Source organism: Bos taurus, chromosome 23, assembly GCF_002263795.3.
Source record: "Bos taurus isolate L1 Dominette 01449 registration number 42190680 breed Hereford chromosome 23, ARS-UCD2.0, whole genome shotgun sequence".
Classification (NCBI taxonomy): Eukaryota; Metazoa; Chordata; class Mammalia; order Artiodactyla; family Bovidae; genus Bos; species Bos taurus.
Window position 1 is genome coordinate 24,063,221 of NC_037350.1, and position 576,716 is coordinate 24,639,936.

General features: G+C 40.8%; 2 protein-coding genes, 2 long non-coding RNA genes, 2 other non-coding genes and 1 pseudogene across 7 annotated transcripts; 5 read left to right on the forward strand and 2 right to left on the reverse strand.

Moving 5' to 3' along the window:
• Window positions 1–8,062: 8,062 nt before the first annotated feature.
• PKHD1 (PKHD1 ciliary IPT domain containing fibrocystin/polyductin) lies at window positions 8,063–449,737 on the reverse strand. Its single transcript, XM_002697311.6, is given in 69 exon segments — window positions 8,063–12,304; window positions 24,753–24,875; window positions 29,085–29,243; window positions 35,387–35,494; window positions 40,471–40,558; window positions 41,744–41,879; window positions 52,684–53,692; window positions 122,692–122,849; window positions 124,434–124,602; window positions 125,972–126,850; window positions 132,306–132,458; window positions 133,970–134,124; window positions 153,096–153,183; window positions 155,551–155,664; window positions 169,998–170,135; window positions 200,903–201,031; window positions 207,523–207,588; window positions 219,905–220,100; window positions 221,960–222,137; window positions 236,917–237,163; window positions 240,726–240,861; window positions 248,418–248,552; window positions 250,660–250,765; window positions 252,212–252,324; window positions 261,940–262,070; window positions 262,311–262,367; window positions 265,739–265,864; window positions 269,635–269,826; window positions 273,250–273,407; window positions 273,820–274,030; window positions 297,087–297,255; window positions 297,257–297,300; window positions 317,979–318,135; window positions 363,618–363,768; window positions 371,078–371,297; window positions 377,653–377,796; window positions 380,467–382,062; window positions 384,508–384,575; window positions 385,271–385,442; window positions 385,445–385,465; window positions 389,680–389,815; window positions 392,444–392,574; window positions 395,055–395,327; window positions 397,561–397,666; window positions 398,731–398,853; window positions 399,749–399,933; window positions 402,700–402,827; window positions 405,028–405,166; window positions 407,863–408,038; window positions 408,795–408,919; window positions 413,075–413,217; window positions 414,189–414,279; window positions 414,373–414,462; window positions 414,928–415,206; window positions 416,179–416,293; window positions 418,388–418,529; window positions 423,006–423,101; window positions 424,122–424,223; window positions 425,707–425,777; window positions 426,691–426,730; window positions 427,240–427,304; window positions 428,305–428,379; window positions 430,301–430,379; window positions 434,251–434,308; window positions 437,967–438,075; window positions 442,352–442,496; window positions 443,120–443,197; window positions 446,034–446,176; window positions 449,549–449,737. Coding segments are annotated over 68 exon segments (12,207 nt in total). The 5' UTR covers window positions 446,086–446,176; window positions 449,549–449,737; the 3' UTR covers window positions 8,063–11,849.
• Window positions 126,760–134,556, forward strand: LOC132343628 (uncharacterized). 2 transcript variants are annotated; one of them, XR_009492551.1, is made up of 3 exons: window positions 126,760–126,875; window positions 127,869–128,005; window positions 134,192–134,556. It is a non-coding gene; the product is annotated as an uncharacterized lncRNA (long non-coding RNA). The 2 variants fall into 2 exon arrangements; XR_009492552.1 differs by lacking the exon at window positions 134,192–134,556 and adding an exon at window positions 132,832–133,162.
• Window positions 449,738–454,118: 4,381 nt separating the features above from the next.
• LOC112443833 (histone H4-like) lies at window positions 454,119–454,494 on the reverse strand (annotated as a pseudogene).
• A 41,570-nt stretch (window positions 454,495–496,064) lies between these two features.
• On the forward strand, window positions 496,065–510,113 carry LOC132343629 (uncharacterized). The gene is made up of 2 exons (XR_009492553.1): window positions 496,065–496,766; window positions 508,008–510,113. It is a non-coding gene; the product is annotated as an uncharacterized lncRNA (long non-coding RNA).
• On the forward strand, window positions 503,984–504,069 carry MIR206 (microRNA mir-206). The gene has a single exon (NR_030936.1). It is a non-coding gene; the product is annotated as a microRNA mir-206 (primary transcript).
• MIR133B (microRNA mir-133b) lies at window positions 508,084–508,167 on the forward strand. Its single transcript, NR_030866.1, has one exon. It is a non-coding gene; the product is annotated as a microRNA mir-133b (primary transcript).
• A 32,628-nt stretch (window positions 510,114–542,741) lies between the features above and the next one.
• IL17A (interleukin 17A) lies at window positions 542,742–546,263 on the forward strand. The gene is given in 3 exon segments (NM_001008412.2): window positions 542,742–542,825; window positions 543,984–544,180; window positions 545,527–546,263. Coding segments are annotated over 3 exon segments (462 nt in total). The 5' UTR covers window positions 542,742–542,798; the 3' UTR covers window positions 545,765–546,263.
• The last annotated feature ends 30,453 nt before the right edge of the window (window positions 546,264–576,716 follow it).

Below are 576,716 nucleotides of genomic sequence, written 5' to 3' on the forward strand. Positions count from 1 at the left end.
AGTTTGAAGGAACAATGCAGAAACGATAGGTCCAGAGCTTGAAATACATCTGGGATGAGCTGATTTGAAAACAAAAGTGTTGGAGACTAAGACTGGAAGAAATAAAATAAGACAAAGATCTAGGCAAACCCAAAATATACATGTTAATGACCTTACAAATTTGCCTTATGTTAGTGCTACCTTTATGTTCTTCACATGTATCATTCATACCCATTTTTAAAGCAAAGTACCCTATTTTAGTTATTTTGTACACAAAAATATCAAAAAGGAAGAATAGTTAAGAAATCAAATATATTTAATTAAGCAATCAAGGATTGTGGATTCCAGTACAGTAATTCAAGTTAAAAATTTTACATTTCCATATAAACTCTCTTCTTGTGCAGAAAATAGTGTGGCATTATTTTTAAATTCTAAATATAGTGCCCTCAGGGCCTCAGATCTCAGGGCCCAACTTTTGCTAGGTAAGAAATGTTACAGTTCTTTTGGAAAATGAATGCACTATTTAGCCCAATACTTGACTTAATTTTCAGATATTAAATGCAAAACTGTATCTAAACTGGGTTCTATCTTTTAATTCAAAGCATTTGTTTATGCGACATCAGTTGTGTTCTGCTGCTGCTGCTGCTAAGTCGCTTCAGTCGTGTCCAACTCTGTGTGACCCCATAGAAGGCAGCCACCAGGCTCCCCTGTCCCTGGGACTCTCCAGGCAAGAACACTGGAGTGGGTTGCCATTTCCTTCTCCAATGCATGAAAGTGAAAAGTGAAAGTGAAGTCACTCAGTTGTGTCCGACTCTTAGCCACCCCATGGACCGCAGACTACCAGGCTCCCCCGTCCATGGGATTTTCCAAGCAAAGTACTGGAGTGGGGTGCCATTGCCTTCTCCAAGTTATGGTCTAGCACATTCCTAAGCAATACTCACACTCCTTTTTTTTTTTTTAATACATTTTTATTGGCGTTTAGTTGCTTTACAATGTTGTGTTAGCTTCTACTGTGCAGCAAACTGAATCAGCAGTACATATACGTATACCCCCTCTCTCTTGGCCTTTCTTCCCATTCAGGTCACCACAGCGCATCAAGTAGAGCTCTTTGTGCTATGCAGTTTGTTCTCATTGGTTATCTATTTTATATGTAACATCAGTAGTGTATATGTGTTAATCCAAATCTCCCTATTCCTCCACGCCCCCTCCCCCGCTTTTGTTTATATTGATTACTTGTAGCTGTACTAGGAAGAAAGTCTTTAAAGCTTCACCACAAGAAAAGAAAAGATAAGAATGCCATTTTCTCAGCTAACAAGTATAATGCTTGAGTTGTTCTCACTTATTTTGGAAGCCTGAATGCTATCTGCCATGCTTGACTAAGTCAAGGAGACCATTTCCAGATACACCTGTAAGTTTATTTTGCTCAAAACCATTTCCCCAAAATAAAGTCTACAATGTTAATAATTTATTAGAGTGTGTGTGTGTGTGTGTGTGTGTGTGTGTGTGTGTGCACTAAGTCACTTCAGTCATTTCCAACTCTTTGCAACCCTATGGACCATAGGAATTCTCCAGGCAAGAATACTTGAGTGGGGTGCCATGCCATCTTGCGGGGGATCTTCCTGATCCAGGGATCAAACCCATGTCTTTTATGTCTCCTGCCTTGGGAGGTGTGTTCTTTACCACTGGCGCCACCTGGGAAGCATTATCAGAGTATAAGACATGACTATTTTATATGATTTATGATAGTAATATATTAGGGTGACCAACTCATCATTGTATGTGTGGAACTTTCTGGGGTTTTCTGGTTTTTGTGCTGAAAGTGTTATATCCTGGAAACCCCCCAATCTCAGGCAAATCAGAACAGGTGATCTAAATAAAGGTCTGTTCCTGAAAAAAACGTCATTTCAAAAATAGTCTATCCACTTAATTTGAAGAAATTAAAAGAAAATAAATTCAATAAATTACTTTCTTTCTTTAAAAAATAAAGCAGAAACCAGTATTTACATTTTTCATTCAAATTTGTCAAGTGAAATTTGGATAGTGTGTGTGCATTTAAAATAGCTATGGTATTTTCTGTATTCATTTTTGGCTCAAATTTTGGGTTATTTTTTCTACAATAAATATGCAATCAAAACTGGTTTCAACTTTTAAGATCCCCAAATCAAGATTTTTCTCTACACACAGTCAGACACCACTGGGCAAAACCCCAGACAAGCCTGTAATTGTGCACATACACCCAGAATGAAGCATCTATATTTATAATGCAATTTCAAGACAGTGTATCAGATTTAAGATCTTTATTATCTCTGAGACAGGACAGCATGTAGATAAATGTCCTCATGGTCCAAGCTTTCAAAGAATGTCACCATTTATTCTGTGGATACGCATCCCTGCGCAGCCATGAGTCGGGACTGTGCATGACACAGCTAAATACTGTTTCCCCAGTCCCCGACTTCTCCTTTGCCCCTGAATCTTCCCTTGTCTCTTCTCTGCTCCCTCCTTCAGATGTTCATTTTGAAGATATGCTTTTCGCTGGGATTAATACAAGGTTTGCATTTACAATTTTCATTTACCAAACAGAAAAATATTTTACTAGAAAGGAATGGTATTAAGGAGAAATGATTTTCCATGTGCCCCGAGGCTGGGCATAGGCAGGATTTGATTTGCTATGTTCAGCTGGAATCTGCATTGATACGTGGAGATGAGAGGGGGTGTTTAATAAAATTTACATTTCATTTTCTCACTTGACATCAGTCTCCTGTCACTCATGGAACTGATGGGAATCCTGCAAATAACTTTGATCAGAATCTAGTTGGGGAGACACTGGGAAATGAGAAGACAGAAGGGAGAGAGGAAGACAAGGACAGTCTGGCTTGTTTTCATCTCCTGGTTCTGGGATGGGAACAAATCTATGGTGTCTGGAAATCCTAAGAACCAGCATCCTCCACCCTGAAGAAGCGAGTGCCAGTGGGACACCTGGGGAGACCCCAGGACTGATGCCATCCAGCTGCCCACAGGGGAACCTGCAGATTGAGTGAGGGCTTTAAGCTTCTAGGGGCTAGAAGTGATTCATGTCTGCTGAAAATTAGAACAGGAGACACCCAAGAGACAGGAGCAAATACAAGAGTACTGATCTTCCCCTTTGTTCATGGAAACCATAGCGTCTCTATAGTTGTGTAACGAATCACCACAACTTACTGACTTAAAACAATATGCAGTTCTCTATAACACTCAGTCAGAGAGAAGAGGGAAATCCTGCCATCAGCAACAACACGGGTGGAACCTGAAGAACATTCTCTAAGTGAAAGAAGCCAGCATAGATCAAATAATGTATGGGCACTTCATTTAATCATGTGGTGGCTGATAAAGCAGGTGGCATCTTAAACTCTGCCTGTCATATTGTCCTATGTATGACCAAAGGTGCCTGCCCAGGAGAGACAGAATGCACGTTGCTGAGGTCAGCTGGTGCCTTCCTAGAAGTGTGAAGATCAAGAAGATAAAAAGCAAGGCATGGGATGGGGTCCTCCTTAGGGAGGCATCTGAGAATCAGGAGGGTATGTAGGGTTACCGTGAATCCCCAAAAAAAGTCCCATATGGGTCTGTTTCGTTGAGTGTCAGAAATAACCAGGGCAATTTGGCAAAGGCACTAAGCTCTTATTCAGCAGGTGAGGACCCTGTGAGCCAGAAGATACTTGAGTTACATGTTGATGAATGTCTTAACACATGTCCTTCATAAGAATAAAATGAGACATAGAAGTCATGATTACTTTCCATCCATCAGGAAAGTACTATTCAACAATAGTTTGGCATATTTCTCAATACCATCTGAGTCAAAGTGGTTCTTCCTTACTTGATATGACAAGCAAAGAAGGACTCTAGAGAAACAGCCTCTGCAAGCCCTGGTGGATGATTCAGGGTTGTTTGGGCAGAAAATTCCAACGTGGGCACTGGGGGTGGGCATGGTGTGTGGGTGGGCACATGCTCCTGGCTTCATGGTCGGACTGCCTACATGGAAGAGTGAATGGGGGTGGAGTCCTCTAGAGCAAGGGCCTGGAGTGGAAACCATTATCTGAGTCTAAAAGCAGTATTGGCTAGAGTGCCAAATATTTTTGATCCAAACTTTCTTTGGTATATGAAGAAATTAGATCTCATTTATCCCATGATCCTTCATTAGCTAAATTAGACAAGAGAAATAGCATTTAACTAGGCCTGTAAAACCTTAACAAAGTAGGACGCTGAAATAAATGTAATATTTACTGACAATTTTCCCCAAGAAGTAAGAATTTTTTCCCAAGACACTGGGAAAAATTATTTAGTTACAGTGGGTATTCTTTCATCTGGCCTACTTTAAGTTGAAATCACTTCTACCATCTTTTTATTATCATTTCACATGCTACAAAGTTATGAATTATTCATCTAGCCATTTATTTCCTATATTCGACACCATTAATTCATTTTCTTAAAGGATCCATGATCTGGGGTTGAGTGACTTTTATGTATTTTTCTTCTACCTGAAACATCACTTTTTAAATCTATTTAAATCCTCTCTCTTCTCCTATGAATCACTAATGTTTTCCTTCCCTATTTGAGTTTTCTCTCCTTATTACAAATAGCATTTTCCTCTCTTTGCAATTTTTGTCTAGTATACAAAAAGACTCATCTATGGAGAGAATTATCAAAATGTTTAAAATAGTCTAGAAAAAAGATCCTGTGATCTTTAATGATTCCTAGACAGGAACAAAACTTAGACTGGTTTCTGACATCTCTTCTGAAACACTACAGTCAGAAAGTATTGGGTTGATGTTTCTAGAATTTTGCAGAGTAAAGATTGGGATTCCAGTATATTATACTCAGGTTGTTTTTCACTATGAAATCTGCTATTTTCTATGACAAAGGGGTTCAGAAAAGATACATCCCACTGGTTCAATATTAGCTCTCAGATCTAAGCCTGGGCAGGCTCAATGAGGTATTTTTCTTGGGGCTCTCATGAGGTTTTGGATCAAGAATCAAAGTTTGGGGCTTCCTTGGTGGTCCAGTGGTTACGAATCTGCCTTGCAATGCAGAGGACACTGGTTCATCCACGGTTCATCACATGCCACAGGGCAACGAAGCCTATGGACCACAACTACTAAACCCACATCCGGGGCCTGGAAGCCAGAACTACTGAGCCCATGTGCTGCAACTGTGAAGCCTGCGTGCCCTAGAGCTGGTGCTCGGCAACAAGAGAAGCCACCGTAATACAAAACCTGCACAGCGCAACTCGAGAGTCGCCTCTGCTCACCGCCACTGCAACTAGAGAAAGCCCCTGCACAGCAACAAAGCCCAGTGCAGCCAAAAATGAATACATATTTTTTTTTTTTAAAAAGTACCAAAGTTGAGCCTTCAGTCTATGGCTTATTATGTTCAGTGACATAAGAGTGAATCAAGGAGAGAAGGTATCACAAAGGTCAAGAGAGGAAACTGTTTCAAGAATGGGGAAAAGAAAGGATGGGGTTAACATACAGGATGAAGACAGGCTCATTCTTTAGAATTGGCAATATGGAGGTTGCTGGTAATTGCCATAAGAGCAGCCTCTTCTGCAGAGGAGACAGAAGTGCATTGGAATGCCTGGAAGAATAAATGAAAATGGAAGAAGTAATTTAACCTGTGAACAAAAGTCTCAAACAGTGTTAATGGAATGGGTTAAGAAAATGGGAAGAGATATGAAGGGGTCTATAGAATCAAAGAATGTCTGATTTTTTTTTCAAGTGGGAGCTACTCAACCATGTTGGACAGTCATGGGGACACCCCAGTGGATGGGGAGAGATTTATGATGTTGATAAGAGAGGTGAGAACTGAGTCAGTGGCATCCCTGAGAATAGAATAAAGATAGGTAGAAAAAATTCCAATGAGAAAAAAATGGTTGGTATTACTAGATGTATAGCCCAAATTACAGCACTTCTACAGTTTTCAGAATTGTAGATAAGCACACAGGATTATTTATTTATTCCCAAATTAAAAAAAAATTAAGATTTTTTTTTTATGTGGACCACTTTGAAAGCCTTTATTGAATTTATTACCATATTGCTTCTGTTTTATGTTTTGTTTTTTTTGGCTGCGAAGTATGTGTGATCTTAGTTCCCTGAACAGGTATCAAACCAGCACCCCCTGCATTGGAAAGGGAAGTCTTAAAAACCAGACTGCCAGTGAAGTCCCTAAGAAACTTTGGAGCATATTATTTCTTACACCATACCCTTTGAAGCCCATGGCCCTTTGACTTAAGCCTCTATCTCTCAAAAGTCTGAGTCTCTGGAGCCTACTTAATAAGTGCTTTGTGACAGCTGCTACCAAGAGGCAGCTTTTGTGTTTAGGGTTATAGCACCACTTGGTCTAGGTTTAGAATAAGTCCTAGCAGACCAGGGCTGGAAGAAGTGCAGGCTGTGGCACTGATCTGGTGAGAGGCGTGTTATCCAGCAGGAATTCTCAGCTCTGAGTGTCATATTGGGTCCATTCATGACTTAGGGTTAGCAACCGCTTCCCCATTGTTTCCTCAATATGAATAATGGAAAAGCCAGAATATTTGAATCTTACTAAGAGATGTTGAGCCCATAGACATACGCACCTGTACCCTAAGGCCCTTCACACAGAGGGGCCCATGGTGACATGCCTTGTATGATATTCCAGGGACACTGTGATGAGAAAGTAGACTTGTTAGCACTTTAATCATTGCCCACTATGGAACATTCTTTTCCTCATTCAGAGATGTTCTCTACTCTTCCTTTTATTCCTTCCTGGACTCTCTTCCCAGTCCATTAATCTCTCTGTCCACTCTTTACTTCTCCCACAGATACTCATCTCCTCTCTCTTTGTAAAAGTTTTTTCCTACAAGCAATTTCTAGGCCTGGGTATTGCTAACCTTTGGACAACCAAAACATGGAGAAAATACTAAATTTTATTTTTATTAGTAGTATATTTTAAGAAGATATTGAAATTCAAAAAGATATAAAATATGAAGTACAAATCTCCTCATATTCCCTACTCCATTATCTAAAGGTAGCTCATTTTAAAATATGTATTGGCTATCTCTCCATAATTTTTCTGTACATAAATCAACTATAGGTAAAAGCACACTATACCCATTTTTTGCAACTTGCTTTATGTATTTGTAGCCTAATGGTATATCTTGAATAATTTTCTACATTAGTCATTCTTCTGGATAGATGTACCACTAAATTAAGGAAATTTTTAAAAGAAGCAGATACATTTTTCCCCAATTTTGCCCTGCACCTTTGTAAGGATTCAGTAACTGTTTATTATAAAGTAGAGAGAAGAATGATATTTCTCACATTTTTGAAAGGAGATTGATTTTCTTTCCTCTTGTTATGGCTACTCATTTTAAAATAAAAGATATAGTGATAATAATAAATGAGTCATCATTTCTGAGACTGAAATAAGGAATGATATGGAGAAATCAGCTTCCCAGGTGGCTCAGTGGTAAAGAATATGCCTGCAATGTAAAAGTTGCAAGTTTGATCTCTGGGTGGGGAGGATTCCCTAGAGAAGGAAATAGCAACCTGCTCTAGTATTCTTACCTGGGAAATCCCATGGACAGAGGAGATTGGCAGGCTACAGTCCATGGAGTGGCAGAGTCAGACATGACTTAGCAACTGAGGACACATGCACAGAGACATCAACTCACACTCCAGTAAGTTCTAGGAAGTCCTACAAATGTGTTAAACAAAACTTCTGTCTCAAAACAGAACAGATTGATGGGCAGAATCTATTCTTTTTCTGAATTGTTCCAAGCAAATAAATCTCCAGTCTGTTTTGAGGTAGGAGAAATGTTTGTAAACAACCAAATCTATGAATTTGACTGTTTAAACCTCATTTAACTTCATAAAAAGATGTTTTGTCCCTTTAAAAAAATTACATTCTGGAAATATAGTTTGTCTTTCAAATATGTCTGTTAATTGCTCATAGTGACATAGTGTAAGCTGAAATCAATTGTTCTACATTCAGTACAGTAATTCCTTCTGCTTATAGTTCTTTCAATATTGACACTGAATACAAGTTCTGGAAACAAAATATGGAATAAATACATGAATTTTAAATGACAGAATTAATTAAAATCCTTTACTTTTATTGACATGTACATGACATTTTATAGAAGCTTGGTTGAATAATATTTGCATGTGATCTATATTCAGTTTCATCATATTCATTTTGCATATAGTTTGCATACATTTCAATGTAAAGTAATTTTATACATTCAGAGTTAGATTGCTAAAAGGAAGGGAATCACTCAACTGAATAATCTATGAAAGGGGAGGGTTCTGAAGGACTAAAGCCTCTTGGTACTCAGCAGCCTCTTTGGGCGATGAGATGGGCAAGTCTGCTTCAGAATACAACCTTGGTTAGATTGGCCAAGGCTTTCTCTCTGAGAGACACATGAAGCTCTGTCAGAGACTGGTACCTTCCCTGTACACATCCCCCAAACTCAAGAGATAATGAAAACTACTCCAGCTTCCATCATCCCTCTCAGCTTTAACATCCATAAATATTTACAAATATTGAACGGTCTAGAATTTTAGTTTGTTCAATATCTTGGGGGAAAGGAGTCCTTCAAACATAGAAAATCAGAAATGGGAGACAAGAAGTTCTTTGAAATTACACAGGAACAAGACATTTTAAATTACTTATTTGAAGAAAGGGTAAGTTTTGATACTGCTGGGAAACATTTACTGGGTCCCCTATGTTAATGGTCTGAGTAAGTTTGGGGTTGGCTTTATCTAATCAGCTCATCTTCAGACATAAATGAACCAAGAACTGCTCTCTTTGCCTCTAGAATTTACCCAATTCTCCCATTTTTGGAGGAGGAAAAAAAAGACTGCCTTAACTATGGGTTGGGGATTCTGGCCAGACTCTGAAATCCCAAGACACATCCAAGAGCCCTCCATGTTACTCTGGATAATCTGGTTGCTATTCAGGTCCAAAGAGTCCATTCTGGACTTGGGGATCCTAGATTTTGGTGGCATAGAGTTAATAGGTCAACTCTGGCTGTTCCCAAACAAGCATAGGATCAAACTTGCCTTCCAGAAAGATCAGGGTTTAGCACATAGGGGATGGAAAAGAAGATAGTAGAAATTGAGAGAAGTGTAAAGAAGGTGCAGAAATGACAGCTGGTAGCTGACTTTGGTGGAGAAGGCAATGGCAACCCACTCCAGTACTCTTGCCTGGAAAATCCCATGGATGGAGGAGCCTGGTGGGCTGCTGTCTATGGGGTTGTGCAGAGTCGGACACGACTGAAGTGACTTAGCAGAAGCAGCACCAGCTGACTTTGGGGAAGGGTTAGATAGAAAAAGTCAAGTCGTGGGTGATTTCTAGATTTCTGGCGTGAATGAGGTCATGCCATTGTGTGAGGGCAATGTAATACTGGAAGACAGAAGACATACTTTCTCACTAATGCCTTCAAATGATGACTTTCTGCCATCATCTGAAGGATAAATCTAGTGGAAGCTCTCAGTAGGCAATTCGATAAACAGTATAGAGTTCAGGAAAGATACCTGGGTTGGAATTGGAGGTGGTGAAAGGGAGAGTGTATAGACAGACCCTTAGTAAGCAGTTTTTATATTTCTCAAAAGCCTCAACTACAAATGCTTTTGTACTAAATAATCATAGCTCTCTGAGGACCCAGAGAAGCTAGCATAATGTCCTGGGGAAGGCTGCCTACCTCCTTTCAGAGGCAGCTTTAAGGTCTGAGATGTCAGTAAGACATCTAAAGAATGGACACAGAAATTGAGAACTTTCCCACCAGCTTGTGTAGAGTGAGACATACTTTCTCACTGATGCTCTCAGACAATGACTTTCTGCCAGTAGTATCTCCTCTGGGGCTAATTCCAGGACGTTATTGTTTAAAATTCTGCCATAGAAGAGTGTTTTTCCTTCCTCTGTTCTATCACAAATGTAAGACATCCCTTTCATTTTTCAGAGACTGGAAAATCCTGGTTTAGATAAAAGCTGAGAGCAAGTTCTTATTAGATATTTTCTTTACCTTAGCTGTCTTGGCTTCACTCATTGATACAAAAGATCTTCCAGACACACAGTTGGGCTTGCTTAAAGTATCATTTAGTTTGTACATAAATGGGCCCTCTGCAAATGTGTGAATTGGGTGAAGCTTCCTTTCATATCCTTACTCAACTTATCAACATGGTTAACCCTCTGCTCTGGTTTCCATCTGAACCCTCAGCAACAAAGCCTAGAGAGGCTGCACATGGTATGATCTCTCCCACGCATTATCTTCCCCAAAATGCAGTTCCCTAATAATTCTCTAATAATTAAGTCAGCTGATAATCCACTTGGCCACTTGGTCATCTCTGTTCTCCCAATATAGTTTCCTTCCACTTTTTTATGTGGCTCAGTTATTAAAAGAAAGAAAGAACTGTTGAAAAAATTACTGGGCCCATGGACCATTTCCTTACCCAGACTTGCTATTCTTATATTCTTGTCCTTAACTAAAATATCAGCAAAGCCCAGGAGAACATAATTTCCATGTGTCAGTACTCACGAGGAGCAAAAATGATGTGTTTGCTCAACTATGGACTCCTAATAATGACTGAATTTAAGTTGCGAAATAAAATCAGTTTGTGAAAAATCAGGCAAGTGCCTTATGGTTGGGAGGTAAGCTCTGATAGACCAGAGAGGGGGTCTTCTCTTGTCCTTCAAATATTCCCATAGGATAAAGAAATGTTTGATGCTGGGAGGGATTGGGGGCGGAGGAGAAGGGGACAACAGAGGATGAGATGGCTGGATGGCATCACCAACTCGATGGACGTGAGTTTGAGTGAATTCTGGGGGTTAGTGATGGACAGGGAGGCCTGGCGTGCTGCAACTCATGGGGTCACAAAGAGTCAGACATGACTGAGCGACTGAACTGAACTGAACTGAATACTGCAGAAACAGCTGTAGCCATCCAGATTTTGTCATGATCCCTTCAATAAGAGAAGCCCAAAGAACTGTGGGTAATCATTCTAGAACAGAGGTCCCCAAACCTTTTGGTACTGGGGACCAATTTCATGGAAGAGCATTACATTTATTATGCACTTTATTTCTAATCTAATGCTGCCATTGGTCTTACAGGAGGTTGGAAACCCCTGTGGCCTGGAGGTTGGGGACCTTGTCCTAGAAGAAGCTTAATGCCACTCCCTACTGTAATAAATCAGTCTGTAGTGGGAAGCCTATCCTTTCTCCAGTGGATCTTCCCAACCTAGGAATCGAATCGGGGTCTCCTGTGTTGCAGGCAGATTCTTTACCAACTGAGCTGTCAGGGAAGCCCTTGAATAAATCAGCATTATACCTTTATTAAAATTGCAAAATCAATAAGATAACCAGCTTAAGATAAAAACAAGTAAAAAAATCAGTATTTGGGAACTTATTACTTGCCTAGTATTGGACTAAGATTCATGATTAATAAAAAAGATATGTCAGATATTGTTTCAACCTACATCATTTATATGACTATCTTCCATGTTAAAGTTGAAAAGAAAGAATTCAGAATCCATATTATCCCTTCTGGGCTTCCAAGATAGCACAGTGGTAAAGAATCTGCCTTTACTCAATGCAAGAGACACAGGTTCGGTCCCTGGCTTGGGAAGAGCCCTTGGAGAAGGAAATGGCAAACCACTCCAGTATTCTGGCCTAGAAAATTTCATGGACAGAGAAGCCTAGTGGGTTATAGTCCACAGGGTCACAAATAGTTGGACATGACTGAGCACACACGCGCATATTCTCCCTTCTTAGTCCAAACTGGTCAGGCCTCATCTTCCCTGCTCATATGATCCAGATATATTTTGAACACTATAACTTGCAGCCCAAATGTCCTCACCACTCCTCAATCACAGCTGTTCCTGAACAGCCTCTGGATGTACTGAATGGAGGCAGAATGCCTCGGTGGCACCACAGGAGCCTGGCTTCTTCTGAGAAAGCCCTAGACTGATGTGCCCCTTGCCAAGCTGACTCTGGCCCTGCAAACGCTGCCTCTCTCGTCTGAGGTCTGGGCAGAGCAGCAGCAGCTGATCTTGGCCTGCCAGCTGGTATCTCAGCACCTGCTCCTGGGCCCCCTTCCAGCCCCCACTCTCCTGCAGGTACACCTGCTGAGCAGGAGAGCCTGGAGTACAGGTGTTCCTGGGCGACGTGACACTGGTAATACTGGGAGCAGGCACAGCGGCCTCTTCTCGGCTGCCACCTTCCTCTCGGACCACACGGTGGCTCACCTTCCTTCTGGACACGCCATTCAGGGACTGATGGGGGAGCTGGTTCAGCTTGGCGAGCATGACCTTCATCCTCAAATCTGTGACAGACAAGAAGGAGAAAAAGAAACAGACTTAGTTCTCAATCAGCTGACTGCATGTTTTGCATATTTAACATTCCTGAAAAGATATCACCAAATAATTAAAGACTGAGTTATATCAACTTACCAATTTCTAAATATCGTTGGGAGTACACACTTTTTCAAAAACCCATGTCCCCCACACCCATCAATTAATTAATTGATAATTAATACAAATTGTCTAATACAAATTTGATAATATAGCTTCCCAGAAAAAACTTTTACAATGTTCATAATAAGTCAATCAGGATTTTTCATTGTAAGCATGGCAGCTTAAATACGAAAATTAGGCTAGAATCAGACCTTACTATGTGGATTAACTCACACCTGTATTAATAAATGTAAAACCAGTCTTATTAATACTTTTGACTTTTATGCCAAATTCACAATTTGAATATATTTTATTTTATAAAAACAAACATATGCAGAGATAAATATATAAATAAACAAGTATCTATAAGAGTGTATATATATAATTATTCACCTATAAGAATTATCTTAAACACACCCTCGGCCTGAAATATTTTTTCCACCCTGTCTTTCAAAACCCTCTGCCTTCTTTTACTCACCTCCCCAAATTTCTCTCTTTCTTCAGAAAGTATTTCCTAATTCATGAATGTCTAATTCTCATAATTCATTGGGTATTGAGGGATGTATCAAGCTAGTTTTATAAACAATAAAGTGCTATAGTTCAACTTTAAAATAACTTTATTAAATTATTATTTTTAATCAAATTAAAGGTAATTCAAGATTGTTAATGCCACTCATACATTTACATTCCAGGATGCATTCCTTGAAGAAAGGCTAATAATCATTTAAAGTAACACTATTATAGCAATTATATGCTGGGCACCAGGTTTTATATATATATGTAAATATATATATACATAATTTAATCCTTACAACAACCCTCTGAAGTAAGTGTTATTACCATCTCCCTTTTAGAAGGGAGGCCATTGAGATACAGGCATTAAGTAACTTCTCAAGACCACAGATAACATAATAGCACATCTTACCGTACAGAAGTCAAGATCTATGACTCCAGAGTTGTAGTGAGAGAACCAAACAATGCTGTGTACAAGCAAAGCTAGCAAAGGGGAGTTAAGAAGAATGCTTGGGAAAAAAAAAAAAAAGAAGAATGCTTGGCTAAATACATGCATCAGAGTGTGGCACACGTGGGAATGTCCTCTTCCATGTGCCTTAGAGTAAAATGAAAGGTCAAGAACCACCCTACACCCCTGAGAGGTATGTGGCAGTACTGTCACTGACATTTCCCATCCCTGATTTTCTAATTTCTCATCATCAAATGCATTAACATGAATTTTTATACATACATACTTTTATATACAAGGTCAATGCTAATTGATAAACCTGTGTATTATACCTCTCTCTCAGTTTACTGAGCCTGTCTTGGCTTATGTTAGGAGAGAATCATCAAGTCTGTGTCATAGTGTAAGAGACAATATTATAGCAGAAATATAAATAACATAATATAAATACAAATAACATCATAATATAAATGTGTTTAACCTATATATATCTATATATATATATATATAAACAAGGGCTTCCCTGTTGGCTCAGATGGTAAAGAATTTTCCTGCAAGGCAGGAGACCTGGATTCGATCCCTGAGATGGGAAGACCCCCTGGAGAGGGAAACATAATATACTGCTGGTTTGGAACAGTAAAACAAGATAATCATGTTGTTTATATTGTTTTGATGATGTGTCAGTAATATCCTGTGAAACTCATGTTATCCACATCTTGTCTCCTCCTCCACAGTCATTTCTCCTAGCTTGTAACTGTTATGGTCCCCCTCCCCTAATTATGGGATAATTCTCTTGCTTAGAGCTTCCAGGTTATCCTAGTCTCCCTATGGGACTTCAAATCCTTCCAGAACTGTTCCTTGACAGCTCAAAGGCATTGATTTATGCCTCAGTACTTGTTGACTGGAGTTTCTCATTTGACTTGTGCAACTGTTTCTATTATTGGTCACCTTTCCTTGTATGACAGTCTCATCATTCTCTTAGGACTTTGAGTTCCTTCAGGGAAGGAACTTATTTTGCCATCAACCTTGTCCCTCTATTAAGCCCAGCCCTATGCTGAGTCCTGAGTTTGGTGTCATCTCTATAATTACCACTCCCACCAGGAGGAAAAGACATAGTTTATCAAGATCAGCAAATAACCAAAGAATAGGAATAATAAATTGTCAGGTAGAAGCAAACTTAAAAAAGGAAAATGGGCTTTGAATTCTTATCCCTTGGTAAAACCAATACCACTTCATGTAAGGGGAATCAAACACTGCAAGTCACCTGTTTTCAATCCATTGAAGATATTGTTATCCTATTTTTGAGAGACCGTCTTTGGAAATCTATTCCCCCTTGTTCTTCAAGTCTGCATCTATTCATGAAAGACTAACACGAGCGTAGCTTTCCTTTGCAAGCCCCAAAACATTTAAAAATCTCCCATGAATTATTTACATGGCAGCTCCAATCAGCAACATACCTGACAGACTCCCCAGCCGAAATGAAAGTGCGCTGTGTAAAGGTGTCGAGGGAGGCTGGCCGCCTCCCACTGTGAGGTTATAGACAGAACTAAGTCAGCACACATTATATGTCAGCGCCAACATCAGAAAGAATCCGATCCTTTGATCTTGGACCTCCACAGGAAGCTTAGATCTCAGACAAATTAGATAAAAAATGAATTTATAGCAGATATGTGTCCTAAGGCATTCAGCTGAATGTTTGGGTCTTAGGGAAGGAAGAATAGTGAGTATCAAAACATATGCAACAGCAAGCCTCCTTTCCTCCTCCACCTTGTTGGTGAATCCCCATTAAAATGGAAAGATAGGATTTCACATAGCCCCTCTATGTCTCTTAGAGTCCTGTTGGTGGGTTTGATCAAATTTCAGGGAGACTATGGGCACATATATCTTTACTCTATGAAAAAGAGAAAGGCTTGGTGGTTTGGGGTCCATGCAGGTTCATCCACAGTTGGCTGTAATTTTTCTTAGGTATCCTTAACCTCTTTTGGCTTCTAGAACTTTCTTGGACAACCAATATCCTGAGTCTATGATTTTAAAGATTTGTGTGGATAGTAGTTTTTAGCTGCTTCTTCTTCTTTTTTTTCTTGCTTGCTTTTTGAGCATTCACCAGTTTGCTAAATTTTTTAAGATTCCACATATAAGTGATATCCAACAGTATTTGTCTGACTTACTTCACTCACTCACTGGTTCCTTTGCAATAGGAAAATTAACAATGAATATTCCCCTCCCTCCACACCACTCCCTCTCTATTTTTATAGCCTAGTCTCCATGTGCTGCATTTACTGTAGGATGACTTGGATTCAGTATGAAAGACCCAATATAAGCTCCTCTATCTTGAAGCCTAAATAGGATCTAAAGCAGAATGACAGACAGTGGATCAACCAACATAAAGAATAGACTCCACTTTGGTGGAGAATAAGGGGAACAATAAGGGGAACAGTCCTGCCCACATATTGAAGAAGATATACAAAATAATTAATAAATAACATTAAATTATTAATTGGAAAGAATTACTATTAATGACAAATATAAGTACTGGGCTTCCCTGGTGGCTCAGCAGTAAAGAATTCACCTACCAATGCAGGGTTCAATTCCTGGGTCGGGACGATCCCCTGGAGAAGGAAATGACAACCCACTCCAGTATTCTTATCTGGGAAATTCCATATATGGAGGAACCTGTTGGGCTATAGTCCACTGGGTCACAAGGAATCAGACACAACTTAATGACTGAGCATGCATGCATTATAAATACTATCATCTATAATTTTTCTACATTATTTGTTCTTTTAAATGAAAAATTATTATCTATTTTTAATAAGAAATGCATGATGAATCAAGAAGTATGGACATTTTTAAAAGGTAAAGAAAAAGCACTCTTCATTCCACATTATACCATAAGTGACTCCACTTTATTATTTCTGTAATACTCTAGCAATGCTTATGTTTTAGTAAACCTAATTTAACTCATTAATCTATTCAAAGTTTACTCTGGCAATTTTTTGAAGTATGAATCTAGATTACTAAATGTTCTAAGAAGTCAAGTTTATAGCCCCATTAATAGACGAATGCTTCTGTTTTTCTTTATTTTTATTATCTTCATCATACCTTACATTTCTATACCTAATATCTATATCTATACCTAATTGAGACTATTTCTCCTAATGCTCATATATTCTTGTATCAGTATCACATTGTCTGAAGAATAGTGACGTTAAGTATTGTGTCTCTGGTTGAGCTACCTTTGCCCATTGCCAAAAATTCCATTTCCTGTAAAAAAGTAGTGTTCTGGCATTGATCTATAGTTTCTGAAGAATTTTAGAATCATCTTATACTGCTAGAAAATAATTGAAATGGTGTTAAACACTGAGCCACCAGGGTTTCCTAAATCAAAGTTAATTTAGAAATAAATATGGTCTTTGCAATATTAATTAATCTAATTAGAAACACGCTGTAATTCCCTATGTATTTGTTCTTAAACTCGTCAATGAAATACAGTTTATTTTTTATGTAAGTCCCATATATCTCTTGTTTTTCCCAAAGACAGCATATTCTTTGGTCACTATTGTATATTTATCTTGCTTAACTGTATATCCCTGGCTTATACAATATGATTTTTGCTTAGACTGACATTATATTGACTAATTTACTCAAGCTACTAATAAATATAATAGTTAATGGTTGAATCTTTATCATTAAACAATCTTCTGTAAATCAACATGTATTTTCTCCAAAATTGTCCTCTAAATTTTGCTTTAAATTTGACTGTTTCTTCCCATTCCAAATATATATGTTATAAAATTTTGGCAAGAATGAGTTCTGTACTTTATCATCACTTAAGTAGAAATTCTTCTAATATTCCATTGTTAAAGATGATACTGGGTCTTGGTTGCAAATAGCATTGGAACTCCCCATCTTATTTACCAGGCAGGCTTTTATTCCTGGTAATTTTTTCTTTAAGTTTTCTTTAAGGAATAAGTGATAGATTTTATTTATGTTTTTTCAATTAAGAAAAGATATGTTTTTCATATCTTTTTATTTATGATATGGACATACTATTTATTAATAACTTCCAAATATAGTTTGACTTTCTTGGAAACTTAGGGCAATTTCTGGTCCTGTTTTGCTCTTCTCTGCTTCCAGATGTCTTGAGGTCAGCCCCCTCCTCTCCTCTCCCTGCCATTTCTAGAGATTTGTATTTACAAAAGGTAAATTGATAGTCTTTATTTTACATTCACAAAACACACCATATATAGTCAGTAAGATTTAAATGTGGTAGAGATAAGAAATCCATGAAGTTAATGTTTACAGTTGCACTTGTATGGTATGGAGCTCCTTTTCACCTGTCAGTTTTCCATCAACACTGAGGACATGGATTTCACATACACAAGCACACAAGTGATTAGAGGCCACAGATCAGAGTACTATTTGGAGAAGGCAGCACTGAGGTCTCCAGCAATAACTACCACAAAGACAGAGGGAGTCATCAGGAACACAGGGAGAGGGAACTCGGGTGGCCGGCAGACAGCATCACCTAGAAGGAAGGCATCACATTTTGCTCACTGCTAAGACCCCAAATTCAGACTGAAATTGAAGAAAGTAGGGAAAACCACTAGACCATTCAGGTATGACCTAAATCAAATCCCTTATGATTATACAGTAGAAGTGAGAAATAGATTTAAGGGCCTAGATCTGATAGATAGAGTGCCTGATGAACTATGGAATGAGGTTCGTGACATTGTACAGGAGACAGGGATCAAGACCATCCCCATGGAAAAGAAATGCAAAAAAGCAAAATGGCTGTCTGGGGAGGCCTTACAAATAGCTGTGAAAAGAAGAGAAGCGAAAAGCAAAGGAGAAAAGGAAAGATATAAGCATCTGAATGCAGAGTTCCAAAGAATAGCAAGAAGAGATAAGAAAGCCTTCCTCAGCGATCAATGCAAAGAAATAGAGGAAAACAACAGAATGGGAAAGACTAAAGATCTCTTCAAGAAAATTAGAGATACCAAGGGAACATTTCATGCAAAGATGGGCTCAATAAAGGACAGAAATGGTATGGACCTAACAGAAGCAGAAGATATTAAGAAGAGGTGGCAAGAATACACAGCAGAACTGTACAAAAAAGATCTTCATGACCCAGATAACCATGATGGTGTGATCACTGACCTAGAGCCAGACATCCTGGAATGTGAAGTCCAGTGGGCCTTAGAAAGCATCACTACGAACAAAGCTAGTGGAGGTGATGGAATTCCAGTTGAGCTATTCCAAATCCTGAAAGATAATGCTGTGAAAGTGCTGCACTCAATATGCCAGTAAATTTGGAACACTCAGCAGTGACCACAGGACTGGAAAAGGTCAGTTTTCATTCCAATCACAAAGAAAAGCAATGCCGAAGAATGCTCAAACTACCACACAATTGCACTCATCTCACATGCTAGTAAAGTAATGCTCAAAATTCTCCAAGCCAAGCTTCAGCAATATGTGAACCGTGAACTTCCTGATGTTCAAGCTGGTTTTAGAAAAGGCAGAAGAACCAGAGACCAAATTGCCAACATCCACTGGATCACAGAAAAAGCAAGAGAGTTCTAGAAAAACATCTATTTCTGCTTTATTGACTATGCCAAAGCTTTTGACTGTGTGGATCACAATAAACTGTGGAAAATTTTGAAAGAAATGGGAATACCAGACCACCTGACCTGCCTCTTGAGAAATCTGTATGCAGGTTAAGAAACACCAGTTAGAACTGGACATGGAACAACAGACTGGTTCCAAATTGGGAAAGGAGTATGTCAAGGCTGTATATTGTCACCCTGCTTATTTAACTTATATGCAGAGTACATTATGCGAAATGCCAGGCTGGATGAAGCACAAACTGGAATCAAGACTGCTGGGAGAAATAACTTCAGATATGCAGATAACACCATCCTTATGGCAGAAAGCGACAAAGAACTAAAGAGCCTCTTGATGAAAGTGAAAGAAGAGAGTGAAAAAGTTGGCTTAAAACTCAACATTTAGAAAACTAAGATAACGGCATCTGGTCCCATTACTTCATGACAAATAGATGGGGAAACATTGGAAACAGTGAGAGATTTTTTTTAGGGGGCTCCAAAATCACTACAGATGGTGACTGCATCCATGAAATTAAAAGATGCTTACTCCTTGGGAGAAAAGCTGTGACCAATCTAGACAGCTTATTAAAAAGCAGAGACATTACTTTGCCATCAAAGTTCCATCTAGTCAAAGCTATGGTTTTTCCAGTAGTCACGTATGGATGTGAGAGTTGGACTATAAAGGAAGTTGAGCGCCAAAGAATTAATGCTTTTGAACTGTGGTGTTGGAGAAGACTCTTGAGAGTCCCTTGGACTGCAAGGAGATCAAACCAGTTATTTCTTAAGGAAATCAGTCCTGAATATTCATTGGAAGGACTGATGCTGAAGCTGAAACTCCAATACTTTGGCCACCTGATATGAAGAACTGACTCTTTTGAAAAGGCCCTGATGCTGGGAAAGATTGAAGGCGGGAGGAGAAGAAGATGCAGAGGTTCAGTTGGTTGGATGGCATCACCAACTCAATGGGCATGGGTTTGAGTAAGCTCCAGGAGTTAGTGATGGACAGGGAAGTCTGGCATGCTGCAGTCCATGGGGTCACAAAGAGTTGGACATGACTGAGCAACTGAACTGAACTAAACTGAAGACCCCAAAAGATGTGCAGCCATTATCCTGTTGTTAATCTTATGAACCAGAATAAAATTTCTCCATCTCTTTTAGAGGAGACGAAGGGCCTTATTTTTTTCAGCTGTTGTAGGAATTGCTGGAATCCAGGGGTCTCTGAAAAGGGGAGGGGGGATGGAGATGGACCCATTCTCTCTCTGCCTCACCATTCAGTCAACAGTTCAGTTCAGTTTATTCACTCAACAATGGTCATCAATGGTCTCCTGTTATAATGCCCCCTGGCATTAGAAAAGATGCAGACCTAATATGGAGGCATCTGGACAAGATGAACACAAATAATTATATTACATATAAAAGGTGTTAAGTGAATAAAAGAGAAGTGTCACAAAAGTTGAGAAAAGGGGACTATTCCTTCTAGATAGCTGAATTTTATTTTATTTTATTTTACTTTACAATATTGTAGTGGTTTTGCCATACATTGACGTGAATCGGCCACAGGTGTACACGTGTTCCCAATCCTGAACCCCCCTCCCCCTCTCCTTCCCCATACCATCCCTCTGGGTCATCCCAGTGCACCAGCCCCAAGCACCCTGTCTCATGCATCGAACCTGGACTGGTGATTTGTTTCACATATGATAATATACATGTTTCAATGCTATTCTCCCAAATCATCCCACCCTAGCCCTCTCCCACAGAGTCCAAAAGACTGTTCTATACATCTGTGTCTCTTTTGCCATCTCGCATATAGGGTTATCGTTACCATCTTTCTAAATTCCATATATATGTGTTAGTATACTGTATTGGTGTTTTTCTTTCTGGCTTACTTCACTCTGTATAATAGGCTCCAGTTTCATCCACCTCATTAGAACTGATTCAAATGTATTCTTTTTAATGGCTGAGTAATATTCCATTGTGTATATGTACCACTGCTTTCTTATCCATTCATCTGCTAATGGACATCTAGGTTGCTTCCATGTCCTGGCTATTATAAACAGTGCTGCGATGAACATTGGGGTACACGTGTCTCTTTGAATTCTGGTTTTCTCGGTGTGTATGCCCAGCAGTGGGATTGCTGGGTCATAAGGCAGTTCTATTTCCAGTTTTTTAAGGAATCTCCACACTGTTCTCCATAGTGGCTGTACTAGTTTGCATTCCCACCAACAGTGTAAGAGGGTTCCCTTTTCCTCACACCCTCTCCAGCATTTATTGCTTGTAGACTTTTGGATCGCAGCCATTCTGAGTGGCGTGAAATGGTACCTCATTGTGGTTTTGATTTGCATTTCTCTGATAATGAGTGATGTTGAGCATCTTTTCATGTGTTTGTTAGCCATCTGTATGTCTTCTTTGGATAATGTCTGTTTAGTTCTTTGGCCCATTTTTTGATTGGGTCATTTATTTTTCTGGAATTGAGCTGCAGGAGTTGCTTGTGTATTTTTGAGATTATGGTTATGTGAGAGAAGTGTGTCTTGAAACCAAGATTCTTAAGTTATGTACAGAGAACAGTGTCCTAGAGGGAAAAGAGAGGGAATAGATGATGGGCATCTGTAAGGAGTTTGTTAACTGAGACTGAACTGAAGATGCAGCTGGCAAATGGAGTAGGTAGAGGGAACGGGGTGTAAACCAAGACACTGCAGAGGTGGAATCGATAAAACTAGCAAGCCACAAGGCAAGGGCGTAATGGAAGGCCAAGGGTTAAGGATAACTCTGAGGTGTCTAGCCTGGGAGGTTTTGGGGGCTATTCGCCAAACTAGGGGAACAAGGAAACAATTGCAGAAGAATGGTACAAAACTGAGTTTCCACAGAGCATAGCAGGACTCCTTCTCGGTTCTTCTGTGGACCCCGAGTGTGTGCAAACCCTACAATTAAGCCTTTAGCAAATGGGATTTGAAGCAGTGTGATATGATTTAGGAACTAGAGAGACTAAACATGTAACTTAGGATAATGAAAGTCTTTCTCTCCTTTAGCAGTATGCTGATTGCTTTACACTTTTTTGTTTATCACCTGGAGTTTTTCATTTTCCCCAAAATATTATTCTCATGTCCCCATCATATTAGAAAGCCATAAAGAATTGGTGGCCAAGTATCATTTCTTTGTAACTTTGCAGAGAGAGGACCTTAAAAGGTATAAAAAAATCAGGAAATAAATACATACTTATTTCATCTGTATTGGAAGATGAAATTTAAGCTCATTCATTTTTAACAGGTGATGACAAGCAATCCTATTGGAAGAAACGGTGCAGGTGAGTGTGTGTGAAGGTGTTAGACCAGTCCCAGGAATTGCTGGTGGAGGTTAGTGTGAGTAGGGGCAAGCGGGTGGAATCCAGAGTAAGACTAGACAGACAAGGTAGAGTCAGGTCTTGGAGAGCTGAGTCCTAATAACAAGACCAATAATAAATAACACACACAGCATACACACTGTGCCAGACATCTCTCCATGCTTATAGTGACAGTCACTCAATCAGCATCACAACATCTGAGTATGGGTGATATTGTTAGGACAATTCTCATGATGAGGAAATCAAAGTGCACAGAGAGGACAGTTGACCCTCTTGAGGCCATGAAGTAAAGTCAACAAGGGAATCAGATTAAACTCAGTCGTGCCTATGCCCAGTTTTATGCTTTTAATTGTCAACTTCTCCTGCCTCTCCAACTGAGGTTGGTAATTCATTAAATCTTGTGAATAGCAGAATGACAAAAGCTGATGTGAATTTTAAAAACTGGCTCAGATGCTCCCTATGTCAAAGGCCCTGGTAAAAGTAAAATTCAAGGGATAGATACATGCTTTACTCCCTTCCCTGCTGCGTACATACAATTTTTGGTAAAAGCCGTAACATGATAAATTTACAGTCTGTATCTACTATACAGCAGAAATGCTCGATTCTATCAGCTAAATATTTGATGGTGATGCTTGGCGTTTGCAAAATGCTTATGAGAGAGACAGGCCAATCACTTGATCAGCAAATGCCACCAGTTTAAAAACACAGAAGGAAGAGGAAATTAGAGTGTCATGGTAATAATAAAAGAAAACCAAATTTATTTAAACCTAGCAGTAATTAGGTATTTATAGCTGGTAATAGTTTCCAAAGAAAGGCAGGAGATGTCTCATTATTTCCTTTGGAAACAATGTTCTTATGATGTGGACAAAGCTTAGAAGATAAGAAAACAAATCCACTTTGATCCCCAGGGGAGCATTTGGAACACACATCTTTCTGTCTTGAACTTGGATGTCCTAATAAAATGGCCTCTTTCGTTCTCCCATCTATCTCTTCAATCTAAACTCATCCACAGGAGCCCTATCCCTTGTTTCATTCCTGATAATTTATTAATAAGCCACCACATAAAAAATGTCCCTTAATAAAACATCCAAGCATTGTGGACTGCGTAATGTAGTTAATTTAAAGCTGGGAAACTGAGATTCATGTAGATGGTCATATTAGATTAGGGGAAAGATTAGCATCACTCCTGCTGTTTGCTGGAGAACACAGCTGAATATGCCGTTCTTCACAGAGCTGCATTCTGAGGACCATTTTCATGTCCTGAATTTGCATGCCATGTTATGGACAAGCTTCTGGAAACCAAAATCAAAGTAGTCTTAGATGGAATCTAGAAAAGAGTTTCTGCCCCCCTCTCTCAAACTCCATTCTTCACACTCCCACCCACTCATATTTCCTACTACTTTCTGATGCAGGTCAGGAGCTGGATGGAAAATGGATGGCTAATTTCATAGGAAACTTAAAAAAAAAAACCCTCATTTCCTCTGTGGGAAAAAAATGCAAACGGGCAAGCAAACCGATATAGAGATACACACACAGTCACCAGAGTTCATTAAACTCGTTAGAAGCAGAATGACGTCAGACTGCTATGGTTTGGTTAAACATCCACTCAGAACCAGTAAGATTTGGATTCTGTTTCAAGCAGAAAATATCATGATAATTAGTTATTACTTAGAAAACAAGCAATATTTTTCTCTTTAGAGCATAGGTTTCAAAATTCAGATCTATGGAAGTTATTTAGTATTTTTCATACACCATATTCATACTTGGCAAATCTATCTTGTGTTCTGCCCATTGTCTTTGTAATTTCTGTGTCCTCAAAAACACAGAACATTGGTCCGAAACAAATGCTTATCTTTTCTCTGCTTGGCAGCAATTCTAATGGCCATTTAACAACATAACAAGCAAAAATCATCTGGCATCATGCACAATGTAGTCAAATAATACCTTTCACAAAAAGTACGACTATGCAGCAAAGCAGAGCTTAACAAAGCTGACATTTCTTGAGGGTTCTATATTCCATCTAATTTGCATAGTTGGTATTGGGCAACTCCAGGCCCTTCCTTCCAGATTCAATTATGTTGCCAAACTGGCAGCTTTGCAATAGCTGAGGGAAAGATTATATGCCTATACTCTGGTTTTCCTTTTCTTCATGTAATGAATTCAAATGTTAAACCAATAATCTTCTAGTAAGAAAAAACGTATATGAATGTCAACTCGAATCATTGGTTAATAGCTGAGTGAATCAGCTGGACTTGTGTATTCTTTTGCTGGGGTATAATTTCCTTGAGAAGAAATAACAAAGGCTAAAGAAGGGTCTATAAACTAAATTGATTCAGAAACTGAGAGCCAGCAGGAGGCTACAGTTCATACACCATGGGTCTGTTTCTCTTTGTGGGAATTATCCTATTGTTTAAGCTTACCTTCTGCCATCATGGTGACTTCTTTTTCAGTCTCTACTTGTGACCCCTGGTGTTTGGGTGAGACATGGCTGTGATTCCTTTGATCACTAGTCTGAGTTTCAGAAATCTCTTCGTTTTTAATTTCTAAATTAATGAAAAAAATAAGTGTTTTTTTTTAAGAATAAAATGACATATTTATTGCAAATGAGCCTTAAGTATTAGGATATTTCTTTTGTCCACTCCCCCCAAACCATTGTGATAAATGTGCAGCAAAATGCACACAATATCCCAGAGCTTAAGGAATACTAAAATAAAATCCCATATACTGACCACTACATGGAGGATTAAAACTACTGTCCAATATGGTGGCCACTACATGTGGTGACTGAATATGTGAAATGTGTCTGTAAACATAAAATACACACTTGATTTTTCAAAAATGCATGACACCTAATATTTTTATATTCATTACATGTTGAAATATTATCTTGGTATTTTAGGTTTGTTGTTCACTAGCATTGCTAAGGCATGTCCGACTCTTTGAGAACCCATGGACTGCAGCATGTCAGGCTTCCCTGTCCTTCACCATCTCTCAGAGTTTGCTCATACTCATGTCCATTGAGTCCATGATGCCATCCAACCATCTGTCGCCCCCTTCTCCTGCCTTTAATCTTTCCCAGCATCAGGGTCTTTTCCAATGAGTCGGCTCTTCACATCAGGTGGCCAAAGTATTGGAGCTTCAGCTCCAGCTAATTTTAGGTTAAATGGCTACTAGAAAATGACACTACCTGCCTCGTCATATAACCATGAACATGGTTTATGTTATCTTTCTGTTGACCAGAGTGGCTATAGAATGTTCCTAGTACAGTAAGTGCCCTACACTTGAACCTTCAAGTTGCAGACTTTCAAAGATTCGAACATGTGTTTGAGTGTCCAATCACAGAAGTTAGGTCACGTGTCTGGCATACTTTGTCACATTATTGCATTCTCTGCAAGTGCTTGTGCTCTTGTGTGCTTTCCTGCCCAGTACTGTATAGAGTACAGTAGTACAGTATCTTTGTTTCAAGCCAGATCTTTAAGCGGACGACTTCAATGAACTTTTTGCTATGCAACACAAGGAGCTTACTAATGAAGACCTGATGGAGTCGGAGCCCCAGAGAAAGGACGAAAGGAGACAAGAGGAATAAGTAACTGAAGAACCAAAGAGATTCATGATGCAGGAAATGGCCAGGGGATTTTCTTTATTTGAGGAGGCACTGTTAGCATTTGAGGCACAGGACCTGAACATACAACAGTACACGAAGGTTGCAGAAGCTGTTCAGAATGCAATCCAGTGGGCTAGTGTCATCTATGATGAGAAAAAAAGAGCTACTATCCAGATATCACTGGATCCTTTTTCCAAGAGGGTAGATAGAGTTGAACCCACCAAGGAACCAGAAGCTGTGCCATCAACATCAGGGTTTCATGAAATTGCAGCTTACCCTCTAACTCCTAATGCTAAAGATCCTTTAGCTCTACCACCTCCCACCTCCTCTCTCTCCTTCAGTCAGTAACTCTTCTTGCCAGTTTACTCAATGCCAGCCCCTGTATGCCAGCCGTTGTACTACTGTATTTTTCAAGGTACTATAAGATTTTAAATGCTTTATTTTTTGTGTTTGCGTTCTATGTATTTTGTGTGAAAATTATTAGAAACCTATTACAGTAAACTGCAGTACTATATAGCCAATTGTGTTAGCTGGGTATCTAGGCTAACTTGGTTGGACTTACAAATTTGACTTACGAAAGTGCTCTTGGAAGAACTCATCCATATGTGGGGACTTACTGTATTTTTTTCAGGTTTTATTTAGAAATAATTATAGATTCACAGAAAGTGTCAAAGAAACATACAGGGATGACCTATGTACTTCCACTTAGCCTTCTCTTCACATCAACAACTTACATTAACTGTAGTATGACATCAAAACTAGGAAACTGGCATCAGTTTATATCTTCAGTCAGCTCTTGACTGAGTGATGCTTTAATTCATTCATTCACTAAATATATTAATAAAAATACATTTACATTCTTCATGCCAGACACTGTTCTAGGCACTAGAAAGTCAATTGTAAGTATGAAAGATCAGGTCCCTGCCCTTCCCTGATGGCTCAGATGGTAAAGCGTCTGCCTGCAGTGCAGGAGACCTGGGTTCGATCCCTGGGTTGGGAAGATCCCCTGGAGAAGGAAATGTCAACCCACTCCAGTACTCTTGCCTGGAAAATTCCATGGACTGAGGAGCCTTGTAGGCTACAGCCCATAGGGTCGCAAAGAGTTGGACACGACTAAGTGACTTCACTTTCACTTTGGATGGCAGATGATAAGCAAATAAATTATAATATAACATCAGATAATGCCATGCCAAGAGACATGATGATTGTTTCAAGAAAAAGCACTTTTGTGATTGATTTGAGCAAAACTGATTGATTTTTTTTTTCATGAAACACCATTTTCACATTGAAAGCACTTGAAAGAAAAACTGAAAGATAAATTATGGTTATTCAAAATTGGATATTCGAGAGATTTCTTTTATAAGTAAATGAAGTAAGCCTGTAACTTTAAAGAAATAATTGATAGAATTTGTCATCAGTGATAGAAATCAAGCTCACATTGGAAATTTTAGAAGTTTAGAAAACATTGTTATAAACTACCATGAGCTTTACAGAATTTCTAATTCTATTGATATTAACATGTAATTTTTTTTAAATTGTAGAATGAAATATATTAATATCAACATTTGGTATATCTATATAACTCAGTGAAACAACATTTACCAAATGGCCAAAACATAATTTTTCAAAATCACCTGTGGGCAAAATTCAAAGTACAAGGTAGACTTGTGCATTTTCATGTAACAGAATAAAAAAGTATATTGAGATGTACCTTTAAGTAACTATCTCTGGTCTAGTTTGGGTGCAGCAACAAATAAGAATGTCTGCTGTATATGTAAAAGTTATTAAAATATTCTTCCTTTTCCTATGAGGTATCTATTTGAGGCTAGAATTTTCTTCAGATACTTCAGTCAAAACAATGCATTGCAACAAACCAAATGCAGAAGCTCCTAAGAGAATCCAGCTGACTTTTCTTAAATCAGACATTAAAGAAGTTTGTAAAAAATACCATTCTTTTCACTATACACATTCTACAGCACAATTTTTAAGCTAAAAATATGAAGCTTGGCTCAAAATAAAGAGCATCTAGTAGAATTTCCTTCTCCAGCTTCTCTCAGAAATCCAATCACAGTGAACAGTCTGGTGGTGGCACCCTACTTTCTGCTATTTCCTTTCTTAATTTTTCACTTTCTCTCTTTGCCTCTCCTCATTCTGCCTTTTTATACTCACTCTTCCTTATCACTTTGTTTTCCTAGTATCTCCTAATACCACAAGGGTTTTATCCATGTCTATATCCCATCTCACCACCCCAAAAAAGAAAAAAAAAAGATCAGATCCTGGGAAAATGCCCAAGGACACAGTTTCTATGCTCCTAGGGAAAAAGAGGCGAACAAACAAAAAACCCAAGCACTCTCTTCCTTCTTCTGAAAAAGAAAACTATTTCCCCTTGATTGTAGAATCTGCCTTTTGGAAGGTCACCTGGGCTGTACCACACAGTGCTTCAGAGACTGGGCTCCAGCGAGAGCCTAACCACCTGGTTTGATCCTGTGGTGAGACCTTGGGAAAGTCACTTTGCTTTTTTGTGCTTCATGTGCCATGTCTGAAACACAGACAGAGTACTCGGTACCTATTTGACAGAGCTGTTCTGAAGACTGAATGAATTCAAGTCTCTAAAGTACTTAGAACGCAGTCCATAATGAGTATTCAAAAAATAAGAGCTGTCGCTATTATTATTGTTATTATATATTATTAATATTGTTGCTGTTATTTGGGATTAGGCAATCCTTGTCTCTATAAATTGAGCAATTTGGCTGCACCCTGTTTCATATGTTGTTACTGCTGCTAAGTCGCTTCAGTCGTGTCCGACTCTGTGCGCCCATAGACGGCAGCCCACCAGGCTCCCCCGTCCCTGGGATTCTCCAAGCAAGAACACTGGAGTGGGTTGCCATTTCCTTCTCCAATGCATGAAAGTGAAAAGTCAAAGTGAAGTTGCTCAGTTGTGTCCGACTCTTAGCAACCCCATGGACTGCAGCCCACCAGACTCCTCCATCCATGGGATTTTCCAGACAAGAGTACTGGAGTGGGGTGCCATTGCCTCCTCCAGAGGCTCATAAAATATGTTTCTTTGCAGGAAGAAAAGGAATAGTTAGTATATTATACATAATGGTATATTTTTTCAGATATTTTTATTCAAAAACAATCTACATACTTCTGGTTTTGCTTTTCTTGAACCAACAGCATACGAGGCAGCACAGAGCCAGCCACGAGACCCCTGAGCACAAGGAGGCAGCCATGATAATGGTGGATCTCTCGGACGGAGTCGCAGGTAAGACAGCAAACGACCTGGAGCGAGCTGTAAAATTGACCCCTGTTCAGAAAAACAAATAAATACAAAATAATAATAAGATGCTAATATAATAAAATATTGTGGAAGAGATATGGTTAAAACAGTACCTGGCACATAGTTGGTTCAATAAATATTTATTGAATTAGATGATTAAATATATGAATCAATAATAAATGCAAGACTCCTATTTCTGATGAACTGAAAGATTCCAACAATATCATATGACTGTTATTTCCAGTTCTGTTCATTACAATGGGAGAATTCTTCCAATGCTCTCGTATTTTCAGACCTACTTCCTCCACCAGTGCAAAACTGAAGATTCACTCTTTCAATTCAGTTCAGTCGCTCAGTCGTGTCCGACTCTTTTCGACCCCATGAATTGCAGCACGCCAGGCCTCCCTGTCCATCACCAACTCCCAGAGTTCACCCAGACTCACGTCCATCGAGTCAGTGATGCCATCCAGCCATCTTATCCTCTGTCATCCCCTTTTCCTCCTGCCCCCCAATCCCTCCCAGCATCACAGTCTTTTCCAATGAGTCAACTCTTCGCATGAGGTGGCCAAAGTACTTTATGCTCCACTAATTAGAACAGAGAGGAAGGAAGGGAGGGAGGAAGGAAGGAAACTGTAACTGAGATAAAACATCCAAAGCATTATGCTGAGTGAGTGAAGTCCATTTCCAAAGGGTACTTATGATGTGTGTTAAGTGTTAGTTGCTCAGTTGTGTCCGAATCTTTGCAACCCCATGGGCTGGGAGCCCACCAAGCAAGAAAACTGGAATGGGTTTCCAGTTTTCTGGAATTCCAGTGGGATTCCAGTTTTCTGGAAACTTCTCCAGGGGATCTTGCCGACCAGGGATCGAACCTGGGTCTCCCGCATTGCAGCAGATTCTTTTACTATCTGACCCACAAAGGAAGCCCTGTATATAGGATATGATTCCATTTATATGATATTTTAGAAAAGACAATTATAGAGATAGAAATCAGATCGGAAGTTGCAGGGATTAGTGGGAGGATGAGAGGACAGAGGAAAAACATAAAGGAGACCTTTGGGAAATGTTCTGTATCCTGATTGTGGTAGTGATTATATGAATCTCTCTCTCTCTCTTTCTCTTTCTCTCTCTCTCTCTCTCTCTCTCTCTCTCTATATATATATATATATATTTGAATTTATAAAATAACCTACCAAAAAGATCATTTTTACTGTATGTTATTTCAAAAATAGAAAGTTTAAGACTTTGCCTATAATTTTGGGAATGATAGATAGGTTCATTATCTTAACTGTGGGGATGGTTTCATGGACATATAGATTCATCAAAGCTTATTTAATAGTACACTTTAAATATGTATAGCTTATCATACGTCAACTATATCTCCAGACAAAAGTTAAAGAAAAACACTTGCTTGTGAACATATATTAGTTAATAACCGGTGTTTTTGAGTAGCTCATTCAAAACAAACAAACCCCCAAATCTCTGCTTTCATCTGAATAATTCAGGCAAAAACAGAGCTTTTATTTCATCGACTGAAGGAAACACTGTTTTCTTTGCTGCGCTTTCCTTGGGCTGAACCTGACACTGGATTGGAAGTCACAGTTAGATCCCTAGTCTCTTGACTCCTGGCTGACTTGGTCCCAAAACTACTATAACAAAATTATCTAGAAATGCTTCTCTTGTGTGTACATCTTATACTTGAGCCATAGTTGGCTTGTTTGTTATCAATTAGTTGCTTTTTATGGACAACTGAATAAGCTAATTCTAGCCCAGAGACAGAGGGATGGATTTTACTAGGGATTCACAGAAGTAAAAAAACAAAATTCTTTATTCTTTTATCCATTTTCCAATAACTGCTCAGTGATTGTTTACTTCAGCAAGTAGACAAGTTACTGTTCTCATTCTTAAGATATTTACAAGCTAATAAATGAAATAGGAAACACATACAAATGTAATACAAATTAGAACGTGACTCATGCCACCAGAATGATGCAAGTCATTTGCTTTGGAAGTTTATTTTCCATTGATATGCTTGGGGAAAGCATTTCATAGGAAGGAATATCTAGGTGGGGATGTGAAAGTTGAATAAATAAAGACAGAAAAGAGAAAAAACGATCTATACTGAAAAAAATTACTGCCAAGAAATACCAGGAATTAATGAAGGAAAAATGTGAGGCAAATTTGGGTGGGCATTACATGTCAAAAGCCAAAAGACCTGTGACAACATTCTGAAGTCAATGTCATAAATGGAAAAATTCTGAGTGAAGAAGTGGCTTGAGCCACCTGAGATATAGAAGAATAGGCCATGGCAGTGTTTAGAACACAGATAATGACACAGAGGCTGAAATCAGGCCTAAGGTTTGTAAGGCTAGAGCAGTAACCTGGGTCTAAGGGTGGAGACTACCAGTTTTTAAATATTTTCAACAAATGCAATCTTAGATAGAATCTCGGTATACTCAGCTATTCATAAACAAATATTTATTTGTGCCTATGATGTGCCGGGGATGTAATGCTGAGCTAGGCAGCTTCCTGTCCTTTTTGGAATTTAGGTTCTAAGGCAGAATAGAGCAGGCAGGCAATAGACAGACAAGCAAATACTCAGATACTCTTGACACCAGGAAGTGAGGAATTCCCAGCTGAAGACCGAGAATGGCTGGAGATGGGAGGAACAAGATTGGGATGGTGGTGTAGACAGAGTGAGGCAGAAAAGAGCGCTCTGAGGAGATGACATTTGAGGAGAACCCTGGGTGAACTGGTGAGTAAGACATGTGAATTTAGGGAGGAGGAATATTCTAGACTCAGAAATAGCAACTGCAGTTGGGTCAGGTGGCAGAATGCATTCCATCTCCGCCCGGCAGCCCTGGAGAGCCCTCTAATAGTCCCAGGGCCCCAGGAAATGGTTAAAGAAACCACAGCCTAGACAACAGTAACGACAATGCGTGTGGAAAGGCTGGGCGGGAAGTCAGTAGAACAAACCTACAGACACCTTGCCCTCTGGGGAATGTCTCAGGAAGTTCAGAAATGGATAAATGAGCTGGATTAGTCCACATGTTAGAAAGACTTATGAGGATTCCATACATACTTGCAGTTTCTCAGTTCCTCAATTTTCAGAAATGGATAAATGAGCTGGATTAGTCCACATGTTAGAAAGACTTATGAGGATTCCATACGTACTATGCAGTTTCTCAGTTCCTCAATTTTCATATTTCCAAAATAGCATAGTGATTATAGTCAATGATACCGAATAATAAACTTCAAAGTCACTAAGTGAGTAGGTCTTAACTGTTCTCAGAACAACAACAAAAAGAATGACAATTATGTAATGTGATATAGATGTTAGCTAACACTACAGGGGTAATCATATGGCAATGCATAAATATATTAAACCAACATACTGTTCACCTTAAACTTCTACAGTGTTATGTCAATGGTACCTCAATAGAAAATAAATATATACATGTATATTAAAAGAACTAAGTCCTTAATTATATCTTTGATGCATCTACAGAGCTGAAGAAATGTATGTCTTTGTATGCAACAATTAATGAAACATTGATTAAAGTGACATCTATTTCCATTAAAAAAAATAAAGACATGGACAATCTTGGAAACTTTAGAAAGACAGTTGGTCAATCGCCATGATCTAAAATCAGGAATCACATTTGCCATTATCTGCTATCTCTGGACATTAGTAGATATTGAATTTTGTCCCTTTTCTTCATTTTAAGAAAAATAAATAAATATGAGACAAAACATAATAAAATAGGAATAAAGATGAGTTCCTCTCTCTAAGGGATAAGAGGGAAAATAATGAAAATGATTGCAATCCTCTGTTTGATTCAAAAATGAAACAACAATAACAGATCCATGAATAAATGCTTGTCACAGCTCTTCTATTAGAGCTTGTCACTGATTGGTCTATCCATGTAAGGACAGGCCAGGATAAGCTGCTTTCCCAAATAATTCCAGCCCTAGACATTGATACACCTGGAAACAAGCAGTCACTCTCAGGAGCTATACTGTTAATGAACATGAGGTTATGGGGTCACCAGAAGGGCAGGCCTTCTGATGTTTTCTATTTCTTCTTCATCTCTTCTGTCCTCATTTAAACAGAGCCTCGCCTCACCTTGTAGAATGTCTTGAAAATGACTAAGAATAATTTAAGGAAAATGATAAAAAAATGCAAGACAATTCCTCAGTTAGGGGACTTTGCAAGCTGTAGGTAGAAATTAAAGGAAGCAGTAGGCCAGTAAATGTGAATACCAAGGCCAGCTCAAAATCACAGAGTCACCAGGAAGCTTCTGTCTATGCTACAGTTTACATTTGGTTTTATAACATATGCCTTCAAATAACCTTGATGAAGTATTTAGTCTTAGTTAACTACTGAGAAAACTGTAGGGTAATGGCCTTTTAAATATCCAACAAGCTGGGACCAAAATATCCAGCTCTGAATGTGTTACCCTTCAAAATATATCTTTGGGAATCCCACAGTCAAGGCACTGAACACTGTCCATGAATCTGTCCTTTCATTAGGACAACATCACAGATATCAAAAGAATAGCTGTCTTACAAAATTAACAATACTACCCGATCCCAAATGATAGTCTCTTTGGGAAGAAAACGGTTTAAAACTTGGAACGAGAGGGGGAAAAAAAAGATTACAGATCTTATCAATGTCATAAAAAAGGATCAAATTCTCTGGAACACCCTTTTTTGAACTTAATGTTTAACATTTAGGGGCCAGTCTTGTGAATTTGTAGAACACTGGGTAAATTTAAAATGATTTTCATCCAGTAAGAATCTAAGTGATATTCGTAGACACACAACTCAGAAAAGATTAGAGTTTGGTTGCCCTGTATCCAATATAGCAAACTGATTTCAGAAATCTTTTCTTTCCAGGCTACATGAACTATATACCTTGCTATCCTCCTGCTTCCCACATTAAAAAGTTAAATAACTTGTTGACAAGTGTTCATAATACATTTTCATGAGAGCCATATTTTTAACTTTTTGAAAGTATACCATGGTTTGAATTTAAGTTTCATGAAGGAGAACTCATATCTGGCCTTATTAAATATTTGTTGCTGGGGTTCAGACAGCTCACATGAAAACATTTCATTTCCTCTGCCATTTCCAATATCTAAGAGGTTTAAATCCACTCATGATTGTTCTGGTGTATTTTTTAAAAGCCTTGCATTACCACAGCTGATGCATTAACTACTTTCCACAGTTGCCTGTCTTAAGTATCAGACTAATTTCCCTGACTCAAATTAATACTTGATTATAAACATCAACTTTTCAGTTCAAACGTAATGCTAAAATTTTTAGGATTTTTCTGATGCTCCCTTAGGTGAGGAAGGTTTTTCCTGGTAAATTACAATATTGGATGCAATATCTAAATCATTTTAAAGTGGTAATTGTGTCTCTATCAGAGTTTAGTCCTTTATAAAAAGGATGCCCAAAATTGAACTTCATTCCTCTGTAGGGTGGAGACTGGACTCTATTCATCATGGAAATGGGAGAGTAATATTTTTCATAAACTCATCTCCCTTGGAAGTTTAAGTAGCATTTATTCACTACAAAGTGATTGAATAGTAGTACCCTCTAACAAAGTGAAATTTGTCAAGAATGCCTCAGAAGGGAGATTTCTTTTGAACGTTTTCTCAGAAAGAACTGGTTGTATAAACAGTTGACACACACCTTCTACCTACAGTTCTAAAGTACCAGGATTTTGAATGTGTATAGTCATCATTTCCAAGGTGGGGGTGGGGCAGTGGAGGAGGCAGGCAGGACTAAAAGATAAGGTTTCATAAAACTCAATACTCCATGACTCTCTTCCTTATAAATTAAAAATGTTAAATTAATATTCAACCAAATTCCATCAAATGTCATTGGAAAAAAAGTAGAACATTCAAAGTAAATTTTAACAACTAGAAGAAAATGTACATTTGGATTCTTGCTTACCAGGAAGCAATACTTGCTCTTCAGGCTTAATTTCGACATGTGTTCTTGCTTCTCACACTATAATGATAAAACCAGGGGAATTTTTTCTCTAAGCTACAGTGACTCTTATTCATGAGAGGAGCTAGTCCCATTATAAAGGAGAAGGAGCTATATTTAAAAAAGAAAGAAAGAAAGAAACAGGTAATAAAAACACACTGTGTTGAAATTACCTGGAGGGGAAGTGACAGTAAAAATAAAGTGCCAATTTGACCCAGAGATCAAAACTGCCAAGTTGGAGAAGCTCACATAACCATCTTGAGTTTCTGCGTGAGTACATCCTACAAACAAACACAAAACCAAACAGTGAATGTTAGTCACCTACGCTAGAGCAGTTTCTTCAAGTAATCTCTGTAGAGAGGCAATTGGACAATAAAGAAAAAATTAATGAAAAAGGTTACTAAATCCATCAGGCTTCTCTTAGGCAAATCTTGAAACCAAGTAAGTCAAGACAGAATAATAGTGAGTGCAAGTCACTCAGTTGTGGCCGACTCTTTGTGACCCCATGGACTGTAGCCTACCAAGCTCTTCTGTCCATGGAATTTTCCAGGCAAGAATATAGGAGTGGGTTGCCATTCCCTTCTCCAGGGCATCTTCCTAACCCAGGGATCGAACCCAGGTCTTCCGCATTTTCAGGTGGATTCTTTACCATCTGAGCCACCAGGGAAGCCCAGAATAATAGTAACAACAGCTAACATATATCAAAGTTCACTCTGCCAAACATTGGGCATTCTATTCCTCATTATATACAAACTACACAACACCACAAAATATACTATTATCTACAGTCTAAAGATTAGGAAACAGGCTCAGGAAACATTAAATTACTTGGTGAGAAGGTTATAGGTCAAATCTTCCTGATTTAATAAAGTTTGTATTCTTAGCCACTATTGGGTAAGAATACACCACTTCCCAGGTGGTGTTAGTGGTAAAGAACATGCCTGCCAATACAGGTTAGACATACGAGACGTGGGTTCAATCCCCGGATGAGGAAGATTCCATGGAGGAAGAAATGGCAACCTACTCCAGCATTCTTGCCTGGAGAATTCCATGGACAGAGGAGCCTGGCAGACTGCAGTCCATAGGGTCACACAGAGTCAGACACGACTGAAGCGACTCAGCATGCACGCATGCGTTTTATTATTAAATGTCTCTCAAGAAAGAAAGTCTACTATCTTTCTTGGTGGTCAGTTTCTAGGCTCTGCCTCTCTTCTAGTCAAGGGATCTGTAGTTTATGTGGTGGCAGAATGAGGCCAATAGATTAGGAGCACAGCTATGCGTCAGATCAGGACTGATAAAGACTACCCTGTTCAGCAACTTGGATTGTCTGCACTTTGGTTTCTCTGAATAAAATGCAAAAAGGAAAGCTTACATTTTCTAACAATAGGCCATCCATTTACAAACCGAAAGAAGGAAACTGAGCTCCAGACCCCATTCACAATGCCATGAATTAGTCTTCTGCCTCCACTATCCTCAAATGACTTTGCTAAATAACAGCTGCTCCATTTCAGTTTGGAAATGTCACTGTGATTATTGGTACGATGGACAATGAGACAGGAGAGTGCTCCTAATGTTTAAAAACTGGTTTTGAGATCTTTAAGGCTGAAAGGTATCATAAAGATAGAATACGCACAGTGTTACATTTTTCAATTCAATTGCTCAATCCTTTTTGGGAAAACATTGTCTTTCCTCATCAATTTTGCAGAGCTAACTAAAACTTCCCTTTTCAGAAACATCTTTTCCTTCATCTCTTCAGAGTCCCAAAATAAATAAAAATGCCCAGAAAAATGGAAATAAATAAGCCAAGACTCAGATAAATGATAGGCGCCCAAGATAAATGCCGTTCATACTCTTTAAAACCTATATGCATCAAAATTATGGTCAATAAACTCTTGCAAACAATGAACTGCAGAGTACAGATGTTCAACATGAAATCGTTTGCTGCAGTTTTTCCTTTGACAAACGTCCTTATTGTTCCCATCTTTGGAGGAATACAAAGCAGCATTTAATCGAAATGTGTCCGGCGAGCACAGAGAGTCTGCCTCATAGAACAGCCGCCAAACTGCCTAATGGAAAGTACTTTAGCTCCAAATGGGCTTGCTTTTGTGTTAAATACCAGCTTGCCTCAGAGATCTCTACAAAGATTCCCATATATATCTATGATATTCTCAGATTTGAAGCATATGTGCCCAAAAGCGTAGGCAGTTTCTGCCAAGTACAGTACATTACTCTGGGGCTCACCATATCTCTGGAATGATAATTGTAAAACAGACAAATGTCATTGACAGGCTCCCTGATCAAGCTGGGACTGGCTAAGGGAACCTGGGAGAAGATGAGGTGTTGGACTTGAAGCAAGATTGAAGTTGATTATATGATTTATCAGGGAAGGCTACTTGAATGTGATTCTATAAGGAATAGGGTTTTAAAATACCTTTTTAGTCCAAATTCCACCCCCACCCATTCCCACAACTATCCATCTTACCCCTAGCTATCTACACTAACAAACTATTACATCATTAATGTTGATATTTTTAAAATGTTAACGACATATTTTTCTACAACGAGGATCTATAGTTAAATATCAAAGGATCTGAAGGACCTAAAATAATTATCTTTGAGTATATAAATCCACAGGGCTTCCCAGGTGGCATAGTGGTAAAGAACCCACCTGCCAATGCAGGAGATGTAAGAGATGTGGGTTTGATCCTTGGGTGGGGAAGATCCCCTGGAGGAAGAAATGGTAACCCACTCCAGTGTTCCTGCCTGGAAAATTTCATGGACAGTTGAGCCTGACTGGCTACAGTCCACAGAGTTGCAAAGAGTTGGACATGACTGAGCACACACACAGCACACGTGTATAAACCCACTGTTTGGTTAACAGCTAATCTTTTTTTTTAACTGAAAAGGATTGACTGAGGTCAAAGCACATGAAGTTAAATTGCAGAACAAAAGGTTTAGGTTAAACATATAGATATGATTTTGTTGTTAATTTATTTTTCTGCAGGAAATACTTGAGTCAGGTGGTCTATGCCAAATAGTTTTGGTTCCATTTTCTCTGAAGTTAAGGAGAAATAATTCATGATGGTGTTGAGAGATACTCTCAATAATTGAAATAAACTGGTCATGTGGGTATTTCTATAAATAATTTTTTTCCTATTTCATGACATTCACACACACATAAAATGTATGCATATTAGACACCCAGATCATTCCTCATATGTTCACATTGAATCTCCAAACAAGGACAATGTTGACAATACTGATCCAGGGGAGTCCGCTCACTTGAGCATGACTTGGTGTTAATACAAGAAAATAACAAGTGGTTTAATGCCTTATTCATTTTGCATGATCCAGTATGATTCTAAACAAGTCGGTGAGGATATCCTTGGGATAACTGAAAGAAAAGTAATGAAGAGTCTGGGATAGTATGAGTCAGGAATGGGGCACAGTAGAGAACAGAGGCTGAGTAAGGTACAGTGGATGAGTAGGTATGAGGTAGGGGTAAGGCATGGAGGGTAAGGTACTGGGTACAGACAGGTAAAGTATGAAGGATGGCAAGGTACATATTTTATAGGAGGTGTGAGGATGAGCTTAGACTCAAAGCCAGGGTAGAGCAAGAAGTAACTGTAAAATCGGAGTCATTCTTGGAAACCAGCAATGTTGCAGATAGGCAAATGTTTAAATTGGTAAATGAGTCGTTTATAAGTTTGTAAAAGCATTACAGAACACTCAAACTAATATAAATGTCCTAACCTATATGGTGTCTAACTGCATTCTTCTGTGTGTGGATATCCAGTTTCCCCCAATACCATTTGCTGAAGAGACAGTTCTTTCTCCACTGTATATCCTTAATTCCTGTGCTGAATATCAGTTGGCCATATGTGAGTGGCTTTACTTCTCAGCTCTCTAGTCTGTTCCATTCGTTTATATGCCTGTCTTGAAGCCAGTATCATACTGTTTACTATAGTTTTGTAATATGCTTTAAATTAGGAAGTGGTGACTCTCATTTTGTTCTTATTTTTCAAGATCATTTTGGTTGTTTAAGATCTTCTGCAGCTCCATAAAAATTCTAGAATTGCTTTTTTCTATTTCTATAAGAAATATTATTGAGATTTTGATAGAGATTAAATTGAATCTGTAGCTCTCTTTGGGTAGTATGGACACTTTAAGCAAAATTAGACAAGTGGGATTACTTCAAATTTAAAAGCTTCTGCATAGTTAACAGAATGAAAAGGCAACTTATAGCATGGGAGAAAATGTTTGCAAGTCATTTATCTGATAAGGTGTTAGTTTGCAAAATATATAAGAAATTCTTAAACCTCAGTAGCTTAAAAACTAATAACCCAATTAAAAAATAGGCTAAGACCTTGAACACATTTCTCCAAAGAAGATCTGTAAATATGCAATATGCATATGCAAATATGCAATATGCAAAGATGCTCAACATCACTAGTCATCAGGGAAAAACATATCAAAACCACAATGAGATGTCACCTCACACCTAATAGGACAACTATTTTCAAAAAGGCCAAAAGACAGCAAATTTTGGTTTCTAGCAAGTTCTAGGAGAAATTAGAATTCTCAAGCACTTTTAATGATAATGCAAAATGGTGTAGCCTTTATGGAAAAGAGTACCAAGGCGCCTCACAAAATTAAAACTAAAAATACCACATGATCCAGCAGGCACAGTTCTGGGTATTTATCCAAAATAATAATAATAAAAAAAAGCAGGATCTTAAAGAGGTATCCCCATATTTGTTTCAGTGCTATTTATATTAGCCAAGATGTGGAACACACACACACATACATAGGCTTCCCTGGTGGCTCAGATGGTAAAGAGTCTGCTTGCAATGCAGGAGACCCAAGTTTGATCCCTGGGTTGGGAAGACCCCCTGGAGAAGGGAATTCCATGGACAGAGGAGCCTGAAGAGCTGCACTCTATGTGGTTGAAAAGAGTCAGACATGACTGAGTGACTAACACTTTCACACACACACACACCACACACACACACATATATGCTACAGGTATGACAAAAATGCTCACCATACTTGCGGGGCAGATGGCTCCTTAAACATTTCCTGTCAACCTTTTGCACTTTTTAGAAGACACTGGCATTGTACACTGGTGGTGGAATTTTTTTTCTCCAAATTACCAAAGATACTGAGTATTAGTGACTTTGTTATGAATCCCCAGTGGTTGCAAACATTTTTGGGCAGATGCATTTACAGCGGGTCTCCAAATGTCACAAGTACCTACCTCTCAGCACAGAATCTAATGTCCCTTCCAGGGAAACCGAAATGACCCATGGCTCTGACGGGGGCCCCAAGGACTCTACTCTCCGATTCTGGGGGAAAAAAAGAAAGGAAAAATAGGACTCAGAAGAGAATTTTGTGAAGTTAACCGAAAAAGAAGAGGATTCAGACAGAATCTTTCATATAGCACACATTCATGAGAATAAGCAAAGGAAAAATAATAAAATAAATAAAATAATAAATATCCTTTGTCATGTTAACAAGAATATATCAAATAATTTTATCATAAGAAGAGAGATTATTTCAAGAAAATTTGGGGCAAGGCAGTGAAGAGGACAAAGGAAAGCTAAGTTTACAGAAAAGGAGCCTGACACTGTTTGCTGAAGGTTAATAAGATAGGAAAGGGACTTCCCTGGCTGTCCAGTGGTTATGCAGTTCCACTTCAGGGGGCATGGGTTCCATGCCTGGTTGGGGAACTAAGATCTCACATGCCTCACAGTTGGGTCAAAAAATAATAAAATTTATTTTTAAAAAGTGTCAGTGGATCTTGTGGCTGGTAAGGTGCTTTAAAAAAAAAAAAAAAAAAAAACCTTAAGGAAGGAAACATTAGGAGAACAAAGCAGGAGAGCTGGGTAAGTGCCTGACCAGAGCAAAAGTGTGGACCTCAGTCCCATGGGCTTTGTCCCTCTACAAGCATGTCATGGGACGCATTTTTTTTAAATTAAAGAGTGGAAAGTTGATTTAACTGTCATATTTCACTTCTTCCACCCATGACATTAGTAAATATAGAAAAGATAAAATCCAAGGACTTGGACACTGAAATTAGAATGAAGCATGCAGAAGCCTCTTATTGATACTGTACTTAACCACATACAGGAGAAATCACTTAAAATAACATAGAACTATAATGTAATGGCATAAATGCCTTCACCAGCATATGAAATGACTTCTTCAGATATAGATCCAGCACTTTGGGAAGGATAGATTTCTGAGAAGACACCTGAGACCTACTGTAAGAATTTGTTTGGAGTGAAAAAGTATTAGAATTCTACTCCTATCCATAATCATATTCTGGACTTTTTACAGAAAGTAGAAGGAAAGCAGGCTGTGCAATGGAAGGAAAATAATGAAAGTAGTTTGATGTTCTAAGTGCACCAACTGTCCCAGGGTGGGTGCTCTGTACACGTGTATTATGATGATGACGGAGTCTGAAACATGCTCCGAATACAATATGGTACCCGGCTCCAAGTAAAGACTGTGACCTGTGCACAGAGTACCTGCTTATCCAGAAACACGAGCTGTGGTTGGACTGTGAGTTCTTTTCCCACTTCTCCATCTGAAGGCTGGACGAAGACTGAAAGACCATAAGGCCGAACATATATCAAGTTCCCAGTTTTGAAACTGCTTGTGTTTCTGCCACATGTTAAAAAAGAGAAGAGAATCCATGCCTCAGATTTTAGATATCATACCACTGTAGTAGCTGTTTTCCATGATACACCATTACTAGTGAAAAAGTTTGCCTTTGTTTCTAGAAACTAAATAATACACTGTATAGCAAACATGAACTTACAACCAAAGAATAATTATATATGTACTTTATATGTTCGCTTCACCATAGGAAATGATGAAATAGGTGTGTGAGGGGTGGGGTGGGAGAACATATATTATGAACTTAGATTTAATCACAATTTATTAACTCCAAAAAATCTTAGTGAGGCATCATATCAGACTAAAACACTTAGAAGGTGGGGATATTTTATAAGTATGCTAATAAACCAGATTTCCCCAAAAAGGATCAGATTTTAGTGCTTTTCCACTTTCCACGGTATAAATACATTCATCCTGGCTGATTCTGTGGGTACCGAGATGATATCACCACAAAGAATTGGGAAGAGATGCCTGGGAACAGCCTCCCCACACAACTGCTTCACAAAGACTCAGTTCAGTTCAGTCGCTCAGTTGTGTCTGACTCTTTGCAATCCCATGGACTGCAGCACACCAGGCTTTTCTGTCCATCACCAACTCCCAAGAGCTTGCTCAGACTCATGCCCATCAAGTTGGTGATGCCATCCAACCATCTCATCCTCTGTCGTCCCCTTCTCCTCCCGCCTCCAATCTTTCCCAGCATCAGGGTCTTTTCAAATGAGTCAGCTCTTCGCATCAGGTGGCCAAAGTATTGGAGCTTCAGCTTCACCAGCAGTCCTTCCAATGAATATTCAGGACTGATTTCCTTAAGGATTGACCTGTTTGGTCTCCTTGCAGTCCAAGGGACTCTCAAGTCTTCTCCAACACCACAATTCAAAAGCGTCAATTCTTTGGCGCTCAGCTTTATTTATGGTCTAACTCTCACATCCATATACAACTACTGGAAAATCCGTAGCTTTGACTAGATGGGCCTTTGTTGGCAAAGTAATGTCTCTGCTTTTTAATATGCTGTCTAGGTTGGTCATAGCCTTTCTTCCAAGGAGCAAGGACTATCTCATTTAATCTCACAACAACCCTTTTGTATGCATAGTCTTCACAAGATGCTTGCACTAAATAGAATCAGTAACTGTAGAATTCATTGATTAATTGATTTCAATTGAATGAAGCCCTCAGGGAGAAAAACACTTATTTATAATTCATACATGCTGAGCACTTACCCGTACAGGTATTATTCTATGCATTCCACCTATAAACTCATTGTATCTTTAAAATGACACAATGACAGACACTTTTATTTACACATGAAGAAACTAAGGTCCAAAAAGACTTAAGTAGTTTGCCAAAGGTTTTTAAACTTTGGTTTGACCAAAGTTTAGAGCTATATTGTTTTTCAACTCTTTTGAGCACATTAATTGCTGATGTGACTTAGCAATAAAATGGAATAATTATAAATAAAATAGTTACATAATTCATGATATATCAAAGCATCTTTTTCCCAGAGCTTTGGAATGTTTGAAGACCAAGGTAGCTTTATTAAATGAACATTATATGTCCCATTAAACCTATTGTGTATTACACATCAGAGGCATGCAATAGAGTTTTAACATTTAAATGGCGATATATAGACATCATTTATCACATATATTACTCTAGTATAGGATAATAGATGACTCTCAAAATATCCTAACTCAGGTCTAACAAGACTTTGATTAAAAAAAAAAAAAAGGTAGTCTACCCATTTCAATTAAATGCTTGTGAGCCAACTACTTTATTTCCTAATCTATTCTTTTTTCTTATGTGGGGAGATAAAATATTCATTTTACATGGAAGATATATGTGAGGTAAAGGTGACAATTAGTCCTCAGAAGAGGAACAGCGGAAGAACAAATACAGAAGATCAAAAACTATTTAGTTTCCCTAGGGAACCATTTCCCTCTCCCTGGAGCATCCTGGAGAATGGGGGGTAGGGCGTGTGTGGTCCTACAAAGCCCTTTGTTCACCTACCAGCCGAGACCATGACCATCACTCACTAGGAATTCAATATGCGCTAGTCTGGTCATCATTTATAACTTTGCTTAGCCACAATGGGTAAGGATCTTTAAAAAAATTAAATCAGATTTTTTAAATCCACCTATTCATTCCATGGTCCCAGGTTATCGGAAAATTTTACACTATTCCCAAATTCTATTTCTTCCCTTGTCTTTCTTAAATGCTTTCTGATGCAGGACAGGATGCAGGCAGGCTGTGTGGGTTAAAAAAGCCAAAAGACTCCATCCAACAAAGATCCTGACATAAGTACACTGATGTCTAGAGACAGAGGGAGGGGAACCAACTGCCTGAACACTTGCTAAAAGGCCTGTCCCTGACACATTTTTAAGTTTATTGTGAGCAAACATCTCTGATTAAATGTAAACAGCATCCCACTGGAGGTCAGAGACTTGCCGCTACAGCATATCCCAAGGTAATACCACTTTAAGCTTCACATAAACTCTTAAGCAGTTTCTAACCTAAAACCTGACCGTAGGTGGTACAGTTTTTTACGATATGTTATAATAGTGCAATAAATCTGTTAGCTTAAAATCGAATCTCCGTGGCCTTTTAGAGAAATCATCATTAAATGCAGGGTCTTGTTAATGATGCCATCGAAGTGAAATTGTTTAATCTGCTAGGGGGGTGAAAGGTCACCAAATGAATTTTTTATAATACATCAACTTGACACGCAATAGGGAAAACTGTAATAGATAAAAGCAAAGGAAAAGGGCACTGTCTTCTTCTGATAGGTCAATAGCAGCCAAGAGAGTCACTCATCCACTTTCCTTTCACGATGGGGCTCCTTTTGCATTTAATATGGACACCCAATTAATACCCCAGCACCACAGACAACCTCATTTTAGGTGACTTATAGCAATTTCTCCCCCTTCCCTGAAATGAAAGTGATCACAATACATCATAGCATTGTGCGAATTAACGTTAATTGATTCAAGTTACCAAGCAATGATGGGCCACTTATATAATCTAGGCGTTATTGGGTGCTAGAAGGGATGGAGGGAAGATTAGATTCCAGTGTCCGTTGCTGTGACGACGGGAGTCACCTGACGCCTTGTTAGACAGTTGTAAGGTTCTATTGCTGGCCCCAGTGGGGTCGTCAGTAAACTGGAGTGATGTCCAAACATCATTATACGCTGCTCCGATATTAAAGCAAAGGGATTAGCAACTTATTGCAAGCAACCTGGATTTGTCATTGTGCTGTCGTTATCCAATTTCCAACCACTAATGTGACTGTAGCCTGCAGGCAGAAGGACCTACAGCCAAACTTTAAAAAATGGGGGAGGAAAGTTCCCTCCAATCCACCCAGTTTTAACCACTATTTAACAGCTTCCAATACCAGTCAGGTATGTGGAAGAATTTTTTTCCCTTCAATTCTTTGGTGCAAGCTAAAAGAGAAAAACCAGGAAAACACAGAAATGCTCCAGTTCAGAGATTACCACTATTCACTTCAACTCTTGGTTTTTAATCTGCCAGATCTGAAACGCGTACCCTACAGAAGAGAGGACAGTCTCTATGTGCATGGTAAGCCGAGCAGACAAATAAATAAATCCTATTGGTGCAGGTTGGCTCTGGGAGGTGAGGGAGGTGAGGGCATTGGAAGTACTTCCTCACTTCCTCTTCAACCTCTGTCCCCTCAAAGTTACTGAGTCAGGTTCCTCTAGAAGAGTTCCAAGTTTTGATTAAATGTTTAAGGATGTCCTGAGCATTTTTAATCATTCTTACTTTAAATGGGCTACATAGGGGCAGAATCTATAATATATGCTGTGAGGGAACTTCAATTACGAAGGAATTTGTGAAATTCTGTACTCTGTAAGAAGAAAGCATGTCCACTCAATTCAGTGGACAAACATGTCCCTTCCACTACGTACAAATATTGTTCTAAGCACTGAGATATGCAGAGATAAATACACCATCACCTTGGTCCCTCAGGAGCATCCTTCCAAAGAGTCTGTAAGGCAAGGATGAGTTTCCTGGCGTCTTCAGAGCTGACACATACCATTTTATTTATATTTCATAGTCCGTATGCTCCCTATTAAACCTAGCTAAATGCCCTTAGCTGTCATCCACTCCTAAGAGGGAAAAAATTGTCTTATGATCTCATGTTTTCTTTCTGGTACTACGACGTAGTGATTCAAAACTCAGCACATTGTAAGCATCCAATACATGTTATCATAGTAACACTACGACCTGTCGGTACCCACCCTGCACTTCCTCTGCTCTTAGGCCATTAAATGCCTGTGGAGACCACCCCCTATCTTGGACTGGCCAATCTCCAGTTCTGATGCACCCTTGAACATTTACCAAGTCCAAGCTCACTCTAGGATGATAGGCCAATGAATCAAGAGACAAGGTGTTGAGGCAAGGAAGAGACTTTAATCAGGGAGCTGGCAGACTGAGATGGCAGGCTAGTGCCTCAAAATAACCATCTTTTGGGGGTCTGGATGTCAGGTTCTTTTATAGATTAGAGATGAGGGGAGGTGAGAAAGCAAAATAAAAAGGCCATTAATCTTGCAAACATTTCCTAGAATGGCAAGCCTCAGGCAGGGGATGTGTTACTTTTTCCTTCCTGCCATCCACAGGTGGACAGGGTTCTGAATAAAGGCGCTTTAGTTTAAGTCAGGCAGAGGGGCAGGATTCTCTGAGGCAAACCATTCTGTATGATTAAATTAACTAAAGCAACAAAAAGCAACTCAAAGAAACAGTTCCAACATGGAGTCAGAATTGGCTTCCTCCCTGCAACATAACTGGTACACTTACTGCTATGCTCTAACACTTAGTATTAAATTCTTATGGATCTGTGGAATTTTTCATTTCAAAATGAGATTTGAGTAACCCTAGGCATACATTGCTTTGTGCCAGGCGTATACAAAATAAACATGGCACATCTTTCAACAAGATGAATCAGGGGTCAAAATCTAAGCATTTTAGTTGGAAAATCATTTAAAATGGTATTTTTTTAAATAAATCTAACATGACTATCTTATTTGAAATAGTGGAAATTCTGAATACATATTTTAAGATTATACACAAATATTCAAAATTTACTATTTGTAATAGGGTGCTGTAGCAGTCATAGTCTAAAGAGGAAAACAAACCACTTAACCTAAGCAGTACACTTCTTAGGTACTTGGGAACATGAAGAATAGTTAAGTTGAAGCCTTGACTAGCTAATGAATACTATAAAGACAAAGTATACTAATTTTATGAAAACTAATGGTTAAGCAGGTCCATACTGAATCAATGATTTCCTTGTAATAGATATAGAATAATGAGATTTTAATACACATACTCTTATTAGTAGTTATATAAATATTTATTTTCCCTATCTATTAATTTTAAAACATCTAGATTTCTTATAAGCCATATAATTTTCTGGACATAATAACTGTTCAATTAATGTTTGGGAAGTTAAAAACCATTCAAATGTAAGTTTTCATGAGTCTTTACTATATTTAGCTACAACTTTACCATCTGCACACATCTTAAATTACTTTATTGTAAGTTAGTACAGTTCAATTTGGGGATTAGAACTACATGTACATATGGGTGGAAAACTACTGGATGCAGATAAGTCAACAGAAATAATGGATTAAAATTAACCTCCTGTTTATAAGGAAGATAGCAGAAAAAATATAAACTGCAGAAGTAGAATCAAAGATTTAGTGGTCTGGGGCTATTTAGTATAAGAACAAGGGTCCCTAAGGGCACCACTGCAGAAACAGGGCTGTGAAATAAATGACAGCCTTAATGATGACCATGAATCATCAATAAAAATGTGATAGGTCTACATTATTTTCCATTTAATAAGACTGGATAATATATGTATTCTTTTTTGTTCAAGAGATGAAGTCTTTTTAAAAATGTAGTGATAAAAAACAATTTTTAATTGAATGAAAAGTTTACTTATGCAGAGCATCTCATTTCCCCACAAAGCCACATATATAAAATACCATTATGATAATTTTGCCACCCACCTCACTCAACAAAGCAGTGAATTTGTATTGCAGTAAAGAGAAGAAATGGTGCAGAAACACCCCTTAATGGCAAAGCTGTGGTTTTGCCAGGAGGAGGGAAAGAGACAGACTGGCAGAGCGGGTATCCTTTCCAGGATGCGCATTCTGCCAGTCTTGAGAAGAACACCCTCCTATAATGACAGGAAGATTCTGTCCTTGCATACTCCAAACAGCTGTTTCCCAGAAAGCAGGGGCCCAGGGGGCACGGAGAGGCTGCACAAAAGAAGACGCTAAATGAGCCTGGGTGTCACCAATAGACTCGTGTCACCAACTGCCTCTCCTAATTTCCTTGTCTATTCTAGTCAGTTTGATAAAGGACTTCTTTTACAGAATGAGAAAACTTAAAAAGCTACTAATGTGATGGATACAAAAACACACAGATACACACAGCCACAGAACCATGTTCACCATCCCTGTAGCTGATTTTAGGGCCCAAGGTTCATGGCAATATCATAAACAGAGAGCTTTATGTGAGATAGCATATTAGTTTTCTATGGCTGTGGAACATAACTCCACAAATTTTCGTGGTTTTTAAAATGTCACAAATTTATGATCTTCAAGTTGTGGGTCAAGAGTTCAGACAGGCTTGGCTCTGATCTCTGCCTAAGAATCCACTTCCAAACTCATTCTGATTGTTCACAGAATTCATTTCCTTGTAGCCATGGAATAGAGGTCCCTGTTTCCTTGCCGGCCATCGGCCAAGGTCCACTTTCTACTTATAAAGTCGGTCTGATTTTTTTTTCTTGTGTGGTGCTTTCCATCCTAAAAGCAGTGACACTTAAATTCCTTCTCACACTTCAAATCTTTTTGCTTTCCTCTTCTGCTTTATTCTGCTACAGCAGGAGAAAACTCTCCTCCCTTCAGGGCTCCTGTGTTAAAACGGGCCCACCTTGATAATCCTGGGTATTCTATCTTAAGGCCAACTGTGCCACATAACATACTGTGTTCATGGAAATGCTATGTGATCATATCCGTAGGTTCCCAGGACTAGGACTGTAATTTCAGAAATTCTGCCAACCACAAATAGCTTTAGCATTTCAATAGCTAAACTTCCAGACAAGATACAGATATGTATGTCATATGACAAAACACATTACTTAGAGGTTGTTTTTTTTTGTTGTGGTTGTTAATGAAGCAGGAGAAAGGTGGGGAAAAGAAAAGACAAGAGGGAAAGAAATTTAAGACAGCAAAAATCAACTTTCTACCGCCAGTATTCCAGACAAAAGGTAGAATATAAAAATAAGACACCAGTGGGAAACCCCAAGTTTAAAAAGGGCAGGTTGAATATACGTTTATCTCTGTTTCCTCTACTCCACTGAAATTACTTAAAAGAACAAAAGTGAATAAAAATGGTGTAAATCCACAAGGATGAAGAAGGCAGGAGAGGAGAAAGCAACCAACAATAAAGGGTAACAAAGTTTTGGAAGACGGAAAACAGGCTCATGGAACTGACTTAGCCATGTGGAAGACACTTAAATCTAGATGCCTCTAGAGGAGGATAAAGATCAGGAGAGGCCAATTCACTGTGTATTATTTAATTAAAAAATAGCACTCCATTTCTCCCCACAAGGCAGAAGTTGATAGCTTTTTGAAAGCAGGTAGGACTCCTCTTGGTAAGTAAATGTCTGATATGCCCTCAATTTGTTGAAATACATGCAACCCCATTAAATTAACAAGAGTGAATCTTTCACGAACATCCTAAATATTTCCACTATTTAGGAAAGGTCTATGTCCTCAGACTAATTTCTGCAATCTCAAGGTCAAGTCACTAGCTTGTCAATGACTTTCCAGTGAGTTCAGTGGAAGTCCCAGTTGACACTGATCAAAGCTGAAAGAAACAGGGCTGGCCCTGGGACCTGCACAAGGCTTCAGGGTTGTTTACCATACTGTGCAATTCTTAGAACCATGGGAAAACTTGCTAGTTCTCATTAGATCCCTTAGGACGTGGCATTTCTTATTCTGCAGCAATTTATTCAGATATACTTCAGAAGCAGTCTTTCCTTAGCTTCAGAACATTTTTATTTTGCCTTATGTCTTGGAAACATCTCTTAAAACACTAAAGAAACTGAAAGAGATGGGGAATAGAATGCAACCAACAGAAAACTGATGTTATAAAATACATGTTCAGTAGTTTCTTATTAAATCAGGAATATCTGAGTCAAATGTGAAAGCATGATGTCTCTAATGGATGCTGGGCAATAAAAGTAATCTTTTCTCTGAAGCTTGTGATGCGATGATGTTCCCTCACACATATGTACCCATACCTGCACTTGGGCTGGGTCCATACCCTTTCCTGGGTTTCCTCTGCTTTACCTCTATTGTTTCTACTCTTTGACTTTACTCTCTTTTTAGTTAAAAGCTAAATATTTACCGAGTCTTTTTTATATAATATACAAATCAGTCATTTTGGAAGGATGACCTATTGAAAGCTCAGTACCATAAAATCTAAATAAAATTTAGCAGTGACCTGGTCCTAGAACTTCTTAGTCACCCATCCATAGAATATGATCATAAGAACTCAGTGGGATCTAAATGAAATTGGGCTAAAGAAGATATATTTAAACATAAGCCAAGATACAGTAGCATCACTTTTTTCAGATTCCTGATTTTTATATCATCATGCACAATATGATTATGTCAACAACAAGATGAAGGGTTGGTGACTGATAAAATATCCAAGATTTAATAGATTTTGAGCAATTATGCAATTAGGAGTACTTTTTAATTCTAAGCTAGCAATTTCCAAAGCCCTTCAAATCAACCAGAATCAAAAAAAAAAAAAAAATTGCTTGAGTTTTCTTGTCATTTCTTCCATATAAGAAAGAGGAACACCAAATACAGGTAAAATATGATACAAAAACACTAGCTAATTTTTCATTCGTTTATATTGCTTTGTGTATAAAAAGGCAGTCAATGTATTTCTTGAATACTCCTTAAAATGTAAAGGTGCATCTTTTTGTTTTCCTTTTTATTTTATAAAGAATCCCACATGTACTAAAGACAGCTGTACAAAAGCAATTAATATCCATTAAATACTAATTATTTATTTATTGTAACTACCACAAATGTAGTGAAAAAGCAGCAACAAAAAATCTTTTAATAAAAGAATATGAATGCTCTAAAATTTCATTGAGTTATATTGTTCAGAATAATTGTATCTATTTCAGGGACCCAATATCAACTGTATCAACTCAACATGTGCATGAGTTTCAGCTTATTTTTTCAGTGGTGGTAGCAAACTGGCAGGGAATCTATATGCTTGACTCTCTTGAGTACTCTCTAACCTCACAGCATGCATGTGTGAGATGGTTAGTTTATATATATTTCCCAAGCATTATGACAATTTCATATTGTCTCTCAGTCTGCGGTATCATCTCTGGTTCTTTTGTATCTGCTAAAAATGGAGCTTGGGACTGTAATAGTCTTGACCTCGTGACAGATGTCTTAGGTAAACTTGGACTGGACAATTCATCTCTTGGGTATCATAACATATAAATTTGAGAGCAATTTATATCTACCTTCCCTTATTATATACTTCATATAATTCTTCATTTACTAGGCTCAGGGAGATATTCAGGTAGATTTACTTCTGAAATATGTAGTAAACATCGATCTGGTAAAGAATTTCAAAATACAAGCTTATAGAGTCAGAATAACATAGCAAAAAGGATATTACAGATCTTACACAGATCTGTGCCATAAACATAGTTGGCAGCAATTATGATCTTCCCTCACACAATTTGACATCTTTGCAGGGATTTATAATCCTGTGAACTGAAAATCACTCCGTCGTGTCCAACTCTTTGTGACCCCATGGACTGTACAGTCCATGGAATTCTCCAGGCCAAAATACTGGAGTGGGTAGCCTTTCCCTTCTCCAGCAGATCTTCCTAACCCAGGAATTGAAACCAGGCCTCCCACACTGCAGGAAGATTTTTTACCAGCTGAGCCACAAGGAAAGCCCAAATAAGTGAAAGCAGCTCAGTCGTGTCCAACTCTTTGTGACTCCACGGACTGTACAGTCCATGGAACTCTCTAGGCCAGAATACTGGAGTGGGTAGCCTTTCCCTTCTCCAGGGGATCTTCCTAACCCAGGGATTGAACCCAGGTCTCCCACTTTGCAGGTGGATTCTTTACCAGCTAAGCCACAAGGGAAGCCCTTTATAATCCTAGGTTGAATAAAACCCAAACAGAATCACTGTTTTAAATTAGTAAACTCCTAGTCATCTTTCCAAAATGTTCCTAGATATAAGGCCATTCCTCAGTCCCTACAGGCAGGATTTTTATCAGCCCCATGGGTATTCATGGGTTTTAACTCACGGCTGTATGAAATTGTGATAGTGTTTTTGTCCCATAAGGCAAAGATCATATCTGTTTCACTTTAGCAACCCCAGAATCTAGCCACTGCTAAAATGCATCACATGATAAATGAATGAATAAACAAGTTGAAAACAAGTTGCCTTAGAAAAATCTGTCTACGCTTAAGATTTAAAGTACAAAAATATTAATATAACATCCCCACTTACCTAGGAAATAGAATAACCACAAAGACTCTAGATTTAATCATAAATTTTAAAATTGAGAATTTAAGTCTATAAATAGCTCTTGGCATTTTTATTCTTATCTTAAAAAGCAGACAGTTTATGTAATTCAGTGTAAATAGACTGACATTTGCAATATGTATCAAAGAAATCAGCTCATATTTAGATGTTATTATAATTAGTACTTACCCATAGCCGATGATTCCCTTTGATTGAGTCACAAGTAAGGCCCCAATAGTCATATTCAGGACACTTTCTAGTAATCCAGTCTGTTGAGCAATGATAACCTGGTGAGCCAAATTCTGTAATTTGTTACTTGATAAAGATGGAATCAGTCCAGCGTTCCTTACTGTTGGCAGATCACCAATTTCAATGACCATCACTTTTGAGATCATTTCCATGGTGGGTAGGTCTCTATATGAGCTCATTTCTACCATGAGAGGTCTACGCTGACCTACTCGGTCATGACTGGTACAAGTCACAGTTGGGCAATTGCGCTTTCTCTTTGCTCTACTATCAGCCATGGCCTTTAAGGTTGCTTCATTTCCAGGCATCTGATGAATAAATCTGATTTGATCTTGGTTAATCTGCAAGAAGACAGTTAGTCTTTCAAGGATCACGATTTCCCAGCCTTTTTCTAGAACTGAAAACATCACATTGAGGGCCAAATGAATGGAAACACTTGACCGTATTTCAATGGGCTTCTCTCCTTGTAGGACAACATACAAGAGGTTATCTGTGATGCTGAAATAGTTGGAGCCAATAGACTCATTCAACAGTGAGGAAGTTGAATGAACTTGAGTAGGTGGAATGAATCTGTCTCCTGAGAAAACATATGGGCTCTGGAGTTCATGGTAGAATACAGCCAGGAGGAGCTTAGAGGTATTTTTGTTCCCCAATAGAAAAAAATGCAAAACATCAGGAGTCTGATCCACAAAGCAGACCTTGGTGATTCTCCTGGTGGGCACAATGGAATAGAAAGCAGATACAGACCTTGAAATGGAGCAGGGAGCACTGGCATTTATGCTACTAAAGGTGTCAACAAAACCGCTAGTCACAGATACAACTGGATACAACTTCTGCATTGCCCAAGTGGTATCAGCACTGTCGAGAATTAAGATCACTGGGTCAGTCTGTTTGCAGATATAGCCATTTATCAGGGGTCGGTAGGTGCATTTCTGCTCTTCTCTAAATGTACCTATAAAATAAAGGGGGAAAAAAAGTGACTTAAGAACTACAGTCTCCCAAAGATGATTTCCAATCCATCACGCTCACCATCACCTGTAACCTCAGGAAACATTTACTGAATATTCAAGTGTACTAGATACTGAGAATGCAACAAAGTCTTGGGAAAAACATGGAAAGATACATATATTAAATAACAGGTCCTAGGGCTTAGTGGGTAAAGAATCCTCCTGCAGTGCAGGAGACAGAGGAGATGCAGGTTCAAAACCTGGGTCGGGAAGATTCCCTGGAGGAGGAAATGGCAACCCACTTCAGTATTCTTGCCCGGAAAATCCCATGGATAGAGGAGTCTGGCAGGCTATACAGTGCATGGGGCCGCAAAGAGTTGGACATGACTGAGCAAGCGGCATGCAGTATAATTTAAATGCATATGTTACATAAAATGTTATTTAAAGTTAATAATGTATATAATAGCTAAATGGTAAAAGTAAAGCAAAGTAATTAAGAAAAAGGAATAATCACTAAGGCCTCCAAAAATGGAAAAACAATAGATGAGAAGGAGGTAATAATATTTGAGTCAATGGGAAAGAGGTAGATAGATTGAGGTGGTTGGGACAGAAATTTTATGGGAAGTATATTAAAATTGCAAAGGTATATTGTGACCAGATTGTGAAAGAGTTTGGATGTCAGACTATATCATTTTATCAAACTTTTTTTTATCGCTAACATGAAGAAAAAAGAAATACAGAAGGAGGAAAAGAAGAAAGTAGTAATTTGGGAGAGTTGACATTAAATAGAGCTCAACTCCCTGGTGGCTCAGAGGGTAAAGAATCTACCTGCAATGCGGGAGACCTGGCTTCAATCCCTGGGTTGGAAAGATCCCCTGGAGGAGGGTATGGCAACCCATTCCAGTATTCTTTCCTGGAGAATTCCATGCACAGTGGAGCCTGGTGGGCTACAGTCCATAGGGTCACAGAGAGTCAGACACAACTGAGCGACTTAGCAGAGCATAACTTGAGTATGATTGCACGTGATGAAAGCATTTGAAGAGACAGCATTATTCACTATTCCCACCACTCCTAATATTTCTATGAGCCTAGAGTTTTTGTTCTGAATTCAAAAGTATATTTTATCTTCTAACAAAGAGTTCCTCTGACTTCAACTTAATAGTCACAAAAATGTATTGTTTCCTACATGTTTTAACTTGCCCTAGTGCATATTCATCTAAATAGCCTAAAGATTAAAACCAAAAAAAAACCCCCCAAATTATTACTAATGCAGGATGTACAGGGAACCTGTATAGCAAAGATTTACTGTAATAACATATAATGGAAAACAATTTCAAAAAATATATGTGTATATGTATAACTGAATCACCTTGCTGTGCACATGAAACATTGTAAGTCAACTATACTTCAATAAAATATATATATATAAAGAAAAGTAAGTATAACAGCAAAATTCAATGAAACCAACAACAAACAAACAAAAAACTTGGGTGAAATAAGCCTAATTCTTGAAAACTGACACGAAACTGAAAATTCTAATTGTTTCATCTCTTAAACAAATTGAATTTGCTAAATTAAATGTCAAATTATTAATTTATGTATAGATTTAATTGTAAAAATTTTTAAATGGTCACCATTACATAGAGTGTGTTTGACTTATCTTCAGAAACATGGAAAAAGTATTAAGAAAACTAACTAATTGCATGACCTTAATAATCATGGAAGTTCTTCTTTGAGACTATGATACACCGATCTCTACTACTGTTATCCCCTTTTCAAATGAGACAGTTAGGTAGCCTTCCCTCATGGAAGATCTTTGAATCACTCCAGTTCCTCTTTTCTAAACCTACTGCTTACTTTCCTTCTTTTTAAACATTTTTTTCAGCCATGCTGATGCCATTGATGAATTGTTTACATTCTACCGAGCTTCGTGGATCTCTGACTTTTTTCTTTCTGCTTCTCATCCAGCAGTTACAAGGTATTTAAAAGTGACCTCTGTATATTGCTAAATTCTTGGAATTGTCCCTGAACAAAATACTTAGTCTCTTAGTTGATATGATTTTCAATCATTCTCTGCTACTAATTATATGTACTTTGATAAATTACATAAACACTAGGAACCAATGTTCTTAAGGGGTCATTTCTCAAGGCCTAAGACTGTATCTCATATTTCAGTTATCATAGGGCTTACTTAACATCCTGCGTCAAACACAGTAGAAACTCATTAACGTGTATTAGTTGATTGATACATAATGTCCTTTTCAAAACTCCTACTCTTCAAATAATTTATCTAGTTATAAGGTTATTATTCTGTAACTTGAATACAGTTTAAACCAACTCATCACAATAACGGAGTATACCACAAAAGTGTATTGAGAGAATTGTCCCTTGAATTAATGTTAATATTTGATAGCTCAATATCATGAGAGATCCAATTATTTCACATGAAACCTTAAGAGTGGAATTACAGTCGATGATAAGAATCTTCTCTTTTTGAATCAGGTAACTGATTTGTCCACAAAATAATTTCTGTTATGACAAAGCATTTTTTCTCAGCTTGTTCACTAATTCATTAAACAAGTGGAGGAAGGGCGTAAAGGCTTGGATAAGCCTATAAATGAAATCAGGGAAGACATGTTCTGGAGACATCTCCAGAAGGTACCAGTAGGTAGTATGTAGTGGTAGACCTGGGATAATGTCTGGGGCAAGCAGGAATCTTAAGGAAAACACATTGCATCTTTATACTCTGGCATGGAATATATACAGTGGCACGGAAACTATCAGAGGGGTCCTGAAGGTTTGCATACAATTTTGTCAACGGGAGACTCTGCTTAGTTGATTCAACAGGTTTTAGATGGTGGTTTTTCCATGGTTGTTGCAAATAATCTATAATGTTTCCTTGGGAGAGTTTCAGATAAAGAAATATCTGACAGGAAGTCCATAGACTCATAAGAGTGGTACCTGGAAGTGGGACAGAATCAAACAGGGACTAGAATGCCAAATGGTAGAAATGGCCCCACTTCAAAGATACCTCTAAGCTATAAGGCTGGTGATTCTTCCTTCTTTCTTTCCTCCCTCCATCCCTTATTTTCTTCCCTTCTTCTTTTCCTAACCACCTTTACCTAAAACTTATTGGCAAGTTTAATTATTCATAGTTTATAGACAGTAAAACTAACTCACAGAAATTATGATTCACACAATTACTTAGTAACAGTCGTGAGAAGAAGAACATCTTTAAACTTCTACCTATGCTTTTGGCAAAATAGAATGGAATCCAAATCATTCATTTGGGGATTGTATTTAGATGTGGTGTCAGCTGGGATGATTAACCCTTTAGGAGGCATATCGGGTGGCCAGGAGTTCTCTTTACACCGTCTATTGACAGAAAGGTTTTTGGTTCTCTTTACACAGCCTGTTGACAGAGAGATTTTTGGTTATTTGTCAAATCATGCATTTGTTGAGATTGCATTTGCTTTTTTCATATTACCGCTTGACCTGTAAAAAATTTTAGCATCCCTCAAGTATGAACATAGAGCCACAAATTTAACAAAGGCAACAGCCTAAAGATTATTGGCAAGTAAGTTTTAGTTTTATAGCCAAACTTGGAATCTTGGTGTTCATAAATGAGAAATTTCATTTTTATTTCTCCAAAACTTACCAATGACTAAAAGATGGTGGTTTATCAGTAGTTCACCACCCATTTTCCTATCTCATCTTCAGAATTAATCAATTCCAGTATTTTATTTTTGAGATGAGGCAAAAAATCAAGCACAGGAAAGCACCAGGGTTCCAAAGCTGCTAAGTGGATGTAGGTCTTTTTATTAAAATGGAATATAATATAATTTCTTTACAGTGTTGTATTTGTTTCTGCTATATAATGAAGAGTGAATTGGCTGTAAGTATACATAATTCCCCTCCCTCCTGCACCTCCCTTCCATCTCTCCCGTCCCACCCGTCTAAGTTATCACAGAGCACCAAGCTGCGCTCCCTGTGCTGTAGAGCACATTCCCACTAACTTCATTGTGGGACAGAACTGACATGAACCCCTTAGAGAAGAGCATGCATACAGCCAGATGCAGTCACATCCCCTCCAGCACTCACAGGGACAGTCCAGCTCCCTTTCTAAATAGCATTCCATCTTTTCTTTCCCTGGGTTTCTCTCTCCTGCCTCTTTCCATTAGTGAAGGATTTCATTTTGAGTGATGATTCTCTTTCTCACTTGTTTTTGTCTGTTCTTTTCCCACTTCTCCAAATGGCCTTATCTGCCAGTCACAATTTTTGTGGTCTGCAATTCTGATCACTTTTAAATGAAACCCATGCTGGCTTTGGTAATCATAATGTCATTTACAATTTACCACTAAACACGTTTATTCGGTTAGTAGCACGCTGGAGAAAGAGAACTCCATATGAACTCACCGTGAAAGGCCTAATCTGATTATTTCCTCATGAAAATCCAGGCAGGGGTGCTTGTAAGAAAGGCTAAGAGAAGAAGGGTGAAAAAAAAAAAAAAAAAAACCAAGGTCTGTCCACAGCTGACTTTCATAATCAATGTGAATAGATAAAGTGACCCAGTCTGTCAGGGGCAGCCAAACAGTCACCCCAGGGCATTCCTCTCCAGAAGGCAAGAATGGACAGGACTTAATAAATGCCGAGTGACCAGTGAGTGTCAGCTCAGCATCTGCTATTGCATTCAAGATGGACAAGACCGGTGATCAAGTCCAGAAGCTCCCCTCTAAGTGGAAAAAATTAGAATGAAGCAGGTTGTACATGTGTGTGCAGGTGTGCACACAAGCACTTGTTTTGTGTGTACTCTAACATCCTAAAACACACTACATACAACATACTCTGTCCACCTTTCCCTAGATTGGAAACCATAGACGGGAAAACCTAGAAAGGAAGGGTATTAGGTATGCCAGGCAGAGGAAGAGGCAGAGGAGAAAGTGGGTGAGTATGTATGTGAGTGTGTGTGTATGTGTGTGTGTGCACGCACAAGCGCATGTGCACACACACACACTCAGGTTGCTCCCAGGGTTCTAACAAATATTAACTTTGTGTCAATATTTGTCCTTCCTGTCGTGAAATGAGGATTTTCCACCTCATTTCACGTTTGAAAAGAAAATATGCCAAAGGGGTAGTCTTTGCTAGGAAAAAAAAAAAATTAAAAGAAAAGGAAAAAAAAAAAGAAACAACTCTATCCTTTATTTAGAAAAATGGATCAGAAGGAAAGAAAAAAGTATGTTTAAAATAAATGTTTTGACTCAAAGGCACATAGAATCTTTCCATCTTCCCCTTTTCAACAAAAGAGAGAAATTTATATGTTTGAAATTGAATGAAATACATCAACATTAATGATTTTTTTCCTCGAGGTTAACACCACCATTTCCCTCGATAATTTTTTAGCCATTTTGTGATAGATTTCACAATTCATGGTACACTAACGTATAGCAGATTTTGACAAAAACAAAATATATAATAATTCTCTTATTTTCAAGAAATGAAAAGAAATCATTTACAATTCTTTTCTGTCAAACACCATTTACACCTCATTATTTCTAATTTAACAAATATAAATGGCCACAGATCAAAAAAAGCGAAGACAGGTTGAATTTATCCCCATTTATAAACCCTCAGGCTATGAGGAGTAAAATTTCAAAATATCAAAGCCGTGTTCCTAAATATACAAAGGGAGTAACTGAAATCTTGCAAAGAAATATTAAAGAAGATACACAAATTGATTGCTTTAGAAATAATAGAGAAAAGCTGTCTATGTTTTTGAAATGGGGAATTCAAAATTAATAAATTATTTTTTTAAACCTCAAAAATAATGGGCATATGTTGCACTTGTAAAGTGAAGAGAAATTAAAAGTGATGTTCTTGTGAATAATGGATTCAATACAGATGACCAAAACACAACCTAGCTAATTTGGAATCTAGAATTATCAGTCTTAGAGTCTATTGTGTGATCACAATATGGTATATACTTGCACACATACCCACATAGATAGTTAAGATTACTATAAGAAAATGTAATTTGGGAAACTTAAATTTTAATGAACTGGAACATTCAATGTATTCCAAATTTAGGTCCTGAAGCTTCAAAATTAAGGCATTTGCAGGTTGCTTTGCATAAATTGCTAAGTGGTAGCATTTGGGAGCTGAGTCTCCTCTGGCATCATTTTCAGTGAGGAAGACAATCTAATAGCTCGTGGTTGGCATGGCAAAGTAACTCTGTATGCTCAGGAGTCAAGAGAGGGTAGAATAGAGATGCCCAAGTGTAAAGACAGCTCTGAAGGACTGAAGATATCGCACAGGCAGTATCTGTGGCAAGCTCTCAATGAAGCATAAACATCCATGGGGCTAACGGGCTAACAGACTTCAGGAGCTATGGATTCTATGATCTGTACCCATTATATGAGCAATCTCACCAAAGTTCTTGAACTTGGGTCTGTTTTCCATGGGAATAGATTTCCAAACTAATGTAAGAAAAATGGAAAACCACACAAGACCAACCGTTATATGAATGAAGCAAAGATGCTTGGAAGGCCTTCTGTGAAAGGTCTTTCTGTCTTTACTGAGTTTTCTTGGTGAGTATTTTGAAATATTTGTTCCCTTTGTAGAAAAAAGTGTTACTCTGATCAGGAGATAAAAGTAAGTGATGAAGTGGTGATGAGATGAGGGAGAGGATTAGGTAGTATCAAATAGCCCTTTCTTCTGAATCAACCATTTTTAAATAGAAAAGAAACCTCTTATTTTTGGTGATGAAAGTCCATTCAAACTCATTCTAGAGGACTATGTTATATGATTTCACTATGTGGAAATGTTTTTTTCTATATTTTCCTTGAAATAAGTGGCATAGAAAATATTTTTGCATTATTATTATTATGCTGATTCACTAAATACTGCACTGAAAACAGCCAAGGTAAATGCAAATTCAGGAAGTTCAGTCTTGGGGGCAAGAGATCGGGTTTTCCAGTTAGAGAAATCTGCATTGTGTCCTGGTTCTGCCACCTTCTAGCTGCAAAACAACAGGCAAATTACATAAGTATCCTCTCTCTGACTCAGTTCACTTCTCTGTAAATGTGATTGAGAATGGTTTCCAATCCATAGGCTGATGGACAGGGTCAAATGTAATGATGTATGTGCAGAGCCAGGAATGCAAGCATACATCTTAGTCGCTCAGTCATGTCTGATTCTTTGCAATCCCATGGCCTGTAGCCCAGTAGGCTCCTCTGTCCTTGGGGATTCTCCAGACAAGAATACTGAAGTGGGTTGCCATGCCCTCCTCCAGGGGATCTTCCCACCCCAGGGATGAACCCAGGGCTCCCACACTGCAGGTGGATTCTTTACCATCTGAGTCATCAGGAAAGCCCATGAATACTGGAGTGGTAACCCTTCTTCAGGGATCTTCCTGACCCAGGAATCGAACCACGGTATCCTGCATTGCAGGTAGATTCTTTGCCAGCTGAGAGTCAGGTATGAACACGTGCTAACAATTCATTCATCATAATTTTAAAAGGAGTATTATTTAAAAATACTTTGCACTCTCCTTTTGCCTTTTTTGACACTATCCTCATCTCCAACTAATAGCATGTGCGTCATAGGAGTCTAAAACAGCCCTGTAAGTGTTGCAAGCATTCACAATAAAAGATGTTGAAAGAGATGAGTTAAAGGTGAAGAAAACACTAAAATGTGGACATGATTGTTCATTTTTAGAAAATATGGACCAGAAAAAAATATGCGTATACACACATTCATATGTGTGTGGATACACGCACACACACACGTGTGTCTCTAAGCAAGACACTTATTTTTTCCCACTAATCAAAAAATAAAACCTGCAAAATTCCAGCTGGTTTCCATTTCATCTTATCTTTACTGTTCCCTTCATCCCTTTTGTAATACTCTCCACCTCTATCCCACCTATTATCACTACCTCCTATTTCTTTTCGTTAGCAAACCTTGCCTGCCAGCTTTGAACAAAGTGATGTCCATGTGTCAAAAAGGTAGGGACAGTCAACAGCCCTCTTTACAAATACAATTCGGGTACACTCCCTCCCCAGAATGATAAACTTATCACCTCTCCAGTCCTTGGTGTGGAGCTGAAGCAGTAATTCTGTCGAATGCCAAAACTGAAATGGATGCAGCCGTGCCATGCCCAGCGCTGAGCTGTGGGTGTAATGAGATTTGAATGGGAAACCCCGGACACAATAAATCTGCACCATATGTGACCGTTTCCTGTGTCAGTTCCTTTCTCATAACCAGTGGAGACTTTTTTCCCTCTCATGACCCCACACCACGACTCTGAAATCTTTCATGGCTGCTTATGGGCCGCAGGCTTTTTCCAGCAGTTGTATAAATAAATGAATTTGACAGCAAACATCATAACAGTTAGCAGTAATGTGTGTTCGCCACAAGTGCCTATACTGCTCAGTGGAGAAATGGCAGAGGAAACAGCTTGTTTTGTTACCTAAACAAAACTAGTTTCATTTGACAAGTGCTGAAAGAATTAGTCAAATAAACCTGAAATCCACTGGGACTATTTTTGCCAATTCCTCCTGCCAGTGAAATGTTCCCAGCATCTCAATGCCTATGATTCATGAGAGATAAATTGCACCCCGCCTCTTATTCTGAGATAAAGATCTGGGCTGGGAATACCAAACCTTTGGCAGATATTTTGTATTAATCTTTTTTGCAAGGTCAGACTGTCACGTGTGGGAACTCAAGTATGGCAGAGGGTTTTCAAGGAAGCTTGTGGGAGACAAACCAAGGACAGTTAAGGTCAGAGGGAAGAGACAAACAATGATGACCCAGTTCACTGAGTACCCATTGACTGACAGCAAAGAGTGCTTCCTTTTCTTTCACATTCCCTTCATTCTAGAAAGAAAAATATCTACAAAGAGACCATTACTGAAATAAATGGGGTTAACATGTCCCTTATCTCCACAGTCCCAATAAAGTGAAGTGGTCTCTCTTCAGTGAATCTGTGGTCAATTTAGATAAGCTCAAAAAGAGCACAGATTTTCCTCTATAAAATGGGTTAGTTGTTTATAAGTCCTTAAATTTTGCTGCTTCTCCACTGGCATCCCAGTGCTAATCCCCATGCTCCAGATGTGAAAGATGTTAGAGCAGAGTGAGTATTCTTACAAATGCTGGTTATTTATATGGATTCTGGTGCAAACTGCAGTGGTTCAAATTCTGACTCTGCTACTTATTCCTTGCGTGATATTAGGCAAGTAACAACTTCATCGTGCCTTAGTTTCCTCCTTTGCAAAGTGGGAAGAAAAATGGAATAGTTTCAAGCTCAAAAGGCAGATGTGACAATCTAATGCATTTTAAAAGGCTCAGAACAATGCTTGGGACATAATAAGTGGTATTATCATCATTATTATTATTTTTCCAAACAAAGAGACTTAGAAAGTAGTCTCTTTAGAAACACTAAAGCCTTTCTCCGTGACAACTTGACATTGACATTTAATCTGAGAAATGAAATTTTGAAACATAGCACACCTTGAAGTCAATGACAATTAATTTCAAGGTATAGTACCACACCACTTTACATAAAAATATCATCTGGACCTTGGACATAGTTCTTTTAGATGTAGGCTACTCTTTTTAAGTGGTCCTCTTTGTCATGGTCAAGTAATCTTTGCTTTTAGGATCTTCTCATATTCAACATAAATATCACTGAATAGGAGGATGAAATTTTAGGACTATCACCAGCTCATGGATCCTGGTTCAAGCGCCTGCTTTGCTGTTTTGTTTTTTTGGTTTTTTTTTTAATCTTTTTGAAATGTAATTATTAACATGGATTACAAAGTGTTCTGCTGTCTGATAATGTGCAAAAATGCCCTAAAATTATAGAAGTTATGGATTATAATCAACATGAGCAGATATTGTCATGTGCAGAGAGTTAGCTACCTATATAATAGATTCCCAGTATCTCTGTTTTAACTGACAGATCTGCCTGAGTATACATTTCTCTATATCTAGTCAAACACTTCCTATGGAGAAAAGTCAGATATATCAATGAGTTGAATTGTGTAAAAATAAATGGACTCATTACATTTTGCTCTTAGAGCAGTAAGTACCAATAAAACTTGAAAGAGGTGAGTCGACTGAAGGCATGGAACCATTCAACTTTATAAAATAATGGTGAAACAGGAGAGGCAAAGTGGGGTTGTCTTGTGATTTAGGAAAGGAGGTGGGTATGCTAGAAACAAATACATAAAGTGACATCATCTTGTGGTCCAATGGGTTTGAGTGAGGCTCCATCTACAGTAGAATGAACTGAAAACCTTTCTGTCACTGTTCGCTATGACCAGACTGCGCTGAGACAGCTGGAGACTTCTCAAAAACTGATCTGCAAGACAATGACTTGTCCCCTAGGCAACTTCACCACTGAAAAATGCCATCTAAAATGCCTCTTGCTCCTCCCAAATTCCTTCCCAAGATGTTTCAGGGTACATAAGCTGATTCACTTTAGGATCCCCACAGGTGAATGTACATGGCCCCAAGGCTGCATAAACAGAGCTGAGCAGCATCCTTTTTGATTGACTGGCCACTTCCACCTCCTCTTAAAGAGAAAATGAACATGGCACCGTGTAAAGTCTGATTTTCTGATTTAAGGATAAAACTGAGGGGACAGAGAAACTTTCAAAGAACTGTAGGTGGGACTTCCTGGTGGACCAGTGGCTAGGACTCGGTGCTCCCAACGCAGGGGTCTCAGATTTAATCCCTGATCAGGGAACTAGATTCCCACATGCTGCAACCAAGACCCAGAATAGTCAAATAAATAAATTTTTTTTTAAAGATTTTCATTTAAAACAGTAAATAATTAAAGACCTGTAGGTTTAATCAAGCAAGTCTGTGGAACTATGAAAATAATCACTCAACTAATTCTTCATCATTTTCCACGTATATGTGTGAACATATGTAAAGTCTAGGCTTATTTCAGGAGGCAACAGGCTTGTACTTCCCTATGCTCTCTTGGTCAAGTAGAATCATTAGTCATTAGTCATTGGGCAGGGGCCTCTCCCATGGCTCAGCAGTAAAGAAACTGCCTGCAGTGCAGGAGATCCAGGTTAGATACCCCGGTCGGGAAAATCCCCTGGAGAAGGGAATGGAACCCACTTAGTATTCTCCCCAGGGAAATCCCATGGACAGAGAAGCCTGGTGGGCTACAGTCCACGGGGTCTCAAAAGAGTCAGACGTGACTTAGTGACTCAACAAAAACAATCATTTCGCAGAGGTACCAAGTGTCCCTTTGGAGCTATACAACTTAATTAAAAGAATTGGCAAACTACAGGCCATAGGCCAAATCTAGCCCACTGGCTATTGTTGTAAATAAAGTTTTATTGGAACACAGCCCATGCTCATTTGTTTATGCATTGTAAACTATTGTAAACTCTGATTGTGCACTGTAATAACAGACTTGAGTCATTGTAACAAGAAACTCTATGACCTGCGAAGTTGAAAATATTTACTATCAGGCCCTTTACAGAATATGTTTGCCAACCCCTGCTCTAAGAGTTCCAAGTTTGTCTCTAAGATTGACCAGCAAAGTACAAGAATAAAGCTGATTTCTCAGACTGGGTCTCTGCCAACCAAAGATATATAAGAAGTGTCAGCAAAAAATAAACCTTTGTGTTTTTTGAGGTACTAAGATTTGCAGGGTGTATCCACCCTACTCTGATGGATACAGCATCTTTGCTATTCTCATACATATCCTTTTCTCTGAGAATACATAATATATCCAGCTTTAGGGAAGGGAACAAAGAACATGAAGAGAAGCTTTTTGTTTGTTCGTTTGGTCTTCAGGAGATAGGATGAGGACATGAAATGTTCGAATTCTCAGTTAACATTTGGACTAGAACTTTTCCCTCTAAATAAAAAGATTCTCCAGATAATTAATCATAATTTTTGCTTCTATTAATAACACATCAGAATCAATCGTCTCTGCTAACACTCCTTGAAAAAGTAGTCCCATGAATCTCTGCAAATTTGCTTTCTTTGCCATAAAATTTCCTCAATATACTGCACACAGAAGGTTATTAATGTCATTAGGGGGAAAGATGTCCATAAGTCCACAAGTGAAATGCTCAAGTCTTTCAGAATGAGTTCTTGCATTTGGGCTTTGGCAGTTTTAATATGGGTGAAAAATGTATACAGCTGGCCCAACTTGCACACTTCGCTGTGCCTAGTTCTTCTATTTTGGAAGAAAAAAAAAAAAGGTCCACTTGTGGGACAGGAAACAACATGGTCTTTTCAGCTTCACAGAAGGACGAGTGGAGTGGACAGCCTGCTGCTGCCACTCTTTGGAAGCAGAAAGTGATGAATTCAACTTGAAAGTATCATGTTCCTTGTGTCAGATGTTGAAAGGAAAGCCAAGGGGAATCTTGCCAGCACTGTGACTGGATGGATAGAGATACCGGGGTGAAATGTCAATGGCATTGACATTTTCTTCCTATTCCCTGTGACCTTTGACAATAGACAGAGCAGACCACCGTGAACCTCAGTTTCCCTCTTATGCATGCAAAAGAACATACATGAATATTGCTCACCAGGGAGATGGCATAATCAATGAGTGCACTAACATCCAGGAAACACGCCAGGGAAAGTTGTCTGAGGAAGGAGGCAGCTACTCAAGCAACCTGCCCACTGAGGGCAATAAACAGGGACAGGAGGGAGAGCGGGTGGGAAGCATGATCAGGTTAACCAGACATTTCCCAGTCACCCGAACAAATAATTTGTTAGGATTCTTAAAAATAAGATACCTCCAAGTCATCTTTTCCTTCTGAAAACTGGTACAACACAGGTCAGCAAGGTGAAGGGGTTTTAAGAACATTTTTGAATTCAATTTTGACTAATAAAACACATCTAGACTATTGGGATGCTCAATTGGCAGCAAAATTCAGACAGAAAAAAATAGTAAAAGACATTTTTTTACTACCGATATATAATAGTAGATACACACTGCTATATGAAATAGACAACAACACAGATTTACTGTAGAGCATAGGAAATTATGGGCTTCCCTTGTGGCTCAGTTGGTAAATATATTTGATATCTTACAATAACCAATAATAGAAAATAATCAGAAAAAATATAGATATACACATACATAGATGTATAATCAAATCACTTTGCTATACATCTGAAACAGAATATCTTTAACACAATATTGTAAATCAACTTTACTTCAATTAAAAAAAAAAACTGAAATTTTAATGTCCTCCCTTTAAATTCTATCCTTCCGCTTGCGTGCCCTATCTTGGAAAAAAAATCAGACAGAGTGGCTTATTTATAGCAAACACTTTATACAAAATGAGAGACAAAAAAAGCAGCTTTTAAAGCTATAAAAACAAGTACCGCAAAAAAGATTGACAGGACTTTCCTAGTGGTACAGAGGGTATGAACCCACCTGATAATGCAGGGGACACAGGTTTAATCCCTGGTATGGGAAGATCCCACATGCCTCGGAGCAACAAAACCTATGTGCCACAAATAATGAGCCTGTGCTCTAGAACACGGGAGCCATAACTACTGAAGCCCACATGTCCAGATCCTGTGCTCAGAGGAAAGGGAAGGCACTGCAATGAGAAGCTCAGGCACCAAAAATAAAATAAATAAATAAATCACATAAAAAGATCTATAAATGCCAACGGACACTGTATACAAGCTTAACATGAAAAGGGTAACAGATTAAGCAAAATTTTAATTACACACCATCATATACCATCATATATAAGATTTCAAAATTACAAGCAGTTGCTACTATGGTTTGCACGTAAGGATTTGGACAAAGTCTAAAAAAGTGTAGAATCAGGAACTTGACAGCCATCCTGGGCATTATCTTATCATCTTGGGTTTTTATAAAGTCTGGGGGCACTTTGGTGACAGGAAGGGAAAACAGAAAAAAGAGTTTCATTTTCTAGTTCTTTTGTTATATAGTTCTGATATTTAAGCACTGATTTAACCCTAGCTTTTGTCATTATCCTGATAGGATTTAGACTTTGGGAACATCACAGCTAACAAAAAAGGGAGAGACACAGTGCTCGCCTTCAGAGGACTGAAGTAGTCAAGTTTCAGGTCTTCCTCTTTAGATGCAGTGAGCTCTTTTAGAGCTTGTGAGCAGCGTGAATACAGGTATCAGCCCCACTTCCTCTTGGTGTGACTCCCTCCCTCCCCATACACACTCATGCCTGACACCCACAGAAGGAAGAATCAGCAAAACTTCCTGAGCATGTACTGCCTGCCAGGTCCTGAGAGTCATTCTCGCGTGCTAAGTCGCTTCAGTCGTGTCAGACTTATTGCGACCCTATGGACTCTAGCCCTCCAGGCTCCTCTGTCCCTGGGATTCTCCAGGCAAGAATACTGGAGTGGGCTGCCATGCCCTCCTCCAGGGCATCTTTCTGACCCAAGGATCAAACCTGCGTCTCTTATGTCTCCTGAATTGGTAGGCAGGTTCTCTATCACTAGCACCACCTGGGAAGCCCGTGAGAGTCATTCAACATGTCGTATTTTATTTAATCGTCACAACAAATGTAGAGGTATGTTTTTATTGCTTACATTTTCCAAATAAGGAAATTGGACCTGAAGGACTATGAAACGGCAAAGTCAGACTTTAGAAGCGGCCCAGATCCCTGAGTCACTACCAGGAGCCACCCACTCTTCTCAGGCCGATATTTGAATGGACAAAAAGTTTTCCTTTTGTTAAAACATTGAGATTGGGGGGTTTTCTGTTAACTGGAGTTAATCACTCTGCCCTACCAAATGTTCATGCTTTACCTTAGTAAATGAAGTCAATTTTAAAAGTGAATCAAGATGCAGAGGCAAAGAACAAACAAGGTTAAGATCCCAGTTGGTTTAGAAGCAATAGTAAAAGGAAACGCCGAAGGCCTTGACTCTCTGACCGAGACTGTATCTATCATTTAAGGAGGCTCCATATAATAACAGTTTAATAATAATAAATAATATTTATATTTAATAATAATAGCATGGCTCTCCTGCTCTTGCAAGTTCACAGAGACTGGCTATAGATGACTTCTGCTCTCCTAGGTGATTTCCACTTGGTAACTGGCTCAAAACTAACACGGGGGCACTTAAAGATAGCTAAGGATTCAGAAGCTTCACTACCATCTGGAATACAAGAGTTCCAGCAGCATCCTACAGCCAAGAAAGAAAGTCAGAAGCTACAAGCAGCTAGTGTGAACTTTGAAGAAAGTTTGGCAAAAGGGCAAGAGCATATTTTTAATTCCTAAAGGATAGTTCATGTGCTTTCCATTGGACCTGCTCTGTGTCAAAGGCCAATTTCCACTCATTATGATACACTCAGTTAGTTATATGAATATTATGATTAGACACATTCACACACTGGGTCGAAAGCAAAAGTAGACCGTATCCATCACTGGGGAGTTTATCATTACACCAACTACAAAATTCTTTTTGTTTGGATTCAAGGCTGATTTCCCCTGAAATACAGGATTTTCCAGATAAAACTAGCCACTGGTCTTTCAGGAATGGTTTTCCAGGTTAATAAGAGCTGCCTCCTGGGAAAATATTACACCCCATAATGCACCTGGTCCACCCTTTGGTGCCATTCAAATTGTTAGGGGTAAGAGTGGGAGAATTCCTTCCTGTCCTCTGAGACGATCATTTTATGCCCCAAAGCTTCAACCTCGTTATTCTTATCTTAAGGCATAATTTCAATGTTATTATTGGTCATAAAATTAACCAGATTTTCTTCTCTTTACTTTTCCTCTTCAGCATTTGACTCCCTGACCTTCCTCAACCCCAAAGCCTATGGACTTATTATGCACTAAGTGTAGAAGTATTTCCTTTTATTTGCTTTAAATTTTCCCACTGTTCATTTCATTGAGAGCATGCTTGTTTTCATATTAGGAAATGGGGTAAAGAAAAAGAAAAAGAATTCCTACTACTCCTTTGAAATGTGGAAATGTTTGCTCTTGTCTCCAATGATTCTAAAACTTTCACTTTTCCTCACCATCCAGAGCTTCTACTCTGCAACCTGTAGGCACATGGTTAACCTGATAAAGCAAGATTCTTTGCCAGTTACCCCACTGTACTCTGTGCAAACTTCACCTCATTATTTTCCAAACCAATTTCTTCGTTCTAACTAACTGACACTGGCAAAAAGATTTCCCTCCAAAGGCTGGCATCCATCTGTAGCAGTGGCTGCCAAAATATTATCTTAGGAAAGACAATGAGATGATAAAAGGTGTCATTAGAAAAGGTGTTGCGATAGATCAGTAGTCTCCTGGGGTAAGGGGTGAAGCTACAGTATTTCCTCAACAAAATTTATCCTCAGTACAAATACCACTCCACCTGCTATGCAAACACCTTACATTTACCTGAGCTTCCACGTTCACAGAGCCAGAGTTTCATCCATATTCCACGCACTATCCAGAATTCTATTCAAATTCCATTATGCCAATCCACATCTTTTTAAGCTTCTAAAACTATTTCCTTAATACTCTTTTGTGCTGATCACTGGCTGGCAAAATGTCTTCCATCATTTACTCTAAAGTTGAAAACCACTGACTGACAAGAATCATCAGAGACTGGCTCTAAGATTGTGTTGTTCCAGAGGGATGGTCACTTTGGCTGTTACCACTTAAATCCTACTTTCCTGAATTCAGAAAGGCAGTAGAGACTTAGGGTGAAAAACCCTTTGAACAACTGATCCATGCTCCTCTTGTCAAGACGTATGACTGTCCCTCTACTTTATATGGGAAGAGAATTAGACTTTGGAATCTTTCAAACCACACCAAAAGCTGGACTTCTTTGCAGAAATAAAAAAACAAGGTGCCTTATGTCTGACCTCATCTTCTGATCATCTTCCTCTCTGTCTCTCTGCTCAGACCATCCACCCTCTTCAGGTCCTCCGACAAGGCAATCTCTCAGCTCCTCTCCCAGACTAGTCATGTGACCCATTTCTATACCTTTTTTTTTTACTTTGCTCACATTTCCCCCTCCATGAAGCCCACCTTGATCATGCTATCCTCACACATGCTCTCGTTGCCTCTTATGATGTTCTGCATTTTAACATTTTGTCTGTGGCATTTCTCACTTCCTAACTTAGTAGATAATTCACATATCCTTTACAGGGATCATTTAGTATCTTGTCTATGGAAAGTAAGCTCCATAAAGGCAAGAATCTTACTCTCATTTTACACTTATGTAACTCGACTGGGGCTTCCTAGGTGGCTTAGTGGTAAAGAATCCACCTGCCAATGCAGGAGATGTGGGTTCAATCCCTGGGTTGGGAAGATCCCCTTAAGGAGGAAATGGCAATCCATTCCAGTATTCTTGCCTGGGAAATCCCATGGACAGAGTAGCCTGGTGGGCTATAGTCCATAGGGTCACAAAGAGTCAGACACAACTTAGCAACTAAACAAGAAACCCAACTAACATCTCAGTCCAAAGATCTTGCTAGAACCTGATGTTATTTGTGTTATCTGTAAAACAAGTAGTGGGTGAGCTTATGAATGAATAAATCAGTCAAGGCTCAATTTGGTAATATCCAAAGTGACCCTGAAATTATTTTAATATTTTCAAACTATGTGAATTAATACCCAAAACAGTTTAAATCAGAACGCAGAGGGTAACGAAACTCTCAGTCTGAGTTCTACAAATATGGCCTTGAGGGCCATCCACTTGAATTAATCAAAAAGTGCCACTAATTAGCTAGACTTAAGTGAGGGCTGGTGTAAGGCAATGTAACTTTTTTATGTCACATGTCACCTGGATTACATCTTCTTTCTGACCTACCAGCCATTGGTCAGGATTTGACACCATGGATTTATCTGATGAAGTGTGCAGAAAACATTGATTTGTTCATTTCTAAGCACAATCGAGAGTCATTTTATAAGAGTGTTTCCATTTTTACTGAGGAAATCAATACTTCAGTGTTTCAAATATGTAACAGTGTGGTTTACTAAACCTAGCTCCATTTTGAGAACAAGGAGGCCTGGGTTCCTTGTTTTGCTAAAATCCACCATTCTTAAACATTCTCTCAGAACTTCAAATTTACCTTCTTAAAAATTAGATTATTTTTCACTTAAACATCAAGGAATACACTTCAGAACACGTGAGAGACAAAGATTTGGTCCACTAAAAGAATCCGCTTGATAACTAAACACTTTAGACCATGAAGCTAATATACATTACATACACCTTATAACAAATGCTACTTTCTTCTGTTAAAATAAGCCAACATGACACTGGAAAAGAAAAGACTAGTTCTGCTATAGTGCCTAAAGTATCACAATATCATACTTTGCGGAAAAAATCTTATCTTCTCCTTAAGTAGTTATCATGCCATACAGATTTTTAAATGTTAAAGCAACTTTTCATCTTCTGGGTTCTACTTTTTAAACCTTCCATCTTCTATAATTATCAACTCCATGTGCCAGGCCTCTCGAAATTAGTATGTTAAACTGAACCAACTTAATAGGAGTCACTACGCATACATAGGACTTGTTTTCCAAAGAAAAGAATTGTTTAAAGGAGGAAAATTATAAGCTTATCCAGGTATGTTGTAAAGAAGTTTGAAAAGTAACTGAGAGCAAGTTTTGTTAATGGAAATGTACTGCTCCTCAGGTCACAATCTGCTTTAAAAGTTGCAGTAAATACAGATGACTCAAAAAGAAAAAAGTGAGATTAGGTTAAATAAAGATCCCTTTCAATGTTCACATCAAAAATGATTTTATCACTCAGACATCATGCTAGGACCCCCTCGAATGGCTATACTCTGGCATCTTAGAAAGGAAACTAGTCTCTCCAGCCAAACCTCCAGCCTCAGAAAAACAACCAAACAAGCAAACTCTTGTGTCTGTATTCCTGCCGCAATTAATCCTTTACCTCAGTGAAAGTTTGGTCTTGGTTCTTCACCTTCTCCTCACTTCCTTCCATTCTTTACCTAACGTTTCCTCCATCCCCATCTGCTCTTTGACCCTATCATCAATATTTTCAGTCCTCCCAACATCTCCTCACTCACTCTTCTCCCCTGTCCACATATAAAATCTCCATCCACAACAAAGCTATGTATCAACGCCCACCACTTTGGCTCTTATGGACTCTGTTGCAGAGGGAGAGGGTGGGAAGATTCGGGAGAATGGCATTGAAACATGTATACTATCATGTATGAAATGAATTGCCAGTCCAGGTTCGATGCACGATACTGGATGCTTGGGGCTAGTGCACTGGGACGACCCAGAGGGATGGTATGGGGAGGGAGGAGGGAGGAGGGTTCAGGATGGGGAACACATGTATACCTGTGGCAGATTCATTTTGATATTTGGCAAAACTAATACATTTTGTAAAGTTTAAAAATAAAAATAAAGAATTCTATAGAAAAGCATATGATTAAAAAAAAGAAAAAGTTCCAGTTGCAAAATAAACGAGTCATGAAATGTACCATGTAGGGGATACAGTCAATTTAAGTGACATCTTTGTGGTAACATATTGTAACTAGACTTATTGAGGTGATGATTTTTTAAATGTATAGGGAAAAAGTCACTATGTTGTATAACAGGAACTAACATAGTGTAGCAAGCCAATTATACTTCAAAAATAAATACTCATAGAAAAAGAGATTTGGTTTGTGGTTACCAGGGGCAAGGGATGGAAGGAGGGGGACTGGCTGAAGGCTGTCAAAAAGTACAAACTTCCAGTTATATGATAAATAAGTACTAGACATCTAATGTACTACTTGGCAAATACAATTAACACTTCTGTACATTATATGTGCAAATTTCTAAGAGAATAAATACTAAGATTTCTCATTACAAGATAAAAGATTTTTCTGCTTCTTGAATTTTGTATCTATATGAGATGACGGATATTCCTTAACTTACTGTAATAATCATTTCATGAAATATGTAAGTCAAATCATTACGCTGTACATCTTAAAGTTAAAAACAGTGCTGTTTTTTTAAAAAAGTTAAAAACAATTCTATTTCAATAAAACTGGAAGAAAAAATAAAAATATATACTAAAAGCATAAAAAATGAATAAAAGCTTTTATAAGAGAACTGTATCATTTGGTGCTGTCACAAGTATTTTATCTCTAGCCTCAACTGAGCCTGTAGTATCAACAAATCCCTTTTCCCTTTTCCACTCACCTCTAGTTAAAGTTCTCTTCCAGTGAAGGCTTTAACTGTCCCCATCCTCCACCTTCATGACCAAGTCACTGACTTCACAAATAAATCTCTCCCACATTTACCCATAACATTTGAAAACAATCACTCTTCTCTCTCTCCTTTGCATCCGACTCAAAAAAAATAAAGGAGGTATCTTCCCTCCTTCCCAAGCTAATGTCTACACTGGCGACCTCAGCCCTGGCTCCTCCTTGGAAGTCACAAATTAGCCTCATCAACTGCTGCTTGTCTCTTGGATCTTCGAACATCTTCCCTTCACCTGGAAGCACGTGTAAGTATCCCACCTTCTTATCTTTCCATTTACTCTCAAATTAATTGGAAAGATAATTTTAAGATATTATTTTTATTTTGTTTTATGTTACTTATTAATTTTTCTCATCTTTTTGATGGGTCTCAAATCCACCACAATCTACATTTTGCCCCATTCACTCTATTGATACTGTTCTCAGGGATGTTCAGTTCAGTTCAGTTACTCAGTCGTGTCCGACTCTTTGCGACCCCATGAATCACAGCACACCAGGCCTCCCTGTCCGTCACCAACTCCCAGAGTTCACTCAAACTTACGTCCATTGAGTCGGTGATGCCATCCAGCCATCTCATGCTCTGTCATCCCCTTCTCCTCCTGCCCCCAATCCCTCCCAGCATCAGAGTCTTTTCCAATGAGTCAACTCTTCGCATGAGGTGGCCAAAGTTCTGGAATTTCAGCTTTAGCATCATTTCTTCCAAAGAACACCCAGGACTGATCTCCTTCAGAATGGACTGATTGGATCTCCTTGCAGTACAAGAGACTCTTAAGAGTCTTCTCTAACACCACAGTTCAAAAGCATCAATTTTTTGGCACTCAGCTTTCTTCACAGTCCAACTCTCACATCCATACATGACTACTGGAAAAACCATAGCCTTGACTAGACGACCTTTGTTGGCAAAGTAATGTCTCTGTTTTTGAATATGCTATCTAGGTTGGTCATAACTTTCCTTCCAAGAAGTAAGCGTCTTTTAATTTCATGGCTGCAATCACCATCTGTAGTGATTCTGGAGCCCCCAAAAATAAAGTCTGACACTTTCCACTGTTTCCCCATCTATTTCCCATGAAGTGATGGGACTAGATGCCATGATCTAGGTTTTCTGAATGTTGAGCTTTAAGCCAACTTTTTCACTCTCCTCTTTCACTTTCATCAAGAGGCTTTTTAGTTCCTCTTCATTTTCTGCCATAAGGGTGGTGTTATCTGCATATCTGAGGTGATTGATATTTCTCCTGGCAATCTTGATTCCAGCTTGTGCTTCCTCCAGCCCAGCGTTTCTCATGATACACTCTGCATTTAAATAAAATAAGCAGGGTGACAGTATACAGCCTTGATGTACTCCTTTTCCTAATTGGAACCAGTCTGTTGTTCCATGTCCGGTTCTAACTGTTGCTTCCTGACCTGCATATAGGTTTCTCAAGAGGCAGGTCAGGTGGTCTGGTATTCCCATCTCTTTCAGAATTTCCCACAGTTTATTGTAATCCACACAGTCAAAGGCTTTCAGGGATGTTAGGAGAAGCCTAAGCCTCAGTTCCAGTTCTAAGATCCAGTTGCTTTTTTTCTGATTTAATCACAGTTGGCTTCATATAGCATTTATTATTGTCTTTCTTGAAATACTCTTTTGCCCTAATTCCTAGGATATCATTATGTCCTACTCTTCTTATCCCTGTTTCTCCTCAACTGCTGCTGCTTGTGGGGAGGGGGATGGGGGAGGCTCCTTTATCCAATGCTTTAAGTGAAGGTGTTCTTCAGGGTTCAGTTCTTGATCTTCATCTCATAACACATATGTCCCTTGGACAAGGTCACATATAAACAGAACATGAGAGAGAGAAAGGGAAAGAGAGGCTGATTCATGTGCTAATGGACCCCAAACTCATCATCTTTATAACAGAACTGAGTCAATTACCCTCTCTTTCAAAGCATTATGCACACATCAAACACTCCCACTTTTCTATAGCCACTCTATGCCTCAGTATGAACCACATACTCATTACCTTCTACTAAGAATAATTAGAGCTAAGAAACCCAGAAAGTCCATAGCCTACTTATCCCACAACACATATGTAAGTCCACAAGGAGAGGTTCCTATAGAACAACTTCTACGTTATTCTATAGGTTGAAGCCTTGACCATATGCCCAAGACTGTAGGGAATGGTTTTACAAGGATTGTAGCAAGTCTAATCATAATAATAAACCTAAAAGGTCTATACTATTTTCATCTTTATCTAAACATATGGAGACTAAAGAAAAGTCCAGAAATTTGCTGAACAAATACATGATAGAGACAGGACTCCCATCCAGCCAACCTGGCTGCAGAGCTGCTCAGTGTGTGATGCTGCCTTCAAAAGACTCGTGTGCAGCTTCATTTAAGGCACTTCATGACAGTGTACAGCCATCCCCTCCTTTGTTTGTTGAAAATATTTGCAATAATAATAATGGCAGACTACACGCACTGAGTGCTTACAGCGTAATCCATAGCACCTTAAGCGCTTTATAAGCGTTAACATTTAAATTCCACAATGACTCTGTGGCATAGGTACTACTATTACTCCCACTTTACAGATGAGGGAAATGAGGCAAATATGGTCTAAGCATCTTTTCCATCTTTAAATAGCTTAAGGAAAGTGAACACAGGACAGTCTGTTCCAAAGCCCAAGTCCTTGACCTCTCCAGCTATTTAAGCATTTTATTGGGTTTCTTAAAGTAATATTGAGTGCTGGTTCCTATGCATCCTTTCCCCCACTAACACCATCACCGAAACACTTGGCTTTGTCCTAATAATCATAGCCCTGCTGCTACGATGCTTACTTTTATCTTTTCTCCCTCTCTCTGTTTTGGCTTGTCATTTTACAGCAATGTCTGGAAATATTTTCTTTCTCAGTTTCCACAAAACTCTTCTACATTCTGTTTATTACTGGATCATCTCATTTTATTGATTTTTTTTTTCATAAACCACACACTCCCACTACCATCAAAAAATAAAACACTTGATCCAATTATCATTTTCTCCATATAGCCTTTTAAGTTGATGGTAACCATATCCTTTATTGTTTAAACCAAGACACTTTTGAGAGTGGATGTATTACGTTTACACTGGGACAGCAAGTATGAACTTAGGTTGTTTGGGGCAAACCAGGAGATGTGGTCCCATCATTCTGATGCACAGAGGACAATTCAGCTGTACAGCCACATTGTGACTAAAGAGACGTCCTAGCTACCAGCTTCCCCACGAACTGGCAGTATCATGTCTTCTTCCAACAGCCCTGGCCACAGAAGAATCAGGACTCAGCTGGGGCCTTTGGATAACAACAAGCGCAAGGAAAACAATCTTGCCAAAATTTTAAAACAAAAAATGAAGAATAAAAGAATAAGCTTTTAAGGTTCTAAGTCTATTATAACCAATAACAAGCAGACAGAACTGAATAAAAATAGACTTAAAAGTATTTAGTAATATTTCTTTAAATCAGCAGGGTATAAAGAACAGAGACCTCACTTCTTAAAGTCTTTCTAATAAAATCCTCAGTTTAATCTTACTGAAAACACTCATTTCTTGTTAAATAAACATTATCTAATGAACAAAGGATTTTCACAAAATCCTTTCATATCTTGTTATTCTCAAGTATAAATTAAAGCTTTTAACTTGTCTTTATAATGCAACCTCAATGTCAACCCTCTAACCTTTCTCCATAGCATTTAATACTGTTATTTCTGAAACATAAAGAATGGCCAGCTTGCCAAAAAAATTAAAAGCAGAAGAAAAAAAAAAGGAGACAAAATATATAAAATGAAATCCTGATTTCATAATCTATTAAATTGGTAGTGATTAAGAAATAAGCTTGACCTGTCTGACCTATTTTCAGGGCTCATTTCTATAATCCTTCAGATTGAAATGATGTTGAAGCTACCTGTTTCAGAAATTGATTTGGGGAACATTTTTTTCATAGATTGTAAAAATGATAACTAATAGCTATTTGATATCATTGCTTCAAAATAACAACATGAGTTTATATGACTATCTCTGAAAAATATGTTAGTTATAAATTTATGTTTTATAGAGACTTTAATGTGTATGGGATTTTATTAGATAACAGTTAATTCTAGAACAAAAATCTTAATCCTTTCTCTTCCCTGCTCCACTATCTGTTGTACATCTGGATAAGAAAAGTAGAAGAAAAATGGCACAAATTCAAAGTGAAATTTCGAAGGAAGAAAAATTTTGCCTTTGATGGTATTTCTGGTTCTTAAAGCAAAAAAAAAAAAACTCTACCACCTTTGGGCTCCCTAAACTATTCACTATTCTTACAGAAGAAGAAAAAAAAATTGACTATTCTTATTTGAATTTTGGTGAAAATTTGTTCTAACAAGTTGGCACTCATAGTTCGTATTTACAAGTTGAACTTTTAAACTCGTTAGTGGATTTGAACGTCTATCTTCACGTAAAAGAATTACAAGCAACAAGCTCCAAGCAGTGCTGCGATTTTTAGACAGGGGTCTTCCCCAGTCTGCAAACTCATAGCACTCTGAAGTGAACCTGAATTCAGTCCTGCTTTAGGGATCTGGCGGTGGCAGACAGACACCGAGTTAGCCAAGGATGCTTGTTGGTCTGTAGCTCACGGACCTATTACTGATCCCCACGGAAGGGGGAAATGGGACTGAAGATTTTAGAAGGCGAGTTCTCAGGAGCAACACTGAAGGCCATCACAAGTGCCAGTCAACAAAGCAAAAAGTTTTTGGACAAAAATCACCCAAGCCAAGGACTGAGATATCCAATCCTGTCCCGTGTACACTTTCCCTGGACAACCCACGCTATACAACCATCTCTTAGGACAGATACCCTACTATTTACTACCACGTTGCAAAAGGTTTATTTTCAAGATCTAGAATAAAGAGAGAGACCAATCAACAGAATTTTTCTGCTCTAAAACCTCTCAACTTTGAGATCAAACAGCTAAAGAGAGGATTAGCAAACCAGAAGTTAGAGGTAAAGCAAAGAACTGTCAGGGCAGGCAACAGAACCCCAGCTGGTGGGACATGTGCCCCTCAAATTGTGTGCCACTGATCATGGGAGACGAGGAAAAACTGATGACCAGTCCTTGAACACTATAACGGAGAAGAGAGGAAAACAATGTTTAGTCTCATGGTTAAAACGAAAATGGTATTAGTAATAATCCTCTTAATAAACTGCTTTGCATGTGTGCCTAATCAAACATGCTATGAAATAACTATAAAGTGTATCATGAAATTTGTGGTCGATTAACACTGCTTATTATAGTAACAAATATCCTCCCTTTGTGCCTGGAGCCTGATTAGAGGGTCCGTTGTGAAAATCCCTCAATATATCCTCTGCATCTACCATGTTCAAGGCGCTGTGCTTGATCCTAAAAACACAACTTCTGCTCTTTATAGAGTCAGTTCAGTTCAGTCACTCAGTCGTGTCTGACTCTTTGCGACCCCATGAATCACAGCATGCCAGGCCTCCCTGTCCATCACCAACTCCTGGAGTTCACTCAAACTCACATCCATCGAGTTGGTGATGTCATCCAGCCATCTCATCCTCTGTCGTCCACTTCTCCTCCTGCCCCCAATCCCTCCCAGCATCAGGGTCTTTTCCAATGAGTCAACTCTTCGCATGAGGTGGCCAAAGTATTGGAGTTTCAGCTTCAGCATCAGTCCTTCCAAAGAACACCCAGGACTGATCTCCTTTAGAATGGACTGGTTGGATCTCCTTGCAGTCCAAGGGACTCTCAAGAGTCTTCTCCAACACCACAGTTCAAAAGCATCAATTCTTCAGTACTCAGCTTTCTTCACAGGCCAACTGTCATATCCATACATGACCACTGGAAAAACCATAGCCTTGACTAGATGGACCTTTGTCGGAAAAGTAATGTCTCTGCTTTTGAATATGCTATCTAGGTTGGTCATAACTTTCCTTCCAAGGAGTAAGCGTCTTTTAATTTCATGGCTGCAATCACCATCTGCAGTGATTTTGGAGTCCCCAAAAATAAAGTCTGACACTGTTTCCATTGTTTCCCCATCTATTTCCCATGAAGTGATGGGACCGGATGCCATGATCTTCGTTTTCTGAATGTTGAACTTTAAGCCAACTTTTTCACTCTCCACTTTCACTTTCATCAAGAGGCTTTTGAGTTCCTCTTCACTTTCTGCCATAAGCATGGTGTCATATGCATATCTGAGGTTACTGATATTTTTCCTGGCAATCTTGATTCCAGCTTGTGCTTCCTCCGGCCCAGCATTTCTCATGATGTACTCTGCATAGAAGTTAAATAAGCAGGGTGACAATATACAGCCTTGACGTACTCCTTTTCCTAATTGGAACCAGTCTGTTGTTCCATATCCGGTTCTAACTGTTGCTTCCTGACCTGCATATAGGTTTCTCAAGAGGCAGGTCAGGTGGTCTGGTATTCCCATCTCTTTCAGAATTTTCCACAGTTTATTGTGATCCCCACAGTCAAAGCCTTTGACATAATCGATAAAGCAGAAATAGATGTTTTCCTGGAACTCTCTTGCTTTTTCCATGATCCAGCAGATGTTGTCAATTTGATCTCTGGTTCCTCTGCCTTTTCTAAAACCAGCTTGAACATCTGGAAGTTCACAGTTCACATATTGCTGAAGCCTGGCTTGGAGAATTTTGAGCATTACTTTACTAGCATGTGAGATGAGTGCAATTGTGTGGTAGTTTGAGCATTCTTTGGCATTGCCTTTCTTTGGGATTGGAATGAAAACTGACCTTTTCCAGTTCTGTGGCCACTGCTGAGTTTTCCAAATTTGCTGGCATATTGAGTGTAGCACTTTCACAGCATCATCTTTCAGGATTTGAAATAGCTCAACTGGAGTCCAATCATCTCCACTAGCTTTGTTTGTAGTAATGCTTTCTAAAGCCCACTTGACTTCACATTCCAAGATGTCTGGCTGTAGGTGAGTGATCACACATCATGATTGTCTGGGTCATGAAGATCTTTTTTGTACAGTTCTTCTGTGTATTCTTGCCACCTCTTCTTAATATCTTCTGCTTCTATTAGGTCCATACCATTTTTGTCCTTTACTGAGCCCATCTTTGCAGATCCCCTTGGTATGTCTAATGTTCTTGAAGAGATCTCTAGTCTTTCCCATTCTGTTGTTTTCCTCTATTTCTTTGCATTGATCACTGAGGAAGGCTTTCTTGTCTCTCCTTGCTGTTCTTTGTAACTCTGCATTCAAATGGGTGTATCTTTCCTTTTCTCCTTTGCTTTTCCCTTCTCTTCTTTTCACATCTATTTGTAAGCCCTCCTCAGACAGCCATTTTGCTTTTTTGTATTTCTTTTCCACAGGGATGGTCTTGATCCGTGTCTCCTGTACAATGTCACAAACCTCGTTCATAGTTCATCAGGCACTCTGTCTATCAGATCTAGTCCCTTAAATCTATTTCTCACTTCTACTGTATAATCATAAGGGATTTGATTTAGGTCATACCTGAATGGTCTAGTGGTTTTCCGTACTTTCTTCAATTTAAGTCTGAATTTGGCAATAAGGAGTTCAAGATCTGAGCCACAGTCAGCTCCCAGTCTTGTTTTTGCTGACTGTAGGGGTTCTCAATCTAGGCATGATTAACATACTGGACTAGACAGTTATTTGGCGTTGAGAGTCTCCTGGACATTGTAGTATATTTAGCAGCATCCCTGGCCTCTACCTACTAAATGCTGGTAAGTACACCTCCAATCCTCTAGTTGTAACAACCAAAGGTCTCCAGATATTGCCAAAAGGACCCTGGGGGTTGAGCATCCTGGTTGAGAAATCACTGCTGTAGAAGGATTCTCTACATACCATATCCTTAGGTTACTTACTACTCACATGGGGTAGCTGCCTCCTTAGCAAGCAAACAAATCAGTTACAACTCTGCTTATAAACAACAGCAATAGCATATATTCTTATTGAGCAGGAAGCCTAAATTCCAACTCCTGGGTGTTTGTAAAGGATGAGTTTCTCACCTGACATTTATTTTTTAAAAGTCTTTATTAAGAAGATGTAAATCCTAAATAAATTGATCTTGATACTAAATATTGCCTATGCATTTAATGTCTATCTATGAGATAGGATGGCAGAAAAGGGTCACATTATATCAGTCAATTAAATTGTTTCATTCTTAAGGAATCAAAGCAATGTATTAGAAAGAAAATGGTAAAAAGTAACTGTCTAAAGAGCTGTTAGTTATCAATTATTGGGGAATAATTAGCTCTGAGACCATAGCACATAAAGTTCTGAACAGTCATCTTACAAACATGGAGAGGATAAATCACATTTTATCTTACAAAATATAAGACTTCTAGTAATATAAAACACGTTATATTATATGGGGTTTTTATCTAGTCATTCTTGTAGCCTCAGGGTGGAATAGAAAACTAAAATCTTTGAGAATTAGAGCAAGTATATCACAGCATTTCTTATCATTTGGGATCTAACCAGTACCATCAAAATGGCCAAAATAAAATTTGATTTTGAAAATGAACTTAACTGTACTAAAAGAAACTTCAGTGCAAGTTTCTCATCCACATCTCAACAGTGAGAATCAACACAATGTGAAACAATGGTCAAGTGCTTTATAAGAAAGATTTAAATGTCCCTCAAAAGCATCAGATAATTACCTAAGCCAGAAGCAAGATGTTAGACTAGGCAGACTAATGATCTGATCTCAGATGGTAATTCCCATGGTTCCTGCGGAGCACAAACATCAATCATTTAATAAATATGTGGTTTCCACTGGACTCCAGACTGGGTTAAAAAAAAACTCAGTGGTGAGAAAACCGTCTAAGTTTTCCTGGCATATCAATATGCATGTCCCTTAAAGCAAGGCTAGTTCTAACACAACACATTTCTAATCTTTCTTTCAGGTTCTGTTATATTAATTAATGCCAGAATAAGCACCAGAGGGAAAAATCTACATAACTGGACAATAAAGTGATGGCTTCAAACAAGATCTCACAGCTCTGCTTTTTGAATAAGTATAGAAGAGTTTCCTTTTGGGTAATACTACTTTATTTCTTTTGCAAAAAATATACTATCTTGGACTCTTCTGCCTTTCCATCATTCAGACAATTAGATCATGGCATTCAAACCCAGGGTCTCCATTTGAGATGTGCCTGTGAAGATATCACTTGTATGTAAGTAAGTAAGAAGATACCACTTGATAGTAAGTAAGCCTCTGTCAGTTGCTTACACAATTGCTTAAATATTATTGAGTTTCTTTATGTTCTTTTTAAAGTTATCATACAGTAATTCTTTTTCTTTTGGTGCAGGAGTCTATGGAATTCAACAATGTACGGATTTGTGTAACTCCCTTCACAATTCGGAGAAGGCAATGGCACTCCACTCCAGTACTCTTGCCTGGAAAATCCCATGGACGGAGGAGCCTGGAAGGCTGCAGTCCATGGGGTCACTGAGGGTCAGACATGACTGAGCAACTTCCCTTTCACTTTTCACTTTCATGCATTGGAGAAGGAAATGGCAACCCACTCCAGTGTTCTTGCCTGGAGAATCCCAGGAAAGGGGGAGCCTGGTGGGCTGCCATCTATGGGGTCGCAGAGAGTCAGATACGACTGAAGTGACTTAGCAGCTTCACAATTAGGATACAAAACAACTCAATGATGCTCTAAAATTCCCTGTGCTACCCCATTATAATACCATTCTCACCACACCCAGACCTCTGGCAATCACTGACTTTTTCATTGCCTTTACAGTTTTTCCCTTTCCAAAATATCACATAGTTGAAATCATAGAGTAAGTAGCCTTTTCGTACTGATTTCTTTCACTCCACATGTCTTTGAGAATCATCCACCTTGCCTGTATCAATAGAAGCCCTGGCATGCTGCGATTGATGGGGTCACAAAGAGTCAGACACGACTGAGTGACTGAACTGAACTGAACTGAGAAAGCAGCACTGACACTAAAGCTAACAATGGTAGCACAAAATGATAAAAGAAACTCACTTTTAATAAAGTTAAAATTCTTTAATAAAGTTGTAGAAAATAAAAGAAAAAAAGAAATATGTACCAACAGTTCGTGCCTTTTTATCTGAGTAGTATTCTACTTTCCGGGTGGCACCAATAGTAAAAAAAAATCTGCCAGCCAATGCAGGAACGCAAGAGGTGTGGGAAGAGACCTGGGTCAGGGAGATTCCCTGGAGCAGGAAATGGAGACCCACTCCAATATTCTTGCCTGGAAAATTTCATAGACAGAGGAGCCTGGCAGGCTGCAGTCCATGGATCACAAAGAGTCAGGAGGACCTTAGGGATTGAACAACAACAGTGTTCTACTGCATGGATATACCAGAGCTTATTTATCCAGGCCCCTCATGAAGGATACTGGGTTGTTTCCAGCTTCTGACTATTACCAATAAAGCTGCTCTGAACATTTTTCAATAGGAAAGAAAACATCTGACTCCATTTTAGATCTATTCTATTGCCTGTGCTTAGTCATGCTGACTCGCTTCCTTTGTGAAAGAATGTTGCCCGGGGCCTGAAATACACAGGATAGCCCATTCTGAAGGTTCTGACCTATAGGAGTCCATTCATATAAAGATAAAAGGTTGCAGAACAGAGAATAGTTGATGTATTGGAGATTTACAGGAACATTGTGACTTGTCCTATGTGGACAGCTGCTAGAGCAAGTGATCCAATCCTAAGAAGTTTACAGCAACTAACCATGCCCCCAGGCTTCCCTGATGGCTCAGATGGTAAAGAATCAACCTGCAATGCAGGAGTCCTGAGTTCAATCCCTGGGTTGGGAAGACCCCCTGGAGAAGGAATGGCAACCCACTCCAGTATTGTTGCCTGGAGAATCCCATGGACAGAAGAATCTGGCAGGCTACAGTCTATAGGGTCTCAAAAAGCCGGACATGACTGAGCTACTAAACACAGCACGCAGCCATGCCCCTTCCTCACCCTGCCTTTAAAAGTGCTTTGCTGAAACCGTTTGAGGAGTTTGGGGCTTTTTCCATATGAGCTACCCATTCTTCTACCCCTTCTGTACTCCCCGCAATAAACCTTTCTCTGATTCTGACACTTCAGTTTGTTTGACCTCATTGTGTGTTGGGCACAGGAACTTGCATTTGGTAACAATATGTCTCCAAGTTTTAGAGTGAACATAAAACACATGTTTTAGAGAAGACATAGAGCTTTCATTTCTCTAGAGTAAATAACCATAAACAGGATTTCTGGAGCACGTTTTGAGTATACGGGCTTCCCAGGTGGTGCTACTGGTAAAGAACCTGCCTGCCAATGCAGGAGACATAGGAGACATGGGTTTGATCCCTGGGCCAGGAGGATCCCTTGAAAGAGGGCATGGAAACCCACTCTAGTATTCTTACCTGGAGAATCCCATGAACAGAGGAGACTGGCATGCTACAGTTCTTAGGGTCGCAAAGAGTTGGACATGACTGAAGTGACATAGCATGCACACACGCACATGTTAAGTACATATATACAATTTTGTAAGAAACTTCCAAGCTATTTTCAGAGTATCTATATAATTTTGTACTCCTACAAGCAATGTATGAGAGTTCCAGTTGCTCCTCATTCTAACACTTGATATCATTGGTTGACAGTTTTAAGAATTCTAGTGACTTCCTTTAAAAATATCTTTATCAACTGTTATAATACATTTTAGCACTCCAATTGAGAAATAGCATTATTTTCCAATAAAGTGTTTTGTACAAAGTATTCAGATATCAAACATTTGAAACCATAATACAATGTTTTATTCAATACTATAAGAGCCTCCAAAATTGTATTGTAACATTGGTCAGGGGAGCTGCAATAGCTCTGAGCTACTTATTTAATTCTTTTTGTATCTACAACAACTATAAAAATGTGCACTATGCTGTTACAAGAATCAGAACCACACTCATTAGATCAACAAACAAATATTCAGTGAGAATTATTATCCTAGGAGTAGTCATGAATAGAACAGATTGGGCTTCTGTACTCATGAGGTGTTTATGTATACATACACACAAAATTAGTAATCAATTGCCTGAGTAATTATTCAATTTAAAGATATGCATAGGGTGTATTAGCTGGGGATGTTTTATAAATTGACCTTAGCTTGATCACTGCCAGGTACTCACTCATAGGAAGCACAAATAGAAAATGTCAAATATGCTTTAATTTTCATTTCATAACAAATAAAATCCCCAAGGGTTCTGACATAGTACAAACTAGAACCTAAAATATAAAACGAATTGTGATGACTGAACAAAGACCTCCAGTTTCAAGTTTCTGGAAAAAGCAGATCTAGAATGCAAACAAAAAACAATGCATGGCACTTTAAAATATCAAGCCTCTTTTGATAAATGGAGGGAGCATCTGGGTGTCATCAATAGCTAAAACTCAATTCTCCTCTCTAGCTGAAGGATGTCTCCAGGCCCCATATCCTTCCTTCTTTCTCTGAATTCTGTCTTGTCCAGATTCCCAGTTTTCATGTCATTAATAAGGATCATATTCTTATTCTCTAAGTCCTTATTCTCTAATTCTCTATTCTAATTCTCTAAATTCTTATTCTCTAAGCCCTCTGAATCACTGACTCTGGATTATATCTGGAGTTTTTCAGGGGAAGACAGTAGCCCACGAAGGACTCCTATATCGCTGCACATCCCACCTCCTTAGCTGGGTTGTCCAGAGAAGAAATCAGACATGAAGAGCTCATTTGTGATTCACTAAGGAAAGAATAATATGCCAGAACCATTCTTTCCATGTGCACTTGACATCACTCCCTTCGGTAAAATGCAGCCCATTACCTGAAAGCCCTGTGAAATTTGCAGGGAATTGAAAACCTCATGCTTATACAAAAGGCTGAGTCATTTTCTCAGAGTTGAGCAAGTCACAAAGAGAGTTCAACTGCTAACAAGATTCCTCAGACATGAAGCCAAGAGAACATAATCAGTTCACCCTAATTGAGGGCATACAGTTTTACTACATAACTGATGGTTTTAAACCCCTAGCCAATTAGTTTGTCAAACAGAGGTTAAATTCTTGACTGGTTTATTTCAACTACATTTAGGCAGGATTTACAATGTAACCCGCCTCATCAAGGCAGCTGAAAATGTACCCTTTTAATAAGTGAAATTAGGAAGGACTTCCCAGTAACCAAAAGAGAAAAAGAAAATTTTCACTAAAATACTTAACTAACCAAGACATTAACTGTGGATTTTAATTTCACTCTATATAATTCCTTTTTTGTGTGGTTACCTACTTTTGAGATCTTTTAAAATATTTTTATGGTTGGTGTCACTGCAGTTCGAAATAATGCTGCAGTTTGAAAATATTAAATTATAATTAACAATCAGCCTATTGGCCTGATATATTAATTTGGAGCCATCTCTTAAGCTGTGTGAATTATGACCTCAAGTTCTTGACAGATTTCCCCAGCTTCTAGCTAATGTATAGCAGAGAGTTAAGTCTGTCTGAAGAGTCTAGCATTTATTTCTGATCATACACCTAAATCAATTAACCACTTTTTACTAAAAATCCATTCTGCATTCAGCCCTATGCCCAGTCAAGTAAGGTACACAAGAAGGTCAGGCATAGCTATAGGTGAGAATTAGAACTCACAATTTTAATATTCAGGCTAGTGTTAAAAAGTTGCATTAGAGAAATTTTTATAAACTAATGATTCCTTAAACTTATATAAAGTATTTTATAGAACAGTGGGCAGCAAACCTTTTTTGTAAGAGACTTGACATTTTTGGCAAAGTTGAAGATATTATATACATACCTGTTTAATAAGAGAAAAAATAAATGTCCACAAACTTATGGATGAAATTCAAAACTTGTATCCGATTTACCTTACCTTGGACAATGTAATTAACAAAAGATATTGCCATAAATTTTATCTTCTAAGACCTCAATAAATGACAGGGAATGTACCAAACTTTCTCTGGGACTTGGAATTCTCAGAAATCCACTTTTCGTTTGGAGTTGCCTTCAATTAAATATTATTTACTAAAATTCTCCTGAGTTTTTGGTAGGTGATGAGGATGTAAAGAAAAATGGTCTCCTGCCCTCAAAGCACTAAAATTAAAGAGCAGAAAGACAAATGGACAAAGTACAATAATGGCATGTATCATGCCTGCAATAAATGTGTATATATATATATATATATACACACACACACATATAATAGTGCTACATAAACATTTGTTTAAAGTGCTACATAAACACAGAGGGAGGACTTAGGAAAATGCTGTTGAAAGTTTCTCTAAAAATGTATATTTCTCTTCTTGAAATATTAGCAAAAAGGATTTTTATAATATTTAATGAAGAATCCCTGTGTCCCTTCTGAATGACCATTCTGGTCTATTTTCACTGTATAGCTTTATAAACAGGCATTCCAGGTAATTTGCCTGGATTGAAAGGGACAATGAGGACACAATCAAGTATTTTATTTATGTTTTTACTACATCTGTTACAAAAACTTTTTTTTTTATTCTGACACTTAAGGTTCTGTTTATTTGAAAGCTCCAGTTCATGGAGAATTGTTCCCTAGCCATCTCAAGAATTAAAATGAGAATTTACAACAAACAAGAAAACTCCAGATTATTCAATACAAATCCAAGGTAGAAGAAAGAAGGGAGAAAACGCTAATATTATTTTTTACCTTTCAAACTAATGCAACAGTAAACACCCAAACTATTCACATATTTTATAAATTCATAAGGAAACCAAATTCTTATTTCTCCTCTCTCCTGAGGAGGCTGGTGGTGAACCATGACCTAAAATGTGGCAACCTGGCTGGTGAATGAAGCACTAAAAGGTTCATAACTTTTTGTCTTCAGATATCAATTCGATGATGACTTTGGCATCTCCCTGCATTACACCAAAAGGTCCACTTTTGGTTTTAATTCCCTGAAAGCTTATCTGGCTATAAACACAAATGCAAAGGTTTAGAAGATGCTCTGCTGTTTCTGAGGGACACAGGCTATTCATATCTCTGCTGTAATGATCATAGCTTGAAAAGTTCCTAGCACATTTCCAAGAAGGTCTTTCTACCTCAGAAAGTTCTGTCAGTCCTGCTAATACTAATGAGAGGCAGTAGGAACCAGATAAGACATGATATATCTTCTGCCTTCTTTGTCCTTCCTTAACATTCACATCCATCAATCAATACCTGTAAAAAGGGAGTGTATCCACAGTCCCTTCATTTCACTGATGAAATTAAGAGACTTATTGAGAAGAACATACTGTCCAAAGGTACAGAGGGTTCAAGCAACATGGAATGTTTAATTATACTGTGGAGGGATGCAGTGGCCTAAAAGGAGGCCTGGCCTTGTAAGGGGAGGTCCTATCACAAAGCCTATCAGATACTGTGCTAATGAATTGAGATTTTATTTTATAAAATAAAGGAAGACCAGTTAAAAGCTTTATGCTGATGTTTATGTGATCAGATTTGCAGTTTAGAAGGAGCATGTCTTCCGTGAGTAGACTGCATTAATAGAATTATAGAGGTTTAGAGTAGAAAAAATGTAGGAGACACAGGTTCAATCCCTGAGTCAGGAAGATCCCCTGGAGAAGGAAATGGCAACGCAATCCAGTATTCTTGCCTGGAGAACCCCATGGATAGAAGAGCCTGGTGGGCTATAGTCCATGGGGTCGCAAAGACTCGGGAATGACTTAGGGACTGAACAACAATAACCAGGAGTAGGGAGAGAGAGAACAGTATTCACTGCTATAGCTCAGATAAAGGCTCACACCAAGGCAGTAGGGGTAAAATGGAAAAGAGGATGAATTTATCAACTTTAATGTATTTGGCAAGTCATTGTGACTGCATGAAAGAAGGGGCTGAGAGGGTGAAGCAGCAAGGGTGACGAGACTACTAATTTGGGAGACTTAAAAGAGATGGAGGGCTGAAGATAAGGCATTCTAACATAGGTAGAATGGAGATGTCTAACAGATAGTTGGGTATGCCAATGTGGAAGTTAGGGGTGAATCTGAAATAAGGGTCAAGATTTGGGACCTAAGAGTTGAAGGCCAGGGCATTAATAAGATAAAGAGAGGAAAAAAGAGGAAAAGAAGATGGTTAATGGCAAAACTTTAAAGATCACTAACTTTGGTGGAATGAGGAGAAGAGGACTCAGATGGAGATTATGAGAAGGAGGCAATGGCTGGGGCAGTGGAAATTCCAAACATTTTTTTTTTGAAAAGACTCAGACCAGCAGGAAGGTCAGAAAGGGGCTTGAATATTCATTACAAGAATTAAGGAAATACAGTTATGTGTATCCAAGAATGGGGATACTGCTGGACCTTACATTTACACCCTGGCCCCCGACCCCTTTCAGTACTCTGCTACTGAGAAGTTGGAGAACCAAGAAAGCACGTTGCCTTGGAAACCAAGGCATTGGATTCCTTGAAGAATCAGGGAGCAGACTCAGTCAAATTCTGCAGCGACTATATAGATAAGGAGAAAACCCCCAGTATCTTGCAATCACTGATGTTGGCCAGTGCAATTTAAGTGAAGTAAAGAGGAAACAAGCCATGGTGCAGTGGGAGAGACTGAATACAATGTAAGGAAGAGTCAGTCAGGGCACTTTTCCTTCAAGAAGTTTGACTATGAAGAGATGAAGCGGACACAGATGGAGCCACAGAGGGATACAGGGTCAAGGGCCTCAAGAACAGTTTGAAGACACAAGTAGAGACCTTGTCTCAGACTTGCTCCTCACAATCCAACATGACAGATGTGCAACACCCATTGCACAGATTGATGGCTACCCTTCTCCAGAAAATGTCTCTCTCATACTGCCCCATTTCCACCTAAAAGTCCACCAGGAAAGATTCATTTAGTTGGACCTTAAAGGCTTTTTACTAGCAGCAATTTTCTATTAAAGTGAAAATACCCAACTGGAAATAAGGCCAGGATAGATGCTTGAAGGAGAAACGGGAAGTGAGAAGGCAAACACCAATGAAAATCGGTGCCTACCTCACCGTTCTGCCTGAGTTGGCCCTGAATTCAATCAGCAGTAATAACTGAAAATTACATGTGCTGTGTAATGGGCAGAAAAACTGTTTAATCACTGGTGCTGTTGAGCTGAAATTATCCTTTGTGGTCTACATAGAGAGAAGCATCATACACAGCTTGTCAATTTCCAAGGATAAAATGTCAACTTATTAATCTTAATATAAATTTAGATAAAAATTAAATCTATTAGGTGATATGCATGGCACTTATAATGTTAAATGCCCACAGTCAAACACACAGAAATTCACTGTAATTTCCCCTAATTATAATCACAGAAGTAAAATAAGGATGTGGGTAAACCTAAGTTTTACAGTGGTTCTAGGTAACTTTTGAAGGGTAGCAGTATATGCCTTCCCCTTCCTCTCCCCCAAACCACCCCCACCAGTTTTCATATTGATTATTTTGAGCTGAAGACAATTTAGAAATAGCAGATACAGGAAAAGATCTCTGCCTTCTGTAATAGTGTCTCCCCTCCCTCTCTCTACCAGGAAGGACTGAAGTTAGTCATTTGAGACTCTAGACCTTATCAGCCTAGAGATGGTACCAGAAAAGTCCACACCACAAACATTACCACGTAACCCTGATCTATGATTAGTGTCTCCATAAATTTGAAAGTGAAAGTGAAGCCAGTCAGTTGTGTCCGACTCTTTGCGACCCCATGGACTGGGGTCCATGATCCCAGAGGATCCCAAGCTCCTCTGTCCATGGGATTCCCCAGGCAAGAATACTGGAGTGGGTTGCCATTTCCTTCCTTCCCGACCCAGGGATTGAACCCAGGTCTCCCACATTGCAGGCAGACACTGTAACCTCTGAGCCACCAGGGAAGCCCATATTGGCCTCCCCACAATTTAGCTCCTCTGGAAGTTCAAAGTCCCTTTCTTTTGTCTTGTCACTTTTCTTTGCAATTACTGTTCTTTGCTAAGATGTTCAAGGTCTAAGCTCAAGTTCTAACCACTCTTTTGAGTTACTCATCATCAAGTTATCCCATGTGTATGCACAATGTCCACATTAATGAACTTATGTTTGCTTTTCTCTTGTTAATCTGTCTTTTGTGGGTCTGTGTTGTAGGACTCCAGCCAATGAACCTCAGATGGGTAAACGGTTTTCCTCCCCTACACATTCCTCTCTTGTGTTTCTTCAACAACTCAAACAACTAACTGATGTTTGTGTCTGTTGCACCTGCTGCTCTCCCGATGCCTAGCTCTTGTTTTCAGAATTGTAGATCCACAGAAACAATATTATTCTCTCATATACTGAAGGCAGGTTATCCGCAATGTATGTATGCCCAATCTATTCATGTTCTTATGTGCACTGAAACAACTGGAAAAAAAACACTTTTAATCTGTTACTGCAGTCCCAAGAAAGACCTACTTTTTTACTTTCAATGGAGTGTTCTTACCCATCCCTGTCAAGGACAACTTCAAACGCCATCTCATATATTTCAGTTGACTATGAACAACAACCATCCTATAATAATCAATTCTGTGTTGCATATTCGTGTTTACCACATCAAATTATGTCTTATTCCAGCCACTGATGTGAGTCTCATTTCCATGCAAAAGAAAACTGACTGTGTTTTACCTTCTGCTCTGGGCCTCTCTGATGCTGCCCATGAGATGAACCACTTAGCATTCATACACATGCAACCAGGAAGTGTTAGGATTAGGGTTTTGACCAATCGGAGACATGAACAGGTATCTTTTCCTTTTGTCCATGGGGAGAATGGAGAATGATTCAAAAGGGTCTTCACAAGTCCTTGAGGATCAAGCATCTCCTGTAATATCTTGAGTTGCTTTCCCTCCTTTGTTTCACTCTTTCTATCCCCTGCTTCTGTTCCTGGATCATTTCCCAAATAAATAACCTATGTGTGAACTTTGTCTCTGGTTCTGCTTTCATCAGCATCCAGGATAAGAGGAGGCCATTTCCCCCATCATTAGACCATCTTGCCTCTCTCCTCCAGAGCTTTATATCACTAATATGCAACAGCTAACATACTTTATCTGAAGAGGAAATCCTCTGTCTCTGATGGACCTGCCTTCTTCATTTCCTGTGAATAGCAGAGCTATCTGCATCTGCAGGGTCTCAGGACTGCACTGAGAATATTTGTCTACCTCTGCTGGAAGCCCTTCTGATTAGTCAGGCTCCTTGAGTTGGAAACATAAGGATTTATAATGAAAAAGAATCACACAGTAAAAACAGAAAGAATGAAAAGAAAACAAACCAATAAAGAACCTATCCTATCATAATATTTGAGGTTCTGGTATTTGCTGGCTTTGGAGGCAGTTCAAAATAAATGAAAGAAATGTGTATTTTATTAAATGCTAATATTTAGAAGATGTAGAAGGGGAAGGAAAGATAAATGCTTCCAATCATATTTGCAAATATGAGTTGTCTCCTAGCCCCTTCAAAACAGTTAGAGGTTTTCCTTGCATCTGAGCCACCTACACAGTTTTGGAAGTAACGCCTGAGACCAACAAGAAAATTGAGTGAGGGGTAGCGAAGCTGCATGTGTATCCAACCACAGACCTGGGCAACACACCGTGCTCTAAGTCTGGACTGTAATACAATCATGAGCCCTTTCTAGCCTTGCAGCTGCCCATCCAACTTCCTCCCCAGGAAGAGCCTATTGCTTCTGACCCCACATAGGTCTGCCTGTAATAAACTCTATCCTCCCCTCGCAACATCTGCTATTGTTAACATGATCTCTGTTTGTCTTGAAGTATAAATAGGCCCCAAATTTCAAGAGTTCAGAATACACTGAACCGTAACAGCATAGCTTTTTCTTTCTCTTCTTGGTAAGAGCCTTATCCCTCTCTTGGGTTTTGGAATTCATTTTAAGAACAACAATGAAATAAAGTGGAGAGGAAGAAGATTTGCGAGGATCAGGAGGACTCTAGGGGGTCAGAAATGAACAGTTGGCCCTGGCTCTTGTTTTTCCTATATTTGCTGGAATACAGGCTGACAGTTCATTTGAGCCATTTTCTGTATTCTTGTTTTTCTATGCTAAAGTTGACTGTTTGGGACAAGGGGAGGAACTAATTGTATTACTAATTAGTACCCAAAGTGTTTTACAATGTTCAAACTGACCAACTTTTAATTTTGCTTGAACAGGACAATTTCTTGCTCCTTATAATAGATGTACTCGTTTTTAAGAAGAGAAAATAGGTGAGCAGTAGTCCTGGCTTCAGATGTAGGGTAATGGTAAAAAGCAAGACACTGAGGCTTTACATCACTAGATTCTCAGCCTAGACCTGTCAGAAGGTAAATTGACTTCATTCCTCTGAACCTCAATTTACTTATGTATAAAATGGATGAAATGAGCAATTATTTCATAGTGCTGTTAAAGTAGTAAATGAAATAATGCATGTGAAATGCTTGTTAAGTGTGTTCAGTAACTATTAGGTGATAATGATTTTTCAGCATTTGTGATTTTATCTTCCAGTGAGACATAGAAAGTCTTACAATCCAGTTATCAGAGCTCCCTCTCCTAGGGAGGAATCAACTCCATAGGAATCTCCAGCTGAGGGGTTAAAACAGATAAAATGCTTAGAAGAGTACCTAGCAGGTTGCAAATACTTGATAAATGTTAGCTATTCATCACCATCATTATCAATGTATCATTAATAATGTACAATTATCCTTATGACTGTAATCTGTTTACCAAGTGAGCTGGACTCAGCAGGTGCAAGAGAGGAAATTTAGTCTTCCTAACCCATTCCCAGTTAAACTCATGCTGTCAAATAATTTTTTCTCAGATCCTGGAGGAAACTCCAGGTAGATGACATAGCTTTTCTGATTACTCTCATATATGAAACATTCCAGTCCAGTCCAATGCAATCTCAAATCCTTTTGAAACCTTTTTCCTTCCTTCAATTTGAGTCCGTTTCGAGCTGAGAAATCTATGTTGGAGAAGAATATGATTGGCTTCGCATTATTTTTCTGCTTTGATCCCCCTTCCTCCACTAACTATGAAGTCTCCAGTTTTCCAGGATTGAGCTTGGTGCCTGGAGTTGAGAGAGAGAGGAGCTATATAGAACAGAAGAGGTTTCTCAGAACTAAGAACATATGTTGTTGTTCAGTCTCTAAGTCGTGTCCAACTCTTTGTGAATCCATGAACCGCCAGGCTTCCCTGTCCTCTACTATCTCCCAGAGTTTGCTCAAACTCATGTCCATTGAGTCAGTGATGCCATCCAACCATCTTATCCTCTGTCATCCCCTTCTCCCCGTGCCTTCAATCTTTCCCAGCAGCAGAGTCTTCCAATGAGTCAGCTCTTTGCATCAGAGAGCCAAAGTATTGGAGCTTTAGCTTCAGCATCAGTCCTTCCAATGAATATTCAGGGTTTATTTTCTTTGGGATTGACTGGTTTGACCTCTTTGCTGTCCAAGGAAGTATCAAGAGTCTTCTCCAGCACCACAATTCGAAAGCGTCAATTCTTTGGCACTCAGCCTTCTTTATGGTCTAACTCTCACATCCATACATAACGACTGGAAAAACCACAGCTTTGATTATGGATGTTTGTCAGCAAAATGATGTCTCTGCTTTTTAATATGCTGTCTAGGTTTGTCAAAGCGTCTTAATTTTACAGCAGCCACAGTGATTTTGGAGCCTAAGAAAATAAAATCTGTCACTGTTTCCACTTTTTCCTCATCTGTTAGCCAGGAAGTGACAGGACCAGATGCCATGATCTTAGCTTTTTGAATGTTGAGTTTAACATTTATCATCTAGCTAACTTAGCAATGATACCCTCTGAGTATTGAAAATGTTTAAAACTGACTCATTTTTGAGTCAGGCTCTTCTGTGGGTCCCATAGAGATTTGCACTCAGGATCTGCAGTTGCCTGTCTGGCATGGAGATGCCTGCTTCTAAATGGCTACTTACAACTTTTCTGATAGCCCCTGATGCCCAGTGTTCACCCCTCACTTGAGGTCACCTCACACCTCTTGGGTGAGTCTCTGTTAAAATGGTACGTGATACGCTCCACTAATAAGCACACACTTGTAATACTGTGGGCCTGGGATCTTTGCTCAGCAAGCTGGGAAGTGAAACCTTCTTTAGTACAAGTCACTTAGCCCATCTCTCACCTACAGACTCTTTTTCAGGGTGTCTGATAGCAGACTCTGCCTGTAAATTTCTAGTGGTAGCTTAAAACCCAAGTCCCTCTGTGTTTTTGAGTCCTTATCTTATAAAGGTACATATTGAAATACATAACATTAAAATAATCTTGACGGGGTAGGAGTGAGTGGATAGTGAGACAAAACAAAGTTAAACATGAGTTGATAACTGAAGAAACTGAGTGATGGATACATAGAGGTTTTACTATCTTATCCTTATACTTTCTCATATATTTGAAAATTTTCAAAGTTTAAGCACAGAAAAGAAGCAATAAAAGAATACTAATTGAGGTGGGGAGAAGTAGAAACAAAACAAATATTTTTTTCTGAAAAAAACACTCCTTTGAGAGGATAAGAAGGTAAGCAGTATGCTCTGCCCCTGTGAGCAGAGATGGACAGTTCACAGAATATTGAAAGTTAATTACAGTATAATCCTACAAAAAGTGCCCTTTCTCCTCTTCCCTTATACCTGAAGGCATAGAGAGAGGTTACCCTAGGTTCTAGCCACTTCCTTTATAACAACATAGATTGTCTAAGCCTGCACTGTCCATCACAGTATCCACTCACCACATGTAGCTATGTACGTTTAGATTTTAATTAATCACAATAAAATAAAGTAAAATTCAGTTTCTTTCACTGAATGGAAAGCTCACTAGTCACTTTCAAGTGCTCAGTACACACATGTGCTAGTAGAGACCATGTTGGATAGCACAGATACAGAAACTTTTTGTCACTGACACCAATGGAACTCTGGAGCCTCACTTCAGAAGGTGAAGTAAAAGTGTTAGTCATTGAATTTGTGACGCCAAGAACTATAGCCTGCCAGGCTCCTTTGTCCATGGAATCCTCCAAGCAAGAATACTGGAGAGGGTTGCCATTCCCTTCTCCAGGGGTTCTTTCCAACCCAGGGATTGAATCTGGGTCTCCTACATTGCAGGCAGATTCTCTATCATCTGACCCACCAGGGAAGCGTCTTAGAAGGTGAAGGTTTTCTCAACTCTTGTTTTGTTCTCAGGCCTTGGAACTTCTCTTGAAGCCATGGATCAAGAGAAGATTCATATTTACCAGTTTTTTATATGATCAGTAAGTAGATAGATTTTGACAACTGTGTTCAGGACTAGGGATACATTAAGGCAAATGAAAACAAGACCATTTTTCATGATGCTAAAATCTTAGATAAAATAGAAATAACTAACTAGGGTTTTCATGTTTGAGCTTCAAGTCTAAATACTGTCTACTCAGGCAGAATAAGCATCTCTGTCATTTTCCCCCCATGATGAGACACAAAATTATTTCCCTTTATATTCATGGTGTTTTATAGTTTACAAGCAGCATGAGTTATCTCATCTCTTTCTAAAAGGAACTCTGAAAATTAGGCAGAACAGGTATTGCTGTACATATATTACAGATGAGGAAATAGGCTAAGGGAACATCAGTGACCTCTCCAAGGTCACAGAGCTAGTAAGTGAGAAGGCCAAGTGTACACGAGCTCCTTCCACTTGCTTTTTCCTGAAAGGCGAGAAAAATTCTAAAACCAATTCTTACTAGCATATAGAGAAAGCAGGAATTTGGAACTAAACCACTTTCACAGACCTTCACAATTTTGATTTACCCATCATGGAGTTCTCCCAGATACCCAGGACACTGAGAGCTACAATTGAAGGCTATTCTATTAGCAGAATTTTGAGAAACACCTGCTCTGGTGAAGAAAAGGACAGACAGCAATGGCACCCCACTCCAGTACTCTTGCCTGGAAAATCCCATGGATGGAGGAGCCTGGTAGGCTGCAGTCCATGAGGTCACTAAGAGTCGGACACGACTGAGCGACTTCACTTTCACTTTTCACTTTCATGCATTGGAGAAGGAAATGGCAACCCACTCCAGTGTTCTTGCCTGGAGAGTCCCAGGGATGGCAGAGCCTGGTGGGCTGCCATCTATGGGGTCGCACAGAGTCGGACACAACTGAAGCGACTTAGCAGCAGCAGCAGAGGTGTCCCATCTCCCTCAAGAAAATGGGAACTTGGCTGTGTTTTCTTCGAACACATCCTCACTCTGCATTTTGCATCTTCTTGTCATTTTCTCAACAATACTAATACAGTGGATTCCAATCCCTTGGCAGGACAGGAGGAGAAATGCATCGCCTAAGGCAGAGAGACATCTGAACAAAGAACAAGTGATGAATGTCACTGAAGCTGGTATACCCCTATGCGGGTAAAAGTTTACTTATTCATTTTTCCAACCAAATTAATAAAGAAAGAATATGAAGAAGTACACAGGTATGAGAAACACCAAATTCAAGATAGTTTCTCCAAGAGGAGGAAGGGAAAGGAATGCAACTGGAGTCAGGGAGGGGCCCAAAGGGGTCACACATGCCACACAATGTCTTGCATGTAAGAGGCACCCAGTAAAGGGAAACTATTGTAATAGTAGTAACTGTTATTAAATTGTCATGGAAAATCAGTACATATTGGTTAAACTAAACTAAAAATAGCATAATAAATCTGTCCTTCCCTTCGGAAAGTTATGATCAAATCAGAGAAAGAAGTCACTACCACATGCTAATACAGTTAATCATGCTAAGCAAAATGTAACTTGAAGAACAACATTCTAGTAAATTCCAAGGCAGTCTGAGGAAGAAGACTTCACTTCCTCCTGGAGTGAAGAGCGCATCCCGTTGAAGGACACGTAGGACCTCAGTAAACTCTTGAAAGATGCAGAAGCCATAGGAATAAGTCTACTCTGAACAATAAAGGGTTACCCTCTATTATTTTTTTCTTTAAAAAAAATGAAGTTTATTTTAAATGAGCCATGAATCACTTATTTACTTCACTAATTGCTGATTTATTTTGTAATTAACTTTTTATTAAAAGGAATTGTAATACAGGGGACAAAATACTGGCTTGAAAAGGAATGAGAGTTTGGTCTGATAGGCTATATGATTGTAGTCACTTTGTTCCTGGGAGCTCTGTAATTTTAGCTGTAAACAGTAAAATGCCAGATATGTTTTCCAGGAAAGAATGAGGTGATGAGCTCCATTGTCCAGCAGATTCAAGAGTGAGTTCACTGAACTTATGATTGCTGGAGGGAAGAGTGGGGGGAAGGGATAGTTAGGGAGTTTGGGACGGACATGTAGACACTGCTATATTTAAAATGAATGACCAACAAGGACCTACTGTATAGCACAAGGAACTCTGCTCAATGTTGTGTGGCAGCCTGAACAGGAGGGGAGTTTGGGGGAGAATGGATACATGTATACACATGGCTGAGTCCCTTCCATGTTCACCTGAAACTATCAGAATAGCATTAATCAGCTATATCCCACTACAAAATAAAAAGTTTAATAAATTAATTTAAAAAAGTGAGTTCACAACATGGATGGACCTAGAGATTATCTTATTAAGTGAAGAAAGGTAAACAAAGGCATATATCACATGATATCACTTATACGTGGAATAAAAAAAGATACAAATAAGCTTATTTACAAAACAGAAACAGATTCACAGACATCAGGAACAAACTTAGAGTTTCCAAAGGCATAAAATACATACAAAAGTGAAAGGTGTTAGTCGCTTAGTCATGTCTGACTCTTTGCGACCCCGTGGACTATAGCCCACCAGGCTCCTCTGACCGTGGAATTCTCCAGGCAAGAGTACTAGAGTGCATTACCATTTCCTCCTTCAGGGGATCTTCCCAACCCAGGGATTGAACCTGAGTCTCCTGCATTGCAAGCAGATACTTCACTGTCTGAGTCACCAAGGAAGCCTCCAAAATATATATATGTATGTATATAACTGAATCATTTTGCGATACACCTGAAGCTAACACATTACAAATCAACTATACTTCAATTAAAAAAAAAGTGAATTCATAGGGAAGGTCTAAATAGTGTGGCCAAAAATAATGAACTAATCAATTAAAAAATAAAAATTTAAATAAGTAAATAGCCTTTCTCTTTGTCCTATAGGGAGACAATCTTTGTTTGTGCCCAGTCTCCTACACTATTAATTCCCAGCACACATGACCCTGTGTGGAGGGGGAAATATGAGGAATATACTAGCCTTTCTAATTACCAAGTGTGTATGTGCATGCTAAGTCGTTTCAGTCGTGTCTGACTCTTTGGAACCTCATGCACTATAGCCTGCCAGGCTCCTCTGTCCATGGGATTCTCCAGGCCAGAATACTGGAGTGGGTTGCCAGGCCCTCCTCCAGGGGATCTTCTGAACCCAGGGATCGAACCTGAGTCTCATGTCTCCTACCTACCTCTCATGTCAGGTGGGTTCTTTACCATTAGCGCCACACGGAAAGTCCAATTACCAGGTAGTATCATACAAACGACCGAGCGACTGATCTGATCTGATCTGATCATACAAACCAGTGCCAGAGTTGCTACTTATAAAACAATGGACTCTTCAAGAACAATTCATGTACAAGTGGAACCACTTTAAGACAGGTAGAAAAACCAACTGTTAAGAATTTCAAATGATAAACATACCTCCAAAATCAGAACTGAAAAGTAGAAAGGATATAAAAAATTGATAGGTGTTAATTTGATTTTGTTTTGAGTGTGTGCGTGTGATCAAGAGTGATTTAGGTGATTCAGAATATCTTTCCCCTTTTTTTCCCTTCCTCTCAAGAGGAGAAGGGGGAAACAAAATACCTTAATTGCCAAATCTGGACTTTCTGGATTGAAATATATATATCTTGTATCTGTCTGATGGACTCTGTTGGGGATGGGGAAATTTCCCTCGACTTCTCTTGAATTCTTTTAGCCAGACTAATAAAAAAATTGATACAAATCATATTAACAGCTGAAAAAGGAACAAAATTTAATCTATGAGCACAGAGGTCTCATAGAAATGGGGCCTAAGAAGTGGCCAAAGCAGACGTTTTTATACATTTTAGACGTGAAAACAATAAATTTGGGAGGAATTGACAGAGCAAAGGAACTTAGGTTTGGATGCTCAATTCCTAAGAAATTTAAGCAAAGTTTGGGCAATAAATTAGGAAAGAAGTAACAAGGTTTATTTATACAAGCTTCTTGGCCCTGAATTCCCTGCCCCTAGTGATAATGGTGTCCCTTCTACCCCCAGATGCAAGAAAAGCAACTTTCACATGAGAGATTTATTTTCTCCTTTCAAAGAGACCAAGAGGAGGGTCAGAGTGTCCCTCTAGATTCAACTGGTACTTGAATAAATTTTAATTTGAAATAATCAATATGTCATTAAGGCATATTTTGAGGTAGTCTACACTTCTCCCATGGAGAAGGCAATGGCACCCCACTCCAGTACTCCTGCTTGGAAAAACCCATAGACAGAGGAGCCTGGTAGGCTGTAGTCCATGGGGTCACTGAGGGTCAGACACAACTGAACGACTTCACTTTCACTTTTCACTTTCATGAATTGGAGAAGGAAATGGCAACCCATTCCAGTGTTCTTGCCTGGAGAATCCCAGGGACGGGGGAGCCTGGTGGGCTGCCGTCCATGGGGTCACACAGAGTTGGACATGACTGCAGTGACTTAGCAGCAGCAGCAGCAGCACACTTCTCCCATCCTGGAATGTGAAGTCAAGTGGGCCTTAGAAAGCATCACTACAAACAAAGCTAGTGGAGGTGATTGAATTCCAGTTGAGCTATTTCAAATCCTGAAAGATGATGCTGTGAAAGTGCTGCACTCAATATGTAAGCTCATTTGGAACACTCAGCAGTGGCCACAGGACTGGAAAAGGTCAGTTTTCATTCCAATCCCAAAGAAAGGCAATGCCAAAGAATGCTCAAACTACCACACAATTGCACTCATCTCACATGCTAGTAAAGTAATGCTCAAAATTTTCCAAGCCAGGCTTCAGCAATATGTGAACCATGAACTTCCAGATGTTCAAGCTGGTTTTAGAAAATGCAGAGGAACCAAAGATCAAATTGCCAACATCCTCTGGATCATCGAAAAAAGAAGAGAGTTCCAGGAAAACATCTATTTCTGCTTTATTGATTATGCCAAAGCCTTTGACTGTGTGGATCATAATAAACTGTGGAAAATTCTGAAAGAGATGGGAATACCCGACCACCTGACCTACCTCTTGAGAAACCTATATGCAGGTCAGGAAGCAACAGTTAGAACTGGACATGGAGCAACAGACTGGTTCCAAATAAGAAAAGGAATACGTCAAGGCTGTATATTGTCACCTTGCTTATTTAACTTAAATGCAGAGTACATCATGAGAAATGCTGGGCTGGAAGAAGCACAAGCTGGAATCAAGATTGCCGGGAGAAATATCAATAACCTCAGATATGCAGATGACACCACCCTTATGGCAGAAAGTGAAGAGGAACTAAAAAGCCTCTTGAGGAAAGTGAAAGTGGAGAGTGAAAAAGTTGGCTTAAAGCTCAACATTCAGAAACGAAGATCATGGCATCCGGTCCCACCACTTCATGGGAAATAGATGGGGAAACAGTGGAAACAGTGAGTGTCAGACTTTATTTTTGGGGGCTCCAAAATCATTGCAGATGGTGACTGCAGCCATGAAATTAAAAGACGCTTACTCCTTGGAAGGAAAGTTATGACCAACCTAGATGGCATATTCAAAAGCAGAGACATTACTTTGCCAACAAAGGTCCGTCTAGTCAAGGCTATGGTTTTTCCAGTGGTCATGTATGGATATGAGAGTTGGACTGTGAAGAAGGCTGAGCACCAAAGAATTGATGCTTTTGAACTGTGGTATTGGAGAAGACTCTTGAGAGTCCCTTGGACTGCAAGGAGATCCAACCAGTACATCCTAAATGAGATCAGTCCTGGGTGTGCACTGGAAGGACTCATGCTAAAGCTGAAACTCCAGTACTTTGGCCACCTCATGCAAAGAGTTGACTCACTGGAAAAGACTGATGCTGGGAGGGATTGGGGGCAGGAGGAGAAGGGGACAACAGAGGATGAGATGGCTGGATGGCATCACCGACTCGATGGATGTTGAGTTTGAGTAAACTTCGGGAGTTGGTGATGGACAGGGAGGCCTGGCGCGCTGCGATTCATGGGCTTGCAAAGAGTTGGACACAACTGAGCGACTGAACTGAACTGATTGTTTCTTGACTGCTTTTCCTCTGTTTCTGCATTCCCTCATTTCCCTAATTAGTAACTGCTTGAGTCTGCTCTTTGGAACTCCAGAAAAGTCTAGGAGACTACAGTCTTCTTCATACAAACAACAAATGAGAGACACAGAGGGGCCTTACTTGGTTTCAGTAAAATGCAAAATGAATAGCAAAGCATTCCACAGTGTCAGTGAAAAAAATTAAGACGGGTGCCAGTATAAGGACAAAAGAGTCAGGGAGAAGAAATGCTCCAGAAGCAGCTATCATGCCACGTGGCTTAGTGCTTCCAGGCTGGGGCCTTTGTTACAGGGGAGTTAGAATTGGTCCCAGGATAAGGGAAAGCAGCTCAAAACTATTCAGGTTCCTGGAACAGAGAGGGGCTTCCTGTGTCTCCTGATGTGGGAAGGACAAGTCCTTCCCTGATGTGGGAAGGACCCCTCCTGAGGCCAGAGAAAGTGTATCACCCATCCACATGGTTGGCTTACCTGTAGGCAGTTCCTTGGCAACCAGTGTGGGAAGACGAACACCTATCCATCTGGAACAGGCATCTGGATCTTTTTTTAAACAAGACTAAACAACTGCTCCTTGTTTTTCAAAACTCTTCTGTTTCTGTAGCTATTTTCACGTCCAAGGCAAACACAGAGCCAGGTGGAGGTTTGGCAACTGAAACCTTGCCCCTGTTCTGGGAGGAGATGTAACTCCTTTGGAAGAATTTCCCACCATGGACTCCAGGATGTCCATATTCCATTTGGAGAAATGGAGGGAAAGAGGAAGAAAAGGGGAAATACGAAGTAAAAGAAGAAAAATAAAACTGGAGCACAGGAGCAGGAATGTCCAAGAAAGAGAGACCATCCTGCACTTGTGCGTGACTCTCTTTCATATGGAATTAATGGTGGTTTAATGGGGTATGAAGGGCTGTTTTACTGGAAACAATGAGGAACAATTGTCTAGCTCACGTTTCATTTCACAGGTCATTATTGCATTAAGAAGTAAATCGACCAAGTCCGGTAAATAACAGTCTGCGTATTGCCGAGAGCTTCAAACCAACAATTTTAGCCATCGCCAACTAATATCTCTGTCATTTTAACCCTTGCAGGGGAGTGCTAGGGGGCTAAACAATTACAGACTTCACCCAGCTCTAGCAGGTGAGCATAATTCATTGCCCCTCCAGTCCCTCCTTTTGCAAAACCCAGGAGGCCATATTCTAGCATTTTTTGTTGATGAACCAGCCTGAGCCCACTGCAGCTCTGGTGGCCTTGAAAAACAGCCCCCATTTTAGTGAGTGCTGCAGGCATCTTTAAACAGACTGCTTCCTCTGCAAAATTAATTGCTGCAAAATGCAGTGCTCCCTCATCTAAGCTTTTGCAGGTTCATACTCAGCTATTTGGGTGGGCTATCGATGTGTCTGAGAGAGCAAGGGAAAACTAGCTGTTTTCCTTTACTGCAGAAGTTTACATTTGTGTCACCAAGCATCACCAAGCACTGGACAGTCAGGAGTTCCTAATGCCTACATTCTGTTCCCTTAACTCAGGGGTAATTTGGTGACTGAGGCTGTATTTCGAAGTGCTATCATGGTAAATAATCAACGACAGTTCAGTTCAATTGCTCAGTCATTTCCAACTCTTAGCGACCCCCATGGACTGCAGCACACCAGACTTCCCTGTCCATCACCAACTCCTGGGGCTTGCTCAAACTCATGTCCATTGAGTCAGTGATGCCATCCAACCATCTTATCCTCTGTCGTCCCCTTCTCCTCCTGCCTTCAGTCTTCCCAGCATCAGGGTCTTTTCCTTGAATCAGTTCTTCACATCAGGTGGCCAAAGTACTGGAGTTTCAGCTTCAGCACCAGTCCTTCCAATGAATATTCAGGAGTGATTTCTTTCAGGATTGACTGGTTTGATCTCCTTGCAGTCCAAGGGACTCTCAAGAGTCTTCTCCAACACCACAGTTCAAAAGGATCAATCAATGACAGTTTATAATAAAGTCGTAGTTAAAACACATGTAACAAATGTATGGTTGGTTACCAAGGGGGAAAGGAGGTGATGAACTGGGAGACTGGGATGGACATATGTGTATATATGTGTGTGTATACACACACACACACACACACACTATTGATACTATGTATGAAATAGATAACTATTGAGAACCTACTGCATAGCACAGGGAACTCTACTCAGTGCTCCATGGTGACCTAAATGAGGAGGAAATCCAAAAAGGAGGGGATATATATATACATATAGCTGATTCACTTTGTTGTGCAGTAGAAACTAACAGAATATTGTAAAGCAACTTTACTTTGATAAAATTAATGTTTAAAAATACATATTCAAATGCATATCAAGACACAAGCACACCTCATTTTGTTACACTCTGCAAATACTGAGATTTTTACAAATTGAAGCCGTGTGGCAACCCTGCATGAAGTAGATCTGTCAGCGCCATTTTCCCAACAGCATTTGCTCACTTTGTGTCTCTGTGTCATATAAGGGTTATTATCACAATAGTTCAATCTCTCTACCAGCGAAAAGATGACAAATCACTGAAGGTTCAGAAGCTGTTCAGCATTTTTTAGCAATAAGTATTTTTTAATGAAGGGAATTGTCTTATTGCTTTTTTTTAGATAAATGTTATTGCACATTTAAGAGACTACAGCATAATGTAAGCATAACTCTTATATGTACTGGGAAACCAAAACATTCATATGACCTGCTTTTTGTGATATTCACTTTATTGGGCAATCCAGAACCAAAGCTGCAGTATCTCTGAGGTATGCCTGTAAAATATTTTTTGCTTCAAATTTTAACAAAGGTGAGACAAAAATAAGCTTAAGAACCATAATGTTACACAATCATATCAAATAAATACAGTTATACTGATAATTTTTCCATCAAAACCTGATGTTCTTTCTGGAGAAAGGACACGGAGTCCTCCATATTTCTATAATACCTCTGAAATCAGATAAACCAGGTCTTCCTTCTTTTCTGAGAAAAAAGAAATCTTCCAGAGGTAGCATCAGTATTCCAGCTTACTAGCTCTTGCTCTTCCACCTTCTAAAACAACAACTATGGCTTTGCAAAGAACTATGGCAAGCTGGGTAAAAACCTCCCACACATGTCCATGCCCTCTTCTTGAACATGTGAATATGGCAAAAGGACTTTGGTTGTGTGATAAAGTCTGTGGATCTTGAAATGGGAAGTTTATCTGTGTGGGCTCAATTGAGCCCTATAAATTCTTAAAAGCAAAGAACTTTCACTGGCTAGAATCAGAGAGATGCTGCAGAAGAGAAGGCAAGAGAAATTCAAAGCACGAGACGGACACAAGCCACCGATGCTGGCTTTGCAGGTGAAGTGGGTCACAGTCAGGGAGAGAGGATAGCCCTAAACTTTAAGCAGGAGCCCCACCTACCCCCTTCCCAGCCTACAACCAGCAAGGGAATAGAAATCTTTGTCCTATAGTCACAGGGAACTGAATCGGGCCAAGAACCTGAGTCAGATTGGAAGTGGATTCATCCAGAAAGACTCAAGAAAGAAATGCAGTACTGTCAATAGCTAAATTTCAGCCTTGAGAGGCTCTAAGCAGAGAAACCAGCCAAGTATCTAGACTTCTGACTTGTAAAACTATGAGACAATCATGGGTGTTCTTTTAAGCCACTACATTTAGTGGGCTTCCCTGGTGGCTCAGACGGTAAAGAACCTGCCTGCAATGCAGCAGACCCGGGTTTGATTCCTGGGTCAGGAAGATCCCCTGGAAGAGGGAAAGGCAACCTACTTCAGTATCTTTCATGGAGAAATCCATGGACCAAGGAGCCTGGAGGGCTACAGTCCATGAGGTTGCAAAGAGTCGGACATGACTGAGCGACTTTCACTCACTCCAGTACATTTATACAATCTCCCATGGCAGCAGAAAACTGGTAAAAGAACCAGTTAAGCTGGATGCTCAAATGTTCAAGTCATCAGCCCAGTCAGAGGCAGAATAAATGGGACAAAAAAACAGTGGTCACTAGTACTTACTTAGTGTCCATCCCAAGCCAGGTGAGCAGCTGAGTAGCTTATAGGCATTGTGAGTTTTATAACTCCAGGATCTGCTCCTTTGCCTCTAAAGTGCTCAAACAAGAAGACAGAATATGGCCTAGATGCAGGGATGGGTCCTCATGGGCTGTACCTAAGGAAAGTTGCATCTCACCAACATCACCCAAAAGGGAAGACATTATCCACAGCCACAGGAAAAAAAAAAGTCAGCTTCATCTCCCTTTCTCCATGGCAATTACTTTCAGGAACTTATATTCAATTTCATTAATATTTTTCCTGTGAGGGAGTTAAGCAAATTGGAATTGGGTCCTACAGGGAGTCCGTAATTCTGTAGTAGAGAGATTGGCTTCTAGGTCTAGGAAAATTTCTTTTCTTCTGTGTCCTTTTTCCTGACATGCTTTACATAATAACCAACTCATATTTCAGGATTCCCATTTGTTATATAAATGAGTTTTACTGTCATTATTCTTATTAAAATAATAAGTAATACATATACATGATTTTTAAAAACGGCAACTTCCCTCTAAGGGGCAGCACTGAAGATCAGGATTGCTGAGGGTAAAGACAGAGAGTCTTTTCTTTTTCATTGTATATGTTTTACTGTCTTTTTTATTCATTTCACAAAAAAATTTAGGATAATTTCCTAAAAATGGAGTTGTGGAAGTCAAAGTATAGACCTTCAGTTGCCAACATGACTGTGAAAATAAACATATTAATAGTTAATACAGTGGCAATGGTCATCACTGTCTTAGTAGTAGTGGTGGATACTTTTGTTGAGTTGCTCTCCTGTAATCCTTAAAATAATCATCTCAGTGAGTGTGTGCTCAGTCGCTTCAGTCATGTCCAACTGTTTGCGACCCTATGGACTGTAGCCCACCAGTTTCTCTGTCCATGGAATTCTCCAGACAAGAATACTGGAGTGGGTTGCATGCCCTCCTCCAGGGGATCTTCCCAACCCAGGGATCGAACATGCGTCTCCTGGGTCTCCTGCATTGCAGGTGGATTCTTTACCACTGAGACACTAGAGAAGCCCAAACATGTAGGTATATACTATTAATGTTTCTACTTCCTAAATGAGGAAACTGAGGCTCAGAGAAACTAGAAGCTTTCTTGGAGTTGCCCATCTAGCAAGTAGACACAGTCCAGGCAGCTCAACTCATGTAAAACCTCCTAACCCATGCTCTGATTAAGAAAGAACTCATCTTTCTCATTTTCTGTGTTTTGTGTGGCTTTCTGTATGTTTTTGGCATTTGTATTTATTTATCTGTGAAATGAAGTTCAAAATTATTTGAATACATTTTGAATAGTTTTTTCTTAAATATTAGTAAGAATATTTTTCTATATTAAGATTAGCCCTTTTCTATATGAGTTGTAATTTTTTTCTAATTTTTAAGTGTAGTTTTTAATATCCTTTGCAGAACTTTTAAATTCATACAAGACAAATTTATCAGACATTTACATATGTGTACTACATTTTTATTTCATGCTAAGAAAAATCTCTATAACTAAGAATATATATAATCTCACCAATATTTCCTGGTGATTCCATATATTTTTTCCCCCTGAATCCATATGAAATTTATTTTTATAAAGGGAAAAATGTGAATTCCTAATTTTTTTCCCTGAGTGATTAACCAAATGCCTCAACATCAACAACTTCTATTTTCCCATGATTTAAAATGTCATCTTAGTTATAAACTAAGTTTTTAAATGCATTTGGTATCTATTTTTGACCTTTTAAAAAATTTTGTTCCATCCATATGTTTCTAGGATATTTTAATTACTGTGTTTTAATTACTGTTTGTCACAAAATATTATTGATTTTACATCTAGTAAGTGTGCAAATACATGGAGAAAAAACTTAAACTAAATCAAAGAATATTTCAGATTAATAATATCGATATCAGAAGGTCTCAGTCGTGAACTTATTTAGTACACATTGGCAAGGCAAAATCACTTTATTTTTTGGTGGGACTGTCTAATGGAAGTATTTCCTTCCATTAAAATGCGCACACACACAAAATAAAATCACTAACAACATCTGTCTTAGGCATAAAATCAGCTAAACTCTGAGCGTCTGCCTTCCAAAGCTTTCAATAATTTTTGTACCACAGGAATAAAAGCAGTACTGAAGGATTCCTCCATTATTAAAATTTTAAGAATAAGACCACAGTTTACTATTCCATGAATTCCTGGCAGAGGTATAATCCAAGGCAGAAATAATCCAAGCCAGAGAGCAGGGGAGGAAGGGTGAAATAAAGAAAAGACAAGAAAATGAAAAAGAGAAAGGAGAGAGCCAGTATCTTATCATGGCAAAAACAAGAAATTTCACTTCGTTGCACTCAAAAATAGCCCCTCTTGTGGAGCACTGATGTTACTGCTTCTCATATAACAGAGCATTGTTGTTTAGTCACTAAATCGAGTCTGACCCCTTGTGACCCTATGTACCATAGCCCACCAGGCTGCTCTGTCCATAGGATTTCCCAGGCAACAATACTGGATTGGGCTTCCTTTTTCTTCTTCAGGGGATCTTCCCAACCCTGGGATCAAACCCACATCTCTTGCATTGGCAGGCTGATTGTTTACCTCTGAACCATCAAGGAAGCCCATGACAGAGCATAGAAATGTGAATGGTGGTCGTGGTGGTTTAGTCACTAAATCATGTCCAACTCTTGTGACCCCGTGGACTATAGCCCACCAGGCTCCTCTGTCCATGGGTTTTCCCAGGCAAGAATACTGGAGTGGGTTGCCATTTCCTTCTGCAGAAATGTGAATAGATTGCTCAATAAAGGATTGGGAAATAGTAAAATTCTGAATAGTAAAATTCCCACTCTCAAAAAACCTTGATGATTTGTTTAGAAGACTGGATATTTTATACAGTAGGTTCTACTAATGACAGATTATCCCCATAAGTCAAGTTTATCTCTTCTACTGATTTGAGCTACATGCTCAGAACCAATTAGGTGGTCTCTAATTCTGTGGTTAGTTTCTAATCCTCGAGTCCAAATATGTATCTGATGAAACATCAGATGTATCTGATAAAAATGACTTACAAAAATGAAATTTAACAAAGTCTAGAACAAAGGTTTAAAATACCAATTTTCTTTAATACTTGTCCCTCCAGAGCAAAGGAAGAAATACTCATCTACATACATTTAGCCCTTGTAATATGACTAGTGCAAGTGAAGAACTAAATTTTAAATTGTATATAATTTTAATTAAATATAATTTAAAAGTGTAAAACTGATAATTTAGTTATGAAAATGTTTAGGTATATTTGGAACAACTTGAACATGCATCTACTTTTGAGTTGTGAAGTTTATGAAATCTAGATACAGATCCAGAGAAGGCAATGGCACCCCACTCAAGTACTCTTGCCTGGAAAATCCCATGGATGGAAGAGCCTGGTAGGCTGTAGTCCATGGGGTCGCTAAGAGTCAGACACGACTGAACGACTTCCTTTTCACTTTTCACTTTCATGCATTGGAGAAGGAAATGGCAACCCACTCCAGTGTTCTTGCCTGGAGAATCCCAGGGGCGGGGGAGCCTGGTGGGCTTCCGTCTATGGGGTCGCACAGAGTCGGACACGACTGAAGAGACTTAGCAGCAGCAGCAGATACAGATCAAATATTCCTGATGAAAATGTAGTTTCTGAATTGAGATGTGTTATAACTGCAAAATGCATGTGAAATTTCACAGACAGTATGAAAAAAGAAATGCAAATATGTCTATAATTTTACACTGATTATACCTCAAAATAATACCTGAATTTATTGGATTAAATAAAATATATTATTAAATTAAATTTCACCTGTTTCTTTTTCCTTTTTTTATTTTAACCTGGACCCTAGAAAATTTAAATTACTCTTGCCGTTTTCATTATTATTTCTATTGGACAATGCTATTCTGGATAGGCAATGGTGAGTCCTGGTTTCTACATTTTGAAAAATCATCAACAAGTTAAGGAACATCAAAACAAGCCAGTTTAGAAAGCAAAATTCTGAAACAGTCTGTCATATGTTGACTAACAGAAAAATTTAGAATTTCTTTGCTTGAAAGAGGTATATTTGTTTATTATAAGATCACTGTTTAACTGCCTTTGAATATATAAAAAGCTGCAATATGGAAAGAACTACTTATACTCTGTAACCAGAAAGCAAACTAGATCGGTGGGTAGGAATCATAGCAGGAAGACCCTAACAACTAAAATTATTCAGAATATAGTTGGCAGTCTTGTAAGAGAATGAATTCCCACTTTCTGAGAAAGCTACCAATAGAGGCCATCTTTGCATTGAATGGGAAGTAGAAAGTAGAATTGATTGACCTTCCAGAAACCATCAAAATACAAAATACTGTAATCTTATCATTTCTTTTCAACTGGCATGTTATTTCTGCAGGCAAATGGATTAATATGAGATAATATTCCCCAAAATGCATTCTGACATACACTGATTTCAAGGAGAAATGTTGGACAGGATGAAGCACAAGCTAGAATCTAGCACAAGCTAGAATCAAGATTGCTGGGAGAAATAACAATAACCTCAGATATGCAGGTGACACCACCCTTGTGGCAGAAAGTGAAGAACTATAGAGCCTCTTGATGAAAGTGAAAGAGGAGAGTGAAAAAGTTGTCTTAAAACTCAACATTCAGGAAACCAAGATCATGGCATCTGGTCCCATCACTTCACGGCAAATAGATGGGGAAACAGTGGAAACAATGACAGATTTTATTTTGGGGGGGCTCCAAAATCACTGCAGATGGTGATGGAAACTATGAAATTAAAATACGCTTGCTCCTTGGAAGAAAAGTTATGACCAATCTAGACAGCCTATTAAAAAGCAGAGACATTACTTTGCCAACAAAGGTTCATCTAGTCAAAACTATGGTTTTTCCAGTAGTCATGTATGGATGTGAGAGTTGGACTATAAAGAAAGTGGAGCACCAAAGAAATGACGCTTTTGAACTGTGGTGTTGGAGAAGACTCTAAAGTCCCTTGGCCTGCAAGGAGATCCAACCAGTCCCTCCTAAAGGAAATCAGTCCTGAATATTCATTGGAAGGACTGATGTTGAAGCTGAAACTCCAACTTTGGTCATCTGATGCAAAGAGCTAACTTGTTGAAAAAGACCCTGATTCTATTATATTCTTCTTTATGGAATTATTCTTACAGCCCTAAAAGTTCTCTCTGACCCACCTATTCACCCCTTTCCCTCCCCAAACTCCTGGCACTCACCAATCTACTAATCAATTTTCTTTGTTTTAACTTTGCTAGAATGCCATACAGTGGGAATCACACAGTATGTAACCTCTTCAGACTGGCTTCTTGCACTTAGGAATATGCATTTAAGGCTCATCCTTGCCTTTCTGTGGCTTGATAGCTCATTTCTTTTTCCTGCTGCATAAGAGTCCATTGTCTGGATGGACCCCAGTTTATTTCCTTATTCACCCACTGAAGGACATCTTTGCTGCTTCCTCGTTTTGGCAGTTTTGAATAAAGCTCCTATAAATATCCAAAAAAAAAAAAAAGAAAAAGACCCTGATGCTGGGAAAGATTGAAGGCGGGAGGAGAAGGGGACAACAGAGGATGAGATGGTTGGATGGCATCACCGACTCAACGGACATGAGTTTGAGTAAACTCCAGGAGTTGGTGATGGACAGGGAGGCCTGGCATGCTGCAGTCCATGGGGTCGCAAAGAGTCAGACACAACTGAGTGACTGAACTGAACTGAATTTCAAGAAGTACTCATGTGTAGTGTAAAAACATAGTCTGTATCCAAAAAGTTTAATAAATATTGGATAACACAAAGTTAAGCCGTATTTTTTTTTTAATTTCAAGACTATCAGAACCTCTAATATTTTAATGCACATGATGAATCTTCAAAATGGGAATGGTCAGAGGTTTCAACGTTTATCTGGTGAAGCATCACATTTTCACAGTCTCCTGAGATAAGAGAAAGGGAAGCACTCTTTAAAAATACAAAAACAAATCATATATGGCAAAAACCACCACAATATTGTAAAGTAATTAGCCTCAAATTATAACCAATAAATTAATTTTTAAAAAATCATACATTGATTAAATTTACAAAACATATTTTGCAAAACAGTTGCCTAGCAAACTTCAACTCTTGAATTTTAAACTCACTTAGTCACCTATATATTCATTTATTCCTTTACTCAGCAAAGATTTGCTGGGCACCTATTATGTTCCAAAGATTGTACTAAAATTTCAAAGATGTTTGCCTTCAAGGTACTCAGTCTGGAGAGAAGGCAGGCTTGTAAATTGATGACCATAGAGCATGAGATAAGCTGTAATGGAATTGAGTGTTAGATGAAGCAAAGACATAAAGAGATGGAGTCCCAGCTGTATGTGGGAGCAGAAAGCATCCCACAAGGGAGCTGTTACATTGCAACACACAGGAAGCCCTGTGTCTGTTGCTTCTAAATACAACTCTTGATTTCTCTCTTTCATATATGACTTCCATTCTTCTCTACCTTGATGTCTCTTCTAGGCTACTCCAACAGTTCACAGTGCTTTGTTATCACTGAGTACTCAGTAAACATTTATCTAAGTTGGAAAAAAGCTCTACATTAATTAATTGGAGGAAACGGAAAAGCTACAGAAAAATTACAATAATATTCTTTTGGTCTCATGACCAAAGCTTTTTTTCCATACAAGGCTATTTCTGTCACACAACATCCAGTGGTTAACGCTGCAAAATGCTTTTCTTGGATGTGACAGAATCCATTTAGTCTGTTCACGGAAAATGGCTATATACATATATATATACACACACACACACACACACACACACACATATATATATAGGGTTTCTGTATGGTTGCTATTACATTGTCTTTCCAAAATGTTATAGTAATTGACAGTTTTTTAAAAAATCTAAACATCTATTTCCTACCATGTAAAGTAGAAATAAGTGAATTATTCAGTTAAATATATCTTTGTACAGCGTACCACCAGATGATTCAGACCACACGATGACAATTATCTAGAAATGTTTACAAGCCCAGACTTTGGAGTGAGACACATACAGATATAAATCTTGGTTCTACACATTCTAGCTGCGGGACCATGAAAAATTAGTTAACTTTTCTAAACCCCTATTCCTTCCAGTGCTGAAAGGGATAATAATCCCTACATGTTAAGGCTGTTGTAGGGATAAATGGGTATGTTTATAAGCCACTTAGCATAATGTGTGGCACATGGAATATGCCAGATAAATGGTAACTATTATTATTGTTAGTTGGGGTGGATAATTGCTGGAATAATTACACAGTTTCAGTTTGCTTTGTTCTGCGTAGACAGAGCTTTGTGTGTGAGAAAAGTTGACAGAACTCAGAGAGCTTACCCTGGACAATCTAGAGGAAGAATCAAGAAAACATTGAAGGAGGGTACTACGTACAGTACTATATAGTGTTAAAGACATGGGTGCAGCCGTGAATCTTCTATTAAGTAGTCATACAACTTGGACAAGGTGCCTATGTCTCTACATCAGCTTCCACATGGAAAAAATGGAGTGAACAAAAATATCTCTTAGGGTAGATCCTGTCCATTCTACCCTAATAATGAGATCATTCATCCAAAACTCTTAGCAGAGAGTCAGAAATATACTCAACAAGTATTAGTTGTTAATGGTAGGGCTGAGATACAAGAGCATCACAGGAATAAGATGTTTAGATTGAAGAAAGGAAAGGGAAATTGTTTCCATAGATCATAATGCCTCTCTACAATACTTCACCCTTTACAAATCACGCAGGAAAATCCTTCCGATTCACAGTGTGGATTATGTCAAAATGCAATCAAATCTTGTGATACCATTCACTGCCCAGACAAGTCATGAGGAAGGAAAGAGTAAGGTGGAAGAAAGGGGCTCTTTGGATCTTACAAAGTGTCCCTGGAAGCTTCATCCTCCTCTGCTCAGGATAAAAATCCCTGCCATCACATATCCCAAAGATTCTAATATTTTCTGAGACTCCACTGTGCCTTTATATTTTAATACCCTGACATCTGGAATCCTAAAAGTCTAATGTTTAACCATAAATATCTGCTGAGATTAAAGAGCTATATACCAAGTTTCAATCTTTGGGGCCTATAATTGCTTGGGAAAAGAGAATGGTATTTCCCCCTCTAGCTAGAAGAAAAAGACCTCGACAAGCACAGATACTGGCAGACAAATTTTCTAACAACCGTTTCCTCTCTCCGTTCTGTCCCCTCATTTTCTCCCTCCCTCTCCTTCTCCCATTTTATAATACCATCTTGCTGTCATTCCCAGGACAAATGGGAAAAAAAGAGAAGCCTGGAAAGCTTAAAGAAAAGATATGTTTCAAGATCTAGCAACAAAGAGGTGAAAAAATGCTGGCTGCTCTCTGGCTGTTAGGCAGCTGAGCACACGTCTTCATACTGAAACTTGAGTTTCCCCATTATTCAGTTAGAAACCACTTCATCACTCTATGAGCTGACAGTCAAATGCCAGCTTTATTTTCTTTTTTATCAACCTCATCTTTTATTTTTGATTTGAGGCTAGTCACTTTTAAGGTCTCCACAATGGTTTATAACTTTCTCTCTCAAAAAGTGTCCAAGAAGTAACACGAGTTGAAAAATGTCTTTTACCCTTTCCTGGTAAAGAATGGGAAACTCTCACCTGGTGGATTTGGTCAGAAGTCCTGTTCAGATCACAGTACTTTGCTGGGAATGATGTCAAGGAAAGTGTGGGAAAAGCTTATCATGAGTTTAGACTTTTAATATAATGATTCAATATAGAGTTTAAAAAATAAACTTAGCATTGAACCCATTTTTATCCAGTGATATATTGTGGAAGTGATACAACAATGAGGTCATTTAACTCACTTCAAAATAGGAAAAATAATATAATTTTTTTTAAAAAGATTGAATATATTCTTATTACACAAAGACTTAATTTAGACTGTAAATACTTCTCTGTCTTCTTAGATAATGTTCTTTTCCCTTTCAGAAGTATATCCAGTGTGTAAATAAGCAAGTATGTTTATGTCTGCTGGTATTTGGCACAGAAAGCTAATTCTTGATTCTTCATGAGAAACTGAAACTGCCTGCTTTTTAAATTAAAAATATTGTGTTCTTAACATCCTGTCTATTTACTTCAAAGGGGGTATACAATTCTACAGTAGTGATTCTCAAACCTTAGCACAGCAGAATTACCTGGGGAGGGTGTCTCTGTGTGTGCATGCATGTGTGTGTAGATGTGTATGTAGATGTGTATAAATGTGTGTTTTTGTGTATTTATGTACATGTGTGTGTTAAACATAAAGGCCCAATGGGGCTTCACATCCCTATCAATTCAAAATCCTCCCACATTCAAATGAATGTTTACTGTCCTGGATGATTCTGATTTTAAGTCAACTTCAGGAGCCACTATGCTAAGCATGTCAACTTTACCTCCTAAATAGGAGGTAGGAGGACAAGGAGGACAAGAGCAAGAAGAACGGGGTGGGTTTTGTTTGTTTCAAAATTTCCAGTCTATTGGGAACCAATACATTAAAATATAATGCAAATTATCAGACAAATTAGCACACACAATGAAAGCTCTAATTTTTGCTCATTAGATCCAACAGACATACAATTACTGTCAAGTAGCTCTGTCTATGTGTGACATTTCTGTCATCACCTCACTGTGGACCCACACAGTCTGTGGGCAGCACGGGATGGTGGACCAACCATGGAGTCCTGCATCTGTGGAGCCCTAACCCCCAGCTTTCTAACTCCACCACCTGCTCCCAACCTCGCTCCCACCATGATCCATTCACTCCATAGCAGCTTGCATGATCTTTTCAGAGAGATCTGCTATATATATATATAGAGAGAGAGAGAGAGGCAAGGCCCATTTTGTTATCAAAGCCCCTGCTCTGGCTGGTCCTTCTCCTTGGAAAGCTCCTCCCTCTGCTCAAAGCAGTGATTCCTTGCTCCTCATTCTGGCCTCACTGGAATCATAACGCTGATAGCAGCTCCCTTACACAAACACAACACATGCCACACACACACCTGAAACTACCTCTCTAGCCCCAAATTCTGTTTTATTTTCTTCATACCTCTCATCACTATTAGAATATTTTTATTTATTTGTTTATAGATACAGATGTATAAAAAAGCAGAGGTATATAGATATATCTCCACTGGAACATAAGTTTGATGAAAGCAGGAATGTTATCTTATTCACAACTACAGTTCCCATCCTTAGAACGGCACTGGTAGACTACAGATGCTCAAATGCACTTGCTGAATAAATGAAAATGGCAACTTCAGCACTCTGCATGCAAAAGGTGCTCAAGGAATGCTAGCTACCATTACAGCCCCTTTCTACTTTCTACATCATGGCTGAGAAACTGTAAAATACCCTTGGAACCAAATTTCTAACTTCTTTCAGCCCACTCCTAATAACATCAGTAGCCCATATGTACGAATTAGGCCGAGAGGTTTGTATACTGGGAAAGACAGGAAATGAGACAGAAGCCAGGGTAAAAAGTTCTAGTACCTGTCTAGTTCTACCTAAAGAAGTTATTCATTTCAAGCCTCTGTTTTTATAAATAATTTTACACTTTCAGATGATCAAATGCCTCCATGTTCAAAAGAAATTCTTTCCAGAATAAAATGCAAATGGTTTTTAGAGGCTCTCCTGCTTGGGATTAACTGTCTTACACTCTGTTGCCATGTGTGTTTCAACACTGGCTGCACATGCAAACTTACAGATAAGTACAAAACAAAATGAACAGCTCACTTTTCCCCTGGCTACACACCCTGCATTACACAGATAGCAAAACCCACTGGCACAGTATTGCTCACAGCTGATCCACATGGATAATTTTTTGCTCCCAACACCAGAGCATAAGACAGTATGTCGGGACCTGTGGATATCTGTCTGAATTTTTCATGCGAACTTCTATGTGCAAATGAAATCTGTATTTTTCAAATTAAAAATAAACCTCAAAGGCAATGGACTCCAAAGTGTTTGTTAATAAAATGGAAAAACGTCAAAAGGGTGTGTTCAGCTCAATGCCATTTGGAATAAATAGAAGAGCTGGTTCCAGCAGCCTCCATTTTAATCTTTTTGGACTGTTTCCACTGTTTTATAGACGATCACAGATTCTTGTCATGAAGAGGAAAATACAAAATACATTTTACTCTCTTAAAATTAAATTTGTCCTTCTATCCTCCACCAGATTGTGGACAAGAATTGGAAAGTAGCAAAAAAGAATGGTTTAAAAAATGAAAAGGGACTTGAATTAGAGAAGAAGGGATCTATTCCTATTTTGGAAGTCACAGAAAAACACTCCAATCCTGTTGATACCCAGAAGGCACCATTTACTGTGTGCTGTCTCCCTCATGGCAAGAAGATGCAGATTGTACTTATAGCATGGTAAACAGCAGATACTATTATAGGAATCCTGCAGTTGGAACCTATAGCATCTTCATTTAAAATGTTATAAAGCTGAGTAATACTCCACTGTGTATATGTACCACAGCTTTCCTATCCATTCATCTGTAGATGTACATCTAGGTTGCTACCATGTCCTGGCTATTATAAACAGTGCTGCGATGAACATTGGGGTACACGTGTCTCTTTCAATTCTGGTTTCCTCAGTGTGTATACCCAGCAGTGGGATTGCTGGGTCATAAGGCAGTTCTATTTCCAGTTTTTTAAGGAATCTCCACACTGTTCTCCATAGTGGCTGTACTAGTTTGCATTCCCACCAACAGTGTAAGAGGGTTTCCTTTTCTCCACACCCTCCCCAGCATTTATTGCTTGTAGACTTTTGGATCGCAGCCATTCTGACTGGCATGAAATGGTACCTTATAGTGGTTTTGATTTGCATTTCTCTGATAATGAGTGATGTTGAGCATCTTTTCATGTGTTTGTTAGCCATCTGTATGTCTTCTTTGGAGAAATTTCTATTTAGTTCTTTGGCCCATTTTTTGATTGGGTCATTTATTTTTCTGGAATTGAGCTGTAGGGGTTGCTTGTATATTTTTGAGATTAGTTGTTTGTCAGTTGCTTCATTTGCTATTATTTTCTCCCATTCTGAAGGCTGTCTTTTCACCTTGCTAATAGTTTCCTTTGTTGTGCAGAAGCTTTTAAGTTTAATTAGGTCCTATTTGTTTATTTTTGCTTTTATTTCCAATATTCTGGGAGGTGGGTCATAGAGGATCCTGCTATGATGTATGTCAGAGAGTATTTTGCCTATGTTCTCCTCTAAGAGTTTTATAGTTTCTGGCCTTACATTTAGATCTTTAATCCATTTTGAGTTTATTTTTGTGTATGGTGTTAGAAAGTGTTCTAGTTTCATTCTTTTACAAGTGGTTGACCAGTTTTCCCAGCACTTGTTAAAGAGATTGTCTTTAATCCATTGTACATTCTTGCCTCCTTTGTCAAAGATAAGGTGTCCATATGTGCGTGGATTTATCTCTGGGCTTTCTATTTTGTTCCATTGATCTATATTTCTGTCTTTGTGCCAGTACCATACTGTCTTGATGACTGTGGCTTTGTAGTAGAGCCTGAAGTTAGGCAGGTTGATTCCTCAAGTTCCATTCTTCTTTCTCAAGATTGCTTTAGCTATTCGAGGTTTTTTGTATTTCCATACAAATTGTGAAATTATTTGTTCTAGCTCTGTGAAGAATACCATTGGTAGCTTGATAGGGATTGCATTGAATCTATAAATTGCTTTGGGTAGTATACTCATTTTCACTATATTGATTCTTCCAATCCATGAATATGGTATATTTCTCCATCTATTAGTGTCCTCTTTGATTTCTTTCACCAGTGTTTTATAGTTTTCTATATATGTAGAAAATATAATATATAAACTAATATATATATGTTTCTTTAGGTAGATATATTCCTTAGTATTTTATTCTTTTCATTGCAATGGTGAATGGAATTGTTTCCTTAATTTCTCTATTTTCTCATTATTAGTGTATAGGAATTTAAGGGATTTCTGTGTGTTGATTTTATATCCTGCAACTTTACTATAGTCATTGATTAGTTCTAGTAATTTTCTGGTGGAGTCTTTAGGGTTTTCTATGTAGAGGATCATGTCATCTGCAAACAGTGAGAGTTTTACTTCTTCTTTTCCAATTTTGATTCCTTTTAATTCTTTTTCTGCTCTGATTGCTGTGGCCAAAACTTCCGAAACTATGTTGAATAGTAATGGTGAAAGTGAGCACCCTTGTCTTGTTCCTGACTTTAGGGGAAATGCTTTCAATTTTTCACCATTGAGGATAATGTTTGCTGTGGGTTTGTCATATATAGCTTTTATTATGTTGAGGTATGTTCATTCTATTCCTGCTTTCTGGAGAGTTTTTATCATAAATGGATGTTGAATTTTGTCAAAGGCTTTCTCTGCATCAGTTCTAATGAGGTGGATGAAACTGGAGCCTATTATATAGAGTGAAGTAAGCCAGAAAGAAAAACACCAATACAGTATACTAACGCATATATATGGAATTTAGAAAGATGGTAACAAGATATAACCCTGTATATGAGACAGCAAAAGAGACACTGATGCATAGAACAGTCTTTTGGACTCTGTGGGATAGGGAGAGGGTGGGATGATTTGGGACAATGGCATTGAAACATGTATAATATCATATATGAAATGAGTCACCAGTCCAGGTTCGATGCATGATACTGGATGCTTGGGGCTGGTGCACTGGGACAACCCAGAGCGATGGTACGGGGAGGGGGGAGGGTTCAGGATGGGGAACATGTGTATACCTGTGGCGGATTCATGTTGATATATGGCAAAACCAATACAATATTGTAAAGTTAAAAAATAAAATAAAATTAAAATAAATAAATTGTTAAACAGGAAAAAAATAAAATAAAATGTTATAAAGCTTTAAAACATCAGGCGTTTAAGGTAGTCCATCCTACACACCTCCAATATACCTTCAGCCACTCACACACATGCTCAAACTTGTCCACACACTGATGGTAAGTAACATGTAATAATATCTATTGGAGTATAATGTAATAATACCTATTGGAGTATCACCACTGAATCACGTTTCACAACCAAGACAAAGAGTAGTGAAAAAATAAAATACACAGCTTTTCAACCCCACATGGTAGGCAACCACCTAAGGATTTATTGAAAGAATGATGGTATTAATGATTGAGGTAGGGTCAACTAGACAAGAAACAAGCTGTGGATGGGGACAGAGTTCAAGAATTCCATTTGGGGCCATGTTGAATCTGACATGCTAATTATACTTCCCAGATGTCATTTGGATATTACATACCACAGTTCATGGAGGAGTTTGGGATGGAGATATAAATTGGAGGTCATCAACATTAAATGGTACTTTCAACTCTGGACTTGGGGGCATGATAGGAAAAGAAGAGGTCTGAAGATGTCTTGAAATATTCAGAACTTCAAAAGAGTAAGCAAAAGTGAAAGTGTTAGTTGCTCAGTCATGTCCAACTTTTTGCAACCCCACAGATGAGGCTCCTCCGTCCATGGGATTCTCCAGGCAAGAATACTGCAGTGGGTTGCCATTCCCTTCTCCAGGGTATCTTCCCCACCCAGAGATCGAACCTGGGTGTCCTGCATTGCAGGTGGATCCTTTACCATCTGAGCCACCAAGGAAGCCCCAAAAGAGGAAGGGAGCCTAGAAAAGAAGTCTGAAAAGAATCAACCAGTGAAATGGGAAGAAATCTGGGGAAGTTTTTTGGATTTATTTGCTGTAGTTTTCACCTTAATGAAAATGTAAACTCAAAGTCGCAATGTTTGTGGAAGTAGAGAGATGATGATCTCTTCAGGGGTCCAGCAATCAAAACTGATAGCCGAATGGGCTTAAGTTGTAAAAGCAAGAAGAAGAAGGGATTTGATCACAGTCCCCCAAGGATAATTAGAAGATAGAGAAAGGGAAGGCAAAAAAGAAAACATGCCATCTACTCTACCACCCTTTCCAGAATGAAAGCATTTAGTTCTGATGGAAGAGAAAGATGGATTCAGCAGAGGACTGGCTTCCAAGGCAGACACTGTGAAATACTGCAGGCCCAGGTGACCAAGCTAGTGAGAGGACCGTTCCTTTCACCAGTACACAGCGGGGTGTCAGGAATCGTACCTTTGACACGGACCACAGGCAATCTCATGGAGGGCAAAACAGTGGTGTGGTGACAGCTGTTGAGCTATTAAGTGACAGCTGTAAAGCACCCAATATTCCTGGGCTTCCCTTGTGATTCAGCTGGTAAAGAATCCACCTGCAATGCGGGAGACCTGGGTTCCATCCCTGGGCTGGGAAGATCCCCTGGAGAAGGGAAAGGCTTCCTTCTCCAGTATTTTGGCCTGGAGAATTTCATGGACTGTATAGTCCATGGGGTCACAAAAAGTCAGACATGATTGAGTGACCTTCACTTCACTTCATTTCCGAGATAGACGTGAGTTGGGCAGCTCATTGGCACAGACTCCAACTCTACAGCTCAGTTCTTTTCCAGTATATTTTGTTCCCCTGGACCACACAACCAAACCACCTCAGTTCTGTTCGTGCTCCCCCTGCTAGAGTTGTCAAGTTCACATAGAACGCACTGACCTGTGTTGAAGAAGGATCCAGTCCATTCTCCTTCAGTTTTAGGAAATACAGAAACTGGCGGAGGCAGACCCAGGGCTCTCCCATCCAGATCCTTAAAGAGATACTTTCCAGGGCTTTCACAATCTGATTCAGAGCAGACCAGTGTTTCTAAATCTTTCCTGTGAATATCGATAGAAAGCAACTGTCTCATTTCCATGATACGCAGCAAAAAGAAAACATACATTGGTAATGCTGACACTGTGAAAAATAAATTCAACAAAATTTTATAATAATGTGTACATAGATAAGAAATAAAATGATAGGAAAAGATATTGCACAGTTATTTGGTCAAGAAGAAAGACATTAATCAAATATTCTGGATATCAAGTTATATAATCTTAACACAGATCACTAGTTTTCTAAAATGAAAGATACAATAAATTTGTTTCTAATATTTACTAAACATAAGGTAATCATTGCTTTATGGAACTTTGGGGACTTGCAGTATTTTAAGATTATCATTATAAATATCAGTTATACTTGTACTATATATAATGTAGAAAAAAAAGATGTTTACATTCAACAAATATCTACTGAAAACCTAATACTTGTACAGTGGGGAATACAATGGTGATAAAGATAGGCACCAGAATTTAGAGTCAAGCAGGGCATATAAACAAGTTATTGGCAATTATAACACTGAATTACAGAGAATCAATGCAATTTCCTCTGGGGCTAGTATTTTTAGGTACCATTAGTAATAATATTAATTATTTATTGCATGTATACCATGTGTCAGGTATTAATAGAACAAAGAATCAAATACTAGTATCATTTAGCTTTAAAACTATTTCATCCCATAGGTAAGACATGAACATAAGGAAGACTGGACAATAGAAAAAAAATGACAGAATAACACAAGTTGTATACCTAATAATGTTGAGGTTCTAAAAATGGTTCAGGGGAGAGCATCAAAAAGAGACTGGTCCTGGACCAAATATACAAACTTTCTAATTAAGGTGGGATTTCCTGATTCTTTTATTACAACTAAAATTTCCCCAGTGTTACAGGAGAGATGAAGCAATCCATTCTCCCTCCTTCAGACTTTCCCACTCCCTCTCATGGCAAAGAGAAAAAACAATTCCTTGTCTAGTTTTCAGACAAGGAAAAAATCAAGAGATTTTTTAATGCAACTCTAAGATCATTTGTTCATGAACAGTAGTAGTTAGGCCCGGTCTGAGTATAAATATGAGTCATATCATTCATTTTAGGGATTCCTGACAGCAGCCATGGTCTCCTTCCCCACCAGTCCCTGCACAAGGGCTCCCAAATCTCCTTCTGAAGACTGGTGATGCTGTACTCCACAGAAGATTCAAGAATTAGGGTCAATTTTTACCATTGATTCTGAAAACATCCCAGAGAAGTATCTCTAACAAAGATAAAAGAAAATTAATATCAATAAAACTTGCAATTCAGTACTTCTGCCTCTTGTGTCTGCCAGAGGACATAGCAGGGCATATCCCCGATTCAAGGGTGTGAGAAACAGTCTCTGTTTAGTGACAGAGACTGCAAAAATCATACCTCAAAGGCATGGATATAGGAGGGGAAAGAATTGGGGCTAATCAATCTGGTGTATCTTTCTAGAAAGGCTTATCTCTAATCTCATTGATGATTTTATCCTTGTTTAAAAAACATATTCAGGTACTTGGAGAATTACCAACTCCTCCATAAATTTGGCTTACTATAAATACCAAAACTGGTACCTGGTTTGCAAAGGAGGAAAGTGGAACTTGTTTTTATCTTTGATCTTTAGCATACTGGTCCTCTCTGCCATTATTGGAGGCACGATTCCAGTGTTCTCTGCATTGGGCAGAATGCAAACATCTAGATCATCACTATAGCAACTCTTCACAAAACTAGAAAAGGTCACATCTGAAAAAAAATGTTTACAAAGTATTAATATTATAACATTATATCATGTAAACAACCAGCCGCAAATACAGACTACATAACTAAATATTCATAGACTAACGTCCAGGAGTAAGTTTCAGTTACTGCCCAGCATAGTTCCAGGAGTTTACATAAATCTTGACTTAAAATATCCTTAATTCTTTAAGGCTTGGACATTGTATGCAAAATAGAAGAGCATTCCAACACACTGACATCTTACAAGCAATACTTTCCATAAAAGTTTTGGTCAAAATTGAATGGGGAGTGAATACAACAGTAGAAAAGAGATCTGAGAGAGATTTTCTGCATAGGTTGCAGTATAACTCAATTTAATCCTGGCTGCCCCACCAGATTCTTAACAACCTCACTGAGGCACAACCTCCCTGTATCAATTTCCTCCTCTGTGTGATAGGAAAAACAACACCAGGCATATAATCAAATTAAATATTTCCCTGTGAAAGCTCTTCAATGTGTATAGAGCAGTGACTTTTTTTCTATTTTTTATTATTGGAATATAATTGCTTTACAATTTTGTGTTAGTCTCTGCTGTACAGTAAAGTGAATCAGCAAAGTGTGTGTGTGTGTGTGTGTGTATATTCCCAATCTTGGGCTTCCCTTGTAGCTCAGTTGGTAAAGAGTCTGCCTGCAATGCAGGAGCCCCAGGTTCAATCTCTAGGTCAGAAAGATCCCCAGGCGAAGGAAATGGCAACCCACTCCAGTATTCTTGCCTGGAGAATCCCATGGACAGAGAAGCCTGGCAGGCTACAGTCTATGGGGTCACAAGAGTAGGACACGACTTAGCAACTAAGCCAACTCCACATATATACCATCCTTCTTGAATCTCACACACCCATCCCATCCTTCCAGGTCAACACAGAGCATTGAGTTGAGCTCTCTGTTCCCACTATCTGTTTTACACACAGCAGTGTATTTATGTCAAACCTAATCTCCCACCCTCCCTTCTCCGACCCTGTGTTCACAGGTCCATGCTGTATATCTGCATCTCTATTCCTGCCCTGGAACTAGGTTCATCTGTACCATTTTTCTAGATTCCACATACATTTATTACTATACAATATTTTTCTCTTTTTTATTTACTTCACCCTGTACGGCAGGCTTGAGGTTCATCTCTACTAATGACCCAATTTTGTTCCTCAATGAACCACTCACTGTCATTATATTAATAAACCACCCCTGTGGTTATCAATGCCCAGTAGCTGATCAACTGGACAGCAAGCACCAAACTATACTGTACCCTTTGGTGATACACTTTCAAGATGCTATTAAAGGTTCTATGGGTTTTATGCACAGATGTATTAGACTACATTGCTTGGAAACCCAAAATTCTTACCTTGAAGTTTCATGATGCCTGAAATCAAATGACTGTTCCTCACTTTGTGCCATGGCTCCTGAGGCCACCGATTTGGTTCTGAGGTGAATACCGGCCACAGAATACCAACTCGACCCCCTCTGGGATTGGAAGGAGCTCGATCAGGTGATGTCAAGTGGGCAGAATGTGGTTTGACTCTGTCTTGAATGCAGTCAAAAGATGAGCTAGTGGCCACAATGACTGAATTCCTAAGCACAATCTGTAGACTTCTGATATAATACCGTGGAGCAGAAGACACATAAACTGCTGTGAAAAGGCCAACAGTATTGTCTACCAGCGTGAGGTTCTCTATTTCCATGCTGTTCTCTACTTGGAGCATAGCACCATAGTCAAAGTTCTTGAAAGCCAAGAAGCCAGAGATACCAGTGCAGCTGTCAAGTCCACTCCCCTTATAGAGATGAAGGCCATGAAGACTTGAGTGGGCCACGTTGTCAGACCAAAGAGATTCAGGAGCGGAACACCTGTGGCCTTGGATGTGAAAACCAAGTCTCTCGGAGCCTGCCACAACGTTGCCATGGAGACGGGTGTTCTTTGCCTCATTCACTTTGATTCCTGCCACCCAAACAGGAGACCATGCTGACTGTGTCATCAGAACTACAAGGTTTTTAGAGAGAGAATAGTCCTGACCCTCCAGATCAATGCCATGGCCAGCAGTGCTAAACACGACATTGTCATTTAAAATGATCCCCTGACTGGCAGCTGCATGGATGCCCCCACCGCAACTTTGGTGCAGACTAGAAGATATTACCCAGGATCCTGTGGACACATCAGTGAGTTCAATGGATGAATACAGCGGTGACCCAAAGTTCTGAATTTCCACATTGTAAAGTTGAAGGATACCTGCAAGCAAAGTGCACATTAGCAGGTACTGTTTTGTCCCCTCAAGAGTCAGAAGGATGGTCCATTCAGTGGCATCAGGACATGCAGATTTTTCATTAAATATCATAGTTTAGTTTTAACACCAGCACTATATTTTATGTCATCGAGTCTCACTAACAAAACCTGAATCATTAAAAAATATCACAGTACTTCCTGAAAAGTTCCCTGTACATTCTTAAGAGTCTGGTCATAGGATGGAGAGGAAAATGATAGGAAGACAGGGGAAGGAGAGAGGCTTTGGGGATGGGCACAGCTAGTTTAAAGATTCTGGGTACCCGTCTTCAGGATTGGGTCAAGGAACCAACTAAGAATGAAGGGAATATGGCTTCCTGGCCACTCACCCCAAAGTCATGTCCCTTTTTGGTAACCCCATGTGAAGGGTCACAGCTTTACCCACAGAAATATTATATGAAAGAAAATAATGCCTAACTATATACAACATCTTAATCATTTTTAAAGAAGAGTATAAGTACAAAACTTCTGCTCAATAGATGTCCAGAAACATAACATTCTTCTTTATGAAGACATGATAAAGGCCAATAATATATTTTAAGTGACCTTAAAGACTGAATTTTCTTTTCCTGTATTGTTATCCTAGCCACATTATATTTCCTGTTTCCTTTTCACAATAAGAGGACTTTCTACATTTTTGTAATGTCAGGGGAGGACAATGAATTATTTAGTCTTATTGGGGATTTTATTGGTTCTGTTTTAAGCAGATATTGTTAAAATACAGTATAAAATATAACCACTAGACTGATTTAAAAATATAATGAACACTAATTAGTCAGTGTATAGACTCATGATAAAATAGATAATAACATGAATATGGGGGGAAATGAGGTGAATTAATAAACATAACATCTAACTTTAATATAGCACTAATTATATACCAGGCATAAATGTATATGTGTGTGATATATATACTCTTAATTTTTGTAAAAATCCTATGATAGATGTGGTTATCTCCATTTTACAGATAAGAAATTGAGGCAGAGACGGGTTAAGCAGCACACTCGGACTTGGGCCCAGGCATACGGATGCAGAGGCTGCACTGTTAACCCCAATGGAGGCTCAGCGGAGAGTGTGTGTGACATGGTAGAATACAACAAACAGGTTTGCACTGAGATTCCCATGACTGGAGCACAGCCCTGTGCTACGAGAAGAGACATCATGTGTCCTTAGCTAGGAAGACCACAACTTTGACCCTCACTTCTTTTCTTTATTCTTCTTTTTTAAAGTTACTGTCCAAGGTAAACTATAAGGTTATTTCCCTCACTAAAAAGGAAGGGAGTTGTGGTGTTTCAGTATTTAAAGCACAAAGATAGTCCAGTTTTAATCCCCCACCTTCCCCACCCCCTTTTCACAGATGAGAAACCTGAACCCTTGCAAATCAATCTATTGAAAAACCAAACTACTGTGAGGGCAAATGAAGTCTGTGTGTCTTTCTGAAGGGTCAAGCAGAATTCCACTATACCTAGATTTCTCAGAGGATGCTGGTTAGAGACACTAGCTGATGGTATGGAAATAGTCACAGAATGAGAAAACATTACAAATTATTTGTCGGGTGATACCACTTTTCAATGTAATTTAAAGCAACCCTTGCTAGCAGCACATAGCTAAAACAGTCATGGAACCTGCCTCTGAGAACTTTGGCACAAAGCATACCAATGCCAGTGTGTGTCCACATGTAAAAGCTTACAGACTGGAAAACAGTTCTAGAATCTCATTCAAGGCAATGTACCATTACTGTTTTACTTAGTGTGTTTTTTCTTGTCATCCTTGCACGGTTTTAATTCATGGTTTTAAATTGTATAAGATCTTTTTACCTGTGTGCATACTAATCAACAATTGAAAACTCATCAATAGTAAATACTTAAAATATCTGAGCATTCAGATGGAGAATTAAGCAACGATTTTGTTCACAACTGCTTTCCTATTTTTTCTTTATGTTTATCCTAATTCTGAGCATAACTTGTTGGGTATTACTGGTCAGAAGGAAGGGAATGACAGAAGAACCTGATTTAAAAGTGGGGATTGTTAGGCGCTGGTCTGCTTTTCTGCCCTGTAACCACTGAACACTGTAGCTGGCATCCTTGACACCACATCTGTAGGTCTTACATCATCCAGGCTCTGGAATATGTTACAGAAAAGTGCAAGGGTTCTAAATACAATGTGGGGATCTGTACTGGATTTTGAAACAGAAAAAGGACCACAGTGGAAAAACATGTGGAATCTGGAATAATATCTTAAGTTCAGTAAACACTAGTGCAATAAGGTTAATTTACTGGCTGTCACAAATGTACCAGAGTTATATTAGATTTTCATGTTAGGGAAAACAGAATGAAAGGTATACAGGAACTCTTCATACCATCTTTGCAACTTTTTTTACCAAGGAGTATGTCAAGGCTGTATATTGTCAGCCTGCTTATTTAACTTATATGCAGAGTACATCATGAGAAACGCTGGACTGGAAGAAGCACAAGCTGGAATCAAGATTGCCGGGAGAAATATCAATCACCTCAGATATGCAGATGACACCACCCTTATGGCAGAAAGTGAAGAGGAACTCAAAAGCCTCTTGATGCAAGTGAAAGAGGAGAGTGAAAAAGTTGGCTTAAAGCTCAACATTCAGAAAACGAAGATCATGGCATCTGGTCCCATCACTTCATGGGAAATCGATGGGGAAACAGTGGAAACAGTGGCTGACTTTATTTTTTGGGCTCCAAATCACTGCAGATGGTGATTGCAGCCATGAAATTAAAAGACGCTTACTCCTTGGAAGGAAAGTTATGAACCAACCTAGATAGCATATTCAAAAGCAGAGATACTACCTTGCCAACAAAGGTCCGTCTAGTCAAGACTATGGTTTTTCCAGTGGTCATGTATGGATGTGAGAGTTGGACTATGAAGAAAGCTGAGCACCAAAGAATTGATGCTTTTGAACTGTGGTGTTGGAGAAGACTCTTGAGAGTCCCTTGGACTGCAAGGAGATCCAACCAGTCCATTCTGAAGGCAATCAGCCCTGGGTGTTCTCTGGAAGGACTGATGCTAAAGCTGAAACTCCAGTACTTTGGCCACCTCATGCGAAGAGTTGACTCATTGGAAAAGACACTGATGCTGGGAGGGATTGGTGGCAGGAGGAGAAGGGACGACAGAGGATGAGATGGCTGGATGGCATCACCGACTCAATGGACATGAGTTTGAGTGAACTCCGGGAGTTGGTGATGGACAGGGAGGCCTGGCATGCTGTGATTCATGGGGTCGCAAAGAATCTGACATGACTGAGAGACTGGACTGAACTGAAAGTGATTACAAAATTAAAAGCTTATCAACGGCTTCCGAATCAGGCTTGAATTTGAATGTTACCCTGTAAGCTGGATGACTTTTCTTACTGTTCATTTAACTCACATTTATTGAGGACCTAATACAGAGCAGTTATAATACCAAACTAAGAAAATAGGGCTGAAAACCTCAGTCTTACCCTCAAGAAGTTCTATAGCTCCTAATGGAGTTTTATGAATTAGTAGGCAATTTTATTATAGACTCTGTTTCCTCATCTATAAAACCAAGGATAAAATGTCTCTCTCACAGGGATATTAGGATTCAATGAGATAAAACAGGCATGAAAACCAGCGTAGTTCCTAGTCTATAAGAAGCATTGGATTAAGATTCTCTGTCCCTTTTCTGGGGATGTTTTAGGAGCCCCAACCAGCAAGCCAGAGGCTCAGAACCGAGCCAGCATTGCGGGTGGTGAGGGTCCAGCTTTGGTGCTCAGCTATAAAAGCCAGCCTCTTGGTCCTGCTCTCGTGATCAGGTTCTAGCCTGGCCTGCAGGTACTGTGTAAAGGGGCCCGTCTTGCACTCCCTTCCTAATTCTCTGTCTTCACAAACTGCAGGGTAGATTTGTTTTTACATGACCACCACCATGACCAGGACTCAGCCTTTGTCTAGCCTTCCAGAGCAGGGTTACTCCACCTCAACATAACTGACATTTTGGTCCAGGTTATCCTTTCTTGAGGGAGACTGTCTCACACATTGTAGGCTGTTGAGCACCCACTACTAATGCAGAAGCCCCACCAAAGTTGTGACAAGCAATATGTCTCCAAATACTGCCAAATGTCCTCTAGCCAAGAAGGGAGATCTAGATCACTTCTGTTAAAAAGTGATGAAGGGGACTTCCCTTGCAGTCCAGTGGTTAAGACTCCATGCTTCCAATGCGGAGGCGAGAAGGGGAACAAAGGTTCAATCCCTGGTCAGGAAACTAAGATCTTGCATACAGAGGAGCCTGGTGGGCTACAGTCCATTGAGTCACAAGGAGTCGGACATGACTGAGAGCAACTAACACTTTCACTTTATACCTTACCATGTGGCCAAAAAAGAAAGGAAGAAACTGATGGAGCTAGTGTTTATGGAGAGAGAGCTTGTTCTATGGACCAGAAATCCTGAACTTTTGACTTAAGGTCCAAACACCATCCTTTACCATACTGGCCACCTGATGTGAAGAACTGACACATTGGAAAAGAGCCTGATACTGGGAAGGATTGAAGGCAGGAGGAGAAGGGGATGACAGAGGATGAGATGGACATCACCAACTCGATGGACATGAGTTTGAGCAAGCTCTGGTAGTTGGTGATGGAGAGGGAAGTCTGGTATGCTGCAGTCTGTGGGGTTGCAGAGTCGGACACAACTGAGTGACTGAACTGAACTGAAAACAGATGTGCCCACAAAAATTGTTCCATGCTCAATATATGTGGGAAGTGCTTAGACCCTTTACTCTAAGCCTTCTCAGAACCTTTATTATATTCATGTAGACAGTGACTTTCTAAGATGGAGCTTTATTTGACTAGGAAACAACACTGAAATCATTTTTAAGGAACCCAAGTTTCAGAAATAAGGTACCAATAAAATTATTTCACAATACCCCGGAAGAGCTAAAGCTTGAAGGAAATGAGAGAAATTGAACTGATCCCTAAAGCAGTCTAGAATATGGAAATCTTCTTACTTAAATTTACACTATTAATTTATAGCATGAGATGAGGTCTGCCATCAGATAAAGCATGCTACTGGGAAAGAGTAATAGAAATTCAGGAAAGAGATAAAATTCAAGTGGTCATTAAATCATCTACAGTTTCAAAGCAGAGGAAATTTCACATCTGCTGAAGATGGCTTTTCTTTATATATATATTTTTTCTTTCTGAGGTAAAAATATGCCTATGTGCTGATAGCTAGAATATTATTTTAACATCACATGATAATTAAGCACAGATTAGGACTGAAAATTCATAGCTTCTCAGAGCATAAATGAGCATCTATTCCAAACAGTTTGTTTTATAAATGAAAATTCCACTATTGTAATTTCGGAGGGTCCCATAGCATCCAATTCATAGTGCTTAGTAACTTAAAATTTCATTTACCTGAAAATTCTTCCACACTGGACTTCCTGAAGGACCCCACAAGTAGACCCCCTCTGCATGATGTATCACCCTGGATTTGTATGTTTCGGGTCAAAAGACCAACCTCAGCAGCCAAACGAATGTGTCGGCCACCCTCCATGACGTGGGCACTTCCTGGGGCAACAGGAAAGAAAAATTTTAAAAAACCTATTTCGGAGATCGCCAGTTAGGGACTCAGCGAACCTGACAAATGAAAACACTCGTTTCCCCGCGGAAGTCCTCCCAACATTAAGGTTTGCTTTTCCTCGGGCGGTCTCCACAAATGTCTGCTGAGAAATGAAAAAGCCCATTCACTAGTCTCTCCTTGGGATAAGAGTGAGAGTATCTGAGCAAGAATTCATTTCTCCTCAGTCACGATGGGTACTGGGACAGGGATGTCAGGGCAGACCGGTCCAATTAGTGGGGTCCCCAAACCCTTCCCTTTAACTCGTCAGTGTGAGATTTCCGCGTTTAGTAGTGCACTGTTCCTGAACCTCTTTCTTCACAGTGAGGAATCCCAGATCCACTGAGGCAGCGACAGGACCAAAACAGCAGCGGCAGCGCCCTCTCCTGGCAGGTCTGAAGCTCATCTCTCTCAGAAGGAGCCTCCCCAGTCTCGCATGTTTGTTGCATAGCCCCCCTCCCCCTGTATTTGTATTGCACATGTTTGCATATTACAGGCAGGGATTGATGACGAGTTTTCTTTTCCCTGCCACTGTTTAGAAATAAAATCATCCTTAAAACTATGACTTAGAAAGCTTTAGACATGACCCTTCTGAAAACATGTATTTCCCTCTCAAATATCAGAAACTAAAAAGATAACCCCTTATCCCTTTATTACCCTGTTATATTACTTATTAGCTATATTTCATGGGTTAAATGCATTTATTAGACTGAACCAGGAAAGATGGTTATTTATTATTTATATGCAATGTATTTTAAGTGTATATAGTGTATTAAAATATTCAATACTTTTTTAAAAAAAGAAAGAGGTATTTGACTTTATTTATCTATAATTTCGGAGAAGGCAATGGCAACCCACTCCAGTGTTCTTGCCTGGAGAATCCCAGACGGGGGAGCCTGGCGGGCTGCTGTCTACGGGGTCGCACAGAATCGGACACAACTGAAGCGACTTAGCAGCAGCAGCAGCAGCAGCATTTATAATTTGGGGCAGTAGCAGTAGTCAATACATAAAATGAACTTCATGTCAGAAAGGACACATTCCTAAGTATGGAAAAAGTAAGGAGTCATTATTTACAATAACTACCACATTCTAAGTGGTTGCGTGATTCAATGTGCCAGGAAATGAACTGGAAACTCATCTCCCATGAGGTTTATTCTGGCTTAGCCATGAAAATGCCCGGTGACCTTGAACAAGTTTCTTAACCCTTCTGCTTGCTTCTAGGCTTGCCATTATAAATAAAAAGTTAAAAAAATACCCTCACATCAAAGTATTTTTTTTAAAAAATTAGGCAATAAAATTAATGAAGGGATGGAGATAAAGCCTTCTAGGATGAGCCTAGGGCAGCAGTAAAGTATTATCCATCCCCTCTGAACGCCGGTTGGATCCAAGGTCCCCAGGCAGGTTGCTGAACACGTTTTTCTTGGCTCATTCACTTCCCTTAACTAACAAACCGAAGCCTTACCGATGTGTCGGTGTCTGAGCCGTTCATGGATCCTAATATGGTGACCCCTGACTTCTTTCACAGTGAGGACCTCTGCTTCATGAGGCTCATATGAAGATGAGCTGAGGACGATCTTGTCATGGGGTCGCCAATCCACTGCGTCCTCTACTATAATTCTGTAACAGCATAAAGATCATATCAAGTAACTGACAGTGCAACTCAGATATGATCTACTCATTCCAGGGAGAAGAGGAAATCCGCTGCAACCAGCAATTCCCACCAGGGAGAGGAAAGTAGAAACATCAAGTCAAGACGGAGAAAAAAGACTTCTGCAAAACATGAATGCTAATGGAGTTCATCTCCTGGCTTACATGTATGCAATACAGGGATGGCCAAGGTATTCTGTGGCCATGAAGCACCAGACAAAAGAATAAGAAAGGGTAAAATTTTGAGAGTTTAGTAATGCCCTCTCCATATGGTTTCCTAAAATGGAAGTCTGCTTCCTTGATTGGGAAACAGTTCAAATAATAAAGGTATTTCAGAAGGGATCTTTTCTCACATTTTCTGAAGACTTCTAATACTATTTTCAGACAATTTCTCATCACACATTTAAGGCTCATATCTTCATGGCCAAGCAGATACAGTGTGAATCCTAGAGGTTCCACTTAGTAGCTATGGGACGTTGAGAGGTCACGTCACTCTTCTGAGCTTCATATCTTCATTTGAAAAGTGACACGATTTGGAGTTTTTCTCTCCTATCCCCCTGTTATTGCAGGGACAAAGGTATGCATTTCTTGAAGGTGCTATGTTCCAAGAATTGTGTTTTCATCACAATATGCAATGAGAGTTTTGTTCATTTTTGTTTTTTCTTAACTACCATTTAATAAGGTTTTTGTTCAGTCATTTGCTGCTGCCTATCTTTCCCTAGTAAATATGTCTGCTTTATCCTCCAGTTACAGTCATTACCAACTTCAACAGCATAAGTTTATATTAATCGCCTGGCTCTTTTGCTAATGTTCACACTTAAGCAAGCATTGACAATAGTGTTTCCTCTACCAGTAAAGTTTCATCCTGGCAACAGGTCCATGTGAAGGCCTTTTAATCAAGAAACACACATTGTCTGAGCAACAGTACATGCCACACACTGTAGTGCTAGAGACATATGGATGAATGAAACAGATGACATTTACATTTAAAAATGACAACTTAGATTGTGACTAGAAGACACTTTTTGTTTAGTAAACATCCTTTACTAGTAGATTTTGACTAGCAGACACTAGTCTACTGTATGAGTGGAGAATTCACAGATGATTCATATATAACATTCAGTTCAGTTCAGTTCAGTCGCTCAGTCGTGTCCGACTCTGCGACCCCATGAATTGCAGCATGCCAGGCCTCCCTGTCCATCACCAATTCCTGGAGTTCACCCAAACTCATGTCCATCGAGTTGGTGGTGCCATCCAGCCATCTCATCCTCTGTCGTCCCCTTCTCCTCCTGCCCCCAATCTCTCCCAGCATCAGTCTTTTCCAGTGAGTCAACTCTTCGCATGAGGTGGCCAAAGTACTGGAGTTTCAGCTTTAGCATCAGTCCTTCCAAAGAACACCCAGGGCTGATCGCCTTCAGAATGGACTGGTTGGATCTCCTTGCAGTGCAAGGGACTCTCAAGAGTTTTCTCCAACACCACAGTTCAAAAGCATCAATTCTTCAGTGCTCAGCTTTCTTCACAGTCCAACTCTCACATCCATACATGACTACTGGAAAAACCACAGCCTTGACTAGATGGACCTTTGTTGGCAAAGTAGTATCTCTGCTTTTGAATGTGCTATCTAGGTTGGTCATAACTTTCCTTCCAAGGAGTAAGCGTCTTTTAATTTCATGGCTGCAATCACCAAATGCAGTGATTTTGGAGCCCAAAAAAATAAAGTCTGACACTGTTTCCACTGTTTCCCCATCTATTTGCCATGAAGTGATGGGACCAGATGCCATGATCTTCGTTTTCTGAATGTTGAGCTTTAAGCCAACTTTTTCACTCTCCTCTTTCACTTTCATCAAGAGGCTCTTTAATTCCTCCTCACTTTCTGCCATAAGGGTGGTGTCATCTGCATATCTGAGGTTATTGATATTTCTCCCAGCAATCTTGATTCCAGCTTGTGCTTCTTCCAGCCCAGAATTCCTCATGATGCACTCTGCATGTAAGTTAAATAAGCAGGGTGACAATATACAGCCTTGACGTACTCCTTTCCCTATTTGGAACCAGTCTGTTGTTCCATGTCCAGTTCTAACTGTTGCTTCCTAACCTGCATATAAGTTTCTCAAGAGGTAGGTCAGGTGGTCTGGTATTCCCATCTCTTTCCAAAAAAAAAAAGTTATAGGGGGTCATTTGTGGGCCAATGGTGTAAATTTTTTATTAACCAAAGATTGTAATTAATTTAAATCTATGTGATGTGCCTGAGGTTAAAGAGAAGAGAGACTGGAAAAGACAGAGAAAAGACTACTATCAGTTATACAATTTTAATTAAAGAATTTAGACATGCTTTGCTGATTTGCTATGACATCCTAGAAAACTCACAGTTACAAAATAATAAAACAACCCTTAGCTTTTAAAGGCAAGGAAATCAAGATTCAGAAAGAATAAATAACAAAACTCAAGATTAGATAACTAAATGAAGTCAGAGGTTGAGTTAAGCCTAAGTCTCCTGATCAAATTCAAGTTCTTTCCATTAAATGACATCATCCTATCTGTTTGATTCTTAGCTCTTCACGTATAATAAAAAGCGAAACTCCTACATTTCATAATGACTATATTATGAATTTATATAATCTCATAAACCACGAAATTTATGAGATCTGTAACTCAAACAGTAGATTATTGTGTGTGTGCGTGATCAGTCATGTCCAACTCTTTGCGACCCCATGGACTGTAGCTGGTCAGGCTCCTCTGTCCGTGGAATTATCGTGGCAAGAACACTGGAAATGGGTTGCCATTTCCTTCTCCAGGGGATCTTTCCAACACAGGGATCGAACTCCAGTTTCCTGCATCACCTGAATTGGCAGGTGGATTCTTTACTGAGCCACCTGAGAAGCCCACAGTGCATTATTATATAGTCATTAAAAAGCACACTATAGCAGAACACTTAATTACAGTGTTCATTTTTTTCATTGTCTGAAAAAAAGGATATAAAATAACATGCCCATTTATTTTTAATAAAAGTAATGCATGCACAGAAAAAAGAAAATAGGAAAGATGTACAGTAAAAAATGTCACCTCGCCAATGGAAGGTGAGTTTATTAGTCATTTTCACTTAAATCTAAATTTTCTAACTTACCAAGTGTATATTGAAGAAAAAATTTACTTCTTAAAAAGAAAATCAGGTGATGGATATAAAGTCACACCAAAGCCATTAGGAGTATAACTGAAATCAATCCTTTCCTTCATGGCCAGTATTACTGGGATAATCTTTTTATTTTTTATTATATTGTTGAATAGAGCTTTTCAGACATAGGTCATGACAATGTTCAGGAAAGTTCCTTGTGAAAAATGAGAATTAAAACTCATTCCCTAGGGAGCACAGGAGATTTATAGGGCTGTAAATTCTTCTGTGTGATACTTTAAGGATGGATGCATGCCATTATACATTTGTTGAAGCCCACAGAGCAACGCAAAGTATGAACCATAATATAAACTAAGAAATAATTAGAGCCTTATCCCTCAACTCCCTTATATAAGTCCTCTGCTCCAACCTGATGAATCTGCTCACTCTGCCGAGAAATAGATAATGTGCTTCTCACCTATCAATTAAAATATCATCTCCTGTATTCAGCTTTTCAGTCTTAAAAATTTACTGAAGCTCCTTTGCCTTCAAGAAGTCATCCCATGGGAATCTTCTCCACTGAACACCCAGTCCCATTTCTGTTCATCATTTTGACAAAACAGATACCACTGCTTTGTAAATGATTTTGTACTGTCTTCTGTGGCTACTCAGCTTTGACATTGTTATGTGTGTACTAAGCCACTTCAGTCATGTCTGACTCTTTGCAACCCTATGGACTGTAGCCCACCAGCTCCTCTGTCCATGGGAATTCTGCAGGTGAGAATACTTGAGTGGGTTGCCATTTCCTACTCCAGGAGATCTTCCCGACCCAGCGATGGAACCCACATCACTTCTGTCTCCTGCACTGGCAGGCAGGTTCTTTATCACTAGCGCCACTTGATAGTTAATATTTAGTGAAAATAGGACTATCCAGCTATGTAAACCCCAGAGCTCCTCACAATTCTCTAGGCAAAGAGAAAAGGAGTTACTGAAATTATTATTCAAACTTTACAATAAAAATATAAATGAACTTAACTTTTGTCATGATGGTTTCCAAAACCTTTCAGATCTACGAACAGTTCTCTCTCCTGTACACTACTGAAATCTTGAGATTCTGTATCTCTTAAGAAAATATACAAACGGCAAGGGAGCATGGCTCCTTCTCTGTCTACACAGCAATAGTGGTAAATTCAGGGAAAATTTTGGTTCCAGTATTAAGAGCCTAGAAAGTTCTGCTAGTCAAGTATCAATATTCCTTAAATTCCTTCAATTCAAAGATTCCCTCTTCCTACTTGAAGGAAGACCCATCAACCATTTCAAGAAATCCTAGCTTAAGCCTTAAGGATTTGAATCCCAGCTCGATTTCATGTGTCTGATTAATACTAATAAGAATCTTATAGCTACAGGGGAGAGGGGAGACTTGCTCGTTTTTCTGAGCAAAACACACCAAAAATAATAAATAAACCAAAAAATAAAAAGAGTTGTTTGCATCATAATTGGCTCTAAATGAAAACCATATGAGAAGAGAGAGGAAACTGAATAATCACTGCAAAAGTCTCCTGAAAGATAACTTTTGAAAAGTATAAACAAAATATCAGCAGCTTCCTTTATTTTTGCATTAAAATTTACCTAGTTTAGAGAAAAATGCAATACTTTTGGTCAAAAGAACATAATTACAAAGAATGAAACAAATATACTTACAAATTTAAAACTTTTTCCCACCATGTAAAAAGCATTCATATAGAAATACCTATAACTTAAATGAATTTAATTAAACTTTAGGGAGATCTTAATGACGACAGATGCACTTGACCATAGGTTCAGAGTGTTGGATGTCAAAATGTTCTTCCCTGAGGAATTAGAGTAGCCATAGAATTCTGATCTTTAGTAATACTGAGGCTTTTTTTTTTTTTTTTAACTCCTGTTTAAACTTTCTTTTGTCAATTGCCATTGAAGTTGGCCAAGGACCCTCAGACTCCAATGAATTATGTGAGGTATTTAAAGAAACTGAATCCTGTAATGGTATTGATGGTGACAGTGATAATATGAATGGTCTTTGGGGTCAACTGTTTGTCTGCCATCCCATGCCATGCTTAGTCATGTCCAACTCTTTGAGGCCCTTTGGATTGTAGCCCATCAGGGTCTTCTGTCCATGGGATTTTTTAGGCAAGAATACTAGAGTGGGTTGCCATTTTCCTCCTCCAGTTGATCTTCCCAATCCAGGGACTGAGCCCACGTCTCCATCGGGAAAGCCCTCAACTGTTTGTCTACCTGATGTATTTTTTCCTTTGTTCCAGGAAATGCATCACATCTCTTCTGAGACCTGATCTCCTCATTCACCACACTAAGTGGTCCTAGTGAGAGCTGCACACCTTTTGCCAAAGGGTGGGCAAGGGATCCAACCTGCCTTCATTAGTTAAAATGCTTTCCCTTTTCCAGCTTTATGAGGTATAATCGAAAAATAAAGTTGTAGGGCTTCCCTTGTGGCTCAGCTGGTAAAGAATTTGCCTGCAATGAGGGAGACTTGGGTTTGATCCCTGGGTTGGGAAGATCCCCTGGAGAAGGGAATGGCTACCCACTCCAATACTGTGGCCTGGAGAATTCCATGGACTATATAGTCCATGGGGTCACAAAGAGTCAGGTATGACTGAGCAACTTTCATTCACTCACTCAAGATATTTAAAGCATATAATATGCTTATTTGATATGATATACACATTATGAAAAGATTTCCCCACTGAGCTAATTAATATGTCAGTCACCTCACACATTCACCCTTATTTTGCTATTGTTTGGTGAGAACACTCGAGTTCTACTCTCTTAGCAAGTTATACAATACAGTGCTAGCAACTGTAGTCTCCTGGACTTTTGAATTGCAACTAAGGAGAAAGAGAAATTTTCTCTCTAATGGTAAAGCTGGGAAAAGCCAATGGCTTCGGGGTTCAGTTGCACCCTACAGAATGTGGAAATCTCTTCAGTAGGAACAAGTGAGACTGAAATAGAGAAACAGGAGAGGTGGAGGGAGGGCCCGATGCAATTTCCCAAATGGATTAAGAAGGGTTGTTTTTACTTTTACTTTCCATTGAAAGAATCCTGGTTAGTGTAATAACTACCATGACGTGAGGCTGACTTGGTGCCAGAAACTGGCCTAAGTGCTTTATACACATTGATTCACTTAATCCTTATAACTACTCTATTAACCAAGTATTATTGTTTTCCTATTATAGAAAAAGAAACTGAGACTCAGAGAAAGTACTTTACCTGAAATACACTTTTAGTTAATTGCATAATTAAAAGTATTTTAATCTGCTGTCCTCAATGTTCCAGCTCATTTTCATTGTAGGAATCTATGTCCCTCCTCCCTTCCTAACTCATATGTCTTCTCCAAGCATGGAGACGATAGCCAGTTTGAGATTAGGACCCACCAGCTCATTGGACCAAAAGGAACAATCGTCTTTTGGACACTACAATGTGATCCTGAACTCCTGCTAATAAATGAATAAGGCCACCATCTCTATGTTCTAATATTTGAACTAAGTTGTTATAGTATAATCATGAGGTTTGATTAATGAGCACAAAAATAATTATAGTAATTTTCTAATTTAAATTCAATATTCTAATTTATTAGACAAGATGCCATTGAGTCAACAGGCTCCATAAGGTTTGGTTTCCAGAAAAGATCCATCAGTCCAGTGTAGCACACACTTCTTAGAACTCTTTTTTAATTTCTGTTGTGTGCTGGATGCTAAATAATACACCAAATTGATTTAAAAAAAAAAACAGTATTTTCCTCTCCTGTAGAACACTACTTGGAGGAACAGGACATGCATACCTGAAGCAGCTTAGTATCAATCACTAAGAAGCATATTTTTATTAAAATTATAAATCATAGAATCACATGTTATATTGATTCAAATGGTAGAAAATCAGTGTGTGCTGGAGGGGAGACTGAATGTCCTGTGGGAGGTGTGATGGAATCTTTAAAGATCCGTAGGAAGTGTAAAGGTAAAGAAGAGATGCAAGGGTACTTCTGACCCTCTAATCGGATTTGTCAAACATTTAGGAAGCCAGTACAGAAGCTGTTATAGAAAGGCACATGGAATGCCCAAGTGAGAGTGTAGCAGAAGGAGACACAATGAATACTCCAAACAAAGTGTACCCGCAGAGCGGCCACTGTGGCAAATAACGTAGCAGTTCCCTTAAAAACTAAAAACAGAGTTACCCTATGATCCAGCAATCCCACCCCCCCGCCACAGATCCGGAAAAGACAAAAGCTCTAACTTGGAAAGATACACGCACCCCAACATTCATAGCAGCACTATTTATAATAGTAAACAACCCAAGTGCCAAAGAACAGATGAAAAGATAGAGAAGACATGGTATGTATACACAACGGAATATTAATCAGCTATTAAAAAAAAAGAATGAAATAGTGCCATTTGCAGCAACATGGATGGACCCAGAAATTGTCATACTAAGTGCAATCAGTCAGACAGGGAAAGACAATATTTATGGTATCATTTGTATGTGTAACCCAAAATAATACAAATGAACTTATTTATGAAAGAGAAACAGACAGACGTGAAAAATAAAGTTATGGGTACCAAAGGGGATGGAGGTGTGGGATAAACTGGCAATATGGGATTAACAGATGCAGACTACCATATATAATATAAACAAGGGTTTACTGTATAGGACAGAGAACTACATTCAATATCTTATAATAAACTATAAAGAAAAGGAATATTAGAAAGACATATTAAATTGGCTTTTAATAGAAGACTCTTGAGAGTCCCTTGGACTGCAAGGAGATCCAACCAGTCCATTCTGAAGGAGATCAGCCCTGGGATTTCTTTGGAGGGAATGATGCTAAAGCTGAAACTCCAGTACTTTGGCTACCTCATGTGAAGAGTTGACTCATTGGAAAAGACTCTGATACTAGGAGGGATTGGGGGCAAGAGGAGAAGGGGATGACAGAGGATGAGATGGCTGCATGGCATCACTGACTCAATGGACGTGGGTCTCAGTGAACTCTGGGAGTTGGTGATGAACAGGGAGGCCTGGCGTGCTGCGATTCATGGGTTCGCAAAGAGTCAGACATGACTGAGTGACTGATCTGATCTGATCTGATCTGAATAGAAGGAAGATTGTAGATCAGTGTTTAAAGAAACAGGTTGATTGAGATCTGTAGTTCAGTTAATACTGTACTAATATCAACTTGTTGAATTGTATAGTCTGTGGTTATGTAAGATATCATCAAGGAAAGCTGAATCAAGGGTACATGGGAATTCTATTATTTTTGCAACTTCTTGTGAATCTTAAATTATTTCACATAAAAGGTTAAAAAAAGAAATCCATAAAATGAATGCACTATGATAACCATATATCATTATATATAAATGTATTAAAGTACGCCTCCTCAGGACTGATACTAAATAATTTTGTTTTTAATATGATTGTATTTTTAATATTTGTAGTATGTAGAACACAAAAAGTGGAATCAGACAAGCTATGGTAAAAATCCAACCTCAGAAACTATAGCTTTCTGACTTTGGAAATTTTACTTACCTTCTCCAGCCTCAGTTTTTATATCTATAAAGTGCAGATAGTAACATCTAACTTGTAGCACTGAGAAATTTAAGTTAGATAATGTATGTACGATGCTTGGTAGATGTCTGACACAGAATGAGCCTAGATGATAAGAACTCAGTAAGTGGCAGCTAGTTAATTACTATTGATAGTTTTAATTAATAAAATTGAGTTTCTTTCAGAATAGCCTATAACTTGATTCTGAATGAGGTTTTTAACACATTCTTATAAGAAAAATCCATTCATATGGCTCCTGCCAAATTCCAACTTGCTAACCTGATAACAATTAAAGATTCTTATTGATTCCTGTTAGAAATGCCTCCCTGACAAATTCTTCTGAGCATCAGAAAAGCACTTCAAACTCAACATGACCAAATCTGAACTCGTCTTTTCCAACAAATTTAGTCCTCCACTAGTGAATGGTGCTGCCACCCATTTACACAAACCAGAACCAGGAAAGCACCTCACGCCCAGTTCATCCTGAGATGGAGAGGATCCTACAGTCCTTGCCCACTCCCTCCCACCATATCCTCTGCCTGCCTTTTGTCTGGGAAAACTCTAGTCAAATAAGATCAATCAGAGAAGTAAAAAATGTGGAAACAAAGAAAAACAATAAGGAGACTAAATAATAATAATATAACCATTAATCATAGTCAAGGACCTTTTCATTCTTTCTCAAAGGCTTATAGATAATATTCTAAGCCATATCCTGTGTGCTGTCTTATAGATACTAAAACACTAGGTGGAAGAAGTTAACTACATGATGACCAGACTACCCAGAACATGAGCTGCCACAATTCTGAGAACTGGCCTCAAAGAAATGGGAACAAATGGAACTTAGTTTAACTAAAAAACCAACAGGAGATGGAACAACGGACTGGTTCCAAACTGGGAAAGGAGTATGTCGAGGCTGTATATTGTCACCCTGCTTATTTAACTTATATGCGGAGTACATCATGTGAAATGCCGGGCTGGATGGAGCACAAGCTGGAATCAAGATTGCCAGGAGAAATATCAATAACCTCAGACCTGCAGATGGCACCATCCTTATGGCAGAAAGTGAGGAGGAACTAAAGAGCCTCTTGATGAAAGTGAAAGAGGAGAGTGAAAAAGTTACCTTAAAACTCAACATTCAGAAAACTAAGATCATGGCATCTGGTCCCATCACTTCATGGCAAATTGATAGGGAAACAATGGAAACAGTGACAGACTTTATTTTCTTGAGTCCAAAATCACTGCAGATGGTGATGGAAGCCATGAAATTAAAAGACGCTTGTTCCTTGAAAGAAAAGCTATGACCAACCTAGACGGCATATTAAAAAGCAGACACATTACTTTGCCAACAAAATTCTATATAGTCAAAGCTATGGTTTTTCCAGTAGTCATGTATGGATGTGAGAGTTGGACTATGAAGAAAGCTGAGCACCAAAGAATTGATGCTTTTGAACTATGGTGTTGGAGAAGACTCTTGAGAGTCCCTTGGACTGCAAGGATATCAAACCAGTCAATCTTAAAGGAAATCAACCCTGAATATTCATTGAAAGGACTGATGCTGAAGCTGAAACTCCAATACTTTAGCCACTTGATGCAAAGAACTGACTCATTGGAAAAGACCCTGATGCTGGGAAATATTGAAGGCAGGAGGAGAAGGGGATGACAGAGGATGAGATGTTTGGATGGCATCATTGACTCAATAGACATGAGTTTGAGCAAGCTCTCGGAGTTGGTGATAGACAAGGAGGCCTGGCATGTTGCAGTCCATGGGGTCGCAAAGAGTTGTACACAACTGAGTAAATGAACTGAACTGAACTTAAAACAACCAAGATGATACTGGTGAGACCACTGATGACCAATTTGCAAATGACCGGTAGAGATGACTATGCTGTTTCTGCATGCAGCGCCTCCTCCCTCCTCACACACATACACTCTGCCTATAAAAGCTTTCACCCCCTGCTTGTAAGGGAGGAAGAGTCAACCTTTAGACAGATGTCCACCACCCTCCCCACACCCTGTTGCCAGCATCTGAAATAAAGGAAACCTTGCTTTCCATCAGCTTGGCCTGTTTATTGACTTTTGAGCAGCGAGCAGCTGGACCCCACACTCTTGTGGTAACAATCCTAGAGATTTTGTCTCCTGTCTATACATCTACACACTTCTCTCCACTAGAAGTTACACTGCCTCTCACTTGCACCTCCTAAGTAGCGTCCCTAGATCTGTTTTTGGCCCCTCCTGTTGTCTGTGTTGTACCTAGAATGATTTTTTTAGACATAAAAATGTGAGTATTGGTGCTACCTCCCACCCATACAATCCCCTTCAAAGCCCAAAATAGTTGCACGATGCTATTAGGAGGCTAAACACTGAAATTCTTGATAACATCAGTGAATATAGCCCTGCCTTGTAACTAACCCTTGAAGCCCTGTCATCATGGCTTGGTCTGTTCTCTCCTCATCAACCGTCCTGGCATTCAGGTCCCTCATGTTCTCCATTCTTCTTCCCAGCACAGACTCACCTCTTGGGTCTCTTTGCCTCAATCACCTGCACTAACTCCTCCTCTATCAACTTCTTAAAAATTAGACTGGCCTCAGTCTCATGTCCAGCCTCCAGTTTTCTCCTCTCCTGGTTGATACGCTTCTAGATCAGTGACACCATCTACTTCATCAACAGGATGCCTCACTGTCATGGTCTCACTGAGCCCTATGTTCTGTATTAAACTGCCTTCTTCACATCTCGACTTGGTGTCTCCAACTTAGCACATCCCTGCCATCGTCTGTCCTGACAAGTCTGTTCCTCTCCGAATCTCCCCATCTCAGTGCATTCTTCCACCACCCACCAGGTTGATCAATCAAAAAACCAGAAGGACTCCCCCATCTCAATATTCAATTCATCAGCAATCAGACAGCATCATTTCTTCTCTCCATCTCCGCTGCCTCCTCCCCAGTCCCAGCCACCATGTTTTTTACCTCAGCTGACCTCCAGATACCCCAGCTTCTGTTCTTGTCTTCATGATACATCAATTTCATAGCACCAGTTGTTGCTGTTTAGTAGTTAAGTAGTGCTAAGTAGTGCCTGACTCTTTTGCGACCCTATGGAATGTAGCCCACCAGGCTCCTCTGTCCATGGGATTATCCTGGCAAGAATACTGGAGTGGGTTGCCATTTCCTTCTCCAGGGGATCTTCCTGACCCAGGGATAGAACCCCGTGTCTCCTGCATTGCAGGCAGATTCTTTACCACTGAGCCACCAGGAAAGTCTAAGCAATTTCAAAACCTAAATCAGATTCCATCAATTCCTCTGTAGAAAACGCTCTGTAACTTTCCCTTTGATCTCTCACATGTAAACAAGGTACCATGTGACTTGGCTTCTGTCATTTCCCTTCTCTAGAAAGATCCTCCCTGTCCACTCAGTGTAAAAGGATACACCTCATATCCCCCAGCTATCTTGGATCATACCACCCAGTTTATTTCCTTACTAGCCTGGTAGGCTGCAGTCCATGGGGTCACTAAGAGTCGGACACGACTGAGAGACTTCCCTTTCACTTTTCACTTTCATGCATTGGAGAAGGAAATGGCAACCCACTTCACTGTCCTTGCCTGGAGAATCCCAGGGACAGGGGAGCCTGGTAGGCTCTATGGGGTCTATATGTCTATGTCTATGGGGTCGCACAGAGTCGGACATGACTGAAGCGACTTCGCAGCAGCAGCAGCACATTTTATAATCTATAACTATGTAACTATGTCCTTCATATTTTTTTATTTGCTTGTTTATTGTCTATCTCCCTCCACTAAGATGTAGACTCCCAGATGACAGCCATTTCTTCAAATTTGCCTCTAAATGTGCAGTGGTTATAGCCACACCTGGCACATAGTAAATGCTCATCAGCTCTTTATTGAATGACTAAGCGCTGTCTGCTCTGGCTACAGTACTCTTCACACACACCCTGCCCCACTTTGCTTAGTGAATGCCCACTCATCTTTCAGTCCCCACCTTTGAAATCACTCTTCAGGGAAGCCTTCTCTAACCTCAATCATTGCCTCAAGTTCTCATGTTTTCAGAATTCTATACCACCTTCCTTCATAGCCTCTATCACAGATGTAATTTTACATTACTCTTTATTTGTTTGATTAATGTCTGAGGGCAGAGATCATGTCAATTTTCACTGGTAATTGTATATTCAGGCCACTGTTCAATGTCTGACATATGGTAAGAATTCACAAAAATTGTATTGAAATATATAACAATGTTAGTATAACTACAAAAATAACAACTTTCTATTAAGATGTTCTGTACTTAGAGAAAAACACACCAAAGCAGCAGCTATCTATCAATTCATCAACAGTTTCCTTGCTGTGCTATATGTCTTTCAGACATTTCTTTATTTACATATATCCATACTTAAATATTATTTTTAGTTACAAAAGTAGGCTAATATGTAATTTTTCTCCCCCATCCCCACTGCTTGTATCTCTTCCTTTTTGTCACCTGGAATTCATTCTTTTTCACTTTTGCCAATGTGAAATTTTAAAACGGTATTTAATTTTCGTTTGCTTAATATTTATTTCAGTTCTAGTACAGAACATTTTTCCATATGTTTGTTAGTCATATGCATGTCTTCTTTTGTGATTCATGCAATTCATTCAACTGTTTAGCAATTGATCTTCTGGTATTCATATTGTTTTCTTTTTATTCTTAAGAGTGCTTTACATACAAAAATATTAACCCTCCATATGTACTATTGTATATTGCAAATATTTTCTCCTTTGTCAATTGCCATTTTATTTTGTAACTGACATGTAAAAATACTGGTCTTTTTAATGTTTTCAAATCTATTATTTCTTGCTGTTATGTTTGTTGTAATTCTTGTTATGATCCCACAAGTGTTTCCTAGTTCAAAATTATATAATATTTACTTAAATGTTCTTCAGATAATTTTATGGTTTTGCTTTATAACATTTAGTCATTTTAAATTCCTCTATAATTTACAGTACACTTGCTCCTTGGAAGGAAAGCTATGACAAACCTAGACAGCGTATTAAAAAGCAGAGACATTACTTTGCCAATAAAGTTCTGTATAGTCAAATCTATGGTTTTTCCAGTAGTCATGTATGGATGTGAGAGTTGGACTACAAAGAAAGCTGAGCACCAAAGAACTGATGTTTTTGAACTGTGTCCTTTGGATTGCAAGGAGATCAAACCAGTCAATCCTAAAGGAAATCTGTCCAGAATGATGCTGAAGCTGAAGCTTCAATACTTTGGCCATCTGATGCTAAGAACTGACTCATTGGAAAAGACCCTGATGGTGGGAAACATTGAAGTTAGGAGGAGAAGGGGATGACAGAGGATGAGATGGTTGAATGGCATCACTGCCTCGGTGGACATGAGTTTGAGCAAGCTCTGGGACTTGATGATGGACAAGGAAGCCTGGCATGCTGCAGTCCATGGGGTCACAAAGAGTTGGACATGACTGAGCAACTGAACTGAACTGAACTGATAATTTACAGTAAAGGATAAAGTGAGAATCTAATTTTATATTTTTCCAAAGCATTGACCAATTATTCCAGCACAAATTTTCAACTAAATGTGAAGCCCTTAAAATTGAAATGCTAATTTATTCCAATTCTAAATAATGATACATACCTGGGTCTATTGCTATGTAGTCTCTCCTGTTCTGGTGCCAATAACAATAATTATTCACATTAAAGGTGTGTGTGTGTGTATATATATATATATATATATACATATATACACATACATATATATATACATACATACATATATATACATATATTCACATTATATATGCTAATTTATTCTGATATATTCTAATATATGCTAATATATGCTAATTTTATATGATAATTTATATATAATATATTATTTATTATTTATTATAATATATATTATAATTATATATAATATATAATTGATATTATAATTATATATAATATATATTATATATAATATATAGCTAATATATATAGCTAATTTATATATGCTAATATATATATATATATATATACATATATATATATGCTAATTTATTCCAATTCTAAATAATGATACATACCTGGGTCTATTGCTATGTAGTCTCTCCTGTTCTGGTGCCAATAACAATAATTATTCACATTAAAGGTGTGTGTGTGTATATATATATATACATATATATACATACATATATATATACATACATACATATATACATACATACATATATATATACACACACACCTTTATACATATATATATATATATGAAAGATCCCTTCACCAAGGGATCCCAACCCAGGGATCAAACCAAGGTCTCCCACATTGCAGGTAGATTCTTTACCAGCTGAGCCACCAGGGAAGCTCAAGAATACTAGAGTGGGTAGCCTAGTCCTTCTCCAGCAGGTCTTCCTGGAATCAAAGCAAGGTCTCCTGCATTGCAGGAGGATTTTTTACCAAATGAGCTACCAGGAAAGCAATATACATATATATACATATGTGTGTATGTATTAAATAATTGATAATGTTTGGCTATCTTCAAGTATTTATTGTACCAAAAGACATAGATTTAATGAGTCAGATTCAAAATGCATTTATTTGGTTTGTGATTAAATTTGCATCAAACTGACATGTTTAAAACATTGAGTTTTTCCATTTATGTTATGCATCATCATTTATTCCAATCTCCTTTATGCCTTTGACTGGTGTTTTATAGATCTGCTTTTATGGCTCCTGTAATTTCACTTCTTTATTTATAGATATTTTCAATTGAAATTTTAAATAACACTGTACACTGTAATTTAAAATTTTATTGCTCACATATTAAAAGCTTATTGATTTGTGCTTTTACTGAATGCTCCTGTTGTTTTTTCAGATGATTCTCTACTTTTCTAGAACAAAAGTGTATATAATCAGCAAAAAAACCACGATAATTTGAATTCCTCTTGGTAGTTACAGCTGATTTTTTTAGTTACAGTATTTACTTGATTCAATATATTGGCTAAAAATTTGATAACTATTTTTAATGATAGCTGTAATATACAACGATTTTTAATGTCAGTTTTTCAATAGAAAAGAAAGTTGCTTGTATAAGAGAGATTTTTAATTATTTATTTTGTATTATTACTTAAAGCAGTGATTCTCAACTAATGACTAAACCACCCCATTAAGAAACATATCGGTATAGTCTTAATTTATCATTTATTCCAAGAATGCCAGCTGAATTTTACTAAATGCATTTCTGTTTTGTACCAAACTGAACAAATTCTTAGTCTTTATATTGTTTTATTTAGGTAAGTTATATTAATTAATTCATTTCAAACCATCCTGCTTCGCTTGAATTAATCACTCATTTTCCAATAAATTACTGGATTTCATTTGTTGCTGTTTTATTTAGGATACAACTTGGATGTTGCCTCAGTTTTCTCTTTTTGAGTTATCTTTAGCAGCTGTTTTAAAAATTATTTTATACATGCTTGCTAAAACAAATTGGCAATCTTCATATATTTTTCTATGCTATGGAATAGATTATACAACACAATAAGTATTTGATGACTGAATGAATGAGTAGAACATGCCATAAATTTATTTGAGCAAAATGTATTCTTGGAAATAAATATTTGATAACATTATGATTTTTGCTGTTGTTGGTTCTCTCAATTTTTAGTCTTCTTTAGACAATTATGATCATTTATGTTTCTATATATAACTTATTTTTTCTTAATTTCAGAATGATACTCTATAGATATACATATTTTTAGATTACAATTTTAATCTCTTCAATATCTACTATATTTAAATCTCCATTTCTGAATTATATTTTGTTTTGTGTGCTTAGTTATTAAAGATTTACCAGTACTTCTAAAAAAAAAAAATCAAGTCTACTAATTTCCTACTTTGTAAATTACCAATTTCTGTCTTTATCAGGTATGTATTGATTTCATTAGGCTTGTGGTTATTTTGTTTCTGGTTTCTAATACTAACGACCTGATTCATTTATTTTTATATTTTCTTATTCAACAATAAAAGCATTTAATGTGATGACATGTATGGCCATGTCTTATTCAATTATTCTTATTACTGTTATTTTCCAAGTATTCTATTTATAAAAGTTTGATCTCTTCGATACAAAAGTTATTTAGGAGAAGATATATCATTTTTTTTCTTACATCTTGCAAAAGATTAAGGTAGTTGGCTAAAATTTTGTGTTAATCTCTGTTTATTTTACTGTGATTATGTTGTATATAATTTATTAAAATTTATTAAACTTTTTAATTATAATTATATTGGGGTAAACAAATATATATTTTATATATACTAATTAAATTTTTACTAGTCATATTTCTTCATTTTTTCTTTATAATTTTAATCTAATTTAAAGGTTTAAACTGAAAGAGGTAAGCAAACTTCATTACTTTCATTATTATTTTTGTTTCTATTAATTTCCTTTCTTTTTTTAGAGATTTACTTTATATATTTCATATATAAGATATTACGCTATCTGATATAAAACTTTCCTTACTGTATCTATGCTCATATCTATACTTTCATTACTATTTCTGTTTCTGGTAATTTCCTTTCTTTTTTTAGAGATTTACTTTATATATTTCATATATAAGATATTACACTATCTGATATAAAACTTACCTTACTATATCTATACTCATATCTGTACTTTCATTACTATTTCTGTTACTGGTAATTTCCTATCATGTTTTTTAGAGATTTACATTTCTATATTATGTTATCTAGTGTAAAACTTTCCTTACTATGCCTATTCTTATTAACCTTTTTACAATTTCTGGATTTTATTTGCACTCTTAAATTTTAGATTCAGTTTAATCTCTTTATTAGAACACAGTTTTTAATTTTTTTCAGTTCTTGGAAAGTGGAAGGTATATTTTGCTTTCATATGCGAACAGCATTTTAGCAGGGTCTATGTTTATAAGCCAAACCTTTGCCTAGAATCATTTTCCCTACACATGTGTAGATTCTTGCACTACTATCTTCTGACATTTAATGGTGTAGAGAATTCTAATGTTATCAAGCTTTATGTCTTCTTTTGTTTTTCTCTTACTTTTTTCACTGTTTTTTCTTGTGCTGTGAGGATTTGGAGCAGTCATGATTCTCAATGTTGTTCAAATGAAATGGAACTAATTCCAACTCTTTTATGTGTTTTTAGTTAAGTTTTAATTATTCTTTGTGGTGTCATTATTCTGGACTCTTATTTAAAAGAGCTATTACCAAAATGTGCTTTTATTTTCTGTTCTCTAATACCTTCTCTTTTATTATTTTTATCTCTTTATCTTATCTTTTCATTTGTGTAGATTCCATCAGTTTCTTTTTTATGTTGCCTACTCATTTCATGGAAAAGGGTTTGGCAATCCACTCCAGTATTCTTGCCTGGAGAATCCCATGGACAGAGGAGCCTGGCCGGCTACAAGTCCATAGAGTCGCAAAGAGTCAGATACAACTGAAGCGACTTAGCATGCACAAACGCACTCACTTGGAGGCAGCGGTGATTTCATTCTTTATTGCCATCAAGGTATTATTAAATTCCATCATTGAATTTAAATTCCATAACATTCTTTATATACTTCATCTCACTCATTTTGTCTCATTATTTCAATTCAGATATTGTAGTTCCACCTCATATTTTATCTATTATCTCATAGAATTCATATTTTTTAAAGATTTACTGACAGCAGTAAACATGTATTATCTAAAATTTACTCCTTACTTCGAGAACGAACTTACGGTTGCCAGGGGCAAGGATGGGGGAAAGGGATAGTCAGGGAGTTTGGGATGAACGTGTACCCACTGCTATATTTAAAATAGATCAACAAGGACCTACTGTACAGCACATAGAACTCTGCAAATGTTATGTGGCAGCCTGGACAGGAGCGGAGTTTGGGGGAGAATGGATATATGCATATATATGGCTAAGAACCTCACCCAAAACTGTTGCAACATTGTTAATCAACTGTACCTCAATACAAAACAGAAAGTTAAAAAATAAACAATAAAAATAAATAAATAAAATTTACTCCTTAAATAAATTATATCCTCCCCCACCTTTTGCTTGGTTTGTTCTTCTATTATGTTACAGAGAATATTTTAAATCCCTGTAGCCTTTAATATTTCCCACTTATCTAACCTTGAATTATGATTCTTAATCTAAAATTTAATTTCCTATTGTAACAAAACCTCCAGCTGAAGCAAGTTAAACCAAAAAATATATCCCCCTAAATTACTCTCATTCCTTACCTCTCATTGCCTGAAGCTATGTCAGCCCCAAGACGTGTCCAGGATTTCTTAGGATAAGCACTATGAAGCTGAACTTTCCCAAACACTCCTGAAAATAAAAGGAGCAACAGTTTGATAGGAAACTCCTTCCAAGAAAATTAAGACCACACAAGTAAAATTCATTGGAGGGCTTATTGTGCAAGATACGTGATACAGAAACTATATGTTAAGATGTCCACCTTAGTATAAAAAGAACATTTAAGTGCTTTATTTTCAGCAAGTCACCTATATCTCACATGGCTATGAAACATTTTTCTCTTTAAAGCTATAGAGAAATGAATGCTACATCCCACCTAGAAATCCAAGAGCTGGAAAACAGACCACTCTACAAGCTAACTAGTTATATTTCCACCATTAAGTGTCTCCAAACTATTTGCAACTCTGTTGGAAGCTAACTGGTTTTGATATTTTGTGTTATACAGTAGATTTTCCAAAGAAAAGGGTAATTTTGTTTCCTGAAGAAAAAGATTTGGTGCTATGAGCTTTATTTTCAGTGGTTGGACTTCAGATTTTTTTTTTTTTTTTTTTTGCATTACAGATATCAAAGGATAGATCTCTAACTCCTTTGTTTCAAAATATAATTTATTTCAGACTCATAAATTAAAGTCTTACCAGGGACATGCTTGATGAAGTCCAGTTTTATTCCTTCAGGTCTTTCCTCTTACACATTTTATTGCCATTTAAAATCACAAGAGGCAAAATTCTCCATATTTTAGTCATCTAAATATGTTTTGAGCATGAAATCAAGCAGCACCAAAATTATGACTGTGCACCCTTAACATGTATATTTATTTGTTATTAGGTAAATAACCATAAATACAAATGAATATATTTATACATGTTTGAATAGAAGGTTCTAGTATTTTCCTCCTGCACCCAAATGGATTGATTGCCTTCATACCCCTGGATAAATGTACCCCTTGTACTGAAATCCAAAGATTTCACAATTTTTAGCAGCAAATGCATAAATAAAGGAAGTAAACACCAGTCAGGCATAAATAGTATGCTTTGGGCTTTCATCCAATGTGAACTAAAAAAGCTCAATTAATTAGAACTTAATCAACTATTTGTGTCAGCACCCACAATTTTACCATACTCTAATTCAGCAAAAAGTCAGAAGATAATAAAACTAAAATAAGGATTAGTGGAAATGAAAACAATATTCCCACTTTCAGGACATGTCGTGGAATCAGTCTTTCATAACAATAATATAATATCATCATTATCAAAAAATTAATCTTTTCCACTATTAGCTAAGAAATCTAGATAGGAGAGGGACATGGAGTAATTTAGAAGAATTTCTAACAACAAAGATTTTAACATAAACCATTTTATTTCCTTTAATTTACCAGAAAGATTTCCTGATCATTCCCAGTCACCAAAGGTTTACTGCAAAACGACACAATTTCTTAGTTGTTTCAAGGAGATTATAACACTTGAAGAGATTATTTTAAATTTTACTCATGCGGTGACAAACATTTCATTCCTTTTTCAATTTAGCATCAGAGAAATTTTCAAAAAACACTTTTTTGGCAATACAGCTGACATTGGGAATCAAGCCGCACACCCTCATATACTCCTAACACAAGTCCAGTTCACGTCTTTGGTGGCACTCCATGGAACATACTGGTTACCAGACCAAAAAAGTCTGTGTTCCTGTTATGATCCATCTAGTTTGTCAACTTGGAAAAAAGTAAAATATTCCTTAACCTCATGTTCATAAAAAGATAAATAGCACCTATGAAAAATCATTTGGAAGCAATAAAGCACTCTCAAAGTATTATATGGCAAGGGCTATACTTTATGAAACTAGGTTATCAAACTTCATACTATCCTACAATGATTATTTCCATTTTACTGAGTGACTGAGATCTTATAAAATTGGAATTGCCATACAGAGAAAATAAGAAAATACCAGAAATCTATAAAAAGTCTCCTATACTTTTCCCTTAAAACTACTTTATTGTGTGGCCCTTACGTTATACTTACACAAGCTCAGTCCCAGTTTCTTTGTTCTTCTGTAGATGAATTTTAAAATAGGACTTGGTACTATGGCAGTTTCAAATAAGAAACTGTCAACAGTAAATGTTTCTTAATAATCTTTAGATCTAGCAGTTAAAAATATTATGAATAACTACACAGACTGTCCAGCCTTTGGTGTCTGACCAGTCTGGATAAAAATCTAAGGTTCTAACAGCATAACACTCCATGGGTTTCAGCATATTGTTTATCATTTCTGAGTCTTAGTTTTGACATCTCTAGAATGGATACTCCTTACCAGAGAGCCATTAAATGAAATCATAAATATAAATTCTCTGGAAGAGTGCCTGGAATTTGGCAGGTGTTCTATGAATGATACTTCCCTATCAGAAATACATATATTTCATTTTTAATAAGAATGGCATTATACTCTTACCAATTGTTCCTGGATCAATATGAATTCCACTGAAACGGTCACAAAAGACTCCCTCTGAAGCTCTAAGGAGAATTAGAAGCTTTTTTTCTTTTTCTAAGGGATTTTCTGAAGTACCTGTTTAAAAAGAAAAATATATAATGTAAATTTATTTGAAGTTAAGGAGATAGAAGGAAGTTGTGATGTAATTTTGAGGGTGCAAAATAGATGCTATAAAATAGAGCAGGTGGAAAACAGCCAATGTTGCACAGATGAAATAAGAAAAGGTGGAGAAATAAGATGCAGCAAACTTGTCTGAGGGAGACTGGATTACTGCTCAGCAAATATTTACTCTTTTTAAGGCAGAGTGTACTTTCCTGACCTATTAACAGTGAGCCTGGTCACATGATTTGTTTCGGCCAATGAAATTTGGGTAGAAGTGACAGTAATGCCAGTTCTGAGTTGATGCTTTAAAATGCTGGACAAGTTTCATCTGATCTTTTATAATAACATTTCCTGCCATGCAAGGAGAATTCCTTAAATAGCCCCCAGGGTCTGGATGAAGAAACATATGCAGCAGACCCAAACAAAACCCCTTAGCTGGAACCAAGTCAAACCGAGTCTGGCATCAATATTTGTTGTTGAGAGCCACTGAAACTTGGGGATTCTTTGTTACCCAGCATTATTCCAGCAAAACCTGACATACACTGTCTATGGCTGGATCCCCACATTGCTTTGCATGTATTTTAACAATTAATCTTCACAACACACCAGAGAAGTAAGATTCTCATCTCAGTGTTAAATACTCATACAGAACGAGGAACAGGGGCTAAGGAATTCATCCAAATTTATCCAACTAGTAAGTAATGGTCTGAATTTGAACAATGATCTGTTTGTGCTGTGTTTTATGAAACAAATAATAGGTTATTATCTAAGCCTAAACTCTTTTAACAGCATAAGGACACAATCTTCAGGCTGTGATGTTCAATGAGCAGTTGTTGATGTAAACTGCAGAGTTTGGTCACTTTCACAGAAATAGAATTGTTTGGGGAAATTACTGAAACTGTGTTTCTGAGTATGAACCTATCAAAGATTATTTTCTTCAGGAATATATCTTCAGGAATATATCGCTCAGTCGTGTCTGACTCTTTGCGACCCCGTGGACTGTAGCCTACCAGGCTCCTCTGTCCATGGGATTTTGCAGGCAATAGTACTAGAGTGGATTGCCATTTCCTTCTCCAGGGGATCTTCCCAACCCAGAGATCGAACCCGGGTCTCCCGCATTGTAGACAGACGCTTTACCATCTGAGCCACCAGGGAAGTCCTGGAATATATCTTAGAGGATATGAAATATTACAAAGCCCAGGTAGCACTAGTGGTAAAGAGCCTGCCTACCAATGCCAGTGCACAAGTAAGAAATGCGGGTTTGATCCCTGGGTCTGGAAGATCCTCTGGAGAAGGAAATGGTATTCTTGCCTGGAAAATCCCATAGACAGAGGAGCCTGGCAGGCTACAGTCCATAAGGTCGCAAAGAGTCAGACATGACTAAAACAACTTAGTACACTTATTAGATTTTTAAAGAAGCAACTAATGAGAAGATTATCTCCAAACTGGATAAGAGAAGCAGACAAAACACATCTGCTATCAAACATGTCTTTCCACTTTGAAATGCCTGAAAACATAACCCAGAATGAGGCTGCCAAATATGATAAGAAGTAAATGGAAACTTAAAATTTCCTGGTTGTTCTTTTGGCTAAGTGGTCTTTCAGGGGCATAAAATCATGTTCCCCAGTTGGCACCCCATGTATACCTGGGTAGCCAAAAACTCAGTGTGAGTTGCGAGCTTGCTGCATACCTAGCTCTATAGTCCAGGCTTCATAGCCATCGGTCTACAAACGAGTGTTCAAAGTAAGACTCAGAGAGATAAGTAAATTTTCCTGGAGTCAAACAGTAGGCCAATGGGCATGCAAGAATTAGACCCCACAGCCTGTTTTCTCAATAAGATGGTACTTGGTGGCTCCACCTAGGTACTCAGCTGAGTGGCTAATATATCCTCTTAGCCAAAACAAAGACGTGCTAGAGCAGAAAGAAGGGATGCTGGGGAGGAGGAGAATGTTCAGAAAATGTGTGCGGTGTAGCTCTTATCTGGCGGTTTGAAGTCTGTCCAGTAAGCTGTTTTCCAACTGTGATTTCATTTATTTCACGGAGGGTAGTTTAGATTCTTGGGGGGAAAATGGCCTAGCACTAAACAGATACCAGAGAGAAAAAAAAAAAAAGTAGGACAGCTTTTGCCCTAGAGAAATGTATGCAGAGTCCCACGAAAAGAGTTCAACGTTCCTCTAAAATCAGAGATTAAATCAATTATGCAACCCAAAACAGCAGCACATGCGGAGCCTTCACAGAAAGTCTGGGCAAAATTAGTCAGCCTGCCGTGATCTTTGGGTATCTGAAATGGCCAGAGTTTGGATTCTTCACTGTGATGCGGGGGAAGGGAAATAAGGAGACCAAGGGACCAAGCAGAAAGAAGGCAAGGATGACCTAAGAGAAGGCAAGACATGCTATGTTAACATGAAAACAGTGTCTCTCGAATGTGTAGAAGCTGTTCAATGAGAAGCCTTAAAGTTCAAACTCCTCACTGAATGCTCAAATCCAGCAAAAGAAAGGTGAAGCGCCCTCACCAGCCTGGGCTTTGTCCCTAATTGAGAGGAACCATAGTTAAGAGAAGGATCTAGGAATCATACAATCCTCCGATTTTCCTCTCTAAAGCTGCTTAGAGATGCTCTAAACTGTAACAAAAGGCATTTTCAGGCTTGATGGATGCAGATACTCACAAAGGAGGGGAAATTGTTGTTGCCATGCTGCAGAGACAAGCCAGGTGTTTTTGCATACATGATTTCACTGAATTCTCACAACCCAGTGATGGATATCGCTAAGGTTCTCATGAGGAGATGGCAACAAAGAGAGGTTAAGGAGCATTTAAGAAATGACACAGCTAAAGAGCGGGGGAGCTGGGCTTAGGCTGAAAAGTCCCATCAGTGAACACGTGGCCACAGAGGAACAGGAAAGAAGTAAAGAGAAGTTGTCACAATTTAGGATGATGGTGGGCAATGGAGGGGAAACAGAATACGTTCCAGATGCTAAAATCACCTGGGGAGATGGAAGGAAAGTAAGTTCTGGTATATAAAAGATAACTGTTATTATAATGATTTGAGGAATATGGTACAAATGGATTCCATGAACTTCAAAGGTAAGAAAAAGGGAAAAGGGCCTTATATGATTTTATTAGCTCTTTGGTAGAATCAATTACAAACCTAGTTTACACGTAAAGTCCACCCTTTGAGCATGACTCTCCATACCTGGTAACTAAGCCAACATACACTGAACTACTTACTTTCTGCTCCCTCTACCCTCCTATGTGTCCGTGAGATTCCCCAGGCTTTTATATGCCTGCCTCATCCTGTCCTGTTCCTAATCACCCCTCAAAACTTGGCTTCACTGTAGTTTATTTCTAAAAGCATCCTATGACCTTGAACTAGATGTCCCCTTGTGTGCATAAAAAGGTCCGGGCCCCTTGCTGCAGTAAGTCTCCTTTGAGGAACTTGCCCTAAAGAAATAGTATGGAACACAGGCAAAGGTCAAGGCCCAAAGTTCTCCTCTGCAGTGTTATCTATTTATAATTGTGAACATTGGAAAATGCTTTGAAATAGCAAATGATTGGAAACAAATTTATGCCTTCAGAACTACTCCCTTCCCCTGCCTGTCAGTTTCCTTGCCACGCTAAAGAGCTGAGCCACCTTAACCAAGTCCCCAAACAAGACCAAACCAAGCTCAGAGGCAACCTTCTCTACGATCCTTCCTGTCAACTACATCTGTGTTAAGGGGCCTTCTGTGGGCTACCACACATCCCGTGTTTTCCCTCAATGTTTCAAAACTGTATTCTAAATGCCTTCTATTAGGCTTCCTACTCTTTACAGTACACTCCCGGAGAGAAAAGGCTGTGTCTTTCTAGCAGAGTTCACTTATAGTTTGTCCCCCAAACAGGGAACTAGGTAATTTTAACCAGTCCTCTTGCAGAAAACAATCAGATACTCCACAGTAAAAAAGACTGATTTCACCCATAAGAATACTATGTATGTGCCTAGCATCATAGCTTCAGAGTAAATAAAGCAAAAATTAAAGAAGTATAAGGAAAAGTAGATATACCTAAAATAACAGTGTCAAATTAAACACAACTGCTCATAAAATAAACAAGGAAATAATAAGGATGTAACAGTTTTGACTAATACAATTAACAAATAATAGGTGTAGATGGGAAATAGACTCATAAAGAAAACATATTCTTTTCAAGCTTGAATAAAACATTCACAAATATGGATCATATGATGACCCTAAAGCAAATTTAGCAAATTTAAAAGGATTAAAACCATACAGCATATGTTTGCTTACCATATTTCAGTGAAAATATACAGTTCATCTAGGGAAAGATCTATAAAATGAATTATATTAAAATAAAGGTTTTCCAGTTATCTAGAAACACCATTAGAAGACTGAAAAAGCAAGCCACAGATTAGGCAAAGGTATTTGCAACACATATAACTAACAAAAGGTACTTTCCAAAATATGTAAGTGACTTCAACAAATCAATATAAAAAAGATAATTCATCATTTAAAAGGGGGCAAGAGAGTAGCTACTTCAAAAAAAAAGATACCAAATAGACAAGAAAAATTTCAAAAGTGCTCAAATCACATTAGAGATACACAAATTAACACAATCATGAGATCCCATTACATTCCCACTAGCATGGAGAAGGCAATGGCACCCACTCCAGTCCTCTTGCCTGGAGAATCCCATGGATGGAGGAGCCTGGTAGGCTGCAGCCCATGGGGTCGCTAAGAGTTGGACACGACTGGGTGACTTCACTTTCAGTTTTCACTTTCATGCATTGGAGGAGGAAATGGCAACCCACTCCAGTGTTCTTGCCTGGAGAATCCCAGGGACGGTGGGGCCTGGTGGGCTGCCATCTATGGGGTCGCACAGAGTCGGACGCGACTGAAGTGACTTAGCAGCAGCAGCATGGATTCCTGTTTATGTGCTCTTTATTTTATGAACTTGTCTGTACATGTGTTATATTTTATACACATGTCATATTCTAAACACAGTAAGTGATTTTATTTCAAGGATACTCGTCAATAAGTACTTATTCATCAAAAGAATGAAAATTGGTCAAAATTACGTTTGTTTTTCTGCTTCTCTAAACCATTAAATGTTTTAAAGCTTTAATGAAGTATAACTGACATACAAAAAATGCATATTTTTAAGGTTTATTTACCAAAATGGTTACTGTTAAGTCAGTCTAGTAGAGACAAACCCAAGATAGATCGTGCTTTAAAACCTATACATTTAAGAAAAATGTGATGTTTGTCAGAGAACTAATATCCATCTGAAAATAGATAATTCTATTCTTGATCTGATATTGAAATATGTGCTATTTAACTGTGGGCTACCAATCTTCTTAGGACCTCACAGAAATGGAGTTTAGTGCTTGCTGAACCTATAAAGAACACAGCTTTTATGCTCTTGCCCTTGTAGTTAAATAAGTACAATATTTATAAGCCATATTATTTTGATTTCCTTTTTATTAACCAGTAGTTTGATTAGAGAACGATCAGTGTAGACAGAAACTGATTAGTTGGCTGATGATCTATATTAGTTAAGTTACAAACTATTTAACAGATATCTATGTACCCTTAAATTTACATATGAAATATATAGTTAATTTGTTATATTTTTAATCATAAACTTGAAAGAATATATTTTTTTTTGGCTTGGGTTTTTTATTTAATATATTATTTGTAAACAAACATCATCTGAGGATTCTCTCTGGCAACTCAAGAAGTCTGACTATTGGGTATTGTGGCTTTAAGCTGGAGGATATGTTTTAATCTACACTTTTCTCTGGTTTGTCTCCTTCTTATTACTTAATCATCCAATGAGCCTTACACAACTGTCAGTTTGGAAGGCAATAAACTGTGTATGGATTTTTCTTCTTCTTTAGGATTGAGACAGTCCCAATCATGGAAGCAATGAAACTTCCATACACGTAGTACTTCATTTCCTGACAATCAAAGTCATGTGCTAATGATGACCTTAGGCTCCTGGCTACAAATGTGAGACAGGGCTGACAAATACCCATCATGGGCTCTGCAAAACAATATGTGACAACTTTTAGGCTAAAAACCCAGTTCCTACCATAATTACTGAGTGACTAGGCAGTGCATCATGTGACCTGGCTCTGACAGGCCAGGTACAATGTTCTGCAGAGTCCTCAGGGACACTGAAATGTGGGGCATGTGTTGTTTACTTAGGGATCAAGGAGATTTCTGTGAAGTTTTAAAGACACACATATATTATTACTGATTATCCCTCTCTGAAATTCTCCTACAAACTATCACGAGAGAATTTTCCATTTGCAATTTTAAAAGTATGCATAAGATTAAAACACTTTCCATCGAGTTGCACATTTGGATCAATAACATGTTAACATCACTGATATCTAAGATAACAAAGCATACAAATTAAAGCATGGAAATGATGTCTCATCTGAAAAAGGACAGTGGTGTAAAGGATGCGTACAGACAGCTATTCCTGGGCAAAGAAATACAAACATTTAAAACACTCAACAAACCAATGTTTATTGAGCAGGCTTTGAGTCAGGCATTTTTATAAGTCTTCCTCTCCTAGACAGAGTAAGACTGAAAATACTTTAGATTTGTACAAGATCACCAATTTTTTCAATGTGTTTTTACCCCCGTTTATTTCTCCCATATGGGGGTGGGGAAACATAGTCGCTTATACATTAACACTACAAGTCCGTCCTCGCAGATGTTGAAATTTAAGTGTCAGGAGACTGGATGTATTGCAAGAAAAAGGTATTAAGCTGAAAGACAGACTTAGATGTGTTCATTCATTTATATATACACTAGTCAGTCATATGGCACATTATCAGAAGTGTACTATGTCCTAGGTACAAAGGTTACAAAAATACTGTAAAGTCTATCATCTAATACAGAGAAGACATTCATGAGAACATACCATTTCATAACATAAAAATGAGTGCAATAATGATGATATGAATGATAGAATGAGCCAGAAGAAAAGATACACTAAAACCTACTGAATGGAGACAGAAAATGTTCATAGTAAAGGTAATCCTTGGGCAAAGGCTTGAAGGACAAAGATTTGAAGTGACTAAAATAACTTCTAACTCTGGTCCTGCTCTTTACCAGCTATGAGACCTTGGAACCAATCAATAATCTCTGTGGGTCTCAGTTCCATCATCTACATGCTGATACAGATGATTCACACAATCTCTGAGGTCTAAGATATCATAGTTATAAGTCCACTATTGGGGAATTTTCCAGAAGTTGTGTAACAAGTTGCTAAACTAGATTTATGATCCAGATCTCTAGAATTCCCATATTCATGAAGGTCTTAAACTAATTTCTGTCTTGTTAAAGTCATACGCATAAGATTATAAAAAAGTAGCTATTTGGGGGAGGGGATGAGATGTATGGAGAGAGTAACATGGAAATTTACAATACCATATGTAAAATTAAACAGCCAATGGGAATTTGCTGTACTAAAAAGAAAAGAGCCTGGTTTAAAAATAAATACAGGAAAGCATTCACAGCAAAAAAATCTATTCATAAAAATCAGTTCAGTTGAGTCGCTCAGTCGTGTCTGACTCTTTGTGACCCCATGAATAGCAGCACGCCAGGCCTCCCTGTCCATCACCAACTCCCGGAGTTCACCCAGACTCACGTCCATTGAGTCGGTGACGCCATCCAGCCATCTCATCCTCTGTCGTCCCCTTCTCCTTCTGCCCTCAATCCCTCCCAGCATCAGAGTCTTTTCCAATGAGTCAACTCTTTGCATGAGGTAGCCAAAGTATTGGAGTTTCAGCTTCAGCATCAGTCCTTCCAATGAACACCCAGGACTGATCTCCTTTAGGATGGACTGGTTGGATCTACTTGCTGTCCAAGGGACTCTCAAGAGTCTTCTCCAACACCACAGTTCAAAAGCATCAATTCTTCAGTGCTCAGCTTTCTTCACAGTCCAACTCTCACATCCATACATGACCACAGGAAAAACCATAGCCTTGACTAGACGGACCTTTGTTGGCAAAGTAATGTCTCTGCTTTTGAATATGCTACCTAGGTTGGTCATAACTTTCCTTCCAAGGAGTAAGCATCTTTTAATTTCATGGCTGCAATCACCATCTGCAGTGATTTTGGAGCCCCCAAAATAAAGTCTGACACTGTTTCCACTGTTTCCCCATCTATTTCCCATGAAGTGATGGGACCACATGCCATGATCTTCGTTTTCTGAATGTTGAGCTTTAAGCCAACTTTTTCACTCTCCACTTTCACTTTCATCAAGAGGTTTTTTAGTTCCTCTTCACTTTCTGCCATAAGGGTGGTGTCATCTGCATATCTGAGGTTATTGATATTTCTCCCAGCAATCTTGATTCCAGCTTGTGCTTCTTCCAGCCCAGCGTTTCTCATGATGTACTCTGCATAGAAGTTAAATAAGCAGGGTGACAATATCACAGCCTTGATGTACTCCTTTTCCTATTTGCAACCAATCCGTTGTTCCATGTCCAGTTCTAACTGTTGCTTCCTGATCTGCATACAGGTTTCTCAAGAGGTAGGTCAGGTGGTCTGGTATTCCCATCTCTTTCAGAATTGTCCACAGTTTATTGTAATCCACACAGTCAAAGCTTTGGCATAGTCAATAAAGCAGAAATATATGTTTTTCTGGAACTCTCTTGCTTTTTCGATGATTCAGCAGATGTTGGCAATTTGATCTCTGGTTCCTCTGCCTTTTCTAAAACCAGCTTGAACATCTGGAAGTTCATGGTTCACGTATTGCGGAAGCCTGGCTTGGAGAATTTTGAGCATTACTTTACTTCACTATAAATATATAAACACTGTAAAAACTGATTTACACATTCACTCATTAGCCTCACTCTCGACTGTATGACTGTTAGTGTTAGAAAAAATAAATAAATGAATAATATAGTGGGAAAAAAGCAATTTTCTGCAGATTTTGGACTCACTTGTGTTCTTTATTGCTTTAGAAAACAACACAGCATAGCTCAAATTCCAGCCCACCCCGTGAAACTTATGCCGTCTCTTCACTGGTCTCCAGCTACAGTGACTGCTTTTCTGCCTCACAACCATGTAAAGCGCATGCCTAGCTCTGCCTCAGGACTTCTGCACCAGGTCTTCCTTCTGTCTGAAACTTTTTTGTTCAAATCTTTGCAAGTCCAGCTCTTTGTTGTCTCTATGGTCTCAAGTCACACCGACTCTTCAGAAATTTGTGCACTGACTACCTAATCTATAGTGCCAACACCTCTCTTCAGTTCACTTCTCTATTTAGTTTCCTTCAGAGCGTGCATTGCCATCTAAAATTATGTCCCCTTTTATTTTGCTATTTTATTGTCTATTTCCCCCAACAAAAGAGTACAAGGAGGAATCGTATCTGTCTGGCTCACTGCTGAATACTCAAGTCAGTGGAAGAATGCTTGTCACTGAGTTGGCATTCAGTGAAAGAGAAAGTGAGGGAAGGCTGGAGGAAGGGGATGGAAACAGGGGTAAATCTACTTTCTCCTTAAACCTACTGATTCATTCCATTTTATTGTCCAATAGAAAGCTTGCTACTCATGAAAGCATGTAAAAGTTTGATGACATCACTCAATAGAGACAACTGTTCATTTTCAAACATGAAATTGAATCTGTTCAATTGTACTTAAGACTGTGTATTTTAAGCCAGAACATGAAGTTGTTAAAGAATAGGTAAGTGGCATTAAACTTATTAGAAGTTACTCTCCTTCAGGAAATTTTTTTCTTTGTTCAACATGCAAAGTAACATTTTGTGTCAAAAGTATATTTGACAGCCATTGTAAAAAAAGTAAAGGACTTCCCTGGTGGCAGGTAAAGAATCTGCCTGCCAATGCGGGAGATGCAGGTTCAATCCCTGGGTTGTGCAGATCCCCTGGAGAAGGCAATGGCAATGCACCGCGGGTTTCTTGCCTGGGAAATCCCATGGAGCCTGGCAAGCTATAGTCTGAGGGCTTGCAAAAGAGTCAGACACAACTGAGTGACTGAACAACAACAAAAATAAAGACGTTAAAAGCTGGAATAAGATGGTCAATTTACTTTCCTGATTTTATTCTTTCTGCTGTATCTCCTACTACTAACCACTCCCTCTTTCTTGCAAATCCCTCCTTTTGTTTCAAGACATTATTTTTTCTTTTCATTGTCCATCTACCTTTATAGCTGTTTATTTTCCTTTCTCTTTCCTGAGCTCAGCTTCCTCCCTTACCCTTAAAAGCCGTCTCTATCTCACAGCTTTGATTTCATATGTTTGGCTGATGACCTTCAAATATATATATTTAGCACAGTCCTCTCTTCTGAGCTTTCTCATTAATCTATTTGTCCTCTATATATTACCACTTATACATCCCACTGAAACTTAAACTTAACATTTGTGTCTAAAGGTTTACTAGGTGCCTGACACTGTTCAAGCACTTCCACCAAAGAAGCCTTTAATAAATAAATATTGTCATTGCTGTTGTTCAGTTGCTAAGCCATGTCCGACTCTTTGTGATCCCATTAATTTACTCAGTTCCTATAAAACTCGATAAAATAAGCCTGATTATTATTGCTCCCATTTTAGAGATAAGAAAACTGAGGCAGAAATAGCTCATGTAATTTGGCCGAGTCACTCAACTAAAAGGGCTTCTCAGGTGGCACCAGTGGTAAAGAACCCACCTGCCAATGCGGGAGACATAAGAGACACAGGTTCTACCCCTGGGTCAGGAAGATCCCCTGGAAGAGGGCACAGCAACCCATAGCAGTATTCTTGCCTGGAAAATCCCATGGATAGAGGAGCCTGGTTGTCTACAATTCATAGGGTGGCAAAGAGTTGGACATGACTGAAGTGACTTGGCACACACACTCAACTAAAAAGTAGTGGGAAGGAGGTTTGTCCCAGCCTCGCCATGGACCCAGATCTCCCAACCTGAAACCTAGGAAGTATCATCTCCTCACCTCACATCAAAATTGCCACTTGATTCTAGGAATTTTTTACCTCCGCAGTACTTCCCTAATTCATTCTTCCTCTTTAGCTCCAGTGTCTTCACTCGATCTTTCACAGATTCTTTTCTGAAACACCTTATAGCCTTCTCACTTTTCACTGTGTCCCTTCCAGTACATCCGTTGCATTGCCAAAAGTGATGGCTCTAAGACCGGATCTAATAATGTCACTTCCCTGCTTAAAAATATCCAGTGCCAGGGCACTGCCTTCATGAGAAAACCCAAACTCTTTAACATAATGCATAAGGCCAAGAAGCTTCATTGGCTACCACCATTTTATAAATCCTACAATCCAGACATACCTGTTTTCTGCAATTTCCTGAAGGTATAATGCTTGTCCACAAATATGGTCTTTTCAGATCTCTTTTTTTATCTTTAATCCCTCTCCACATCGGAAGAGGTGACACTTTCAGTTATGATTTTATTTGTCTCTGCTGCTTTATTGAGACAGTTCTTGAAAGCCAGGTTCATGACTTCTACGCCTGTACATCCAACCTCTCTTGTGGAACTTGGCACATGGTAGGCAGTGAGCAAAATCAGGATGAATGATAGGATGGACAAACAAGTGAAATACTTTCAGCTTATCTTAAGTGTTTTATCAGACTAACAGGACAACCACTGAACAGAGAATGAAATTGAGTTTGGCATTTGTGATGCAGCTGTAGCCCTTGAAGCGGAGCTTTGATCTTAAACTTCCCGTCTAATGCTAACATTATGATTCCACCCTACTAAAAGTCAATTGGTACCTTTTGCCAGCACCAGTTGCCTTAAAAGCAGGACCACCAAGAAATATAATTCCACAGTGCCGGGACTGGGATCAAATGGCATCAGATAGCAGACAGTCTCTGGCAGTGCTCTGCGCCAATGCCCACATCTATTAGGTTTCTTTGCTAACTAGTCTTATTATCTATTTCATGTCGGGATTTCTTTAGGGTGTGGTAGGATGGGACAGATGGGTTGAAAGTCTCCCTTCAGGCATCATACACACAGGACTGGGCAGATGGGTTCCTTTTGGATAATCAACCTTTAGGCCTGGAACACATGGACAAGCAGAGAGAAAAAGAACATGCCATTGTCTAGTAACAGATGAAAGTGTAGTTGGGAATGGGCAAAACTAAAATAGGATTTGAAATGTGTAAGTCAAAACTGGAAAGTGCCACTGTGTCATTTCTCTTCTAAGGTACAAACTTCCAGGCAGCAAGTTTGAATTACAGTAATAAGTGACTTCAGAGACCTAAAAAAAACTTATGAAAAAAGACCTCTCTTAGCAACTGAGGATGTCAACGTAAAATAAGTTTTCCAGTAACGGGAACAAGGCTCAGTTTTATTTAATATTTCAATCAGTTAACTGGATGAGGATACAGAATATTAAACCAATGAGCAAGTGACATCAATCTGGGAGGAAAAGATCAGGAGCCAAAAGAATTTCCCCACTGTGGAAAGATGGATTGAAATAGAGATGAGTAAAAAATATTGCGCTTACGTCTCCTTAAAACCCAGGTGAAAACAAAGCAATGCTTATGCAAGTGTACAACACAGAGATCTGTATTTGAGGCAGCACATGTAAAAACAGTAGGAGTTAGAGGTGACAATGCGGTTGGCATAATGAAGCTGGAAAAAGCTGTGGCTGCTTTAACAGAAGAACCATTCTCCACCAGTGAATGTGATGGAGAGCTTTCAAACCTCACTCCCAAACACTGCCCTCCTCCTCTCACAGCCCTGGGATGCAGCTGACCCACACACAGGACATCAGTGAGCCTTGACTCGGAGTTCAGGCTGGGTTTGACTAAATGGTAGCATGAGCAGGAGACAGGGGAGGACAGAGCGTGAAATCTGGGTATTTATTCCCAGACGTCCTTCTCAGTACCAAGTGTGTCCCAGTCACACACAACTTAACACTGCTGTCTGACAACCAACTCCATGCAGCTTCCTGCATCTCTCATTCAAATAATGAACTCTTTCTTCTAGATTCTTTTCTCACCTAGGCCATTACAAAGTATTGAGCAAAATTCTCTGTGCTATACAGCAGTTTCTTTTAGTTATCTATTTTGTATATAGTAAAGTATATATGTCCATCCTTACACGTGAAATCTTGAAAAAAAAAAAAGTACAAATGAACTGATTTACAAAACAGGAGTCATGGATATAGAAAATAGACATGGTTACCAAGTGATAAGATGTGGGAATAAATTGGGAGATTGGGACTGATATATACATGCTGCTGCTAAGTCGCTTCAGTCGTGTCCGACTCTGTGCGACCCCATAGTCGGCAGCCCACCAGGCTCCCCCGTCCCTGGGATTCTCCAGGCAAGAACACTGGAGTGGGTTGCCATTTCCTTCTCCAATGCATGAAAGTGAAAACTGAAAGCGAAGTCGCTCAGTCATGTCCGACTCTTCGCAACCCCATGGACTGCAGCCCACCAGGCTCCTCGGTCCATGGGATTTTCCAGGCAAGAGTACTGGTGTGGGGCGCCATTGCCTTCTCCACATTACACTATATATAAAATAGACAACTCACATTTTTAAGTTGGCTATGCACTCCAGTATTCTTGCCTGGAGAATCCATGGGCAGAGGAGCCTGGCAGGCTCCAGTTCATGGGGTCGCAAAGAGTCAGACACGACTGAGTGTCTAACATTTTCACCCCTTCAATGTATCAGACTTGGTTAACTCATCACCCCAGATCCACTTCTCCTGCAACACCCCTCAATTCCCAGGGGGAGGACCCTCATCTCCTAGCCCCACTGCATCTGTGGCCCTTCCATCAGCTTCCTAGGGAGTCATAAAACATAACTAGATGGAAGAGTCAATGGGTTTGTGGGGCAGTGGGAGACAAGTGAGTTGCTTGCCTTCTCCCCAGCTTTCTCTCTTTACTGTCCCAGGCTGAGCACATCAGCTTCGCTCCCAGGTCGGTTCTCTGAAGGATCTGCACTACCACAGCAACTGAAATTCTCTTCTGGGTTGGTTGATCAAGGGCTAACCAACCCATCCTACGAGATCTTCTGGAAGGGTGAGCCACAGGTAAAGTCTCACTCAGAGAACTAAATGGAGAATTGATGTGTTGCCTGGTGGAAGCAAAAAGAGCCCTGCAATGAGCGTGAGGACCCTGGGGTCAGATGACTGCAGATAGCGGTGGACAGGAGTGACCAACAAATGTCACCTCTGTCTGTGTCCAAAGCTGGCTGGGGAGAAATTTTGATAGTAAACTTCCTCCTTGCCTCAGCCTTCTCCAGATCCCCTTAAGCAACCTGCTAGAGACACTATCCTCTCCCAAAGCCTCTCTCTGCTCCCAGTCCTGCTGCCCTTGACTCACCAACTCTCAGCTCCCCACCAGCAATGAGCATGCAGGCCACGCTTAGAACGTTGCTTCTGTCCACAGGGAATTCTAGAGTCCCCATCACATAGAGGCCTCTGAGGGGCGGAAGATCAGTATCCACAAGGACAGTCCTGTCTGCAGAAGGAAAAGAAATTGCTCAGACATGTAACCAAGACAAGAATTGCCTCCTCTCCTCCAGTGACTTATACTGGGTTCTCCAGGCAGCTCGGGAGCTGCTTGCATTGCAGCTTGGGCCAGGTCAGGGGCAGAAAGTGGAAAAACAAAGTGTTTGCAAAGGCTAGGCTTTCCTGAAGTGGCAGAGGAAAAGAGAAGAATGAATACATTCTTCCCCTGCTTTGCAAACCAAGGGGCATGGCCAAAGGCATTGCTTATGACCCTAACCCTGCCCCAAGTCTGCTTTAAAGCAAGTGTCCAGATAGGCTCCACACCCTTTGTCCCTGCCCCTCCCGAGGCTCTGGTGTTTGAAAGGTAGACAACCACACTTTACGACCTTGACCTCTAAAGTCAGACTATCTGGCTGTGAATAAGCTGCTACTGACTAGCTGCCTGGACCAACTATTTACTCCTCAGTGCCTCCATTTTCTAATCTATAAAATGAGAATGATAATAAAAATATCTCTTCATTCATAGGATGTTTATTAAGATTAAATGAATCAATAGATATAAAGTGCTGAAGAGGATTAGGAAGACACTCTCAATCCCCCATTCCCACCAAGAAAACCAAGTGCCTGTTACATGCTCAATAAACGCTTAATATATTCATTATTTGTATTGTTTTCAGTAGCTGGATGAACTCACAGAGTTCATGGGGCAACTTGAAACCATTATTATTCATCTCACCTTTCTAAAAGTAGCTTCCATATAACTTCAGGAGAAAAAAAAAACATTGGTTTTTGCTTGAAAGTGACAATAGAATAATGCATGAATAAAAATTCTCTTTTAAAACAATAAATGCTTCATGTGTGCCAAAGTAGTAAGTGTTACTTTCTGAAGTTCAGTAGTAATTCAACCCAAATTGAAGATATCAAATAAGCATTTCTGCTTACATCTTAATACCATAATCACACATGCAAAGATGTTGAAGGAATTTTCTGAAATTTATTTTAATGAGATATAGTTGATTTACAGTCTTGTGTTAGATTCTGGTATACAGCAAAGTAATTCAGTTAGGCATATATATCTGTGACTTTTCATATTCTTTTCCATTATAGGTTATTATAAGACATCGAATGTAGTCCCTTGTATTATACAACAGGGCCTTGTTGTTTATCCACTATATATATACAGCAGTTTGCATCTGCCAGTCCCAAACTCCCAATCTTTCCCTCCCCTGCCTCCTCTCTCCCGTGGTAACTACATGTCTATTCTCTATGGCTATGGGTCTGTTTCTGTTTCATATTTAAGGAATTTTTAAACATAAGCTCACATCTGATTCCAGAAAACAATGCAACCTGTTGTTGTTAAGGCCCTGCCCCACAAATTGACTTCTCAGGAGTTGTCTTCTCTCGTCCCTGCCTTCTGTCCAAGGGATAAGACCACCACACATTCCCATGGCAGACGCTGCAGGGTTGTAAACCAACCATTTCCCTTTTATTCCTGGGTTCATAGTTAGTCAACTTTTTCCACCCTCCTCTCCAATTAAATGAAGCCATGTGGCTCAGGGTAGCCAATAAAATGTAGGCAGAGTTGAAGTGTGACATCTCTAGACCTGATCCCTAAATTCTCCTAAATACACCTTTTCCCTCCCCTCGTGTCTCAGTCAAATAGCAGAACGCTGGCTCTCAGGATGTAAGGATGATCCAACAGCATCCTCACCACACACTCATCCATCTGAAGCAACAAAGTTTTAGATCTGCTATTAAGTCTCCGCATTGGATCCACCACTCCTCTATGGAAATCTCTTTCTTTTACTCTCTATTGATACCCTGGACCTTCTTATAACACACAGCATTAAAAAATTTTATGATAATTACACACATGATTATTGCTTATAAGGAAGGAGCTGTCACTGGGCTGATCCTCAATGTAATTATGTCTTTCCCTCCCAACTGTTATTCCTTAGGAGAAGACAACACCCCTTTTAAGAAATCCCTAGTGCCTCTTATGACATCAAAGATAAAGCTGTGCCATAAATGTTGCTCAGATATGCTGAGTTCCCTACACACCTTAAATTTCCAAAGTTTATCAGTGACTGATGTAAAATGAATAATCAGACTAAACAGATGAAAAAAGTATGTATTTCAATTTCACGTCTGCTCCTTTTCACACATTCAAACAAAAGAGTGAAATATCTAGAGAATGTTATAGGTTTCACATACATTTTGTAAGTTCATAACTTTAATGTGACTTCAAAAGCAAGACAGAAATTACTTCAAGCAAACACATTTAAATATAAGACTTCGATACAAATACCCTTTGTCTCTTCCAGTCTGTGGCCCATTCTACCAATGTTTGACTATTGAACCTGATTGTACAAAGTAACTTAACTTCTTCAATAAATGTGTTCTCTCATCCACAAAATACTGACAACACACACACACACACACACACACACACACAAGATGATATTAGGCTTCTTTTGAATATACCTTTCAGTTAAAATGTGACAATTATATGGAATTTAAAATCTTCCCTTTGGTCTTTATCACGTTTCCCCTTAGAAGACATTTTTCCTAATTGTCTTGCCTTCCAAATATACCAATAAATTGCCCACGAAGCACAGTTAGCCTAACTATTATATGCTCTATGACAACACAGACTATACCTGTCATGGTCACACTGAGTTGCTGAGCACATAGAACAATACCCAGACTTTGGTAGGTGCTCAAAAAATAACACCAAAGAGTGCACGCACGCGTGCACACACACACACACACACACATACACACACACACACACGTACATGTAAAATCCAACAGCCATTAGAAGCAAAGAATAAGATGAAGAAGAGTAGAAACACTATTCTTATTTCTTTCAGTGCCAACTGCACTTTGAAATTTCCTGGATCCATCTAGTCACACTTCTTTCTTGCTTCCTTTCCTTCCTCAATATGTGCCACATCTTGCCAGGTGGTGAGAACTCAAAGATGAGTCAGACATGTTTCCCATCATCAGATGAAGACAGATAAATAAACACAAGGCAATATACTTGAAACAACATATTTTTTTATTATATGGAGATTAACCTCATCTTCATTCTCAAAACTTCAAAATGGAAAGTCTATGTGCGTATTACAACAAAATTCTGCAAAGATGAAATAAACCTTTGACTTATAAAGATTTATATCAAGTAATTCTCTTTGCATTACAATAACAGACATGACAGTTGGCATTGAAATTGATGCAGACAAAAAAAAATCATCCTAAAGTAGGCTCCAGAGCAGATCAGGTCCAAAATGACTCTCAGCTATAATGACAGCTTCTAGAGGACCTCTCTCTGCTCCAGGTGTAGACAATTAGGATCAATATGCCACATTGTCTAGAAGTACCATGCTTTCCAGGAAATTACTCAAGATGTTTCAGAGAAAACATTCAGAAGCAGTTATGCATACAATGCACTTAGAAACATGAATGATGGATTATCTCTAATGTAACTGTGGCCCAATGCTTTTCACCTTGGCTTGACTTGGCCAGTGCTCCTGCATCCTGCTCTGTCAGTGACCAATCTATCCTACTTAAGAGAATGAGCACTGGCATATGGAGGGAACCATCTGGAATTTCTGTTGCTCAATGGGAGGCTGATGGGGGAACAGATCTGGAAAGAGACTCCAAAAAGAATTAATGAGTACCAGATGTAATTAAAGACTGCTTTTCCCCCAAAGGAGCTCAGGACCAGCCATGGGGTAGTGCCTTTTGGTTCCGAATTACACCCTCTTTCCACTCGTTCATCCATCAAACACTAACCATCCCGCCATCTTTATTCTAGTATTTTTTCCCCAAGCAGTGCTTGGGGTTTTTCACCCCTAAAAGTGTTGCATTTTGACAACAAGAAGGATAAACCTTTATAAATAATATCTTGAAAATTAGAACTAAGAAAGAATTACCCAACTTTCCCCATATATCAAAGGCAAGGCAACTACAAAAAAAAAAAAAGAAGCATTCATCTTCTGTAAATGCATAGCTACCCTTAAGACCAGAAAGCTTCAGCCAAATCAAAAGACAGATATCTCTAATGGCAAGTGAAGTCTTCTTTTGTATCAAAAATGACCTGACTACCATAGCATTGCATATAATTTCAACTCTAGATTTAAACTCAATTTTTCCCCCAGCAAAGTCAGAAAATCAAGGTCACTATTGGGTAGCATTTCAAGGGTCTGACATTCATCTAAATCCTGTAGAAAAAGACCAAGGGCAAAGGACACAGATCCTGAGAATAAAACGGGGCACAACTGGGGGCAGGCAGACCCACTGCTTGTGTGGGATTCATTGTATCAGGTCCATAACTTGGGTGGTGAAGACAGTTTCCACTACAAACCTGCTGTTGGCAGGAACACAGCCTACACCAACTTTGGACATGGCTCTGACATCAAGGGGAAAGTCATGGCACACAAGGGCAGAGTAGAACATACAAGGCTGTTTGCAGGCTTGCTATTTTCCTGCACCTTCCATAATTAACAAGCTTATTTCTATATTCAGTCTTAGCTCCAATACTTTCTCATAAATATGTGAACCAATGGAAAAATAAGTTTCAATACCATTTCAATCACTATTAAATGACCCAATCTTCCTTTTTGAAAAAGAAAAGAATGTTTCTGTCTCTAAAGTAACTATTTTAGATACTTAGATATACATATGTACACAATGATTGGTGATGTTTTATCTCCTTTATATTTGGTTAGCTTTTGGTGAATCTCACGATTTACCCAAATATCCTCTCACAATTAATGAAAACATCCAAGAAAAGTTTGTTTATGATGGAATGGAAATTGTTACACATAAGTAATTCATAGGAATGAAAGGTTAACATTAATGAAAATTAATGTCAAATAGACTTTATTAACGTCAAATAGAAAATTAATGTCAAATAATTTACAGAGATGCTGATATTTATTTATCAAGAATTCATGCTCTTGTAGAAAAAGCAGAACAAAGAAGTGCTAGAAGATAAGGATGCAGTTTTTCTATAACTATATTCTTTGCAAAGAGCTGCTAACTTTATAGCTTGACTTTTTCTTCAAATCCACACAGGTGGTTTCTTTATTCTGCTCTATCATTTTTTTTCAAACTGATCTTAAAAATAGGCAGTTTTCAAAGCACCCCGAGGCACATGATTCAAGACTGAAAGCCAGCTTCCTTACACCTGAAGAAGAGCCATCTGCCTGTCTGGTGTGTGTGTGTGGAATGGGGCGGGGGGCGGGGAGCGGGGGCAGTGGGAGGCTGCTCATCTCATTCTCACCTCATGGGAAGAGTCCAATTTCAACTTTGGACGATAAATTCCCATCCCACTCCCTACATACACCATCTCAGTGTCTTTCTCCATCACAGACAGACGTGCATAATTCCCACAGTAGAATCAACATTTTAAATTATGATATTTTAATTGATCAATAAAATGTTTAACATACAGTGTTTATCTCTTCCTCTAGTCTATACCATCTGTTCTTCAAAAATAGTTTGAATCTATTTAATAGGAAGGTCTTTAAGTAAAATTACCAACTGTATCAGATCAGTCCTCTAAAGCCCGAATTCTGAAAGGGAAATACCAGAAGGTGCTGCTGTTTTTATAGAAATAGAAAAGACTCCGTGCCTTTTCTCATTCCAGGCTTTCTTTGTTTTGTTATGTTTTGTTTTAATCTTGAGATGCTGTTATGCCTCCATTCTCTCCATTAGGCTTCAAAGAATTCAGAGCAGCCAACTTGGTATTGCCTTTTTAAAAGACAACTTAATATTTTAAAAAATGGATGTATAATTGACATTCAAAAGCTGTATATATTTCATGTATAAAACTTAGTGAGTTTAGAGATGCACATGTATTCATGTCCCTGGAGAAGGAAATGAAAACCCAATCCAGTATTGTTGCCTGGAGAATCCCATGGATGGAGAAGCCTGGCCCACTACAGTTCATGGAGTCACAAAGAGTTGGACATTAGTCATGCTTAGTCAGCTACTGAGCATGCACTTATGCGTATACCCATGTAACATCACTACAATCTAGGCCATAAACCTAACCATTCTCTCCAAAAGTTTAACTATTTAATTAATTAGGCCTTTTAATTAATTCTTAGTTTGAAATAAGAACACAAGATCTCCTCTCAGCAAATTTTAAGTATAGAACATAGTACTGCTTACTATAGGCATTTTGTCGTACAGCAGTTCTCTAGGATTTATTCATCGTGCATAACTGTACCTTGTACCCTTTGACGAGTATCTCTTCATTTTCCCATCTTTCTTGTCCATCCACCACTAAATTAAAAGATGGGCAAAGGAACTGAGTAGACATTTCACCCAAAGAAAAAAGACAATAGATATATGAAAATACACAGGGCTTTCCTGGTGGCTCAGTCATAAAGAATCTGCCTTCTAATGCAAGAGACACGGGTTCTATCCCTGGTCCAGGAAAATCCCACATGACACAAAGCAACCAAGCCCGTGCAGCACAGCTACTGAGCCTGTGCTCTAGAGCCCAGGAGCTGCACCTACTGAGCCCAGGCACCACTACTGAAGCCCGCATGCCCTAGAGTCCGTGCTCCACGAGAGAAGCTACCACGATGAGACGCTCGTGCACCACAGCTAGAGAAAAGCCCAGCAACAAAGACCCAGCATAGCCAACACTAAATAAACTGTTTAAATTATAAATTTACATTATAAATAAAAAGAAAATGTGCTCAACATCACTGATCATTAGGGAAATGTAAATCAGAACTACAAGATATTACCTCACAATGCTTAGCATGGCTTTTAACAAGAAAAAAAAAGATAAAAAACTGTTGGTAAGAAATTAGAGAAGGAAATGGCAACCCACTCCAGTATTCTTGCCTGGAGAATCCCATGGACAGAGGAGCCTGGCGGGCTATAGTCCATAGGGGTCGCAAGAGTCAGACACAACTTAGCAACTAAATCACCACCACCAAGAAATTGGAGAAGAGGGGACTCTAGTACACAGTCGGTGGGACTGTAAATTCGTATAGCCACTACGGGAAACAGTATGGCGGTTCCTCAAAACTTAAAACTAGACCCACCACATAATCCAACAATCTCACTTCTGGGTATTTATCCAAAAAAATGAAAACAGGATCTCAGGGATATCTGCATGCCCATGGTCACTGGTGTTACTATTTGAAACAAGGGGTCCAGGGGTTCTGATAGCTCAGAGGACTCAAGACTCAAAAAGACAAGCAAACGAGACAACAACAGCAAAAACCTAGACCTTGCAATCCCCAGAAGACCTAAAAGTGAAGAGTTTTTGATAAATGTGAGGTCAGGTATTAAACTAGAGTTTGGCTTTATACACATAACTCTATTGACCTCAATATATCATTAATGAATCTGTATTAACCTGAAGTTTTGTGATTAAATTCCTCTCCAACTCTTGTAGTGAATGATGCATTCATATGTGAAGAGGCATAAACTTGTAAATCTCAGGTAACTCAATTATTCAGTTTTTATTAATATATGCAGCAGTTAGTGTTAAAGCCAAATGAGGCACCAAATTTATTTTCCTATGTGAGCTTTGGTTTTGATTTGTTTCCCTAAGAAAAATAATGAAACCAACTTATAGTAATTAAATATGTTTTAATAATTTAATCCTGAAGAAAAAAAAAAAAAACATGACAATCTATGAAATAAGTGATTCACTCCTGAATGAGGCTGTTTAGGCATGTGGCAAACATTATATTCAATGAATTTATTTCCCCCATGAGCAAATAAATTCTCTCTTTTCGTCTCTGCTTTACACTAGAAAGAGCAATGCATCCAGAAAACTATGAGATTCTTTATTTTTCTTTAATATTATTGATTATTTTTTCTCAAGCTTTCAATTATTTCTTCTAACTGACAGGGGGAGGGGAACTCTCCAAAACATCACTAAATTCCTTAAAAATAAAATGCTTATACTCTATTTGTTTTTAAAACCATATGTATTATTTAATAAATACGTAACTGATGCTTAAAAGAAAACTTAGAATATAGTACTTGACTAATAAATATTAAGTAAACAATCTCTATTCTACATTTTAATGTGTTGTAACTGGAGGGGCGGTGGTGAGGAAGATACCCCTTGTCCAAAGTAAGGAGCAGAGGCTGCACTTTGCTGGAGCAGCTGTAAAGAGATACCCCATGTCCAAGGTAAGAGAAACCCAAGTAAGATGGTGGGTGTTGCGAGAGGGCATCAGAGGGCAGACACACTGAAACCATAATCACAAAAAAACTAGTCAATCTAATCAAACAGACCACAGCCTTGTCTAACTCAATGAAACTAAGCCATGCCATGTGGGGCCACCCAAGATGGGCGGGTCATGGTGGAAAGGTCTGACAGAATGTGGTCCACTGGAGAAGGGAATGGCAAACCACTTCAGTATTCTTGCCTTGAGAACCCCATGAACTAGTCCATTCTAAAGGAGATCAGTCCTGGGTGTTCTTTGGAAGGAATGATGCTAAAGCTGAAACTCCAGTACTTTGGCCACCTCATGCGAAGAGTTGACTCACTGGAAAAGACTCTGATGCTGGGAGGGATTGGGGGCAGGAGGAGAAGGGGACGACAGAGGATGAGATGGCTGGATGGCATCACCGACTCGATGGACGTGAGTTTGAGTGAATTCTGGGAGTTGGTGATGGACAGGGAGGCCTGGCGTGCTGCGATTCATGGGGTCGCAAAAAGTCGGACACGACTGAGCAACTGAACTGAACTGAACCGAATTTATAACTTCTGAGCAAACTAGTCTATATTTTCATTCCTAAATTCAGTGTTTATATTGTTGTTGTTGTTCAGTTGCTAAGTCATGTCCAACTCTTTGCAACCCTATGCACTGCAGCACATCAGGCTTCCCTGTCCTTCACTATCTCCCAGAGTCTTCTCAAACTCATGTCCACTGAATTGATGATGCCATCCAACCATCTCATCCTCTGTCGCCCCCTTCTCTTCCTGCCCCCAGTCTTTCCCAGGATCAGGGTCTTTTCCAATGAATCAGCTCTTTGCATCAGGTGGCCAAAGTACTGGAGCTTCAGTTTCAGCATCAGTCTTTCCAACAAATATTCAGGGTTGATTTCCTTTAGGATTGACTGGTTTGATCTCTTGCAGTCTAAGGGATTCTCAAAAATCTTCTCCAGCACCACAGTTCAAAAGCATCAGTTCTTCTGCACTCAACCTTCTTTAGAGGTGTTCATTGTTCTCAACATTTCCATATTTTCCATTGTAATATATTTTAAAAATTCCCAAAGCCTTTAAGAATTTCTTGGTAAATTCCAATAAATTATATCTATTTAATGCTTTGTGCTTCCAAAATAAGTCCCAATAAAGCCTCAATAAAGAACTAATGTAAGACAAGAACACTGTCTAATCCATCTATTACTATTAGTCCAAGAAGCTAACAGGTACAATGTAATGGTCACCTAATTAGTATTCAGAGACCTGAATTTGAATCTCAAATAAGCCATTCCTCAGGAAAATTGCTTAGATTTTGCTGATTTTCTGTTCCCCACATGCAAAATAAGAGAAATAGTACTTCATGGAGGCAACAGTAAGGGTTAGGTGGAATACTATCTAATTAGGTGGAATACCGTAAGAGTATTACTGTGCCTACACTTACCAGGCATGAAAGGTTTAGCTATCATTCGTTTTTTTACAACTGATATATATTTTTGAGTGCTCTATGCCTGTCACTTCATTATTTGGTCAGCCAAAGAGACAAAGGCCTTGATCTCATGCAACTTAAGTTTTTGTGGAGGAAATGGACATCTAAACATAATCACACAAATAACTACATAGGCACAAAATAGTGCTAAGTGCTAACAAAGAAAATTGCAAAATATCATGGGGATAGAGTGCTCTAGACAGAGAAAGTAATACCTATGAAAAGTATGAAGTGAGGGAAAGCTCCATACATTCAAAAGACTGAAAATCAGTGAGTGTGCCCGAGTGATTTCAAGGGTAGGTGGGCTATGGACTCCACTTTGGAAATCAACTAGCCCAGAGAAATTTGCCTATTCGTAAAATAAGGTATGAATAATTTTTATATAATATTGCTTGTAAAAATTGGTGGGAAAAACTTCAGTTCATCAGTAACACAGTAGTTCAATAAATCATGTTACATTTCTTCTCTGGAATAGTATGTAGTCATTTAAAAGGATGAAGTAGATTTTTTTTTACAGACATGTTATTTCCAAGGTATTATTAATTTTTTAAAGTCCATATGAATACTTAAGACATGTTTTCATGCTAATTGGCTCAAAATGGCAATCATTAGTATTTTATAACCATCTCAGTTGACCTCATGCATGCTAAAGGTTAAGAACCTCTGTCTCAATCTTGGTTTCCTTGTGCATAGAATGTGAAGTTCCAGTGAGATAAAATAATATTAACACAATAACTGGCTAACTGGCACATAAAAATACTGAACTCATTTTATTATCTTGTTATACAAATGAGGCTATTTTTACCAGTAGCACTACTATTAACACAATATTGTAATTACTGTTACTATTACCAAATGAAGGATCTAAATATCTTTGATGTGTTACGTGTTTCTATCCCCATATATTTACATAATGTATTCCTTTAGGGGCTCAAAAAATTAAATTTGAATATCTCTCCTATTTCCTGCATTATTTTTGCTGATGATATTTTATGACCTTCTGGTTTTAACCCAGCATCTCTGATTACTATTATTCAAGTAATCTGGGACCTAGTAAAGGTAGGGCCAGCACTTGGCACTGAGGTGCTGAGATGGTTCTTATTATGTCGTGTGATTTGGGTTTGCCTGTGATGGGCTATGGTGGAATTAGGATGGGAAAAGAAGAGAAAGTGAAATAGGAGAATTTCTAAAACCTGGCACTAAAGTTGTCCTCTCTGAATGTGGCTAATTCTCCAGGACAAAATACTGGGGTGGGTAGCCTTTCCCTTCTCCAGGGGATCTTCCCAACCCAGGGATCAAACCCAGGTCTTCCACATTGCAGGCAGATTCTTTACCAGTTGAACCACCAGGGAAGCCCAGGAATGCTGGAATGGGTAGCCCATCCCTTCCCCAGCAGCTCTTCCTAACTCAGGAATTGAACTGGGGTCCCCTGCATTGGGATTCTTTACCAACTGAGTTATCAGGGAAGCCCTGAGGTAAGCATGGTATGGCAAAACTCTATCAATAAAATCCTCTCTTTTCTGAGTGCTGAGCAGTCTGTCTCTCTTTTCTTTGTTACCTGGAAAACCTTGGCATGAAACTACATGCCTCTTTGGTCCTAGTTCTCCTTTGGTCCCTCGTTCCCTTGGGGAAAAAAGTCCACATTTCTCACACAGCTTTAGAGAAGAGACTCATAACCATACTTAATGTATAAAAGCTGTGATTTCCATGCAAACTGCTGCTTTCCCAGAAAAATGGAAAAGCCCTCGTTAACAGTTTAAAACCCTTTAACTGTTTCCTTCCCTTTCTACTTGAACTGCAGGGCCAGCTTGCTCTGCCGAAAGCCTCCTCTGAAGTGGCACTTCCAGATGAATGAGATAATTTAAGATGTGTGGGAAGCCTTTTTAATTCATTCAGACTCGTAAGATATCATTAAATACACACCAAGTATTACTACATACACCAGGATACAGAAAGACACTGGCTCTACTCCTACTCCTCTTTCCCCAGTTACAATGATTTCCTCACCAGCATTATGATAAAGGCCTACACTAATTGCCAAATGGCAAAACTTGGGCCCCTTTGCTGTAGCCAATGTCACAGCTATAAGCAAGTGTTGACATTTTCTTATATACCCTCTCCTTTTACAGTTTCACCAAAAAAAGAAAGGAAACAAAACCAGGTGCATTCACACTATGCAAATGAGAAAAGGTAACCTCTGAAATGATTTCCCAGCAAACAGAAGATGCTCAAGCTGCTCCCTAGCTGACACCACAGGAGGTGTGTCAACCGCCTAGATGCTAAGCCGCGGGAGGCCTGTGGGCTGGGGAGACAGTAAACCCCCAGAGAGCTCTGAGCTCCAGCTCGGCAAGCCACACCGGGCCCAGCAGGTCCTCAGGTGCTGATCCACGGGAGGCCCATCAGCAGCTCAGGTGGAAGGTGCGAGGAGGAGGCAAGCTGTGCAGAGGAGGAGCTTGAATGAAGGCCACCGGCTCCCCAGGGGAGAAGAGAAATGAGAGCACCCACTGGGAACACAAGAGTTCAGAGAACTCCATTAGCACAAGGAATGAGCCCGTGCTCTCCTGCACAGAGAATCTTCTTAGCTGTGGGAAGCAGGACTCACAGAGAGTAAGCTTCCAGCCCAAGGAACCTGAATAAATCCTGGCGCTGAAAGAGTCCCAGGCTGGGTACGGCGGCAGACCACCAGGGCTCCCAGACAAGGTCCACACCCACCGTCCAGTCAGTTGCTAAAGTTCTTGGCACCACCCTCCATTCCCCGTCATGTGCCCAGATTCTCAGACTGACATGACAGCTCTCCCTTCAGCTTCAAACCCCCTAGAAACTTCAGCAGAAACCGACTAGGCAGTACCTGCATCTCACTTCCTGTCATTCACTCTAGTGTTTATGGAGCATCGGCTCCACGCCATATCACGTGCTTCTCATCAGTACAAGTTGAGTAAGATATGGCTTCTGTCATCAAGGGAACATAAACATAAATAGTAAATCATCGAAGAAGGGTATATGATGAAAATAGGCCCAAGGTGTTGCAGGAGCACAGACGAAAGAGAATTACATCAAATGGGACTCAGGGACACTTTCTGGACATGGTAACACTCCGTGGAGTGTTCAAAGACAGAAAGGAACAATCGGTAGAGTCTTAGGGTGGGAAAGAGGGTGAGGAGGAGAAGTGGGATGGAGAGGTGGGGAAGTTCCAGGCAGCGAGAACAGGAAGTATAAATGAGCTAAGGGGAGAAAGAGCTGACTTCATCCAAGAACAGGAAGTAGATGCATATGATTGGGTGGCAGGACACACTGGGAGCAAGCAGGCAAGGAGGCCAAATCATAAAGGACCCTGTGATCCAAACTAACGACATGGAGATTTAATGTGAAGGCTTTGGGGAGCCCCTGGAATAATCTATACCTATGGCCAGGCCTTCAGAAAACTGAAAACTGTTGCTTTCGACGACTCGGTTTTTCAGTTTTTCATAAAGGCTAACCTACTTTCAAAATCAAATGGGTTCTGAAGTCAAAATTCTAATTTAATGTTTTGTCACTTAATTTCTAAAACATATAAAACAATATACTTATAGAGGGACAGTGACGTGTTCCATACACAGCACAGTACAAATAATGAGGACTCTTAGTATAGTCAGTAAACAATATGGTATTAAAATTCAAATAAATGCCAAGTAGTCCTTCTTTATATGAGCAAATTTTTAATTATGTATTCTCAATAATATTTATTTACTTATCAATTTATTGATTAATTATGTACAGGTAAAACTAATGTTTCCTATGCTTTTGCCTTTTCATGGGGTTCTCAAGGCAAGAATATTGAAGTGGTTTGCCATTCCCTTCTCCAGTGGACCACGTTTTGTCAGAACTCTCCACTATGACCCGTCTGTCTTGGGTGGCTCTACACAGCATGGCTCATAGTTTCATTGAGTTAGACAAGGCTGTGGTCCATGTGATCAGTTTGGTTAGTTTTCTGTGCGTGTAGTTTTCATTCTGTCTGCCCTCTGATGGAGAAGGATAAGAGGCTTATGGAAGCTTCCCGATGGGAGAGACTGACTGAGGGGGAAACTGAAACCCAGTTCTGATTGGCGGGGCCATGCTCTGTAAATCTTTAACCCAATTTTCTGTTGATGGGCTGGGCTGTGTTCCCTCCCTGTTGTTTGACCTGAGGCCAAACTGTGGTGGAGGTAATGAAGATAATGGCGACCTCCTTCAAAAGGTTTCTTGCACACACTGCCACACTCAGTGCCCCCTGACTCTGGTGCAAGCCACTGCCGACCCACACCTCTGCCAGATTTTGTATGTTAGTATTTTTTCCCACAGGAAACTGCTTTTCACATGGGCTTCCATCTTGAAAGGGGTGAGGAATTGTGGATGAAACATGCTTGAAAAGGACAAGGCTGGCATTGGTCATCTCCAGATTGTTGGCAGCCACGCATAAGAGAAGAGGAACTAAAGAGCCTCTTGATGAAAGTGAAAGAGGAGAGTGAAAAAGTTGACTTTAGAACTCAACATTCAGAAAACTAAGATCACGGCATCCGGTCCCATCACTTCACGGCAAATAGATGGGGAAACAATGAAAACAGTAAAGACTTTATTTTGGGGAGCTCCAAAATCACTGCAGATGGTGACTGCAGCCATGAAATTAAGACACTTGTTCCTTGGAAGAAAAGCTATGACTAACCTAGACAGCATATTAAAAAGTGCAAACATTACTTGGCCAACAAAGGTCCATCTAGTCAATGCTATGGTTTTTTCAGTAGTCATGTATAGATGTAAGAATTGGACTGTAAAGAAAGCTGAGCACCAAAGAATTGATGCTTTTGAACTGTGGTGTTGGAGAAGACTCTTGAGAGTCCCTTGGACTGAAAGGAGATCCAACCAGTCCATCCTAAAGGAAATCAGTCCTGAATATGCTGAATATGCTGAAGCTGAAACTCCAATACTTTGTCCACCTGATGCAAAGAATTGACTCTTTGGAAAAGACCCTGATGCTGGGAAAGATTGAAGGCAGGAGGAGAAGGGGATGACAGAGGATGAGATGGTTGGATGGTATCACCGACTCAATGGGCATGAGTTTGAGCAAGCGCTGGGATTGGTGATGGACAGGGAAACCTGGCATGCTGCAGCCCATGGGGTCGCAAAGAGTCGGACATGACTGAGCAACTGAACTGAACTGAATACTAGTAATAAATATTATCTACATAATAACACATACACAAAAAAACTTTCGAAGGATAGGATAAAAAATAGAATAAATGTTCTCATATGTTCTATGTGCTCTTTGATGGATACCTTTCATATCCCATTCAGAAGCCACGGCATCAGGCAGCTAACAAATACCTAGACCGACCTCCCAGAAACCCCCATGTGCATGCATGTAGATACATGTCAGTGCTATTCATTAAAGCAAACCAACTAAATGAAGAAAAAGACAAGAAGAAAATCAAGGATGGTGATTTATAGCACAATCAAGCCTAAGTAATTTCTGTGTAGCTGATAAAAGATTAAGGCAACAGATCATGACTTAATGATAGCAACTGACACCCTTCCCTCTGCAACTCGTGGTTATTATGAGCATTAAGGATAACACAAATGATGAAGCCAGTGCTTGGTCCCCCTCATTGTGCAATGAAAGCAACCTGGGCAATGTCAGAGGGCTACAGGCAGGATATTTCACATAAGGAGTGAGAGTGGTCCCGAGGCTACCAGGGAAGCCTCTACTCTCATATCCCCACAACACTGGGTTCTCAAAGACACGTCTGTACCTCTAGGAGCTAATTTTCTGGTTGTCCCCCAAAAGGATGTAAGAGTCAGCAATCTGAGAACCACTCTACATGCATGTATGTATTTCCTTGCCAGAGGTAGCTTTGCTAAGCGTAAATCCTATGTATAAGATGTGGAAGCAGCCTAAATGTCTATCAGCAGATGAATGGATAAAAAAATATGGTACATGTTTAAGCCATAAAAAAGAATGAAATAATGCCATTTGCAGCTACATGGATAGACCTATAGATTGTCATACTAAGTGAAGTAAGTCAGACAAAGACAAATATCATATGATATCACTTGTATGTGGAATCTAAAATGATACAAATGAACTTACTTTCAAACCAAAAATAGACTCACAGACATAGAATGCAAGCTTATGGTTACCAAAGGGGAAAGAGGGAGGGAGTAATAGGTACACACCACTACATACAAAATAGATGGACAACAAAGATCTACTTATAGCACTGGGAACTATATTCAATAACTTGTAATAATGTCTAATGGAAAAGAACCTGAAAAATAATATATATATATGGGTTTCCCAGGTAGCTCAGTGGTAAAAGAATCCGCCTGCCAATGCAGGACACAGGTTCAATCTCTGGGTCGGGAAGATCCCCTGAGTAGAAAATGGCAGCCCACTCCAATATTCTTACCTAGAAAATTCCATGGACAGAGGAGCTATAGTTCATGGAGTTGCAAAGATTCAGACAGGACAGAGCACCCATGCTGTATACAGGATGCAGGATATATATATATATATATATAACTGAATCATTGCTGTATACCTGAAACATTGTAAATCAACTATACAATAATAGGAAAAAAGAGTGGGGTGGGGGTGATTTTTAGTTAGAAAAACTCCCACAGTGCAGAGGGTTGGAATCCTAAATGCCAGAACATATGGGAGGAAACCCTACTCTAGACACATTCCCCTAGAGATCTCTCAAGAGCAAAGTATGTCCACACACCACCTCCCATCTTATGATGGGCAAAGAGGAGAGAAAGGGACCTGGCTTCAATGTCAAGGCTCCGATTCAGAGTTAGAGCCATGTCCACCGAGCAACCATCTCAAGGCATCTGTCTCACTTTGCCAACAAAAATCATTCCTACAAGTCTAGCAAGGATGCCATCATATGAATGGAAGAGAAAGTCCGGGATTCATCAGCATTCCATCCAGTTCACTGTTCATTCATTAACACATAAGCAGACAACATCTCCTCTGTTCCAGAGCTATCGTGGACCCAGGAACACAAAGATGAGAGGTTCCTGTTGGTACTCATCATGTGCTGGAAGACAACAGAGCCTCACCTGCCATCTGCACCCGTGCACACAGCCCAGCCAGGCCTGGCACAGTGCAGCAGGCTTGTCACCTCTGTGCAAACATTATTGCTGCCCGAGAAATGCAGGCAGGGGGTTAGCCCACTGTCCTTAAAGACAAAAACCCAGCTCAATCCAGGTAAGACCAGTGTTGTTTTATCCAAACACTAACTTGCCATCAGGTGATGTTATCATGTAAATAAAGAGAAGCAAACAGATGGCTTCAGATGGGATCCAGGGCTTACAGAGCATCACTGATGTGACAAACGCAGGAAAGAGAGGACAAGCCGTTAGACACAGTGCAGGTCCTGCAGCTCATGGCAGCCTGACAAACAGAATACTAATCTTAAAACATTACTGACTGGAGACATATTAATGATCTTTTGTTACCGGAATTTCACTGACCAGAGACATATCAATATGTTTTTAGAAACTGATACAGTTAGCATCACCCTGAAAAGTTGTTAGGGCTTAAAATTGATCAAGAGTTCATTCTACACCTTATGATTGTCTTTATCATTCATATTTTGCTCTGTTAGGATTTTGTTCCAACCTTGTGTATATTAAAAATGTAAAATTTTCAAAAATGACACATTGCAAAATTTTTAGGAAACAAGAATTTTTTGATGTATTTTATGTAGATAAAAGTCTCTGATTGTCCAAGCGATACATATTAGTGTCTCTGAAGATGATAGTTCTTCAGAATATAGTTCTGATTCAGACTATGTGAATATCAGACCAACAAAAAGACAAAAAAACCTTAATGATTGATTCTGATTCAGAAAGTGAAAATTCACATGGTGCTAGAGAATGCTTTGCCTCCTCAAAAGAGTGAAGTGAAGACAATATTTTATGAAAATTAGAAGACTTTACAGGTGTGTCCAGTGCAACTATTGAATGCAATAACCCTCAGAGTGTTAGTGAAATAACAGAATTAATTTTTGGTCAGCCAAAATAAAAATTGCCAGCCACAGGCATTAGTTTTCCCCAAAACCCCCTGGTCAATAATGCATTAATAACACACCCACAGCAAAGGACAGTCATATCCCACTTACGGGTTTTTGTTTATCTAGTGTTATTAATTTCCAAATATGAGGATATACCTCTAAGAAACAGATAGCCCTTCCTTTCTTTTATGGTGGTGTATCTGTTTATATCACCATGACCCTTTAGATCACAGCCTTTGAAATGCTCTATTTGGATCCCTTCTACATGTTTGTTTAAGTAGGGATTTTTGTAATGAACTAGAGAGACTCAAGGAGTCTGGAGGCCTATATTTGAATCTGTGCTCTCGCCATGGTCTCTGAACTCTTACTCGGGCATCCCTGTTGGAGTCCATTTTCCTCAGTTATAAAGTGAGAGATAATTGTGGCAGAGACAACCAGTTGTCTCCCAGTATCTCTTTTCTTTTCCATTAGTCATAAGAACTCCAGTTTTTAGCTGAATACATTGTCACCTAGCCAAAAAAAACTACATTTCGCAGTGTCCTTTTCAGTTAGTTATGACTATTCAGCCATGTGACTTAGAGGTGGAATCCTTCATACTGCCTGCTGCCTAGAATGTGGGTGCAATGGCTGGAGCTCCAGCTAACATCTTGGACCACAGAGTAACTTTGGGAATGGAAAAACAGCACATATTGGAGCAAAAAAATAAATGAAGTCCAAGTCCTTGATGCCACAGAATAGACAAAAGAGACATAAGAGAGAGAAAAACTCCTACTTTCGGGTCTTTGTTACTCACAGAAGACCTAGCTTTATCTAATACAACTGATGCCTAACCTCATAGGGTTGTTGGAAATGGCATGTTAAGTGTGAGAATACTTTGTACTCAGAGGGTTTCCCTAAACTCCTGGCATCGTGAGCTGTTCTGTGAATAAAAGAGTTACAGGGTTAAATATCTTTCAGAAACAGTACATGCTATATCCCCCCTTGAAATTACACAATCTATATTATCATATAAAGGGCTCTGAAAAAATCAGATGCAAGAAATAATTTTTCTGTGTTTAGTTCCAAATTTCCCCAAGTCATTTGATGTTGGTATCCTTCTTATGGGCTTCACTGGTGGCTCAGACAGTAAAGAATCTGCCTGTAACGTGGAAGACTTGGGTTTGATCCCTGGGTCGGGAAGATTCCCTGGAGTAGGAAATGGCAACCCACTCCAGTATTCTTGCCTGGAGAATTCCATGGACATTATGTGTGATGCTTATAAACTAATTTCATAGGAAACAATTTGAGAAATTCTGGGTAAACTTACCACTGCTACTGCTACTGCTAAGTCACTTCAGTCGTGTCTGACTCTGTGCGACCCCATAGACGGCAGCCCACCAGGCTCCCCCGTCCCTGGGATTCTCCAGGCAAGAACACTGGAGTGGGTTGCCATTTCCTTCTCCAATGCAGGAAAGTGAAAAGTGAAAGTGAAGTCGCTCAGTCGTGTCCGACCCTCAGCGACCCCATGGACTGCAGCCTTCCAGGCTCCTCCATCCATGGGATTTTCCAAGCAAGAGTACTGGAGTGGGGTGCCATTAAAAGGTAATATCTAATGATTGTATTAGCCTTACAATATGGTTAACCTAGGTAGAATCACATCATTCTGGTCCTAGTCTTGTTGGTATATGCTTTCATAACTTTCTGCATGTTTTCTATAGCAGTTGTTAATATTATTAGTTTATAATGGTCACTTTGAGGAGGAGTTTTAATCACTCTCACTCTCTTTGACAGCCTGAAGGCAGTGAACTCCTCAGGGCCTATGTGGACTCTTAATAAGTCAAACAGATGAATCTCCCTTCTAAGGGAACATTCCGGAATACAAAAAAATAAATTCTGAGAAATATTCACATAAGTGTAAAATAAGAGGTTTTTTAACGTGTTTTCAAATAAAGTTTTTAAAAAACCTCAGAGTTACCAGTAAGACCTTATTACTGGGCTCCAAGGAAGCCCTGGACATCCAAGAGAGATCACTTACATGGCTGGAAATCAATGCCAGCTACTAACAGAGCTCGTCCAAGCCTGCCAACCAGTGTTAAAAACCTGGCCTTCCCACAGGGTTCAAGTCCCATGGCCTGAGGACTCTGCCACAAAAGGGAGCATCTTGATAGCAAGACAGCCATCCAGGCAAAATGGTCTTCTTATGCAAAGGTTCTTGTGACCTGGGCCCTACTTCTTCCAGTGAGGAACAGAATACGTTTACAAGGAGAGAAGGAATCTATGGCAGCCCTTTTTGAAGGATATCTACAATGGCAACATCGGTATTATGGTAGTAATTAGCACAGAACTAGATAGCGTTATTTAATGTTCTAGTAAAGAAGCATATATATTATCACATCACAAATTCAATTTTTAGTATTTTGATAGCTGGATCGACATAACTGCTTTCTTTTATAAGCCTATTCTTTTTTATGTATTAAAAATATTATTTTGAGATTGGATCCAGGCTTCACGAGACTGATAAAGGAACCAAGGGCACACGAGTAGTTCAGAAACCCTGGGTTGCGTAAAAGCGTGGTGACCCCCAAGGGTCAACAGAGAACTGCTGCGCTAGTCCACCCCTTCTGGCTGGGCTGTACCTCTAATGGGCAAACTTCTTATCTTTAAAGCTCTGCATGTGAAGACACTCCGAAAGCTCCCTCCAGAAAGTATAATCAATTCAAGAAATGGCAACTATACCTAAACCAATAATTGGGAAATCATGAATTATTTAATTCGACATTCCAAGAATATCTGCATGGAAAACAGACCATAAAGTAAAGAGAAAAAGAAGTAATTCGATTAGAGCAAGTGAAAAAAGCCCTGCTCTAGATTAAGGGCCCCGTAGGCAGCTGCTCCTTCCTCGGCTCAACTTCCCCGGCCCCAACCAGGAGGTAAAATACATATGCAAGCACTCAGGTCCCCTTCTCTTGTAAGAAATGCCTGTGTCTCCTCAAAGAATATTAATTCCACGAGGCAAATTTCTTAGGGGAATAAAGCAAGGTAAAAATATAGGTTTCTGCATTGAAGTCAAGGAAAAATTTCATTAATCCTCAGCAAATTTGTGGCAGTGCAGATAACAGACTACGGGGTCGTTAAGAACTTGAAAGCTGATTTCTTAGTAAGGCGACCAGCTTGTTCGGGTTTGTCTTGGACTTTTCAGGTTTTATCGCTACAAGTCCTGTGTCCCAGAAAACTCCTCAGTTCTGGATAAACCAGAGTAGTCTGTCGCTCTAATTACTAATGACTCTAAAGAGATGAGTTCCTAAGATCAACACCCCAAAGTAAATACCAAAATCTCTGGATGCTGCTTTCACTGGTCTGAATTTGAACGGACTCCACCAATGTACTCTGATGGGCTACTATTGCCTGTTAAAAATATGACCATAAATTCTTACCTCCAGAACTAAACTCATTTTAACAATTATATACAGTCTAAATTTTTATTAAAAATTCATCTATTGTGTTGATTTATATTTTTGTAATACTGTATCCCTTTAGGAAATGATAATGTTACCTTAGAGAAAATAGCCTGTTCTATTTTCCCAGACTGACTGAGCTATACAAATTGACCAGTTCTGTTAGACTAAGCTTATTATATAACCTATTCATTTGGAACACTTGGCCATATTCTAGAAACAAAGTGTATATGGACAACTGGGCTGCCACACTAGAAGTGTTACTGTCTCATCAGGGAAGTTTTAACTAATTTTCTTTCTTTTAATTTCCTCCCTTGTGAAGAAAAGGCAACCCTCATACACTGCTGGTGGGAATGCAAACTGGTGACCCACTGTGGAAAACAGTATGGAGGTTTCTCAGAAAACTAAAAATAAAACTACCATATGACCCAGCAATTCTATTCCTTAGTATATATCTTTAAAAAAGCCACACAAAATACTAATTTGAAAATATACACACACCCAATGTTCATAGCCACATTTACAATTACCAAGATAGGGAGCAACCTAAGTGTTCATCAATTGATGAATGGATGAAGAATTAGAACCCAAAGGTCTAGAAGGGTCACACTTCTGGGAGACTGGAGTTGGGAGTTTGTAAACTTATAAAAGTAGTGATTCTGTGGGTGGGGTAAGTACCAAAATAAACCCTGAGTCTCCTACACACTTCATACTTGCTGATATTCCCCCTACCCAAATGATGATCTGAAGACCCTGCCCTCCTAAAAAAGTGCTATGATCCTAATACTAATGGACAGTGACAATGAGTGTGTTTCTTAGGTGAGTCAGGACAGAAAAGAGTTTGAAAACTGCTCAATTAAACTGAAACTCCAATTAGTTACAGCAAGTTAGCAAGCCATAAAGAGTGTCAGGGTCTACATGACTTGGGTCCCAAGAGAAGATTCTAAGTGAGTTCTAATTAGTCCAGAAACAAGCGCCATGACTGAGTCAAACAGACTGACAAATTGAGATTCAAGAAAGGATATCAACTTATTTTAATATATATTTATTATGTTCCTTTTCTCACTTGCAGGAAATTTAAAAATCTCTGCTGTTATTTTAATTGAAATTTAATTTTTATGGGGAAAAATATACAGCTGGAAAAATACTTAAAAAAAAATTCAACTCTTGGTTTTCCACCACTGACAAGGATGCCCTATCACAGGTCTGGGCTGGTAGTTAGGGCATCCCTGTTACTCATTTGTAAAAAGCCATTTGAATCACAGTCATCACAACTGAAAGGAACTCCCTAGACTTCAAGTATGTCTCTCAAAAGTAAACCTATTTGAAGGACACAAATTATCTAAAATATAGCAAATAAAGCAAGTTTCTTTCTTATAAATTTTAGCAGACAATTTGCAGCACTGGTTTGAAGACAAGGAAACTGAAATCCTATTCTTACCCTTGATACAAAAGTTCATATACGTTTGGATAATGATAATAATGTGGTTCATAGGATTTTACAATTTATAGACCACTTGCATTATTTTAGCTCATCTGAGTGTCACTAAGTTCCCTACCAGTTCAACAATTCTATTAACTTGTATCCATATTTTATATATATATTAATGTTTACTTAATACAATTAAATCCATAGAAAAATGCTTCAAATAAAACTAAATTGCTTGATAATCATTCAATTCACCCAAGGATACCATATTGCAAAGGATTTTGCACTTAGATTGCCTTAAATAGTAAGCTTCTGTGGTATATTCTTAAATAACTGAATATATGAAAAGTCAGGTTACATTAAGCCTTTCGTAACTATTTGAGGAGGTCAGTAGAAATACTTGCCCCAAGGAGTTTGGGATCCTGATATTTCCTTCTTGTGGGAAGGACATAGCCTCAACACCCTTCACCATAAGGCAAGGTTCCCAGAGGTCTGCGCTCCCCTCCAAGAAACTGCCTAAAAGAAGGAGATGAATACAGTATCTAAAGGTCCTTGGATCTCTGGTTTCAAATTTTCTTTTTACTTCTTTATTTTTATTTTCTAATAATGCTGATTAAAATTTCTGTGTCAAGTGTCTCTTGAAATCATATTTGTTCTTCCCCACACAATCTTAAAGAATTAGCTTTCACACTCACGTTCTAAATAAGGTAAAGGAAATGTTGACTGTTGTCCTTGCAGACATTTAATTTCTACCCTGAAAGAAGTAAAATGTTCAACATACTCATGCTCTACTTCTTCCCTCACGCCAAGGCACCCCTCTTGCCCAAGAAGAGGCTTCTGGTCATGCATGTACAGAATTGGACACAGGTTGCAGCCCAACACTGCCATCCTTCAGCCATCTCGGGGTGAGAAATCCCAGATCAGGGCTCTAATTATGTTCAAGGGTTGAAGAACCCCACTTTGGGGGCAGTGAAGAAGCAATAGCATAACACCCAGCATGGTAGGGAGTAGAGAATAAACTAAAATCCTTTGACCAGTCTGTCTCCTGGTGTTCTTCAATTTCTGACTCATAAGCCAACAGAATCTAAATAATGTCTGCCCAGAGAGGGAAGACAGCACAAATTGACAAGACCCTAAACACTCAAACCTTTTGAATTAAGTCAGGTACATCTGCTCTTAATTACATGCGTGCACATGCACTCACATACATAAACACATGCACAGTGGTAGATTAAAGACAGCTGCAACTTCTTTGCTATTCCTCTCAGTGAAAGGAGAGCCTAATTCTCCTCCTTTGTACCTGGGCAGGCTTTACATCACACATAGACAGTGTGATGGTCATGATGGTCATGATATTCTCAGTCTGCTAGTCTGGCTTGGAAGGTGTGTAGCTTTCTTCCTGGTCTTTTACCTGTTTAACATTCAAAAAAGTAAGATCATGGCACCCAGTCCCATCAATTCATGGCAAATAGATGGGAAACAATGGGAAACAATGGAAACAGTGACAGACTTTATTTTCTTGGGCTCCAAAATCACCATGGGCAGTGACTGCAGCCATGAAATTGAAAGACGCTTGTTCCTTGGAAGAAAAGCTATGACAAACCTCGACAACATGTTAAAAAGCAGAGACATCACTTTGTCGACAAAGGTCCATATAATCAAGGCTATGGCTTTTCCAGTAGTCATGTATGGATGTGAGAGTTGGACCATAAAGAAGGCTGAGCACCAAAGAATTGATGCTTTTGAACTGTGGTGCTAGAAAAGACTCTTGGCAGTCCCTTGGATTGCAAGGAGACCAAACCAGTCAATCCTAGAGGAAATCAACCCTGAATATTCATTGGAAGAACTGATGCTGAAGTTGAAGCTTCAATACTTTGGCCTGATATGAAGAGCCAACTCATGAAAAGATCCTGATGCTAGGAAAGATTGAGGGCAGGAAGAGAAGGGGTGACAGAGGAGGAGACACTTAGATGACATCACCAACTCAATGGACATGAGGTTGAGCCAACTGCAAGAGACAGTGAAGGACAGAGAAGCCTGACATGCTGCAGTCCATGGAATCACAAAGAATCAGACATGACTAAGCAACTGAACAGCTACAACTTAACTGCTCACTTGGAGAGAACTCCTTCTTAGGATGTTCCTTCTTGGAATCCAGCTACCATGCTATTAGAAAACCCAAGACCATATAGAAACCCATGTGGAGAGGAACTGAGTCCTCTTAGCTGACTGCCCTGGTCGAGCTCACAGCTAATAACAAGAGTCACCTGCCAGCTGCATGATGAGCTCTCTCGGGCCACCCAGACATGCTGGAACCTTAGATGAGCCCAACCATAATCTGACAGCAATTCATGAAAGACTCCAGCATGAAGATCCAAAGTCTAGCCCTTCCCCACAAAATTATGAACAAAATAAAAGGTATGTTTTAAGCTATTAAGTTTCTAGGTGGCTTTTTAAGTAATGACAGATTTCCAGAACACTCACACTCCTGTAGTCAGCATACTGAAGACGTGCACCCACCATACAAAGAACCCCAGTAACTCAAGTTTAAATTAACTCACCCTTCCCACTTGCTAGCAATCCAGAATATATGGGGGTGATTCTTTATGTGCCTTTCTGTTTGATCCAACTTAAAAAATACCAGAATTCTGAAACTATTTGAGACAACACTGGTATTTATAGTATTTGGTTTCTGATTGATGTTGCAGACCCAAATCTCTGTATTATGAACATCTTACCTTAAACTACTTTTCATTTCAGGTAATAAAAAAAAGTAAATCAAACTAATAATGCTCTACTTAGAACATTTTGTAAAAATTTCTTCCCCAGAAAAAATTATTTCCTGATTTGTGGTCATCTTAGCTCATATCTCCAACCTTAATGCCTTGCGGTTTAACAAGGAAATGCATTAAGCACTGTTGATTTTGAACATCACAGGACTTTGATGAGCCTCACTGCCATTTAAAGTACCCAAGTATTGAAAATCAGAACAAACAGAGGAACTATTATGAAAGAAAACCAGTACTTCTCCATTCATCTCTTCAAATAAAGACAGTTCAAAGTAATACGGGAAAATGGAACACAGTGAATTCTACCACACATACACGCAAAAATAAAATCATGCTGGAGGCTACATGATATCATATCTGTACCCTTCAAAACAGAATCCTACCCCTTAGAATTATAACACATTTTCCTTTCATTAAGCCTGCTCTGTGTCAACAGGGTGTCATCCTGTCGTGGATAAGACTCCTTCAGAGAAAGAACTGGAAGCATCAAATCCTCACAGGTCAGTTCAGGATAAAACCTGGAGTACACGCTAGTAGGATCATTTGTGAAGTTCTGAGATTTGCATGGCTTATTAGAACTCGTTTCCACTCTGTGAGATGTTGTGAACACATCTAGACCAATTCTCCTAGTAATTAAATGGCAAAGACAACCAGATATACTTGTTTGCGTGAAGCAAAGTCATCATAAACTAAACTACAAAAGCCAATTCTTCACGATGACTTCAGCTCACTCCATAACACCACCAAGAAGAATTTACAGCTTTTTCAAAATCCAACGTCTATAAAGACAGAATGCCTCGAAGGAAAATGGTACCATACTTAAAATAGTGATATCTTTTATTAGTACAGTAAAGTCCTATTTTTATGGAATAGGATGGGTCTGAGGTCATTCCATAAAATTGATTTCCCAGAAAATGGAAATAGGCAATTTACCCTAAGAATTTTATTGAAAAATTATGCTATTCTATTTGAATAATGATGGGAATGTTCTACACATTTCCTTTATTAATGAATTAAAATACACAAAACATCATAAAATTATATTAGAGGTTCAAAAGTATCACTTAAATCTTCTTTACCAGTCACTTTCATTTTGTAAAATCAGCAGTTCCATTAAAATCGTATTATGTAAAAATGGGTTTTTACTGTAATAATAGTTATTACCTATTTAGCTCCCAAGGATGTTGTGAAAATTAAATAATAAGCCATTGGAAAGCAAATACAAAGTGTGGCTAATACCAGAGGCCAAGAGGGGCAGCCAGATGGGAAAATGAAAGAAAAGAGCACCTGACACATTAAAAATCACAGCTTTCATCTCTGATTCCATTATCACCAACACTCCATACAGTGGTCATGTGTACTGACGTTATCTCATTTAATCCTTTCAACATGATGATGTGTTAATTATAGCCCTCATGTGGTCAGAAAGTGAACGTGGGAAGCATTTACACTTGTCCCATATCATGCAGTTTGTAAATGTCAGAATCTGAATGTGAACCCAGGTTTATCCTAGTCAAAAGCCCATCCTGCATCTCCTAAAGCACTGCTTCCTCCCCAGTTCACCCTCATAACTGGCCTTCAGTTTTTCACCCCGTCCATCAAGGTCCTCCTCAAATGCCTCTTGCTCTGCGGGGCCAGCTCTCTTCTCACCTGAGACACTTTGATTCTGAATACTTCTGTTCATTATTACAGCTGCATGTTGTATTATTACGCTTTAGTATGTGTTTTATCAACCCAGCTAATTTACCAGCTGCTTGAGATCACAGCTGATCAGAGGTCCCGGTTCAGTGCCTTGAACACAGTGAGTGTTCAGTTATTGTTGGTTAAACTGAATTGGAAAAGGAATGTTAACTTGAATTAGAACTACACTTGCTACCAGATGCAAAGCGGGTACTTCCCCCAATGGCTCATTGCATCAGATACCTCTTTGGGGAGTTTTTCCAGCTTCTCTGCGTGTATGCACCTAATGAGAATATAGTGAGATTGAATGCGTTCCTAGAGAATATCTGACAGATGCCAGGTACTCAATAAATAGTATTTTTTAATTCAAAGTGAAGGGAACAATGGAAACAGTAAGAAGAGAAGTATAAATTCAGTATAATATGGAGTCTGATCTGAGTGTATCAGAGCAAGTAGGAATGGTGAGTTTTTTAAAAATATATGTGGTAAAGAGGCAGGGCTCTGGAATCAAACTGTCTGCTTCCCTCTGCCAGCCTTTCTACTTGTTATCTGGCAGAAACTTGGGAAGTTACTTAACCTCTCTGAGTACCAAGTCCCTCAGTTATTAAAAAAAAAGAAGAAGAAGAAGATAACAACGTGATCCAACTCAAAGTAGCTGTGAGGAATAACTGAGAACATCCATGTAAAACACTTAGCACATACCCAGCACTCAAATTACAGTTGCTGGGACCATCATCATTATCATCAGGAAAATCTTAATTCTTAGGACTCTGTTCGAAGGAGAAAGCGTTATTTTCTATAGACCTGTATAATCCTGCAGTCACCCTGGGTCAATCCTATGAAACCCACAGATTCAGTTCTGGTGTTAAGTTACGGACGGCAGCCTGGAGACCGTGTGCTTCATTCAAGCAATACTTGGTGTCTCTTTTGTGCCAGACTTGAATGAACAAACTCTTGATTTCGAGGAAGCAAAGGAGGAAAGAAAACAGAGCAGCCAGGAAAAAGGTCAAGACGGTAAAACCATAAGCAGAAAGAGGGCAATTCAACCCTAGGGGCCATCAAAGGTCAAAATATCAGGGTTTGCCAAAAATCAAAAGGGAGAAGTAATCCAGCAGAGCTCCTGCATTAGACCCTCAACAGAACAGATTTCAAACATTGGCCACTTTCAGATCATTTTCTAGAATTATCAACAGACAGGGCTTTTTAGAGGAGAGAGGCAATAAGAAGTAAGGATTTCATTTATTATGTATTACAAATCTGTTCTCATTCACTTATTTTCCAATTGAAAACTAAATAATGAACAATAATGGCAGGTTTTAAAAATCTTAACTTTCATTTTTACAATAATACTGAAGGACCAACTGGGAGACACTTCAGATATCCCGTATTTGTGTCCCACCCCCGCCTTTTTCCAAAGCACTGATTTGTGCTCCTTAAGAGCAACTTTGTGAAGAATTTGAGTCCACCTTACAAGCTGACCATGAAGAAAGGAATGAAGGAAGATGGAGAATGCCAGGGACCCTGGAAACCAGGACACACAGTGGATACAGACAACAGCAATGCCAAGCAAGAAAGCAAAGACTGCTTGTCGCTCAGCATAAAGGTCCCAAAGGATACTAAAAGCTTGGCAACCTTCAAAAGCTTCTGGTGCTTCCTGCATGGGGTGGGGGAAACAGCTTGCTTAGTGGGGAAAACCATAGCCCAGGGCCAATCCACTGGCTACATTCATCAAAGAGATGGCTGAGACAGAACAGATTTTTCCTTTCCGTATAGGAATGACTCATGAGCTTGTTTATTCAAAAAGTTCCATCCTCCATGGAGAGAGGTGGGTGATAGGGGGTGGGATGATAATAAGCAGTTTAAGTTTGTATCGGTCAGCCCCCTCCTCCAGCCCTCATCTCTGTGTATCATATGCACCCCACCAATACGCAGAAGGTGGTCAGTATGTTTTGATCTTCCTGCCTTCTCGTCCCATCATGAATAAAGCAAAAGACACCACCGCTCTTGTTGTTTATCATAGGTCGTGAAGAGTCGGACACGACTGAGCGACCTCACTTTCACTTTTCCCTTTCATGCATTGGAGAAGGAAATGGCAACCCACTCCAGTGTTCTTGCCTGGAGAATCCCAGGGATGGCGGAGCCTGGTGGGCTGCCGTCTATGGGGTCGCACGGAGTCAGACACGACTGAAGCGACTTAGCAGCAGCAGCAGCAGTCCTTTTAGAAAGGGAATGTACTTGATTGGTTAAGAATAAGGACTTTGAGACAGACCGCCTGTGTCAAAATCCTGACTCTGCTGAATTGCAAACTGTGTGACCCTGGGCAAGTTCCCTAACCACCCTGGGCCCTGTTTCTATGTCAGTAAAAATGGGGATGATGATAATATTACTTGTATTGCAGAATTATTATGAAGATTAAATTAGTTAATATATGAAGAATGATTCCTGAATATTGTTAGTTGTCAACTTGTGTTTAATATTGTGTGTGTGTTAGTCACTAAGTCGTGTCTGACTCTTTGAGACCCCACAAACTAACCCTCCAGGCTTCTCTGTCTGTGGGAATTTCCAGGCAAGAATACTGGAGTGGGTTGCCATTCCCTTCTCCAGAGGATCTTCCTGACCCAGGGATTGAACCTGGGTCTCCTGCATTGCAGGCAGATTCTTTACCATTTGAGCTACAGGGAAGAACTTGTTTAATATTTTAGCATATTATTATTTCACAGATGACCAAATATTCTTCTTCAAGTACTGATCCTCTTTTATTCAGTATTATCTTTAGAAGTTCAAATTAAATCATAAATGGAAATAGGTCTTTTAGAGAAACTATATCTGTTCTATGAAGAATATTTTTCTCAGGCTAGGAAAATTTTCTGGGAGTTTCAAGAATTCTCTCTTAAGAAAGAAGAATTTTACAAGTATGATGTGTAAATCTGTATATCTGAGGAATCATCTTTCCCTTCTTATTTAAACAAAAAGAGAGTTCTAGGTAGAAGTGTGTTAGTCGCTCAGTCATGTCTGACTCTTTGTGAATCCATCGACTATAGCCCGCCAGGCTCCTCTGTCCATGGAATTCTCCAGACAAGTATACTGGAGTGGGTAGCCATTCCCTTCTCCAGGGGATCTTCCCAACCCAGGGATCGAACCCGGGTCTCCTGCTTTGCAGGCAGATTCTTTACCATCTGAAGCCGCCAGATGGACTGATGAAAAGATAGGTGAGAGATTGGAGAGATGATAGATTGGTAAAATGTTGCTTTTCTATTTGATTTATCTGTTCCTTTCCCATCATCTTTGAAAAACCATGGCAATAGAAGACCTTGTCATTTCTCAGTCCCATGTTTAAAAGATTCACAAATGCAGAAGAGCAGGAGGCATTTACGAACTGCTTCTTTCCATACTCTCCGTGTCTTTCAAATATAAGAACACTAAAATTTTCTATAAATCTGTTCTTGGACATATTAGAAAAATCATCCAGTTAGTGAATTAGTCTAATTCCTTTTGGCATGGGGCTATTTACCCCACCTTTAATGAAGGTAGGCGGAACTATCTTTTCCGGTTTTACTGGGTTATTAAATTCCTCTCTTGTAATAACCCAAAAGAGAAGGCTGTAGACATAATTGCCTATTTATTTTCACATTCTTTACCGTGTTGTTCAGAATATCTAAATGACAGATAATTCCCAGATTGGCCTGATTCAGTCTATCTGTGATTATTCACACCATGGATTGTTTCACTTACTGGATAAAATCAGGACGTCTTCCCCAGGGCCTGGACTGGCACCGCTGTGTCCTCCCCAGCCCTCAGCCACGCCTTCCCATGCTTCAGGGAGGGACCATTTTAAAACTGACTCTGGTACAGAGATAGAAGCTAGAAAACAAAAGGAAAATAACAAGGGTAACGATGAAAATCTGACTCACTATGACAACTTGCAAATTCTACCCTTATATTAAGATCCTGGTGACATTTTCACTTCCCACAAAAAGCTGCCTTCAGATATTTATATTAATGAAAACATTTACCATGTATAAAATAAGTAATTATTCAATCCTTGGATTACCTCCACTTGAAGGGAAAATTTGAAGGGAAAATGTATTCTACTTTTGCAATTAAACACTTGTGTTTTGCCTTTATTATGAATAGCACAGCATATGTTTAGCATGAGCCATTTGTAAAATGCAAATACAGAAAGAAAAAGAAAAATAATAATTGCCTACTATCTCACCACCTAGAGATAACTGCCATTAACCTTTTATTTGTGTTTCCTTCCAGAATCTCTCAGCATTTTTATGTAATTTAGATCATATAACTTGTAATTTTACATTCAGTTCTTATTTTACTTGGCAGATTTTCTGGGAGATTCATAAACTCACATAATGAGAGAAAGAATCTCCTCTAGTACTTGCTAACTTCATAAGCATAAATAATGAGTGCCTCCTCTATCAGAACTGTCCTAAAAAAACAGTGAAATAGTGCAAAAAGAAATAAAATGTCACCGATGTATAGATCAGTCTTATGGACTCTGTGGGAGAGGGAGAGGGTGGGGAGATTTGGGAGAATAGCATTGAAACATGTATAATATCATGTATGAAACGAGTCGCCAGTCCAGATTCGATACACGGTACTGGATGCTTGGGGCTGGTGCACTGGGACGACTCAGAGGGAGGGTAGGGGAGGGAGGAGGGAGCAGGGTTCAGGATGGGGAACGCGGGTATACCTGTGGCGGATTCATTTCGATATTTGGCAGAACTAATACAATATTGTAAAGTTTAAAAATAAAATACAATTTAAAAAAAAAAAAGGAAAGAAATAAAATGTCATGCTTGCCCCCCAGGAGGCACAAACATTGTGTAAGTATATAAGTAAATACTAGGGGGATAGAATTCTGAAGGGAATTATCTTTGATGGTACCTGACCAACGCAGGCAGTGAGACCTCACCAGGGGAGGCTTCCTGGAGTCGGAGCATCTGAGCTGCACTTAAAGGCTTAGGACCCAATTGAGGTGAAGGGGGTGAGGATATGAACTGAGAGTCTGCCCTCTAGAGGGATGAACACAATGGATGGCAAGAAATGAGAGATCATGTGGAAGGAATACAAGCAATCTGGTATTGCTGAGTCACACAGTCGCAAAGAGGCAGGTGATGGGGCCAGAAAAACAACCAGAGGTCAGAGCGGGAAGGGTAAGAAAAATGCCAAGGGTCAGCCGGGGGTTTCCAGCATAGCTGGTGCCTGGTGGAGATGCCCATTAAGACTGACATTTGATTAATTCAGTTTGGGCCATTTAAAGTTTGGGGTGTCTTTGAGGCCTCCAGGTAGAGATGCACGGCAAGCAGGGGATGGATGTGAATCTGAAGGATGGGAAAGAACTCTGAATCTGAGAGATGGATCTTGGCATCATTGGCCCAGAGGCCATATTTGAAAATCTGAGGATGGGTTGTGAGAGCTCCTTGGGACTACAGTGTGGAAAGACAAAATGCCTAAGGTCAGAACCATGGAGAACACCTGACTATTTTGTCTGTATGAACCCAACTCCCTGCTGGTTATGGTCTAATTAGGGCCCCAGGATAACTTAAAAATACATGGATTATGGTCAAGTAGAAATCCTAGACAATTTAATTAGCACAAAGTATATCCCACACCATGGAAACCAGGCGATGTCTTGGAACAAACTTTACTGTGAAAGAGGTTTTAGAAATATTTTATATTTATCTACTATTATATAATAAATCATAGTGGAAAAGCATAAGAAAATTATATATATATATGTTGCTGTACACCAGAAACTACAGATCAACTATAAATTTATAAATCAACTATACTTCATTTTTAAAAAAATAAAATTTAAAAAATAGAAATATTTTATAAATACCAATAATATAATACATTCTTACAAAGAAACTTTCTAAGTTTCTTTTCAATTTTGTTTTCTTTCCAGTACTATACTCTAAATACCCAGATGGTGATAGGGTGGGGATATTTGTTGAGGTGGCCACTAACAGACACCACAAAACAGAAAGAGATGTTCTCATTTCCAGTGATATTTTAAACAGGCAATGATCAGGTTCTTTAAAACCCTACTCCAAGCCTCAAAAACCCTTAGTTGTTTCAATTTTGTATCACATGTTAGAAACATTCTTCATTTTTGTCATCTTCACTCTTATCTATGGGAGGGTTAAACCTGTCTTTAACTGAACAAACTAAATCTTGAAATTGCTATTCTAAGAAATGTTATGATGAATGAATTTGATTCTTTTATACCATCTTGCCTTAAAATAAGAACACTTAATAGCGAAGGACATGTTTAGTCTCCTGCAGTTATGAGATGTCTATACAGTTAACATCAGGTTTCCAGGTGACTATTTTTAATACAGAAAGGAGAGGAGAGGAAAAGAAGCCTAAAGAGTTAAAGCTATCAGCTATATACATGGAGAACCAGAAGAGAGGAATGTCTTGGAAGACTAAGAAATAAAGAATGTCCAGAGAGTAGAAGTGATCTTGTTAATAGCAAAGTTCCAATAAGAGAAGGAATAAGAAGTGGCTGCTGAATGTGACAACCAGGGCATGGGTGATCAGGATGAAGACAGTGTCAATGGAGTGCTGGAGGTGGAAACCACTTGAATTATAGCAGACTTAGGAGTACACTAGAAGTGAGGAAGAAAAGACATTAGGTCTGATCATGCAAAACACTTATTGAGGAAATGATCCGAGATCCTGAGCCTTTGATCTGTCTTCCTACTTTTTAGATAAATTAGACTTATCTTAAAACTGGAGTCCATGAACACTGTTCAAGACCAACATTTCCCTCTCAAATTTGTCAGTCAACAACAGTCACCACTTGAAATGGTCTCCAATTCATTATGTGAGCCAAATATTGCCATCTAATCCTTCATTTACCCAGCTTCTTTTTTTTTCCTTTTTTTTAAATTAATTAATTTATTTTACTTTACAATATTGTATTGGTTTTGCCATACATTGACATGAATCAGCCATGGGTATACATGTGTTCTCCATTCTGAACCCCACTGCCATCTCTCTCCCCATCCCATCCCTCTGGGTCATCCCAGTGCACCAGCCCCGAGCCCCCTGTCTCATGCATCGAACCTAGACTGGTGATTCATTTCACATATGATATTTTACATGTTTCAATGCCATTCTCCCAAATCGTCCCACCCTCGCCCTCTCCCACAGAGTCCAAAAGACTGTTCAATATATCTGTGTCTCTTTTGCTGTCTCACATACAGGGTTTTCATTACCATCTTTCTAAATTCCCATATATATGCGTTAGTATACTATATTGGTGTTTTTCTTTCTGGCTTACGTCACTCTGTATAATAGGCTCCAGATTTATCCACCTCATTAGAACTGATTCTAATGTATTCTTTTTAATGGCTGAGTAATACTCCATTGTGTATATGTACCACAGCTTTCTTATCCATTCATCTGCTGATGGACATTTAGGTTGCTTCCATGTCCTGACTATTATAAACAGTGCTTTTTATGGCTCTGCATCAAGAGAAGGCTCATCTTTTGATAAGTCTGCAGAAGCAATGTCAACTTGTGGAAGAGTCAGTGTCTATGAATTTTGTTTTGATTTTTTTTTAATTGAGAGGTACTGAACAGAAGGAGCCAGGAATGATGGAGAGGTTAACTTCATTTGCTGATAAAATAAAGTTCAAAAGATGCTAGAAGGGATGGATTGACTTGAAATAGGAGAAAGGCTGACAGATGTCAAAGCCAGAAGAAAGGAAATAAACCCAATCTGTGGGGAAAGGGAGCACAAATTTAGGAAAAGAGGATCCAATCATCTGCTGCTGCTAAGTCACTTCAGTCGTGTCCAACTCTGTGCGACCCCACAGATGGCAGCCCACCAGGCTCCCCCATCCCTGGGATTCTCCAGGCAAGAACACTGGAGTGGGGTGCCGTTTCCTTCTCTGTCCAATCATCTGAATGTTTGTAAATACTGTCAACAATATTTGCAATTAGCCCCCACTGAAAAGACAACATGGCTGAGGTAAAAGCTCCTCAGAAATATTTTTACTTTCCCCTAATGTGAGTTGCTTCATCCTCTTCCTCTCCTTCATCTTTTATAAAGCGCCATGGACACCGAGAGAAAACCAGTGAAGTCACAGTGTCGGAGGAGCATTAAGACCTGTATGGGGTCTTCAGAAAACTGGGTACCATCCTGACCCAGACGAGCATACATCCTTACCCCAACCTGACTAAGCACCACACAACAGCTTTCATCAGCACCACTTTCTCTGCTTCTTCCCAACACTGCCCCATACATACTTTAATTTCTGCTTCCTTGGCGTTTCCAACGTCCCCACAATGACCAGCACAGTCTTATACACAGGTTAGGTCCTCAATTAAATAAAAGGCTAAAAGACTCTGTAGCAGAACACCTAAACCCAAAATATATTTTCTGCATTATATGTTCATTGAATCTCTTAATGGGAACATATAGATGGAACTCCATTGTGCATTCCATTCTTGTTTTGTCAAAGAATTTTTGATATTGCAAACATTTTACTGTTTTTCATAGACCTCTCCATTAAACAAAATACACGCCCATAGTATAATTTTGACATTAGTGCTTATATCCTACATGATAGAGATCAATCAATGCCTTGGAACCATATTAATAATAAATATTTGAATATAACAAATGGTAACATACCAGTTCCATGACTCCCTGGGTCTTAGGATAGTTTTGTGTCCCAATCTATATAAGCTACAAAAATTGGCTATATACAATAAATTTAATGTAACTCACAAATTAAAATATACCAAAAAAGGTAGCTTGAACACTTTAGGGTTTACATGGTATAACAGAAAGAACACTGGCCTGAGTTGGAAACTTGAGTCCTCATCCGGGCTCAACCACTGAATGTGACTAAGTAAACTGCTTAATCTTTAGGCTTCCATGTCCTTATTTGTAGAATGAGGCAGTTGGATAGGATACTTTATGGGGTTCCTTCTCTTACTAAAATTCTACAACTCTGTGAAGCACCAGCTTTCTATTCATCCAGCATGCTGCAATTGACAGGCCAAGTGAAGCATCTCCCAGTTAAACTGACCCCTGCTGAAAAGTCCCAGATACCAGCTACCCACAATGTCCTTCCAAAGAGTCCTTAGTACAGACTTCTTCACACTAAGTGCTGAGTGGCATGTTATGCTGATGAAAGCTGTCTGAACCAGGAATGGCCACCTACAGGTGGAGATGGTCCGGGATCCTCCCAGTGGACCTGGCATAAGAGCTCCCCCTACAGGTGGTTCTCTACAAAATAAGGCCTCACCCAACCAATCGCATCTCTTCTGGGGGAGTTTGAACATAAAAACAATCATGATACTTCTCTTTGGTAACAATTATTTTAAAAGGAACATATTCCTTGATTAATTAGTCATTTGATTGACACCTCCTAGTGACCATAAGACCTCATGAAGTCAAAGAGCACTCCATCTTGCTCAGCATTGTGGCCTCCTACACATCACATGGGAGATTCAACAGAGACTTGTGAGTCACCTAAAGGAAAAAAGTGAAAAAGGACCAGGAACATAAAGAGCAAAGGCGATGGCAGTTCACAGATATAAAAACAAAGAATCCCATTCTTCTCAGGCAAATAAGCATGGAATAGTCAAGGTCAGTTTATAGTTTTAGTGCAATACCTTAACCTCGTTAATTTATTAATTTAAATGGAGAACTTTAAAAAAATAAAATAAATGGAGGAATTAGATCATTTTCTGATTAGCCTGGCTTTTCTCTGACATAACACAAAAAAATGCCACTGGAAATCAAAGGAAAACTCGGCCTTTGAAAAGATTTATCCCGGCTGCAAATGTATAGTTAAACTGCCTCAGAATAAACAAAAACAAACAACGTAATACATTAGAAGGTGCTTATGAGTCATTTAGTCGTTGAGAGTTTAGCTTTTATGAGTTAGGAAGATTTCACAGAACCATCTGACTTTTGGGGAGGGTTTGTTTACCCTGGTTTCCTGAAATTACTGGGAACAATTAAAGTTTTGAGATACCCTGAATTTTTCTTTCCATTTGGTGGGGGCCTAATGGCCCATCTGCAGATCTGGACTCCTATGTGCACATATGGTCCATAATTTATGAAACGTGCTTATTTACATGTTGTAATTCTTACTTTCCAATGTTTTAAAATGCACCACTTATATCTTTCTTTGACATGCATCCGTATATTTTAGCTGTAGGGGTGACGCAGTGAGGACTTGTCAGACATAAATGCGTTAGGGCTGATCCCTTCCCTACAAAAAAATATGATGGGAGAAATTTATAAAATGATGGGAAGACATCTTTTTGCATCCGGCAGTTCTATTTGGTGGGTTAATACTCACCTGAAATAGTCGGGTCCACACCTTTCCTCACCTGGAGAACTACTTTAACTTGGCCCTCACCTGAAACTGAATACAAAAGAGAATCACAACTTGGATATGATACAAAGATTCTCTTAATACAAGAGATATTCACGTGTGAGAAAGACGACTTTATGTTAAATTCTCCCAATCTAATTACATTTTCAAAATTTTAAAAAAAAATTCAGTCCTTGTTAGTTAGTCTAACAATTGATTTCCAACATTTGATTTTGATTGTTTGCTTTCGATTAAACTTAATCACAGTAAGGTTTCCAAGAGAATCGGCACGTAAATAATTAGGGGGAAAAAAATCCTTTAACCATATGTTTTTTGGAGGCCAGTGTTGGTCAGCAGGACATCCCTCATATCCTATTTCCCTTCCATCAGTTTGAAGGCTCAGCTTTTGGAATTCATGTGTTCTTCACCAATAGAATTCAGATCACCCATGAAATGTATTTGCTTTACCTTTATCCAGGCAAATTGTCCTTTTAATGAAGTTGTTTCTCCAACCTCCCCCCCCTTCCACTTTCTCCTCCTATCTTCCAAACCAACTGAGCACATTTGAAAGGCCTGGGGTTCATTAATTTTAAGTGTTCAATAAATTAGTGAAAATAATCAAAAGGCCTGATTCCTTCTGATAATGACAATTTGATGTCAGTATAAACCAGTAGATTAAGCTGGGAACATATGCTCCTTTGCCAAGAGAGGCTGCTATAATTAAATAGTGAATGCATCTACAAGGTGCTCTCACGCCTGATTAATTAGTAATCAGGTGCACGAACCCCACTTTTCAGTAACACCTTGCCTCTCATTGGTTAATTACCTTTCTGCCTTATCAGATGCCATGAAGGCCAAAGTCTCCCACCACTGAAGAGCCCAATGATGCTGAAGGTTGCAGCCCTGGGGCCTTGGTCCCACTCATGCCCCCCATTTGCCTCTCCCTGGAGCACTAAACCCTTTCCTCTGTGGCAGGTTTGGAGTAGACCAAGGATCATTCTTTCTAATTACAAAGCATAAGCTTCAGAACATTAAGTCCGCAAAACACCCATGATGAGACCTCTCTGATTTTATTCTTTCTTTGTTGATTATTCCATTTTAAATTTTTCTATAATAACCTATAGTAGAATATCATCTTCAGGAATACAGAAATACAGAATCATGATGATACGTGAAACTAATATAATATTGAAAATCAGCTATACTTCAGTGAAAAATATTTTCCCTATTATAAAATGTGTGTGTCTGCGGCTTTCTCCTTACACTGTACACATTTTGAGACCAGGCACAATGGCCGACCTGTTCTTCATGTGTTCTCCTTCATCATTCCTTCCAAAGCTTTGCTTATATTGTTTTTTTATACAATTGCCCATTTCACCCACTTTTCTAACTTAATAATAATAATTAATAATAAAGACACCAGCTCAACATCTCTTTTTTTTTCCTATAATGTCCTAATATCCATTTCTACTCACACTGATCTATATGCATTTGCTAAAGTTGAAAAGCACTCCTAAAACCAAACTATGATACTTATAGCAAGGTCACTCTCAATGAGAAAATATTATTGTGCATCAACTGTGGTGAATTCAGGACTGCCTCTATCCTAAGGTCTGTCTCTAAATCTCTGAGAGAGGGATTTTTCTCCTGTACCTTAAGATCCTAGACATTGCTGGGCATGTATATCTTAACTTTCATGAACCAATCTAGATAAACTGCTCTACTCTGGATGCCAGGATGTATTAATAACTCACCATTTCAACAAATTAAACAATTGGAGGCAGGAAATAACCCTTTTAAAGGAACTCAAAGACAAAGTAGTAAAAAAATTCTATTCAATCAGAAAGAAAAGTCAAATTTATGACAAAATGACATCTAAAAACATGCATAAGTCTATAACAATAAAATACCCTTGCACAAGAGAAAGGAATAAAATATTGTAATAGAATCAAACTCTAGGAAAGGTAAATTTAAAAAAAAAATCCGAGAATCATTTGGAAAGGGAAGTTAGCTCATTTAAAGATGTTATAAAAATCATCCTTGTACTCACAGATATAGAAAACAAACAAAGATGGAGGAAGGACAAAGTAGGAGTTTGGGATTAGCAGATACACAACACTATACATAAATAAACACAAGGACCAACTTTATAGTACAGGGAATATTCAATATCTTGTAATAAGCCATAGTGGAAAAGAATATGAAAAAGAATATATGTGTGTGTAGGGGTGGGTATAACTGAATCACTTTGCTGTGCAGCAGAAACTAACAGAACATTGTAAATCAACTAGATTTCAATAAAAACTATTTCAATTATCCTTATTAATAATTTCCAGGCATTTGTAAATTTTAGTACATCTGTGCCTTCTTCCTTAAGACACAGCCCCTGAGGTTAAAGAAAGTGAAAAAAGTCACATGTAAAGAGTCTTTTTCAAAGCTACTCTAGCAATTTTATAATGATTTATTTAACCCAAAATATATAATATTTATACTTAGGGGAGAATAGAAACAGCATTTTCCCCACTACATAGAGGAGGGGATTTGAAGTAAAGGGAAAGTAATCCATGCATCCAGAATCCCCTGGGTGTAAAGGATCCCACCAGCAGTGCAGCGTCCGGCGCTGAAGTTAACACTGACTATACAGTCCTGATAGGCAGCAGTGATGATTACCCAGAAGACGGAAAAGGTGAACCCTGGACATCTCTGACTCTCATGATAGGCTGTCTCACTTTCCTTTGTCCACTAAAGCCCTCACCCAGGCCCTGTTGCTAGTAAACCAAGGATCCCTGGAGCAGCGAGCTATCACGCCTGCACCTCTGTACCAGTGGCTTCCAAGCTGGGCAGATTCTGGCTTTGTTCAGCCTCTACAGGTATACAGATGGCCCCAACCTTCAGAGCAACCTCTTCCTCAACGCAGGCATGAGAAGAGAAGCAGTTTCAGTAGCAGAGAAAATGCGGCACAGGCACCAAAAGTAGGAAAAACGAGAAAAGTCTGATTTCCTATACCACATGGCCCCTGCGGGCTGCCTCTGAGCACATGCGCTGATGCAGTAGGCTGCTTCTTCCCAAACACCCTTTCTAGGCTGAGAGAGACCACAGAGAGTAAACAGGAAGCTTGTGGGTGAAATTCAGCAGCCTGGATTTGAATCCTAGAACTTCCAGGTCCTCTACATGGGTAACTGACAAGTTCTGAGCCTCACTCACTTCTTCTAAAAATGGGAATCATCCTATTACCTACATCATAGGGTGATCAGGAAGAAAAGATGGGATAATCCAGGTAACACACTTAGCACAGGACTTGGTTTCAATGAACAATACATGTGAGTCATCATCAATACTGTTATTAAGACATGCTCATTTTTCTAGGAGCCAGTTAACAAAACCAAAAAAAAAAAAAAAAAGCTTTTACTCTTTTGACAGCTGCACCTAATCATGATGAGCCCTAGTATTCCAAGTTGTAAGCAACTTAACCAGATCCACTAAAGTTTGCTAAAGTGCTTTGACTCTATAAAAGACAGTATAAATGCAGTGTCATTTCCAATTTGGGTACATACAAAGAAGGATAAAAATCATCTGAGACTAAAGGTATTGACTCAGGGAGAGTTTAAGAGCCTAACACAAGCTGTGATACTGTACATATGTTTTCTCAGTGCTTATGATTTCTGATTTTGTGTTTGTAAGATGAGAACGGTTAATCTCCTTTGTTTATCAATGGAAACTCACTGCTGTTGATCCTTCCCAGATTGTAATATCTGGTTGGTCCTCAAAAAGAAAAGAAGTCTTTAGGTCAATTATGGCCAAATTATTCTGATGAGTGCTATATGATCTAAGCTTGCTATAAACACAGACATCCAGGAGAAAGAGAAAAACGTGTAAGAAAATGGCTCCCGGTGAGAGAGGAATTACTCAAGTAGATCTGATTCTAGTGCCTGCCAGAGTGATGTGTTGTGCTGGCAAATTCTGTCTTCATGAGGGCCCTAGGGAAGAGAAAAATTAATTGATTCTCTCCCAGAGCAGGTCCCATTTTCTCTTGGAATTTTGGAGGGGAAGAGTACCTGTCTATCTGAAAAGAAAAACCACCTGGCATCTTAGCAATAGATCCCTCGCCTGTTTTCTTCTTCATTCTATGCCCTGCTCACCTGGCCTCTGAGGATTGTACAGAAAGTCTACCCACATACAAACCTTCAAGCTGCAAACTCTCAAAGACGTGCAAGTGCATCTTGTTCCAGGAAGGAACCAGAGCCAGGGCCATCGGCGTCAGGTGTCACTGAAACTGCTCCTTGCCCTCTGTCTCCTCTTGCTGACCCTCCTTCAGCTCTACCGTCTCCCACCTCCTCCCCTCCTCCAGTCAGTAATTCTTCTTGCCTGCTCACTCGATGCCAGCCCCTGTGTGCCAGCTGTTGTACGGTACTACTGTACTTTTCAAGGTCCTATACTGCAAGTTTAAAAATGTTTTATTTGGGGGTCTGTTCAGTTTTTATGTATTGTGTGAAAAGTATTACAAACCCATTACAGTACACTACTATATAGCTGATTGTGTTAGTTGGGTACCTAGGTTAACTTTGCTGGACTTATGCACAAGTTACGCATAATTATGGAACTGAATTCGCTTGTATGTAGGCAACTTACTATGCACACACTGGGACTTCTCCCTCAGCCCACCTTTATCTAGGATGAGTCACCCTCTATCTGCATGTGGACAGAACAGAAAACAGCAACTACTTCTGTGTCTGTGAGTTCCATCCAGTCTTATCAACTCATGCCTGCTTTCCATCTCTGTGGGCCCTGGACCCACTTCCAGCACCATCTTCATGGGCCAGCTCTTGGGTTGATCCTCTCTTGGCATTTTCATCTTCACTTGCCCTGTTGGCCTCTACCACTTCTCACAACTCCTGTACCCTCCTGCTCTGCTTCTCCCTCCCTGTTCAATTCTTGCTCCCTAGAAATCACTTCTTTCACCCAGCCACAGAGAAGGCTTTTTTGTTAACTGGTTCTTGGGCAGCTAAAACTTGATTTGCAGGACCACACTCTTGTCTGGTTCCAGCCTCTCAGAGACAGCCACTGAGTCACCTCAGCCCTCATCACTCAGGATCTTTTCAAGACCTTCAAAGAAATAGGATATGAAAATCCTTCTAAGAGTCTCCTATTACTCCCAACATTCATTCTTTAAAGGGTGTAATTTTTTAAGAGCAAAAGAATTTGATCGAGATGTCGACAAATATATCTACATTAAACAGTCCTGAGAGTTAGCTCAATTATACCTTCTTAATTAACTCAGAGAACAATCACAATTGTTATTCTGACTCAGAGCAATGTTGGCTGCACTTCCGCAGCAGGTGTGTGATTCCTGGGCCCTGTGCAGATCTACAGAACCAGAGCCTCTGGCAGGGGACAGGGAACCTGGAAGCAAGCATTCCAGCTGTGTGCCCAGGAGGCACACTTAGAAAGCGCTTATGGAAGGGAGTTTACAACCTTTTTCGTACCCTACTCTCAAAACGCGATTTTTACTCAGAGGCAGGTGTTCTTAGCAAATGAGGAAAGGGACCCAGAATTTAAAAAAAAAAAAAAAAAGATCCTTACATTCACAATTCTTACTTTTCATCATTTATACCAAAAACTTGAAGGTCAAAGTCTACTCCCAAAATATAAAGTAAATGTGATGATGTTAGTAGGATAAAAGTTTTAATAGTTATGGATGTTAATATATTTTAGAGAAAGCAAGTAGGTCACTAAACCCATGATTTTATGGATATTATTGCTTAAAAAGAGATGGACTTTAAAAATAAAACAGTGTGGAAGTCGACTTAAGAAAATTATCAAGGAAGTAATAGTACAGGAGGTAGGATGTGACAAAGTACGAAGGTGGTACTCTAATGCTTAAAGTTTAAGAAGCATTGTTAATAAGTATAGGTTTTTCCTACAAATAGAAGAAAGAAGATTTGGTTTACAAGGGTAGGAACATAAGCTTGGATTAAAACAAAACAAAACACTAATATACTAGAAACAGTACTGAAACAGTCAGAAAATCCAAGTCACGATACTGGTTATACCACCTGTGACCTGCATGAACCAAAGCCAGCCACCAGCGTCACTGAGAATGAGCTCCTTAATCTTGAGTGATTCCTAGAAAAAGTATCTGATTCTGACTCCTGGGTTTTCCTTCCTTCCTTCTTTCTTTCCTTTTCTCCATTTCTTCCTTCTCCTTTTGGAGAAGTTGCTTGTAATTGGGAAGCAAAAATCACTTCTCACATCCACAGCTCCTGTTCCATTCTATTTTTGCCATAAAGGTTTGTCATGCAAGTCCCTGAAGTCAACTCTCTATATTACTGGTACAAAATCCTTGGGGATCTTTGGGGAATGAGTTTTCTATAAGAATGTAAATTAATTTATTAACTAGAATGCCATAGATTGCCTCAGAGGGCCTCAACATGGGAATGGGTACAGAGTTTCAAAGGATTATGATTCTGCCCTGCTCACAGAATCCTCCCCAAGAGCTCTGGGGAGCCAGCTGAGTCTTCCCTCCTTAGATTCTGGCAAGATTCCTCCTAGAGGAGTTGCATGGGGTTTCCTAGACCCACTGAGAAACAGAAGGGTCCAGATAGCAGTCAGCTCCATCCCAGGACCTTAGCGCTTTGAGGAGAGAGAAACCTGGGCAGTTGGGAAAACACTCCTTATTTTCAGGATCTCTCAAATTAAAGCATCTTTTCTGAGACTTCAGTGTGATGTGACTTAAGTTCTCTGGAGTAATAGGAACAGACAATAAAGTCCATTTGCCTTTCTATCCACAGCCCTCTTGCCCTCATGGACAAGAGCCCCAGATTCTTGCCAAAGAGCCTGTCTTTATCCTGGTGAGTGGGACATTTGGAAATAAGCAGTGGCCAGCCTGACTAGACGTGTCTGTTTTTCAGTCTGATGAGAAGAAGGTGGTACATGGGAGCCTCTGAGCCTAGCAGGCGGACTTTCTCAGCTGCCACCTCGCACAATATCCCAGCTCGGCTGCATCTCCCCTGCGCGAGTGGGGGCTGTGTGAACTCAGGAGGGCGAGTGTGAATAGCTCGGCATCTGATATGAATTTATCACCGGCTGCTGGTTGGGCGGGGGATAGAGCAAGGGGAAGGGGCTGTGAGTGTTTAATGCACCCTGCCACAACCCAACAGTTTGCCCTAAAGAGCCTCGTCCCTGTATAAAAAGGACAGGGTCAAAAGTAAGTTGACCTCAGACAGAATGCACGATTATTAGAAGAGGACGGTGCGGGAACAGCTGCTGGGACCCCACTGGTTCTGCATCAGGCTTCCAAGAGTCAGAATATGAATAATCAACTCAGGATTGTTTTCTCCACCCCCTCCACCCCCACCACTTCCCCCCAACCTTGTCCTCCTGTTTGGGGCAAGTCCTATTCTATTTCTACAGGAAGAAGCATAGCCCTCCCTAGCAGCTGCAATAATTGTGTTCCTATTGTGATGAAGACCTCCTCCTGGCCACCCCCCTACAAGTGGCCATTGTCAGCGTGGAGTCAGTGATTACACGCTCCGCCTGATGCTTTGGGGGGCCCAGCTGCCTAAGAGCTGACACACGAGCGTGTGCGGAAGGCCAGGGAGGGGGCCGGTGGAGGTGGAGGCAAGAAGTGGTGCCGGGGGAGGGAATCCCACGTCTGTGAGATGGGACTCTGACATACCAGACCTTTTGCATAAGTCAAGCCCAGAACAAATGAGGCTTTATCAGGCCCCAGTGACAAGGGGTCTCCTCTGCCTTTGAAGTGGAGCAGAGCATGGGGCCTAGCAGCTTTTCCTCCTTTGGACCAAGCAAACATCCTTCTTTGATACGCTACATGCTCATTATCTCTGCCCCATTTAATGATTTTTGATTGAAGGGTGGCGGCTGGGATGCTGAGAAGATCGTTAGAGAGGCTCCAGTCCAGCCAAGCCCCGCAAGAAAGGCTTTCCTTGTGCCCAGGCCTAAATTCGGAATTTCTTAACAGTGTGCGCTTGTTCTTAGAGGCAGATAAGGGCTGAGCGTGAAATTCTTAATTAAGCAATAAATAGAGAGTGGGGTGTCAGCAGATGTACCCAGTAGCCATGGCAACGGGAATCACATGGGCGAGAGTGCTGAGACTAGATGTAGGCCTCGGGCCTGGGCCTGACTGACAGCTGAAGAATCCTACAAAGCTTGTACACCAGATTAATTAGCTGACTAATTATTTCATAGCGTTAATGTAACTAAAAAATAAAAATAGTTCACCATGAACTGAAACATTCCTGGAGAAAAAAAAAAAAAAAACTGCAGGGACAGAGGCAGTGGGAATCTGACTGCATGCGTAAGGCAAAGATGGGAGTGCTGGTGAATCCAAGAGCAGAAACTGAAAAAGGGGTTCTCTGGATTTGACTCTGACTTTGAAAATATAAAGGAACTCTTGTTTTACAGTCAGACCTGTCACAAGCATGGCGCAGAAGTGACAGTTCGTGACTGCCATTCATAACAGTTTATTCTAGCAAATATTGCCCCTCCGGGACCCTCACACAAACTATAGCACGCAAGGACTTCACTCGTGGTCTGTGTTTAAGCGGTTCATTGGGCAGAAATCTCAGGGGCATTAGAAAGGCAACCTGAACCAATCTCCTTAAGAGAGATGTTTTTAAATGAGCGAGGTTATCTTAGTCTGTGGGTAACAATTGCTTAAGTGGTATTAAGTTTCAATCAGGGGACCCATTTATCATCCATGTCATGTTATCATGAATCTGTTATCTTACAAAAGCTAGTCAAGGAAAATAGAATGAGACTCTTGCAGACAAGTTATGACAGGTACGCTGAGTTCAAGGCACCTGAGGTTGTTCATCTTCAGGGTGGGGGCGGAGGTGGGGGAAGAAAGAACCGTTTTAGAGAAATCATCTACTGAGAAAGTGTATAGTGAAGTAACAACACATGCTAATCACACTTGAAGAGGTTGGGTGTTTTGTACCACAATTCCAATAGATAAGTAAGCTTAACCTCATTGTATGGATGTAGCCACAGAGGAAGAGAACATTTATAATTCCATGCCCCAGGTAAAATAACCAGCCAGCCACTGATTAAAGCCCGAAGCCCCAAACTCTGGCCGTGAGCTTTCCAAAGAAGCTGCTTTCTGTAAAGACGTTTGCCGAACAAAGGCAAAACTTGCCTTGGTAAAGAAGAAAAAAGGAAGGGTCAAAGAATATTGTATGTGCGGGATTTTTTTCTTTGTCACTGGGGATCAGTGAGAAGCGTTCTCCCGGAAACCTGCCGGGCACCCCCCAGCCTGGCTGGTCAGGGGTCCACGATTATTGAGTGGGCAGCACACCCTAGTGGAGAGGCACAGACAGGAGCCAGAATGCCTGGGTTCCACCCTCTGCCAATCTCGCTGGGTTGGAAAGGAGTCAGGCATCTTAAATCATACACCAAGGAGCCAAATGGAGGAAATGAAGATAATTGGGATTTTTTTAAAACTTCCTCTCCGAGGAGGATGTGGTAGGGTTATGAAGAAACAATACAAAAGAAGGGCCACTTAGAAGTGGTCAAGGAATGAGTGAAGGCCAGCCAAACATCAGTGGAGCAGGATTCCGAACTGAAGGCCGGCGGGTAAAAGAGCAATGTCTCCCCGACGCCCACCCCCCAGAGTCTGACAGGAAGCTCAGTGGACCTGGAGGAGGTCAAGCAGCTCCCTTACAATAAAATGAACTTTCTGTACACACAACGCTATGAGTTTTTTTTTTCTTTTTTTTTTAATTCCAGAAATATGTCTACTTTGACTGTGAAGTCTTCTCTTCTCTTCTTAGATTAAATGTACTTTATGTAAGTTACCCCGTCACAGACTTTTAAAGTCGCACAGCCCAAAAAACAATTAGGCGAAAGTAACAAGCTCATCAGGGCTTCCCTGGTGGTTCAGCTGGTAAAGAATCTGAGACCTGGGTTCCATCCCAGGGTTGGGAAGATCCCCTGGAGAAGGGAACAGCTACCCACTCCAGTATTCTGGCCTGGAGAATTCCATGGACTGTATCGTCCATAGGGTCGCAAAGAGTCGGACACGACTGAGTGACTTTCACAACAAGCTAATCAATATGTAACTGGAACTACTGCATTGAGCCTTTGTGAGGCGTCAGCTACAACTACGTCACTGCCATAGTGGGGTTGGTCTATGGAAAACATGGTCGCCTCCTCATCAACTTCACAGTGGTGGTGCACACTTTACACAGAGGGTATAAAAAGTCACAGCCCATCATACACAACCCAATATCGCTGCACGGGCCACCACCATGGGGGACCTGTTTGTGAACCTTGGTTCCTCCCGAACCCTCACGTCCTCACTGTGCCAGCCCGGGAATGGGAACAGGACTGGCTCTCGTCACCTATGTACTCCACGCACTCAAAGGCACAAATGACCAGGAAAGTCACGACCTGGAGTCCTGGAAATCCTCTCCAAGGAACAAGGGTCCCTAACTTTATTAAACATTCCATCAACCCCCTGTGACTTCCTGTTCCTTGACCAACTCACATTGTTCAAAAGTGGAGATACTAAAGGATTCTGATACAAAGACTCTTTAATTAATAAAAGCCATCTGCCTAATAAAAATGGTTTATATTCAAATATTCACCTATATCCTCTATATGTACATATAAATATACATATAAATACAGAGACACTTATACAGACATGCATTTAGAACATATGTATAAATACAGCACAATAGTATAACTTGCTATTAATTCAATAAATAATGCCATCAAAGAGGAAGAAAAATCTGTAACTGCATGACTTGATTTTTTTGTTCTGTATGCCACAAATGTTCCTTTATCATGCTTGCTTTTTTTGACTGTTCAAACTAGAGTGCAATTCATAAACAAAATCCCATCAATGAAGAAGACAGGCTCCTCAGAAACATGTTAAGTGATAAAACAAGAGCAATTTGAAATTAAAATTTTGTTTCAAAATATACATGAAATGAATAGCCACAGTTAAAGTTAACAGCAACTATTTGCTCTTACTTAATGGTTGTATTTGACTTTAGTGGTAAAATGGTGTCAGGCATCTCTGTCCATCTTGAAGTTTTATAGTTTGAGGTTACATTTATAGATGGATCAAATCCAAAATAAAATCTGGATGGTACATTTCAGTGCAAATGAAATATACAGCAATCCACTTGGCAAACACTTTTAAGAACCCAGGAAACACCCTCCTCTCTTCTCTCATGCTATGAACATGTAAGAGTACCAGGGCCCAAGTGTGATCCGACTCAGCCGACCTATGGCTAGGCACGAGTGATGGAGACGCGGAACTTGGGACACCTACCAGCCCTCTAAGCCTTTAGGGCCAAGTCTGGCTCATGGCAGAGGCTGGGTCTTCCCATGCTTGACATGGTCCTGAATTAGACCAAGATCTATGAAGACTAATTTGTAACAAAATTGTCATTCTAGAGACTCATTTTTTCAGATTCTCCTTCCTACAGACCACTGAGCTAAGGTTAGCATAAGTAGACATCATGGCACTCAGAGTGATCAGTGAAACAATATGGAAAGGCAATAAGAGATGAGCTCCAGGAAGTCAAAAGAAATCTATGGCCCTGAGTCAAATACGGGGCTTCCGTGAAACACGCACAATAAGAAAGTAAGGAAATCCTGCCGGCCCCTGTTACTGAGCAGTCACAGTAGGGTTTCTGGTTCCACGAAACAAGGCCCCTGGATCCTGCACCCCGATGCTGCATCTGACACAGGATGAGGCAGCCCATCCCCCTGTCCTCAGCACTCTGTACATCTCATCTTCCTGTCCTCAGATTGCCTTCCAAAGCTTCTCACCTTCCACACTGACTACATTCTTCATCCTGCCTCTCTGTCACCTTGCACTCTTTGCTGTCCCCTGTCCCTGTGATGGCAGCCAGCCACCCTGTCTTTACATGTGCAGTTGACCTTTCTACAAATACAATGCTTAACATGAAGGAAAAATGTGAATAGCGATCACAGGTTATTAAGCACTCACTCTGGATCAGACACTGTTTTAAAGAATTTTACATCTTATCCTTTACTTAATTTCCTGTTCTTCATGTAGGCCCTTTTATTATTCCATTTTACAGAGGAGGAGACTGAGGCTTAGAAAGAATACCTGCTCAGTGTCTCATAGCTAGCAGGTGCTGAAGCTGGGATTTAAACACAGGCAGTCTGATTTCGGAGCACAATCACCTAATCACAGCACACAGGTGTCCCTTTCAGTTCTTCATCACTTCGCAGCACCAATGAAATTCCAAAAGGAATAGTGGTTTCTGACTACATGCACTCCACATGCTCTCTCAATCATACTTACCCAGATAGGTGAGTTGTCGTTTCTGACTACATGCACTCCACATGCTCTCTCAATCATACTTACCCAGATAGGTGAGTTGTCTCAACTGACTGTCGAAGAACCAGTCACAGCCTTGGTCCTGGCCAGGCGATGGAAGAGATGAGAGGGACCGCCCCACATGACTCCCACACTTTATGAGGATGTCAGGGTAAACCCACACGTCTGTGTGCACCAGCAACAGGAAATTTCCAGGAGCAAAGTTGTCAAATGTTGCTGAGTACTTGAAGTGAGAGAAAAGTGCAAAAGTGCTCTTTTAGAAAGGAAAACTCTTGCCAATAAAAGAGTTACAAAGAACAGGATGGAGTAGTTTAGAAACAGGACCATTCACACCGGGTACTTTTCTTGTGGGAAATGGGTTTACTTAAATTTACTGCACAATAATCTCATAACTAGAGCTACAAAAATCATACAATGTGAGGACTGAAAGCTGTAAGGTTCTTGTGTGTGTGTGTTAATCATTCAATCTTTGTGACCAACTCTTTGTTGGTCATGGACTATAGCCCACCAGGCTCCTCTGTCCAAGGAATTCTCCAGGCAAGTTACTGGAGTGGGTTGCCATTCCTTTCTCCAGGGGATCTCCTAACCCAGATATTGACCCCAGGTCTCCTGCACTGCAGGCAGATTCTTTACCATCTTAAAAATTCCATGGACAGAGAAGCCTGGTGAGCTACAGTCCATGGGGTCGCAAACAGTCAGACATGACTGAGTGACTTCACTTTCACTTTCTTTACCATCTAAGCCACCAGAGAAGCCCTCTTCTTGTTTAACAATCTAGAGGAGAAAACCAAAGTTCAGATGAGCGAAGTAATTTGTCTCAGGTTAACCAGTGGGAAGAGACAGAGCCACGTCTAGAATTCCCACCCAGTTTTCCCCAAGATTCAAATAGCAGGCATTGGCAGGAGTGCCATTCATTTATAACAGTAACGGCTAACATGGCTGAGCATTCGCCACGTGCTCAGGTATCATTCATATCCAGGTATTCAATCCTTAAAGGCCCTGGGAACTGTTACTAGTGCTGTCCCCATTTTATAGAGGAGGACACTTGAGGCAGGTGGAGGTTCAGTAAATTTTCCCACATCATGACGTAGGCGAGTGCTGATCTGGGACAGAAACCCAGGTGTCCACCTCCAGAGTCACCATTCTACTGCCTTCACCTCTCCAGAATGTTCTCATGGGAACCTCAAGGGAAGGAGAGAGAGGTGGGCACCCTTCCTGAGAGCCCTGGTGAAGGTATCATAAAGATTCTACTTTGAAATATTGAGGGCAGGAGGAGAAGGGGGCAACAGAGGGTGAGATAGTTGAATGGCATTATTGACTCAATGCACATGAGTTTGAGCAAACTCTGGAAGATATTGAAGGACAGGGAAGCCTGGTGTGCTGCATTCGAAGGGGTCACAAAGAGTTGGACTTGACTGAGCAACTGAACAACAAATGGCACGCCTGCCTCCAGCTCCCTAAGAACTACTCTCATGACCGTTAGGAAGAATGTGTGTGTGATGAGACTGAAAGAAAGAAATGTGCTTAAAAGGAAGAAAAGGGAGCTTGAGGGAATCCAGTGGGCTATTTGGAAAATGCACCCATTTTCCACATGGTTATTCCTACCATCCCTCCCCTAACCATCTGACTCCTTCAACCTAACAACGGAAAGGACAGACCTTCATTGCAAGTTACTCTTTGACCACAAGGTGGCAGTGTGTAATGTAAAAATGCCTTGGGAAGATATTTCCTTTTGGCTATGAAACACTTCCCTGGGGTAGGTTGGTTCTTAACCTGTAACATAGGACTGCATATCTATAGGATGCTTAGAAGCTATTTGTCAGTGTATTAATAAAGCTAAATTTTCAGGCAGAATCATGCTGTGTTCAAAGTGAGGTTTAAATAGATTCTACAAGTTTCAAGTTTAAAATAAAAAAAACAATCATATCTCAAATTCAGGTTACATTCATCTGGCAAAAATTCTGCTGCAGTTTGCTTGATCAGCACCAGAAGAGGCTAATACCTGCAGACTATTATGTCACAGAAGGCAAGTTGGGAACCCCTGGGGAAAGGAATCTACCAGCGAGTGGATGTCAGGGTTACCTGCAGAGCGCTGCTAGTCCAAGGGCTCTCGAATCGCAGGGAGTAGGTCTCTTGATCCAAGAGCAGGGCCATCCAGCCATAAGGGTTAGACAGAGTGTCATGCACATAACTGACAGTGGTTGTCTTGTTTCTGCTGTCCGTTATGGTTAAATCTTGAGAAACTTTCAAGGCACTGGCTCTAGGGAGATTTAAAAGAAAAAAGTGGGTGGTAAGTTTTTGTCCATCCTGGATCTAAGGCACTCCTCTCCATCAGCTGTAAGCCATCTCCCATTTTCTCCATTATGTCTCCCCAGTGCTTATGGAGGTTTTAGAAGTCACACCATGGGTCAAAATGCCCAGTGGGAGAGTGCTGTTGGATCATGTGTGCTCCACTCAGATCTGCAGTGGCCTGTAACACTCAGATCTTAGGCCACTAATCAATGCCACTCTAATGAGTTCATACAGGCCAGGACTAGATACGATTATTTTAACAGAGAAATGTCCATGGTCAGAATATTGCCATGGCCCAGGTTTATCAGCAGCAGAACACACACTATATAGTTATTAGTTATCTCTCTGGGGAGTAGTGGCTGACGCCCAGAGCCTGATGTGCCTGGACTCACAGAGTCCACCTCCAACTGCCCAGCAGCAATGGCCTCAGTAGCTTCCCCAGAACAAAGAGGACCCTGAGACCTCTCTCGTGGCCTTACATGATCACTCAGTGCCAGAGGGATTTGCAGTTTTGCTTGTTAACAAAGACTGCGACATCCTGAAGTTAGAGACATTTCCTCTTTTCTGTATCCTGCCCCCTGGCATCGGACTCTGCACAAGATGGGTACCCAAACCATATTTGTTATACGAGCAAAAGCTTCCTTGGTGATTCAGTGGTAAAGAATCTGCCTGCAATGTAGAAGATGCGGGTTCAAACCCTGGGTTGGGAAGATTCCCTGGAGGAGGAAATGGTAACCCACTCCCATATTCTTGCCTGGGAAATCTCACGGACCGAGGAGTCTGGAGGGCTACAGTCCATGGGGTTGCAGAGTCAGACACAACTTAGCGACTAAACAATAAACAACAACAATACGAACAAAAACTGCATGGAGGAGCTCTCCCCAAAGCAGTTGGTGCCAACTTCCCAATTTACAGAAAAGTTTTCTAGAAGAATGGTATCTCACCATGAGGAAAATAGAGACAGAGGATGGCAAACGTACTATGTGAGCGTCACAGGTAGAAACAAAGTTTTGGGTTTCTACACCTTATTCCCCATCAGTTCAGTTCAGTTCAGTTCAGTCACTCAGTCATGTTCGACTGTTTGCGACCCCGTGAATTGCAGCACACCAGGCCTCCCTGTCCATCACCAACTCCCAGAGTTCACTCAAACTCACATCCATCGAGTCAGTGATGCCATCCAGCCATCTCATCCTCTGTCGTCCCCTTCTCCTCCTGCCCCCAATCCCTCCCAGCATCAGTCTTTTCCAATGAGTCAACTCTCCTAGAAAGTGATTTTTTAAGTCTTTACCAGATCATAAATACATTTTTTCCACCTGCTTAGACCCTAAAAGAAAGTCAAAGTGACAGAAAAATTAAAGCAAAAGTTAAAAAAAAAACACACACACATAATATGACTGTCCTTCCCCTTTGGTTTAGTTTTCATGAGAATCTTCAACTGTGGCATGTTGCTGCAGGCAGATAATTAAATTCTCACAGTAGAAGGAAATGAAATGACGGAGGATGTTGGGTTTTCAAAGTGAGGGGTGGCGTGAGCAAATCAAAAGTCAATTTACAGTTGAGTGGCACAGTATAAAGAGGAGACTGGTTTTCGTGTTAAACATTTGGGGACCATTGTTAACCGTGTGTAAATTGGAAGTCTATATCTGCATGAACTAAGTGTATGAATTCTGGGGACTCACTTACCCTCTGTAAGCTTTCGTTTCTTTTTTTCAAATGGAGACAACAGTATGTATCTCCTGTAGCAGCTGTGAAACAACGTGATAATCGATATATTCAATAACCATCTCAAGCCCAGTAAGTCTGCCTATAGCTCATGGAAGAAAGAACTTCAGATGTACCTGGTTTGCCACTCTGTCTAGTTATTTTATTGTCTCAAGGTTTATCCAGGATATTTGGTCATTTAAAAACACGCTCACATCCTCTCATGAGCTTTAGCCCTGGTGATATAGTATTTGATGTATATTTCTTGTAAGACTTCCCTGGTGGTTCAGATGGTAAAGCATATGACTACAATGTGAGAGACCCAGGTTTGATCCCTGAGTCGGGAAGAAACCCTGGAGAAGGAAATGGCAACCCACTCCAGTACTCCTGCCTAGAAAATCCCACGGACGGAGGAGCCTGGTAAACTATAGTCCGTGGGGTCGCAGAATCGGACACAAGTGAACGACTTCACTTTCTTTTCTTTCATTCTTTCTTGTAAGAAAATGTGTTTGTTTCATCTGTTAATAGATAAAAAGGGATAAAGAATACTCAGGGCATTTGGAATAAATGAACTACCGTTTCCCAGATGTCTCTACACAGCATTCACTGAACCTTTAGAAATCTTGGGGGGGGACTTCCCTGGTGGTCCAGTGGTTAAGACTGTGCGTCCACTGCAGAGGATGCAAGCTTGATCTCTGATGGGGGAACTAAGATCCTGTATGTGGTGTGGTCAAAAGAAAAAAAAAATCTTGAAATGGAGGGGCTTCTTCCTCTCTTTGGGTTTGGGGTATGAAGGACCTTTTTTTCCCTCATGTATACCAAGATTTAAATTAGGACTAATGGAAATCTGGGCTCATATTCCTACTCAGAGTGGATATGGGGATCATTTGTTCTAACATCCAACCCATTATGGGAATTTCCTCCAGATTTTATCTTGTTATTTCTTCCAGTTATGGGGAGTTCACATCCTCAAATTCCTTCTCCATTTATGAAATTTATTCCTAAATTTTCATTTCAGACAAGTTGGAGAAGGCTTAATTTTCTTCCTTGTATTGTCTGGCCATCCCCCCTCAATCATTACGAAGACATGAGTCCCAGCATCCCAGGATATCATCCAGCACAATTTGGCCCAACTAATATATTTAATAAATGAAGACAGGCTTCTGGGAAATAAATATAAAACAAATGTGATACGAAGAGATAAGTTGAAATCCCAAAGAGGCAAATGAGGTGGCCACCATGGGTACCAAGGTCAATATATCAGGTGGAATTTCCCCACAGTCCAGAAAATAATTCCGAGCATCTCAGGTTCTGAAAGTGCAGCCCTTCAGCTTTCACAGAGACACTGGCTCTGGAAAATGAATCACAAGACAAAATTCCAAGAAATACTCACTGATAAATCAGAATTTCCATTTTAAAATCTGCAATGAGAAATAAAACTGTCTTTCACATGGTGAGTGCTCAACAAATGTTTGTTGAATCAATAAATGAGTGTTAAGTAGATTAGAACACTTTGGCTGCTGGCTGTTTAGTGATGTTTTGTCCCAGGGAAGTCTACCCAGAAAACAACAAGAGTGTCAGAATACTTCTTGTAAATGTATTAATCAAAAGAGATAAGCATTTGATGATAAGTTATCAGTTCTTGATACAGTCAACCTCATTATCAATAAGATATTTGCCAAGAAGACTTGAACATTTATCTTTAGTGGTCAGAAAGAACACTCTTTCTGACTCTTTAATTCTTCTTTGCTTTCTGCCATAAGGGTAGTGTCATCTGAAAATCTGAGGTTATTGATATTTCTCCCAGCAATCTTGATTCCAACTTGTGCTTCATCCAGCCTGGCATTTCACATGATGTACTCTGCATATAAGTTAAATAAGCAGGGTGACAATTTACAACTTTGATGTATTCCTTTCCCAATTTGGAACCAGTCTGTTTTTCCATGTCCAGTTCTAACTGTTGCTTCTTGACCTGCATACAGATTTCTCAGGAGGCAGGTGAGGTGGTCTGGTAGTTCTATCTCCTTAAGAATTTTCCACAGTTTGTCATGATCCACACAGTCAAAGGCTTTGGCATAGTCAATAAAGCAGAAGTAGATGTTTTTCTTGAACTCTCTTGCTTTCTCAATGATCCAACGGATGTTGGCAATTTGATCTCTGGTTCCCCTGCATTTTCTCAATCCAGCTTGAACACCTGGAATTTCACAGTTCACATACTGTTGAAGCCTCACTTGGAGAATTTTGAGCATTACTTTGCTAGCATGTGAGATAAGTGCGGTTGTGCAGTAGTTTGAACATTCTTTGGCATTGTCTTTCTTTGGGAGAGTTGGACTATAAAGAAAGCTGAGCACCGAAGAATTGATGCTTTTGAACTCTGGTGTTGGAGAAGACTCTTGAGAGTCCCCTGGACTGAAAGGAGATCCAACCAGTCCATCCTAAAGGAAATCAGTCCTGAATAGTCATTGGAAGGACTGATGCTGAAGCTGAAACTCCAATACTTTGGCCACCTGATGCGAGGAACTGACTCATTGGAGAAGACCCTGATGCTGGGAAAGATTGAAGGCAGGAGGAGAAGGGGATGACAGAGGATTAGATGGTTGGATGGCATCAACTGCCTTGATGGACATGAGTTTGAGCAAGCTGCAAGAGTTATGATGGACAGGGAAGCCCAGCATGCTGCAGTCCATGGGGTAGCAAAGAGTCAGACATGACTGACCGACTGAACTGAACTGAGTGGTCAGAAAACCTCCTCTGCACACATGTAAGCAACTGCACTAACAATGGGCCTGGCTTAGGAAAATGCGAAGATTTCCTTATGAACTTAGATTTCTTCTATCCAAGTGGAGTGTTCTCAGTTAAACTATTTTTAGATTAGAGTCCTGGTTTTATTTTTAACTATAGAACAAAAGAATTCTATTTGTTCAAATGCATCCATCTGTTCCCATTTAATTCCTCTGGTCTATATTTTGTCACTGTCTTTGCCTTACCAACCCATATTTTGTCATTCTTCTCTTAAGACATCATGTTTATGTCCAGAAATACTTCATTCCAGCAGTGAGGCCTCAGGAATCCCCCTGGTCACTTTGATGAGACTTAATTATTTCTTAATTTTCTATCAGTATGACATTTACAAATCAGTTTTAGGATCTAATTTATCCAGATTCCATTACTACAGATCGTAGTAGCAATTACTGAAGGAGTCATTTTCAGGCCATACTCCCCAGTTTCTAAAGACCCCTATACACATGACCCTATTTTCAAATGCTAACATCAATTCAGTTCTACTTATCTTTAGGACTTCTGTAGTTTCTTTTTGATCCCCTTCTTCCAACCAGTATCCAAACTGATGCTAACTCCTTGATCAACTGGAGAACCAACCATAGCACATTGTGATCCTAAATCATTCTTTCCTCCTCCTTCTTCATACACTGCTCGGATTCTACCAAGCTGCCCCATCTATCTCAGCAGAGGTTCATATGGGACACAATTTCACAGGCATTTGTGGACAGCATGAGCTTTCTTTAGAGCGATACAAGTAGAGAAGGAGGTTATCAAATACTCCTTTGTCACAGTTGGTAGTGGAAAGGGTCTCGTGCGCATTCTGAAAACCAAACCCGAATGGCAAAGACCAGTCTTCGAGGAGGCAAAACGCCTTGTGTTGACTGTCACCCTGAGGGCCAAAAATTCGTAGTCAAATCAGCTCCCGTCCTTCTAGGCCAAATGCCAGCGGTGCCAGTGGTGGGCTCTTCTGAAAAGCACCCAAAGAACATTCAGAATAGAAGAATACCATGAAGAGAATTTACCAACCATAATTACGACAATTTTCTCTTGCCCTAAATAGCCACTAATTTCCCCGTGCCCTAAATAGCCACCAATCTCCCTCTCTTTACTGTTAATGAAGCAAAGGAGCACACTGAAGTATTTCTAATTTGGAGGAGCCAAGGGAGTCTGCATGGGCCATTAGCAGCAGAGAGTTTCATTACTAGGGGAAGAAGTCTCTCCCCGAACTTCGCGTGGCTTTATGTGCAAGAAATCAGGAGGCAACCAGTCCATTTGAAATGTTAACCCTTACCTTGGTGTCAACAACAGCTCCTGGATACAATCAAAAAGACAAGAAAACTACAAGCTTTTCCTTTTCTATGAGGGAGCATATATTTTTTTTTTAAATCACCAAGGCTGTTTTTAATTCAGGGACATCTTCCTTTAGAAATATAACAGTTTATCACTTGATAAATATCAAGTTTATCACTTGATAAACTCCCCAACCAAAGTCCCAAGTCACAATACTCGTTGCATCAACAGTTCTGTAATTTAGTGCCCAGATACTATGTGGAACTGTTGAGTGTATACTGCCCACAGAGGATTTGTTAGGTAATCAACAACACCAATGAGAACAAATATTAACTCCCCGGTTTGTGTTTACCATTGGCTTACACTTAATCTCTGTGTATTAAGACAAACACTTCACTGAGCTCTAAATGCCCTCTCTTTGGAACAATTGTGAAGTAAACCCTTTATAATTTTGCATCTCCTAAGCCAACACATCATAATAACTAGCCCCAAATGGTGCTGTCGGCATCGCCTGGATATTCATGCTTGCTGATGTTACTCTCATCTTTTACTGCACAAAGAAGACAAAATCAAAATGTTGAGCACAGCCAACAGATTTTTGTGGCTTTATTTTTCTCTGCTACTGCTAAATCACTTCAATCGTGTCCGACTCTGTGTGACCCCATAGACGGCAGCCCAACAGGCAGCCCACCAGCCCACCATGCGACCCTTTCCACTACTCTCCGTCCCTGGGATTCTCCAAGCAAGAACACTGGAGTGGGTTGCCATTTCCTCCTCCAATGCATGAAAGTGAAAAGTGAAAGGGAAGTCGTTCAGTCGTGTCCGACTCTTTGCGACCCCATGGACTGCAGCCTACCAGGCTCTTCTGTCCATGGGATTTTCCAGGTAATAGTACTGGAGTGGGGTGCCATTGCCTTCTCCTATTATTTTTCTCTAGCATCTTTAAAATACACTGGACTCCTAAGAAGTTCTTGTCAGAGGCTCTCCACGTTTTTTGTTTTGAAGAGTCTTATTTTTGCATAAGTAGACCATCTTACACAGATTGCTAACTAACTGTGCTATCCCCTTGCTTTTGTGGCTTATAAATAAACTGCCTCTCCCCATTGGTAAATAACAATAACAAACACATTTTTAACAAAAAGAAAAAAAGAAGCCTTTGTCAGAAGATGACTATTCTATCTACCTATCTGCCATCACCCAGTACTATCTGATGTGTATCAATAAGAAGTTTTCTGTATACACTCTTATTGACGGAGAAACAAATATTTCTCCTTCTGAGTAAGAAACCTAAAAAGAGAAAAGAAATCAACCCTCAGTCTTTGCCCCAAACTTGTAACAATCCTTAAATTCACATAAAAAATAGAACAAGTACAGGGATGCAAGCCATGCGATTTAATAATCTTGCATTTCTAGGGACCCATTCTACACTGTTAGGGTGGCTCAGATGGTAAAGAATTTGCCTGCACTGCAGGAGACCCGGGTTTGATCCCTTGGTTGGGAAGATCCCCTGGAGAAGGGAATGGCTACCCACTCCAGTATTCTTGCCTGGAGAATTCCATGGACAGAGGAGCCTGGCAGGTTACATTCCATAGGGTCACAAAGAGTCAGACAGGACTGAACAACTCACACTTTCACTTTCACTTCACCCACACACTGTTAGTGGGAATGTAAGCTGGTGCAGCTACTGTGTAAAACAGCTCGGAGGTTCCTTAGAAAACTAACAACAGAATTATCATATGATCCAGCAATCCCACTGCTGGGCATATGTCTGGACAAAACTATAATTCAAAAAGATACATGCACCCCTCTGTTCATAGCAGCACTGTTCACAATAGCCAAGACACGGAAGCAAACTGAATGTCCATTGACAGATGAGTGGATAAAAATGATTTTTATGGCCAGTGGAATATTACTTGGCCATAAAAAGGAATGAAATAATACCATTTGCAGCAACATGGATACAGCTAGAGACTATCATAGTAAGTAAACTAAGAAAGAGGAAGAAAAATACTGTATGATATCACTTAAATGTGGAATCTAAAATATGGCTCAAATGAAGGAAATGGCAACCCACTCCAGTGTTCTTGCCTGGAGAATCCCAGGGACGGGGGAGCCTGGTGGGCTGCTGTCTATGGGGTCGCACAGAGTCGGACACGACTGAAGTGACTTAGCATAGCATAGCATAAAACAGAAATAGATTCATAGATGTAGAGATCAGACGTGTGGTTGCCAAGGGAGTAGAAGGAAAACAGATGGACTGAAAGTGTGAAGTTGGTAGATGTAAGCTATTACATTTAAAACGGAATAAACAGCAAGGTCCTAATGTAGAGCACAGGGAAGTATATTCACTCTCCTGTGGTAAACCACAATGGAAAAGAATGTTTACAAAAAACATATATATGTATATAACTGAGTCACCTTGCTATACAGCAGAGACTGTCCCAATATTGTAAATCAACTACGCTTCAACAAAAAAATAATAATCCTTGCATTTCTGGTAGGTATATCCTGACATCATGGGTCCTCCATGATGGAGGATTCAAAGTCATTCTCCATGACTTTGCTGATGTATATTTCTGTTTATCTCTTCTCAGAGTCAGCTAAAGCAATAATGATTGTTAAGTCCCCAAATCAGCCTAGCATCTCCTCAGACATAGTATTTACAGTTTTTGCAACATACTTGACAAAAATTCTTGCCTGTTACACCTTCATCCTTGAAGAGAAGCAGTAGCTATCTATACTCTATCTACCCATACTTTAGATTCTATTGCATCTCTAGCTTAATCTGTGGGATGAAGTTGGTATGGCTACCTCAGAACATGAGAATACTACCCTTAGAGCTACACAACTGCAAGGTAGACAACTATTTGTCAGGAATATTGAAAAACAATTCCATGCAGGCAGGTAGTTACAAAGCCCACCCTCCCTTTTATCCCTATGCACACTTGGTATGGTAGGACTGACCGACACCTGCCCACAAGTTCATCACCAGCCCTTCTTCCCAACTCCATGTTCAGTGACATCATGATGTTAGCCTTAGCCCAGTCATGTGAGAGTATTTCCACCAAGGAATTAGGCAAACGCTACAAATCAGGCTTTTTATTCTAGTCGTAAAACAGGTACCAGCACACCCCTGGGCCCCTTTATTATTCATGAAATTTAATAACCGTGGAGTATTATTGATGCTATTCCTTGGTTTGGGCTCCATTTTTAGGTTTAGCTCTTCTTCTATTTTACTTCTGTAACCTCTGCTGCCTAGAGAGGATAAAACTTCTTGGAATTTCCCTGTCTCACATGTTTTTTATTTTTTTGAGAACTGAAAAGATACCATTAGTGATGCTATGCCTATTTATCCCTAGGAAGAGAGTTAGGCGATTGTTAGAGGAAAAGCTAGGCCACAATTTCCATTTGAACTCTTCTTTACTTTTACATTCAAGAGGCAGGGGGTGCCTCGTACTCTGAATACTGACACATTAAGAGCAGTTCCATAGGTAAACACTGAATGTAAGCTCTACAGGAGAGGATATTAAGCAAGATCTAAGAATCAAGGTGATCAACAACAACATTCACCTTTTCTAGGAGAAATAGGAAGGAAGAAACAGAAAGCATTGGGGGCATGAGTGAATCAAAAACTGTGTCCGGAAAGACTCCAGATTCCACGACTTTCTGGGAGGTTTCTGGATCAGTGCGATGTCTCGTGACTATTGGAAAGTGTTCCCTGTCTTTCAAGAATTGGATTAAGTTTCATTTGAACAAACTTAATTCCCTTGCCAGGCATTTGTTTCTCAGAAACATAATTATCTATATTTTATTCTATTAGTAGTAACTTTATATGTTGTTTTATCAATCATAAATGTAGAGGCTTTCGAAAGACAACATTTACTGAGCACTTACTTCGTGCCCGACAACGACCCTGTGAGTGAAGTAACATTTTGCTCTTTTTACTGTCTTGAGAACTGAAGCAGAAAGAAGTGAAGTAACTTGTCCAGGAACATACCTAGGAAGTGGCGGAGGGAGGGTGGTTTATGATTTATACCCACAAATGATTCTTAATTACTTCTTTATTCTTCAGCCTTTGAAAAATAATTTCAAACATATGCATATAGCCAGACTTTCTTTTATGTACTTCCTATTAAAACTCAGAACGACTGGTTGGCCAACCTACAACATCTTGTAAACTCTTTTAATTTCCCCCACATTCGGTTCAGTACGTAATTGGAAGACAGATCAAGGCTTGATTTACTGATATTTGAATAAATCTGTATCAACTGAAAGAGCTGTAGAGTGCTCTAAACCAAAAAAACAAATAATTCCCAGATGGTAATTGTGAAAGTTGGTTCTCATTCTCCCCATCACAATTCTGTGCATCTATACCACCAGGAAAAGAAAATGCTTGCAAATGTATGCAAACTGCTATTTCAGTAGGGGTGGGGTAGGGGCGGGGTTGAGAAGAAATCAGCTGTTAAAATAAATTGTCTGATCAACTGACAGCCCCAGGCAAGCAAAAGCCCAGAAGACATTATGAAAGGATATTCTTAAGTATTTGATGTTTCTAGGAATTTTAGAAATAACGACACGATAATATTTTAATCCTGGATCTTCTAAAGAAAAGTTAAGTGCTGTGGACTCCTCATAAATAGGTCCTAAGAGAGAAATGGACAATAAGAACATGAGAGGAAGATTTGGGGGAGTCCACAATTTCTTAAATGATATTTATGTATTCAATACTAATTTTATTGAGTCACTTTATGTTCAACGTGGTATTGGGTACCATAATAGAAGCAAACAAATCCCACTATCCTTGTCCTACTTACCATGAATGAGAAGGGAGGGGTGATTTACAAGCTATGTAGGAGCTGTGAGTATTGATTAGAGAAAGTACAGACAGCCAGCACACAGCAGGGATACAATGCTGTGCAGAAAGCTCGGGGAAGCTCACCAGAGTAAACTACCTTCATGCTGAGTTCATGGAAGCTGAACCTTTTGGATCAAAAAACACAAAGAAGTTGAGTGTGGCTGAAGCTTAAAATTTAGGGAAAGGAGGGCAGAGCATTGAGAAAGGATCCTAGAAGTATAGCACAAAAAGGAGTAGGTCATGAAGTGCCCTTGAGACGTTAAAAATGGTAGGCTTTCACTGGGAGGCACTGGGAAAGCCCTGATGAAGCCTCAGCAAGGGAATGTGTGGATGGCAGGACCAGATCTGATCTACAAAGACTCACAAGTTTAAGGACAGGATCCCAGCAAGGTGGCAAGCTAAGTGGCCGCTGCAGTTAAACAGGTGGCATCTGAGTGTCAATTTGGACTAGAGAAGTTGGGAAGGAGAGTAATAAAACTCAAAAGGGATTTTTTTTTAGGAGATGAAATGGACTGGACATGGTAGGTGATTTCTGTGAGCAGATGAGTCAAGGATAACTCCCATTTCTGGTTCAGGTAATTGCATCGTTTGTCTGAACACCCAGAGATTCTTAACACCCAATAGGTCCATGGAATAAAGACCTTAAGTTTGGTTTTGACAGGTTGTGTTTGAGATGGCTGCTGAATACTCTAACAGAAATATTGAAAGCACTACCACTTAATGGAAATACAATGCAAGCCATAAATGCAAGCCACAGATAGAACCTTAAATTTTATCATAGCCATATTAAAAAATGTAAAAGAAACAAATAAAATTAATTTAATAATATATTTAACCCAATATATTCAAAATCTTATCATTTCAAGATGATCAATATAAACAAATCATTGAGCTATTTTACATCCTTTTTTTCATACAAAGTCTTAGAGACAAGATGCATAATTTGCACTTCCAGCACATCTCCATTTGGATGAGCCACATTTCACGTGTTCAGTGGCCACCTGTGGTAAGTGACTACAATACTGGACAGGGCAGATCCTAAGGGCAGTTGGATAAATGGGTCTGGACTTCCATAAAGCACCATCAGTGAATGTTAACTGAAGCTATGGAACAGTCCAGATCATTTGGGAAGAGAATAACTTGAAAGCTTCTTGAAGAATCTTAAGGAACACTAGCATTGAAGGGTCAGGAAGAAAAGCTTACAAAGGAGGTCTAGAAGGAGCACACAGTACCCTACTGGTGACACAATCCTTGTCCCAGGTAAGCATCTCTACACAGAAGAAATTTAGGATTAATGAATCCAGGGACTATGTGAGCCATTTTGCCATGATGAGGCCTCTGGAGCAAATGGTGCTGACATTTTTTCTGAAATGAGGTCCTGACTTCTACTGGTAGAGCTACCACTTCCTGGTCTTATCAGGAAGGATGAGGTTGAGAGAAAGAGATTGGTAGAAACAGAAGTCAGGAAAGAAATGCTACCCTGAACACCAGTGGCCCCTTAAGAAAGCACATTTTAGAACTTGTAGTGAGAGAGAACTCACCCAGACTAAAATGTCATTATTTTTAACAAAACAGAACTTCGACTCTGCCTTGTAGAGGGTAGGAAACTTTTCTTCACCAAAATATTAATTATTATTGCCAACTTTAAACATTTCTATGCCTTGGTCAACACAACTGTGAGGATGAAGTCAGAGGAAGCTACGAAACCAGAAGTGCCCATCACTCTTGGAAAAGGTAGTGAGGGAAGAAGGTTGTCAATGTCAAACACAGAACCTATTGAACATGGGCCAGGAGGAGCCTCCGAGGAAGAGATCACGCCCCAAGTACTCAGTTGTTAGTTAGGGGGCAGGGGTGCCCCGTTTAGGCAGCTGTGCAGACCTCACGCCCTACCCTCTAGGCACCTGGGCTGAGGAGGCAGGAGGGGCTAAATGTTGAAAGGAAAGAGGGCAGGGACCATGTGCCACATCAGATCCCCATCAGCAAGCAACCCCAAAAGATGGGGACTGTGAGAGCTTTGCAAATCAACTCTTAGGGTGCACGCTCCAGGGAAAACAGCACAGCAAATTAGTCCTTTCTCCATGAAATGCCACAAAGTTTGTATCTACGTGGAATTCAAATTGCTCATTAGCTCTGACATGTTCCTAATGAGGTTATAATGCTCTGGGACAGAGATCAAGTCACTGAACACAAATAACTGGGGATAGAATCTGGAAAGATCAAGTTAGAAAGATCTTAAGGCAGTGCTTCTAAAACTTGAGTATAAATTCCCCAGGGGTCCTGACTCAGAACGTCTAGGCTGAGTTTGAGATTCTCTGCATCTAGTCCCAGGTCCCACTGATGCACTCTGACTAGCAAGGCCTTAGAGATCATCTAATCTAACCATGTCACCCCAGAGATGAGGACACAGGGCTAAGAGACGCATAACTGGGAGTGTGCTGAGTCTCTCTTGGGCTTGAAGTCATTGAGCATTTGTCCACAGATCTGTGAATCAACCTGAAAATGTTTAAATAGAAGCCTAGGGAGTAGGGTGACCAACCATCTTGGTTTTCTCAAGACTGAAGGGGTTTCTGGGACATGAGATTTTTTATTTTAAAACCAAGAAAATTCCAAACAAACCAAGGCAAGTGTTTCACCCTAGTAGGGATCTTCTGAATCTACTCAGAACACAGTATCAGGATTATTCTCCTTTAGACCTTGTCAGTCCTTGAGTGCTGGGACCATGACTTGCTGCCAGAGCAAGCACCTAGGTGTCCTGCCCTGAAGACCTCCAAGAACAGATGCTCAGAAGGATTACAACTGCAGAGGCTTCTAATGCCACACCGCTAAATGCCACCTTCAGAGACAGTCTCTCAGTAGGTTTTCAAGACATAGAAAAGGAATATCAAGAACCCAGAGAAATCAGTGTTATACAAGCACATAATGTTCTTTTTAACGACACAAATCTATTTTTTCATTAAAAAACATGCATATAAGAAATAAATGGTTCACTTTTGTAAACCTCAAAATGCCATTAAAAACATCTTTTTTAAAATCACAAAAATAATAAAAATCAGGATGCATCCCTAAGAATGAAAGGCATGCTCTGCATAATCAAAATGATTAGAAATGAAAACATATTGCTCCATACTGTTATTACTCACTGGAATTGGGTCCATTAACGTTAGATAGAATAATAAACAGCTTGAAAAGCAAAAGTGGAATGTTTTCAGACAATTCCATGCTAGCAGGGTATCACTAAGGTGTCTAAAGCAGAATGTCAAGATACGGATGGCATATGCATTCAGAATGCAGACTTAGTACAAACCTGACCATACTGACTCCCTCTCTGTGGAGTTTACCTGTTTAAATAAGATGCCAGCATGATCTGGCTGAAGCACCTGACTTAATATTCATGAAGTTAGGACACTTAAAACAAAGGAGAGAAAGGAATGTGGCTAATTATATACAATGCATTTGAAATAGGTAAATGGTAGAACCCTAGTCACTCAGCAATCATTACCTGGAAATTAAAGGGGGCAGAAGCAATCCTATTATGCATTATAAACAGCCAAGCTCCTGACTTAATAGTAGGCCAAGTAGCATAAACAAGGAGTTCTTGCTCCAATATTAAATAGGATATGTATTGTACAAATCCAATAGTTCACAAAATTAACAAGGAAAATGAACTGGTGTGAAGCAACTTCACAAGTAATAGGGAGCATCAGCAATGCTTCCCTGGAGCATAGCAAACACTTAAAAAGAGCTCAGGGAGAGGAGGTGCATATAAATGAGAATGGACAATATTGGAATTTATTAATACTCCTCTTAATTTAAATACATTTCAATTTTTTGTTGGTTGCAAGTCTTTTTGAGAGGAAATGATTAACTCAAAATGCCAATAAGTGGTCAAGGGCTATGAGATGTGGTCCACTGTTATTGAAAATAAGCTGTCATTTAAATCAGCCTAAAACTACTATAAACTTATGATCTGACAGCTGTCAAAATTATCCCATATCACTTCTGTAGAACTAAATACACCAAACAGAATCTGCAAAACAATTTCTCTTCTACAAATATCAACAACCTGAATGATATATACGTGTCCATTGACAAGCCAAAATGTAGAGTTAATTCAACTTACAAACCAATAGACATCCGATGAAAGAGAACATTTTCCTCACAGACACTGCCATGGACAAGCTGGCTGAAGCTAGCTTTGACCACACAAGTAGCTGGAAGTGTTTCCATAGAAGCAAGAATGTGACTTCTATTTTTTCCAGACAGAGACCCATCCAAGTCTTCCAAAATGGCTGCATGAGGAGATGGAAATGCTACCAAGTTCGGAGAGTTCATAAACTTCAACTGGTTGGTCTTCACAGTAAACCCACCTGTAAGTTGGGAGAAAGACTGTGACACAGAGGCACAAAAGAATGTGATCACAAATGGCAACTGAAGTCACTGAGTTATTCTCAGTATTTTAAAATTGCATATTTATACAGTTTAACAATTTGCTGACTTATTTGTCCAAGAAAAAATATATATCCTGAGTTGACTATGTGTCAGGCTCTGTGCTATGTGCTGCAGACAGAGTGAAATGAGAGTAGTAGGGGCATTGTCCTCATGCAGCCTGTATTCTCAGGCAGTGATTCCCAGCCAGGGGTGGTTTGCCCTGCAGGGGACATTTGGTACCATCTGCAAGCATTTTTGGCTGTCACAACTGAGTGGACAGCAGGGCATCTGGTGGGAAGAGGCAAGGATGCTACCCCGCATTCTACAAGGCACAGGGGAGCCCCCACAACAAACAATTATCCAGTCCCAAATGCCAAGGGTGAGAAATGGCGGTCTACTGGGAGTGACACCGAACATTACTAATTACCAAATGCTAAAGGTCCTGAGGGCTGGTCTTTCCATCTCTCTGCTCTAGTTCTTCTAAGGCAAATCTAACCCCACTTCTTATGAGATTTATACTTTAAACATTTGCCCTCAAAAGCCATATTCAATCAATCACATGGACAAATAGTAGCACATTTGATAGGTATCAGCTCTCGGGCTACATGTCTTAGCAGGGTTTCCCCCGCACCCGCTTCATATGATTCACTGGTTCTGCTATTAGTCAGTTGCCCAGGAAGAAACAATGGCAGTGGTCTTCTAATACTCACCCCACCCTGTCATTAAAATTTAAAAACTCAGGACACATCTCTTAGATATATGCTACCATATTGCTATATTATGTATCTTATAAAATACATAAAAAAAGGAAAAATGTAAAATAAGATATAAACAAAGAGAGGCCCTAAAGCTTTCATTCGCATCCCAGTAGAGTCTGTGCACTCAACTGTCATTCATTCAAGATGCTACAATTCCACCTCAGAAACTTCTGTGTGTGTCTGTGCTAGTCACTCAGTTGTGTCCAACTCTTTTGACCTCATGGACTGTAGTCCGCCAGGCTCCTCTGTCCTCTGTCATCTCAAGGAAGGAATACAGGATTAGGTAGCCATTCCCTTCTCCAGGGGATCTTCCCAACCCCGGGATCAAACCCAGGTCTCCTCCCTTGTAGGCAGATTCTTTACCATCTGAGCCACCAGGAAAGCAACTTGTTGCTTATCTAACACCACATGCAGTTCTATAAGTCAGCTATATTGTATTTCTTTGCAACTTCTTAATCATAACTTGCTCTTTGAATTTTTTTTGCATAGGCTATTCCTAATATGTAAAAACTTTTCTCTGCCTCTTCCTCTTGCAAACGTCTCTTCACCCTTCTAAATCCTGCTCAAGGCAATCTATGATAAAGTCTACCTGACCCCCTTCCTTCCTGTTCCCCTCATTGACCTTGCTCAATCCTCAAGTACTGGATTCATCATACTATTACATTCATTGGCTCAGACATTTATTCTTGTGCCTAGATGGAAAGCTCCTGGAAGACAAGAACTATGTGCTTTTCATCTCTGTACCACTCAGGTCCTTAAACAGAATCTGGACTACATAGTTTTTAAACAAATGAAAGAGATGGCTTAGCCAAGGACATCCAGGGAGAAGAAATCAGAGCTCATAAGGAGTATCTTGCTCCTTTTCAGTGTCTTATGAATGATATGAGACAGTGAAGCTTCTAACTGAGGAATTAATATTTGAAGTGATTGTCTTAAGGCATTTTTCATTCCTATTATTATTTCTACAATCTTAAACTCAGATGCCACCCAAATAAAAACAATTTTTGGCTCTGTCTATAGAGGGGGGGTAAAAAGCAAAGTGGAGACTTACTGATTATTCATTTAATTAAAAAAGCAAACAATTATCTAAATTGGCAATTCAAACCACAAGAGCATATTTACTTGAACCACTTGGTTTGTCTGTTTACAACGATCAAATCAACTAGATTGCTCTCTAGTTCTTTCGCCTTAGCCCATGAGTTCTCCAAGGTATTTCTCACCACCTCTGAGATGTGGTTAACAAGTGAACAAAAATTCTTATGGTCTCTCTGTGTGTACAAAAAGCCTTGGGCTGTTGAAACCATAAGGTTCCTGAACTCTAGCTCTTTCAGGAAAGCTTGTATGTGTATTCGTTCATATCCATATGTATATCCATCCAACTCCATTCATTGATTTAATCAGTGAACCTACTGGGCACCAGACTACTGGTTACTAAGGATAAAACTCTGAGCAAAAGAGGTGTGATCAGATATAGAGAATAAACTAGTGGCTACCAGTGGGGAGAGGGACATGGGTAGGGCACAGTAAGGGAGAGGCTTAAGGCGTACAAACTACTATGTACAAAGTAAATTAGCTACAAGGATATATTTACAGCACAGGGAAGATAGTCAATACTTTCAAGAACTTTAAATGGAGTGTAATCCATAAAAATATTGAATAACTATGTTGTACAGAAACTAATACAATATTGTAAATCAACTATACTTCAGTATGAGAGAGAGCTGTGGTCCCTGCATTTATGAAGCTCAGAATCCAGCAGAGACATGGAACTATCATAATAGAGTATGACAGGCACCAGGTAGGGAAAGGCCGGGGAGCTGCAAGAACCATATTGGGAGCACCTGGCCTCCTCTAGAATTTCTTTTAGGAGATTTGAGCAGTTCAGTCACTAAGTCATGTCCAACTCTGAGACCCCATGGACTGCAGCACACAAGGCTTCCCTGTCATTTACTATCTCCCAGAGTTTGCTCAAATTCATGTCCATTGATTCAGTGATGCTATTTAGCCATCTTGTCCTCTGCCGCCCCCTTCTCCTCTTGCCTTCAGCCTTTCCCAGCATCAGGGTCTTTTTCAATGAATCAGCTCTTCACATCAGGTGGCCAAAATATTGGAACTTCAGCATTAGTCCTTCCAGTGAATATTTAGGGTTGATTTCCTTTAGGATTGACTAGTTTGATCTCCCTGCTGTCCAAAGGACTCTCAAGAGTCTTCTCCAGCACCAGAAATTGAAAGCATCAATTCTTTGGTGCTCAGCCTTCTTTATGGTACAACTCTCATACTTGCACATGACTATTGGAAAAACCATAGCTTTGACTATACACACTTTTGTCAGCAAAGTGATGTTGATGTTTCTGCTTTTAAATATGCTGTCTAGGTTTGTCATAGCTTTCCTTCCAAGGAGCAAGCGTCTTTTAATTTCATGGCTGCAGTCACCATCCACAGTGATTTTGGAATCCAAGAAAATAAAACTCTGTCACTGCTTCCATTTTTTCCCCCTTCTTTTGCCATGAAGTAATGGTACCATATGCCACGATTTTAGTTTTTCAAATGTTGAATTTTAAACTAGTTTTTTCACTCTCCTCTTTCACCCTCATCAAGAAGATCTTTAGTTCCTCTTAAAGAAATCTCGTTAAGTAAAAGAAATAATGATTCCCAATGGCTTTGACACTATTTATCACACTTATGTGCGTACTGGACTCATTTACTAGTTTTATTATTTGTCTTATCTACTCAAACAACTTACCCTGTCCTTGGGAGCAGCCTGAACAGGTCCTGATGGCCACACAGTGAGTGAGATCAAAATTCACAAAGGTTGTGTTAGAAACTCTCAGTTCCCACCTTCTGGGAGATTTGATCCCAGCTGACATACACAGGTTTGCCTGTGATTTGGAAAGGGGATAAGGAAAGAAAAATAAGAGAACCGGCCAAATGAAATACAATTTTAATACATGAATAAAAGCAACTAAGTGAGTAAAAAGACAAGCTACAGACTAAGAGAAAATATTTGCAAAGCACATACATATCACAAAGGATCACAATGCAATATCCTACACACCTGTTAGAGGGTTAAATAAAAATTAGTGACAAAACAAACCCTGATGAAGAAAAAAAATAATTGAAATTTTCATACACTGCTGGTGGGAATGCAAAATGGCATAAACACTGTGGAAAATTGTTTGGCACTTTTTAACAAAGTTAACATAATCTTATTATTGACCTAAGGGCTTCCCAAGTGGTGCTAGTGGTAAAGATCCTGCCTGACAATGCAGGAGCCGTAAGAGACACAGGCTTTATCCCTGGGTCAGGAAGATCCCCTGGAGGAAGGCATGACAACCCATTCCAATACTCTTGCCTGGAGAATTTCATGGATAAAAGAGCCTGGCAGGCTACAGTCCATGGGGTCTCAAAGAGTCAGACAGGACTGAAGTGACTTGGCATGCATGCACACATCACTGACCTAACAATTCAACTCCTAAGCATTTACTTTAGAGAAATGAAAACTTGCTGCTGCTGCTGCTGCTAAGTCGCTCTAGTCGTGTCCAACTCTGTGTGACCCCATAGACAGCAGCCCACCAGGTTCCGCCGTCCCTGGGATTCTCCAGGCAAGAATACCAGAGTGGGTTGCCATTTCCTTCTCCAATGCATGAAAGTGAAGAGTGAAAGTGAAGTCGCTCGGTCGTGTCCGACTCTAGCGACCCCATGGACTGCAGCCTACCAGGCTCCTCCATCCACGGGATTTTCCAAGCAAAAGTACTGGAGTGGGGTGCTATTGCCTTCTCCAATGAAAACTTAGGTTCATACAAAAGCCTTAAACAGATGGGTGAGACAATTTTATTTGTAGTCAATCACCAAATCTGGAAACAGTTCAAATGTCCTTCCACAAATGAATAAACTGTGGTACATCCATATAGTGGAATACTGTCCCCCACAATAACAAGGAATAAAATACTGTTTCTTGCAGCAAGTTAGATAAATACCAAAGGTATCTGCCAGTGAAAGAAGCCAGTCTCAAAAGGTTACATACTATGTTATCCCATTCGTATGACTGTTGAAAAGAAAAAGCTGCAGTGACAGGGAATAGATTAGTGACCTCCACGGGGATGTGAAAAGAAGGTGTAGCTACAGAGATGGAGCCAAAGGGAGGGCTTTTTCAGGCTGATGCAACTGTTCCATATCTTAGTGGTAGTTACATAAATCTACTCATATGTTAAAAAAATGGACATCAAAAAGTCCATTTTACTGTATGTCGATATAAAAAAATAAATATTAAAAAGTCTAAAAAACAACAAAAACTGCTTCCAGGATTTCCTGTAAAACCTCTTCAACAAACACCATCTAATCAAGCTGTTACTGCCTCACTCTTCCACTGCCCGAAATAGATGTATGTTTGAGGATCACCAGAAACTGTCAAGAGTCTCCACCTGGAAGACAGCGAGAAAAAGAAACAAACAGGAGAAACAAAACCCAGTGGAGACAATGCCAGTATAGAAATCAGAAGGGAAACTTAATAACATCAGAGAAATAAGACTATCATGTTCATGAAAGAAGAAGCCTAAAAAGGAATTTTTCAGAAAAAAAATAATAGGAGAGTAGAATTAATACATTAAATAGAAAAAAACATCTAAGAAAGTAGGATAAAAAGGCAACGGGAAATCAGAGAGAAATTAAGAAGATTCGAAAAGTAATTCAGGAAAGCTAATATCAAAATAATAAGAGTTTAAATAAAACAGAAAATATAGAGGACATAATTATCAAAGAAATAAGTAAAGAAAATTTCCCAAAAGGAAAGGATATGACTTTGCAGACTGAAAAGTCCTGCCCACTGCCTAGCAGAGTGGTTAGAAGAAAAAGCCATAGCAAAGTTACATCATACTGAAATTACAAATACCAGGGACAAGGATGAGATCCCAAAAATCTCCAAAGAGGAAAAACTAATAGGTTACATATAAAAGACTTAGAATTAGAGTATCTATAAACTGGGTTTTTTGTGTGTTTTTTTTGCAAAGTCACTCAGCTATATACATTTGTGTTGTTTAGCCACTAAGTCATGTCTGACCGTTTTGCGATCCCATGGACTGTAGCCCACCAGGCTCCTCTCTCTATGGGATTTACCCAGCAAAAATATTGGAGTAGGTTTCCATTTCTTTCTCCAGGGGATCTTCCTGACCCAGGGGTCAAACCAAATCTCCTGCATTGCAGGCAGATTCTTTACCATTGAGCCACTGGGGAAGTCCTCCAGTTACATATACATCCCTTTTAAAATTACTTTCCATTATGGTTTATCACAGGATATTGAATACAGTTCCCTGTTTATCCATCCTATATATGGTTTCCATGAAGCATCTAAAAACCCTTTAACTTCAGGACTAGAAGATAGAAGACGATGAAGCATCAACTCCAAAGCATCAAGGCAAAGTGAACTCCAACCTAGTGGTCTATAGTAACAACCTTCCAAGAACGGGGTCTCCATTTTTAGGTCAAAATCTTTACCTTCCACAGACCATCAGTTTAAAAAGTTGCCATAGGCTAAAACAATGAGAGTTAAATCAGAAAAGAGTAAGATGGGGGAAATAGGAGCAAGAATACTACAGAGACATGAAGAAATTCTACAGAATGTTGGTCAAGAGAAATTCCAAGACCTAGCTCTGAAACACTTTTTGCAAACCGGTGGTACAAGTTAAACACTTGGGATTGTGTGGGGTTTGGCATCATCCACTAAAGCTAAAGGGCCAGCCTCTGAGCCAGCAGTTTTAAAATCAGGCACATACTCAACAGATATGCATATAGAAGATTGTTCATAACATCTTTCTCTGTAATAACCCTAAACTGGAAACAGGCAAATGTCCAGCAATAGCAACATGGCTTTAAAAACTATGATACAGTCCATAAAAGAACTGATGATTTCGAATTGTGGTGCTGGAGAAGACTCTTGAGAGTCCCTTGGACTTCAAGGAGATCAAACCAGTCAATCCTAAATGAAATCAATCCTGAATATTCACTGAAAGGACTGACATTGAAGCTGAAGCTCCAATACTTTGGCCACCTGATGTGATGAGACGACTTATTGGAAAAGACCCTGATTCTGGGAAAGATTGAAGACAGGAGGAGAAAGGGATGACAGATAACAAGATGGTTGGGTGGCATCACTGACTCAATGGACATGAGTTTGAGCAAACTCTGGGAGATGGTAAAGGACAGGGAAGCCTGGTGTGCTGCAGACCATGGGGTTGCAAACAGTTGGACATGACTTATTGACTGAACAACAATAATGACATAACAATTGGAAGAATAAATTATTGAAACAGATAAAACATGAATGAATCTCACAGACATAATAATATGCCAAAGAAGCCAGGCACATTAGAGTTGCACGATGTATGATTCCATTTACATAAAGTTCAAAAACAGATTGGAAATTAACCTATACTTGAGAAGTCTGAATAATGGTTCTCCTTTGGCTGGGGGGTAGGGGTTGGGGTTAACTGGGAGCAGACATTAGGGGTTTTAGAGGAACTGATGATGTTCTATTTCTAGATCTGGGTGGTGTGCATGTGATTTTGCTTTACAAAAATTCATAGAGCGCTTCACTTGTGATCTGTGCACTTTTCCCCATAAATGTCATATTTCCATGAAACATCTGTTTTAAAAAGTAGAACAAATACTAGAGAAAAGTAATGAATGAGACGAGAGGGTGAAGAAGTTAAAGAAGTTTAAGGTCCTTGCATGGCTCAGGTGAAGTTTAACAGTGCCAATGTAATTAAAACTTTGTGAAGATGAGCAGGCGTGTCACAAATTTAAGTCCAAGAACCTATATGATTTTAACAGAATGAATAACTTTCAAATGAGTGTATATTAAAAAAGATATTATTCAATGCAAGACAAATCAAGTTTGAAAAGTAGGGAAAAAAGCATAGATAATGAATTCCAAACTGAAAGCACAAGATAAAATGGTAGAAATAAATGCAAATATATGGGAGACATCAGCATGTGGATGGTAATTGAAACCACTAGAGAAAATGAGATTTCTCCCAGGGAGAGCAAGTATATGTAGAAAAGAAGGAGACCTAGGATGGAATTTAGAGAAACAAAAAGATGAAAGTTCTAAATTGAGGAAGACAGATCCACCAGTGAAAATGAAAAGTAACCCTGAGAGAAATAGAATGAAGCAACCTCAGCAGCATTTTCCCGAATAAGATTTTTTTTTAAGTAGTATCATTTGCTTGAATGAATTACAGTAACAGCAAAAAGGCAACCATCGTACAGATACTTCCAAAAGTGGGGTGATCATAATTTACATCCAAATCAGGACATCTTGGAGACTGTGGAAGGGGGTGCTAATTAAAAGCAAGGCTAGGACAGCAGAATAAACCAAGCTTGGATGTATAGTGATGGTTTGCACACCTCTTATCTTGCATAATAAAGCCATTCTCACTGAAAATTATTCTACTCATCTCAATACCAAGGTAATGTTGGGTATGAAAGTACCAACATAAACAAATATATCTAATGGGAAAAAATCCTTTCTAATAAACAATTCTTCCAGAAACTAGTGTTTGTTTTAAAACATGACTCACTGATCATTGTGTGTCACCAAAATAGGCAGGTGGAAGGTCTGAGAATGATTAAGCCAAAGTGTCTGAAATTTTTAATTCCTAAAGAAATGGCAGATTTGAAAGAAAGAGGCTAAACTCAGATTTCTACAACCAAAGAGAGGTTGGCATCCTTTTTTTAAAAAAAAACAACTAATACAATTTTATACAACAATAAAGCAGTTCCCAAATAAATCTGAGCAATAGTGTGCTAAATAAAGATTTATAGATTTTTCGTTAGTTTGTTTTTAACCCTAGAACTTTGCAAAGACTTTAATGGGTTAATACGCAATGTGAATTTCAGAGGATGGGAGGGATGGTAAACAGCATGTGTATGTGTGTGTATGCTCAGTCACTCAGTCTTTTCTGACTCTCTGGGACCTTGCAGACTGTAGCCTGCCAGGCTCCTCTATCACGGAATTTTCCAGGCAAGAATACTGGAGAGGGCTGCCATTTCCTACTCCAGGGGATCTTCCCAATCCTGGGATCGAACCTGCATCTCCTGTGTCTCCTACATTGGCAGGCAGACTTTTTACCACGGTGCCTAGCACATCCTATATGTAATTAACCTAAGAATCTTCCTTTTCTCAGACCCTTTCTTGGAACTAGCCTTCCATGGAAAACACTTCAGAGAATATTGGAGTAAGCACGAATAAATACTTTGTGCCAAGGCCATTTTCCCATATGTAATTAAATGAGTATTGGACCAGGCGTGATATCCAGGTGTCCAAGCTCCACAATACTGGGCATGATCTTGGGTTCTCATATGGCTTCTCAAAGCCTCCATTTCTGTACCTGTAAATTCAGGAGTTCTAACTAGATCTTCTCTTAGGTATTATCTATCTCTAATATTACATGACTTATTTATGTTTTATTAGGATATAGTTGCTTTACAATATTGTGTTAGTTTCTGCTGTACAATGAATTAAATCACTTATATGTATACATATATTCCTCCCTCTTGGATCTCCTTTCCACCCCCTCCCCAATCCACCCTTCTAGGTCGCCACAGAACACTGAGCTGAGCTCCCTGCATATACTAGTGATCTACTTTACACGTGATAGTGTATATATGGCAACCCCAATCTCCCAACCCATCCCACTCCCCCTTTACCTCTGTGCCCACACGTTCTCTACATCTGCATCTTTTTTCCTGCCCTGCAAATAGGTTCATCTGTACCACCCTTCTAGAGTCCACATTTATGCCTCAATTTATAACATTTTTCTCTTTCTGACTTATTTCATCCTCTATGACAACCTCTAGGTCCATCCATGTCCCTACAAATGGCCCAGTTTCATTTTTAATAGCTGACTAATATTCCATTGTATATATGTGATAATGTCATACATATACACAATAAATTGCATGGCTTTAAGATTCAGATGCCTAACTAAGACCTAGATCATGCCTATAAAAAATTGTTTAACATTTTCCATCCAAGGACTTTGGTCCTGCACTTACTTGTTAGGAGACTGAGAAGTTCTCAGCTGTATTGCATCGCTGGTGAATTATACCCCAGGGGTGAGATTATATTTGTTATGATAAGCACCCTTTTGTCATAATCTGAATCTTAATTTATGTCACTCTTCCACTAATTATGATGTCTATTTAGCATCAATTAAGATGTTGTGACATTAATTTGCCAGGACACTTGGTTCTTCAGCTTGATGGGCGTTTTGTTTTTAGCATCTTCTCTAAGGTTGTTTCTGAGAAATTTATGGGCCTTAGGTCAAACTGCATCACAGAATCTAAATCTGGATCTCATCTCTCTTGAAAACTAAGGAACTTGAACGGAAGAATCATCTCTCAAGGTGGTAATCTTTTCAGAGAAAAGGAAAAACTGGCAGGTATTTCCCTCCTAAAAACAAGGATTCGGAAGAGAAAGAAGGAAGGAAGCTGGAGAATTAAACGTAGGAAAATGTAGCTTAATAAGAAAGTGATTTTTTAAACTCGATATTGGTATCTGTAGTTATGAATCATCAAAGGAAGCAGCAAAGTAAAAACTTATCACTTAAATGTCAGTTGGTCAAAGCATTCAGGAATGAGCTAAAGAGAACACTCTTCCCTTGGTCCCCAGAAGTACTCTAGGTCCCCTCCATCTATGATTATTCTGAACTGCGACACTAAAACGCATGTAACTCCTTCAAGAAAAAGAACGAAGGGACTCATTATAGGTCGGAAACCAATGGCAGCCATGGACTTCCCTTGAGAACTAGTACTTCTTACCCAAGAAGTCCTCAGCTCAGCTACATTCTTGTCCGCTGGCCATGCAGTGGTGGGGAAGTCATCCATAGTTTGATGTTTATCACATAGATACACACACTGAGGTAAATATTAGGGGATCACTTAAGAAACCCTAGTAAACTACAGCAAACAACACAAATTTATATCACCATTTTTTTTATGGGAGGGGGCCCTAAATAGAGTAAGAACCCTATGAACAAAATGTTGATGTTGAAACTTGGCAAACCACAGTCCATAAAGACGAAATGGACTCACATTATTTCATAAACTTTGTGAGGTTAGAGTAAATGAACCTAAAATTATTAGACTTTTTAATTGGTGTGGATAAAAACCCTAAATCGCAACCAGATAAGAGTTCTGTGAGCCACTCAGGGCTTTTGTGATTTATATGAACACAACACACCGAAATCTTATGTGTGCTTGAATTTTATGATAAATATCACCACTGCTACAAATCAAAGAATCCTCTAACTTTGACCAACTAAACACAAGATTTGCTAAAGAATTCTATTAAAACTACATATCCTGAATCATCAAAGGACCCAGAACATATGATTCTGTTTTGATGAACAACTTAAAAGAATCACATGAAGGCACTTACCTTGTGGGCAAAATGACCCAGTAGTAAGCTGTCAGTAATTGATGTATTTGCATCACTTTCCAAGACATCAATTCCAAAATCTCTGCATGCATAAACCTGGAAGTTTTTCAGGTGAAGATTGCTACTTCTAAAAATCTATAAAAGCAACAATATACGTTATGTCAAAGGTCTGAGGCTCGGCTTTTCTTGCAGATTTCCTGTAGCTTCTTTAATTATTGATTAAGTACAAATGAGTGTGCTATATCATATTTAAGCTGCTTTTGTCCATCAATATCTGTGCAGGCAACCCAAAGTTGCCGTGAGGTCAGCATTAACTAGCCCCCTTTGTAACATCCCCTCTGCGCTTTTCATTTTTCTTCCTAACAACTGATGCATTATAAAGGTCAATGTGAATTCTTCATGTATTTAAAATAAGCTTGCAACTGTCAAATTACACAAAATTAATGGAGAAAAACAAAACATCCAGGAACTCCAGTACTTAATATTTACCTCAGTGTTATTAACTAAGATTGTCAAACACTTGCAAATATGAAATAAGTAATTCAGCATGACTATAGATTCAAAATACATTCTCTGTGTATACAGCTTAGGTTAGTGGCTCCAAACAAGGATCAAGGATTAACCAAACACGCTTGTTAGAGTTGAAAGAATTACACTAGCTTGGGGAACCCAGGCCTAAGTTTTTAACCTGGCACTGATATTAGCTAATTATGTGATCTTCAGCAAGACTTTTTACTTCTCCCAGCTCTCAGTTCAACCATTTTGAAAATCAGGGTGGAGGTCAGGACTGCCAGTTAAACTTATACAGTCACCCCTCTGTTTATTAAATAGGGCCATGTTTACATTTGTATCTTCAAGTGGGAGTCTCCTATTAAATAAGGCCAAGGTAAACTTTCATGCATTGGAGAAGGAAATGGCAACCCACTCCAGTGTTCTTGCCTGGAGAATCCCAGGGACAGGGGAGCCTGGTGGGCTGCCGTCTACGGGGTCGCACAGAGTCGGACACGACTGAAGCGACGCAGCAGCAGCAACCTTGATTTACCATAGGTTAGTGCTTTTACTTGTCAATCAGTTTTTGTGCTTGACTTTTCAAGAACTGAACAGCTTGCATTTCCCACTCTACATTACCTTTTATAGAATGATAGATCTTTGAAGACACAGAGGTCTGTGTAAACAATATAGCTATGATCTGAACAAATTTGACAACAGTTTTTACTTCATTACAGGCATCAGACCCTCTGGAAGGTACAAATTGTCTCTCTGCATAAGAGGGATTTGTCCCCACTATATTCACTGTGCTAATGAGAAACAAAGTACTTTATCAAATTTAATGAAAACAAAATATTTAGTACAACTGGGATTCTTCCTGTTAGCTACCCCAATTTTGTATCTTGTAACTTTCCCCCCATCTATAATCATTTTCCTTATGTTGAATATGTGAAATAAATACCTAACCTTCTTACTGTGACTTAATTATATGTTTTATTCTATTTTCTGCATGTCCTGTAGATGTATCTCTTCATCTTTGTATCTTAGGCTCCATATTTCTCCATGGCAGAGACCAAATGTATGTAATTTTCTCTGTATAACACCAAATAGAGACCCTGGATAATTTTTACATGGTATTGGTAATAGTGAGCATACAAAGCTTTCTTATAAGAAGTCACTGCAATAAAGAAAAGTAAATGAGTTAACATTAACATTTTCTTTCAAAGAAAATAAAATTTGGCCCATTGGTAAAGGGGAGAATGCCACTTTGACCCGGAATTTTTGTGTTTCATTGATGAACAGCACTTTTTCTTACGACTGAAAGCGGATGTTAGGTATCAAGCACACAACTTTTGCAGTCTGGACTCTGCACCTGATTTTGCTACTAACAAACGGTGTGACCCTTGGCAAATCCCTTTACTTTCTGAGCCTTAATCTTTTCCCCAAATAAGCATGTGAGGGGAAGAATACATGACCTCCTTTGATTCTTCTTGGTTGCAAATCTCTACGATTCTGTTGTTCCCTTAGAGCTTCTGAAAAGTCACCACAGAGGCAATGGACAAACCTTGGCTTTCTGATGAGGAATCTGTTCATTCAACAACTATTTGACACACACACCTATGATGCTGTTGGCTCCTTAAAGCTGCGATAATATAGCAATCCTCCCCCAGAAACCAATCATCGCCTTTTAAGTACAGATGCAGAATAAGAAAATGAATGACATTTCTAACTTTAAAAAATTAAAGAAACATACCTGGGCACCACCTGCACTTCCCCAAACTGTGAAATTCTGGAACAGGGTGGAGCCAGCACTATTATCCCAAGGTGGCTGAAACTTAGGGTATACAAAGAGACCAGACCTGGGGAGAAAGATAAAGAGTGAAATTTGGCTGATTTCTGCATTCCATATGTCTCACTCATTGGAAAATATAAAACTGAAGATACTGAATAAGGGAATAAGTGAGACTGAAGAGGAGGTCTTCTCTCTGATGGTCACTGCCCATCCCTCAGCCTTTCTTTCTGTGACCCTCTGTGACCTGCTCCTGGATCTCAACAAGGTGCAGGCTGCCGTGGTGCTATTCCATTCCATCAGCCCCTGTAAATTCTATCAGCTCCTTCCTAGGAACCTGGACACCCCTGACTAGCCCTACAGAGCCCCACTCTTCCATCAGCCTTCTTCTAGATCCACCCCTTTGCTGAGGAAGCCATATACCAGAGCCTATAACCCGTGCAACTTTTGTGCTTCTCCCTGAAATGGCCTAGCATTGTGGCATTTTTGGATACCTTCTCCCCTCATATCCCAGGGTTGCTGAAAGCTGCTAGATAAAAAAAAAAACTTCATTATCTTAATAATAATTTCATGACACATGTACTGATCCTACCTCAGCCAGCACTTCAACATGGCTGAACAATGGTGCTTAATCCTCATTCTAGTCTCCTTATAATTTCCCATCATTACAATATTGTCTCACTATTACTAATGTAACTATTATCAGAATCATTTATATTGAGGAATTCCCTGGAGGTCCAGTGGTTAGCATTCTGCACTTTCACTGCTGAGGTTGCAGATTCAATCCCTGGTCAGGGAAACAAGATCACACAAGCCACACAACACAGCCAAAAATAATATCAATACTAAATTGTTTAATAGAATTATTTCTATCAACTATTGAGTTCTTACCATATTCCAGATGTTCTCTTAGGTGTATAACATAAGTCATCTCTAATTTTCAAATCAAACTTTCAATAGAGATGTGGCCCTATTTTACAAATAAAGGTCTGACTCTTTAGAAAAAAGCAAGTTACTCAAAGTCCAGCTCTGAATCAAGTCCCGACTGACTCTGAAGCTCACATTTTCCTTACTTTTCTACCATGGTTCCCAGTCCTTGCTCTTAGCAGATGACTGCATCCTCTAAATAGCAAAGACCTTGAACTAGTCACTGTCATCTCACAGTGTGCAAGTCACAGGCAAAGAGCCTCTTCTCCAAACCTCGTCTCCCCACTCAGCTCCTGAGCTCAGGCATTCTGGCCTCCCAAGTGCCCCCAGTCTCTTGGGAGTTTAATTCATTTCTCTATGAAATTGTTCTCTGGCCACAAAAGGCGTCCTGTGTCCTGTGCCCCCTCAAATGACCTCTCTCTCTGTTCCCTTTCCCTTCACCACCAAACTTATGACCGAAGATGCTCACTCAGATATATCATCAAATCTTACATGGATGCCAAGCATTATTCAACCTTCTCTATGAGTCTTCTACAAAAAAAAAAAAAAAAGTTACACCCAAAATGTAGATGAACTTCCCCAAAGTTACCTTGTACAAGAATGTGCACTATTCCGTGTAAATGAGAGAAGTGGAGCTTGGGATGTTTGGTTGGTCACAAGATGAAAAAAGTAGCCATAACCAGCAGCAAACACCCTGTTTCCCTGCAGAAATTAAATATAGTTTAATCATAGTTAGTCCATTACAATAAGGCCACTGGAAAGACTTTTAAATGTGCTCATTCTTCTTTCTCACTTAATTCCTACCAAGTCATATTGATATACCTTGATCATACATTCATTCTGAAAAACAAGCTGTGGGGTGTGTGTGTAGGTTTGCGTATGTATAATGGAATATCACTCAGCCAGTAAAAAGAATGAAATCATGTCATTTGCAGCAACATAGATGAACCTAGAGATTATCATACTAAGCCAAGTAAGTCAGAGAGAAAGACAAACACCATACGGTCTCACTTACATGTGGAATCTCAAATACAACACCAGTGAGTATATCTTTGAAAGAGAAACAGATTCACAGACATAGAGAACAGACTTCTGGTTGCCAAGGGGGTAGAGGGGTGGGAGAGGATAGACTGGAAGTTTGGGATTAGCAGATGCAAACCATTATATGCAAGATGAATTAACAACAAGGTGCTACTGTATAGCACAGGGGACTGTATTCAATATCCTGTGCTAGATTGCAATGGAAAAGAATGTGAAAAAGAACATCAAGATGTATAACTGAGTCACTTTGCTGTAGAGAAGAGATTAAACAGAACACTGTAAATCAAAACAAATATATCCTCATTCCTCCTCCTCCAGGCAGTTCAACTGGACTTTAATTTCCCCACCTCAATAGCTGGAATCTCATGTTAACACATCCTTGTAAATTTCCACAGTGACGAGCTTACTTGTATCACCTAATCCAAGCTCTTCTCTTTGTTACGTGAAAAACACTTGGGGCCAAAGGCCTTCCTAAAGCCAAGTCTCCACAAAGAGTTCTCTCTGATCCTCTGAACAAATCACTGATTTGACTACGGGCTGAAGGCCAGTAATAGCACTATCCATGCCTTAGCTCTGAGACACAGCTGCTGCTGCTGCTGCTAAGTCGCTTCAGTTGTGTCCAACTCTGTGCGACCCCATAGATGGCAGCCCACCAGGCTCCCCCATCCCTGGGATTCTCCAGGCAAGAACACTGGAGTGGGTTGCCATTTCCTTCTCCAATGCAGGAAAGTGAAAAGTGAAAGTGAAGTCGCTCAGTTGTGTCCGACTCTTAGAGACCCCATGGACTGTAGCCTACCAGGCTCCTCCATCCATGGGATTTTCCAGGCAAGAGTACTGGAGTGGGTTGCCACTACCTTCTCTTCTCCACTGAGACACGGCAGCTGAGTTCAAATACAACTCAAATCCCCTCAAGGTACTCTTGTCACCATTCAATCATTTCAATCACCTATAATTCTTGATAAGATTTACCTTCTAAATAATTTAATGCCTTTTATATGCTCATGTACTCTTGCCTGGAGAATCCCATGGATGGAGGAGCCTGGTAGGCTACAGTCCACAGGGTCGCAAAGAGTCAGACACGACTGAGCGACTTCACTTCACTTCATGCTCATATAAAACCTAAATTCTCCAATTGATGATATGAGTTTGGGGCTGTAATTCTGAGCAAACAACACAATGAGCTTATTTTTATATAATTCAATTAAATACCTGCAAATATCCATCATTATATAGTATATTTTAAGACAGAGTAGAAAGCCAACTCCCTAAAGAGTGTAATACTGGACACAGAGGTACTTTGCTTGGTTATATCCAATGTTTACAAAAATGTGCATTTTATTGCACCATTTTAAAACCAGGAGACTTGAGATAAAAACTCAGACACTTTTTAAAAAAAATTCTGAGCCCAACTCCTGTGGGATAGCCATAGATTAGCTGGAGCTAAGAAAAGCCTGCTGTCTTGGACTATGGATGACTTTGCCATGCATGGTGCTAAGTCACTCAGTCACGCCCTACTCTTTAAAACCCTATGGGCTGTAGCTGGCCAGGCTCCTCTGTCCATGGGATTCTCTAGGCAAGAACACTGGAGTGGGTTGCCATGCCCTCCTCCAAGGGATCTTCCCAACCCAGGGATTGAACCCACGTCTCTTATGTCTCCTGCATTGGAAGGTGGATTCTTTACCACAAGAACACCTGGGAAGTCCCCACCTGGAAAGTCCCCACCTTTCCTGCTTCAGTTCTTTATGATATCAGGCTGATCCCTGTAGCCACTGACTTTATAACCTCTTAACCCCAGGCAATAGTCAATGCTATGTGGGCTATTCTGTTTTAGTGGGAGGAATGAACAGCCAACAGATCAGGATGCTAGATACATCCTATGTACTTGTGGGCATCTGTCCTGTCCCATGGGAACCCAGAGAAGGAAAGCCAGGGAATAAGCTGCCCAGTCTCAGCTCTACACCTTGTGTGACAGGGGTAAAGGGAGCCCTGAAATAGGATGTTTTAAAACCAACAATACTCAACTCCTGGTGTATGCGAAAGGAGAAACCAGTGCCCCAGCCCCTGGAGGTTGCTGGCTTCTGGAGAAGTGTGAGTGAAGGCCAGAATTGACCCTGAGATGGGAGGCCTGGCAGGGAGACAACACTGCTGGGACCTGGTAGGTGGGCCAGGGCTTACTGACATAATCATAGGTGCCGTTTCCTGAACATCAGCCTCTCATCCACTGGGGGCGCTGAAGGCTCGCTCACTCCGGGGATTTGGATCCCACCAGCCAGGACTTTTTCACTCTGCCACAGAACACCTTCTTTATCTGTGCACCAGAGGCCCATTCTCTACTGCACTTCATTCTTTTGGATTCTGAGCTCTTCTTCCACTTCCTGAAGCCACTTAAAATTCCAATCATATATCTTTCCACATGCCAAAAGTGACTTTTGGATATCATTGAATATGAAGCTGAATCACTATTAAAGATGCTAACGTGACTTCAGGGGACCTGGGCCATCTTTAAGACCCCAATTATCTTGGGGGGCTGGGCGAGTCTGGAGCTGTAGTTGTCAGCTGGGATGATATTGTTCCCCAGAGAGCATGTGGAAATCTCTGGAGACAGTTTCTGTTGTCACAACTCAGAAAGAGAGGGGTTTTACTAGCATTAATTTGACAGAAATCAGGAATGCTGGTTTATAGAGGACAGGCTCTCACAACCAAAGAATCTTATGGCCCCAAATGTTATGGCCCCAAATACTCTCTTGCTCAAAGTCACTCAGTTGCATCTGATTCTTCACAACCCCATGGACTATAGCCCGCCACGCTCCTCTGTCCATGGAGTTCTCCCAGTAAAGAATATTAGAGTGGGTAACCATTCTCTTCTCTAGGGGATCTTCCCAACCCAGGGATCAAACCTGGGTCTCCCGCATTGCAGGCAAATTCTTTGCCATCTGAGCTACCAGGGAAGCCCATGCTAGTATTAGCATGGTTAAAAAAAATAGTCTGTATGTGTTCTTGAAATGACCCATACCCATTTTCCAGTATCCTATCTCCAAATGTTGATGGAAAGACCAACCTAAATATAAAAACATGGTAATTATAACAAGAATACTTTGACAGTTTTTACTTGGAGGGTATTTATATCTTTTTAAACAATCAAATCTTCCATTAGACACTCCCCCAAAGAACACTTATTAGCAATTGAATCAGTTATCGCAATTCTTCGCTCAGCTAGCAAACAAGACATGCACTTATGATCCTCAGCTTTGAAAGAATCGCTGTTCCTAAGTTGACAGATCCAAGCGCCCAGGGGAAGCACTAAATAAAAGTGCCCTCAAAGAAACACAAGCAAGCAATGTGACTGTTGATTCCGTTATGGTTACACAACAGGAAGCTTCCTCAGAGAAGCACATATGAAGCTCCACCTTCCACACAGCCAGTGAAGAGTGGCTATGTCTCCACCGCCCTATGAGTCACTAGAAAGGCCACGAGTATATGAGAACTGAGAGTTAGATAACGGGAGCTTCTGAAACACCTGCCTCTTCTGCAAGTATACAAACCACAAGAAAGGTTCACAAGAGGTTAAAATGATCTTCTCAACTTGAATGTACACTTCTATTTCATTAGCGATGAGATGCTAATTCATTACCACGACTCTACCAGGAAGGGAAAGATTCAAGTATTTCCAGAATATATTCCAAAGACTTCATCCTTATTCATTGTCTTGGCTAGACAGGCATGTATTTTGAGAGAATGAATAATTTGTTAAATCATCTGCCCTGGTGTCATTAGTATTTTTGGAGCACCTGGGTGATCATAGGTAAATGCTTTCCAAGTGCATTTATAGTTGGGCAGGATATTTGCAACTTTGGTCTTCTGTTAGCCAATAAGGCTCACTTTTTTTCATAAAAGAAGCACTTAAACAGTCGGATGGCATTACTTTCCAGCCCTTTTTACTCTCCATTCCAATTGGGTATGCTACAAACGATTCATGAGAAGAAACCACATATGTATGCAGGTAGCCAGCGGCTTGTGGGGAAGGGTTTAAGGCAAGCAAGGAATTTTGTGTGGAAATCAATTCTTTGCGGAAGTCAATGTATTATGGACATTCAAGGAAGAGAAATTCCAGAAAGAAATTAACTGCCCAAGTATGCCAGCTCCTTGAGGTGTGCATCTGTAGTCACTAAAAAAAAAAAAAAGTGAGTCAACCCTTCAGGCAGCTCTTAAATATACATTAGCTATTGAGTGGAGAGAGCTAGAGAGCTGAAATCAGCCTTTAAACACAGAATTCCTTACAAAATTGATTCACAAACCAGAACAAATTCCCTACAAATCAAATGGATGCTTCCAAAGGACTGGTCTTTAGGGGTTTTCCATTGGCTATTCTAAATAGGGGTCTGGTCATGGGAAATGTTCAAAGCCCACATGCATATGGGAGGTTCTGGAGCACTCAGCATGTACGGTCTCTCGCTGATAGAGAGCAAAAACCTTCCAGCCTGAGGTCAAACTAGGTTCAGTCTATGAGAAAGATGAAGCGCCTGGGCAGGTAACAAGAAATGCCCATAAAGGAGTCAGAGAATCAGGACACTGATGAAGTGCTCCCAATGCTACAGGTTATGCATGGAAGAACCACCACCAATCTTTGCTGGAAAGCCTGGCAAAACCTATCTAAGGAGTATATAAAGGAACACCTCAAGTTCCTTGGACACTCAAACAGGACTACCACACTGAGCCCTCACTAGCAAGAACGACACAAAGCTAAGATTTTGCTTCTCACAGAAACTGCCCCAAATTTAGCTTACTGGCAGCCTGGGCAGTGAGGCAAGTGAACCACTCGCAGCTATGAAAACTAAAAAGGAATATCTCACTTGAAATATCCTTATACCAGGCAGAGTTGAAGGTGAGTGAACTGTAAAGATGGCTGCCTGACAGCCAAGGTGAATTCCATGCACTGGGCAGAACATTTGGTCCTAGTCTCTGGATCTAGGAACAATATACAACTACAAATCACTGCAGAAACTTAATTAAGGATCAACTCCATTTCTTCCTGCCTGCCAGGCTAGGCCAGAGATTTCAAGGTCAATGTCTATAATGTAGGCTTTCTGGATTGGTTGTCCAGCCACTGGGATTAGGTCACCTTCAAATATAAAGGCTTTTGTTTACATAATAACATAGTCCCAATACCGGTTTCCTGGTTGTGCCATTGCTCTATGGCAATGGTTATGGTTAGGTACCATTGGGGGAAGCTGGGGAAAAGGCACATAGGAACTCTCGGTTCTGTTTATGCAACTTCTAAGTCTAAAATTATTTCAGAATTAAAACTTTTTAAAAAAGAAAAATCCTATTGAATCATAGTAACGCATAGCTTAAAAAAAAATATTTTGCCAAACTGCACATACACACACCTCTCACAAACTGCACCTCACGCACCAGCCCATCACTGTTGTAGCCTTCTGATTATCACTTTGGAATAAAAATATATTTCTAAGACACATTTTTTCTGTGTATCATCCACTTAAAATACAATAAACACAAGCTTACTATTTGTCCAATGACTGAAATGACCTTCATAGGCACTAAGAGAAGTTCCTAATTTTTAGGTTCTGACACATATGCCCAGTTACACCTATGTCCCTTGGTTGTGGCACATTCTAGACAACAGAATACAAAAGAGACAGTACAGCAGGACCCCAGGGGCACAGCTGCAAAATTGGAGGGGACTGTGCAAAATTTAACACTCAGACATGAGTTCCACAAGATCTAAATGCTGACACAGATGAAAACACCTTATTTTTCAGTCATCAAAATGATTGAGGGATCTTGGGATCCATTCTTTAATTTCCTCTTTCTTCCCCCATTCTTTGATTATGGAATTATACCTACATCCATTCATTTATTATATTCAATTAATTTTTATTGAGCAACTATTACATATCAGACACTGTTAAGGACTAAAAGTTAACAAGCCAATTTAAGATCATTTTATAACAGAATTTTAACAACAGAATCTTAAGATCATTGAAGATGAAAATGTCAGGAATATACCCAATGAATGTACTTAATGAACTTATGTTACAACCTTAAACTAAAATTTCATTCTCCAAATGCATGCACTGTATTGTTTTTTAACTTTGTAAAGAGGAAGAAAGTAAATGAATGGAAAGGGAAGGCATCTAACAGGAATCAAAAAAACCTGTTTTGGGATCAATATATTCATTGCTGACTGTGCACTGTTACACAAATCAGTCTACAAAGTCTCAGGTGACCTATGAGCTTGCCTGTGGGCCTCTGGTTCTCTGCACCTATAGCCAGCTCATTTCTTTTGCTTCATGTTGTTTTGCTTGTTTGTTTTGTGTTAGTTTCAAGTATATAGAAAAGTGATTCAATTACAAACATATATATTCTTTTTCATACTCGTACCCATTACAGGTTATTACACGACACTGAATATAGTCGCCTGTGCTATATAGTAGGTCTTTGTTTACCTCTTTTATATATAGTAACATTTATCTGTTAATCCCAAACTCCTAATTTATTCCACTTCTCCCTTTCCCACTTGGTAACTATAAGCTTGTTTTCTATGTTTATAAGTCTATTTCTGTTTTGTAAATAAGTTCTTTTGTACCTTTTTTTTTTTTAGATTCCACAGATAGTGATATCAGGTGATATTTGTCATTCTTTATCTTACTTCACTTAGTATGATAATCTCTAATCCATGTTTTTATAGATAGCATTATTTCATTCTTTTATGGTTAAATAATTCTACTATATATATATATATATATATGCATATACACCACATCTTCCTTATCCATTCATCTGTCAGTGGACACTTAAATTGCTTCCATGCCTGCTGCTGCTGCTGCTAAGTCGCTTCAGTCGTGTCCAACTCTGTGCGACCCCATAGACGGCAGCCCATCAGGCTCCCCCATCCCTGGGATTCTCCAGGCAAGAACACTGGAGTGGGTTGCCGTTTCCTTCTCCAGTGCGTGAAAGTGAAAAGTGAAAGTGAAGTCGCTCAGTTGTATCCAACTCTTAGCAACCCCCTGGACTGGCAGCCCAGCAGGCTCCTCTGTCCATGGGATTTTCCAGGCAAGAGTGCTGGAGTGGGGTATACCATTGCCTTCTCCATGCCTGCTGCTGCTGCTGCTAAGTCACTTCAGTCGTGTCCGACTCTGTGCAACCCCATAGACGGCAGCCCACCAGGCTCCCCCGTCCCTGGGATTCTCCAGGCAAGAACTCTCCATGCCTAGGCTATCATAAATAGTGCTGCTATGAACACTGAGGTGAGTGTATCTTTTTGAATTAGAGTTTTCACTTTTTCCAAATAGTGCTGCTATGAACTTTGAGGTACATGTATCTTTTCGAATTAGAGTTTTAATTTTTTCCAGAAACATGCTCAGGAGTGGGACCACCAGATCATATTGTAACTCTATTTTCAGTTTTTTAATGAACATCCATACTGTTCCTCATAGTGGCTGCTAGTCAGCTCATTTCTTACTAGTCAACTAGTAGTCAGGACACTTGCCCCAGAGACAAGACTCTACCCAGTGAAGCAAAGCAGGCAGCACCCCTGACACTCAGTGTGGATTTAGATACATTCTAGTCTCTACTGCAGGCAGAGTACTCCAGTACTCTTGCCTGGAAAATCCCATGGACAGAGGAGCCTGGTAGGCTGCAGTCCATGGGGTCGCTAAGAGTCGGACACCACTGAGAGACTTCATTTTCACTTTTTACTTTCATGCATTGGAGAAGGAAATGGCAACCCACTCCAGTGTTCTTGCCTGGAGAATCCCAAGGACGGCGGAGCCTGGTGGGCTGTTGTCTATGGGGTTGCACAGAGTCGGACACGACTGAAGCGACTTAGCAGCAGCAGCAGCAGTCTCCTGCAAGAAGATGACCTGGGCATCTTGAGGGTGTCCTTTCTTCTAGGTATTTCAAAGTAGTCATGATTCTGCGAATCATGTATCATAGTATCCAAGAAACTATACAAAACATAGCTCTTAAGTCCCCAAAGCTTTCTGGGATGGCTATGCCACAAGCCCTGTGGTCACCAACAAGTTAAATGTTGCTCTCGTTGCTCTGTGTCTAGAGCTGGGTATTCTTCAATCATGCAGTTCTGCCTCCTTTCCTCATTGGCATATTAGCTGCCCCTATTAGGCACCTAAAATAGTGTGTAAGTGCTGTGCTTGGAATAAACATAATTAAGAGTCTAGCTGAGGGTTGAAGAGATAACCATGACTTTTATTAGGGGTTATTCAGCTGAAGGTAATTAAAAACAGATGATCAGAGAGAGAGAGAGAGATGTTCATTCTCTCCATTCCTCAGAAACTTGGCATAATTATCACAGTAGATACTCAGAGCCATGTCCTGAAGAGTGAGGCCCTTAACCCTTTCATAGTCCATGGGACAAAACCTTTGGAAAAGGGGAAACTAAATGGCCTTCCCACTACTCTGATGCCATTCCTCATTCACAGATTTGTGGTTAAACTACCAGAAAAAAATAATTCCTTAAACCGCTTAGATAGAAATTTACCAAGGAAAAGTAATGTTAAGTTGTAACAAATAACGGGATAAAAAAAAAAAAAAAACCAAGGCCAACAGAGTGTATAGCTGAGTTTTGAACGTTGCAGAGATTGCAGGTGTCAACCCTCTATGCAGTCAAAAATTCACATAAAATGTATAACCGGCCTTCCATATACATGATTCCTCAGGGTCCATGGTTCCACGCCTGCGGGTTCAACTAACTGTGGATAATATGAGAGTGTAGCATTTACTATGGAAAAAAAATCCGAGTATGAGTGGACTCATGCAGTTCAAACCCGTGTTGTTCAAGGGTCAACTGTACTCTGTTCATCCTGGAATCTGACATGCTGTCACTCACCACACAACTCTGCTGACCCTCAGTTCTGAACACTCTTAAAGGGCAATAGTATGACCACATTAATACAGTAGCATAACGAAGATTTTAATAATTATTATCAGAATCAAGACCAAATTCAGTGACCACCACATATAACTCAGGAAGATATTTTATGACCAGAAAGTAATCAATATCTACTTCATTTCACTTCATATAGATATTGCCTCAAAGAATGTTAATGGGAATTCTGAGGAAATGATTACATTTATCCTAAAGCTGTTTAATCCAAAATCATAAAGTAGTTTCCCATTATCAATGTGCAGCAAGTAAATGATTTATCCCACAACACTGATGCTGCCACTCAGGATAATTTTCAGAATGAACATTATGCCTCTCAGCTCTGATCTCCCTAGAGGATCTGAAGCTCTTACCTCTATAACATTGGTGGGATGGCGGATGTAGATACCAGAGGGTGTCATCACTTCAGGACTGGAGAGTCCCTCAGCACCAGAAACACGAATGATCACATTGTTTCTTATTATGTTTCCCTGTTCTGACCAGTCTAATTTAAGAAAAGGGGATTTGCCAACATAATTAAAATGTACTCGACCCAACATTCTTATTTCTACTAATATAGATTAGAGTTCTCATCATGTATATACATATATTATATAGACAGCTGTAAACATCTAGTGTGTTCAACAAATTTAAGACATCTAACATTCTGCCAGCAGCCCTGTCTATAAAATGTATGACAACTTAAATAGATGGTAATAAATTTAAAACCAATTTACATATTTACCCTTTCCTCCTCCAGAAGTAACCTCCCAAAGGATATACCTTATCTCAGGGGATGTACCTGAGAACAAAAGATGATGTTAGCTCAGCACATTTCGTGCCACCCAGGAAAATGAGAGCTCCTCTAATACTATTTCTTGTTTTGGTGTGGCTTGCTTCAATTTGTGTGTGTGATTTTATCTATGAATCAGACAGACACAGATTATGTGAACCTTTTAGTTCTAGAACTTCTTGAATCAGAGTGTGAGTGAAAGTCGCTCTGTTGTGTCCAACTCTTTACGATCCATGAACGGTAGTCCATGGAATTCTCCAGGCCAGAATACTGGAGTGGGTAGCCTTTCCCTTCTCCAGGGGATCATCGTGACCCAGGAATCAAAGCAGGATATTCTGCACTGCAGGCGGATTCTTTACCAACTGAGCTATCAGAGAAATCAGAAGCTCATTTTAAATAAAATAACAAAGAAATAGATCTATTGTTTTACTTCTTAAGAAGAATCTAAGTGACTGTCTCTGCAGTTAAATGGCACACACTCCGTGTTACATCCAGCCCTACCCTGAGCTCTTTGAATTGACCACCAACCATCTGCATGCCCCTCTCATACCCTGGAAGATCTGGAATGTCCTGGATAAACAGGCTAGACAGGATCTGAGGCACTCACACTCAGATCAGAGGTTTGAACTAGAACAGAATAAAAGAGCATGGCCCATGCTACAGAAAGGCTTCCCAGGTGGTACTAGTGGTAAAGAAACCGCCTGCCAATGCAAAAGACTAAGAGACACAGGTTCAATCCCTGGGTCGGGAAGATCCCCTGGAGAAGGAAATGGGAACCCACTCCAGCATTCCATCCCTTGGACAGAGGTGCCTGGCAGGCTACAGTCCATAGCGTCACAAACAGTCAGACACAACTGAAGCAACTTAGCATGCACACATGGATTCTACAGAGAGGTCAACCATGTAGCATCCATACAGAGCAGCCCCACAGATCCCCTTTCTTCTAGGTCTTCAGATATCTGGGTTTCCTATGTCATTTCATGTGTCTGAGTCTGCAAACTTATTTTGCATGGATTGAATATCTTATCTAAAATTCACTGACAGATATTCTAATTCCATCACCTACAATACAGTAGAGGTCAAAGAGCTTCCACTCACGATATCCAAGCACTTAAGGATAAATTCCTCCTGCAGGTTTCATTCCTTGCCTAGTTAATGCCAATTTCACAAAATTTCCCCCTAAAATAATATTGTTATGGTGCCTCCCTGAATTTCTGCACCAGGTTTCAACAAACTTTTCCCTTACAGCAATAAAGGTAAAAATAAGCAACGCCAACCTTCCATGTGTTAGTCTGACTGCCCTGTCCTTTTCCAATCAAAAGACTGTCTTGCACCTGATAACTTCTATTGTCCTTAGCCCTTAGCCTTTTAGAGCTGGTGTTAGTTTGTGCTGTGCCTAGTCACTCAGTCATGTCTGACTCTTGGGACCCCATGGATTGTAGCCCACCAGGCTCCTCTGTCCATGGGGAATCTCCAGGCAAGAATACTGGAGTGAGTTGCCATGTCTTCCTCCCCGTGATCTTCCCAACCCAGGGATCAAATCCAGGTCTCCCACATTGCAGGCGGATTCTTTACCGCCTAAGCCACCAGGGAAGCCTGTGAATCCTGGAGTGGGTAACCTGTCCTTTTCCAGGGGATCTTGCTGATCCAGGAATTGGACCCAGATCTCCCACATTACAGGCAGATTCTTTACCGTCTGAGCCACCAGAGAAGCCCATGAATACTGGAGTGGGTAGCCTACCCTTCTTCAGGGAATCTTCCTGACCCAGGAATTGAACTGGGGTCTTGCAGGCATATTCTTTACCAGCTGAGCTATCAGAGAAACCCTGGAGTTAGTTTACATGATCCATATTTTCTCACTAAACTATTTCCTTCCACAGTTAGAACCTTTCCAGCTTTTATCTTAACAGATCATTCCTAAATGAAACATGCAAATTTTCCCACTGATGATATCACAGAATTAATTTAAATAGAAAACACTAGCTAACAAGTACAATTATAGTTTTCCTTTCAGTGAAAACCTCTGATTTGGTTATTCTGATATAACCAAAGACCTTTTGTTCATTAATAGATTTATTTCAACAAATATATCTCCAAATGCACTATTTAAAATTCTGTTAAGTACTAAGGAGATGATGTTCTCATGAAATCTGGTATTAATAGAAAAACAGACATTGATCAGATGGTCAGAAACATGATGTATAATTTTAAATCAATAAGTAATGAATGGTGATAAAAGAGTTTAAACAGACAGACTTGATTTGGGAGTGTTGGGGAGGGCTATTATAGGAGGAGAATGAATGGTATGAACAGAAGGCAAGAGCTGTGCAAAGGTCCTGAGGCAGGAGAATGTGTGGCTTTTTGAAAGAATTAAAAGAGGTCAGTGTAGTGAGAGCACAGAGGGAGAGAAAAAGAGCAAGAGAGGTATACCAAGGTTAGTAGAAGCAGCCTCACTAAGGAAGGTTTTTAAGCCAGAGTAAGGATTCTGGATTATATTCTAAAAGAAATAAATTCTTAAAGGGCTTTAAGATGATGCAGTCTGATATTTTTAAGCATCACAAAGGGAATGGACTTTAGGAAACAAATGTCAATACAGATGACCATTTAGAAAATTCTTAAAACAGGCTTCTTCGACAAGCCACAGAAGTAGTGAAGAACAGGATTCAAAAATGTTTAATTCCTTGTTCAACATCCAGGTTTGATGCTTCATGAAGCTGCACAAAGACATATTTATGTGACTTTGAATTACTGTTGAAATTGCTGACAATAAATTTTATATTTATTGTATATTGATTAACATGAACTGAAATGTCTATCTTTAAAAATCAGTTTCCTGAGAGACAGACTCACAGATATGGAGAACAGACTTGTGGTTGCCAGGGGGGTAGTGGGGTAGGAGAGGGAAGGATTTGGAGTTGGGGATTAGCAGATGCAAACCATTATACAGAGGATGGATAAACAAGGTCCTAATACAGAGCACAGAGAACTATACTCAATATCTTGTGATAAACCACAATGGAAAAGAAAATGAAAAAAGAATATATACATATATATATATATATATGTGTGTGTGCATAACCGAACCATTTTGCTGTATAGCAGAAATTAACCCAGCATTATAAGCCAACTATACTTCCATAAAATTTTTAAAATAAATTTAAAGAAACAAAAAATAAAAATCAATTTCCTATGGGTAAAGCTTAGTAAGCTAATTAAAGACTGAATTTACAACTAGAATTTTTAACTACAGCCTATTTCTAAAGATCAGAGACTAAAGTTTTTACAAATTGGAAATTCAAATCTGGGAACAATAATTCTTTTTTAAAAAATAACGTGTCCTCCACCAGAATGTCGAAGTTAAACAAGCCGATTTCACTTACCCAGCAGCAGTGCATGGCCTGAAATATCATAGAACACATTACTGTCCACCTTCAGGCCTGAGGTCTGGGACATGCTGAGGCCTCTGCTGAAGGACCGCCGCACTGTGCAACCCTGCACGTAGGAACCTGAACGACAAAGAGGATGGTAAACAGTAGGGAATCTCAAAGGCTCCTCACATTCTGTTGATCATCCCCAAATGCTGCTAGAATATAACTACGAACATTCTTCCACACAATAATAAAATTCAAGAAATAAGGAGTTGGCAGCAGAAATTTAAAAACAGGCAGCTTAGACCAATGTATCTTAAAGACACCAAAGATCACCATAGTGGAATCCAAGGCCCACACGTCAGAAAAGAAAACCATCTGAGAAAGAGAGAGCATGGCCAAGCCACGAGGAACGCATGGCTCTCAAGATGTCCTGGTGGCCGCCATCTTTGGTATCTACTCTTTGGACTTCCCTGGTGGCTCAGACAGTAAAGCGTCTGCCTACAATGTGGGAGACCGGGGTTCAATCCCTGGGTCGGGAAGATCTCCTGGAGAAGGAAATGGCAACCCACTCCAGTATTCTTGCCTGGAAAATCCCATGGACAGAGGAGCCTGGTGGGCTACAGTCCATGGGGTCGCAAAGAGTCGGACACGACTGAGAGATTTCACTTCCACTTCTCATCACAGTGTAATGGACAGCAGCTCAAGAAACAAACAGCTAAGGCTTACAGACCAATTCTGACCTCTGAAAACTGCATCCAGCATGAGGAGAGGTAGTCGTTATATCTTGAGCTATGAAGTTATTCTTTTAATTGAAGTATAGTTGATTTACGATATTTCAGGTATACAGCAAAGTAATTCAGTTATACATACATATGTGTATATATGTATATATATATATGTGTATATATACACATTCCCTTTCATAAACTTTTCCATTATAGATTATTACAAAATATTGAACACAGTTCCTTGTGCTATACAATAAATAGGTCCTTGCTGTTTATCTATTTCACATATAGCAGTGTGGATCTGTTAATCCCAAATTCCTGATTTATCCAAATTGTAAGTAAAGCTACAGATCAGTCTGAGGACCAGAACTCTCACATTTGAATATGGTGGTTTGTGGAACTGGAGGGGAAATATCTTCTACTGTGCTAAGAGAAACTGACATTTAAGAAAATCATTACACTGGCTCCATGAACATATTTTATGACCTCCCAAATCGATACATGTGGACTGAATCAATTAATGAACAACTATTTACTGAGTATCAACTATATATTTCAGGAATTATGTCTTGTGCCAGAGGTGTAAGATGAATAAAACTAAGTAAATTCTGCATTTGTGTATCTTGAGTCTGATGAAGAAAACACATTAAAATAATTAAAATGTTTTATTTGGATAATAAAATTATAAATCCTGAAAAAGAAGCTTTGTATTATTTCCAGACAGGGAGAGAGATTATATCGATACCAAATGTTTGAAGTATTAGAAAAATGGCTTTGGTTTATGTAATAATTTGACCTTTGACCTTGGGACTATCTAGAAAAATCTCACGGAGAAGGCAATGGCACCCCACTCCAGTACTCCTGCCTGGAAAATCCCATGGACGGAGGAGCCTGGTAGGCTGCAGTCCATGGGGTCACTGAGGGTCGGACACGACTGAGCGACTTCACTTTCACTTTTCACTTTCATACATCGGAGAAGGAAATGGCAACACACTCCAGTGTTCTTGCCTGGAGAATCCCAGGGATGGGGGAGCCTGGTGGGCTGCAGTCTATGGGGTCGTACAGAGTTGGACACGACTGAAGTGACTTAGCAGCAGCAGCAGCAGCAGAAAAATCTCAACTACAGTGTCTCCATAGACACAAGGTCTATAGATTCGCCTTGATCCCAGCACCATATGCCTTCACATCACTCACTAATAAGTTAGCGCATCCACATCCACTCATGTAGGAAACACTGCCTGCTGCAGACTTTTCCTGACCAGGTCTCCACCACAACATCACTGCTTGCCCCTCAGAATACAATGGTACATCTGAACAACCAGTAAGGACTAATGTGTTAACAGAGCTATAGTGGATGAGTTCAGGAAACGGTAAACCTCTAAAGGAAACACCAAGCAAAGATTCCAACACCCTCTAACTCCCGTGACTGAGGACAAGCTGGCCACACAGGTTATGAGAGCCCGTAGGGCATGAAACAATAAAGGATTCTTTGGCAAGCATGCCAGAAGTTTCTAACCTCTGGGTTAATGGGTTTCCCCCTCCCAGGAAACACATTTGCATTTTAACAGAGACCTACAGGGGATAATGTATTAATTCAATGGATTTCAAACTTTGGTTAAGCACTGAAAAGTGAAAGTGAAAGTGTTAGCTGCTCAATCCTGTCCAACTTGCAACCCCATGGACCGTAGCCCCGCAGGCTCCTCTGTCCACAGAATTCTCAAGGCAAGAATACTGGAGTGGGTAGCCATTCCCTTCTGCAGGAGACCTTCCCAACCCAGGGATCAAACCAGGGTCTCTTGCATTACTGGCGGATTCTTTACCATCTGAGTCACCAGGGAAGTCCAAGCACTGAACCATTTTTCAAATAAAACCTAATAAATATATAAATAAATAAATGTGCAGGTACTCTAAAGCAGAGGTTGAGGAGGCAGACTGAGTACATTTTTGATGGGGAGCTGTTGATTATGTTCAATTGATAACTCCTATGTGACTGCTCCCCTCACTTCTACTGGAACTGACCCACATCAAATATTCCTCAGCATTATAAGCACCAGGAGACCGAAGAACCAGAAAGAAGGGTACAAAGATTCTGATCATCCTAATGTACTTGGGAAAGAACCATGTGAGGGACCCATCCCCCTAACGAGTGTAGAAATAAATAAGGTGGAAAAGATCTTAGAAAATTAGGAGAGGTATTCTTGGCAAGCAGATAATTTAAAGTGAGAAAAAAAGTGCTGCTAGCCAGGATCCTGCCTTCAGTGACCTCATGGATTACTTTGTCAATGCCTGCTGTAATTCTAGCACTTTTCAAGCCCCATTGAACCTCCCATATGCCCTGATGTGCTTTGTCAGGCATTGACTTCTGGAGCTTGGCTGTGTGGGTGTTGAGGTGCTGAGGGCAGGGGAGCGTAACTGCGACAGGGCTGCTGTCCTCATCGCTCAGCATCTGTACCCATCTCTCAACTCCATATATCAGACTCTGGCATTGGAATTTCACCCTAGATGCTCCTACACCCCTCCAACTTTGATTTCAGAGCCTTTATCAGTACATCTGGTCATGTTCTTCTTTTCTGATTCTGATCTTTTTATCTACTTGTCCCCACCTGCCTTGGATGTCTGCTGCTTCCCTCGTGTCTCTTCAGGTCTGGTCAAGGTCTGCATACTCTGTCTGCTTCCCCAGGAAGAGAGCCTGGTTCTCAGCCATTCTCCCCACTTTTCTCAGGCAGGGGATTCCTCTATGTTAGGACATCTTCCCAAAGTGCTTTCCACTAGCCTTGACTGATAATTTATACTATTTAATATCAATCTATCTGTAGTCACAAAGCCAGTACATTGTAGTGGCAGGATTCAAAACATGGATTTGTGTGGTTCCCTCCATATCTGCTGTACCTATAGTGACATTTCTCAAAAGGAAACATGGACTACTTGTTCCAGAATCAGAAGGTTAAAAATTCAGTTTTTCTAGGCTCACTTTGGATCACAATTTGTCTGAGACAGGGTCTCTACGTGCGAATTCTAATAAGCTCTCCAAGTGACTCTCTGAACCATAGATCTACAGTATAGTTATCCATCTCTGAATCCCCCATGTTCCCACATACCACCTACCAGGACCCCCTTGCAAAGAGAGCCTTGAATATAGAAGAAGAAAGATGAGACATCATGCCTGGGCCTCCTCACCTCTCATAGCTCCTACCAGCATCAGGGAGCTCACATGCTCATGGAAGGCTTGTCCCAAGTCCCGGAACTGCACTCCCTTCAACTGGACCCGACTGGGCTCCTCCGGAAAGGACTGAACGATGACTCTGGCCCCCAAATCCCTGGATCCCAGCATCTTCTCACTCTTGGAATACAAACAGTTCTGCAAATCACCTGAGACACAGAATGAAGTCAAGGGGCACAGAAGAAGGTACAGCATGATTCTAATCAAATCTCCCAGTACGAAAGGCACTGTGGCACAAAGGACAGACCCTGACTGTTTATTTAATAACCTTACTTCCCTTTTACTTCAATTCTCCCCTTTGGATTATTAATTAAAACATCTGATAACTAGAACATGATGTTGCCTTCACTCTATTATTTCCAGAAGCTCCCAAATCAATCACCTTAATATTAGCACAAAAAGGCTGACTAGAACCCATAAACCCAACCTAAATAGATGCTTATTACAATCCAAAAGATCCCCCTGAGGGAGTGTGCAATAAAATGACCCTCTGGTGGGTGGATAATTGAAGAGAAGACATGTGAGCGCTAAATGTAATCATATCTCTTTGCTGTCCAGTGGGGTTTTCCCAATATTTTGCTGCTTTATGGTTTGGGGACATAGCAATGATGCCATCAAAGAAATGGAAAAGAACTCCAGAGAAATGACTGAGCCACTCCCACACCAACGCCTCAGTCACAGCAGAGCCCTAGTGAGGACACATGGCATTTGGTAGGGTGAACTAACCTCAGGATAGAGAAGAAATCATCTCCTGAATTAACTCTTTATTATCCAGGTTAATAAACCAATGAAGAAGAGCCACTAATACAAAATTATGGATCATTCTAACAGTCATCTACTGTCAGTCTCAGAAAATGTATATCAGTTCAGTTCAGTGGCTCAATCACGTTCAACTCTTTGCAACCCCATGGACTGCAGCACATCAGGCTTCCTGTCCATCACCAATTCCCAGAGCTTACTCAAACTCATGTCCATCAAGTCGGCAATGCCATCCAACCATCTCATCCTCTGTCATCTCCTTCTCCTCCTGCCTTCAGTCTTTCCCAGCATCATGGTCTTTTCCAATGAGTCAGTTCTTTGCATCAGGTGGCCAAAGTATTGAAGCTTCAGCTTCAGTCCTTCCAGTGAATTTTCAGGACCGATTTCCTTTAGTATGGACTGGTTGGATCTCCTGGTAGTCCAAGGGACTCTCAAGAGTCTTCTCCAACACCACAGTTCAAAAGAATCAATTCTTTGGCACTGAGCTTTCTTTACAGTCTTACTCACATCCATACATGACTACTGGAAAAACCATAACTTTGACTAGATGGACCTTTGTTGGCAAAGTAATGTCTCTGCTTTTTAATATGCTGTCTATGTTGGTCATAGCTTTTCTTCCAAGGAGCAAGTGTCTTTTAATTTCATGGCTGCAGTCACCATCTGCAGTGATTTTGGAGCCCCCCAGAATAAAGTCTCTCACTGCTTCCATTGTCTCCCCATCTATTTGCCATAAAGTGATATCAGAGGTGAATAAAGAGGTGTTTGGTATTTGTACATTTTATCACCATTTAACCATTGTATGCCAGTGAGCCATATTTTCCAGCGTCTAGGCCTCTTGTTATGGTTTTTGGCTACGTTGTTTCCATATTCGAGCTCCATAAAAAGAAGAGGTGAATGATAAGTTATTTTTAAAACGAAGGTCTATGAATTTTATTTTATTTTTGGAATTTTTTAGTCATAAATAAGAATTGTGGTAGAACTAGGGATTATTTTTTTCATTAGGAGACAACAGATTTATAATAGCCCAAACCCAGAGGCATGATCTCCCTTGGAGCATGATTAAATGCCATGTTTTGCACAATACGATCTGAGAATACCTGTATGAGAATTACCAAGAGAGTCTGTAATTGACTGCAGATGCCAGTTTAGCAGAAATGTTAAATTTAGCAGTCACTGCATTCCAACCCACTGGATGAAAACTTTTTTTTTTTTTTTCAGAATGACACAATTGTGAACTAGATGACTAGGGGGTGGGGGGCAGGGTCAAAGTCCCTCTTACCCAACCATATACCAACATTATCCCCACAGGCCTCTATACATAGACGTGACTCAAATCTTTAACTCCGGACTTGACATTTCTTCCAGGCTCCAGACATCTCCAGTCACATGCTGGCCTGGCATCTCAACATGTACAAAATTAAACTCATGATCTCTACCCTCCCACCCCCCAAACCTGTTTCCCTTCCCATCTCAATAAATAGCCTCCTCATCCATCCAGAGTTCATGCCTGGGAGTCATCCTTGACACCCACACCATTCTGGACCAAAGTTGAAAAATGATGTCTTCCCAACGTGTGAAAGCCTCATAATCTACAGCCTGGGAAACCAAAACATAACCTACTAAACTAACCATCCCTGAAATAGATGTTTAATAGGTACATCAGTGTGATTCAGTGCCTGTTATTCTTCTCGAAGATAGATTGACTTTTTCAACCACTTACTTAAAGTATGTGGTAGTTTCACTCAGAAAACAAACTCCAAAAGTGGGAATGGTGGGGGGAGGGAAGAGCCTTCCAAGTCTAACTCATTAGAACGTGCTGCCTGTATCGCTGACTCTCGCATTAAGCACTTTTCCTGAGAATTGTAGAGAAGGATGGGAATCAATTTCATTATAACCTCTGACCTGAAAATTTGATTCAACTCTCCAGATTTTATTATATAATAGGAATATCTTTTCCTCAAAGAAATAATTAATTTCTCAAGCAGATACTGTTGCCTATCTCTTTCACAAGGGGGTTGAGGGCAGGAGAGGAAATGACGATTTATCAAGAGCATTCTGAAATCTACAGAACACAGCAGGTCCCCTACATTCACACCTTCAAGTTTCAAACTTTCAAAGATTTAAGCGTGCATTCTTGTCAATGTCAGGCATGAGTGAAACTGCAGCTTGCCCTCCGTCTCCTATTGCTAATGATCCTTCAACTCTACCATCTTCCAAGTCCTCTCTCTCCTCCAGTCAGTAGCTCTTGCCAGCCCCTATATGCTAGCTCTTTTACTGTGCTACTGCACTTTTCAAGGTACCTTACTGTGAGATTGAGAATGTTTTCTTTATTTTTTTGTGGTTGCTTGCTTTTTTTATGTATGACTTGTATGGAATGTATTATGAACCTATTACAGTACAGTACTATATAGCCGATTGTGTGAGCTGAGTGCCTAGGCCAGCTTGGTTGAACTTACAAATTGGACTTACGAACATGCTCTCAGAAGATAACATTTGTTTGCAGGGGACTTGGTGGCTCAGAAGGTAAAGCATCTGTCTACAGTGTGAGAGACCTGGGTTCGATCCCTGGGTTGGGAAGATTCCCTGGAATGGGAACCCACTCCAGTACTCTTGCCTTGAAAATCCTATGGACGGAGGAGCTTGGTGCAGGCTACTGTCCATGGGGTCACAAAGAGTCAGGCACGACTGAGCAACTTCACTTTCTTACTATATTAGGAACACACTAATTAAAAGAAGTCAACCATACCACATATCATTGAATAGTAAGAACATTGTTTTTCACCCATTAGACTTCCCAACAAATCGTTCTCTACCTTCTGAAGCACTGGCCCCCTGGCATGAAGCAAGGAACTGCACTCTCTCATCAGTGAGATTTCCCTGTATGGTAATACTCCTGCTGAGTAGAACCAGCATGACCTTTAAAACATGGTGCTCTCCAGCCACCCATTTCTCTGTGGAGTTGTGAGAATATCTGAAAAGAAAAAAAAAAAAAAAATCTGAAAATAACACTCCAAGTCTTATAATGAATAGTAAGCCATTAAATTAGCCTAATCCTCCATCTGGGACTTTATTTCTTTAGAAACTCAGACACAGAAGAGTAAAAAATAGCCACATGTATGTGAAAATTAGGAACTATGATGACTATTGCAGTGACCATCTACTAAAAGACAAAAGTTCTAGTCTTACAAGAGAAACTTATTTAAGAAGTCTAAATCTTCCAAATATTTCATATTTTGTAATTTTCTTGCCAAAATGTCTACTGTGATTTAATGTAAATGATATTATTGAAAGACAAACAAATGTCTTTTGACCAGCTGTGTTGGTCACCTACACAGTTAAGACCTCATCTTCCATCTAAATGGAGCCAAGCTGGCATGCAGTACCTCAAGGGTGACCTCAGCTGGAGGTCTGTACTATGCACAGTCTCCACGGTGACAATCTCTTCTTTAGGCTTGGCATCTTCAGCACCCATCCCACTGATGACAAGGACTTCATCTCCAGCATGCCAATCGACAGCATCTTCCAGAGCCAACACTGTGTCATGGGCATTGGCAGCTGCTCGAAGATGGGTGACCACTACTTCTGGGAGAGAACCTAAAGCAAGTCCAAGGGAAACTTGCCTTTAGACATTTTTAAAACTTAATATGAATGTGATGTTATTCAGCCAAAGACTTCAGTGAAAGAAGAATCTGGGAAATCAGGCTTCAGGTTCTATAAGCACTGGTGCTATCACCAAAGGTGATATCACTATATTACTTTTTGCGTATTAGTTTTCCTGTCTGTTGCATGGTGACAATAATTCAAGACAGAGAATGGTATGGGGTGAAAAACACAGGGTTGAAGTCATAATAAATTTATAGCTGAATCACAGTCTTGCCACATTCTAACTATGTTCCTTTGGATAATATACTTAGAGGTGGGTTTCACTTTCCTCAGTTACAAAGCAGAAGCAGCAAAGCTTTCCCTCCTAGGGATTTAAGACAATTTGATGAGATAATATCTATGAAACATGTAGTGTGGACTTTGCCACATAACAACCCCTCAATATATTTTAGTCTTCTCTCTTCCTTCCCTGCATCACACTGTTTTGAGAATAAAATTTATCACCTCGTTCTTCCAAATTAAAACCAATGACTATTAGGTGCTCCAAGATATAAGTTCACCACGAATTTCTAAACTTAAGACTTCAACTCACTGTACAAATGGTGATAGTAGAGCTAAAAATAAAAATTACCATGAGAATGATCCACCTAAGTCTTGGTGTGTAATCCCCTCTTACTCTAACATGGGGTGTATCTAGGGATAGGATGGCTAAGCAGAGCAGAAAAAAAGTGGAATGTGTGACCTTAAATAACTGGGTTTGTTTTAGGTTCCAGTGCAACTATCGGACCCTTCCCAAACCATAAGCTGCTCCTTAACCAGCAAAGATTCAAGAAGGTAGTCAGACTTGTAGTTTACTCTGGCCTTTTCCAACAAAGGTCAAGGCAGAGATTTTTTTTTTCCAGGCTTTATCTGGAGCAGTACCTCAGAAAACACAAGGCTTCCTCCCAACTCCTCTCCTTGGTACAGTTCCTCCTCCTTCGCAATTGACATAATTTACCTTTAGCTCACAGCAGCTTCCTGTCCTCCCTTGTTAAACTAAAGTAAGAATATTTGACTCTCTAACTACAGAGGTGGCCAACAATAAATCATTTTCAAATTATTTTAAACTTCCCTCCTTATTTATTTGTCTATGTTGGAGAGCAGTGCACTTGTACCAGCAATGTTGTTCTAGGCTTAGAAAGGTCTCCGGGTTAATGATATAATTTCTGAAGTTTACTCGGGCAATAATTTTATCTTAAAAAAAAATTCCCAGAGTTCAAAATTTCTAATTACAGAGCAGGTGAAAATTAACACATAAATCATGTCTAAAGAAAATAATTTTAATTTTATTGCTGTTTGTATGTTTTAACCTTTGGGAACAATAAATAAAATAAAGTCTATTTCAGTGTATATGCATATTTATATATGTGTGAATTTCTATGATCTGTTCTTCAAAGTCTACACAGAAACATCTCGACCATGCATCAAAAATGTCTGTCAACGACAAAATATGATGGCAAAATATGATTATACACTGTGATCAATAATAATTCATAATAATCAATAAGCAAAGAGCATCCTACTATGCACCTATCAACAAGCAGCTACATGTGTCAGAACCAAAATTTGACACGACAAAGATATTTTTCAACTAAGCATTCTTCTAAATAACAGTCAAGTCAAAATAAATGGAAAAATTCACAGGGAATTTTGAAGTGGATTTTTTAACTATTAACATAAACTTAAGGCCTTTCAAATGTTTACAGAGCCTCTAGAAAGCAGTAAAATTATCTCATAACGTATTCACTCTCATTGCAAAAATAGCACACTTCTATCTGTATAACTAAAAGATCAGTCTGGGTGTTTTATGAGTGCCAGCCTCATATTTGTAGCTATATAGCAGATATGAATATTTGGATGAATTACCATCATCTCAAACTTGAAAGTGAAAGTCTCTCAGTCATGTCTGACTCTTTGCAACTCCATGAACTATACAGTCCATGGAATCCTCCAGGCAAGAATACTGGAGTGGGTAGCCTTTCCCTTTTCCAGGGGATCTTCCCAACCCAGGGATCAAACCCAGGTCTTCTGCACTGTGGGCGGATTCTTTACCAGCTGAGCCACAAGGGAAGCTCAAGAATACTGGAGTGAATAGCCTATCCCTTCTCCAGCGGATCTTCCTGACCCAGGAATCTGACCAGGATCTCCTGCATTGCAGGTAGATTCTTTACCAACTGAGCTATCCCAGACAAATATTCTCAAACTTGAGAATGTCAAAATGAATGTAATAATCATCTGAGCTAGACCTTCCACAAACAATTTTTAATCCTATGACGATTGTGCATTGTTCTTTTTTAATTACATCCCTTGTTTGTTCATTAATCTGCAGTATCTGCCTACTAAGATACCTCAAGTGAAGAGAAGCTAAAGAGGATCTTGATGAGGATGAAAGAAGAGAGTGAAAAAGCTGGCTTAAAACTCAACATTCAAAAAACTAAGATCATAGCATCCAATCCCATTGCTTCATGACAAATAGAAGGGGAAAATGTGGAAGCAGTGATAGATTTTATTTTCTTGTGCTCCAAAATCACTGCTGATGGTGACTGTAGCCATGAAATTAAAAGACATTCGTTCATTGTAAAGAAAGCCATGACAAGCCTTCAGTTCAGTTCAGTCTCTGGGTCGTGTCCGACTCTTTGCAACCCTGTGAATCGCAGCACGCCAGGCCTCCCTGTCCATCACCAACTCCCGGAGTTCACTCAAACTCACGTCCATCGAGTCGGTGATGCCATCCAGCCATCTCATCCTCTGTCATCCCCTTTCCTCCTGCCCCCAATCTCTCCCAGCATCAGAGTCTTTTCCAATGAGTCAACTCTTCACATGAGGTGACCAAAGTTCTGGAGTTTCAGCTTTAGCATCATTCCTTCCAAAGAAATCTCAGGGCTGATCTCCTTGAGAATGGACTGGTTGGATCTCCTTGCAGTCCAAAGGACTCTCAAGAGTCTTCTCAAACACCACAGTTCAAAAGCATCAATCCTTCGGTGCTCAGCCAACTCTCACATCCATACATGACCACTGGAAAAACCATAGCCTTGACTAGACGGGCCTTTGTTGGCAAAGTAATGTCTCTGCTTTTCAATATGCTATCTAGGTTGGTCATAACTTTCCTTCCAAGGAGTAAGCGTCTTTTAATTTCATGGCTGCAGTCACCATCTGTAGTGATTTTGGAGACCCCCAAAATAAAATCTGACACTGTTTCCACTGTTTCCCCATCTATTTCCCATGAAGTGATGGGACCAGATGCCATGATTTTAGTTTTCTGAATGTTGAGCTTTAAGCCAACTTTTTCACTCTCCACTTTCACTTTCATGAAGAGGCTTTTGAGTTCCTCTTCACTTTCTGCCATAAGGGTGGTGTCATCTGCATATCTGAGGTTATTGATATTTCTCCCAGCAATCTTGATTCCAGCTTGTGCTTCTTCCAGCCCAGCATTTCTCATAATGTACTCTGCATATAAGTTAAATAAGCAGGGTGACAAGCCTAGATGACACATTAAAAAAGCAGAGACATTACTTTGCAACAAAGGCCTATATACTCAAAACTATGGTTTTCCCAGTAGTCATCTACGGATGTGAGAGCTGGACCATAAAGAAGGCTGAGTGCTGAAGAATTGATGCTTTAAAACTGTAGTGCTGGAGAAGACTCTTGAGAAACACTTGGACAGCAAGAAGATCAAACCAGTCAATCCTAAAGGAAATCAATCCTAAATATTCAATGGAAGGACTGATGCTGAAGCTCCAATACTTTGACCACCTGAGGCAAAGAGCCAACTCACTGGAAAAGGCCCTGATGCTGGGAAAGATTGAAGGCAAAAGGAGAAGAGCGTGGCTAGATAGAGGATGGGATAAGATGAAATGGCTAGATAGCATCACTGACTCAATGGACATGAGTTTGAGCAAGTTCCAGGAGATGGCATCATTGACTCAATGGACATGAATTTAAGCAAACTCCAGGAGATAGTGAAAGACTGAGGAGCCTGGCCTGCTGCAGTCCATGGGGTTGCAAAGAGTCAGACACAACTGAGTGACTGAGCAACAACAACAATGATCTGCCTACAGTACTCAGCAACAAATTCCCGAATTCCCTTCTGGACCTTCAAGAGTCTCCATAACCAAACTCCACTTTATCATCTCTGACTCCTTAATAAACTCTCCATTCCAGGAAGTCAAGTCTCTTCTCATTTAACAAGATCATCCCTGACAACCACTTACAAACTTCCATCAGAAATGTACCTCAATAAAAATATAATATCCGGTACGTAAAAAGCTGAAAAATAACACGAACATTATTGAGAACTTAGAATAATTCCAACCTGTGCTAATCAGTGTTACTCTAAAGTAAGAGCTGTTGCTTTTCTGGGTTTTGTTTTCTTTGTCCTTTTAACAGACTGTACTGATTAGGAAGTTAAAAAAATACTTTGAAGACAAAATCACACAGTAGGAGATGTCAGCACCAAATTCTGAAACCGGCTCCTCTGAATCCAGAACCAAAGAACTGGACACATAATGGAATTCTAGCCTCTGGAAATAACTGTATATTAACTGTACCCAATTAGCTTTGATATGCAAAATATTATATCCTTTATCTTATAAATATTATTTAAAAGTTGTACACTGACTGACTTCTCTGATGAAGGCAGCATTGTACACATTTCAAATGTGAGTCATTTCACCTTACAGAACTCTTTGTGATAGATTTTTTTACTACTTTAATTTTTATTGGAGTATTGTTGATTTAAAATGTTAGTTTCTGATGTACAGCAAAATGAATTAGTAATACATGGCTTCCCTAGGTGGCACCAGCGGTAAAGAACCCGCCTGCCGATGCAGAAAACACAGGAGATGCAGTTTCGATCCCTGGGTCAGGAAGATCCTCTGGAGAAGGGCATGGCAACCCATTCCAGTATTCTTGCCTGGAGAACCCCATGGACAGAGGAGCCTGGCAGGCTACAGTCCATAGGGTCACAAAGAGTCAGACACGACTGAGGCAATTTTGCACACATGCACACATACACATTTGTACTCTTTTTAGATTATTTTCCCATATAGGTCATTACAAAATTTTGAGAAGAGTCCTTCTTCAGAAACTCAGGTCAGGTGGCCCTCTTCCTTTCTTACCACAAATCAAAAAATATATAAAAATACAGTTTAAAAAGCTCAATAATTTTATGCATATGCTTACAGAAAAAAAGATTGTTCTCTTGACTCATAAGTTAATACAATGTTTAACCTATTTGGGTTTTCAACATTGACCTGTTAACCAACAAGTTATTCATTTATTCCCACTAATGACTTCTACTCAAAATTGTATTTCCTACAAATTATTGTTCAAGCACTTCAGCACATTCATCCATAATTACACCGGCCCAGACAAGCATCCTGCCAAACAGGCATGGAAAGAAAGAAAATCATCATTGTGGGTTAACACACTTTAAAATCACTAATTATCTTCTGTTTGTTTTGTAGGACTTCAATCTTTCAATTTATTCCAAGTGAATAACTGCCAAGACCTTTCCAAATCAGTAAGGGAATGGGTGAGGAGGGAGAGAGAGAGAGGAAAAAAAGAAAGGGAGGGAAAAGAGGAGGGAGGGAGGAAAGAATCATTTCATGAAAATCATGTTCACAACATAATAGAAACAGAAAGAAACTCACAAAAGGACTAGAAATGTTTTTCTCAAATATATGCAAATAATTTTCCCTATTTCTGTATGCAGCTTCACCATTATCCACAGCAAAACAATGAATGCTATTTTTTCTTTGGTGTAGATGAACATCTGTGAAGCACTGGGAAGAAAGACATAAAGGGAATAGAGTCACTGTCTTCCAGTGTCCGTAAACAGTACAGGAAATAGACAAAAAGTCATAAATGTACTCTGTTAAGTGCTAAGACAGAAGGACACTCGGGGTCCACCAATGAAGAGATATGGAGCACCTCACTCACACAGAGGAGGGGGTTGTTTCCAGGAATGCTTCCCAGAACACGTGATAACAGAGCTGGGTCTTGAAGGATAAGCCACAGTTGAGCAGAGAACAAAATGGGCAGAGCCCTCCAGGCAAAGGCAGCGAAGATGTATTCAGTGGTGAGGAGTAACATGACACATGCAAATAACCGCCATAGAAGAGGCAAGGCCAGAACGCAGGTGCATGGCAGGGAAGGGGACCTGAGGAGGTGCAGTGGGGATGCGCCTGGAAAGGTGAGCAGGACCCACCCAAGAGGGGTCATTAACCACAAGGTTTATCAGCACTTTTTAAAACTGGAGTAAAGTTGATTTACAATAGTGTGTTAGTTTCAGGTGTACAGCACAGTGACTCAGTTATACATATATACATATCCATATTCAGATTATTTTCTTTTAAAGGTTATTACAAAATAGTGAGTGGAGTTCCCTGTGCTATACAGTAGGTCCTTGTTGATTACCTATTTTACATATAGTAATGTGTATGTGTTAATCTCAACCAACTTTGAACAAATGCATTCCAAATTGCAAACAATCAACTTAGAAGAGAATTCTTTGAAATCAAACTATTTGTGAATTAGAGGAGATCCCTTTTATTTAGAAGACTGTGATATTAGCATTAAAACAAGACTATCTGGCAGACCAAAGAGATGGAATGAAGCATTTTGCAGATACATTTCTCCCTGCCCTTGAGAAACATTTGCTGTGATTTCTCTCTTGGATGAAGGCAAACCCTGGCAGGGGAATCCTGAGCAAGCCTGACTCTGTGTGTGCACTGAAAGCCTTCTGCAGCCTTGGTGTAATCTCCAGTGGTACTGGCTAAGGCATCCTGTATAGACGCAGACCAACAGGCTTCACCCACAGCTGGTCAGCAAACATTTCTGCACTGCAATGAACGAGACCTGGGACTACATCTGCCCCCAGTGCTAAGAATTCTGCCATTCATTTGGCAGAAAGGTTTAGATCAAGGCTAACCAAGGTTACCTGGATGGTGCCATGAGCCCTACTCTGATTGAAGGCCTTTTGTAGAGCTATGAAAGAAAGGCTAACTTTTGTTTTTAACCACTCTGAGCTTTACTGTTGGTGCTACGATTTAAAAGTGACTGAGAAGAATCAAAGGATAAAGTTCAAAATACCAAGGAAATCATATAATGTAAGATAAGCGGAAATATCTACAGCACTGTTCCCAGCTCCTGTGAGGATTTCAGGTCAGTTGAACAATGAGCCTCCTAGGCCCTACAGAATAGTGTGGAAAGTTCTATAGAAAGAGGACCAAGATCCATTGGTCAGAGCTAAAGGCTTCTGCACTTATTTTTAACACCCACTTCTATTCATGGTCAAATATATTATATATATAAAAACCCAGATATATTTCTAGACAATTGTTTTGATAATCATTACTACGGATTATGCTATGGAATGGAGTAACAGTGAAGAAAGAGCTAATTTTTAATGGCATTGTTTCTTTTAGAAAACCAATAAATGTATAATGTTTAACATAAAAATACAAAGAAGCAAGATGACAATAAAGGCATTCATCACCAATTATTACAACAGATTAATATATATCTTTTCTATCCTTTCCCTATATTTGTATGTTGACATTTCATATATGTATAAACAAAAATTCTATAATTCTGTACATATCATTTTGATAAATTTTCTCACTTAATAGAGTAGGAGCATCTTTCATCTGTATTATATACTGTGTAATATCATGATAATATCATAGTATATCACTTTTTAAATGTCTGTTTTAAATACTAATCCATTATTTTTTCATATTCAGTTTTTTCTCAATATTTCCCTTTTATAAACAGTGCAGATGTGACCATTCTTTAGCATAATTTTTAGGCATACTCATGATCATTTCACTACTTTAAATTCCTAAAAGTGACATTGCCATATCAAGGCAAATGCCTAGTTTTAGGCTGTTTGATTTTATTACCAAATTGTCTCACAGAAAGACTGTACATGCTCTACGCACACTAGCAGTATATATGAATGCCCATCCCTCAGACATTCTACTTCTTTTTAATATCGACCAAATTGATTGTTAAGGGAAAAAAAATCACTTTTACTTTATTTTGCATTTCTGTGATTACTAATGAGGTGAAGATTGGAGAAAACTCAAAAAAAATAAAGAATAATCTCTCTCCCCTGTGAACACAGCACTGTGAACACACCCAAGCACTCCCCACATAAATTCATGTTGGTCATTTGCATTAACTGCACTGATAAGTCTATTCACACCCAACACCAGAACTTAAATTTGTTGTTAAAAGCTCTTTATTTATAAAAGACAGTTATTTGTATCTCTATCAAATAAGAAATTAGCATATGATAAAGGAATGTATTAGTTTCCTAATGATTGAACACATTAACCACAAAATTAATGTCTTTAAAAAATGTAAATGTACTGTTTCATGATTCTAGATGTTAGAATTCTGAAACTGGATTCACTGAGTTAAAAATTCAAGCAGAGCTGTTTCCTTCTGGAGCTCTGAGAGGAAAATCTGTTTCCTTGTCTTTTTTGGCTTCCAGTGGCCACCTATATCCCTTGGCTTGTGGCCCCTCCTTCATCTTCAAACACTCACTCCTCTCTCTGCTTCTATCATTGCATCTCCTTCTCCTCTGACTCCTCCGGTATCCCTTTGATAAGGACCAGTGTGATTAACTTGGGCCCACTTGAATTATCCAGGATAATCTCCCCATTTTAAAATATTTTACTTAATCACACCTGCAAAGTTGCTGTTGCCAAACCTTCATGAGTTCTAGGAATTGGGGTATGAACATATTTGGAGGCATTTTTTCAGAATAGCATAATTGCATTGTTGAATTGATAGTGTTGAGAAAATGGACTAGCCATTTGAAAAGAAATTAGATAATGAACTTATCCATTATATCAAAATAAATTCTAGATGAACTAAAGAAGGGATTGGCAAACATTTTCTATTCAGAGCCAAACAACAGATTTTGGTCTGCAGGCCAGATTGCCTCTGTTGCAACTACTCACCTCTGTCACGGAATCAAGAAGTAGCCATAAACACACCTAAACACATGGGCATGGCTGAGCTTCAATAAAATTTTGTTGCAAAAATAGGGCCAGATTTAGCCCACAGGCCATTGTCTTCTGACTTTGGATTAAAGACACTAATGTGAAAAAAATAAAAACGTACCAGGAAACAAACAGATAAACTTTTATATAGTCTTTGGATAGGTGAGAATTTTCTAACCAGGAAATCAAAGGCAGAAACCACAAAAGAAGATATCTGTAATTTTGCCATTATAGAAATCAGAAAATTCCATAAAAATACTAAAGGCAAATAACAAACTGGGGAAGAAGCAGGTTCTTTGTCCCCCTATCAAAAATACTACAAAGGGAATCAAAAGTAACAAAGCCCCACATAGATAACCAGAGAAAATTAAAACTGAAGAAGAACATTCCAGAAACCTGGAAGGAGTATCTTGTGTTTGTCTTTCTGTCACAGGTAAACACCAGCTATGTGTATGTAAAATAGCAGAAAGCCCAGGTGCATCATAAGCCCTTGAAGAGGATGGAGTGAATATTAGTTACCTCCTCTTCCAGGCCCCAGTTTCATCATCTCTGAGATGAAAGTAACAATCCCAGTGGTTCTTACTTCACAGAGTTGTTGTGAGAGTTAAATGAGAGGGAAGAATGGAAAGTAGCTTTGAAAATTTTTAATATAAAGTGCCAGAATCTCAGTAAAAATCCAATTTTTAACAAATACTGAATATAATGCCCAACTTAATGATACTCTTTCTTCAGGACCAGGCTGAAAGCAGTAATATTAATAATACTGCTTTGATGATACATGGGGAAGAATTCTCTTTGAAGGAAAAATCACATGCTCCTGCCTATGGAGCATTCCATTTACTTAACAAAGCTGGATTTCTTTTGCTACTCAAAAACATAAAAAATGTAAAATCTAGAATACATTAACCATTTAATAAGCTAAAGGAAAGTTGTGCTTCAGTCACATCCAACTCTTTGGGACCCCACAGACTGTAGCCCACCAGGCCACTCTGTCCATGGGATTTTTCCAGCAAGAATACTAGAGTAGGTTTGCCATTTCCTCCTCCAGGGGATCTTCCCAACCAATGGATTGAACCCATGTCTCCTGTGTCTCCTGCATTGCAGGTGGATTCTTTACCACTGAGCCAACAGGGAATCCTGAAAGAAGGTTGCTGCTGCTACTTAGTCACTTCAGTCATGTTTGACTCTGTGCAACACTATGCACTGCAGCCTGCCAGGCTCCTCTGTCCATGGGATTCTCCAAGCAAGAGTACTAGAGTGGTTGTCATGCCCTCCTCCAGGGGATCTTCCCAACTCAGGGACAGAACCTGGGTCTCCTGCATTGCAGGCAGATTCTTTACCACTGAGCCACCAGGGAAGCCCCTGAAAGAAGGTTCAGATCAGTTCAGTCACAGTCATGTCTGACTCTTTGCGACCCCGTGGACTGCAGCACACCAGGCTTCCCTGTCCATCACCCAACTCCTGGAGCTTGCTCAAACTCATGTCCATCAAATTGGTGAAGCCATCCAAACATCTCAACCTCTGTCATCCCCTTCTCCCACCTTCAAATCTTTCCCAGCATCAGGGTCTTTTCCAATGAGTCAGTTCTTCGCATCAGGTGGCCAAAATTTTGGAGTTTCAGCTTCAGCAGCAGTTCTTCCAATGAATATTCAGGACTGATTTCCTTTAGGATGGACTGGTTTGATCTCCTTGCAGTCCAAGGGACTCTCAAGAGTCTTCTCCAACACCACAGTTCAAAAGCATAAATTCTTCAGCGCTCAGCTTTCTTTACAGTCCAACTCACGCATCCATACACGACTACTGGAAAAACCATAACTTTGACTAGATGGACCTTTGTTGGCAAAGTAACATCTCTGCTTTTTAATATGCTTCCTAGATTTGTCATAGCTTTTCTTCCAAGAAGCAAGTGTCTGCTAATTTCACAGCTGCAGTCACCATCTGCAGTGATTTTGGAGCCCAAGAAAATAAAGTCTGTCACTGTTTCCATTATTTTCCGATCTATTTGCCATGAAGTAATGGGACCAAATGACAGAGACAGGGAGGACAGAGAATGAGATGGTTCGATGGCATCACCGATTCAATGGACAAGTTTGAGTAGACTCCAGGAGTTGGTGATGGACAGCGAGGCCTGGCATGCTGCAGTCCATGAGGTTGCAAAGAGTTGGACATGACTGAGCAACTGAACTGAACTGACTGATGGGACCGGATGCCGTGATCTTAGTTTTTAAATGTTAAATTTTAAGCCAGCTTTTTCACTCTTCTCTTTCACTTTCAACAAGAGGCTCTTTAGTTCCACTTCACTTTTTGCCGTAAGAGTGGTGTCATCTGCCTACTTGGGTTATTGATATTTCTCCCGGCAATCTTGATTCCAGCTTGTACTTCATTCAGCCTGGCATTTCACATGATGCACTCTTCATATAAGTTAAAACGTACTCCTTTCCCTATCTGGAACCAGTCTGTTGTTCCATGTCTGTTTCTAACTGTTGCTTCTTGACCTGCATACAGATTTCTCAGGAGACAGGTAAGGTGGTCTGGTATTCCCATCTCTTTCAGAATTTCCCAGTTTGTTGTGATCCACACAGTCAAAGGCTTTGGTGTAGTCAATAAAGCAGAAGTAGAAGTTTTTCTAGGACTCTCTTTCTTTTTTGATGATCCAACGGATGTTGGCAATTTGATCTCTGGTTCCTCTGCCTTTTCTAAATCCCGCTTGAACATCTGGAAGTTCTCAGTTCATATACTGTTGAAGCCTCACTTGGAGAATTTTGAGCATTACTTTGCTAGCATGTGAGATGAGTGCAATTGTGCAGTAGTTTGAACATTCTTAGGCATTGCCTTTCTTAGGGATTGTAATGAAAACTGACCTTTTCCAGTCCTGTGGCCACTGCTGAGTTTTCCAAATTGCTGGCATATTGAGTGCAGCACTTTCACAGCATCATCTTTTAGGATTTGAAAAAGCTCAGCTGGAATTCTATCACCTCCACTAGCTTTGTTTATAGTGATGAAGGCCCACTTGACTTCAGACTCCAGGATATCTGGCTCTAGGTGAGTAATCACACCACCATGGTTATCTGGGTCATTAAGATCTTTTTTAGTCTTAAAAAATCATTAAGAAAGAAGGTTACTAAGACCAAAAAGCAGTGGGGGAGGAGAATGAGAGAGGGTTGGAAAACACACCAGGAAATTCAGGAACCTACATCAGAGAGGGTGCTATAAACAGGTTAGAAATTTTGGACTTTATCTTAGGGACAATGGAAAGCCACTGAAGAGTTTTGAGCAGTGGTGTAATGTGAACAGATCTGCATTTTTAAAAGATCACTCTGGCTCCAGGGTAAACAATGAATTGGAGAGGGGTGAAAATAGCAACTAAAAGATAAACTAGAAAGCTTAAACAAAAGTCTAGGCCCAAGTTGATGGCATCATAAACTAAGGTTGTAGTCATGGAAGTGGCAAGAAGCAAATGGACTTGTGAGTCTTTCAAGAATTAAAGTCAGAACCTGGTGATGGACATAATATGAAGAAGCCTGGACAAGAGGGCTATCAGGAATGTTTCCAGTTGACGGATTACTGGAAAGCAACAAACACCATCCCATCCCTCTCAGAATAACAAGGCAGCTTCATCAAATCAAAACAGTACGCACATGATAATAATAACAACAATATTTAATATTTACTGAGTAGATATGCAGGTATCACTCAATGCCTCTCCTGTGCTAAGTGCTGTACATGTTTTGTTTTTTTTTTTTTTTTTTTAAATTTTATTTTATTTTTAAACTTTACATAATTGTATTAGTTTTGCCAAATATCAAAATGAATCCACCACAGGTATACATGTGTTCCCCATCCTGAACCCTCCTCCCTCCTCCCTCCCCATACCATCCCTCTGGGTCGTCCCAGTGCACTAGCCCCAAGCATCCTTCATTTAATCACCTAACAGCATCATGAGAAATGTTTTAGAATCATCTTCAACTTGTGTATGGAAACTGAAACACTGAAAGTTGACTTTTTTCAAAGGTCAGTTGTCCTTCCTCTTCACAGCTTAGTCAAGAATTAGTCACACCATTGCTCACGAGAGGTTCCCTTGCTTGGGCTAAATCCTAATACTGGGGATTGATGCCTTAGATGGCCATTACCCAGTATGTATATATTTACACAAAAGAGCGGCCAGTCTAGATCAAGATCCATGCAGTCCTGGATTCCCTAAGTAAAAAATATCTTAGACTCAACCTCATTCTTTCAATAACACTGTCTAGATAAAGTGAAACACAGTTATCAGAAAATTTTTAATTCCAAATTTTCTATCACTAGTAAATTTTGTTTTACTTAGTGAATTAACTGACTGGAAGTTTTTCCCAGCCAAACTAAACAGGTTTGAAATATCCAGTTAACATTTATTGATTTTAATTTCAAATTAGCAAAAGTAGTAAAAATAACAGATTGTCAGATATTTTTAAAGTAGACTTTTAAAAAGATAAAAGCTATTGCTTTTATCTGCCCATTCCCCTATTCTGGTTAGATCACACACCTCTAATCTTAAGAAACCATCCTCTCTTGGTCACAGATTGTGTAGTCTTGGGGGTCTGGAAAGTTGGTCCCACTTCTTGTTCCATCCCAACCAATAAGACCACCACTTCCCTGGTCATAGCAGTAGCTTCAGTGATAGGCTTATGACTCAAACACAGTCAAAGCTAATCCTGAAGCTTCTGTTTAAGCTTTCCATTTCAATTATTCACACAACATATACTTGTTGAAAGCCTACTATGAGTCCAGGCACTATTGGAGGGAATGAGGATATTGTCAATTAAAAAAAAAAAAAAAGGCATGAAAATCTTTGCCCTTGGGATGTATACATTCTACTAGGGAAAACACTAGAATAAGCACAATATATGACAAATAAGCTATATATGATATGCTGCTGCTGCTGCTAAGTCACTTCAGTTGTGTCTGACTCTGTGTGACCCCATAGACGGCAGCCCACCAGGCTCCCTTGTCCCTGGGATTCTCCAGGCAAAAACACTGGAGTGGGTTGCCATTTCCTTCTCCAATGCATGAAAGTGAAAAGTGAAAGTGAAGTCGCTCAGTCGTGTCAGACTCTTAGCGACCCCATGGACTGCAGCCTACCAGGCTCCTCTGTCCATGGGGTTTTCCAGGCAAGAGTACTGCAGTGGAGTGCCATTGCCTTCTCCAATATGATATGCTAGAGAGTGTTAAAAGCTAAAGGGAAAACTCAGAGGGAGGGATGTGAAATTTTGATGAGGGGAATGTTGTAATTTACTCAGGGGTATAATAGTCATTGGAAAAGAGCCATTTTTTCATCTAGAGCCACAGGAACCTATTTCTGCCTTCAGGAGGCAGATTGGAAAATGAAGGCAACTCAAGAGAAAGCAGAACCGAGAGCTGCAGAGAAACAAAGTCCTAATGACTTCATTGAGGCACCTGGACTCAGCTGTGCCTCAAGTTTTTTCAGTTATATGAGGCAATAAACGCCCTGATTTGGGGGGTTCGAATGGAGTTTTCTGTCACTTGCAACCAAAAAAGACCTGACAAATGCCAACACTTTCAGGTATATATAGAAACTTAAAGTAGCTTATAATGTGTTTCTAAGTGGGGTTCCTGCTGTACTTGGATTATCGAATAGCTAGAACTCATTTCTAATTAGCAGGATACATTCAAAGTAAACACCTAAAATCCTAAGACCTTAAAAACAGCATGTTCACTTTAACATTTTTAAAGTTCCTTAAAGTGTGCTTTATACTCTTACTGGAAGGAACCCTTTCTTGTCCATTGTTCCAAGGTCACTCTTGCCCAGATCAAGCAATTACAAATTCTAAGTTATCTCAGCTAAGAATAAATTGAGATTTTACCAGATATGGGCATATAGAATAATTGTATTTTGACTTTTTTGAAGGCTTACAAGGCAACAGAGAATATTTGTCTTACTTTTGTTGATGGTGTTGGTCGTATTTTGAGAGACATATAGTTAGGGACCAACTCTCATGTGCTTTGAATAGAGAAGCAGTCATCAGTCACTGGCCATCCTGCACGCTGAGGGTTCTAAGTCCAGAACCACGCTGACCAACATTAACTTGACTGAGTAGTTACCCATCTGCCACAACATACTAGCTGATTAGAACCCCAGTGTTGGATTGAAGCGTCTATAAATTTAAGATTACAGAAAGCAGGTTTTTTATGTTTCTCATACATCTTCCTCTATTCTTCCTCTCACTTTGAGCTTACTTTCTCCACCCACCCCAAATCAAACAAAACACACACACACAAAACAGCTTCTCTCTCTTTTAACCCAAAATCCCTTTGGAGCACCCTTTCACATATGTAGCAAACTGCCAAGCAGAGACTTCTGCTCCCTCAACCCAACCAAGAGGACCCAAGCTAGGGACAAAAGATGATAAGCATCCATATTTGTACATGAGCCACGAACAGACAGGGAATTTCCTTGAGGCTTATTAAAAGAGGCTAATCTAATTCTACCATTGGAGCCATCATTGGATAGACCCCGCCTCAAGTTACATGAGACATCATCGGTTGACAAAGGTCCATCTAGTCAAAGCTATGGTTTTTCCAGTAGTCATGTACAAAAGTGAGAGTTGGACCATAAAGAATGCTGAGCGCCAAAGAGTTGATGTTTTTGAACTGTGGTGCTGTAGAAGACTCTGGGGAGTTCCCCTGGACAGCAAGGAGATCAAACCAGTCACTCCTAAAGGAAATCAGCTGAATATTCATTGGAAGGACTGATGCTGAAGTTGAAGCTCCAATTCTTTGGCCACATAATGCAAAGAGCCGACTCACTTGAAAACCATGATGCTGGGAAAGATTGAGGGCAGAAGGAGAAAGGGGCAACAGGATGAAATGGTTGAATGGCATCACCGACTGAACGGACATGAGTTTGAGCAAACTCCAGGAGATGGTGAAGGACAGGGAAGCCTGGCGTGCTTCAGTCTATGGGGTCACAAAGAGTCAGAAACAAGTGAGCAACTGAACAATGAAATGAACAGACGGTGCAGATTTTCCTTGGGGCTTATTAAAGGAGGCTAATCTAATTCTGCCATTGGAGCCCATTCCTGGATGGACCCCACCTCAAGCTATACTATCAACAAAGAGAGGAAATTCAAAGAAATTCTCAGTCATGGGGGTGAGTCATTAGCCCCGTGAGCAGCCTTTTCCTTGCCTTCCCACAGAGGGAGGTCTGAGGCTATTTCTCTCCACTTCATCAAAGAAAAGGGGCTTCAAAGATATCAGCCTTTGAGATGCCTGGGAGAAAAGGAGACTGGCTTCTTTTTTTGGAGAAAAGGAGACTGGCTTCCCAGATTGGATGTCTACATATACAGCAGCGTATGTGTGGGCTCTCCATGCTTATTTGAAAAGGGGAGAGGAGACTTAGAGCAAAGGGTTGTGAGTGGGACATCTGTGGTATGGAAAGATTTGTAAGTTTCCTCTGGATCAAGTAGATTCTGGGAAAGGTAGCTTAATCTGAGCCAAATTTCTGGTGGAAGCTAAGGGGACTGCAAACTCAGGTGGAGCTTCCACATTGGAAAAGAGTGGGAAGGTTTTCTGTAGGACTCCAATGATCAGAGAGAGAGAGAATCAACAATCAACCAGTATTATCCAGAGAGAATACAACTGCACAGTTCAATTAAAAGCTAGGTAACCTCCCTGCCTCATCTTCCTCAGCACCTGCCTCACTTCTTCTACCTGCCCCAGCACCAAGAGAATACAAAAGACAGATGGATCATATGGTAATTCTGTTTTTTTGTTTTCTGAGGCACTTTCATACTCTTTTCCATAGTTGTTGCACCAACTTACATTCCCACCAACAGGGTAGGAGGGATGTAAGCTATTATATATAGAATGGACAGACAACAAGCTCTTACCGTATAGAACCGCCTATGCACGCTGTCGCTTCAGTCGTGTCTGACTCTTTGTGACCCCATGGACTGTAGCCCACCAGGCTTCTCTGTCCATGGGATTTTCCCAGCAAGAATACTGGAGTGGATTGCCATTTCCCTCTCCAGGGGGTCTTCCCAACCCAGGGATCAAACCCACTTCTCCCATGTCTCCTGCATTGCAGATGAATTCTTTACTGCTGAGCCACTGGGGAAGCCTGCATAGCACACAGAAGTATATTCAATACCCTATGATAAACCATATTGGAAAAGAATATAAAAAAGAGTGTGTGTATATATATATATATATATGTGTGTGTGTAATTGAATCACTGTACAGCAGAAATTAACACAACATAGTAAATCAACAGTATTTCAATTAAAAAAAAGAAAAAGAAGAGATGAGCTACTTGAGTCATTTGTATCACTATTTTCACAGTAGAACTCTTTATTCCAAGTGAAATACTATTTTAACATAAATTTAAGCTAGAAGTAAAAACAATGAGGCAGTTGCTTGAGCAATTTAAACCTTTATAGCTTGATCCCCAAATAATTCATTGTTTGCAGAACCTCTGCAGTTCCCTCAAGAAATGTTCAGGTTTTGTGGAGTCTAGTAGGAAAACCACTGCCCTGGACATATGTGTCAACTCCATGCACACAACATCATGCTTCCAGACAGCCTGATACACTTTAGCTACACAGTAAGCATGCCCATAGACAGTACTCATAAAAAGCATGGAGTTTACCTACAGATGTTTGGTATTTTGAGAAGGGAAGTAAGCTGTATTTAAACCTGCTTGTTTAGACCCCTTTTTCCTATTTATTCCTATCACAGTCTCCTGTTCATAACGTTACACTGTTTCCTTCAACCATGTTCCCACAGTCTTACTTTCCCCACAAACTCCCATTTATATTTAATGACTGATCTTGTAATTTCTTGAAAAGGACAAAGACAGAAGTCCATTCAAGGCCAGAAGACGGCTTTTTCTGCTGAGAAACTGTCAGCCAAATTTCTCAGGGAGGAACTGGAAATGAAGTGAGAGACATTGATAAATTTCCCTTTTGAACAATCAATAAAAGCCCCACCATCCTGTTCAGCCTCCCACTGTGGAAGCAAGGGCCGTAATTACATTGTCAAAAATTCAAGTTGCCCAGGCTGACAGCAACCCCCTTGAAAAGTGACATGTGATTGGCACTTGGTCTGGGGTGGTGAACCTGGATTGGCAGACAGAGGGAGGGAGCAAAAGGTGAGGGTGAAATTTCCTCATTGACAATAGCCCCCCAAAACCCCAGACTGACACTCTGTAAGAATCTGCAAGCCTTTAGCCATATTAACATAGCAAAGCATACAGCCAACACAATTTACTGAGTCATCTGATCACCAGAGATTCAGAACCCAAGCTGTCCCATCTACTCTTAAACCCAGAGAAAGAGAAAGACATACTGGGCTGTGTGTGCGTGTGTGTGTGTATGAGTGTGTGTAAGGGGTAGGGGCAGGGCAGCTGAGTATAGGAGTATAAGAGAAATTTTCTACATTAAAAGCAAAACATGAAAAACATGCCTTCAGCTCCATCTTTCTTGGTGACAGCTGAACAACAAAGTCTGTTTGCTTAGCAACTTTAATCTATGATAAAAATCAACTAGAGCAGAAGGGTTACGAGGGGCAGCCATGATGAATGAGATGGAACAGAGAAGGTGGGAAAGCCTGCCACTGAAACGCAGACCCATTGGTGTGATCCTCTAGGAGTGAAATTTGTATCCATCAGTCAGGCCTCTTCCTATTGGATGTTGGGAATAAAACACTTGAAAAAGCCTCATTGGCAGGGCAGTGCTCTGCTTTTGCTTAGACTGGAACCCATGCAAATGGTTTCCAAGAAGCCTTCATTGTAATCATGCCCAGCAATGGTGTTTATCCACTGCTAGGAAGCAGCTGCACCACAGAGATTAAAATAAAACTGTGTTCACTGAGTTTTGGAAACAGAACAAAGGTGCCTGGAAGTGTTTTTCCTTCATGACCTCCAACGTTAAAACTTCTCTCTTGTTGTGATGAAATGTAGACAAGGAAGTGAATAAAGAGGGACTTCTCTGTTGGTCCAGTGGTTGAGTCTGCCTTGCAATTCAGGGGATGAGGGTTTGATCCCTGGTCAGGGAACTAAGATTCCACACGCCATGGGGCTACTAAGCCCATGCACAGCAACTACTGAGCCACAACGAAAGAGTCCATGTGCTACAACAATCTCACATGATGCAACAAAGATTCTGTGTGCCACAACTGAGACCAGATGCAGCCAAATAAATAAGTAATTTTTTTTAATATAATGAATAAGGAGAAAACTCTCCAAGCAGAGCTGGTTCCATGCCAAGTAGAAGTCCCCTCTTATCCTTGAAAGAAACTATGAGATCACTGGGGCTTCCCAGGCAGTGCAGTGGTAAAGAATTCACCTGCCAGTGCAGTGGTAAAGAATTCACCTGCCAGTGCAGAGACACAAGAGATGCAGTTCTACCCCTGGGTCAGGAAGATCCCTGGAGTGGGTAATGGCAACCCGCTTTAGTATTCTTGCCTGAGTGAAATGCCATTGACAGAGGAGACTGGTAAGCCACAGTTCTTGGGATCCCAAAGAGTCAGACGCGACTGAGAGACTGAGCACACACGCGCATGTGAACACACACACACACACACACACACATGAGATGATTGGTACGGGGGACTCGCTGCTTTGGGGGAAAATGTCATCAGAACAGCCATAACTAACAGTGCTGGAGTGTTACCATGTGCTGGATACTTTGGAGCAGTTCACAAGCAGTAATGTCTACAAGGTAGGAACTGTGTTTTTCTGGTTTTATAGAGATTGATTTGCCCAAGGTCATACTTGATAAGCGGCAGAACTGGGCTGATTTCTGATTCCCAAACTTACATGAACCACTAAAAACAGCCTTTCTCCATGAGCAGTCAGTGCGCTCCCTGAATCAAATCCCATGCCAAGCCCACAGACTCAGATTCTGGAAGAGAGGTCCAGAAACCTTGATTTTCAGAATCTTCCCGAGAAGCATCTTCCATGCACAAAGGTTGGTGGCTCCCCTCCCTATAGCATCCTGGAAAGCTGAGTGAAGTCGGGTCTTTAGGGACCTGCTGGGGGCAAAGCACTGAATCAAGTTGCTCACTTTTCTGCATACTTGACAGCAAAAGATAATTAGTTTTCCCCTAAAGCCCCAGTGTCACCAGGTCCACCTCTGGCCCTGGGAAAAGGCCAGTGAAATTACGTAATGATTTTAACCATGCTATGGCACCATGCTGCCAGAGGGGAGGTCTGTTTGAGACCTCAGGTGGTGAGGGAGAGAGAAGGGAGAGGGCTGACAGATCACAGGCTGTGACTGGGGATCCTTCCCACCCAGTGGCTCAGCTCTTTTCTACACACTTTTTCTTTCAAATGAATGAGACGCAGCAGCAGCAACTCAGTCAGGAAAACAGCTTGATTTTGCCTGTGTTCATGTTCAAGCTTTGCTTCATGAGAGAGATGATATTCATGCCTGTATCGGTAGGACTGTGGGGAAAGGGGTAAGACAGCTGTTGATGACACCCTAACCCTTGGAATATAGGAAAGAAGAGGAGGAGGAAAAGGAGGGAGGGGAAGAGGGTTGGGAAAGGAGAAGGAGGAAAATGAGAGGAGAAGATGGAAATGAGGGAAGCCGGGGAGAGGAGGTGTCTGAGCTTTCAGCATCCAATAACATCACCAGGATAAGGTCGCAACACTTTTGAAATTTCAGGATTCTTAAAACACATTAGAGGCATCTACTTTGCTTTAATTGCCCCGTATATTAATTATAAACAATGGTCCTAGGGATTTTCTTAACTTGACATCTATTAAAACACAGAGGTTAGAAGCACAGAGTACATTTACAATATAAGCACACAAAGGTATACTTGTAAAGTCTTTCTCTGACCCTTCATAATAGAACATGAGAAAGAAGGCACTGGAATGAAAGAATTCGAGTGAAAGAATTGGGAGAGTTTCGTCCTTCTTCAGGTGAATTTCCACTTCAGGCAAGAGTTACGCCATCTGCATCTCATAGGACAATGGCTCTCAAACCCACAGATACTTCTGAAGCTTTAGGATCTTTCAGGATCAGGCTGGTTGAAATACTGATCTGTGCCTTTTTCTCAAGGGTAAACAGCAGCACATTGGGTTGGTGGTCTAAGTGGCTGTTAGACTAGAACAACCATTGGAGATCATCACTGCTGTGTAAACAGACAGAAGCCCCTCCTGGATCTGGGCTATAAGATCAATATAACTGCTAGCTGATGAAAATGGGAAGAAAAAGGTACTGCTTAGAAGTAGAATACAAGAATCAATATTGTAGGTGTTTTGAATTTCTGTCTAGACAGTTGTGGGCTTTTCAACCTTACAAAAAGCACTCCCAGTGTGTATCTCTCTAGCTGGTCCCTGGTCAGCATTTAATAAATGCTTGATGATAAGATCCCCCTTCTACTCACAGTAAGTTGAAAAAAGGCAGAAGAGGGCTTTTAGGAGACAATGATTGAGGGCCACAATTTTTAATGGACAAACCGTTGATGTCGCAAACAAAGACTGACTCCTCAGCATAGCAACATGCCATGTCTAGAACAATTACCGAATGAGAGGTAGCAGGGTCCTGTTTTGTTATGCCAGCACAGATATTCCAGTGTAGAAGACACCACATTTTCTCTCCAGAAACCCAAATCGGGCCACTGTCTGGTGCCTGCACTTTTTATCTGCCTTTGGCTCGTGTCATGTAATAAAAAGTTTATCAGTACCCACTGAAAGACACTCCACGCACATCATGCTATACTTACATTTTCTAGTTGATGCTAAGGGTTATCCTGGCACACAAAGTAATTTCTTGAATCTTGAGGAAAATAAAAATGTCTATTTTGCAAAGTGCAATGAGGTCAGCAAAAGGCAAACAAAATTGTAGCAGAAACACACTATAACCTAATATCTGTTTTTTCCCCAGGAATCTATAAACACCAACTCACCTGTAACAGGATTCCAGGGAGAATTCCAACTGAACCCTGTTCCCAGGAGGGGAAAACAGCAACAGCAACAACAACAAGCTTGTCTGCTTGGTCTGTGATGCCACGAGTGTACACAGCCACCCGTGTAGGCTAAGTAACAGTAAGTAAGCCCACTGGTCAGTTTTCACTAGGTTAAGCCACAGTTACAAATACAAATCTCAGTCATTCATGACAACAAAAGTGTATTCCTCACTCAAACGCAGGGGAGCGGTGGGTCACATGCAGCTGTGCCCAAGCTTAAGGGACTACCCCTGTTCCTATAGGAGATGGTATATTCTCAAGCAGAAAGAAAACAGAAAAATGTTCAAAGTATTACACTGGTTCTTAAAACTTCGATTTGACCATGAAGTACATCATTTCTGCTCCCATTCCATTGACCAAAGCAAGTCCAAGGTGAAGCCCACTCTCACTGGGACAAGGAAATATGGTCTACCCACAGGGAGGAACTGAAAGTTACCTGACAGAGAGAAGAGGTGTATAATCCTCTTGCAGAAAGGCAAGTGAATAACTGAGAACCATAGTATATTCTGCGGTGAGTAGCATCACAATTAATATTCCTTATTTAATGGTATAGACGGACTTATTTGCAAAGCAGAACTAGAGGCACAGATGTAGAGAACAAACGTGGATATCAAGGGGGTGGATGGAGTGGGAGATTGGGAGTGACATTCACTCTTGATACTATGTATAAAATAGATAACTAGTGAGAACCAGCTGTACAGCACAGGGAACTCTACTTGGTCCTCTGTAGTGACCTAAATAGGAAGGAAATCAAAAAAAGAGGGCATATATGCATACATATAGCTGATTTACTTTCTATACAGCAGACACTAACATATCATTGTAAAGCAAATACTACAGTAAAAAATATTAATATTAAATACTCCTTATTTAAGGAAACAGTGCCCGTGTTTTAATTCACTTTGTTACCTCAGCAACTAACAGCCAAAGAGATGTGAGTAGTTTTAGCCATTTTCCCCATTGTCTGTACCTTGGTTAGACAAAGCTCTTCCTCAGTTCCTCTGGCCATTTGCCTCACTCACCATGAAGGGAAAGAGTTCCATTCCTCACAGCCAGGAACTTGACTCCATATGGGAAGAAGCGGGCAGAGTAGGAGCTCCCATAGAGTTTGATCCGAGCTTTGCCTTGGAAAGGCTTGTCCTCAGATCCAATCCGGAGTTCTCCACCATCAGAAACAAGGATGGAGTGTGTTCCTGAGTTCGATGGGTCCCAAGTCCAGGAAGATCAACTTCCCTCCTAAGAGCCACAGAGAAGACACTCAGTCTCTGGGAAGATGAGGCTCAGCTTCTTTTGACAGTTATAATGTCTGATGAAACCTTCTTCATTTATATGATTCTGCTGAAATTTAGATTTATCTCACCTTCTTTCCTAGAAGCACAGTTGAGTCATCTGACATCAAGGAGCAGAAGCACAGTATTACTAAGTCAGCTTAGGTTAGCTATCACAATTCACAGCAGCTTTATTTACAGTGTTTTTAGTCACAATAACCTAAATGCCTAGAAATTTAGGAGTGGTTAAATAAGAAATGAGAAGGTCACCGTTTCACCACGTAATAGCAGCTTAGAAAATTAAGTTTAAAAAAACAGGGAAACAGTAAACAGGAAATAGGAATAGAAGAAAATAATGCCACAATTATAAGACATGGTAAAAGGCAGTGTAATTAGGTGGCATTATGAAATTTTTTGCACTTTAGCTGACCAACATCCATTATCCTTTTCTTTGGATATGCTCAGTCTCTCAGACGTGTCGGACTCTTTCCAGCCCCATGGACTGTAGTCCGCCAGACACCTCTGCCCATGGAATTTTCCAGGCAAGAATACTGGGGTAGAGTGTCATTTCCTACTCTATTTCTTTGGGATAATAGACCCTAATTTCCACAAGGAATTATTTTGCTCCATTGAACAGAGCTGAGTAGAACTGTCAATCATGATGCCTTATCCTACCATCAACTCGGTCATTTCCTTGCTTCTCAAGGAAATCTGGAGCCAAAGGAAAGGGGAGGCTGGAACTATTTGATTCTTAGTAATTCCAGTGGTTGTATCTTAACAAGCCTGAGAAGAGTCCCTGTTTCTGAGACCCTCACCTGCCAAGCCCCTCCAAAAGGCCCACCTCTTTTCAACACCTCAGCCTCTGTTGTCCTGATGTCCCTTTTTCAAAAATGGCAAATTGATCACACTCTAAGGTGACGGACCCAAGAAGCAACTCTCCTTTGGTGACCTACAGGTTTGATGCTTGAATAGCACCACAATCCTTACCAGTTTTCCAAAGGGCCTGCTGGCAATTCTGATTTTAAAGTCTGACTTTAATTTTCCCTTCCATTGTCATGACAATGACAAGAATAATCATTAGAAATGCAGTAATGAGTCCCATGTCAAGGAATTGATGCTTTCAAACTGTGGTGCTGGCGAAGACTCTTGAGAGTCCCTTGGAGAGCAAGAGTCAAACCAGTCAATCCTAAAGGAAATCAACTCTGAATATTCATTGGAAGGACTGATGCTGAAGCTGAAACTCAAATTCTTTGGCCACCTGATGCAAAGATCAGACTCATTGGAAAAGACACTGATGCTGGGAAAGACTGAAGGCAGGAGGAGAAGAGGATAACAGGATGAGATGAGTTGAATGGCATCACTGACTCAATGGACATGAGTTTGAGCAAACTCCAGGAGATAGTGAAGGACAGGGAAGCCTAGCATGCTGAAGTCCACAGGGTTGCAAAGAGTTGGACACAACTGAATGACTGAACAACAATAAATGAATCCGGCTGTGAACAAGAGGGAAGAAATGCGACCTGTGGTACAGGCTACATTCTTGCATTCACTAGAACATTTTCATTCACAGCCATGTGTCATTAATGTCCCAAATCTTCAACTAGTGGAACATGGGTTGAACAATGGGTCCAACGATGGGTCACACCATATCTATAGTCAGGAAATCTGAACTGAGATGAACCATGATGGAGACGGAGTATTGAATCAGATACCTGTCCCCACTCTGGTGTTGGCCTCTGAATGACCCTCAATATGTCTCACAAAGTTGCTGGGCCTTAGACGTCTCGGTTTCCACATCTGTCCCACTCAGTGCCAAGGGATGGTCTGTTTGCTCCTCAGGGACGTGTGGAACAGAGTTATGCACCCACTGAGGCTCCTTCTGTCTCTGGAACACTTGACATCTACACCCACAAAGAACGCAGTCAAGTGTGCCTTTGACACTGATGGAGACATGGACCTCTTGTTCTCCAGACACCACCTACACTGCAGGGAGCTTTGAATGTCACTTGAGAAAGAGATTACCTGCACAGTGAGGAATTCAAATGAGATGATGGGGAAAACAAGGGAACTCACATGTATTAAGCACATATCCTATGCCATTATCTTTAGTGATGTTCTCTGAAACAACCTTTCCAAACCAGCCTAGGAGGTCAACATCACACTCCATATTTCAGAGCAGATAGTGGGCTGGGGGAAGCAGAGCGAGCACTAGAACCCAGGACCACCTGCCAGAGACACTCACGTTCTATCCACTTTGCAAACCCTACCAGGTAGCTTTTTCATTAATTAGGAAATACTTTTCATTAATTATTTCATTAATTTCATTATTTATGATAGTTACTTTTAAGAAAAAAGACATGCTACTTTTTTAGGTAAGTTTGCCTATTGCCAAACTTGCCTATTTAGGTAAGTTTGGCTTGTTTATATGAGGTTTATTTTAATTTTATTAATGTTGATACACCTCACCTCATTCTGAAAAGGATTTGAGGCAGATTACAAGGATTAGTGGGTAAATTTATAAATTGGGGATTTGTCCCTTGTACTATCAAGCAAAATATTAAATATACTGAGGAAAATTGGCAGAAATTTGAAAAAGTCATTTACTGATGGGACCTAATAATAACACTAATGAAGGGAGAAAAGCTCAGCCCCCCAAAAAATAATTTGCATTGGCAAGAGTACTATGCTATTGCTACTGCTAAGTAACTTCAGTCAGGTCTGACTCTGTGCGACCCCATAGATGGCAGCCCACCAGGCTCCCCCGTCCCTGGGATTCTCCAGGCAAGAATACTGGAGTGGGTTGCCATTTCCTTCTCCAATGCATGAAAGTGAAAAGTGAAAGGGAAGTTGCTCAGTCGTGTCCGACTCTTAGCGACCCCATGGATTGCAGCCCACCAGGCTCCTCCATCCATGGGATTTTCCAGGCAAGAGTACTGGAGTGGGGTGCCATCGCCTTCTCCGAAAGTAGGAGTAATTAGTTAATGTGATTACCTGCAGAAAAGCCTTCCTTCTTTACTTTATCAGTAGCAAGTATGTATAGGGAAATCTAGGTAAATATGGAAGAAAGTTTGTTATGAAATTTGGGACTTCCCAAGTGGTGTTAGTGGTAAAGAATCTGTCTGTCAGCACAGGAGACGCAAGAGACTGGGTTTGATCCCTGGGTCAGGTAGATCCCCTGGAGTAGGAAATGGCACTCCATGCCAGTATTCTTGCCTGGAAAATTCCATGGGCAGAGGAGCGTGGAGGACTAAGAGTCAGACACAATTGAACACACATTTGTTGTGGAATTCAGCTAATTTTGGTTGAAATAATTGTATGTGATAACCAAGGTAAAAGCTTGTTGGTGTGAAAGAACAGGAAGTTTATATTCAATCTACCTCTGTGCCAAGGCCCCAAGTGTTTCATTGCACACTTTATTAGCTTAAGACAAATACATACCGAGCTGACATAAAGAAGAGTTACTTGAATACGGGAGGGAAGTGGGAGGACTTTATTTCTCCACTTTATAGAGCTTGACCCCATTTCTGAAAGCTGAAATAAAGAGCGGGGCTGAAATCAGCCTTTGGCTCTGACCCTGACACTGCTTGTTACGATTGTTCATGAAAGCTGAGTACGTCCCACGAGTGACCTTGGGTAATTTTATAAAAATCAATCAACCATCATTATTGTTCCTTCCCCTCCAAAATAAACAAATGAACACAACTTTTTACATGTAATCATTTGTTTCCATTAAATGTCTCTTTTATTTCTTTTAAAGGGAAGTAAAAGAGACTTTTAGCAGCTAGTGAATGTTTGCAAAGTACATCAAAACCTACTTTGGGCTAACCCCACAATTAGCCATTTTCTGTAATAACCACAAAATGATTTGGTGTGCATGAGTGTGTTTTAAAGAAAAACAAATACACAGTTGTAGCTATTTTCCCCATTACAGAAAACACTTAGAGTATAAATATTATACCATACAAGAATATACTCATCAAGGGACTTCCTTGGCAGTCCAGTGGTTAAGACTCTTGAGATTTCACTGGATGGAGGTGCCTGTTCAATCCCTGGTTGGGGGACTAGGGGGCTTCCCTAGTGGCTCAAATGGTAAAGAATCTGCTTGCAACGCAGAAGACTCGAGTTCAATCCCTTGGTTAGGAAGATCCCCTGGAGAAGGGAATGGCTACCCACTCCAGTATTCTTGCCTGGAGAATGCCATGGACAGAGGAGCCTGGTGGGCTACAGCCAATGGCGTCACAAAGAGTCGGACATGACTGAGTGACTAACACGTGGGGAACTAGGATCCCACATGGTACCGGAAAAGAACTGGCTATATCTTCTATCCCAATTCTTTTCCTGTAGTCTCTGTGGAACCCTCCCCTGTAGGGCTTTGCTTGGCCATTCCACCAAAACTGGTCCTATCAAGGTCACAAGTGGCAATCACACTGCTGAATCCAAGGCTGAGTGCTCAGCGCTCATCTTTGCTGAGCACCCATGGCATCTGACATGCGTGCTCAGTCCTTGGTTGCTGCTGCATCCCCCGGCCACCCAGTTCTGTGCTCTCCTGGATCCCTCCCCACTCCCAGCCTCTCCTCCCGGCCTCCTCTGCCTGATTCCTCCTGACTGTCTCAACCACTGACACTTGGAATGTCACAAGACTCAGCCCCTTAATCACTTTTCCGATCATTCTATGAACATGGCCTTGCTTTTCTCACCTTGTCTTAAGGTTTCAAACTTCATCGTACAGTAATCACCGATGACTCCCAGATGACTCCCAAGGCCCATTTCTGCCCTCAGTTCAAGATTCGTAGACCCATCTGTTTCTTGGTATCTCTATATGGATGTCTCAAAGTTTTCTTGACTTAGAACATCCAAAAAGTGAGCTCCTTGTCTTGTCCCATTTCCTTAAATGGCAACTCCATCCCTCCCATTGCTCAGTTTGAAAGTCCTAGAGGCCACACTTACTCTCTCACACACCACAACGGAGGCTCCAAGAAATCTTGTGCATTCTTCCTCCCTAACATCCCTGTGATCCAGCCCCTTCTCACCACTTGCACGTCCATCACTGGGATCTAAGTCACATCTCATCTCCAAGTAACCATAGAGCCCTGTAACTCAGCTCTTTGCTCTGCCCCTGCCTCAACCCTAGGGTCTACTCTCAAAACAACAATGTGATTTTTAATGTAAACTTCATCGCATCACCTCTCTGCTGAGAATTCTCCAACAGCTTCCACCACACACAGAGTCAAAACCCACCAAACCCAGCAGGGCTGGCCCTCTCCGCCCCCCTCTCCCCCATCTCTTCCCCCCAGCTCACAGTCCTCTGCCACTCTGACCCTCGCTCCCCTGAAGCACAGCCTTTACCCTCACTGTGTGCAAATCCCCCAACCATCACAAACCACCGCCCAGCTCCTGATCCTTCTCCCCTGCTGCATCTAACACAAAATGCGATACGACTGTTTCCTTAGGAATATAAACTCCAAAAGAACAAGAATTTGGGTGTGTTTATTTATTTTATTTTTTTTTTGGCTTATGTAATACAACTTTATTCTCTTACAGTCCAGGTTTAATTTGCAGCTGCAGCCCCTGTTCCTAGAACAGCGCCTGTCATACGGGGAGCTTGGAAAGCAGTCACTAAATACTTGTGAGATAAATAGGAGTTGAAGTTATAGAAGAGAATGAGGTCTCCCTAGGCAGACATGTAGAGTGAGAGCAGAAGAGAGACAAGACTATCATCTAGTATTTACAGACTAGACTAAAGAGAAGAAGTAGAATGATTCTTTCGGGTCAGTCAGTGAAACAAGTAAACTGGACAGGAATCAAAAGGTTGGGATGGGTTCCTGGAAGAGCTTTAAGAACTAGGAAGGTGGCAGATGACAATGGCAAAGTTAGTGTCACTTTGAGGAGGATCTGAGGGCAAAGGGTGCAGAGAAAGAATACACTTGGTTAGGACACACGTGCCAGGTAATGAATGAACTTGGGGAGAATGACTCCCATTTTAAGCAGAAGGAAACCCAGAGATGTATGGAGGCAAGATGCAGGGAGAAAGGTGACAATCCCCAATTCATTAGATCAATCTGTGTCACCAAACTAGATTATTCATGTACTCAAAGCTTGAACTACCTAAATTTTCAGATGTAAATTATCCAGCTTGCTTATCCACATAGATGAGCTTCCATTCAGCTTTTTGTGTCAACTCTGAATAATTCCTTAAAAATTTTAGCATCCTGTATTGTGTTACCTTTCCAGTTATTCCACAGGGGGAGCCTATGGAATTCTCTTCCCCTGGAGAATTAGAGATGATCATACATTCAGGATGGATGGGTCCTGCTGTCCCTGGATAAGGAGTGTGGGCTGAGTGATGGAGCAGAGCTGGGGTGCTCTGCTTCACCCTACTGTGCCCTTCAGAACTCTGTTGCTATGCAGGTAGGTGTCAGGAGAAGGTGAGGAAGAAGAGAAGGCCAGCATTCAAGGAAGGTATCCACAGCTCAGAGCTTGCATTCTGATGGGGATGCACACAGCTTCCTTTGTTGGTGAGATCCGGATTAGGCTTGTGCCTGATCCACTGGAGCAGAGCCTGGAAGCCTTCGAGGTGGGCTTGTCCCCGGCCAGAGAGGCGGAAAATCAATTTGGCTGGCAAACGAGAGCCCCCGAGAGCTCAGTGCACGCTCCATAATCCTATCCACTAGCAGCTCAGGAAATAGATGCCGGAGCTCTCACATATTCATGGGGGAGGTGAGGCATAAATCAGGCTTTAAGGATTGGGGGCAAAGGCAATGGACTCTCTGGCTGGCTACTAATTAATCAAGCACAGAACACCTCAACCTAGCAACCTGGGAGTCTCACACACACACACACAGGCTGCTGCTGCTTTTCCAGAGTCTTTTTTTCATTTCAATTAAAATAGATATCGGAGGAAATTCTCCCCTTTAGCTGAGGCTGCTTATGCATCCCCCTGTTCTTCCTTTAATTAAAAAACATGCTTATTGCAATACTTGCCAGAATCACTTTAACGGTATTTTAATTGTAATGTCTCTGCCTGATTAAAAAAAGAAAATATGAACCAGAAAGTGTTTGCAAAAATGTTCTCAGGATGCAGAAAGAGAATCACACACCTCCTCGAATGGGTGCCACATACTAATTCCTTAATTAGCCTGGCAGTGCTAGTCAAAATGGGCAACGTGGAGGAGAAAACATATCGGAAATAAAATCACTGACACAGAGCCATGAAACAATAGCAGTTGGGAGAATCATTTTCATCAGCTCAGATTTCCCTGGTAGGAGAGACAAGTGTATCTAACTAAAATTCCACATTCAGGACAGGCACATTCAATGCAGCCAGCAAGATTTCCACTGCCCTTTGCAAAGGGTCGCATAGCCTTTGGGAAAAAAGTAGCTGGACCAGGTTAATTGGTTTCCAGTCCAGACAGTCCTCTATGGCTTCCTTTGTTGTTTTAGGCTTTATTTTATGCTTGCACTCAGTTGTGTCCAACTCTTTGCAACCCCATGGACTGTAGCCCGACAGGCCCCTCTGTCCAGGGGATTCTTTCTTTCCAAAAAGAATATTGGAATGTGTTGCCATTTCCTACTCCAGGGATCTTTCTGACCTAGAGATCAAACTCGAGTCTTGTGTCTCCTGCATCAGCAGGCATCAAGTTGTTTCAGGCTAGTAGTTCTCAAACTTGAAGTGAAGTTAAGTGAAAGTTGCTCAGTCGTGCCCAACTGTTTGCGACCCCATGGACTATACAGTCCATGGAATTCTCTAGGCCAGAATACTGGAGTGGGTAACCTTTCCTTTCTGCAGGGGATCTTCCCAACCCAGGGATCGAACCCAGGTCTCCCTCATTACAGGCAGATTCTTTAGCAGCTGAGCCACAAGGGAAGCCCAAGAACACTGCAGTGGGTGGCTTATCCCTTCTCCAGCGGATCTTCCTGACCCAGGGATCTAACTGGGGTCTCCTGCATTGCAGGGGGATTCTTTACCAACTGAGCTATCAGGGAGTGTACAGAATCACCCAGAGGTCTTAAAAGACAGATTGGAGGTGTCACCCCACCCCCAGAGTACATTTGCTACAGGGTCCCCAAATGTGCATCTCTAGCAAGTTCCCAGGTGATGTTCTTGCTGCTGACCAGGGAACACACTTGGAGAACCACTGTTCTAGGTTAATTAAGCTTGTTCCATGTGTCCGCTGTCTAAAACAGGTTGAGAAATACAAGACTGGAATTGCAGATTAATTCACTTTGTCATTCAACCAACATTTGTTGTTATTTCCTAGTCCTTCTTCTAGGTGCCATGATAAAAGTGTAAAAAATATAGTCAGTACTTCCAGAAGGTCACAGTGAAGTTTCATTGCTCCAAGTTTCATTGCTCCCTGGTTTTAGTGAACTGGTCAACTTCACAGATAACCTAAAAAGATGATGACTCAGCCTTTTACTGTTTCTATAAAACTTAAAAATCATGAAGTTATCTTTTTTCTTAATTAATTCTATACTAATTACAAAGGGTAAACATATAATGGAAGAGAAATATCTAAAGGAATTCAAAATATTCAGATGTAAATAAGTGCCTTTGTTTATATTGTAATCAATTACTGCTTAACTAAACCTTGATTTCCATTCCTCCTCCAGAAAATCAAAATTTTCTTTTACCAACAAAGTTTCTGATATTTAAACTCTGAAGGCCCTTAGCTGGGTTTCTAAAAGGTCACTTAAGACCTCAGAAAGAAAGGAGAAAACAGGGGGAGAAGAAATTGTCTTTTCCAGGCAGGCAAAAATCTCCGTCACTACCAAGTTACTCATTCATTGAAATAATCTCCTTCCTTCTCTGTATCAAAATTCAGTTAGCACTGACCCAATCACATTTTTTTTTTTAACCAGTCATGAAACCTCATACATTTCTCTCAGCAATCTGTTTATTTAAAAGGTTGGGGGCTGGGGAGGGAGGTTTCAGAAGGAGGGGACACATATAGTTATTTATGCCTGATTTTTTTTTTTGTTTGGCAGAAACCAACACAACATTGTAAAACAAATATTGTTCAATTAAAAAAATCATTATTTTTTTGTGTTTTTTTGTTTTTTTTAATTTAAGTTTATTTTTTAACTTTAAAAGGTTCCAAATATAATTATTCTCTGAATATTGTAAACAATGATTCGCCTACAATATGATAATTTTATAAGTGAATGATAACAGTTATTTCTCATAGTATTTATTTAAAAAATGAGAGTACATCCTGCCTTTGACCCCCAGGAATATTGCAGTACATGGGAAATGATAGTAATGAAAAGCTGCCTTTGGTATAATTTAACCTGCACAAACATTCTAGCTATTTAAGCATCCCTGATTTCCAACTTCACTCCCAGTATGGACAAAGAGGATGCAAGAATCATTAATCAGCAAATGAGGTAGAGAAGGTAAGGAGAGACCAAGTCCCGAAGGACTTTGCAAACCATACCAAGGAGTTCAAACCTGACGCAAAAGGCTAATAGAAAGTCCGTGAAGGGTCTTAAGGAACGACGATTGAAATATTTATCTTTTGTTACTGAAAATATTGTAGCTTCTGTGCTAGGAAGGGACTGGTCCCTTTCAATAGCATTTTTCATGTTACAATATCCAAGTTGTCAAGACACAAACTGTAAATTGTTTAATATCTATCTATCTGTCTGTCTGCCCATCTACTGAAAGCATGTCCTTTCTCACAGCAACAGCTTATCTTTCATTTAAGGCTAATCAAGTATGTCTGGGACTGTTCTCTGGAGGTAAATAAAGTAAGTCATGTCTGATTGGGAGAAATAAGGGGTTTCAGAGCCAAGTGTCCCCCACATGAAAAAGCCTTTGTCTCTGATCTCCTGATACACAAGTACTAAATGAAATTGGTCACTGTCTGGACTAACCCACTAACATTTGAGGATACCAGGAAGGACTCTGATTACAGAAAAATTCACAGCCAACATGAATCTGACTCTTCAGGTCAGAAACTCAGTCATTCAACAACCATTTGAGTACCTATTATGTACTAAGAGTCAGACACAACTGAGCAACTTCACTTTCAGTTTTCACTTTCATGTACTGGAGAAGGAAATGGCAACCCACTCCAGTGTTCTTGCCTGGAGAATCCCAGGGATGGGGGAGCCTGGTGGGCTGCCGTCTATTGAGTCGCACAGAGTCGGACACAACTGAAGTGACTTAGCAGCAGCAGCAGCATGCACATACTATATACTTGCTCCTTGGAAGAAAAGCTATGACAAACCTAGACAGCATATTAAAAAGCAGAGACATTACTTTGCCAACAAAAGTCCACATAGTAAAAGCTATCATTTTTTCCAGAAGTCATGTACAGATGTGAGAGTTGGACCATAAGAAGGCTGAGTGCTGAAGAACTGATGTTTTCAAACTGTGGTGTTGGAGAAGACTTTTGAGAGTCCCTCAGCATGCAAGGAGATCAAACCAGTCAATCCTCAAGGAAATCAACCCTGAATTGTCATTGGAAGGACTGATGCTGAAGCTGAAGCTCCAATACTTTGGCCACCTGATGCAAAGAACTGACTCATTGGAAAAAATCCTGATGCTGGGAAAGATTGAAGGCAGGAGGGGAAGGGGACGACAGAGGATGAGATGGTTGGACAGCATCACCAGCTCAGTGGACATGAGTTTGAGCAAACTCTGGAGATGGTGATGGAGAGAGAAGCCTTGCGTGCTACAGTTCGTGGGGTCGCAAAGTCAGACACAATTGAGTGACTGAACAACTACATACATGAAGATATAATAGTCCAGGCAATACTGAGCCAAAACGGACCTGGATCCTTTTTTTCTTAAGTTTACCTGCCTAGATTGCACCTTCTCAAAAGGTAAAGGGCAGTAACAACACACCCTAATATTAAGCTTTTAAATAATTTATATAAAACTAATTCATAAAAAATTTACATGATATATATATATATGAATGATACCATGTTCTCAGCCTATTAAAAATTCTATCACTGACCCACTTAGCTTTGGATACAAGCAAGGTCCCCTCATAAAATGAGTAATACCAACTTGTTGCCAGGAAAAGACTGACACATAGAAATGCACAAAATTAAGGGAGTTAAGGATGGATTCCCAGAATTTAGGTGAGTATTTTCCATTGCTGACTTCACCTGACTTCCCCTTTTAAGGTCACTGTGTAGCCCAGGCCCTTCTGAGGAGCATGCTTGAAACTATGGGGAAAAAGTTTTCTAACCCATTTACCACGCTTCCCACTCGGGGCTACGGATGAGAAAGTTCTCTAGGCATGTGTTATGCAATCAAACAGCTAACATATGCAGTCAGGGCAAAAAGGAACTTAAGACAATAAAAGTCAAGGCAATTTTTTGAGTATAATTAATTAAAGTACTTTCTTCATTTCATTATTAATTCAAAAAAATTAACAGCCAACAGATTTATACAAGCCACTCTCCTCCTGCAACGGGAGGGAATCATCATCATTTCCATTTTATGCACTAATCTGAGGCCCAGAACTTTACCCAAAGCCACAGGAGAGTCACGAGACTGCCTCACATTTGAACTCAGGCCCCTAGTTTGCTGAGCAAACCCCAGACAACCATGTTGTACCATCTGTACATAGTCATCCCGTTTCCTGCCTTGAAGGGTAGCTGCAGTTCAGCTGCAAGAAGTCAGTTCACTCAGTTCTCCTTTTGCAGCCAATTGCTACATGTTATTTTAAACATATCCATTTGAAACAAATTGTATCAGCCCACAAAGCCCTCCCATGTTGACGGAGACATTATAGAGTTAGGAAAAGAAAGAAAAAAACATTAATGCAGCTTATTTCATTTGTATCAAATGCCTTCGATGGATTTCCTTTGAATCCAAGCTGCTATGATGAAGTCTTAAAACTGCAGGTACAGGGTAAGGTGCCCAATGACTCCCACGGTCCTGATGCACAGAGACACCACACAGATATCGCAGGAAGCCCTGTTTCATAGCATTTCCAGATTGCTCCATTGTAAAGCATTTTGTGAAGCATGCATCTACTGAAACTGAGCCTAGTTTGGTTCTAATGAAAAGGAATCAAGTTAAAAACCCTGGGATAAAAAGGCTGTGCTGGCTACAGCTCTTAATACCTCGCTCTGAAATCTTCAAACCTTGATGAGGATGAAAAAACAGTAGGAGACATACAGAGAGTCAACAAGTACATGAAAAGATGCTCAATATTGGTATAAAACTGGAAATGCAAATGAAAACCACAATGAGATACCATATCACACCTGCTAGAATGGCTAGTCTCAAAAAGACAACAAATAACAAGGCTGGGCGGATTTGGAGAAAAGGAAACACTTGTGCCCTGCTGGTGGGTATGTAAGTTGATGCAGCCACTGTGGAAAACAATATGGAAGTTCCTTAAAAAATTAAAAATAGAACTACCATATAATCCAGCAATTCCACTTCTGGGTATGTAGCTGAAGAAAACAAAACACTACTTCAAAAAGATATATGCACCTCTATGTTCATTGCAGCATTATTTACAATAGCCAAGGTATGGAAACAACCTAAATGCCTATTAATATATGAATGGATAATTAAAATGTGATATTGCATATATAGAGAGAGAGAGAAAGAGAGAGACAATGAAATATTGTTTAGTGATAAAATGTAATAGAATGAAATATTTCCATTTGCAACAACATGAATGAAACTTGAGAGCGTAAAGCTAAGTGAAATAAGTCAGAGAAAGATAAATACCATATGACCTCACTTACAGAGGAAACTAAAAAACAAACAAACAAAAGCAGACAAATCTGAGCTCACAGATATCAAGACCACATTGATGTTAGCCTGAGGTGGCCAGTTGAGGGGTAGGTGAAATCGATGAAAGGGGACAAAAGGTATACACTTCAGTTATAAAATGAATAAGGCACGAGGATGTGGTGTACAGCATGGTGACTACAGTTAATAATCAGTCAGTCAGTTCAGTCGTTCAGTCGTGTCCAACTCTTTGCGACCCCATGGACTGCAGCATGCCAGGCCTCCCTGTCCATCACCAACTCCCAGAGTTTACCCAAACTCATGTCCATCGAGTCAGTGATGCCATCCAACCATCTCATCCTCTGTCGTCCCCTTCTCCTCCTGCCTTTAATTTTTCCCAGCATCGGGATCACCAATGTTGGCCATGGAAACTTCAGATGGAAAGAATGAACTACTATGCAAATACTGACATAGTTTATAAATTGTTCACATAAAGAAAGTTCTCTAGGCATGTGTTATGCAATCAAAAGGCTAATATATGCAGTCAGTGCAAAAAGGAACTTAAGACAATAAAAGTCGAGGCAATTTTTTGAATTTAATTAATTAAAGCACTCTCTTCATTTCATTATCAATTCAAAAAAAATTTTTTTAATCTTTTTTGGCTTTCATTAGTCACAAGTGTCTTTAACCAAAACTGAAGCACATCAGTTCAGTTCAGTTCAGTCAGTCGTATCCAACTCTTTGCAACCCCATGGACTGCAGCACACCTGGCTTCCCTGTCCATCACCAACTCCCAGAGCTTGCTCGAACTCATGTCCATCAAGTTGGTGATACCATCCAACCATCTCATCATCTGTCATCCCCTTCTCCTCCTGCCTTCAATCTTTCCCAGCATCAGGATTTTTTCCAGTGAGTCATTTCTTCTCATCAGGTGGCCAAAGTATTGGAGTTTCAGCTTAAGCATCACTCCTTCCAATGAATATTCAGGGTTAATTTCCTTTAAGATTGACTGGTTTGATATTCTTGCAGACCAAGGAACTCTCAAGAGTCTTCTCCAATACCACAGTTTGAAAGCATCAATTCTTTGGTGCTCAGTTTTCTTTATGGTCCAACTCTCACATCTGTACATGACTACTGGAAAAACCATGGTTTTGATTATACAAATCTTTGTCTGCAAAGTAATGTCTCTGCTTTTTTATATGCTAGGAATATTGTATTGCATATTTGAAAGTATAATAGCTAGGAGAATGGATCTTAAAAGTTTCCACCACACAAGAAAAATATTTGTACCTATCTGTGGTGACTATTGTAGTGATCATTTTGCAACATATACAAATATCAAATCATTATTCTGTACACCTGAAATTTACATTATGTCATCTATACCTCAATCAAATTGTTTTTAATCTTTTAAAAAAGAAACTCTACAATGAACCTGGCCAAGAGAAGATGCTTCATCTCAATAAACCAAGAATATGCATTGCTACACTATAGAAATCCCCAGTGTAACAGACTAAAATGATCTGCGTGTCCTCAAAACTGTGAAAGTGAAGTGAAAATGAAAATCTTACTCGCTCAGCCATGTCAGACACTTTGTGACCCCATGCACTGTAGCCCAGCAGACTACTCTGTCCATGGAATTCTCCAGGTAAGAATACTGAAGTGGGTTGCCATTTCCTTCTCCAGGGGATCTTCCCGACCCAGGGACTGAACCCAAGTCACCTGCATTGCTGGTAGAATCTTTACCGTCTGAGCCAGCAAGACCACATTCCCAACTGCACCAGAAAACCTTCTTCCACAAAGTCAAAATGCCAAGGAGAACAGAGGCAACCTAGTGAATAACTGCTGCTTCCACCTCTGTATCCTTCCCTCTCCTTGCTGTTAGAAAGAAAAAACACTTTAGTATGCTTTTTGAAGATAACGGAGGCAAAAGTCATCTGAGGTCTTCATTGCCCAGCTAATTCTTTCAGTAATTCAGTTTGCTTTGTATATAGAAGCAACCGCTAGCTGTAAATAAAATTGCAACCTAGGCCTGACATCCAGCCATCTCTTTGGTTATCCCCTGCAATCCAAAAGAAACAACTAACATGAATCAAATACTTACGCTGGCCCAGACCCTGTGCTTAGGGTTTTAGAAACATTCCCTCAATTAGTCCCCAAAACATCCACAGGAGTTGGGTGATCAGTGTAGTTTGGCGACACAACAGCAAGCAATAAATGTGAGCAATTTGCTATCACTACTGCTGTTACTAAAACAGGTCTTACTCTAAGAGCAGAAACTTCAGGCTCACAGAGTCTGTACAACTTGCCCAAGGTCACAGAAGCCAGTAAGAAGCACAGCCCAGATTCAGATTCAGTTCTCTCTGGCTCAAAATCCTGCCAAGCGTTTAACTGCTTTGTATACACCACTAGACCAAGAAATAGAAAATCATGTGAAAGGATGCCAGTGTACTATTAAACAACACAAGTTTCTGCTCCAGCCTTGTAAAGTGATGGCACTTTGAATAAGAAACTACAGAACATCTTCCTCTTGATAGCCCAACATCAAGGGACAAGAGGTTTCCAGAGTTCATCTTCCCCTAATTGACCCTTTATTAATCATTAAGCTCTAGGCCACTTGACATCAAGTGGCTTGACCACCAGGACACAGTCATCGCTTCATTCAGAAAATAAAGATGCTTTTCCAGCGACAGACCACAAGCCCCAAATCCTTGCCCAGAATGCATAATAGCGCAGACGAGAGGGTAACGTTCCGTCTTTGTTATTATGGCTCATCATAATTACTTGGAATAAAATAATAAATTTTAATTCAGCGATGCCTATGGCCGTTGGGCATCTTAACATAAAAGAACGAAAAATATAATTAACTAAATCAAGGCAATATGCCTATTTCCATCCCAGCTCATTAGTATTAATTGATTGGGTTAATTCTCTTTTGTGTTGAACAGTACCCCCTAAAAAATAGTTTTTAAAAAAAGAAAGAGGAATGGAGGGAAGAAATTGAAATGGTAAAAAGCAAAAGTTCTAGGTCCTTCACTAATTAACATGAAATATTAAGAGAGAGAGCTCAAGCTTTTATCATGGTCACAAAATAATGTGCCATTTTCCCAAAAAGTTCAGGAATCAGTATATACAGCAGCAAAAATAATGGTGAAAACTTAGTCATTGGGGGCCATTTTCCAACTGTCTCAAAGAAATTTATATAATCCTCCTTTCTACTATAAGCTATGCTTATAAGGAAAAAAAAAAGTTCTATTTTATACATGGAACCATACAGAAGGCACAGCTAAGTTCAGAATTCTCAAGGGCCATATGTATAAGTGTTAGTTTTCCTGACGGAGAAGCCTGGTCCCTGTATATATTAGGATTCTGGTTTCCGTGAGTGGAAAAGTAATATGGAGGGTGCCGTATCTACATTAAGTGGTTCCAAATGCAGTTCTCAGGTGATCTAGTTACACTTCAATTTAGCACTAATCTTTTCAAAGTGTGTACATACTTTATGTAGAACATTTTCTTCACAATACTGTAGAAATGGCTTACAAAGTACTTTCACTATAATATCTTGTTCGCTAAAATCTTTTGAAGTCATTATTTTTTTGGCTTGAAATCTTTCATGCTTTGTCTCATCCCACAGATGGTGTCCAAGAACAAAGAAAATGTCACAGAGCTATTTTTCTGGTCATGAACGGGTATGAAAAAGATAGTAACAGATACTCAGAGAGCGAACTGCTGTTGGATTTTTCTTATCCTTCAAGTACTTTCAGACCTGTTACGGACCAAGGGGTTTAGAACTATGCCATCTCAACCAGAGTTGAGAGCTGGAGCTCTTCCCCAGGGAAAGCATTCTTCATATGCCTTTTAGAAACAGAAAAATAACTTAGCAGTGGATTTTAACTCATGAAGATATACTTTTTTATGTAGATGTGTATATGTATATATATGTGTATGTATGTGACTATATGTAAATTTATGTACCTATCTCTGGTGACTATTTATGTATATACTAAATTTATGTCTATATATGTACATATGTATATAGATGGATTTCACATGTACAACTAAGGAGAGTAAAAGTAAATTACAGAAAATGAGAAAACTGATATTCAAGAGAGCAAGGATTTAAAATTTATCTGAGACTTCTTAAATTTCATCCAGGACCTGAACTCTGCACCATTTCATCGTCCATCCACTCAAAAATCAGTACATGTGTTTTGAGCCCTCATCATGGGTCAGGCACGGTCCTAAACACTGAAGGGACAGCAGTAAATAATTGATGGAAATCCTTTGCCTTTTTGAGCTTATCCTAGCAGAGGAAATAGACTGTATATCAACAAGTAAACTTATAGTATGTCATGTGGTGATGGTAAGTGTTATGAAGAAAAGTGAAGCAGAAGAAAAGGATAGAGTAATAGGATTATTATAATTTTAGAAAAGATTGCCAGGAAGTCCTCTGTAATAAGTTGACATTTTCTCAAACAGAGAATGAAATAAGTGAGCTAGTCACATGAACATCTGGAGGAAGAATATTCCAGGCAAAGGGCATTATGTGCAAAGGCCTGGAGGCAGGCGTGTTCCTGGTATATTCACAGAAGAGCTGGATCAGAGTGAATGAGGAAGACAAGGTCAATGAAGGGACTGGAAGTTTAATAATGGTGTGAAGCTTATTCCTAATGAGATGAGAAGCCATTGAGGTAGGAGTAGGTTGAAAAAAGAAGTGATAAGATCTGACATATTTTAAAGGATGTAGATAATAAGTTTTTGGGGGTTATTTTACTATACAGCATAAAAGTCAAATACCAATTACTTAAACACATGAAGGCATATTTTTCTATCACAAAAGTGACTTCAGAGGTAGGCAGCCCCAGGTGCCATGCTAGTATGCAACTCAAAAGTCATCATGGTCCCAATGTCTTCCATTCTTCTATTTCCCCATTCTAAGGTGTCAGTTCATAGTCCAAGAAGGCAGCTAAAAATGTAGCAATCATATTTACATTCCAGGAAGCAGAGACGAGAAAGCAGGAGGGACAAGCTGGACTCGCCTCCTACTAGGTCAGCCCTACTTTAGGACACGTGCTAGGTGTCCTGCGGCATGCTTCCCCTTACAGCTCACTGGCCAGCTTTTTGCCACAGGCTGTCTACTCACAGAGGAGAGGAGGAAATACAGCATTTTAGCTGGGTATACTGCTGCCCCAAATAAAAACTTGGGTCCTGCTACTAAAGAACACCAAAAAATTAGAAACATAGAAAGCAACAAAGAAGTTGTTTGAGATGGTCTCATCCAAAAAGTTATGTTGATTAGGACTAGGTTGGTACAATGGGACACATGTTGGAGATTCAGCCAACAAGAGTCACAGATGGATTGGTCATGGGATATGAGATAAAGAAAGATGTCTAGGATGCTGCCAAGATTTTTGGCCTGAGCCACTGGCTTCCCAAGTGGCTCAGTGGTAAACAATCCACTTGCCAATGTAGGAGCCGAAGGAGACATGGGTTCAATACCTGGGATGGGAAGATCCACTGGAGGAGGAAATGGCAACCCACTCCAGTATTTCTTGCCTGGAGAGTCCCATGGACAGAGAAGCCTGGTGGGCTACAGTCCATGGGGTCACAGAGAGTCAGACATGACTGAGTGACTGAACACGCATGCATTGGCTACCGAGTGAGATGGGGAAGTCCCTCCCACTTCGAGTCTTTGCATATATTGATATCTACACAATCAAAACTTGTCTGAGGGACAAAGACATGCTTTTCACCGCCTCTCCACTAACTCTAAGCTTACATCCTAGACACTCGGATTATTCCCATCCACATCCTACCTTACCTTCAGCAACATGTTTTATCTTATTTTCTTTTAAGATTTTTTATGTGAACCATTTTTAATGTCTTTATTGAATTTGTTACAATATTGTTTATGTTTTATGTTTTGGTTTTTTGACCATGAGGCATATGAAATTTTCCCTAGCCAGGGATCAAACCCATACCCCTGCTTTGGAAGGTGAGGTCTTAACCACTGGACCATCAGGGAAATCCTTACAACACATTTTATAACTAGACATTTGACTCTTCTATACTTGCTGCCTAACTACTTTTTCTTTAGTAGTAATGCACATTATTTGTATTAAGTGTTATACTTCACTGCTTCTTATGTCTCATACAGATTTCCTAGGCCACTTAGTAAGTAGTCACAAGTCATCTGTTGCACCAAATTTCATCTGTGTCCTTTCCCAGGTCTCATACTTTCCAGTTTGTACAGAAACTGGTGTCCACTGCTTACCTTCACAATCCTACCAATGGTCCTACTTCCCAAGAGAGAGGGGAGACCCTTCACACAACAGTCTTTCCCTCTCCACAGGATGAGGGTTTGTCCTTCTAAACCTAGTCACTTATACTAAATAACGAGAGCGAAGTGTTGAACCGGGAATACTTAGAAAAACCACTACTGAAAGGTGACAGGTTGGAGCAAGTATCTGGGATACTTGGATCTTGAAATCTCCAAGAGTGGAAGTCAGGTTATGCACCCACCTGCCTCACCCTTCCCCTTACTCTCTGCTTTCCCTCTGATGCCTCTTCTCCATCTTTAGTTTCTGGCCCTATGGACAAATACCATTCCTTGATGGAACATTTACCGGGGACTATTAGGAAATCCAGACCCTCAGATGGGCTGAGTTTGACGACTTTTAGCTTGGAAACTTCTCCCAAATGGTATCAAGGTTAGGAAAAGACCCTAGAGTGCCTGACGGGCATCCCATCCTCCAACAGAATTTGACTCCTGTGGTGAGAGTCCTGGTTAAAGGCTTGAAAAGAGCATCTTTTCCCTGAGCTGAGACTTGAAGTCTGTAATTTTCCTTTGTCATTGCCAGTCCTTAGGTAGCTGCTAGCTGTCAATAAGTCAGCACTCCCCATAGCCACTGGCTACACACACACACACACCACAAAGACAAGTCAGGAACCCAAGCTCAGACCCTTTTCCTAAAGGGTACTAATTAAGTGATTTGCCTGAAAACTTCTCCTTGCTGCCTGAGGGGGAAAAAAGCAGCTTCCAGAGTAAAGAATGTAAAATTCTTAATGAGTCCACCTTTAAGAGATGGGTAGTCACACTCCATCAGCTTATTCCCTGGAAAATATTTTATTCTCCCTCATATAGCCACCCTCTTACTTTAACAAGAACAAATGCTCCTATAAATGTTAAATATATTTATAGTAAAGAATGGTGCTTTGGTGCCGTTTTATAGATCTCCATAACTAATCACATTTCCCAAGTAATTTTCATTTGCCGATGAACAAGAGTCCCTTTGATAACCATTCCTTATTATCTACTACTGAAGTAGGCAATGATTTTTATTCTCATTTAACAGATAAGGAAACAAATGCATGAGGAGGTAGAAAAAACTGACATAGTCACTTGGTGGTGGGGTGGAGGAGTTAAAATGTAAATTCTCAATCTCTCCCAAATTCCCAGACCCTAGAGCTATGTGGCCGGTTTTGCAATAAGGAAGCCTATTTATATGACTTTCCACGGGACCAGGAAGTCAAAACCACAACAGGGTAAAAGCCTGAAGGCACTGCCTTCTCGGCAGGGAATTTCAAAGGCAGCAGCATTAACTGATTTCAGAGCCTTTTGCTATACTGTGGGTGCTGCCAGGGACAAGCATGCATACAAAGGGCTTGAATAAAGAAGCATATTCTTGGAGAACACTGTTCACCCTTTTGTACTTGAAAAACTAAAATAATCAAGCTCTGTGTTTTTAAGAGTCAAAAGAAAAGGCTTTCGTTTTGAACCCTCTGACCACTTCTTCCTTTCATAGTGAAATCTCAATTTGTTCTGAGAATAAATTGTCAACCAGGTGCTGGAACTTATCCAAAATGTCCCCCGGACCCCTGCCTCTAAAATAACAGGATCATATGTAATAATGCCACCCCCATATCCAAGCTCCACGAACCTTTCACGTGGAGGAAGTTGAGGATGCTGGTGTTGGTGTCCAACAGAAGCAGCTGGCCCTTCTCCACCGTGACGTTGTCGCCCTCTTGTGGCGGTCTCTGGGGAAACCAGCTGTGAGCCCTGGACCACCTCCCGCAGAATTGAAAGATAAAGTTGCCCTGGAAAACAGGTTTTGTTATTTTATTTTGCTTTATTTAAAAGCAGGATAGTCTGGGTGATCCATCAAAATAGAAACTCCTTAAACTCAAATTAATTTAAATTTAATTTTAAACCTCTCAATAAAATGAATCACCTTCCTACAACTAACTCCAAAAGAGGAAAATACGGAAGGGGCAAAGTTGTAACTGAAGGGCCTCTGTGTTCAGCCTCTGGAGTTCTCCAATGACATGCTGCTAATGTTTTCTTACCTTTTCCCCCAGCACAGCCCCCTTATACCTAACAGATGGGACTGGTTCCATTTTTTATTTGTAGAGACATGTATCGAGTCTTGGACAAAACGTCATAAATAGTCAGGAACAGAGAGAATTTAAATGGGTGGCATTTCACTTTATGTAATTGGTGCCATTTTTCACAGGCTCTACTGCAAGCATTTCTGTTTTGTAGGAAAACTCCTCTCTCCATGTGTTCAGACCCATCCTCCTACTTTGCCTCTTTTGATATTATTGCTGCCTTTCCCTCTGTGCTAAGTGCATCCCAGGCAGCAAAGCTCATGCATGGCAAGAACGCCAGCTGACTTCAGATGACAACCCAGAACCTTTGAGGGAGGAGCCAGAGCAGGACTGTGAGGAGCCCAGAGGAGGAAACACCCTTCACCCCACTCAATCTCCCTCTCAGAGCTCTTGGTTCCCTGTTAATTTATGGTCACAATGAAGTCACGTGCTTTTCCAACGAAGGATGTGAAAGTCACAGAAAGCAGTTTCTGGCTCATGAAAGAGGCAGTGAACAGGTCTACATGTCCTGTGCAGCCATGGAACTGTAATTCTATGAATATAGTGAAATCCTCTCGGAAAAGGTGATTAGCTCAAGGTCATACAGATGACAAGTGCATGCCTCTCTCCCCACAGTTCTTCCCACCCAGATTCCAACCTAATGAGAAGCCCCGGTTCCTATAAAATAGATGCCTAGAAGGCCCTCTGGTAAGGTGTTAAGAGGCAGATGAGAGAAGATGAGGGAAGGCGAGGCATGTTTATAATGCCAATAACTGCACCTCCACAGAGAACAGTGCCCTGGAGTGTTTCAGACACAGAAAATAGAGAAATGTGCTCCTAGAAGAGTCAATAGATTTTCCAGAGGGTATACTGACCCCCAGCTCTCTAGTCCCAGATTGTACTGAACCTCACCACCAACAAAGCTTGGGAATAAGGAAAAGTAGGATCTTTTCATTTTCTGCATCTATAAAGGAGATAAAAGTCAATGAGTCATCCCAATTTAAGAGATGGCAAGGCATTCAGCACAGTGATAAGTAGTCTCAGCAAGATGGAGAAAAAGGAAAGATGTGGTACCTGAGCATTGTTGTGAGCTGTATGAAACATGCCCACAGGATAAGCATCCACAGACTCAAAAAGTAGAAGGGAAATTTTGCACTCTACTGATCTCACACTGAAGCTAGGCACAGGGAGGTAAAAATACAGAAACATCTCCTTATAAGGCTAGACATTCTACATTCATGTAATACTTTAATTCACTCCTGTACAATCCACAAAGAGAAAGTGGGGAGGGGTGACAGGAGGAAATTGGAGTGGAATAAAGTGGTGAGAAGATGGGAAAGATTGAAAGATGGTAAAGACCACTCCAGAGACGGCAAACCAGGTTATCTGTAAATCAGTCCCGACTCACTATGACAAAATATATGAAAAGCAAAACACTTGGATTTCTAGAAGATCAATGACGGAAAGGACTCTAGAGAAATCCTATCCCTTTATTTAAAAAAGGATACTTCAGACTGAGTTTCTCAGCCTAGAGCTGTTTAAGGTGGAGCTTCCTTCCATGCCACCAGAACAGACCCAAAAGCTCAAGAGGGATAAATTAGGAGCTTGGAATTAAGAAACACACTATTATATCTAAAGCAGATAAACAACAAGCACCTACGGCATAGCGCAGGGAACTATACTCAATATCTTGTAATAGTCTAGACTGGTTCCAGATCAGGAAAGGACAACGTCAAGGCTGTATATTGTCACCCTGCTTATTTAACTTATATGAGAGTACATCATGAGAAACACTAGGCTGGATGAAGCACGAGCTGGAATCAAGATTGCCAGGAGAAATATCAATAACCTCAGATATGCAGATGACACCACCCTTATGGCAGAAAGTGAAGAAGAACTAAAGAGCCTCTTGATGAAAGTGAAAGAGGAAAGTGAAAAAGTTGGCTTAAAACTCAACATTCAGAAAACTAAGATCATGGCATCCGGCCCCATCATTTCATTGCAAATAAATGGGGCAACAATGGAAACAGTGACATACTTTATTTTGGGGGGCTCCAAAATCACTGCAGATGGTGACCACAGCCGTGAAATTAAAAGATACTTGCTCCTTGCAAGAAAAGTTATGACCAGCCTAGACAGCATATTAAAAAGCAAAGACATTACTTTGCCAGCAAAGGTCTGTTTAGTCAAGGCTATGGTTTTTCCAGTAGTCATGTATGGATGTGAGAGTTGGACTATAAAGAAAGCTGAGCACCGAAGAATTGATGCTTTTGAACTCTGGTGTTGGAGAAGATTCTTGAGAGTCCCTTGGACTGCAAGGAGATCCAAACAGTCCATCCCAGAGGAAATCAGTCCTGAATATTCATTGGAAGGACTGATGCTTAAGCTGAAACTCCAATACTTTGGCCACCTGATGCGAAGAGCTGACTCATTGGAAAAGACCCTGATGCTGGGAAAGACTGGGGAGGAGGAGGGGACAACAGAGAATGAGATGGTTGGATGGCATCACCAACTCAATGGACATGAGTTTGAGTAAACTCCAGGAGTTGGTGATGGACAGGGAAGCCTGGCGTGCTGCAGTCCATGGGGTTGCAAAGAGTCAGACACAACTGAGCGACTGAAATGAATAATCTAGAATGGAAAAGTATCTGTAAAAGAATATATATGTGTGAGTGTGTTTGTATATACAATGAGTATGAGTGAAGTCGCTCAGTCGTGTCCGACTCTGTGCGGCCCCATGGACTGTAGCCTACCAGGCTCCTCCCTCCATGGGATTCTCCAGGCAAGAGTACTGGAGTGGGTTACCATTTCCTTCTCCAGGGTATCTTCCCGATCCAGGAATCAAATCCAGGTCTCCCACATTCCAGGCAGACGCTTTAACCTCTGAGCCACCAGGGAAGCCTTATATATACAATGTATGTATATATGTGTGTATATGTATATGTATATATATATTTATATACACATATGTATTTATATACACATATATATTTATAAAATGTGCTATAGGTGCTAAGTCGCTTCAATCATGTCCAACTCTTTTCAACCCTATGGACTGCAGCCTACCAGGCATCTCTGTCCATGGGATTCTCCGGGCAAGAATACTGGAGTGGGTTGCCATGCCCCCTCCAGGGGATCTTCCCAACCCAGGAATCAAACATGTATCTTTCATGTCTCCTGCATTGGCAGGTGGGTGCCACCTGGGAAGCCCTTTATTCAGTGTAGTACATTTCAAATAGTTATCAATGCTAAGCATTAACTTTTAAAAGATCTAAGCTTCTCTCTGCCCAAAACTTTTCTTTACCATAATAAAGATATCTTGAAATTATATAAAATGTTATTGATAATTCATGCCTACTACAAAACAATGACTAAATACTAAAAGGCCTAAAACATTAATGGACCCTCACGTGTCTGATAGCACCTTGGGAAGTAGAAGAGTCAACTATCTCCACGATTTCAAGTTGTCAGGGAATCCATGGTAATATGTATGCCACTATAAGAATTTTAGCTCTATATTTTCATAGCAGACACAATGGTAGTATAATTCCATTCCACGGGCTTCCTAGGCAATAACTGCACGAGACAGAGGAGGTGGCCCACTTCCCAACATCTTTATCCTTCCATTCCTATCATTTTGATCCAATCAAGCAAAAAAGAATGCCAACAGTATCATTAAAAAGACTTCTTGTCCATACATTTGAAAAACTCTCAGTTGATACCAATGTAATGTTTTAGGTGCAAGCCAGGCTCTGTGGCACCAACTCAACTCCCAGGTCAATGCAAGTTTCACTTGCACCAAATTACACCTCTTTCTACCATAGTCCCCAAGGTGTTCAGCCTTTATTTCTGGTTTTCAACTTCGAGATAAACAAATCACTCATTCCCATTCTGCAGATGAAGAATATCTGCCTATGGGCATATGGGGGCATATGAGGGGGGATAAAAATAAAGATTTGGAAACTATTCAGAACACAACCTCATTTTTACCTCAGAACCTACAGCCCCAAATAAGCCAAAACAAAAACCCCAAACCAAATAAAACACAAGCAAAAACTTTCCTGGCTCAGCGAGAAGAGAACGCAATTTGTTTTTTCCTTTACAGCTTGTCAGCACTTCTCTGAACTTCAGGGAATGTGCAGTGTCTGCAAATCTTTGGTGTCACCTTAAATGTATTTGCAACACCACCAGAGTTACCTTGAGAGAAATCATTGATCAGCAAGTTGGAACACCAGGCAGAGCAAAGACCTGTTTGCGAGCATCTGTGTTAAGCAGGGATGGTGGAGCAGGCAGGGTGTGGGGATCTTTCTAGCAACAGTGTCTCCTGGATGACAAAGACAAGAAGGAACTAGTTGACACCTCCCCAGAATGCCTGCTTCAGCAAACTAATCCTGGAAATAGGAAAAGACAGGTCCCTATCACTGACACTCTCTCCCCACTTTACACAGCTCTGCTTTCTCCAAAGAACTTACTCACCATCACTGAAATATTGTGTATTGTTCACAGTTACTTAAGCCCCAGTTGACTATAAGCTTCAGGAGAACATCTTGGTTTTCTGCTGTGTTCCAGTTACTGTTGTTGTTTAGTTCCTAAGTCGTGACCAACTCTTTTCAACCCCTTGGACTGTGGCCCGCCAAGCTCCTCTGTCCATGGGATTTCCCAAGCAAAAAAACTCAAGTGGGTTGCATTTCCTTCTTCAGGGATCTTCCTAACCCAGGGATTAAACCCGGCTCTCCTGCATTGCTGGGCGTGTTTTTTTTACCTCTGAGCCACTAGGGAAGCCCTTGTATCGCAGTACCTACAACAGTACCTGGCACATAGTACTTACCGCCAAAATATGTTTGAATACTCAACTCTTTTGTGAGCTCATAATCGCTAACCCATAATTTAAAATATTGTTTTCATAACTAAGATAATCTGATATGAAGCTGCAGGTTTTTTCTACTTTTTTCAGTGATCTTTTACATAGAAATGTTTTAAATTTTTATCAAACCAAATGTACAGACCTTTTCTTTTGTAACATCCCCCATTCTTTTACACATAAGACTCCTTTCTTTCATTCTGACACAAACAGCACTTCTAATGTGTGTTCTTCTTGATTTGCAGGATTTTACATTTGTATGTTAATCCTGAACTAATTTAGAATTTATGTTGGTGGGAAGTTTTCCATTTATCCTTATTTTTTATCTTAGCTTTGTTTTTTCCCCAAATAGTGAAATGACTTCATACCATTTATTAAATAACACTTGCTCTCCCAATTAAGAATCTTGGCTATTTTAATAATTGCATTATAATATTGGGTGATATTTTGCATGGTGGCCAATTAAAATCCCAAACCTTTCCTGAATGAGCTAGTGTAAAGGTATTTCTTTTAGATACATGTGACCTCATCCTTGTTCTTAAGGTGCTTGTGTTATCATTGAAAAAAGATATATAGCTTGGTAATTAATATAAAGCATGATTAATTCAATAATTAAAAGTATAAGCAAGGTACTATGGGAGTTCAGAAAATTAGATGGTTAACTCTGGTAAAGACTGCCTACCAGGTGAAATCCAGTGTGTTAATTACCTTTCCTTTTTTCAACCTGGACACTATATATAAATTAACACAGCCTGAGATTATTTCAGCTGATTATGAAACCCAAAAAATGCTTATTGTAGGAAAAGCCAACCACTTACAAATCCAGGATTACAAATAGTGCCCCTGACCTCTAAACTAATAACTCCTTAGGGAACAAAAAGGAAATTAAATTAGTTTGGCATGATTTGTTCTTACTGGGCTCATGCTTGCTCTCAGTGATCACTTCTTTTCTCAGTGCTTATAAACCCTTCACGATGATGAGATAACATCAGAAAGTACCCCCCCCACACACACACACACACTGCCCAGCACATCGATGACTCAAAGAAATGTCAGTAACACCTTCTGCCAGCAACTGGGACCCAGTTCACACCTAACTTTGTCCCTGTTAGAAAACCGGGCAATTCACCAGCCTCTCTCTCCCTTCTGTGAACATCCTACATGCCATGATTTCTCTAACAATACTGATATTAGCTCGGTGCCTCATCCAGGTAAGTTATTTTAGCACTCTTGAGCTTAAGGAACTAGTACAGTCTGCAGACAGAACAAATTTGCAGAAACTTTCTTCATCTTCTCTTCCACTTGAATCTCCAAATCTCCCTAAGTAACGTCTCTTCTGAATTATAAGCCTGAAGACCATTCCATGACCAATGCCTCCTACGCCCCAGGCACATTGCTAGACATGTGACTTACAGTATCACTCACCTCACAACTGAAAAACCTACACATTACCCTCACTACTTTAAATTTCTGAAATATGAAATTTTAAAGATTATTCGTAATGGCTAATGTTTTTGTGTGCACTTAACCGTGGCATCACTGACTCGATGGACATGAGTTTGGGTAAACTCCGGGAGTTGGTGATGGACAAGGAGGCCTGACGTGCTGTGATTCATGGGGTCGCAAAGAGTCGGACACGACTGAGCGACTGAACTCAACTGAACAGTATAATACATATATACATTATACATATATATGTAAATACATATATATATTATCTATATATATAATAACTGAATCACTTTTCTGTATAGCAGAAATTAACACTGTAAATCAACTATCAGTTCAGTTCAGTCGCTCAGTCGTGTCTGACTCTTTGCCCCATGAATCGCAGCACGCCAGGCCTCCCTGTTCATCACCAACTCCCGGAGTTCACTCAGACTCAACGTCCATCGAGTCGGTGATGCCATCCAGCCATCTCATCCTCTGTCGTCCCCTTCTCCTCCTGCCCCCAATCCCTCCCAGCATCAGAGTCTTTTCCAATGAGTCAACTCTTCGCATGAGGTGGCCAAAGTACTAGAGTTTCAGCTTTAGCATCATTCCTTCCAAAGAACACCCAGGGCTGATCTCCATCAGAATGGGCTGGTTGGATCTCCTTGCAGTCCAAGGGACCCTCAAGAGTCTTCTCCAACACCACAGTTCAAAAGCATCGATTCTTCTGCGCTCAGCTTTCTTTACAGTCCAACTCTTGCATCCATACATGACCACTGGAAAAACCATAGCCTTGACTAGACGGACCTTTGTTGGCAAAGTAATGTCTCTGCTTTTCAATATGCTATCTAGGTTGGTCATAACTTTCCTTCCAAGGAGTAAGCGTCTTTTAATTTCATGGCTGCAGTCACCATCTGCAGTGATTTTGGAGTCCCCAAAAATAAAGTCTGATACTCTTTCCACTGTTTCCCCATCTATTTCCCATGAAGTGATGGGACCGGATGCCATGATCTTAGTTTTCTGAATGTTGAGTTTTAAGCCAACTTTTTCACTCTCTTCTTTCACTTTCATCAAGAGGCTTTTTAGTTCCTCTTCACTTTCTGCCATAAGGGTGGTGTCATCTGCATATCTGAGGTTATTGATATTTCTCCCGGCAATCTTGATTCCAGCTTGTGCTTCTTCCAGCCCAGCGTTTCTCATGATGTACTATAAGCAGGGTGACAATAGACAGCCTTGATGTACTCCTTTTCCTATTTGGAACCAGTCTGTGGTTCCATGTCCAGTTCTAACTGTTGCTTCCTGACCTGCATATAGGTTTCTCAAGAGGCAGGTCAGGTGGTCTGGTATTCCCATCTCTTTCAGAATTTTCCACAATCACAATCCACAGTCAAAGACTTTGGCATGGTCAATAAAGCAGAAATAGATGTTTTTCTGGAACTCTCTTGCTTTTTCAACTATACTTCAATACAATTTTTAAAAAACAAGTATTATCTCACTCAATCATCATAGACTCTATTCAACCTCCTTGCCTGCAGGAGCAGATGAATCTCTGGGTTCAACAAATATTTATTGACCACAAAATAAAACAAAACCCTGCTCTTGGGGAGCTTATATCTTAGGGAGGTAAAGATAAATAAATAAAACAAATCATGTGATCTGAAAAGCAAAAGCAAGGGGAAGTAGAACAGAAGCACCAGTGTGGGAGAATCTATTTCATATCGAGTGATCAGGGTCCAGCCTCTCAGATAAAAGATGGGAGCAGAGGTGGAGTATGAGCCAGAGGTGCTCTGAGAAAGGAGACGTGTGAAATGCTGCAAGCTCAGCAAGGAGCCCAGAGAGGGCGGCTGGGTCTGGAGGCAAGAAGTTTGCACAGCTCTGTTATCTTCTTGCTGAAGAAGGGCATTCAGTCATTTTTCCAACTGCATAAAGACCTCAAATTCTTCATGTCACAGAGAAAAGAATCAAGTAAAACATTCAGCAGTCTATAGCAGGGTTCACAAACTATAGCTGAAATAAAAATAAAGTTTTATTAGAACATCGGTTTGACCATTCACTTAAATACTGTTTTCTGGCTGTTTTCTGTTTGTGACAAAGACTCTATGGCCCACCAAAGCTAAAAGCTACCTAGCTCTTTATAGAAAAAAATTGCTTACTCCTGATATATTCTGATGTATATAATCAGTATAATAATAATAACTGGTATTGTCTAGGTACCTAAAATATGCTCAGAACACTACATCTATAGGATTCCTGGGTGACTCAGTGGTACAGAATCCACCAGCCACTGCAGGACAGTCAGATTCAATACCTGGGTGAGGAAGATCCCCTGGAGAAGAAAATGGCAACCGATTCCAGTATTTTTGCCTGGAAAAATCCCATGGACAGAAGAGCCCAGTGGGTTATAGTCCACACGGTCACAAAAGAGTCGGACACGATTAGTGACTAATCGACAACAGTATATCTATATTCCATCAGTACTGAAATATATTCAAAATAGAGCCTTCTACAATTAAAAATAAATAATTGTAATACAACTACCTAAGAATCTGGGAACTGGATAGCAAAAGACTATACACTGAAACACTGGAAACAGGTTCAATTCTCTTCATTTTCCAGTAAGCAATAAGCCAGGTCTCTGAAGGCTACATAAGGGCAAGTGGAAGTGAGTGTGTGTGTGTGTGTGTGTGTGTCATGGGCATGCACACATACACACATAAGGCCAAATCAGAAGACTGACAGATACACGCTAGCCTTTTCCACAGAGCTGACACGCTGCCATTTAACCAGCGAGCACAGAGCACGTGTTTCTGTTCCCAGTCACTAGTAAGAGACAAGGTTAACATTTTAAGTGATGGACTACAGCATGTTATTTCCCCATGCAATGGACCCGTGACTGCACCACCTTCGAAAACACTTAATTTCAGTGATTGAATACACGGGAGCTCACTTTCCCTGCTATGAACCTTTTGACAGCTCCTCAGTTTCATGTACCAGGGGAACCTTTTTCTTCCTCCTTTTCTTTTCCCCTCCCCTTTATACCTGAAGGGAAGCAAAATGAATATGTGGTGGCAGAAAGAAAAGGAGGAAGCCGAGAGAATGAAAACCAGTTTGTAAGCATCCCTGTATTTTACAATAGCCGTATTCACTGCCATCTGCTCTAATTACTTTTAATGTTTGGGCTACCATCTTCATACAATAGAAATAATGATCTCCTCAAGGGCAAAAAAAAAAATGTTTTTTACAGAAACAAACAAAAGTTGATTACACTTAGCTTCCAGGCTAAAGAAGCATCAAGCTACTTTGTAATGAACAATCAATTAAGAAAGTGGGTAGGTTTCTGATGAACAGAAACAAATTGAGTCTTCTCCATGGTTTCCCCCCTCTTTCCTCCTTGCCCCACCACTTTGGAGGAATCAAGCCCACAGATCACAGAGGGCAAGGACATGCCCAGGCACGTTTCTAGGTCTGAGGTGAAGTGAAGTGAAGTGAAGTCGCTCAGTCGTGTCTGACTCTTTGCAACCCCATGGACTGTAGCCCACCAGGATCCTTGGTCCGTAGGATTTTCCAGCATGAATACTGGAGTGGGTTGCTATTCCCTTCTCCAGGCGATCTTCCCGACCCAGGGATCAAACCCAGGTCTCCCACATTGTAAGCAGACACTTTACTGTCTGAGCTACAGGTGACATCACATCAATTCCTTACATTTGGATCAGAACCAAAGTCAAGTCTTCTTCCAGTGCTTGTGTGGGCATCAGGCATGGCCAGTTTTGAGAAACACTGAATATAGAGATAGGTAGTCTGCCAAGAGTAAAAATTCTCTCTCCTAAGTTCCCCAGAGACCACCTCAAACCTGAACACCTCACTGGAAGCCAGAACTAACAGCCTCAGTAAAGCCTTCAGGAATGGAGGAACTTCCCTGGTGGTCCAGCGGTTAAGGCTCTATACTTCCAATGCAGGGGACTCGGGTTCCAACCCTGGTCAAGGAACTAACATCCCACATGCTACATAATGAAACCAAAAAAAAAAAAAAAACAGTTTTTAAAAATACAATTTTAAAAAAGCCTCCAGGAATGGAAAAAGACCATGCTGCTGCTGCTAAGTCGCTTCAGTCGTGTCCGACTCTGTGCAACCCCAGAGACGGCAGCCCACCAGGCTCCCCCGTCCCTGGGATTCTCCAGGCAAGAACACTGGAGTGGGTTGCCATTTCCTTCTCCAGTGCATGAAAGTGAAAAGTGAAAGTGAAGTCGCTCAGTAGTGTCCAACTCTTAGCGACCCCATGGACTGCAGCCTACCAGGCTCCTCCATCCATGGGATTTCCAGTCAAGAGTACTGGAGTGGGGTGCCATTGCCTTCTCCGAAATAGACCATAATGGGTCCCTTCCCTGGCACTCCAGGAGAACTCAGGTTTCAGTGAAATGTGTGACCTTCAGAAAGACATGGAACAGACTGCAAGGCCAGCAGAACTTGACTTTCACAAAGGCCATGTCTAGAGACCTTCTCTAATCCCCAAATTTGAGCATACTATGTATATTAAGAATTCTGAGATATCCCCCAGGATTCTTGATCCCCCTTCATATACATGCCACAGATATTTCCCTCCCCTGAAGTAGGAACAGAGCTGATGAACAGGATGGGATCTCACTCCCATGACTAGGTTACATCATATGGCAATGGTGAAGGAATTTTGCAGGTATAATTAAGTTCAGAAATCAGCTGACTTTGGGTTAGTCAAAGGGGATAGACATATAAGTGAGCCCTTAAAAGAGAGAGCCCTCACTGACTTTGAAGCAGCAAACTGCCAGGTTATGGAGAGAACCAGGTGATTAGGACCTAAGAGCAGCCTCAAGGACCCAAACTGGTCCCTGGCCAACAGCCAACAAAAATTGAGGCCCTCATCCTGTAGATTGAAGAAACTGATTTCAGCCAACAACCTGAATGAGACTGAAGGAAGACCTTGAGCTCAGGGTAAGGATGTAACTAGGCTGACACCTTAACTTCAGCCTTATGAGATGTTGTATAGAGACCCCAGCTACTCTGCTCCCAGACATCTGACCTGCAGAAACTTGGAGATAACAAATGGGCCTTGTCTTAAGCTGCTAAGACAGTGGTGCTGGGCAGAAAGTCAGATGGTTCTCCCACTGCACAAGTGACTCCCAGCACACAGGACTGGCAATACAGTTTTTCGGATTGTATGTTTTTTTGTTGTTGTTGTTCATTTACAATGCCAAGAAGTTTAAGACCTGAGAACTCATTTGCTCAGGAAAAGTTAAGACAGCTGAAGAAAAACAGAAAATGTCATAGGGCTGCTGTGTCTTCACAACCTTTCTCTATTTTAGGCTGAAGAAACGCAAAACCTTCCTGATCCTAAACACAACCATAATGCATGTCCTTCGGGAGAGATGAAGAATTTTTGAAAGCCCAGATTTCGACTAGACTTCTGAAAATAGTATTTTGAATATAATTGGTTTTAATAGCATTACTTTTTTGCTTGCATTGCTCCCCAAGGAGAGAAGAGAATCTGGCTTTTTATTCCCTTACTTAAAAAAAAAAAAGGCAACGCAGAGGAAAACCAAGCTCTGAAACCAGAGAAATCCATTCTGTACCTGGACGTGCTATCTTCATCAATCTTGACTACATAACTCTTCCTGCATTCTTTAAGGATAGTGATTACCATACTTTTTAGGAAGACAAAGGAAATGTTAATTTAGGTTTTAAGATCCCCTGATATCAAAGTAGCATAATCTTTTATCATTAAGCATTCACGCATATATAGTCTGGCATTTGATGATGCAAAAGATGATTTTTCTTAATGCTAATACCACAAAATTATCCGTCCTACTTGGGAATGAGGAAGCCCAGAAAGATTAAATGATGGATTTCAAAGCTGGGATGCCATCTTAAGGATCTAGATTTTGGGGAACTTGCCTGTTCCCTGCAGTCCAGATGTTTTTCTTATATACACTGGTTGTGTTGATTAAATCATCACCATCAGCTTCATGAACGTTTACTGAGCACTCTCTATGGCGCAGGCATTATGGGACCCTTCTCTGGACCCACAAATGCATAACTGAATTTGTAAGCTCTTAGAGCCCAGCTTCAAGTGCATTGTTCCCTTCCCTCTAAACGCATCCGCCACACACTGTCCCTTTTCTGCCAAACCCTGTTTATTGGTTCCAGATGCAATGAATCATCTACTGACTTGAGCGACATTAGAGGTAAACACCAAGGTTAAAATGTAGAGATAATTGAATAATGCCAACTACCAGTAACAGCAGTCCAGGCAAAGGAGGAAATAGATCCAGAGATCTCAGATACAGCAGTCTGATGGAAACCCTCCACTCTCAGGATCAAAACCACATGCTATTTTGACATGATGGAAAAATGTCAATGTTTTATTTTTCCAAATTTTCATATGCCAGGTATCAGTATGGGTAGGTGTGGCAAGCCCAGTGGTAACATAATTTACATGTCCCTGTGATTAAAAATAAAGCTTCCAAAAATCAACTAAACTGCCATCTATTTATTATCTCAAAGAAAGGTGCTCTCAACTGTTTTTTAAATATATATGTGTAAGTTATTGCTTTGACTGATGATAAATAAAATGAATGAAATATATGCATTTTTCCAACAAACTCTTTTTTAGAGAAAACCCCATAAAGAAAAATTTTCCAAAACCCTTCCAAAAAATCATAAAGTTCCATAGACTTTCCAGATAGCAAAATGCACTTTAATCATTTGCTTTCCAGTCACCTGGCATTCATTGTATACAATGCACATAATGTATAAACAGGGGTATATGTATAACATATACACATAAGTTTATACAAACACTTGAAAAACTTTCTTTATTGTGTCTTTAAAGGCAGAAAACTCAGAACCCTCAGCACATACTAAACAATCCACAAGCATAGTTATCACCCAAGAAGTCTGGACGTTTAAAAGGCACAAAGACCCCCATGAATGAGCCTTAAAGCAGCAGTAATCAACCTTCTAGGGATCCGAGACTGGACTAATTCAATAAGCAGTATGGGATCCAAGATCGTAACATAACACATGCAAAGCACCTTTCCAGGAGTTCTCCCAATTTGGGGGCATTATCCCTCTGCTGAAAATCAGGACCTCAACTGGCTGAGGATTAATTATTCACATAGCTCTTTTTCGCCTGAATCAAATAGAAGCTTCTTCTTTCCCCGTTTTCCCAATGGGATGAAATAGAGTTCCCAATAGGCCCAGGTGGCACTAGTGGTAAAGAACACATCTGCCAATGGAGGAGATGTAAGAGACACAATTCTATCCCTGGGTAGGGAAGATCCCCTCGAGAAGGACACGGCAACCCACTCCTACTGGCAAGATTACTTCTTGCCTGAGGAATCCCACAGACAGAGGAGCCTGGTGGGCTATATAGTACAGAGAGTCGCAAAGAGTCAGACATGACGAAAGCAACTTAGCATGCATGCACAAGGAGCTCTTCTCAAAGTTTCCTGATGGGCCAATCAACATGCATTCAGAACTTCCATGGTGGTTCAGTGGTTAAGATTCTGCTGCCACTACAGGGGACACAGGTTTGACCCTTGCTTGTGGAGCTAAGATCCCCATAAGCTGCATGCGGCAGCCAAAAAATAATGCATTTTTGGTAGGTATGAGCCATATCAATGGATGCCATGAAAAAGTTGGCAAGCACATGGCACAGCTTTCCATATTCCCCATTTCCTACTTCTGGACAACTCCTTCAGGTGAAATTTCCTTTGCCTAGGATCTATCCAAAGGAATTTCTGTTGTTTCAGAAAATTGAGAAAAAATTCACTTCACCTCCTTATCAATCACGTAAAGAAGAAAGAAATAACATTTCCTTGTTACTCCTTCCTCTTTCTGGGGTAAAGGGCAACCCACTCTAGTATTCTTGCCTGGAAAATTCTATGGACAGAGAAACCTGAAGGGCCACAGTCCATGGGGTGGCAAAGAGTCGTACACAACTGTGCACACACACACAGCTGAGGTGGGAACGTAGCTTTTCCTCTGCCAGTCTTTAAGTTTTCACTTGAGCAACCCAAAGCAAACCTAAACCTTCGTTTAAAACATTTTTAAACCTTTGAATATGTTGAGAACATTTATAGACAATGTAATAATGGACATAGATCATTGAAACCTTGCCTAATTCCTCAAATAACTGAGAGGATAAGAAGTACCCAAAAGAATTGATGCTTTTGAACTGTGGTGTTGGAGAAGACTCTTGAGAGTCCCTTGGACTGCAGGAAGATCAAACCAATCAATCCTAAAGGAAATCAGTCCTGAATATTCATTGGAAGGATTGATGCTGAAGCTGAAACTCCAATACTTTGGCCACCTGATGTGAAGAACTGACTCACTGGAAAAGACCCTGATGCTGGGAAAGATTGAGGTCAGGAGGAGAAGGGGATGACAGAGGATGAAATGGTTGGATGGCATCACCAACTTAATGGACATGAGTTTGAGCAAGCTCTGGGAGTTGATGATGGACAGGGAAGCCTGGCATGCTGCAGTCCATGGGGTCGCAAAGAGTCAGACATGACTGAGCGACTGACCTTACTGAAAGGATGTTTAGAGGCAAGAGCAGAAGATAAATGAAGTTAATCTTCTTCAGACTAAGCTAGAGATTTGAATTTTAAAGACAGAACTTAGGTCAACATAATTTATATAAAAGATGCTTCTTTGTTGTTATATAGAGGAAATCTTCATGACGTTTGGATTTGGAAATGATTTCTTCACTGTGATACCAAAAGCACAACACCAATAACAAAACTAGATAAACTGGACTTCATCAAATTAAAAACTTTTGTATATCAAAGGACACTATCAACAGAGTGAAAAAGGCAACCAACCTGTGTAATAGAAGAATGGATTTGCAAATCATGTATCTGATAAAGGATTAATATCCAGAATGTATAAAGAAATTCTGAGTTGCAACAACAACAAAAAAACCCCCAAACAACCCTATTTAAAATTGATTGGGGCAGGGGCATGGGGGGGAACCTCCTCGGCAGCTCAAGGGCTAAGACCCTGTCTTCCAATGGAGGGGTACAAGTTCTATCCCTTGTTGGGGAACTCAGATCTCACATGCCACTCAGTGTGGTCAATAAATAATAATAAAACTCTTCAAAATAACAATAAAAATGGCCAATGGACTTAAGTAAACATTTCTCCAAAGATCTATAAATAGCTAATAAACATATGAAAAGATGTTCAACATGACTAATCATTAGGAAAATGCAAATCAAAACCACAATGAGATGTCACTTAACAGTCATTAGGGTGGCTATTAGTTAAAACAAAAACACAAACAAAATAACAAGTATTGTGCCTTGCTGGTAGGAATGTAAAATGGTGCAGCCACTTTGGAAGTGGTATGGCAGTTCCTTGCAACATTAAACATTGGTGTACCATATAATTTTGACCATTCCACTTCTGTTTTTATACCTGAAATAACTGAAAGCAGGGACTCAAACAGATATTTGTATATCCGTGGTCATAGCATCATTATTATAAGCCAAAAAGTAGAGGTAGACAAAGCATCCAACAGATGAATGAACAAAATGTGCAAATCCATACCATGGATGAACCCTGAAGACATTAAGAGGTTCAGGGATTCCCCGAAGCTGCTCAGAAGCTCATAAGAGAAGTAAGCCAGCTACAAAAGGATAAATATTATATGGTTCCACTTAGATGAGATACCTATGTTGCCACATGCAGAGACAGAACGTAGAATAATGGTGGTCAGGATCTGTGGGCAGGTAAAATGGGGAGGTAGTGTTTAATGGGTATGGAGTTTCAGTTTGGGAAGACAAAAATGTCCCAGAAACAGACAGTGGTGATGACTGCACAACAATGTGAATTATTTAATGCCACTGAACTGCACAATTAAATATGGCTAAAACAGTGAATTTTATATTATGCATATTTAACTACAATTTAAAAACTGATGGGGTGGGGGAGATGTTTCTTTGTGTTTAATGAGGAATTTTAGAGCCTCCTGTCTCCTTTTTTTTCAGATGATGGCACTAGAGCTCAGAAGGTTAGATGACTTTTTCAAGGTTCTAAAACCAGATAAAGGAACGCAAAACCAAAAATGAAAATAAGCCTCAGCATTGCCTTGCTGCTCTGTGGAGAGTGGGTTTGTCCCCTTGTTTTTGTGAGTGCATGTGCCTGAGTGTATCCATGAGTCTTCTGTGCTTTCTAGTCCCTGGTCACCTCCCCACTCCACTCACCTCCTCCCTGCATGATGGCGCACAGAAATCTCCTGCAGCTCCCCAGACATATTCTGCTACTTATCTCCAACCTCCAGTCCTGGAGGTGGACCTCTATAACTTTCGTCCAGAAGACCTTTCTACCCTATTCTAGCAGGGAAGCGCTTGCTCAGTCTTCAAAAGCCAGGTCATCCCCTTTTCTCTCTGAAGCTTTAGCTGGTGTCCCCTCACACTGAAATGAGCTGTCTCCTTTTTCTCCAGCCACTGGGCTGTGAATTTTTGCTTGAGTACTTATCTCCATGATGTTTGGTATCTTGTGGTATTTTCTGTCTCCAGTCCCTCCTCACCGAAGCCAAATGAGATGGGATTCAAGGGAACCAATGGAAGAGCTTAATAGAAGGGCTTCATACCCAAAGCCACACCATCTCCTAAGCACATCATGACCATGCTAATGCTAAGCCCCTCCTCTCCTGGGCAATACCATCATCTCAGTCTGGCTCCACTTTAAATGTCTCTGTGATGGCTTTCTTAGGCTCTTGAAAAACTACTCTTACAGGGGATTCCCACCAAGTCAATTAGACCAAATTTCATGAGTTAGACCAGTTATGTGAACAGGCAGGCAGTAAACAGGATTACAGTGACACCAAAAATCTTCCTCTTACAATGTCTTTGTCCTCTGTTAAAATGATTCAGTGTTTTTTTTTTTAAAAAAAGACTGCAGAATATATTCATCAAGGTACAACCCAAATTTCTGGGGCTGTGTCTGCTGGCAGTGCACCTCTAGACCTGCCTCAATAAATTGATAGCACTTATTTGTAATTTGCAGCTTCCATTTACATGCAAATAATTAATGTGCTAAAGTCCATAAAATTGATTTTTTTCTTAAGTTAAATATTCCACCTACAGTCTTGTTAGTGTATCAATTAATGAAGTTTTACTATATTCAGCCAATAAACATTTATTGAGCCAGGTACTGTGCTAAGCCCCGAGGATAAAATGATAAGTAACATAATTCCCTGCTCTCAGGAAGCTCACTGTCTAGAAGAAACCAACATAAAAGCCAATTCTTATAATATTGCATACGCTTGTTTCTTTTCTCAGAAGGGCAAAATCTGGATGTTTATGAGAGAAGATAGAAAAGATAAAAGCTAAAAGAGTATACTTAGAAATACTTCCCAGATCATGATCCTGCTTACAGAAAATGTAATTACTTGACTTTTAAAAAGAAATCATGCAAACTTTTAATACTCTGAACCAAATAGTCTACTCAACATGATCTCATGTTATTAAAGCCCTTACCTGGAAATCAAATATCATCAAAATCTATAAACAATAACTGGACACCCATCCATTTAATAATGAAACTGGGTTCTTATTTCAAGAAGATGGACTGTTCACAATTAATGATCTCTGTTCAGCATAACAACGTTTGTCCAAATCAGTAAGCGTTTTTAAAAATCTAAACAAACGTTTTAGGGGGGGAATTAAAATTCCTTTTATTTTAATGGAAAATGACACAGGGCTCATAAACTTCTGATTGGGACCCATGTTCACCCCAAGAGGCAATTGTCATAAATTTTCAGAAGAAATTCCTGATTCAACACCATCCCCTGATACACACTCACCCTAACATATTCATCCACCCATATTCTCCACCTCTACTCTGATTGGAGTCACACGAAAACCTCAGTGCAGTCCAAGCTCAAGTTCCTCAAGACAACGGTAGTCACAGGGTCCAATAAAAGAAACTTCGAGCCAGCCACACCTAGATCACCTCTGAGACATTTGCCCTGGGTAAGTCAGGCCTCCTGCACCAAAGCTGAAAATCAGGTGTTGCTTACATGACACCCAGGAAACCTCTGCAAGATTCAGGAAGAGAGCATAGTAAACCCTGCTGCTAGTAAAATCCAAGATCTATATAGGTGGCCAAGTTGATGTCAAATTTGTAACTGGTGACTTAATGAATTTGTTTTTCACAGAATTTAACTCAGCAAGCCACCCCACAATCACAACTGCACAAGTAAATTCAGGTTAGAAAAAATTTTTTTCCTGGTTTTCATTTGATTTGAAAGCTGAGTGGTCACCAGAGTGGTGACCAGAGTGGTGAGACCTGACCAGACCTCAAATAATGAGGATACAGCTTGTATTCCTATTTTAATTTGAAGCATCGTTATTGGTGTAAAAAGAATCTCCTTTGACATTTGTATTCAGACAAGGCTGGAAACAGCATCTGAACACATAATCATATCCCAGTGTGTTTCTGTCTCTCAAAAGCTGAACCGTCTGCTTTAACACTTTCACAGACTCCTCCAGGCCCGCTTCAAACAGACAAAACACTCCTCCTAAAACTCAAAGAAACATCGCGACACCTTTGTAATAGGCCTATTTCCCAAGGGGGGGATAAAAGGACAAGGCAAATTAAGGGAAATGCAGAATATAAACTTGAAACCTACTGTCAATAAAACCCAAAACAAACTCGAAGCGGAGGTGAAGAAAGCAGGGGGAGGAAAAGCAATGTTAAATGGTCATCTTTCTTCTCCTTTTATTTGAGGAAGTTAAGTTTGCACAGCTCCTTACAAGCTGTCTTTGGCTAAAATCACTATTAATGAGCTTTGACATTTGAAATTTAACTGAGCATGAGCTAACAGCTTCCAGCACTGCACCACCCATGACGCCAACTGGAAATATTTTGCTAGGGCCTAACGGTGTGTTTATTGAAAAGACACAGCTTTCAAGAGAAAGTGTTTATAGCAACCACTTTACCTGCTATCCCTGCCCTGTGATGTCTGTTTGGTTTCAGGATTTGGGGGGTCCCCTTGAACTCCTCCTAGTCACGGCTCTAATTGTTTTCAAGTCTAGCAGGAACACATTAATGAACCTCTTTGCTCTACAGTAACCTGGATTGTAAGGACGGGTCTGAGAATGTGGAGTTATGACAAAGGAGCGGGCCATGAGGGAAAAAAAAAGTCAGCCCTTTCAAAAGGCAAGACGAAAATACTTGTGTTGTTGGCAAGGCCATTAAACAAACCTTTTCCAAAGAGAGCACAGTGAACAAATTGATGAGATTGAGAAGATGGCCTGCATTCTTAGCTAAAATCATGGTTCATTGAATGAGAGTGAATCCATCATTAACCAAGTCAAGAAAGCTACTCTCCTCTCTTTACTCTTTGCCAAAGAAGGCTTTCGGAACACTGACTTGTTGAAGAAGGGAGAAAGAGGACGAAGAGTGAATGAGCCTGACATAAATGGATATTTACACATACCCCACTCCTGCACAGTCTGTCCACTGAGCCTCCAACTCCATGATGTATTCTAACAAAGCAGGTCTCTTCTGGATCTCCTGCCAAAGTCCTAAGAGCACTCTTCTATGTTCCGTGATCCTGTATGGATTCTTGACCTTAAGCATGCCCAGATGTCAATATCAGTACGAAATTCAGGACCTCCACCCTTTCCCTAAGGCTGTTGTTATGCTGGAGAACTTAGGGGTATTCTTTGCCTGAGGCATTCCCCGACCCAGCAAAAGTAGAAGCAAAATTTCTAATCTAATCTGGAATGCCTCTGAGGAATGCAGACAGAAGCTTAGTTACAAAGAAAAGGAAGTTCAGAATCTGTGACCTAGAAATCACACACAATGTAAAGTTTCATTTACCAAACCAAGTTGGGCCACCTCTACAACACCAAAAACAGAAAGGCTTGAGAAGGACTCCAAAGCATGACAGTAATTCAGAGGTTACCACCGGAGGAGGAGGAAGTGGGAAGGGTGGGCTCTTTGTCCAAAGATACTTTGTCATTACTAGATTCTATTTTCATAGCAAGAAAAAAACAAATATAATCAGACTCTAATTTTTTTTTAAGTACCAAATAGAATCTTTGTATGTTTCCTTATTCTCACATGTTACATGACTTTTAAAGTATTTCTCAAAGTTATACAATGGGCAGAATTTTTCTAATAATTTTTGTCAATCTTGAGTGCATCAGAATGTACTTTTGATAGCTATTATTTAACAAAAGGCACAGGTTGTATTATCAATTTATTTTTCATCTTAGCATATTTCCCATTATAAACGTGAGAGCGTGAAGTAAAAACTTAGTGATAAACAAGAATGATTCTTTCTGGGGAAACCTGTGTAACTATAGTTATCTGTGTCAAGTATGTAAAAGAAGAAGCAGCAGAAGTGTAAGTAACATATAGCACTTGGCTCTGGTCTTCTAAGATCACGAGATTAGGTCTCGATGGTAGAAGATGCATCCCTCAGTCATGAAGATGATTAATGAGAAATGGTGGAGGGGGGCGGGGCGGGGGGGAGCAAGTGTTAATTTCACAAGATTCACACACAAGCTCATGAACTTCTTCAAGAAGTATCTTTCAACGTTGCACTCAGAATTGCTTTACATTGGTTTTGCATATCTATCTGCCAAAATTGCGCAGTCAATGAAGAAGAGAACAGGACAGATCAGAAGGAAGTGGAGGCTGCTGACAGCGGCCCGGCCTGACAGACACCTGCAGTCTGAACAGCAAAGACAATAGGCCAGTGTGCTCGTGGCCGTTGGCACAGAGCACACACCTTCTGCTTTTTCAATACTACCTCTGGCGGAAGTGTTATTTCTAAAAAGTAAACTCACTGAGGTTTATGCTAATGACCCAGAAGCATCCAAGAAACTTCTGATTCTGCTCCCTAGAGTCAGTCAGGACTTCCCTGGTGGCTCAGACGGTAAAAGCATCTGCCTACAATGCAGGAGACCTGGGTTCAAACCCTGGGTTGGGAAGATCCCCTGGAGAAGGAAATGGCAACCCATTCCAGTATTCTTGCCTGGAAAATTCCATGGACGGAGGAGCCTGGCAGGCTACAGCCCATGGGGTCGCAAAGAGTCAGACACGACTGGGCGACTTCACTTCACTTCACTTCAGAGTCGCTCAAAAAGTCAGAGAAGCCTTTGCTCTGTTCTAGAAGATAGCATCCAAAATAAACATGGCTCAGTATTTTAAGGACAATGGTTTGGTTGTCCAGAAAATTAACTCCTACATTATCCCTCATCCCCCCACCAAGAAAAATAGACGAGAAGTCTGGTCCAGGAATGAAATCTGGAAATGCCATTTATTCAAAAGATAGTGGGGCAGCACCTACTAATGTCAGGTGTCAAGCTGGGTGCCCAAACTGCCTCCCAGGGCACATCATCTAGAAGAAAACGAGTATCAGAGCAAGTACCAGGCAGAGTGGTGGCTGCAGGGGGTGTCGGGGCATCACCAAAGAACTCCAGCCACAGGACCAAAAAGCACTCCAGGGATGAGGCAAGGCATGTGCCCAGCACAGTCCCTGACTCAGTGGTTTCCTTATTCTCTCAGATCCTCCCCATTTGGGGAGCACTCTCAACTGATCTGAATTTGAAAAACATCAAAATAAAAACCAAACCGATTGAAACTTCAGGGTAGAAGGCATGAGGCTGGAAGGAATGGAAAATACAACAACAATAATGGTAAATACCAGTTGAACACTATTCATCAGATGCTGGGCACTGCACTAAGACCTGCGCTGTCATAACCCTGGAAGAGCCTCTCAACCAGCATGTGAGGAGGCTATCTTATCAACCCATTTACACATGAGAAAACTGAGACGTGCAGAGAAGGCAGGGAGGATGCTCCAGGACAAAGCACGACGCAGGGCTGGGACCAGGGCTCACTGCTCTGTGTCCAGACGTGAGGCACCTATGCCTTAAAGAACAACCAAGGGCAGTACAAACAGTCTCAAGAATGGCACAGTTTTCAGAAATCCAAAGCGATGAGGAAAATATAACCCCAGAAACAGAGCTCCACCAATCAAAAGTTGCAACCAATCACTTTTCTCCCCTCATAGGGAAAAAGTTCTTTTTCTTTAGCTCTTTTTTCCTGAAAATGTAGACTTGCAATACCTCTGATTCTGTGGAAGACCCTTGGGTCCCCAAATCTTAAGAATCATTTCAACTTAACAGTTGAAGAAGGGAAAAAAAAAAGGCTTTGGAAGGCAGCAGCATGCATTCAAATCCCAACTTCACCATTTACTCACTGTGTGACCTTGGCAGTCACATAATTTCTTTGAAGTTCAGTCCCTCAACCATAAAATGAAGATTCTTCAGGGGCCATTATAATTATAAAGTATATAGTTAACTAATATATATGAAGACCAACTCAGTGTCTGACCTATACCAGGGATTTACTTCTTGCTTTTCTCATACTTTTCCTTAAATAAAAACAAGGAGAAGATAGATTTCAGTTGTTGCATCACTATTTGTGGCAAAAAAAAAGTGAAATCATCTTTTTGGGATGATGAAAATGCTCCATAACTTGATTTTGAGTGTGTGCTTCATGGTACATCCATGTCAATGAACAATACACTTAAGATCTGTACATTTGTCTATGTAATTTATATATCATACTATGTCAAGAGACAAATATTTGACAAATAAATATTACTTTTAAATTTAGTATATCAAATATATTAATTCTATAAGCAAGCAAAATTGTACAACATATATTTTATGGTGCCAAGCTAGAAACTACTAAAAACCAAAAAAAATAATGCATTACATATTTTTCTGCTAGCCCTAAAATTTCATTCCTCTACCTTGCTCCCACTTCAGTCAATCCCGTGGAAATTTACAGGAGCTATCATGTCACTGCTCTATTCTACAAGTAACATGTTACAGCCAACCACCAGTTCCATACAACAATGGAATCCACACTGATACAGGGGTTGTAACAATTGAGTAGCACTGTAGTACTTTCAGAGGGTTTTCACATTTGCAGACTCATTTAAATTTACAACCTTTGCAGAAAAATGCTGTGAAGCACTAGCGTCTTCATGTACATGAGGACAATGATGGCTCTGAGAAATCAAGCCTTGGGACTCTTAGTAAGATGGTCTTGGCAGAGACTAGAAACCACAATTTCCAACAACAATACTCATCTCTTAGCATTACTTAGATGCCTTTGACAGAGGAAAACATGGCAAAACAGGTCCTCCAACCTGTGCCAACTAAAGATGACCCTATCCAGCACTGGCTACTGAGAGCCAATGTCATAAGGCCAGGAAGTCAAGTTGTTAAACTGCTCTGGCCATCCAGAGGATGGATTCTGCCTACAGTACATGTCTCTGCTCTTTCCAGAGCTGCTTTTGAGGAACAATATTTTTATATCCAACATGATTCCTCTCAAAGGATAGTATTAATGTCATAGGTCCAACCCAGTCTTCAGGCTTCTGGCCCTGAAACCATTTTACCTTCTACAAACACTTGATGAGGGCAGAAAAAAAAAACTAGGTTTTTCCAGATCAAGTACAAAGCAAAAATTCATAATTAAAGCCATGATCTTTTAGGAAAAAAAACAAAACAAAACCTCAGTTCTCCTTTTCTTTTCCCTCTGAAACATGTCCTTCAAGACTAAATGAGCCAATTAAAGATTCTGTTATCACGAAGTAGAATTCAGTGCATGCAGCAATACTGAGTAAAAGCAATTATATTCCTGCCTCTCCAAAAAAAGTATATATAGGTGTTTGTGAAAAAACTATGCATGTGGGCACCCTTCAGGGTTGAGTGTGTCAGGGGGTGGGAGGCCAGACAGTTGTTACAGAATTGAATTCATATGTCCATCACAAAACAGTTAATAATATTATTAACCATATTATAATTATTATAATTATTATAATTATTAACCATATTATGATGACGTATTTCCTGTTATCTAGAGGAATCTCATGTTATTTTTTTGTACCTTTTACACTTGAATTGTCATTCTTTTACAGACAAAGTGGGAGGCTATTAAGGCCTTTAATTTCACCTCTCCTCGACATTTCTTTTTTTTTTTAAGACTTAACAATCCCAATCAGACCATTAGAAAAGTTCAAGGGAAAAAAACAAAATCTATGGCTACATGTAGGAAATTCTCTAGAACAGCTCAAGGCCTATGTTAATTTTTTTTTTAAAAGGGGAGATGTAAAGGAGAGAGAGAGAGTGAGGAGGAAAGAAAATAGAGGGAGAGAGAGGAAGAGAGCAAGAAAGGGAGGGAGGAGGAGACAGGGAGGAAGGAAGGAATATAAAGGAAGGGAAGCAAAGGGACCGCATCTCACTTATCCATCCAAGCACCTTGCAGCTGCTATTACTGTTATTTATTTATTTCCTCCCCTTTGGAGTCAGATCCTTTTTTCTCATTTAGTCCAACAGAGATTGTCCTCCTGGAGTGACCTTTTATTCTTTCCTTTTCCTTCACCCCTCCGGGCTATTGCCCTCATGCCAGTAACTAGATAACACACTCTATCAAAGATTTTTTTTTTAAAAAAAACTCATTGGGAAGGCAGTAGGACTGTTAGTGGCATCAATCGTGGGCTGACACAGGCCGGGGTCAACCATTTATCTTGGCGCGTCTGTAGCCCGTGGTTACTGGGCTGCCATCTTGACTTGCAGACGTCACCTCCCAGCCTGAGAACATCTGCTCCCGAGTCCTTTTCTTCCCTTGTTTGGCCTGTTTCTTTGTTCTATTCCAGTAGACATCTTTTCAGACAAAATCAAGGTGGGAATGAGTGAAGCCCCTCCCTTTTGTCAGAGCCTTTCCAAATTCCAGGGCCAGGGAAACAGTTATAGGCTAGGAAAAGAATCTTGCTTGGGGGAGGGGGGCAAAATTTTCAGAATAAAACTGAAACACTTTTTGTTCCTTAGGAAATCCAGCTATGCCCATAAAGTTAAACTAAACTCACAGAGTGTTGCTCTAATTCCACTAGACATGAGATTTTAATGAAACATTTCTTTTGATTAACTCATGCTACTCCATCCTTTTCCCATCCTGTCTTCTCTTCACCCCCCACATACCATTTGCAATCATTTTTAGTCACTTATTTAGCATGCAGCATCATGGTGAAGAGGAAGTTTCTCATCCCAGGACCAACATTTTAGCCATGGGGCCTTGGATAAGCCTCTCAACTTTCAGAAGCATCATTTCCTGACCTGCAAAATGGAGCTAATGTCTACTCAATGTGCTATGAAAATAACATGTACAGAATAGTCATATGCCATATGCCCATCACATATGACAGGTCCATATACTGAAGCTACTATTTTAAGTAGCTACTAAAACAAGCTACTATTGTTTTAAAGCTAATAAATGGTCATTTAGTTGGTCAGGCAATGGGATTTGGTGGGGTACCAAGCATGGTCCAACTCTTAAATAAAAATCATCACCGCCTATTTTTATGTCATTATAACCGTTGAGTCTCCAAGAATTCCATTATAAAATGCAAATATATAATACCTGGAGATTTTTGGATTTTATGAACTTAAATAGAAGTTGAATAAGAAAGTAAGACATAAACTGAAAAAAAAAAAGAGAGAGAGAGGGAAGCTCAAAGGACAACTTTATATAGAGACCATTTTTAATCTAAACCCCAGATGCCTCATGTTCCTATAAATTCAAATAGATGTGAAACATAGTCATCCTTTTCACAGCATTTATACCCTGTGTGAAATACTAAACTATGAGAGATTCCCAGGTTAAAAACTACCTTCATCCTTAAAAATCCCACCAGCAGATTCTGCTTTCAAAGGTAACCTGTATCAAATAATCTTCAAGTTTTGTTAAAAAACAAAAGTAAGTTGAGAGCCATTTAAGGCGCAAGATGGGTACATGGCATTTATTATGTTAGTCTCTCTACTTTAGTATATTTGAAATTGTGTATTTTAAAAGTTAAGGAAAAATAGGTCCCAATAAATATATTACCTTCAATAGGCCAATCGCACTGCTCTTCCAACTGTGTCTTCAAAGTGCATAACACAGTAAAGAGCTGGGTCAGTTTTCTGTGATGCTGATTTCTGAAAAGGATGATTTCTTAGGACAAAACAAAGTCTTAAATATTGTCTCAAATGATGTACTTTATGGATAGATATATAGTCATAAATATATCACCCCACACATTGCCAAAACTGAACTTACGACCCTTTCAAATTTATTCATTCAACATACAGAGAAAGCCTTTTAATTACTTCACGCAAGTACCATACTTGTACACTCAATACCTGCAGACACTGAAATCAGGAGTGGCCATCTCTCTCCAGCTTGAAGGTTATGAGGTGGAGGAGCCGGGAAAGCCTTCCTGGCTCATGACTTCACTGGCCAACATTCCTTTGGCCAGGATCGAAGCAACTGAATGCTGAAATTATAGAAGATCTTTTTTGTCTGTTTTATTATCTTGTTTTACATTGTCTACTCTAAGTATGTATCCTCTTTTCAATAAGATGAAAAGGTATTTTGTCTTGTTTTGGTTTGTATACTAAGCACTTAAATGGAGCAGCCAAAATAGTAGAAAGACAGAAATGGGAATTAGGTGCATTGTGATATTGGGAAGTGCCTAAAAATTATGACCCTCGTGTGTCCCCCACAATAGCACCCATCATCCCTAACTTAGCTTACAAGACACATTGTCTCGAGACTTCTCTGTTGGCCCGGTGGCTAAGACTCCATGCTCCCAATGTAGGGGACCCTGGTTCGATCCCTGGTCAGGAAACTAGACCCCCCATGCTGCAACTAACCGTTTGAGTGCCGTGACTAAAAGATCCCACATGCCACAGTGAAGATCAGAGATCCCAAGTCCCACAACTAAGACCCGGTGTAATGATAATAAAGAAAATAAAAAGAACTTGAAAAGATGTTTTTAAATAAAAGCAAAAAAAAGCCTCACTTCCCAGAAAATTAAAAAAAAGAAAATTAAGCTGAATGTTCTGGAACTACAGGTCTAGTCTCCAATTACTTCACTAAGATAATAAGCATGGCAAAGGAAATCACAATGTTCTCTCTGTACTGCAGAAATTAGTCATTTCTACTAAATATTGCCCACATTATCAAAACTTAATGAAACAGTTCAGAAAGATATCATGAAAATCACCTGTCAAGCAGATCTCTATTTCTTTCATTTATTTATTTATCTGTGGCTGCACTAGGTCTTCATTGCTGCACGTGGACTTTCTCTAGTTGTGGCAAGAAGGGGCTCTTCTCTAGTTGCAGTGCACAGGTTTCTCACGGCAATGGCTTTTCTTGTTGTACAGCATGGGCTCTAGGGCATGCTGGCTCAGTAACTGTGGCTCACAGGCTTAGTTGCTCCACAACACGTGGAATCTTCACAGAACAGAAATCGAACCCATGCCCCTGCATTGGCAGGCAGATTCCTAACCACTGCATCTCCAGAGAATTCCCAGATCTCTATTTCAGTAACCCTCAGGAAAACACAGTTGACAAATGGCGAAACTATTATTGTTTGGAAGGCCAAATGCCTTCCTCTGAACTTGGAAGGCCTTTCTGAGTAAATCACTCTTTGTATAATTTATGTCTTTGGTAAGAGCAGGAGGCTTCTGTGTTCCCCAATGTCTCCAGTCTCAATAACAGTTTCTGAAAGTTTCACAATGAAACTTTTGAGACCTGGTTTCTATCTGGTGGGCTTCCCTAATGGCTCAGCAGGGGAAGAATCTGCTTGCAATGCAGGAGACACAGAAGACGTGAGTTCGATCCCTGGGTTAGGAAGATTTCCTGGAGAAGCAAATGGCAACCCACTCCAGTATTCTTGCCTGAAAAATCCCATGGACAAAAGAGCCTGGTGGGCTACAGTCCATGGGGTTGCAAAGAGTCAGACACGACTGAGCAGCTAAGCACGCATAACATTCTATCTGGTGATCATCAGCTTTAGTGATGTTCACTCATGCATTCATTCAATAAACCTTTATTTCTATAGTAGTTATAAAATATAAATATCGAGCCCCCAGCAGCATAAACAAACACAAGCCCACATAAGAGCATGTCCAGTGAAATCACTGTCAGAGCAGGAGGGTAGAGGAAGCAGAAAATCTCACTAGAAGGATCTAGAACACTAGTGGTGAGTCAATGCCCACAAGAAGGCCGGGGTTGAAGGTGCCGTGGTGGGTGAGGGGCCAGAAGTAGACCCATGCTCCCAGCCAAGGTTGAAGCTTGAGAGTTACATTTTCATATACTAGTACTTTCTCCACTACCCAGAGATCCACAAATTTATACTGTAACTTCACATTTTGAGAATTGCTTATAAAAGAGGATAGCTTTCCTTGCTTATTTCTTGAAATTATTTTCGAAAAGAATTATTATTTTAGTAATATTGCTAAATGACTATTCTATTATTATTAAAATTATTATTTTAGTAATAGTACAGGCTCTGGAATTCTTCTGTTCTTGAGTCTTTGCTCTGCCACTTACCTGCTGTGAGTCCTGAAACAAACTACAGAACCTCTCTGAGCCTTTATGAATCTGTAAATTGGAGATGGTAGGGACTTCCCTGGTGTTCCAGTGGATAAGACTCTTTGTTCTTAACGCAGGGGGAATGGATTCAATCCCTGGTCAGGAAACTAAGATCCTGCATGCCCACGGCACAGCCGAACAAACAAAATTGGAGATAATTACAGTAACCATGTCGCAGCTCTGTTCTGACTATTGAACAGGTAGTTCAAATAAAGGACTTCACTCAGTCCCTGACAAGGAGTCAGTATTCAGTCAATGTTACCTCCTTCCCTCGGTAGTGCTTCTTTCAGGAAAATACAGAATGTATCACCCTAGATGGTATCATACCTGCTACTGAAATTCCCTATTACATTTTTCCTTCCATTTTCTTCAGTCTTCCCTCAAACAGCAATTATAAACTTGGCTGTTTCATTTTAACGTTTAAAAACAATTTACCTATCCAGATGAAATGGTGAATTCTAAAAGCAGAAGAAAGTGAAAGTGTTAGTTGCTCAGCTGAGTCCAACTCTTTGCCATTCTATGGACTGTAGTCCACCTGGCTCCTCTGTCCATGGACTTCTCCAGGCAAGAATAATGGAGTGGGTAGTCATTTCCTTCTTCAGGGGTCTTCCTGACCCAAGGACTGAAGGTGGGTCTCCTGCATTGCAGGCAGATTCTTTAAGGTCTCAGCCACCAGGGAAGCCCACAAGCAAAACAGATTCCACAAAGGAACGAAGAACTCCTTTCTGAAACCATGACCCCTGGACTGGATGGGATATAGGGTGAAGATGAATTGCCATGCTGGAATGGCTCTCCAAGAAAACTACAGAATCTCCATTTCGTGAAGTTACCAGGACAGGGAAGTTTTAGAACACTTTTACCGAGACAGGGAACCGAAAATTGTTTCCCTTGCATTTTCAAGGCACCATCCACCTCAGGCCTGGATGCTGAAGGCTTCAACCAGTATGAAGCTAGAGGACCTGAACTGTGGCCAAATTTCATGCCACTCAGCAGAGTGAGGCTTTTTTCCAGAGCCTCTCCCATTGCTAGCATGCAAGAAACATGCATGAATTCCTATCTAAAATGTACAGAAACCTCACACAAAGAGAGAGGCAAGCATGTCCTCTCCCTGCACTTTTCTAGTCTGAGTTAGGAAGGTGCAACTTTGAGGGCTACTGGGACAAGGGACCCAGTTTAAACCTTCAGTCCCTGCCCCAATGAAAATTTAAAACCAGTTTCAACCCATCCGAGAGTGGCACAAGAGGATTGCAATTTCATCCAGCATGATTTTTATTAGCCCTGCAATTTCTTAATGGGCTCCCCTGAGGGCTGGCTGGTAGAACCCTGCACTGTTCATCCGGATTTGCTACTGGCAGCTTAATAAACATAACATATGCCCCATGACAATTGTCATAACATCCGACCAGGGTGCAGAAGGCAGAGCTAAAGGTTAACAAAAGCACTGCTCAGATGGCAGGGTGGTGGGCGGGAAGGATGCTGGAAATTGTCATCTGAAGAAAAGTAGTGCTCTCTGGGTCCGCAGTTCCTCCAGCCTGGCCAGGGTTCCCAGGAGCTGAGCAGGCAGCTGGCCGCCTCCTGCAATCAGCGTGTTTTACACATCTCGTCAGTGTCACCTCTCCTGACATCTCATTATGCACCAGAGGTAGAAGTGGACAGGTATGGAATACCCGAACTTTTCCTTTTCTTATTATTTCTGTGGCTCACTGTGAAGCTGGGAGTTAATTAAGTCCTGTGGGACAGACAATCAGTGTCTTTTTTGCTAGGTTAAATTACATTATATATAGATGCAAAAAAAAAAGAGAGAGAGAAGAAGAATAAAAAAATAATCCCTCAGCTCTTTCCTGGTTAATAGAGTAACGTTAGAAATATGATGATTCCAAACTAGGAGGTGAAGTCAAAGGCTTCTTAGCATACAAGGTTTCTAATGAAGTCATATGACAAATCCACCAGGGATCTCCTTCCTCAAGGATCTCAAAGCATTTTTAAAAAACACTTTTAAAAAACTTCTTGCCTCGATTCTGAAAGTTGATTGAGGGGTGATGGCCAATCCTGTATTACAGGTAGGAATTCCCTCAATCAGACTGGAGGAGAAGACTTCCTTTGGATTTGTAAAATCCAAAACTGAGAAGAAACCTTCACAGTTAACACAGGATCAGAGAATGTGAAGACAGTCCTTTCCTTAAAATGATCTACTCCAGAATTTCCCCAGATGTTCCATAGGCAGCCAAGGGGTATTGCATGGAAGGAAGAGATAAGTCAGATTCTTGTGAGCAGAGAAGTCTGGGGAAAAGTAAGTTCGACAGAGTGAAACTGCCTGCCTTTAACATATCGCTGGACTTCATGATGCCCAGCGTACAAGTGAGCCTGCAGCGTTTCCCAAACGTATTCAACCACAGACTCTTTTTTTCTAATGGGTTATTCTTTGTTACTAATTGTTCAGAGAACTCACATTAGAAAATGCTGACATGGTCCCATTGCTCATTACAGATGAGGAAACTGGTTTTCCCGAGGACTTGCCCAGAACCACACAGGTAGGTGATACCCAAGCCTGGAGTTAGGACCCAGGTCATCTGCTCTCAGGCCAACCACTGGTCCCAGGCTGCTCTCTGTAACTCACAGGAATCCAGAATACCAAAGAGAATCACTTGTGCTTTCCTGTACCTCAGTGAGACGTGAGGACATCTCTCCATATTGCCTTCAGGACCCCCATCCTCAACCCTCTCTCAGCTGCCACTTCCTGATGCCTCATTTCCCAGGCTCGTGCCTCAGCTCTGCCCCATGAACACTTGCACTTCAGCTGCAGAACAGGAGCTACAAGTGTCAGGGCTAGCCTGACATTGGGCCACACTTCAGCCAGCAGTGCTCCGCCTGACATGAGCTCTAAGGGATATTTCATGAGACAAAATGGCAGCTATAAAATTTACAAAGTGTTGAACAGTCCTACATTTCCACGTGGATTAAATCCACATGCCTTAATTTGACACTCAGAACGGTTTATGTTTCTAAACCTTTGTTCCCAGGGACTCTCTTCCCCATTACTTCCTTTCAAACTTTACACTGCAGCCAAATACAATTACTTATATAACAACCATGTCTTCCCACCCCTGGGATTCTGTAAAACTCATCTCTTCACTAGTAAACCCTTTCTCTTCTCCCCTTATCCTTTAAATCCTCATAAATTTGGGCCCAGATAAAAATGGCACACCCTCCAGGGATTTCTAGGTGATGATTTTTCCACCCAGAAGATTTCTTGGCCCTCACCAATTTTCCACAGTAAAATACAAATACCTTTATTACCACATTTATTACATTTTTGTTTATAGCATAATTATTGGGCTTTTATATCTACCCTAGTGAAGAGAATGTTCCACAAGGTAGGGGTTGCATCTTATTCATCTGTAGAATTAATCCAACCCTTTGGAAGGTGACCAAATTATTTTGTCCAAGTCCTTCATAGTTTCAAAGTCTTCTGTTATCTCTCAAAGGGAGCATGTGGCATTCCTATACTGGGACTAATACAATGGCTGGCATCCTAAGAGTTGTCAGTAAATGATGTTTGAGAAGGAATGAGGACAATAATTTCATTATCCCAGTGCAGGAGTACCTTGCCCTCTCTGCTGGCCACATTGCTGCTTTTGTTCAATGTCTTAGTAAAGTCATCATATGATGTCCTTCGAATGCATACTCACTGGTGCCAAGCAGAAAGAGAACAAAATATATTTGCTTCTGCTTGGCCGTGCATACGTTTCCCCTCTGGGAAGGAAAAGAAGTTAATTGGCACTGCTTTAAGATGACTGGTACTGGAGCTGTGAGCCTAACAGTCCAGGTCCTTGTTTTTGACATTAATTCATGGAGGGGCCTTGGTCAGTTGACTATGTCTACCCCACGCCTTGTATACATAGGTATTCATTACACAGGGGCACTGAGAGGATCAACTAATAATTGCCAAGTGTTTGGGAAGACCCATTATGAGAAACAAACACTCAAACAGATCATTTCTTTCCCTAGATTGCTTGTTTCCTTATTATTAGAAGAAGGTTAGAACTGAATGATGAGCCATCCCCATTGGGAGCTGGTACATCATATAAACAACTCCTGTCATTTTGAATCAGGAAGATGCACACCACAGAAGAGACACATTACAGGTTTTGAGGTCCTGCAGGCTACTGGAGGTATGTGTGTTTTATGTGGTCATGATGCGTTCTCATTTGCTTGTTTGTTTGTTAAAAGCAAACACTCTGTGGAATTTAAAGGGAGGTTTACCAAACGCTCTTTTCCTTTTCACTTAGCCAGATCCCTTATTGGCACCTTGTTCTCACCTCCATCAAAATTCCATGCAATAGCAATGCCTGAGTTTATCACAAAAGATCAGTGAGGAGACTCAGAGGAAGAGGGCTTCATTTAGAGCCAGAGAAAGAAAAGCGAAGCCATTGAGGTCGATTGTTGGCTGACCCTCCAGTGTCATTCTCCAGTTTCCCTTGTCAATAGCTCTAGATCTTTCCTTCCAGCCATCACTGTTGTCATATTTCACCCAGGTGTTAGGGGTGGCACTGACTCTGTTCCAAGACCCACAATAATTGGCCAAAAATAGCCAGCAAAACGTACCACCTGAGCAGAGGGCAGTAAGGTCAAGCAACTCAGTTTGGATCAATGAGTCATGAAGAGACATTTGCTGAGGGCTTCTGGAAAGGAAACTTCCTCCTTCTGAAACTGTGCCCACAAAAGACCCTTTTATTCACATGCAGGGTAGATAGGGGAGCAAGTAGCCCCGAATACTACTGGCAACCACCTTTTGGCTGCAGAAAAGGCAGTTGTAGGTTGAATGTGGCCCCACGGAAGGCAGAACAGAGACATGGAAAGACCCATTTATTAAGTGAGCACAGAACTGTTGGGTCAGGCCACACCTGTGACTCCTGAATGAGTTTTCCTGTCCCATGAGCCATTCTGTGAGTTGCTTTATGATTTAAGTCCATTTGAGTCATGCTCTTCTTCCCTTGTGATTGAAATCTTCATAAGAAGATTTTTAAGTAAAATTATAAGAAAGAAATGAAAGCACATGAGTGTGTGGAAAAATACCTACACATGGATTCCACAGAGTTATGGATATGAATTACAGACTACAGATATAAAGATCTGCTCCACTGGAACAAATCTTCTTCACACATAATGTTCCAGAGTGATTCTCAGGAGGAAATAGACAAGATTTCAGCACAGGTAGAGTTATGAGGGAAAAAAGCCACATATCCCCCCACACTTCCACAGCTTGCAACAACACTGCAAAACATGATGACTAATTTCTCAGTGCAGAAAATTCCACAGAAAATCTTCAGGACATAAAGGTGGGACTGGAAGCACATCACCAATGAATGGGGAGGGAAGTGGGGAAACAGGGTCTGGAAAGAGGCTGGCTTTACCTTACTAACTCCCAGCAGGCTGTAAGCTCTGCCTAATGGTCCCATATCAGGAGTTTCTTGTCGTCCCTGCCACTGAAAACATAAATCAGGATTATTATTCTACATGGAAATTATTCTACGTGGACTCACAGACAAGAACTAAAGGACCATGTGGAATGCAGTGAGCCAGTCACCAGGCTAAAGGTTAATGATGCAGTCATTAGTCTATAGCTAGGACTGGCTAGATTACATGAAGTAACAAACAGCCCCAAATCCTCATGGGTACAACACAAAGTCCATTATAGATGCTGGCAAGTTTCCAGGATGGACCAGCTTTCCTCTATAACTTGGCCCCACGCCCTTGCCATTTAATCATCAAGGCAAAGGAAAAGAGAGATCTGGAGAGTCAAGCCCTAGACATAAAAATTTCTACCCACAAGCTAAGCAAGTGAGGTGGCCCATCACCCTTCAAAATGGTGTGAAGCCCTCCTGGGTTCAAAACAGATGAGGACTGGATGGTGGAGGAGGCTACCACGAAGCGAACTGACTGCAGAACCGCAGGACATCCTTAGCGAAAAGGAACAACTCAAAAGAATGAAACTAAAACACTTTCTAATACCACACACAAACATAAACTCAAAATGGATTAAAGATCTAAATCCAGACCAGAAACCATAAAACTCCTAGAGGAAAACATAGGCAAAACACTCTCTGACATAAATCACAACAAGATCCTCTATGACCCACCTCCCAGAGTAATGGGAATAAAAGCAAAAATAAACAAATGGGACCTAATTAAACAAAAGCTTTTGCACAATGAAGGAAACTATAAGCAAGGTGAAAAGACAGCCTTCAGAATGGGAGAAAATAGCAAATGAAGCAACTGACAAAGAATTAATCTCAAAACATACAAGAAGCTCATGCAGCTCAATACCAGAAAAATAAACGACCCAATCAAAAAATGGGCCAAAGAACTAAAGAGACATTTCTCCAAAGAAGACATACAGCTGGCTAATAAACACATGAAAAGATACACAATGTCACTCGTTATCAGAGAAATGCAAATCAAAACCACTATGAGGTACCATCTCACACCAGTCAGAATGACTGCTATCTAAAAGTCTACAAACAATAAATTCTGGAGAGGATGCGGAGAAAAGGGAACCCTCTTACACTGTTGGTGGGAATGCAAACTAGTACAGCCACTATGGAGAACAGTGTGGAGATTCCGTAAAAAACTGGAAATAGAACTGCCATATGACCCAGCAATCCCACTGCTGGGCATACACACCGAGGAAACCAGAATTGAAAGAGACACATGTACCCCAATGTTCATTGAAGCACTGTTCACAATAGCTAGGATATGGAAGCAACCTAGACGTCCATCGGCAGATGAATGGATAAGAAAGTTTTGGTACATATACCCAATGGAATAATACTCAACTATTAAAAAGAATGCATTTGAGTCAGTTCTAAGGTGGATGAAACTGGAGTGAAGTATATACAGTGAAGTAAGTCAGAAAAAAAAAAACACCAATACAGTATATTAAAGCATATATATGGAATTTGGAAACATGGTAATGATGATCCTCAATGTGAGACAGCAAAAGAAACAAAGATATAAAGAACAGACTTTTAGACTCTGTGGGAGAAGGCAACGGTGGAATGAGTTGAGAGAATAGCATTGAAACATGTATATTACCATATGTGAAATAGATGACCAGTCCAAGTTCAATGCATGAAACAGGCATTCAAAGCTGGTGCATTGGGACAACCCAAAGGGATGGAATGGGGAGGGAGGTGGGAAGGGAGTTTGGGACAGTGGGATACATGTAAACCTGTGGCTGATTCATGTCAATGTGTGGCAAAAACCACTAAAGTAATTAGCCTTCAATTAAAATAAATAAATTAATTTTTTAAAAAGAAGAAATATTCTCAAAAAAATATAGAACATCCAAATGATGGAATACTATGCAACCCCTGAAAAACTGTAAAATTATTTAATAATATCAAAATTTTACAAAATATTTAAGATGAAATGTGGATTATAAAAATGTTTTATATTTAAAAATATTCTCATTTAAAAATTTGCCTGGCGACAGTGTTCATGTGTGTCTTTCTGAGTGATAGGATTATAGAAATTTTATGTGATTTTCAGATCAGATCAGATCAGTCGCTCAGTCGTGTCTGACTCTTTGCGACCCCATGAATCACAGCACGCCAGGTCTCCCTGTCCATCACCAACTCCCAGAGTTTACTCAGACTCACGTCCATCGAGTCAATGATGCCATCCAGCCATCTCATCCTCTGTCGTCCCCTTCTCCTCTTTTATATCTCTAATAAAAACAAATTGTTTTGTATGCAGAAAAAAAAAAAAAGGAAAAACTCTGGAAAATCAGTTAAACACCCATTCATCTTGGGAGGTGACTACCACTTAATTATTAGGCCCTAAGCTTAACAACCAGCTCAACCCTACTTCCAAAAGCATCTCCTGAAAAAGCATACAGCCTGAGGATAAACACTGAATAAAAGAGATGATTTAAAGGGAAGAAAGGAAGACGGGGGAGAAAAAAACGAGAGAGGAGAGGGGGGAAAAAGTGAGGGGGAGTTAGGGGATAGAAGAGAAGAGAGGGGAAAGTAATAGAAGAGAAGAGAGAAAAGAGTGGGGAAAAAAGAAAAGGAAAGGAAATAAGACCAAAAGGAGGGGAAAAGAGAGGAGACAAAAGTGGGAAAGTGCTATGGGGTTTCGGTAACAGAAGAAACAAAATCATTAGGGAATAGAAAGCAGTTTTTCAAATTAGCCTCTAATTAGGTACACACATTATTTTTATAAATGTAAAATCTGTCACATCACTGTTTTGCATCAATTTTCTAGGAGAATGTCCTTAAGCCGAAATTAGGGATTAAATTAAGCAGAGGGGCCTTACTTTTTTTAACAGCAATCCCGGCATTGAAGTGCATTTTAAAATATGAATATTTCTAAAATAAATGGCAGCGATTCAACCAGCTAACATCAGGAGCACATGCAATTTATTTTGTAGTCACTAGAAGAATGAACACAACCAAGCGACTGAGCACACACACACACACACACACACAAGAATGAATAGGGTGAGACACCTGCAGAGATTCTGTCTAGTCAAATCACGTAATATCCTTAAAGATCCCCGCTTGAATCAAAGTGCCTTGAACATAAGAAACCATTTCTTTCAGGTCACCACAGTTGCCTTAAGTAGAACTCCCTGTGCTATTATACAGCATGTTCCCAAGGAAGTCCAAAGGGACATGTGGCTGATTTATTTTGCTGTACAGTAGAAAATAACACTACATTGTAAAGCAACTATGCTCCAATGAAAACTAATTTTTTTTAATGACCTTATATATAAAGTACATTAAAATACCAAAAAAAAAAAGAAAGAAAGAAAAGAAACCATCCCTAGTGCCAATGATAACGAGGTGAGTATGGGCATGAGAAAGGCGCTGGCTGCCCACCCTCAATCTTCATCTGTCCTTTCTCTTCCTACTTATGATCTGCACCAGCTGCTGTGTTTACTCACCACTCACTTACTCTTTATCCCCACAAAATCTGGTTTTCCTCCCCATCGATACTATCCTGCAGCCTCAAGCATCACTCAGATAAGATCAAATCAGATCAGTCGCTCAGTCATGTCCGACTCTTTGCGACCCCATGAATCACAGCACGCCAGGCCTCCCTGTCCCTCACCAACTCCCAGAGTTCACTCAGACTCATGTCCATCGAGTCAGTGATGCCATCCAGCCATCTCATCCTCTGTCGTCCCCTTCTCCTCTTGCCCCCAATCCCTCCCAGCATCAGGGTCTTTTCCAATGAGTCAACTCTTCGCATGAGGTGGCCAAAGTACTGGAGTTTCAGCTTTAGCATCATTCCTTCCAAAGAAATCCCAGGGCTGATCTCCTTTAGAATGGACTGGTTGGATCTCCTTGTGACTCCCTGAAAGTCACAATTGAGTGACTTTCAAGTTTTTTGGATCTGTGAGACTGTATTTTATCAAATTTGGGAAACATTTGGCCATTATCTCATTAAATATTTTTCTCTCCCTCTCACCTCCACTTCCATTTCCATGCTTCCTACCTACAAAAGCAGCCCTGAGCTCCAGCTTCCGATGACCCCCAGTGTTGCTGTCTCTCTCTGCTTGAGGTTTCTGTGTCTAGAATAGTGTCCCCAGACAGAAAGCTGCTTCTCTCCTTGTGTGTTTCCCTTCTCTCAAGGATCACAGCCTTGTGTCTATTATCCAAAGCCTGAAATATATTCTAACTAGTTTTACAGTCATGTACAGCAGATGAAAGTGAAGTGGAAGTGAAAGTCTCTCACTTGTGTCCGACTCTTTGCGACTTCATGGACTATACAGTCCGTGGAATTCTCCAGGCCAGAATACTGCAGTGGGAGCTATTCCCTTCCCCAGGGGATCTTCCCAACCCAGGGACTGAACCCAGGTCTCCCACATTGCAGGCAGATTCTTTACCGACTGAGCCACCAGGGAAACCCAGCAGGTGGGTAAGTCTAAAACATCACTCTCCTGTGGCCAAAACCAGAAGTCTGTCTGTTCACATTTAAGAGCAATGCACTAAAAATTGAAGTGGACAATTTGTGTAAGTGGGATGTCATGAGGCTTCCAAATGTCCAAATCCATGGGTCTTTAGCTCCAAAAAAAAAGTATCTTCCAATCTTTTTTCTGGAAAGAATAGAATTTGAATTACCAGGATACTGGAGCTGGGGGCAAAAAAAAAAAAAAGAATTTTGTAGGGGGTTGGGAGAGATTGACCTCTCTTTAAGAGTAAACAATGTTCCAACTTGGAAATCTTGTATTCTCCATCCCCTCCTCCTCTGTGCTGGACAGTTCAGGTCAGTTCAGTCGCTCATTTGTGTCCAACTCTTTGCGACCCCATGGACCACAGCACACAAGGCCTCACTGTCCATCACCAACTCCCGGAGTTTACTCAAACTCATGTCCACTGAGTCAGTGATGCCATCCAACCATCTCATCCTCTTTCATCCCCTTCTCCTCCTGCTTTCAATCTTTTCCAGCATCAGGGTCTTTTCAAATGAGTCAGTTCTTCACATCAGGTGGCCAAAGTATTGCAGTTTCAGCTTCAACATCAGTCCTTCCAATGAACACTCAGGACTGATCTCCTTTAGGATGGACTGGTTGGATCTTCTGGCAGTCCAAGGGACTCTCAAGAGTCTTCTCTAACACAACAGTTCAAAAGCATTAATTCTTGGGCGCTCAGCTTTCTTTATAATCCAACTCTCACATCCATACGTGACTACTGGAAAAACCATAGCCTTGACTAGACAGATCTCTGTTGGCAAAGTAAAGTCTCTGCTTTTCAATATGCTGCCTAGATTGGTCATAACTTTCCTTCCAAGGAGTAAGTTTCTTTTAATTTCAGGGCTACAGTCACCATCTTCAGTGATTTTGGAGACCCCCCAAAAATAAAGTCAGCCACTGTTTCCACTGTTTCCCCATCTATTTGCCATGAAGTGATGGAACCGGATGCCATGATCCTAGTTTTCTGAATGTTGAGCTTTAAGCCAACGTTTTCACTCTCCTCTTTCACTTTCATCAAAAGGCTCTTTAGTTCCTCTTCACTTTCTGCCATAAGGGTGGTGTCATCTGCATATCTGAGGTTATTGATATTTCTCCCAGCAATCTTGATTCCAGCTTGTGCTTCATCCAGCCCAGCGTTTCTCATGATGTACTCTGCATATAAGTTAAATAAGCAGGGTGACAATATACAGGCTTGACATACTCCTTTTCCTATTTGGAAACTAATAGGTTCCATCAAGCACCTAATTAATACCTCACTAATTCAGTATGTCCATCAATTATGTCTCTGCTTCCTGGAGGAAGGAGTGGTAAGTAGATGTCTGATTGGGTCTGCCAGCAGTACTGTCCTGGGCTCTAGCTACTCTTTATAGAGATTTCAAACAACCCCTCCAGACTCTTGTCCATTTCCTGATACCTCTGTGTGTGTGTGTGTGTGTGTGTGTGTGTGTGCATGCGCGTGTGCACAAGCGCGCTTAGTCACTCAGTCGTGTCTGACTCATTGCCATCCCATGAACTATAGCCTGCTGGGCTCCTCTGTCGATAGGATTCTCCAGGCAAGAATACTGGAATGGGTTGCCATGCCCTCCTCCAGGGAATCTTCCTAACCCAGGGATCAAACCCAAGTCCCCCACGTGGCAGGCAGATTCTTTATCATCTGAGCCACGAGGGAAGCCCAAGAATACTGGAGTGGGTAGCCTATCCCTTCTCCAAGGATCTTCCTGACCCAGGAAATGAACTGGGGTTCCCTGCATTGCAGGCGGATTCTTTACAAGCTAGGGAAGCTAGCTTCCCTTGAGTTACTAGGGAAGCTCCTTCCTGGTACCTAAATTTATCTAAATCCAAAGCTCTTCTAGGGTCCAGTGGGGCAAACTGTCCTGTTTTTTATCTAAATGTCCCTTTGCAGGAACTTCATTTTTATGTTCCTATTCCCCATGAATTCATCCACGTTCCCCATATACTTTCCATCTTGACATGGTGTGCTTGTGTTACAAAAATCTCCCCACTTAATCAAGAAGGGTGCTTATGCCTCTGTTTTTTGTCCTCCTTTTATTATTTATTTTTTGTCCTCCTCCTTGACACAGGAGGTCCCTTCCTCTGTTTGGTTAAGAGTCCATTCTTAACTATATTAAGCATCACAGTCATATTTCTAACCGTTTTTCTCTGGTTTTGCTATTTTAAGGTTCTTCATTCACTAGTTTCTTGTTCCTCATTCCATCTTCTTGGATTCGTTTTACGGCTTGCCAGAGCATGTCATTTTTCAGAGAGTGCACAGGGTGATAAACTTTCTAAATTTTGTATAGCATATATGTCTTTATTTTGTTTCTATTCCAAATAGTGTTGTACAGGGTATAGGATGCTAGGTTTAAAATCACCTGCCAGATAACTTTAACAGCACTGTTTCTGACTTCTTTTTCCACTGATGTGGCAGATCAGATGTTCACAGAAACCTCTTCAAGTTAGCACAACGGAAATTGCTGGGTGAAACATCTGGATGAGTGGAGGAAAAGTAAAGGGATTCCTCGGAGGCAGAAATGAGAAGAACGTGGCTTTCCCCACCCTTTTCTTCCTTCTCTCCCTGAGTCTGTCCTGGAATCTCAGAGTCGCCTTGGGTTGGGCCAAGTTTAAAAAAGAAACTGATAACCCACAAAGGACCACACCCATCTCCTGTCCCCAAGAAAATAATCCCTTTTTGCTTTGTGAATCACTCTTAAGACTTCATCTTGAGAGCCACAGAGCCACCACGGGGACAGAGACAAAGAGAGAGAGGGAAAAGTGAGGGAAAAGGCCCTAGCAGTTCTCCCAAGCAATTCTTTGCTTAGTCACTCTGATACCTGCCCTGCCGGACTCTCAAGTTTAGAATTTCTCTGGGAACTCCACTGAAAAGTATAGTGGACTCTTTTTATCAGTTTTCTCTAAACTGATTTTGTATCATGTTTATTCTGCTCTGATTTCTCTACCCATCCAATGCAACCCACGCTTTATCCTTGAAGAATTCTTCAAAACTGCTGGTTGTTTTATGGCACCTTATTGCGTTTTGCAGCAACATTTTAGATGTTGGGTTTTTTTTTCCTGATATCTTTTCTCTTGTTTTGATGTACCATAGCAATACAATATTTTCTGAAGAAGAGAAAAATGTACCTATGCTAAAATGGAAAGATGACCATGACGCATGCATTCATTTATAAATCCATTTGTCCGTTCAATAAACTTTAAGAGGATTTGCTGTGTATTAGACATCGTTCAAAGCTTTGGGAAACAGAAGCAACAAAACAAAGTGCCTCTTTTCAGGAGCTGATATCCTAGACTGTCAATAGGTTTTTTAAAAATGCAAGTTGAAGAACAATATTAATGACACAATAACACCTGTGTGTGCAAATGGGTATATCTATACCTGTGTGTGTGTGCCTTCTTTCAGATGGAATCTTCAGGGGATGCAATTAGAGAAGGAACATGTGAGAACGTTTCTTTTACCTGTTTTTATCTTAATTTATATTAAAATAAAATATTTTATTTTATTGTCCATTTGTACAATTGATTCAGGCTTAGTTCTAGATACTTTGGACAAACCAGTGAACAAAGCAGACAAACACTCTGCCTCCTTGGAGATCATATTCTAGCAAGAAAAGTCAGACACTAAACAATAAATAAACAGAATGTGTTTATTTTATGTAATAACATATTACCTTACATATGTTAGCAGGTGAGAAGGTCTAGGGGGAAAAAAATGGAACAGACAAAGGAAAATTGCCAGTAAGACACACGGAGTAAGCAGCACTGGGTTGTAACTTTAATAGGGTGGGAAGGACAGACTTCATTCAGGAAGTAGCATTTCAGCAAAATATTCAAGTGGAGTGGGAAAAGGGAAAGGAGAAGGATGCTCAACATCACCAATTATTAGAGAAATGTAGATCAAAAGTACAATGAGGTGTCACCTCACGCTGGTTAGAATGGCCATCAAAAAATCTACAAATAATAAACACTGGAGAGGGTAGATAGAAAAGAGAACACTCCTACACTGTTAGTGGGAATGTATTGATAAATTGGTGTAGCCACTATAGATAACAGTATGGAAGTTCTTTAAAAAAACTAGAAATTAAATTGCCACATGATCCAGCAATCCTGCTCCAGATAAATCCAGAAAAAATTAAAACTCTAATTCAAAAAGATATATGCAGCCCAATGTTCATACCAGCACTGTTTATAATAGCCAAGACATGGAAGCAACCTGAATGTCCATCAACAGATGAACAAATAAAAAAAAATGTGGTGTGTATATATATATATATATATATATATATATATATATATATACATACACATAATGGAATATTAACCATAAAAAGGAATGAAATAATGCCATTCACAGCAACATGGATGGATCTAGAGATGATCACACTAAGCGAAGTTAGTCAGACAGGAAAGCCAAATATTTTATAATATCACTTACATGTAGAATCTAAAATGATACAATGACCTTATTTATAAAACAGAAACAGACTCATGGACACTGAAAACAAACTGATGGTTACCAAAGAGGGAGGGAGGACGATAAATATTTAAAGATGACAGACATCTAATCCTCAAAAAAAAATTCAAAGTTAGTCTTTGAGATGATAGAAAATTCAAAGAAATCTAAGTGAAATGATCTGGTCAAAGCAGTGAACACTGCAGAGAAATGATCCTATTTCATTTTCTTGCACTGAAACTAGCAAACAGCACGGCCAAGAACAGCCAACACGGGACATTGACTGTGTGTGAGATGCAATTCACAGCAGCTCGCACACTAGAATCCTCACATCAACCCTATCAGGCAGGTACCATTATTATCCCCACTTTACAGACGAGAAAACTGATGCACAGAGGGGCTAAGTTGCCGGAAGTCCCCCAGGGAGCAACGGATGTGTTCCAGCCCCAGCAGTCCAACTCAAAGCCCACTCCTCACTCCTGTGCTACCTGCCTCTTCCTCTCTGTCACCACGTTTGTTCAGATGAGCAGACCAACAACCCAGCTTATTTCCCGAGGCAGAAACAGAGGCCCAGAAAGTATTAAGGATTGCTCAGTGTCCCAGAGTTAGTCTTCAGCCCACAGTTCTCTTTCTACATTTCGAGACTAATTCAGCAGGCTCGCTCACTACCGTAAACCTTTGAGACATCACTGCCAGCCAACTGCTGAGAAGGGGCACTGGCGTGAAGAGGAGGCTGTTATTAGGGGACCATAGTGCTGCAGATGAAGAATTAAAGCTGTTGATGCAATGAAGCATTGAAAGGAAGAGGTGCATTCTGCGGAGGAGGGGGGGCGGCAGGCAGACACAATGAAGGAGGAAGTACCAGCCCGTACAACCACCTGAAGGTTCAGGAAAGGGGCATGAGAAGCCTGGGAAGAGGGAGGTTGGACAGGGAGATCCTGGGGGGCTGGGTGAGGGAGAGATGAGAAGGCAGACAGGGAACAGAAAAATCACGTTACTTATCATAGCATGCATTTTCAGCACCAGCCCAGAAGTTAGAGAAAACCACGCCTCACGAACCCAGGAAGCACAGTTTGGGATTGCAAAGCCTTCATCTGAGCAACATTTACAAGATCTATGACCCTGTGTGGCACTTAATAGGCACTCAGTAAAGGTTTGTCTCAATAAAAGAGACAAAAGAGGAAGATCTGAGGATCGCTTTCATAAAGAGAAAGACACCTAAGGGAGTAGGTGCTCAATAAATATTATTTTTTATCTGTGTACCATGAGCAGCCCGGAGAGTCGTAAAAGATTATCTGATATATTTCCAAAGAGCGCTTCGCCTCTGATTTCAATTTTCAAAAATTCTCTGGGAGGCTGTGGAATTTCTCACTGGGGACTTTTAAGAACACCTTCTTATAAGAGCCCCTTGGAGGGGTGGCTAAGATGATGTAAAACGGATAGATGAAGGAGGGAGGCTGGGCCAGATGACCCTGCAGACCTTTTCCCTCTTTGGTCCTCATTTCCATGTCATCCTCTCAGAAGTGGAAGTTTCCACTCTGTTTGTTTTGTACGGCACACACACGAACGGGACAGGCCAGCAGACACTGTCATCCCACCAAATGAAGATGGCTGAGTGATTTGGAAACCTTCCAGAAGCGCCTGGTTAAATTGTAGGCCATTTATTTCATGGAGAAATAAACCACAGAGAGCTTCTTTCAAACATGCTCATGGAAAGCAGGACAAAATGTTGAGATTATCTGCTCAGAATTTGCTTTAAAAGAGCCCAGGCAGCACTCATTTATTTTTGAGAAAATATATGATTAACCATAGCTAACTATGAATTCAGATGCTATGCATTAGACCAGCTCCTCAAAGTTTGAGAGCATTTAATATTATATATCGCTGCCATTTGGGCTAAATTGTTTTTTTAATGTACACAATATTACAAATTTAATTTCAGCTGTTTGAATCAGTCTGTAAAAAAGATTTGATTATACCTGAGTGTTCTGGCCCCGGCTTTTCCGTATCTCAGTAATCTTGGCGGTAATTGGCTGATTAGGCGTCTCACACTCCATCTTTGCCTCAGTTTCCATGGTAATGGTACAGGAGCTATTATAGATGAGAACTTCATCTCTTTCCACTTTAGGGCTGAAACGAGAGGGGAGGTTAAATGGGGTGTCATCAATCTTAATGAAATGCAATTATTTTTACTCTTATTAATCATTGCAAGCCATTAGCTTGTGGCAACTACAGGCCACCATTTGTCAAATTTTGCAAATTTCTGTAATTTTGTTTCCATTCTTTTATTGTTTATTTGTTTTCCCTTTATCTGCGCACCCTGCAATGAAAATGCACATGGTAAATATCTTTCACTGAGGCCTTTCTCTTTTCCAGATCTATCAGGAACATTTAGCAAAAGCTTCTCCAAGCCCAACCGAATAAGCAATACACAGACAATACTTCCAGTTCCAAAAATGGAAGCAAATGTTGGGGAAAAAAATTTCTTTTTTTCTTTACCCCTTCTCTCTTCCTGTTCTTACACTCTGTGTGGGGAGTGAATTGCTAAATGCCCCCAGGGCAGATGGAGAAATTGGAAAACCCACACAACTGGCTAACTGGTCCCTAATTCCAACTGTGAAAAAATGAGCTCATTTAGGCTTTCAATTCCCTCTCCCCAGCTGATGGCAATGAGTCTCTGTTGCTAGCAGTGGAACATTAACTTAGTAAATTAATTAAACTTACTTAACAGCCCAGACTAAGGAGATTCGATATATGTGCCAGTTATACTACCAGCCACTTGCTTTAAAAGTCCTCTTGCTTTAAGGAGAGAAACCAGAGTGGATTCAAAATGAAAAACAGCAGTGTAGCATTACAGAAAGTCTAAAAATATGTGGTCCAGAGGAAACGAGACCATGGAGTTTGCAGGGTATGGCCCCCAACAGGTGTGATATTTGCTCGAGAATAATCCTGGCTTTAGGCATTGTTGCAACTAGCTCCTAGATGATTAGTTATAATAATGTATGATGTTTTACATTTTTTAACAATTTCATATGTATGATCTCATTTCAGCCAGTAAAGTAGGTAGAGGCATAAGAAAAGTGTAACCCAAAGAGACCTGAGGATTTGCATAAAGTCAAACATGAAAAGTATGTCAGCTCCAAGATGAGGCTCCAGGGCTCCCAACTCCTAGAGCAGTACCCCTAAGTTTTGAGATGGAGCATCACAGCCAAGATGGCTGATCCCATGGGAAGACCAGAATTGGTGATGAAGAGGGCAAAAGGTCACTGAGAAACTATCATGTTGAACCATATTTTTTTCAAATCAATGTCAAAAATGGTTTCCCCCACACTTTGTTAGAAGTAATGAGCAGGATAACTATTACACCTGCTTAATCTCCTCGTCTTCAGGCTAGAATATTCTCAGCTCCATATCCATCCAAGACGTGACTCCCATACCCACTATCTTCTGGACCTACCGTACAGTGTCAATATTTTAACATCATGCACCCCAGTTTGGCTGACCTTTGAGGCTGTGGTCTCCCATTACCTAGGCTCTCCTCACCATGGCACTTAATACTGTATTCATTTTGTAGCCCCCCAAGCTTAAACTGGAGAAGGAAATGGCAACCCACTCCAGTACTCTTGCCTGGAGAATTCCATGGACAGAGGAGTCTGGCGGGCTATAGTCCAGGGGGTCGCAGTCAGACACAACTAAGTGACTAACTTTCACTTTCAAGCTTAAATTAAGATGACAGTGAACTTGAAGTCTCAGAGCCACGACAATTTTCTGAGGAGTATTAGCATGCAGAGTTGAGGCTGGGAAGCTGACCAACTAGATTCAAATCCCTAAACAGATATCTACCATCCATCTGACATTGTGAAAACATGACTCTCTAAGCTTTGGTTTATAAAGCATGTTTATAAAATGAAATTACTGATCATAAAAAATGTGTTTTCAAGAGGTATTGGGGCATAAACCAACACAATATTGTAAAGCAATTACCTTCCAATTAAGTTGAATATATTTAAATAAAATAAGGTATTGGGGGATGGAGCAAAATGAAGCCAACAAACGGATCTGTACAGAATCTGGCACTTGGAAGTGGCTGATAAAGTCAGCCATTGTTAGTTTTGAGTGGTAGGGACGTTGGTGGTATTATTGTTGAAATGCCAATGTGGGAATTTACATTCATTGTAAATTGTTCTAGGTCATCTCACTGATGTGGACCCAATGTTCAGATACATTTGGAATCTGAGCCTGTAACGTAGCTACTGAGCCATCATCCAGTGGGTAGACAGAGCCACACCATTTGCTCCTGGAGTGTTGGCTGCACTCAAAGCTTCAGTAAAGAAAAGAAAACCAACTTAACTTCTAAATTAAAATATGATGTAATGTTTAGATACCTATGGAAATATGAGGAAGTAGAATGCAAAATTCACCTTCCAAGTGAAACACCTGACTTCAAAGCAACTCTATGTTTATGCCAGGGCACTTCGGGCTTTGCAGCGAGACCCTTTCTTTTGCTACTAGAGGTGGGAGTAGAGGAGTGGGTAGAATAGTTTAACAGAATAGTAGTTTCGCCACTGCCATCGTAAATCTCTTCTAACGTCACCAGAGAGGAAACGAATTTGGTTTCCCACCCCATCCTATTCCTTGTGAATCGGTTCCCAGATTGTTACTTCTATTTCTGAAGTAATCACAAACCATCTGATTAATAATTCATTCTGGAATTTTGTCAGGGATAATACAAGCCTAGCTTTCTACATTTCCAGAATTCCCCTTGTTTTGCTTTTTAGGCAAGAGAAAGAATATTTGCTGTCACCTCTGCCTGTTCTGTGCCCTGCTCTCACATTCATTTCCCCCTGTGGATCTTCACTCGTATGAGCAGGGTTTTTGCACTCAGTATAGGATGATCTCGGATACCAAGGGAGAAGCAACCAACTTCCTTTACAACCTTTGTTGGTCATGCGCTTCTACCTCCTAATGAGCCTTCGTCTACCCTTTCTAGTTTCTTCAAAAGCAAATGTCAGAGTAAAAAAGGGGTAAGTTGCCCTGCCCTCCTTCCACCTGCCTGTAGCAATGCCCTCCAGTTCCCAGTGGATTGCTCCATTTCACAATGGAACAATTGTGAAATGTTCCATTGTGACTCCACTAGTGACTCCAGAAGCATGATATGTATCACTTGCCATCAGAAGGTCACTCCGGCTGACAGAGTCCTAGACCAACTAAACAAAGCCTGTTCCTTCAGCAAGTCCTCCAATAGCTGGTCCCCCAGCAGAAGGTCCTGCTGGTATCTGTCAATGTTGTAGCAAGGATTGCTATGGCTTTCCAGACCATTCCAGGAGGAGATAGCTTGCTCCCCACAGTCTCAGACACATGTCAGAAGAAGCAGATGTCATGTTGGGGCCACTGATCTTCCTGGGAAAGACCAGTGATCGTGGTGTGGACGGGCCCACCTCCTCCCCACCTCTGTGAAGTCGGGCATAGGCCTGCCCACCATAGCACCCCTGACTCTGCCTCCCATCGTCCTGGGTCTCCAGGCTGCTTCCTATTCTGTGTGCCTGCATGTGCTTCCCAATAAAGGAATAAAGTGAAAAATATCATGTTCTTCTTGCTCTAAAAGAGTTAAAACCCCTTTCTGCTCCTTAGCCTTTTTCACAACTTTTAGCTCATTATTTCTTTTCTCTTTTCCTTTCTGATTATCTGACTAGAATACTTTTCATTAAAAAGCCATCATCAAGATGAGCAGAGACACCAGGATATCAACAATAGACTAACATTTGCAAAATTTCAAAGTTTCTTAATAATTACTATGCCATGTTTTCTTCCACAATCATCCTATGAATTAAGGAATGCAACTGGCTAGATTTAAATATAGACATATGCATATGTAGAGAAATACACAGCTAGATTATATAGTGGGCATGCATATACACATGCACACAAATATTTATTCTGACAGAATGTGGAAAGAATATTTGGTCCACATGGTGGTAGAGAGTTCTAGAGCCTAAGTTTCCTGAGTCCTGACCTATTTCTCTTTCAGTTGGTCTGATCAGACCCAAAGGTAAGCAGGTAATCTCCTTGTACTCGCTCTCTAGGGGAGGCAATAAAAACACAGGCTGTCATTCTGTCTCCCTCACTTAGCCTGAAATTGCTTCTTCTGTCTCATCTCCTGGACCCACACAGCCCAGCCAAGCCTCTTGCTGCTGATGCTGACAACATAGCATCATGCTAAGTTAGTCAGAAGCCTTGGGTTCTAGCCCCAATACCACCAAGGCTTGACAGTGTGATTTTAGAAAGATACTTAGTCTGTTCTTAGAATATAATCCAAACTCCTTACTATGGCCTTCAAGGTCTTCCTGCCTCCCCGAGCTCATCTTTAGCCACTTTATTTTCTTCCTACACTATTCCTGCCCTTCTGACCTCTAACAGTTCATGAAACTTGATGAGTCATTTGTACTTGCTGCACCCACTATCTGACTCTCCATAATGACACTTGTCTTTAGCTCAGCTTAACAGACACCTTTTCTGAAAAGTCTCCTCTGAGCCAAGCCAGGGATCCCAACCCTGAGCATATATCTGGAAAAAAACTATAATTCTAAAAGATACACATTCCCCAGTGTTCACTGAAGCACTATTTACAATAGCCAAGACATGGAAGCAAACTCAGTATCCATCAACAAATGAGTGGATAAAGAAGATGTGGTACATACATACAATGGGATGTTACTTAGCCATAAAAAATAATGAAATAATGCCATTTTCAACAACTTAGATGGACCTAGAAATTATCATACTAAATGAGGTAAGCCAAAAGACAAATATCATAATCATATTTCTTATATGTGGAATCTAAAAAAAAAAATGATATGAATGAACTTACTGACAAAACAGAAATAGACCTACAGACATAGAAAAAGAACTTACTGTTACTAAAGGGGAAAGAGGGGTAGAGAGAGAGAAATCAGGAGTTTAGGATTAACATATAAACACAACTATATACAAAATAGATGACCAACAAGGACCTCCTGTATAGCACAGGGAACTTTACTCAATATCTTAAAATAATCTAAAAGAGAAAAGAATCTGAAAAGAATATATTACATATATATATATATATATATATATATGAATCACTTTGCTGTATACCTGAAAGTAACACAGTATTGTGAATCAAATATACAATTTGATTACAAATTTTCAGTTGTAAAAATAATTTTTTTAAATAGCTTTTACTGTTTTCTATCACTCTATAGCCCTTAGCACAACACATGACCAGCTTGTTTATTGCCTAGCCCCCTCCTGACCCTTACAAGTAGGCACTTTGCATCCTATTCATCATTGAATCACCAGCTTCTGATAACTAGAGCATAGTAAACATTTGATAAATACTGGATAGATGGATGGGTAGATGGACAAATCAGGCATATTGTTGCTGCAGATATGAATATCTGCCTTTGCCAAATGACATCAAATTTATAGTGGTAGTGGCTGGCTGAGGAGTAAACCATTTGATGAAATGGATCCCTTGTAAAGATCCTGGAAAACAGTTCCATGGGTTCACAATCTTAAGAGGAACAAGGTAAGCCATTTAGCACATGATTTTCCTAACTCCCCTTGTATAATTTATAATGTGTTTTCTGATTAAGAAATTAGTACATAGTCACTGAAAAAATTACATAAAAACTCAATGATGAAAGCAAATATGATCAGTCCTCCAGCCGCATAGGGCTAGGCACCCTCAGTGTTTTGGAATACTTCCTTCTAGTCTTTTCCCAAATACTTGTCATATATGCCTACAGACGCAGGTACTATAAACACTTTCAGGATTACATTGATGCAATATTTTATAACCTGCACATTTCACTCCTTAATATATTGTAAGCATTTCTCTGTCTGGTTAAATATTATCCATCATGATTTTTCAAGGTTTCTTAGTATAAACACTTACTTCATTTCAGCTTTTTTGTTGTTGTTTTTATACCTAAAACTTCAAAGACTATAGTTTTTCATAAATATTACATATTTCTAACTGCTTTCTTAAAATCTTGAAAGTGAAATTGCTGAATTAGAATATGAAGAATTATAAGGTTATTAGTGTATATTGCAAATGATATTCATAGATAAGGACATAGTTTTTAGTAGGGTCTGAGGCTCAGTGGTAAAGAACCTGCCTGCAAGTGTAGGAGACACGGGTTTGACCCCTGGGTCGGGAAGATCCCCTGGATAAGAAAATGGCAACCCATTGCAGTACTCTTGCCTGGGAATCCCTTGGACAGAGGAGCTGAAGGACTATAGTCCATGGGATTTCAAAGAGTCGGACACAACTGAGTGAATGAGCACAGGGCTCAGCTGCCCTCAGCCACCTCCTAGAGAGAAGAGCATAGAAGAACTCCAAAGAATAGCTTAGGGACCGAAATAAAGTTATCGAATTCTGGGGAGCCAGGACCAGCTGACATACACTTGGTCCCCAGCATCAGCATGCTGAGATCCAGTCTTCCCTGAGCACCAGCTGCAGCCCCATTTCTGATGAGCCCTAAGCAAGCTTTTCCCCTCTAGTCCAGATAACAACCTTAAGGAGGCCCTTTCTTCCTCTCACTAAATCCAAACTCCTGGTGGCAAATTCACTCTAAACACGGACTGTCCCAGGACATCAGAAAGTCCAACTGCTGTGAAAAAGGCTGGTTCTTGTTTTTCCTCTGGGTAGTCGGTCTTAGTTTTATTTTTTAATGAGGAAATAGGCCTTCATTGAATAATTGGATGTAACCACTCTTGATAAGAAATAAAGAAGGACACTGGGCCACATTCAGCACTAAAATATCATACTTCATAAAACAGGAGCTGCTTGTGAAAATGAAGTCCATGTAGAGCAACCGACATGGCCACACTTTTTTAAAAATTTGTTTAGAAAAGGTGATTTTTACCCAGAAAGTTGTGGTATTTGTTTTTTAAGTTCAAAAAAAAACAAATCCTTATAAGCTTATAACTTCTAAATCCAAAATCTACAGTCCTGCCTGTACACCCCCACTTCTTTTGAATAAACATTGTACAATCTGCTGGATTTCTCTACGACTTTTTCTCATACTTGTGAATCTGTTTGGAAAGAAAAGAAAAAGGAGAGGGGAAAAGAGCCTTCTGTTTTTCATAATGTCTAATCTTTTTCCCCATTGGCATTCACCAGATGTTGCTTCGGATCGGAAGATAAATATTAAAATCTAAGCAAGAACAAAGCGGGCTGTTTACTGGGCAGATTTTTCAGATGTTCTCTTGAACACTTGAAAAGACAGGAGACGCTTTGATATGCAGGCTGGCTGGAATCCACAATGGAACAGTCCCTCCGACAACAGCATTGGCCCCAGGGCCATGTCCACCCAACATGGAGTTCCTGATGATTCCATCAATCCACTGGCCACGCATTTGTGTGCCAAGTCAGGGAGGGAGAGGACTGAGTTACCTGATGAAGAGGCCTGAGAACGATGGAAGGATAGACTCTGTCCAATGATCTCGTGCCAAGAGGCATCGGGAACTTTCTTCACAGATGTAGAAGTAAGGCCACGATTCCGGCAGGCTCTCTGTCCCCACAGTGATGATCAAATCACAGTGCACATAGCTGCAGCTGGCGGTCTCGCAGTCCTCCTCCTCAGGCCTCAGGTCACACAGGGAAGCTAAGGACACTGCAGGAAACAGTCACCGCTGGTTTAGGTGATAACCACAGAGAGAACTGAAGGCCTCACATTGTTTCATCAACCAAGCCCATGTGCTGTACTTTGACCAACAGGAAAATAAACTTCCTCGTTTACTCTTCTTAAAAATCAGAAAAACAAACATCATACATTAATGCATCAGTGGAATCTTGAAAAATGATACAGGTGAACCTATTAGCAGGGCAGGAATAGAGACACAGATGTAGAAAATGGACATAATGGACATGTGGACATCAGGGTAGGGGAGGGGAGGGTGGGTAGAACTGAGCAATTAGGATTGCCATATATACACTACCATGTGTAAAACAGACAGCTAGTGGGAACCTGTTGTATAACACAGGGAGCTCAGTTCTGTGCTCTGTGATTACCTAGATAGATGGGATGGGAAGGAGGCGCGGTGGGACGGAGGTTCAAGAGGGAAGGGATATATATACACATATAGCTGATTCCCAGGTGGCACTAGCGGTAAAGAACCTACCTGCCAGTGCAGGAGACATAAGAGACTTAGGTTCGATCCCTGGGTAAAGAAGATCCCCTGGAGTAGGAAACAGCAACCCACTCCAGCATTCTTGCCTGGAAAATCCCACGGATAGAGGAGCCTGGTGGGCTATGTCCAGAGAGTCGCAAAAAGTCAGACATGACTAAAGCGACTTAACACGCCTAGCCGATCTATGTTATTATACAGCAGAAACTCACACAGCGTGGTAAAGCAAGTACGTGCTGTGCTGTGCTTAGTCGCTCAGTCGTGTCTGATTTGTGACCCCATGGACTGTAGCCCACTGGGCTCCTCTATCCATGTGGATTCCCCATGCAAGAATACTGGAGTGGGTTGCCATGCCCTCCTCCAGGGGATCTTCCCTACCCAGGATCGAACCCAGGTCTCCCACATTGCAGGTGGATTCTTTACCATCTGAGCCACCAGGGAAGCCCGTGAATACTGGAGTGGGTAGCCTCTCTCTTCTCCAGGGAATCTTCCCGACCCAGAAATTGAAGTGGAGTCTCCTGCGTTACAGGCAGATTTTTTAACCAGCTGAGCTACCAGGGAAGCCCAAAGCAACTATACCCCCAAAATAAATAACACATGTCGGTGTATGAAAAAAAACACCACAATATTGTAATTATCCTCTAATAAAATACATTAATTTTTAAATGTATTAGATATACATAATATATACAGAAGGATATAAATCATGTTTTTGTAAAATATAAATCATCCAAGTAAAAAAAACTCATGTGAATGTACCACAGGATCAGCCAACATAAAGTCTAACACCGGCACGATGCTCGCCAATCGACGCGCTCCTGGCCAAGTCTACCACTCTCCTCCTCATTCTCGGAAACAGCCACTAGACAGAAGGTGGCTGCCTTTTACCTCCTTTTGAACTTTAGAAAGTTATACATGGCATAATATTCTTAGACCTGCTTTCTTCACTCCACATTATGTTTCCAAGATTTAGCCATATTATCACACATAACTGCTGTTCCAATGTTTTCATTGCTCTTCAACACTGCTTTGAGTGAAAGTACTACAATATATTTGCCTACTCTGTCACCAATGGACTTTGGGGAATTTCCCAGCTTTTGCCACTACAAATATGTGATGCATTTTCTCTAGAGGATATGTCTCTAAGAAAATTGTTTGTGCCATTTTACTTTCCTATCTTTATGGGTTCCCAGTAATGCACATAATTGCCAGCACTTGAGATTATCAGACTTAATTTTGGTCAGTCCAGTGAGTATACAAAAGCATTTCATTGTGACCTTAATTTGCATTTTCATCATTATTTTTTAGGTTGAACAGCTTTTTGTATATTTAGTAATAACTCCTATTTTCTCTTCTATGAACTTCCCGTGTAGGTCACTCGCCTCTTTGTTCTACTGGAATGCTTATCTTTTCCTTATTGATTTGTGCCATTTTATATTCTGAGTGCTAATCCTAAAGAAGTTACATGCTTATTAACACCTTCGCCAGGTTTGTGGCTAGACTTCTCATTATCTTTATGGGATCTCTTGATTAACTGAAGTTCTTGATTTTCATACAGGGAGTTCGATTAACATTTCGTAAAGAAGAAAAGCAATGATTTGAAGCTCTCTGACCCTGAGACCATTTCTTCCCACGTCACGAGACCCAATGTAAAAAGCATCACCAAGGCAGACTGGCAATAACCTTTAACAGGAGGATGAACAAGTCTGCCATTTCCTACTTTCTTTGGAGTAGGAAATGACAAGCCACTCCAGTGTTCTTGCCTGGAGAATCCTATGGACAGAGGAGCCTGGCAGGCTAGAGCCCACGGATTGCAAAGAGCTGGACATGACCAAGCAACTAAGCACGAACACATCTCTACGTGAGATGGTTTGGGAGCACCTCTGCCTGAAAACCTTAATCAAATAGAAAAAAAAAAAAGCAAATTTTCTCTAGTCTTCTACCTCAGGAGCTAGCCTGTTCACGCAGGTACAGAACATGTGTTATCAAGGACTATGAGTTTGAAGCTAAGACACCTGCCCATATCACATGACTGCATGCAGCAAGGTATGAGGCAAGTACACAAGAGGGTTTGCCTTTACTCATTCACACAAAAATAGTTACTCTTTTTGCTGGTACATTCTGAAGCACCTGACACATTGTAGGTTCTGTGACTGTGTTTCCAAAGAATTATAGCAGTTAAAACGTCTGGAAAGTAAGACTCTCACATGGACAGAGGAAATATGAGAACTTTCCAGTTAGTAAGCCCTAGGGCAAATAAAAACAGGCTTAACACCTATAAAGTAATGAACTCATTACGGGTGATTAGGTGGATGCAAATTGACAAGGTGGATTATGATAAATGCCCAGAGCTGGGGATCGGAATCCAGGAATTTTACTCAATTTTACTCAAGGTTCTGCCACGAAATAGCTGTGCAACCTTAATCACTTTAGGTTTTCGCACCTCACAGAAAAAATCAGTTTCCATGAAGAAGTCATATTGTATAAGTCAAGATATAAATGCAGGAAACCAAAAGATCAAATATCTTGCTGATTTTAAACAGAGTGTTAAACTGACAAGGTGCTATAACAACCTATCATATGCAAAAGTAAAAGTCTCCTTTCATTAGAAGTATAATTTGAGGAAAAAGTGAAGATGTGTGTGTGTGTGCTGTCTCTTCAGTCATGTCCAACTCTTTGCACCCCTATGGACTGTAACCCGCCAGGCTCCTCTGACCATGAGATTCTCCACTCAAGAATTCTGGAGTGGGTTGCCATGCCCTCTGCCAGGGGATCTTCCCGATCCAGGGATCGAACACAGGTCTCTTGCCATCTCCTGCATCACGGGCAGATTCTTTACTGCTGAGCCACTGGAGAAGCCCCAAAGTAAAGATGAAAGACCCCAAAGCAGCAAAAGGACTTTTTTAAAAGCTTCATCTTTAAAAAAAAAATTTATTGAGGTATAGTTGACTTACAGTACTATATTAGTTTCAAGGATACAGCATAGTGATTCCATATTTCTACAGAGTCTCAGAAGAGAAATGCCAAAATGTTTACTGATACAGCAGTCCCCAAGGTTGTGCGTTTCTAACAGACTCCCAGGTGCTGCTACTGTTGCTGCTCCAGTAATAATAATTTTTTTCAATAATCCATCCATAATAATATAATCCTCAATAATAAAATCGTTGAGAAGCATTATGTTAAAAGAACCGAAATTATTCAGCTTTCCCAAGGGCTTTCCAACTGATTAAGGTGAAAAAACTAGAGTGGGGAGCATTAGGTAAAAGGGCAGATTTCTCTGGAAAGAGTAACTGTGGAACCACTTGAGGGGGTTACTGCTGTGAAAGTGCCCACTAAAAAAATCTTTTAAAGTATAACAGATTCTTAACTAACTTGATTCTGTACAGTCCTTTCTTAAGGAAGGGTAATTATTAGTAGTTTTTAAGAATTTCTGAGATACATCCCTCTGACAGTTTGATGTCCATTATAGACCTACTTCTTGGGAGAAAAAATACATAATCATAGTCATAAAATATTTTATTCAATTTCAGAGATTCATAGAATCTCCAACTTCCATCTTGGATCTTACATTAAAAAACCAATGGAGTAGGATTTCACAAGTTCCTCCCCATCTTTAGACATCTTTTAAAAGACTTATTTTTTAATGAAAAAGGAAAAGTCAAATTATCCATTTCTCTGGAATAAATGAGCAGCCCTTGCACAATCAACGAGTGTTTGCTGACACCTAGTGGTAAGCGTAAGAGTCACAGCTTCTCACTCGTTTTCCTCAAAATATCAAGAAATTTTGAAGTCTTTTTATAAATTTAACCAAATCTCATTAAATGTAATTATTTTATTCTTCTCCTATGAGTTATGAAACTCCCAATATAAAACACAAATTCTCTAACCCTGACTTCATGGTTTTTAAGTTTGTACTTCTGGTTGTCTTGAAACAATAGCAAGGGGTTGACTGATTTAAACAGTGTATATGTGAAAGCCACACCTTCCCTCAGAAAAAAAAAAAAAAACAACTGTAGCAGCATTTATAAAATATTAGGACCTAGAAATGGTTGATTCTATGCTTCCCTGGTGACTGGGAGGGTAAAGAATGCTCCAGCAATGTAGGAGACCCAGGTTTGATCCCTGGTTCAGGAAGATCCCCTGGAGAAGGGAGTGGCTATCCACTCCAGTATTCTTGTCTGGTGAATACCATAGACAGAGGAGACTAGCAGGCTACAGTCCAGGGGTCACAATGAGTGGAACACGTCTGAGCAACTAACAGTTTATCTTTCCACCATTTCCCAATTCCCTTATTTATTCTTTCATCAAACATTGATTTTGCATGTCCCCTAAGCCAGGACAGTTCTTTGCATAGGAGTGAGAGCAGAGAAACAGATATATTAACTTAAATTTTCTACCATATCCTAAATATCCTACTGCAGAGTCTTAAGTAGAATAATACTCTCTTCTATAATGTTCTGCTTATACACATGATGATAATAAGACCCTCAGATTCTGGTATTTTAAACAAGGGTTATTTCTCCTCCCCCAACTTTTCCCCCTCCTCTCCTTCCTCCTTCTGGTCTAAGACGATCCAGTGTAAACTGCCATCACAATAGTATTATACATCATGGAATTTTTGTCCAAGTTCAGATGAAGCAATGCTTTTATCACTATAAGTCTTTTACCCACAGTCAAGTTGCAAACACATAAATTAGGAATGTAACTTCAAGCATTACACAGAAAACATGAGGGTAAATGGTTTTTAAGTGCACAGGTACAAGATGTATGACTATGCAAATAAGATAATCAGGTGGTTTAGCTGACCCTGTAGTGATTAATGGCAATTTCATCCCTGAAACATTCTTTTTCTGAAGCTCAGTGGGCAGTTAGTATGCGTTGTGAGCTTCATGGGAAAATCAAGCCTTGCACTTTGCATTCTAACCCCCTCACCCCACAAAGACATAGCTTCCCATGCCATATTTTACAAAACTTAAAGGGCTTCCCAGGTGGTTCAGGGGTAAAGAATCTGCCTGCCAATGCAGGAAATGCAGGTTCAATCCCGGGAAGATCACCGGAAGAAGGAAACAGCAGCCCATCCTAGTATTCTTTCCTGGAATATCCCACAGACAGAGGAGGCTGGCGGGCTACAGTCCACAGGGTCGCAAAGAATTGGACATGACTTAGCGACTAGAGAGCAACAAACTACAACAAAGTTTAAAGCAATGAGAGATCATGGTTATTTTACTGAGTTACGGCTCAGATAATTACCTGGACTTTACAGAATAAAAGGATAATGTCAACATTGACCCTTTTGCCTATAATAAGATTCAGGACCTGAGCACACTAATGTGCAAGACATTTCCAGCCGGATGATGTAATCCCTTCGCTAGTACTTCCAGTAGGCAGACATTTCCAGCAGCCCCACCTCAGGAGACCAAGAGACTATTTTCTCCCTGATGTTATGCTGCCATTGAAACTAGTATTCACAACTCAGAATCACTTTCCCCGTCATCACAGAACTGCTGTCAAAAATATGTGATAAATTTTCTGCTGTTATTAATACGACAAAAAAAGCTATTATGAGTCATCTTAATAGGCGGTCTTCAGTGCTAACTATCACTTTACATGGGGATCAGAGAAAACTTTTTCCATAGGAACAAACAGAAAAATTGAGTCAATATTGGTGATGGACAGGGAGGCCTGGAGTGCTGTGATTCATGGGGTCGCAAAGAGTCGGACCCAACTGAGCGACTGAACTGAACTGAACTGAGAGCATGAATTACCAAAAAGATGCAGTTAACCAAAGTATGCTAATTTCACACCTACTCTTTATAAAACAAATCTGGTGTTTTTACTGACCATCGAGGGGCAGAACCAAGCAGCTGAAGGCAGACACCGTCGCATTAGCCAAGACTTGGCAGGGAGCACCACACACAGCAGCTGAGATGTTCCCGGGAGAAAATCCTGCTCCAAACACGTGCACGAGCCTCCCGCCTAGGCGGCCTTTAAAGACAAAATGAGGAGTTTACCATCACAGAGGCAAATCTTTTTTTTTTTTCTCAAAATTCAAACCTATGCTTTCTTGCTGCCCACCCTTCTTTCCATGCCTAATGGAGTCCACACAATTGGCCTGAGATCCCTGACTTTTTTCAGTTTCCTCTCACTAAGATCTGAGCTCTGAAGCCCGTTCTGTCAAACCCAGTCATACTCAACAACCTATGAAAAGTGTCATATGATTCTTATGTATGAAAATAATGCTTGTTTATAGTTTATAAACTTTTTATACAGGAGAGTACAAAATGAAAGTAAAACTTCCCTTACCTACTCATCTCACTCCCCAGAAAAAGACATATCTAGTTTCTTGTGAAGCCTTTAGGATTTTCTAAAGCATATAGACTATTTTACTACAAACTGATCATTCTATACATAGCATTCTACGACTTGTTTTTTTAATTAGAAATGCAGCATAAACATCTTTCCAAGTCTCTCTCTCTATATATATATAGAGAGAGAGAATCCAGCTCTTCATTTTAATAGACACTTAGAATTCCATTATATGATTATGCCCTAATTTACTGAGCAATTTTCCTGTTGATTGCTGAAAGTAAAAGTGAAAGTCACTCAGTCCTGTCTGACTCTTTGTGACCCGATGGACTATACAGTCCATGGAATTCTCCAGTCCAGAATACTGGAGTGAGTAGCCTTCCCCTTCTCCAGGGGATCTTCCCAACCCAGAGATTGAACCCAGGCCTCCCACATTGCAGGAGGATTCTTTACTAGCTGAGCCCCCAGGGAAGCCCAAGAATACTGAAGTGGGTGGCCTATCCTTCTCCAGGGGATCTTCACAACCCAGGAATCGAACCTGGGTCTCCTGCATTGCAGGCAGATTCTTTACCAACTGAGCTATCAGGAATAGTTCCATAATTTCTCCCCTTTTGCTGCAATTAAAAGTGCTGCAATGGACTATACACTTATATGAATAAAAATGATGCAAACACTTAGACGTGGAATTACTAGGTCAACAGAAAAGGAAATTTTTAGTTTGGAAAGATATGGCCATATTTCTCTCCAAAATAATGTTGCCCTGGTTTACACTCCTACCGGCTGTGTAGGAAGTATGCCTATCCAATGGGTAAAGTCAAGACAATATGTTTTGCTTCAGTATGAGAACCAATAAAGGAAAATGCCAGTTGAAATCTCTAGGCCATGCTGAGATTCCAGCTTCTCCCACCTTCATGTCAAGTCTAGGTGGTACTTACACAGCCACCTGACCAAGTTTTTGCCTGGGTACATTCTTACCCCTGCCCTCTTGCCTAAAAATCATGGATTCTTAGAGAGTTGAAAGGGGAACTAGGGAGGAAAAACCAGCCCCAACCTTTTATCAAATAAGAATGCTGAGGCTTAAAAAAGTTACCCAGCTAACATAGTAACAGACTTAGAAACAAGCCCCAATCCCTATAGTATCTCACCCAGCTGAGGACAGACACATTTGTTCCAAAAAATGGATTGGTACTTCTTCCGTCTAAGACCCTACTCCATGACTTCTAAACTTTCTGCATTACAATCACATTTGAACTATCTTAAGTGTGTTCTTTGGAAGGAATGATGCTAAAGCTGCAGCTCCAGTACTTTGGCCACCTCATGCAAAGAGTTGACTCATTGGAAAAGACTCTGATGCTGGGAAGGATTGGGGGCAGGAGGAGAAGGGGACGACAGAAGGATGAGATGGCTGGATGGCATCACCGACTCGATGGACGTGAGTCTGAGTGAGCTCCAGGAGTTGGTGATGGACAGGGAGGCCTGGCGTGCTGCAATTCATGGGGTCAAAAAAAGTCAGACACGACTGAGCAACTGAACTGAACTGAACTGAAGTGTGTTTATGTGCTAAGTCACTTCAGTTGTGTCTGACTCTTTAAAACCCCATGGACTGTAACCCACCAGGCTCCTCTGTCCATAGGGTTCTCCAGACAAAAATACTGGAGTGGGTTGCCATGCCTCCTCCAGGGGATCTTCCCCACCCAGGGATGGAACCCACATCTTTTATGTCTCCTGCATTGGCAGGTGGGATCTTCGCCACTAGCGCCACCTAGGAAGCCCCATCTTAAATGCAGGAAGACACTAAGGGAACAGAAACCCAAACCTTCCCTGTAAGAAAAGGCAAAGCACACTGCAGTATATCTCAAAGGAGAGAAAGTTCAACCAATGCAGCTGTACTGCACAATTGGCCTGTTATTTATGGAGTATGGATTCATGTGTGAAATAGTACAAAATGATAAAAATTAATCATATTTAATACATTTAAAACAATTCAAATTGGCAAATAGGTCTAAAAATAGATGAAGGCATTTATGCTCTACTTAAATGATCAAATTATGAGCTCTTACAAATGGTATTATTTAATTTAAAACACAAATTAAAGTGGGTTAATGCATCAAATTAAAAGACAATCAAACACTTAGAGAATATGCACAATCTCCCCAACAACAAAAAAAAATGCCTCATAATTGGAGCATGACAAAGTTTTAGGAGGAAGCTGGGACTGTAAGAGGCCAACCGGCTTCTCTCTTCTTCTGTTGTTCAAACTGATGCTGATTTCCTACCTTGTAGAGTGGTGAGAGGAGCTATTAATTCACTTACATAAAGAAAGCTCTCTGCCTCATCTGTCCGACTTACCAAAATTCTCGGTCACTGCTGTGATGGTCACTCTGGAAGTGAACACCAGGATGGACGAGGCCCACCCTCTCATGCGGTCGTAACCTCTGACTTGGTACTCCCCGGTCGGAAGGGATGGGACCAGACAGTGGAGAAGGGTATGGTTGCCAGAGACACCCACACAAGGGGACATCCCAATAAAAATGTCTACATTTGCAGCTCCTGAGATCCGGGCTACCGAAAAGGTTAAGACATCTTCAGTCTGAGAAACAGAGAGCAATTCGGGAGTGAAGGCACTGCTGTAACCAATGACACCCATCTGATAGGAAAGTCCATCTACCTCTATGACCAGGGCAGCAGAGCCATTCCCTGCAGGAACAGCACATTGGATGAGCTCAGAGCCGAGGCTCACGGTCAGGCAGGCCTGCTGGCCAATGTAGACTAATGTGGAGTTCAGTCCCTTCAGGGCTGTGCCCTCCAAGGTCAAGAGGCTTCCACCATGGAGGCTGAAATTCTTGGGGAAATAATGAAACACTTGAGGCCAAACATGGAAGTGTCTGGACAAGTTACCAGAACAGGCATACCCATATCTTGCATGAAAAACAGATAGGTAGTGAGGTCCAGGGGACAAGTCACTTATCCAGCACGCCACGTGGCTTGCATTACAGAAAGCCACAGTGCAAGCAAGACGATCATCCACAAACACCACTGGCTCATCAGCCGTGATACCTAACCTCTGACCCCTAACCAGCACTGTGGTCAGAGACCCACTGATGTTTGTGGTCCACTCATCCACGATAGGAGTTGTCTCTTCACACAAGAAAAGAGTACAATTCCCCTGACACGTGCTGGGAAGTCCATTCACCAGGATAGTGACATTCAGGGCGAAGGAAGTACCAGGCAAGGGGTCACCCACGGGGGTAATCCGGCAGAGGACTGTCTGGTCCCCCAAACTCAAAATCACACAAGTAAAGGGACCCGAGAGGTCAACCTCCACTGACCCCCTGCTGGAGCGGAGAGCCAAGCCCCTCACTGTGAGAACAGTCCCTCCGCAAGTGGACCCGCGTGTTGGGAAAATGGAGGTTATCTGAGGCATCACCACACACTGCTGGGGCACCGCAGACATGTCAGCAAACCCCATCTGCCTCTGGTGTACTTGGAGAGGATACAGGCCGGCCTCCAAAGTGTCAAGAGGAAAAGCGCACCCAGCCGGGCTCAAGTTGCTCCCAGGAGACGGAGTCTGGAGATCACAGCTCAAGTTACCCAGAAGGACCACTGAGTCGAAGAGATTTTGTCCCTCCACATAGAGCCTCAGGCTGTGATTCGTGACTTCTCCCCGCATGGCAGTGACCACTGGTGTTGCTGCCACTTCATACATGAAGGTGAAGCCCTTCCCCACCAGGCGAGGCGAAGGTCGGTGGGGGAAGGGCTTGCTGCCAGCCCAGACCTCCACAGGGACTGGGGCGCTCAGCGGCAGGGGGGCTGGCGGCGGGGTCTCACACCAGATGCTGGTCTCTGTTGAGTTCACGATGTCACAGGACCGATTGCCCACCAGCACCCAAAGCAAAGCTCGGTCCCTGCTGAACCCTCTTCCTGAGATGCTGAGGATGGTTCCACCTGAAGCACAAATATTGAGGAAAAAAAACTGAGAAGCTGGTATTTCAGAACTAGGAACTCACAGCAGCTGTGTGAGCCCCAGAACAACTAAGTGAAAGGTGGGGTAAGCGTTAGTGAAATTTTTCGCCTCACCCCACCAGTGTTAAATGTATGACTGTTTTGGCAGGAGTCAGATGGGCTGAAATTCAGATGGCAGTAAAACAACACAAATTATTCCATAAGAAGAATGTTTATAAAGTTTAAGACAAAATACGTTTTCAAGTATATTTATAGATCCTAGACAACTTCGACACTAATGAAAAATCAAATTTCTTGACGTGCTCTCGTCATCTGCTGTATTATCGTACATGCTATTCTACATTATTCTATATATTACTATGTAGAAAGAGTATATATGTAATTCATATACACATATATACAACATGCTGCTGCTAAGTCGCTTCAGTCGTGTCCGACTCTTAGTGACCCCATGGACTGCAGCCTACCAGGCCCCTCCGTCCATGGGATTTTCCAGGCAAGAGTACTGGAGTGGGTTGCCATTGCCTTCTCCGATATACAATATATACATTAATAAAAAATCAAATTCTCCAGTCTTATCATCTGTTGTATTAACTGCCCTATTATTCCATATTATTCTCTGTATTATTATGCAGAGTATATGTATATTGTTCTATATATGACCAAACTGACAGCATATTAAAAAGCAGAGACATTACTTTGCCAACAAAGGTCTGTCTAGTCAAAGCTATGGTTTTGTCAGTAGTCATGTATGCATGTGAAAATCGGACTGTAAAGAAAGCTGAGCACCAAAGAATTGATGGTTTTGAACTGTGGTGTTAGAGAAGATTCTTGAGAATCTCTTGGACTGCAAGGAGATCAAACCACTCAGTCCTAAAGGAAATCAGTCCTGAATATTCATTGGAAGGACTGATGCTGAAACTCCAATACTTTGGCCACCTGATGCAAAGAACTGACTCACTGGAAAAAACTCTGATGCTGGGAAAGATTGAAGGCAGGAGGAGAAGGGGATGACAGAGTATGAGATGGTTGGCTGGCATCATTGACTCGATGGACATGAGTTTGAGCAAGCTCTGGGAGTTGGTGATGGACAGGGAAGCCTCGCATGCTGCAGTCCATGGGGTCACAGAGTTGGACACAACTGAGCAACTGAACTGATATTCAACTTACACACTGATGAAAAATTAAATTTGTTGAATTCTTCTACTTATCTTCTATATTAGTCTATATAATGTTTCAGTAATCCATATATTGTATAGTCATATGTGTATTTGTATGTGACATATCAAGAGCCACTGAAACAGTGAAACATGCTTGTGGTTTTGCTGTTACAGTCATATTGTCTCACTTTCTAGTTGAGGGCCAATCACACCCTCCCTACAGGACAGGGATGGGAGCCACAAACCCCTTATCATCACCAAATCAGTGGTAAAGTAAAGCAGCTTTTAAAAGGATTATACTACGTTCAAAAAAGGATAATGTACCTACTATAGGATGCAGGGAATACTTCAATTCTCTGTAACGGCCTACATGGAAAAAGAATCTAAAAAAGAATGGATATGTGTGTATATATTCACTTTACTGTATACCTGAAACTAACAAAACATTGTAAATCAACTATACTTCAATAAGAAAATTGTAATGAATACTGTGCTATTTCATACACTGTCACAATGGTTATCACATGCAAATACATAGCTTTCATTTTTTTTTCTGAAAATGAATAGTTTTCTATATTTCTCTATTTGTCCAGTCCTGACATCTCCCATACTGGCATTTGTGTTTCTTTTTTTTTAATTAGTGAGGTATAGTTGCTTCACATTATTGTGTTAGTTTCTGCTGAACAACAAAGTGAATCAGCTATTCGTATCAATACATCCCCTCTCTCTTGGACCTCCCTTCCACCCACTCCTTCCCATCCATCTCCTGACTCTGGTCCTTCATCCACATCCCAGAGCAAGTAAAGACACCAGAGACTCATGTCTCCTCTCCTTGCATAAGCAGTATCGAAATGGCTAACTCAGGAAGCTCTTCACTTGTTTTCTGTATTTTTTTCAATTGAACTGTAGTTGATCTACAATATTATGCTCATTTCTGCTCATTTGGTATATAGCAAAGTGATTTGGTGATATGTACTCCAGATGTGCCACTTTTTAGATATTTCAGCCTCTTTCCATTAAAAAAAAAAGAAAACCAGGCACATGTCTTTTTCATAAAAATTCTTTAATTTTCTGAACTCACTGGGCTAAAGAATCCTGAGTTTCACACTCTCCAAAGTACACTACTCAGTTCCCAGGGCAGGGAAAAGGGCTTCTCCTTGAAGCCCCATCTCTGGTCTCACTAGTTAATTAATCCAGGAACAAAATCTGAATACCCAGGGAGTAGACTTGCAGAATAAATGAAACCAGTCAGGTCAGAGCCACTCACCCACAAGGGACCCACAGCAAGGCTGGATGCTGAAGACTTCTGTGATGTACTGGATGTGAAGATCCACCCTACATCAAATGAGGAGATGGTCATGAAATAACTGAAAGTCAGGAGAAGAGAAAAGAAGGCACAAAACAGCAGAGATGTGTATGTTAGAGAAGAAAAGAGAAAGGGGGCTGTGATGGAAAGCATATGAGACCAGCACTGCCCACCAGAGAAAGAGGGAAATAGTGTAGAAAAGAATCTGTGGGGGACGTTTTTCTGCATGGACATCAGGTGGGCCACATCAGTCTCCCTGAGTTTAGCTACTTTCTGAATGAAGCAAGGGAACTTTCGGAGAAATGCTGGGCAGAGGGACTTCAGGGCGAAGAGGACCGACAGCAGCTTGTGCAGTAATTGACAGCATTTATTCAAAGACCAAGTTACAGTCTAATTAAAGTCTTAGTGAAATCAGTCTCTTATTAAGCACAGATTCTTTCTCCTGACATAGAGGTGCCCACCCCACCCCAGCCCAACCAAGAGACATGACATCTTAGCTCCAGAAAGTTCTCCTTTCCCCAACAGGTAAGCCAAAAATTGGACTTGAGAGTAAACTGTCCTGTAGGATCTCTAAGATTTGTTCAAATTTTAGGATTCTCATGAGTTTATCTCTTAACTTCAGAGGAAGAAGAAAAAAATAATGACCTAACTCAAAGCTAGAATTCTTCAACTGAATCATTAGACCATCAGGAGAGCTGTAATGAATGGCAGGAGTCCACCTCACCCTTGTGCATGAATGTGGACTCCATTGATGGAGACTGAGATTCCATGGAGCCCAGCAGGCAGCGGGGGGAGCACCACCTCCAGGCCCTGAGCTGTCTGCGCTAGGACCCAAGCCCTGGTGTCCCCAATGCGGACTTCAGCATCCAGATCTGTGTGGTTCACTGGCAGCGCATTCCAATGGAAAGGATCTCACCTCCTGTGTTGAAGAAAATCCATTAGCCCCTGTGAAGTGGATTAGTGCTTCAGTCACGTATTCAATTCTAAAACTATCTTTCCGGATTAAACACGTGGTCAGCACTGTGCATAATACTCTAATCAAGAGTTTTAATGTCAACCTAATTTTTTTTCATGAAACTTACAACTCTTTTAATGGAGCTACAGCCTATAACCTCAAGGGCACAGAAAGCAAAATGGTCAGAACGATTATACTCAAGAAGCACTAGTTCATCTCAGTGTCAAGGCAAATCAAGTAGTTATGATGGTCTGCATAACCACCAGGAAGTAACACCTCGTGACCTCTTTTTTAGCCTCCACTTCTCTGAAGATGAAAATCTAAAACTCTGTCTCCAGTATGCACTGAGCCCCATAGCAATGCTATATATGCATTCAGTCATTCACAGGGAAGCCTGACATGCTGCGGTCCATGGGGTTGCAAAGAGTCGGACACAACTGAGTGACTGAACAACAACAATTCACAATTATGGAGTCCTTTCACCTATACTGTCCCATTTGATCCTCACACTGTCCCGATAACATTATTCGGACAGTTAGCAGGACCAGCATTTTGCTTTTGAGGAAACCAAGGCTCAGAAGTCTAGGTCTCAGAGATGATTAATGGAAATGTGAGGGCCTGAGCCCAGTCTTGTAAATATCTCAATGCCTTTTTAGTTTATTAGCAACGCTACTAAAATGCCATGTATACTATGAGCGTTCATTGTACATGAATAAAATGAATACACTTCATTTTATCTCAAATATTTCTTGAGTATAAAGAAGAATATGCCACAGAGGCACAAAATAAGTTAAATGTGGTCCTTGCCCTCAAAGAACCTCCAAAGTTAATAAAAATAGGTGCCGAAAAAGCTTCAGAACAAGACAAGCCATAAAGAGGCAGAAATTAGGCATGGCATTGTTCAAATCAGAGCCACTGTCTGAATATCAAGAAAGGCCCTGTGGGCAAGACGGTGCCTGGAATTCAATTTGAAAGATAAATCCCAATAGGGACTGATAGAGAGTCAAGGATTTACAATTTGATTCTAAAAACTTCAGTTTTACCCAAAGCTTTGCCTTTTGTAGCAATTTCTCAGTTAATCACCCAGTGACTTGGAGAGAAGGAAAGAGAAGGGGTGACTTCCTGGAATTCTAGGTACATGTGGATACAGTTAAGGATCGTATGGAAAGAGGCCAAGTTAAAGATGGTTCTGTGGCTGAAGACGAAGAAAGCTAACTTCATTTTCTTCTCTGTTCCGTATCCTCTTTACTTCTTCCTGTCTTCCCAACCTCATTTATACTATCAGGTCTGAAGCCTCAGGGTAGTGAGTACAAAAATTTCAGGGTTGACTGAGAAGACATGATCACAAGGTGGCCGTAGCACAGAACAAGATTTATAGAGATGGTGCTTTGACAGGTTCCATAGGTGGGGAAATCTGCCAGCTGGAGACCTTCCAGAAGCATCAGTCAGAGACTGCCACCCAGAAGAGGAGAAGGGCAAAGAACTCCAGGGGAGAAAGAGATCAGAGAGGCAGCTTCTATGTCCCTCACATAATGAGTCACTCAGCATCCCCGTGGGTAGTTTCTGGGTCAGAGAGCTTTGCAGGGTGGTAATGGCTCTGAGTCCCCCAGGTTGATCTGATCTATGGCTGTAACATGTTAAATGTGTTTTTGTAGGGTGTGTAAAGCAGATAGGCTCTAAAAGGTTAAATAAATATGCTTGTGAGCGGGGCGGGGGGGCGGTGCTTCCCTGGTAGCTCAGATGGTAAAGTGTCTGCCTACAATGCGGGAGACCTGGGTTCCATCCCAGGGTTGGGAAGATCCCCTGGAGAAGGAAATGGCAACCCACTCCAATACTCTTGCATGGAAAATTCCATGAACAGAGTAGCCTGGTAGGCTACAGTCCATGGTATCACAAAGAGTCGGACACAACTGAGTGACTTCTCTTTCTTTCTTTCTTTCAAACAACTGGGGGTGAAAGAATTTGAATTTGGCATTGGCGGAGTTTTCAGCTGATGGATCCCAGCCTGCTTAAAGGAGCAAGTCACATGGGGCCAGTGTACAGAGGTCATCTTTGACCCATTTATTCCACATTCAGTATCTGGCAGAATGACAGTGTTCACTTCAACAAAGCATTTATCGAGTGCTTACTCCATGTTAGTTCCTGGGTGGGCTAGGTACTGTTACCTACTTTATCTCCATTTTTCCCAATCGCCTTGAAATGATTATTCCCACCTAATAACTGGAGACACTAAAAATAGAGTTCAAGGAGTGGTCCAATGGCTAAGACTCCATGCTCCCAATGCAGGCAGCCTAGGTTTAATCCCTGGTCAGGGAACTAGATCCTGCTTGTTGCAACTAAGAGTTCTCATGCCATAACAAGATCAAGGATCCTGAGTGCCACAACTAAGAAACAAATAAATATTAAAAATAAACATGTCAGCGCCTTTTTCACTAAAAAAAAAAAAAAAAAAAAAAAACTTAAGTAATTTGCCCAGGGAGTGGTTAAGTTGGGATTCATTCAAATCTAGCGCTGATGACAAAAACTACACTAACAGTCCCTCACATCAAACTCTTCCTCCTCCTTCCCCTGCTCCTCTTCCTCTTTCTCTGATTTCTTCTTGACTCTGTTGTTATCATCAGCATCAGCATCTTCTTGATGGAGATATGTATTAATACCCTCCAACTTTCGAAACAGACTTTCCCAATAGGGTACTCCTCACTTGGGGTTTTATAACATGTTCTTCTTTATTCTGCCTGTAGAAAGATCTCAATGCAAGTGGAAATCCTGCAAATAATGCATCATGTTGTATATATCAATAACATGAACTCCTTGGGCTCTTGGTCAACTGTCAAGCTAATATGAGATGCCTTTGAGGCACTGATGCAATGCATTTATTCTTTTCATTATAGGTGGGGAATTTTATTAAAAGCCAAAATCACTGAAATCTGAATAGAACACAGGGCTCCCTCCTCCCTTTTCTACTTTGTTGGGAAGAATCTATACCACTAAGGAATTTTACACACTTTGGTCGCCTCAGGCAGCAAATTCTTCTTCTGCACTATCTGAGCTGAATAATATTGAGAAGCTAAAGGACACCTCCCTTTATTTATGTACTCTTGAGCAATGGAAAATGAAAATAGTACCAGAAGGATGGAGTCCAGGCTGTTTCTTTGGGAAATTTGATGGTCTTGTATAATAAACCCTTAGACATGTCTGCCATAAACTCTGTCGTCTGGCATCCAATTAACCAAAACACCATGTTACCCGCTACTTTTCCAAATCTATCCAGACATGATAATAAATTGTCATAATTCCATCCTGTTGTATCATCTAAATCATCAAAGATTAAGTCATTTAATGCAGTTGGAATGTTAAAGAATTCATTTTTTCTATACATGTCTCTCAAGGAAAAAGTTCATCAGAATATACTATTCTCTAATCATATCAAATAATTGCTATAATAGGAACTGCTGCCCCAAATGCCATTTTATAGTAAACTATAAGTGGCTGGATGCTTGGAATCTGCAACCAGGCTGCTTGAGTTCAAATCCCTGCTCTAGTACTTACTACAAGTAACATCTTAGACAAGTTACTTATTCTCTCTGTCCCTTAGTTTCCTAATCTGTAAACTGAGGCTAATAATTCTATCAATTAATGACAAAGATGAATTCTGATTATATGTCTGTGCTATTATTATTGGCACATGATAGGTGCAATAAACATTTACTGAATTTTTACCACTGAATTCCCATTTTCAAGATAGAAATGGTTCTCAATTTTACAGAGAGAAAAATATATATAAGGAGATTTATTTAATGATGGCTAAGATGGAAAGAGCTTCCCAAGTGGCTCAGTGGTAAGAATCTGCCTGCCAGTGCAGGAGATGTGGGTTCAATTCCCTGAGCCAGGAAGATCCCCAAGAGGAGAAAATGGCAACCCACTCCAGTATTCTTGCTTTGAAAATCCCATGGACAGAGGAGCCTGGTGGGCTACAGTCCATGGGGTTACAAAGAGTCAGAGAGAACTTAGCAACTGAGCACACGAAGATGAGAAAATCAGTCTCCAGGTTTTCAGAAAAATAACTTCCATCCAAAATATAATACTACATTCATTAAAAATTAATAAGGCCATTGTTTGCCTTTCTTATAGGCTCAGTGGTCTAAAATGAAAATATCCTCCAGGATGAGGTATTTTACCTGCTATGCTGCTTCCATTTCTGCTGAGAGACACGATTACTGGATTTAAAGAGGAGACATATGTAAATGCCATGGCAAGAACCACAGGATGGCCCCCCAAGATAACAGTCACATTCACAGTAGGTCCATCTTCCCCCTGAAAATTAATTTTAAAAATCAAAACTGTAAAAAAGACTGACGTGAGTGAAGTCCATATAGAACTAGTTTAAAAGATTAACTTCAAGAAAATTGTTTTTAAAGAATATAATTGCTACTTTCAAGTCTCTCTCTCTTTCTGTCACACACACAGTGACTAATACTTAGAACAGGTAAGGTAAGTGCAGTATCTAACAGATTAAAGAGTAAATAAGAGTGATTTGCAATTAACACATCAACTGGTTCTGAAAAAAAAAAGAGCAATTTCAAATAAACCTCTATATCTTGCTAAACTATCCATCAAGTATGAGCATACTTTCAGACATTTAAGTACTCAGAGAACTTCCCGCCCACATTTTCTGTCTTGGACTATTTCTTACAGACATGACCTCAAAAAATAAACAATAACCAAAAAAGGAGAAAGAAATTCCAAGAAACAGTGAATCTATTCAGGAGAGCAATCAAGGGAAACACTAGGATGAAACCTGTAAAATAAATCTGGAAATCACCAAGTTAAATTGAAGCAGAAGAGAAAGCATCAAGAAAAAGAGCAACTGATACAAAGAATTTTTTTAAATACAGAGTATTTTTATTACAAGGAAGACATGTAAAAAAAAAACTCTAAGAAAAAACAAACTATAAAAAATACATATTGCCTACCATTATCATTTAAATAGTTTAATAATGTAAATATGGTTTATTGATTTCACCATAAAATGCTTCTGTAACTATAATCAAAAGAATTGAAAGTAGTTGTTTCAGAAATGGGGACTTGAAGAATGGGGAAGTGAGGAAGGAGAGAGTGCGATTGTTTTATCATTTTCTTTTGAACTTTGCATGCATTGCTTGGTTCAAATTTAAAAGTTGATTTTCCTAATATTTATACTCTCTGGTGAAAGAAATTCAATCAGTAAAAATTTTACCCATTAAAATGGTCAATACATACTAAAGTGCTGACAATGTTGGCCAAGGGATCAGAAAGCAGGCACCCGTGTGACGATGAGAGTATTAATTTAAAAAGAGTTTCAGACAACCAGATACCTGTGTCAAAAGCTTTATATGTCTGTGTTTTTATATTGGCACATGGTGAGTACACAATAAATATGGGAAACTTTGGAAATTATTTAAATGTCCAATAACAGGAAATGAATCACAATACAAACATATGTTAGAACTGCATGCAGTTTATATATAAAAGCTAATATTTCATAATATTTGAATAACTGGATGAGATTAAAAATATGAGACCAAAGATTATTCTGAACTTTCTCTTCTTTCAGAGATCTTTATTGTTTGGCAAACAGCCTTCTTTGGGGATCATGGGTGTGCTAGGAATGTTGATGGCACTGAAGTGAACTCTGAATAGGAGGTTCAAGCTCAGCTGCGAGCATGACTCTCTCCCACAGCACTAGGCAAGGGCCTGGACCCAAACCTCTTGTGCCATCTATGAAACAGAACCAACTGAAGAGGGATGAGAAAGCTAAGGGACTTGCTTCTAAGGGAACAGGGGAGCAGCAGGGAGTAACTAGGATTAACTAAGCTATTTATTTCACAGGAACCAGACATTCCACGACTGAGTAGTGGCTCAGACAGTAAAGAATCAGGCTATAATGCAAGAGACTTGCATTCAATCCCAGGGTTGGGAAGGTCCCCTGGAGAAAAGAAGGGCTTCCCAGGTGGCACTAGTCGTAGAGAAGCTGCCTGCCAAACAGGAGACCCAGGTTCAATCCCTGGGTCAGATAGATGCCCTGGGGGAGGGCATGGCAACCCACTCCAGTACTTTTGCCAGGAGAATCCCGTAGACAGAGGAGCCTGGTGGGCTATAATCCATAGGGTTGCAAAGAGTCAGACATGACTGAAGTGACTTAGCATGCATACATGCAGACATTCTAGAATATTCCAAGTTTCACCAGTCCCATCCATGCCAGAAAACAAAATTGCTTATGAAAACTAAGTTGTTTGCTTGAAAAAGAAGTAAAATTATAAGATATATGTCTTGCAAACCAACACTCAGAATGTACACTAAATTAATATATTTACTCAGTGGCACTAATATTCATTAAGAGTGTGGACTGGGACAGTCTGGTCATTTTCTTTTAAAAGATATTAACTGATGCTAATTACAAGCAACATTGGTGGGGTCAGCTTCCCACTTCATAGCAAAAGTGTGTCCGTGTAAGCAATATAAGTAAGCACGCTCTCATGATGAGACGATCATGTCAGTCAACTTAGTTCTAAGAAATGATCCACTGAGAACCTTACACATAATTAACTGCTGCTATTACTACTGCTGCTGCTGCTGCTAAGTCGCTTCAGTCATGTCCGACTTTGTGCAACCCAATAGATGGCAGCCCACCAGGCTCCCCCATCCCTGGGATTCTCCAGGCAAGAATACTGGAGTGGGTTGCCATTTCCTTCTCCAATGCATGAAAGTGAAAAGTGAAAGCGAAGTCGCTCAGTCGTGTCCAACTCTTAGCGACCCCACGGACTGAAGCCTACCAGGCTCCTCCATCCATAGGATTTTCCAGGCAAGAGTACTGGAGTGGGGTGCCATTGCCTTCCCCCTAATTAACTACACATTAATAATGGTCATCTACCCAGAAAGGAGATGCCCAAAGATTCCACTTACTTTGGATGGAACTTTGCACTGAATTCTTCGTGAGTTGCTTGTAGTGACATTAATGACACAAGACTGGGATCCAAATAACACCAGGTTAACATTATCCAAACCAGACCCTCGGATGGTGGCCCAGAGACCTCCTGTAAAAAAGCAACACTTTCAGATGGGACACACAGCTGTGCTAGTAGACAACCCATAAGAGAAATAGGTGAAATAAAAATATGAAGCTGCGTAGTTAAAACACAAGGCACATTCAACATGCAGAAAGAGACTGGAGTTAAAGATATAAACTGCTAAATAAGGTGGGAGATACAGTGACTAGAGGGCAGAGAAAAGGAGATATTCAAGAATAAAACATAGGGATACAACACAGTCATGGAAAGGAGAAATAAAGTAAATAGAGGGCAGTGAAAAGGAGATATTCAAGAATAAAACATAGGGATACAACACAGTCATGGAAAGGAGAAATAAAGTAAATGGTTTCCGAAAACTCTTTCTGCTCAAGATTTTTAAATATCATCCTTGTCAATTCTATAAAACTTAAATTCTTTTCCCAAGAAAAGAGTGTAAGAGAGGAAGAATAAAATGGTAGAAAGAACAGGGTCCCAGAGTCAGGGCCACAGACTGCTCTGCCACTTACAGCAGGTCATTTGCACTATTGTCCCTGAGTTCACTGGTCTCATCTCCTTCATCTTCTTCTTTTTTTTTTTAATTTGTGGCCACACTGCATGGCTTGCAGGTCTTAAGTTCCCCAACCAGGGACTAAATCTATGCTCTCTGCAGCAAAAGTGCAGAGTCCTAACCACCAGATCACCAGCGAATTTCCATTCCCTCATCTTTAAATGACAGCCTTAGCCTTTCTGGCTTTGTGATAATGGTACCACACCAACAAGGTTCTGGTTTCCATGATGATATAGAAGTGACTGTCATCAGCACCTGGTGTCATCAGGACTTCTGCACTGACCACTGAGGATCAACTATAGCAATCATAATGTCAACAAGAGGAGCGATGGCACCAGTCACACTGATATCCCACCTGGAGGGCAGCCCTTGATCCATCTGATGGACAGGTAGCCCATCTCTCGTGGATGAGCAATGACTCTGGTCTGCCATCTCTCCAGAAAGGGATACAGGAGAGGCAGTAAAGCCACCAAATAGAGACACACGAGAGTGGGGAGATGGCACATGTGTCGGGGTGAGAAAGGAAACGTACAGCCTGACGGAGACCTTTCAGTATCACGTGACTGAATGGAATATTACCCTGAAGTTAAAGATATAAACATGCCCTGAAGACTCAGAGCACGACCATAATAGACTTCTAAGTTAAAGACTAACACTGAAGAAGAGCCAACATACAATAGCAACATAAAAGATACAATATCTGGAAACAATCTTGACAAGAGCAATTCAAGAATATGAAGAAACTTGAAGAAAGCTTTGAAATGCTGTTGATGAATCTAACAGATGGGTTAAAACCTAAATAAGAAAACTAAAGTAAATGTACAGAAAGTGAACATCATAAGGTGGCATATCTTTCTGGGTTAAACTAAAGCACCAGTGCAATTATGATAAAAATACAAAAAAATTTTTTTTTAATTTAAATTAAACGAGCTGATTTTAAAATTCAATGAAAAATACATGCCAATAACAAAATTCCAATAATAAAAGTAAAGGGATCTTCGGCTGGACATTTAAAATATCTTATAAAACAGCTCTATCTGGAGAGATCAGGACAGCAGAGTAGAAGGATACACAAACATCAAAGATACACCTACATGTGGAGCAGAGCTCACTGCTAACAACCTGAAGGCTGACAGAAAGGCTCTTCTTACAACCAAGGCTGTAAGAAAGATCTATACCTAGTCGGGTGGGAAGGGAAGAGAAGCAATCAAGTCAAGACCCTCACAGGTGACACAGAAGAATAGGGGAATGTCACAGGCTCAGGGACCCTTCCAGGGGACTAAGGGGTTCAAGCCACATACTGGCTCCCCCCAGCCCTAGGTTCAATACCAGAAAGAGGAGTCCTGAACGGTGTCCCCCTCAAAATTCATAGGCTGAAGTCCTAGCCACTCGCACTTTTTTCATCAGGAAGCCTTGAGCAGGTCACTCTTCTCTTAGAACCCTATTATATCATCTGAAAAATGAGGATAATAATTCCATCTTTCAGGCAACTGTTAGCATTTAGGGTGTGCAACTGCCTAGAAGAGGTGCTCAGTAAATGATACCAGGCCCATCCTCATCGTTATAAGGAAACTAAGTCCCACAGAGTATATGAAATATCTAAGGTCACACTTCTGACTTTGGCAGGCTGAAAACAAAACCACATGTCCCAAATCCCCAGCTAGTGTCATTTCCCCTTGATCAGATTGTCCCAGTGACTTAATGATTGACCTCGTGATGCCTGACACCATTAACCAAACTATGGCATTTTATGTGGCAAGTGACTTCATTTGAGGGCTCAAACGTCCATTACTCATTAGAAGAAATGCTGATGGCAGAAAACAAAAACCTGTGAACCACAGTGGATATGGATTTATTATGTGGCGAGACTAGATTCTTGCAGGTTGGCAAGAACGAAGGTCTCAGAGCATCAGAGGCAATGTGGTTGCCCACAGATTACCAATGTCTGCAGCTCGGGAAGGCTCCACAGTGTCCAGTCTGGGTTCCACATTTAGGAAGAGGCCTCCTCCACTGGCATTGATGGCAAGACCAGAGGGTCTCACCAACATCGAGATCTGATGCAATCCAATAGGCAGCAGGCTTGTCTGACACACCACGTTTGTTTGGTTTGAGAAAATAACGTTGCAACTCGTTTTGTTCACTGTAACTTGCAGGGCCTTGTAGTCACCAGAGAAACTAGTTCCCGTAATATAAACCAGTAGGTCCATGTCATCTTAAAAGAAGAAAGAAACCATCTCTCAGCAATATCACTCCATTTATGAGAACTCTGTCAAATATCCGTTCCCTCTCACCTTCCTCTCAAAATTCAAGGAACTGAATGCTGACTTATATTGGAATCTGTGTTTATTTTAATAGCCTAGAGCCCTCCACTTAAATTTTCTCAAACTAGTAATGACAAATCACTAACCAGTTAAAAAATGGGGAAAAACTAAAGAATATTTCAAAACAAGGGACAAAGAATATGCAACATTTTAAGTCATCAACAATCTACCATTTCAAATCATGACCATTTCATTTAGATTAGCTCAAAGTTGTCCTTTTGTTGTGCTACTCTACATTCACCCCATGAGCTGATGTACCTTCTATTCAGCCATCACCAGGGACATACCCTCCAACAGATCATTCTGATCTTAAAGTTCACACACAGAAATAGTAACCCCCCACCCCGCACACGCACACACACACACACACACACACGCACAAGAAATAAACCCACATTTATGGTCACCAAAGGGGAAAGGTTGTGGGAGGGATAAATTAGGAGTTTGGGAGTAACACTTACATACTACTATACATAAAATGGATAACCACCAAGGATCTGCTGCATAGTACAGGGAACTATACTCAATATTTTATAATATCTATAAGGGAAAAGAACCTGAAAAAGAATACATATGTGTATACATGGATACCTGTTTTTTGAATGTTGGCTTAAAACTCAACATTCAAGAAACTAAGATCATAGCATCTGGTCCCACCACTTCATGGCAAACAGATGGGGAGACAATGGACACAGTGACAGACTTTATGTTCTTGGGCTCCAAAATCACTGCAGATGGTGACTGCAGCCATGAAATTAAAAGATGCTTGCTCCTTGGAAGAAAAACTATGACATACCTAGACAGCATATTAAAAGCCAGAGATATCACTTTGCCAACAAATGTCTGTCTAGTCAAAGCTATGGTTTTTCCAGTAGTCATGTGAGGATGTGAGAGTTGGACCATAAAGAAAGCTAAGCATCAAAGAATCGATGCTTTTGAACTCTGGTGTTGGAGAAGACTCTTGAGAGTCCCTTTGACTGCAAGGAGATCAAACCAGTTAATCCTAAAGGAAATCAATTCTGAATATCCATTGGAAGGACTGATGCTGAAGCTGAACTTCCAATACTGTGGCCACCTGATGTAAAGAATTGACTCATTGGAAAAAGACCCTGATACTGGGAAAGACTGAAGGCAGTAGGAGAAGGGGACGACAGAGTATGAGATGGTTGGATGGCACCACTGACTGAATGGATATGAGTTTGAGCAAACTCCGTGAGATGATGAAAGACAGGGAAGTCCGGTGTGCTGCAGTCCATGGGGTCACAAAGAGTCAGCCACAACTGAGCAACTGAACAACAACAAATACACATATATATGGGGCTCCCCAGGTGGCTCAGTGGTAAAGAATCCACCTGCCAATGCAGGAGACACGGGCTTGATCCCTGGGTTGGGAAGATCACCTGGAAAAGGGCTTCCCTAGTGACTCAGAGAGTAAAGAATTTGCCTGCAACGTGGGATACCTGGGTTTGATCCCTGGGTTGGGAAGATCCCCTGGAGCGGAACATGGCAACCCACTGCAGTATTCTTGCCTGGAGAATCCCCATGGACAGAGGAGCCTGGTGGCCTATAGTCCATGGGCTTACAAAGAGTTGGACACAACTGAGCAAACAAGTATACACACAGGAAATGGCAACCTACTCTAGTATTCTTGCCTAAAGAATTTCATGGACAGAGGAGCCTAACAGACTAAAGTTCATGGGGTCACAAAGAGTCAGACATGACCGAGCACACAGCATACACACATACACACGTATATATACACATAGTTTTATAGGGATGTGTGGCTTCCCTGGTGGCTCAAACAGTAAAGCATCTGCCTGCAATGCAGGAGATACAGGCTCAATCCCTGGGTCTGGAAGATCCCCTGGAGAAGGAAATGGCAAACCACTCCAGTATTGTTGCCTGGAGAATCCCATGGACTGAAGAGCCTGATGGTCTTCAGTCCATGGGGTCACAATGAGTCAGACACAACTGAGCGACTTGACTTTCACTTTATAGGTATATATACATATAAAACTGAATCGCTGAGCCATATGCCTGAAACTAACATTACATTGCAAATCAACTACACTCCAATCAAAAAATAAACTCAACGCCCATTTCAATGTCAAGTACATGTCATACCAAGGGCATACCACACCGAGTAGACCTGGGGAGTTGACCCTTCAAGGTATTGGAAGGCACAGGAACCTGAACAATAAGCTGGTATGTCATTCACTCGCACAACCACCTAGAAAAAGGCAAGAGCATTAAAATGTACACATCTCATATGCTCAAGGGTATTCCTAAAGGACATGTGAAATTTGCCCAAACTGAAATGTGTTAGTGATTCACCTACTCTTTATTTTTTCCTTCTATTTTCCAATAATAGACTCTCAGTTGTAAAGCATGACTCAACATGGTAGGCTATCTTTAAATGATGGTTAATATGCAGAAACCTAATATTTTTACAATTAGATAGGCTCAGTCTGGAGTAAATTCCCTCTCACATAGAAGTAAATTCAAACTGTGCAAGGACTTTTTAACACCTTATATTTTTTAACTTAGGACCTACTGCCTGTGAAAAGCCCTATCTTTGCTGGTAAATGCCAATATAACTAAAGATTAGAGTGGATTTGGACACTTGGGTTGGGGTCTTTTTTGTCCTAGAATGGGAAGTCCCTAAGAATAAATTATATATCTTTCCCTCTCACTGGGACTAAGGTTAATCTAATAGAACTCTACAATACTTGTAGATGAAAGTGGTGAAAAAGGTAAGACTCTCAGTCTTTGCCTATAAAATAAGGATTAAGTACACACTACATCTATGATAGTGTTTGCTTATGGCAGGAAGGGATCATGCATCAAATGTTAGCAATTGTTAATTCTTGTTTGGGTACCCAGGTATTGGTTATATTATTCTTACAGATTTTGCATTTTAAAACTGTCTCGAATGCACATGACTTATAAGAAGGGAAAGTGCAAAAGACATTTTAAAGAGAAAAGGAGGTGACTCAGCCCATTTACTTTCCAAGGCCACTGTGAGGAGGTATAAAAAGTAGGTAGCTAGAGATTCTCTATTTTGGGTGCCATAAGAGCATCAGTAATTATAACAACTGGATGTTGTGTTTACAAAGCACTTGTATTTTCAGAGTATTCTCCATACCCTGTGGAAGTAGAAAGAGCACAGCCAGGGCTGTCTCTATTTTGCAAATTAGAACACTGACCCTTGGGATTGGCCCACATCACAAATCAGGAGGGGCTGCAGTAGACTGGAAACCAGTACTTCACTTTGGGGGGCCCATCTGCTCTCACCTGAGTGTGTTGGTTGGCAGTGACCAACATGTCTCCAAATATGGGTCCAAGGAAAACACCACCATCATATACCACACGTGTGGTCACAGCAGGGTTCACTCCGGTGAGGTTTTCATTAGATACCTAAGATGGTCACATTTCTGGTGAATCCTGCCATGGAACAGAAGTCTAATCTTGCTTGAAACAAATGACAAAGGGTGTTTTCACATTCATTTACAATAATCAGATAGCTAGAAAGTGAAAATAGAGTGACACCGGGCTTGAAATCTAGAAGCCTAACAGTAAGTAGTGGTGAATGAAAGCCCCAGTAGACTAGAAGAATATTTATTTGCAAGTAGAGTTACCAAAAAATGCACACTATGCTAATCTCTCAAGTCTTGCAAGAGATTTTGTTCCCATGCGCTTTTTTTACAAGTTTACAATCCAAATACTAAAATAAGATGTCAGGAAACAAGTGCCATGAGATGACTTCCGTCATTCCTCCATCTCCACCCAAGGATTTTGTTTGAAAACCAGATGACCCACAACACCAAATAACAAGAATAAAATTTCACCTTGGATTTCACTTCATAAAACCAAATGCTAGATGATCATTAGATTATTTTTTAAAACCCTAAATATGCAAGAGCATCTGGTTTTGTCATTATCCGAAGACAGCAAATCCGTTCCTAAACTTCCTTCTGCTCTGCCATCTGCCTCCATGATAATCTAAGTCAATCACATCTGCTTAAATGATCCAATAACAGATGTAGAATAATTGTATGGTGGACACTGACCAACAATTTCTTTACCTACATCATGTTAGGAAAGGCAACATTATACTTAAATTGCTGTATCAGGAATATGAGATACAAAACATACCTTGAAACTTTCAGAAAGATCATTGAGCTCTTTTACTTGAGTATTCCAACAAATTCACAAATCATGACAGTTTTCATTCATATAATTCTGATTTTTTTTTTCACAAAATTGTTTCAGAGCACCAAGTCCATAAAGCCAAAAGGGATGCCATACATACCTTGATGAAGTTGGGCAAGTCCCCAACCCGGCTGGACCAGGAGAAGGTCCACACATGTTCATAGCAAGACTTTAGATCCTCCGTCACAGTGAAGTCACTAGCATTGAGGTACCTGGATGTGAAGTCATCAGCGCTGGTTTGTAAGAGCTTCTGGAGGTGACTGGCTGAGATGTGCACAGGGACACCTGTGGGAGAAGGTCGTGACACCGAAAATGTTCTTATTTTAGTCGCTAAGTTGTGTCCAACTCTTTCGCAACCCCATGGACTGTAGCCCGTCAGGCCCCTCTTTCCATGGAATTTCCCAAGCAAGAATCTTAGAGTGGGTTGCCATTTCCTTCAACAGGAGATCTTCTCAACCCAGGGATCAAACCCCCATCTCCTGCAGGAGGATTCTTTACTGCTGAGCTACCAGGGAAGTGCAATATAGAAAATACAGGAAACTAATTACTCCACCTTGTAGCATCTCATCATCAAGACAGCAGAATACAGGTTAAAATACCTTCACATATGCAGAGACCCTCAGGTTCAAGATGTGGCTTCAAGAGAACCCTCAGTCCAGTTACGCAATTTTTAAGGCAAGCATAAGTAGATGCTCACTTTTTATATCACAATTCCTTTAACCAGCATCATATCTCTCAAGCAGAGAACACAGTCACATCAGACAAAACTATCTCAGCTGTCAACTCAAAATGTGAATTCCAAACACTGGTAAGTCCTGAAAGTCTAATTAAATACTGAGTTTTTCCCGGGAAAAAAAAAGTGTAGCTGGCCCTGTGAATAGGGAAAAGTTGGCCACCTTCCACAAGGAGTGGAAAGGCATAAAGCAGCTGACACCTATAAAAACAGAGCCAACCAAGCTGAGGAATGTTGGCACTGAACTCTGGTTTCTCTATTAGAATTTCCTTTAAGCCCAACCACCTGCTTCCCCATCACACATCCATGCAGAGAAATAACTGCACTCTGGGCTTGTGTTTGAAAACTGTTTCATGCTTTACCTGAAGTTTCCATTTCATTAGCTACTCCAGCAACCCTTTGAGGTGGGTCATCTGGATAACCTGCTGCTGCTGCTGCTAAGTCATTTCAGTCGTGTCCCGCTCTGTGCAACCCCACAGACGGCAGGCCACCAGGCTCCCCCATCCCTGGGATTCTCCAGGCAAGAACACTGGAGTGGGTTGCCATTTCCTTCTCCAATGCATGAAAGTGAAAAGTGCAAGTGAAATCACTCAGCCATGCCCGACTCCTAGCAGCCCCATGGACTGCAGCCTACCAGGCTCCTCCGTCCCTGGGATTTTCCAGGCAAGAGTACCTAATGCCTCCTTAAGAAATGAAGAAAATGAAACCCAATGTGATTCAACAGCTCACCAAACAAGTGAGAGGGGTTTTGATTAAAACCCAGATTGCCTTGACCAACTCAAGAGATTTCCTCTTGAATCCCACACTGCCCTGGAGTGTTAATGAAATACCACTGCATTTCCAAAATGCAAACAAAACTCATCTTTTAAAAAAAAAAGATTGTCCTATATGAATACATCATTTGAGGGCCATTTCAAATGGCCAGGTGAAGGCTGGCTTATCCCCCAGTTGTTTTGCAGACAGTGATGTGAAGAGCATCAGCAACAGAAGATGATGGCAGGAAAAAAAAAAATCTCTCAACAGGTACTCTGCAGTTCCCTCATTGTGAGAAGGGAAACAGCACAGTAATGGGCTTCACAGTGGCAGAGCTCTAGAGCACTTACTCACACACTTACAGTTTCCAATAGCCTCAGGGCCATCTACTTTTCCTAAGCTGTCCTACTAGAGGAAAAACTCCATTCCTCCAGCCAAGGATGGACTTCTTTGCAAGTCCAGCATCTTTCTTCTCAGGAGGGTAGAAGATTTTTGGACCACTTGCCAACTTTTGGACAACCACTCTTACATTCTCCTGAGCCCCCAACTTCCCCTATGTTGTTACTAAATAAATATTAAAATCACTTCTAACCCTGTCCTTGATGAGATGTATATACATTGATAGTTGAAGATTTAGAAACATTTATATTCTCATTGCAGTTGAAAGCTCTTTCTACATTTAATATGGTTTCTCAGTTCAGATCAGTTGCTCAGTCGTGTCTGACTCTTTGCAACCCCATGGATACGGTTTCTAAAACACTCAACATCATGTGGGATCACTTGGGAGTTTAATTTAGAAAGGTGGTGGCTACCATGGATCTTGGTCTATGAAATTCTAGAGAAGAAGACTGAACTCTTTGAGAAGCAAATACTCAAGTTCATACCTGGACCCTGCTTCAGCTATTTGTATGAGCTTCGGGCAAGCCTGAGTAGACTGAGCTGAATGGTGGCCCTCAAAAAGATACACCCTAATTCTTGGAAACTATGATGTTATATCATAGAGCAAAGGATGTGATTAAGGATCTTGAGAAGAGGGAATCATCCCAGATTATCCAGGTGGGTCATAAATGCAGTCCTATTTATCCTTAGAGGGAGTTTGGAGACGGCAGAGGAAGAGACCATGTAACCAGGAGGCAGGGGCTGGGACGATGCACTGCACCGAGGGATGCCAACAGCCACCAGCAGCTACAGAGGCAGAAAACAGATCCTCCCCTAGGCCTGAGGAGGAAGCGTGGCCCTGCCAACAACTTGATTTTGCACTTTGGCCTCCAGAACTCTAAGAAAATACATTTCAGTCATTTTAAGCCACCAAGCTTGTATAATTTGTTATGACAGCTGTAGGAAGCTAATCCACTCAGTTTCCTCATCTGTAAAGCTGAAAGACTGGGATCATATTGACAAGGATATCCCAGATCTTTAATTTTAGAAAAGTCATTCTCAGACACTGGAAAATTAACAAAGTATGCTAACTTTAAGACTGTCACCCTATCGGCAGGATGTTGTTTGCCTGGGGATGCCACGGAAAGCTTCAACAAGAAATGCTGCACCCGTTACGGCCCCTTTACCAGGAATCGCTGTGTTAGAAAGCTGGATGCGAAAGTGTCCTCCTAAAGGTGGACTTGTCCTCTGCAGTCTCTGTGTTGTCACCTGGACCAACCGGGATCCTTCCTCTGCTCCTTCAGTGGGCACAGCGCTGCAACATGTCAGAAACAAAGCATTAACCACAAGGACCCTCGAGTAGCTGCTCCAGACAGAGCACAGCTCCATCTCAAGGACCACACAGTCTCCCACGTTTCCAGGCCATGAGCATGAGCTCCAAAATAATCCCTCTCCCACCACAGCAGAGAAAATGAAAGGTGAATATGAGGGGTCTCTAAGGGTCTTCCACTCTCCCCCTCTACTGATCCTGGGAGAACGCAGAGGCAGAGTGAAGAGTGAGGAGTGTAGCCTCCGCTGCTCTGGTCCTGATGCACAGTGGAAGGAGAAGCCTGTGCTCTCTAACTGTATCTTCACAGTCAGATGAAAGCTCACCGTGATCCACAGATCCTCTGCGCTCAGTATCCCCAGCAGAAACAGGCCACTCCATCTAGCAGAGTCCTTATCCAGCACCTGCGTGCACACTGCATACCTAATCCTGCTTTCAGTACAATAAGTGGGTCAAATAAATCATGACATACCATGCAGTGGAATACTATTCAGCCATTAAAAAGCACGCTTAATGAAATGGGGAAATATTCCATTTATACCAGTAGGTGAAAAGGACATGTTGCAAATACAGTGTCTTATCTGTTGTACCAACTTGAGGTTTAAAAAGTAAATATATATAATTAGTGTTAGTCACTCAGTTGTGTCCGATTCTTTGTGACCCCATGGACAGTCGCCTGCCAGACTCCACTGTCCTTGGAATTCTCCAGGTAAGAATACTGGAGTAGGTTGCCATTCCCTTCTCCAGGGGATCTTCCCAACCCAGGGATTGAACCTAGGTCTCTTGCACTGCAGGCGGATTCTTCATCGTCTGAGCCACCAAATATATATAAATATATAGTACATATACATGTATTTTGTGTATATATGTATATGTGTGTGTGTATATAAAAACTGCCTTGGGGAAAAGAGTATTTTAGAACATGGATTCAACGTGTTAAAAGAAAGTATCTCTGAACAGAGGGATTATGAGTGATTTGTACCTTTTCTATGTGCTTTTCTGTACTTTCCACATTTTCAACAATGAACATGTGTGATTTTGATCAGTAATATTACTTAAGTACTACGTATTGATGTGCATACTCACAAACACACAGAAACAGTTAGACTGAGGCTTATCTGGTTGGGGGCCATCCTGTGTTGTCCTGACTTTCTCAGGCTGAAGGCTTCCAGAAGGAGCTAAGGAGCCTGAGAAAACTCAGAAGGGGAGGTTGTGAGCACCTTTCTAAGTGTGGACCTAGATTATACTCCATCATTTCAGAGTTAATAACTTTGGCATTTGGAGCACAGGATCACAGGGGGCTCATCTGACGTCTCCCTCTCCATCACCAAAAGCCTTTCCCTCCTTTATTCTATTGATGACTTTTTGTCTTTTCTACCCAGAGGACCGTGAAACATTGTCAAGAAATGTGGAATATAGATTCAAGCTTTCTAACATTGATAAAAAGTCTCAAGCACGGTGTAAGTAATGAGAACTCATTTCAGAACATGTTAGATACAGGGGGAGAAAAGAAATTTTAAAGACAAGGCATCTCAGTCGTCCCCATCCTACGGGTTTTAGTGAACATTTAAAAGGACGAATTACAGCATGCATGTGTTCCAGGAGCTTGGAGGAGCCTGATTCTTAGTTACTGCTTTGTAAACTATGGCCAAGACGGTTTATTGACGAATCAACGCTTATGTGGCTCTAGTGCCATCTGGTGGTGAGCTTTCAGAACTGGCTGGTTTTGTTCCTTTGTCTATGAATTGTACTTCCTTTTGCCTCAAAGAATTCTAGTAAAATTTATATATTAATCTTATTAATGGAATGGAAGAAGAGTAGCAAGAAGAAAACAGTGGTAATGTGAACCTCTGAAAAGCATAAAAATACATCTACTTGTAAAGTAATTAACTAGGAACTAGCCCCCAGATCAACAGAATCAGCATTGCCTGGGAACTCATTAGAAAAGCAAATTATCAGGCCCTGCCACCAAGCCTACTGAATTAGGATGGTGTGGTTAGGGCACAGCAACTTGTGTTTTAACACAACCTTCAGGTAAGTCTGATGCAGCATTCTTAACACTGAGAACTATTGCTGTAAGCAGCAAGGCAGGTAAAATTTCCTGATTGATAAAAAGTCTCACTGCTGTGACTCCTAAGGCCAGTTAGCAATTTTAAGGAGGGACAGGTGACCAAAGATGGTTCCCTACCTTGCAGTGATGAGCGGGAGCTCCAGGCCACACCCTGCCAACCAGGAGGTCACACTGTAGACGGGAGGTGATCCCACTACTGAGAGCAATTCTAGCAGATTCCCGCCAGGGCGAGCTGTACCAGTGTCTGCCTGAGAAACTGGAGACCGAGGAGCCAAACGTCATCAAGTAAATCAAGATGGAAGACCTGCTGGGTGGATGATCCCTGCTGGAGGGTCTGAGTCACTCACATCTCAGCACACCATGAAAACAGAGATTCCCACCTACCTGCTGCCATGAGGAGAAAAGGAAGAGGGAGGAATTCAGTTGCCAAAAGAAAATGCAAGGTCATGATATAAGAAGACGATGACTAATTCCACAGCAAACTTCAGTAAGCCCCAAGCCAACCAATCATCATTCCCTGTTCCGTTGGAGGTCCCCTGCCGCCACACACACGTGCAAACACACAGCTCATCTGTGGCGGTGTGCACTGCCCCTCTCTTCCTCCTTTCCTTCTCCAAGTCCCGGCAGCTCCAGCAATGCAAGATGATCCCCTCAGGAACACGGAACACACAAGGCAGATCCTAGAGATACTTGAGTTTTATCCACTGCATGGTGTCACCATGTGTACAGACACAGGGCAAGCATTTAAGACAGACCATTTTGCAAATCCTGATTTTCCACTTCTACTGGGTGACCATTTGGCTAATCACCATACCCCTGTAAGACTCTTTTCTCATTGCTAAAGTGGGACTCATGATAGACATCAGTCTGCATTTTGGCAGGGAGAGTTTACTGAGATGGCAGGTTTAAAGGGCCAGCGTAATATCCTCTTTCCCTTCTATTAGGCACCATGTAAATGCAGTTTCTTTCCCAAGTCTGTGCCATCGAGACAGCAAACAGTTGAAAAGCAGCATCCTTGCAGGCCCAGTGCTGAGCACAACACCAGGCACAGAGCCAGTGCTCGATAAAAGTTCATCTGCTCTACTGAGTATGGAGTCATTAAAAATGGCTCTGGTGCCAGTGATCTCTAGGTTTCAATGTCCCCCACATCCCCAAAGATTTGAGGCAAGACACTCAGCACCCTCTTAGCTTTGGTTTCTTAATCTATAGAGTGGGGATCATAGGGCCATCTTAGGGGTTCTGAGAATTAAATGAGAAGTATTTGGTAGCTACCACTAAATAAAAAGAAATTTCATAGAGGACATTAGGTGGGAGAATATAATCAAATATTAAGCTGATCAGATAAATGTCAGCCAATTAAATATGAATATGGAGCCCAAGTATGTCGTTTATGTTACTATTAAATAATCCTCATAGAAAAATTGTTGCCAGCAGGATGACTGAACCAAGTGGGAAGCAGATTGTTATACCCAAGCCACCTCCTGCCTTTCTTATCTCTGCCCTCTGCCTCCCTGCTCCCCTCCCCACCTCACCCCTACATGGCTCCAGATGCTGGAGCATTTGGGTGCATAGTGGTGATGGCCGTAAGAAAGAGTTGGGATCCTGGGCATTGAGAGTTTGGAGAGGAGGAAGGGAAATGATACCAATTATCTAGTCCTGAGTTTCCCAGTTAGTGGGTTCAAGTGTATGAAATATTGATCCCATTAGCCCTCTGGGAATCTGTGCAGAATTTGGGGTCACCAAAGGCCCCAGCCAGTCTTGGGCACCAAGGAATTCAGACAGTTATCCCAGCACACTATTTGAATATTATTTTCTGTGTGTCAGAACATGGAATTTGAAGTCAGCGATGCCAGATGCCCAAAACACTCAAATCACTGGAACAGGTAAAAGATGGAATTCTGAAGAGCATCAAAAATGATGCAATTTCAGGGCTTGAAAGAGAGTTCTCTTACCCCTCACCCCCAAGTTCCCTGCCCCTTAGCTCTGCAACTTTCAGGTAAAAGACTAAAAGTTGCACAACTTGAAAATCAGAACGCAAATGACCATTCCATCCTTTTCTCCTTGAAGAGAGAAAGAGAAGCTATGAGAAGCAGGAAAGCCAGAGTCACAAGGGATTTGATGGAAGAGGGAGAGTGAACAAGTTGGAAACCTAGAGGCCCTAGGAGCAAACCACACCACCCCTCTGGCCTTCTGTCCCTGGCATGTGTGTCACACGTGGCCTCGGGGGAACCCTTGGTGAGCACCTTGCCCTTAAGACAAACAAAGCCAGCTGAGATCAAGGGACTTTGTGCAGAAGGGGCCAGGCCTGAGCTCTGAGTGATGCGTGGGAGCAATCAGATGGGCAGAAAGACAAAGCTATTCTCATGAGGATGTGATGACTCTCTAACACCAAGTTGGCCCTAAGGGTTGTAAAATCAGACTTGTGGCCCATTTCAGGGCCAATGATGGTCTGTTCCTCACAGCACCTTTATGACAGATATTAACAGATGGAGGGGGAGAAATCCTGCCAGCCTGACAATAGTAATGATAATAGTAGTAATAACTGATCATATTTACTGAGCACCTACTACAGTCAGGACCCATGATGAGTGCTTTACATCACACTTCAGTTAATCTTCACAGTAATCCCATGGGGTAGAGGCCTCATTATGCCATTTTATAGATGAGAAAACCAAGGCCTCTCAGCCAGAAAGTGGTAAAATTGGGATAAGATGACAGGCACCCAAAGCAAGAGCAAACATTGGGGTAAATAACAGAAAACAGAAGGAACTTGCTAGAGGGATATAAAAGCCAAAGACACACAATCACGACTTCATCTTCTCCCTGGGATCGAGGCGGAAAGATGGAGAATCATCTGTTCTCTCTCCATTAAAAGAGAAGCAGCCCCTCCAGAAAAGCCTGAGGACCCTATCTGATGGATAGTTCATAGAGGAGAGTAGATCTGATAATCACCTGTTAGGTTTGTGTCTGCAATAATAATCTCATCCACATAGAACATGCCCATCTCTGGAGACAGAGGGAGGAGGTCAATCTGATGAACCAGCACTGGGGAATTTGCAGGAGGCAGCTGGAGATGCGAGGCGTGATGCACACACATCTTCCAGAGGTCGGTGCAGGTGAACTGCCAGCTGAACACAAGCACAGAGCAGACACGGGCCTCCCGTGAGCACCACTGTCCTCTCACCTGAGAGCCCCAGTTCCCCAACCTGGGCCCGAAGACCATGCAGCTGGGAGACCACACAGTCCTGGTTGCCATGGTACCAGCATCCCACCCAAAATGGGTTCAACTTGGCTGGGACACAACACCAGTGAGTCATGTTTAAGTCCACCATCCATTCATAACAATGTCAGCAGTACTTTCAAATTACAATACAATTGTGTGTCTTAAGCAGATCACATGTTAGGCTCTAACCACAGAGATGATTAGTGGTCTCTAAAACCTAAGACTCACTTAGGTTTAAAACCACTTACAAAACCCCTGAGAGATGTGGAAAGAGTGCTGAATCAAGGGATCAAAATGCCTGAATCATATTCCAGCATCTTTGTTCACTTGCTGAATGAATGTCAGTGAATCACACATTCTCTGGGCCCCGATTTTTCTCATCTGTAATGTCAAGGAATGTTCCATAAAATCTCTTCCACATATGATGGTCTTTGACTCTATGCCTATGAGAAATGTCAGACTCCTTATATATGTAACGACTAACTGCTCTTAAATCAAACTTCTTTGCCAAATAAAACATGTTCAGAGCTGAAATTATTGTCCGAGACCCCACTATCAGACAATACCTCCCATGAATCACTGTCCCCAGGATAGTTAGCCATACCATCTGGCAGAATTCCCACCACACCTGCCCACAGACAAGCTACCTGTGGGTACCTACTTAGGACTGGTCCCCAGGAGACTCCAGTCACACGTGATGTTCTTAACAGGGTTTTGAAGGCCAATTGTGAAGGACACAGTCATCTTCAGGGTTGTATTCTCATGGCCTCTGTATGCAAGGCACAACTAGAGACACAAAACAAGAGCTTCAGCTCTGTCACTAAGAAGCAGCTGTTCAAGTAATGTTTATTGAGGACAATCCACCCCCTAGAACCAACCTAGAGACAGCCAGACCATGCCTGCCCTCCTAGACCTTACCTTGCTGCTGCTGCTGCTGCTGCTGCTAAGTCGCTTCCGTCGTGTCCGACTCTGTGCGACCCCATAGACGGAAGCCCACCAGGCTCCCCCGTCCCTGGGATTCTCCAGGCAAGAACACTGGAGTGGGTTGCCATTTCCTTCTCCAACGCATGAAAGTGAAAAGTGAAAGGGAAGTCGCTCAGTCGTTTCCGACTCTGTGCGACCCCATGGACTGCAGCCCACCAGGCTCCTCCATCCATGGGATTTTCCAGGCAAGAGTACTGGAGTGGGGTGCCATTGCCTTCTCCGGATCTTACCTTAGTTTAGAGCAAATTGCTATTTATCCAACAGAGAGTTATTCAATGCCTAGCACTGTGTGTGGCTGTGAGGATTTTTTATCTCAATTAGAGATCTCAATTAGAAATCCCTTGTTGTGACCCAGATACCTGTGCAACCTCAAGCAAGGCACTGAACCTGTCTGAGCCTCACTCCTTAACCTGAACTCACCAGCATCCTTGGCTTCTAATTCAGAGTTAAGTAAAATCGTTTGGCAGGATTTTTCAACTGTGGCACTATTGACATTTAGGACTGGGACTTTTCTGTGAGTGCTTTTCTTACACTGTGCATTGCAGAACGTGTAGCAACTTTCCTAGAATCTACCCACTGGATGGCACTAACACTTCCCTGGTTGTGATGACCAAAAATGCCTCTCAGTTCAGTTCAGTTCAGTCGCTCAGTCGTGTCCAACTCTTTGCGACCCCATGAATCGCAGCACGCCAGGCCTCCCTGTCCATCACCAACTCCCAGAGTTCACCCAGACTCACATCCATTGAGTCAGTGATGCCATCCAGCCATCTCATCCTCTGTCGTCCCCTTCTCCTCCTGCCCCCAATCCCTCCCAGCATCAGAGTCTTTTCCAATGAGTCAACTCTTCGCATGAAGTGGCCAAAGTACTGGAGTTTCAGCTGTAGCATCATTCCTTCCAAAGAAATCCCAGGGCTGATCTCCATCAGAATGGACTGATTGGATCTCCTTGCAGTCCAAGGGACTCTCAAGAGTCTTCTCCAACACCACAGTTTAAAAGCATCAATTCTTCGGCACTCAGCCTTCTTCACAGTCCAACTCTCACATCCATACATGACCACAGGAAAAACCAGAGCCTTGACTAGACAGACCTTTCTTGGCAAAGTAATGTCTCTGCTTTTTAATATGCTGTCTAGGTTGGTCATAACTTTCCTTCCAAGGAGTAAGCGTCTTTTAATTTCATGGCTGCAGTCACCATCTGCAGTGATTTTGGAGCCCCAAAAAATGAAGTCTGACACTGTTTCCACTGTTTCCCTATCTATTTCCCATGAAGTGATGGGACCGGATGCCATGATCTTCATTTTCTGAATATTGAGCTTTAAGCCAACTTTTTTGCTCTCCTCTTTCACTTTCCTCAAGAGGCTTTTTAGTTCCTCTTCACTTTCTGCCATAAGGGTGGTGTCATCTGCATATCTGAGGTTATTGATATTTCTCCTGGCAATCTTGATTCCAGCTTGTGCTTCTTCCAGCCCAGCGTTTCTCATGATGTACTCTGCATGTAAGTTAAATAAGCAGGGTGACAATATACAGCCTTGACATACTCCTTTTCCTATTTGGAACCAGTCTGTTGTTCTATGTCCAGTTCTAACTGTTGCTTCCTGACCTGCATACAGGTTTCTCAAGAGGCAGGTCAGGTGGTCTGGTATTCCCATCTCTTTCAGAATTTTCCACAGTTTATTGTGATCCACACAGTCAAAGGCTTTGGCATAGTCAATAAAGCAGAAATAGATGTTTTTCTGGAACTCTCTTGCTTTTTCCATGATCCAGCGGATATTGGCAATTTGATCTCTGGTTCCTCTGCCTTTTCTAAAACCAGCTTGAACATCGGGAAGTTCACGGTTCACGTATTGCTGAAGCCTGGCTTGGAGAATTTTGAGCATTACTTTACTAGCATGTGAGATGAGTGCAATTGTGCGGTAGTTTGAGCATTCTTTGGCATTGCCTTTCTTTGGGATTGAAATGAAAACTGACCTTTTCCAGTCCTGTGGCCACTGCTGAGTTTTCCAAATTTGCTGGCAGATTGAGTGCAGCACTTTCACAGCATCATCTTTCAGGATTTGAAAGAGCTCAACTGGAATTCCATCACCTCCACTAGCTTTGTTCATAGTGATGCTTTCTAAGGCCCACTTGACTTCACATTCCAGGATGTCTGGCTCTAGGTGAGTGATCACACCATCGTGATTATCTGGGTCGTGAAGATCTCTTTTGTACAGTTCTTCTGTGTATTCCTGCCACCTCTTCTTAATATCTTCTGCTTCTGTTAGGTCCATACCATTTCTGTCCTTTATCGAGCCCATCTTTGCATGAAATGTTCCCTTGATATCTCTAATTTTCTTGAAGAGATTTCTAGTCTTTCCCATTCTGTTGTTTTCCTCTATTCCTTTGCATTGATCACTGCGGAAGGCTTTCTTATCTCTTCTTGCTATTCTTTGGAACTCTGCATTCAGATGCTTATATCTTTCCTTTTCTCCTTTGCTTTTCACTTCTCTTCTTTTCACAGGTATTTGTAAGGCCTCCCCAGACAGCCATTTTGCTTTTTTGCATTTCTTTTCCATGGGGATGGTCTTGATCCCTGTCTCCTGTACAATGTCACGAAACTCATTCCATAGTTCATCAGGTACTCTATCTATCAGATCTAGGCCCTTAAATCTATTTCTCACTTCCACTGTATAATCATAAGGGATTTGATTTAGGTCATACCTGAATGGTCTAGTGGTTTTCCCTACTTTCTTCAATTTCAGTCTGAATTTGGCAATAAGGAGTTCATGATCTGAGCCACAGTCAGCTCCTGGTCTTGTTTTTGTTGACTGTATAGAGCTTCTCCATCTTTGGCTGCAAAGAATATAATCAATCTGATTTCAGTGTTGACCATCTGGTGATGTCCATGTATAGAGTCTTCTCTTGTGTTGTTGGAAGAGGGTGTTTGTTATGACCAGTGCATTTTCTTGGCAAAACTCTATTAGTCTTTGCCCTGTTTCATTCCATATTCCAAGGCCTCTAGTGTGAGCTAAATCCCCACCACCACCTGCTGGGTGCCTGTGCTATAGAAGAAAGGCTGGAAGTTGGGTGTTGTCCTTTCCTGAACCGTTTAGTCCCAGCTCCCACTCTTTTTTGACTCAGAAAGGACTTGAAACCACTGCCGTGAGCTCAGTTATCCCAGGAAGGTTCACACTGGTTCCCAAAGAGCAGAGCTATTGACGCAAAGGATATGAGGTACTGGAGGAATGTGTCAGTCCATCCATCAATAATAACAGTAACTATAATAAATAATAACTAGCTTTAAACAAGTCCTAGCCGCTGCCCAAGCACTTTACTGGATTACCTCATACACTCTTCCTCCATAGCTTGAGAGGCAGACCTGTTATCACCCATTTCTCAGATGAATAAACTAAGATAAAACAAGAGGGCATGCAGGGTATAGAGTCAGAATTAAAAACCAGGGAGTCTGAGTGGAGAGTCTGCTCTCATACCTGGAGACCAAAGAAAACACTGAAGCATATGGAAACTTCCATGTCGTCATTGTTGTTGTTTTGTCATTAATCCAACTCCAACTCTTTGCAACTCCATGGACTATAGCCCTCCAGGCTCCTCTGTCCATGGGACTCTCCAGGCAAGAATACTGGAGCGGGCTTCCATTTCCTCCTCCAAGGGATCTTCCCAACCCAGGGATCAAATCCACGTCTCCTGCATTGGCAGGTGGATTCTTTACCACTAAGCCACCTAGAAAGCCCAGAAGCTTCCATAGGTCTCAGTTATTACAAAGGCATTTCTATGCAGCAACTAGCTAACGGAGGACCCAAGGTGTCCATTCACACCCAAAACCTAGCACCTCAGCCTGAAACAGCTTGTGAGTCATGGTAACCACTCCCTTGTGCTTCTGTTTCTCCACTGTCCACCCCAGAGAACAATTTCAACCCCTCCCTACCCACCTGGCCTGCAAACACCATGGCTGCTACTTACGTGTGTGTACTGATCTAGCCGGTAGACTTTCTGAACAGCTGGAGGTGTCAGGACAAGGTGTCGAGGCTGATGGAGACTGAACCTCCCACAGAAGGGCTCTGTCCCACTGGTGAGGTGCCCATCAGAGGTGGAACCTTCTAACCCTGGATGAAGTTCAGATAAAATAGGAAGACAGGAGTAATTATCAAACAGAGCTCCACAACATGTCTGCAGGGAATGGGTTATGGGTTCTCCATGACATCGGCCTCTTAGTCCTTGGGCAAGCCGGGCAGGGCTCGGGGTGGCCAGCACCCTCCAGCTCGAAGGCTCCACCTATGAGAAATACATTATGTCTGCTCCAGAGCATTAAAAATCTATTATCATTTTCTATGTGTACCACACACACAAAAAAAAATATTGAGAAGCAAAGAGGTAAGGTGTGTTGACTGCAACTTAGCTCACCTTACGATTTCTAAAACATATCCTCACATATTTGGAATATGTTAGACTACCGTCTTCGGCTTCCCAAGTGGTAAAGAACCCATCTGCCAATGCAGAAGACATAAGAGACTCGGTTCAATAGGTCGGTTGGGAAGATCCCCGGCATAGGAAACTGCAACCCACTCCAGTATTCTTGGCTGGAGAATCCCACAGACAGAGGAGCCTGGCGGGCTTCAGTTCATAGGGTCACAAAGAGTCAGACACGACTGACACAAGATACTATGCACAGCACAGACTACTGCATTATGTAAGAATTCCTTTGAGATATGATTTGAGTTAAACAAGATTTGCACTGTTCTGCTATGTCTCTCCTATATCGGTTGCTCTTTCCCACATGTGGCATGAGATGCAGTTCCTGAGCCTAAGTCACCAGCATCCTTCGTTTCCAACTCTCTGCTCCCCTGACAGCACAGAAGGGATGTCTTTTCTTTCTCTGATTCCCACACCAAGCAGCTCCCTCCCAAACATGCAGCCTCTCTCTTAAACACTGTGTCCAAATCCAGTTTCCATTGAAATGAACAGAGTGACCTTGGAGATGAAATGAAGATTGTTCCCTGTTTACATTAAAAAAGAGAGAGAGAGAGAAGATAAGCGTGAAGAAGAAGGTCAGAATTTGTCAAACCAGGAATCGTACCTTGTTCAAATCCCAGCCAGAGTAAGATGTTCGCTGAAAGGGGTTCCAGTTTGCATTTGACTGCAAGTAACTCCTCAATGGCTGTTTGAATCTGTTAATAAGAAAAATGACCAGGAGCTCATGCCATGGATGTAAAGACTACCTCTAGTTCCCCCACCTCTCCCTATGTGAATAAAATGCCCACCTGATGGGCTGTGGCATTTGCAGGGATTGGCTGACTAGAAACGTTGTCCCAGGTAAGGAAGAAGTTCCCCGTGCCAGACAGAGTCAGCATCTATAAAGTCAAGAGAGACAGAATTAAAGAATATGTGCTCATTGAGCCAAAAAGACAGTCTAGGAACATAAGACATACTTCCCTGACTTGCTATAGACAGTACACCAGGAAACAGGACCTAAGTGGGTCAAAGAGCTATGAAATCACGCATGTATACACTCACAGGCATGCAGACATGGGCGTGAGTGTTAGGAGGACCTTATTTCCTCTCTGAGGAATACGTTTCCAAAGGAAGATTTACCAGGACTTTGGTACCCAAAACTAAGTCCATGAATCAGGGCGTCACAACAGTAAGACTCCTTTTAAAAAAAATCCTCTCAACTCTATTGGATGGATGTCCAATCTCTTTTGTAGGAGAGTTATCATTATGGCTCAAGTCTCCTGGCTCCCAGCCAGCCAGCACTAAATTCCTTGCAGAGTTCAGCCCCTGAATCTAACCCCATGGGACAAAAAACACAGGCAGACCTGGATTTCCGGAAGTCTCTGGGCCCAAGCTCGGATCTGATGCTTCTCCCGGAGGTATGTGCTGACCACGTCAGGATTCAGCCAGGTGTTGTGGATCTGGACACCAATTCTCACCCCACTGCTGGGGGCTCTCCCTCGATGCTCTGCTTCCAGGTAGTACCTGGCTCCCCCAAGCAGCTCCAGCTTGGGGGTCTTCTGTTGCTGGGTCTTGTCACTCCCATTCTGCTCCCAGGAGTCAAACCAGTCGGCAGTGCCCACCCTGATAGAGGCCATTTTCACCTGCACCCCAGTAAACACATCAGGACCGATACTGTGAAGCTTCTGGGCTTCTCTTTCTCAAACAAAAAGCATCTAGACATCTACTAACAAGGGACTTGGGGGCTGTTCTGCCTTTTCCAACAAGTTAGCCTAAACTTTCTAGGACTATTCTATGCATGCCTCTCCAGTCATCTCTCTCTCTCTCTCTCTCTCTCTGTCTAAATCACATAGTATTCAGATGAGATGGATGGGCCATGTGTAAACCTGGAAGAGCCAACCTGAAACCCTAACTTTACGTGATGCTGTGGGTAAAATCATATGACACCCTTTGAGAAATCTAAACGACTTGACCACATCAAAATCTATGATGCTTCTCCACCCAACCAGCAAAGTAATTTCATAGAAGCATATTCATCATTTGAGAGAAAATACTGTGTTTCTTTGACAATGGCATTAAGGAATTTTGGTTGTTTGCTAAAACACTTATTTTATCCTTCAAAACTGGCCAGAAAATTCCTGCATAAAACTAGCTACATCCACACCCAGAATCAGTCGTAAAAACAAATTCTGAGTCAGACAAATCTGGATTTGAATTCTTAATGTGCCTCTTTATCACCCCAGTGGCCCTGGATTGGTCATACAAGCCTTCTAAGCCTCATTGTCCTCATCTGGAAAATGGAGATAAAGAGACATAGCTCACAAGATGCTGTGAAGTTTAGAAACAAGGTATGTAGCATAATGACCAGCAAGCTCTGTTTCAAAAAGTAAAATCATGTAGATTATATCTCAACTTTTTAACATTTCTAATTTTAAAAAACCCACACACACACATGAACGCACCAAAAAAAATTAAAGTCTCTGGTTGCTTAACAGTGTGTTACAACTATCAGTAGACCATGAAAGCCTTCATTTTGACTTCCTGCTTTTTTTTTTTTTTTTCCACGAGTGAGGGACTGGGGACAAGAAGAAGGAAAACAAGAAGGTGGTGAATACCTTGGTCCTCAGGTCCTCCGACCAACTGAAATACAGAGAGGCCTGGTTGTCAGCCTGGATCCAGAAAGTGTAATTATTTGTCTCTGGGGCCACAAAGAACCCACTGAGCCGTGCTCTGGAAAGCAGAGGAACACAGAGAAAGACGTGAGGGCAGCCAAGCCCGGTATCACTGACCCAACTACGGTGCCCTTGGGTTTGTTTGTCTTTATGTTAATGAGGAGGAAACACTTGACTCTTACGCCTGTGACTGGCCAGAGCCCTCTGGATGCATCTCTTCCTGTGATGCCTGCCTGGCTCAATATCTCAGCCCATCACTTCGAACTGGCACGACTCCCCAGGCAGTTTGCATCATCTTTGGGAAAAGATGCTGTAGCCACAGCATAGGGTCACCTGGGGGCTTAGCTGAGATCACTTGCCAAACATGGCCAGTACAGGGTCTGGCACATGGTAAGCATTCAGTCAATAGTAAATCTCATTCTCATTATTAGAAATAGAGATCTTCAATCAGAGTTTTCTCTGATTTGATCTACATATGAAGAATACAGAGAATATTTTCTGAGAATAGTTTTGAAAATAACTAAAGTTCCATCATTATCATACTAATAAGTATTCCAATTTTTATTTTAAATTTTTGAATTTTACAGAAACGAATGCCAGAAAGAATAGAAAGAGTTGCTCTCTGGTTTGGGGATCCTTGAAATGGCAGAGAGAAACCTACAGGTCATACCAAATAATCAAAATGTTCTTTTATCTATTGAGGTGGGACTCTCCTTGACGCCCCCACACACACTGAATATAGCTGAAAGATTTTCTTTGGAACATTACTTATGGTCCTCAGAAACTATGACAAAGCTGCAGTACTAGGTGCCACCAAACACACACACACACTATTTATTGCCACTTTAAAACCATATACTGGTGGTTAGATATCTAATTAGTACGACTTTCAAGACAATAGAAACTTAACTCTGATCAGATTTCCTTCCCAACTTGGTTCCTTCAATGTCTGAAATTCAATGAACAGAGAACAAAGCCTTCCTTTTCACAACTGAATTAACCTTTAAAATGGCCAAGAGACTCCCCTAGTGGTCCAGTGGTTAAGACTGCACTTCCACTGCAGGGGACATGGGTTTGATCCCTGGTTGAGGAACTAAGATCCCACATGCTATGCAGCACAGCCAAAAGAAATCAGTAGAAGAGTCAAATCCTTGAAAGTGGTTACAGATGGACGAGAATTCACCCGCCTGCAAATGCAGGAGATGTAAGAGACACAGGTTCGATTTCTGGGTGGGAAAGATCCCCTGGAGGGGGACATGGCAACCCACTCCAATATTCTTGCCTGGAGAATCCCATGGACAGAGGAGCCTGACAGGCTACAGTCCATAGGGTCACAAAGATTTGGACATGACTAAAGTGACTTAGCACAGAATTCAGATACAGGAGTCATAACCAACCTCTCTGAGGAGAGTTTCAAAAAAAGAAGAGATCCATCACACCTAAAGGATATAGACCCCTATATACAAGCTTAGAGCACACTATGTCTCCACAGTTCTCTTATTTTCTACATTTTTAAGCCCACATTAAAATAATGAGAAATTCTGGCCACATCCTTGAAGGGATTAAAAAGACAAATCTAAACAGGGAAACTTCACCACACTGCAGTCACTGCTGTAGAAAACAATGTCTCCCGAGCCCACAGGAGCTTACCCCTGCTCTACACCAGCCATCTGGTTGACCTACAGCACTGGATAATTGTTCCCACAGAGCTGTTGGCTGCTCAGCCTCTGCTCCCTCATATGCCCAAAGGGCAACTGTTTGAGTCTTTCTTTAGCATCATCCAGATATTGGTTTTATCTCTTAACCACATTCCTACAGGAAGTTTTGCCCTGCTCTTTACCAAGCTTCCAAGCCTACCCAGCTAAATATTCTGATGAATAGTCCTCCCCAAAGCAGATTTCAAACTAAGCTGTACAACATACGTATTTTACTCATTGATCAAAATTTAGCATGTACACATAAAGGGCCTGTGGTCCATGAACATGGTCCATGAACATGGCTGAAAACAGTGATCAAACTTTGTGACTGCTGAGTTAGTAGATATTTTACATTTTCCCCCAGAAATCTCATTGCTTACTCATCTGTCTCCTAGCCTCACCCAGGCCAGTAGATTCACTTGTGATCTGGACATCCACTTTTCCTACAAACATACCTGAAAGGTTGCCCTTCCTTTGACCAAAATCCAGATGGTGAACTGGCATTAGGGACGATCTGCCAACTGTACCCAGGGGTGGCTTCAGTCAGGTCCAAGTCCTCAGAAGCATCTCCAACTTCAAAGAGAAGCCCTCGATTGCCTGAAAGACACGTATGCCTCATAAACATCAGAGGGGGATTCTGCCCCAAGCGGGGGAACTTCTTGACTACAGATTCAGGATGAAGATGATACGGGAACAATTTAGAAGGTGAGTCAACTGAGACCCAGATGGAGTAATCATGTGAGACATTGTAAAGACTGTATATAGAGCTGATTCACTTTGGTGTACAGCAGAAACTTATACAATATTGTAAAGCAACTTTATCCTAATAAATTTAAGTGAAAGAATACCCCCCAAAATAAATAAAGATAATACAAATGTTCTAGAAGGTGGAAACTACTGCTAGGTGTAAGAATTCAGCCTCTGAGAAAGAGACACCTGACAAGGAGCAGTAAGGGGCATCTTCTCAGAGGACCATAAAGAACCAAGGAGCGCTTTTTAATGGGAGTGTCCAGATAAGAGAAAAATGCGAAAAAGCAAAAAAGGCTTGTGAAGCCAGGAGTGCACTTCAGTGCACTTTTAATGTCATGAGAACTCTATTCCCTAAACCCTCTTTGTCCCCCAAAATTGGCAATCCTCACATTTTTCATGAGTCCTGACCTCAGTTTGTGAACATGCAGCAAATCATGTGACAGGCTGCCATTACATAACATTCTAAATGTCATCTATTTATTTGTTTTATATTAAAAAAAAAAAAAACCCTGAGACCAAAGACATATGTGTAATCAGTCAGTACAGGTCAGTTCAGTTGCTCAGTCATGTTCGACTCTTTGTGACTCCATGGACTGCAGCACACCAGGATTCCCTGTCCATCACCAACTCCCAGAGCTTGCTCAAACTCATGTTCATTGAATCAGTGATGCCATCCAACCATCTCATCCTCTGTCATCCCCTTCTCCTCCTGCCTTCAATCCTTCCCAGCATCAGGGTCTTTTCCAGTGAGTCAGTTCTTCACATCAGGTGGCCAAAGTATTGGAGCTTCAGCTTCAGCATCAGTCCTTCCAATGAATATTCAGGACTGACTTCCTTTAGGATTAACTGGTTTGATCTCCTTGCTGTCCAAGGGACTCTCAAGAGTCTTCTCCAACACCACAGTTCGAAAGCATCAATTCTTTGGCACTCAGCTTCCTTTATAGTCTAACTCTCACATCCATATATGACTACTGGAAAAATCATAGCTTTGACTAGACAGACCTTTGTCAACAAAGTAATGTCTCTGCTTTTTAAAATACTGCATTGTGTTATCAATGCTGCTAAGTCACTTCAGTCGTGTCCGACTCTGTGCAATCCCATAGACGGAAGCCCACCAGGCTCCCCTGTCCCTGGGATTCTCCAGGCAAGAACACTGGAGTGGGTTGCCATTTCCTTCTCCAATGCATGAAAGTGAAAAGTGAAAGTGAAGTTGCTCAGTCGTGTCCAACTCTTAGCGACCCCATGGACTGCAGCCTACCAGGCTCCTCCGTCCATGGGATTTTCCAGGCAAGAGTACTGGAGTGGGGTGCCATTGCCTTCTCCTATACTGGCTACTAATTGGGTTGACGGTAAAAGCTCTGGAATCACCCATGGATGGGTTCAGAGTCCAGCTCTACCACTTACTTGATGGGCAGCTTTGAGCAAACTGCTTCACATCTTTATTTTCTCCTGCATCAAAATGGGGTCAATAGTAAACAGAGAAACTGCTCTAAAGACTAAGGGAGCTGAGTTACACGGCAATTATATCTCAATAAAGCCGTGGGGAGAAGTAAAGTCAGTTTGACAAATCTGGAGGGAAAAAGACAAAGGGAGCTTAAAATATATATACAAAGAGCCGGAAATATAAGTACTCAGTAAAGGATAGCTAGGGCTGTTATTATTATTTTTAATTCCTGTTGTTATTCCCTGTTAAATCCTAAGAAGGGGAAACAGATAAGGAATAAGCAGAAAAATAACATCATATTTTAATGTACTATTTGAGGTTTCTCAGGCTCAGCAGGATTGATATTTGGAGCTGGATAACTCCATTGTGGGGCTTCCCTGGTGCTGCCTGCAATGCGTTTTAAGGGCTGTACTGAAGGATGTTTAGCAGCACTTCCAGCCTCTACCCACTAGAGGTCAGTAGCACCGCCATCCCAGTTGTAAGGACCGAACACTGCCAAGTGCCCCACGCCTGCTACTGACAACAGCTGCAAAACAGGATCATTTGTCCTGTTACCCAATGCATGAATTATTATTCATTATTACCCAACACAGGGCTGTGTGCCCGATACACACTGAGGCCAAACAATACCAAAACATCGGAGCCTGGAACAGAGAAAGGTTTACCGCAGAGCCATGCAAGAAGAGTGGCTCATGACTTTAAAAAAAACCCAAGCTCCCTGAAAGCTTTTCAGCAAAGTCCTTTTATAGGGAAGGTGAGGGAGGGGCATTATTAGTTGTTGCAAATTTCTAGGTGTCAGATCTTTTGTTCTTGAGGTCAGGCCATAATGTTCCAGTCTCCATCAAAACAAATGTTAGTCTCTGTTCTGACAAGAAAGGGCAAGGTCCCAAGAAGGCTCAACCTTCACCCTCTGAGATCCAGGTCCTAGTTAAGAGGAGGGGGGGTCCCTGCGGGTGCTGGTTACCCTGCCCAGGGAATGTATGGCCAGCACTCAAGTTTGGGTCCTCCTGCCAGTGCCCAGCCTAGCTGAGGAGGCAGCTTTCAGCTGGCGGTGCCCTCAGGTATCCAGACCTTACCCAGTCACCATCACAGAGGACTCCAGCTGCCCCTCAGGATCCTCAGGCCGCCCAAATCGGGGCTGCATCCCATGAACTGCAACCCATGGAGACCCCTGTCGCCATTAGGTCGCAGAGGCAAAGATAAGGGGAGAAGTCGTCCTTGACTCAAGACCTGCGCCGGTCAATGGGAGGCTGGGGTGAGGGCTTGGGAGCTTTGCAGGACACAGCCCTCATCCTGTCCCTGAGACCCCCAGCTCACCCGCCAGCCTGAGACCAGACAGCCTGGAGGGCCCTGGGGAGGAGACTGTGATCTGCCTGTCTAGAGCTAACGATCGAATGTTAACAGCTGCCTGTCCACCCCACCCCTGCTACTCTTCCATAAAAGAAATTCCAAAAGCATTGTATAAAGGACACTGACAACCATCCAGAACTGCCACATTGTGTTTTCTATATACATTTTATTTATAATGTACACTTTAAACTCTTTTGATCTTATTTTAGAGCAACATTCTTCAAACTTGCCTGCTAAATGTAATAAGGAAGCCTAGAAATGCAATAAAAATTACTTCCTCAAGTTAAAAAAATCAGCAGCACTCAGGAAATTCCCCTACCACGACCCTGGTAGCTTCCAGCAGGAACCGCTGTGATAGGAATCAGACTCTCTATTCCCTGAATTCAGACTCACATTTTCTCCATCACTTGCTTCATATAGTCATTTGTTACCTTGGATTAGAGCTTTCCTTGAGTAAAGACCACAGATCAGGGACCTGGAGAATGCCCAGCCTAAGCTTTGAATGAGTTTTTACACCCGAATGGCCTTTCTTTAGAAAGTTTTCCCCTCGATGAGACTCAGGAGATGAACTCCCCTGCCTGTGCTTTTAACTGTGAAGTCAGCCCCTGTGGGGCATGTAGGACTCCAGACACCAACTACCCTTCATCCCTAACTACACCTGAGATCCTGTTCTAACACTTCCCAGAAAAGTGCTTCCCTGGTGCACTTGCAATTTGTAGACATGGGGTAGGAGGTTTAAACACAGAAGGTGGACTTTCCTGGTGGTCCAGTGGTTAAGAATCCGCCTTGCAATTCAGGATACATGGGTTCGATCCTTGGTCCGAGAAGATCCCACATGCCATGGGGCAACTAAGCCAGTGTGCCACAACAACTGAAGCCCGTGGGTCTAGAGCCTGTGCTTCATGAGAGAAGCCACTACAGTGAGAAGCCCGTGCGCTACAACGAAGAAAGCTCATGTGCAGCAATGAAGATCCAGCCAAAAATAAATAAATAGTGGAAAAGGACCAGTGGAACCTGCCCCCCTGCCCCCTCTGTTTCTGGTGGCCCCATCACAATACAGCTCTACTTTTCAGAGTAACAGACAGCTGCTCACAACAGCAAAGAAACAACATTTAAATGCACCCCATTACACCCCACTCTCTGCCTCATCTAACCGTCCTATGAGCAAAGAAGAAGCAGTCTGTTGCTCTGTCTTCTTAGAGCATGAACTGGAGTGCAACTGACCCAGAGCATGGAGGAGGCAGCTCAGGCTTTTCCACCAATCACTATGGGAACATCTTGATGGCAGTTACACTTCCTGGATTGTGGTTTCCACTGAACCCACTGGCCATTCAGTCGCCTGGGGCTAGGAGTCCCGGGTGTTGTCAAGCATCTGAGTAAAGCTAAGAATACCTCTGAAAGAAAAGCTCTGATCCATGATGCAGGACTCACTGAGCAGCCAATCAAACAGCTGAGATCAGATTCAAACGCCTTCCTTTCCACTTCCTGCCCCTTGTGGTTAAAAAATGTCACCGTGACGACTTCCTTACCTGCCTGAGGAGCAGAGAGCCTTGCACCTTTACTCGGGGCCCTGGTGGTACACTCAATCCTCCTGGGAGACACATGTCTAATATCACACGGAATGCCTGAGGGGGAATTTAAATTAGATTCAGATCTCAGTAGCAATATCAGTGGAGATACAGATGTGGCCAGAGGACCACACTAAAGTAGACAGGCTCCTGTTGCAGGGCAAAAGGCCGGAAGTGGAGAGTAGCGAGAAAGTTGTGGGAGGAGGCAAGAAAGAGAGAATGCAGAGCAGTGGAACACAGGCCACTTAGAACAATCAGGAAGAAAGCAATGTTAGCCATGCCGTTCCCTGGAGATGACCAAGCTAGGGAAGGGAACTGTGACAGGAGAGTGTGAAAACATCGTCCAGTATCCTTGGTGTCACCAGCTAGAAGAGCATCCCATCAGGCAGAACAAAGGATTCTAGGCAGGTTCCACAAAAGCATTTGCCCAGGGGGCATTCCAGAAGAATTGGTGTAACAAATGCCCACCCACTCCTGCTTATTCCTACAAACAGGGCTAAGGAGGAGGGAGTAAGGTTGCCTTTTAGAAGGAGTGAGAAGTGAATAAAGTGAAAATGTTAGTCACTCAGTCATGTCCCACTCTTTGGGACCCCATGGACTGTAGCCCACCAGGCTTCTCTATCCATGGAATTCTTCAGGGAAGAATACTGGAGTGGGTAACCATTCCCTTCTCCAAGGGATCTTCCCAACTCAGGGATTGAGCCCTGGTCTCCTGCAATGCAGACAGGTTCTTTACCATCTGAGCTGCCAGGGAAGCCCTTAAAAGAAATACTTTTGTGAAGAGGAGCTGTGCCCTTGCTTCTCTTCCCTCCCCAGATGGGGACACCAAAGGGACTTGCTCTGATTTGTGAGTGTATCTGCAACAGGGCATTCTGTTACATGTTTGCAGAGCTGCAAGGCCAAAATCCCCTCCTTTTCCCAGTCTCAACCAAACATAGGACAAAGACCGTGGAACAGGGTCCCAGGAGGAGTCAGAAGAGGCAAAGATTGCTTCCCTTCCACCCTCTCCAGGCCAAAAGAGATATATAATATCCTACAGCATTCAAGTATGAACTCTTTTCAGTCATTTCAACTTACCTGCAATGGTAACCTGAGCAGGGTTGTCAAAGAAGTCTCCTATAATTGTGATGTCTGTTCTTCCCCCAAGGCTCCCAGTTTCTGGAAACACAGACAGTATTTCTGCAAGAGGAAAAGAAAAGTAAGTTTCCAAATATAATCCAGGATGTGACCCGAATAATAATATAATCATGTTGCTGCTGTTGAGTCACTAAGTCCTATCGAATTCTTTGTGACCCCATGGACTGTAGCCCGCTAGGTTCCTCTGTCCATGGGATTTTCCAGGCAAGAATACTGGAGTGGATTGCCATATCCTTCTCCAGGGGATCTTCCCAACCCAAGGATCGAACCCACATCTCTTGTGTCTCCTGCACTGCAGGCAGATTCTTTACCGTCTGAGCCACTATACAGGATCAATATTTAAAAAGAGTGGGAATTGCAGCTTTTCCCATGAGTTTCCCCATGGTTGCTCATGCTGTCAGCAAAAATCCCTGCATACCATGAGGCTTTCTTAGGACATCTGTCTCCTCACTTCAAGGACCCTATTTATACATCACAGAACAATAGGTTATACTTTATAGAGACCTCAACTCCGCATGCATTGGTCAAGGTCTCAGTTTACACATATGAGTCTGTGATTTGCTCTAAGCAAAAGAATGAGTTACACTGTCATATGCCACAAGTCCCCAGGAATTTAACTTTTTCTGATCTTTTCCCCTCCTATGATCAAACTTTGAGAGTTCTAAGTTTCATCCCCTCAAAGCGAACAAGTAGTCATGTTCTCTCATTAATTGAAGGTACAAAGAGGCTAATTATGAGTGGTTACCACTCCAAAACAAAAGCAAGGGTCAAAATCCAGCTTTGACAGAGGTAGGCCACCTACAGAGTGAATGGCATCGACCCCTTCACTTAGGAAATTTCTTGCACTTTTGGCAAAGGTAGATTTCTGCTGCCTCTGGGATTTGAATCAGCCTCACAACTTTTCAGTGGTTTTGAGATTGTACTCAACTTGAGAAGCTAGCACTCACTTTCAGGAGTCAGCTTTCTAGTCCTAGACTGAGTTCACAATTTCATGCAAGTTTCCAGTTTTTCAGATTTTGGTTTTTTTTGTATACTCATCAGATAGCAACACAAACTTCGCATCTGTATCAGCAAATCATAAATCCTTGCATGAATACTCAGAGGTAAGATGCTAAAATAACTACAAAGATGTGCTTTTAGATTTTTCAGCGCCATCTCTTTTCTGTTATTCTTTTAGAACATACAATAAGGATGATTCCCCTTTCTTTTACTCAGTCTATATCCCTAGATTTTGTATAAAAATCCATGACCAAGCCTCTTCTAATATTTTAATTTTACTTTGAATTTAATTTCAATCATTAATAGATAAATATTAAATTTAATATTCAAAAAGTTAATATAGTAAATAAAGTCAACACTCATCAAGGAACTTATTCTCACACAAAACCAAAGGGCCATCAATGACTGCAGGGAAAGCTTTAGGTGTTAATGATCATAGAGAAATGGCCAGAGGAAGTCAGAGAGAGTTCAAGGTCCAGGGTGGTGTGAGGGAAGGGGGGAGAAATACCGTGAAGGAAAATGGTACCTGAGTACGTCTGGTACAGAAAAAGGTCTTGCTTCGCACTGACCAGCCATGCATCCTTGTGTATCACTGACCTCCAAAAAAAGAAAAAAAGAAAAAAAAAACCCACAAAATTGTGTTTTGGATGAAAATTGCATCTGGGATTTCATTTTTTAGATTGCTTGAAAGAAGATCACTAACTTTTAGTGATCTTTAAAACTGTTTAGATACCGGCTCCTTTTGATGACTAGAGAATACCAATGGGGCAAAGTTTGTTTTCTGATCTATAAAATTACATGGGAATAATAATACCTACTTTACAGAGTGTGACTAGCATTAAACGGAATAATGAATGTGAAAGGGCTTGGTGTGGAATTGGCCCGTGGGAGGTAGTCAATAGATGCTAGTTTTATTCCTTCCTAAAAAAGAGTCAGAGACACAAAGAGCAAATCTCCCTATGTTGAGCTGAGTAGCTGTAGGTCATGTGTTATTATCTTCACAATGAAATTAATATCAGCTAGGCAATGCCCTTTTCAGGAAACACTGAAAAGTACATAGTGTCAGAATATGAGGTAAGGCAAGCAGAAATCCAGACTCCACATTTCTCTCTCCAGAGTTCTATAAAATCTGGACCCCTTCCATCTTAAAGAAGTCATTTCTTGGAATGACACAAAGCACTTTATGGAACTATGTACTGTTTTAAAATTCCATTAAAAAAATTAAAAAAAATAAAATAAAATTCCAGTATTATGAGATTACTTAAGTAATTCCCCAAATTCTGTATCTTTATCCCATTGAAACATTTATGTCACTTCAAGATGAGTGCACAGGACACAGTTATATTCACTCAGGTGTAAAAAAAGAATCAAGTAGGTACCTGGAGATTTATTACACTACTGTTTGTATACATTTGAAATTTTCCATTATAAAAGGTTAAAGAAAACTAAGCAAGACAAGAGAGTAGATAATGTAAGATAAAAATAAATTTGCTTCCTCCCAGTTACTTACTTTCCTTTGTTAAATACTGAGAAACTAACATTCTGGGAGCCTGTAACAAACAGAAATAAGCATCAATACAGGAACCTGCATGAACTACATGGGCCAGGACATCGCTATCATAAAGCAAGAAGTCCAGCGATCACCAAGGTACCACCCGCACCTTAACGTCTCTAACAGTGCTCGAAATAAACACGTTCCAGACTCGCATTGCATCAGCAGTGGCGACGTCTAACAATACAAGGATAAATGTAATAGCAATAGAGCAGCTAAGAACTGGCTTGGAGTTAGACCAAGAAGGATAAATCCTGCTCCACTGGTTACTAGCTTCAACTTTCTTTCCTACAAAGCAAGAACAATCCCACCAGCCTCACAGGTGCATGTGTGAGGATTAATTTAGTTTATATTTAAGCTGCTTCCTAGAGCGTCTCCCAGAGAATTCTCAACAAATGGTAATTATTAGTATCATTCTCAGGAGAACCAATTCTTGAAATAGTTTTTTTCTGGACACAGAGACACAGATGGATAAGACTTTAAAATTCTGTTACTTCTCAAACAGACCAATGTAGTTGCCTTCCACACGACATTGCAGAGTCCCAAGACCATGGTCTTCCTGAATAGGATAGCTAGGGAAAAACAGGAAAAGGTAAGAGATAAGAATTACCTGGCAATTCACTTCAGAAGCTCTGGTTCTTTACCCAGGAAAGTTATAAAACAAAATAAAATTATAACTAGAGTTATCATCAATACATACACTACCAGTCAAACACATAGTGTGAGAGACAAAATTTAACGTACTCCTTACCTCCATTGGGTTCTTTCTTTCCAAAGTCTGTTTTATGACAAGGACAGCAAGATCATTATCACCCTCCCCCCAAAAAAAGTCTATTAGCAAGTTTGAACCTGAAACAGGAAAATTCTGAGCAAACCAATGGAAGATACCAGGAAGAAATCACATTATACAATTTGCCTCTTCTAAACACTAGTCCCAAAAAGGTAAGTCATAGGGTACAGAAGGTTAACCCACTCAGTCCCAAGTGATTTGAAAAAGCCAGAAAAATGTTGATTATCTCAAAAGTAAGCACATAGATACTCATTTTCTAAATTTTCCTTGTAATAAATAAACAATTGAACAACTGAAACTTTAGTGTTTTTTTCCTCTGGCTAGTCGATACAGTACAGTGGGTGAGAGGATGAACTCTGGATATAGTACAGTGGTTAACAGGATGAACTCCAGAGGCTAGTAAGTGGACCCAGGTTCAAATCCCAGCTCTGCCACTTGCTCGTAGTGAGACTCTGGGCAATTACTTAACCTCTCTGTGCCTCAGCTCCCAAATCTGTAAAGTGAGACTAAGAGCTGTATGTACTTACAAGGTTATTGGCTGCCTTCAATGTGAAAGTGTTCATGCAGTAAGCACTTATTATTAGCTACCTGTCTTTTCAAGAAAGCTTTCTGAACCCACTTCAGGTTGCATTGTGAATCGATGACTGTGCCATTTCTAGGAAGTCTAAAGATAAGGCAGTCAACAGGCATGGGTGCTTTAAATTAAAAATAGATGTTTATGTGTGTGCTATGCCCACGTGGGAGAGCCTAAAAACATAGATATTGGCAAGAAAGATACTCACTGGGATCCCGTCTGTCTGTTTACAAGAGAGCAAGGAGTGATCCATTTGTCTCCCTGAGCTTCCAAAATCAGTGGACTGGATACAAAAGGGGAACAACAGACACAAGTCAAGAGGGAGTGCTCTCTGCAAACATTTCTGGAAAAACTCAGAGGAAACACTATTGTGAACATTCATCTCTTAACTTATGGGGCATTAGTGCAGGTGGCTGGGGACTGTCCCCAGAGGAGATGCTAAATCAGACCCTCAACCCTAGGGCAGGGTGCATAACACTCATCTGTGGCCCATACTTTCACACCAGTGAGGGAGCACTGCCCCTTCCAGAAAAATCATCATCATCTCCTCCTTGACTATACTGGGTCTACACAGAGCCACTGAGGAGTGTACACCTGTGTTCCTCCCAAACAGTATCCCAGACCAAGGCTGCGATGGGACCAAGTACTGAGTATGGCATACCGTCAGGGATGTACTTGGGGCCTCAAGCCTCCATGGGAAGAGTAATTTCCATTCAAGACAAGTTGACTATTTTATTATTATTATTAGGCCGCAGCCTAGCTTGCTGTATCTTAGCTCCCTAACTAGGGATCAACTGTGGCCATAGCAGTGAAAAGTGCCGAGTCCTAACCACTGGGCTGCCCGGGAATTCCCTGACCATTATTTTACGCCAGAAATGTAGATCCTGAAAGCAGTCAACTTCAAAATCAAAGATTTGTAGCAGAACATGAGGATTCCCCCACTCTATCCAAGGGGTAGAGGAAAAATTAGACATACTATGTGGCGTCCCTCAGCAGAGCATCTCATGAGGCTGTGGTCCTTCTACCTTATAAACCCTCACTCTAACTGCTTCATGCTGAGTAACCACAGTTGCTTAGAGGTTCTCACGAACATCTCAATTCACTTTCCATTTTAAAAGTCTCCAATGAAAAAAGTCACATCGGCATCCTACGTACCCAACCCTTTGCAAGCCCACCAAGGTCCTCTGTCCATCAAATCACCCAGACAAGAATATTGGAGTGGGTTGCTGTTTCCTTCTCCAAGGGATCTTCCTGACCCAGGGATCAAACCCATGTCTCCTGCTTGGCAGGCAGATTCTTTACCACGAAGCTACTAGAGAAGCCCTAATCATTCCCCCAAAATATTAAAAACTCAATTGCTTGCACAAACACCATATGACATCACTCATATGTGGAAACTAGAATATGATGCAAATGAACTTATCTTCAAAACAGAAAGACTCACAGACATAGAGAACAGACTTGCGGTTGCTAAGGGGGAGGAGAAGAGGAGGAAGACAGGATCAGGAGCTTGGGATTAACAGATGCAAACTATTACATATACTAATAGGATGGATAAACAATAAGGTCATACTGTATAGCACAGGGAAATATATTCAGTGTCCTGTGATAAACCATAATGGAAAATAATATGAAAAAGAATGTATATATATATATATATAGAGAGAGAGAGAGATAGACATAAAACTGAATCACTTTGCTGTACAGCAGAAATTAACACATTGTAAATCAACTAGACTGCAATAAAATAAATTTTAAAAATAGCTCAATGGCTTTCTGTACATTTTCCACATTTTTGTCTGATCACACTAACAGAATTTCTAAATATACAGATGGATAACAAACAAGGATGTTACAGTGGTCAGGTTCACACATGGTTATAAAGGATTTATTCCAGCTTGAGAAACAAGAGGGAAAAGGGGAAGAATCAAGAAAGAAAATCCACAGATGCAATTACAGTCCAACTCACACTGTGCCCAGAGTGACTAGTTGTCAGTGAATAAATGGACCAACTTAATCGACCAGTTGCAATTACATTAGCCAAGTTTGCTGAAGCCCAGCTCACCAGGGACCATAAACTGCAAAGAGGAAAATAGCAGTTCTGTGCCAACTGCTCACAATTTATTGCTCTCAAGGAAGCTGGTCTCAGGGAGCAATCCTGCGTATCTGTAACAGGTCGAACACAGAAACAAGCACACACTTACCTATCAATGTACTCAGCATCAAAATCAAAGGTTTCTGACCTTCCAGTGATAATCCAGCCATACACATGTATTAGCTTTCCTGTTTCAAAAAAAATTTTTTTAATTAACCTATTCAGCTCACACTCTAAATATATAACATACACTGTATTTCGTTTTCAGTTATCTCTACTCAAAATGGCCAAACTGGTCATGACTCAGAATTCTAACACAGTTTTATAAATTGTACAACAGGAAAGGATCACCAAGTACGACCCAGTCATCAATCAAAGAAGCAAAAACAATCAACCATTGCCACTGCAGACTTTATCAGGTTGGTATGGAGCAGAAGGAGTAGCAGAGCTTCCTCAGTCCCCGGGAGGGAGGGATGGAGGGAGGAAGGGAGGGAGGGCCTGCTGAAATACACCGCCTTGTTCCCCTCTTGGCTGTGTATAGACCACTCACCTACACGGGATTTAAGAATAATATTCTTTGGGAGTGTTCCATGTGACTTTCCTCTGGACACATGTGATAAGAGAAGGCTCATATCACACGATCTGGATGGATATTCAAAAATACTAAACTTTTTTCTGTATCTCAGAGTACAAAAGATAAATGTCACGGATGAACTGATCGGGTAGGAAGTCAGAAAGAAGGACACGAGAGAGCAACAGAGCCCTGGCTTAAAGAATGAGCCACTGCACATAGTATTCATTCAACAAAAATACTTATGTTCAAACATCAGGCAAAATGGGGATCCACAGACAGTTGGCACTGCCTTGCTCACTGATGAGGATGACTTGCTCAGCTGGGTCTGCTCTATCCAATTTGCAGAGATTTCCATTGGGTAGCAAGTTTTCCCCTGATACTCGCCTCTTTTGAGTTTGTAGGAATAGGGGAGCAGGCATCAACAACCCTTTTCATCAAGGGCACTCTCAGCACTACCCCCAACTTCTCTGCTCAGAGGACCTGGGAAAGAAATCTAGAACAGCCCCTTCTCAGAAACATTCTGGGACCCATACCAGATGCTACTTGAGCTGACTTCCTCCAGTTGAAAAACACCTAGATTCAGATCTGTGGAACGGCATGAAGCAAGGTTTGAAGCAAACATAGCAAGGCAATGCAGTTCAAGTTCACCACACAATCCCACAACCTGCAAGAGTATGCCTTCTAAATAATGATAGAATTTAACCATTAAGGCTGTCATCTTCCAGTATCACAATGCTAAGAGATAAGAAAGGTGCTGGTTAACTAGACAAAACCTCAAAATTAGAAGAGAGAAGGGCACCTATAGGGCTCATGAGGCCACTGACTTCAGAGGACTTTGAATTTCTTCATGGCTACACTTAAGGCCAAAAAAAGAACATGACCAAGAAGTAATGCTCCTGACATACTGTGCACATGTTTTATTAATAGGAAGTGATTTTAGCTGCAGTCATTGGATGACTGGTCCTAAAACAATGGAAAACTTCCAGGAAGTACGGCAGGCACTTGACCAGAGAAAGAGTACAATGAGTGGGAAGTTAGTCGACTTAGACAAAGGTCATGGGATTGGCGGAAGCCTAGGGCTTCCCTGGTAGCTTGGCTGGTAAAGAATCTGCCTGCAATGCAGGAGAACCTGGTTCAATTTCTTGGTCGGGAAGATCCCCTGGAGAAGGGATAAGTTACCCACTCCAGTATTCTTGGATTTCCCTGGTGGCTCAGACAGTAAAGAATCTCCCTGCAATCCAGGAGACCTGGGTTCAGTCCCTGGGTTGGGAAGATCCCCTGGAGGAGGGCATGGCAACCCACTTCAGTATTCTTGCCTGGAGAATCACCGTGGACAGAGGAGCCCTGTGGGGAGCCCAGTGGGCTACAGTCCATGGGGTTGGGGTTGCAAAGAATTGGACGTGACTGAGCAGCTAATCACAGCACAGCACGTAGAGTCTGAAGGTCTCTACTACTGTTGCCATCTAGCAAAATAACTCACCTTCATTTCATTAGGGCTAAATGATCAGTTTCCTGGCTTTGGCAGGCATGATTTCTACAACTGATGGGCACAATTTTAAAAACGAATAGGAGGTTATAGAAACTAGGAATTCCCACGAGTTTTTGTTTTATTTCTAAACAAAGAAGCCCAACAGCAGCTGACAAATGGCCAAGCCAGACCACGTGCTGGGGGAGGTAGGGGGTGGATTCCACGTTACAGTGGAGGACTGTTAACCACATATAGGAAATCAACTGCTCACAAAATATCTCTGCTGTCCCCGCTATCTCCCCCATCTCCGCGGCTGCTACTCTGGGCAGGCTTCCCAAAGGAAATGAGAGTAATCGTCTGGAAAGTGATTTTGAAGATGCAGCCATGTGGATCCGGCCCAGAGGGACCACTCCAACCAGTTCTCCCTGAAGGTGGAAAAGACAGTGTGAAGAACTCAAACTGGGTGGGGGAAATGGCCTTGATTAATCTGAGTGCCAGCTGATGCCCTGCGTCACACTGCTCACAACAGGCTCCCTCCTCATCCCTCATCCTAACAAGGCTTCTATCGTCCAAACAGGGGGAGCGAAATGACAGCATGTGACTTTCACAGGTCACATCTCTTTTTAATAAAACATGATCATGTCTTGATTATTGAGATGAATGGAATGGAGCAGATCTGTGAATAATGTGACTAATAATGCCAAATTCGTATTCTTCAGGATGTAATTTAAAAAACACATACATCTGTGTGTCTATACACACACATGCGCCAAAAAGTACAGACACTTCATTGAGTAAGATATTCATTTCGACATTCCTGAGCCATTCGAAACTAGATCAGTTCATGTATTGAGACCCAATCACAAGTAAAAGCTGAACAACTTGTATCCCCATACTTATACCATCTGGAATCCCTGAACAAACAAGAAACCTAAAATACGTGTAGGAATTCGTCAAGAATCAGACTGCAAATTGTATGTAATCCTAGCTCTGTTTACTACTTAGTTTTAAAGCAGGCTTGGCAGGCCTTAGTTGCAATGCTTTCTTTTGAGTCCAGCCTCAACCCCACTAGCGTTCTCTCTTCTCTTCTGTCCTCTTGGTCTCTGCATATCCATGTGCTCGCTAACTCATAAACAAACTCCCAGGATGAGGACCAGAGTTAATGGCCTTCCAATTGGCACCCAACTCGGCTCAATACAAAATACAATCAATGTAAGGTACATGGGCCCACTCTAGATTCTGTCTGGGTCCAAACCTCAGCTTGACCACTCGTTAGGGGTATGCCTTTAAACAATGGAACTAATAATAGTTCTTATAGCACTAGGTGTTATGAGGATCTAATGAGATAATATAAACCAAAAGCTTAGAACAGATCCTGGCTCCCAGCAAGGGTCAATAAAGGTTTGCTAGTACATGGGTGTGGAGAAGGTGACGGCACCCCACTCCAGTACTCTTGCCTGGAAAATCCCACGGATGGAGGAGCCTGGTAGGCTGCAGTCCATGGGGTTGTGAAGAGTCGGACACGACTGAGCGACTTCACTTTCACTTTTCACTTGCATGCATTGGAGAAGGAAATGGCAACCCACTCCAGTGTTCTTGCCTGGAGAATCCCAGGGACAGGGGAGCCTGGTGGGCTGCCGTCTATGGGGTCACACAGAGTCAGACACGACTGAAGTGACTTAGCAGCAGCAGCAGTATGTGGATGATTATAAACTTAGGAGTGATGATGATATCTATTTTCTCCATTCTCCAGCAACACCTGGTTTGATTTTGCTGGTCTCTCTTTCTTTTCACGTAAGGATTCCTTTGATTATCAGTGACCTAATAGAGCAAAAGTGCCCAGAGGTGAAACCAAACCAGGTTTAAAGTAAACCAGAGGTTGACACTCACCTTCAAAACAACATCAGAGAAGTGGTAAGATTTTCCTGTTTATGGAGACCATTTACCAGGGTCGAAGAGTTTACAATAGCTTTGGTAAAGAGATTCTTATTTATTCCTTTGTTAATAGATTTCTTACCTGGAACTCCACTGGGTGGATTAACTTTGTAAACAATTGGTGTCTGTGCCCTGGAAAACTGTTTAGAAAATGTTATCACGGTGAGCATTTCATTAGAACAACACAAAAACATACACAAGAAGCCTGTCATTCCTCACAGGTCGTTCATCTACGGAAGCAAGTCGCTGTATTTCCTCAAATCACTTCTACTACTTTTCATCTTCATGATATTTCTGTGAAGCAGAGACGATAGATGTTATCATAGTTCTTCCATGGATGAGGTCAAGGGACTCTGACAAGGTCATGTGTCTCCCTGCACCATTTATCACTCACACCTGGGCAAATCTGTTTCTACCAGCCCACCGGTCATACCAGGAGCATGTTTTACCAAAGGAAAGGTAGACAAGCCATGCTTTAAAATACCAACCTTTTAATTCCTTTATTGCAACTTGATATCTTGGGGTCTTAAAGTGGTTTTTTTTTTTTAACTTTTCTGGACAATAATTTGCTTATTTAAATTGAAAGGATTGCAACTTAAATTATTATCAGTCAGCACCTTGCAAGCTATGAAAATTAGAAGTTTGAAAGATACGAAAGGGAGATTTGTTCGGGAAAATGCAAGGTGCCTGTTGTGGGGGGGAACATGACGCAACGAATGAGAAGCAACATTATTCTCCAGGGAGGAAACCAGCATTGATGGGACAGGCAGGGGAAGCCTGGTCGTGGCACTCAGGTCACCTCCTGCAGCGCGTCATTTGCTAGCTATAAGTTCCAGAGAGGCAGGGGCAAGGCCTAAGTCATTGGTTGCATCCCTGGGCACAGCCTGGTATAAGGAGACATTTACATTTTTGTGAATGCATGGAGAGGCCCCATCTGAGACAACTGACACACTGCCCGGAAGCAAAGGAGAAAAGGAGACAATTCCAGGAATTCCATATCACCTGTCATCCTATGGGTTAGTCCCAGATTACAGGGCCAGTGGGAAGAAACAGAGAGTCATAAGGATGGACTGCCCTGGCCGCGGTTTGAGCCACGTGCTCATGATTCACCCAGGAGGAGACCCAGTCTCCCCATCCTGCTACCCTCACCCCCACCTCTTATAGGCGCCTAGACCGCCTTCCCTCCCCAAACCTACTGTACCTCCCATCTGCCAAGCCAAGACAGCAAACTGTTTTGCTTGGTCAGCTTCCAGCACCCCAGGAGTCCACCTTCCCAGGGAGAAGGTCACTAAAGAGTAACTCCAGTGTTAATCACCAGCCCTCATCAGACATCGTGAATCAACGGACTTTGATGGTGTCTGGGCAAGTGTGGGCTTTACGTATTGATTCACACATCTGTGCAGTCTGTCATCAAGGTTAGTTTCCTCCCTTCCTAACAGAAAGGTTAGAAAAGAGTGCACAGAAAATATGCACAGTCTGGGGGTCAAAATAAGAATGCTGTGACTTCACAGGCTGGGAGCTGTCTCTGCTGGCACCGAAGGATAAAGATTAACACAGCTCCACACACACTTGCCAAATGTACACTCCCTCTCTCCCAGCCTCCTCCTGCACCCAGACCTCCACCTCCACCAGGACACCTTTCAGACCACTGTCATGCCCACTGGGACTTTATCATGGGAGCTTCGTGAAATAGAGCAGTGGTTACTGCCCCATCTCCCAGAAGTTAGAAACGGAGGCAGATGAAACAACTAAGTCCAAACCACACAAGAAAACACACCCGTCGATTTCCAGCTTAAAATACAGGGTCTACCCTTCAGCTGTATGCCTTCCTCCAGAAGAGCAGGGGAAAGAGAGCTTGATCATCCCTCCCGGGTCCTCAGGGTGGTGGAGCAGGCTCAGAGGGAAACCTCGGAAAGGGCTCCACTCGTGATTTCTCTGTGAGCTGACATGACATAAAGCTGTACTTTTTTAAAGAGAAACAGGCCTCTGGTCACCCACCAAGCTAGAGACATGACAGAGTGAAAAATTAATGAGCTTCCAAACCTGGCTTTCCTCATGCTGATCCCTGAGCCCAAGTAGGGTCGGCAGCAGCAAGATGGGGAGCTGAGAAGCAGAGGATGAGAGTGACAAAGCCGAGCCACCAGCTGCTTGATAAACCTTCTGTGAGCTGTTCTAACTTGTCAGTGCCTGCAGCAGGCTCTTTGGAGTGGACTGGCGAGGTGGAATTAATTTTTAATACACACGGTTCCCCTAGCCCCAGTCCCCAAACAAAGGCAGACACCGGGTTTCCTTCAGCTCAGAATGCCTCTCATTAACTGCATCCCCTGGTGACTTTTCATCAACTTACCGAGTTCTGGGAACCACTGAAGGACTTGCTATCTTTAATGTGCGATTTTAGGAAGTGTTTCTTTTCTTTCCCCTCTCTCTCCTTCCTAATCTTTTAATCAGTAGGAAAACTATTATCTGGGGTGAAAGGCCATCAAAACCAAAAACAGCATGGTGATTAAGGACCATGCCCAGCCATCTCTCTTCTGTTTTATTCATTGAGACACTGTAGAGGTGGTGGTGCGAGTCTTAATAAAAAAGAATAATTTTTTTCTTTCTGCCTCATATGTGCAGAAGCAAAATTCTGGAAAACAAGATTCCCTTGGAGGGAGAAACAAGTTGCCAAATGTGAATTGATGGCAAATTCTAAAGATGAATTGCCTATATTAAAATGCAGATTGTATGAGAGATGAATTTGGAAAACGAAGACTTGCTGTACAGGAGCATTAATTAACAACTGAACTGTGTTCTTAGGAACCCTCTTAAATGGAGGCTCCTTGTGGGAAGTACAACCATGGCAAGGGGCCCTGCTGAACCACTGCCCGTTATGGAAAATCTAGAACCTATGCTTTCAGAGATTATTTTAGTGTATTAATAAAACCAATCTGAAATGGGCAGTAGACTAAACAACATTAAGCCCCAATGTAAAATTAATGCATATGGAACCTCTAAAATAAGCCCAAGCATTGGCTCATAAACTCTCACTCTCTCTCCCCAAACCACCCCCACCCCACCCTGCCCTGATTGCTTTTGGCTGTCTCTCTGAGCTTGAAGGAGAATTGCAGCAGCAAATGCCCTTTCAGTTGAGGATTGGAAAGAGAAGCAGAAATCAACCGTGAAGCAGACAGGAAGGTACAACTTGGGTCCCTGAGTCCCTTCACCACATTAATACTCCAAATGATCTCTGTAAGATGAACCACTGATGCCCAATGGTAATCTTTGAGGCTCCTCTATGGGCTTCCATTTAAATGAGGATTTAAACGCAGGTTCAAATTCTGGCTCTACAATTTATGAACTTGACGACACGGCCAAATTATTTAATCTCCCTGAGTCTCAGGTTTCTCATCTGTAAAAACAGATGTAATGCCTCTCATTAACTGCATCCCCTGGTGAATTTTCATCAACTTACGGAGTTCTGGGAACCACTGAAGGACTTGATATCTTTAATGTGCAATTTTAGGAAGTGTTTCTTTTCTTTCCCCTCTCTTTCCTTCCTAATCTTTTAATCAGTAATAAAAAGCTACCCCATAAAATTGAGTTAATGAGTATAAAGCACTTAGCGAGATCCTGACATTCACATGCTCTATACTAACTTTCTTAAGATAGTCTCATAAACCCCATAACTATCATCTACCTGTCCTCTCATCCTGGCAAGGCAGACAGACTCCCTAGCCGAGGTGTAACTTGCTTGTCGACAGTGTAAGCACACCCTCAGATCAGGCAAACACACTTTCCTCCCTCCTTGGAACCCACCTTGAAAGTGCGGCCGTCTTGTGGTCCTGGATGTGGGCTGCCTACCACCTGTCCCCCAGCCTGCACTTCCAGGGAGTACACACCCTCCTGTGCTTCAGGCAGCAGAGATCTGAGGGCAGAAAGTGGAAATTCGTATGAATCACCCATGAATTGCCATCGACGGATGAATGGATAAAGACGTGGTACACAGATACAATGGAATATCATTCTACCATAAGGAGGAAAGAAACTGAGTCATTTGTAGTGATGTAGATGAATAAAGCGGAGAAGGCAATGGCACCCCACTCCAGTACTCTTGCCTGGAAAATCCCATGGATGGAAGACCCTAGAAGGCTGCAGTCCATGGGGTTGCTAAGAGTCGGACACGACTGAGCGACTTCCCTTTCACTTTTCACTTTCATGCATCGGAGAAGGAATGGCAACCCACTCCAGTGATCTTGCCTGGAGAATCCCAGGGATGGGGGAGCCTGGTGGGCTTCCGTCTATGGGGTTGCACAGAGTCGGACTCGACTGAAGCAACTTAGCAGCAGCAGCAGCAGATGAATAAAGAGTCTGTCATACAAAGTGAAGTAAGTCAGGAAAGAGAAAAACAAATATCATATATTAACGCATATACATGGAACCTAGAAAAAATAGCACTGATGAACCTATTTGCAGGACAGGAATAGAGAAACGGATGTAGAGAACGGATTTGTGGACCTGGTGGGGAAGGAGAGGGTGGGATGAACTGAGAGAGTAGCACTGACATCTCTACACTACCACGTGTGAAATAGACAGCTAGTGGAAGCTGCTGGAGAGCACAGGGAGCTCAGCGCTGCTCTGTGATGACCCAGAGGGGTGGGGTAAGGGGACAGGAGGGAGGCTCAAGAGGGAGGGGATATGTGTATACTTATAGATGATTCACACTGTTGTAAGCAGAAACTAACACAATGCCGTAAAGCAATTATATTCTAATTAAAAATAAATAATAAAATTATTTTTTAAAAAAACATGAATTGCCAAAGCTGCCAGTCCAACTTCACTACTTCGGACTTCCTTCCTGCACCTGTGTGTGTGTGTGTGCTTAGTCTCTCAGTCGTGTCCGACACTTTGGGACCCCATGGACTGCAGCCCACCAGGCTCCTCTGTCCATGGGATTCTCCAGGCAAGAATACTGGAGTGAACTGCCATGCCCTCCTCCAGGGGATCTTCCCAACCCAGGGATAAAACTCAGATCTCCCGCATTGCAGGCAGATTCTTTACCAGTTGAGCCACCAGGGAAGCCCAAGAATACTGGTGTGGGTAGCCTGTCTGTTTTCCAGGGGAACTTCTCAACCCAGGAATTGAACCAGGGTCTCCTGCACTGCAGGCGGATTCTTTACTAGCTGAGCTATCTGGGAAGCCCTCTGCACCTGTGAAGCAGAGCTAACCCAGGATTCCTGTATTTCACTTTTTACCTCCTCTACCCATGCATTCACTAGACTTTAAAGATTGGATCCTTCAGCAAAAGTTATGAATCTTTTATTGAAAGTACCTGAAATTTTAAAAATTCTGTCCTGTAAAGAGTTGGAAGGGACTTTGATAGATAATCTACTCTAGTTTCCATTTAAAAAATAATGAGTTCCATATAGAGGCGATTCCCAAGTGACTCAGTGGTAAAGAATCCTCCTGCCACCGCAGGAGATTCAGGTTTGATCCCTGGGTTGGGGAAGATGTCCTGGAGGAGGAAATGGCAACCCACTCCAGTATTCTTGCCTGGGAAATCCCGTGGACAGAGGAGTCTGGCAGGCTACAGTCCATGGGGTCACAAAGACTCAGACACGACTTGGCAACTGAACAACAACCACATATTCATGGATTAAGGGATCTGGGTAAGTAAACACCAATGTGAAGGGCAAAGTAGGACCTGAGTCTGAGGCTCTTTCTGATAAAAGGCATTGATTTTACATGTTGCCAAAAACTCTTGACTTAACACTTATTCCAGCAGCCCATAAACACTCCCCTTATCCCCCAGAGAGTCCTAGACCTTCTCTCCTCTTTTCGTGAAGATCACAGTGATTTCTTTGCCTTTTCAAGGCCACCATTCAGTCTGATTTTTGTGAGAGGAGAATATGATGAATACAGAGTTAGATTTTAGAAGTGTCTCCCCTCCAAAACTTCTCTTAAAATCTTTAGCATTACCCTAAATATTAAATCTTCACTGTCCAATGTGCTAGCCATTAGTCATATGTGATTATTGAGCGCTTGAATAATGGCTAATCCCAGACTTCCCAGGTGGGTCAGAGGTTAAGAATCCGGCTACCAATGCAGGGGACAGGGGTTCAAGCCCTGCTCCAGGAAGATACCACATGCTGCGGCAGAGCAACTGAGTCTGTGTGCCACAGCTGACCCTGCACACCCTACAGCCTGTGCTCTGCAAGAAGAGAAGCAGCCGCAATGAGAAGCCTGTGCACTGCAATTTGAGGGTAGGCCCTGCTCCCCCAAATTAGGGAAAGCCTGCACACAGCAACAAAGACCAGTGCAGCCCTAAACAAATAAATTAATTAAATATTTATTAAAAAAAGAAGAATTGTGGCTAGTACCAATTAAGATATTCTATTAAGGTAAAATACACACTGGGTTTTGAAGACTTTGTAGGCAAAGAAGGGTATAAAGTATCTCATTAATAATTTACATATTGATTACATGCAAAATGACAGTGTTTCCGATATGTTGAGCTAAATAACATGTATCATTAAAATTAATCTCACCTCTTTCTTTCAAATTTTTTAAGTGACTACTAGAAAATGTGAAGTTTTCTTTGTGGCTCGCATTATATCTTGGTTGGGCAGTGCTGATTTAGACGCTCCATTGCCAAATTTTGCAAACTCAGACGTCTTTTTATTATAATAACAGTATTTCATTGATTATTTTCTCACGTTTGATTGCTAATTTAATTTGATATTCATCTTCCAATCAATGAGTACATTTAAGAGGGTTATATTTCTTTTCTTCTAAAATGGTGATATAAAGTCAATGGTGCATGTTAAAGTCATTAGTATGTTGGGGTTGAGAAAATAGAACATACAAATTGTTAGAGCTTTGACTTATTTCATAGCAAGTTCTTGCAAGAACTCTATCCCCTAAAATATTATATAACCTATGGAAATCATCTCTCCCTATAGTAATGCTATAAGGAACTTCAGTTTAAGAAATATCTATTGAGCATCTTCTATTAGCAAGATATTGTGCTCAGCATCATAAGGACTACAAGGATGAGTTGATCACATCCTCTGTCCTCAAAGCACTTAGTTTCATGAGGATGAATCTGAAAAGTGAGCAGTTGCCATAGTGTCAGGAGAAACAAAAAGCTGAGCAAACCTGGCCACTAAGGCTGTGCATATTGTGTCTTTGTGTAAATTACAAAAAGGTCCTCCCTCAAGGAAGATGAATTGCACAAGAAAGTGTGTAACACACACACAAACACACACATCATGTGGATGAATTCCTAGAACATGCTCCTTCCTCAAAGCCTGGATTTCACTTCCTACTTGTCCCCCTGTGAAGGAAGGGAAAGATGATACTCAGTTGGCTGTTTAGGGGCGAGGGAGTGTGTGCAGTATGGTTGGTTCAATAGGCAGAGATAGAAGAGGGGGAACTTTCCTGAAAGAGGAAACAGAAAACAAAAGGAAATCATAATCTCCTTTTCTCTTAACGAATGATCCACTTTCAGGCAGCATGTCTAAGATATTAAAGAAAGAATGAACTAGTGTAAACTTTGCTGGCCAACGAAAACTTAAGTAGGACGATAGAAAATCTGGAATCCTGTAAACATCACATCGAACTCAGCAAAGAAACTGAAGACTAAGGTGAATTTCCTTTCTAAATGGTTTTTAGTTAATGTACAGTCATTACAATTATGCCTACTCCAAAAGCAACAGTTGCTCAGTCATGTCTGACCCTTTGTGACCCCGTGGACTGTAGCCTGCCAGGCTCCTCTGGCCATGGAATTTTCCAGGCAAGAATTCTGGAGTGGGTTGCCATTCCTTTCTCCAGGGGATCTTCCTGACTCAGGGATTGAACCCGGATCTCCCGCACTGCAGGCAGACTCTTTACCATCTGAGCCATGAGGGAAGAAGATGGTAAAATGGCCTCATTTATTAAAATCTGAATATCAATAGAAACCTTGCAAAAAAATCAACAACTGGAAACATAATCCGACTCCTCCTTATAAATAGCATAAAATTCTCAAAAATCTTTCCCAGAGTCTCATCATTTCCCATATCTCATCCTCATTAAGCCTTAAAGCCCTGACAGGGAACTATATTGGTAAATGCAATCACTGCAGAAGTTGCTCTAATTCACCACCAAAAGCTACAGAGATGAAGAAAGTACTCATCCCATTTGGCCTTCCCTGTCCCGGGTACCTGGTCCTGCACATCACGGCTGGAACATCCAGGAAGACAGGGGAGACGTCACAGGGGATGCTGGGCAGCGTTGGCAGAGCCACATTCACCAGGTGGATCTCCAGCTGAGAGCCATTGGCGGGATGAAGGAGACCCAACTCCAAACCTGAACACAAGGCACAGAGGAGTCTCAGGCTGAACAGAGCTGTAATCCACACTGGGCAATACAAAAACATGCCACAAGGGGGCAGTGGGAGGCACTGAGTTTACCTAAAATTCAAAGGCTCCTTGTTTCCCAAGGCATTTCTGAGTGCCATATGAATGAGTGTTCTCATTTATGACTTTATTTTTTTTAAAATTCTCTTTTCAGGTCCATCCGTCTAAATCCAGGAAAGAATTCTCCAACCCTGAAAGTTACTCTTTATTGTGGAGTAAGATGGAGACACTGAGCCATGGTTTAGAAACTCCCGCATGTAGGATTATCAACAAGGAAGATAACCAAGGTTCTGGGGTCACATTGCTAAGTTCTATGCTACATGTGCATCATCTCATCAGGGTTCCTTGAGTCCACTCCACAGCTCAGAATAAGGAAATGGACCCAAACACGGAATGCTGTGATGTGACATTAGCACCTGTTGATAGTAACAGAGAGGGTGTTCCCTAGGTCCATCCCCCTTCAGGACCTCTTTTACATCTGGCCTTAGACAAGAAGAAACCAAAGACTCACATCCTTTAGGATTCTTTAGATCAGTAAATAAGAAACTTGCATTTGGCAAGACCAAGACTTACCATCAAAAATGACTGTGATCCATGTTCCCCCTGCGAGGCTTCCTTCTTCAGGTTCAATGTGGATATTCAGACAAGGCACTGTAAGTGAATAGGAGAGACAGTGGCTTCAGTGTGCAAATTCAGTCCCCCAGCTTCCTTTCAGCATTCCTCAGAATCACCAGTAGGGCTTGATACAGCCCAGAACAAGGTCCCACCCCGAGCTTCTGCTTCTGTCTGGGTGAAGCCCAAGAATTTGCATTTCTGACAAAGTGTCCCTTCTGCTTTCAGTCTGGAGAATCACGCCTTCAAAACTCCCATTTTAGGAAAAGTTCTGACTGATCCTAGACATCCAAAACCCCAGTGTTCACCAAGACTATCCTGAATTTCCACTTCCTTTGGAAGAAGCTTCAAGGATACATTTTGGTTCCTAATGGAAGCCGAAATATGTCTCCCCTCTTTCTCACTCTTTAATCAGGATATTTTATGTGTGTGTGTGTGTGTGTGCTTAATCACTCAGTCATGTCCGACTCTTTGTGACCCCAGGGACGGTAGCCCACCAGGTTCCTCTACCCAAGGGATTTCCCAAGCAAGAATACTAGAGTGGGTTGCCATGCCCTCCTCTAGAGGATCTTCCTGACCCAAGCATTGAACCTGTGTCTCCTGCATCTCCTGCATCGAATTCTTTATTCATCAGGTTGTATTTACAGTTACCACTTATTTCTAATATTTCCACTTCCCAGAAACTTTTAGAAGCTGTCTCTATTTTTAATCTTCCTACTCAGTACACCATCCTCTTTTGAATACATGATCAGAATGACTCCCCAAATACAAAATCCTCTAAATTCTTGCTTTGCCTGCTCAGAGAAGCAGTGAAGCATGAATCAGTGCTGGAATTTAAAAAAAAAAAAAAAAAAAAAAAAACCACTATAGACTTGCACACTAGGCTAACCTGGGTTCTCCCATACAGACTGCAGGCTGAGTATGACGTTATCAATGCCTCATCTTTGAGGGTGCTCCTGGATGGACATTCCTTGTCCGAGGTAAAGCCAGCAAAAATCAGCTCCCCAGTGAAGCCTATAAAACACTTGTCATTTTCTGTATCAGCAAAGTTAAAGGATCATCAAGGCCACGCCAACTCTGGCAAGCCCAGGGCATCCATGTACATATATGCAGGTGGCACAGTGCCCAAGAGTGATGATGCAACTGAGTAGGACCCCATGGGGCCTTCCCAGGAGGTGGGGGACAGGGGGCGTTGACAGGCTTTTCCCCATAGCCTCTGCTTTTCGTCCTCTCTGAGGATAACAGGACATATCAGGATAACAGTATTTGATTCACATTTCCTAAGGTGTTCTGCAAATATGAAAATCCCCCACCAAACGGAAGATGTTAACTACTCGATAAGCCTGAGCACAGAGCCCCAGGCCTTCAGGAGCCTGAGGACTGATAATGCTAACCTCTGTGACAGCATCCGGTTACCTCACCACCATCAGTCAGAATTGTGACAGCTGACCCGATGACCCCCCAACTCTCACCTGACTTTTATAACGGCTTTCCTGAAAATCTTCAGAGAACTCAGGCTTGTTTGGCTTTTGCTTTTCCCCCAGGGGATAAGCTATCATTCTCCTTGGACACCCCTGCAATAAACGTTTCTCTGCTCCAAACGCTGACGTTTCTGTTTGTTTGGCCTCACTCTACGTTGGGAACATGAACTTGCACTAACAGTAAAGGCACATTCACAAGAACACAGTCGTTGGTGGCACTCTGGCCAGACCAGCTCACACTCGCCCTCAAAGCTGTATCAGATGTGTGTGCACTCAGTTGCTTCAGTCGTGTCTGACTCTTTGCGACTCCATGGACTGAAGCCCAGGTTCCTCTGTCCATGGGGTTTTCCAGGCAAGAATACCGGAGTGGGTTGCCATTTCCTTTTCCAGGGGATCTTCATGACCCAGGGATTGAACCTGTGTCTCCTGCATCTCCTGCATTGGCAAGCGTATTCTTTACCTCTAGTGCCACCTGGGAAGCCCCCAAGAAGATACAGAGGATAACCGAATTTGCTGAGAAAAGTAGTGACACAATTTCAGAAAAGAAAATTTTAGTTGCCCGTTCATTGCTAAGACAAGCTAAGCCTTCCTTTGGGAAGATAAAGTAATAAAATCTAAAAAGAACTGCATTGTATGGCTCAAAAAGGAATTATAAAAAGATTATGAGTTATTATTAAAAGCTCTAGACTATAATAGCAACTTCCACTGGCTGTTAAAAATTAAAGTATATATTTGTAACTGTTTAATGTACAACCTCAACTAATAAGGAGAAGGCAGTGGCACCCCACTCCAGTACTCTTGCCTGGAAAATCCCATGGATGGAGGAGCCTGGTGGGCTGTAGTCCATGGGGTCGCCAAGAGTCGGACACAACTGAACGACTTCACTTTCACTTTTCATTTTCACGAATTGGAGAAGGAAATGGCAACCCACTCCAGTGTTCTTGCCTGGAGAATCCCAGGGACGAGGGAGCCTGGTGAGCTGCCATCTATGGGGTCGCACAGAGTCGGACATGACTGAAGTAACTTAGCATAGCATCAACTAATAAACAGAAAATTATTAAGCAGAGAAAATTCAGTCTTAGAGCAGACACTAGTAGGTCATCCCCAATAATATTTCTGTTCAGTTCAGTTCAGTTCAGTCGCTCAGTCATGTCTGACATTTTGTGACCCCATTGACTGCAGCATGCCAGGCTTCCAGGTCCATCACCAACTCCCGGAGCTTGCTCAAACTCACGTCCATTGAGTCGGTGATGCCATCCAACCGTCTCATCTTCTGTCGTCCCCTTCTCCTCCTGCCTTCAACCTTTCCCAATAATATTTAAGTATCAGTAAACTAGTTCTCAAGGTAGCCTGCTGTGATCTCCCTAAAATCTCTTCAAAACACATTCACTCACCTGCCAGAAGTAGTACTTTGATACTTGTCAGAGAGATCAGCCAGCCAGTCATCTTGTCTGCTGAAATTGATCCTTTCAAAATTGCTCAGACATTAAACACATCTTCAATTTTGATTGGAGCTGCATAGCTTTATAAAAACAAACTGAAAAAAAAGATGACTATCATTTTGGCTTACATACAATTGCTTTGCTGTGTTAAAACTTGGAAAATTAAGGATCTTCTGAGAGACCCACCATCATCCCAACTTGCAAGAAAAGGACAATCTAAGAATCTTATATAAAATCATCACTATTCTACCCCCTCTCTTTGTCTCATTTACTCATTTTATGCATACGTAACCTAGGTAAGTAATAGTAACCTCTTGCGTTAATTCATTCTTAAACACTTACATTTTAAAAGTAAGGAAATCCCAGAGCCAAAATACTAGCTAATGGTGATGGGGGGAGGGGGTTGTTTTGTTTTGTTCTCTGGAAGTCTCAGTCCTCCAGGAAGCAATCAACATGCAAAAAAAGAGTAAAGAGCTTAACAAAATGAATGTTAAACATGGTAACAGGTTGAAAAACAGATGCTAATGGAAATTTGGACATTATCTTACCCTGGTGGCTCAGCCATAAAGAATCTGCCTGCAATGCAGGAGACCAGGGTTCGATCCCTGGGTGGGGAAGATCCTCTGTAGGAGGGCATGGCAACCCACTCTAGTACTCTTGCCTGGAGAATCCCATGGACAGAGGATTTTGGCAGGCTACACTCCATCGGGTCACACAGAGTCAGACACAACTGAAGTGACCAAGCAGCAGCAGCAGCATCTTACTCTCACAGCAGAGGAAACAGGGAGGGAGAAACAGGAAGACAAAGCTGGACCCTCCAAACTGGACCCCAGGACTCCAGGTCCCTCTACCTCAATCCACCACGCCTGGATCAGCTTCCTTAAACACTGCTTTCACTGTGGCATTGTCCTGTTTAATGCTTTCAATTCAAAGCAAAACCTCTATCACGTCAAACAGAGGATAAGAACACTTGAGAGGATTTTTATTAAGAATAACTGAGTCGGACACGACTGAAGCGACTTAGCAGCAGCAGAGGTGATATATACCTAAAGAAATCAACACAGGGCCTGGTACAAAGAAGACACTCACAAAGGTCAGTTTTCCTTTCAAAGGCTCTCTGCGTCCCACAGAAAGCTCTGACTCCGCAGTTTCACCAGGACCTGCCCCTCATCGTTCCAACTTCCCCTTTCGCTGAACCCAGCAAGCTCCCCACACGGCAGCCTCTGCCTTGGATCCTGCTGGGCCCTTTCTAGAGTCCCCCAACTTTCTTGTGCCCTAATGAACTCCTGGCCTCCTTCAGGGCCCAACTCAGGAGCTGCCTCTCCACGGAATCTGTCCCCCACGTAGATTCATAAATTAACTGGAATTCCCTGGTGGTCCTGTGGCTAAAACTCCATACTCCCAGTGTAGGGGGCCCGGGTTCGATCCCTAGTCAGGGAACTAGATCCCACATGCTGCTACTAAGACACGGTGCAGCCAAATAAATAAAGGTTTAAGAAAAAAATTAACTGGCCTCCAAAAACGGAGGGCAAGGAGATACCTTAGAAGGACGCAAACACTCCAGATTGGCAGGTGCCGGGTTTCATAAGCAGGAAAACTTACATACCAGGCTTGTCTTGGGTGTTAGCAAGATGAGTAGATCTCCACCCATCACAATCTTAAAAGTTTATACAGAGGCTTGAACAGCGTCGTCACGTGTTCAATCCCAATGATCCCAATGCCACATGGCTCTCTGAAAAGTGCATCTCTGAAAACAGCTCCTGTTGTAGAACCTTTGCGCAAAACGTACATTTCAAGTACTTGGGGTGGGGTGGGAGGAGGCCTGCTTGCAGGTGGACTGGTGGTCACGCCCTGTCCATGACCTGGAGGAGGTGGAGCAGCATCCACCCCTCTTGACCTCGTAACAGGTGAAGCAAGACTCCACATGTTAACATTATATCCTCAATGTAACAAACCCCTTTCATTGATATTGGGGGGGGAGGGGTTGAGAAAACACTGAAGCCAGAAAAAATAGTTTTACCATTACAAAATAAATAAATAAATAAATGCCCAGAAAAAGAGTATCTACAAAAAGCCTAAGAATAAACGTATCTGTTAGGGACGTCCGAATTAAGACAGTGCAATGGATAATCACCTGTAGCTCATTCCACTCCACAAACATTCATCGTATGCCTAATATACTCTGAGCACCATGCTTTCTTTTGTTGTTTAGTGACTGTCGTGTCCAACCAACTCTTTTGCAACCCCATGGACTGTAGCCCTCCAGGCTCCTTTGTCCGTGGGATTTCTCAGGCAAGACTACTGGAGTGGGTTGCCATTTCCTTCTCCAGGGGATCTTCCTGACCCAGGGATCGAACCCACAGTTCTTGCCATGTCTCCTGTATTAGAGGCAGATTCTGTACCACTGGAGCTGGGAAAACAGAGATAAATTATCTTTGTACCTGCCTTCAAGTACCGAGCAGTTGGGGTAGGAGCAGAAGCTACTCTCATTTACAAGAGGAGTTCTAAAGTTTTCAAGTAGATTAAGCAGGTGTTTAACTTGTAAAATTCTCTATATTTTACACCGATTTGGAATAGGATTCATTTTTCAAACATCTAATTTTCAGAAATACATCTACTGCCTAGAGAAAAGTACCCAGGAGTTACTTATAGTCCAAAAGCACTGGATTTGATTTACTTGTCACACCCAACAGAATATGTTAGGCACAGGAGAGTCGATTTTCAATCTGACTGGGATTTTAACATTTTATTTTGGTGCCTACTCCCAAATTTGGAACATCAGAAGTAAATAGTTGCATGCTGGTTTTCTTAAAACCCTGTGTTGGGAGGGGGCAGGTGGGAGGAAATGAGTGATTGGAATTAACACAGATACACTATCAATAAAGACTATGTGTAAAACAGATAACTAATGAGAACATACTCTAAAGCACAGGAAACTCTAGCCAAAGTACTGTGGTGACCTGAAAGGAAGTCCAAAAGGGAGGGGATTCACGTCCCTGTACAGCTAACTCCTTTTGCTGTACAGCAGAAACTAACACAACATTGTAAGTTAACTATACGCCAATAAAAATTAATTTTTAAAAAACCTCTATGTTCAGACCTACATCTTCCCTCTAAAACAGAGCAATCAAATCAATAACAAATGTATTTTCTCTTAAAATGATTATCCACTAATTCTTCCTAAGAACAAACCCAGCCTCCATTTAAATACTTTAACCAGAATATTTTCAACCAGAGGAGAGCTGTGTGCCTCTGGTCAGTTCTCTCTCCCCTGTCTCTCTCCCCACTCTGCCCTCATTCTTCCTCCTCCTCTCTCTCCCCTTCCCAGCCCCTCTCCCTTTGGGGCTTTGAAAAGACAAACCTGGGAGGTTACTACATCATATCCCCCAGTTCCTTTGTTTAACATATTAGCAAAAAGGCAACACCTAGAAAACACAGGGCAGAGACATTTCTGAACCCAACAGTACCTTTTCCTGTTCCTCTCTCCTTTGGACTCAAGGGAGGAGTCCTTTCCTTTCCGAACGACCTTGTTCCTTTCAGAATGACCTTCTTCCTCTCAGGAACCCATGGCTGTGTTACCTGGTGAGAGCCCACCCGCGGCGGCACAGGTAACTTACTTGGCTGTAACTTGTCAGGCTGTAACTCACCTAACTCGTTTGTGTCCCAGCCAAACCTGTGCTAAAGAAAAAATTCAGAGCTGACCATGGGGCAAGTTTAATGATTAACACAAGCTACTGAGGCTTTTTCCCCATGATCTTTTATTAATGATCAAAGAAAGTCTTAACATTTTTTTTCCACTTACATGTACCCTAGATAAGATGTTTAGATGAAAGTTTACCCAATGAGACAGACAGGTATTCAATGATTGAAAGAATTTGCCAGTAAGTCAGTGATCGAACACAGGCCCAGGAGAAAGGGCCACTGAAGGGCTGATCCCCATTCATGAGCAGTCTCTGACTTCTCATCAAGAGGAAAGGCTGCTAAATGCCCTGCCGCAGGTTGGCATTCTCACTATGCGGGGTGAGTCTAAATGTTACTGAGTCCAACTGCATGGCAGGCCAACAAATCGGAGACGAGATGTTGGGGTAAGGAATGCGAGTTTAAGAGAGCCCACTGACCAATAAGATGGCAGACTGTCTCAAAACAACTTCCTTATCAGGGTCTGATGCCAGGTTCTTTTACGGATCAGGGATGGGGGGAGTGAAGAAACAAAGTAAAAAGGCCATTAATCTTACAAATATCCCCTAGACTGGCAAGCCTGAGGCAAGGGATGTCTTAATTTCTTCCTTCTTACCATCTACAGGTGGACAGGGTTATAAACAGAGGCACTTAACAGTCAGGCAGAGGGGCAGGATTCTCCGTGGGCAGTTAGGTGTGATTATGATAACAAAAGAGCAAGTCACAGAAACAGTTCCAACATGAAGTGCGAGTTGCCTTTGCCCTGCAACCTAAAGGGCTTCCCTTGTAGATCAGTTGGTAAAGGATCTGCCTGCAGGGCAAGAGACCTGGATTTGATTCCTGGGTCTGAAAGATCCTCTGGAGAAGGGATAGGCTACCCACTCCAGTATTCTTGGGCTTCCCTGTGGCTCAGCTGGTAAAGAATCCTCCAGCAATGTGGAAGATCTGAGTTCAATCCCTGTGTTGGTAAGATTCCTTGGAGGAGGGAAAGGTTCCCCACTTCAGTATTCTGACCTGGAGAATTCCATGGACTGTATAGTTCATGAGGTCACTGGACTGTATAGTCCATGGGGTTGCAAGGAGTCGGACATGACTGAGTGATTTTTACTGCAACCTAAAGAAGCAGACAGGAGATGATCTGCTCAAAATCTTGCTAAGAAAGGGCTTATGCAAGCCCTCTCTATTTTCTCACTTCCCTTCCTCCCTCCTGACCTTGCATTTTGGCCAAGAGGAAGCCCTTGGCTTCCACCCATCACCTCCTGTTAGGACCCAGACCACAGGTCTCAGTCACTGGTTTGACTCTCTTGATGAGGAATCAGACATGCATCTGACCTTGGAGATCAGCACCACCTCCATACTTGGTCTATGTCTGACTTCCTTGTCTCTGCCCCACCACCCACTCCAGCTCACATCACCAGCTTCCTGATGGAGTCAGCCATGCCCAGTGGTTCCTGATCAGAAGAAATTCATCTTCTTTCCTTTGAGACAGAAGCCTTTTTAATAGAATTTGATAGCCCTGAATGTCCACCTCAAAAGACCTGGGAAGCATCCCAAGCAAGACTTAACCCTCAGAAATACAACACATCTCTCATGACTGTGGTGGAAGTATCCTCTAGAAAGTATGGGAAAGAAAGTGAAAGTGCAAGTCGCTCAGTCATGTCCGACGCTTTGCAACCGCATGGACTACACAGTCCATGGAATTCTCCAGGCCAGAATACTGGAGTGGGTAGCCTTTCCCTTCTCCAGGGGATCTTCCCAACCCAGGGATCGAACTCAGGTCTCCTGCATTGCAGGCAGATTCTTTACCAGCTGAGCCACCAGGGAAGCCCAGTAAGTATGGGAGTCTTTACCAAATCTCCTGTGCATCACAGCTTGGCAAGCAGTGACAAGCAGAATGATTTGCTAGCATTGCAGCCAGTCGGAGAAGGCAACGGCACCCCACTCCAGTACTCTTGCCTGGAAAATCCCATGGACGGAGGAGCCTGGTGGGCTGCAGTCCATGGGGTCACTAAGAGTCGGACATGACTGAGCAACTTCACTTTGACTTTTCACTTTCATGCATTGGAGAAGGAAATGGCAACCCACTCCAGTGTTCTTGCCTGAGATTCCCAGGGACGGGGGAGTCCGGTGGGTTGCCGTCTATGGGGTCGCACAGAGTCAGACGTGACTGAGGCGACTTAGCAGCAGCAGCAGCCAGTAGGGTAGAGAGAGGAGGCCTGGCCAGATCAGGTGGCCAGGGAGCCAATCACCCGGCCACCCTCCTCCCTCCTGAACCCCAGCTTCCACTCTAGACCCTCCAGGACAGGTCCACAAGCGTCATTTGAGCCACATGGGAAACAAGGAAGAACAGACAGACCAGATTCGGGGGAGATAATCAAAGGGGATTTCAAATGATTGGTAATTTTTATTTTCATAAAAGAAATTATATTCATGAACCACTTAGATGGTTCAAAATTATTTTTATAAAGAACATAATACAGTTTCTGCCCTCAAAGTGCTTGCTATTTGGCAGGGGAAACAAAAATCATGATCAGATTAGTTCACTATATTTTAGTCACATCTCATGATTAAGACTTAATTTGTGTTTTACTTCTTGCTACTTTAATAAGAGGTTTCCAGAAATTAACCCATCTATCCTTGAGTAAAGAACCTGCAATGGATATTTATCATTCTTTTTGGCAGCCTTGCCATCAAGAGGGCTTCTCAGGTGGCTCAGTGGTAAAGAATCCGCCTGCTCCAGGGGATCTTCCCGATGAAAGGATCGAACCTGAGTCTCCTGCATTGGTTGGTAGATTCTTTACCAGGGAAGCCCTAAAATATAGAGCTAGAAGTCATCAAAATGAGTGAGAGTACCACAGTAAATGTGACTTCTTGAGTATGGTGATGCCTGAAAACATTTGGGTTATACATGTCTTTCTCAAACTATAGGACTGACCAAAAAGTTCTTTTGGATTTTTCTATACAATAAGGATATTAGGAAAATCCAAAAGAACTTTTTGGCCATCCCCCAATAGACGCCACACTTCTTAAAGAAAGAAATTGATATTTTCTCTCTGTACCTTCAAATCATTTTGCACTGTACCTTATATACTGTAGGCACACAATCAAATGAAAAGAAATGCCTATGAATTCATTTGAGGAAAAACACTCTGCAGTAGATGACGGCCGCCAAAGTCAAAAGCAGGTTTTAAATGGAAACCAAGAATGCTCAATGCATTTATTATTTATTTCTATTTTTTCTTTTTTTTTTTGCTTTCTCTTTATCGAATTTGTTTTATCATATCCTCTTCAACTCATAGGCATGTTTCTGATAGAAAATGAACCTGGAGCACAGCATTAACACGGCCCTTTCATCTAAGTAAGATTTTCACTTGTAAGCGGGGCTCTGGAGTATATACCATTTGTGTGACTAGCCCTGGAACTATGGCACAGCCACACCCTTCACATTTCCTGTGTGGTCAGAGTCTTCCCCAGGTGAAGTGAGACAGGTAAAGTCCCCTTTCACCTGTCTAAGATTGACCCAACTCAAGTTACTCAAGTCCTTCCTTTTCCTTGTCTCCCTGCTGCTGCTGCTGCTAAGTCGCTTCAGTCGTGTCTGACTCTGTGTGACTCCATAGATAGCAGCCTTCCAGGCTCCCCCATCCCTGGGATTCTCCAGGCAAGAACACTGGAGTGGGTTGCCATTTCCTTCTCCAGTGCATGAAAGTGAAAAGTGAAAGTGAAGTTGCTCGGTCGAGTCCGACTCTTTGAGACCCCATGGACTGCAGCCCACCAGGCTCCTCCATCCATGGGATTTTCCAGGCAAGAGTACTGGAGTGGGGTGCCATTTCCTTCTCCACCTTGTCTCCCTGCATGCATGTTAAGTCTTCAGTCGCGTCCAACTCTTGAAACCCTATGAACTGTAGCCCACCAGGCTCCTCTGTCCATGGGATTCTCCAGGCATGAAGACTGGAGTGGGCTGCCATGCCTTCCCATCCAGGGATCAAACCGGAGTCTCATTATGTCTCCTGCATTAGCAGGCAGGATCTTTACCACTACCAACACCTGCGAAGCCCACAAGTCTCCCTAGCCTCCCTTTTTCATAAAGAAACAAAGCTAAAGGAATTATATTCTCTCTGGTTCAATATCATACCCCTGATTACATGTGGAGCCAAAGGATAATGAATATATGAACTCATATTTGGAAAAGAAATGAATTTGTTCCACTAGAGGGGTTAAGTTTCTGATCAAATATTTGTTTCTTAGTTTCTTTAGACAAAGTTTCCCACTACAGTAAAATTATTTTTTTTCTTTTTTTCTTTTTTTTTCTTTCTTTTGTCTTTTTTTTTTTCTTTTTTTTTCTTTTTTCTGGCCCTGAAAAGGGCCTTTGGTTGAAATCAAGCTCCTGAGAGCAAACTGGAAAGCTTAACCGCCAAAGCCGTAGAGAGTACGGCCCTGGCGCTTGAGAGCGTAGACCACGTCCATAGCGGTGACCATCTTCCGCTTGGCATGCTCCGTGTAGGTGACCGCGTCCCGGATCACGTTCTCCAGAAACACTTTCAGGATCCCCGCGGGTCTCTTCGTAGATGAGCCCAGAGATGCGCTTCACACCACCACGACGAGCCTGGCGGCGGATAGCAGGTTTAGTGATGCCCTGGATGTTGTCGCGCAGAACCTTACGGTGGCGCTTAGCGCCTCCTTTCCCCAGACCTTTGCCGCCTTTGCCGCGTCCAGACATGGTTTCACGAAAAGTAAACCAACAGCAACTCAGTAAAATTATTTAAAAGTAATCCTTCATTACTGCCCCTGTCTGAGGTCAGTTTTGCTGATTAACTTATTTTGATAATAATGACCCCCACTTACCTGGAATCAAAACTGTCGTGCCCTCTATCATCCTGATGAGAGTCCTAAAAACCAACAAGGATGCCCTGGGTGTTACAGGTGAAAATAACTCATCATGTCCACGTACTTGGGAGTTAACATTGAACTACAGGCAGTTTCCTCATTTGAATAAGCAGAGCTAACCGGCTACTCCAGCATCATATAGGCTGGAAATCTATGGGTTATATACCTCAAACATCCTGAGGGCATCATTGGATCACAACACTCAGCATAGCTAGATTCATACCAGTGACACAGGATGATCAGAAAGTGGTGAGATCAAGCTCATATCTAATCTAGGGCATGACCAACTATCTCAGTTTGTCTATAACCGGGAGCTTTCCAAGGTAAGGTCATGGGGCTTTCAGTGTTAAACAGGGAGAGTCCCAGGAAAACCACCAGGATGACTCACCCCTATGCTTTAGACAGCTCCTAGTCCAGAAATAGTCAATAATTTTCTAAAAGGCTTTGGCACTCAAGGCAGACAGATTGTATACAGTTGCTTCTAAAATCCACTTACATGTCAAGTAATTCAGTTCCCGCCATGTCAGATAAAATAGATGTTGTGATATCCAGTGTTTTCCAGACCACAGAAGCATATTTTTCTTTGAAGTTGGAGCATTTGTGGGAAATATGGGAAAACAGCATATGTCAGTTTCTGAATTACAGACAATATAGTATCTTCTCCCTGGGATCAGCAGAATTTAAAATAAATCATACCAGCAGGGAGCCACAATACAAAAGCAATTAATTTTTTTCTAGTTTGATTCCATGTTACTATTAATATCTGAGTCAGGAGCCCAGCAGAGATGTCTAAAGTATATCTCATATTTTGTTTTAAAAGAATGAGTGACATAGAAGTCATAAATATCTGCAGCCCAGTAGAATGCTTGCTTTAGCAGCAGAATGTTATGATACGGTCAAATTCTATATCCTAGAGAAAATTGTTTTGAAAATGAAAGAAATGTTTCCCCCTTCTCTGGCAAATGTTGCACAGCTGATAAAATACCGAGTCTGATACCTGATATAAGGGACAACATCGGTGGTGAAAATGAGTTGGTGGTGGTTTAGTCGCTAAGTCGTGTCCGACTCTTGGACCTCATGGACTGTAGTGTTCCAGGCTCCTCTGTCCATGGATTTCCCAGGCTGGAACACTGGAGTGGGTTGCCAGTTCCTTCTTTGGCGGATCTTCCCAACCCAGGAATCGAACCCAGGTCTCTTGCACTACAGGCAGATTCTTTATCAACTGAGTTATGGGGGAAGCCCCACACGAAAATGAGGGGAACTACAAAAACCTAAAAGTAAAGACTGCCTTCAGAATTAAACAATGAAAACAACCAGTAACGGATAAAATTGCTCAGTAAGACTTAGAGCTATTACTATATCTAAAGAAAACCATTCAGATGTCTGTGAAGATGCATAGTGTGGCAGTGTCTTTAAAAATAGTCTTTATCAATGATCTCATTGGAAGGAAATCTATGTCTCCCTCTTGGACCCAGATAGACTTGTGACTCACTTATAACCAATGGTGATCACTGGAGATGACGCCACTCCGAGGCTAAGTCACAACACAGTTTTGCAGTGTAGGTTGGTACACTTATACTTACATTTAGAACTCTGAGCCGATCCCTGAGAAGTCCAGCTACCTGGGGCTACCATGCCAGGAGGAGGCTCCCAGTAAGGCTTATTACAACCATATGGGCTACTGTACCCACTTATCGTGGAACTATCGAGTAGCTCTTTTAAAGTCACAGCTAACGAATGTGGAGTCAAGCCTGAGAACCAAATCGGTGGCTCACACACCCAAATGTGCTTTCTCGGCTGTAACTGGTACATGCATTCCGCTGTATGGACTAACAAGGCACCGACCCCATGACGTGCTCAGAGGTGGCAGAGAGAAGTGAGAGGTACTTGGGAAAAAACCTTTCACTCTGCCCCCACAAGTTCAAATATTACCATTTCCTTTGTGTTCCTAGAAGTGAGAAATTGGGGGAAAGCTCCCCATCTGAGAGATGGAAACTCGTATACCCCGACTCCAGGGACAGTCATGAGGGTAAGATGAGATAACCCAGAATCTTAGAGTCAGATAATGTAGTCATCTTTGGTGTTACAACCGGAAGACCTCCAGGAGATATGGATGCTGGGGCACATCTGAACTGATATAGGCTCCTGGGCTCTTATCCAGAAGCTCATTTCTCTCTTCTTCTTGTTAAAGGGAAGCAAGAAAGTGTCTTCCAAGTGTGACAGAGCTTTGATTATTCTCTCTGGGGCCTTCATGTATTTTTCACATGAAATTGGAGGTGGGAGGGTTGAGGAGAGGTTGGAGAAGAAGCATGAAAGCAGGCTCTCTCCCTACACCGTCCTGCGGTTTCAACGCTTTGTAAGTGAGCTCTGCCCTTCATCTGAGAACTCTGATGGGGCTGGGCATGCCCTATTTATAGACGACAACTGCTGCAGAACTTCAAAGGGGGCACACAGCTAAGCCAGAGGAGTGGAGGGAACACTCGGAGGAAAGGATGGGACACAACAGCTCCTGGCAGCCAGCTCTGGGCCCTGCCAGAAATGCCCCATCATCCCCCAGTGCAGTAAATGGCCAAAGACCATTGTGTCCATCCCAGAAGTGCAGCTCTCAGCCAAGGCAGGTGATCCAAGTGGGCTTTATTTGACTTTGTGCTGCAATCTGACAAGCTCTTATATCGACGAGATTAATTGGCCTTTAGAGACCATGATTTCCAGAAAATGAACACCTAATTCTCACCTTAAATTCTCAAAAACAAAGAAGAAGAGGAAGAAGGAGGAGGGGAAGTGAGGAGGACAGGGGGAGGGGAGCAGAAAGAGAAGAAACGTATTCAGTATGGTGGACTGAATAATGAATGGCCCTCCCAAAGTTACCCACATCCTAATGCCCAGAAGAGATTGTCAAAATGTGACCTTTCATGGTGATAAGGACTGTGCCAGTGTGATGAAGTTATCGGTCCTGATGGGGAGAGTCTCCTGGTTGGCCCAGTATCAACACAAAGGTCCTCATAGGAGAGGAGCAGGAGGATCAGAGTTAGTAGTAGGGGATGTGATAACAGGAGTCAGAGTTTGATGTGTTGGGAGAAAAAGGACCACGAGCTGAGGAATGCAAGGGTCTTGAGAAGCTGACAGAAAGGCAAGGAAACAGACGAACCCCCAGAAGGAACAGCCCTACGAAACTGATTTAGCCCTACAAAAACTTTGATTTGGCCCTACAAAACTGACTTTGACTTCTGACCCCAGACTGTAAGATCACAAATCCATGTTGTTTAAGCCACTACGTTTGCGTTAAGCCACAGCCTTAGATGTTGTTTATATGTTTATATAATACTGTATTGTTATATAATTGTATTATAGCAGCAGCCAGGAAGGGTTGCCATTTGGTGCCATTAAAGTGTATGTGCCCCTCTTGGAAGACACTGGTGCAATCACCCGTAAAACATAGTGGGTCACTTAGCCCCTGAATCACCCCTTTAAATGTTTAAATTTTTCACCCCTTCTCCTCTCCTGCCTCCTTCAAAAGGACCAAAAGTACTCAAGGAGTAGGTTCTTAACTGACGTTCAAGTAAAATGGGCATACAAGAAAAAGTCCGGAAAAAACATATTTTTAGTTTAGGATCAGGGGAAGTATGAATTTTTAGATAAATGTAGATTTAAAAAAAGACTGCATGGACATACATGTTAGAATGATAAGTGTTAACCCTGAGGTAAGATTGTAGATTATTTTTATTTTCTTCATTTTACTTACCTTAAATTTTCTCATTCTAAAACAAACACATATTATTATTGTGTCGTAAAGTTTTTTTAAGTGATATCAGGTATCATAACAGTAGTATCTTTTTTTGTAACTTGAAAAGGTGGTTTTTTTTCTTTTTCTTTTTCTTTTTTTTTAGAAACTGCCAAGGTCACTTCCCAAGTTTAGGACAATGGCACAGAAAATTTAGGATCCGACTGGACCCACTAGGGGGCAGTATTGAGCCCTTGAAGGTGAACACAGAAGCAGACCATTGTGAGCAAATAAATACTAATTTGGAAAAGACAGCCATCCAAAATGTAAACTTTCAGGCACCTCAGAACCCAGTCTAGCCCAGAGTATCTTCCCATCAATCAACTTCACAGAGTGGCATTAGAGCAACTTCCTTCATTTGAGGGAGCCTAAAAAAGACATTCTGTGTAACTCAATAACTTAGAAAGACAGTTCACGAGAAAACAAGCTCTGTGATCAAATAGCGTGTAAAATGTTATGAGCTATACTCTTCCTTGGACTTCCTAGGTGGCTCAGTGGTAAATAAAATATGCCTGCCAATGCAGGAGACACCAGAGATGAGCTTTCAACCCGTGGGTCAGGAAGATGCCCTGGAGAAAGAAATGGCAACTCACTCCAGTATTCTTGCTGTGAAAATTCCATAGCCAGAGGAGCCTGGTGGGCTACAGTCCATGGGGTCACAAAGAGTCAGACACAACTGAGCACATACACACACACACCCTTCCTTGTGTTAGGGCTTCACTGATGCTTCTGACACACCCTTCCTTAAAGATACACAACGGATATTGGCTTATTAAATCCTGTGACAGAGAACCTGCTGTATAGCTCAGGGAACCCTATTCAGTGCTCAGTGGTACTTAAATGGGAAAGAAATCCAAAAAAAGAGGATATATGTATATCTATTGCTGATTTACCTTGCTGTACACTAGAAACTAACGCAACGTTGAAAGCAAGTATATTCCAATAAAAATTAATTAAAATAGATAAAGCCTCTGAGGTCCCGCAGAAATGAATCCCACTTAAGTTTCTTGAAGTATTTCCCAAATACATATTTCACAGATCCATCATTTTCTTTGGAACTAGGGTTCCAATTCTGAACATTCTTTGGAAAATTCTGCTATAATTATGTGATTTGTAATAAGTATATATTGGCACAGAGCTCCCAAAAATCCCTTCAATTTCCTAAGTGATAGGAGTAAAGATGACTTATGATATCCATCACAAAACTCTTTGAACTACACCTGAGTTTATGCTAATAAGATGACTTTTGATAAGTATCTAAGAGTGGGAGTGGGTTGCCAGGGGACCAACCCTATGACTGGAGGTTGAACTTTCAGCCACAGACTCCCAACCTTTAGAGAGAGGAAAGTGACTGGAGACAGTTCAATCACCAATGGCCAATGATTTAATCAATCATGCCATATAAGGCAATGAACTCTCTACAAAAAAAAAAAAAGACCTGCGTTCAGAGGGCTTCCAGGTTGGTAGAAACGCAGAGATGTCAGAGAGTGGTATGCCCAAAGAAGGCGTGGAAGCCGCATGCCTCTTCCCACATGTTTTCATTTATGCATCTCTTCCATCTGGCTGCTCCTGAGTTTTATCCTTTTACAATACATCAGTTTTCTAGTAAGTAAAATGTTTTCCTGAGTTTCATGAGCTGCTCACACAAATTAATCAAATCTGAAGAGAAGCTCAGACTGAAAACCACGATCAGCAATCTGATCACATGGATCACACCTTTGTCTAACTCAGTGAAACTATGAGCCATGCCACGTAGGGCCACTCAAGACGGACGGGTCATGGAGGAGAGTTCTGACAAAACATGATCCACTGGAGAAGGGAATGGCAAACCACTTCAATATTCTTGAGAACACCATGAACATATGCAAAGGCAAAAAAAAAGGGCACTGAAAGAGGAACTCCCCGGGTCAGTAGGTGCCCGATATGCTACTGGAGATCAGTGGAGAACTAACTCCAGAAAGAATGAAGAGATGGAGCCAAACCAAAAACAACACCCAGTTGTGGATGTGACTGGTGATAGAAGTAAAGTCCAATGCTGTAAAGAGCAATATTGCATAGGAAACTGGAATGTTAGGTCTATGAATCAAGGCAAATTGGAAGTGGTCAAACAGGAGATGGCAAGAGTAAACATCGACATTTTAGGAATCAGCGAACTAAAATGGACTGGAATGGGTGAATTTAACTCAGATGACCATTATATCTACTACTATGGGCAGGAATCCCTCAGAAGAAATGGAGTAGCCATCATGGTCAACAAGAGTCAGAAATGTAGTACTTGGATGCAATCTCAAAAATGACAGAATGATCATTGTTCATTTCCAAGGCAAACCTTTCAATATCACAGTAATCCAAGTCTATGCCCCAAACAATGATGCTGAAGAAGCTGAAGTTAAACGGTTCTATGAAGATCTACAAGACCTTCTAGAACTAACACACAGAAAAGATGTCCTTTTCATTATAGGGGACTGGAATGCAAAAATAGGAAGCCAAGAAACACCTGGAGTAACAGGCAAATTTGGCCTTGGAGTACAGAATGAAGCAGGGCAGAGGCTAACAGAGTTTTGCCAAGAGAACGCACTGGTCATAGCAAACACCCTCTTCCAACACATGAACATCACCAGATGGTCAATACCAAAATCAGACTGATTATATTCTTTGCAGCCAAAGATGGAGAAGCTCTATACAGTCAGCAAAAACCGAGAGCTGACTATGGCTCAGATCGTGAACTCCTTATTGCCAAATTCAGACTTAAATTGAAGAAAGTAGGGAAAACCACTAGACCATTCAGGTATGACCTAAATCAAATCCCTTATGATTATACAGTGGAAGTGAGAAATTCAAGGGATTAGATCTGATAGACAGAGTGTCTGATGAACTATGGACGGAGGTTCATGACACTGGACAGGAGGCAGTGATCAAGACCATCCCCATGGAAAAGGAAATGCAAAAAGGCAAAATGGCTGTCTTAGGAGGCCTTACAAATAGCTGTGAAAAGAAGAGAAGTGAAAGGCAAAGGAGAAAAGGAAAGATATACCCATTTAAATGCAGAGTTCCAAAGAATAGCAAGGAAAGATAAGAAAGCCTTCCTCAGTGATCAGTGCAAAGAAATGGAGGAAAACAATAGAATGGGAAAGACTAGAGATTTCTTCAAGAAAACTAGGGACACTAATGGAACTTTCATGCAAAGATGAGCACAATAAAGCACAGAAATGGTATGGACCTAACAGAAGCAGAAGATATTAAGAAGAGGTGGCAAGAATACACAGAAGAACTATACAAAAAAATCTTCATGACCCAGATAATCACAATGGTGTGATCACTCATCTAGAGCCAGACATACTGGAATGTGAAGTCAAGTGGGCCTTAGCATCATTACAAACAAACAAAGCTAGTGCAGGTGATGGAATTCCAGTTGAGCTCTTTCAAATCCTGAAAGATGATGCTGTGAAAGTGCTGCATTCAATATGCCTTCAAATTTGGAAAACTCAGCAGTGGCCCCACAGGACTGGAAAAGGTCAGTTTTCATTCCAATCCCAAACAAAGACAATACCAAAGAATGCTCAAACTACCACACAACTGTACTCATCTCACACACTAGCAAAGTAATGCTCAAAATTCTCCAAGCCAGGCTTCAACAGTATGTGAACCGTGAACTTCCAGATTTTCAAGCTGGAGTTCAAAAAGGCAGAGGAGCCAGAGATCGAATTGCCAACATCAGCTAGATCATCAAAAAAGCAAGAGAGTTCCAGAAAAACATCTACTTCTGCTCTATTGACTATGCCAAAGGCTTTTACTGTGTGGACTACAACAAACTCTGGAAAATTCTTAAAGAGATGGGAATACCAGACCACCTGACCTGCATCTTGAGAAATCTGTATGCAGGTCAGGAAGCAACATTTAGAACTGGACATGGAACAACAGACTGGTTCCAAATCAGGAAAGGAGTATATCAAGGCTGTATATTGTCACCCTGCTTATTTAACATATATGCAGAGTACATCATAAGAAATGCTGGACTGGAAGAAGCACAAGCTGGAATCTAGGTTGCCGGGGAGAAATATCAATAACCTCAGATATGTGGATGACACTAACCTTATGGCAGAAATCGAAGAAGAACTAAAGAGCCTCTTGATGAAAGTGAAAGAGGAGAGTGAAAAAGTTGGCTTAAAGCTCAACATTCAGAAAACGAAGATCATGGCATCTGGTCCCATCACTTCATGGCAAATAGATGGGGAAACAGTGGAAACAGTGACAGACTTTATTTTGGGAGCTCCCAAATCATGGGAAATAGATGGGGAAACAGTGGAAACAGTGTCAGACTTTATTTTGGGGGGTGGGGGGGGGGGGCTCCAAAATCACTGCAGATGGTGATTGCAGCCAATGAATTAAAAGACCCTTACTCCTTGGAAGGAAAGTTATGACCAACCTAGATAGCATATTCAAAAGCAGAGACATTACTTTGCCAACAAATGTCCATCTAGTCAAGGCTATGGTTTTTCCAGTAGTCATGTATGGATGTGAGAGTTGGACTGTGAAGAAAGCTGAGCACAGAAGAATTGATGCTTTTGAACTGTGGTGTTGGAGAAGACTCTTGAGAGTCCCTTGGACTGCCAGGAGATCCAACCAGTCCATCCTAAAGGAGATCAGTCCTGAGTGTTCATTGGAAGGACTGATGTTGAAGCTGAAACTCCAATACTTTGCCCACCTGATGCAAAGAGCTGACTCATTTGAAAAGATCCTGATACTGGGAAAGACTGAGGGCAGGAGAAGAGGACGACAGAGGATGAGATGGTTGGATGGCATCACTGACTCAATGGACATGGGTTTGGGTGGACTCAGGGAGTTGGTGATGGACAGGGAGGCCTGGGATGCTGCTCATGGGGTCGCAAAGAGTCGGACACGACTGAGCGACTGAACTGAACTGAACTGAGGAGCAGAGAGATTTAATCTTAAAAGTTCTGGCATGTAGGGCTTAGAGACATTCTGGGAAGAGTGAAATGGCATCATTGTTTCCTGCAAATAGGACTCTTCTGGTGGCACTCTGAGCCAGGGAGACCCCACATGTTCAGGGGCATGTCAACATGTTTATTATGCAGATGAAGTATGGATAAAATGAGTTCCAAGGACTGACTTAAATAACTCCAAGGCACATAAAATAGCACTCAAGGGGATGGGGGGAAATGGAGAAGGGCCATCTCAGCTGGTGGTTTGGCTGTAAAGAGGATGGGCTGCATAGAGGGGAGACAGGAGGCGAGGAGGAAGGGAAGAAGGGAGAGAAGAAGAGAGGGTGTGAAGCAAGATGGGAGGGCAGGCTGCGGGCTTGGGGTATTCACATCATTCCCCAGGGTCTGTTGTTTGTATTTTATTATTTAACTCTAGGTGGCTGCCTCCTTGAACCCCTGTCATACCCTTGGTCACCAAATCAGGGTATCCTCCTTCTACAGGCATGGGATCTAGAAGTCACCTGATTTGATGGGGGTGGGTGACCTAACAAAGGGGTGGGACTAGGCTTGGGGACCATGCAGAGCCTCCTAAATTCACTGAACTAGATTGGGAACTAGACCGCATTTGTTCTCTGACTTCCCGTCTCCAGGCAGCCACCTTCTCCCTCTTCCTCCATCTCTCTTGTCCACGCTTGCTCTAGAAGTCTGCCTCCCGGGGCTGTTCTCCCAGAGTCTTTCAAAAATATGCAGATATAGACCATCAGCTGAGAACACCTTCTAGTAAAAATCAGATGAGAGAATAATTGTGAACACACTTTGTAAACTGTAAAATGCCCTCAAATGAGAAGATGGGGGTTATCTGAATATTTTACTAAGAGGTATTCATTGGAGAAGGAAATGGCAACCCACTCCAGTGTTCTTGCCTAGAGAATCCCAGGGACGAGGGAGCCTGGTGGGCTGCCGTCTATGGGGTCACGCAGAGTCGGACATGACTGAAGTGACTTAGAATTAGAATTCATATATAACACGTGTGATTTAAAAAAAAATTGAGACAGCTCATGCTGGGAATAAAAGTATTAATAACTAATGTTGTTTCAGAGTCAAATAACATTAGGAAAGAAAATAAGTACAACAATATTGTTATATGTTCCATGAATTTTAATAGATCATTGAAGATAAATCAACTTCACAATACTATATTTCAAATTGGATTGGAAACTGAATTAAAATGAAAAAAAATTTCAAAGGAAAGGAAAAGGAAGATTAAATAAAACAAAAAGTAAATCTTTAAAATGTGAGTTAGTTTGATCATTCTCTTCCATGAAAGGCTGAAGGGAAGCCTGGAAGGATCAGGCTGTCCCCACCCCCACCCCCACAGAAGGCGCCCCTTTCACCCCAGTGCCTCCTGACTCATCATCTCTCTTTGGAGCCTTCTTATCCCCTATACATACTTGACAGCCGTCCACACGGCTTCTCAAGGGCAACGCAAGATTCCTGAAATGTAATCCCAGCTTGCTGTCCCGGGACAGTTGTTCACAGTGGAAAAAATCTCCCTGTGGTATTCAGCCTGGTTGGCAGCCTCGGGCTGAGGAAGGAGGAAAATTTGCAAGGGATTTGGTGGCATGTGGCCTCTAGCCCCACCTGCTCCTTCCCCTCCCACAGGGAGGCAGCTGCCTGTCCTCAGGGCACGCCACCTCCTGCCCAAGAATGAAAAGATCTGACTGTTCTCCCAGGTGCTGCCCGGAGAGGCCGCATGGAAGACCCCTGGGACAAGCGAGATATTCATTCATGGCAAACAGCTGCCACAAAGAAACCCAAGAGTGAATCACCCCAACTTGCTGCACCCAATCGAATTTGAATTTAAAACAAAATGTAACAGGATGAGCACTGGAACCAGCTTTTTTTTTTTTTTAATGGAGAGGAAGAAAGAGAATTTATATTTTTCACTTATATTCTTCTACACTGAGTTTTTTTTTTTACCATAAATATGTAGTTTTTAAAAAATTTTAGGACTTCCCTTGTGGCTGTCAACTAAAAAAGATGCATAACTTGAGAGTTTTGAGTTAAGTTTTATCTGGGGCAGAATGAGAACTGCAGCCCGGGAGGCAGCATCTCAGAGAGCTCTGAGAGACCGCGCCAAAGCAGCAGTGGGGGAAGGTCAATACACAAGGTTTTGTCCCAGTTCTGAAGAGAGTTTCTGTTGATGGGCCACTCAGTGTGCTATTACTGGACTAGGTCTTAATAGTCAAAGATCTCTGGACACCTGTCTTCTAGTTATGGTCCTGTTAAGTGTTTCCTTTCATTGCATCTTCCCATATCTGCTGCTGCTGCTGCTAATTCGCTTCAGTCGTGTCCGACTCTGTGTGACCCCATAGACAGCAGCCCACCAGGCTCCCCCGTCCCAGGGATTCTCCAGGCAAGAACACTGGAGTGGGTTGCCATTTCCTCCTCCAAAGCATGAAAGTGAAAAGTGAAAGTGAAGTTGCTCCGTCGTGTCGGACTCGTAGCGATCCCATCCATGGACTGCAGCCTACCAGGCTCCTCCGCCCATGGGATTTTCCAGGCAAGAGTACTGGAGTGGGATGCCATTGCCTTCTCCGCTTCCCATATCTAGAGATACACTATTACAATCATTGATCATAGATTGAGCTATATATTTGATCAACTGCTTCAAGTCTAGTCATCATTATTTACATTGGAGGCTCAGTCATACACTTGGTAATACAAGAAACAATAATCTTGTGAAACAAGCAAAATACAAATAGTATAGTTAATAACATTAGTGGAATTAAAAGTAAATATTTCTGCCATGAGCCTTCCACACCAAACCAGTTTAAAAGATCATCAAGATTAGGGAATGGGTCACTTAAAGCAGAAATCTGATTTTTCATATGGTTCATCAAGTGTGTTACATTAAAGGATTTATCGGGTTTGGAAATACAGCATTTACTTTGAATTATAGCCCAGATATCTCTCTGAGATGCTGTAAGGTGTCAAGGGCCTTGCAGTTGTGTAGCACTGCCTTTCTCATCATAGAGAAAAGGAAAATTCTCACCATAGAATTCAATAGGCTAATAATCTGGTTCAGTTCAGTTCAGTTCAGTCACTCAGTCATGTCCGACTCTTTGTGACCCCATGAATCACAGCACGCCAGGTCTCCCTGTCCATCACCAACTCCTGGAGTTCACCCAGACTCACATCCATCGAGTCAGTGATGCCATCCAGCCATCTCATCCTCTGTCGTCCCCTTCTCCTCCTGCCCCCAATCCCTCCCAGCATCAGAGTCTTTTCCAATGAGTCAACTCTTCGCATCAGGTGGCCAAGGTACTGGACTTTCAGCTTTAGCATCATTCCTTCCAAAGAAATCCCAGGGCTGATCTCCTTCAGAATGGACTGGTTGGATCTCCTTGCAGTCCAGGGGACTCTCAAGAGTCTTCTCCAACACCACACTTCAAAAGCATCAATTCTTCGGCACTCAGCCTTTTTCACAGTCCAACTCTCACATCCATACATGACCACAGGAAAAACCAGAGCCTTGACTAGACGAAACTTTGTTGGCAAAGTAATGTCTCTGCTTTTGAATATGCTATCTAGGTTGGTCATAACTTTCCTTCTATCATTTAAAGTTTATGAAAATTGTTAAGGCTTCTTATACACCCAATTACATCCTCCAACTCCAATGAAGGCACACACCAAAAAAGCTGATAAGTGGTCATACCAGTAGAATACAGATCTTTGACCAATTGGGATCATACCAATGGTAGGTTGGTTGGGGTTACCTCTAATTTGCTAACATGTATGACCTTAAATTCATGAGAATCCCAGGCTACACCTTCATATCCATCCCTATAGATGTCAAGGCCATAAATTAGTGTCACAAATCCACTGAGTTCCATAACAATCATTCTCTCTAAGGGTAATAATAGGCATAGTTCATAAAGCACCTGGCCTTGTCTCATGATATTACCAGGTTGATAATTTTTAGTATGATTTAATTGTTCCCAAAATAGAGAAGCTTTTAAACCTAAATAATTGTAGCCTGGTGATAACCATATAGATCCATCCCATAATTGTTGGAATTTTCCTTTTAATAGATGAGAGGTTAGTTGTTTTTTTTTTTTATTGAGACTTAGCTTGTCACTCTGATTGAGTCTGAATGACCCTAAGAGAAAAATCTATTGCCAACATCAGAGCTGCTGCTGCTGCTGCTAAGTCGCTTCAGTCATGTACGACTCTGTGCGGCCCCATAGATGGCAGCTCACCAGGCTCCCCCGTCCCTGGGATTCTCCAGGCAAGAACACTGGAGTGAGTTGCCATTTCTTTCTCCAATGCATGAAAGTGAAAAGTGACAGTGAAGTCGCTCAGTCATGTCCGACTCTTCGAGACCCCATGGACTGCAGCCTACCAAGCTCCTCCGTCCATGAGATTTTCCAGACAAGAGTATTGGAATGGGGTGCCATTGCCTTCTCTGAACATCAGAGCAGGTATTATTAATTGGCCAGATGAGAGGATCCCATCTAGTAACGTCATGAATAGACAGAACATGACTGAACTCTCATCTAAAATAAATTTCCTATGGGATATCCAATCAGAGCCCTGGAGGACAAAAATCCACCAAGGTAAAACAGAAGTACTAGACACAGGTTATTGGCCACAACCCAACAATTGGATTGAGTTTTAAACTAGCATAGAATTGTGTCCATGATAGAAAACATTTGATTGATAGGTATAGGTCCAAGGAATCAAGAAAACATTACAAATGATCATACAAACCAGATCAGCATCTTGGGCAAGCTGTCTACTTCTGCTGTCATCTTCTTCTCTTAGTGCAGTGCAGTTTCTTCTTTTTGAGCCTCATCTTAAGGTGAGTTTGAGATCAGCAGGCCTCTCTATAGACCAGCTCCGCATAGGGGCATTTAGAAGTAAGAGTTAATCCAAGAGTCAATTTTAGTTTCTAGGATATCTATATTAGTAACATTAACCATACAATATAACCTGAGACTTATTACTCACCTGACAATACTTCCCAAGTAATTCTGTGTAATAAATGAACCTAACAAGTGTAACATCTAAAGAGTGTAAACATCTCTTTGGGACGTTTCAGGGGCCCTCTGAAGTGTCCCAAATTTAGCTACAAATCTTCTTCATTAGAATGATTTAGGAAGTTTTGTCAACAAATATCAAAAAGGTTTAGAACACTCAGTCAGATACCATTATAGGTCACTGGCTATTCACTTAGCCAAAGTAACAATAAAGGATTTCAGAACAGATCATTGAGGAGATAAAGAAACTTAAATCTATTATCAAAGGCAGTTCAACATCTGAAGAAAAGGTGTCATCTTAACAGACAGAAAAGCTAAATTCAAGTTTTTGCACCAGCCTACTTTAACAGCAACCCACTCCAGTATTCTTGCCTGGAAAATCCCATGGACAGAGGAGCCTGGTAGGTTACAATCCATGGGGTCACAAAGAGTCAGACATGACTGAGTGACTTCACTCACTTTCACTTTATTTAAAAGTTAAACTTAAAATTATTTTAAACCATGTAAAAAATTCTTTTCTCATGGTTGACTCTTCACAAGCCTTCTTATCACTTTCTGTACTGAGTGCTTTGTTCTTCCGTCCTAAAAAGCCACCTGTAAGTCAGGCTTACTTCCTTTTTCCTTCACAAACTGCAATTTCATTCCTCATAACTTCTTTACCAAAAACACACTTCCTACTCTCCTTAAGAAACTAAGAAATTATTTTTATATTAGTATTTTATAGATTGCGAGCATAAATACCAGTGATAATTTCTAAAACCTTCGCTTTACTAGAGAGAACATTTTAGGATGGCACCAAACATCATTCATTTTTAGTCCCAAATCTCTTTAGTTTCTCTGTAAGAGGAAATTAGTGTTCAGTAGTAAATGTTTCAAAATATTATTTTATTTGGAAATGACCTAGCTATAAAGCATCACTACAAACAAAGCTAGTAGAGGTGATGGAATTCCAGTTGAGCTATTCCAAATCCTGAAAGATGATGCTGTGAAAGTGCTGCACTCAATGTGCCAGCAAATTTGGAAAACTCAGCAGTGGCCACAGGACTGGAAAAGGTCAATTTTCATTCCCATCCCAAAGAAAGGCAATGCCAAAGAATGCTCAAACTACTGCACAATTGCACTCATCTCACACGCTAGTAAAGTAATGCTCAAAATTCTCCAAGCCAGGCTTCAGCAATACGTGAACCGTGAACTTCCTGATGTTCAAGCTGGTTTTAGAAAAGGCAGAGGAACCAGAGATCAAATTGCCAATATCCCCTGGATCATGGAAAAAGCAAGAGAGTTCCAGAAAAACATCTATTTCTGCTTTATTAACTATGCAAAAGTCTTTGAATGTGTGGATCACAATAAACTGTGGAAAATTCTGAAAGAGATGCAAATACCAGACCACCTGACCTGCCTCTTGAGAAATTTGTATGCAGGTCAGGAAGCAACAGTTAGAACTGGACATGGAACAACAAACTGGTTCCAAATAAGAAAAGGAGTTCGTCAAGGCTGTATATTGTCACCCTGTTTATTTAACTTACATGCAGAGTACATCATGAGAAACCCTGGACTGGAAGAAACACAAGCTGGAATCAAGATTGCCGGGAGAAATATCAATAACCTCAGATATGCAGATGACACCACCTTATGGCAGAAAGTGAAGAGGAACTCAAAAGCCTCTTGATGAAAGTGAAAGTGGAGAGTGAAAAAGTTGGCTTAAAGCTCAACATTCAGAAAACGAAGATCGTGGCATCCGGTCCCACCACTTCATGGGAAATAGATAGGGAAACAGGGGAAACAGTGTCAGACTTTATTTTTCTGGGCTCCAAAATCACTGCAGATGGGGACTGCACCCATGAAATTAAAAGACATTTACTCCTTGGAAGGAAAGTTATGACCAGCCTAGATAGCATATTCAAAAACAGAGACATTACTTTGCCAACAAAGGTCCGTCTAGTCAAGGCTATGGTTTTTCCTGTGGTCATGTATGGATGGGAGAGTTGGACTGTGAAGAAGGCTGAGCGCCGAAGAATTGATGCTTTTGAACTGTGGTGTTGGAGAAGACTCTTGAGAGTCGCTTGGACTGCAAGGAGATCCAACCAGTCCATTCTGAAGCAGATCAGCCCTGGGATTTCTTTGGAAGGAATGATGCTAAAGCTGAAACTCCAGTACTTTGACCACCTCATGTGAAGAGCTGACTCATTGGAAAAGACTCTGATGCTGGGAGGGATTGGGGGCAGGAGGAGAAGGGGACAACAGAGGATGAGATGGCTGGATGGCATCACTGACTCGATGGACGTGAGTCTCATTGAACTCCGGGAGTTGGTAATGGACACGGAGGCCTGGCTTGCTGCAATTCATGGGGTCGCAAAGAGTCGGACACGACTGAGCGACTGATCTGATCTGATCTGATTCAATAAACTTCCAATATTTAGTTTAGCACAACCCTTAGAAATTCAGGTTACCCCAATCTGGAGAGATTATTTTAGACAGACATTCCTAAACAATGAAAATATTCTGCCTAATGTTAATTATTTAGAATGTCTGTATTAGTTATATCAACAAACAAACATTAATATCGGGTATTTAATACTAAACATTTCCCAGTTCACATGAACCTGAAATTCATTTAGGTTAATTTCTCTTGTATTTAGAATTATTTGATTTGTAAGCGCTTACTTTTTTTTTTTTTTTGATGCCAATTAGATTAGAACTCATTTACAAACTGATCTCAGCAATCAGCAATATTATCCAAAAAACAAAGACACACAGAGACATACATATATCCAAATAGACACAAGAGACCCTATAGCTTTGTTTTCCAAACTTACTATGAATCAGATTTCACAATACAAAACTCCGTAGTTGTAAACAATGGTTGAAATAAGATTCTAAAAGACTTTGTTTCCCTTTTTTTTTCTTTTGGTTTCAGGAATTAGAGATGGTCTAGATAAGTGATCCAGAGAACTCTGGTATAAAGGTATCAGTTACTTCAGTCGCTCAGTCATGTCTGACTCTTTGCGACCCCTTGGACTGCGGCATGCCAGGCCTCCCTGTCCATCACCAACTCCCAGAGCTTACTCAAACTCATGACCTTTGAGTTGGTGATGCCATCCAACCATCTCATCCTCTGTCTTCCCCTTCTCCTCCCACCTTCAATCTTTCCCAGCATCAGGGTCTTTTCAAATGAGTCAGTTCTTCCCATCAGGTAGCCTAAGTATTGGAGTTTCAGCTTCAGCATCAGTCCTTCCAATGAATATTCAGGACTGATTTCCTCTGGGGTGGACTGGTTGAATCTCTTTGCTGTCCAAGGGACCCTCAAGAGTCTTCTCCAACACCACAGTTCAAAAGCACCAATTCTTCGGCACTCAGCTTTCATACATGACTACTGGAAAAACCATAGCTTTGACTATATGGACCATTGTTGCCAAAGTAATGTCTCTGCTTTTTAATAATGCTGTCTAGGTTGGTCATAACTTTTCTTCCAAGGAGCAAGCGTCCTTTAATTTCATGGCTTCAGTTACCATCTGCAGTGATTTTGGAGCCCAGAAAAATAAAGTCTGTCACTGTTTCCATTGTTTTCCCATCTATTTGCCATGAAGTGATGGGACCAGATGCCATAATCTTAGTTTTCTGAATGTTGAGTTTTAACCAAACTTTCTCACTCTCCTCTTTCACGTTCATCAAGAGGCTCTTTAGTTTCCTCTTCGCTTTCTGCCATAAGGGTGGTGTCATCTGCAAATCTGTGGTTATTGATATTTTCCCCAGCAATCTTGATTCCAGCTTGTGCTTCATCCATCCTGGCATTCCGCATGATGTACTCTGCATTTAAGTTAAATAAGCAGGGTGACAATACACAGTTTTGATGTACTCCTTTCCTGATTTGGAACCAGTCTGTTGTTCCATGTCCAGTTCTAACTGTTGCTTCCTGACCTGCATACAGATTTCTCAAGAGGCAGGTCAGGTGGTCTGGTATTCCCAACTCTTTAAGAATTTTCCAGAGTTTGTTGTAGTCCACACAGTCAAAGGCTTTTTCATAGTCAGTAAAGCAGAAATAGATGTTTTTCTGGAACTCTCTTGCTTTTTCTATGATCCAACAGATGTTGGCAATTCGATCTCTGTCTCCTCTGCCTTTTCTAAATCCAGCTTGAACATCTGGTTCATGTACTACTGAAGCCTGGCTTGGAGAATTTTGAGCATTACTTTGCTAGCATGTGAGATGAGTGCAGTTGTGTGGTAGTTTGAGCATTTTTTGGCATTGCCTTTCTTTGGGATGGGAATGAAAACTGACCTTTTCCAGTGCTGTGGCCATTGCTGAGTTTTCCAAATTTGCTGGCATATTGAGTGTAGCACTTTCACAGCATCATCTTCCAGGATTTGAAATAGCTCAACTGGAATTCCATCACCTCCCTAGCTTTGTTCATAGTGATGCTTCTGGTATAAAGGATTAGGAGAAGTTATTTCCTCAAGGCAAGAATTCTTAAAGAGATACAGGAGGAAGTCCTGGACATAGGGGAAACTTTGGTCCATTTTCCTATCCAATGTCAATAAAGATCTAATATTTTTAGGCCATTTTTCTTGTCATTGGATCATAGCTATTGATTGACAAGTCAAAAAAAACCTTTTTTCTCCCAGGAGTTCCCAGATGGAGTGTGGAACCTTAGAGTAAGCAATTCCCATACTAACTCCAGCAGTTTGTACCAGATGTCTGTGTGCTCAAAACAGACCAACCAAACCAAACCAAACCAGAACTTCACCAGCCAGGAGTCACACTCCAAATGAAAAAAAAGGCAAAGTGATGCCCAGAATCAAAATCCAAGAGGCAAGAGTGCCCCCAAAAGATGGTAAAATGATGCCCAGAAATCAAAAGCCAAATGGCATAAATGCCAAATGTGACTTCCCCTTTCCCCTAGACCTGTGACCTGGCAGAGTCAGGGCTAGCAGCCTTTTTTAGTTCTGATACAGTTTCACACAATTTCTTGTTGGTTTCCTGCAAAGAAGTTTCTCTATTAATTCCTCTTTTAGAAGCTTCTAGATACCAAAGTAAGCACGGCCGGCCTTTTCTAACTGTGCACACCAAAACATCAATTTTGAAATACCAAAAGAACCCCAATTTGGCCATTTTAGATCGAAATCTCTTTTAGTATAATTTCTCCAATTAACCAGGTACTTGCAAGTATGAGCTCCATATGTATTGTACATGACTCTGGCTGGAGTGTTAGGCAGAGGCTGGCTTTCTGACACCCCTTTGTTTCTGTTTTTGAGAGATTTTGTTTCCCATTTTAAGCTGAATTTGTCAGGGATAAAAATCACTAGTGAACTTGTGTAATGGGCCCAAGTGCTGTTTGTGAGCTTAACTCCTCCAGGAGTCACCCCAGAATCATTTCAGCTCGTCTTATGCGTCTCAGATTCTGCCTCTGGCAATCTAAGACCACCAAGGCTCCTCACATTGCTGAATGGCCAGTTCTTCTGTGCGACCCCTGGACGAGCAAGTATTTTAATTAATGAGTGGGTTTCCCTATGGGACCACTGCACAGTATGAAGACAAGGCCTCCACCACTCCTGCAAATTCTCAGTCACCTGAGAAAACTGAAACAGGCAAGGAGGAGTCGTGTCCCTTTTCTTTGCATTCTCCTCACTTTTATCCTGACAAATTCTGTGATGGCAGTCAAACTGAGGGAAAGTGTCAGATCAGCCTCTTACTTAACCACTCAGCTAAGACCATTCAGTCCCCTACAGTGGAGCAACCTCGGAATCTTTCAGTCAGGTCCCAAGTATTCCTCAATTTTTTTCCCAATTGAGCCCTTTCCCGCCCAGTACCTTTCTACTGGGTGACAATTGCCCTGGCATCTTTCAGTCAGCCACCCTCCCCCAACTCCTGACACCCAGTATCTTTTGACTGGGTGGGAATATCTCAGTACTTTCAACCAAGCCCCACTCAGTGTCTAGATCATGAGTGAGTATCCCCCGGATGTTTCACACACACACCGCCCCCACAGTATCTTTCCTACTGGAAGGCGGCAGGTAATCTGCTCCACCACCAGATAAAACTCAGAATCTCAACCAATATGGGAGATTCGAGAACCAGGAGAGACTTACCCAAATTCATCTACACTCCCCGAGGAGGTGGATGGGTGCAAGAGGCCACTGCTGTTACCAAAGCTCCGGTTCCTCGTTAAGTCCAGGCTAAGGAAGGAAGTCCACTCTGGGTCGCTTCATCAGTTGCCGTAACTGTCAACTAAAAAAGATGTACAACTTGAGAGTTGTGAGTTAAGTTTTATTTGGAGCAGTCTCTCAGAGCTATCTGAGATGCTGCCTCCTGGGCTGCAGTCCTCATTTGCCCCCAAAAAAACTTAACTCGCAACACTCAAGTTGTACATCTTTTTTAGTCATCATGGTCTACTTTCACTGTGGTGGCCCGGGTTCAATCCCTTGTCAGGGAAGATACTATAAGCCACTGGATGTGGCCCCAATTCTTTTTTTAAATTTTAAATTAAAAAAAAAAACCCAACATTTTAAATAAGAAAGAATAAAACAAGCCTAAAATAAATGCATGGTTTCCTACAACTACCATTTCAGATGCAAAGATGTCAAAATGCTCACGAAATTGCACCAAGATCTTCATTCAACTTAAAGTTCTTCTGGGACACAGGGTGGGAAGAGGAGGGTGGGGTGATTTGAGAGAGTAGCATTAACATATAAACTCTGCTGCTGCTAAGTCGAGTCAGTCATGTCCGACTCTGTGCGACCCCATAGACGGCAGCCCACCAGGCTCCCCTGTCTCTGGGATTCTCCAGGCAAGAACACTGGAGTGGGTTGCCATTTCTTTCTCCAATGTATGAAAGTGAAAAGTGAAAGTGAAGTCGCTCAGTCGTGTCCGACTCTTGGCGACCCCATGGACTGTAGCCTACCAGGCTCCTCCGTCCATGGGATTTCCCAGGCAAGAGTAGTGGAGTGGGGTGCCAACATATAAACTCTACCATTTGTAAAATAGATAGCTAGTGGGAAGCTGCTGTATAACAGAGAGCTCAGCTCAGTGCTCTAGAGGAGTGGGATGGAGGTGGAGTGGGAGACTCAAGAGGAAGAATATATAGATATACATATACATATAGCTGATTCATGCTATTGTACAGCAGAGACTAACACAACATTGTAAAGCAACAATCCTCCAATTAAAAAATAAAAAATAATAAAGCCCTTCTGTTAGTCCTGAACTTCTCTTTTCTGGAGCCATCTGTCTTCCAGCCCCCTTTGAACACAGGTCCAAAAGCTTCAGGAGAAAACTGACCCCATCAACAGCTGGGTTAGATGGTAACTGTCACCATCCCCTCACTAACTTGGTTTCTGGGGAAGACTCAGGACTGATGGCAGAAGGGAAACTTTCAAAAATAGAACTAAGTCTAAAGACAGAGGTGCAGTCTTATCCAGGGTAACCCTGGTGGAGGGATGCATGTAGGACCAACCGAAAATTCAGGTTGGAGGTGGAGGCTGAGTTCTCTGACCCCCCCACACCCTCCCCCCACTGCCCCACTGCCTCCTCCCCCCGTAGGAGGGGGAAAGGCAAACCAGCCTTCCCAGAGAGAAACAGCTGTGGATGAAAAATGTCACTTGTCATCTCAGTAAACAAAGGATGCTGCAGTCATCAAGCCACACAATGGTACACCCTGAGGGGATTCAGAATGGAGAAAAGCAGGATACTGGCCCTTGATAATTAAGGTGCATAGCAAAGGATTGATTTCAATGAGCCCAGATTCTTGGATCTTCCCATACGAAGAAAAGCACTAAATTCACTAACTTGAGATATCCAGTTTTCTTTAACAGTCATCTTTTGATGTTCTGACTACCTAATTTTTGTTGCCAAAACCCCTATATATTCGGGCTCCCTTCCTTTTCGGAGCAGTCCCTCAAAGCTGTCTGAGAGGCTGCCTCCCAGGCTGGAGTCCTCAGAAAGTCTGCCAAATAAGTCACAATTCTCAACTTTTATCAATTGGGTATGCATTTTTTTTTCAGTCGATAAAGCCATACTGGAATTATAAAAATGTCTGATGAATTTTAATCTCACAGATGCCACCTGATGCTGGTTTTTGTTTATCATCCATTTCCATGGCTTCATGTACTATCTATGTGCTGATGACTCGAATCTTCTGAGCTCCTGACCTGAATATCCAACTGCGAACACAGTATTTCCACTCCGCTATCTCTCAGATGCCCTAAACTCAGCAAGGCCAGAGACTTTACGCCCTTGATCTTCTGCCTCAAATCTCTTCCTCCTCCAGTGTTTTTTGTATCCAGGAATAGAACAACAAACCATTCACACAGGTTCTTACTCACACAGGGAAACCTTAGATTCATTCTTGATGCAGCTTAGCTTCCCATTCCTTTTTAAAATTTTCATTGGAATAGAGTTGCTTTACAATGTTGTGTTGAAGAAGGAATTCATAGGGCCTGGACTCCATCTTAGGCCTGTTCATGCTGGTCATGCTCGGCCACCTTTCCAACGGACTCTGGACTCTGTGTTCAGTGCCTACGAAAACAATAACAGAAGGATAAGACCCCCTCCAGACAGGGGAACCTTGAAGATCGTATCTAGGTTACTCATCGCCTAAGAGAAAACATACACTAATCACCCCTTCCTCCAGACAGGCCATAAATTTTTCTGTATCTATCGGAGTGTAACCTCGGGTTTATTGATTATTGGCTAACTGTTTGACTGTTTGAGCACACGAGCACATAGCACATGAATGATGGGGTTATTGGGATTGTATTTTCCTTGGTTTATGTAAGTCTCAAGGAATTCGGAGTGGTGGGTTCAGACACGTACACATGGGGTATAAAAGATTTTCACAAATGCTGGTCAGGGTCCTTGGCTAAGAGGAGACTCTGCCTTGGGCCCGCTGGGGTAATAAACTGCACTCCACTATTTGCATTGTCCTTCTGAGTGAGTTTGTTTCCCGGAACGCATGGCTACAACAGTGTTAGTTTCTACTGTACAGCAAAGTGAATCAGATATATGTATGCATACATTCTCCTACTCCACATCTTGTCTCCAACCATAGCTTCCCATTTCTAATCAGTCCCCAAGACTTACATATTCAGAATCTTAACAGTTTCTAACACATCCGCGATCTTCATTCTCACTCCCCCAGCCCCAGTTCAGGCTACCACTCTCTTTCCCCTAAACTCTTGCAAATCTTCCTAATTTATCACTCCATATCCACACTTGCTCTCCCAATCCATTCATCCCAAGTGCCCAAATCAATCTTTTTTCCAATGGAAAACTGACATTTTTCTCCTTCACAGTGTTCAGTGGCTTCCAATCAGTCCAGAATTTATGACAGAGAACACCAAGTTCTCCCTCACTTTTCATTCACTCAGTAAATGCTTACTGTGAACTACTCAGTGTCAGACACTGCTCAAGCACCAAAATATAATAGTGAACCAAACAGACAAATACCGCTACCCTCAGAGAACTACAGCCTAGTGGGAAAGTGAAAGTTGCTCAGCTGTGTCTGACTTTTTGCAACCCAATGGACTAAACAGTCCATGGAATTCTCCAGGCAAGAATACTGGAGTAGGTAGCCTTTCCCTTCTCCAGGGCATCTTCCCAACCCAGGGATCAAACCCAGGTCTCAGGCATTCTTTACCAGCTGAGTCACAGGGGAAGCCCAAGAATACTGGAGTGGGTAGACTATCCCTTCTCCAGCAGATCTTCCCGACCCAGGAATCAAACCAGGGTCTCCTGCGTTGCAAGCAGATTCTTTACCAACTGAGCTATCAGGGAAGCCCACTGTCTAGTGGGAGAGAGAAAATAAACAAGAAAAGCAAGTATAATATATAACAGGTTAGATTATGTTAAGTGCCAAGGAGGAAAATAAAGGAAGGAAAAGAAGAAATGCCAGCGTGGGACTAAAGGCTGTGATAGGAAGGGAGGGAAGACATCAGATAAAGATAAGAAGCAATGAAGAAACAGGCCCATGGATGTGTCAGGTCAGAGGGCTCCAGGCAAGTGAACAGCAGGTGTAAGAGCGTGAGAAAGGCATCTTCTTGGCACACCCAGTGTTTAATGAGCCGACCAGTCTGACCAGAGTGGATTAAGAAAGAAAGCAAGCTCAGAGAGGTGGTACTTGAGAGGCAAGTGGTGCTTGAGAGATGGAGCTTGGAGGGCCTTGTAGGTTATCGAAATACAAGACCTTAACTCCCTCTAAGATAGGAAAAAGTGAAGGGTCATGAGCAGATGGGTAATTGGTGTGTGCATATGTATATTCAGTTGTGTCCAACTCTTTGGGACCCCATGCACTGTAGCCCACCAGGCTCCTCTGTCCATGAGATTTCCCAGGCAAGAATACTGGAGTGGGTTGTCATGCCCACCTTCATGGGATCTTCCTGACCCAGGGATCAAATCCATGTTTCCTTCATCCCCTGCACTTGGCAGGTGGGTTCTTTACTGCTGAGGCACCCAGGAAGTGACTGGGTGACGATGAGCACCCACTATATGACAGACACCTTTGTAGGCACAGGCAGGAGATTAAGTCAGGCAGTTAAAGTCTCCATTCCCATAAGGATTCCATTCTGTTGGAGAAGATGGTCAATATACAAGTAAAGAATAAATGAACAGCTGACTGCAAATAGTGAGAGACATCAATAACTAAAAGTAAAAGATGACGTGATAGGAGGGACAAGGTAGCATATTTAAATATTAAGGGAATGTCCTTCTCAGGCAATGATGTATCAGCCGAGACCAAAATGTCCAGAAGGAGACAGCCACATGTGGTGCATGGCCCTCCCTTGGGGACAGGCATGGGACCCCACTTGAGTGTCAAGGTTTTTATTTGTAATCTGCAAGGGAAGACAGTGAAGCTGAGACAAATGCACAGTGCTGCTTTCTCTCACCTGTGAAAAGATAGGTTGCTGTAGTTGTTCTCTTGCTAGGTCATGTCTGACTCAGCAACTCCATGAACTGCAGGATGTCAGGCTCCTCTGTCCTCCACTACCTCCCAGAGTTTGCTCAAATTCATGTCCATTGAGTCAGTAATGCCATTGAATCATCTCATCCTCTGCCATCCCCTTCTCCTCTTGCATTCACTCTTTCCCAGCATCAGGGTCTTTTCCGAAGAGTCAGCTCATTGGACATATACAATGCCATAAAGACCAACATGAGAAGAGCCCTAGAAGACCTAGAGAAGGGAAGCTTTATCACCCTCACAAGGGTGAGGACCTTCAGTGCTCTCTCGGAAATGGAAATCAGCCTAAGAGTAGAACCACACACAAAAAGGAAGGGAGCTTGCCTGCCCTGCCCTGACTAAAGGAATCTAAAAGAAGCCCAGCTTTTGTATTTCTGTCTCCAGAAAAGAACCTAGAATCCTGCAACTCTGAGCTGGATGGAGAAACCAAAGGGAAATCAGTCCTGACTGTAGCTGCTCCTGTTGCCCCCTCCCCTTAGACAGCCACTAGGGCTGCTTCTACAAACAATTTATGACTCATGCAGCTGCTTCAACCACAGGTCTGGGGCTTCTTTGGTTTCAGCCATCAGCTCAGCCCCATGCAGCCCTCCTGTATCTGTGGGGGCTTGGGAGGTGTACTCCCAGCCACCATTGTTATAAGGAAGCAGAGGTTCTGTGTGTGAGGAGGGGCGAGATGAATGGGTTCCTCCCTCTTCGATCTTGCCATCCAAACAGCATAGAGTATCCACTCTGGCTTTCTGCAGGTTCAGTCACAGATAAGCTAGAAAAAGGAACTTCCCCGGTGGTCCAGTGGTTAAGACTTCACTTTCCAATGCCAGGGGTGTGGGTTTGATCCCTGATCTGGGAGATAAGGTCCTGCCTGATTCATAGCCAAGAAACCAAAATATAAAACAAAAGCAATATTTTAACAAACTCAATAAAGACTTTAAAAATGGTCCACATAAAAATTTTTTAAAGAAATAAGCTAGGAAGAAGTTGTGTATTAGTAGTTGCAACATTAAAACTGACCTTAAAAACATACACTGACATACTCCCAGATTTTCTTAGAAAAATTTTTTATGTATCATTCTTAATTCTCTTCCTGTGGTCCAGTTATATCTCTCCTAGGGTTAATAGAACCTTCCTTTTTTGTTTATTTGTTTGTCATTTTGAAGTTGCTAAATCACGTCTAACTCTTTTGCGACCCCATGAACTGTCGCAGAGAACCTGCCAGGCTCCTCTGTCCATGGGATTCCCAGGCAAGAATATTGGTGTGGGTTGCTATTTTCTTCTCCAGGGGATCTTCCCGACCCAGGGATCAAACCCACCTCTTCTGCATTGGCAGGCAGATCTTTTACCACTGAGCCACTGAGTTACAGCAGGCTAATTTAGCATCAAAAATGCTACCAGCCTTCTATTTTTATACTTCTTTGGAAGAATTCATAGATTGTGACAAATTTAAATATCTCTTAACTCCTCTCTCTGTCCTCTGACCTAGGTAGAAAACACCTAATTTCCCAGAAAAACTTTAAGCTCCAGAAAAATAGGGTTCTTTACCACTGCATCCAGGTTTCCAGCAACAATGCCTAAGGCAGAGTCAGGGTGCCATAAATATTTGTTGAATTAATGGATGAATGACAAAGAAGAAGGAATTGTATATCCTATCTGCTTTTCTGCTCCTCAATTCTGTTCCATCATGAGATATAGCATGACGCATCAACCTGGCTGCTGCTGGGCCAAGTATTTATCTCTTATGGAATAAAAATTCATCACTTCTTCTATGCCACAAAATATCTTATAAATAGCATCTCTGCCCCCTAAGAATTTTTAGAAGTACAGGTTGGGAGCACACAGAGGTGATAGATAGTCACACTTCACATGCAGATCATTTATTTGCCCTGTAGCAAATATCTGGATAGACTATTAAATTGTGCTTTTTGTCTCCTTTTATTCATCTGAAAACTATAAACATAGCTCCCCTTTGGAGGGGGTATACCTAGGGATTGGGGCGGCTACTCTAAAACAGGAAGCAGACATGCTGTCAGTTGGAAAAAGGGATAGAAGCAACAGTTTTTAGTTGACTTTTAGTGTAAGAAGGCTAGAGGAAGGGTGAGAGAGACATGGCCTGGAGGAGGCAGGTGCAGGGCACTGGGAAAGCCACCCTGGCGAGAAGCACCCTTGCAGCCAGAGGCTATACTGGCCTTAGCAGGAGGTCCCTCCCGTCATGTGAGCAAAGCCATTCATGTAGCAAACACTGGTCTGAGCACTTAGGATACATCCATGAACAAATGCTGAGTTTATATTTTAGCCATTGTCCTTTCTGTGCACCAAAACCTTGCCCATCCACTCTCCAGACACTGTTTGTGGGAACATGACACTCCAGGTGAAGGTCCTCCGATAACTATTTACTTGTCCCCCTTTGAGGTCAATCCTTGTTATACCCCAGACATTTATACTCCCTAAGGGGACCACCTCTACCTCTTAGCAGAGTAGGGAAAGGAGGGCATCCCTCAGAACACCCCACGCTGAAAATGAAGGGGCGTGGACATTCCATTCCAAGTTCTTTCATTATCATCAAACAATTCCAAATAAAATACCCTCTATTTCAGGAGAGTCCTCCATTGCCTCCTCTCCTCCAGATCACAAGCTGAACGTCAAATATTTACTTAGTTCTTCCCTCGTGCTGCATACATTAACCACTTCTAACCAAAATTCCAAAACATTCTCCCAGTGTTGCTGACAGGACGGCCTTTCTCAGAAATCAGTCTGGCTGACCCCAGCTGTTGTGTGGACCCAGCTCGTGGCAAACCTTCTGGCTGGTTTACGTTAAAGGACCCAAGACCCTCTCTGGACCCACTTGTGTTTGGGGCCCACTAATCTTCTCAGTGCCCCCTCCCTCGCCCTAAACTTCTAGGCTCTTCCTGAGAACTTTATTATTCCTGACCTAAATACCAGCAATACCTTCCCTGAGAAGCCGATGCCTTCTCACCAAGAATTACTGGAGATAATGCGTCCAGTGCTCTTTACCCAGGGGAGATTTAGGAGGGGGCCTTCAGTGTGAAGGCCTTTTGTACTTTCAAAGACTTTCTTTCTGTGTTCAACAGGTTTTTGTTTTAAACATTAACTAGGCAACCTGCCAGCCTTGGGCTCTGAGGGCAGGGCTGAGCTGGGAACAGGTGGGATGGCTGGTTCCCCACCCATGGAGAGAAATCATCATTTTATTTTATTTGTTATTTAAAATCATTGTTTAATTTATTGAAGTTACAAATGAAAAAAGAAAACTCCAAAACAACCACAAATAAAACAAAAGTTCATCCAGCTCTCATATTCAGCTTACAAATCTTATTCTGTCTATAAATTTAGGAGTTTTTAGCTATCACTTTTCAAGGGGCCTTGGATTAGTATTTTGGAACTAACCTACTTAATTAAAGTCCCTTAAATATTTCAACTTTTATTTATGAATTTAATACATTTGATTTGTCTCATGAACACTATATTGATCTAATTTACAAGCAAAATCTTTCCAAGACTTTCAATTCTTATAAATCTGGGGGGGTGGGGAATGAATAAACTTGTTAATATAGTGAAATTTGATTTCTCTTAATAGTAAGATGCCAACTAAAGTTGACTAAATCAATCATTCAAGTGCTCGAACAAATCATGTTGTACACCCTATAGATACACAATTTTTATTAGTCAATCATACTTTAATAAAGATGAAAAAGTAAAATAAGTCAATTATTCAGCTGTACATTTTAACCTGGAAATAAGTCAGATTATATATATTGAGTGGTCCCCAACCTTTTTGGCACCAAGGACAGGTTTCGTGGAAAACAATTTTTCCACAGACTACAGTGGGGGGGGGGAGGGGGGCGATGGTTTCAGGATGATTCAAGTGCATTACATTTATTGTGTACTTTATTTCTATTATGATCACATCAGCTCCACCTCAGATCATGAGGCATTAAATCCTGGAGGTTGGGGGCCCCTGAATATTCAAATAATACATTCGAATATATTGAATAGGCCGAATGTTCTTTACTGACACGTGAGAAACCATCATTTTCTATTCTCATCATTTTCCCACGGCCATTGTGAGGACCACCTCTTATTCCTCCTTCAAATCCCGGGAGGCCTGGAGATCTATCTCAATTAGTCCATCAAAGGGTTTAGAGGGAACATTCCAGTGTTTGCTTTGGAAAAAAGAAAAAGGCTTGCTTCACTCCGAAGCATTGCAAACATGATACATCCCAGCCCTAGCCTTTTATGAAATGAAGGAGGGCCCTGGGGGAGGTAATTCAAGAGGCAGCTGATAGAGAAGAAGGAAGAGGTTTCAGCAGTTGCTGCTCCAAAGAACCAAGGTTTTATGTGTAACCTAAGTTTCCACTGGACGCTCTCATACATTGGAATGTGGTGACAAATGGGGTGTCATTAACCTAAATGTCATGGCACTTGCCCTTCCCCACGTGCTCAGCAGAACTTTAATTTCCTACAACTCTCCCCATTACACCAAAATTTCTGAGACTCCTCTGGGAGAGTTTCATTTATCCCAAATAAGTGTACAACCTACCACAGGCCTCTGCTAGTACTACTGACATTCCCTTGGGTACAAGGCCAAACCATGGATGCCATTCTACTTTGTGTACAGTACAATTATCTGTGCCCTCGGCCTGCACCATTTTCCAAATTTAATTTTTATTCATTTTAAATACTTTAATTATTAATAAAATACTAACATACATGGATAGAAATGTGGCTTATTTATACCGGTGGTATGTCTCCCTGATGGGAGATGTGATGTCTCTCCTTAGGGAGATGTGAAACTCTCACTCCATTACTTTAAGAAAAAGTCTAATTCAAAACAGTGAAATCCAGAGACCTCCCTGGTGGTCCAGTGGCTCAGACTCCAAGCTTCCAATGCAAGGGGCCTGGGGTTCGCTCCCTGGTCAAGGAATGAGATCCCATGTGCGCAAAGTAAGAGTTCTCATGCCATAATTAAAGGACCTGCATGCTTCAACAAAGACAGAAAAATCCTTCGTATTGCAGCTAAGGCCCAGTGCAACCGAACAAATGAATTAAATAATTTTTTTTTTTTAAGTACAACAGTGAATGATTTTTTAAGTTGTTTCCATTGTGATTGAAAAAATGTAAAAGGCAGTCATCTGGACTCTCCCTCCAGTTTAGATGCCTGTTTGCATGCTTTTGTACCCTGAGACACAAAAATAAAGACAGATATATGATATTGAATAAGTTTATTTGGGGCTTCCCAGGTGACTCAGTGGTAAAGAATCCACCTGCCAGTGCAGGAGATCCAGGAAATAAGGGTTCAATCCCTGGGTTGGGAAGATCCCCTGGAGAAGGAAACGGCAAACCTTCCCCAGTATTCTTAGATAACTCCATGGACAAAGGAGCCTGGGGGGCTACAGTCCATGGGGTCAGAAAGAGTCAGGCAGGACTGAGAACACAACAATCACACACTCAAGTTTACGTTGGCTGATGGGTTTGATGATAAAGACTGGCTTTGCCAATCAAGTGTTAATGGCAGACATCCTCCAAACTGAATGAGCTAAATCTATGGCTCCAAATTTTTGATGAATATGTATATTTAAAGTACATGGTAAGAGTTTTAAAGTGTTTTTCAAAAATATATTGACAAGGGTGCATTGAAGTTAACAAGTTTTGGATTTTTCTAACACTTTGATTGGATTATAGTAAGCAGAGTGCCTCCATGTAAAAGAGTGAATGCTACAATTAACAGTCATTCAGTGAGCCACGGTAAAGCCTTCCTGGTATTCTTCTCAGAAGTTAAACATAATACACAAAGATCTGTGAAGGATCTGGGGTTTTACTCTACTGAAACCTGATGAACTAGTCTGTTAAAGGTTCCACAGATGCTGGCAAAAGCCATGAAACTCCTGGGTCAGAAGCTGACCATTGCTCTTGGCACAGCAAGAAGCATGAACTTTATGTTGGTTTGCACTGATTTCCTGTGTGATCCAAGTCGCATGGGGGCAACACAAGTAGATGAGTGGACTTAGATGGACTCTGTGTACACTGTGGGTTTGTAGCACCCTGAGCTTAGAGGATTTGAGATTTTCATAGCAAGCAGAAGCAGTCTTGCTCTTCATCTGGACAGAGATCCTACCATCTCAAGGTTGCTCACTGCTCTGATAAGTGGTCTGGATAAAAAGCAGCCAGAACCTCACATTCTTGGCATGTTTAGCAAGAATGTGGCCAGACACTCAGGGCCTCTCCCAGCAAAATAACCAAGTAACAAGCTTTTCTGCAAGTAAAGTTTCCATTTCATAGTTTTCAACAAAATTGAAAGGAGAACCCCAACAAGCTGTGAGTGATGGATCATTAATAATTTTGATAACAAGATACTATTTAACTTCTGGCATAAAATCAGATGTGAATCAAAAAATTGTGAGAGATCACCACCATAAAATTCCTTCCATTCCCATCTTCTTATTTATGTGAACAAATGTTCTCAGTGTTCATATCTATAAATGGGGGGGAAAAAATTTGATGCTAAACCTCTACGCTAACAGTTAGCAATATCCAACCATGGATGTATGAACCCAAGAAAAAATGTTTAAAGCCCTATCAATCTCATGAGAGATGCATTTCCAATAAATATTAATTTTTACATTTAGTAATATTATTTGCAATATATTTATGCTATTTTGAGTAACTCAGTACTAGTAATAATTGTAATGATGGAATTATCAAAGGAGCCTGGAGGGCTATAGTCCAAAGGAAAATTTTTAATCTTAGCTCTGTAAGTCTCAGGAAATTAAAATAATTTTTATTTAATTTTTAATTACAAACTTCTTAAATTTAATTTCCATCTTGGGATATTTATATTATGTTGTAGCAAAATCTGATAGGGTAATAAAATATTTTCAAACATAATGTACTCTTTAGGGTAAAATTTGTTGTGAGAAATGAAACAGAATAATACAAGTTTAAAAAAAAAAAGAACATTACCAAATTCCAACTGTTTAGAAAAGCTCGCTTTCATATTCTTTTAAAGAAAGTGACAAATGTCAAATTGCTATGGATTAGGTTTCACTGGATGTATTCAAAAGAATGATACAATATTTGAACTTATGTCAATATTTATACCAGAAATATAAAGTTTTTCAAATAATTATAATTTTAAAATTAAATCTTTTAGAGAATATATCCCCTTGGAAATGAAGTGGAGCAGAGACAAAAAAAGACATAAGCTACATTTTTTAAAATAACAATCTGAATGCAGAAATCCGTGACAGAATACCAAAGGCAAAGAAGACACCCCTGCCATTGAAGAGTTTATCATCTAATGGTGGGGGGCAGGGAAGTTTTGTGAGGATTAAATGAAGAAATGTGTGAAAGCATGCAGCTGACCCAGGCCAGGGGACCTGATAAAATTTAGTTTCCCTTACATTTAACTAATCTCTTCCCCCTCCTCCACCCACTACCCCCTACTCCCCACCACCGCCCCCCCCACCACCCCTCCCCCAGCATGGAAATCAAGTCCTCTTGTTAGGAGATCAGCCCTGGGATTTCTTTGGAAGGAATGATGCTAAAGCTAAAACTCCAGTACTTTGGCCACCTCATGCGAAGAGTTGACGCATTGGAAAAGACTCTGATGCTGGGAGGGATTGGGGGCAGGAGGAGAAGGGGACGACAGAGGATGAGATGGCTGGATGGCATCACTGACTCGATGGACATGAGTCTCAGTGAACTCCAGGAGTTGGTGAGGACAGGGAGGCCTGACTTGCTGCGATTCATGGGGTCGCAAAGAGTCGGACACAACTGAGCGACTCACCTGATCTGATCTGATCTGTTATAGAACAGGATTTAAAAAAAAAAAATCAACTAACTGGTAATCAACTTTCATTTAGTTATCTCTTCAGAGAGTTCAATCACTTTTCTAGTTTCTTTTAAATTCTGACCAAGCCTCACATGTAAATTTAAAAAGAACAAAGAACAAGAAAGGAGGAAGGGAGAGAGACATAGAGAGGAAAGAAAGGGGGAAGGGGGACTAGGGGAAGAAGGAAGAAGAAGGGGAGGAAGAGGAAGAGAAAAAAGAAGGGAAGAGAACTAAAAAGAAAAGAAAAGAAAGGAAGGAGGCTATGTGGGAGGGAGAAAGGAAGCAAAGCTTTTAAGCACTGCATGGACTGTCTTCCCAAACCAAGCAACTGGGACAACTTCTGTGTTGACTTAAGCCCACTTTTAACCAAATGAATTTTTCATTGTTCCCACCTGTTTCCCAAATAGCTTCAACTGTTCTGCCTTTGACCTGCTTTGCCCCATCCTGTAAGGAATCTGCGCTCTTGGAATACCCACCACGGGGCTCCCCCACCACAGCGCTGGTCTGAGCAGCAGCTGGGAAAGCTTCGGGGGAGCAGCTGGTGGCCAAGGCCTCACACCGCTGCCATCACCCTGGAGAAAGCACCCTGTCCTAGAGTAACAGTGCTTGAGGGACACATCTCATTCAAAGAACACTGAGCATTTATGTCATAGCATTCCGTTGACAGGTAACTCCCACCATCGTGATCTCCTTTGTTCTCGCTTGGCCTTCGGCATGGCAACCCACTCCAGTATTTTTGCTTGGAAAATTCCATGGACATGGGAACCTGGAGGCCTGCAGTCCAGAGGGTCACGAAGAGTCGAATTGCAACTGAGCACACAGCACAGCAGCTCAGGCCTTCAGCACAAGCCTGGCTGACTCTGTAAGATTAGGAATGTGGGCCTGGGTTCTGACCCCAGCTCTGAGGATTATTCCACGAATGATATTAGTGACGGAGAAGTCACTTTAACCGTCCAGGACTCCTTTTTTTTTTTTTTTTTACAATGCATGACCTTTGATTAGATTTTTTTAATTTATTTATTTTTTAATAGAAGGATAATTGCTTTACAGAATTTTGTTGTTTTCTGTCAAACCTTAACATGATCAGCCATAGGTATACATATAACCCCTCCCTTTTGAGCCTCCTTCCCATTCCCTCCCCATCCCATGCCTCTGGGTTGACACAGAGTCCCTGTTTCGGTTTCCTGAGACATACAGCAAATTCCCGTTGGCTATCTATTTTACATATGGTACTGTAAGTTTCCATGTTACTCTTTCCATATATCTCACCCTCTCCTCCCCTCTTCCCATGTCCATAAGTTTATTATCTATGTCTGTTTCTCCATTGCTGCCCTGCAAATAAATGTTTCAGTACCATTTTTCTAGATTCTGAATATATGCATTAGTATATGATATTCATCTTTCTCTTTTGGACTTACTTCACTCTATATAATAGGCTCTAGGTTCATCCACCTTATTAGAATTGACTCAAATGCGTCCCTTTTTATGGCTGAGTAATATTCCATTATGTATATGCATCACAACTTCTTTATCCATTTATCTGTCAATGGGCATCTAGGTTGCTTCCATGTTCTAGCTAGTTCTGCAATGAATAATGGGATACATGTGTCTTTTTCAATTTTGATTTCTTCAGGGCATATGCCTAGGAGTTGGATTGTTGGATCATATGGTGGTTTTATTCCTAGTTTTTAAAGGAATCTCCATAATGTCTTCCATAGTGGCTGTATCAATTTACATTCCCACCAGTAGTGCAAGAGTGTTCCTTTTTCTCCACATCCTCTCCAGCATTTATTGTTTATGGACTTTTTGATGATGGCCATTCTGACTGGTGTGAGGTGATATCTCACTGCAGTTTTGATTTGCATTTCTCTAATAATGAGCAATGTTGAGCATCTTTTCATGTGTTTGTTAGCCATCTGTATGTCTTCTTTGGAGAAATGTCTGTTTAGGTCTTTTTCCCACTTTTGATTGGGTTGTTTGTTTTCCTGGTATTGAGTTGTATGAGCTGCTTGTTTATTTTGGAAATTAATCCTTTCTCAGTTGTTTCATTTGCTATTATTTTCTCCCATTCTGAGGGTTGTCTTTTCACCTTGCTTATAGTTTCCTTTAGTGTGCAAAAGCTTTTAAGTTTAATCAGGTCCCACTTGTTTACTTATTTTTTTTTTTAATTTCCATTACTCTATAAGGTGGGTCATAGATGATCTTGCTTTGATTTATGTCATCAAGTGTTCTGCCTATGTTTTTCTCTAAGAGTTTTGTATTTTCTGGTCTTACATTTAGGTCTTTAATCCATTTTGAGTTTATCTTTGTGTGTGGTGTTAGGAAGTGTTCTAATTTCATTCTTTTACATGTAGCTGTCCAGTTTTTGCAGCACCATTTATTGAAGAGGCTATCTTTGCCTCATTGTATATCCTTGCCTCCTTTGTCAAAAATAAGGTTCCACAGGTGCATGGGTTTATTTCTGGGCTTTCTATCTTGGTCTGTATTTCTGTTTTTGTGCCAGTACCATACTGTCTTGATGACTGTAGCTTTGTAGTATACTCTGAAGTCAGAAAGTTTGATTCTTCTTTCTCAAGACTTTTTGGCTATTCAGGATCCTTTGTGTTTCCGTATGAATTGTGAAATTTTTTGTTCTAGTTCTCTGGAAAATTACCATTGGTAATTATCATTGATAATTTGATAGGGATTGCATTGAATCTGCAGATTGCATTTGGTGGTATAGTCATTTTCATGATATTGATTATTCCTACCCAGGAATATGGAATATCTCTCCATCTGCTTATGTCATCTTTGATTTCTTTCATCAGTGTCTTATAATTTTCTGTGCACAGTTCTTTTGTCTCCTTAGGTAAGTTTATTCCTAGATATTTTATTATTTTTGTGGCAATGGTGAATGGGATTGATTCCTTAATTTCTCTTTCTGAATTTTCATTGTTAGTATATAGAAATGCAAGTGATTTCTGTGTATTGATTGTATCCTGTGACTTTGCTAAATTCACTTAGTAACTCTAGTAATTTTCTGATACTATCTTTAGGGTTTTCTATGTACAGTATCATGTCATCTGCAAACAATGAGAGCTTTACTTCTTCTTTTCCTATCTGGATTCTTTGTATTTCTTTTTCTTTTCTGATTGCTGTAGCTAAGACTTCCAAAACTATGTTGAATAATAGTGGTGAAAGTGGACACCCTTGTCTTGTTCCTGATCTTAGAGGGAATGCTTTCAGTTTTTCACCATTGAGAATAGTGTTTGCTGTAGGCTTATTATATATGGCCTTTACTATGTTGAGGTAGGTTCCTTCTATGCCCATTTTTTTGAAGAGTTTTAATCATAAATGGGTGCTGAATTTTGTCAATGTTTTTTTCAGGACTCCATTTCTTTACTGAACTAGACCATCTCCCACTAAATGAACATTTATAAGCAAATGCCTCAAAGCAAACCTTTCCCAGGGAACCCCATCCACTGCTGAATGAAATTCAAACTGTTCTGTTCTTCCATCACACTGCTTAGCATTCACTCACTCAAATACAACTAAAATAAACCAGGATCCCCCTCAGGATGTGTGTCTGTGTGTCTATGTGTATGCTCAGTTGTGTCTGAGTCTCTGGGGACACATGGATGGTAGCCCCCCAGGCCCAGGCAAGAATACTGGAGTGGGTTGCCATTTCCTACTCCAGGGGATCTTCCCAACCCAAGGATTGAAACTGCAACTCTTGCATATCCTGCAGTGGCAGAAGGATTCTTTACCACTAGCACCACCTGAGATATATCATAGTAAATAAGCTACTTCATTTAATCCTCCAAATAAGGGAGGTAGTTTACTTATTATTAATATCATTAGTCTGCAAATGAGGAGACTGAGATGAGAGTCAGTGATTCCTGGCACCCACACAGGAGGTTAAAAAGTCCTGCCTTCCAGTTCTGAAGAAACTGAACCATCTTGGAAAGGAGAAAGTTAGCAGAACTTCCTGCTCACACTACCTTCAGGTGTGTCCAGCTTCACGCTGCTTGCTGCTGCTAAGTAGCTTCAGTCATGTCCAACTCTGTGCGATCCCATAGACGGCAGCCCACCAGGCTCCCTTGTCCCTGGGATTCTCCAGGCAAGAACACTGGAGTGGCTTGCCATTTCCTTCTCCAATGCATGAAAGTGAAAAGTGAAAGGGAAGTCGCTCAGTCGTGTCCGACTCTTTGCAACCCCATGGCCTGCAGCCCACCAGGGTTCTCTGTCCATGGGACTTTCCAGGCAAGAGTACTGGAGTGGGTGACCATTGCCTTCTCCGCACGATGCTTGCAACTGTCAACAATTTGGTTGAAACCAGGATAACCAACCAGGGCATATGATATTCGATCTCTGATTCATGCAAACCAGTGCCTGGGGCCATTAATGCCTCCAAGTCAAATTTGACCGTTTGGGCGACTTCTCAAGGGCAGAAATAGGGTCTCCACTGAAACCTTCACCTCCAAGCAGCTCTGCCCTGTGTATGCCCTGCACATCCTTGTTGATTTGTTTCTCTCGTATCAGGGTGGGTCTCTGCTTGACAACTGGGGGCCACATTTAGCCAAGCAGCTGCCCACTGGTGTCTAAAGCCTCCTATTCACAACTCTGGCAGCATCTCAAAGGATTTATTATTATCATCCCATGATTTCATTATTATTATTATCGCCCTTATGAAATGCAGTAGCTGAGCCTACTACAAAGCATGAAGCCCATGTTCTACATGGGACGATCTGTTTTCTGCATTCCCATCACCATGAAGGATTCCCCCTCTTCCCCCGACCCCCAATTTCTGCTCACTGTTGGAGGGGTTCTAGGTGATCGTCTGCAGCCACAAGGAAGTCATCCTGGGGAGTCCCTCCACCATCACTGCTTTGTCCTGGGGTCACCTTGGTGGGGAAAAGGCCCTTTGAGGGGCTGTTTAACAACAGGAGCCAATTGACCATATGATACAAAGAGCACAGAGCTGGTCAGAGGATGCTAGTTTGGTGAATGAGGAAAAGTCTCTTTGCCAACTTGGGCCTTGGATTCCTTGACTGTATTTTTTTTTTTTTCCTTTTTTTAACTGAAGTATAGTAAATTTACAATATCAAATTATTTTCAAGTATACAGCAAAGTGATTCATATATATATATGTGTGTGTATATATTTAATACATTTACACATTGTTGTTGCTTGGTTGCTCAGTCGTGTCCAACTCTTTTGTGACCCCATGGACTGTAGGCCACCAGGCTCCTCTGTCCATGAGATTTCCCAGGCAAGAATCCTGGAGTGGGTTGCCATTTCCTTCTCCAGGAGATCTTCTTGACCCAGGGATCGAAACCCACATCTCTTGCATTGGCAGGCAGATTCTTCACTGCTGAGCCATCTAGGGAAACCCACATTTACATATATATATATATATTCTTTTTCAGTTTCTTTTCCAGTATAGATTTATCACAAGATGCTGATTCTACTTCCCTGTGCTATAGGATTCCTCACATATTAAATGAAATGACAAAATGAGATAGTTAATCTTGAGGATAATTTTGCTCAGACCAGCTCTAGATTTACCATCTCCCTGGATTCTGGAGATTTCCACAGGGAAGAGCACCTCACCAGGAAAGAGCTCAGGAAAAGAGCCTCCCATGCCTCGTTACTGTTTCTACCTCACCCGTCAATTTGCCTTGTTAAAAACCAACCTGGTTTATATGACTAAATCACTGGCCTGTACATCAGAAACTACCACAGCATTGTAAATCAACCGTGTGTGTGCGCTCAGTTGCTGAGTCATGTGGAACTCTTTTGCAATCCCATGGACTATAGCCCACCAGGCTCCTCTGTCCATGGGATTTTCCAGGCAAGAATCCTGGAGTGGGTTGCCATTTCCTACTCAAGGGGATCTTCCTGACCTTAGGATCAAACCTGCATTGGCAGGCAGATTCTTTACCACTGAGTCACCTAGGAAGCCATTATGCTTCAATAAAAAATAAAAATAAATAAATAAAAATTTAAAACCAATCTGGTTTAAAGGACTGTTTAGGGAAAGCAAAGTACCTTTTTACCAAGGAAATCAGAATTCCTAACCTAAGATTTAAAAAAAAGAAATGTATTAGGAGTTCTAAGATTTGAATTTCAGAATAGTTTTTTCAGTAGCTAGCTGTCTAGCCCTCAGTAAGACCCTTCATTGTACCTCTGATGGCTCATCTTCCAAATTCAAATATCTATACCTGACTTACCTGTTCCAAGCAGTCTTTGAGGCTCACAATAAAGTGTGACTTGAAAATGTGAAGTATAAACATCTATACTGATAAATCATTCAGTTAAGTTCATTTCCCTCTTTTGGTGCTCGATAAATCTCAGAAGAGCTAAAAGATTTATACAACATTTAAAAAATGCTTACCTCCCGTCGGCGGGTGGCTGATGGTTTTAAATTTTGTTGTAAAGTGCCACTGTATTTTTAGGAGCCCACTGTATGCCTTACATTGTGCTGCAGTCAAGAGAAGAAGTAAAAATAAGTGTAAACTTGACCTCGAGGCGTTTACAACCTTGTAAATTCAACACTTGTACACATACAAAAAATTGTGAAACAAATTTTAAAACAGTATAATGACACATTAAATTGTATATAGGCTTGGGCTTCCTTGGGACAGTGTCTGAGAATCTGCCTGACAATGTGGGGGGACACAGGTTCGGTCCCTGGTATGGGAAGACCCCACATGCCACAGAGCAAATAAGCCCATGAACCACAACCGCTTAACCAGTGCTCTAGAGCCCACCTGCTGAAGCTACTGAGCCCTCTAGGGCCCTTGAGCCACTATTGAGGTGAAGTCCGAGCATTCTAGAGCCCGTGCTCTGCAAGAGAAACCAGTGCAATCCCATACATTGCAACCAAGAGTAGCCCCCACTCACAGTAGCTAGAGAAAGCCCACGCACAGCCACAGAGACCTAGCATAGTCAAAAATAAAATTAGTTAATTAATTTTAAAAAATAAAGTAGATATAGCCCTATAACAAATGCATAATCCAACCACGTTGGGATCTGAGCCTTGAGCAAGGGGAAAGATTGGTGTTAACCAGAGTTTGGGGCAGGTTCATGAAGGAGGCAGAACTGGAAACAGACTGAAAATGAGTGGGATGAGCAGTTGTCTACATTTATAACAGCAGGCCTTCAATATCAAATGCCAGAATTAAATACGAAACAGAATCTTAATATTTGGGCTTTGGAAAGAAATCATTTCTCTCTATATTCAATAGCAATAGATTTCAGACTGTGGTTTTTCAGATGTTAATTCTCAAAGAATCCACACATGCCTAAATTGTAGAAATCATAACACTATAGCATTTTTTTCTTTTTAAAATGAAGGCACTAGAAAACAAGAAAAAATAAACAAAAAAAAGAAAAATAAATAAATAAAATTAAGCACCTATCAAGGTGTGGGTTGGCTAAAGGAACTCTTTTTTAGAAATAGAAATCTCCCATTACGAGTATATGGGCTCTGTCTCCAAAATTGCACCACAGGCTGACCCTTTACAAAGTCCTGGATCTGGCCTCAGGTTAATCAGGATTTCCTAAGCATTCTCTGTACATATCTGCTTCCAGGCATCTGCTCAAGTGTTCACCCACCTGGGAAAGTCCCTCCCTCATCTCTCCAGGTATGTCAGACCCCCTACCTTCAGGACCCAGGTGAAACCCAACATCCTCCAGGAAGATTTCCCAACCTTGCCCCCACTCATCATTCCTTGTATCTGAATGCCAATAGCAGTGTACTATCAGTTTGCAATTATCATATTTTTCATATACTTGTTTTTCCATATACACGTCCTATCCTCAAAAGAAACTGTTTAAGTCTTTTAAGTCAGGGAATGTAGGCATTTGTTTATGATTCCAGTGCCTTCTATGTTACACTGCAATTTGGCAGGCACTACCCCTAAATACGGGGCTTCCCAGGTGGCATTAGTGGTAAAGAATCTGCCTGCCAGTGCAGGAGACACAAGAGACAAGAGATATGGGTTCAGTCTCTGGGCCCGGAAGATCCCCTGGGGTAGGAAATGGCAACCCACTCCAGTATTCTTGCCTGGAGAATCCCATGGACAGAGGAGTCTGGTGGACTATGGTCCATGGGGTCGCAGAGTCTGACACGACTGAGCAACTGGAGCACATACACAAACATACACACACACACATACAGACATACTAAATATACACAACTGAGCATCTTTTCAAGTCCCCAGTTAGCCACGTTTTCCATAAGTCCTCTAGGAGCACTCTCTGGTTCGAGAAGTGGCCAAAATTGAGACACGCTAAAAGGACTGTATCTGAGGTGTTACATATTAGTGAAGTGAAAGTCACTCAGTCCTGTCCGACTCTTTGTAACCCTATGGACTATAGCCTGCTAGACTCCTCTGTTTATAGAATTCTCCAGGCCAGAATGCTGGATGGTTAGCCATTCCTTTCTGTGGGGGATCTTCCCAACCCAGGGATTGAGCCCAGGTTTCCTGCATTGTAGGTGGATTCTTTACCATCTGAGCCACCAGAAAAGCTATGTATTAACATCACTTCAAAGAAACCTAGTGCCGAGAGATGGAGATTCATTCACTTGAAATAAATTTCTGTTCTGTACTCTTGAAAATAACAGGGTATTCCATAAACAGAAGCATGACTCTAGACTGGTCTGTGTGAGAAAGGGTTTAGCAAAGGGCATTTCTCCTTGCGAGGGGACAGCTGAAGAGGTGTCATTTAACAGCTTTCAGAGGCCCGTCACTGCAGTGATTGAGGTGGACAGAAGGCATGGACATGACCAAGGCCCTTAAAAGACACAAACAGGTGGGAGAGCGTGCTGGGGGTGGGCGGAGGGCTGGAGGGTACAAAAGGCAGAGGCTGGCCTTCTGAGGGCAGAGACGAAGAAGGCGGAGAGCAAGCCTGCCCGGGGAACAGGTGGAGAGGGGGCAGCAGAGCTAGGCAGGACACAATAAGAGGTAAAGCTAGGAAAAAAAAAAAAAAAAGAACGAAAGGGATAAAGAGCCAGTGAGCAGACCTGACACAAATAAGGAGAAATGATGATTAAAAAGATGTGCGTGAAGAGAAAAGGAGGAAACAGGAAAAGGGAACAAGTAAGGAGATAAAATAAGGAGTAAGCGCACAAGCTAAATGCTTAGAAAATCACCAGGCAGTTTGGCTGACTGGGAGAAGCGCCATAGCCAGACTCCAAAGGGAACCATCAGAAAGACAGAGGCAGGCGATTTAAGTAGCCAGTTCCTGAGGTAAAAATGAAAAATAAATAAATAAATAAAATAGAAGATGGAAAAGGTGAGAAGCAGGAGAGGGAAAACCCAGAGGAGACACTGGCCCAGAAACCTTTTTAACTTTCTGCAAGAATCTTCAAGGCCCCAAACTAGGCCAAGATTCTGACTGACATTTCTGAGCTCACCAGCTGCTGTTTCCTTGAGAGAATTCTGACAGGAAGGCATAGAAATGCAAGCCAACACTGCTAGCTCTGGAAAAAAAAAAAATCCACGCTCCAAACACCTCCACGGGGCTGGAGCCTGCCAGGGAAGAAGGCATACAGAGGAGGGACCCGGCGGCAACTTTTCCCCAGGTAGGTACAGAGCTGCTCCCGCGGGTGGTGGGGTAGGGGGAGGGCTTTCTCCTCTAACTGTCCTCTGGCCGTTCCTGCCTGGCCCATCTGTCTTTCTCTCTTTGTGCATTTTGGGGAAGCCCTGCGGGCAGCCTGCTTCTGTCATCTGAAGCCAGCTCCACGGTGTCTCCAGAAGCAGGTGAAGCTTCACATCTGCATCCCACAGGGGCGGGGGAGGACATCGCTGGAATCCAGCTCCATCAGGCAGAGCCAGGCCAGGGGAATTGGAGGAGAGAAATCGCCCCAGCCCACATGATTGGTGTGTGGGACTGACTTGTTGGCTGGGTCCCGACAGTGAACCCGATTCTGTGTGCTGAGGCTTGAAGCAAAAGCAGAGGGGAAGGAGGGTGGGTGGAACAGACAGTTGATGAAGAGGGTAGAGATTCCACAGTCGCCTAGGGGCTGCTCCATGGCCTAAAGAAGAGGTGGACTTGGGGAAGGGATGAACGAGACTCGGACCTTGTGACCTTGAACTGGTCTCTTGCCCTTTCAGTGCCTTGGTTATTTTGAATGTATGTTGAAATGTTCTTCAAAGCAATGCAAAGGCAGTTCTAATCTGTCATGTATCTCAAATAATCACTGAATGGGAGCATTTTCTTCCGATGACCCCACAGACGTCCCCACTATAACAATATGAAGTGCTCCATCTTATTAAAAAACTGAGAAGTCCCTGAGCAATGTACTTCTTTGGAAAACTAGGACAAGAACCAGATTCTCTAATGTGTTCCCTGGATCTTAAGCGATTCTTGATCTTCACTCAATTTAACAGGTGCACTTTTAAAAAAAAAAAAAAAAGAGAGAGATTTTGGAGCTACAGAGTTTTATCAATATTCTGTATTATTGTGCTGTGTTATCATTATGATCCCTCTGCAAGTACAATGTGAGGTCATATGTCAGGGGACCCTCTGCTGAGATAGCTTCCCAAAAAAAATGTCCACCTCATTTTATATCCATTCTTCAGCAAATCCCATTTGAAGTTTATTCGTAAGAATTGGGAGCCAAAGAAATGGCCCCCAGTTGTGTACAACCCCTCAAACTGAAAACTCTTTTAGACAGTTAGTAACTTCATAGACTGGGCTTCTGTCTTTGGAGTGTTGTGTGTCTCTCTGCACCCTCACTGGTGAAAGCTCCTACAACCTCACCCCTGAATGGAGCTCACGCCTTTCTGGCTTCTGTATGGCTTTACTCCTCTTCCTCACCTCCTCATTTTTAGAAAGTTCGGAATGTAAGGGCTGATTCTTTGCCCCTGAATTATTCAGATACTATTAAACTAGAGCAGTGGCTCCCCCAAGTGTGGTTCCCAGACCAGCAGCATCAGAATCACCCAGGAGCCTGTTAGAGATGCCAAGTCTTGGATCCCACTCCAGACTTACTGCTTCTCAGGCATAGCTCAGCTAGTAAAGAGTCTGCCTGTAACATGGGAGACCTGGGTTCTATCCTTGGGTCGGGAAGATTCCATGGAGAAGGGAAAGGCTACCCACTCCTGTATTCTGGCCTGGAGAATTCCATGGACTATACAGTCCACGGGGTCACAAAGAGTCTGACAAGACTGAGCAACTTTCACTTTCTCTCACTTCCAGACCTACTGAATCAGGCACTCCTGGGGTGGGGCCAGCATTCTGTGCCTTAGCCAGCCCTCCAGGGGACTTTGTTATACCAAATTCGAAGCTTAAGGTTTTTTAAAGTGCTCTTTCCTTAACACAGAGCTCAGATCTCCCTACAGGCGGGACTCTGGTCGCCTACAGCGCTATCACTTCTAAAAGAGACCCCTCCACAAACAGCAATCTCTCAATCAGTGCCTTGTGTCCTTCATCAGCAAAATAGGAATATTTAATAAAAGTTGCCTGTTACAGTGCTGAGAAACTTACATAGTAAGAGTAACAGCGGTGATGGCTTTGTCTCCTCCACCCTTATTGAGCAAAAGGCCTTCACTGAGCAGCAGTGTGGGGAATCAAAAACAAAGCTGTCAGGTCCTAGCCCTTTTTGTGAGGAAACGTGTGCATTACAGGTACCCAGGGAATCCAACAGCAGGGTGAGATGTGATGCATGCCCAATGACAGGTGCAAACAATAGAAACAAAGAAGAAGAAGAGGGGAAACTGGGAGAAAACTTCGTGGAGCAAGTATCTTTTGAACTAAGATTTGAGAGAAATTTTAACTAGTGAAGATAAGCAAAGGGAAAAGAACATTCCAGGTAGAAGCTGAGATTCAGGAACATGGAAAAGATAAGATGTCAGTGGCCAGGTACAGACCACAGTGCCTGCTCCCCTTTCTGCTACTAATATGTTCACTGTTCACATAGTAGAAAGAGATCACCCATTTGTCGTCATGTCTGCAAGAAATTCTTCCTTAAATCCAAACTAAATAATTTTCCCTGGACTGCTGTCAAATGAGTCCTTTCCAGTATTAAATGATTTCATTACTTTAGTATCTACTTCTCTCTTTCTTATTTATTATTAGGTCCCTGTTTTTCAAAGGCTTCTGCCCACTTTCAGCAGAATAATTGAGAATGCAGATTCCTGAGTCCAGGCTCCCTGGCTTCTCAGGAGCTTTGGCGGGCAAGACAGAAGAACCTGCATTTTTAACAAGCTCCCTTATGATTCTAATGTTCTCTCTATGTTTGAAAGCAGCTCTCCCAGAGCTGTTCTTCCCCAATTTGCAGAGCCTAGAAATCCCCTAGAAGAATCTTGTTTAAAATGTGAATGTCGGGCCAGTCCCACGGAGATTCTGATTCTGTGGCTCTGGGTTGTTGGGAACAGGGGTTTTAATAGGTGCCTCTATGGCTCTAGGCTCAGATGAGGTTGGGATATACAGCACATGAAATGAATGTGTGCTTTGGATCAAAGAGGTCCTTCAAATCCTAGGTTAGTTATTTATCAGCTGTGTGATGTGGGTGTTTCCTAACCACTCCTTGCCTCCAGGTTATCTAACCTGCTGGAGTGAGTTTCATCCTGTGTAATGAAAGGTACTTCACAGAATGGCTGGAAGCATAAAGAAGTAAGTGACTTAGTATCATGCCAGCTCTCTCTGCTCATCCCCTTGCCCCAGCCTCCTCCTAAGTATCAGTTCAGCCCTCCAGCTCTGATGAGAAACAGGGTAAGCATGGCAGTGATGGTGAAATACCATTGAGAGAAGTGGCAGGGTGCCTGCAGGGAGAGAAGATGGGTTTGGGAGCTGCCCTTGCTCTTGGCTGGCCCTGGGAAGTTAAAATCAGGCTCATGCCCATGATGGAATCAACATTCAGGACTGGCCAGTCCTCTAAAAATAGCAAGATGTCTGGCTGAGCCTTTGGAAAAATAAGGTTCTGTCTCCACACATTAACCTAGGCTTGCCTTAAAAGGAGGGACCACTGTTTTATTTCCTACCCCCTCAGCCAGATGATGGTAAGCCCCAAATAATTTGGCCTGAGCCTCGGTGAACTCCAGAATAGCTTCTGTTTCATGGCAGCCACCGAGCACACCGGCAGTGACTCCAGTACAGGTCACAAGAGCTCAGACTCCCAGGGTAGATGCATCTGTGTGGACTGTTCCTCCTGCAGACACCAGAAGGATCCTAATCCCCATAAAAGCATCAACTTTTGGGTTCTATTGTAAGAAACTTTTATCAGGCCTTTCTATGGGGCAGAGAAGGGAGAGAGAAAACTAAGATGCTTCTACTTGAAATTCAGAGAGTGAAATGGGGGCGATTTTCCCGCAGTCTTGCTTTCTCTTCATCCAGCACAGGGCTGACTAGGTAGGGTCAGCTCTGTCGTCAGAGGGCAAGGCTTTAAGATGGATAAGGGGACAGTCTGAGTGTCTCACCGTTCATGTCTTTTCCTAAAAGTCCTGAAAATGAGACTAGAGCTCTGGATATTCAGAACCTCTGTTGATCCTTGTCAGATATGATACTGATGAATTCCCTTCCTTAACAAATCTTTTTCAGACATACGAAATGATTACAAATGTGATTTTTTTAAATAAGGGAAACCAAAATTGTGAAAGATGTATTTTTTAAAAATATTTAAGCTTTCCCAAATATCTTAGAACCACCCCTTGTACAACTGTCATGTGGATGAAACTTTAAAATGGGTCAGACATAAGGACTTCCATGGAGTGGGTAGTCTCTGCTGCCATATTAATATTAATTAATAAAGAATATATTGAATAGTAGTAACAAGAGTGATAGTGACCATTTATTAGACTTCTAATACTGGGTTCATGGCACTGTACATCCATCTATTTCACTGAAGCCTTCTGTTGGATCAGTAGCATTACAATCACTTTACAGATGAGGAAACAGGTTCAGAGAGGTTAAGTAGCTTGCTCAGAGTCACAGAGCCAGAATGCACAGATGCCCAAGCCAGGTCCTTCCTACCTACACCCCTCTGCCAGCAGTAATCTTGAAGCTTCCATTGTCTATCATTCAGACCTCTCCTTGTTTTAGCTCATCCTTGATTTTGCCCAAATGCAAGAGTCTTTCTGAGGCCATTCATGGGAAACCACCATCCTTCCTTCTCATGTTGTTTCTGAGACACTTATATTCAAGTACTGCCCTGATTGCTGAAAGAAATAGGAAAGAACTGTAATTTCTGCTTATGCTTTTCATGCTACCTTGACTGTTACTTAAGTTCTGAATGCTTTTAAATGGAGTTTCTCAAGAACAAGCGAAATTTAAGTCTTGTGATCCACTGACTACAGGGCAGAAGGAGGGGAAAATAAATCTTGTTTTCAATACCATGTTGAGTGACATTTTATACGGCCATCAGCCTGTTCTATGAAACTCAAGACCCTCCACATGTGTTATCTCATTAATCTTTAACCCACTCTGTGGTGGGCAGATGGAGTTATACAACTATTACAGGAATGAAAGAGAAAGGGTAGTGATTTCACCAACACCATAGAGCACACTTGTGGCCATGTGACACAACATCCCTCCCCATCCTTCCTACTAACACCACCAGCCAAAATCAGGAGATTTGGGCAGGTAAGAAGCTAAAAAAATAATCTGGGAAAAAGACCTAAAGCCAATTGCTGTATCAATGTCCATTGGCCTGTACAAAACTCAGAAACATGTTTTTATAGTCCTTTCCTAGAATTTTTCCTCCCATTTATGCTGGTCTGAAAGATTCTGATTTTATTACAGCTGTTTGCTTTGTTTTGTTTTTCCAGCCTACCTTTCCCTTCATTTCCACATCTGTTCCATGAATTGCCATGAATTTCCTTCCTGATATTTTAAGTTAGATGACGTGGAAAAGGAAAATGAGACTCAAAACAATCAAGTATTTGGTTCTTCAAAGTTTATTGTTGGTTTTGTCTGAAATGTTGAAAGGAACTTTTAAATAATCTTTTGACCATATGAGGTTGGGCTTGACCAAAAGACAAAATAATTCACATCCAAATGCTAGAGACAGTCTCACCCCAGCGATGGTTAGCATGGTCTTGGTTTTCTGGCATCATTTCTTTGGAAATTTATTATTATTTTTTTTTTTTGTATCCTTACATGAATTAATCACTTCTGGCTCTCAGCTGGTTTATGAAGGACAGGTCCCTTAAAACTGGCTCTTTCTAGTTCTCAGGACCAAAAACCTCAGTCTCTCTCACTTATGCAAATTCTCATTCCTGAAAAGCATGTGCCATGCATGGCATTTCAGATCTAGATGTGAAGGATTTAACCAGTTAAAATGAACCTGTACTCAACTCTGAGTTCTCTGGTTCAGTGGAAGAGATGAGACATTTTGATCTCAAAGGCACAGCTACAACTTCTCATTGGTCGCTCTGTCTCTCCTCCCCACCAGCCCTTGTTTTAACTGACCACAGCCCCCAAACCTGGGGGAGAAAGAACAGTCCCACATTCTCACTCACACTGTTTGTACTTGACTATGGGGGACAACTTTGTTTTCACAGCAGAAGTTGATTCATAAGCCCTTGGATTGGATTAAATGAGTTATTGGATAATTCCTGAGATCAGCCATAAAGATTTTGACTGGGGTGTCATTTTCCTGAGAAAAAGTATGGTAGATAAGCCACCACCTCAAGGGTACAGCTGCAGAGGAATCAATGTTCACAGAGTATAAAACCTATAGACATTTTCTTCCCTTGCTTCCCGTTGAATTCCCAACTTCCAAGCCTATCTCCATGGGTGGATCCAAGACTGTCCTTCCAACCTGATTCACTCTTTTAAGGGCTTACCATTTACATATGTGTGAACAGATTCATTTCTACAACCCCGAACTGTAAAACCAGATGAAGGTTAACAGCTATTTCATAGAGTAGAGAGGATTCAAGGAACTTGTCAGAGCACCAAAAATCATCTCTGTCATACAGAACATGCTTGAAAACATTTTTGTTCTTATTTGTGTTACTTTTACTAGATTTCATTGCTTGCCCTTGTCAACGCTGTGAGGCCCAAACCTTCCTTGGGGCACAATTCTTCCCTCTGCATTCTCTCTGTTTCCTGGCAGAGTATTCGATCCTCTGAAGCTGAAAAACCCCATCACTCTTCAGCCGGGGTGGCCTGTCCAGACTATGGGTGACTCCCCAGCTGCCAGCGTCCCTCACTTTTCTGCAGCTTGGACCTCACGGATAGTAGGGCAGGTGATGAGCAAGGGGGAGCAGAATCTGCTCCACAGTGGTGCTCAGAATGCTGCGTGGCAGCTGCAGCCCATCAACTGTGCCCACGACAGACACACAGTAGGAAGCGCAGGAAGGCCTGGTACGGTCCGAGCAGGGGTCCTTCACTGCGCATGTGCACAATAGCATCTCTGTAGGATGCTCTCTGTCGCCCGCTTTTTCTCTCTCCCTCTCTTTCTCTTTCTCTCTAATTTTCCTTCATGGGATTCCAAATGTTAAAACAGAATCATATTGACCTGTATAAAACCAAGGCAAACTAGTGAATAGTAATAATAAAAGTTTTGATACATTATAACTGAATGAAAATAAGCTAGAGAAACTTGGGTGCCATTTTTTCCTGAGCAAACAGTAGAGCAAGGGCTGGACCCCCACCCCGCCCCAAAGCACCCCTGTGCCTCACAACAGATGTGTCGCAGGACGGTTTGAGGGGAATGCTGGGGTGATGGCGTGAGGTCCTGGGAGCCCTGTCCTCCAAGCTTCAGCACCTAGAGGAGGAGAAGAGTGGGAGGGGCCCCCATCTGAGATGTGGGGCTGCATCCGGACGATGGAGGAAGCAGGCAGGGGCCAAGACTGCTTCCCAAGGCCACATGCTTCTTTATATCCCCATACGGATTACTTTGCTATGGAATGTAAGGAAGTGTGTGGTTTCGGCGAGCGCCTCTCCTCGGCCCCACGGTCCCACCCAGAGCACCTGGTCCCCTCTTCCCCATCCCGGCCTTGTGCCCACAGGCATCCTCATTGAGAAAGGGAGAGCCTCCAAATCTTGCCTGGAGTCCTCCCCACATCCTTTCTCTCCCTCCTGAGGTTTCATCCTCCAACCAAGGATCAGGCACATTGATTGTGGTCCCTGAGTGCCCTCCGTGGCCATCTCCCCACACTTAGCTCCTCATTCGAGGAGAGCACACATCATCTGAAGATTTGTCACAAGGTCAGCCCTCACCATCCAAGCTCCTTCCTCCTGTCCTTTTGCTCCTGAAAGATGTTTCTATCAACCAAACTGAACCATAAAGCCTTCATACCTGGCTGTATCACTTTGCTTCATCATTACTGGTGTCTTAAGGCAGTTCTTTGCATCTCCAAGGGTTCTCACTGCAGATGGCTAGGATCTGGGAGGCTCAGGGGATCCAGCCTTATCACACAGCCAGTCCCCTGACCCTGCTCTGCTGTCTTTTCCTCTTTGTATCACAACCTGTTACCAAGCAGTACTGACAGAGGCTGTCTATGGAAAAGGTTTGAGGTGTTAGAATAGAGACTCATTCATCCAGTTGGCTTAGTTCCTTTCTCTCCTCTTCCCTGAACCCCTTTGTTCCCAGCCTTGAGCCTAAAGGGCCTGAACCCACACCAGGAAGGAGGTGGAAGTAGAGAGGAAGGCCTCAGTTATGAGGAGAAACTGTGGTCCCCCAAGGCTTAGCCATCAGCTAATCCCAGCTCTGAGAAGGATCTCCCTCCCTCACTGATGCCCAGCCTCAGGGGGGCTTCCTGCATCCCATGGCTCTGCTTCCTTCTTGTTGGGTGAGTGTGTGACATGAGGGCTGGGACCACACTAAACTTCTACTACAAGTTCTCAAGCCAAACAACAAAAGGAGACACCGCAAGATTGGATGGATGTGTGCTGAGATACACAGGAAGGGGCTGTTAACTGGAACTGAGAAGCCCCAGAATGAGAGCTTGGGATAAGGAGGGAAGGAAAGGACAAAGGGAGGGGCCACCATGTTTACAAAGCCGATGGCAGGTGAAGGCTGAGTGGTCAGCACTGAAGGCTGCCATCCCCATTGGGCAACAGCACCCAGAGCACAAGGGGCTGAACCCCTCCCCGGACTGCAGCAATACAGGTGACATCACCTGCCTGCCTCTTCCAGACACCAGATGTCCTTCAAGGGCAGCCAAACTGGGCTCCTTGAAAATTGGGGGAAACTTAGAAGAATGTGGGAGAATTACTACCAATGGGGCAGCTACAGGATGGAACAGAGAAACTTATAGTTTTAGATCAGCAATTCTCAACTGGAGGTGATTTAGCCCCCCGCCTGGGGCACATTTGGCAATGTCTGGGGACATTCCTGTTTGTCACAACTAGGCAGTTCTACTGGTATCAAGTGGGCACAGATCAGAGAAGCTGCCAAACACCCTACAATGCACAGGACAGCCCCCACAACAGAGACTTATCTAAATGTCAATATGCCGAGGTCAAGAAACCCTTCCTTTAGATCATGTTACTTTGAAATCGCTGACATGGGTATATGATAGTACATTATCTCCCAAAGAAAATTATTGCCCTTCTTTTACAAGCATTGCTTTGTCTTTAAACCTGTAAAATGGGCAGATACCTCCAAGTTGTGCTTCTTTTCAGTGACAGCCCTTCCCTTTTCTAAATCATACCTGCTCCAAAGATAGTTTTCCTTTTCCTACCCTAAGATTTATTTCATGTCATCTGCTCAGAAATTGGGGTTGTAATGTGTGAGTGCGGCAGGACGTGAATGAAGAATAGGGGAGAGGTGATGAAGACCAGTGTCCTGAGTTGAGGAAATTGCAGTGCCAGGGGCTTGACGGATGAGCTGGACAATGCACTTTTTCCACCTGGCTGACCTCCACCTGCATGGCTGCCTGTCTAACCCTTGCTCCTTAGAAGGAACCAGAGGATTGTTGGGTTAGGATAGCAGTAGCCAGGGGAAGAGCTAGTGAACCATAAGCTGTGGCTGCAAGACACCTGTATCACAGGTAGGAGCAGAGGGTAAAGATGAGGTACTTATCTGCAGAGTTGCAGGATGCCAGCCAAGGAGGCGGGGATTCAGAACAAGAAAGGCTGCACCAGCATCACTCTGGACCAGTCACAGTTGGCAGGACCCCTGGTCCTCCACCACTGTCACACCTGCCACTTCTCTGGTACCTCGGTGAGCACTTTGGTTTCTGGGGTGTCTTATTGACCCCAGGCAGTGCTCTCAAGCTGGGACGCCCCTGGCAGAGGTCTGCTTGGCTAGGCAAACCAGCTCGGCTTTTTCCTGTCAGTGGTTTCCACAACTTCAGAGACAAAATGAAAATACTTGCAGTCAAGGGAAGGGAAACATTTAAAGGACAAACTGGCACTGAGAGTGAAACTCTTGACCTCAGAAGCAGTGGGGATTGTCCCTAGGACTTTCCCATGACCCCTGAAAGGGTCCCCTGGACCTCTTTCCTTTGTTTCCACTAAGACTTACAACAAGTCGGTGTGGTAGGTATGCTCCCCCAACTGCACAGAGGCATAAATTGAGGTTTAACTTCTGAAAAGCAAGAGAGCCAGGAGCCATCCATGGGATCTGATCCCAGGTAAGTATGACTCCAAGGCCACAGGCTTTCTGCTTCATTTCACTCCCTTCATCAGGAAGGGGATATAAAAGGGCTGGCAAGCCCACCCCCAAGAGCAATTTCCCAGCACTGTTCAAAATACCCTTTCTTCTTATCTCTTCCCTCACCTGCTCAAATGCATGATGAAGATAGCCAGGCCACCTTCCTGGGGAAGATATCCTCCTTGATCAGCTCCTTGACCCCTTGGCCACACTTTCCCAAAAACACAGAGAAACCAGTGGGTACCTCTGCTCACACAGTGGTTCTGACTTTAGCTTCATCAGAATCACCTGAAGAGCAGTTTTTACCAGGTCTCTGGGCCCACCGTCAGATGTCTGGGACTGGTCAACGTTGCTTTTCCTTTGCAAGGTCAGCCTACAGGTTCCTACACACTGGAGCCCAGACTTCCTTCAAAAAATATAAGAATCAAAGATTTCCCAACCTCCATGGGACAACCATTTAGTCAATTCTGGCCATTTGTCGAAACCAAACAGCCTCACTGTCTATCACCTGGAGAATGACTAATGAAACTGATGTATACTCTCACAGTAGAAAGCTATAAAAATAATTAAAATTAATAAATGACTGCTGCCACAAAATATGGATAAATCTTACAAATATCATTTTAGGTGAAAATACCATTATAGCAGAATACCTCCTGTATGATACTATTATGTAAAAAAAAAAAAACAAGCAATAAATTATTTAGGAAATAATATTTTATTCTGGTAAAAACTATAAAGAAGAACATTTAAATTGTATGAAAAACAGAGCTCAGAATAATAATTACCTATGAGGGGAAACTAAAGAGATAAACTAGGAAAAGCATGCAGAAAGTTTCAATAGTACTGATTTCACCAGTTCTTTTTCTAAGGTAAACAGTTGTTTGTTGTTGGTATTAATTTCATCACTATGTGTCATAATTTACACAAGTGTTACATTTATTCTTTCATAAATATACTGCATTTGAATTAAAATTATAAACTATTTTAAACATTATGATATAAGATATTCAAAAGCTTACTTCAGAATGTTGTTTTGGAAAATCAGAGGAGCGAAAACTGTGGGAGATTTTTATTTTCCAAATTCTACAATTCTATATCATGTTAGTTCTTCACAATTTCATATTTGAAAAAAGAATAAGGATAAAAGACATAAAGTTGTGCAATGCAAAATACAAATGACTTATGGTTTTCACAAATCCAAAGAGAGCGTTCTGGACAAGGCAAGCTCCCGGGATCTGATTCATGCTAATGCCAGCTCCTTCTGTGTTGCAGGCTTGAACCAGGGATGCTCGGGACACACCAAGAATCCTCGCCCTAGAGGCTGCAGTCACCTCCCCCAGGAGCTGCCCCCTGCTCTGGCTGGTCAAACGGAACCAAGTCCGTCTTCCTGAGAGGTTTGGTCCCCTTCAACCAGCTACAGCAGGGCTGGCAAAGCCCAGTCCTTGGAGAAACAGAAGAGATTCGCCTTCTGTGGCTGAAAGTACCTACTACCGTTTCTCTTAAGAAAATGACTGATTTTGTTATCACACTCTCATGCTCTCAGGAAGGGAGAAAAAGGGAGCCCTGGCTTCAAAAGTGAGCCAGAGTTCTACTTTCCACACACAGAGCTCTGTGCCTGCACCCGCAACTAGACCCACTCACGTGCTCTTGACACACAGTAGGGATTTTAGGATGGGCTGTGCTTCAGCCCTGGACCACCCAGGGGAGAGCATGACCCTTAGGAGATGGGGCTCCAGCTCAAAGGGGCTAAGAGTCTAAGTAAAGAAATTGAATCTACGAATATAGCACAATGCAATGGAATTGCAAGTCACAGCATGACTGGTTCCAAAACATAATTCTTTTTTTTTAATTAATTTATTTTTTATTGAAGGATAATTGCTTTACAGAATTTTGGTTTTTTCTGTCAAACCAAAACATAATTCTTTTACACAGCCCATTATATAAGCCTGGCACACTGTCTACTAACAAGTCCACCCAAAGAGAGCTACTCACTAAGAAATATACGTGTGACTCAGTTTCCCATCTATAAAATGGGAATAATAACAGCCATTGTACCTACCACATATGGTTTTATGAGGAATGGAATGAGAATACATGTAAGGGAGTTGGAAAGCCCACAATCATTTTTACCTGCTACTAAAGAAGGGATCCTGACCTGCCTTCCAATTTCTCTTTCAAAATTTCTATCTTTAGGACTTTCTTGGCAGTCCAGTGGTTACGACTTCATACTTCCAATGCAAGGATGCAGCTTTGATCCCTGCTTGGGGAACTAAGATCCCACATGCTGCATGGCGTGGCCAAAATAATGTCTATCTTTAACAGTGTTCCTCAGGATATGCTCAGTACTTTAGGTAGGCTTATATTTGCTGATGGTATTACAGAAGCCTGCGTTCACATTCTGTCCTCTGACACCAGTGTGGTCTCACGATGCCCAGGAGCCACCAAGTCTCCACACAGGGAAGCTTATTTGGTGATTATATGTATGTGCCTGGGGGTTCAGGGGGACCAGGTTTGAATCCTGCCCCTCTTGTTTACTAGTCCTGGTGTAGCCTCCCTGAGCCTCAGTTAACCTTATATAAATCTTAGCTTCCTCTTCTGTAAAATGGGGACAATAATACTTACAGTCGATTTGAGAATTTTAAAAGGGAATGCTTAGCAAGAAATACATACAAGCCCCCAACCAATGGCAACTGGTGTATGGCTGTTGTACATACAACAGCTCAAAGACAAAGTTGTGTTCACAGGCACTCATAACTGGAAGGGAAAGACCAGATTTAAAAACAAACAAACAAACAACAACAACAAAAACAGAAAGAAGAACTAAAAAAAAAAAAAATCAGTGAAACCTCATTACAGTAATTTTATATTCTAACTATTCTACTATCATGTAGCATGCCTTCACTCTGGTATGTGTTACTAGTATGTGATAAGTTTTACTAAAAAAAAATCAATGGTTCATACATGAGATTGACCATCTTACCTTAAGGAAATATCCTGCCTGGAAAACTCATTTGAGAGCACTGCCAAGATGCCAGTCTGCAACCACATCTGTAACCAATGTGTCCTTCTGAGTATAGGAAAGCCATAGTGTATGGAGTTCAGACACAGGCACCAGAATGAGACTGGCGGATCCTTGCCCCTCACCAGCTGTGCCACTTTGGGCAAATTGTTTGACCTCTCTAGGCCCAGATTCCGTCATATGTAGAATGGAGATATTAATGATGTGTCTACCTCACGAGGTGTTCATGAAAACGAAATGAAAATGTAAAGGCATAAAACTAGTGTTGGGTGCAGAACAAACTTCTAAGTCTTTGACAATGTATCTGAAATGTTCCTGAAACTAAGCTGATGTTCAATAAAAATGTATTTAATAAGTGATCACCTTGATTTTTCATTCTAAACACAAAGTATGAGATCCTGTGATCTCTGGTTTGACTATTTCTGCGCATCTCTTTAAATGCAGCGTGCTGGTACGATCCCAGAATAGGGGTAGGATGCTGGCCAGCTGGCTCTGCCTCCAGGTTCTTGCCTTCCCCAGGAGCTAGATGTTCATCTCCCGTGGGAGAGAGCAGGATCCCGAAGCACAGTGACAGAGCACTCAGACTCAGAGAGGATTAAGCGATTTGAGAACAAACATGACCGGGTTCACCTTACAAGGAGGGGATTTTCCACTCAGATGAGCAGAGATCATTTGGGTAAAAGTTAGATGGACAATGTCAGGTACAGACAGGAACACTTGCAGATTTGGGATTTTATGGCTAAAATACCTGATGAAACAGGGCGGTATGTATCTAAGACTAAAGAATATCTTGGTCTTTGTTAGGAAGAGGCAACCCACACATGGATTGACTTGAAGAACACTTACCTCCTCCCACCTACTGGGTGGTTATAAAAGCATCTCCTTGCCCTTGGCAGGTCACAGGGCTTCCAACACTACTCAGAGAACAGGAGGCAAACATTACCGTCTAAATCCACTCACCCTTGCCTCTGGTGAAGCTGTATCTGGCTTCTGTACCCCAATACCAAATTAAATCTCAGAGTTTTGCATAAAGTAGAAAAGAGTGGGAGAAGGCAATGGCACCCCACTCCAGTACTCTTGCCTGGAAAATCCCATGGGCGGAGGAGCCTGGTAGGCTGCAGTCCATGGGGTTGTGAAGAGTCGGACACAACTGAGCGACTTCACTTTCACTTTTCACTTTCCTGCATTGGAGAAGGAAATGGCAATCCACTCCAGTATTCTTGCCTGGAGAATCCCAGGGACGGGGGAGCCTGGTGGGCTGCCGTCTATGGGGTCCCACAGAGTCGGACACGACTGAAGTGACTTAGGAGCAGCAGCAGCAGCAGAAAAGAATAGCTCTGTTGCTTTGCCAGGTAAAGGGGGCCGCAGCAGCCTAATGTCCTCAGAACTGTGTGTCCCCACCTGGAGTGGATAGTGAGGAGTTCTATAGAAATGTTTCAAAGAGGGCTTGATCAGCTCGTGGACATTTTTCTGATTGGTTGGTGGTGAGGTGAATGGGGGTCAGCATCATCAACCTTCCAGTTTCAACAGGTCTGGGGTCTCTGTGCCTATAGGAGCATGCTTTTAACTTCTCCCACTTAGTACGGTTTCAGTATCTGCAAAACAGCTCAAAGATACTGTTCGAGAACTAGGGCTATACATAACAACATACACAGAGGTGCCGCCAGGAAAAAAAAAGGCCTGCAGATGCAGGAGCCACAGGAAACAGGAAATCTCTGGGTCAGGAAGATCCCCCGGAGGAGGAAATGGTAATCCATTCCAGTATTCTTGCCTGGAAAATCCTATGGACGTAGGGGCCTGTTGGGCTACAGTCCCTGGGGTCGCAAAGAGTCAGACACAGCTGAGCACTCACACACACACACACACACACACACACACACACACACACACGTCCCTTGAGGAGGAACCGGAGCTTTACTCCAAGGCTGCACTGCTGTTTCTTGACTGTTCCTCCTCTGTATCCCCTCCCTTCCCTAAGTGGCAACTGTTTGAACCTGTTTCTGCTGGAACTCAGGGAAGGTCATGCAGGCAGACTGAAGGCTATTACCCATAATCAGGAAATGGTTGAGGGGAAGGACACAGAAAGGCTTTTGTGCCCTGGAGCTCTACAGGGTCCTGCTCCATTTCACTGGCCACTGCATCTTTCTGGAAATGGCTCTAGCCACAGGCTAGAGCATCCAAACTCAGCATACCACCCTGGCTCAGCCCCTGAGAATATAACTGTACTCAACCCCTGACAATATGAGTGAAATTTACATTTCTGTCTGATTTTCATAAAACCAGAAGAGGAATAAAAGTATCCTTGCTTCCACCAGCCACCAAAAAAAAAAAGGCAGAACACTTCAGAAAGCATTTTTTCTGGTAACTATGAACGATCTTGACATCTTTGTCCAAAAGTCCCCCAAGACCAGACTGTGCGTTAGTCAGGATTCAAGCTCAGTCAGAGCCGGGCATCGTGCCTGAGGGCTGGGCTTGCTCATCCTGCCATGGCCGCTTTTCAGGGCAAAATCTAGGTTAAGCCACCCACCGGGGCATGTGGTTTTGCTTTGGCTGCTGTGTCCTTTGGTGTGTGTTCCTGTATAGTCATCATACCTGTGCCAGGAAGAGACAGCATATGACAGTGTCACAGTTGGCAAAATTGACAGCTCTGGGTCACCTTCAAACTGGCCCCCACCCCCACATCCGGCAAGCAGTGTCTCTAAGAGGGAGACAACAAACAGAAATTGCTGAAGTGTCCTTCCCCTGGAGGAGATGATGGGAAGTAGTGCCAGGGCCATCTATCGCACGGGAATTCAGAACATAAAAATCCCGTAAGACAAAGCTCTTGTTGACGATAGTCCCAGTAACATTTAGACTTTGGCCAATGGGCAGCCACTACATTGCTGCGTAGAGTGAATATTGGTGTGTACTCACTGAAAGTGAAAGTCACTCAGTCATGTCTGACTCTTTGTGACCCCATGGGCTGGGGCCTGCCAGGCTCCTTTGTCCATGGAATTCTCCAGGCAAGAATACTGGAATCAGTAGCTGTTCCAGGGCATCCTTCCAACCCAGGCATTGAACCCAGGTCTCCTGCATTGCAGGCAAACTGTTTACCGTCTCGAGGTAAAGAGGCCAGCCTCCAGTCTCCAGGAAATCCCAAAACTCACTAGAGTATAGTTTATCCTCACAAATCTATGGAAGATGCTATTACTTTCTCTGCTCTGAATCCTCCCTTTCTGTTAATAGTGGTCTCTCTTCCTTGTCCATTCTTCTTAAAATTCCTCCTCCACTTCACTCACCAGGTTTCTATGAGAACCTTTCCTGACTACACAGTGACCTAGTGTGCCCTTTGTGGGACTTTGGATTTGAGATCCATAAAAATCAGGGATAAACTTCTTTGGAGAGTTCAAATGGCAAGGTGTGAAATTCCACAACAGGTCCCAATATTTTCTGCCAGTGTTCAGTAAGAGAGAAGAATGAACTGATTACATAAAAAGCAACCAAAGAGAGAAGAGATAGAGAGTCCTGGAAGCATTTAAGTCCTGCATCTACTTAATCCCAAGACACACAACACTGAAATTCTGTCACTGGAAACAAAGGGATTCCAATTCACACAGCATCAAATGAACACCCCTTGACTTAGGAGTTTATTCTAAAGCTATATTCTTAAGTGACAAAAGCAAAATGACATGATTCATTTTTGTTTGAAAAAATGTCTATGTACATGTTGAGAAAATATGAAAGAATCTATAACAATGTGAGTTATGTCGCTTTGGTTAACAATGTGTGTTACATTGCTTCAGTTCAGTTCAGTCGCTCAGTCATGTCCAACTCTTTGAGACCCCATGGACTGCAACATGCCAGGCCTCCCTGTCCATCACCAGCTCCCGGAGCCTACTCAAACTCATGTCTATTGAGTCGGTGATTCCATCCTACCGTCTCATCCTCTGTCGTCCCTTCTCCTCCCACCTTCAATCTTTCCCAGCATCAGGGTCTTTTCCAATGAGTCGCTTCTTCACATCAGGTGGCCAAAGTATTGGAGTTTCAGCTGCAGCATCAATCCTTCCAATTAATAGTCAGGACTGATTTCCTTTAGGATTCACTGGTTGGATCTCCTTGCTTCAGTCATGTCCAACTCTTTGCGACCCAGTAAACAGTATCCACCACTGTCATGGGACTCTCTAGGCAAGAATACTGGAGTGGGTTGCCATGCCCTTCTCCAGGGGATCTTCCCAACCCACAGATCAAACTCACGTCTCTTATGTCTCCTGCATTGGCAGGCAGGTTCTTTACCTGGGAAGCCCAGGTAGCGTTAGAGGTCTGTCATAAATATTTCTAGATGGTGAAGCTTGGGAGCGGTTCTCTGAATTTACTAAATTTTGTCCAGTGGGTAGGTATTACTTATACAACAAAAAATTAACAGCAGAGTTTTTTTTAATATGTTTAAATTTTTTATTTTTCTCAAAGCTGCACATACACAAAGTTCACATTTTTAAAGCTTTTAATGAATATAGTATTCCTCTGCCCCAACCCCTATTTCTACTCCCCAGTGGTATCCACATTCAAAACAGTAGAAATATTGAAGAGAGAGCACAGGTCATGATTGGAAATGCAGTTTGGGGGTGTTCTGTAAGTAAGATCATCTAAATATGACCATGACTTGGGTAAAAGGCTAATGGCTCTTTGACAAGGGCGGTGGGGGGCTGAATTTGAACACTGACTTTACCCCCATGGAGTGACCCTCTGATTCCCCGCCCAAGACCAAGTGTGGACCCTGCCCTGACCATCCTCTGTCTAAGGAAAGAAGCTTCATACACATCCTTGACAGAATCTTGCTACGGAAAACTCTCCCTCGTTCGCCCCATGAATTCCCCTAATGCTATGAAAACCCATTTCCTCTTGAGTTTTTCCTCTGGAAAAAAAAAACAACAATAGCTGAATTTTCAGCCACACACACAGTTTCAGCCCCTGACAGTTTTCAATTCTTTCTTCACAGAAGGTTAAGTGGGTCTCATCTGTTTATAGAATTTTCCACTGAAACGTCAGGAATTCTTGTTCTCAGAATAGAAACATGTGAATTCTGATGATTCAGAATTCCTGCTCCTAGGTGTACAGCCTAAAGCTCTGCCCATTCGGTCTGTAAAAGAGCAGGCACCAGGATATTCACTGCAGCCTCGCTTCAGGTAGAGACAAAGGCCAGTGGCTGCCTCCATCACAGAGGGAGGGGCTGGGTGAAGTGGGCATCTCGAGGTAAGAAGCAGTGGACGACACGTGCTCTAAACCGTTTGGATGCCCTCTGACAGCGTCTGGAGAGAGCTGAATGAAAACAAACGTGATCTGGAACACAATACCATTTGGGTAAGTTAAATCATGTGCACAAAACAATACCCAGTCTGGAAGATCACAAACAAGCAAAAAGGTACACAGCAAGCTCATTTGCCAGAGATGGGGGCAACGCAGGGGTAGATGAGAAGAGAAAGTGGGAATAAAACAAAACAGGGAGGGGGAAAGATCTTAAGCCAACTAGTGACATTTAATAGATCAAGAATCCCATGATCCAAAGAAGGAAAAAGAGAATATATTCATGATGACTCATTAGTACACTCTTGAAAAGGAAAATGTCTTATAGTGTTTAGTCTATAAACCAGCCCCCCCATCAGCCCCCCTCCCTTCCTCAGCTTCCACCTCCCCCTACCCTCAGCATCCAAGTGTGGTGGCAGGTGACGGGGAGAGAATCAATTTAACACCCCTTAAAACGCAGCTGTGAAAGTAGGTCACGCAAACCTGAATATTTAAAATACTTGAAAAGAAACAAGTAAGCACAGTGCATTGACTGATGGTGAATTGGCTTTCAGGAAACTGAATTTTTAGATAGCCAACATCCAGCCATCAGGAAAACCTAGGTTCTGATTCCCTTTGACAGACTTTTCGTAACACAGTGGAACAAAGTCATTTTTCCGGCCTCAGTTTCTGTATCTATAAAATGGGGGAAACCAGTAAACTTAAAAAAATCAACTTTACAAGCAAGTGAATATTCAGTAGACCTCAGAGCCAAAGAATTAATTTGGGTAGTTTCCAATGTAGCATGCTCCTTCATGAAAGGACAATAATTTCCTCAACAGTAATATTCCTCAATTACTGGATACCTGCTATGCACTGGGTGCCGTGGTCAGAATGGGCACAGATTTCAATATCTGAGGTAAAATATATTACCCAGAACCAAAACTTTCAAAGACTGTATATCCCATAAGCAACCAAAGTGTCGATTAATCGAGACAATACAAGCTCAAGTAAAATGAGATATAAGTATGCTTATCATTATTGATGCATTTCTGGTAGGCAAAAATTTGCTGGAAACATTAAAACTGCTAGTGCATGCTTTGCTTTGTTTCTTTTCTGCTTCTGTTGAATTAAACCATGCTCCCCCAAAGAAAGAGCTTCAAAAGTTCTCAAAGAATTTTCCTTTAAATCTGCACCCTATTCTGAATATAAAAGAGGCTTCCTCTTAGGTTCTCCCTGATGGACAAAGAGCTCTGTTATTGCTGTAAGCATATTATAAGTCTATATTCTGAATACTCTACAGAAATAACTGTCTTTCACAATGCTATGGGATCGTCCACATAGGAATGAATTTCTTTTGCTCCTCTCTTGAAGATCATTGGTGTCTGGGTGATGCTTCCCACCTGCAACTGTCTAGGGATGGTCCTTCCATCAAGTATTTCTGGAGTCACCAGGAGAGTTTGACCCTCTTGTTTCTAAATTTTTTTTAGCCTTTATATAATTTGTAGAACCCAAAAGTTAATTAGGAGATTGTCATGTAAAAGATGTGAAGGAGTAGGCGTGAGAGTCCCAATCCCGCTGGCCAAGAACCTCTTCCCTTTCATCTCTTTCTCTCTCTCTCTGACCCCATCACATTTGGAAACACTAGCATATCGCCAACAACAGCTTGAAAACCGCTGTCCAATCCCATGATTTCATGAAAAACAAAAAGGGACCCAGAGGAGATGAACAGGACCAAGTTCAGATCCTGCTGATGTGAGTCTTTTTTGGTTGGTTTGTGTGTTTGTAGTATAGTTGATGTACAATATTGCATGTTACAGGTATTTCTTTTTTTGGAACAAGGAATTGTTACTAAGGAGGTGGCAGCAGAGCTAAAATTCACACTCAAGTTTCCCACCTCCAGTTTGTTCTTCCTCTGGCTATCTTAGCTTCAGATTCCATAGTAAAGCAGTGGTTAAGATCATGGGCACAACTTTTAACTTATAAACCGCCTCTAGAGGAAGTGTTTAAAAATTGGGCTTTTTGCACAGGGAATGCTACTTAATACTCTGTAATGACCTATATCAGAGAAGGCAATGGCACCCCACTCCAGTACTCTTGCCTGGAAAATCCCGTGGATGGAGGAGCCTGGTGGGCTGCAGTCCGTGGGGTCTCGAAGAGTCGGACACGACTGAGCGCCTTTACTTTCACTTTTCACTTTCATGCATTGGAGAAGGAAATGGCAACCCGCTCCAGTGTTCTTGCCTGGAGAATCCCAGGGATGGAGGAGCCTGGTGGCCTTCCGTCTATGGGGTCGCACAGAGTCGGACACGACTGAAGTGACTTAGCAGCAGCAGCAATGACCTATATAGGAAAAGAATCTAAAAAAAACAAAAGTGGATATATATATATATATATATATGTATAACTGATTCACTCTGCTGTACAGCAGAAAGTAACACAAAATTGTAAATCAACTATACTCCAATAAAAACAGTTTTAATTAAAAGAAAAGATCATGGAGGCAGGAATCAGAATCTCTTGGATTACAATTCTGGCTCTACCACTTCTCTGTGGTGTGATTTGGGTGAATTACTCAATCAGTAATTGCCTCAGTGGGTTAAAATGAAGATAATAATGATAGACATCTCACAGAAGTCTCATAAATATTAAATAAGATGATTCACGCCAAGCACTGAAACCAGGCCCTGGTCTTTGATATACTTTCAGTCAATATCAGTTATTATTACCATAGGCTAAAGAAAGATGAGCTGAGGTTTAGTTTATAATAAATCCTGGCTTTGTCATAAGCACTGAAGTTGATTATATGCTCAGGGCAAACACAGTGAAAACATTCAATCCACTTTGAAAGTGAAAGTGAAGGTCGCTCAGTCATGTCCAACTCTGTGACCCCATGGACTATACAATTGGTGGAACTCTCCAGGCCAGAATACTGGAGTGGGTGGCCTTTCCCTTCTCCAGGGGATCTTCCCGACACAGGAATCCAACTGGCGTCTCCTGCATTGCAGGCAGATTCTTTGCCAACTGAGGTATCAAGGAAGTCCCAATCCACTTCACTGAACATCAAAAAAGAAAATACCTGTGGATAGTGAAGTTTTCTGCTATTTCTCACATTTGCCACCAGATGACAGCAGTTGCTAGTAAGAAGGATAGTTTACCACTCGTTAAATGCTTCCTGCATTTGAAACATCAATAAAAGCATCTCTCAACAGCATCTCTCAACAGCCCAGACTTTTTTCAAACCCTGGTGAATCGTAAGACAATTTCTTTTTTTCTCAAGAACTTCTTTAAACTGTTGACAGCAAGGGTTTAAAAACAGAAGAACTTACTCTAACTTACTCTAACTGTATTAACACATGCACTTACTCAGCATTTCCAGGGAATAATGTTAATAAACATTTAGAAATTATAGGATGTACATTGAACCAGGTTTTCACAGTGAATAAGCTATGTCCAAGCCAACAGGAGCAATTGGTCATAAATAAGATCCAAAGAATTTTGGGGGGAAAAACACAGATTTCAGTCCCGTTCGATTTTTAGCTGAAGCACTGAAGAGTCAATGATAGAATCCCTCTCGCTAGCATCCGTCTTGGCTGAGCGATGCATGCGCCACCAGGAAAGACTCTGAATTAGAATGATTGGCCAAAGACCACCCGGAAACTAATCCCATCACCATAAAACCTGAGACTGCGAGCCTCGCAGCAGAGCTGTTCTCCTGGGTTCCCTTACCCTACTGTTCTCCACCCGGGTGCCCTTCCCAATAAAATCTCTTGCTTTGTCAGCACATATGTCTCCTTGGACAATTCATTTCTGAATGTTAGACAAGAGCCCAGTTTCGGGCCCTAGGAGGGGTCCCTCTTCCTGCAACGCTTCTGAGAGTGGCTGGAAGGAGTTGGTGGGTCAATACACAACTTTACTGGGTCAGTTGGAACATTCTTTGCAAATAGTAAGCACTATTTTCCAAAGGTTTGCTCTCATCACTGAAGATGCCGGTTGCCTCGGGAGCCCTCTCTGAGGTATCCATTTGAGGTGGAGCTCATTTTAAAGACCTTCGTCATTCAGAATTAATAGAAGAAGATTCTCTTCAGGTCTTGAGCCAGTCTCCCATGTACAAATTAAAAATTCTAGCCCACCCCTGGACAGCCCCAGGTGTCAGCACAGAAATAACTCCTCCCACAAAAATTTTCTGTGTATGTCAGTCTTTAAGGAAATGTAAATTATAACAGTTAAATGCATTCCTTTGTGTATGAATTGGTATGATATGTATTGTTATCAGTGTTTTTCATAGTTTGGATTGTTTATGAAAACAATGCCAGTAAGGATTCAATAAATAATTATTATTCATTTCATTCAATGAATTAAATAACATTGTTGACCTGAAACAGACTGCCAGATATTTCTCCAGCAAAGATGAGTTTATACCGGATCAGTATAAAATTGCAGTTCAAGGTCTGCAACCATGATGAGCTACGGGTAAGTCCCTTCAACACTGGGGAACGAGGTGGCTTTTACACGTAGAGAGGAAAACGTTGGGGGGGCTGTAGAAAACCAAGAGTCCATGGCCTTTCCTTGTCAGAAAAGCAGTCTTTCTTCTTCATGTTGAGCTCTACTATCCTCACAGAGTGTGAGAGCGCCCCCTTCTGGTCTCCCTACTCTTTTTCACTGGCTTTCAGTTTATTAATTTTTTTATATGTATAGTAGAAACTGCACTCTCATCTGCTAGGAGTATAAATCGGAACCCTGGTTTTCAGAAAGTAGCTCGATAGTATATAACATGGGTCTCAAAAATGCTCATACTGTATATATTTCATTTTTAGGGTCCTAAAGAAATAATCCAAAGTAGAGACAGATTTACGCTCCACAGAGTTGTTCATCACAGCACTATAGCAGAATATGGGAAATAGTTTAAGCACTCAAGAACACGGAAATTTTAAACAAGTGATGAAAAATCCACAGGAAGAAAATTTAGATACCCATTATTTACATATTTACAAAGGTTTTTAATCATATAAAGAAATATGTATCATACCATTTAAATTTTTTTAAATGTCAGATATAAAATTGTATATCCAGGTTAATTTCAGTCACATGTGACAATAGACAAAGGCACCAAAACACTAATAGTGTTTATTGTCATGCTTTTATGATGTGAGGGGTGAGAGGGGAATTTTTTTTATCATGTGAACGTTTCTGTACACATTCCACCTTTACAAAAGGCGCAAAGAAGTGTTATTTGCTTTAAAGCTCCCCCAAACCAAAAACAATAGTCTTGGGCATGTGACTGCGGATTCCCAACATTGCAACTGGAACTGAATTTGAAAGAGGAGTTACGTGTGAAGGAGGCCCTAGACAAGGCTACAAGCCCAGGGACTGGGAATATACGGCAGGTCTCTGAGCACAGGATAAAGCAGGAAAATTAATCTCCTTGCCCTGTCAACACCTCTCTGCACGATTTCCACATCCCTCTTTACCCCTGGCTTCCTCTCTTCCCTTCTTAGGTGCCCTTGGAGTATCGGGCACCAACTAATCTGGTTGCTATCTGGTTCCATAAGCATGAAGTCACTAGTCACTGCAGTTGCTAACCTTTAACACACCCTGCAAAGAGTTCAGGGTGGAGATCAGAAAAGAAGAACTTTGTGTTCTGGGAAAAACTGGCGGAACAGACCTTCAAATAGTAAGGTATTTTCAGGAGATTTTATGAGCCCAGCTTCTTGCATCTTCTCATATCTAGGCAAGCTCTAAAATCATTCATGGAGACATCTTCTCCTTGTGACTAGCAGAAAAAACCAGGCACACTTCTGCCAAAAAGTGTGCCTGGCTGCAAGTATTCTTTTCATCAGAATCTCGTTGGTACTGACCTCTTCCCACCTTATCACGTCAGAACACTTCCGTAGAACTCTGAGAGGCGGACTCCCAGGCTATAACCATCATTTTGGCCCAAACAAAGCTTAACTCACATCTCTCACATTGCGCATTTTTTTCCTAGTCAAGGCAGGAGAGCGTAAGTAACCCACTCCACTATGTGCTTGACTTAATGTCACTTCTTTTACTAAAAAGAGAGTTCCAGAGGATAGGCAGAGAAATTTACACCCAACAGTGGCATTTCAAGATCTACAGTGAGTGGCTGGTGAGAGGAATGCGACCATTAGACCCTGTTTTGAAGGAGTTGTGCATTCAGCCTCCTTAAATGCAAATACAACCTAAGCTTTGTATCTGTAGCTTTAAATATTCTTTCTCCTTTTCCTGTGGCCAACAAGAAAGTTTTACTCCCCAGCATAATCAGTTGATCTCAAACCTGATCCTTCAGACTCATTCAAATGTGGAGTACATCTCCCTTAACGGAAATATAGCTGTGTCCGTTTTCCTCCATCCCCACCCCATTTCAGACTCCTCCTTACAGCATTAGACCTGAGGTCTGTGAACCAAATCAAACTTGTCCACAGCAAAATTCTCTCTCATCTGCTGTCTAGATGAGAGTAAGAAAGATAGGTGAGGCTTTCCAAGAAGATCCCCAATATCTCAGAATATTTGAGGTGCTGGGGATCTGACAACATCTGATAACCAGGGAGGCCGGTATTCTGATAACCAGGAATGCTACAGATGAACCGTGCCTCTGGGGCCTGGCAGTCCTTGGCTCAGATGCCTGAAGGGCACCCAAGGAAGTCCCAGACCTCTGATACAAGAAAGAGGATATTTCCTCCCAGTTGTGCTAAGATGCTGGCCCTCTGCAAAATTCTACACCAAGGATATCTGAAGAGCAAAGCTCATAATGATATCCATTTTCGTAAAACATTATTAACATTTTGAAAAAAAAAAAGTATATTTTCCAACCTTTTTTCTTTTCCATTTGTATTCATTTTTGTTGTTGTTATTTAGTCATTAAGTCTTTTCCAACTCTTGGCAACCCCATGGACTCCAGTATGCCAGGCTTCCCTGTCCTTCATTAGTATTAAATAAATATTTTAATTTTATTAAACATAAATAATAATAAAATCTTTATTGTTCTAACAGTGAAGATTTAATTCCAGTTACAATTTCATTTCTTCTTATATATCCAAATATTTGTCTCTGATGCATTTTCCAGCCTGTTTTTTTAATTGCCACCTGGAGACAAATTCAGACTCATAAGATTCTTATTATTCAAGATATCTTTCCCATTACTTGCTGTTTCTCTTATATTCACAAGTCTTGAAAACTAAACTGTCTGCTAACTTTTCAAAGATATGTATCTGTTTTATCTCTTAAAGAGATTGAATTGTCAGATTTTTAACTTCAATCGGAAAATCTTTATTGGAAACTTAGAACTCTTTTCCCTCTCTCATTATGTCATTATTGAGTTATGATCACTTTCATTTGCGTAGGTTCTGTTAGCAAACTTGAAACTTTATTTCCTTAGAAAATAGGTCATAAAAGAATCTTCACTGAATCCATCTATTTCGCTAACATTCAAAAATTAACATGTTGCAATCTGGCATTTTAAATGTTAGCTTCAACCTATTTTGCTAAGCCAGCAAACATTGATCTTCTTGTAAGGGAATATAAACTATGCATCCTTCTTCACTTAATAATTTTAATAATAGCTCTTAATTTAAAAATCTTTCCCTGCCCTTATTTAGACTTGATTGCCTGAAACCTATTAGACATTCTCCTCTTATACCTTATAGTTCTATCATGAAATCTAATTTACCAACAAATTCCTCTCTGTTAAATTTGGATTAACTTATTTCGAAGCATCTCCTTCATTTAAAAAAAAAAAAAAGCCTTACTTTTTGGTAATATTTAGTATATGGAAAATGTAGGATGCATTGTTTCAGATACTTTAGCCTTAACTACGTATATTCGTTTTACCCTTAAATATTATCAACCTCAATTCTTATCCATCTCTATTAGTTTCCAATGCTTGTAATGAGTTTGTTACATTACCATCCAATACCAATTAATCTATTTTAAATGAAGAACCATGGTTTAGCAAGCTTGTGTGAAGTAAAAGTCGCTCAGTAGCGTCCGACTCTTTGCAACCCCATAAACTATACAGTCCATGGTATTCTCCAAGCAAGAATACTGTGAGTGGGTAGCTGTTCCCTTCTCCAGGGTATCTCCCCAACCCAGAGATCAAACCCAGGTCTCCCACATTGCAGGGGAATTCTTTACCAGCTGAGCTACCAGGGAAGCCTTGTGTACTTCACATAAAATAACATAGGCTGTAGAACAGCCAGGATTTGAACCTATGGATCTGATTCCAGCACCCATGAAAGAGCCAAGAGTATTACTAGGAAGATAAACCATACATGACAAGTGAAAAATCCTTTTTTTTTTTTTTCTTTGACCAAATGGTCCATACGTGTGCTCAGTATGCTGCTGCTAAGTCACTTCAGTCGTGTCCGACTCTGTGTGACCCCATAGATGGCAGCCCACCAGGCTCCCCCATCCCTGGGATTCTCCAGGCAAGAACACTGGAGTGGGTTGCCATTTCCTTCTCCAATGCATGAAAGTGAAAAGGGAAAGTGAAGTCGCTCGGTCGAGTCCGACTCTTTGAGACCCCATGGACTGCAGCCTTCCAGGCTCCTCCATCCATGGGATTTTCCAGGCAAGAGTACTGGAGTGGGGTGCCATTGCCTTCTCCAGTGCTCAGTATGGTGGAGGGTTATTTTGTAAAAGCTCCACCATCTCATTCCTGGTTAAGAACCAAGGATTTAGGAAGAGAGAGTAAGAGGTTTGTCAGAAGGTCAGTAGGGAGTTATATTCTCCTGGATTTGAACATGACCAAGGCATAGTTAGGCTATGGATCTCTGGAAGTGGGAGGGCTATAAGTAAAGGACTTCAGCCAAACATCTGTCAGAGCTGTGGAAAGGACATTCCCCCGAGTAACTACACCATGGGCTAAGATAGTCCCCTTCACCCTCCCCACAAAACCCCATCACTTTCCTATGTTTCCTCCTCTTCAAAACAGATCAGCTTCACATATTTAAAACATCTGTATGAAAAATTAAAAGGAAAAACTTATGATAAAATCTGAAAGTGAAAAAAAAAAGTTGAACATACAAAATAATAGACATGAAACTCAGATAACTAAACCCTAATCACAAGTTTCTTGAGTCAACAGTATGTTCGAAACACATACAGATCTCTGTTCTTTTCATCTTCAAGGACAATTTTACCTGAAATCATTCAAGGTGGCCCTGTCCAAAAAAAAAATCTCAGTTCTTTCCAGAATCCAGTTTGGCCTTTGCTTTTTTTTTAAGGGGAAGAACATGTGGGTTGTTGTGTTTGGGTTTTTGGGTATGAGGAGCCAGGATCTTAGTTCCCTGACCAAGGATGGAACCTATGCCCCCCACCATAGAAGCACAGAATCTTAACCACTAGACCATCAGGGAAGTTCCCAGAATCCTGTTCTTAATCTTTTAAATATGTCCCATACAGCCCCTGTCTCTTCCAACCAGAAGAGACAGGGACTATCTTGTCATGCTATCTTCTTTCATCCACTCAACCCCCTAACTGAAGCTTCTTCTTGTCAAATGTCCTGTTTCTCTTAATGAAAGTGGTGGATGCTTTCCCCCCAAAACAATGTTCATATGCATGCATCTTTACTTATAATTTTAGTAAGTTTGCATATTCCTTGAATCTTATCCATAGACTTCTTAGAAACCCATGAGCCCTAAATCAAGAATCCATCTCAGAACCTCCCACATTTCCCCGGTTCTAGTCTGAAGAAACCATACAGTCCCCAGCTCATGTGAAAGCAGAGAAGATTATCCACAAGTTCTATGTCATCCACTGATCATCTCAACTCTTCTGTCCTACAACAAATTGCTAGCAAAAGTTTAAACCTTTATATTAATAATGTTACCATTTTTGAACCATTTAGCCATACAACAGTCAAAAAGAGAGGGAAGAAATAATTTACAGGAGCAAAGACCTGCTAAAAGGTTGGAACACTGTGTTTGCAAGACAGAAAATTGTCTAGACAGAAGCAGAGCTGAGAATGATAAAGGTCAAGGCTGGACAAGAAGGGCAGTCCCACACATGGAGGACCCTGATGGATAAGGGGAGAAGCCCAAGTGTTATCTATCCTGTAATAACTTTCCACAGGAAAACCTTTGAGGAGAGTGATGGCTAAGGAAGATGGATGCAGTTTTAGTGAGTGGGATGGGCTGCAAGGAGGAGGGTCTGGAGGCAGTGAAGTTCCAGCAGGAAGCAATGGCAGTTGGAAAAGCCCAAGGGAAGGGGGACCTGAACAATGGCAGGAAGAACTTCTCTTATCACATGGCAGAAGAACACAGAAAATCAATAGGACTCAGTGACAACTGGAACCAGGGCTCAGAAGGGAGGCAGCAGGGGAAGAAAAAAAATAAGCTACAAGTATATTGTACAACATGGGGAAGACAGTCAATATTTTATAATAAACTATAAGTGGAGCATAACCTGTAAAACTTGTGAATCACTATATTGTATACCTGTAACTTAGATAATATTGTACATCAACTAAACTTCAATTTTTAAAAGACAGTGAGAACTTCCTTGGTGATCCAGTAGTTGAGAATCCGCCTGTTGATGGGGGAACATGGGTTTGATTGTTGCTCAAGGAAGGTCCCAAGTGCAGCAGAGCAACTAAGCCTGTGCCCCATGAGCCTAGAGCCCGTGTGCTGCAACAAGAGAGCAGCCATTAAAACAGCAATGAAGACCCAAGAAAGCCCAAAGAAAATAAAATTTTTAAATATATATATATAAAGTCAAAGACAGTGAAAAAATTTTGGGCCTCATTAATTTAGAAGATATCACTTAAGAATAAAACAAAACACATTGATTGAATTTATAAACAGAGAGCGTTCAACTAGAAATTAGGATACACTTCCAAAGCAGTTATAATATCTCTTTCTCTGAATGTGTTTCGATAAAGCATAGATGTTTCAGCAGGTTTTTAAGAACACTTATTGATTGAATAAGCTCTCTGAATTTTTTTTTTTCATTTTTCATTCCGTAGGTCTATGAGTCTAAAGCCATTCATGCAGGCTGTTCAAACCTACAGATGAAAAGTGAAAAAAATTAGCCCACCTGGATATAATAGTGCATAAACAAGAAACAAGTTATATTTAGCAACAAGCAGGCAAAGTATTCTGATAAACTGGCTTTTTCTTTCTTCAGATGTCTTATTTTATGGACACATCCCCTGTGCAGCAGTTTCCTTACAGTGACAGCTTGTGACAGGCAGAATTTACCTTCTTTCTATAGATTCCACAATGCATATTTGACCTCTTGTGAAAACTCATTTGTGGTTGGTGATGAATATCATTTTGATGGTTAGAAATAATAGCACATAATATTTATGGCTCTGTGCAAAAAGCATTACCTACAGTATCTCCTCCAAACCTTACAATAACTTTATGACATAAGTACAAGTATTATTTTTTTATTTTTATTATTATCACTTTAAAGGTGAGGAACTTGAGGTTTAGAGAGTATTAAGTAACTTGAGTAAAGTCTCAAAGTGAGGAGACAGCAGAGTGAATCCAGATGTGTCTAACTCAAAGCTTTCCTATTCGTTTGTAAACTTTTAAGTGTGACTCAACCAATACTCCTTCTAAAATTATAGTTCTTGCTGTTTCTTTATACAGTAATTGTTCAATAAATGTTTACAAGATGGGTGAATGGATGGATGGATGGGGATGTTTGATGAACATTGCCCATACAACCAGTGGGCAATGTATTTCTGCTGAAATCCAATTTCCCAAACGAAAGCACTTTTAGAGTTTCGTATGTTTACACCAGACACCCTGCTGAAGTATGTCTTCTGGCAACAAGTATAAATGCAGATGAGTTTCTCACCTCGGTCAAATGGTCCGTCAACCACTTCCTTGCTGGCTGTTCACTCGTCATGTCTAGCAGATGCTGTGTTTAGCCCACACAGGACCCTAGCTCCCCATCTCTCACTTTCGGGTGTCAGGCTCACCACATTTGGTCTGTACATGCTTTATTCAGCAGATCTTATCAAAGAAAAGCTTACAAACCACATCAGTTCATCAGGATCCTCATAGACTTATATAAAACATGCAACTGTTTTTAAAAGTGGGCAGATAATTGTTCTGCATCCAGCCTTTTCAGATAGGAAGACTATCTTGAAAAGACAGTAACAAGCATGTATTAAACATTTTCTGTATGCATTGTATACAGTGCTAAGAATGGCAACTTAATACATTTAAGTCTAGTGAATACAGATCTCTAAAATTTTATTCATAAATATAGAGATATACGCACATTACATATATAAATTGTATAAAACAAGTATATTATATAACATGTATATTTCAAATATAATGTCATCAGCAAAATAAAAACACTCGTATCACTCATGTTGAGGAGGAATAACAAAGCTCAGAGAGCTAGAGGCATCCTTACCAAGATCTGATGGTATGGAGGAAAGAAATTACTTTGCCACCTACAGATAGATGCTTGTCCTCTGTCAAAGGAGGAAATTTACTAGAGTACACACACCACTTAGAATGTCTTCCCAGACCAGACTCCTTTTCTTTGAGGTTAGGGCTAACTTAACCACAAACTTGGATTCCCCAGCAGCCCTGTTTGTACAATATGATCCACTCAACCCCAGCTGATTAGACATGAGAGTCTAGTTAAGCCAATCAGATGCTCCTGATTCTATGGCTTAAAACTTAGAAATGCCTATCAGTGGACCTTGAATATGCTCTGGCAGAGCCAGGAGTACAGAGAAAAGGAATCCACAGAGAAAGAAATGACATAGTTTGAGGAAGGTGTTTGAGAGACTGAGAAAGCAACTGCTTGATTCCCATTGGCTTTTTAACTCTTGTTTTTTCCTTCTGGAATTCCTAGCCTTCATTTTCCTGAACCATTTTATGTCCTTATAATTAATTCCACATTTTTTCTTAAACTAGCCCCACTGAGTTTCTATTACAAAGAAACTATATAGTCTTCAAAACATCTTGGTAAAATGTAGATAATAATACAAAAACCCTATAAGAGTTATATATCCTATAGTAATAATATGTATTTGAGAAAAGATCCAAAGAATAAGATATTTATCATTGTACTGATGGATAATGGATAATGATGAATTTTAAATATACTAATAGGAGATTTAATAGATTATGGTATATACTTGCAATTGAATTCTAAGCAAACATGTTTAAATGATGCATACATTGGAAAAAAATTTTAATTAACTGCTCTTCATGTATTATCCTCTTATACTTGGCATCAAGTTCATGAGGTTTAACTCAATACAAGTTTAATGTTTAAAAGCCTGACTTCTGCAAAGTTTTTCACGGTAGCCAAAATGCATTATGACTGTAATGGCCTAGTTTTTTCAGATCAAAGAGAAAACCAGTCTGATTCATAGCCATCATCTATGTGGTTCTCATGCTTAAATTCTGCTTCTCCCAACCCCCACATTTTTTTATAGGAAAAAAGAAAAATAAAGGCAGTTACTGCTGCTGTTATCTGGTTGGGAAAGTGAGCACTAATCATCTTATCTCCACCCTTAGTGAAACACAGATGTATAGACACCCTTAGGCTTCCCTCAGAGCTCAGTTGGTAAATCATCTGCCTGCAATGCAGGAGACTTGGGTTCAATTCCTGGGTTGGGAAGATCCCCTGGAGAAGGAAATGGCAACCCACTCCAGTATTCTTGCCTGGAGAATCTCATGGACAGAGGAGCCTGGCAGGCTACAGTCCACGGATCGCAAGAGTCAGACACAACTCACCCACCACCACGACCATAGACACCTCTCTCTGCCCCTCCTTGCATCACTTTCATAAAATCTCCACTTTGAGGGAATCACAAAATGAAGATAAGCTGGGAATGTCTTAGTCATAGCACTAGACAAAGAGGGATTATCAGTAAAACAAAGATTATGGACAAGGGCAAATGCAAGAAGTGATACCATAAAATGGATGAGGAAAGAAAAACTATTTGATAATCTTTAAACTTTAAAAATATCAGAAGAGAAAGTCAGCTTCAAAAAGTTGGAAAATCACTTGCAAAATAAGTTTTTAAAATGTTTTCAGTATTAATGTTTTCAGTTGGTCACAGTGAAAAGTCCACAGGCCTGAGAATCATCATGTCTTTGATTCATTTCAGGGTGGCAACCTACCAGGTAGATCATTTTACACTCGTTACAGAAACCTGCCAAACCTTAGTTTTCTTTTCTGTAATATGGATCAGATCAGATCAGATCAGATCAGTCGCTCAGTCGTGTCCGACTTTTTGCGACCCCATGAATCCCAGCACGCCAGGCCTCCCTGTCCACCACCAACTCCCGGAGTTCACTGAGACTCACGTCCATCAAGTCAGTGATGCCATCCAGCCATCTCATCCTCTATCGTCCCCTTCTCCTCCTGCCCCCAATCCCTCCCAGCATCACAGTCTTTTCCAATGAGTCAACTCTTCGCATCAGGTGGCCAAAATACTGGAGTTTCGGCTTTAGCGTCATTCCTTCCAAAGAAATCCCAGGGCTGATCTCCTTCAGAATGGACTGGTTGGATCTCCTTGCAGTCCAAGGGACTCTCAAGAGTCTTCTCCAACACCACACTTCAAAAGCATCAATTCTTCGGCGCTTAGCCTTCTTCACAGTCCAACTCTCTCATCCATACATGACCACAGGAAAAACCATAGCTGTGACTAGATGAACCTTTGTTGGCAAAGTAATATCTCTGCTTTTGAATATGCTATCTAGGTTGGTTATAACTTTCCTTCCAAGGAGTAAGTGTCTTTTAATTTCATGGCTGCAGTCACCATCTGCAGTGATTTTGGAGCCCAGAAAAATAAAGTCTGACACTGTTTCCACTGTTTCCCCATCTATTTCCCATGAAGTGGTGGGACCAGATGCCATGATCTTCATTTTCTGGATGTTGAGCTTTAAGCCAACTTTTTCACTCTCTTCTTTCACCTTCATCAAGAGGCTTTTTAGTTCCTCTTCACTTTCTGCCATAAGGTGGTGTCATCTACATATCTGAGGTTATTGATATTTCTCCCGGCAATCTTGATTCCAGCTTGTGTTTCTTCCAGTCCAGCGTTTCTCATGATGTACTCTGCATATAAGTTAAATAAACAGGGTGACAATATACAGCCTTGACGAACTCCTTTTCCTATTTGGAACCAGTCTGTTGTCCCATGTCCAGTTCTAACTGTTACTTTCTGACCTGCATACAAATTTCTCAAGAGGCAGATCAGGTGGTCTGGTATTCCCATCTCTTTCAGAATTTTCCACAGTTTATTGTGATCCACACAGCCAAAGGCTTTGGCATAGACAATAAAGCAGAAATAGATGTTTTTCTGGGACTCTCTTGCTTTTTCAATGATCCAGCGGATGTTGGCAATTTGATTTCTGGTTCCTCTGCCTTTTCTAAAACCAGCTTGAACATCAGGAAGTTCACGGTTCACATATTGCTGAAGCCTGGCTTGGAGAATTTTGAGCATTACTTTACTAGCGTGTGAGATGAGTGCAATTAATAGTATCTAAATATATAGGATAGTTATAGGGTCAAAGTACAAGATTGTTATAGAGATTAAATGAATGGATAAATATACCCAAAAATGTCTTTCTCTGTGACATTACAAAATTTGTATCATTTACATTTATTTGACATCAACCATATGGCAGACCACTATTTTTATAGTATCATAAGCCTTTTTATTGCAAATATTTTTATTGATGTCTTTAATGGCTATTACCATTGAAATAACATTGCCTACAATTTTAACAAGTTTCATAGTTCTCTGTCAATGTATCTTAAGCATTATTTTTATTATTATATTTGATTGTCATACATCTATAAATAGATCACATTGTATTCATGTTCTTATGGGACAAGACAGCATACTTCCCTTAAAAAAGCTGTTGATATCAACACAATTTTTATTTTTGTCATATCAAGCAAAAATTGGTGGGAAAGCATTTTGAGTAAAATAATCACTCATTTTCTCAGCATGGGAAAATGCAAACCAGTAAACAAGTAACTTAAAGAAGGCTGAACAAATAAATCTTTTGTTTAATAATTTATAATCATTAAAATAGTTCTTCTATGTATTCTTGCCACCTCTTCTTAATATCTTCTGCTTCTGTTAGGTCCATACCATTTCTGTCCTTTATTGAGCCCATCTTTGCATGAAATGTTCCCTTGGTATCTTTAATTTTCTTGAAGAGATCTCTAATCTTTCCCATTCTATTGTTTTCCTCTATTTCTTTGCACTGATCACCGAGGAAGGCTTTCTTATCTCTCCTTGCTATTCTTGGAACTCTGCATTCAAATGGGTGTATCTTTCCTTTTCTCCTTTGGCTTTCACTTTTATTCTTTTCACAGCTATTCATAAGGCCTCCTCAGAGAGCCGTTTTGCTTTTCTGCACTTCTTTTTCTTGGGGATGGTCTTGATCCCTGGCTCCCATACAATGTCACGAAACTCAGTCCATAGTTCATCAGGCACTCTATCAGATTTGGTCCCTTAAATCTATTCCTCACTTCCACTGTATCATCATAAGGGATTTGATTTAGGTCATACCTGAATGGTCTAGTGGTTTTCCCTACTTTCTTCAATTTCAGTCTGAATTTGGCAATAAGGAGTTCATGATCTGAGCCACAGTCAGCTCCCAATCTTGTTTTTGCTGACTATATAGAGCTTCTCCATCTTTGGCTGCAAAGAATATAATCAATCTGATTTCAGTGTTGACCATCGGGTGATGTCCAGATAATCACAATGGTGTGATCACTCACCTAGAGCCAGACATCCTGGAATGCAAAGTCAAGTGGGCCTTAGGAAGCATCACTATGAACAAAACTAGTGGAGGTGATGAAACTCAAGTTGAGCTATTTCAAATCCTAAAAATGCAGTGAAAGTGCTGCACTCAATATGCCAGCAAATTTGGAAAACTCAGCAGTGGCCACAGGACTGCAAAAGGTCAGTTTTCATTCCCATCCCAAAGAAAGGCAATGCCAAAGAATGCTCAAACTACTGCACAATTGCACTCATCTCACACGCTAGTAAAGTAATGCTCAAAATTCTCCGAGCCAGGCTTTATGTATGTGAACCATGAACTTCCATATGTTCAAGCTAGATTTAGAAAAGGCAGAGGAACCAGAGATCAAATTGCCAACATCTGTTGGGTCATCGAAGAAGCAAAAGAGTTCCAGAAAAACATCAATTTGTTTTATTGACTATGCTAAAGCCTTTGACTGTGTGGATCACAACAAACTCTGGAAAATTCTGAAAGAGATGGGAATACCAGACCACCTGAACTGCCTTCTGAGAAATCTGTATGCAGGTCAAGAAGCAACAGTTAGAACTGGACATGGAAAAACAAACTGGTTCAAAATATGTAAAGGAGTATGTCAAGGCTGTATATTGTCACCCTGCTTATTTAACTTATATTCAGAGTACATCATGAGAAACGCTGGGCTGGAGGAAGCACAAGCTGGAATCAAGATTGCCAGGAGATATATCAATAATCTCAGTTATGCAGATGCCACCACCCTTATGGCAGAAAGCAAAGAAGAACTAAAGAGCCTCTTGATGAAAGTGAAAGAGGAGAGTGAAAAAGTTGGCTTAAAGCTCAGCATTCAGAAGACAAAGATTATGGTATCTGGCCCCATCACTTCATGCAAATAGATGGGGAAACAGTGTCAGACTTTATTTTTCTGGGCTCCAAAATCACTGCAGATGGTGACTGCAGCCATGAAATTAAAAGACGCTTACTCCTTGGAAGGAAAGTCATGACCAACCTAGACAGCATATTAAAAAGCAGAGACATTACTTTGCCAACAATGGTCCATCTAGTCAAGGCTATGGTTTTTCCAGTTGTCATGTATGGATGTGAGAGTTGGACTGTAGAGAAAGCTCAGCATCGAAGCATTAATGCTTTTAAACTGTGGTATCGGAGAATATTCTTGAGATTCAAGAATATTCAAGGTAATCCAACCAGTCCATCCTAAAGGAAATCAGTCCTGAATATTCATTGGAGAGACTGATGCTGAAGCTGAAACTCCAGTACTTTGGCCACCTGATGCGAAGAGCTGACTCACTGGAAAAGACCCTGATGCTGGGAAAGATTGAAGGCAGGAGGAGTAGGGGACAACAGAGGATGAGATGGTTGATGGCATCACCAACTCAATGGACATGAGTTTGAGTAAACTCTGGGAGTTGGTGATGGACAGGGAGGCTTGGCGTGCTGCAGTCCATGGGGTCACAAAGAGTTGGACACAATTGAGCAACTGAACTGAACTGAACTGAATCATTAAAATATTGAATACGTTCCATTATAGTTAAACTTTTCATACCATTGTAACTACAAAGAAAACTTGGCTCTCCTAACCCATCCTGTACGGCCTTGTCACCAAGTCATTCTTTAACTCTTAGGTTGGGGTTGCTTCCTTCTGAATGACGCCATTATTAAAAACAATAATAAACCCAGTGCTATGAATTCATGATGGACGCTCTACTTACATAACCAAGCATGTATAACCCTGTGGGTCTTTCTCTTCCTTTGTTTTTAGGTCTTGATAGCACTGCTCTTCTGTCAAATGCAGTCACTTTGCAAAAGTGGAACTCTACAATAATTCTATTGAGCACCTAGGTATGAGACTTGTTGCTGCTATGGGGAGATGACACAGAAAAATCAAAGAAATAATGACAACATAGAAGCGATTAAAATGTTGAACAAAAGCAACTGGTTAAATGGTCGGCTATTCTTTCATTTTCAGGATGTTAGGTAGCCAATCCGTTTCACATACACACAAACAAAAAAGCTTTAAAAAGGGAAAAAAATGTTTAGAATATATTGTAACATGAGAAAACAGGTCACAAAGCATATTATAACATGATCCAATTTGGTAAAATAAAATACTTATAGTTTTTTAATATATTTTTTAAACTAGAGTAATACACTTCAAATGATACCAGTTTTATAAAATAACAGGAGCAATGTAATCCTAAAGTTTGTTTCTAATAACCAGGATTACGTGTTAATTTTGCTGTCTTTCTTTTGCTCCCACAACCAGGTCTCCTCTATTGTATATAACAGAAGAGCGTATATCACTTTCATGGTCAGAAGAAAAATGTATGTGTGTGTGTGTGCTTGTGCATGTGTAGATAGATGATAGAGAGATGATAGATTGATATAAAATATGTACATAAATATATATATATGGGGTGACAATTCTGAGTTAAGTTCAATACAATGTAAGGTAAATCTTGAAATTCCTTATCATCAGTGCAGCAGTATATAAACCAGGACTTGATTCCAAGTTATCATAGTGCCTAAGAAACCCAATTCATTATCAGCAAGCAGTCTGAAAAGTACAGAATATGAATAAAGAACCTGCATGACCCTGGATGACAGCTCCTTGGAAGCAGGGCCTTTCCTGCTGGTGCCCTGCTCTTTCCCCACAGCACACACAGTGCCCGGTATAGAACAGGCTGTTGCTGTTCGGTCACTAAATCACATCCGACCCTTCGTGACCCCATGGACTGTAGCCCACCAGACTCCTCTGTCCATGGGATTCTCCAGGCAAAAATACTGGAGTGGGTTGCTATTCCCTTCTCCAGGAGATCTTCCTGACCCAGGGATTAAAGACATGTGTCCTGCATTGGCAGATGGATTCTTTACTATGGAGTCATGCTCAAGAAAAATTTTTTAAATGAAGGGCTATTTCACCTCAGCCATATGAAAGCCTGAAGAAATCTCCCTACTTGCCCAAAGAGTAGACATTCAATTAGCAGATAACTAGTCAGATTCAATGTCTGACTCTCAGATTCAATGGTTTTAAAAAAAATCTGACAAACTCTGTCAGATTCTATTGCCCTGGTGTTCCTATAAAAGTTAATATTTTGTCAATATGTATTGACACATATTGGAGAAGGCAATGGCACCCCACTCCAGTACTCTTGCCTGGAAAATCCCATGGATGGAGGAGCCTGGTAGGTGGCAGTCCATGGGGTCACACAGAGTTGGACACGACTGAGCGATTTCACTTTCACGCATTGGAGAAGGAAATGGCAACCCACTCCAGTGTTCTTGCCTGGAGAATCCCAGGGTCAGGGAAGCCTGGTGGGCTGCTGCCTACGGGGTCACACAGAGTCGGATACAACTGAAGTGACTTAGCAGCAGCATTGATACATATATTATTTACTTTACTCCTTTCAGTAATCTATGAGTCATATTCTCCACTCTATAGGTATGGATACTGGGATGTACATGATATAATTTCCCCAAAGGCACACAGCTACCAAAGTGAGGCTGATATCTCATTATGGGAATGTCTGTTGCCAGAACATGTCAAACAGGAGCCCCGTATAAGCCCCGTATGAAAATTTTATTTCGAAAGGTAATGATAAGAAAAACTCTGTCTGTTCTAAGGAATTAGCTAGCTTCTTCCTTGCTGACAATGAGAACTATGTAACTGAATGTATCTACCTTTCTCTTTGGCTGCCAGAAAGCTCAGAGACAAATATAAACTCAATAGACTAAGACTTTGGGTTTTCTTTCCCCTGATCTTGACTTTTGACTCTCTTTTTGCCAGGCCTGATTCATATTTTTTACCTACTTTATTATCTGAATTTTTGTTATAAATCATCTCAAGTCCTTCTAAGGATTTTGGAATAAACGAACATAGCATCACTATGTATTGATTTTACTATATTTCCAGTCTTCGGAGAAACCACCTCACCAGAGGATCCTCTATGTTGTCTAAAAAGAAAAACCAATTCGCAATTTGTTCCGGGTCTGCATGTAGAATCTTGCATTTAAATACATTTTGCGGTTGTCTCTAAATCATATTAACTTCAAAATTGCTGCAAAGAAAATAAAACTGATAAGTTGATGGCCCAACCTCAGTGTGCGGTTTGGTTTGCTTGTTTAATTTTAGACCTTACTTTTCAGTGACATCCGTTCAGACTTGAAACTTCAGTCATTTTCTGACCTTAATTCTCAAGGTATCAGATGAAGTCAGCATTACCAAAGGGAAGCCCACCCATAAAAAGAAAATTTGCATTTGCCTGCTAACGTATTGGGATAGAATTCTAAATGCTTTGGTTTGAAAAGAAATGGAAAGTTTTCTGACCCACTTTAAATCAGTGTTTCAGTAAAATGCTAGTGAAAAACCTACCTAAGGAAGAGGCTTGGTTTCCATGAGGTTAGTAGTAATTATTACTCAAAGGAGAAACTGACATGCTCATCTGATGAGTTGGGTTGTGGATGTTCATGTAGACACTGGGGAAACACTGATGGATTGCGGTTGTTTTAAGATGACGTGATGTGATATATCTTCCTTCTTGTATGGCTTGGTTTCGTCACATCTTCCAAATATCATCTCAATGCTTTCAGTCCGGGAAAGATGTGTAAGAGCAAATCTCATTTACCCAGATGATGAAGGCATAATGGACTACTGGGGAGTCACCAGGGACAGAATACCTGTCAATCAAATCCCTCAGGTGGCCAAAGTCACAGCTGATCAACATTCTTTTGACTACATAGGATGAATTTGTTAAAATATCATATATCAAGGCATGTATGTGGAATCTAGAAAGATGGTACAGGTAAAACTATTTGCAGGGCAGGAATAGAGATGCAGATGTAGAGAACAGATATGTGGGCACAGGATACGGGGAGGGGATGCGATGAATCAGGAGAATGGGACTGAAATATATACACTACCATGTGTAAAATAGATAGCTAGAGGGAAACTATCGTATAACACACGGAGCTCAGCTCAGTGCTCTGTGGTGACCCTAGGTAAAGAGGGTCAGGGGGGGATGGAAAGGAGGTCCATGAGAGAGGGGATATGTGTATAAACATAGCTGATTCACTTCATTGTACAGCAGAAACTAACACAACATTATAAAGCAACTATATCCCAATGGAAAAAAAGAAAAAGACGTACAAAGAGTTTTGCGATCTGACTCCATCAGATAAAAATAGTCTGGTCTGGGCTAGATCTAGGCTCTTACAACATCAAAAATGAATAGCAAAAAATAAAATAAAATAAAATTTCAAAAAACGAATAGCAGAAGAAAGATAATTAGTCACTCACAGGAGCTGTTTACAGCGTATCTTCATCAACAACCCTGCAAGAGTTAGAATGACCAGTGGTGAAAAAACAGAATCCAGATGTTGGAAAAGGATTCTACCTCTCACCTCTCAGCCCTCACCAGTCCATTAACAATGATTCATTTAGAGCTTCTCTCTATTAAGAGCTCCTTCAATTTATCATGTCACATAAGGGGGGAAATTCCTCCACCAGCGATTTCAGGGAAAGTCTGTTACCTACCCTTGCAGAATTCCCACCCAACAGTTCATCATTCAGGACAGGCCTCAGAAACACAGCCATAGTGAATGCTTAACAGCTTTGCTCTGGAGATGAGCAATGATACTATCAGGCTGATATTAAGGTTGATTTTTCTTATTTAAAAAAAAAACCATGGTGATTTCACATATAGTAAGTTGTGATCCTTTAAACACATCAGCTTTAACCTCAGAGCCGAGCCTCTGGTACATAACACTATTAATACTTCAAAATTAGATGATCTAGATTTTGAACAACTGGATCTAAATCTGGACCTCAGCTAAATCCCAACTGTACTGATTCCCCAAGGCCCTCCAAATGACTCTGCTGCAAACATTCCCTTCCCTCAAAACCATGTCTTCCTATTAAGTGTCTGACATTGCTTCTTGTATGCTGGCCCACAAATTCAAAACCCAAAAAGATTCTTGGCAGCTACTCATTATCCTCTCTATAGTAAATGAAAATCAAGAGAAAAGGAGGCTTACTGGTGATGTGAACACCATGAGACAACATGACACCCATTTCTTTGAGTAGCCATTGTCTTTAAGGTGTAATCGGAGAAAGCAATGGCAACCGACTCCAGTACCCTTACCTGATACAGAAATCATTAATGATGGCACAGGGCCTCCTCTTCTACTCAGATTAGTGCTATTTTTATTTTAAAAGGCGCTAGAGTAGAAATAAAAAAGACAATAGTGATTATCTCCATGGTAACCCCACCACCTAAGCAAGAAATTATTTATTTAATTAATTTTTTAATGACAGTCTTAATTTAAGGAATATATATTCTTCCATCTCCCATGTTATTCTCTACTATAAGTAGAAGGGAATGCTGTTTGATAATGTAACACAGTCAAGGAGATTTGAAGATCATTTCCCTAAGTCAAGAAGCCCAGAGACACTTCACTAGGACCATCTCTTCCAAAGCATGCTTGGCTCCCAGGAAGCCAGCCTCCCAGCCTCCACCTGCTTCTCCTCCCCACACCTTACCCAGCTCTCAACAGCCAGGTTGCAGTTCCTGGTTACTTGTGGGTACCTGTTCCCCAGCCTTCCAAGAATCAGGACTGATAAATCTGAAGAAAATCACTAAGCGAAGTCATCACCCCTCATTTACTGCCCCTATTTGTTCTCCCACTATTTTCTTTCTTTAAAAATTCAGACAATCAAAGATCACCTGGTGCAAAAACTAATTTTATCAAAAGGGAAACTGAGCCTCAAGGACATGAAGTACCCAAAGGGATAGGTAGTTAATGGCAGAACTACAGCAAAAACCAAAGTGCTCTCTCATTGGGTGTTCTGGTGGTTTAGTCACTAAGTTGTGTTCGACTCCTACGATCCCATGGACTGTAGCCTGCCAGGATCCTCTGTCTATGGGATTCTCCAGGCAAGAATATGAAGTGGGTTGTCATTTCCTTCTCCAGAGGATCTTCCCAACCCAAGAATTGAACCTGGGTCTCCTGCATTGCAGGCAGGTTCTTTACTGCCTGAGCTATGAATTTCCAGTCCAGTATTCCTTCTGTCTCAACAAGCTAGGGTATAAGCCTGAACCAGCTGCCTCTGTAGATAACAACCCTTCCCATTCTGCACACCATCTTTCTACTTCTGACTCTTTCTCCAGCTCAAGTGTGCATCTGAGAAATCTGTGCTGCTCAAGACAGAGCACAACCGGCCCCGATCACCACCTCAAAATGATCATTTTTATACTTTTGTGAAAACTCACTTTACTTCCCATCCTTATGTTAAAGCAAGGGTTGGTATTGCAAAGGGGCACACAGGGTGTATTTCATTGACACAGGAGGCAGACACAGACAGGACAACTAGAATCAGTTTGTCCGCTTTGGCCAACAAACACATTCACCTTGACCTCATCCCTACCAGACAGCAGAAGCAAGAAATCCTCCATTTAAGGATGGTCCAAAACAGATCACAACCTTACCACACTGCCTTCAAAATGATCAGGATGGAAAGTCAAAGTGTTAGCTTAGTATGGTTATGGGGATGCAATTGGGTCCCAAAAGGAATAGTCAAGATTCCAAACTACCCAAACATTCTTCATATTGTAATTCAGTCAAAATATTGAGCACTTCCTATTTACTAGATACTATGTAAAGTAATACAAAGACTAATATCTTTCTAGCAGGAAAATCAGATACGCAAACAAATGACAGGTGATACACTAAAAATATACACGGACAGATGTGTAGCTGAGAGAAACCAGCAACACAGAAGCAATCTGTGAAGACCTATGTTGTATAAAGCCCCACATGAGGTACCATGGAAGTTACAAAGAATAACACGCTGGCTTTGAAGGATGACAATAAAATCTAAATTGGAAATAAACATTTGTCTTAAACATACTCTTCCCAGCCAAATAAAATACAGTACAAAATGAAGCAAGGACTTCCCTGGCTTTCTGGTGGTTAAGACTCTGCATTCTCACTGCAGAGGGCCCAGGTTCAATCCCTGGTTGGGGAACAAAGATCCCACAAGCCACGCAGTTGTGACCAAAAGAATAAATAACAAGTTACTGTAGAGGTAGGTAAAATCTCGTGTTGCGGGAGCTGCTCGTTCCAACTATAGTGATCAGGAGGGACCTCCAGACCCCAAAGATACATTTGAACTGGATCTGGAAGGACAAGGAGAATTTTGATATAAACTGAGGATGAGAAAGGGCATTTCAGAGACAGTACCTAATGAAAAATGTGCAGGCATTACAGATCTCCCTTGACTTAAGATGGTATTACAGGGAATTCTCTGGTGATCCAGTGGTTAGGACTCCACACTTTCACTACAGAGGGCATGGGTTCAAGCCCTGTTTGGGGTACTAAGATCCCACAAACTGAGAGGTGTGGCCAAAAAAAAAGGATGGGGTTACATCCTGATAAATTGAAAACATCTTGATGTGAATGTATTTAATACACTTTAACCCACCAAGCATCATGGCTTAGCATTGCCTAGTTTAAGTGTGCCCAGAACACTTACTTTAGCCTACAGTTAGGCAAAATCACCTAACACAAAGTTCATTTTATAATAAAGTATTGCATATCCCATATAAATGACTAAATAATGTGCTAAAAGTGAAAAATACAATGGTTGTCTGGGTACAGACAGTGGTAAGTATATCAGTTGTTCACCCTCATGATTACATGGCTGACTGGGAGCTGCCACTGCCCAGCATCACAAGAGAAGACAACACCACATATCACCAGCCTGGGAAAAGATCAACATTCAAAATCTGAAGTTCAGCTTCTAGTGAACACATATCACTTTTGCACATTGCAAAGCTGAAAAAATTGTAAGTCGAACCATCATTAATCCAGGGGCCATCTGTAGGAGAATAATCAGGAACTCCTGAGTCTAAGTCATGGAGTGTGGTGGAGGGTAAAACTGTAAAGTTTGCGGATGTTCAATACTAAGTCAAACATTTGAAAAGATCCTGATGCTTGGAAAGATTGAAGGCAGGAGGAGACGGGAACGACAGATGATGAGATGGTTGGATGGCATCACTGACTCAACAGACATGAGTCTGAGCAAGCTCTGGGAATTGGTGATGGACAGGGAGGCCTGACGTGCTACGATCCATGGGGTCACGAAGAGTGGGATACGACTGAGTGAACTGAACTGAAGGGGTTTGCATTTTGTTCTGTACACAACCAAGTGAGACAAGACACAATCAGAGCCATACTTTGAAGATCGTTATTGCAGGAATGTCGAAGGTGGGCAGAAGACAGCAATTGGGAGGAGCAAATGTGGCTATTAAAACAGTTCAAGTACACAAATGAGCCCATCTATGGAAAAGAAACAGACTCACAGACGTAGAAAACAGACATGTGGCTGCCAAGGTGGTGAGGTGGGGGGAGGGCAAGAAATGGAGCTGGGGTTAGCAAATGCTAACCATTGTATGTAGGATGGATAAACACCAAGGTTCTACTATATAGCACAGGGAACTATATTCAACATCCTATAATAAACCATAATGGAAAAGAATATAAGGAGAATGTATATATATGTATAGTTGAATCACTTTGCTTTACAGTAGAAATTAAAACAGCCTTGTAAATCAACTATACTTCAATTAAAAAAAAAAACAATGCAAGTGGGTAAGAGTCTGAGTTAGAGGAATGGCAGTAGGTTTGGGAATAGGAAATAGATGTGAGAGACACAGTAGCTGCTAAGATGGCTACCTGATCACATGTCGAGGAGGGACGGGGAGCTCACATTGACTCCATGTCTCCAAGGGTAGGTGGTGAGGTCAACAGCAGAATCAAGGAAATCAGGGCAAGCTGCATCCCACTTCCTCTTCTATCTGTAGCTGCTTAATCTACCAAGATCATCCATCTAACATTACCCCTGAGATTCATCTGTTCATGGTCTTCCTCACTGATTGGTCAGGGTCTGTCTAGCCAGAAGAACATCCCACTGCAAAGAAGGGGCAGAGAGAGGGTGACATGTCCCCAGCCACATCTACATCCCTCATTTTATCATCCTTGGGATAGACGTCAATATTCCCTAGGAGAAGCCTTTCTCAAGGACCTGAAATCAAAGTTCACTTACTTAGAGAGTGGAGAAAAAGAAGGAGGAACAATTTCCTTCTCTTTTTCCTTCTTATCCCCCATCTCTCCCCTCCTTTCTTGTTGTTATCATTGTCTGCTCTTTGCTGTCCTTCCTTTCTCTACCCTCACCACCTTTCTGCAGTCTCTACCTCCACTTTCAACTCCTCTCTTTGTCTGACTATGTTTCTTCATTCCTTCTTCCTCCTGAGGAAGTTGCTTGGTAACATGCAGTGTTAGACATGTCTTTGATAGTAAATCTCATGTCTCTCAAATCTAGTTATTTGTTCCTCAGGCAGAGTAGATGTTGAACAAAGCAGGTGTTAAATCAGTGAAATAATATATCCTGTCATCACGAAATTATGTATTGGTCTTTTGTTGGTTTGTTTATATGGCAAGACCTTGAGTAGTTTCTGGAATGATGCCCACCACACCTGGCTAGGAAATCTGGTGAGGAAAAGCACTATAGAATGGGAAATCAAGGCATACAGCAGAAGAAGACTGTCAGAAGTTTGAATGTGATGCCAAACTTTTATTTCCCTATGATCTGTTAAAAGAGAGGACATCTTTTATGGCAGCTTCATGCTTGCCCATAAATAAATAATTTCTCGGTCTCAGCTCAGCCCCTGACAAGTCATAGTTCCTTGAAGAATGAAGAGAGGACATGGTCTTTAAAAAATGGATTTCTGTTCTTCCCATTATCCTTCAGAAGCAGATTATTACCCGTCACGAAGGGGCGGTTTTTCTTTGACCTCATTTTGGGATGGAACTTTTAACCAAAACGGTGTCACCCCTGAACTCACTCCGACACGCCAACGCAAGCGACCACAAAAGGAGAAAAACCCTATAAAAAGAGAGACGATAGCACTACGCATTGTCCATCTCACAGCGAGCACAAGTTCATCTGTCTACAGTGAACTGGAAGGAACTACCATGGCTTCTATGAGAACTTCATCTATGGTGAGTCCTGAACTGATGTGTGATTCTCTTCTCGATTTAGGCCAGATCAATTTCTGGACTGCGGGCATGAAATTCTGGATTCTAACTATGGAAATACAGTCTATATAGGATGGGAAATGAAACCCTTGATAGATATTTGTCATTATTGAGCATTTTCAAGAACTGGTGCATATCAGTTTGAAAGATGAGATTAAAACTGAAAGATAGCTAGACTGGGGCTAAACCACACAAGAAGTGTCAACGTGACATTGTGCTGTAAGAGAGAATGCTTATTGAAAATCTGTTTCTCTGGGTACAAGGGATTTAATATAATTCTTCCACAGTGTTTTTCTTTAATTCAAAATAAGATGGGTCACTACCCTTGAAGATTTAATGTTTTGGCAGTGACTCTTCTTTCCATTATTGTATTATTATACTATAGTCTTGGTACACTAACCCTATTTTCTTAGGTATGTTTCCCAGCTTTTCCAAATTTACATATATTGATTCTGTAATCAAATTGGATTTCAAAAAAGATGCTTTAACAATATTTTAAAAACAGAGACCTTTTAATTCTAATCTAAAGTTATACATGCGTCTTTTTTGAAACCCAATTTGATTACAGAATCAATATATGTAAATTTAGAAAAACTGGGAAATATACTTAAGAAAATATAAGAGGGTGTTGAGTTTGGGCTTGGACATTTGCCAGTGGTACCAACAGAATTTCTAACTGATTCCACATGGATTTTATACAGCCCTTTATGTCTAAGGTGTGCATTCCCTTTTATGCAATGTTTCACAAAATGTAAGAGGAGATATCAATGGTGTAGAAGGGCATTTCTTCCTAGAAAATCAAGGTCATTACCCTTCCAAAGACCTGAGAGTGATGCATATACTGATATATTGATGACTTGCCATCTTCACTAAAATTACTGTCAGCCAATGAATAATGTGGTTTTTCTACTTTAAAAAAAAATGTTCAAGACTGGTAGAAATGCCATGGTCCTAATGTCACTTTAGTCATCTCATCAGCTTTTCACTTAACATATTTGAAAATTTAGTATAGATTGTCCTGGACCATAGAATGTTCTCTACTATCAGCAATTTAATCATTACCACAGTGTGTTAACAAAAACCATTGTAGTACTAACCCAATCTACCTCTCTCTCCATCCAGTCACTGCTACTGCTTCTGAGTCTGGTGGCTCTTGTGAAGGCAGGAGTCATCATCCCACAGAGTCCAGGCTGCCCACCTACTGAGGACAAGAACTTCCCGCAGCATGTGAGGGTCAACCTAAACATCGTTAACCGGAGCACAAACTCCAGAAGGCCCACCGATTATCACAAGCGCTCCACCTCACCTTGGACTCTCCAGTACGTAAGCACCCCAGATAAAACCTCTGCATTCTTCTACATCAGAAGAACACATCAGACTGCCAGTTAAATCATCTGAGGGGGGTGATATTACTCATTCAGAATCACCTGTCAAACCTGGAAGAGCCATTGTTCAAACTAGTGATTCTCCAATTTTCTTTCTACAGATTTCTTTCATAGATCACAGCTCTCCCCAGCCCATCCATAACACCTAGCCTACGAGTTCTCGATGTCCCCAGAATCCACTTAAATGAATGGTGGTCATCATTCTGATATTTATGACACCCCAAGTCTATTGTTTATTTACCCAAAAAAGAAACAGACATTTAGCATGGGAGATTAGTACTGGAATTCTCTTTCCCAGGGCTACCAGAGAATACCCTGGTAGAGTTTGTTGACAACAACAATCAATTAACTGGGATTTTTGTGCTTTTCTTGGTTATATTAGCACTGGGAAAAGTGGATTAGCTACTGGATTAGCTTGAATCCCAGTAGAAGAAGTGTTCCATTGGGTGTTTCACCGTTTTTTGACTTAGTCTTGAATTACATCCCCAACAGACTGACATTCGCTGTGTCTTTAATACATCTAGTGGTGGTGGTGGTGGTGGTGGTTTAGTCGCTAAGTCGTGTCCGATTCTTGTGATCCCATGGACTGTAGCCCACCAGGCTCCCCTTTAGACCCTATGATGGATCAAATACAAAATGCATTTTGATAATTTGATTTCAGGCAAATGATCTCAGTTATGTGGAGCCTACAGATTCACTTGTCTATAGGGTCTTTTCTTCTTACTTACTTACTTACCAAGAATAGTTCAAATAACTTAAACTAAGTCCAATCACTCTCTCAGCCAGAGGAGAGGGAGAAGGGAAAGTTACAGAGGGGCTTCAGATATTGTTTCCAGCCCTTCCTGTCACCCGTGGGCTCTGCTCCATCAGTGTGTTGTCAGATAAATTTGGATGCCTTTCTTGTTTCAAAGACAGACTTCATTAAGTCAGATTAGCAGCTATCTTGTTTCTAGATGACTCTTAGTTTTTTTAATCTATCAAATGCACCCTAAAAAAATATCCTTTATGACAAACAAATCCTTTCTGTAGTTTCAGTCTGTCTTCTTTTGTTTATTCTTCAAAGAACCTGGGGAAAGCTGATCATTGTTTCTTTTTTCTGTAACATTTCATGGGCTTCCAAATCCAAGTTTTTCCCAAATGGCTTGTTTTCCAGACTAATAGCACTTAGAGAATTTGCAATGCCTATCATGTCAATTTGCCTCCCTTTGCTTATTCCTGTTTGATTTCCTTACTGCTCTACCAGGAATTCACTTTCTTCCTGGCTTTTGTCTCCCCTGCAGCCGCAATGAGGACCCTGAGAGGTACCCCTCTGTGATCTGGGAGGCCAAGTGCAGCCACTCAGGCTGTATCAATGCTGAAGGCAAGGTGGACCATCACATGAACTCTGTCACCATCCAGCAAGAGATCCTGGTCCTCCGAAGGGAGTCTCAGCACTGCCCTCACTCCTTCCGGCTGGAGAAGATGCTGGTGGCCGTGGGCTGCACCTGCGTCACCCCCATTGTCCGCCATTTGGCTTAAGAGCTTTCTGCCTGACCCCTACTCCCCAAATTAGTTAGGTTTCCTGGGGAGTAGGCCCAGCCCCTTTTCTAACTAACATCATTTATGTATTTAATAAGCCCTGAAATAACTTTGGGGCATAAGATTCCACTTTGATGTATTACATGCTTTATTTTCTATTCTTTTAAGACAAGTTTCCAGATTTGTGAATATTATTATTTAAAAGGTAGAACCTATATTTATATGAGCTATTTATGGATCTATTTATGTTTCATTAGTCTTTAGAAAAAAGGTGAAATATATGAGTATCTGTTTTGCCTAGGGAAATCCTAGATAGGATTAAATAGCAGTTGAAAATGTCTGAGCTTGTACTACATATGGCTATAGAATTTTCTCTTGCTTGTCTGTTTGGAGTACATAACACAGCTGAAAAGAGACTAAATTTAGTTTCATATTTATTAACTTAATTTTGTAAATTATTGAGGCATTACAAGAGAGACAGCAAGTCTAACTGCTCTATTAAACTGTTGTCATAAAAACAATTTGTAATAATAAAGTTTGGGGAAAAAATTTGCTTCTTTATTCTTTTCTCATTAAAATGTCTTCAGAGAGGCCAGAATACTGGAGTGGGTATCTGTTCCCTTCTCCAAGGGATCTTCCCAACTCAGGGATAAAACCAGGTCTCCCACATTGCGGACGTATTCTTTACCACCTGAGCCACCAGGGAAGCCCAGGAATACTGGATTGGGTAGCCTATCCATTCTCTAGGGGATCTTCCTGACCCAGGAATCAAACTGGAGTCTCCTGCTTTACAGGAGGATTCTTTACCAGCTGAGCTACCAAGGAAGCCCTTCAGAGAGGTCAGCTCTTTCCTATTTAGAACGGTATGCAAATTTATCAATAGAACAAAACAAAGCATGCCTTTGAGTAGCAATACCCTCCACCCACCCCAATTCCAGATTCTCAGTTTTACTCTTTTCAAAACAATAGAAGGATTTCCCTGGTGGTCCAGTGGCTAAGACTCTGAGCTCCCAAGGCAGGGGGCCCAGGTTCAATCCCTGGTCAGGGAACTAGATCCCATGTGCTGTAACTAAAGATCCCACATTCTGCAACTAAGACCTGGAGCAGCCAAATAAATATTAAAAAAAAAAAAAAGACAATAGACGATGGAGACCCTCATACTATTATCCAGTGCTGCGGACACATACACTCTGGAACAAATTAAGCAAATAGAAACAATGGCCTTGGGAAAATGACATATCATTGCTAAAAAACATACAGGAGGAAAAAAAAGATCCTCCCCAAAATAGGACCTGAGGTTTGGCAGGAAGGAGGAAGTTCTGGGAGAAAACATTGTTTTCAGACTAGAATGGCCTGTGTCTCCCTGAGCTCTGGCTGCTTTTGAAGATTAATGTCAACCAGAGACCTAGAAAAGAACATTTCTCTCTTCTCAGGCCATAACCCTAGAACAGCCCCTCCAGCCCTTGGCCTCTAATTCAGTGAAGTCCAGGACACTGAAAAGAGCCACTGGGGCAAAACAAACTTCAAGCATGAGAAAAGTTCAGCCTAAGTAAAATAAAAACCAAACTGTATTCAATTCCAGAGTAGTTTCATGTTTCAAGTCATAACTATATTTCCCCATCATGGCCAAGCATGTCATCTTGCCCTACTTCTGGGCAACCTTGACAATTCTCAAGCTGGTCCCACAGGCTCCCTGCTTCTCAAAAGACCATCTTCTGCACTACTTTATTCCCTATGAACTCCAGCCCCACCCAGAGAACCATGGCTTTTCTCTGCTTCTTTGCCAATTCCAAACCCAAGGTCATCTTCTCCAGCCACGTCCTTCCAATGCTTCTGCACCCCGAGATCTTGAGTCTCATGACTGTCTCCCATCATGGTCTTCATACAAGAGATTCACTGGCAGCTACTACTAAAATTGTCTCACAGTCTCTGCTTTAAAACCTCTCCTTAAAGTATTGTTGTTCATTTCTCTTGTTTTCCTTGAATAGTAGTGGTGAAAATAATTGGTGTTTTGCTTTGGGATGGAGGACGAGAAAATGGCATATACCACCACAGTTCTAAACCATGATTTCTCACTAGACTGTATTCCTGGGAATTTTGAGAGTGGGAAGAGATGGTTGCTTTCCAAGCCTCTTCTCCCCTGATATGCATTACTTTCATTTTCCCTTCATTTCCCTCGGTTAGCACCATCATTCACCCCATCACCTCTGCTGGAGATCTGTGAGGCATCCCTGACTCCCCTCTTCCTCTTTCTCACTCCTGACACCCACACATCCCCAGACTCATGAAGTTTCACTTCCTGAAAGTTCTCCACTTAACCCTCCCCCTGCCCAGGTTCAGGACTTCATCTTTTCTCATTTCTCTCCTGCTATTGGAACAGCATCCCGCCTGTCGTCGCTGCTGTTGCTCCTTTCCCTTCAATCCATCCTCCAGTATCTATCTGTGGCACAAAATCAGACATGACACAATCAGACATAACCTGGCCCTGGTCCTGCCCTGTTTTTCATCTCATGTGACTTCCCACTTGATGTTTCACCCTGCCATTATCAAGTCCTCACTGTGACCACCACGCTGTCTTTCCTTCAGTGCCTGTGTCATGGCCCCTCTGTCTTGATGCCTTTACCACCCTCTCTTTCCTCTGTTCATACCCTGCCAGTATGGTCTGAATGTTTGTGTCCCCCCAAAATTCAAATCCTAACCCCCAAAGTGACGGAATTGGGACACAGGACCATTGGGGGGGTCATGAGGGTAGAGCCCTTTCTGAATGAGATTGGTGCCCTTATTAAAGAAGCCCCAGAGAGCTTCTTCAGCTTCCCAAGTGGCTCAGTGGTAAAGAATCTGCTTGCCAATGCGGGAGACATTAGGGGGACAGTGGAAATATCCTTAACATTTTGAGGGGGTTAAAGGCAGTGGAACAGTGAGATACTTGTTTTTAATTCTGGTTTTTTAGTTCTAGGTATTCTGATATTTTCCTTTATTTTTTAAAAAATTGAGACGTAATTGACATATAATACTGTGTTCATTTTGGGTATCAGTTCAGTTCAGTTCAGTTGCTCAGTCATGTCCGACTCTTTGTGACCCCATGAATTGCAGCACGCCAGGCCTCCTTGTCCATCACCAACTCCTGGAGTTTACCCAAACTCATGCCTGTCGAGTCGGTGATGCCATCGAGCCATCTCATCCTCTGTTGTCCCCTTCTCCTCCTGCCCCCAATCCCTCCCAGCATCAGAGTCTTTTCCAATGAGTCAACTCTTCACATGAGGTGGCCAAAGTACTGGAGTTTCAGTTTTAGCATCATTCCTTCCAAAGAACACCCAGGGCTGATCTCCTTTAGAATGGACTGGTTGGATCTCCTTGCAGTCCAAGGGATTCTCAAGAGTCTTCTCCAACACCACAGTTCAAAAGCATCAATTCTTCAGCACTCAGCTTTCTTCACAGTCCAACTCTCACATCCATACATGACCACTGGAAAAACCATAGCTTTGACTAGACGGTTTTGGGTATACAACATAATAATTTGATATATGCATATATCATAAAATGATTACCACAATGGGCTCCCCTGATAGCTCAGTTGGTAAAGAATCCACCTGCAATGCAAGAGACCCTGGTTCAAATCCTGGGTTGGGAAGATACATACACTGGAGAAGGGATAGGCTACCCAGTCTAGTATTCTTAGGCTTCCCTTGTGGCTCAGCTAGTAAAGAATTTGCCTGCAATGTGGGAGACCTGGGTCCAATCCCTGGGTTAGGAAGATCCCTTGGAGAAGGGAAAATTTTAGGGTACAACATAATAATTTGATATATGCATATATCAAAAGATGATTACCACAATAAATTTAGCTAAATCGATCATCACACATAGTTACAACTTTTTTTGGTTAGGATTAGAACTTTTAAGATCTATTCTCTAAGCAACTTTCAAATATACAATAGAGTGTTATTTACTATAATCACCATGCTATGCATTACAGTTCCAGGACTTCTTTATCTTGTAACTGGAAGTTTGTACCTTCTGACCATTTTCATCCATCTCAGTATTTTTTTAAATGTAAAATATCTTGCAAGTATGTTAAGCTTGTTTAATTTCTAAAAACAGTGGCTGACTTTATTTTTCTGGGCTCACTGCAGATGGTGATTCCTTGGAAGGAAAGTTATGATCAACCTAGACAGCATATTAAAAAGCAGAGACATTACTCTGCCAACAAAGGTCCGTTTAGTCAAGGCTATGGTTTTTCCAGTGGTCAGGTATGGGTGTGAGAGTTGGACTATAAAGAAAGCTGAGCACCGAAGAATTGATGCTTTTGAACTGTGGTGTTGGAGAAGACTCTTGAGGGTCCCTTGGACAGCAAGGAGATCCAATCAGTCCAACCTAAAGGAAATCAGTCCTGAGTATTCATTGGAAGGACTGATGTTGAAGCTGAAACTCCAATACTTTGGGCACCTGATGCGAAGAGCTGACTCATTGGAAAAGACCCTGATGCTTGGAGGGATTTGGGGTGGGAGGAGAAGGGGATGACAGAGGATGAGATGGTTGGATGGCATCACCGACTCGATGGACGTGGGTTTGGGTGGACTCCGAGAGTTGGTGATGGACAGGGAAGCCTGCGTGCTGTGGTTCATGGGGTGGCAAAGAGTCGAACATGACTGAGCGACTGAACTGAACTGAACTGAACTGAATTTCTAAAAATAAAGAAGATATAAGCCTACATCCAGGAGGAAAATATAAAATACCAAATCAGGAACCAAAATTATATTGATGTCAGACTTATCCACATCAAACACCAGGAAATAATGGAGTAAAATTTTCAAAGTCCAGAAGAACAGAAAGTATAGATCAGACAGCTTCTGTTCAGACAAGACCTCTTTGATCATCAAATGATACATTTGTGAAGTTTTATTGAGTTATGCACTTAAGAGCTGCACATTTCTCTGTATGCAATGGTTCAGTATGAATTTTGCTTAAGAAAAAAGAACAATGTCTAACATGTTGGTTCTCAATAAATAATTGTCAAATGAAAAAATAAATGACTCAAACCAAAATGCTCCATCAAATAATATTCTGTGAAGTCAACTAGAAGGCTTTCTCAAGCATGTGAGGACAGAGAAAAATTCTATGTGGGCATCTTCATGGTTAAAAACAACATTCAGAGATAGACTTTGGCTGGCTGACAGATGAATCAAAGCTAAGAATTCAATAACTCAAATAGGCACTTTATTCTTTATACTCTTTATATCCTGGATCCCTGTGAGCTCTGAAACAAACTATTCATTGGATTAAGTCTAAATAATATTTATAATGATGTTATAAAAGCTTTTCAAGTGAATAAAAAAAAAAAAACAAAAGAAATTGTAAAAAAAAAAAAAGGTAATATATCTTAAAAAAAAAAGCTAATAATAATATAATAATCATCAGCATCAAGATGATTGAGCATCAGCATCTAGATGATCTAGATCATTACCATCCTCTAAACCTGTGATCTAAATTCAGGGAACCAAGCCCCAAAATGGGAATGAAAACAAGGGACACGATACAAAGGCAGAAAATTCCTCAGCTTCACTAGAGTGAGGTCAAAAGTTATCACTCCGTTCTTGGCTTTGATAAGTAGATGGTTTAAAAGTCACCTAATGTGATAAATAAGCTAAAATCTAAATGTAACCATCAGTCAGTGTAAACAAATCGTAAGATAAGTCTCCACAAAGGATGAAAGCCAAAAGCAAAAGCACAAGAAAATACTGGGGGGAAAAGACATGGGAAGTATAAAATAAGGAACAAAATGAGCAAACGTTTAAAATTCACCTCTTAAAGAACAGGGTCTCAGTTTGTTTTTGTTTTTACTTTTGAATATCTAGACTATGGACCTGAGTACCAGACACACCCCTACCTCTGAGCCTTTGCTCTTGCTGGTCCCTCTGCCTGGCACACTCACTACTAGAAGCTTCACAGTCTTCCTTCCCCTCATTTGAGTCTTTGGGCAAATATCACCTTCTCAGTGAAAGTGTCTCTGACCCCCCTGACCCTCCCTCTGCAACTTCCCTGATTTAATTTTCTTCAACAGCATTCATCTCCTCCTAATACACTATTTTGGGGCTTCCTAGGTGGCTCAGTGGTAAAGAATCTGCCTGCCAATGCAGGAGAGGCAGGAGACACAGGTTCAGTCCCTGGGTTGAGATAATCCCGTGGAGTTGTTCAGTCACTCAGGTGTGCCCGACTCTTTGTGACCCCCATACACTGCAGCACGCCAGGCTTCCCTGTCCTTCACCATCTCCTGGAGTTTGCTCAAACTCATGTCCGTTGAGTCGGTGATGCCATCCAACCATCTCATCCTCTGTTATCCCCTTCTCCTTCTGCCTTCAGTTTTTCCCAGCATCAGGGTCTTTTCCAATGAGTCGGTTCTTTGCATCAGATGGCCAAAATATTGGAGCTTCAGCTTCAGCATCAGTCCCTCCAATGAATATTCAGGGTTGATTTCTTTCAGGATTGACTGGTTTGCTCTCCTTGCTGTCCATGGGACTCTCAGGGGTCTTCTCCAGCACCACAGTTCAAAGGCATCAATTCTTTGGCACTCAACCATCCAGCTTTCACATCCATATATGACTACTGGAAAAACCATAGCTTTGTTGGCAAAGTAATGTCTCAGCTTTTTAATATGCTGTCTAGGTTTGTGATAGCTTTTCCTCCAAGGAGTAAGTGTTTTTTAACTTCATGGCTGCAGTCACCATCTGTAGTGATTTTGGAGCCCAATAAAATAAAGTCTGTCAGTTTCCATTGTTTCCTCATCTGTTTGTCATGAAGTGATGGGACCAGATACCATGACCTTTGTTTTTTGAATGTTGAGTTTTAAGCCAGTTTTTTCACTCTCCTCTTTCACCTTTATCAAGCAGCTCTTTAGTGCCTTTTCATTTTCTGCCATTAAGGTAGTATCATCAGCATATTTGAGATTATTGATATGTCTCCTGGCAGTCTTGATTCCAGCTTGTGCTTCATCCAGCCCAGCATTTCACACAATGTACTGTGCATATAAGTTAAGAAATGGCAACCCACTCTAGTATTCTTGCCTGAAAAATTCCATGGACAGAGGAGCCTGATGGGCTGAAGTCCTTGGGATTGCAAAGAGTTGGACACAAATTGAGCAACTGAGCATAGCACAGTGGATTAACAAAGTTGTGTTAGTTTTGAGTGTACAGCAAAGTGATTCAGATACACATATGTAAGTATAATTTTTTTCAGATTCTTTTCCCTTGTAGATTGTTATGAAATATTGACCATAGCTCCTTGCACTCCTTGCACAGTGCAATAAGGATCATTAGATCCTTATTTGTTATCTGTTTTATGTATAATAATGAAAACCTCATGCTGATTGTCAAGACAAGCATTCAGAACATCTGCTCAAAAGCTATAAACTGACAGTGTAATAAGGCATCAAAATGTCTTTGAAGTACATGCAAAAATATTTACTACCCTTAATAAATAAATTCACATTGAACAATTCCCTATCAAAGTAGCCAGACTTATCTTTTTAACTGTAATACGGTTGGCCAGAACGTGCCAAATTGAGCAATTATTCACTGCTAGTTAATGTAAACAGATACAGCTTTATGAAAAGCAATTTGATAATTTCACTCAAGAACCTTAAAAATATTCATACTCTTTGGACCACTAATCATCTAGAAAGTTATTAGAGAAAAATAATATTTTAAAATATATTAATAAAACTACATACAAAACTATCATAGCTTATCATAAATATCATGAAACATTTTGAAATGTTAAAAATGTAGTAAAATACCTGAGTACAAATCAGGATGAGAGATAGAAAACTATTCAATTATTGTAAATCAGGTATTAAAAACAAGAAGGAAATATTAGGAACACAGGAATAAAAATACTAACAGGAATTAGTCTGGGTCATGAAGAATGATTAATTTTCAGGTTTTCTGTATAATATCCGATTTTAAAGTAACACCTATTTCTTTTTAAATGTCATGCCTTTATGATCTGAAAACTGGAAATTTTAAAAATAACAGTTGCTTGGTAATTTGAATAAATCATTTTAATTTTTAATAAAATTATGTGATGAATGCAAGGTATGTAATTACGTAAAAATGGCTCTGAGAAAGTCAATATGTGAAACCTGGAACCTCAGACCAAAAAATAAAATAGACAGTATAATTAAAAATAACATCAGATCAGATCAGATCAGTCGCTCAGTCATGTCCGACTCTTTGCGACCCCATGAATCGCAGCATGCCAGGCCTCCCTGTCCATCACCAACTCCCGGAGTTCACTCAGACTCACGTCCATCGAGTCAGTGATGCCATCCAGCCATCTCATCCTCTGTCGTCCCCTTCTCCTCCTGCCCCCAATCCCTCCCAGCATCAGAGTCTTTTCCAATGAGTCAGCTCTTCACATGAGGTGCCCAAAGTACTGGAGTTTCAGCTTTAGCGTCATTCCTTCCAAAGAAATCCCAGGGCTGATCTCCTTCAGAATGGACTGGTTGGATCTCCTTGCAGTCCAAGGGACTCTCAAGAGTCTTCTCCAACACCACACTTCAAAAGCATCAATTTTTTGGCGCTCAGCCTTCTTCACAGTCCAACTCTCACATCCATACATGACCACAGGAAAAACCATAGCCCTGACTAGACGAACCTTTGTTGGCAAAGTAATGTCTCTGCTTTTGAATATGCTGTCAAGGTTGGTCATAACTTTCCTTCCAAGGAGTAAGCGTCTTTTAATTTCATGGCTGCAGTCACCATCTGTAGTGAATTTGGAGCCTCCAAAAATAAAGTCTGACACTGTTTCCCCTGTTTTCCCATCTATTTGCCATAAAGTGATGGGACCGGATGCCATGATCTGCGTTTTCTGAATGTTGAGCTTTAAGCCAACTTTTTCACTCTCCACTTTCACTTTCATCAAGAGGCTTTTGAGTTCCTCTTCACTTTCTGCCATAAGGGTGGTGTCATCTGCATATCTGAGGTTATTGATATTTCTCCCGGCAATCTTGATTCCAAAATAACATAAAGTAAATAAAACAAGACAAAATAAAACTTTAAAACATCCAGGCCACCAAAATCATGGCCATTGCACCCCCTGGTGGCAGGAATGACAAGTAGGGAAACAGAAGGTAAGAATCCACACTAGCTGGGAAAAAACCACAGTTATCGCAGGGCGGCAGTGAGGAGATACCCCTCGTCCAAGGTAAGGAGAAATGGCTGCGCTTTGCTGGAGCAGCCATGAAGATATACCCCACGCCCAAGGTAAAAGAAACCCAAGTAAGACGGTAGGTGTTGCAAGAGGGCATCAGAGGGCAAACACAGTGAAACCATACTCAGAGAAAACTAGTCAATCTTATCACACTAGGACCACAGCCTTGTCTAACTCAATGAAACTAAGCCATACCCATGGGGCAACCCAAGATGGGCGGGTCATGGTGGAGAGATTTGGCAGAAAGTGGTCCACTGGAGAAGGGAATGGCAAACCACTTCAGTATTCTTGCCTTGAGAACCCCATGAACAATATGAAAAGGCAAAATGATAGGATACTGAAAGAGAAACTCCCCAGGTAAGTAGGTGCCCAATATGCGACTGGAGATCAGTGGAGAAATAACTCCAGAAAGAATGAAGGGATGGAGCCAAAGCAAAAAGAATACCCAGCTGTGTATGTGACTGGTGATAGAAGCAAGGTCCAATGCTGTAAAGAGCAATATTGCATAGGAACCTGGAATGTCAGGTCCATGAATCAAGGCAAATTGGAAGTGGTCAAACAAGAGATAGCAAGAGTGAATGTCGACATTCTAGGAATCAGCAAACTAAAATGGACTGGAATGGGTGAATTTAACTCAGATGACCATTATATCTATTACTGCAGGCAGGAATCCCTCAGAAGAAATGGAGTGGCCATCATGGTCAACAAAAGAGTCCGAAATGCAATACTTGGATGCAATCTCAAAAACGACAGAATGATCTCTGTTCGTTTCCAAGGCAAACCATTCAATATCACAGTAATTCAAGTCTATGCCCCAACCAGTAACACTGAAGAAGCTGAAGTTGAACAGTTCTATGAAGACCTACAAGACCTTTTAGAACTAACACCCAAAAAAGATGTCCTTTTCATTATAGGGGACTGGAATGCAAAAGTAGGAAGTCAAGAAACACCTGGAGTAACAGGCAAATTTGGCCTTGGAATACGGAATGAAGCAGGGCAAAGACTAATAGAGTTTTGCCAAGAAAATGCACTGGCCATAACAAACACCCTCTTCCAACAACACAAGAGAAGACTCTATACATGGACATCACCAGATGGTCAACACTGAAATCAGATTGATTATATTCGTTGCAGCCAAAGATGGAGAAGCTCTATACAGTCAACAAAAACAAGACCAGGAGCTAACTGTGGCTCATACCATGAACTTCGTATTGCCAAATTCAGACAGAAATTGAAGAAAGTAGGGAAAACCACTAGGCCATGCAGGTATGACCTAAATCAAATCCCTTATGATTATACAGTGGAAGTGAGAAATAGATTTAAGGGCCTAGATCTGATAGATACAGTGCCTGATGAACTATGGAATGAGGTTTGTGACATTGTACAGGAGACAGGGATCAAGACCATTCCCATAGAAAAGAAATGCAAAAAAGCAAAATGGCTGTCTGGGGAGGCCTTACAAATAGCTGTGAAAAGAAGAGAAGCGAAAAGCAAAGGAGAAAAGGAAAGATATAAACATCTGAATGCAGAGTTCCAAAGAATAGCAAGAAGAGATAAGAAAGCCTTCCTCAGTGATCAATGCAGAGAAATAGAGGAAAACAACAGAATGGGAAATACTAGGTATCTCTTCAAGAAAATCAGAGATACCAAAGGAACATTTCATGCAAAGACGGGCTCGATAAAGGACAGAAATGGTATGGACCTAACAGAAGCAGAAGATATTAAGAAGAGATGGCAAGAATACACAGAAGAACTGTACAGAAAAGATCTTCATGACCCAGATAATCACGATGGTGTGATCACTCACCTAGAGCCAGACATACTGGAATGTGAAGTCAAGTGGGCCTTAGAAAGCATCACTACGAACAAAGCTAGTGGAGGTGATGGAATTGCAGTTGAGCTATTCCAAATCCTGAAAGATGGTGCTGCACTCAATATGCCAGCAAATTTGGAAAACTCAGCAGTGGCCACAGGACTGGAAAAGGTCAGTTTTCATTCCAATCCCAAAGAAAGGCAATGCCAAAGAATGCTCAAACTATCACACAATTGCATCTCACATGCTAGTAGAGTAATGCTCAAAATTCTCCAAGCCACGCTTCAGCAATATGTGTACCGTGAACTTCCTGATGTTCAAGCTGGTTTTAGAAAATGCAGAGGAACCAGAGATCAAATTGCCAACATCCACTGGATCATAGAAAAAGCAAGAGAGTTCCAGAAAAACATCTATTTCTGCTTTATTGACTATGCCAAAGCCTTTGACTGTGTGGATCACAATAATCTATGGAAAATTCTGAAAGAGATGGGAATACCAGACCACCTGATCTGCCTCTTGAGAAATTTGTATGCAGGTCAGGAAGCAACAGTTAGAACTGGACATGGAACAACAGACTGGTTCCAAATAGGAAAAGGAGTTCGTCAAGGCTGTATATTGTCACCCTGCTTATTTAACTTATATGCAGAGTACATCATGAAACGCTGGACTGGAAGAAACACAAGCTGGAATCAAGATTGCCGGGAGAAATATCAATAACCTCAGATATGCAGATGACACCACCCTTATGGCAGAAAGTGAAGAGGAACTCAAAAGCCTCTTGATGAAAGTGAAAGAGGAGAGTGAAAAAGTTGGCTTAAAGCTCAGCATCCAGAAAACGAAGATCATGGCATCTGGTCCCACCACTTCATGGGAAATAGATGGGGAAACAGTGGAAACTGTGTCAGACTTTATTTTTCTGGGCTCCAAAATCACTGCAGATGGTAACTGCAGCCATGAAATTAAAAGACACTTACTCCTTGAAAGCAAAGTTATGACCAACCTTGACAGCATATTCAAAAGCAGAGACATTACTTTGCCAACAAAGGTTCGTCTAGTCAAGGCTATGGTTTTTCCTGTGGTCATGTATGGATGTGAGAGTTGGACTGTGAAGAAGGCTGAGCGCCGAAAAATTGATGCTTTTGAAGTGTGGTGTTGGAGAAGACTCTTGAGAGTCCCTTGGACTGCAAGGAGATCCAACCAGTCCATTCTGAAGGAGATCAGCCCTGGGATTTCTTTGGAAGGAATGACGCTAAAGCTGAAACTCCAGTACTTTGGGCACCTCATGTGAAGAGCTGACTCATTGGAAAAGACTCTGATGCTGGGAGGGATTGGGGGCAGGAGGAGAAGGGGACGACAGAGGATGAGATGGCTGGATGGCATCACTGACTCGATGGACGTGAGTCTGAGTGAACTCCGGGAGTTGGTGATGGACAGGGAGGCCTGGCATGCTGCGATTCATGGGGTCGCAAAGAGTCGGACACGACTGAGTGACTGATCTGATCTGAAAAACAAAGCTCTATGTTCAAAACATCAATAAAAACATCTCACTCACACAAATCAACATTGAAATAAATGTAAGTTTTCATCCTTTTTATGCTGTTCTGTCTGTTCCCTGGTATTGAAAACCACCAGCATATGTATTATGTTCTACACCCTGTGACGGAGCCATTCATGTTGAAAGCATAAATTGTCTACTCTGGGGCATGTTATCAAATGGCTTATTTATTTTTATCATTTTAGGCCAAATCTCCATCATATGCTCAACCTTGTGGTTACCTCAAGTGAAAAATAAATTCATCAGGATAAAAAACAAGTTATGATGGCACTTTAGGTGAAGGTAGAGAAACAGGAGGAAATTGAGTTCCGAAGCATTTAAATATCAAAATATCACAAATTAAAAAGCTAACATGGCAATAGTAGTTTTCCACTTCTCACATTGGGGAAAAGTTTTAAATATTACAACACTCACTCTAATCAAATTTCCCCTTCCAGCATTCCCCCAGAATGGTTTCTGTCACCAGCACCCAGCCTCAGTTTAGTACTTTTATGAGTGTAAGCAATTTTTTGGATGTCTCTCAAGCTTCACCCAGAAAAAGAAATATGAGCTCTGCATGGGAGACGTTTCAGAGCAGCTGGGAGAGGAGTGATAAAACCCATTGAAGGCTTAGGAAATTAAAGGGTTAGAGAGAGGGAGCAGCGAGGTGGCATGTTCCTTTTACTTTTCCTGTGTCTTTCACCAGAAGGCATATTTAGAATCCAGGTTCAGAAGCTCAGAGCCTGTCACAAAAAAGAGCACCTGGGGAGGCTGGTGCAAACATGGAGAGAGGCCTGAAGTCTTCGACGGTGTGTGTTTGTCCTTGCAACCCCTCACATTATCAGGCACCCACTCCAGCCAGGTGTACAACTTAAGGCAGAGCTGATAAGGTCGGTTCTCAGGGCATGGAGTTCATTGATGGTGATGGAGAGGAAGTCCGTGTACTCTGTGGTTAAGAGCAAGCAGCCTTTAAAGGTGGCTCTCAAAGGTGATCTGTATCTCACGTGCCTCCTGCTAGAATGCTGCAGGTGGGTTATTCTCATGAGTTCCTGGAAGGAGTAACAGAACCCAGTGGTTTGCACATACCCAGATGTAGGCCATCTAGGGATGAGGATGATGGAGACAGGGGTAGCAAGGAAGATTTTCTCCTACCCTAACATCAACTAAGCTTGCATTAATCACTGGGAAGACAAAGGATAAAAGGCTGGCTTGTTCACCTTTATCTGCCAAGGAGGACTTAGCTGGGTCTTATTGGATGATTACCAGGATAATTATAAAGTTTACATTGGAAGAATGTTTGAATGGTCTTCCAGTCCATTCCTCTGTCAAAAGATAAGAAAAAGTGATACCATGAATGAACAAAAACATTATCAAGATTAATTTTAAAGAACTTCAATTATACACCTATTCCAAAACAGTGATTATTACCTCAAACACAAGAAGTCCTTATGCCCAACTGAAATCTTTGTCTTGAATTGGGATCATGTACCATTGTATAAAAATTCATTACAACTATTACCTCATTACTGGGATGAGGGATGCTACGTGATGTCAAAGAAGCCGTAATAACCTTTTTGCTTTGTTTTATTTTAATTTGGCTATGTTGTCTTCATTGTAGCACACGGGCTTAATTGTCCTATGGTATGTGGGATCTTAGTTCTCTGACCAGGTATCAAACCCCTGTACCCTGCATTGGAAGGTGAATTTTAACCATGGACCACCAGGGAAGTCCCCATAATAACCTTAGCGTCTTACTTAAGAAAGAAAGAAATGAATGAAATTGATTCAGGAATAAAGCAGTGTTGGTCATAAAGATATTGAATAATGATACAATACTATGTTAGATTCTATTCGGTAATTGCATATTGCAAAGTGGCTTTACCCTTTTAGGAAGATCTATGGACATTTAAATGAAGTAAGAAATTTTTCTCAGGAAGTATTCTGGAGCTGGGGTGAGGGGCTAGGAGCCAGTGAGTGAATGAGTGAAAGAGTTGGCCTTAGCCTGGAGTACAGTCAGGTCACCTAGAGGAACAGGACAGTAAGTGGATCCAGGCATATGGATGTGGGTTTATATATATATATATAACTTATAGAAGTTCTCTTCTGGTTGCTTTAATTTTCTGAGTTAAAAAAGAAGCAAGATCATCTATCAAGAGTGAAGATGGTGAATGAGGTAGTGGAGATTTGAGGAAATATATAGATTACTCCTTACTCCTTGGAAGGAAAGTTATGACCAACCTAGACAGCATATTCAAAAGCAGAGACATTACTTTGCCAACAAGGGTCCGTCTAGTCAAGGCTATGGTTTTTCCTGTGGTCATGTATGGGTGTGAGAGTTGGACTATGAAGAAAGCTGAGCACTGAAGAATTGATGCTTTTGAACTGTGGTGTTGGAGAAGACTCTTGAGAGTCCCTTGGACTGCAAGGAGATCCAACCAGTCCATTCTGAAGGAGATCAGCCCTGGCATTTCTTTGGAAGGAATGATGCTAAAGCTGAAACTCCAGTACTTTGGCCACCTCATGCGAAGAGTTGACTCATTGGAAAAGACTCTGATGCTGGGAGAGATTGGGGGTAGGAGGAGAAGGGGACGACTGAGGATGAGATGGCTGGATGGCATCACTGACTCGATGGATGTGAGTCTGGGTGAACTCCAGGAGTTGGTGATGGACAGGGAGGCCTGGCGTGCTGTGATTCATGGGTTGCAAGGAGTCGAACACAACTGAGTGACTGAACTGAACTGAACTGATAGATCCAGGAATTAAGAGGCAATAGCTTGGTGACCGCCACCAGAAGATAAGAGAAAACATGAAATAATCATGTAGGAGAGTGGAGGCGAGGCACAAGTGAACATTTCAGCAGAATTACAGGCCCCATTGAGGTTAGCGGTCATGCATTTCAAGTGAGATTAGTCAGCAGGACTGCAGGTTTTTCTCCACCCACATTCAAGCACAGAATAAGTGGAGACTTGAATTTAACTAGGGTTGAATATGACCAAGTAAGAGAGGTAAGGATGGAGGTCATGTGCAAAAGGAATGGTAATAATAACTGGCCATGGGATTTAAGCAGGATAGGAAGGGGAATAAAACACAAGGGCAAAGGACTGTAAACTGATTACAGGGTTTAGCAAGGGGCGAGGAAACAGGTGACACAGATTGTTAGAGTTGGGGTACTCGACCCTCACATCAGTCACCGATAAACATTAACTTTTCCATTCCACTTGCATGTCACTGAGATGCATTTTAATCTACTGCTAATTGATGTTTCTGACTCCAATTTAGTCTAGAGAATAATGGAATTCACCAAGGGCAGAGTGGCCAGATTGGGGGATGAGATGACATGGGAGTGGAGGAAAGATCAGCTTAGGTTCAGAATCCTAACATGTGGTTTAGTGAGGAAGCAGTCAAGAGGAAGTGTCCGAGATAGACTAACACTTGACTAGAAGTTGAGAGTGTCCACTTGAATAGTATTTTGTGTATAACAATTAGTTACTGAATATAATTAAAGAATGAAATTGAATGGATACAGGAATAGTGTTCACAGCCTGGTGGAACTAATTGAAAAGACATGATTTTCCTGAGAAAGATAATAAGTAGTGGCAGTAAATACGGTGAGAAGATGTAAATCTGAGAAATTTTCAGGGTAAAAATCAATAGGACTTGATGCAAAAGTTGGGGAGAAGTGGGCAGGAATGGAGAAAGGTAATGATGGTGACCTGACTGCTGACTTGTTTAATGGTGTGGATGGCAATGCCCCACAGTAAGATAAGGAATGGAAGAAAGGAGAATATTAGGCTAGTTGCCAATAGGAATGGTGAACGACACTGAGCTTATTGAGTCTGAGCTATCTGTGGGACATACGCATGGAGATGTCTAATGAGGATGTGGAAAAATGGGCTCAGTCAAGACCCAAGCTTGAGGAACTCGCACTCTAAGGCCCCTCAGGCAAAAGCAAGCAGGATGCAACACAGAGCAAGGGCGCACGACCTTGGTCCCTTGCCTCTCTTACTCTCTCTCACCCACAGGTTTTGATTCCTGGTTCAGAGAGCTGAGATCCCAGGCCATGACTCCAGGTCAAAAAAGTACAAAACAGAAACAATATTGTAACAAATTCAATAAAGACTTTAAAGAATATGCTCCCCTTAAAAAAAAAAAAAAAAGTTACATGTCCAATCCCTATTATATGACTTAGCAGTCCAGGACTGTGTTGTTCAGGACTCCATTCCAAGATATTTGTTTTCAATGGAACAGATGTATCAGAATCACTGGGCATTGTGAATAGCATCAATTAATAAAGAAAATCAATGATGATGGCCAAAGTTTCCAACATATAACTGTGATTGAGGGACCATGGCACAAACATGAAAGCCAGCAAAACCCAGTAGCCCCTGTAGTGGGTTCTGAATAAAGATGGATGCCAACCCACCAGGAAATAAGAGAAAGATGAAAGATAGATTATGAATAAAGGATAAAACTAGAATAAGATTACTCATTAAAGGACACACGACAAGATGCCATATGTTCTGTGAAGAGAGGCTCAGAAGAACACTCCTAAGGTCAGGAAAAGTTGACATAAAAGGATAGGGGGAAAACATCAACTTTTCAGATAAAGCATCGACTAAGATGGAACTCCTTGGAAGGAAGGTTGTGACCAACCTAGACAGCATATTAAAAAGCAGAGATCACTGTGCCAACAAAGGTCTGTCTAGTCAAGGCTATGGTTTTTCCAGTGGTCATGTATGGATGTAAGAGTTGGACTGTGAAGAAAGCTGAGCACTGAAGAATTGATGCTTTTGAACTGTGGTTTGGAGAAGACTCTTGAGAGTCCCTTAGACTGCAAGGAGATCCAACCAGTCCATTCTGAAGGAGACCAGTCCTGGGTGTTCATTGGAAGGACTGATATTGAAGCTGAAACTGCAATACTTTGGCCACCTCATGCAAAGAGCTGACTCATTTGAAAGGACCCTGATGCTAGGAAGGATTGAGGGCAGGAGGAGAAAGGGACAACAGAGGATGAGATGGTTGGATGGCATCACCGACTCGATGGACATGGGTTTGGGTGGACTCCCGGAGTTGGTGATGGACAGGGAGGCCCGGCGTGCTGTGGTTCATGGGGTCGCAAAGAGTCAGACACAACTGAGTGACTGAACTGAACTGAAGATGGAACTGCCAGTACCTGGGATCAGCCGCTTATTCAGGCAGTCCCCAAGTGGTGACACCTAAACTAAGAGGCAGGGTTCTTTGGTGGCACAGGTGTGTAAATCAGCACAGTATGGTGGGACTTCCCTTGGTGGTCCAGTGCTTAATACCTTGGCCTTTCAATGCAGGGGGTGAGGGTTTAACCCCTGGTCAGGGAACCATGATCCCACATGCCACATGGTGTGGCAAAAAAACCCCAAAAACCTATATATATACACACACACACACACACACACACACACATATAGTATACATATAAATGTTATATATATATAGTGTGTGTGTGTGTGACATGCAAATTAAAAGCACATTGAAATACCCTGACTCACTTACTAGCATGACTAAAATTTAAAACCTAGCAATACCATGTGCAGAGAAGGATGTAGGAGCAACCAGAACTCTCACATTTCAGTGTGAGTGCAAAGCAATAGAGTCACTTTGGAAAACAGTTTGACAGTACTCTTATCACAAGCCCCAGAAATCCTACTCTTAGGCATTTACCCAAGAAAAATAAAGGTAGGTCCAAAGGTAGGTGCACGTAGGTCAAACAAAGACCTACATGTAAATTTCTCATCATCATAACCAAAAACTGCAAACTCAAATGTCCATCAACTGGTATAAGAATAAATGTTAACACAGCCATACGATGGGATACAGTCAGCAATGATAAGAAGCAAAGTACTGACACACCGGAACATGACCACATCTGAAAAGCATTATGAATGTGAAAGAAGCCAATTGCTAGAGAATATAACCTCAAACTAGGGCTTCTCCAGTGGTTTAGCTGTAAAGCATCTGCCTTCAATGCAGGAGGCACAGAGATGCAGGTTTGATCTCTGGGTCCTGAGTCAGGAAGATCCCCTGGAGGAGGGAATGGCAACCCACTCCAGTATTCTTGCCTAGGAAATCCTATAGATAGAGGAGTCTGGTAGGCTACAGTCCATAGGATTGCAAAGAGTCAGACATGACTGAGCAACCGAGTGCACACACACACACATACACACACACACAACCTCAAACCACTTGCTCTTCAAATTTTAGCAAAAGCTCTGTTCTAAGACATTGTATTTATATGTGAAAAACATGTATTCAGTTTACTATTTCATTATATCAGTGATGAGCAAACAACTTTGCCCAAGGGCAAGTTCCAAAAAAAATAAAAATATTTGCAGGCTACAGGTTATTTTATAAATTATACAGACATGTATATTTTTTATCAGGAGGTACAGTATCTGCAACTGGGCTTAAGCATTTGTTTAATATTTCTCTAACCAGTGGTTCCAGATTATCTGGAAAATTTTCTGAAATGACAGAGACACACATCGTACAGTATCTGGTTTTAACTTTCGCCCTTGAATAGATGTTGCTGTTGTGTAAAGTATTCATGAAGTGCATCACTGTCCCAGATAACTGCGTCTTTATCTCTGGGTCACATCCAAGTCAGCTCCCACAAGCCCCCTTCTCTCCAGGCTCCGTCTGCCCCGTGTCTCAGTGAGCCATGTGGTTAACCAGACCGTCTATACCATCTTGACTAGTTGATGGCTCACCATGGTGATGCTTACCACAGAAATGTAATAACTGTGTCTCTCAGCTCCAGAGAGAAAAGAAGGGGGTGGGGGAAATGCATGCATTTTCTTCATTGAAAAGAAGTAGAAACTCTCATCTTGAATAATGTTTGTGTAACACAAACATTCCCTTTGGAGACTCTTCTTTTTTTTAAGACCTTTTGCCTACACCATAAACAAGATGGAAAGACAACCCTCAGAATAGAAGAAAATATTTGCAAATGAAGGAACTGACAAAAGATTCATCTCCAAAATATACAAGCACTCATGCAACTCAATATCAAAACAACAACAACCTAATTTTAAAAAAATAGGCCAAATATCAAAATGAATCCACCACAGGTATACATGTGTTCACTAATACAATTATGTACAGTTTAAAAATAAAATAAAATTTTAAAAAAATAAAATTAAATTAAATTAAAAAATAGGCCAAAGACCTAAATAGACATTTCTCCAAAGAAGACATACAGATGACCAATAAACACATGGAAAGATGCTCAACATAGCTCATTATTAGAGAAATGTAAGTCAAAACTACTATGAGGTATCCCCTCACACCAAATCAGAATGGCCATCATCAAAAAATCTACAAACAACAAATGCTGGAGAGGGTGTGGAGAAAAGGGAACCCTCTTCCACTGTTGGTGGAAATGTAAATTGACACAACCACAATGGAGAACAGTATGGAGATTCCTTAAAAAATAAAAATAAAACTACCATGTGAGCCAGCAATCCCACTACTGGGCATATATCGTAAGGAAACCATAATTCAAAAGACACATGTATCCCAATGCTCAGTGCAGCACTATTTACAATAGCCAGGACATTGACAGAGAAATGGATAAAGTTGTGGTACACATATACAGTAGAATATTACTCAGCCATGGAAAGGAATGAAATCGGGTCATTTGTAGTGATGTGGATGGAACTAGAGTCTGTCATATATAAGTAAGTCAGAGAGAGAGAAATAAATATCATAGGTTAGTGCATATGTATGGAATCTAGAAAGATGGTACAGAGAAGCCGTAGGAATAGAAACACAGATGTAGAGAATAGACATCTGGGGGCGGTGGGGGACAGGAAGGGTCAGGCTAATTGGGAGGATAGCACTGACATATGTATACTTGTTGTTCAGTCACTAAGTCGTGTTTGACTCTTTTGAAACCCCATGGACTGTAGCCCACTGGGCTCCTCTGTCCATGGGATTTCCCAAGCAAGAATACTGGAGTGGGTTGCCATTTCCTTCTCCAGGGGATATTCCCAGACCAGGGATTGAAACATCGTCCCCTGTATTGGCCGGCGGATTCTTCACCATTGAGCTAGCTACCAGGCAAGCCCCATATATACACACTACCATGTGTAAAATAAATATCTAGCGAGAAGCTGCTGTATAGCACAGGGAGCTCAGCTCGGTGCTCTGTGATGACTCAGATGGGTGTGATGGTGTGAGGAGGGGATAGTGTCATGGAGGAGGGGATAGTGTCATGAGGGAGGGGATATAGGTATACATACAGCTGAGTCACTTGGTTGTACAGCAGAAATTAACACAACATTGTAGATCAATTATACTACACTTTTTTAAAAGACCCTTTGCCTGGTCTCAGCCTCAGCTTTGAGTTCAGGGCTAAAGAAAAATCAAACATGAAAAACCTGGCTCCACTGCTAGAAGTGAAATATTCCACAACCATTTACAACTGTAGTTGTAATTTCCCCAAATTTCTTCAAACTGGAGATCAGCAAGTTCAAATAGGTTCTAAATAAAAAAGGAAGAAAGAGAGAGGAAAGGACAGAGAGAAGAAAAGAAGGAAAGAAGACGGGGTGGGGGGGAAGGTAGGGAGAGACAAAATAGGAAAAGAAGGAAGGAAAAAGAACTCCTATGGAGAAGATACTGCTGAACATACATTTCTAAATGATAAATCTTAATTACTCCTGCTGAATGTTCAGAAATGACTAAAAAAATCAATGAGCTTAATCTCCCACATTTATGGGATTGGCAGCACATAGTAGAAAATTGGGTGTATCCATCATCAAGCGTGACTTGGCCACCACATCTTTCCACTCTCTCCTCCCTAACCAAGTCAGTAGAAATGAAATCTCAGAGTTGCTTTTCATGCCTCAACATACAGAGTGGTTTTTAATGCACAAGTATATATGATTGACCATATATTGTTGTATAGCGTGAAATTTAACCAAACATATATCTAAGCTAGGTAAACTTAAAATATGATGACCCTATCAAGTTGAAGTAAATACTATTAAGACATGTATGAAATGCATCACTAATTCTCAGTGATTCACAGAGGCCATGATTCCCAGGGGTTCTGTCACTTGCGCAAGTTTGGGGACACCTGTCCAGCAATCCTTGTGTGATACCAGTGTCTATCTTTCTCTTCAAAACGTCAACCCTACTCTCATTCTCCTGCTTCCTGAACCAAAAGCCTTCAACAGATACACTTTTGCTCACTTACAAGCTTTTCTTCTGCCTCAGAGATAGTATTAGCAGTAGAGGGAGAGAGACAGAGACACATAGACAAAGATAGAAAAGCATTTGGTGCCCAAAGGCAAGCCTTTCCGGTCAGGTCACATCAGAGACACCTGAAAGGAGAAAGTGGGTCACAAACAAGATCAGAAGGTTCCTGAGAGCAATACCTAAGAACCCAGGAGACTGGAAGAATCCAAGATTCCCTCCAGGAAGCCCCACGGGGAGGAGGGGAGGGCCCTTTGGCTGACTAAAATTCTAATTTTAGATAACAAAATTGGAAAAATATTTTAGATAGACAAGAGGACCCCAGGTGACCGAGGTTGTCTTTGCTGACTTTTTCTATCTTCCTTGCAGACCACAAGCATCACAGTGGAGAGAATGGCACCTTTGTGATCTCTGATTCCCCTTGTAACTGACATAGCACATGTGCGTGTACCAAGTCCCTTCAGTCGTGTCCAACTCTTTGCGACCCCATGGATGATAGGCCGCCAGGCTCCTCTGTCCATGGTGATTCTCCAGGCAAGAATACTGGAGTAGGTTGCCATGCTCTCCTCCAGGGAGGTGACACAGTAGTAGTGCTTAAAAGGAAGATTTTCAGAGGATGACTAGAAAATTGAATCTACCTTACCAGCTCAATATGTCAACCTCCTAGAGGTGTGTATTTTTAATTTTTCAAGAAAGTCCTCAAAAGAGACATTTCAAAGAGAGGATTTCAGCAAAGCACAAAGATATATTTTGGAGGCAGAGTCTCTTCCCATGACCCACAAATCACAGCACGAGAATGGTCTCTCTTGCTAAGCTTGAGATCCAATGATACCTGACATTCCTGTAGGAATCCCATGTGAGAATGAGAACAAAGACTGAGAAGCTATGAAAGTGGAGGAACCAGATTTTCCTGCAAAACAGTCTCCCAAAAAAGACTAATAGCCATCTACCTTACCACATTGCCTTATCGCCCTTTAACCCAGCAAATTCAAAGAGTTGGGAGAAGCCAAAGGATTTCAAAGAATCCTTATGTTAAATGTGATTGTCATGCACTGTTTACTTTTATGTGTTTAACCTTGAAAGGCTACAAGTAGAATGAAGGTCATTTGGGAGGCTGAAAATGTAGGTCGAGTTCAAGTTCGTGGAAGGAGCACCCTACCAACACTGACTTCCTTCCCCTGAGGTTACTGTAAGTAGTTGCCTGTTTCAGTCAGACACTGAGAAGCCAACTTCAGCCCCCAGAATGCTCTTCGTGCGTCTCCCACACAGAGCTCAGCAGTCAAACTGAAACAGCATCCCTCTGCATCCTTTCAGACCCCCACATGGGTGAGTCAGAGCCATTTCCCAGCCTCTACCTTCTGCTCTCACCAAAGGCATGGTTCAATAGAACTGGCCCCTGGATAAAGCAAACTGTCCAGAATACACTAAAAAGAGGTCTCAACACTTGAACCTCCATTACTGCTCTGAGGCATGAACATTCACCAGGAGATTAGAAATGGGTAGACCGTGTGTGTGTTAGTCACCCAGTTGCGTCCGACCCTTTGCGACCCCATGGACTGTAGCTCACCAGGCCCTTCTGTCCATGGAATTCTCCAGGCAAGAATACTGGAGTGAGTGGATTGCCAGTCCTTTCTCCAGGGGATCTTCCCTACCCAGGGATCGAACCCAGGACTCCTGCATTGTGGGCACATTCTTAACTGTCTGAGCCACCAGTGGACTATAATCAATAATGTTCTCCCAGCCTGGAAATATAATTCTTAATTAGGCTAATCAAACATCCACGTTGATGAAAACTTAGGCATGCAACAAAGAAAATGAAGATTCAATTCGTTTCCTATCATTGCTATAACAATTTACTACATGCTTGATGGCTGAAAAGAGCACACATTTATTCTCTTACAAGTTCACTGGGTCAAAGCCAAGGTGTCAGCAGGGCTGTGTTCCCTCCAGAGGCTCTAGGGGAGAACAGTTTCTTTGCCATTTGCAGCTTCCAGAGCTGCATCCCTCAATTGTGGTCCCTTCCTTCATCTTCAAAGCACATCACTCCAATCTGTTTTATCAGTCATGTCATCACATCACATCGTATTTAGTCCTCAAATCTCCCTCTGCCTCCCTCTTATAAGGACATCTGAGATTACATTTACAGTCCACCACAACAATCCAAGAGAATGTCCCCATCTCAACCACCTTAGTATGATCAAATCTACAAAGTCTCTTTTGCCATTTAAGGTAACATTCACACATTCCAGGGATTTGAGCATGAGTATCTTTGGGGCCATTATTCAACCTACTATTTCATGCAAGAAAGAGTTTCAAAGAAGAAAACAATTAGACACATCCTACAGCACCCTACAACTGAATATAAGATTATCTTGATTATTTAGAAAACAATATCTAAGTTTTTCCACACTATGAATATCAATGATCACGATATTCTAGGAGCATAGAAATGCTTGTGAATATAGAGTTCCGGAGAATAAATGAAACCAGAAATTCAGCTTTTAGACTTCAGAATAAACTATGAGGTATAGAATCATTTTTGTTCAGTAAGAGTGCCTTAAAATCTTTGAAATCTTAGAGCAAATAGTAGAGAATTTGAGAATTTATTTTTAAGAGGCAAGCAAATTTTTTGTTTTGTACTAGATGTATCTTGAAACTGCCAATTTTTTTTTTCTGAGAAATGCAAACAGTTGGGTCATTTAATTATGCAAATATAAAAGAAAGCAACTTAGGAATTATAGTTTCTGGGGATTAAATTGCTTTCTGTAAAAGGTGGTTAGGTCATTTATACCATAGTCAGAGCTCCATTTCTGCAGACTATGTCCTTTGCAAAAAAATCTTATCAGTATTCTGTATTGCTGTACCCTGTTGTTTTTTAATAAACAGATCTGTATTTATGAGATTTCAATTAGCACTTGTTGAGATGGCCAAAAATGCTGCAAAGATATAAAGGCACAATTTTTAACTCCTGCTGGAAGACAGAACAAAAGATAGACTTGAATTAGGCATAGCTCAGGTTGCCTAGACTCACAAATTTAAGGCTGAATGAACATTTAGAAAGTGTAACAATGCTGGGCTATTGCAATCTGAAATAATGGTTCTTGGGGCCTGACTTGATTACTATGGCCATGTAGGAAATTATCCCTCAAATTTCCTGGTATAAAGCAACTATTTTAAGTTCAGAGCTAACATTACATGCAATGATGAGGGGTTGAGAGCTTTTCCTCTAAGATCAGGAACAAGACAAGGGTTCTCACTCTCTTCACTTCCATTCAACATACTATCAAAAGACCTAGTCTGAGTGATCATGTAAGAAAAAGAAATAGAGGGCATTCAAATTGGAAAGGAAGAAATAAAATTATCTTTGTTTTCAGATGACATGACTTTTTTTAGAGAAAGGCCTAAAGACTCATGAATAACCATGCAATCTAATCAACAACTTCAGTAAGACTGCAGGATACAATTAACATGAGGAAATTAGTAGCATCTTTATACACGAACAATGAATTATCTGAAAAAGAAATAAAGAAGCAATCTCATTTACAACAGCATCAAAAACAATAAAAGACTTAGAAATAAATTTGGCCAAAGAGGTATAAGATCTGTTACTGAAAGCTATGAGACAATGATGAAAGAAATTAGAGAAAACACAAATAAATAAAATAATATCTTATGTTCATAGATTGGAAGAATTAATATTGTTAACATTTCCATACTACCCAAAGCCATCTATAGTTTTAATGTACTACACATCAAGATTACAATGGAATTTTTATATAAATATAAAGCAGAATCCTAAAATTCATTTAGAACCATAAAAGACATAAAATAGTCAAAGAAATATTGAGAAAGAAGAGCAAAACTGAAGGCATCACACCTGCTGATGTTAAGCTATATTATGAAGCCATAGTAATCAAGATAGTATAGTATAGACATAATAGGCATATAGACCAATGGAATAGAATCAAAAGCCCTAAATAAACTCCATGCACTTATGATAAAGTAATTGATAAAAGAGCTAAGAATATACTAAATGAAGAAAAGACAGTCCCTTCAATATATGTTGCTGGGAAATTTGGATATTCACATTCAAAAGAAGGAAACTGGACTCCTGTCTTATAGGAGTTACTCATAAAAATTATCCTAAAATAGATTAAAGCTTAAATGCATTATATTTTTTTAAAAAAGATTTAAATTTAAAACCTGAAATCATTAAACTCCTAAAAGAAAACAGGTAAAAAAAACTCCTTGACATTGATTTTGGCAATGAACTTTTAGGTATGACACCTAAAACACAAGCAACAAAAGCAAAAATAAACAATAAGTGGGACTACATCAAACTAAAAAAGCTTCTGCACAATAAAAGAAACAATCAACAGAATTAAAAAGCAACTTCTGGAATGGGAGAAAATATTTTCAAATCACTTGTGTGATAAGGGGTTAATATCCAAAATATATAAGAAACTCATACAACTTAGTAACAAAAAAATCCAATTTAAAAATGGGTAAAGAACCTTATTGTGTGTTCCTGAACCCCAGTTGCACCGTCTGGGAGTGGGAGTTTCCTCCATATATGTATTTAGTAGTTCTCAGACACAAGCTGGGTGTCGTGTAATTCAACTCAATCCTGACACCACCTACTCCAAGATAGTGGTATATTCCACAAGGCAAGGGTTCAGTCCTACAGGATTCCACCAAACCCCCACTTTAGGTGGCCATCACAAGCCCAGGTTGGTACTTGTGTTTCTGGCCAACTTGATACAGATTGGAAGTTCCCATGACCCCCTTGTACAGTTTGATTAATTTGACAGAGTAGCTCACAGAACTCAGAGAAACATTTGGCTTACTGGATTCCCAGCTTATTATTTGAAAAAAAAAAAGTAACTCAGAAACAGCCAAATGGAAGAGATATGTAGGCCAAGGAATATGCAAAGGTTGCAGAACTTCCAGCCCTCTCTAGGCTCATCACTCTCCCCAAATTTTCACCTGTTCACCAGCCCAGAAGTTCTCTGAAGCTAGTTCTTTAGGGTCTTTACAGAGGCTTCATTACATAGAATAGATTCAATTTCACAGTGTACACATATGCCAAATCATTGTGTTGTATACCTTAAACCCATACAATATTATATGCCAACTATATCTCAACAAAACTGGAAAAAATTAAACAACCATTTCATTTCAATCACAAAACTTTAAGAAGGGCTCAAATGGGTAATTTTCTCTTGGGATATCATGAGCAGGATGATTTCCTTCTGTACAGTCACATAGGAGCCTCAGCTTAAATAGGCGCCATGCTTGGTTTTATTCTCTGCTTAACAGTCTTAATTTTTTAACCAGAAGTTGTACACTTTAATTTGTTACTGGGCTCCACAAACCATGTAGCTGGTCCTTCTCATGAGGTGCCTTCAAATACTGGCTGGACTTGACATTGACAAGTCACTCAGTCGTGTCCGACTCTTTGCAATCCTATGGACTGTAGCCTACCAGGCTGCTTGTCCATGGGATTTCCCAGGCAAGAATACTGGAGTGGGTTGCCATTTCCTTCTCCAGGGGATCTTCCTGACCTAGGGATTGAACCCGGGTCTCCCGCATTGTAGGCAGACACTTTACGGTCTGAGCCACGAGGGAATCTAGTCTAAATATTTCTTTGAGCCCCTTTTTGGGCGGGGGGGAAAGAATACTGGAGTGGGTTGCCATTCCCTTCTTCAGGAGGTCTTCCAGACCCAGGGATTGAACCCGGTCTCCCACATGGTAGGCAGACGCTTTACCATCTGAGCCACCAGGGAAGTCCTGGCTGGGACTCAGTTCAGTTCAGTTCAGTTCAGTTGCTCAGTCGTGTCCAACTCTTTGCAACCCCATGAATCCCAGCACGCTAGGCCTCCCTGTCCATCACACACTCCCGGAGTTCACTCAGACTCAACGTCTATCGAGTCAGTGATGCCATCCAGCCATCTTATCCTCTGTCGTCCTCATCTCCTCCTGCCCCCAATCCCTCCCAGCATCAGAGTCTTTTCCAATGAGTCAACTCTTCGCATCAGGTGGCCAAAGTACTGGAGTTTCAGCTTCAGTATCATTCCCTCCAAAGAAATCCCAGGGCTGATCTCCTTCAGAATGGACTGGTTGGATCTCCTTGCAGTCCAAGGGACTCTCAAGAGTCTTCTCCAACACCACACTTCAAAAGCATCAATTCTTCAGCACTCAGCCTTCTTCACAGTCCAACTCTCACATCCATACATGACCACAGGAAAAACCAGAGCCTTGACTAGACGAACCTTTGTTGGCAAAGTAGTGTCTCTGCTTTTGAATATGCTATCTAGGTTGGTCATAACTTTCCTTCCAAGGAGTAAGTGTCTTTTAATTTCATGGCTGCAGTCACCATCTGTAGTGATTTTGGAGCCCAGAAAAATAAAGTCTGACACTGTTTCCCCTGTTTTCCCATCTATTTGCCATGAAATGATGGAACCGGATGCCATGATCTTTGTTTTCTGAATGTTGAGCTTTAAGCCAACTTTTTCACTCTCCACTTTCACTTTCATCAAGAGGCTTTTGAGTTCCTCTTCACTTTCTGCCATAAGGGTGGTGTCATCTGCATATCTGAGGTTATTGATATTTGTCCCGGCAATCTTGATTCCAGCTTGTCTTTCTTCCAGCCCAGTGTTTCTCATGATGTACTCTGCATATAAGTTAAATAAACAGGGTGACAATATACAGCCTTGACATACTCCTTTTCCTATTTGGAACCAGTCTGTTGTTCCATGTCCAGTTCTAACTGTTGCTTCCTGACCTACACACAGATTTCTCAAGAGGCAGGTCAGGTGGTCTGGTATTCCCATCTCTTTCAGAATTTTCCACAGTTTATTGTGATACACACAGTCAAAGGCTTTGGCATAGTCAATAAAGCAGAAATAGATGTTTTTCTGGAACTCTCTTGCTTTTTCCATGATCCAGCAGATGTTGGCAATTTGATCTCTGGTTCCTCTGCATTTTCTAAAACCAGCTTGAACATCTGTAAGTTCACGGTTCACGTATTGCTGAAGCCTGGCTTGGAGAATTTTGAGCGTTACTTTACTAGCATGTGAGATGAGCGCAATTGTGCGGTAGTTTGAGCATTCTTTGGCATTGCCTTTCTTTGGGATTGGAATGAAAACTGACCTTTTCCAGTCCTGTGGCCACTGCTGAGTTTTCCAAATTTGCTGGCATGTTGAGTGCAGCACCTTCACAGCATCATCTTTCAGGATTTGAAATAGCTCAACTGGAATTTCATCACCTCCACTAGCTTTGTTTGTAGTGATGCTTTCTAAGGCCCACTTGACTTCACATTCCAGGATGTCTGGCTCTAGGTCAGTGATCACACCATCGTGATTATCTGGGTCGTGAAGATCTTTTTTGTACAGTTCTTCTGTGTATTCTTGTCACCTCTTCTTAATATCTTCTGCTTCTGTTAGGTCCATACCATTTCTGTCCTTTATCGAGCCCATCTTTGCATGAAATGTTCCTTTGGTATCTCTAATTTTCTTGAAGAGCTCTCCAGTCTTTCCCATTCTGTTGTTTTCCTCTATTTCTTTGCATTGATCACTGAGAAAGGCTTTCTTATCTCTTCTTGCTATTCTTTGGAACTCTGCATTCAGATGTTTATATCTTTCCTTTTCTCCTTTGCTTTTTGCTTCTCTTCTTTTCACAGCTATTTGTAAGGCCTCCCCAAACAGCCATTTTGCGTTTTTGCATTTCTTTTCCATGGGGATGGTCTTGATCCCTGTCTCCTGTACAATGTCACGAACCTCATTCCATAGTTCATCAGGCACTGATCTAAGCCCTTAAATCTATTTCTCACTTCCACTGTATAATCATAAGGGATTTGATTTAGGTCATACCTGAATGGTCTAGTGGTTTTCACTACTTTCTTCAATTTAAGTCTGAATTTGGCAATAAGGAGTTCATGATCTGAGCCACAGTCAGCTCCTGGTCTTGTTTTTGTTGACTGTATAGAGTTTCTCCATCTTTGGCTGCAACGAATATAATCAATCTGATTTCGGTGTTGACCATCTGGTGATGTCCATGTACAGAGTCTTCTCTTGTATTGTTGGAAGAGGGTGTTTGTTATGACCAGTGCATTTTCTTGGCAAAACTCTGTTAGTCTTTGCTCTGCTTCATTCCGTATTCCAAGGCCAAATTTGCCTGTTACTCCAGGTGTTTCTTGACTTCCTACTTTTGCATTCCAGTCCCCTATAATGAAAAGGACATGTTTTTTGGGTGTTAGTTCTAAAAGATCTTGTAGATCTACATAGAACCGTTCAACTTCAGCTTCTTCAGCATTACTGGTTGGGGCATAGACTTGGATTACTGTGATATTGAATGGTTTGCCTTGGAAACAAACAGAGATCATTCTGTCGTTTTTGAGATTGCATCCAAGTATTGCATTTCGGACTCTTTTGTTGACCATGATGGCCACTCCATTTCTTCTGAGGGATTCCTGCCCGCAGTAGTAGATATAATGGTCATCTGAGTTAAAGTCACCCTTCAGATCAGATCAGATCAGTCGCTCAGTCGTGTCCGACTCTTTGCGACCCCATGAATCCCAGCACGCCAGGCCTCCCTGTCCCTCACCAACTCCTGGAGTTCAATGAGACTCATGTCCATCGAGTCAGTGATGCCATCCAGCCATCTCATCCTCTGTCGTCCCCTTCTCCTCCTGCCCCCAATCCCTCCCAGCATCAGAGTCTTTTCCAATGAGTCAACTCTTCGCATCAGGTGGCCAAAGTACTGGAGTTTCAGCTTTAGCATCATTCCTTCCAAAGAAATCCCAGGGCTGATCTCCTTCAGAATGGACTGGTTGGATCTCCTTGCAGTCCAAGGGACTCTCAAGAGTCTTCTCCAACACCACAGTTCAAAAGCATCAATTCTTCGGCGCTCAGCCTTCTTCACAGTCCAATTCTCACATCCATACATGACCACTGGAAAAACCATAGCCTTGACTAGACGGACCTTTTATGGCAAAGTGATGTCTCTGCTTTTGAATATGCTATCTAGGTTGGTCATAACTTTCCTTCCAAGGAGTAAGCGTCTTTTAATTTCATGGCTGCAGTCACCATCTGTAGTGATTTTGGAGCCCAGAAAAATAAAGTCTGACACTGTTTCCACTGTTTCCCCTTACGGTCCTTTAAATAACTCGG